At 41.6% G+C, this 502,670-nt stretch overlaps 1 protein-coding gene across 1 annotated transcript; it reads left to right on the top strand.

Moving 5' to 3' along the window:
* The first annotated feature begins 15,718 nt into the window (after positions 1-15,718).
* GRIK3 (glutamate ionotropic receptor kainate type subunit 3) lies at positions 15,719-395,252 on the top strand. The gene is made up of 16 exons (XM_069972662.1): positions 15,719-15,833; positions 202,948-203,124; positions 214,849-215,106; positions 215,898-216,079; positions 223,770-223,823; positions 241,312-241,485; positions 248,396-248,539; positions 285,288-285,395; positions 300,093-300,206; positions 303,288-303,491; positions 348,361-348,584; positions 369,493-369,611; positions 372,663-372,880; positions 387,470-387,692; positions 391,645-391,895; positions 395,058-395,252. The coding sequence occupies exons 1-16, from the start codon at positions 15,719-15,721 to the stop codon at positions 395,250-395,252; spliced, it is 2,760 nt and encodes a 919-aa protein (XP_069828763.1).
* Positions 395,253-502,670: the final 107,418 nt, after the last annotated feature.

The raw sequence follows: 502,670 nt of genomic DNA, 5'->3' as shown, positions 1-502,670 counted from the left end.
ATAGATGGCCCCCTCTCCCCCCACCCTCCCTTATAGATGGCCCCCTCTCCCCCCCTCCCTTATAGATGGCCCCCTCTCCCCCCCTCCCTTATAGATGGCCCCCTCTCCCCCCTCCCTTATAGATGGTCCCCTTCCCCCCTTCCCTTATAGATGGTCCCCTTCAATCCCCCCCCCCTCCCTTATAGATGGTCCCCTTCACCCCCCCTCCCTTATAGATGGTCCCCTTCACCCCCCCCCCCCCCTCCTCCCTTATAGATGGTCCCCTTTCCCCCCACCCTCATAGATGCCCCCCTCTTTCCCCCCACCCTGCAGGCTGATAAAAAACAAAACTTAACTCACCTGACAACGCGCTCCCACGTTGATCCTCACTCCTTCGGTCTGTCGCGTCTTATCCCCGGCAGCACGCGCATCCCAGAGCTCCCTGCGTGCCAGAACCGGAAGTCAGGGCCCAAGGCGCGCAGGGAGCTCTGGGATGCGTGCGCTGCCGGGGGAAGACGGAGTCGGACTCTTGTGACCGCAAGCAAAACAATGCTTGCGGTCACAAGAGTGATTGATCGGGAGGGCCTTGCGGGGATAGATAGATAGATAGATAGATAGATAGATAGATAGATAGATAGATAGATAGATAGATAGGAGATAGATAGATAGATAGATAGATAGATAGATAGGAGATAGATAATAGATAGATAGATAGATAGATAGATAGATAGATAGATAGATAGATAGGAGATAGATAGATAGATAGATAGATAGATAGATAGATAGATAGGAGATAGATAGATAGATAGATAGATAGATAGATAGATAGATAGGAGATAGATAGATAGATAGATAGATAGATAGATAGATAGATAGATAATAGATAGAAGATAGCTAGAGAGATAATGTAGATAGATAGATAGATAGATAGATAGATAGATGTCAATAGATCAATACTAATAGAGGTGAGTTTGTCATTTCCTTTCTGCATAGCCAAATATATTAGCAGATATTGAGACATTACTATATCTTATAGCTACAATTGGCACTCCTCATGACACACACTCAGTATACTTCCCTTTATTGCAAAAAGAAGGGGGGGGATCTGAAATCATTAAAATAAGTAAAACCCAAGCTGATGAAGCTTTTTTTTATCTTTCTTCCGTAGTTTGAACTATAAATTCAGGTTAATGGGAAAAAACCTGGTCCTAATTTTATGAAGATGTTCAGCAGATGAGTAGTATCCTCAGCAGAAGGCCAGAGGCTGACAGCAGCAGGATGGGAAAAATATGGACGCTGTGAGGGACGAGCAAAAATGTTCCTGTAAAATGCTGCAAGGAAAATAAGGGCTTGTAGCTGGGATGTGGCAGGAAACATCTAGTCTGCACTAGAGGAGGCCAGGCAGGTGGGAGATGACGGCACACATTGTATGTCTTTGGTCTTTGTGTGTAAGATAGTTAAAGGGGTTATCCACCTAAGAGCAAAAATAAATAAATGCTAGCTGGTCTTTCTCACCAAGTCCCCCTGAGTATTTTGAGCCGTCTTATGTCTTTCTAGCTGCTGCCATTCCTGAGTTACAAGTTTTTCTAAAGCCGATCTATATTCAAGATGGCACCGGACAGGAAACTGCATTTCCCATCATGCATCTCCCTGATTGGTGCATTTGTGTACTCGCCCCCTTAACTTTCTTTCCTGCCCACTGCTGTCAATACTACTGCACAGTAAACACAGGACTGTTGTTTTCACTGACTTTGCATCACGTCACCCGAACATGTATTCCACGCTAGCTGATGATGTAGCAGAGCTGATGCGCATGGTGTAGCAGAGCTGACGCATACATGGTGTAGCTTTATGCTTTAAAATGGGCACCTGTTTACTGGGGGTGGCGGTGTAGTGTAGGTTTAGATCTCTGCTTGCTGACTGTGAATGCCAGAGTACCCCTTTAATTCACTGCTATTACCTGACAGTAAATCATAGCACTCCCTGGGGTTATCCCTTATTGCCTGCATCACTGCACTATATAGAGACGGCTCTACATAAATATCATCAGAAGCCAACGTGGGAATTACTTTAGGAGGAACATGTGAACACTTGATGATGCTCTTTGTTCTTTTACCTCGTCTCCTACTGGCGTATTCCACTGGATGTTTTATTTAGCTTTAAAGTGGCTTTTTCAATGAATCCCATAAAGGTCTGATCAGTGGGGATCCACCTGCTGGAACCTGGATGATCCTGAGATCTGTATTATGGGGAGAAGCGGCTCCACATGTTTGTCCACTCACCTTTACCATCCATAGTCATTCTGAAAACAGCTTAACGTCCTGACATTTTCCATTGGATATGCCATAAAAATTCATGGGAAAATCCCTTTAATTTACTTCCACTTTCTACGAGTGTATATACATTTTCTATCAACGCACATTCTAAAATCATTGCAAGATTATCACGGAAAAATCACTGCAGTGCGTGGATGGAATTTAGTAATAAATTGGTCATTCTCATGGTCCGTTTACACAAAGCGATAATTTGCCCAATCAGATCGTTTAACGATTTTAAAGCAACAATTTGGTTTTTATAGCGATCAACGTTTAGACAGATAAATCGTTAGAACAATCGTTATTGCGATCGTTTTTAAGATCGTTTAAGCCCATCTCACACATAGGATGAATCTTTAAAAGACTGTTTACAAGAAGCGATCTGCAAATTTGTAGCGAACGACCAACGACGATTTGAGAACATGTTGAAAGATAACGATGAACGATTTCTCGCTCGTCGCTTGATCGTCCGCTGTGTTTACACGAGCCGATGATCACTCAAATGAGACCGTTATCGCGAAAATATGAACGGTAATTGCTCTGTGTAAACGCACCATTAGTGCGGGCCGCAGAGGTGTGGTGCATGACAAAGGGAATGAAGGAAGACCGCCACACACCCTGCACTAGATATAATACCGTCTATAAGACTTGGCTGGACTGTTCCTTTAAAGGGCTACTCTGGCAAAAAAATTATGTTTTCATATCAGCTGGTTCCATAAAATTATGTAGATTTGTAAATTTACTTCTATTTAAAGGATAAATCCGGCGGGTATGAAATCTGGCAGCCGGCAGGGGAGAAACTGATTACAAGCATTTTCCCCTGAGTTTTGATGACGTAAAAACTCTAGGAATAAGGTTTGTCCCGAGTGATGGACTGGCTGCTTGTAACGCCTGGAGTAGTGGATCCACTGGACCGGCACCAGCGATGGCACAAACCTCACCAGGGAGCGGAGTCTAAGGGGCCGCTGGTTTTCACCAGAGCCCGCCGCAAGGCGGGATGGACTTGCTGCGGCGGGCGACCCCCAGGTCGCTACCCCTGGCTTGGTTGCTGGTGACGGCAGGCGAGGCGTGGCAGGAGCAGTAGGCAGGAGATGGCACTGGCAAAGGTCTGCAGGTGAGAGCGCACGTGACAGGCTGAACGCAGGAACAGATGGAGTGGCTGGGAAACAGGAACCAGGAACAGGGACTGGGGACCGGGTAACGGATAGGACTCAGGAACAGGGACTGGGACCAGGTAACAGATAGGACTCAGGAACAACAGGGGCTGGGCCAAACGCTATGGGAAGCATGTAGAGGCTCCAACACTAAGGACAGGGCATGCTGGGATTTATAGGGGAGTGATTGGGTGCAACTACCAATTAGGAGCGCACTGCCCCTTTAAATCTGAGACAGCCGGCGCGCGCGCGCCCTAGGAGGCGGGGACGCGCGCGCCGGCCGGCACAGCGGGAGACAGGAGCGTGGAGAGGTGAGGCGCCCCCCGGGGCCGAGGTGACAGCAGCGCCGGGTCCCCGACTATGGACACCGGCTGCTGCATAGGGCAGGCAGCGGTCGCGGCGGCGGCCCGGAACGCGGGACGCCGCCGCGGCCGTAACAGTACCCCCCCCCTTTGGCCTCCCCCTCTTTCTTGCCTGCAAATGGTACAGGAAGCCACAAAGTCTTTGACATCTTGGGATAGGCTGGGCCACCAGTAGTGGCGAGAGATCCGTTGGCCGGTCTTACGGACTCCCGGGTGCCCGGCCTCCAACGAGGAATGTCCCCAGTTCAAAATACCTCTTCGAAGCGCAGGGTGAACATGAGTCTTTCCGGGGGGTACTCTCTGAAGAGTGGAGGTGACGACTGGTACTAGGCGATCAGGCGGTATAACGTGGCAAGGGACCTTCTGTAAGTTCTTCCGGTGGTGAGAGAACACGACCTTAGTCTTGGGTACGGGGAGAGGGTACACCTCGGCAGAGAAGGCATCCGCCGAGTCTTGGTCTTCTGCCGGTAGGCCGGATAGAGGCTTGGCCGGGACAGGAAATGACATAATACACTTGGTCTGAGGTGACTTGAGACACTGGTGGGAACAGTCCTGACCCCAACTGAGAATCTCCCCGGTTCTCCAGTCCAGCTGAGGGGCATGTTCTTGTAGCCACGGGAGTCCCAGGAGGACCGCGGGGGAAGAATGGGGCAGGACGTAGAAGGATATCTCTTCTTGATGTGAAGGACCCACCTGGAGGACTAAAGATGCGGTCTGGTAGTACACACGGTCGGTAAGAATCTCGCCCGTGACCGAGGAGATAGTCAGGGGCCTGGCTAGTCGGGTCACGGGTAGCCGCCATCTTTGGACCAATGTTGCCGCAATAAAACTGCCTGCTGACCCCGAATCGAGGAAGGCAGTAGTCAGATGATTTTGTCCTGAGGGAGTCCGGATGGAAACTGGCATAGACAGACTTGGAATGGTGGCATTTACACCTAGGGACACCTGTCCCACCGGACCTAGGTGCGAGCATTTTCCGGATGTTTGGGGACGTAGGGGACATCCCAGCCGGAAGTGATCGGAACCACCGCAATAGAGACAGAGATTCTGCTCCAGGCGCCGGATTCTTTCATCAGGCGTCAGGTGAGCCCGTTCCACCTGCATAGGAATCTCAGGAGAGGGTTGGGACATCGAAAGGTCAGGATTCTGGAAAACTGGCGCCAGCTGGGGATGGCGACGGGAACGGGTTAGTAAATGTTCATGCCGAACCTCCTCCTCCCTCTCCGAAAAACGAGTATCAACTCGGGTGGCCAGTAGAATGAGTTCGTTCAGGGAGGTAGGCAGGTCTCGGGCAGCGAGCACGTCTCTCACACGACTAGACAGGCCCTTCTTGAAGGTGGCCAATAGGGCGGCCTCGTTCCAGTCCAATTCAGCTGCCAGGGTGCGGAACTGGATGGCGTAGTCACCAACAGAGGAGCTGCCTTGAGAGAGGTTGAGGAGAGCAGTCTCGGCTGAAGAAGCACGGGCAGGTTCCTCAAAGACGGAGCGAAACTCGAATAGGAAGGCCCGGAGATTGGCAGCAACAGGATCATCACGGTCCCACAGTGGCGTGGCCCAGGCCAGGGCTCTACCCTCTAATAGGCTGATGATGAAAGCCACTTTAGAGCGCTCGGTGGAAAACTGACTACTCAAAAGTTCAATGTGCATGGTGCACTGAGTCAGGAATCCTCTGCACAACTTAGAGTCCCCAGAGTACTTGCTTGGGAGGGCCAGTCGGAGTGAAGAAGCAGCGTCAGGAGATGGTGTGCGCTGGGCAGTAGTCTGCTGCTGTAAGGCGGCAGTGAGTTGCTGGATCTGCTGTGACTGTTTCTGGATTTGTTGAGCCTGTTGCGCGACCACTCTGGCGACGTCACGGAGATCTGGCACCTCGCCGGGATCCATGGTTGGAGCCTACTGTAACGCCTGGAGTAGTGGATCCACTGGACCGGCACCAGCGATGGCACAAACCTCACCAGGGAGCGGAGTCTAAGGGGCCGCTGGTTTTCACCAGAGCCCGCCGCAAGGCGGGATGGACTTGCTGCGGCGGGCGACCCCCAGGTCGCTACCCCTGGCTTGGTTGCTGGTGACGGCAGGCGAGGCGTGGCAGGAGCAGTAGGCAGGAGATGGCACTGGCAAAGGTCTGCAGGTGAGAGCGCACGTGACAGGCTGAACGCAGGAACAGATGGAGTGGCTGGGAAACAGGAACCAGGAACAGGGACTGGGGACCGGGTAACGGATAGGACTCAGGAACAGGGACTGGGACCAGGTAACAGATAGGACTCAGGAACAACAGGGGCTGGGCCAAACGCTATGGGAAGCATGTAGAGGCTCCAACACTAAGGACAGGGCATGCTGGGATTTATAGGGGAGTGATTGGGTGCAACTACCAATTAGGAGCGCACTGCCCCTTTAAATCTGAGACAGCCGGCGCGCGCGCGCCCTAGGAGGCGGGGACGCGCGCGCCGGCCGGCACAGCGGGAGACAGGAGCGTGGAGAGGTGAGGCGCCCCCCGGGGCCGAGGTGACAGCAGCGCCGGGTCCCCGACTATGGACACCGGCTGCTGCATAGGGCAGGCAGCGGTCGCGGCGGCGGCCCGGGACGCGGGGCGCCGCCGCGGCCGTAACACTGCTCACTCCCGCAGACTTGTGGGTGACCAGCCCATCAGCCAAGTAGTGACGAGTCAGCATTGGAGATCCTGGGGGTCCCAAAACCAGTCCTGCCACTCACTATGGGCACGGGGAGAGGTAAGTTGGTACTTGTAATAAATTTCCCCTCCTGCTGGCTGCCGGATTTTATAACCCGTTGTACTTTTCCTTTAAAATCTTCCAGTACTTATCAGCTGTTGTATGTCCTGCAGGAAGTGTTGTATTCTTTCCAGTCTAACATAGTGTTCTCTGCTGCCACCTCTGTCCATGTCAGGAACTGTCCAAAGCAGGAGAGGTTTTCTATGGGGTCACAGAACGGCCGGTCTCTGAAAAGATCATTCCGCCCGGTACTGCAGTACAGGCTGGATGATCTTTAGCGCCTGCTAAGTCCTGATGCGCCCGCATCAGAACTCCCCACTGCACACAATGGTGCGAGCAACCGGAGCCGCACGCCCCATTGTTTGCACTGACAGGGACATGTCAGTTTTTTACAGCGCTGCTAGGGATCCCGGCCAGAGTGTATACTATGTGTAAACACTCCGGCCGGGATTCCCTCAGAAGTCAGCACTATGTAAGCTCTATGGGAATCACGGCCGTTGTAACAACGCCCATGATTGCCATGGAACTTACGTTGTGTGAACATAGCCTAAATAGGATAACCACATTCTTTTTAAAAAAAGGAAAGAAATATTACGTATTTTACCTGTCTGTCACTTACAGAATTTGACGTTACACCTTTAGGCTATGTTCACACACTGTCATTTGATAATGACGTCTGCGAATAATGATCACTATCGTCAATGATTGTTGTGTGAACATAGCCCTAAAATGAAAGCTCAAGTGGGGACTAAGGTATAAATGAAGTCTGAAATGAAATGGTTAAATGACATTTCCATCCTAGCGTTCTTTACTGTCCGCTCGATTATGTATCTGGAGGGTTAGTTGGCTAATAGTAGTAACATTGTTCCAGTTACACAAATGGAACCAGTTTAATATAGCATTGCTACGCTCCATTATCTGCGTATGGAATTGCTATTAGAGTGTGATCTTGTATAATAGTGATCTGCTATAAATAGCTGCCCTGGCGTCCCCCGTGTGCTGTCTCAGCCCATCAGTACCTCTGCCCTCTCCACTCGCAGCGCTGATGTGGAATGTGGTCGGAGGTGGGATATCTCTCTCTCTTCTCCAAACTGACAGTTTAATTGAAAAGTTTCATGCTGCAGTGGCCAAAACGTCATCTCCAGAAGTTGTCAGGTTGCTAGGTATAGGAAATTGCTCTAATTGCTCATTTCTTTTCTCTTAACCCTCTCTCATCCGGCACAACCTAAAAATGCTTACATAATGCCTTTGGCTGCGGACTGCAAGCTGTGCAACAGATGCATCTACTGATAGGAAATGCCTGGGGACGGAGCCATGCAGTCAAGTCTGTACACTGCGCGACCTAAAACATAAAAACATTTCAGTGTTTTGTTTTGTTTTTCCCCCTTAAATTCACTAATTTTACAGCTTTGATATTTATTTCTATCTTATTTGGCAACAAAAAGACAAGATGTATACAACACATCACAATACGCAGATTAAGGCTATGTTCACACTACGTAAGTTTCCGGCCGTAGCGCGTTTCATGAATAAGCGGCCGGAAACTTACGTAGTTTGCGTACAATGGAAAGTATACGATCTACGGGCGCACAGTTCACACTACGTACGAACTTACGCCCGGATCGTATGCGGCGCCGTAAAAATGAACCAAACCATTATTTCCGGACGGAAATGCCGTAACTTACGCCCGTAGCGTAACATGCGGTCCCGTACGTAGTGGTGATTTCTTCATTTTGCCAGCTTTTTGTTCCAATCCAAAAGGTTCTGTGGGGTGTCCGGGGCTAGGCGAAGATTTCCAAGTAAAAGACCGCTGTTAGATCGCTACGAAGAGCACTCGGGAAGCGTAAGTACGCTACGGGCGTAAGTTCGCGGTCCGTACGTATCCGGCCGCAACTTGCGTAAAGTCCCGGCCGGAGTTTCATACGTATATGTCCGGCCGCGAAAAATATGCGGCCGGACATATACGTAGTGTGAACCTAGCCTAAGACACTGTCCTACCTATAGACAGTTGTTATCGAGCCAAGAAAGCTGACCAAATTGATACATAGTCTAAGGGCCACATTACATGGCCCGATAATCTATGTAAGTGATCAGATTTGGTGGTTTCCTTACAGGAGTAACCCCTTGGCTGTGTCCTTCCCGGAGGGATATCTGGCTAGTCCTGTGTTCTGAGACTCTTAATTGAGGCTCCACAGGCTCTTCTTATGCAAATTCATGTTTCCCAGGGGGCAATGCACCTAGGATTTCACTGCATCGAGTGCTTTCACTAGCAGCCGGCAGTGTTATTGTTTGGCTGGTCTCCCTAAGATCAGCGATTTGTTTCTCTTATAGCTCTACTAGGCATTGCTCCCAAGTAGCCAGAATCCTGCTCCACACTGATGAGGGGCAACTCTCTGAAACAGCTGTATGTGGCTGAATATCTGGCCTTGGTTTATCCTTGTTATTACATTGACTTATAGGGCCACTTCATATGGTGGTTTTGGTGTTTTCCTTACAGGAGCCACCCCCCTGGCTGAGTCATTCTCAGAGGGATATCTGGCTAGTCCTGTGTTTCGAGAATCTTCAATGAGGCTCCACGGGCTCTTCTTTTGCATAATCTGTTAGATCGGCACATGCTTACCAAGCCTACTTCGCGACTTGATGATCATGCAGCAAGGGCTATATATATATCATTTGTGATGTCCGTGCAGCCCTTGCTGAATATATAGAAAATAATAAAACAATATGTTACCTTTCCATACTCCCCGGCTTCTCCCCGCAGCTGCCGCTGGCACTTCTTAGTCACCTTTGAAGTGACAAGCCAATCAGCTAATCACTGGCCAAGATGGGGCAGAGCTACGGCCAGTGACTGTCTGACTTACCTGTCATTGCAGAGCCTGCTTCAGAAGCTTCAGCAGTGGCTGCGGTGAGCTGGGAGAAGCAAGAAGGACACAGAGGAACATGGCGAAGTAAAGTACAACTTTTATTATTTTCTTTACATTTTCACTGGCCGCCAACCAATGATTTTCAGGCTGGACGAAAAGAAAAGATCAACCCATAATCATTGTCTTTTTATATACAAAGTGATAATTAGCTGGATTGGACTAATTGGGCAGATTATCGCTCACTGTAATAGGGTCCTTAGGAGTAGTGTAGAGCAGACCTGTTAAACTGACTGTGTATCTACCAACCCACCTCACCAAACAGCGAGTACTATCTGTTTGATGAGAATAAATCCTTACTGGACATGTCTTAAAATGTGCCGATGCCTTGGTTAGAGCTAAAAATTATCTTTTAAACTTGCAGCACTATCATACCAGCGTGCTCTAGAGTGCCTGTGCCCCAGGTCTGCAATGCCTCTCCTTTTTTTCTCCCCACCATCACTAGGAACTCCCCCAGGCAGGATTTCTATTCATCCCCTGTCTAAACAGTGCACATGTGCCATGGCGATACAGGAACACTGTTTAGATGACCAATGAATAGAAATCCTGCCTAGGGGTATTCCTAATGATGAGGAGGGTGGGGAGGAAGGAAGGAGAGGCGTCGCAGACCTGGGGCCCAGACACTATAGACCACACCAGTATGACACAGTGCTGCAAGCTTAAAAGAAAATTTTTTGCTCTAACCAAGGCACCGGGCACAATTTAAGATACGACCAGTAAGAATTTACTCTCATCAAATGGACTGTATTAGTAGTTTGGTGGGGTGGGGTAGGTTGGTGGATACAGAATCGCTTTAGGTTCTAAATGCTGATTGTGCACAGCTGCAGAAGTTGGAAACTACCCTAGTGCTGCCAGAAAAACATGGATACAGCCTATTTTTCAGGACTGCCTAGGGTGGCACCCAACTTCTGCACCCATGGGGAAATGGTTCAGAGAACTTTGGTGGTTTGATAGTTTGACAGATCCGCTCAACACTACTTAGAAGTCTAGAGGTTGGTCTCGCTCATGATTGACTGAAGTAAAGGTCGTAGCACTCACTCAAATATCTGTAGTCTTTTCTCACATATAAACAATGCATTTCGGCTTGAGCCTTTTTTTCAACCATATACATGGTCACCCTTGTCTGTATATCTCTCCCTACACAGAGCTCAGATTTAAAGGGGTAAACCAGCACTACAAAAACATGGCCACTTTTCCCCCTCTCTTGTCTCCAGATTGGGTGGGGTTTCAAACTCAGTTCCATTGAAGTAAATGGAGCTTAATTGCAAACCGCACCTGAACTGGAGACACGAGAGGGGGAAAAGTGGGCATGTTTTTGTAGCGCTGGATAACCCCTTTAATGAACATAAAGTTACTCATCCTCTCTTTGTCTCCATGATTATTTATTACTAGTACTCACTTTTTACCACGTCATTCTTCCTGGAGACTTTCTTTTGTCCTTAGTGTTCTCCACTCTTCCCTACCCTTTATGTCCTAAAGTTACAGTATTCTGTACTTCTCCCTGATGGACTCATACATGTTTACTGCTGTTGATATCCTGCAACCATTGATCCATTGCTGTACTAAACGTCTTTGCTGCAAATGTATATAATTGTGTTTGTCAATCTCACTGGCGTGGTGTTTCTTTTTTCATTCTGAGAAGATGCATACTTTTCTGATTATGGGCACTTAGTGAAGAGAGGACGCCTATCTACACGGAACCTTATTTCCATATGCTATCGCTTTACTGGAGTTTACTTAATTGTAGGGAGGATGCACCTTTATTTTATTTTTATTCCTTCTAAGTAAAGATGAGCGAGCTTGCTCTACTGAATATACTGTTTGTTCGAGTATCGAGCTACTCCAAAGTACTAGATACTGGAGTGAGTACTGTATAATTCAATTCCATAGACTTAGGCTACTGTATGTTCACACAACATATAAACAACAACCATTACTTGTCACTCAAAACGACGCCGTTGTTTTGAATACAAGTTGCATTGAAGTTTATGGACAATGGCTGGAAATAATTGACATGGTTGTTCAATACATTGTGTGAAACAATGTCAGTTGTTTGCATTTTCAATGCAAATCAGTGGATTATGAAAAGAACGGTCGTTGTGTATGTTGTGTGAACTTAGCCGTAAAGTGTACCACTCATGATTGGCCCTTCTGTATCAGTAGTGAGATTCTCTGCAGTAGGGAGAAAATGTATTGTCTGATTGCGTATCTGTATCCATGAAGACTCAACCTTCCGGATTAGCAGAGGCCGATCATCACAAGCACACTTTAAACCATAAGGGGGAAAGTATACTTACTGCTCTGGTCTTCCATCTGTATTCACTATCACCACTAAGTGGCGATAGTGAAGACAGATAGAAGACCGGATTGATAAGTATACTTTTCATACTCCCCCCCCACGAATAAAGCACAGTCTGGCCAGACTGTCACATTCAGATTAACCAGGTACCCTCTGCCCTGCTGAATCTTCCATATTTTTTAATGGGGCTTGTTACTTCAGTCGAGCACTCAAATGTTGGAAAATATGAGCACTTGAGTATTTTGGTGCTCACTCATCTCTAGTTGTAATTTATTTAGATTTGACTCTTTATTGTAGTTAGAGATGAGCGAACTGCTCGGACTTTTGGTCCGAAAGCAGTTCGCTCCCTCATCATGTCTTTGATCCAGGCTGCATAGTTGCGCTCACGGGAATATGCGGCTAGGATATTCCAGGGAATCCCTGTTGAATTCCCTGGAATATCCTGGCCCCATATTCGCGGGATCGCAACTATGCGGCCGGGATCAAAGGCATGATGAGAGAGCGCCGATGCCGTGGGACCAAAAGTCCGACGGTCCGCTCATCCCTAATTGTAGTCAGCTGGCTTGGTTTTGTATAAACATGTTACTATGGTGACACCAGTAGGGGTCTATGTAATGTTTGTAAAGGTTAATGTATTTAATACATGTAAAAAAAAAATTTGAAGGATCCTTAATGCAAGTGCCAGGACCTACGTTTTCTTTTTCAGTTGATGTTACTGCCCATGAACACCCTATCAGGCTATGTTCACACGTAGTATGAGACTGGCAGTTCCATGACCCGGCCGGTCTCAAAAAAAGATCATCATCTCTAGCGCCATTGAGTTCTGATGCGGGCTCATCCGTGCACGCCTGCATCAGAATTCCCCATTGTGCACAATGTAGCGTGCGTCCGGAGCCGCTCACTCTATAGTGTGCATTGACAGGGTTTTCTTTGGTCGCTATTCAATGAATAGCAGCCACAGAAAACTGACATGTCAGTTTTCTACTGTGCTGCTACGGATCCCGGCCAGAGTGCATACCAGGTGTATACAATCCATCCGAAATTCTTTCAGCCTGCGGTACAACGTATATTCCGTACCAACAACGGCCGTGATTAATATGGAACTTATATTGTGTGAACATGGCCTTACATTGTTTGCGCAATCATCATATTCACTCATGATTGACAACTTTCCTTTTAAAAGTATCACCGAGTAGGGCCACCCACTGGACTCCTAAGCCGTCTGAAAAAGCAATCTATGCAAAACTTTAGCATGAGTTTGGGAGAGTTTCTGCAGATACTTTGTCTTTAATATTTAGGTTATACAGTTTGTGAAGTGTTCAGGCTATTCATTGTAAAAAGGGCATACCGAGCATTGCAGAAGACCTTGGCTTGGAGTATCTCCTTTTGATCAAATATATAGCAGAAAAGGAGTCCACAATTTTGTGGTCGAGCTCGGTCAAGCATAGTGTTCAATTGAGCATCAGGTGCCCAATGAAGCTCAATGCTTGATCGAACACGCTAGGGTGCTGGGAGTGTTTTTTAAATATTTGTGCCACTGTAATTACATGTCAGTACCATAGTTTGATTAACAGTTTGGAAGCGGCCATACTCACCTGTCCAGGCTCCTCTGGACACCCACCGGCTCCAGTCCCCGGCTCATTGAGGGCCCACTCAGTCAATTATTAGCTGCAGTGTTACATCGCAGTAATTGGCTGAGTGCGTTGTCAGTGAGTGGGGGAATGAAGTTGGTGCTGGAGACCATTAGAAGGAGAGTGGACAGGTAAGTATGGCTAGTTCTAACTATTGCATTTTTTCCTCAAATTTCTGTATATTTTGTCCCTTAAAGGGAAGTTTGAATTAAATATACAAAAATGTGACCGAAAAAATGTAACAGGTTTCTGCAAGAGGCATTACAACTCCGGTGGGATATTGGCAATTGCAGGCATCCAGACTGATTTTGAATGCGTCTTGCAGAAACCTATTACATTTTTTTATTCTAATTTTTGTATATTTAATTCAAACTTCCCTTTAAGGGACAAAATATACAGAAATTTGAGGAAAAAATGCAATAGTTAGCACTAGTCATACTTACCTGTCCGCTCTCCTCCTAATGGCCTCCAGCACCAGCTTCATTCCCCCACTCACTGACAGCCCACTAAGCCAATTACTGCAATGCAACACTGCAGCTGCACTGCTAATTGACTGAGTGAGCCCTCAATGAGCCGGGGACTGGAGCCGGTGGGCGTGGACAGGTAAGTATGGCTGCTTCCAAAACTGTTAAAATATCCACGCTACAATACTGACATGTCATTACAGTAGTACAAATATAAAAAAAAAAAAAAAAACTCCCAGCACCCTAAGGGACTAAATATACAAAAATTGGATAGAAAAAATTCAGTCAGTTAACCAGGCACCCTCCGATCTGCCAAGTAAGGGGAAACTAGTTAAGTGCTCCAGTCTCCCTTTGATTTCAATGGGGCTCGTTGCTCGAGTTACGCAACTCAAATGTAATAATAATAATAATAATAATTATTATTTTTTTTATTGTTCTAAAACATAGAAAAAGGAAGTCACTATGGTTGATGACACAACTGCAATTGTGTTCACATCTATACACTGCATGTAATACTATAAAAAGGTTCATTCACTTACACATGGCATGGAATTGATCATTGATCCCTATACCCATGGGTATTCATCTACACAGCCACTGCATATATACCATTATTATATTTGATTAGCATGCGCCCCCCCACTTGGGAACAGTTAGAGCAGAATCAGTTGCGGGTAAAAAAATATATATAATTCTGCTTTTTTTTATTATTATTTTTTTTTTTTAGGAAAAATGAATCATTTGTTGCCTATTCCGCATGCGTTTTGTCCTACAGGGCATATTTCAAGTTAGTGTTTTGCAATATTCCATTGTGAGTTTATCTCATTCGAATGTAGAGCATAAAACACGCTGTCCTATTACAATAATCAGGGAGAAATGTCAGGGTATTATTAATGCTGCTATTTACAATCAGACGGAGCACTTTACAGATGCAGAATGAAATCCCCATCCTGATGAATAAGAATCAGTTAGAAACAATAAACCACACCTTCCTTAGCACCTGCAAAACTCAATATTCATTTTTCTCTGCATGTGTCACAAAGCCCAAAAAAAAAAAAAAAAAAAAAAAAAAAGCCCAACAATGTTAATGCCAAGCGAATGCTGGCAGGCACCAAATAAGTAACCTCATTGCCAAAAGGAGAAGAGGAGAAGGTCCCTGTGTAAATTCATCCCTTGCACCCCACGTCCAGGACACTGCTAATAATCGAGTATTACCCTCTTGTTTGTCTCAGTCCTCGCATCCACCCCTTAAGACTCCACACAAGTGCAATGAATTGTATTCTCTCACTGAACAAATCACAGTCATGAGATGGTAGCTGCTTTGCATGTGGAGCAGGCAGGCTGCCTGAGTGTGTCTGCCTTTGTCAGTCCAATTCTCTCACTTGTGCTAAATCTCTGAAGCCAGAGACGGGAATATATATATATATATATTTATATATTTTTTTTCTTCTTCTTCTTCCTTCAACTGCAGGATGGCTTTTGCTGCATCTGTCTTTCCTTCTTCCCAAGCCCCAGGGAGCTCCTGATCTCTATGTCTGGGATTCCACTCCACAGCTTTGCTAAGGACCAGTTGATAGCATCAATGAGGACTGAATCTAAGCATCTAGTCTCCAGCAGGTGAATGGGACTGGGAGAAGCAGAAACCAGTGGAGAACACATACAGGGAAGCTTTTTTTGTGTGTGGTTAGGACAAACATCATCTAACCTTTGATTTCAGCTGCTCAGGCTTGGGGATAGTCTGCTAACATGTGCAGTGCAGAGGCATTCAGCTGTGACTGTCTTGGGCTATCACTGGAATCTTAAAAGCAAGAAGGAAGTCCCAGGGAATCCCATATTAACTAAAACTTCAGGGGGATTTTGGTTTCTAACAATGACCCATTACTGGCTCTCTTTTAGGAGTATGGTTTTAGAATGCTGGGCAGTTTTGCTCTGCTACATCCTCTGGCTTCAGGACTGTCAAGGAATGCCACATGTTATCCGAATAGGTAAGTCCTGCATGCTTCTTTTTTGTCACTTGTCTCTCGACCGTCCTTCGGTAAGGATCAGCGGCGAGGCTGCGACCAGCAAGGGGTTAACTGGCCACTAGTCCCACAATGGAAACTCAAAACCAAAACGGTCACTTACGTATACTGTGTTTTTTCCCAGTCTGCAGATAGTGGATTTTCCTGGCATTTTGCTGTGCCTTTCCCTCACTGCAGACTTTATGTGAGAGGTCCCTGAGGATATGGCTGTGGATGGTATCCATGCCTGTGTATCTGCATGCAGGTGGATATGTATAATAGGCACTTCCATCATTTTTTATAGCAGTTAAAGCAATGCTTTCTAAAAAGTTGTGGAGCTGCACAATAAAGCCCTTACCTCTCCATAAGGCCACCTGGCACATCCTCCCCCCCAATGTACATCATCTAGGTTGGGAGCCTGCAGATGGTTAAGTACAGTGATCCTTTCTGATATCATGTCTAGTCTCTAAACAATGGTAATGGTTTTAGCCCATTATCCTAAGCAATGGGATTCCTGCTCTTGGTAACGTCTTCCGCTTAGTGTTGTGTGGACCCAGGACTGTGTTAGTCCGTGATACTGTAAGTCACGGCAATTGTTAGCTGTTTCTGAATGAATAACACAAAGTTAATCTGCTGGGAAAGCGACAAAGTAGGATTGCAAGAAGCTTCCATGCTCCAAATCCTGTTAAGGTTGTCAACTGGGCTGTCTTCACTTATTGACCTTGGGTATCTATTAATCCCCTGGTTCCCCAAGGACAGGCTCTAGCAAATTAGGTTAACATCTGCATTTTATTAGATACTGAGATAGGACAGTCCTACAGATCTCATCGCAACTTAGGATGAAGGCTTTGTGTGTGTCAGACCCATCAGTTATTTGGATAAAGAGTATGGTGCCCACTTGGCCCAAAGAACGTATGTCCATATTGTAGGTGACCTACTTGTAGTGACCCTTATATGAATATTGATGATAGATAGATAGATAGATAGATAGATAGATAGAGTCGTTACAAAGTAAGAAACGGTTAATGATAAATATTTATAGCTGTTATGTTTATTATAAGGTTATATTGTTTATTATAAGGTTAGTTGTTTAATATAAGGTTATATTGTTTATTATAAGGTTACTTGTTTATTATAAGGTTATATTGTTTATTATAAGGTTACTTGTTTATTATAAGGTTATATTGTTTATTATAAGGATATATTGTTTATTATAAGGTTACTTGTTTATTATAAGGTTATATTGTTTATTATAAGGTTATATTGTTTATTATAAGGTTATATTGTTTATTATAAGGATATATTGTTTATTATAAGGTTACTTGTTTATTATAAGGTTATATTGTTTGTTATAAGGATATATTGTTTATTTTTCTTTATCGCTATAGAATTTTTATTTCACCATACCTTGTTTTTTTTTAAGGCTTTGTCAGAACACTTATTGACTGTAAGGTTCTTATCCAGCGAGAATCTTTCTATAGGAAAGCCATTCTCCAGGTGGTCTTCTGTTTAGGAAATAGATTTCATCTTAAACAAAACATTTTTTATGTCTTTTTCACAATGTTGAAAGGAAAAAGCGGGTTTCAAGGAGCAGGTGCTGAAATAAGTCTCTGCTTTTGTAAGGGATTTATTAAGCAGAAATTCTAAGGGGAAATGCCTTTGATACTTTGTGGAGAGTTTATGACAATGAATAGACTGCAGCATTAAAGGTGTAGAATGCTGGAGTGACCTATAAAGTGGGCGAAATACAGCGAAAACAAAAAAGAAGGTACACATCTTAGTGGACCGAGACTGTGTTTTATCCTCAGCTGAGGATGAGGAGCATTTATAATGTGGACAGTCCATGAAAGGGTCATTGACTATGTACATTTTAGGCTACTTATTACTATGACAGTCTATGAGAAATACAAATAGTCACCTAGTAATTCTTGCTCTTCTGCCACCTGCAAAACCGGATATAGTGAATTTATGTGAAAAGGACAATAGGAAATGTGTATATATATATATATATATATATATATATATATATATATATATATATATTCCAACTACATCCTGTACTGATCCTTTTAATGCAGTAAAATTCTGACTGGCAGTACATAGTTTAATAATGTGTTGATCAAATCAGAGAAGAAACAGTGATTCATTATTTCTCTCTATACAATATGATACACTAGGAAGTCATCCATGTACAGCTAAGGATCTGGCACAATGGTAGCGAGAGATCAGCAGCTGAGGCCAAAAAAAGAAAATGAAATGCTTCAGGCTCCTAGGAAACTTGAATTCACCAAGTAGGTCAGAGATCAAATAGGGGTAACCTTGTAGCCTAGTCTATAAATGGGGCTGGAAAGCTGATCCTTCTCCATTTCCTATTTTTATAGTATATACTACATTTGATTTTATTACTGTATATAACAGTGCTTAAAGTACGTAAAGTATCAAATAGAAACTATCAATCCCCATAGGTTTCACCATTGTTTTAGAATGAATAGTGCCAGACTAAACATCCATGATACTGTACATCTAACGCCTTTACATGTTGCTGTATTCTTGATTTTTTTTGTTGTTAGAATTTTGGGATAACAAGGTAGAAAAAGATGCTTCCACCCCTACAGTATAATAACATGTAAAGTGAATACGGATCAGCATGGGTATGAGCATTGTAGAGTGGCTATTAAAGCAATAAGTAACGTTACACACAATATCTTCATATCTATTCTGCCACCACTGTATCTCCATATCTATACTCTGCCCAAATATATATATATATATATATATATATATATATATATATACTTTATTGATATGAATGGGCTTGTGTTCATGACTGTCTTGTCTTTGGACTTCTCTAAGCTGTGATACATCAAAGCAGAGATCCCTGATGGATGTGGTACATTGTGACATCTCAACCTGTAGAGCCTGGCAATCACACCAAGAACACATTCACTGTGTTCTCTACTGGAACCTCCGAGCATTGCCCTCTATAAACAGATTTTTTTCCTTTTTTGTATATTAAATGGAATCTGCAATAAAAAGCATATCCCATTTTATGGCCGGGGGGGGGGGGGGGGGCGGGGGGGGGGGGGAGAAGCCAGGCTTCTTCCCAATGATATTATTTGCATCTTATTCTTTACATTTATGACTATTAATTCCTTTTGAAATTTCCACTCTTATTTCTCCAATCTGGCTTTTTTTCCTCTATACAGACGCTATCATCTGCTGTTTTGCTTTTGCTTTAATGCCCACAATAAAACATTATCTTTACAACCAAGGATTTGGCTCCATTGGCCATACATACTCTTCTTCTTTTTGTTCTATTATATTATTGTTATAGGGTTGTAGATGTGTAGGAGTGTAGCATTTTGGTCATAACGTTAGAATGATTAGTTTATAAAGGGTTAATAATGTTCAGTAAGAGACCACAAACTGAACTGGTCATAGTAGTGAGAGGATAAAGTGAAAATCTATCTCCTCTCTATCTATCTCTCTATCTATCTCCTATCTATCTATCTATGTATCTATCTATCTATCTATGTATCTATCTATCTATCTATCTATCTATCTATCTATCTATCTATCTTCTATCTATCTATCTATCTATCTATCTACTGTATATATCTATCTATCTATCTATCTCCTATCTATCTATTTATCTATCTATCTATCTATCTATCTAGCTAGCTAGCTATCATCTATCTCCTATCTATCTATCATTTATCTATCTATCTGTCTATCTATCTATCTATTATCTATCTATCTCCTATCTATCTATCTATCTATCTATCTATCTATCTATCTATCTCCTATCTATCTATCTATCTATCTATCTATCTCCTATCTATCTATCTATCTATCTATCTATCTATCTATCTATCTATCTATTAATGATACTCAAAGTTCAGTAAATTGTTAAAGCATTGTTAACTCCTGTCGAATTTTAGAATTGGAAAAATTGCATCGGTCCTTATAGTTATTGGAAGCTAGAAAAAAAAGTGTTTTTTTTTTGTTTTTTTTTACTAAATATTATTTCTATGCATTATTAGACTGTAGAATGAGCACCATTATTTCCATGTAGCCTGGATAGCTCAGGTCTCATCTTCTAGAGATGTTACCTTTAGTTGTTACACATCAACTATATTATGCCTTGAAGATTTTCACCATGGACAGCGCCAGGCGGCCTACACACCCCTTACAGATCAGCCACCAATAGTTTCAGTATACGCAGCAGGTGAGTGTTTGATGTTATCCGTCCTCTCCCAGTGTGATCGTTAGCCCTGGCAACCAATTAAAAGTTGCAAAATAATCAGCGTTCTGTCAAAGACTACAAAGAGGAAAGTAAGGTAAAGACTAGGTAGAATCAGACAACACACTAAAGCCTTGGAACCACTGGGACATGCTATAGGTTACTACTTACGATTCAAAAGAACTTAGTAAAACATTTGAATAGTATTTGAATGGCTTCTGTATATAATGTATAGTTTAGATACAGCTAAAGACTTTGGACAATGTGAAAACAGAATTCTGAGAAAAATATGGATTCCCTGTTCATGTGGCCATCTGGTGGCTCCAAAGCAAAAAAAAAAAAAAAAAAAAAAAAAAAAAAAAATATATATATATATATATATATATATATATATATATATATATATATATGTATATATATATGTGTGTCAAAAATGTATGTCACACTATACAATGCAAGGTTGTGTAGGAAATAAATGGGGGGGGGGTAGGTATTGAAATCTGAAAATATAGGGCGATGTTCAGTTATGGCCCAAGGATCTTATTTGCCATTATTGACGGAACAATGACCGTCTTGCGTAGGTAATGGAGGTCACTATTTACTTCATGGTCAATTTACCTTAAATAATGAAACTTGTATATGTAAAAGTAGGAAACATTCATCTTACAATGTGAGTTATGGATCACAACCTTTCCTGGATTCTTCGATTTTTGGTATATATTTTTTTTTTATTTATTATTGCGAACGCATGGGTATCTCTGGTTAGCGAAGACTGAGGGATTGTCCCAAGACTCTAGAGCGTCCCTATATGTGGTAATCCTGCAATGTGTACAGTATATGACCCAGTCCGAGCCACTCTACTTAAAATAGAGACCAGTTTATACCAAATGCTTTTTTATTTTCCGTGTTGGTTAACGTCTCCTCAATGTCTTCAGCTCTAGTAGTCGTCAATGTACTAATTCTGTGGTTGGAAATTAATGTAGCATGTGGCCAAAGAGCGAACATTTCAATTCATGCTTTTGACATACTTGATTGTGGTGCCAAGTTAGAATGTTAGAGCTTTGAATCTTGGCATAGGTCCAGTTGGCATGTGGCCAACAAATGCATAACACAGCTCGACAAATAAAAAGGCAAGTGGCACGTGATAAATGTAAGAGGTCAGGGAAGAAGAAAACCAGGAATATAGAGATAGAAAACATACGAGTTACCAGTATGGGTGGAAATCAAAGCGTACTTTCAATAGGGCCTTACTATCTTCCCACCATGGTAGTAAGGACTATAGAAGTCATTACCTAAAAAAAAGCATAAAAAAGATAAATTATTATGGACCAAACCAAACATGACTCTCTTTCCTTCTTTTTGTTATTACATATCCTTGAGGATTTAATTTAATAAATGTGACTGATATAGTAAAAGCATTGTATGATCCATCATAACAGACCAACCAAGGGTCAACAGGTCGACAATAAGCAGAGGAACAATCACGATGTAACCACTCAATGCACTCTATGGGACAACATTAATTTCAATGGTCTCTGAGTACTCCCCTCATCCTAGATTATTAATACATATTGGTCTGTAAAGCTAAGTACCAACCACATGCTTACTGCATTAACTTCAACAGTGTGACTCTGTACTCTGTGCAAAATCCATTTCCCAAATGTGATGTATCCCCGACGTTCACTAAACCACTTGTCTAAAGCCATTTGCTTTTAGCTGGGAAAAACCCCAAACATATTGATTTTCATTCAGGATCTGTCTGCCTCTACACCAGCACATGTATACAGGAATCTCCTGGAGACACAGTGACTGCAAGCTACCCGCAGTGGCACAATCAGGAAGGATGTCAGCTTAGAGGGCAGTCGAAGGTTAAAATTAGCGTGTGGAGGACTAGAAGCTTCCCCCCTCTTCGTGGAGAACATACTAATTGCAATAGGATTTGATTTATTTATTGAAAGCTTTAAAGGGTTAAACCTTAAATTTAATTTTATGGAACAATAGAATTAAATATAGAAGTAGATTGATACTTTGTTAACCTGAACAATCTGATTATTATTATTATTATTATTATTATATTTTGCATTAAGCAATCAGATAGAAGAGATTTATCACCTATAGCTATGAGATTACCCCCCCCCCCCAAAAAAAAAAAAAAATTCATACGTATGTCATGCCCATTTTAAAGACAAAAAGTATAATAAAGTAGTTAAGTATATATAAAAAAAATATATACATTAAATATAATCAATTACAATGTCTGTACGCAAAAACCTAACATGTTGGCAGTAATGAAAACTTCTTGTCAATAAGGGTTATCAAAGGTGGTCTCTGTACGGTAGCCATCCCTTTGCTAGGTCCTTCCCTGGAGGGATATCTGGCTAGTCCTGTATTTTAAGACTCGTAACTGAGGCTCAACGGACCTCTTTGCTTATCATAGTAATGGCATACTGCAGAGGGGTCTTACAGGGTCATTGCCTCCCTTAGGTGTAGAAAGAACCTAACACAAGCAGAAGGCAAGCGGGAACATATCTCTGCTGCTGGAATCCTCGTGAAGCATGCATATGTATGTAGGGTTGCAGAATGATGGTGTAGGAGCTTGGTGGCCAGACGTAGACGTAGACGTGGCCAGTAGAACAGCTGAGGATACTGTGATTGTGTGTTTGACCCTTATTCTGTCTAACAGGACCAAATAGATGTATTTTTATGTTGTCAAAGAAGATGAAAAGTCAGGCTGACAGACATTTCATCACCGTGGGACTCCAACCACCGAGGTCTCTCCCGTCCTTCTCACGTAGCAGTTTAATGTCATAGTAGAGTGTCGGAAGTTGTGATTGGTCCGGGTGCTGAGACCTCCCTCCATCGCTAGAATGAAGGGACAGAAGCACTTGTGCACAGGTACACTAACACACCACTAGAAATGTAAATGTTTTATTGTGTCAGAATGGGAGTTTTTTGCACTTTTATTAAAATATATGAATATGGCATGGAGTTTCATTTTTCTGATATAATCTGGTAATTGAGACAACACCTGATCAATAAAGGATCAGACATGTCAAACTCCAACGTGTAGTCTCTTGTTCTCTACTATTTGTAAAAATACTATTTAGACACCATCACCATCAGTAAGCTAGCCAAACCTTCTACCGTGAAGGAGGGGTCTTCAGTCAAGGAAACCACCAACACGTATGATATGATTTGGAAAATACTTGACTGTGGCTTGTTGGAAGGTGGTGTACTTGACAGGAGACACCACCACACACACACCGGCTTGGTTATTTCTTGCTGGTAGTAGGTCTGGCTAGCTTCAATGGCTTTTCAAAACAGAAGATAGTGTCTACGCAGGGTTGTGGTTGATCTCTTGGAGGTCAACGATGATTCTTTTGCTTTCTTTAATAACGGGGCTATATGGCTAAAAAATAAAATCTCTATTTTTTGCACAATATAACTCTTTATGTATTTAATTTTTGTTAAATATAAGAAACATTTTTGCAGACACCTCAGATGCTATCTTAATGGTGTTTTAGGTATAGTAACATAGTAACAGTTCCCCCATATCAGCAGTTATGGCCAATATACAGTATGCCTCCATATTGTATTCAGGCCGCTCTATGTCCCCCATATAGTATAGGAGGTCTTCTCTGTGCATCCAAATAGTAGTTAGGCCATATTTCTCATTCATGTAGATAGCCCCCTATTAAATTGCATTTCCCATGTTTGTAATCCCCTGTAGTGTCCTGTAGGTTCCATTTAATATATTCATCGGGATTGGTCGCTGCACATGCATTAAGTAGATCCACAGACCCCCATTCACCGAATGAATCCAAAGGTGTGTAATTTTGGCCTCCATTTGGGATATGTTGCTTAGAGTTGACTGAAAGGATCTTGCCACTTTCCCATTTTGCTGGATCTCCATTAAAACGTATAAAGTGTGGGAGATATATAAATGATATTTTTTTTTTAACCATGAGACCTATGTATGACAGATGCCATGTAGTGCCATTTGCTATTTGTATAGATTCTATAGAGACTGTTGACCCAATGTACACATAGATGTCATAGTAAGGAGTCGGTGTCGAACTTGGGTATCTAGGGCCCACCAGAAGAAATTATTATTTGGGCCCACCAATGAAGAATCAGTGAGAAACAACATGTCAGTCAGTGTTTTTGAAGGTTCTAAAGCTGAGGGATCCCAGGAGGATTCTCTGCTCCTCTGGTGGGCTAGTCCAACACTGGAAGGAGTCCTCATAAAATCTTTCCCTACTGATCTACATCTTCTCATACCTGAAGGTTTACTACAGTCCCATTGAGTGTAAGGAATCACCTGTGAGTTACTAGCCCGATACTGTGCGTTCCTCTTGCACCGGAACGTTGTTGCAAACTATCAGGACAGGATGGAGATAAATGTTCCTGATGTTTCAGGCTTACAAAGCAGTGTCTACACTGAATACGAATGAAGCAATTTTTTGGCTGTAAAAAGTAGTATTTTTTATTTCACGCATTTTTTTCTTGAGCCAAAGCCAGGAGTGGATTAAAAAGAAATGGGAACTATAAAGGAAGAATTTACATGTATTTATTTATTGATTTTTTTACTTATTTATTTTTGTACACTCACTTCTGTCTTTAGGTTTAGTAATTAAAAAAAAAAATAAATAAAAAAAAATAAATAAATAAATAAATAAATATATATATATATATATATATATATATATATATATATATATATATACACTGTTTTTGGAAGGGAAAAAAAAACACCAGTGTGTCTCGTGAAAAAAAAATGTTCTCGTTTATTCCAGAAGTTGTCAAGAAAGCGGTTGCAGTGATTACCATGTGATTGTAGATTACTGTATAGATCAATAACCTGCATCCATAGCGCTGTGCCTATGACTGGATGAGATGCAGGCTCCATTTATCCAGCACTCTCCATTGTGGATGTAATCACGAGAAGGCGTTAACCTTTACATGTAATAACAGATTGTGCAAGAACTTCCCATATAGATTTTGTTTACCGTCATTGTAAATTGATTTTAAATGTAAAGTAAGTTTCATCGGAAATGGCATTTTATATTTCCGAAGTTTGTAAAGATAGAATATGTGGCTGACACCCAGTAAAATAAAGGTAAAATGCACACATATTTTCAATATAAGGCTATGCTCCCACAATGTCTATTTAGGTAGAAAAAACGTCCTTTTTTAAAATAAAAAAAAAGACATTATGGGAACATAGGAGGAAATTTATTAAGGGCTCTGCGCCTATTGTTAGGTGAATCATTGGATTTTTCACCCATTTTGGTCTAAATTATAAACAAGTTTTCGATGGGTAAATATTTTTAGGCGCAACTTTTTTTTTTTTTTAATCTGCCTGTTTTAAGTGTTCACCCAAAAGTTTGCATAATCCGCGATTAGGCCTAATTTATCATTTGCAACTTTTTAAAAAGTGTCACTAACAGGTGGAGGCCTACCTCTGGTCAGCACCAGGTGAATTTGGTTGTGCAATTTTTGCCACTTTTTCTGCCAATTTTTTCCTTAGATGCAGTCACTATGGCAGTGCTACATTTTATTAAATCAGTCACAAGATATTGGAATAAAATATCCACCAATCCTCACTAGAAGTCACCAGAGTGACACAAATTAGACTCCTTAGTAAATGTCCCCCATAGCCTTAACCCCTTCCCTCTGCAAGGCGTAACGTACCGTGGCTATTAGCGGGTGCCGCCGATCGGCCGTGCCCGCTAATTAGGACAGTTAGATGCAGCTGTCAAACATGACAGCTGCCTCTAACTGCCTTGCGTCCTCCTCTCCCTGGTGTCTAGAGGCTTGATCTCCCCCCCCCCCCCCCCCCCCGCGCGCGCGATGCGATCACGGAGGGGAGATCCGGTGTAATGAGCCGGCCGGGGCTCAGCGTCGGAATGACGCTGATCCCATCTCGGCAATCTATTTAGATAGTCTGCTGCAGACCATTATTATAATAGAGCACCGATCTGATGGATTGGTGCTCTATTATATACACAGCATTGATCTCACTGGGAGATCAGTGCTGTGTATATAGAAGTCCTCCTGAGGGCTTCTAATTACTGTTAGTGAAAAAAAAGTGTTTTTAATAATAAAAAATCCCCTCCCCTAATAAAAGTTTAAATCACCACCATTTTTTATAAATAAAAATAAATAAATAAACAAACATATTTGACATCGCCGCGTCCGTAATCGCCCAAAATATAAAATGATCACATCCCTGTTCTCGCACAGTAAATGGCGTAAGCGCAAAAAAAATCCCAAAGTGCAAAATTGAGCATTTTTGGTCGCATCAAATTGAGAAAAATTGTGATAAAAAGTGATCAAAAAGTTGCATATACGCATGTAAAATACCAATAAAAAGAACACATCATGGCGCAAAAAATGACACCTCACACAGCCCCATAGACCAGACGATAAAAGCGCTATAAGCCTGGGAATAGAGCGATTTTAAAGAACATTTAGTTTTTTTGGAAGGTTTTGATTTTTTACAAGCCATCAAATAATATAAAAGTTATACATGTTACATATCGTTGTAATCGTAACAACCTGAGGAATATATATCTAACAAGTCAGTTTTACCATATGGCGCATGGCGTAAACACAAAACCACCCCAAGTAAAAAATATTGCATTTTATTTTCAATTTCACTGTGCATATAATTTTTTTTTTTGGTTTCGCAATATATTTTATGCAAAAATTCAGTCTGCCATTGCAAAATACAATTAGTTGCACAAAAAATAAGGGCTCATGTGGGTCTGTAGGTGAAAAAAATGCAAGTGCTATGGCCTTTGAAACCCGAGGAGGAAAAAACGAAGACGCAAAAACGAAAACATGCCCAGGAGGGAAGGGGTTAAAATGCGCTCTATTCAAGTCAATGGGAAATTAGCCAGCAAGTAAAGGAGAAGTCCGAGTTATAAAGGAGAAGTCTGGCGAGTTATAAAATACGGAAATTAATTACAAGTACTAACTTACCTCTGCCTGCATTCAAGAAACCCCACCGGGCTCCAGGATCTCCAGAGCTGACACGTCAACGACCCAGCTGATGGACTGGCGGGATGCCCTCCAGTTACTGATTGGCTGAGGGTCTAGTCCATCAGCCAGGACAGGCATTTTCCCATGACTTGTGACGTCATCACAACTCGGGGAAACATATCTCCTGGCGGGGGTCCCGAGGCCGATCCTGCCGATCATCGCATGCACAGGGAGAGCTAAGTTCCTACTTGTGATCAATTTCCCCCCTGCCCGCTGCCGGATTTTATAAATCACCAGACTTCTCCTTTAATGGTCCGGATAATGATCACACTCATTATGTACTACCTGCTTTTGCAAAATACAGCTGTTTTTTTTTTTTTTTTTTAATCTGTTCACACTGATTTATTTTCACTAGAAATGATGGTGGTATACATCTTCTATTTTATGCCGTGAACCTAGCCATCGGAAAAGGAACGAGGTGCACTATGTCTTATTGATGATGACCCCATAGGTCACGAATTGGCTGTATGAATTGGAACATCCACGATATCTTCTGGAAGGTTCACCAGAGGTGGTTAATAAATGAATGGCTTTACTTATCTGTAATTAGCAGCCGCTGTTCCTGCACAGTGATCAGTCTGAGCTTTCAAGGCGTCTCCCGGCCTCATGCCGACCTCTGACCCCGCTATCCAGCTTACATTTACTTAATTTCCCTGTATGTCCATCAAACCTTCTCAGAATCCCGTTCCGTTTGTCATATTGTCAGCTGGTCGTATCCCCCCCCCCCCCCATTTTGTCAGATGGACACATGTAATCATTACTATCTAATTTCTTCAGGATGGATGAATAAAGTATAGGGTTAGGGTAATAATATTTAAAACCTATAGAGATTACAGCATCCCCTTACCTGTAGTACATGCAGGCAGGGAATGAATGGAATGGGGGCCATGTACTGTATACGTGATGTCTCTAGGAGTCCTGATGCAGCCTGGCAAGACTCCTTCTATACTGACACTCTCATAGACTCTTCCTCTATATGCGGTCTATGGGCTATAAGTCAGGAAGATAGGTAAATAATTTAATATAAAGGTACTGTATATTCTTTATGATATTGTCGTATAGTAACGCACTACTAGTACACTGTATTACATTACGAAACAGATACATCAAAGCTGGGTGTCAAAAAGTTATACAGATCTCTATTTAAAAATCTCAAGTCTTCCAGCTGCTGCATGTCCTGCGGGAAGTGGTGGATTGTTTCCAGTCTGACAGTGCTCTCTGCTGCCACCTCTGTCCATGTCAGGAACTGCCCAGTAACAGATAGAGGAGAGGTTTTCTATGGGGATTTGCTGTCAGTTCCTATGACAGACATAGGTGGCAGCTGAGAGCACACTGGAAAGAATATGCCACTCCCTGCAGGACATACAGTAGCTGATAAGTACTTTTTAAATAAAAGTAATTTACAAATCTGTATAACTTTCTGACACCAGTTGATTTGGAAACAATTTTTTGTCCCGCCGGAGTTTCCCCCAAACTGAAAGAGAAGTCGGCACGCAGCAGTCTCATGCAACTTGCATTCAGATCAATGGGGGCAAAGTCATAGACAGGGTGCAACCAAAAGTCCATCAAAGATTCTTTTAGTCTGGACAACATTCACTAACATCACATACAATGTTGCAGGGTGAGGCTATGTTCACACAAGGTAAGTTGTGTATTAATCAGGGCCGTTGTGCAACAACGGCCGTGAATAATACACAACCTATGTGCAGTGCAGTTAAAAGGAGTCTTAAGTGGCGAAAAAATGACATGTCAGTTTACTGCGGCCGTAACTCTTTCAATAGCAGCCGCAGTAGATATGTCAGTGCGCACAATAGAGCATGCGGCTCCGGCCCCACGCTCCATTGTGTGCAGCGGTGAATGCGCCCGCATCTCAATTGATCAGAAATAAAGATGACAGTGGCCATTCCGTGACCTGGCCGGGTGATAGAACAGACGGTGTGAACATGGCCTGATGGCCATGGAACAGACGGTCTCTGAAAAGATCATCCTGGCCGGTACAGCAGTACCAGCCGGAAGATCTTTTTGGCCGCAGTATTCTGATGCGAGCACATCAGTGTGCACCCACATCAGAACTCTCCACTGCACGCTACAGAGCCGCTCGCTCCACAGTGTGCACTGACAGGGTTTTCTACGGCCGCTATTGACTGAATAGCGGCCGCAGAAAACTCACATGTCAGTTGTTTGCAGCGCCACTAGGGATCCTGGCCGGAGCCCATACTATGTGTATATGCTCCGGCCGGGATCCCATAGGCGGAGAGGTAACGTATATTTTCGTAATAATCACAGTCGTTGTACAACAGCCGTGATTTTACGAAAATATGCGTTGTGTGAACATGAGTCTAACTGAGTAGCTATACTGGCACAAATAACACATCCATTGTGATTAAGTGATACATTGCTGCAGGTGACTAACTCATCTTACTATACTACTGCACTGACTAACTCGTACATTGTCGGTGAAACTGTGCACGTCACAAGATGTCAGTATACAAACGCACATTAAGGCTTACAATAATTCCAGGAATACTGTCTAGAACGTCGTATTGGAGGGAAGAAGTCGTGTAAATAGATCTCTCTCACGTTTATAGCTCAGTAAATATGTTTTAGCTCTGCTGGTTTATGTGGTCATAGTGACAGCTAACCGCCAGTAGAGGGCAGTATATCATACAAAGATAGCACGAACAGGAGATTACAGTGCTGTGAATATCCCCATTGTATTACCTTAGAATAAATAAACTAGACTTTCTAAGCCATTCAAGGGATATGGACTGGGTAAAAAGGAAACATGATACATAGTGATGATAAAAAAAGAAAGAAGGCGATAAACAGAGAAAGAGAACATAGCAATGTAAAATAGAATATTGGTGGCGTTGTCATTTTATTCTATACTTTAATATTACACAGGCAAAGAGTTTCCTCGTATAAAGGTAATATATGGAACGTCAGGCACATCCCTCTGCTAAGCTTTACTCTCTACTTTGGGTCTTTCAGGGAATGTTACAATGCTGGAATCTCAGTCGGTAATAACAATTATTTATTTTATTGCTATGAATGGCCGGCGTGTCCTCAGCTGCTCTCTTACTTCATGCCATTAAACGGTGATAAAGACCGGCAAATCCGGACATACTAAAAGAGAGGAGAGTTAAAGCTGCAGGTGAAAAAGACAGAACACATAGCAGGAGACCATATAATACCATTAAGGCCAGTTATTAACTATATGGCGAGGTTGGCACTATATAAATAACGGCTGTCTTTAAAGTGTCACTGTCGTTTAATTTTTTTTTTGCAGAAATCAATAGTACAGGTGATTTTCAGAAACTTTGTAATTGGGTTTATTAGGCGGAAAATGGATTTTTATCATGAAAAAGCAGTTTAAAGCTCTCCCCCTTCTTCATTGTTTTCTATGGAGAGGGGTGGAGGGAGATGAGGCACCAAAACAGGACAACAAAGAGTTAATTTACAGCTACATCACCGGGCTATCTCCTCTGAAGTCAGCACTGACCTCTCTGAACTCTGAATACCAGCTTTCACACAGGTCACTCTGTGTAATCCTTTGTTCTCTGCTCTCTGCTGGCGACTAATCTCCCTCCTCCCCTCTCCATAGGTTACACAGGGCGTGACTGAAGTAAAAGAGTTGAAATTTCCTGATAATGAGCAGTGAATGAGATAGAGGGGGGGGGGGGGGGGGACCTGGAGAAAGTATTTTTGAATGCAGATAATGGCATATTTGCCTAATAAACCCAATTACAACATTTTTTTTTTTTATTGCCCATACTATTGTTTTCTGCAAAAAAAAAACAAAAAAAAAACGACTGTGACACTTTAATAATAACGTCTTTGCTAAAATAACAGAGGTTATTTGCACAATGACGGCCGTTATGAAATACGGCCATCATTTTTACAAAGAGTCATCCTAGCCTATGGGGAGGGTCCGGGATGATCAGTGTATTGTCTTAGGAGTTGTATTCTGAGATAGGCAACCCTTCTTATACAGCTCTGTGAGCACGTTGTAATCAGATTCATTTACAGTAGTTTTATGTGTCGTACAAGTTAATGCGTCGTGTAAAATTGCTGATGTTGTTCCCTTGTTGTTGTGCCAAAGGCCTTCCAATATATGAAGACAAAATTATATTAATGGCCGTTAGATACTGCCTCTTTCCTGCCGTAATACTGGGCATTTGCTGAGCAATCACCATGATAATATTATCTGATTTACGGGGCCTAGGAGCAATAATAAGCTCTAGGAACGCAGAAGAAAAGACCACTGGGCGCATCTAGTCTGCCCTATATATATATATATATATATATATATATATATATACAGCCCAATATATACCCAGCCCAGCATACCATTATATATCCAGCCCAGCATACCAATATATATATATATATATATATATATATATATATATATACAGCCCAGTATACCATATTATATACAGCCCAGCATATCATTATATATGCAGCCCAGCATACCATTATTTATATATACAGCCCAGCATACCATTATATATATATATATATATATATAGTGATATATATATATATATATATATATATATATATATACGCAGACCAGCATACCATTATAAATACAAGATATATATAGCCCAGCTTACCATTATATATGCAGGTCAGGAAACGGTTTGGCTTTCCCTACTGCCTCGTTGTGAGGTATCAAAAATCCCTACCCCTAAATCCTTCTCTTCTGAAGTTTTCGCCACCACAGACTTGCCGATATGATACTCAGATAGAGGATTCCTTCTCTCCAAGATTATTATTTTACTTTTAGAAACATTCAACTGCAGTTTCCATTGTTTTGACCACTCATCTAGTAAGTTAGTAACAATGAGGCTATGTTCACACAATGTCAAAATGAAGAAAAGGTGGCCGATTTTGAGATTTGTCACGATTTAACTGACTGTAATGGCAATACACTGAAGTCAATGGGAAAACAAACGTCCAATGCACACAATGCATTGAATTACGCATGGTTTTTACCGCATGATCATTATTTTCGGACGTCTTTTGCAAACAGCGTTGTCACTGTTCTTTCTCCGTTTTTACCATTAAGTCTAATGGACTTTTCAATTAAGCCGCAGCCAAAGTCCAATTAGTAACCAAACTAGAATAATGTACTAACACCCACCATTGCACTAAGGCTGCTAAATAACGTCCGTTATTTTAGACTCAAAATGACGGACGTCATATTAAACGGAGCTGAAACGTTGTGTGAACATAGCCTAAGTCTGTCTTTTCCCTATAAACTACTTTAAAATTGTCCATTGGCTGTGGGTAATGTAGCATTATTAAAGTGAATAGGGATGAGCTGCACATCAGACATCCTATGGACAATGGTGTGGCTGTGGTTGTAGAAAAAAAAAACAGAGTTTTTTTTTTTTTTTTCTAATCTGATATAACCCTTCAGATTAAAGAACCCTTGTCAATTGTGGAACATGGTATCACACACAAAACTATATCAAAGCCTAGACTATAGAGTCTACATTGTAGTATCGTCTTTTCTACAATAAAGCCATCAAAGGTCTTGTTCAAACACAATTCAAGGAATATTACCATTTATTAGAACTAAAGTAATACACTGGATTGTTAAACTTAATTTTTTTATGTCTCTGTGACATTCAACAAAAAAAAAAATATATATATTAAATGTTCAAGGTCGGAGGAGGTCATGCCAGGTTACTGGCGATAAAATGACTACTAACCCGTGCTGTCATCTCTAACCAATTTAATAGCTTGACTGCTATTTGTTCACTCTAGTCTATAGCTTTTCTGAACATCTCCCTCTCTCTCTTCTTTAAGAAGATGACAGCAGCTTCTGCTAAAAGAGTTTTATAAGGCAGGTAGCTGACAGCAGAGCGTCTCTGAGAAAACTTCTCTCATTTTAACTATAAAGGGTATTTCTTCATCGGTTCTGCTTACAGGTGACAGTTAACATGTTATAATGTCTTTTTTGTTTGTACCCCTTGAAGATGCCGTTCTGCTGCATTTCCTTCTGATGACAGTGATAGGTTTCCGTGGTTCATTTCAGGTCATAGTCGTCTTTTTGTGTCTTTCTTTTTTGTTTTTTTTGTTGCCAGCTGTCTGGATGGTTTTTAGTGATGTGGTTACTTTGTTAATGGAAGTTGTAAATCTGTCAATAAATAGGAGGGTTGGCTGTAACTGAGTAATCAATCATACAAGAGAAAGAAAAAAGTGGATTAATGCTTAGAAGATTCCAACACGATAGAAGCAATGGTGCAGATCAGCAGAATGTTCTCGGGTTCTCCAAAACAATGGCGGAGCTACCATAGAGGCAGGGTAGGCAGCTGCTATGGGGCCTGTGAGGGAGGGGATGCACAGGAAAGATAAGAGTCTCCTTTGTCCTTCTGCTTAACACCTTATGTACTGCAGTGTGTAAGTGACCCAGTGTTCACTTACATGCTGCAACATACAAAAGGGTTAAAAAGCAGAAGACAAGGAGATCTCTGCTTATGGGGGGCCCCGTACAGTTTTTTGCTATGGGGCCCCATGAATCCTAGCTACGCCCCTGCTCCAAAACAACGGATACTTGTTACATCATATCATTAAATGGAGCTGTCATTGATTTGCAGATGACAAATCCAGTATTGATACACCTAAGTCACTCTTGGGTCTAGAGACCGGCAGATTTTATATACAGTGAAACCTTGGGTTACGAGTAACTTGGTCTGAGAGTGTTTAGCAAGAGAAGCTTAAAGTTTTTAAAAATCTTGAATCGGTAAGCGAGTAAGATTTGGTGATAAGAGCCCCCTGTGTCCCCATCCAGATACTGTAGAAAGTAAAGAGTAGAAAACCCTCTCATTTTAACTCACTGCTACATGATAAACTGTTGGTAAACAGACACCTTCCATCTCTTTTTGGTGCCCATCTGCATCAGGGACCCTTTAGAATGTCAATCCTCCTGTGGAAGCGAGCCCCTTGGCCTTATCTCCTCTCCCTGCTGTGGGAGGACTGAGTGTAGGTGAGGTTGTGGCACCCTCCTATTCCAATGTTAAGGCAGTCTATATCCTGTATGCACAGATGTAACAGTGGTGAGTGCTTCAACTCTCCAGAAACTTGTCCAGACACCTCCCGCCCATGCCACGCATGTGTGGCCTTCCTCTTGCCTACATGTGGTGCTGGATGGTGTATGACTGCTGCTTCAATTGACCCATGAATTACCCCCTTCACAGGCAGCTTTTCCAGGAAGCCGATATTAGTACCAGCACCAGCAGGTACTGATTAACCTCTTCCTTACCGACAGTGTTCTTTATTGATACAGAACACCTTACCTACCTTATTTTTTGATTGTTAAAGGCATTGTATGGGTTTCAATTATTTCTTATGGGATTTTTTTTTCCCCTTCCATCTGTGAGTGATGTGGATTACAAGCACATTCACGATACTTGCATACATCATATGTAATAAAAATGATGTTGGCTCTGGGAGAAGATTCAGTTTAGATTCTATAAACTAAAAAGTAATATCTTTAAAACCTTTAAAGCGAATGTACCATCAGGTACATTTCCTTTAAGTTTAAAGGCCTGGTTTCCGCGCACGGTACCGGTCTATTGCCGGGCACCAGCTGGGACTGAAGCACTGGAGTGGGAATGGGAGGAAACCTCCCCAGTTGGGGGAAACCCCTGCCCCTCTATGACGCGGCTCCATGCTTCAGCCCCGGACGGTGCCCAGTAATAGCACGGCATCATGCACAGGAACCGGGCCGCGGTTCAAAAAATATGTTATACTTAAAGTGAAGGTACCTGATGGTACATTCACTTTAATTTGATTGTGTATCATGAAAATAACCCCTTTTTGTGAAAACAGATTACCTCCCACACACCAGGGGAGATGTGATATGCTATATTAGAAACAGATCGCTGATCTCAGGGACACCAGCCAAACGACATTACTGCCGGATGCTATTGAAAGCGCTCAATGCAGTGAAGTCCTAGGTGCATTGCCCCCTGGGAAAGATGAATATGCAAAACAAGAGCCCGTGGAGCTTCATCAAAGAGTCTCGAAACACAGGAATAGCCAGATATCCCTCCAGGAAGGACCCAGCCAAGGGGCAGATCCTGTTAGGAAACCACAAAAACCACCATATTAAGTGTCCCTATAAGTCAATGTAATGACAAGGGAAAAACCAAGGCCAGGTATATGCTATATTGTCCATTTACATAAAAGACTGACTAATTATTTTATTCATGGATGGGCCAGGTCTGCTAGAATGAAAACTGTTCTTAATTCAACCCCTTTTATGATGTCAATCTCCCCATATATATATGAACTGCCTTGAATGTAAAGAATAGATATATATTCATAACAATGACACCACCGGCTATTACAAACAACTATTCCTAGTTATGTAAAGCATGTTAAGATCACAGCATACAATGCCTGATTATATCCATTAAGGCTCTCATTTATCAATTCTCCTAACACACCTGTTAAACTCTTTCTTCTGCTCCCCTAACTGCTGTTTCCAATCAAGATGAGTTTTTTATCTTAACAATCTAACGTAAAAACTGCTTCCTTTATCCCAACACCCTGTGGAACGTCTTTCATAGCTCAAATAAATTGCCATATTAAACATCAGTCGGCTTAGAAAAAAGGATTTAACTTGACTTTTGGAAACAGCAAATCTTGCCTCAATCATAGGGTAACCCCATCCCAATGTGTTGAGTCAAAGTGTGTTGAGGCAAGACAGAAAGTGTGAGCTTGGGACATTATGAGGAAAAAGACACAAATTAAAGGAACGGACCATGTTTTAATGCTTCTAGATATGTGAAACATAAATCTAGAGCAAATATTTGTCTATCCCTTCTATCCATCCTTCTATCTATCTATCTCCTATCTATCTATCTATCTATCTATCTATCTATCTATCTATCTATCTATCTATCTATCTATCTCCTATCTATCTCCTATCTATCTCCTATCTATCTATCTATCTATCTATCTATCTATCTATTATCTATCTATTATCTATCTATCTATCTATCTATCTATCTATCTAATATTTATCTGTATCCATCCATCATGTTTAAAAAAAAATGTTTTATTTAAAATCTGCAATAACATTAAAGTAGACATTTAAAAAAATGAGGAAATCAGGAAGGTGCAGGAAAATAATCAACAAAGTAGACTTACCCATCCATCTGTAGTGCTGCTTCTGCTTAGCCTCATAGCTGCCAAATGTTATTTTTAGTACCCGGCTCTTCCAACTGCAACATCATGCGCCGGGTGAGCAATTGCCTGCTCAGCCAATCAGTGACTCGAGCGGTGTCCCGCCCCAGTCACTGATTGGCTGGGCAGGCAATCACTCAACCGGCTATGTGGCGTTGCAGCTGGAAGAACTGCAGTACACTGGTTAGTAAAACCCAGAAATGGTTCTACTGGACACAAGAAAAGTTAAGTTTGCTTTGTTTACTACTTTTATGAACCCCCTTCCCCCACCTTCCTCTGTGACAAACCTTAGTCTGTGACAAACAGATGATCGATGACAGATGACAGATCCTATTGATTACTATGGGACTGAACTGGTGCTAAAAAATAATGAATGTGCTATCTTATTAGTTTTAATAGGATAGGGGTATGTCAACACGTCTACCATGATCAAGTAAAAGGGATATAACAGAAAAACAAAATTGGCTTAGAAATTTAAAAAGAACCAATACATGTGATATTCACAGAGGCAGCCCACTCATCCAAAAGCTTCTCAGTGCCCACATCAGCAATCCACCTTAGCGACTGCCTGGCTGAGTGGGCTTTTACTATGGGGATAAATAGTTACAGAAACCAAAAAGTGGCAGTTAGCAACAAGGACCAGAAATAGTTAAAAAAGTGGCAGGGGATCAAGGCAGGTGAGTATTACTCCTTTTTTATTTTTATAACAACCCGATTCACTTTAAATTTAAATTTAATTTTTTTTCCTAGGGCTGCAATAACCCTTTAAAAAAAAAAAAAGAAGAAAAATATTGTGAATTGGGAATGCAACCATAGATAGCTTTTCCTAATGCTGCGTTTACACGGAACGATTATCGTGCAAATTTGTACGATAACGATCGAATTCGAATGATAATTGTATATGTGTAAACGCAGCGAATGATCGAACGACGAGCGAGAAATCGTTCATTTTGATCTTACAACATGTTCTAAAATCATCGTTCATCCTTCGCAAAAAATTCTCAGATTGTTCCGTGTAAACAGTCATTCACTGATTTTTCCTATGTGAGAGATAGGCTTAAGCGATCGCAAAATGATGGCAAAACTAATTTTCCTTACGATATATCGTTCCGTCTAAACGCTGATCGTTATAAAAAAAAAACAAAAACGTTACTTCGAAATCATTAATCGGACGATCGGGCGAAAAATCGTTCCGTGTAAACGCAGCATTAGGCTAGACCATTAACATGTGTGGACAACACCCCTGAAATGATCACTAGTCACCAGACTTTCACTAATTATTTATAATAATATATTACTAAGTAATTTGGCATAAAATGAGCATATTTACTTTAAAATGAATACTTTAAATTTAGAAATCTGTAAATATTTGTTATATATTTTGGTTATATGTGCTAGAACGTTGTAATTTTCTATTCATACATGCAAATGTGTAAAAGAAAAATAATCGAATTATGATATTTTTCCTTGTAGTACAAATCCCTGGGAAATTGTGCTGGGATACAAAACTCAAAAACTAATTCGAAATGGATTTTCATCTAAAGTCATGCAAAATTACTTACTTTTTTGTTCAATAAGTGCTAAGTAATGAACAGGAAAGAACTTTATAAATGAAAGAATAGTTGGGGACTGTAAGAAACTTTAGTCTACATTTTATTTGCATGATAGACAAGGCTCTTATTAGAAGTTTATAGCGCAGATAAAGGGTCAATATACCAGGGCAAGTTTGGCTGATAGTTTAGATAAACTTTATTAATTGTTTAGATGTTCACTTTCAAACAGATATGCTTCCAAGGAGAAATACACTTATGTGGTTTTTCAGTAACATACCTAAGAAATAATAAAAAAAAAAAAAATGTAAAAGTACGTAGAAATACATTAGGTTTAGTGTTACGTAAGCAGGCTTGGATGCTCAGGTCATCTTCAATAACTTGTGGCCAAAGAACGCCCTGAGAATTTTTTTTTTTTTGTTCTATTTTTTTGTAGATTTTGTCCCTTCAAGGGATGTTTAAACAAAATAAACAAAAATTAGAACGAAAAAAATAGGTTTGTGCAAGACACATTAGAAGTCTGGTGGGATTCAGCAATTTCAGGCACTCACCTAACATCTAATGCATCTACAAACCTATTTCATGTTTTCGTTCAAATTGTTTCCTTCATGGGACAAATTGTACAAAAATTAGGGGGCGAGTAGTGAGCGCCTGGGAAAATTCAATAAGACTCGCTACTCAAGTCAAGCACTTGATTCGAGTAACAAGCACTCAAGTATTTTAGTGCTTACTCACCTCTAAATAGGTTTTCTTAAATTTTCTGCACAGTTTTAGTTCCTGGGATGGGATGGGCAAATATTTTAGCAGTAGGACCACTAAAATGCTAATTCCTTCTCTTCTAAAGCTTCCTCTCTCCCTGCACTCCATGCAGAATACATCCACTGCTGTGGGAGGAGTTGTATAAGAGCGGGCACCCGATGACTTGGAATATACCACTTTCAACAGTAAAATTACTAAAGGATAACACAAAGGAAGTACAGCTCACAGATGAGAGTTTATATGGAAATAGAAGTTGAAGAATTACCAAATTTCTGGGCATTGGGAAGTAATTTCTGTTCCTATAAGATGAAATTAGCAACTATGAAATCCTTACAAAAATACCTTTTAGTCTATGTTCCCACAAAGTAAAAATAAGGGCATGAGTTGCAAGAGAACGGCCGTTATTCATGATAATTTTTCTGTAACAACCGCCATTATTTGCCCTTATTTTTTACATTGTGAAAACATAGCCGTATTCTCATATTCCTGTGCTGATTTAGGCAAGAAACGACCTATTATTATTGGTGGACAGTGTCGTGGAAGTTGGGCGCATGGCCTATTGCGCCCTTAACTTTACCTCAGCCAGTCGATGAAAATCCTACCCTTTGATGGCGTCATGAAGAGGCATCATGTGATTGTTACTGGTCACCCACATCTACCAGTCCCGACATGCTTTGTTTTTTTATTTTCAGTGATGGGCTGAAGTTCATGATGATTTTAAAAAATGATGTTTTTAGTCAGAATAAAAGATATTTTTGCAAGGATTTGGTTTCATTCTAAACAACACTACTATGTCAGAATCAGCAGAGGACGGGGGAGAGGGAGATATTGAGGGGGGACTAGACAATACTATACCTCTTTTCAATAGGACATGTCCTTGTACAGTCTATGGCCATGTTCACATGCTGTAAGGATCCCGGCCAGAGTGTATACCATGTATTTACACTCCGGCCGTGATCCCATAGAGCACAAGGCAACGTATCTTTTTGTGAAAAGTCTGGCCGTTGTTGCTGATTGCAACAACGACCTTACTTTTACGAAAAGATACGTTGTGTGAACATAGCTTAACATTGTCCAATCAAACTTCTAAGGGGAACCTGTAATAACTATTATGATGCCTAAATTTCACGATAACGGAAGGCAATCCACAACAGAATCCTCCAACCCTACCAGTTTTGATTGAAAGATAGGGAGAGAACTAATAACCAAGACCAGTGGGGAAGGAAGAACCCCCCCATAAACCGCCCCAGTGACTTGTGGATGGGAAATAGTAATACCCGGTTGTCAATGGTAAAAGAATGCCAAAATGCTTTGTTCTAAAAAAAAAAGTCACTTTAGATCAGTATTCTATGGGAAATACATGCAATTATTTAAAGAGACACCCTAGGAGAGCTGACAGATCCTCTATAAAATAGCTGTTTGGGCACAATGTGTTCCTTGGCAAGTACTCCATAAATAAGTTCTCTTTCTACGCGAAAACTTCATTAGAATACCAAAAACGGTGATCCAATGCTCACCATTATATATCCCATTATATTGGACAAAATGAACACTTTGTTGACTTTTAAGCTTCCTAATGGGTGTTATTTGAAGGTTGTATATGGACAGAATGAAGTGAAACCTTTTCTTTTTCTAATTCTCTGCAAATACTCAATTATCCCACAATTTGCTGCGGTAATTGTTTGTATTGTATTTCTCTTAAGCTGGGGCAATGCCGAGGATTAAACATAGCTTGTTTGGTACAATTCACGTCAGCACTAACGCACATGCTTTTTATGCCTAGAGTTATTATTGCTGATGGAGCCGTGATTGGAATAGTGTACACGGAAATCTATGCCATCAGTCACACATATGGAGACTGGCACTCTATGGAGTCCTGATTGTGTTCACTTATTCTTTTCCTGAAGCTTTACTGCAAGAGCCGGCAATTTATTTTTCATCCTAGCTAGCAAAGTGCGTTAAGACTCCTTCGCTGCCAGAGGGATTTGTTTAACATTCTAAATCTATTGTACATTTTAATGGCTTGAAAGCCTATTGCCCATTTTACAATAATCTTTAAATATCTGTTATTTGTTTAGGGCAAAATTAGCAAAAAAATTGTCGGTGGGAAATGTATTGTAGAGAATTGAGCCAGTGGACAATGGATCGAAAACGGGGGTTGTGTTTGTAAGTTCTTAAATGTAAATCTATTGGGCTAGGGCCACCCTGTGTGTTTTGCTGTCCATTTAAAGTATTTAAAGGGGCCAAAAGAAAAAAAAAATGATGCAAAAATGGATGGTAGAAAAATGGGTGCAGTTGTATGCCATCCTGCAGCATCAGTTTTCTATTGACTTAGGCCTCGTTCCCACTTCTGCAAAATGTTTCCCTTGTGGATCAGCAGTTGAGGCCAAATAAAGATCCCATTGTATGTGCCTATTCACACGTCTGCAATTTTTGCAGATCCACAATTAGCCTCTGATCTGTGCTGAAAAAAAAAAAAAAAAAAAAAGGGACAAGTCCTAGTGCGGACCATAGTTGCGGCACAGACACACCAATGGAAGTGTTTTGGATCCACAAAAATACGGATGCACAAAAAATATGGTGTGAACTGCTAATAAAAAACATCCAATGTTTGCAAAAGACGTCCGAAAATAATGATCATGTTCATTATTTTGACGCCAGCGGCAAAAACGTCCGTTATTCAATACACTGTGTGCATTGGACGTCTGTCCTCCCATTGACTTCAATGCATTGCCATTGCAGTCATTTAAACGGACGTTTTTTAAAATATCAAAATCGGCCGCCTTTTCTCAATTTTTTACATTGTGTGAACATAGCCTAAGAATGTAGAGACCAAAGACCAATAACAGTACAGAGTATCGCAGCAAATTTCACTGCAGAACTCGCAACAAATTTCACGCTATGTGTGAAGGTACCCTTACATTTTATATATATATATATATATATATATATATATATTATATATATAGATTTTTTTTTTAATTATTTTTTTTTTATATGTAGATAAACATGATTGATCCTGTTTTTTTGTATGTAAAAATTTGTCTAAAATATAAAAAAAAAATCGAATAAAAAATAAATATAAAATAAGAAATAAATATAAAATAAAAGTAACGTTCTAAAATGGATACAGTGAAACAAATGCAAAAAGCACAGTATGAACCCTAGCCAAAGATTTTTGGCATAAATTCCGTAGAGATGAATATTCCTACATAGAATTGCTATTGCAAATATTCCTTTGTCTATGAGAGTTGCTGTATTTTCCCCTTAATCCACCTTGCCCTATAAATATAATTTAGAAGGCCAATTGGATATTTATTCCAATCATGTCTATGACAAGCAATGAATTTCTCACTCTAAGGGATGTGTTACAATCAGGCCATATCACTAGCAGGGAAAATAAATTAGTCGCTTGATGTTAATATGCAAAGGCTTGTGTTACAGCCCCTTTTGAGGAAATATAAAATGAGCAAACTGGGCAGCTGTCATTTCTCCTCATCTGTCTGACATTATTACAGGGTAGAACCACTGCCGTAGGTATCCCATCCTGCTGCCGTCCATGAGAGACATTTTGTAGCCTACAATTAAGCACTTACCCTACAGAGCAGCAAATGACATGCCTGCAGTGGTGCGCAGGGTGCCAGCTGGGGACTGTCCAGCTGTGTCATCACAACATGTCCCAGAACTGTCACAGTCCAGGCAGCTTGTCTTCTTCTTACCAAAAACACGCAAAAATAATCCTTCCTCTTACATGTCATCTGGGAATAGCATCATAGGTTTGTCAGAAATCAGATGACTCCTTTCGGTCATACGTTGATGTAACCAGCTTGATTATAGAAAGTACAATATTTTATGCGCCGGTACTGAAAAAGAGACCAGAGGCTCCGGGTGTCAAGGAGAAGAGGAATACATTGTGTAAATATGCATAAAGACGGACATCGGAATTGATTGGAGTATAGCGAGACACTTACTTCCTAGGGTCAAGTGTTGGGCACAGTTCCAAATACTAATGGAAAATTGAAATATCATATTGTTTAGTTTCAAGTCTCATAATAGAAAAAAAAAAGGAAAATCTTGAAGAAGCATGGTGTCGGCTTGCTTGGCATTAGTGAAGAGCGAAGCTGGATCCGCAGCAAAGTTTGCGGAATTGTTTTCTTTTTATTCATCTTCGGCGCCACCTCCACCGACTCAGCCAATTACTACTGGAGACGAGACAGCAGCGGCCAGTGATTGGTTGAGTGGGATGTCACTCTCCAGACAAGAGTGACAGCCCACTCATCCAATCATTGGTTGCGGTTCTGTCCTGTCTCAGTCACTGATTGGCTGAGCAGGCTGTAACTCTAGAGATGAGTGTGACAGCCCGCTCAGCCAATCAGTGACTGAGACTAGACATTCATCCAATCACTGGTTGCAGCGTTGTCTTGCTTCAGTTAGTCATTGATTGGCTGAGCAGAGCGTCACTCTCATCTTTGGAATGGCAGCCCATTCAATCACTGGTTGTGGCATTTTCCTGTCTTGGTCAGTCACTGACTGGCTGAGTGGGCTGTCACTTTCATTTCTGAATTGACAGCCCATTCATCCAATCACTGGTTGTGGCGCTGTCCTGTCTTGGTCAGTCACTGATTGGCTGAGCAGGCTGTCACTCTCATCTCTGGAGTGACAGCGCATTCATCCTGTCACTGGTTGCGGCGCTGTCCTGTTTCAGTTACTTACTGATTGGATGAGCAGATTGTCACTCTCATCTCTAAAGTGACAGCCCTCTCAGCCAATCAGTAATCTTGCCTGGAGAGTTACATATTCAGAAATTGTATTTGGTCTGAACGTTACAAAAATTTGAACTGGAATCAAAGTATCTCTACTTCTGTCCCATGCTATATGCACGAGAGGTTCTACTCACTACATTCACCAGACTGGGCTCTCTGCACCTGGCACAACTTCTTAGAGCACTGTACAGGAACAGGGACTCCTGAATTGAATGGCGTCCCTGCTCCTGCTTGTAATATGCATGTGCAATCAGGGCACTAACAACTCCAAATAAAGGTCTGAATCTCAAGATAACCTGAAAGCCATGTGTTGCCAAATCTGACCTGAAATACATCCTGACAGATTTTCCCAACTGTATCAGTCAGTATTTTTTTTTTTATAGCGGCTTTGTTGCCTTTCCATACTGTGATGGTGGATTTCAGTCTGACCCTGCCTACATCTTTACATTTTCTCTTGTGTTTGCTTGAAAACCATTTGTAGTTCACAGGTGATGAGTTGACAAAATTTAAATGAAAGTGGAAATACTTGTTGTCCCATTTCAATCTATACCTAAGGCTGCCCAACTTAATTCTCAATGACTTCTTGGCGGCCAGACATCGAGATTTGTTTAGTTGACAAGCAATCAATCAATTAACTACAATATAATTCAGGAAGAAAAAGTGTTTATTGAAGCAGCTTGTCAACCGAGAAAGGTTGGACAATTTCATATAAAGCTTAAGTTAATTGGACTTGAAAAAACAATCTAATATAATGAAGGGCAGGGTCAACAGAGCTGTATATCTAACCAAGTTATATTCATGTATATAGTATATATTCCTCATAGTGGCCCGATAGTGGTCATTATTTATTTGTTTAATTTTTATAGATTTATTTTTATACATAATATTTATTTTTAAATTATGTATTTTTTTATTTTATTTTATATGTTCTCTATCTAGGTATAAAGCAGCAATAACAACTGTTTGGGCTGGACAGTCCCGGCCGAGCTGACTCTTACCCGGTTCACAAAATGTATAGACAAACGTCAATGGACAGCAGCTCTTCATAAGTAATCTTCCTTTATTTAGCCATATTGCATATAAAAAATTGCGACGTTTTGGCTCTTACATACTGAGCCTTCCTAAAGCATGCTTGAGGAAGGCTCAGTATTAGAGACGAGCAAGTACTAAAATGCTTGGGTGCTCGATACTCGAGACGAATATTTCCCAATGCTTAGGTGCTCGTTTCGAGTAACGAACCCCTTTGAAGTCAATGGGAAACTCGAACATTTTTGCAGGGGACCAAAGCTCTGGGAAGGTTGTGTGAAAACCTGGAAACCTCAGAAAATAATGGAAACACCACCAAAATGGACAGGAAACAGCACCACGTACACAGGACATAGCACAGTGAAGATAGGGATAGCTGAACTAAAGTTCCCAGCCAGCCAGGAGAATGTCAGCAACAGGGCAAATTGACTACTAACAGCTGCAGCCAAAAGTAGCAAAAATAAAAATAAAAATTTAAGCCCTTAGAAGGACTGTTGGGTTCTTGGTGTCGGATTCCTGCCTAACCACACACTAATTCCCTGCCTAACACTCTCCCTGACAGACAGCAGCTCTCTACCTATGCTCATCCAGCCTGCATCTAACGCTAGCATCACAGGGCCTTATTCTTATATGCCCAGGTCATCTGATCTATCAACTGCTATCAACATGTAGGGTTCCCATGTGATGCTACAAGCTCCCAAAGCTTCTCCTGCATTAGGATTGGCTGAAAAAAAGCCGCCAAACATGCAGGAAGAGGAAGGTGCTGCCACGGCCGCAGCGGCGTCCCGCGTTCCGGGCCGCCGCCGCGACCGCCTCCGGCCCAATGCAGCAGCCGGTGTCCCTAGTCAGGGACCCGGCGCTGCTATTACTTCGGCCCCGGGGGGCGCCTCACCTCTCCACGCTCCTGTCTCTCGCTGTGCCGGCCGGCGCGCGCGTCCCCGCCTCCTAGGGCGCGCGCGCGCCGGCTGTCTCAGATTTAAAGGGGCAGTGCGCTCCTAATTGGTAGTTGCACCCAATCACTCCCCTATAAATCCCAGCATGCCCTGTCCCTTGTGTTGGAGCCTCTACATGCTTCCCATAGCGTTGGCCCAGCCCCTGTTGTTCCTGTTTCCTATCTGCCACCTGGTCCCAAGTCCTTGTTTCTGATTCCTTCCCGCTACCTGGTCCCTAGTCCTTGTTTCTGATTCCTTCCCGCTACCTGGTCCCTAGTCCTTGTTCCTGGTTCCTATCCGTTACCTGGTCCCTAGTCTGTGTTCCTGGTTCCTGTTCCCCTGTGTCACCGTGGCTCCTGAGTTCAGCCTGTCACCTGCGGACACGCCTACTGCTCCTGCCACGCCTCGCCTGCCGTCACCAGCAACCAAGCCAGGGGTAGCGACCTGGGGGTCGCCTGCCGCAGCAAGTCCATCCCGCCTTGCGGCGGGCTCTGGTGAAAACCAGCGGCCCCTTAGACTCCGCTCCCTGGTGAGGTTAGTGCCATCGCTGGTGCCGGTCCAGTGGATCCACTACTCCAGGCGTTACAGGTGCCATTGTCTTGAGTATCGCGAGATGCTCGTCTGAGTAATGAGTGCCATCGAGTACCCTAATACTTGAATGAGTACCAAGCTTGGACGAGCATGCTCGCTTATCTCTACTCAGTATGTAAGAGCCGAAACGTCGCATTTTTTTTTTTTATATGCAATAAGGCTAAATAAAGGAAGATTGCTTATGAAGAGCTGCTGTCCCTTGACGTTTGTCAATTCATTTTATATATTATATTTATTGTTATATTATTTATTTATTTTTCAAAAATATCTAAACGCTTTAATTTAACATGATGATTAACTTGGCATGGGAGGCAAAAAGATTACTCTTCTTTAACATGTAGTTGAAGGAATTGGGCATTGGCTGACATCATAATCATGCCAACCTACTGACAAGAGGCACTTACTGATCCTTAGCAATGCAAGACAAGCACATTGCTAGTGTGTTCTTGGTGCATGCCTAACAGTATAGTCCAAGACATAGGTGTGATTGCCAACACATTGACAGCTGTCTCAGGAACACATTGGTTAGTAGGTATCATGCATTTATATTTCCGTTTTATTTTACTATCTTTTCCATACTTTTATCAGGGCCTTTTTGAGTATATTTTGCATCGGGGCACCTCGGTTCCTCCACTTAATTTTTATATGCCAGAGCAATTTACCAATTTACCCTTTTTCAAATATTTAGCAAGAACCAAAAGCTTTACTGTACCAGTTAAACATAAATGACATGATTAAAAAGGAGCCATAGCCTCGACTTCCCTCGGATCCTGATTTATAATATGTGTTCTATGGATTCTTTTAAACTCCACAAGCTGATTTATTGGATAATCAATTCTTGTATCTGTCTAATACTTTCAAGTGATCCATCAGTGACATGCAGTCAATCTTGCCTGAAATGCTGTGCGCAGTTTCTGTGCCACGTCCTGGGAGAGATGGTAAGGGCGTGCATCATTTTTCATTCCATTCTGTTTTTTTTTTTTTTTTTTCTCCTTAATTCATTGGTTTCTATATAATCGCCTAATATCAGTCTGGTGTGCTCTTCTTGGACAAATCCTTTGCATAGAACATATGCCTAAGCAGAAGTCATGAACATTTGTTCATACAATACTCTTCGCTAAGCCCAAGACTAAAAGGGTTTAACATATTTGACTACTGAATACTGTTTGGCACAGAGAGATAGATGCTACTATGTTTACTCCAATAGAAAAATACTCTGCTACTATGACATGAATGGGAATTGCCTAGTTGAGAATTACACCAGGATAGAATCTATTTAGCTCCCTGTCAGCCTGAATACATACTAAGTGAGTGTTCATATTGTTAATTGTTAATAGAAATGAGCGAATAGTGAAATATTCAAAAATTTTAAATTCGATTTGAATAGCCCCGATATTCGTATATTCAATCGAATATTGAATCCCATTATGGCTGGGTGCATCTAACATGCCAAAGTCGCAATATTACGCCACTAACACAGCCTCTCTACAATACACTCCAAATGCAATATAACCACTATGTATAATGGAAAAAATACTTGGAAAACTTCTTTCCTCTACATTACCGTGGACAGAAAGCCAAATATTAAGCAAAAGAAATTTTATCATGCACCCCTTTAAATCACGTTGCCCATGACAACCACAGATGGCATAGACAAGGGGGAAATTAAACAGCACCTACCACTAACTGTCATTGGTGTTTCCCTATTTAGGTCCCAAAGCTCGTAACAGAGTGAGAACCTGAGGGACTACGTATCAGGGTGGTTTGGTGCTCTCCCCACTAGGAGGCGCTCCTTGGCAATGGCCTTTCTTCTCTGGAGAGAGGGATATCTGGCTATTCCCGTGTTTTGAGACTCGTAACTGAGGCTCCACGGACCCCTTTTTTGCATATATATATATATATACAGTATATATATATGTATGTGTGATGTGGTGAGCCCTCTAAAAATTTACTTCAAATTTTTTATAGGACGCACAGTGCGCAAATCAGTAATACCAAGATAATAGTTTTTATGGCACACTTACAGTATACAGCTGTATATCCTATCTCTCCAGTAGACACTACACTACAGCCTACTGCTTACACTGCACTGCCCACCTGTTTGAACACACTGCATGTCTCACTGAATACTTTCTTAATCTCTGCTTTCTATACTTTTAGCCCCAACAAGGGCTTTTGGGGGTCCCTTCCTACCTAACTTCACCTAAAAGCTAACCCCCCCCCCCCAGTATACAGCCTGTCCCTCTCTAGCTCCAACCAGCAAGTGGCATGAATCTGAAATGGTTTAGCCATCCAATCACAGTTAAAGATAAGCCCTGCCTATTCCTAGTGCCTGTCCCTCCCCTTTCATGTTTATTGGTCGAGAAAAGCGCCAGGGGGGATGGAAGACCAATCAAATTTTTACTTTAGCCGTCATTGCCATGGTGGCCACCAAAGTATGTTAAATAGCGGTAGTTGAAAATCATTGTGTGAACATAGCCTTATGGTGTAAAAAAAAAAATAATAATAATAATAATAACTGCGCAGGGCTCAATTTAAAAAAAAATGCTAAAAAATAATATTCGTGGTTTTATAGGAAGCTTGTCACTTTTAAGAAAGAAAGTGGGCAAGGGCTGATTGAAAAGATGACATAGCCTTCCGCAGCCCCACAAACTTATGATAATTTATAGATGAAGGCGATGAAATGTCTGCCAGATTATAACTAGCGTAGATGTCACAGTGTGGGTAGACAGTCACTGATGTGCCAGATTTATTAAATGTCCAGTGCCTTTTAATAAAATTGCCTCATTCTGCCCTAGTTCAATCTCCCAAGAGACCGGCATGTGAAATGCCAGTCTGTTATAAATTTCCGCCAATGGTTTAGTTCGCGAGCATACCATTGCATATGTCCATTAGTAAAAATGCTATTCTTCCTCTTTTTTATTTTGTAAATAGAAAGGTTTATTATTGTTGATTTTCTGTCCTTTAGAACCCAGGCAATGATCACATGCTCATGACAAGTTAAGTCTTCCACAATTTCTTTTTGTTTCCAGATGAAACATGCATACAAAGCGACTATGGGACTTCAAGAAAGTGTCTGTAATAAAAGATGACTGACAAATACTTATTAATCTCATGCACATACTAATGTTATTAGCTTATCTGGTAAATTACTTTAGGCAACTTTTTAGATGTGTAAGATGTCAGGGAAGGGAAATGTGTCCTCATGGCTCTGTTTTCCGAGATGATATCTTTGTTATATCTGTTTTGAAAATAGCTCCTATTTCCAAGGTCGTGCAAATGTTCAGAGCGTCACAACATGGTTTTTTGTAGATAATAAACAAGTGACATTAAAGTTGCTGTTTAATACTATCTTAACCAGTGGCTGCCATATCAACATGAGAGAATACCCACCAACATGACGTGGAGCCAGAGATAATTTATTTGTGAAAATGATACAAGCTGTCAATGTAAATAAGAATTCCGAAGTACTGTAAATAAGGAGGGGGAGAGAGAGAGAGAGAGAGAGAGAGAGAACTGCCTGCAAGGGCATTCTACTAGGTGAAGGGAGGCGAGACAGTAGGTGGTGGAAGCAACTGTACAAAGGCAGCAGAATTATTGTCCATTGTAGTCCATTGTAGACTGGTTTCCAAGTCGATCTTGAAGGTCTCAATGTTGGGAGAGAGCTAGATGTGTCAGGGTAGTGATGTTTTAGAGTATGGGGGAAGCTAGGTAGAAATCTCGGAGACAGTTGCGTTAGAAGCGGACAAGGGGAGAGCACAGACAGTGGTCTTGTGATTATCGGAGATTGTGTGAAGGACGATATCGGGAGATCAAGTCAGAGATGTATGGAGGAGACAGATTGTGGGAAGCCATGTAAGTCATTGTCAACATTTAAAACGAAAGTAAATGAGATTGGCAGAGAATAGAAGCAGGGGAGGGGCAAGGGGAGAGGTGGATTAGTCGGGCAACCGAGCTAAGAAGGGATTGGGTGGGAGAAAGAATCTTAGATGGAAGGCCAGAGAGGATGAAGTTGCAGTAATCCAAATGGGAGATATTGGGGGCAAGTTCCAACAGTTTTGTTATGTCAGAGTTGAGAAAGGACTCGGGAACTATTATGGAGGTGAAGGTGTTAATGGCAGGGCAGATTTAGAGGTTATCCAGAGTCATGTGGGACATTGTAAAGTGTGAAGCCATTGAATGTACTTGAAAATATTGGTCATAATTATTATTTGCGACCATCATTATTAATAGATATGCCTTAGTGGGAACATAGCCTGAGGCTACACATTCTCGGTGTGTAAGATCCAGCTTTTCTCTGCTTAATTAACCTCAGGGGAATGGATGGAGTGCTAGATCCAAGATGGAGGCAGCAACTCCTCCAACATGTAACACAGAGAGAAAAAAAAGCACGTCAAAAGTTTTGAACGGTTGGTGATCTTGGCACCGAGACCCCCACAAAACACTAGATATAGCCAGCTATATAACTAAATAGATACGGGAAAATACATTGTGTGAAACAATGGCCATTGTCTGCATGGAATGTAATGTAAATCATTGCATTATGAAAAGAACAGGTGTTTTTTTTAATTTAAAACAATGGCCATTATTTTCATATAAAGTACATTGTGTGAACAAAGCCTTATCCAGCCGACCTGTTCCACTGATAATCAATCATCAGAAGGGGCGGGGCGGCTGGTGGGTGAATCAGTGTTCTTGAAAGTGATATCCCCACCCCCTTTTCTCCAAGTTGACTTACTAGACATAGAATTAAACTACAAACTGCATGAAAACTGCATTGAGGATGAAAGTAAAAGATTTACCTTCATCCTCAGCACCCTGTGCGTAATAAGGAGCTTTAACATTAATGTACATTTGTAGTGTTCACAGTCAGACTTGGTGTAGTAACACATCTAGTTATCTAGTTATGACTGTAACTGCTAACTCTGCTACATCTGAACTTCAACCAGTAAGACGCGCCAAGATGCTGCATGTGCGCATATACAACCTCAGAATGAGTTGATTGCATGTGTTACTTATGGTTCTTCTACAAGTAATGAATAAATAAAGCCCTAAGCAAAGGCTGACATCTAATTTGTAAGGCAAGCCATACCTAGCGTGGTCAGCATGCCACTAGCATCCACATGAGAGTAGAGACCAACCATGGGAACTAGATATGAGCAAAGCAGGTGAAAATTCGTTTTGCGAGCTTCGCAAATTTTTGGTCAAATTTGTTAAGATTGAATGAATTTGATTAAAACTGCCAACATTATAGTAGCTACAATACTAGGACTATTACAGAAGGACGAATTTGTTAATTTGTGTTGTTGTGAAAGTGTCAGAAATCGGAAAATCAGAATTAAAAAAAGACAATCAGCCAATTTCCGCCATTTATCTCCTCTCTGTCCCTATAACGCTCTGTTAGTCTCTCCTTGCTCTGCTGTAACTGCCTGCTGCCCTCCTGCTCTCTCTTCCACACGCAGCTGACTGGCCGCCTCCATTACCGAACCAAACTTTTATAGAGGGGGAGGGGGAGGTGATGACATCACAGAGGGGGCTGCAGCTGACTGGACGTGCACTAGGGATTATGGTTAATTTCTTTTCTGCCGTCCAGTGAAGCTCCAGACAGCATATGCAGCCCTAATTTTGTGAATTTCCTTAAAGAATCAGCAGGAATTTGCTTCGCTCATCTCTAATGGTAACTATGTATCTTATGATTGTATGCTGCATATATTTCAGGAATAAATTTAAAAAAAGTTTTGTTTTAAACCTAAAGAAATGAAAGTAATTGAAAATTAAAGTAAAATCAGAAACGTAAGCAAAGTGTAAAGTAGGTTCAGGTTAAAGGGGTAGTGCGTCGCTAAGAAATTATTCACAAAATAACACACATTACAAAGTTATACAACTTTGTAATGTATGTTATGTATGTGAATGGCCCCCTTCCCCGTGTTCCCCGACTCCCGGCCATGGACCCTGAAGTGTAGGGCATTATACATACCTGATCCGTGTCGACCCCCGTCCGCCCTCTTCTGACAGTGAAGTAATCTTCGGGAGGCCGGCCGACCTGCTCCTGCCGTCCCTCATGCCGGCCCCCCTCTGCCGCGTCATAACTATACTCAGCTGCGATTGGCTGAGCACAGTTATGCTCAGCCAACCCCGGCTGAGCAGCTTATGACGCTGCACACTTAATCAGCTGCTCAGCCGCGATTGGCTGAGCATAACTGTGCTCAGCCAATCGCGGCTGAGCATAGTTATGACGCGGCAGAGGGGGGCCGGCAGGAGCAGGTCGGCCGGCCTCCCGAAGATTACTTCTCTGTCAGAAGAAGGCGAACGGGGGTCCACACGGATCAGCTATGTATAATGCACTACACTTCAGGGTACAGGGGCGGGGGGCGGGGAACACGGGGAAGGGGGCCATTCACATACATAACATACATTACAAAGTTGTATAACTTTGTAATGTGTGCTATTTTGTGAATAATTTCTTAGCGCCGCACTACCCCTTAAAGGCTGTGTTCCCATTATGAGATTTTAGCGGCAAAAGGTGGCCTTCTAATGATAATGATTATCGTGACCATGATCATTATTTGTGGCCATCATTATCAATAACTGTCCACCTTTTGCCACTTAAATCCCATAGTGGGAACATAGCCTAAAAATGACTCAGACTTGGTGTAAATGTAATCATAAACCATATTACTAGGCTGCCAGATTTCAGTTTCCCATTACACAGAATTTTGTGACCTATGTTTGCACACATATAATGTGATCTGGGGGTGATTTATGATCTCCCATAGACAGGTTCATGTAAGGTCATACGAGTTCTCTTAGTAATTTAACAGATGGAACGTATGTATTGCAATAGCTACCACGGGGTTATTTAGGTTTCCATACATGGTTGAGGTTCTATATAAACTATAGCCTGCATTATTTTATCCCATCATATATAGCTTTTCCTCTCATCTGCAGCGGGAGCACAGACCATCCCAACTGATAACAATGTCCTGTAACTATAACCATGATGTAAAGGCATTAAGAAGCCAACCGAATCATACCATACAAGTGGAAGTCATGGAAAGATGAGTTACTATGCTATGAACTATGAAATCTAATAAAGAATATCATACGTTTAAAGTGTCCCTTTCATTAGAAACATCACAGAGACACGTCAAAGGATTTCATTGGTTGGGTTCTGAAGGTTGATGCTCCCAATTATCATTGGTACGAGTGGAAAGATGTAAATAGTTAACCACTTCATCCCCTTATTGTGATCCAAGTTTTATTTCCAGAAATGAGCTCCATAGACTTGGATAATGTCATTTTTGTTTTTCTAATGACTGGGAGACTTTAAAGAGTCTCCTCCGAAACAATCACTAAACTTAAAGGGAACCTGTCACCCCCGGTGTCGGGGTGACAGGCTCCCGACCCCCTGCTAGAGCACCTTATACGTACCTGATCGCGCTGGGTCCCGCTTCTTGAGACGGTCAGGTGACAGAGATTTCAGCGCCCAAAGCCCGGCACGCGCGCTCCTGAAATGAGTCCAACTCTCATAGAGAGCGTTGGACTCACCAGTCATTGTCTTTGAGAGTTGGACTCATCTCAGGAGCGTGCGCGCCGGGCTTCGGGCGCTGAAATCTCCGTAACCCAACCGTCTCAAGAAGCGGGACCCGGCGCAATCAGGTACGTATAAGGTGCTCTGGCGGGGGGTGACAGGTCCTCTTTAAGGTTCTATTCCACAGAACAATTATCGTCCGATATCGGCCCTTATGGCTGATAACAGTCTTTTGGAACAAAAGACAACGATCAGCCGACATCGTTTGTGTCGGCTGATCGTTGCGTCGTTTGTCTTTCAAACATGTTGAAAGACAAATGACTCATACAGCAACGCTGCTGTATGCTGCTGTATGCTATGGGCTGCCCGGGCGATCTAGCGATCTAGCCCCCCCCCCTCCCGCACTCACCCGCTCATTGCCGCCACGTGGAATAGGGCCTGTAGTTATCAGTGGATTATACAATGCTGATTCTATATTGTTCTCGCTGATACCTTATCTTTCTATGTTCTTGCATTCCTTTGCTATAAGTCACAAATGAAGGAGTCAAAGTAGTCCTCCCCATTATATTCCAGAGATAACTAGTCCTCTCCATTATATACCTCAGCTATGTGATCCTCTCTATGCAGCAACATGCCCAGTCTGTAGACTTACAATGGGGAAATAGAAAGGAGAAGAAAGCTACAAATTACAGGTTTTGAATTTGCATCCTTTATTCAACTTATAGATGACTTAAAGGGATTGTCCAGCGAAAATCTTTTTCTTTCAAATCAACTGGTGTCAGAAAGTTATATAGATTTGTAATTTACTTCTATTTAAAAAATCTCAAGTCTCCCCATACTTATCAGCTGCTTTATGTCATGCAAGAAATGTTGTTTTATTTTCAGTCTGACACAGTGCTCTCTGCTGACATCTGTGGCTGAGACAGGAACTTTCCTGAGCAGGGAAGGTTTTCTATGGGGATTCCCATAGAAAACCGAAAAAGAGTTCCTGTCTCGGCCAGAGATGTCAGCAGAGAGCACTGTGTCAGACTGAAAATAAACTAAAATTTCCTTCATGACATATAGGCGCTAGTTAGTCTGGGAAGACTTGAGATTTTTTTTAATGGAAGTAACTTACAAATCTATATAACTTTCTGATATCAGTTGATATGAAAGAAAGAGATTTTTGAAGGACAACCCCTTTAGTTTAGGGTTTTGGGGATGGTGCATTGGAGCTGACAGATTGGAGGTGACAGAGTCCCTTTAAGCATCACCCACTAAGACCCACTTAGATTAGAGCATATAACAGGTGAGAAAGCACAAGGGACATGCCACCCACTCCCTGGCCACCCGCTAATTATGACAATGTTGCCTCATAGACTTACGTTGTCGGAATTAGCCATTCAGGAGGTACAGCCTGGGAGTGGATTGTCTGGTTGTCTATCTCTATCCCAGCTACTCTACATCTCCGGATGACATGTCAAAAGTTATTTTTAATGAAAGTGACTCTTTAACCCCTTAAGAACCCATGACATACCGATACGTCATGGAAGCCTATCACTTAAGGACTCATGATGTACCACCAGAGGGTCCGGGGACTCTATGAAACTGAGCTTAAAGTGTACCTGTTGTTATAAAAAAATAAATTTACTACCCATTGAGACATGTCACAGGTTTTGATGGTCTGGGTTTTGACATTTCTCTGTGATATGTCAAAAGTCTTTCATAAGGACAGGTACACTTTAAGACCTGAGCTCGCTTCCCAGAGAGTGAGGACCAGTTGCTATCAGCATCCAGGTCCTCACCATTAATGATGGGCCACAGCGACCCTGTCATTAACCCCTTCAATGTTGCCGATCGTGGGATTAAACTGTCAGTGAGATGTGCTCCTGTCACTGTCTGATCCTGTCACTGTCCTGATCGTCTTACCTTCCTTTGTGCAGTCAGATCTGTGATCGTCTAATAGAGTCTACCACAGGCAGACTCAATGTGAAGATCGCCAATAGCACTGATCAATGGGGGACCTAGGGGGACAGAAAATGTGTTAAAAAAAAGTATTTTTTTTTTTTTTTTATGAAATAGCCTCTCCCCAAATAAAAGTTTAAAGTGCCCCCATGCACCTGATTCCTTCATTCCTGTTGCTTCTTGCTAACAATGTGTGATCATATATTGTCTATGGCACTTGGTCTGAATTAGTTTATAACCCTAGAGAACGTGCTCCCACAGGTATCTGGCAATCTTTTATCCCTCACTCCCTATGGCAAGAAAAAGCATGTTCAGCCACGGCTATCTCGTGGAGTGCACGCCCCAGCACTGCCTGCACTATTCAGATTACAGTCTCGAGAACCCACTATTATAACAACAAGCGAAGCCTTAAGGGCATCAGAGCTCCAAACAGTGACCAATTTTGACACATATTACGAAAAACTGAAATCTGCTGTGTCTTGTGTGACAAGTGAAGGAGGAAAAGAAGAAGTGGCGAAAGTCTCAGCTCTCACCATAACTTAGCCCTAAGCATAGAAAGAATACCAGTACTGTACAAAAAAAAAATGCCCAGAGCACATCAAAGTATTGAATGATATTAATAATAATAATAATAATAATAATAATAATAACCCAATAAATTGCATAACAAACATGGAATGCCCCAGCACAAACAGTGATAGTCTCGGGACTACTGACCTTATAACCGCTCTGACCGCTCTATGGCCGCTCTATGGCTAGATTCACACCAAGTAAAAATGACGGCTAATACGGACAAGGAGAGAAAGGAGTGCTGCACCTCACACCTATGGCTGACACTAACGCCTCTCGGCTACATTTAAAAACCAACACCAGGAGGTTGGTATATAATTTGATCAAACCATATTGCCTCATGTACCACGTGCTGGTCCCCTGGCTCACATGAGTCCCCACACTAACTCACCATTGTGTCAGCCAGCTACCGCCAACCCCCCCAAAGCGTGCACAAACAGGGAAGGGAGGCCATAGAACTGCCCTGCAACCCCACTGTCGCAGGACCAATCCCCAACCCCCCCCCCCCCCCCCCAAACCCAGCAGGCACCACAGACGGAGAAAGCTGCCGCCAAACAACACAAGTGTGTACATGGTCCCATCACTCACCATTGCTCCTGCAGGTAGAAAGGGAAAAATAGGAGGTGCTAGTCATGCTGATTGGGGTCACGTGGGTCTTACCAGGAGGAGTAAAGATGGCTGCCTTTTTCTTAAAGGGGTTATCCAGCGCTACAAAAACATGGCCACTTTATTTCAGAGACAACACGACAAAACCCCACCCAAGCTGGAAACAAGAGTTGGGCTGTCTCTGGAAGAAAGCGGCCATGTTTTTGTAGTGCTGGATAGTCCCTTTAATGATGGCTGTCATTCTGCAAAAATGGCTGTTATTTCTAAAATAACATGTTTTTTTCTTTCTTTTTTTTTTTTACGTAATGACGGCCATTGTTATGTAAGATGGCATTTTTACATATTGTGAAGTCTAGTCTATTTCAATTAAAAAAAAAAACACACATGGTCCTGGGACACAGATGCATGCATAGGAGCTACACTGGGTGAGTGCCACATGTGTTTTGTCGGACTAAACCTGGAATGTCGTTGCCCACATGCACCAGAACAATATAACTAGTTGTAAAAGTTGCCCTGCATTTAGTATATATATCACCCTGGGATTACAATATACACATGTACTTGTGTACAAGAATAAATGACTTCTCTATATCTCATTCTGCATTATGTGTTTCGGCCTTTGTAGGGTTTGTTAGTAGAATATTTCAGTGCTATTGTCTTCCTCTTACCTCTGACTCTGGTTGTAAAGGCCACAATGTATCATTCATTTATGAATCAACAAGACAAAGGCAAAAGGAAATACATCCTGTAGTAGATCATATGTGAGTGTACTTCAGCTTCCATTTATACCCACCGTTTTATCGTTCCTGAATATGTGGAGGTGGCGGCATTGTTAGGTGCTATGAGAGTTATTATTAAACCTGAACTCGGAAGTTAGTATCATACTGTGATAATTGATTGCAGCAATGAAGACGTGGCCAGCATCGGGCATTAGCAAATCTTGGCATCGGTCAGGACAGTGGTGCCCACCTGTCTGGTCTGGACGGGGGCCCAGTGCAGCTGTTACTGCTCTGGAACATAGATCTGTTTTTCTGGGCAGATATTCTCTATTTTAACTTAAGCTATAGTGACAGGTCTGTCCTGGGACCTACTAGAACCATAAAATTTATGATATCCAAAACCACTGGTAGTATCTTTGTCTGCACCATAGTTATAATCACCTGTATGGAAACGGTATGATACTAGGAATATATATAATATTTTATTATTATTTATATGTATTTTTGCCAAAACTGCAATTTTAAACATTTATTCTTTGTAGTCAATTTTATTTCAATAGTACATTCGGAAGTAAAAAAAAAATCCTGATGCAGATTTTTGGTTTTAGAAGCAGAATAGTCAATTTAGTCCATATCCAGGTTAGGCCATGCAATTTCCATTTAGATTTTGCATGAAACCAATGTCAAGAAGTGATAGAGTAGTCCCCCCCCCCCTTTCAAATGGATTTATAAATCTTTATGTAAAAAAACAACTACACCATAGACAATTAGTATGTGGCTATCATGTGCCTTCTGCCTAGATTTCGACACAGAATCTGCAATAGTAACCTTGCAGAATTGAATCTGTGTGACAAGTCCTAAAAGTTTTAGTAACTGTTTTTTTTGTTTGTTTTTTATTTGTCGGTCAGTGGTAAAGGACGAGGACTTCCTGGGTTTGGTCTTTTTTTTTTAACAGAGAAAAGACCAAATATAGGCATGGAGGGAGCATGGACCACAGTTTAGTCGTATGAATAACATTACATAGAAACAATAGAATAAACATAGAAACATAAAAACATAGAATAAACATAGAAAACTTTACTTAAAAAAAAGAGAGTTTATACAGTAGCAAAACTGCTTGCCGTCACAACCCCAAAAATGACTTTAATTTATTATTATTATTATTATTATTATTATTTTATTATTTTATTTTCAGTCATTGAACATGTTTATTATGTTGATATCAACGTGTTTGTAAAAAATATCATTGAGAGCAACTCAGCTCTCCTATGGCTATGTTCACAAAACGTCAAAATAGAGAAAAGGCGGCCGATTTTGATATTTAAAAAACTTCAGTTTTTTGCCGCGATTTAACTGACTGCAATGGCAATGCATTGTAGTCAATGGGAAGACGGACATCCAATGCACACAGTGTATTGAATAACTGACGTTTTTACCGCGGACGTCAAAATAATGAACATGATCATTATTTCCGGACCGTTCTTTCTCCGTTTTTATGATTAAATTCAATGGACTTTTCAATTAAGCCGCATCCAAAGAGCAATAAGTAACCAAACTAGAGTAATGTACAAACACCAAGGGAAGGCAGGTCTGCTAAATAACGTCCGCTATTTTAGACTCAAAATGACTGACGTCATTTTAAACGGAGCTGTGAACATAGCCTATGTCTGTCACTTGGACGCCACTAAACAATAGAAACAAAATGACAGATACATTGTAGTCTACCACAATAATCCATCATGCCTATAGTATATAATATAGACATGTTCCTATCACGGTCGCCTTCCTCCTACCTGCATGGTGGATTGCTGAATTGTTTTTTATTTTGTGTTTTTATTTCAAATGTAAATAAACAAATACAGGAAAACAAACAATGGAAATCTTTCAAATACATTTAAGTTAAAGCAATTGTCCTCTTTGACAATCAATAATTTATTGTTAGGAGACTGACCTGACATTAGGGAGATGACTGAGAGGACCGCTAATGATCAGCGCTATTCTTTGGTAAATCCTGATAGCAATTCTCATGAGGGGCCGTGACAGGAAAGACAAAGTGTCACATGGTTCCCTTTAAAATCAATGGCCTGTCTATATGATGCAGAGACATACTGGGACCTCTAGTTACTTTCTCTTCAGGCTAATTGACTTAGAATATCCTTAAAGGGTATTTCAAATTAAGTTTGTGAAAACAAAAAACAAACAAAAAAAACCCACTAAATATTACACACAATAGTAGATTGACAGCGTCGGGTTTAACACTGGATTATACAATTCTTGACTTTCCTCTGCAAATGCAATTTTCCCATGTTTAATACAGAGAGGTCTATGTTAGCGGCTCTCCAGGTGCAGACTTCTAGAGATAAATCGTTTACAACTCTCAGCCGTTTCAAACCAAAATAGTAAATGTCATTGGATAGCAGTGATCCATCTTCCAGCCGTTGCAATTTGCATGTCATTACCCCTTCCATCTCTCTCTACTGGTCTCCCACCTCATTAAAATCACCAGCGATTTCAGGAAAATGACACTTTTCCTGGTAGTAACACTCCAGCCAAATATGTTGTGCTCAATCTCTTTCCGTTCACTGTATCATCTGAGAAGCTCTGATATCTGCGCCCAGCAACCTGCAAGATAGTCACACTGATAGACAGATAGATAGATAGATAGATAGATAGATAGGAGATAGATAGATAGACAGATAGATAGATAGACAGACAGATAGATAGATAGATAGATAGATAGATAGATAGATAATAGATAGATAGATAGGAGATAGGAGATAGATAGACAGATAGATAATAGATAGATAGATAGATAGATAGATAGATAGATAGAAGATAGATAGATAGATAGATAGATAGATAGATAATAGATAGATAGACAGATAGATAATAGATAGATAGATAGATAGATAGATAGATAGGAGATAGATAGATAGATAGATAGATAGGAGATAGATAGATAGATAGATAGATAGATAGATAGATAGGAGATAGATAGATATAGATAGATAGATAGATAGATAGATAGGAGATAGATATATAGATAGACAGACAGGAGATAGATAGATAGATAGATAGATAGATAATAGACAGAAGATAGATAGATAGATAGATAGATAGATAGATAGATAGATAGATAGATAGATAATAGACAGATAGATAGATAGATAGATAGATAGATAGATAGAAGATAGATAGGGGATAGATAGATAGATAGATAGATAGATAGACAGACAGATAGATAGATAGATAGATAGATAGATAGATATATAGGAGATAGATAGGCGATAGATAGATAGATAATAGACAGATAGATAGATAGATAGATAGATAGATAGATAGATAATAGATAGGAGATAGATAGATAGATAGATAGATAGATATCAAAACACAAATACCGCAGCACTCAGTGAAGATTCCTGGCCCGGTGCCGTAGCTCACACCCCGATCCACGGGTGTCTATATAAATATTCAAAAAGTAACCGCAGCACACAGGACTTTGGTGAAAAATAAATCTGTATTGGTGATTAATCCATACAAACACACGGAAAAAGTAAGCGACGTTTCGACGTCTCAATGACGTCTTTCTCAAGCCAGTGGCTTGAGAAAGACGTCATTGAGACGTCGAAACGTCGCTTACTTTTTCCGTGTGTTTGTATGGATTAATCACCAATACAGATTTATTTTTCACCAAAGTCCTGTGTGCTGCGGTTACTTTTTGAATATTTAGATAGATAGATAGATAGATAGATAGATAGATAGATAGATAGATAGATAGGAGATAGATAGATAGATAGATAGATAGATAGATAGATAATAGTTGGATGATAGATTTTTATATGTCTATCTATTATCTATCTAGATAGATAGATAGATAGATAGATAGGAGATAGATAGATAGATAGATAGATAGATAGATAGATAGGAGATAGATAGATAGATAGATAGATAGATAGATAGGAGTAAGATACTGTAGATAGATAGATAGATAGATAGATAATAGTTGGATGATAGATTTTTATATGTCTATCTATTATCTATCTATCTATCTATCTATCTATCTATCTATCTATCTTCTATCTATCTCCTATCTATCTATCTATCTATCTATCTATCTATCTATTATCTATCTATCTATCTATCTATCTATCTATCTATCTCTTATCTATCTATCTATCTATCTATCTATCTATCTATCTCCAATCTAACTCTTTGAAATGCTGGGCTATGTTTATATGATGTTTTATCTTTTCTGTTTATTATTTTTTAAAATGGCATCCATCATTTTGTTTGGCCGCCCCTCATTATAGTGACGGCTGTTGGTACATTATTCTAGGTCAGGTGGACTCATTGGCCTTTGGGTCTTTAATTGAAAAGTCCATTGAATTTAATAGTAAAGACCACCGGTGAAAAAAGTAAAACTGTGTGTGAACAACTCTAAAATAATGCCCGTTGCAAAAGACGTCCGCAAATAATTGCCACACTGCATCGGGAGGCCATCATTCTATTGACTTCAATGCATTGAGGTAAATTAAAATCCGGAAATAACGGACATTAGTGTGAACATAGTCCTAATGTGATGATTTAAGTATAAAAACTTGTATGTACAGTTCCAGTCAGTACTAAGGATCTTTTCATATATAAATCCTTGAGATGAGCGAAGCCCAATGCTCTGCATTAGGGCTGCATCGAACTTCTTCAGCCATTGGTAATCAAATGTCGAGTGTTGGGGTTCGAGACTGGATCTAAGTCCTGAGACCCACTGTTATCTCGCGTATTAGTCCGGTCGGGTTATAGTCCCTGACTTGATGTTCATCCCAACTAATTGCGAGAGTTAAGGCCCTATTAGACTAAACGATTATCGGCTGAATGTATCCGATAACGGCTGTTATGGCCGATAGTCGTCTTGTGTAATAGAAGACTTCGATCAGTTGACAGGAACGATGTTGGATCACCGTTTCTGTCATTTGTCTTTCAACATGTTGAAAGACAGACAACCAGGATAGCAACGATCTGCTGACATTGCTCCGTGGAATATGAGTGGCGGCAGCAGACCGATGTTATCTTCTATGGGCTGCCCGAACCATCTAGCGATCACCTGGTTAGCCCAGCAACTTAATTCCAGGAGACCATTTTCCCTTCCCAATAGTTCTTAAAGGGAACCCTTTACCATGAAAATGCTACCTAAGCTATCCCCATCATGTTATAGAGCAGAAAGAGATGAGCAGATTGTTATTTATCTTTGTGGGAAAAGATTCAGTATAACTTGTAATTTATCTATTAATATTTCTGATGGTTATATGCTAAAGAGTCCAATCCACTGAGTGACCCCGCCCACTAGACTCCTTATCACAGAATGAGCCGGGATTTCTATCAATATGTTACAAGTTATACTGAATTCTTTCTCACAAAGTTACATATCAATCCGCTCAGTTCTTTCTGCTGTGTAACATGATGGTGATAGATTAGATAGCATTGTCTTGATGTTTTTTTCTTTACCATATATATATATATATATATATATATATATATATATATATACATAAAAACTCTGTTGTCTTGCTTTTTGGCCCCCCGTCAGTGCAATGATTATTCTGGGATGGGTGGACTGACTTGGTTGTGTCTGAAGTTGAAAAGTCTATTGAGTTTATTAGTAAAGACGTTGAAAGGACAGTGATAAAAAAAAAAACTGTGTGTGAATAACTAAAAAATATAACATCTGTTGTTTGCAAAAGACATCCGAAAATAATTGTCATGAACATTATTTGATGTCCGCCTCAAAACGTCCGTCATTTGATGTGTGCAAATGACATCCGTTATTCCATAGACTTAAATGCAATTAATTGAAGTAAATTAAAATGATGCAATAACAGTCGGACTCCCCCCACCCCCCTTAGTGTGAACAAAACCTATATGTGTTGACAAGATGAATACTGATTGGCCAGCAGCTGAACACGCCCCCTTTTCACTCCTGTAGCTGAGTAACCTAACTGATCTAATCATTAATGTGAACAAATACTTGCTTTTTTTATATTCTCGCTAGTAGGCTGAGATTTTTATAGCAAGGGACAGTAGGTTGCAGCCAGTTTTTAACCTAATCTACTGTGTTGGAGTGAGAAATTTTTTTATGTGCCAACTATCTTACCCCGAAGATGAAGATCCTGTGAGCTAACTTGCCCCATGTACGCATTGGAATGAATTATTTTCCTTTGCGTTGGATTAAACACAAACCTCATACATAAACACTTACACATTTATTAAGAAAATATCACACTTACCCAGGCGCGTAAATATTCACAGCTCACTTTGATGAAAAATACATGTGAACCGACTGCAAATCAACATGCAAATTTTCTCTCTTGGTTTTATGACTTTGATGAATTGACCGGTTAGTGTCTTTGGTTGTTGGCATTGTCATAGTATTTCATGCAGATAGCACTGTAGAATAAATAAAGTCCAGTATTAAGAACATTATACTATACTTAATCACTATAAGAAGTTCACCAAAGTAAAGGTTTGCAATACAAATATATATATAAAAAAAGAAAGGTAGTGACTAGAGTTGACAGAGCACTTAAAGGGGTATTCTACCAAAGAGTTAAAAAATGAAATGCTGCCACTGTTCCTGAATTAGAAGTTTTTCTGTAAGCTGGTCTATATCCAAGATGGCGCTGGCCGGGAAACTACATATCACAGCATGCAAGTCCCAGCTGCCAATTATCTATCTATCTATCTATCTATCTATCTATCTATCTATCTATCTATCTATCTATCTATCTATCTATCATCTATCTATCCATCCATTGACATAGATATATTAGAAAGAAAGAAAGAGATAGATTAAACAACTGTGTTTCCTTCCCCCCTATACTGCTGAGGAGGCGGTCACTGTTTTATTGTTTCCCCTTTCCTTGGCCAGGTGTCTGCTGATTGGTGTGATGTCAGTGGTGGTCGGGGTTACAGATGAGATGTAACAGCTTGCCTGACAACAGAAAAGACAGATCCTATGACTTTGGTCTAAGAAGGAAGGAGGAGGACAGAGGAGTGGAAACAGAGTGGACCAGAAAGTGAGGATTTTCTGCAGGTTCAGGGTGTGAGTCAGGATGTGCTTCAGACAAACAGCTAAATTCATGTAATAGAAACCTATTACACTCAAGCTTAAATTATGGGTAGGAAATCAAGAGGGTCATTTTCTTAAGTGGAGTACTCCTTTAAATAGTTGAGTACTAAATACTTGAGTATTTTTCAATGCTCAAATGCTCAACTCTTCCCAGTAATGGGCCAGGAAGTGTTCTGTTGGGGGGGGTGGGGGTGGTTTAATTTATATCTACCAATCTGGTCTCCTAGTTAGTATTTTTACTATTGCCTCTCAGCCAATCAGTGGTGTAGCGCCTCAGCAGCTGATTGGCTGATCGGAATCTCCGCTCAGCCAATCAGCATCTGAGGCAGGACACAGCTGCAGACGCTGATTGGCTGAGTGACAATACCAGTTAAAAGACCGAGAAGAAAGTAGAGATTTAACCCCCCATGGGTTTAAGGCTATGGAAGGGCATTATGCAAGCAGGGTACTCAGCAACCTTTTAACTAGTTTTATTAAACCCATGTAACACTGGCCACTCGGTCAACCATCATGCTTGATCAAGCACCCCAATGTTTGACTCATCACCCAATTACCAATCAAACACCATGCCTGACTGACTAGCTCATCTCTAGTGGTGACCAATCTCCCAACTAACATTCCCTGGATGCAAACATTGCCTATATTTTCTTGTTGAATAAAATCTATACTTTAAACTTGGAATAAAACCTTTAAGTAATGCTTGATTTTATAGAAAATCTGAACAATGGAAATGTTGGTGCTGGTATCCTCTGCAGTCAGCACCCCCACAGGGGAAATCAAGTCCTGCACAATCCACTTACTGAAATTATTAGGCTGTTTATTTAATGCACAGGTATCTTGTGCCCTCCAGAAGAAAAAAATATATAGATAAGAGTCCTTGACAGGGAAGACCCCTTTATCAACTAAGAAATTTCTAAAAGAATTTTTGAATTTCCAAATTAGAGTAGACAACCTTGCGCTAAAATATTGAAAAACTGACATACTACAATGAATGTATCTTTGCCTAATTCTGCTTAACGGCAGATAATAGTTGATAAAGTAAGAGTACAATACAAAATGCTATGTCAGTCCTTTGGGAGTATGTGCTTGTACATGGTTTCAGGATAACAATAGCAGCTGGAACATAACAGAGTTCATAATGTCATCTTCATGTGTCCGCTCTAATAGCTTATGCCTACGTATGATGAGTGGCTCCAAGAAGACGAAGACCATAAGCATTGATTAGAGCCTATACACCAGGGCAGTGTTTTCACAACAATTTATGAATAGACTTGGGCTGTACTAGAATAGTCATGATTTACAGGTATAACAAGAACCATATTGATTCTAAACTAAGAAGGAAGGAACAATATAATGAAACACATAATACCCGAGAAACGGTAATGCGGTTTTGTCTATTACCATCTATCAAGAAAAGCGTTTACACTTACAAACCATATACAATTAAAAATAAGTGACTCAAAAGGGGTTGCCGTATCATACGGCTCTCCCCGACTGCTGAATGTCAAGTAGGCCTAGTATTGTAGAGATACATCCCTACTAGAGATGAGCGAACCGGGTTCGGGTTCGAGTCCATCCGAACCCGAACGTTCGGCATTTGATTAGCTGGGGCTGCTGAACTTGGATAAAGCTCTAAGGTTGTCTGGAAAACATGGATACAGCCAATGACTATATCCATGATTTATCCAACTTCAGCAGCCACCGCTAATCAAATGCCGAAAGTTCAGGTACGGATGGACTCCAGCATGCTCCAGGTTCGCTTATCTCTAATCACTACTTAAGGGGAAACTCATATATATGAACCTGCTGGTTGTACCTGTAGTCGTGTAGACCAATCTGTTTGATTTCCCTAACCCGTTAGTTCACTGGTCCATCTGACTTCCACCTCTTCCATGCTGCCTACTCATGTATTATGTATATATAATACAGTTATGGCGCACAAGATCTACGGTCTGGGGAAGGAGACATCGCTACGTTATGCATGCATAAAAATGCAGGAGTGGGCAGTGCGGAAGAGCTTGGTGAGCGGGCGGTGCACTGATTGGCAGGGGAATGCCCCTAGTACACCAAACTACCTATATACACAGGGGTATATCTGGCTACAGGGGGCATATCTGGCTACAGTGGGAATACTTGGCTACATAGGCATTCATATTACCAGCTACAGGGTGCATACCTGGATTCATGGGGCATAGATGTCTACACAGGGCATACCTGAAAATTAAGCCATTAATACTGGCGACATGGGGCATATTTGGCTACAGGGGGCATTATTACTGACTACTGGGGGCATTATTACTGACTACAGGGGCATTATTACTGACTACAGGGGGCATTAAAATTGGTTACAGGGGGCATTATTACTGACTACTGGAGATATTACTACTGATTATAGGGGGCATTATTACTGGCTACAGGAGGCAAAAAAAAAAATTCTTGCTACACGGTGCATACTTGGCTACATGAGCATTATTACTACCCAGATGGGGCATACATGAATACACTGATAATTGAGACATTAATACTGGCCACATGGGGCATACCTGGCTACAGGGGGCATTAATACTGACTACAGGGGCATAATTAATGACTACAGGAGGCAATGTCACTGGCTACAGAGGGCAAAAAAAAAAAATCTGGCTACAGGAGGCATTATTATCGGGGAGGGGAGTATTATTAATGGTTATAAGAGGCAATGTGTAGCACTACTGTATGTCGGGCTACAGGGGGCATATTACTGGGACATACAGATTAGTCACCTTGTTATGGGGGCTCGGGTCCGATCTGGAAAGGAACTGCTGATAGAGACTTTAAAAGGGGTCATCCAGGATTAGAATAAGCAAAGCTGCTTTATTTCAAGAAATAATAATAAAAAAAAAACAGGTGTTCCATTCACTTCAATGGAATTAAGCTGCATTATTAAGGCTGCTGCTCTTTCTGACAGTAGCCATGTTTATCCGCAATATCAGCTTGGTCATATTTAGTCAATGACTATAACTGATCTCTGGGAAACACCGGCGTATCGGACTATGAATTGAATCCCTGCCACTTTAATATGTAACGTATTATGGAAACACAATTGACTATAAACTGACGTTGTTGTTTTTAGGTCTAAGAACTTGGCTGCAACTGGGAAGAACATGGGGATATGGGATTTTAATAATGAAAAACAGAAGCATTCATAAACGGAGACGGTTTTAGGGTATGCGATGTATATCATTGCAGGTTTGGTAATAAAATGGGCAGTTTGTATCTTCTAAATGCAGCTGCGAGGTACAGCGCCTAAGCACTTGTTTTTCCCTATAGCTTCAGCACACGATCTGCTGTGTACTCATTGCTCATTCCTATCCGGACCCCGCTGTGAATTAAACCTCTGGCAGCTTTAGTGCACTGTATAAAAATGTTGATTTTTCTCTCTTTAATGCAGCAGGGAAAACATATTTTTCAATGATTTGGTTGGCTGCAGATTTTCCAACGGAGAGATTTTCTGTGATGACTCTTCTCCGCAAAGTTAATTAAGTGGAGAGTACATTAAAAGCTTAATATATTGGGGTCAGCTGAGTTCTCACTTTGTAATGTTAAAAGCATGTTAAAAAGACTGCTGTGTTCCTTTGGAAGGTACCTCAATAATATGAATCAGTGACATAAAGTAATGATGTGGATAGTAGGTAGCCTAACCGCTAAACATGCCGCCCAGCACCATTTACTAATCAGCTTGTAAAATTAGGCCCCAGCAGAATTAGTTGCTATATGTGTTAATTACTAAATCATATTAAGCTAATTTATTCCTTAAAGTGAACTTGCATTTACTATTTACTTTTACTTTTTTTTTTTTTTTTAATCAGCTGTTTTCCTTTACTAAAAAACAATTCCTTACTATTACGATTACTTGCAGCTCCTTTGGAGTAGGTTGTCCTACTCCAGAACCTGGTTGATAGACTATTACACTAGACTTTTAGAGTGTTACATTAATTTATTTGTTTATAAACATACACATTCATTTTTATTTATTTATTTATTTTTTTAAGTGATAACCTGGCGCAAAAAAGGGGGTTTCAAACGAATTGGTGTCAGAAAAATATATAAATAAATAATTTACTTCTATTTAAAAAAAAATAAAATCTTAAGTCTACCAGTACTTATCAGCTGCTGTATGTCCTGCAGGAAGTGGTATATTCTTTCCAGTCTGACACAGTGCTCTCTGCTGCCACCTCTGTCCATGTCAGGAACAGTACAGAGCAGTAGCAAATCATCATAGAAAACCTCTGCTGCTCTGGACAGTTCCTGTCATGGACAGAGGTGGCAGCAGAGAGCACTGTGTCACACTGGAAAGAATACATCACTCCCTACAGGACATACGGCAAATGAAAAGTAGTGGAAGAGTGGAAATTTGTAAATTCAATTTGCAAATCTGTATAACTTTCTGATAAAAAAAAAACCTACAGGGGATCATAATAGCGCAGATAACAGTCTTATAATTGAAGTTAAGTAAATGCACACAGCAATTTACATTATGCAGGTGGCTTGTATGCTAGAGGATAAAAAAAAATGTGGGAATTGGGACTGTCTGGTAGGTTCCCAATGCTTACTACTTCCTGCTCTCCAGTGAATGGCTGAGAAGATACTTCCTAGGGCAAGGGGGTTAATTCATTTATTTTAATTCTAGAAATGTAATTTATTTATTTTAATTCTAGAAATTTAATTCTAAAAATTCTAGAAATTAACTTGAAAAATTAAAAAATATATAAATAAATACATTCAGGGGACAACCCTCTAAGCCAGTACTAATAATCTGCTTGATATTCTTTCTGGAAAAACAGCAAGACATGATTTTTGTTCCCCAAAAAAATTGTCGAATGTAAAAAAAAAAATTCAAAAAAATCTTTTCTTGGGCATGTCTGATCAGCTCTACTTCACCCAAAACAAAATCTTAAAGGGGTGGTGCGGCGGTAAAAAAATTATTCACAGAATAACACACATTACAAAGTTATACAACTTTGTAATGTGTGTTATGTCTGTGAACGGCCCCCTTCCCCGTGTCCCACCACCCCCACCCGTGTACCCAGAAGTGTAGTGCATTATACATTACCTGATCCGTGTCGCGCCCGTCCGCCAACTTGTGCCAAATGTCATCTTCAGCCGGCTGGCCCGAACACCTCCGATCTTCCCGAGTGCTGTCAACCCTCTGCCGCGTCATCAGCCGCTGAGCCGCGATTGGCCGAGCACAGTTATGCTCAGCCAATCGCGGCTGAGCAGCTGATGACACGGGAGAGGGGGCCGTTCCCAGACATAACATCGATTACAAAGTTGTATAACTTTGTAATGTGTGTTATTCTGTGTATTATTTTTTTACCGCCGCACCACCCTTTTAAAATCAAAAGAAAAGAAATTCAATTTTTATGCTTGCATACTCCAATGTTGTTACAATGCTATGAGTGAGTCATGTGGGGTCTTTTCATTGGCGCCTGATAAAAGGCGAGCGTTTCCAAGAATCACCTTCATTAATCAGCCCTTTCAGACTCAGCTGAAATCTTTCCTCATCGCTGATGTCTTCTTTGGAACTTGTAAAATTGCTGCTCTTTTCACAAAAAGTCTCCCACTGACATCTTCCTACTACTCCCTTTGTGGCACTCTGTTGTTGGTTTTAATAAAAGTGTCTACTCTTAAGGTGCTGTTACTATTCTTGCTCTTATTTAACAGGAATAACTCTAAATAACAGTAAATTTAATTTATAAATGCACATAGGATATCTAATGTGCAGTGTCCAGAAAAAAAAAAAAAACATCTCACCCAAGCATAAACACAGGAGGAGGTCAACATGTAATCTATTATTTTCAAAGCTTTACAGTTACATTTTGCATGGGTTTATTATAACATACTTGAATACGGGCAGTACTATAATATTTAAGCAACATTATCACCATTTAGTTAGATATTTTTTTTCTCCCCATGATGGGACATTTGGCATCTGCCTTGGTTTTGCCTTCCTCTGGATCAACACTCTGGTTATACTGTAGGTTAACTTTTAACTCTTCTCTTTTGTAACCATGTACAGTAAGTGGATAGCAAAACTACATATTGTAATAAGAAGCTAAATAATATTCTTTCAGCTTAAAATGTGGTTGTCGGGAATGTGCAGTAGCCTGGTGTAAACTGGGCTTGTTTTTACTTTTGTGTGCCTGCTTGCTTTTTAGCTTCCTGTCAATGCAGGAGTAAAGTTGATCACTGCAGGACTTGATTTATGCAGCTTAGTAGGTCTTTAGACTGACTGGTTTCTCTACCTATCTGGAATCTGGAAGATCAGAGCGCCAGTCCAATGGGGATCCGGGCCCTTGGTCAGCATAAAAGAAAGCTAAGGCAGTGTCCCAGCGCTGGCTATTAGGTTTCATACCCTGGTCCCAGCTCCCCCTGTCTATTCCTGTGATCCTAACTCCCTCTGCTTGCTCGACTTTGTTACCTGACCTCTTGCTTGACTTTTTGACTATTCAATTGTTACCTGATTTTGTACTACGCTGCCCGTTTGGGTCAGACCTTGCTTGTTTGACTATCCGCTATTGTGTTTGCTTGTCTGTCATGTTCTGTGTGCACGTATCTAGTACAGGGAACGTCTTCGTGGTTGTCCACGGCCGCCTAAGGCCTTTTGAGGCAAGTAGGCAGGGGCAGTTGGTGGGTTAAGGACAGGGCTCACTGTCGTGTCTTGTTCCTACCTCCAGGACCCTGACAGTGGTAGGAAAAGAAAAATCACTTTACTGATCTCTCGCTGATCCTAGGGCCTTCTCAGATCTCAAAACTTCCTGATCCCACTTGATATGGGACTTATGTGGCAACTGCAACCAATCAACGGAGAAGTGGCAGATCAGTAAGGTATGATTTGTTGTTATTGTTGCTGTTTTACCACTTTATGAGACATTAAAAAATAAATACATAAAGTTGACCTGTTTGTTTTTGTACATTTGTCTCAGGTGCCCAGAGGGTGTTTCCTTGCATGACAAGAGCCCAGGGTTATGTCTATCCTTTCTGGGAACTAGCAGAGGGTGGGCTGGATAACCTGGGTTCTTTTGATGCTGGAAAAAACTTTCTGGGCCGGTAAACCTCAATTGCTAGAGATGAGCACAACTGGAACATGCTTGAGTTTGATTGTTCAGCATTTGAATACCGGGGACTGAAAAAGTTTGATGCAGCCCTAGGGAGTCCTGGAAAACATGGATACAGCCATAGTTGCACTTAAGTTGCGGGACGACCTCTGCATTGCCACCAAGAAAAATAATAATATTGCATTTGCCTTTTTGCTATTTTAGCTCAGCTACAAAATTTTTAACCTAACCTTAAAATGCCATTTATGTTTTTCTTAGATGTTACTTTTTGATTTAGTTAAATATTAAGATTTTTTTTCACACTCATCTAATTTTTTACAGCTCTTAGTTTCTAATGAAATGCAAATTCTAGCAATACTTATGGGAAATGACCCTATCGCCATCCTTAAAATATTGTTTGTTATTTAAAAATGACGGCATTATTCATATTATGAACGCGTCACTGGTAAGCTAAAGTCGCTAAAATCAAATCACAGCAGTTATTAGTCCTGATGCCCCATTAAAGTAAATGTGACTTGGTTAGATGTGTATGCTCTTTTCTACGGAGGTTTAGCGGCTGACAGACTCTTCTGGCATTACTCTGCGGACAGAACAAAGCGGGAGAATTATAAAGATAAAAAAAATTGCATCCTATCACAAAAGGAATCCTGCAATGCGAGTATTTGCATGACATTAAAACAAAATAGAAAGCAAAACAGAATCGGAACAGAGGTTCAGTTGTAAACATGTGTAGTCTCCATTGAGCCACCCTGAAAGCCTTTCTGTGTGCAGCAGGAAGAGGGAGAAGAAAAACAAAAGAAGATTTGTCAAGGACGTCTTTGTCTGAAATCTCCTTCTGTGAGGCGGCCAATGCAAGGAATGCCTTTGAAGCATTTGCAAGGAGACGTGAGGAGCCCTTTATTGAGCAGGGGCCGGGTTCTGTACGACTGGCCTAGGTTCAGATCTGCAAGCTCATGCTTCTACTTAGCTTAGAGCTAGACTTATTAATGTCGGATATGCAATACAGTTCTGTGCCTGAGGCGTAAATCTGGCAGTTAGTAACAATTCTTTATGCCTCTGACTTTGCTTCGAAACATTAACAGTAAAGACATAGAATATTGTTAATACATCCAGCTGGAGGAGAAAAAGAAGAGGTTGGAGAGAGAAAAAAAATCAGATTTACATCCAGTTTTATATTGCTAGGACCACTGAATGTTACCATCCTGGGGGTCTCACGACACACACTGAAAATCATATGTAAGAGGATGTTCACGGAATAAGGGTACTATTACACGGAACGATGATCGTCCGAATCGGTCCTGTCCGGCCAATTATCATTCCTGACGATAATGCAAAGATGAATATATTACCTATCCAGGCTGCAGGGCTCCTCTTGTTCTGTACTTCTCCCTAGGTACCGTGCGCTTCAGCTTCAGAGCGGCCTGTCAGGCTGCTCAGCCAATCACTGGCCGGGACCTCCGCACAGCACAGAACAAGAGGAGCCCTGCAGCCTGGACAGGCAATGTATAAAGTTTAAACAAGGGCTGCAAGGACATCGGTAACGATGTCCCTGCAGTCCTTGTTAAACGATTATCGGGCCGTGTAATAGGCCAAGTAAACGAGCGCCGATCTAGCAGAGCGGCGCCCGTTTACATTTATTATCGGGCCTTGTAAAAGTATCCTAGGTGTTGGTTGCACCCATTTTTGGTTTAACCCCTTAAGGACAGAGCCTGAAATGGCCTTAATGACAGAGACAAATTTTATGAATATGACCAGTGTCACTTTAGTCATTAATACCTTCGGGATGCTTTTACCTATCCGGCTGATTCTGAGATTGTTTTCTCGTGACATATTGTACTTTACATTTCTGGTAAATTGGAGTCGATACTCATAACAAATCTTTATGAAAAAAAACCAAATAATGTGAAAAAATGTGAAAAAATGCATTTTTCCAACTTTGAAACTTTTTTGCGTATACAGAAAGTGGTTATACCACATAAATTATATATTAAATAGCATTAGCAACATGTCTACTTTATGTTGGCGGCATTTATTAAACTATCTTTCATTTTTTTTAGACGATAGGAAGCTTAAAACATTAGCAGCAAATTTCCAAATTTTCAGTAAAATTTCAAAATCAGATATTTTTAGGGACCTGTTCAGGTTTAAAGTGTATTTGAGGGGCCTGTATGTTAGAAAGCCCCACAAAGCACCCCATTTCAGAAACTGCACCCCCCAAACTCTGCAAAAGCACATCCAGAAAGTGTTTTAACCCTTTAGGGGAGTCACAGAAATAAAAGCGAAGTGTGTAAGGAATTTGAAAATTTTAATTTTCTGTGCAGAGATTTTATTGTAATCCAATATTTTTCATAATTATAAACCTATTACCAGAGAAATGCACCTCAATAATTATTGCCCCGTTTCTGCAGTTTATAGAAATACCCCATATGTGACCCTATTGCGCTATTTGACGCAACCACAAGCCTCAGATATAAGGGAGCGCCTAGTGAATTTCAACGCCTCCGTTATATTTGGTCATTTTTGACTGTACCACTTCAGGTTGGCAGAGGCTCTGGGGTGTCAAAACCTAAAAAACACCCCTAAAGGGACACCATTTAGAAAACTACACCCCTCAAGGAATGTAACAAGGGGTGCGGTGAGCATCTGAACCCCACAGGTGCTTCACAGATTTTCCGAACAATATGGCGTGAAAAAAGAAAAATTTATTTTTTATACTAAAACGTTGTTCTAGCCTTCAATTTTTCATTTTCTTAAAGGGATAAGAGGCAAAAAAAGACAAAAAATGTGTAGCGCAGTTTCTCCCGAGTACAGAAATACCCCACATGTGGCGATAAAGTGCCAAGGGGGCGCAGGACGAGCCTCCAAAGGGAAGGAGCGCCAATTGGCTTTTGGAAGCTGAATTTCACTGAAAAGGATTTTAAGGGCCATGTCGCATTTACAGAGCCCTCGTGCTGCCAAAACACTGGAAACCCCCCACAAGTGATTCCATTCTGGAAACTACACCCCTCAAGGAATCTAACAAGGGGTGCAGTGAGCATATGGACCCCACTGGTGACGGGCACAAATGTGGAACAATGTGACGTGAAAGGGAAAAATTTCATTTTTTCACTTTCATGGCACAAATGTGCCTGTCATCAAGGGGTTCATATCCTCACTGCACCCCTTGTTAGATTCCTTGAGGGGTGCAGTTTCCAGAATGAGGTCACTTGTGGGGGGTTTCCAGTGTTTTGGCAGCACGAGGGCTCTGTAAATGCGACATGGCGTTCATCATCCATTCTAGCCAAATCCAACCTCCAAAATCCAAATGGCGCTCCTTCCCTTCGGAGGCTTGCCCTGCGCCCACATGACGCTTTATGTCTACATGTGGGGTATTTACAGACTCGGGGGAAATTGCTCTACATATATTGTGTGTTTTTTTCTCTTTTAACCCCTTGTGAAAATGATAAATTCAAGGCTAAACCAACATTATAGTGTAAAAAATGTAATATTTCATTTTCACGCCACATTGTTCCACATTTGTGCCCGTCACCAGTGGGGTACATATGCTCACTACACCCCTTGTTACATTCCTTGAGGGGTGTAGTTTCCATAATGGGGTCACTTGTGGGGGGTTTCAACTGTCTTGGCAACACAGAGGCCTTTTGAATGCAACATGGCCCCTCAAAATCCATTCCATCCAAATCCAGCCTTCAAAAACGAAATGGCGCTCCTTCCCTTCGGAGGCTTGCCCTGCGCCCACATGGCGCTTTATGTCCACATGTGGGGTATTTACGGACTCGGGGGAAATTGCGCTACACATTTTGTTTTTTTTCTCCTCTTTTAACCCCTTGTGAAAATGATATATTCAAGGCTAAACCAACATTATAGTGTAAAAAATGTAATATTTCATTTTCACGCCACATTGTTCCACATTTGTGTCCGTCACCAGTGGGGTCCATATGCTCACTACACCCCTTGTTACATTCCTTGAGGGGTGCAGTTTCCATAATGGGGTCACTTGTGGGGGGTTTCAACTGTCTTGGCAACACAGGAGCCTTTTGAATGCAACATGGCCCCTCGAAATCCATTCCATCCAAATCCAGCCTTCAAAAACCAAATGGCGCTTCTTCCCTTCGGAGGCTTACCCTGCACCCGCATGGCGCTTTATGTACACATGTGGGGTATTTCCGTACTCAGGGGAAATTGCTCTACACATTAAATGTTTTTTTTTATCTTTTAACCCCTTGTGAAAATGAAAAAACATGACAAGATTAATAATTTAGAGTAAAAATTTTACAAAAATTACACTAAATGTTGGTCTAGCCTTGATTTTTTTCCATTTCCACAAGGGGTTAAAAAAGAAAATGAACACAAAACGTGTAGGGTAGTGTCCCCTGAGTACGAAAATACCCCACATGTGGGCATAATGTGCCATATGGGCACAGGGCAAGTCACCAAAGGGACAGAGCGCCATTTAAAGGCTGGAATGGAGGATGGAGGCCATGTCGCAATTACAAAGCTCCTGTGCTGCCAGGACAGTAGAAACCCCCGACAAGTGACCCTATTCTGGAAACTACACCCCATAAGGAATCTAACAAGGGGTGCAGTGAGCATATGGACCCCACTGGTGACGGGCACTTACGTAGAACATGTGCCGAGAAAATAAAAAATACAATTTTTTTCATTTTCACGTCCCAAATGTGGCCGTCACCAGGGGGCCATATCCCCGCTGCCCTCCTTCTTAGATTCCTTATGGGGTGTAGTTTCCAGAATGGGGTCACTTGTGGGGGGTTTCTACTGTCCTGGCCGCACAGAGGCTTTGTAATTGCATCATGGCATCCTCTAATGGGAATGGCGGCCATACCTATTTAGCTGGGGAAAAGGGACAATTCTAATTTATTTGGGGGTATTAGGCCAATTATTAGTTTATAAGGTTGGAAATGACAGGTGTCCATCAAATTCAACCTGTGTTGATCCAGAGGAAGGCAAAAACCCCTCGTGAGGCAGACGACAGTAGCCTCATCACAGGGGAAAAATTCCTTCCTGACTCCATAATGGCAATCAGAATAATCCCTGGATCAACGTGACCCCTGAAATAGGAATAAGGGAAGGAATTTAGATAATGTAGAACCCCAGTGACGTGTGGTGCGCCTTGGAGCGATTCAGTATTCAGAGGCCGGGGGGATCAGGACAGGTGTCACACGGGAAAATGGTGTCCTTCCTGATCCCCCTGTTACACCCCACTCTGCACTTCTTCTGGGGTCTCCTGTTCTCCAGTGTGGGGGACGTCACCTGGAAAATGTTGTCCTGGTGCGATAGGGGGTCCTTCATATCCAGAAGCGCTGGGTCCGCTCCATGGCTGCTAAATATTAGGGCTTTATTACGGCTTCTGATATGTTCGGATCGTGCCGCAAGCTACAGGGCAGCGAGGGACTGGAAGAGGGGGGTGCTGGTATAAAAGTTATCCCCGTACAGGTGGTAACCTTTATCCAGCAGTGGGAAGATCAGTTCCCGGACGATCTCCCCACTAACTCCAAGGATGGGGGGGAAGGGGGCATCTGGCGGCTGGATTCGGGTGTCCCTTCCTACATACACTGTAAGGGTACGTGCACACTGCGGAATCGCGACAGATAACCCTTCATGCATTCCACAGCTGGCACCCACCGGCGGACTGATGCAGGCGCACGTCTCCACACGTGTCATAGACTCCATTCTATACACGGGCGGATTCCGCTCTCCGTCCAACGTGTTCATTCTTTGGATGGACGACGGATTCCGCCCGTGCATAGAATGGAGTCTATGACACGGGTGGAGACATGCGCCCGCATCAGTCCGCCGGTGGGTGCCAGCTGCGGAATGCACAAAGGGTTATCCTTCGCCATTCCGCAGTGTGCATGTACCCTAAATCTGTAAGTGTACCCTGAGGTACTGTCACAGAGTGTGTAGAATTTCACACCATGCCGTCATCTCTTATTGGGACGGTACTGGCGGAAAAGACGTGTCTGGGGGGCAGCGTACGCTACGCTACTCCCAGACACGTCACTGGATGATGAGGATGAATGGAGGAAAGAAGGATCCCCCCATTCATCCTCACTGGCTGTTTTGGTGTCGGAGGCAATAATAACGTATCCCTCTGACGCCGAAAACACCCTGGGGGCCATCTTTATACGGGGACTAGTATATGGGGTATGTAGTGGTGTAGTGTCAAACTTTATTCAATGTAGTGTGGTGTAATGTAGTGTTTTTTACGTGTTTTTTTACAGTAAGTATAAAAAAAAAAACCTACGCCAACAAAGGAGTTGCTGATAAATGCCGCAATGTGCGGCACTTATAAGCAGACCGTGGCAGTAGAATATAGAAAAAAAACACCCTACGCCAAAAAGGAGGAGTTGCTGATTAGCAGCGCACTTTCGTGCGATGCTGATCAACACTCAGCGGCGATAGGGTGCGGAAAATAGAAAAAAAAAAAATTGGGAAAAAATAATAATTTTTTTTTATATTCTGAATATCCCTGTAGCTGCTGATAAGTGTATTACACATATCAGCCGCTAGGGGGCAGCAGAGCGCAAAATCCGGAAAATGACGAGGCTGGAGCCGAAAATAGCCGAAAGAAGACGACGAGGACCGCCGGAAAGACCCGAAGACCGAACGGAATGACGGAAGACGCCGCAAACCCGGAAGACGCCGATCAGGAGCCCGGGACAGGTGAGTAATGTACAAATACCTGCTCTGGACCCCTCAGCTACCTAGCTGAGGGGTCCAGGGCAGGTATTTACTATTTTGTGGGACTCTGATCGCCGTGCCACCGGCCCGATCGCCGTGAACGGCCGGCCGGCCGTTCACGGCGATCGGGCCGGTGGCACGGCGATCAACATTACTTTTTACAGTAATGGCGGTCGGTGCCGGCCTCGGACAGCACCGACCGCCATTTTTTTCCGGGTCATCGGGTCACCGATGACCCGGAAAGGTTCCGATCGCCGCTATTGGCTGATCTGAATTGATCAGCCTATAGCAGCGATCGCAAGCACGGGGGGTGTTAACCACCCCCCGTGCCGAGAAGCTATGATGGCCTGCTATGATTTATAGCAGGCCATCTTCCCCGACCGCTGTGTGTGAACACGCAGCGATCGGGGAAACATCGGGCGTAAAGTACCATGGCGCCAGGGCGTAAGTTTACGCCCGATGTCGTTAAGGGGTTAAGGGTATTATTACACAGTCAGCCCGATCATTTTAGTAAACAAGCGCCAATCTTCTAGACATATTAGAAGACCAGATAATCGTGAAGTAAGGGCTGTATGGACATCATTAGTGATCTCCATGCACCCTTGCCCAAACACCTAATACCTTACCTCTCCCCCCTCCCGGTCTTCTCTCCTGTGCTCTGCAGCTTCCTGTTCCCGGCGGCAGGAACAGCCACACCGCTAACCACAGGCCAGGACCGCCGACGGCCGCACTTCACTATCACACGGTCGGTGCCCGACGATTTTAGGTCCAAGCCTAAACCAACAATCAGCCAATCGTCATTTCATTGGCTGATCGTTTTCTCTATTACTAATTCGGCCGATTATCACTCCGTGTAATAGGGCTCTGAATGGTATTTATGAGCTGGTATTCGGTGTGCAAATAATTATTTGTTGCTTTTTTTATACATATATTCTGTCTGTTTTGTGCATTGGCCTAAATACTCCCATAATCCGGGATTTTTGCCTTTTTTATCATGTACACAAAAATAAAAAAATTTGTACCTACTGGTGCAAGCCTACATCGGGTTCTGACCTGGGGAAGACATTTTGCTATTTTGTTAGACAAAAAATGCTGTGCATAATTTTTATCAATGCTTGCACAATAATTTTTTATAAATTTACCAAGCACAAGGAGAAATACAGATTGCTTAAAAGTTAGAAAAGTCACACCTTTCAGACTCAACAATAAATTTCCCCCTATACCTCTAAATAATAGTCATAATACTTACTGTATAAGGCTCGACAATATGGCCTAAAATTTCAAATCCAAGATAACCATTACATATTGTTAAGAAACTGCTGTGTATGCATTTCTCTTAGATGCATGTTCTTTTATTCTAATTTGTTTCTATTTTGGGACTGTAATGTTTTTAGTCCACTTTTTGCACAATGTTATACGGGCTGTTGTATTGTCCGAGATGTTTTTAACAGCATTTAGTGACATGCTTTACAGCTAGTCTCATGGACATAGACAATAGACAAACTCTCCCCTTGAGATGAATGTGAAACATTACTGAGCACGCTCTGGGACCTGTGAAGATGTGATTCCAAAGGGAGCTGCTATTGTCTCCTCTATCTACTGATGTCACCTGACTCTGCAATGCTGAACAGATCACTTTACAGCAGCCTCCTCTTATCACCACAGACAGAACAGGAAGTCTTAGCTTAGTTTTAGCCCCAGTGGTGAGAATGAAAACTGCAAGATCTCAGAATTATTTTATAATATAGGTAGAAAAATGGTAAATTTGAAAAAAGTCACCAAAAATTATTTGACAAATATTTAATATAAAAACATTATTTAAATAATAGGTCATTTTCTCATGACACATTCCCTTTAAGTAGATGCATTTTCTATTACAGTCACAGTGCTAGAACACACTATAGCTATTATATGTATATATGTTCATTATAAAAGCAATAATTCAAACTACTATACTTAAAAGTAATGTTTAAAGTGTCATTGTTGTTTATTAGGCAAATATGCCATTTTCTGCATTCAAAAAGACTTTTCCCAGCCCGCCCCCTCCTCTCTCTCATTCACTGCTGATTATCAGGAAATCATGTCTTGTTGCATCAGACGTGCCCCAGTCTTTTCTATAGAGAGGGGAGGGGGGATGAGGGAGGCAGGAGATTAGTCGGCAGCAGAGAGCAGGGAACAAAGGATTACACAGTGGGAGCTATGTGAAGGCCGGTATTCAGAGGTCAGAGAGGTCAGTATTGCCTTAAGAGAAGATAGCCCGGTGATGTAGCTGTAAATTAACTCTTTGTTGTCCTGTTTTGGTGCCTAATCTCCCTCCACCTCTCCCCTCTCTATAGAGAACAATGAAGATGGGGGGAGAGGTTCAAACTGCTTTCTCAAAAATAAAAATAAACCCAATTACTAAGTTTCTTAAAATCGCCTGTACTATTGATTTCTAAAAAAAAATTTAAAAAATAAACGACAGGTACATTTTTAAAAAAGAAATTACATTTTATCTTCTCTTTATAATGCTATATGGGGATATTATTTAGACATATTGTAGCGATATTATTTTGACTGCGTATGGAGGTACCTGAATACCATAGCTATTAGCTCAGCATCCCATGCTAGTTAATGGAATTACAATGATAATGTATTACTCTTTTAAGGCATTGTATAATATTAGACCTTTGCTGCATATTTATATGCACTATATAAGAACAATTCATAATATTGTATAGGTGGTAATTATTGCACATTAAAAGGCATTATGATGTGTGTTGCTGTTATGTTGGTATTGTATGGGGCTATTATTTCTACAGCATTAGGTCATTGATCTCTATAGAGGTCATTCTACAGTATGGGGGACACTGAGTTAGATATACAGACCGTGTTTTCTATATACTGGTTCCGCTTGTCACTGTACCCCTGTTTGTACCTTAGGTTTAGGCCTAGTGGCCAGAATACAACTGCAATATTTGTGGATCATTTTATATAATTTTATATTATAGATAGTACAAAGGGATATTAAAATATATATATATATCAATAGCAATTCTTACATTTCCTTTAACCCTTTGAGGACCAAACCGCACTGGACCGCACCAATTTTCATTTTTTGTGTTTTCTTTTTTTTCCTCCTCCCCTCCTAAGAGCTCTAGCACTTTCAGTTTTCTATCTACAGGGCCATGTCAGAGCTTGTTGTTTTTCTCAGGAATAGGTGTACTTTGTAATGGCGTCTTTCATTCTACCATAACATGTATGACGGAATCCCATTTTTTATCATGTGCACAAAAATGGGTATAAAATCTTTAATATCATAAAAACACAACGCGTTTCGAAGTCGAGCTGACACTTGAGAAAGAAGTCAGCCCGACTTCGAAACGCGTTGTGTTTTTATGATATTAAAGATTTTATACCCATTCACGTGGACCTGCGCCTATCGTTTACCCAGAGTGGAGCGGAGGAATTGTTACATGCTATAGGCATGGCATTGTTCAGTGTAATAGACACTCTGCTGATTGAGCCTGCCTGTGGCAGACTCAATCAGCAGAGCGCTGATCAGACCGCACAGAGGAAGGTATGAGACCTCCGGCGGTCTGTGAAAGCGATCGGGATCCCTACAGTCACTCTGCGGGGGTCCCGATCGGTAAGTGACAGAAGCTGCCCTGTCACTTACACTTAAACGCTGTTTAAGGGGTTAATGGGGGGCTGCCACGCGATCGCTGCAGCCTTTCAGTAACAGTGAGGGCCCGGCTACTCAATGCAGCCGCCCCTACCTGCTATGAAGCACGCTCCATCGCCGTTTCGGTGCGGATGTTAATGTAATCGTGTCTCCCGTAAGGCCGTCAGGAGCACTGGGGGCGGGGATATCACCCCTAGAGGATTGATCCTTTCTGCAGTTGGCTGGCCCTCTCCATTGATAATCATTAGACGGGGCGGACTATCCAGAGACGGAGCACCGCTCTGGGGGTGAGCCAGTGATCCTTACCGAAGACTGAATTACATGAACAACTGCACAGTAATGGCAATAAGAATAAGGTGAGAGACTTTCCTTCATCCTTAGTGCCCCATGCAGAATACAGAGCTGTCAGCAGGTTACATTTGTCTAACCTGCTGATAATTCCCATTTTATCCTATGACATTTTATTAGCCAAACGCTATCCTTGCTCTTATTCCCCGTTCGACCATATGTTAGTGAATCGGTGAGGCTCCAGGAGTTCTAGCATGGCGGTTGGCATAAATATATGACGCAATGTAACTAAAATGAGAAATAAATACATTACTCATTAAACTGTCCATGCCGGATCATTGTTGTTGCCCCGCAGGACTTCATCAATTTACAATTAAAACTGTAATTATGAATAGGTCGGGCGCATTGTTACAATATGTTTGCTTAAATTTTGGATAATTTTTCAGTTTCTAAGCAGTAAACTCAACTTCTTGCATCTCCTAGGGAATCCAGCGAAACGTATTGAAATGCATTAGCATAATAATTGGTAAGCTGTTTCTTTTCCTTTCTTTACCTTTTTATTTTTTCAGATGAATAGTTTAAAGACTGATAGATGTTCCAAGCCTGTGAAGGTTACGGTGAGGGTGAAAACATTTCACGGTGTCAATGAACATACTTAATTTCCCTGGAAGTGCTGTTCTAAATTGCACTTGGGGTATGGCATTAGCATAACAAAGAGATAATGCATTCATTTGGGCTTTAATAGGAGACACTGCCCTGCAGTTGTTCATTAAATGGAGCTATGCACGAAAGGGTCAGACGTTACCCCACCCACCTGCCGTCCACTGTAGAAAACATTTCAATTCAGCTGGCATGAAAGTTGCTGTTTAATGGCTCATAATATTTTTATGCTGCCCACAGAACGGAATTAAGCATATTCTTGTGTTTACGGCATCGTCTAAAAATGAAAAGACAAAGGAAAAACACTATTTACAAAGAAAGACTTTTGTATCCTTCCTAATATACATAAAAAAAGGGACAAAAACATCACTTCATGGTGCTCTTCTGTACAAAAGGCTAAAGTAAGACAACCCCAAGAGATGAAGCCTTCCCTCCATGGGGCTGCTCGATTTGCTTGGTTATGTTTTGAGTGCAACACCTTAATCAAGCTGCTACGGTCTTCACCGGAACAGAGGTTTATACAATAAGGCCAAGTTCACACTACAGGACTTTTCGGCTATCGTTGCCGACGGCCATGAAAAAGACGTCTGAAATTTGCTAATGACTGCTGTCTACAAAATCCAATAGTGTGAACAGAGCCAAAGGGGCACATGCATCATTGGGTTTCCTCTATTATTTTGCTTACTACTTAGTTTTTGGGAATAGCATACAGAATGGGGCTTGATTTATAAATGCCTTTGCCTTACCTTTATGCAGCTTGCGCCGACTTTGCCTTTCTTCAATTTTTACACTTTGAGGTAAAGTGTTGTATTATTAGCTACATTGTTCATGAGATTTATCATGTGTGATTTTTCATTTTTTGCGCAGCAGAACTCCACTTCTTCCCTTTTTTTTTTAAAGCCAAGCTGTTTTAGCCAAACAATTGAGCAAAAAAAAAAAAAGAAGGATATTGTCAGGACAGGGGAGGTAGGGACAAGACACGATAGTGAGCCCTGATGCTGAGCCCACCCACTGTCCCTACCTACTTGCCTCAAACGACCCTAGGTAGCCACGGACAGCCACGAAGGCAGCCCCTGCTCTAGTATAGGTGTTACACAGATCGAGACAGATGAACAAACACAAAGGGAAAGTCGACAAGCCAAAGTCCAAACCAAATAGGCAACGCAGTACAGAATCAGCAAACAATCGGATAGTCAGAGGTCAGACGGGAGGTCAGATAACAGTTCGAGCAAACGGAGGGATTAGGAACGGGGATCGCAGGAATAGACAAGGGGAGCTGGGATCAGGGTATGAACCTAAATAGCCAGCACTAAGAGACTGGCTCAGCTTTCTTTTATGAAGATCAAGAGCCCGGTCCGAATCCCCATTGGACCGGCGCTATGATCCTCAAGGTTCCAGACAGGCAGAGGAAAACGTCAATCAAATAGACTTGCTCAGCTGTAGCAATCAAATCTAGCACAGTTAAGTGTAACTCTATTATTGCCAGAAGCTGAGAAGCAATCGGGTGTGTCACACAAAAGCAAAAACCAGGCCCAGTTCACACCAGGCTACTGCACATTCCTGACAAATATTAAGGATAATTTTGGCACAACAGCTGTAAAATTTTGTGCAGCCCATAAAAAGTAGCACCTGCTCCAAAAATTGAGCAGGTGATGCATCTGTCCCTAGGTATTCAAACTCAAGAGACAAAAAAGAAGGATTTTTCAGAAGTCCAGTGAATCCAAAGTATTGGACTGGTGGTACATATAATACTGAATGAATGAGCTTTAGATAGTAGAGCTTGGGTACAGTGTTTTTAGCCTGAGGTAGTCTGAAATACGCCTAGTGTCTCATCATTGGTTCTGCCTGCTATTCTTTCTCTCTTGGCTGCCGCTCTGCCTGTTTCGATTGGTTGCTGTGTATAAAAATGTGCAAAATGCAGAACTCATAAAAATGTGCAAATTAGGGATGGTCCGAACCTGCCGAGGTTTGGGTTCGTATGAACCTGAACTCTGGGCATCAGATTCCCGCTGTCTGCCCGCTCCGTGCAGCCTATGGCTATGGCTGTATCCCTGTTTTTCAGGCGGTCCTCCCGCTTTATCCACCCTCTCCACGGAGCAGGCAGACAGAGGGAATGATTGCCTAGAGTTCGGGTTTGTACGAACCTGAACCGAACCAGGTTCGGACCATCCCTAGTGCAAATATTTAAACAATTTCATAGCAGCCATAGTTACCTGTCCATGCTCCTCCTGATACCCGCTGACTCCTATCCCCCACTCAGTGACAGCCCCTTCATCCAGGCACGGGGGTGACAGGTTCCGTCCAGGCACTGGGGGGGTGACAGGTTCCCTTTAATTGCTCACTCAACACTGTTCATACCTGCAAACATCACAGGGATCTGATTTCCCGAGATGTATAGTGAAGCAAAGCAGAAAATGTCACCTGATCTTCAGTGCAAGCCACCTGATAGATCCACAATGCATTGCTCTCACTGCAGAATTTTAAATTGGGTAGACATTGTATAGCTAAACAGAAATTTAGGTAAAGAGGGGGGGGGGGGGGGGGATTCATTACAGCAGGTAAATCCTTGTCAAAGATTTAGCATTGAGGTCAGTGATAAAATATATAAAATATTACATTTGAGAATCCTATACAATGCAGTAAATTAAAAACCTAAATAAACATCCAGCGCTTACATTAATATGGGTATAAAGTTTGGTCCTGGCACTTCTTTATTGTCAATGATAGGTCTTAGAATGTGCCTTGAATGCTATTTCTGTGTACTATTTCTAGCTTTCTTTTTTGCCTTGATGGATAGCCACTTCCCTTGACCTCCACTTTATCTGTTCCCTTGTGCTGTGACTTTGTACACTGCTGATCGTACTATTGCTGATGCTGGCTGCTGAGTATACGTTGTTTGTTTGCCTTCTTTCTTATCTACTGTATGAGAGAATATCTGAGACTACATACAGTTCTCGGGACCTCGGGTCAACTAAATATTGTTAAACATGCTTGTAACGACAGACAAGGCCTACAGTCCACATTGCTACCAGGCATTTGTTCTTTTTATTTCTGTAGTTTTATAAAAATGTATGGAAAGATGTAAGATTCAGCTGAACAATAAACCTCAATTACTTTTGTTACCAATGCTGACACATGGCTGACTGTCATCTTAAAGTGTACATGTCGTTATAACTTTCAAAATCTAAATCAACAGTAGATGTGATATAAAGCAAGCTTGCAAATATACATTATTATTATTATTATTATTATTATTATTATTATTTTAGTAATCATGCTGTAAAACAAAGCTGAACTTACCAGAAATGCTGGTTCAGTCTCCTGAAGGCAGCTATGCAACAGCTATACTTACTGTATCCAGGTCCAGTCTCCTGAAGGCAGCTATATAACAGCTATACTTACTGTATCCAGGTCCGGTCTCCTGAAGGCAGCTACATAACAGCTATATTTACTGTATCCAGGTTCAGTCTCCTGAAGGCAGCTATATAACAGCTATACTTAACAGAAATTTAGGTCCAGTCTCCTGAAGGCAGCTATATAACAGCTATACTTACTGTATCCAGGTCCAGTCTCTTGAAGGCAGCTATATAACAGCTATACTTACTGTATCCAGGTCCAGTCTCCTAAAGGCTGCTATATAACTGCCATACCTACTGTATCCAGGTCCAGTCTCCTGAAGGCAGCTATATAACAGGTATACTTACTGTATCCAGGTCCAGTCTCTTGAAGGCTGCTATATAACAGCTATACTTACTGTATCCAGGTCCAGTCTCCTGAAGGCAGCTATATAACAGCTACACTTACTGTATCAAGGTCCAGTCTCCTAAAGGCAGCTATATAACAGCTATACTTACTGTATCAAGGTCCAGTCTCCTGAAGGCAGCTATATAACAGCTATACTTACTGTATCAAGGTCCAGTCTCCTGAAGGCAGCTATATAACAGCTATACTTACTGTATCCAGGTCCAGTCTCCTGAAGGCAGCTATATAACAGCTATACTTACTGTATCCAGGTCCGGTCTCCTGAAGGCAGCTACATAACAGCTATATTTACTGTATCCAGGTTCAGTCTCCTGAAGGCAGCTATATAACAGCTATACTTAACAGAAATTTAGGTCCAGTCTCCTGAAGGCAGCTATATAACAGCTATACTTACTGTATCCAGGTCCAGTCTCTTGAAGGCAGCTATATAACAGCTATACTTACTGTATCCAGGTCCAGTCTCCTAAAGGCTGCTATATAACTGCCATACCTACTGTATCCAGGTCCAGTCTCCTGAAGGCAGCTATATAACAGGTATACTTACTGTATCCAGGTCCAGTCTCTTGAAGGCTGCTATATAACAGCTATACTTACTGTATCCAGGTCCAGTCTCCTGAAGGCAGCTATATAACAGCTATACTTACTGTATCAAGGTCCAGTCTCCTAAAGGCAGCTATATAACAGCTATACTTACTGTATCAAGGTCCAGTCTCCTGAAGGCAGCTATATAACAGCTATACTTACTGTATCCAGGTCCAGTCTCCTGAAGGCAGCTATATAACAGCTATACTTACTGTATCCAGGTCCAGTCTCCTGAAGGCAGCTATATAACAGCTACACTTACTGTATCAAGGTCCAGTCTCCTAAAGGCAGCTATATAACAGCTATACTTACTGTATCAAGGTCCAGTCTCCTGAAGGCAGCTATATAACAGCTATACTTACTGTATTCAGGTCCAGTCTCCTGAAGGCTGCTATATAACAGCTATACTTACTGTATCCAGGTCCAGTCTCCTGAAGGCAGCTATATAACAGCTATACTTACTGTATCCAGGTCCAGTCTCCTGAAGGCAGCTATTTAACAGTTATACTTACTGTATCCAGGTCCAGTCTCCTGAAGGCAGCTATATAACAGCTATACTTACTGTATCCAGGTCCAGTCTCCTGAAGGCAGCTATATAACAGCTATACTTACTGTATCCAGGTCCAGTCTCCTGAAGGCAGCTATATAACAGCTATACTTACTGTATCGAGGTGCACTGAAAACCTGCTGATATGCTGCAGAAGCTCAGTAGCTTATGAGTAGATCGCCGCATTCTTGATTCATTTCCTAATTGCCCCTATGCAAATATTTGGCTTATAAAAGGCAACGTGATAAAAGGCAACGATCGGCCAACATGCACAATGTCGGCTGATCATTGTCTTTATTGTCTTTCAACATTTTGAAAGACAAACAATTAGGTTAGCAACAATCTGCTGATGTCACGCCGTGTAATAGTAGTGGCGGAAGAAGACCACCACTATTACATCTCCATCTCCTAACGGGTTCCCGGAAGATGTAAAGATTGTCCGTTCAGCCCCCCCGCACCTCCTCGCGCTCGCCCTCACTTACCCGTTCATTGTTGGAGCGTGTAATAGGGAGTGGGGCACGTGAGTAAGTGAGCACAGACCAGAGGGGTCGGCGCTCACTTGCTCCCGGAGATCCCCCTGTGTAATAAGGGCTTTAGCTGGTATTATATGTTTACAGAGCTCCAAATCTCTCGCTCTTTACCTAGACATGGATTTATAAAGCTTTAGCTACTTAGAGATACCTCTGGGGGGAGTTCACTATATATAGTTTTCACACAGCTCCCATTAAGGAGGATCTCTCACCACTTCTGTCCCTGTCTGTTTTAGCAAATATATGAAATAATTCTAGAAACATCTCAGATTAGCCGTTCCCATTATTCTTACTAGAAATGCATTACTGAATTACCAACTGGGGTGTGTCCCTACACTATCCAATCAGAGCTGACAGTATGTAGAGTCACGCCCCCAATTGGACACACCCAGTTGTATATTGAGTTCTACTTTTTTAGTAAGAATAACACAGGAACAGCACATCACAGAGCTATAAGAATAGATGTTCCAGAATTACTATTTCACAGACATGTATTTGCTACAGACAGGTGACAGACAGGTGACAGGTAAGTGACAGGTACTCTTTAAAAGTTGGAGTTATATAAATCTTTCTGCAGTAAGAACCCCCTAGTAGCATCTACCAGCAGCAAGTGCTATTTTTATTTTCCTCTGGCTATGCAGCTATTTCTCCAAATAATAAGCTGGCAGATAAGCTACCTAGGTGCATATTCAGTTCCCATGAGCAAACCAATACATCTTTGACCAGTGTAAAAGGGGTACTCCGGCAGAAATTTATTTTTCTTTCAAATGAATTGGTGTCTTAAAGTCATATAGATTTGTAATTTACTTCCATTTAAAAATCTCAAGTCTTCCAGTTCTTATCAGCTGCTGTATGTCCTGCAGGAAGTGGGGTATTCTTTCCAGTCTGACGTATTACTCTCTGCTGACACCTCTGTCCATGTCAGGAATTGTCCAGAGCTGCAGCAAATCCCCAAAGAAAACGTCTCCTGCTCTAGACAGTTCCTGACACAGACAGAGGTGGCAGCAGAGAGCGCTGTGTCAGACTGGAAAGAATTCACGACTTCCTGCAGGACATACAGCAGCTTATAAATACTTCCTTGAGATTTTTTTAAAATTAGAATTAATTTACAAATCTATATAACTTTATGAACATTTTGCAGGGGTACCCCTCTAAAATACATGGATTAGACATTAAACTGATCATGCAGATATCCTATCCTACAAGAGATGAAAACGGAGGAGTTAAGGCTAGGTTCACGCTACATTTGTTTATTTTTGTTTGTTTGTTTTTTATCTTTTTTGCAAAAAAAAAAAAAAAAAACGGATGCATTTGTGTGCATCCGTTTTGATCCATTTCTCCATTGACTTCCATTGTAACAGAAAACGGATCAAAACGGATTGTTTTTTTTTTTCCGGAAAGAAAAGTAGGGTCAGCTACGTTTTTGTGTACGTTAAAAAAAAACGGATCAGTTTTTTTTTTTTTTTTTTTTTTTTTTTATATATACTGGAAGTCAATAAGAAAACATATCAAAACGGATGCACAAAAATGCATCCGCTTTTTTTTTTTTTTTACAAAAAACGGATGAAAAACGGATTGCAAAAACAAAGTGAGAACCCAGCCCTACTAGTATAAGGTAGCACCAGAAGGAATCTATCTCCACCTTGGGAATCCATCTGCAGTATCCCCCCCCCCCCTCCCCGCCACACACACATACACACAAATTCCGATATTATCAAATAAAGTATGTTTTGTTTTTAACATAAAATATATTCTTCACAGAAAACAATATTCAGCAACATTTAGTATAAAAAAGATACAGATTTGTCCGGATAAGTTCTAATTACGCAGCTTTGTGATTTGTTTGATCGCGTACACAAGAAACAAAGAGGGCATACTAGGTGAATGTTGGAAGGGAAGGCGACGCGAGCCCATTTGAAGGCTGACATCTTTCTGCTATGAACGCACAGCGTGGAACCTTTGGTCGTTCAGAGCTGAAATAAAATAGTTAATTATGACTTTTGTTTATAGTTGTCAAACACACACTTGCATTGCCAGCTGCTCATACAATATAATTTACACCCAGATAAAAGGAAATCCACATAATTAGCCTGATTTGAATTGTGCTTAAGAACTGGAGCAAAACATTTCTCCTTTGCTAGACAGAACCTGTTATTTATTTATTTCTTTTTTTTTTTTTTTTTTTTTTGAGCTTCACATCTGCTCTCCAAATTGATTCAAATTAAAATGGAATTTGCATACAGAATATGCAGCACTACCAGATTCTATAGCATAAACCTTCTACATCACTTTCTTTCCCAATTAGTTGAGCCGTGAATGTTTGCAAATCTGTTTCAACCGTGGTAATCTCTGTTGTCAAAACTCTGGGCAGTTAGCAGGAAGCTCTGCTGTAAATAAAAGCACTGACTCTAATTACATTGGGATTCACTACTGTATGGGAGAGATGTGCATCATTACCACATGGCGAGAATGGCGCAATAGGCAAAGCTTTACAGGGGGCGAGGGTAGCAGTTCAATCCTTGCCCGGGTACCTGGGGGGTTCAAAGGATGACATCTGTGTTACATAGTTGCATAGTTTATAGAAGGGGTACCTAACAACTTTTAGTGAGGGTCCACTTACCGGGGTCTATTGTCAGGTGAAGGTCCGAGCTGAACATCAGAAGTAAACGTGTTTTGTTACTTTTCATAAACGTTGTTGAACTATTTACATAAAGAATTGATGCTTATTAGTGGGAAAACTGGCATTTTCTCTCTCTCCCTTAGGTTACCAAATTAGGTACAAAGGGGATGACTGCTCCAGTAGTATGTAACCCCTATGTGCGCTCCCCCAGTAGTATATAGCCTCGCTGTTGCTCCCTAAGTAGTATATAGCCTCCCTGTGTGCTCTCCCGCAGTAATATATATCCCCCCTGTGCGCTCCCCCCCCAGTAGTATATAGGCCCCCTTTGCTCTCCCCCAGTAGTATATAGGCCCCCTGTGCTCTCTCCCAGTAGTATATAGGCCCCCCTGTGCGCTCTCCCCCAGTAGTATATAGCCCCTCTGTGCTCTCCCTCAGTAGTATATAGCCCCCCTGTGTGCTTTCCCCAGTAGTATATAGCCCCCCTGTGTACTGCTTCAGTAGTATATAGCCCCCCTAAACGCTCTTCCCCAGTAGTATATAGTCCCCCTGTGCTCTCGCCCGCAGTAGTATATAGCCCCCTGGTGCGCTCTCCCCCTACAATATAGCATAAAAAAAACAAACAAAAAAACACTTATACTCACCTGGGTCCGGGCGTCTCCTCTTCTCTTTGCTCTTGTGGCCGCTCTCCCTTTGTCCTGGCGTCAGCGCTTGAGTGACGTCACTCGAGCGCCGAAAGAAGAGGCAGAGAGCAGCCTCTTGTGACTGCTGCGGCCACTGAGGGGTGACTGACAGGGAAGGAGCCAATGGCTCCCTCTCTGTCAGTGCTGCTAGGGTCTGTATTATTTAGGGGGTCTGGTCTAGGGTCTATATTTGTTACGGAGAGTCTGGTCTGTGGACTGAAAAAGTTTAGAGGGTATAGGCATTGTAGTTTTTTTCGGTGGTCTAAACTGAGGTGTGTTAATATTTGGGGGTTTAGTCTGCAGTCTCTATTTATTTTAGGGTATAGTATGGGGTCTGTGTTTTGGGGGTGAGGTCTATTAGTTTTGTGAAGTAATTAACAAATTATTTGCAATACACTTTAGGTCAGCAGTGTTTGGGGTTTTGACTTAAGTAAATTTGGTGCATGATATTTTAGACTTCTTTTATAATTATATAAAGTTGGGCTCTTGTGTATCATATTTGGCCTAAATTTTACTATAGATTTATTAAAAAAAAAAAAAGAAAACAATGTGTCATTGAAGAAAAAAAAATTCTACTTTAATAACCATTTAGCAATCACAGACATTTAACGGAGTCTCTATATTTTTACAGGCTACCAATGTCAGCAAGATAAGAGTCCATTCATTAATAGGCCATTGTTTAGAATTACACACATTGTTAGGTCCCCAAACTTAGATGGTTTTGTAGATGAAACTGGTTCTATGTGTTAAAGGAGCCCATTATTGGGATGACAGTAAAAATCTACCATAAAGATAGTACCATCTTATCGGTAGCCAAATCAAAGGGGTACTGCAGTGAAAATGCTTTCTTTCAAATCAACTGGTGTCAGAAAGTTATACAAATTGTAATTTACTTCTTATCGAAAGTCTTTTAGTACTTATCAGCTGCTGTATGTCCTGCAGGAAGCGGTGTATTACTTCCAGTCTGACATAGTCCTCTCTGCTGCCACCTCTGTCCATGTCAGGAACTGTCCAGAGCAGGAGAGGTTTTCTATGGGGATTTGTAACTGCTCCGGACAGTTCCTGTCATGGACAGTGGAGGCAGCACACAGTACAATGCCAGACCAGAAAGAATAAACTTCCAACAGGACATACAACAGCTGTTAAGTACAATAAGACTTGAGATTTTTAAATTGAAGTAAACAGTGAAATATAAACAGTGAAGTATAAAAAAACACCAGTTGATTTGAAAGAAAGGACCTGGATACATGTAAGTATAGCTTTATTTTACAACATATACAGCAGGTTTGCTATCTATCTATCTATCTATCTCCTATCTATCTATCTATCTATCTATCTATCTGCTATCTATCTATCTATTTATCTATCTATACATACCTCAAACCTGGTTTATATCACATCTACTGTTGATTTAAATTTTAAAAGTTATAACGACAGGAACACTTTAAATGACAGAATAGTATTGAGGGTCGATATTCACTTTAATGCTCTGTTGGAAATTATGTGAATTTTGGAACATTTTCATTTGTTTGCTGTTTATAGAGAGATGTTAGCAACAAAGAGTTACATTTTGGGCAAAGTATATTTGTACAATTCATTGTCCATTGACTATAAACTGATCAGCGCCCTCTATTATCTGCTCTACCAGCGATGGCTCCATAATTGTATTTTCAAACAGTGAGGAAAAGAATAACAAAACAATAATTATGGATATGAAGGCTTAAAGTGTTCTGAGCAGACGAGATTACTGCATGATTGTACCAAACCATTGAAAAGATTGTGCGCGCACTGCTTGAATCAAAAGAACATAAATAATCACATTTGATCCAAAGTAAGACATCATTTACATCTCTGAGATGCAAAATAATCTCCTCTCATTATTGTGTATGTTGTATAAAAGCGCACTGCTCCTTTTTAAAGCAATATTTTTCTCCAAACATCTACAAAGGTGAAACACAACTGTTTGTGTTGAGTGAATTTGCGGAAAGCGTCCGGGTCTGAACCGGAACGCATGGCATTTAACTCCCGGCTTCTTGGGAAATCGTCGCCCTGGGACTGCCAGGAAAACATGGATACTGCCTCTAGCCTATAGCCGCATCTATGTTTTCTAAAACTCCCTATGGCCGCAAGTTCCGGTTCAGACACGTGGCCAGACCCAGACATTTTTCTTACGTTCGCTCAGCACCAACAACTGTACAACATGTACAGTATGGTAGAGTGTTGGTGAAGTGTTAAAATGAAAAGCAAGTCATATTTACCTACCCCTACATCAATCCTCTGCAGCTCCAGGTTTCAGTGGCTTCCAGTCCCCTGTTTCTCTTTGCTTGCTGCTGTTTCCGAGACGAGTCATCTCGGCAGGACCTGCCCACTCTTGGCTGAGCAGACAGGTTCGGCTCCAATGTCTCAGGGACCAGAAAGTGCTGGATAGCGATGGTCGAACATTGGGAAATCCTAGGTTCGATGGAACTTGAACATACCTTAGATTGCTGATGCCTTCCCGGTCCATGGGGAAGGAGGAGAGTGCCCGGGGACTGCCTGGAATTCCGGGATTCAGCCTATTACCTTGGCTGAATATTGGAATTCCAGGCGGTCCCCGGGCACGCTCCTCCTTCCCCAAGGACCGTTAAGGCATTAGCATTAGCAATCTAATGCGGAAGGTTTGGGTATGTTTGAGTTCGATCAAACCTAGGATTTTCCCATGTTCGATCATCTCTAGTGCTGGAAAAGAGGGGGACCAGAAACTGCTGGAAAAGAGGGGGACCAGAAAGTGCTGGAAGAATCTGGAATATCCCTAAAACATAGATTAACATAACATTATTTGGACTATAAATGTTTGTAGAGATAATTCACTTAGGGTTTCTAAAATTAAAGGGCTTGTTCAGAAAAAACATGTAGTAGGGCCACGGATGTACAGATGTTACAGTAATCCAAGTAAGAGATGATGAGTAAATGCACCAGTGTTGGGACTTTGTGAGGTTGAGTCACAGAAGACGGTGAGGGACTGGCTATATTATCGGGATAATGTGCTGCTGAAACATGGATTTCTGATGCCTGCAACTTGTCCGTGGCAATAATAAGCAATAATTCTGTAATGCAATATATTTTTTTTTCTTAAAAGAATTAATGTTACATAAAATACCACATTATCATGCATTGAGAATGTATGAAGTGAGATTCGTTACGATATCTGCAAAAAATTTGGTTTGGTTTGGTATCAAACACAACTTTTTGCACATAAAAAGACAAAAAAGGGTATTTTCACCTGTCCACCCTCTCGCTGTGTCCTACTCTGAGTATCCAATGTCTCCAGGCGCTTCCAGTCCACTCAGCCAATCATTAACAGAGATGGGACAATGCCGCGGCCAGTGATTGGCTAAGTTGGCTGTCACTTTCTTCTCGGTAGTGATAGCCCGCTCAGCCAATCACTGTCCCATTTCAGTAAGGGATTGGATGAGTGGGCTTTTGGCAAATGCAGGAGACACAAGAGAGAGGAGAAGGAGGAGACTGGGGGAGCGTAGACAGGTAAGTATTGATGAGCAAAAGTTGTATATTGCACTAAAACGGCTAAACGCGAACCTGCTAAATCGACCTTTTGAAAAATTTGCTCATTTCTAATTCCCAATAACTCATACATAGATTCTACTCACATTTAGATACTTATAAACCCTGCCAGGATCCGTATCATCTGCTATAATCTGCACATATCCATTGGCACCATTGCACTATATACAGTACTGAGATACGCATACATTCAAGTGTCTATTCAGCTTGAGAACACTTGCAGCCACACATTCGTTTTGCATTGTAATCTAAGCAGCATTTTGTATGTGCTATAAACCCATGACTGTGTTTGACAGTAATATGACTTATCAGACACAGGCGGTTTTCTGTTATTGCTGCATATGTCAGATATTTTTTTTCTTGCCTGTATTACTAGAATATTATATGCACAATTTAAAACCTGGCATTGTGACATCTCTTTGCAATACTTGATGACTTCCTAGCATATTTACACAGTTTATTAGTATATTAATTAAATATCAGGCTTTGTAAGACATAGACACCAGTACTAAGGATGAAGACCCTGTAAGGATTTTCTGTTAGGCTATCCTGAGACGCGGGTTAATTGTTCTGCCACACTATTGCGGGACATTATCACCTCTGGATTAACACGGCTCCGTACAGTATATTCCTGGGAGTCAGTAATTGTTCAGTACATTGGGTTACAATGCAATTTAATGAAATGATCATCTTCTATTAGTGTAATGTTGTCGTACTGGCATTAAATTAACTCGAGGGGTTACCTTGTGTCCTATTAACACCAAGCACAATTAGGTATTAGCATTAATCAGCTCTAAATGCCTTTGGACTGCTAATAGATTTGATCATTCACCTGTTATTTTAATTATGTCAACCTTGCTTTATTATCTAATTGCATTTAATGAGTTTACCACCAGCAGAGACGGATTATGGTCTCCACTGTACCTGCAGCCAGAGGAAAGTGGTTTCCATTATTGCAGGGAAGAGAAGCTCTTAAAGATTAACCTATAAGTAGAGATGAGCGACCCGGGTTTGGGTTTGAGTCCATCCGAACCCGAACGTTCGGCATTTGATTAGCTGGGGCTGCTGAAGTTGGATAAAGCTCTAAGGTTGTCTGGAAAACATGGCTACAGCCAATGACTATGTCCATGATTTCCAGACAACCTTAGAGCTTTATCCAACTTCAGCAGCCAACGCTAATTGATTGCTGAAAGTTCGGGTTCGGATCGACTCGAGCATGCTCCAGGTTCGCTCATCTCTACCTATAAGAGAATAGAAGGTGCCAATGGTCCGTTTACGCGGAGCGATAATTCGCCCAATCGATCGTTTAACGATTTTGAAGCAACAATTTGTTTTTGTTTTTAAAACGATTAGCGTTAAAATCGTTAAATCATTAGAAAAGTCGTTATTGCAATCGCTTAAGCCCATCTCACACACACATAGGGGGAATCTTTGAAAGACTTTTTACACAAAGCGATCTGCTAATTTTTTAGCGAACGACCAACGACGATTTGGGAACATGTTGAAAGATCACGATGAACGATTTCTCGCTCGTCGCTCGATCGTTCTCTGTGACTACACGAGCCGATTATCGCTCAAATCAGATCGTTATTGCTAAAATTCGAACGATAATTGTTCCGTGTAAACGCACCATTAGTTGATAAATATAGTGCAGACTTATTTCAGGTTAAAAATTTTAAGGAAATGAGAATATGGGAATTTAACACTTGAGATGGAATCTTCAATGTTTTGGGGAGAGGGGGGTCCAGATGTGCGTACGTCTACATTCATCTACAAAGTACTTCCAGGATGGACACATGCCATAGGGACCCCAGTCACACTACACAACAACATGCAATAGCAGCAGCGGCAGCAGACCGCCACTATCTCCTATGGGCTCCTCCCTACGCCCCCCCCTGCACTTACCAACTCACTGTTGGCGCGTGTAATATCACTGAATGAGGAGCAAGCGAGCTCAGACCTGACCAGTCGGCGCTTGCTTGCTCCAGCTGATCGCCCCGTGCAATAGGGGCGTAAGCCACATGCACTTGCTAAGGTTTCTTCCAGAATCGTTAAAGTGATAACTGGGGGGGGGGGGGGGGGGGGGGGGGGGAGAGGTGTCAGAAAGTTACTCATCTGTAAATTACTACTGTTTAAAAATCTCAAGTATTCCAGTACTTATCATCTTCTGTATGTCCTGCAGGAAGTGGTGTATTCACAGACACAATGCTCTCTGCTGCCACCACTGTCCATGTCAAGAACTGTCCAGAGCTGTAAAGGTTTTCTGTGCGAATTTGCTGCTGCTCTGGACAGTTCCTGACATGGACAGAGGTGGCAGCATAGAGCTGGAAAGAAAACTTTTTGCAGAGTATACAGCAGCTGATAAGTACACCAGTGGATTTAAAAAAATCCACAGTGCCCCTTCACAGTACAGGAAAGCCTTTACAGTAACTTCTGCTTTCTAGTTCTTTTGTGACAGAGACCCCCCCCCCTACCAGTGGCGCAGCTACGGTGGTCGCAGTGGTCGCCGCTGCGACCCGGACCCCCTCCTCGCCACCGCACTGCCCTGCAACCTATCCCCGTGCCTGTCCGCTGCCGCGCCATTGATTGATCACTCTTGTGACCGCAAGCAGTGTTCTTCTTGTGGTCACAAGAGTCAGTGTTGGAAGGGCCCCCGGCTGATCCTGGCTCCCTGAGGGTGTCCCCGGGATTCCCGGGCAGCACACGCACCAGGGAGCTGTGCACGCCGGGGCTGTTACTTCCGGGTCAGGGAGCGCTCGCTGAGATGAGAAGAGATGAGAAAGGAGCTGCGACGGGGGAGCGAGGTGTTAGGTGAGTTGTGTGTTGTTGTTTTTTTTCTTTCTTTGTTTTATTGGCTTTGTGGGGGACAAGATAAGGGCAAATATAAAAGAACAACACGGGGGCCATCTACAAGGGGGGGAGCAACATGAGGGGGGCATGTATAAGAGGGCAACACAGGGGGGGCATCTATAAGAGGACAACACAGGGGCAACATATGGCAGACAACACGAGAGGGGGCATCTACAAGGGGGGGCAATATAAGGTGGGACAACACAAATGGGCCACGGGAGTGCATTTATATGGGGCACAACATAAGGGGGCAACACAGCGGGGCTTTCTACAAGGGGACAACACAGAGGGGCTATCTACAAGGGGGCAACATAAGGGGGACAACATAGAGGGGCCATCTATAAGGGGTGGCATCTATATGGGGCACAACATAAGGGGGCAACACAGAGGGGCTATCTACAAGGGGGAAACACAGAGGGGCTATCTGCAAGGGGGCAACATAAGGGGGGCAACACAGAGGGGCCATCTATAAGGGGTGGAATCTATATGGGGCACAACATAAGGGGGGCATGTATAAGTGGGCAACACAGAGGGGCTATCTATAAGGGGGACAACACAGACGGGCCATCCATAAGGGGGGGCATCTATAAGGGGGACTACATAAGGGGGACATGTATAAGGGGGCAACACAGGGGGGCTATCTATAAGGGGGACAACACAGAGGGGCCATCCATAAGGGGGGGCATCTATATAGGGGACTACATAAGGGGGCATGTATAAGGGGACAACACGGGGGGAGGGGGCAACACAGGGGGGGGCATCTATAAGGGGGACAACAAAGGGGGGTCATCTATAAGGGGGACAACATGGGGGGCATCTATAAGGGAGTGGGGGCAACATAAGGTGGCCATCTATAAGGGAAGGCACTATAAGGGGGGCCGTCTATAAGAGGAACAACACAGGGGAGCAGGGGAGTTATACTGGTATTATTGGTAATATCTGTCTTGAGATATACCAATAGCATCGCTTGGTCGAGGAAGGGGGGGCCCAAGCTGACCTCTTGCACCAGGGCCCCTGCCCCCTACCATTCACCTAGTGCTGTATACAGCATCACAAATTGTATATCCTATTCAACTATTCAACTGAATTGCCATTGGTATATCACATGGACATTTTTATAGTATAAAAAGACCTATTTGTGTAACGTACTGTTGTTATTTAGAAGGATGCAAGATAACAAGACCCCGTCGACCAGTCATTTTCCATACTAAAGAGACATATACGTAATTGAATGATAATTTTATTTTTCCTGAAATGTCCACAGGATACAATTGAGATAAATGACTTTTTCAATAACTGCTTTCTGAATATGTCTTGTCCTGGGGAAACTTTGCTGTTAATGAAATTGAGCTGGATAGGAAAGCGGAGATGTCCTTTTTTAAGCAGACAGGTCCCTGCTGTCACAAGTCATGGCCACAGACAAACGCAGAAGCCACGAAGAACAGATCAAAGAGAGTTATTATATTCTGCAGAACGTCACTGTAGCTTCTGAGGTCTACAGAATAAATACAGTACAGATATAGCTACACTTACCTTTCCTTTCATTTATATGAAGATTTAAGGATTGCAATTTCTCATAATACAAATGCAATGTAATTTATGGAAGCGAAATCTTCGGCAGGCTGCAGTCCACTTGGTGGCCACACACAGGCTTATATAACAAGCACAACCCCTGACCGAGCATCACAAAATCATGTTTTTATCTAAGGTCGTAATCTTGTGACACTCATGTTGGGATACATTAAGCCGGGAAGAAAGGTAGGAAGGGCTCATCCATGTATTCCTCCTCCTTTACTATTAGAATTGCCATGATGCAAATAGAAGTACTGCAGAGGACACACTGTGGACCATAATTTTGTGCATGTATTGTTTGCAGTCTTGCACTTGTCTGAACACTTCTCCATTCCTCTCTTTGCATTGTTGATTGGATCCCACCACACCCGTCTCTTTTTTCCTGCTGACCTTTTTCTGGGCTGCAGATGGTTAAACTAGTTGTGATCAACAGAACCCTTCACCACTCTTAAGGCCCTATCACACCAAACGATTATTGTCCAATAATCGTTTGTGGTTAAAGCGCCTGTAAAAAAATGCATGATACCAGCTGATCGTGGTTGAAACGGCCTGATCTGGTTAGCGACCGCCTGCTGCTCATCACCTTATGTAATAAGAGCAACGGGCCATCTAAGGATCATCTGAGCAGCCCCTCCTGCAGCCCCCATGTCTGTGAGTGTAATATCACAGACAGCAAGCGGGGGATGGCGCTCGCTTCCTCTTTAGTATCATTCAGCATCATACAGCCTTTACTTCTTCATTACCAGTCTGTGATCTGTGTGATCTGGATGTCAGAGGACTGGTCCAATCATGCCCTGGACCGGGACTCTGACATCACATAAGAATACTTCTGGCCCTTCATTCAATGCTTGCTATAAGTCTTCTATAGATTTGGATGGGTTTCCCTGTATTACTATTTTAATGCTCTGACCTCTTACTTATTCTTCTCTAACTTACCGTTTTTCTGCTGGCTTGGTTCTGTATTTGTCTCTGTGTGCACTTTTGCATAGGGACCAGTTGTCGCTGTCCGCTTAGGTTCAGGCCGGTAAGTAGGAAGGGACAGTTTTGGGGGGCCCACCGTCGTGTCTTTCCTGCTTGATCTCTCTGGTCCTGACACCTAGGGGCACATTTATGAATGGTCCGCCCGAGGTGTACGCCAGGGAAACGGTGCAGATTTTCTGCTTCTCCCTGGCGAACGTACGCCTGCTGTAAGCCCCGCTCGCCTGATGGGCGGCCTGGGGGAGCTTGGGGGAGGGGACGTGAAAAGCTGAGAAGGAGGCGTGGCCTCCTACCGTGCCTCATTTATCATGATTTAGGCCTGCTCGCAGGTGTAAATCATGATCCAAATCTACTCCTGCTTGAAGCAGGTGTAGATTTAGTATGCCAGGCGGAGGTTTGGACGCCCGGCCGGCCGGATTCACTAAGAGGCATGCGCCTTTTAGTGAATCTTGCCGGGGAAAAGGGGACGGGGCCTTATATAAGTCTGGCGTACTTGTACGCCGGTCTTCATAAATCCCCCCCCCCCCTTAGAGTCTCATGTGGTCATCCAGCCATATAGTGGCAGTATTAAGGTCGCAAACCACGCATAGTAAAGGTAGTATAAGAATAGAACATTAAAAGATAGAAACATAACAGAGATGTAGCCCGAGATTTCATCACATTTAAGTAAAGATAAATACAAATGGTTTATAAGTAAAGTCCAATCAAAGTTGTATAGAATGGTAAAAAAAAATAACCTCAATCTCTGATAGAAAACAATGAGTCTTTCTATGTGGTCGGACAGCCTGAATTCCTGCCTGACTGTCTCTCTGATCATCTCAGGTAGAAAACAACATGGGACATCTCTGGTGACAGATGCAGATGGCAGTCAGGAGGCACGTGTCACTGAGCTATTTTCAGAGAGGGCCTGAAGCTGATCAGCAGTATTATCCTGATGTTAGATATAAGAAGTCTAGAGAAGCAAGAAATGGGCGATCATTGTCAGCTTAATTCCAGCTAAGTCCATAGCGGCGTAAGTTCATTCACAATGTTAACAGATAGTTTTAACTATTAAAGGGGAACTCCAGCAAGAATACATTTCTTTCAAACCAACTGGTGTCAGAAAGTGTGAGAGATTTGTCATTTACTTGTATTCCAGTACTTATCAGCTGCTGTATGTCCTGCTGGAAGTGCTATATACTTTCCAGTCTAGAGAGCATAAGAAGTTTTCTATGGGGATTTTGCTACTGCTCTGGACAGTTCCTGACATGGACAGATGTGGCAGCAGAGAGCACTGTGTCAGACTGGAAAGAATACACCCCTTCCTGCAGGACATACAACAGCTGATAAGTACTGGAAGACTGGAGATTTTTTAATAGAAGTACATTACAATTCTCCAGCACTTTCTGACACCAGTTGATTTAAAAGAAAAAAAAAATGTTGCTGGTGTACCGCTTTAAATCTAAAAAAAAAAAAAAAAAACAGAGAGTCATGGGTTTAGTGCAGGGTATATCATTGATTCTTAGTCACTTATTGAACATTCACTGTGGATAAATGTAAAGCTATGCATCTTGGTACTAATAGTCTGCTTGTATCCTGGTTTGGTAAAATATAAACTCAACACCCTATAGAGAAGGATCTCAGCATCCTTGCATCATAACAGCACGGCACATGTATCGGCTTTATCAAGGGGCAGCAGGACACCAACATATATTAACAATACTTCTCACTATATAGATCTCTATAAAGACTTAGTGCTGCCCAATCATGGCTATGCAGGTAGCACTGGGAACCAGTCCTTGCCTTCCTTTAGATCAGGGTTGGGGAGCATTCAGCTGTCCAGGCATGATGAGAATTGTGGTTTTGCAACAGCTGGAAGGGCAAAGATTCCCATCCCTGCTCTAGATCAATAGGAACCTGGTGATATCAACAAAGAAGGGGAAAAATAAGGATAACAGGTAAAGGATTTTCACCTATGCCCAAGGGTCTAGAGTTATTCCTCTCAAACTCAACTGGTTTCAGAAGCAAATTCCTATAGAAATCCTCTCCTGCTCTGGGCAGTTCCTGACATGGACAGAGGTGGCAGCAGAGAGCGCTGTGTCAGACTGGAAAGAATACATCACTTCCTGCAGGGCATACAGCAGCTGATAACTATAGGAAGACATGAGCTTTTCCAATAGAATTAAATTACAGTAAATCTGTGGAACTTTCTGACAGCAGTTCATTTGAAGTTTTTTTTTTTGTTTGTTTTGTCGGAGTATCCCTTTAAATATTCTCATGCCTGTTTATTGTCTACAAGGGATGTAGACCTAATCTGCCACATACCTTGTGTTCATCAAATTGACACTCTTTGGGCCGGTTCATACTGAGCAAACACAACGCAATTCCGCCGTGCTAAGTGTCTTGCTGTTAAGTGAATGGAGAGGGCGCGCACTCGTCTGCTGCCGCCACTCTCCGCTCAAAGAATGAACATATTCATTCTTTGAGCGGAGAAGAGAGGGAGCGGACAGGCGCGCGCTCTCCCATTAGCTCAAAGCAGCAAACTGAGCACGGCGGGATTCCGGGAATTGCGCCGTGTTTGCTCAGTGTGAACCGGCCCTTATTGATAACTAAATATACTGATAGCCGAAAATGTCTCCCCTGTAGGAGGAAGTCCTACTCCTTATTGGTGTTTAACTTGATATTTTTCATTCAAATATAAAAGTATAAAAAAGACAAGGTATGGAATACAAATTATAAAAATAGAGATTGACATAATGTAATGGAGGATACTAATAGTTAAAGTGTCACTGTGTTTTTTCCCCCCAGAAATCAATAGTACAGGCAATTTTAAGAAACTTTGTAATTTATTAGGCAAATATTATCTGCATTCAAAAGGACTTTCCCCAGGTCCTCCCCCCCCTCTCATTCACTGCTCATTATCAGGAAATCTCGACTCTTTTACATCACTCGGGCCCTGTGTAACCTATGCAGGGGGGAGGGGGGAGGAGGGAGATTAGTCGGCAGCAGAGAACAAAGGATTACACAGAGGGAGCTGTGTGAAAGCCTGTATTCAGAGGTTAGTGCTGACTTCAGAGGAGATAGCCTGGTGATGTAGCATAAATTAACTCTCTGTTGTCCTGTTTTGGTGCCTCATCTCCCTCCACCCCTCCCCTCTCCATAGAAAACCATGAAGACAGTGGGAAGAGCTTCAAACTGTTTTTTCATGATACAAATGCATTTTTTTTTATATCTGCAAAAAAAAAAAATTACCGACAGTGACACTTTAAGCCAAAATAAAAATAAAAATAAAATAAATAAAATAAAATAGCCATAAGTTCACTTTCTTATATGAAATGCACCTGGATCTGTTCACAAATAATTACCCGTTTGAGCGTTTTTATGGCATTTTGTAAATTCACAGCCCGGTGTGACACCCATGAACCTAACCTCTAAATAGTATGATAGTTACAATGATGAAATCTGTCATCCTCCTACCATCCTCGCCTCTTTCATTCTGAAGAGGTCAACACGGCAAGAAGCAGCAGCATGTCCCTGGCTGATATCACGCGTCTCTTATCTCCGGCCAATATTAGCTGTGTGTTTGTCTCTTTCTATTCCAGCGCCCAGAGATAGTGTTTTACAAGATTGACAAACATATGGAGGCTAAAAGTAATATGCTGGCGATGGAAATGGCTGATATTTTCTCCTCTATTTATCAGCAGTCTTCATTGTTCTATTCTCCAATTCTTTTTCGCTTTTATTTTTCCCGACTCTTGAACAAATACCGAGTTGGATTACAGAGAGGCTGCGGCTTCTGCCAAACCTGATTCATATTGTGTTGTGTTCTTGGCTCTTTCCAGTATGTAAAATGGATTCAGATCTTAGGTCCAGAACATCAGCAAGCTGATTCTACCAGTTTGTATAGTTGTTTTCTTTTTTCCCCTCTCTTAGTTTGTGGTTAGTGATGTTACATATTAACCATTTCACGAACATGGGTCATTGATGCATCAATGCCCAGGTCATTTTAGGACATCAGCTTATGGGATCCCATAAGCTGATGTCCCTATGTTTGCCCCCTCTTCTCCTTCCCCTGCCGCTGTTACAATCTTGTGACAGCGGCAGGGGAGAGAGGGGAGGTGGCAGAGCTCAGCCTTCCCTTCCTCCCCCCGCCGGCCTCCGTAGCCAGGAAAGGCATAGCACCGGTGCCTAGAGTTGCGGACGGTCTCCGGCTATCACTGATAGCCAGGACCCAATGCGGATGACACAGGCACAGCTCCTGCGCCTGTGTCATCCTGCAGCGTAAATTAACGTTGCTGCAGCGTCAGGCATAGGCTGCAGCGACGTCAATTTACAGTGCAGAGAGGGGGGGTTAAACAGTAGTAATAAAAGATAGTAGCATAGTGCATCAACTCAACACGAATGAATGGCTTTGTCTTCAAATAATGCACCTTTGTCCCTTAAAGGGGTTATCCAGAAAACATTATCTACAGTGAAACATTGGATTACGAGCATAATTCACTTCGGGAAATGGCCTGTAATCTCGAACACTCGTACGTCAAAGCAAAAGAAATAATTGAACTGCAAGTGATTTGTTCCACAACTGAAAAATAATGTAGTTATAGTGTTCCGTATCAATAAAGAACACTGTATCAGTAAAGAAGGAGTTAATCAATTAACTCTCCCTGCACACTCAGCCCCTCAGATAGCTGCAAACTTGCTGGTGATGGTACCAGTGCCGGCTGCATGGAGTAGCTATCAGCAAAGCGGTTGATTCAGGGGTGAAAGGGAAGCAGCGGTGATACGGACAAGCACTAGAGGAGAGCCGGAAGGCATCTTATCACCGAAAAGTTGATCAGGTAGCGGTAGGTTAGCTGTCACAACTAAAAAGAATTTGTCTCAGAAGGGGGGGGGGGGAATCGTCTCTGGGTACACCCAGGGCCGTATTACCAGCTGCTGCTGCCCCCGCCACTACACCTGCAGACGCCCCATATATACAGTAGCCAGGGCCGTATTACCAGCTGCTGCTGCCCCCGGCACTACACCTGCAGACGCCTCGTCTTCACTCACCAATTAGGTTCATGATATTATGGTATCTGAACATCATATTGATATCAGTCTTAGGCTGCGTTCCCACACTAACTGTACATCACCACATGCAGCAGATGCCAAACCCTCATGCGGTAACCAATAAGCGCATGGCCAATAATCCTGGGAACAGCACATGACTACTGGGGAAGAAGTGGGAGCCTGGTTTCTGCCACATACATTTCTCTACATGTAGAAAACTTTGGGGAAATTTATCAAACATGGTGTAAAGTGAAACTGGCTCAGTTGCCACTAGCAACCAATCAGATTCCACCTTTCATTTTCCATAAAGTCTGTGAGGAATGAAAGGTGGAATCTAAGTTTAACTTTATACCATGTTTGATAAATCTCCCCCCGTGTCTGAATCATGTTTTTTTTTGTTTTTAACGGCTTAAAACATAAACAAATTTCCACATTAAATCAATGATTAGAGCCGTCTGCATATTGTCTGAGGGAATTCTCACCAAAGGATTGGTAGATTGGTAGGTAATAGCTCCAGGTTTCACATTTACCACCGCCACAAAAGACCTGACCAATACCGCCATACTGTGACTGGATAACACCACCATACCAGACCTGAAGAATACCACCATACTGTGACTGGATAACACCGCCATACCAGACCGGACCCATACCGCCAAACTGTGACTGGATAACACCGCCATACCAGACCTGACCAATACCGCCATACTGTGACTGGATAACACCCATACCAGACCTGAAGAATACCACCATACTGTGACTGGATAACACTGCCATACCAGACCTGACCAATACCACCATACTGTGACTGGATAACACCGCCATACAAGACCTGACCAATACTACCATACTGTGACTGGATAACACCGCCATACCAGACCTGACCAATACCAACATACTGTGACTGTATAACACAGCCATACCAGACCTGACCAATACCGCCATACTGTGACTGTATAACACAGCCATACCAGACCTGACCAATAGCGCCATACTGTGACTGAATAACACCGCCATACCAGACCTCACCAATACTGCCCTACTCTGACTGGATAACACCGCCATACCAGACCTCACCAATACTGCCCTACTCTGACTGGATAACACTGCCATACCAGACCTCACCAATACTGCCCTACTCTGACTGGATAACATCACCAGCACTGTGTCAGACTGTAAAGAATACACCACTTCCTGCAGGACATACAGCAACAGATAGGTACTGGAAGGTTTTCTGTTTCTTTTTTAATAATAAAAGTAATTCACAAATCTTTATACCTTTCTGACACCAGTTGATTTAAAATCCATGGCCAAGATCTATTATGGCTTTTTGTTCTTTTTCTATTATTATTATTTTTTCCAATATACTTGATTTGTGCCTTTTTTTTTTATGTAGTTGTATTTATGAAGGATTATTCGGTGATCGGGTATGTTTTATCTGTAGTTTTCTTTTTTATTCACCTAACTGGAAGGTGAAGAAGTTTTTTTTAGACATTTTAGACAATTGTATAAGACTAATTAATGGTTGCTCAATAATGGAAAAAATGTTAACGTAAAATTGCTATTTTTGCAGTTTTATACACATTTTAAGCCAAAGCTATAAGTGAATCAAGCAAGAGGGAGATTTGTAAGCTATTTATATTACCTGCTCCTTTTTATTTAAAAAATAAATAAATAAATAAAAATCTGCAGTTTTTTACAAAAACAAAAAACATTACTCTGGGCCTCAACACAACCCTCTGGTGGTCTCCAAATATCCCTGCAGCACTCACATTATACACTGTACTCATATACAGCCTTAGGCTATGTTCACACTACGTACAGTAAGTTCTGCAAAAATCACGGCCATAGTTACAACGGCCGTGATTTCTGCGGTGCTTACGTAATGCTGCAAGCTGAGGGAATCCCAGCTGGAGTGTATACACATAATATACATTCCGAGTGGGATCCCTAGCGGTGCCATAGAAAACTGACATGTCAGTTTTCTGCGGCCGCTATTCAGTGAAAACCCTGTCAGTTCACACAATGGAGCGAGCGGCTTTGACAAGAAAAAAGTTCAGTTTCGAGTTCAAAATGATGTCAATGATTTGGCGCCCGTTAGTGCAATGGCGGCTGTTGGTACAATTTTCTAGTTTATGTAGACTGATTGGTCTTTGGGTGGGTCTTTAATTGAAAAATCCATTGAATTTCAAGTGATATTGTCACACTCTCTGCATATAAGGAGTTCTCTGCATACTTTTTAAGCTTATTTTGCATATCTTACTGTGTAAAGGATTTCTTTGCGGTTTCATCCTTCAAAAAAGCATGTTATTGTAGGGGCGGGGCTTAAAGTGTCACCATCTTTTTTTCCCCCCAGAAATCAATAGTCCAGGCGATTTTTAAGAAACTTTATAATTGGGTTTATTAGGCAAATATGCTATTATCTGCATTCAGAAAGATTTTCGACAGCCCCCCCCCCCCTCTCTCTCTCATCCACTGCTCATTATCAGGAAATCTCGAGGGGAGGGGGGATGAGGGAGATTAGTCACCAGCAGAGAGCAGAGAACAAAGGGTTACACAGCAGGACCTGTGTGAAGGCTGGTATTCAGAGGTCAGAGAGGTAAGTGCTAAGTTCAGCGGAGATAGCCCGGTGATGTAGCTGTAAATTAACTCTTTGTTGTCCTATTTTGGTGCCTTTTCGCCCTCAACACCCCCCCCCCTTCCCCCCATAAGAGAACAATGAAGACAGGGGGAGAGCTTCAAACTGCTTTTTCATAATAAAAATGCATTTTTTGGCTATTAAACCCAATTACAAAGTTTCATAAAATCGCCTGTCCTATTGATTTCATTAAAACCCCATATATCCACCCCCATTGATGCCGTAGGCCTTGCCCCCTCCATGATGTCATTGACATCTATGCCCCGCCCCCCCTGCAGCTATTGGAGTGGGATGACTTAGAGCCTAGACGCCAGTGATGTAATGGAGGGACATTGGATTACAATGGACGTCATTTTAAATAGGAAAATTGGACTCCTTTTCTGTTTTCTTTTAACATTGTGTGAACATTGCCTTAGGCTTCCCACAGACAAGCACATTACATACACATTTTTGCATCCGTGGTATAGTATAGGTCTTGGCTTGACCGTGAATCTGATGACCTGAACTGACATCTATTTATCTATTGTATTTTTCCTCTAATATTCCCGACAACTCCTGTAAGGGAATAATAAGTAGACAAGTGGAAATTATTTATTTTGCTGGAAAAGCACAGGGGAGTTTAAAAATCCCAGCTCGCCAATAATTGAAATTTCCAACAGTCCCGCTAGCTTATAAACTTGCAAATTGACCAATTATGTTATGGTAATATAAAATTGCTATTTTTTGCAGTAAAGTGTAGACTCACCTTTGCTAATATTGAAATGTATTTCAATCAATGCAAAAGAGTAAACAAGAACAAATAAAAGTATAATTTTAACGGGCTTTCCTACCCATTAGCTGTTTGTAAAAATTGCAAAGACCCTTTTGGTAACAAAGTGCAGATTTTCCTAATGTAATGTACAGTATAACACATACACATTAATCAAGTATGTTGTTTGATTTTGTTTTGGCTACTAAGGGTCCTATTACACGGAGCAACTTTTAACGATGAACGACTAACGGTAAACGATCGAAAATGAGATTGTTTACCGACAACCTAAAATCGTTCACCATATTACACAGAACGATAGTCGTTATATGCGATTGTTACGATGATCGTTTATTCCTTCTGATCCCAGCAAAACAATGGACAATGCGCAATTACACTGAACGATTAGTGAACAAATGCGGACCTTGAGCGAGCGAATGTGGAATTACAGAGAATGATTAGCGAACGATTAACAATAATTTTAGGTTCAGATCACAATCAACGATCAACGACATGCAAACGATTATTTAAACGTTGCCTGCAATTCCACAGAACGATTATCATTTAAATTTGAACAATATAACGATCTTTTGCACAATAATCGTCTCGTGTAATAGGGCCCTTAGAAATACATGTAAAGGTAGTTGCTTGTGGACCCTTAAAGGCCATGTTCACACAACGTATTATTCTTGAAAAGAACGGACACAGTTTTTAATGAAAACAGAACCCATTTTTTTCAGCCAGGGGCGGCACTGCATTGAAAATAAATGGGTACTCCAGCGGGGGGGGGGGGGGGGGGGCACTTTTTCGACTCACCTCCCCGGTTCCAGTGGCGGGTCCCGCATCGCGGCGCTCCGGTGCTCAGCCACTCAGTGAAGAAGGCGGGATCAAGTCAGATCAGATCCCGCCTCCTTCACTGAGTGGCTGAACGGACCTGAGACGCCACGTCTCAGGCCCCCGTCAGACACCCGGAAGCGGCCGGGAACCGAGCACCGGAGCGCCGCGATGCGGGACCCGCCGCTGGAACCGGGGAGGTGAGTGGACGTCTTTTCCCTCGGCCACCTCCTCCCCGGTCTCAGCGAAAAAGTGCCCCCCTGCTGGAGTACCCCTTTAATGCAATGCCACCCGTTCCACATACCCACCCCACCGACAACTGCCGTGCCCAAAAATGAGCATGTCAATTAATATTAATTCATGCACCCACAAACACAATCTGTTCATCCGTGACATGTTTGAAAATAAATTCTTAATGGGCTGTATGGAAATAAATGTTCCTGCGGCTGTCAGAACTTTAAAGTCCGCAGGAACATACAAACACCGGTCCATGTTCGGCCAGTATTGTTAAGCAATGGCTGTTGTTATACAGTGTGTGAACATAGGCTAAAGGGGAACTCCAGTAAAAAAGAAATCTTTCAAATCAACTGGTGCCAGAAAGTTCCAGAGATTTGTAATTCTTCTTTAAAAAAAAAATAAAAAAATTCTCCAGTCTACCAGTACATATCAGCAGCTGTATGTCCTGCAGGAAGTTTCATATTGTCAACTATACTATTGATAGAAAATAGCGGTACTCAGCTGAGCTGCCGCCACTCCTATTCCACGGAGTGATGGCAGCATACCGCAGCTATCCTGGTAATTGCCGTTTCAAAATATTGAAAGACGACAGACATTGATCCTGATCGTTATCTTCTATTACACAAAACAATTATTGGCCATAGCGGTCAGTATCGGCCAAAGACGGCCAATAATCGCTTTGTGTAATAGGGCCTTTAGGGAAAAATGATGGAACCATTTGTTTGAAGATTCTTTGATCTTACATGATAAAGCGTTCTAATAGCTAAACAATTGTGTAAAATAAAAGTTTAAAAATCTAGATGGGCATTATTTAAAAAATAGCACATTATAGTCAAAGATCAAAATAAAGGCTAAATGTGTTCTACAACAAAAAGAAATTGCAATAATCCACTTTAAATCTGTTCCTAATCTGCCTCCTAGAGTAAGAGACACTTGGGGCTTTGATCTGCCATGTCACATTATAGAATAGCCTCGGCAGGCCAAAAATATATGAGACAGCTCCAGTCTTGCAGAAATCTGCTCCCATATATTTGTACAACTTTTTCAACCATGGCATAGAGCTAACAAGGCAGTAAAGCTCAAATTTTATGTCTACGCCTAATATGTCTAAAATGGTAGGCGAAAAGTAGAACTAAAGGCATACTAAAGGTATAGACATAATAAGCGGAACGCCGAAACAAAGTCAACTGGTGTCAGAAAGACATACAGATTTGTTATTTACTTCTATTTAAAAACCTTCAGTCTTCCTTTACTTATCAGCTGCTGTGTGTCCTGCAGGAAGTGGTGTATTCTCTCCAGTCTAGCACAGTGTTCTCTGCTGCCACCTCTGTCCATGCCAGGAACTGTCCAAAGCCGTAGAGGTTTGGTATATTGGATTGGCTGTTACTCTGACATGGACAGAGGTGGCAGCAGAGAGCACCGTGTCAGACTGGAAAGAAAACATCACTTCCTGCAGGACATACAGCAGCTGATAAGTACTAGTTTTAAATAGAAGAAAAATTCTATTATAGAACTTTCTTACACCCCTTAATTTGACATAAATCTAGACTACTCCTTTATTTTGTGCCCAGTTTGTCATTATAGGTTTCTTTACACTGTAGCCTGAGATGTGAAGTGGCATCCACCATCCTTCACTCCATACTTTATTCTATGCACAATTTATTACAGGCATATTCCTAATTTATACTACAGAAAAAAATGCCTATATACTACATAGAAGACTAGAACACAGATTGAACAGACACAAAGTTCCACCACCTGGAGTTCTTCAAAGCTCCATGCTCGGCAGGTACATCCATAGTCTCCATACAAGGAATCTCACTTCTCTCTCTGGTCTTTCTCCAGTTAACCCATGCTGAGCTTTCAGCTTAAGTAGGCAACATCAAAATATAGTCAAGTCTAGTAAGGTAATACTAGAAATACTACTCAAAGTCTCTTCCGTTCTTTGATAATATGACTGTTGTGCAGGAGTCTGCATACAAGATTTAGAAAGAAACTTCTCACTATTTAGAATTCCCTAAAATTAGACGACAAAGACCTTTTTCACATATGAATATAAGGCTATATTCCCACTAGGTATAACACCATCCGTTCCTGCAGCCGAAACTGCTACAACATTATCATTTTACAGTTTAAACGCAGGCACCTTCAATTAACCATTGACCACAATGTAAAGTACGGCCGCCAGCCGTGCTTTACATTGTATGAACAGCTAAAGAACAGACCTTAAAATGATTATGGCGAAACCAAGTGGACGGCATTGAATTCAATGCAATGCCGCCGCTTCCGAATAAAACAGACGCTAATTTTATTGCAATCAGCGTCTGTTCTTTTCCAAAAGATAACATTGTGTGAACCTAGCCTTATACTGTCCACAGTTATGAATTCGCAATTGCGGGCGGTATAGTACCCATTGATTTTGATGAACCCGTTTACATATCCGTAGTTGCTACAGATCTCTGACAGGGCCGTCTCATCTAGTGTATGAAAGGGTCAGCGCAATCGCGGACAGCTGCGGATGCACGGATGTGTGACTGTATCCTTAAACTAATTTAAATCATTATGTTGACTACCCTGCTCTAATATTAGGAGAAAAAGTGTCGGAATTCCTCACCGCGGAATGCTGCCAGCCTCCCTGTCATAATGACAGTCTATGGGAGGCGCCTCCTCTCCCCGCCCATTTACATGGAAAGATAATCGTTACTTATGATCGTTCTTGCGGTCGTCTTGTCGTCGCTATTGTGTTCGTCACTACTGTGAATGGCCGAACGACTTCTTATTCAATGCGAACGATTTGCGAACGAGCAAGGATAAAAATAGGTCCAGGTCTTATTAAGCTATCAACAATTTGGTCGTTAGTCGTTAACTGCTATTCAAACGAACAATTATCGTTTAGATTCGAACGATTTAACGATAATCTGAGCGATAATCGTCCGGTGGAATAGGGCCCTTAGCTACCATAGAGGCAGGCCAGGCAGCTGCTATGGGGTCCAATGCTGAGTGGAGTCGGGGGATGCACAAAGAAGATAAGAGTCTCCTGCGTCCTTCTGCTTAACTACTTATGTACTGCTGTGTATTAGTGACACAAAGGTGATTTACATGCTGCAACACAAAAAAAAGGGTTAATTCAAGGGTTAATTAAGTTTAATTCAATGATGTATGGAAAAAAATAACCCAATCCGTAGTGTATTGCCTCTATACATTCATTATATGTATTCAGCATAAATCTTAATATATATCATGCATTTTATACACTCCTTTCTCCCAGTAGTGTTATATGATGAATTTCTTTCTGCTACATCTCTACTGAAGCACAAACGATCATAGTCATCTAAGACATTATGAATGCAGGTCACATGGGAAGTCAATCCCAACCTTCCAGCCCATCTACGTTTCTTGACAGCGTCCTCCCCTAGAACGCTTGACCACTGTACTTATCCCTAACAGCTGTACTCTATTAGTAATCGCAGTTCCACGTTGTCAAAAACTCAACTCTATAATGTGTCACATATTTGCACAGGTACATAAATGGCATATAATGTGTGACAGGAGGGTCTTCTATGCTGTCAGATTCAATGTTTCTTTGTATAACACAGTTGACTGACCCTGGAGGGGCCTTGGGGCCGAGCAACACATTGTAACGGGGTTGAGTAGAAGATTTCATTACTCCTAAAATTCATTTTCCTTGGGTGAAAAATACTGAACCATTGACAAGCAGCAATAAGAGGAGGATGAGCATGTTCAGCCTGGAGAAATACATGGCTGAAAAACAAGGGACGTGGAATTATAGCCCCGGAGAACAGAAAATGACATTCCCTTTAGAAGAGAAAAATCGTAATTACAGCCGAAGGTGTTCTGTCTAAAATAGCAGCTATGCGCCCCAAGACTTGTCATATGACAAGAGGACAGAAAGAAACGATAGCAATATGGGCAGAGAAGAACAGGGGACAAGAATGTAGGTTAAAAACATCAAAATACTATCAATAAATCCCATTTTACCTGTTGCTTTCAATTATACATTTTGGCAACGCACCTTGTGTCCTCTATGTAGAAGCAATATGATGTGGGGATATTTGGACTGGATCACCGACCGAGGCTGAGATATCAACACTATCTGATCTGGAGATCACAAATGACTGTAATGGTACTCTGTATATACGGAGATAAGAAACTGCAGTGGATGAAGTCAATGTGTACAATGTATTTGCTGTTGAGGTCCTATCGAGAGGAAGGGGCTTTCAAACACAGTGAGTGGTACAATACTGTGCCGTTTCCCCTCCTGACTTGATCGCTGCTGGCAAGTCACAATCATCAGTCTACGGGTATGACACTAAAGGTCAAACCTAATATAATCGGGCACCGGCCGTGCATTGCTGCGTGGAAAAGTGATGCTCGTCGGGCGACCGATGATTTCCCAAGCACCATGCTTTACCTTATCATGTTGCAGGTCTTCTCCTGCGCTCCTTCTGCCTCCCAGGACTGCGCGGAACAACAGCTTCGTTGTGGCCTGTCAGACCGCTTAGCCAATCACTGGCCAGAACTGCCGCAGCCAGTGGTTGGCTGAGCGGTCTGTCGGGTCAGACAGGCCGTACCAAAGCTGCAGCTGCGCGCGGGATCGGGAGGCAGAAGGAGCGCAGGAGAAGACCTGCAACATGTTTAAGTATGGTGTTTAAACAAGGGCTGCAGGACATCGGTATTTATGTCCCTGCAGCCCTAACTAAACGATTATCGGGCCGTGTAATAGGCCCAGTAAACGAGCACCGATCTAGCAGAACGGCGCTCGTTTACATTATTGATCGGGCCCCCATCGGCCTGTAGAATAGGACCCTTACGGTGTGAGTACACAAAGTACACTGGTTGGAATTTTTTTCAGAAAATCATGGCTAAAGGCCGTATTACACGGCACAATACCAAGGAGGAAGTGAGTGCCGACCTATCAGTTCAGCACTCGCTTGCTTGGATGCAGGGAGCTGTGGTAAGGACTGCCCGCAGTGATCCTAAGATCATCTAAGTGGCCCATTAAAGTAATCCTGTTACATACTGCGATAAGCAGCAGACCATTGCTGCACTGATCAGGCCATTTCAACATGTTAAAATACCATGATCGGCCGACATTGGGCATGTTGTCTTTCTTACAAAAAACATATATTGGCTGTCAGTCCATTATTCTAAGTCAGGTGGACTGATTGCCCTTTGGTTGTGTCTTTTATTGTAGAGTCTGTTGAATTTAATAGGAAAGATGGTAAAAATTTTGTGCAAAAAGAAAAACTGTGTGTGAACAACTAAAAAGTAACGTCCGTTGTATTTGTCATTGTCATTGATCTTTGTCAATGTCCGTTATTTAATGAACTGAGGCGGATGTCATTCCATTGATGTCAATTAAAATGCAGTAATAATGGATGTAATAATTTTTAAAAGACAAAGTTGCTGTCTTTTCCTTTTTTTTTTTTTATTTAGTGTGAACATAGCCTAAATGTTTTCATTGGCTTCCATATACTGACTTCTGTTTGGCCAGTATGTGTCAATATAGCACAAAAAAGCGGTGGAATGTTGCAGTAGACTACACTCTTCCATCCAGTGGGATCCTTTAAAAAAAAGTATCTATTAAATGGATACAATATTATCCAGTGGGTAAAGGTCCGACCACGTACCTGGTCTTTCAGTATTTATTAGTGATTATCAGGTGCTCGTTACTGGAGTCAAGCATTTTTCAATGCTCAAGAGCTCGACTCCAGTAAGAAACCCTATTGACATGAATGGGAGAATTTAATTTAACCAGAGGCCATACCGCCAGATTTTAATGTGTCTTGCAGAAACCTATTACATTTTTTCATTCTAATTTTTAAATTCTTCTTTAACACATCCCCTCAAGGGACGGAAATTACAGAAAGTAAAATAAAAAATATGTAATAGGTTTCTGCGGTGGGTGGGAGATTTAACTGACGACTGAGCAGTTATGGAAGGTATATGGCCACCTTTAAGCGAGCACCACAAGGTGCTTGATCACCGATTGCCCTAGGCAAATATCTCCAAATAGTTCCAAATTGGTGGTTCCTGCCTAGTTTAACTCAAGAGAAACAGATTGCTGAACTCAGGGAGAACAGCCAAATGACAACACTGCTGGCTGCTAATGAAAGCGCTCAATGCAGTGAAGTCCTAGGTGCATTGCCCCCTGGGAAACATGAGTAATCAAAAGAGGAGTCCGTGGAGCCTCATTGAAGAGTCTCAAAACACAGGACTAGCCAGATATCCCTCCGGGAAGGACCCAGCCAAGTGGCAGATCCACGGACTCCTCTTTTGCATACTCATGTTTCCAAGGGGGCAATGCACCTAGGACTTCACTGCATTGAGAGCTTTCATTAGCAGCCAGCAGTGTTGTCATTTGGCTGTTCTCCCTGAGTTCATCAATCTGTTTCTCTTATGGCTCTACTAGGCATTGCTCCCACCTAGCCAGAATTCTGCCCCACACTGATGAGGGGCAACACCCTGAAACAGCTGTCTGTGGATGGTTACCTAGCCTTGGTTTATCCCTTGTCATTACACTGACTTATAGGGCCACTTAATATGGTGGATTTAGTGGTTTCCTAACAGGAGCTGCCACTTGGCTGGGTCCTTCCCGGAGGGATATCTGGCTAGTCCTGTGTTTTGAGACTCTTCAATGAGGCTCCACGGACTCCTCTTTTGCATATAGTTTAACTCAAGACAGATCACTCAAAAGCCGAGTATAATAGTTAATATATATTGTTGATACAGGTTATAATTAGAGAGCAGAGAATTGAGCAATAATGTTAACAAAAACAAAATTTGCAAAAAAAAAAAAAAAAAAAGGTCTATTCGCCTGTCCATGCCTTCCCAGTTTCTCCCTCCATGTCTTCAACCTTCTCTAGCCCCCTCAACTGACTAAGAAGGTACATTTATTGGCTGAGCCAGCTGTTACTCTCAAGGTTGACAGCCCCCTCAGCTAATCACTGGCCGGGGTGCTGTCCTTCATTCAATAATTGCCTGATCAGGCTGGAGGTGGCTGAGGAGATGGAAAAGAACTTCGGGGGAGCGCAGGCAGGTAGCTATAGATTAGTGATGAGCGAATAGTGAAATATTCGAATATTCGATATTCGTACGAATATCTCCCTGATATTTGCCTATTCGATCGAATATTCGATCCCATTAAAGTCTATGGGAACAAGTATTCGATTATTGAAAAACATCTATTCGACCACTTGGAGGTTCACCAAGTCCACAATGACACCTCAGGTAAAGGGAAGGGAGATTAGAACGCTTATCGAATATTTATCGAATATTCGGCGTAATATTCGATAATATTCTATACTATCGAATACCTTACTATTCGATTGAATATCTTTTCGATCGAACAGTATTCGCTCATCACTAATATAGATTTGTTATGTTCGATTTGTGACGTTTGTGAATTTTGTGGTAAAAATTTGTGAACATTCTGAACCAAATTTTTTAAAAGATTAGCTCATCCAAACAATATTTTATTTTGTCAAAGTATACAAAAATAATAAAAGAGGCAGACAAAAGGAGTCAAGCCTCTTCACAAGACCATGACAGGGTAAAAAAACACTTAGGCAGGGTTCACACAGCGTATAACACCGGTTGTTCTGTGACCAGGCCAGGTCACAGAACGGTCGGTGTTAGTGAAGATCATCCCGGCCGTTACTGCAGTGATCTTAATTTCTGTTGAATTCAAATACGGGCGCATCCGTGTGCCTTTATCCCAATGCAACATAGCACACAATGGAGAGTGTGGCTGGAGCCGCACGCTCCATTGTGTGAACTGACATGTCCCTGTGGCCGCTATTCAATGAATAGCGGCCGCACAAAATTGATATGTCAGCCTTCCGTGCGGCCGATTCGAATCCCGGCTGGAGAGTATACTATGTGTATACACTCCGTCCGGGATCCCATTCATTCACATGCAACGTATGTTTTGCCTAAATTGCGGCCGCTGTTGCAAATTGCAACAATGGCTGCGATTTAGGCAAAACATACGTTGTGTGAACATGGCCTTAAAATGCATAAATCTTGACGAGATACACGGCCTCTAAACAACACGGATGAAGAGCAATACAAAAAATGAGTACAATGGTGGAAAATAACGTGTATGCCTAAAATAATTTAATAATATCACCCCCCCTCCCCCCAAATAAATAAATAAACAATAAAGATGCAATGTATTCCACCATCAACAGCTTCATTAGGACACTTTAATATATTTTCAAAACTAAACATTTTGTTTTCATAGTAAGGTTATTATCCTCTTTACAGACAAAGGACTGTTTTCTAAATAACTCCAGTAGTCGTAAGATCTTATCGCCGATTCTGTCATTACTCACAGCTCTTAACTCAAGAAGGTTTCCCTGCAGTCCTATGGAATAACCCCCTTTTGATAACACAATGAATTGTATTAAATAACAACACGAGCTCGGCTGCACGGAGACATCGAGCTCTGCTAAATCTTTACTTTTACATATATTGTATGGGATTGTGCCCTGTAATCCTTTGCAGCGCCAGATAGAAGGTAACATCTGAGCAAATTCTAGGGTCTTGCAAACACAGGAACTGATAATCCATCCTTGATGCCTACAACCATGTTGTGTATTGTAATACTAATCTGGATTCGGTCGTGAATCCTACTGGAAGCTCTTCATCCTCTTAGCAGCTTCAACCTTTTTTTTTTTTCTATGCATCCAAAAACTAATTAATTTTGGAGCCAAGGTTTTGGGGGTCACTTTTTTTTTTTTTTTTGGAAAGAATACAGCAAACCGTTTTGAGTACAGCTCCACAATTGTGGTCTTACAGAAAGATTACAAGTGACAGTAAACGGGAAGGAAATATGCTTTATCCATCGGCTACTAAGAGCTGAACCTGCACATCACTGTCAGGCAGAAATTGACAAATACATTTTTAATCATTTTTTTTATTTTAATCACCTTCTTAAAATGCAATGGCGTCTCTTATTGCGACTGCTGTCTGATGCCATTGCTTTTTTAAAGGCTTTGTTATGGTTATTGGATGGGTCTGAATTATTTTACATATATCAAATGTCACAACTGTTTTCCAAACGTATTGGTAGGATGATAAACATTAAAGGGATAGTCAATGTTCAACTCATTTTTAGTTAATAGTTTATCTGCTCGGTACAAACGCAGAGAATTGAAGACGCTCATTTTAAGTTGTGCTGGCAGTGATGGGCTAAGAAGCCGGCTTTAAGGGAAGTAACAGTAATTTGTATTCGATCGAATAGCTATTTGATCGCATACTACGCTATTTGAGCTATTAGTTTTCGTTCGAACATTCGAACAGAAACGCAGTAAAAATTGGATTTGCCCTCCCACCTCTTTGTCTCTTTTTTCCAGCCAATAAACATAAAGGAGGGAGGGACAGGCACTAGGAATAGGCAGGACTGTGCTCTGGAGATATCTCTTACAGATCTGTTTCTTAGCTGCCACTCACTCTGTGTACCCAGCCCCCCATCTCCCCTCCCCCCCTCTGCATACAGTTGCCTTGCTTGTAACTTGATGCCCTGAGCTAGCTATATGAGGGAACTGAGCTAATTTTTCATTAGCTCAGTTTGTATGTTAAAGAGGACCCCCTGACCCCCCGCTAGAGCCCCTCATACTTACTTGATTGCGCCACTGAGATGAGTCCGACGCTCACAGAGAAGCAATGGTGAGTCCGACGCTCCACTGATTCTCTATGAGCGTCGGACCCACCTCAGCGGCGCGCGCGCAGGGCTTCCCACGGGGATATCTCCGTCCCAGGACAGGCCGAAGAAGCGGGACCCGGCGAGATCAAGAAAGTATGAAGAGCTCTAGCGGGGGGTCAGGAGCCTGTCCTCTTTAAGATATATATTTTTTTTAAATCTTAAAGTTGCTTGTTAGTGATGAGCGAGTAGTATTTGACCAAATATGTCAATAGGTAGTGTTCACAGGCGCATAAAGTACGCCGTTTTTGCCGATGGCAACAACGTCTGTATTTATACGTAGTGTGAACATAGCCTAAGTATTAATATAAAATATAGCAAGGGATAAAGAGGATAAAGAATTTGTTTTTATCCCTGTCCCCATTGTGACTAGAAACTATTGTATATCCCTAAAATGGTGAACAGCTCTGAATGACAATTCCAAAAAAGTAGTAGTCACCTTTCCCCCCTAATAGTAGTGAATGATACAAAATGTGCCTATAACTTACCATGGCAAACTAGATGCTTGACTTTGGCAATTGGTATCACGGTATAAATAAAATTCTAAAACAGAACAGCAATGAAATAAATTGCTTTGTCAGTGAAGAGATAACATATGTAATTCGAAGATTATAAAACAACAAATCCATTTTGTAGACGAGATTAGTGATTCATTTATTCTGTATATGATCACTGCTGTCATCAGAGCCAAGAGTCTGACTAATTATATCCTGGAGATTCTCTCATAAACATCCTGTGTTTCCGCTCTTCTGTTATATTGTTATTCAGAAGTTCTTGCTACTCTTTATACATAGTGGCTGTGTGGTTTTTTTTTGGTATGTACTGGATTATCTGTGGAGCTTGTGTTATTTTTGTTTTGGAAACGGACCATACACATAATTTAGTTACTATACTATTCACAACCTGATGCATAAAGGATGATTTTTATGATAAGATAAGTTGTCAAATTCTATCAGAATGAGGAAATATTCTTTTGGGCTATGTTCACACACCATCAAAATGCTGACCAATTTTATTTTACGGCCTTCATTTAACGGCAGATAACGGCTGGTATTTTATAGCTACGGCCGTTATGCGATTAATGGCTGTTAATATAAAATAATAGCTGTTATTTGATGTTAAATCATTTTGACAGTATGTGTTATCGTTTGACTGGTCTCCCTGAGATCAGCGATTTGTTTCTTTTATGGCTCTACTAGGCATTGCTCCCACCTAGCCAGAATCCTGCTCCACACTGATGAGGGGCAACAGCCCGAAACAGCTGTATGTGGATGGATACCTGGCCTTGGTTTTTTCCTTGTCATTACATTGACTTATAAGGCGACTTAATATGGTGGTTTTGGTGGTTTCCTTACAGAAGCCAACCATTTGCTGGGTCCTTCCCGGAGGAATATCTGGCTAGTCCTGTGTTTTTAGACTCTTCAATTAGGCTCCACGGGCTCTTCTTTTGCATAGTATGTGAACATAGCCTGGGGCAGTGAACATAGCCTGGGGCAGTGAACATAGCTTGGGGCAGTGAACATATCCTGGGGCAGTGAACGTAGCCTGGGGCAGTGAACATACAGTAGCTTGGGGCAGTAAACATACAGTAGCTTGGGGCAGTGAACATAGCTAGGGCAGTGAACAAAGCTTGGTGATGTGTTCCAACAACATTTTTAAGGCAAAGTAATAAGCAAAGTGTTTTTTAAAATAACAACCGTTATTTTATAATGACGACCATAAATAATGATTATGCTTAATATCAACGGCCATCATCATAAAAACTATGCTGTGTGAACATAGCCCTAAACTGCATTCATAGTACAGTTCATAAGAATTAAAAAGGCCACAAATCCTTCTAAAATTCAACAGTGTTGATCCAGAGGAAAGCAAAGTTACCATTTGAGTCGGTTATCAATGGCTTATTTTGGGAAAGGGGAAGAGTATTATTTAATTGTATAATTCCATGGATCCATTTCCTAGTATTGATTTGAGGTAATGGTATCATCCTCTTTCTAGGTAGGTGCTTCATGGAAGAATTCCTCAATTTACAAAACAGAAAATAATCCATCACTCTCCAATGTTTATACAGTTAGACAAACAAAGTGGACGTCATGAGTCTAGGCATATTTGTTTAAATATTTCATCCAGACAGGTAGAAATAATTTAGCTTGCCATAGTTGACAATCCGAAATTGGTGATGATTTTTTTATACGTTATATGTACACCATGTATTCCTCAATCCGTTTCAGTTTCCAATTACTTTAAATGCTTGAAAACCATAAGAATGTTCAATTCAACGTGAAAATAAACAACCTATGTGACATCATGTCAGAAAGCTATCTTTTAGCTAACATTATTTTCTCCACTGCCCCCAGGGTATGTGTCAGGAACTGCAGGGCTGTCAAAGCCCTGGACCCAACTTTCCTGCTCTAAAGTAGTGTTAGGACTAGGGGACTGGTAGATACAAGACAGGTGATGCCTAGCACTGACATTCACTGTCCCTGCCTAATTATTTCAACTGTCCTAAATGGCAGCGGATAACTTGTCAACAGTCCCTGGCCTACAAAGATGTAATGCAAAACATGAACAAGACAGACAAATACAATAATACTTAGGTTGGCAACAAACGGTCAGTGAAGTGCAGAATCTTCAGATAGAAGGAAAGTCAAATGCCAATAGAAACTAGGGGAAAACACTAGGTCAAGTAACACTCAGAATTACTTATGGAGCCTGGAGCCTGGATTAGGACTGAGACTCCAGTTCCAGACTAACAGATACAGCTGACTGGCAGTGCCGGCCGCCAGTCAGTAAATAATCATGCTGAACACCTTTGACAATTGTCAGGGGGCGGGAAAGCCCTGGCCGAGGTGGTAACTAGGGACGCTGTCGGGTGCTCTCTGCATTTGGCAAGGCCGGTTTTCAGGGATGCCGTTGACAGGGGCTGGCTGCGTGTTCTGGCAGTGCCAGGAGCCGGGCCCGATGGCTGTCTCCTGACATGCAGTCCTGCCACACACTTGGTGTTATGGATCAAAGTGAAGGAGCCAGGACCAGGGCTCCCGACATATATCGGTGTGTTGTCCCCCCCCCCCCCCCCAAAAAAAAGGACCAGTAGACTGAGGGTATAGTGGCAAAATGTATCCCTAAAAACTAGGGATGGTCCGAACCGAGTTCGTACGAACCCGAACTCTCAGTAATGATTCCCCCCAGACAGCGTGAATCTGTTCGGACCATCCCTACTAAAAACTGTGCTTTGGATTTGGGTTCAGAAATAGCAATTTGAAGATGTTTTCTTACAAATAATTGTGTAGAATTTACAAAAACTCTTCTGTTTTTAAAGCCAAACTTACGTATGTGTCTTTTTAACTAGGAATTGTCAAACAAATGTGCACTATAAAAATGTACGTCCATCTGGCTTGTGGTATCATGCGGCTACTTCCTAGGGTTATATAGGGCTCCTCTTGACATGTGTATATTGCATAACCAGAGGGCAGATAAGTAATAAATTATTGCTGCATGGAGGCAGACAGGAGTTTAAATGAAGCATATCTGAAATGCAGATAGGCTGTGGAGGCTGAAGCCTGGAGGCTAGAGTGATGCCCCGTAATTCAAGAGCCGCCAAAGTGATGGGCGACATAATCTTAGTACAGACACAACTTCATTCTGTATTCCCCAAGCATAAACAAAGTAATCATTATTAATATGGTTGTCATGTTTTTTCCTACAAGACAGCTTAATCCAGGTCAGGTGTAATCTACAAAATAGGGCCATGGCTTGACTTTATTACAAAGAGATTTCATTAATGAATCACTGCTAAGTGAAGCATAAAATTTCTGACAACACAGTTTACAATTTAATTTTTCTGTACACAACTGCATAATTTTGTCACCTGACACCTTGTAGATTTTGTCGTAAACCAGAGAATATTAATATAACCCCGATAGTTTTTTTTTTTTTTTTAATATAATTATCTGTTCCTCAAACTGTCTTTAAACCTTTTAAGACAAGAGGTTATCAAGGGCTTTGCCCCAATGTTTTGGTGATTAATTGAATTTTTTACCCCGTTTTATTTATGAACCAGTATTCGACAGGCAAATATTTTTTAGATGCAACTTTTTTTTTTTTTATCTGACTTTAGAGTATTCAATTTATTATTAGCAAAAACTGGTGCATGCCTACGTCCAAACTTTTTATTTGGATGCCTTTTCTATAAATCACACACAATATATTGGAAGAAAATAAACACCAACCCACATTAGAATAGTTGTACACATTAGACTCCTTAGAAAATGTCCCCCTAAGGCTATGTGCACACAATGTTTTTTCATCTCTGTTTAAAATGAGGTCCGTCATTTTGAGTCTAAAATAACGGACGTTATTTAGCAGCCTGGCGTAGCAAAAACGTCCGTTATTCAATACATTGTGTGCATTGGACGTCTGTCTTCCCATTGACTTCAATGTATTGCCATTGCAGTTAGTTAAATCATGGTAAAAACAGATTTTTTTTTTTTTTATAAAAATCGGCCGCCTTTTCGATATTTTTGACGTTGTGTGAACATAGCCTAAGTCTGTTAGGACCTTAAAAGTGAAATGCATTGAAGTCTATGGAATAAAGGACGTCTTTTTTCACACAGTGTATTGATTGTCTGCCTCAAAAGACGTCCGTTATTCAATACAATGTGCGAAAAAAAGACGTCTGTTATGCCATATACTTCAATGCATTTTATTGGAGGCACTTAAATGCTCCAATAACGGACGACTTTTTCCTTTTTTGGACGTTGGATTGTTAGCACAAGTCCATGGTACATCATGTGGATAGCCGTGTGTGTGTGTATCTCTTGTCTGATGAAGAGATGCCAACAGCAAGCAGTATTGAAAGAACACAAGCAAGTGGCTCCTGACCTTCATGTGGATGTTACTTTGACACAAATCACCTACCTAAAGATTTCATGTCTTCGTGGTCACAGCAATGCCTAAAAGCAGAAGCCTCTTGTAGCAGAATAATGTATCCCGCTGCACTTCAAAAATTGATAAGGAAAGGTTCAATAAACACAACCAACAGTTCAATGTCCAATCTGGGAAGGTCCCACCTAAAAGTTTAAGAAACGCAGAACTTCTGCTCACATCTTGGTCTAGATACCACTGGACTGAATAGATAGGAGATAGACAGACATCTTTATTTGAATCGTATTTAATTTTTTTCTTAGGCTATGTTCACACAACGTTTTTTTTCAGCTCCGTTTAAAATGACGTCCGTTATTTTGAGTCTAAAATAACGGACGTCTTTAGCAGCCTGCCTCCCCTTAATGCAATGACTGATGTTTGCACATTATTTTAGTTTGGGATTACTGATTGCCCTTTGGGTGTGTCTTAATTTAAAAGTCCATTGAATTTAATAGTAAAAACGGAGAAAGAACGGTTACAAAAGAAGAACTGTGTGTGAACAGCTAATAAAAAATGTCCGCTGTTTGTAAAAGACGTACAAAAATAATGTTCATGTTCATTATTTTGACGTCCGCGGCAAAAATGTCTGCTTTTCAATGCATAGTGTGCATTGGACGTCTGTCTTCCCATTGACTCAAGTGCATTGCCATTGCAGTCAATTAAAACAGACGTTATTTTAAATAAGAAAATCGAATGCTGAATGACTGGACTCAAACGAGCTGAAGTTGCACTCAAATACACTTTTTCCATAGATCTTTATAAAAAATGTTACTTACTTTTTGCGGCTTTGTTCTGTGCCCAATGTACGGACAACAACTGTTATTTGGTACTCAAAGACATAAGTCATTGTATTTGAGTGTCAAACAACGTCTGTCGTTGCAGTGAAAATTCCATTGAAATCGATGGACATCGGACATAAATAATTGACACGTCAATTATTTCAACGAACGCAGCAAACAACGGCCATTGATCAATACACTGTGTGAGCAAGAGCTCTTGTTTGCATTGACTTCAATGCAACACATTTCACTATGAAAAGAATGGCCGTTGTTTTAAAAGAAAACGTCAGCCATTCTTTTCATAAAAAAGTATGTCGTGTGAACATAGCCTGAAAGAGGAACAAAGAATCAGACATGTCTGCCATCAGGGCCACAGTCAAACACATATTGTGTATGATCCGCTTTAGACTGTCAGGTAACGGAGGCCATTGGAGACTTGTTTAGTCTCCGCGCAAAGCTTCCGTCTAAATATTGGTATTATTTCTATTCACACCATATTTCATGGCACAATTGAAATCAGTTGGAACATGTTGTACAATGTAAGCGCAAGCAGCATTTCCACATTCAATCATGTCCCTTGTTGTCTGCCTCCACATATGCATGTCAAACTGATTGAGGTTCCCTAGACAAGTCCTGCAGCCGCGGACCATAAACATTACATCTATACCTCGTGGTAGCGTAAACCAGATAAGGCAGCAAATTGTTCTTCAGCTCTGCCAGGTATATTGCCTGTCTTATCAGACTCATCGCAAACAAAGAGTTTTTTCAATTTGATCCACAATATCACAGTAAATAATGATAAAATGGGTTCTAATATACTCTTGGAAATCAATATTTATCAACTATAGTCATCTGATACATTCTTTTTTTATCTTTATTTTTTTTTCAAGCAAGACGTATTTAAAAAAAAATTCAAAAAGATAGAGGTAGGCTATGTTCAGACAACGTCAAAAATAGAGAAAAGATGTCCGCTTTATCTTTTTTTAAAAAGATTCAACGGACTGCAATGCAATGCATTGAAGTCAATGGAATGATGGACGTCCAATGTGCACAGGGTTTAAATCAAAGGACGTTGTCTGCTCGGACATCAAAATAATGAGCATGACATTTACTTTCCGGCGTCTTTTGTAAACAGCGGACGTTATTTTTTGTTGTCCACACACAGCTTATTTTTTTTATCCTCCTATGGATGTTCACACAACATCAAAAATAGAGAAAAGCAGACGATTTTGATATAAAAAAAAAGGTTATTCCCCCGATTTAACTGTCTGCAATGGCAATGCATCGAATTCAATGGAATTCAATGGACTTTTCTATTAAAGACACATCCAAAGGGCAATTAGTAACCAAACTAGATTAATGCACTAGCAGCTGACGGGTGGCCATCCTCAAAATAACGGACGTCATTATGGATTCAAAATGGCGGACGTCATTTCAAAAATTAAAAACGGGCAAGAAAAACGTTATGTAAACATAGCCGTATACATACTTTCATTCACTTTAAGGTGGCAGAGAAGACATTCTTGTAGCTATAGGCTATGTTCCGACAATGTCAAAAATTAAGAAAAGGCGTCAGATTTTGCTATTTAAAAAAAATTATTTTTTTGCCGCGATTTAACTGACTACAATGGCAATGCATTGAAGTCAATGGGAAGACGGACGTCCAATGCGCAAAATGCATTGAATAACAGACGTTTTTACCGCGAACGTCAAAGTAATGAACATGATCATTATTTTCGGACGTCTTTTGCAAACAGCGGACGTTTTTTATTAGTAGTTCACACAGTTTTTCTTTTGTCACCGTTCTTTCTCCATTTTTACTATTAAATTCAATGGACTTTTCAATTAAGACACATCCAAAGGACAATTAAAAACCCACACTTGAATAATGTGCCAATAACCGTCATTGCACTAAGGGGAGGCCAGGCTGCTAAATGACGTCCGTTATTTTAGACTGGAAAAAAAAAAACGGACGTCATTTTAAAAAACGTTGTGTGAACATAGCCAAAAAATGTGTGTACTCTCTATGATGTCCCATCTTACTCTAATAACGCAATATACTTATTGCAAAGGTTCTGCACATCCGAGCAGTAATACTAAATCAAACCAAATGGCATATAATGAAACACTGCTTAATTTTTATGTTGCACGTGAAAAGCTCAAGTGAGTTTACTGTTCATTAACTAGAAGTCATCGCTGGCATCTTTTCATTTGTTTTACTGCAGGTGTTACTCTTTATAACATCTGGCTTCGGAGAGGGTTAACCGTACCGATGCAAATAGCCGATAAAAAAAACAAAGAGGGAACCAATGCAGATGGTAATTTAGAAATGTGATGATTGCTGGGACTGGAAAGAACACAATTTTTGCACATTAGTTGTGTAGGCAGGGGATTATCAATGTGTCAGTTTGGCAGGAAGACTTGGCAGGGAAAGGAATTAATCACAGCAAAAAATGTCAAATGTCAGGAAACGAGGGACAAAGTATAGGACTAGTAAATACAGCCCTACAAATGAGAGCCATTCATAGGAATGCTGTCATTTTCCACTGGAAATATGGAGCCGCATTGAGTTTGAAGTTGCAGGTCAGCTACGCAATTATATTTTTAACTACTCTCCAGAACATGGCCCTCCGCGCATCGGTATCAGTCGATATTATCCAAGCCAAGTATAAGAAGTAAAAAAAAAAAAAAAGAATAAAAATTTAGTGAAAGTTACTGTAAGGCTATGTTCACAAACTGTAAAATAACGGCCGCCGCTTTAATTTTAAATAATGGACATTGTTTACAGTCTTCAATGATTTCCAACAATGGCCGTTGGTTCACACAATGGACAAAATGATGGCGGTTGTTTGCAGCAGCCGTCGAATTAATGTTCATATAATTAATTCGACGGCCATTATTGGGCGGACAGAGGTCGTTATTTTAAGTTGTTCACACATAGTAGTGGATTTTTTAATTAAAGACACACCCAAAGGGGCCGTCTTTTACTTTGAACTAGAATAATGTTGTAATGGCTGTTGTAAGGTGATGTCTCGAAGAATGTAGCCATGTGTGTTTAACCCTTGACAACCACTTGATTTAAAATATCATTTTATGGAACAATGGCCATATTTACATAAGTACCATATTGGATTGGAATAATAATGGAAAACTAAGTGCAAACAGGTATTGTTGCAAAACAACAGCTACCGTATTATTAACCCCTTCACGTCAGCAATACATGCATATATTTGTTCATGACTGTCAGAGGGTTTTGATGTGTGTGGGATCGCTGCAGTGTAAGTGGCCCCAAACACATCAGTATCTCCGGAGCCAAGGATAATAACAAGCAGCTGCGATCTCAAAGCTGTCTGTCATTAACCTCTTAAATGCCGCAATGCATAGCAATTGCGGCAATTAAGGAAGTCAGTGACAGGTTAAGCACCTGTCACTGACCGTTTGGGGTCCCAATCACTTGTACGGACAGGCCAGGATAAGCCACTTACCTTTATCCTGTCGGATGGGGGATCTGTGCATAGATCTGTGCCGATAGTACTGATTTATGCTATGGCAATGATTGCATGTTTAACCCCTAGGCGTACCTGTACATCCTGGGCCGCCTAGGGAACTTCAGAGCGGTGCCGCGCGGCAGCCCCGCTCTGAACTGCGCAGTCCCGGGTGCCGCATGTAGCCCGGGATCGCAGCTATTAGGGGGCTCAGTCTGATCGCCGTGCCCGCTAATTAAGTTTTCAGATACAGCTGTCAAAGTTGACAGCTGCATCTGAAAACTGACTGCAGACGTTCCCTGGTGTCTAGTGGGGTGGATAGCTTCCCCGCGATGAGATCACAGAGGGGTGATCCTTGCTTCTCACCTGGGCCGGGGTCTGCACCGTAATGGCACTGATCCCGGCCTCGACACTTGATTGTTTTCGGTTGCAGCACCTCACACAGCCCCATAGACCAAAGGATGAAAGCGCTTTAAGCCTGGGAATAGAGCGATTTTAAGGAACATACATTTGTTAACAATGGTTTAAATTTTTTACAAGCCATCAAATAAAATAAAAGTTATACATGTTACATATCGTTGTAATCGTAACGGCATGGGGAACATATATAACATATATATGTTTGTTTTTTTGTTTTTTTTTTATTTATTTCACCATACATTGAATTTTTTTCTGGTTTCACAGTGTACTTTATGAAAAAAATACAGCCTTTCATTGCAAAGTACAATTAGTGGTGCAAAAAAAAAAGGGATCATGTGGGTTTCTAGGTGAAAAAATGCAACTGCTATGGCCTTTTAAGCACAAGGACCAAAAAACGCAAAAATTGAAATTGGCCCGGTCCTCTAAGGGTTAACAGTAAAATAAAAAAGTGTAAAAAAGTGTCATTAAAAAGAAAGTCCTTTAAAGTATTAAAAAAAACACTTTTAACCCCCCCCCCCCCAAATAAAAGTTTAAAATACCTCTGTGCCCATTATAAAAATATACAAAATAAATAAATAAACATATTATAAATGGGGAATTGTCCTACCTGCTATCATAGTATCATGGTGCAAAAAAATGACCCCCAACCAGCCCTGTAGGTGAAAAAAATAAAAGCAGGGAGGAACATTGCATTAATTTGACTGGGCATCAATGATGATCATGATGACGAGCGTGTCCTGCGTCCTGAATATGTTCAAGACTAGTAGGGGGGGGGTGGGCACCACAATAATGGATCTGATAAAGTGGAGTGCAGCCTACTACCCTATGTAATATGTTCAAGTGCCGTAGCCAGGAAGAGCGACACGTGCAGTGAAGCTTATTTCCACTCTTCCAGGCTATGCCAATTGAACAAGTTTAGGCTGCAGGACATGCGCATCAACAGCGGTACAGGAACTGGAGGCCGAGATGATTTTTTTTTTTTTTTTTAAAGGAGGCGAAGGAAGAACACTTGGTTACACTAAGAAAATGAATGCTACATGGATTGATAAGCTACAGGCACTATGTTGAAAAGGGTGCTGTGACCCATATAATACTGGCAGCAAGCCGGGTCGTGTCCGAGTGCTAGCAGATTCCCTTTAAAGTTTTTCCCTATTGGTTTCAATCCTGATCCTGAAAAATCAGCCAATAAAAAAACAGCCAGCTTGTTTTCCATAGACTTTAATGTAGCACATATGAGACTCAAAACATAGCCACATTTTTTACCTATTTTACAATCATAAAAATTGCCTTTAGTTTTACTGTGTGTGAACATAGCCTAAAATGTATCTCTTTGTATAAATTCTCATTACATAAACTGCATGCTTCAATTGGACATTGATGAATTACAGTAAATGACCTCTAGTAGAGGTTGAGGATGGATATCTTTCTGTGGAATTGAGGCAGAAGATCTTTTCACTGGCAGGTGTATGAGAGATAGGGATAAGAGAGAATTTATCCTTTAGGCTATGTTCACATAACATCTATTTCGTCGGTTTTGAGCAAGGCAAGTGCTGGCGAAACGTGTCAACCAGTGCTTCTGTCTGTCCCTCTGCATTATCCTGTTTGAAATAAAGAAAGTTGCGATGTTTTTACTCTTTTCAAGGTGGTGGACTTCATTTTCTGTTATTCCGACCATTTCCTCCTACTCTGAAATTCACATATTAAGCTAAATCTCGCCATGTCTCATGTCATTCCATGACTATCAGCTAAGAACAACTTTGTGACCTAAAAGGTTTTTTTAGGCATATCTTTGGCCAGGATACTGTATGAGAAAATTAAAAATTTATGTTTTCTGCACCCTTAGGCTATGTTCCCACTAAAGATCGCAAAAAAAAAAAAAAAAAAAACATTATTTCCGTACGTTGTTTAACAACAATGGCCGTTTTTGGAAATCTTTAGTACGCATTGGGAACATAGCCTTAAATTTAATTGTATGCAAAAAGACATTAATTTAATTTGCCATAAAGTTTGATACAAAACGACAAATATGGGCATGAAGTCTGAATAATCACAATTTCTTTATTTATCATGATTAGTTAACAACATGATATAAAAAAAAAAGTTTTTTCAATAAAATATATAAAAAATTGCTTATTTAAAAACAACCACATCCAAGTAAAATTACATATAAAGAAAGACCTCATAAAAACAATGGTTTGGCAGGTGTAGGTGCTAGGAAATGTCTGATAAATCAATCTGTAAACAAAGCCCCAATATGGTAAACATTGTCAAGGCAGTATTATATTCAGACAGAAACCTCAATAGTGTAAACACTCACCCATATTGCTATGTGGGTCCCGTCTGTCCCTATGTACGTTTTGCCAACGCAGGCTTCTTCAGGGAACTGGCCATAAAGTTCAGTTCATTAGTCGCCAGCAGAGAGCAGAGAACAAAAGAATACATAGTAGGGCCTGTTTGAAAGCTGCTATTCAGAGGTCAGAGAGGTCAGTGCTGACTTCAGAGGAGATAGCCCGGTGATGTAGCTGTAAATTTACTCTTTGTTGTCCTTTTTTGGTGCCTCATCTCCCTCCACCCCTCCCCTCTCCATATAGAACAATGAAGACAGGGGGGGGAGCTTCAAATTGCCTTTTCATGATAAAAATGCATTTTTTGGCTAATAAACCCAATTACAAAGTTTCTTAAAATCGCCTGTACTATTGATTTCTGTAAAAAACCGACAGTGACACTATAACTGCAAACCCCACCTGACTTGGAGACAAGAGTCGTGTTTTCTCTGGAAGAAAGCGGCCATGTTTTTAAACCATTTAATAGTTTGGGTGATTTTGCATGCGGCAATACCAAATATGTTTTTCTTTTTTAACAGGAAAAAAATGGATAATTTAAACTTTTATTATGGGATAATTTATTTATATATTAAAAAAGGCTCCACAACCGTTTCTTTTGGTTAACAATGGTAACAAAAAAAAAGTTTGTAAAACCTGAATGTATTTTTGTATAGTTGTACTAGCAACAAAAACGGGAGAAAAATAATTAGCTTTTAGTAAATATAACTACAGAAAGCCCTAAACACAATGTTCACATAATGATTTCCTTCATTGAAATAGGGTTGCTGTGATTTCCCATAGCGAAAAAGGCACAGAAAAAAAAAAAAAAAAAAGAAAGAAAAAGGTTGAAAATGCTTCGTGACAAATCAGTCTAATAGATGTTTATTGGTGGTCCATACTATATAGAAAATGTCATTATTAGGTCTATGAGAATGCACAATGCCACTTTATAGAGCGTGCACTAATTGTAGAAAGATAGGTTTTCTCCCAATTAAGTCTACAATCTAATTTTGTTCCTTGGAGCAGGAGAGGGAGTTATGTCTTCAAAGTCAAGGAGTCTAAATCACGATTTCCAACCTAATCATAGCAATTGGCACAAAGCAGAAGTAAACAAGAAGGGAAACAAAATAAATCTACCTTTTTAAAAAGTCAAGAGGGCTTAGCAAATTCAGAGCTGAACTGCCAAATTTCAGGGCAAAGCTGTGAATGTTTAGTAATAACATTTTCAAAACATGGCCATTTAATTGTATGAAATGTGGTGGCGTACTGAGACAAATAACGCCCCGGATCTGATACCACCTGGCAGCAGAGACCAGCAGAAATATTACATAGTCCACAGTAATAAATGTCACAACTTGATCTCCAAGTTGTCTGTATTTTTTATCAGCACCACTGCTGTTGTGGACAGCTCCGCACCACTCGCAGTTCATACCATATTTGGTTATACGCTATCCAAGACATATACTGTATGGTAACTGTAGACCTATGGTGGCTGTATATGGAAAAAAAATGGCAGGGGGCATAGCTAGGATTCATGGGGCCCTATAGCAAAAAAACTGTACAGAGATTTAAGCGACTCTGTACCCACAATCTGCCCCCCAAACCTTTTGTACCGTCAGATAGCTGCTTTTAATCCAAGATCTGTCCTGGGGTCCGTTCGGCAGGTGATGCAGTTATTGTCATAAAAAAACAACTTTTAAACTTGCAGCCCGTGCCAAACAGGAGTATCTGTGCCCTAACTTTGCAGCACCCCTCCGTCCCTCCTCCCCACCCTCTCCATTATTAGGAATGCCACTGAAACATATTCCCCATGCTGAACACTGCACAGCTGCTTAATGATCCAGCCCATGTGCTGGGCTGACACAGGTGGGGAATAGGAGGCAATCTGCCTGGAGCATTAATAATGATGAAGAGGGTGGGGAGGAGGGACGGAGGGGTGGTGCAAAGTAAGGGGACAGATACTCCCGTTTGGCATGGCTGCAAGTTTAAAATCACCTGCCAAACGGACCCCAGGATAAATCTTGGATTAAAAGCAGCTATCCGAAGGTACAAGTGGTTTGGGGTGGGCAGATTGTGGGTACAGAGTCGCTTTAATGAATCCGGTAAGGGCTTCCCCTTTGCCCATACTCACCTGGCCAGGCAGAGTTCCATGGTGTTCCTTAATTCTCCCAGCTCCATGACGCTCCAGCTTTATCCCTTGTGCACTAAGGGGGCAGGGAGAATGAAGGAACGCTTCCGCTTCCCCTGCCAGGAAACTCTGGACCCTCTATGATGTGGCTTCTTTGATTCTAATGGTGCCCGGGAACAGGACAGCACTGTACGTGGGAACCAGCCCTTGGTTCAAAAAAAGGACCACAGCACCGTCTTCCCCGCACCTGCGCCATTCTATCCATGTGCAATACTTAAATGAAATATACTGATGGTACATTCATTTTAAATTGATAAGAGACAGATACTGGAACATGTTCTTTTTTTTGTATAAACTGTTTCAATTTTCTGTATTTTATTTTTACTACATTATTATTGAGGCTGCCATCTTGCCTGAGCTGTTTTTAACAGAAATTGGTGACGTGCTTTATGGCAAGCCTTATGGATATAGACACTATGAACATCTCCAGACCCTATTTTTTGTGTTGGATACACTTATAGGCTATATTCCCACAAAGACTTTTTATGGCCGTCCAAAATAACAGTCCAAATAACAGCCGTTATTTAATAATGACAGCCATTATTGCACATGAAATAACGGCCATTATTTGCACTCAAACGGCCCAAAAAAAAAAAGACGTTATGGGAACATGCTGTGTAACTTTTGTGTGGAAGAGTCATTCCACAGCTAAAGGGAGGCAGAGCTGCTGTTGTCTTTGCTCTTTACTGGTATTACCTTTTGCTGTAATGCTGTACAAATCACTTTCTCAACATATATTTCAGGATTATTCTATACTACAAATAGTAAAATGGAAAATAAGAAAAAAAGACATTACCAACATTAAAAAAATATATGTTTAGGGTGCATTCACACGTACCGAGTTGCTGCGAGTTTCGACATCCACTGTGATACTTGGTACTGGCATGGCCTATGGCTCGCCATTCTTACAGGGGTTTTTCACTAAACTGTGAGAATGTAGTCACAGCCTATTCAACTAATTATCTGCGGGGCATTAAACAGATTATGCTTATCTGCCTGCTTCTCCAGCTCCTGGCTCAATAACAGCCCATGCTGCCAATCAGTGCGCTGTCCCATCGCAGCCACTGATTGGCTGAGAAGGCTGCCAGAGACCCAGGAGACTGAAAATCAGGTGGGAGTGCTGGCAGGTAGGCATGATCTGTGTAAGGACCGGCAACTAATTAGTTAAATAGGCAGTGACTAAATTATGACTTAAAGGGGATGTACCCTCAGGGACATCCTCTTTAATCTGACCCACTGATAGATCGGCGCTGTCGTGGGGAAGCCAGCGCCTAGTTCCCGTGTACGGCACAGTTCTATCCTTGAGTCCTGGGCCGGTGCTGAAGCCAGCCCACCCCCAGTGGGAGGGAATTCCCTCCCCTCTATGACTCGGCTACATTGATTCTAAAGCAGCCGGATCATAGGGGAAAATAGGGGAAAATATAATATTTGATAGGAGAGACATTTAAATCTATACATGAAAATGCAGATTCACCTACTGTACATATACATCTAACTTCTCTTTAAAAACAGGAGTCGTCTGATAATTCAGCAGAAAAGATCTGAAAATAAATTAGCTATGGTCCACCAGCAGCCCCTCCACAGACACAGACTGTCTTATGGCAGTGTGTGCCAGCTGTGCCATATGCAGAATGCAGAGTTCATTAAATAATAGGATTCTGCTGACAGGCTTGCAGGGTAGTAGCAGGAGATTTTATTTCCCCACCTCTTAATGCTCTATTATTAAATTCATCATGCATATAAAGAAAATTATCAAAGTACATTGGGGAATTGCTGTAATACTATCTCAGCATAGATTTATTAGGTCAATTCAAAATTGGGAGTTTTTAAGGACAAGAGGTGTCTACAGTTTCTACTGTTCCATGGACTCTCAGATCTGCAGGGGATCGCTTTCCCAGGAATCAACTGTATTTATTTATTTATTTATTTATTCATTATTCAGAGATCACCCCACCCCAATCTGACTATTATGGGGAAAGATCCTATACATGGAAAATGGGGAGTATAAATAAAACACAACATTGGAATTGTGGAACGAGAAGCTACAAAATGCTATTTTGTAAAAACTGACTACATGTCCTCTTTAAAGGCTTTGGACACCAATGCATTTTTTGTTCTTGGTTATGGTAGACAAAAACTGATATTCATAAATGTGCATTCAAATTTTGCTTAGTTTCTCTTCTACATCCCCCTTTCTGTTTAGACTTGTGTACATCCCAAGTGATTCTCCCCCGGTAGACTAGATAGTTTTGTATCTGCTTCCCTCTATAAAAAAAAAACACTTGGCCCATCTTATCTTAAGATATATATATATATATATATATATATATATATATATCATTTTTAAATTAAGTTAGTGTAGATTTACCAACCACATATACTTAAAGTTTGTTCAGAGCATCTACTACTCTTTCAGTAAAGTAATAGTTTCTCATGTTGCTTCTGATCTTTCCCCCAACTAAGCTCAGATTGTGTCCCCTTGAAGTTTAGTTTTTTTTGTTTTTTTTTTCTAAAAACACTTAAACCATATTTAGTCCTTTAGCATATTTAAAGGTTTCAATACTGTCCTACCTTTCCCTTCATCCCTCCAGACCATACAGATTCAAATCCTTAAGTCTTTCCTGATATGGTTTATGCCTGACACCCTCCACCATTTTTGTAGCCGTCTATGGACGCGCTCTATTTTATCAATATCCTTTTGTAGGTGAGGTCTCCAGGACTGGACACTAGAGCTCTATACAGCGGGATCACAAACCCCCTCTTCCTACTGGTTATACCTCCAGATATACAGCCCAGTATACCATTATATATACAGCCCAGTATACCATTATATATACAGCCCAGCATACCATTATATATGAAAAAGGCTACGCCGAAACGTGCGTTGGGGTGGGGGCCGCCGGTGGACACTTTGATTCTCACTATTTATGGTAGGACACTGTATTTATTAATCTATTTATTCATTTCTGCATCCATTGGGACACATGTGTTATTTATTTATATATTGCACCTTTTTTGGTGTATTTACCATATAGCATCAACACATAGGTCTTTGGGCACTGTATTTAGCACTTTAGTGTACCTGTTTTCATCTAAATTATTTATTTATTTACTTGAATTACTTACTTATTTAGTTACCAGTGTCCATCTGCAGCAGCCCCCTCACTGTATGTTTGTCATTTTTAACCATTTTTGTCAGCCATGGTTCATTGTGTATTTATTTACTCATCATTTTTGTCACTTATGTGTAATTTTAATTAATAAAATTTATATGTTGTAATATCTCAGAGGTTCAGTTGTTTCTCTATTGGTTTTTACCATTATATATGGTATGCTGGAAGGGGGACGAGGTCTCTGAGTTTACATATGGTGGGAGAAATCCTAACTGTACGTAGCTGTGCTAATAGGTGAGCCCTCCACAGTGGTCATATTTCACTTTTTACTTAGTAACTTCCGACTTTTGGGTCAATACTTGATATCACCTGGGCGGTTCCTTGAGAAATCTCGAGTACCATTCAGACGGACACGCACAAGGTTGCGTTTTATTGAATGGCATATCACCAAGATTGAGGCAGAGCCCATTGAGCCCATCTCTTCATGTACGATACTCTTTTGAGATGTTTTAAGACACTACTACACAGTTGTTGACACAAAAAGGACTTTGATACAAATTCGGGACATACAATAGTCCCGATATGGACACTAATTTTCACCGAAAATGATACAAATATACGTTTGTCCTATATATATATATTTTGTACCTGCACTGATATAATGTTTTTTGTAAAACTTGATCATGTGATGTGATTAATTAAATTCACCTGCACTTGAGTGAAACTGTGTTTTTATATAACCCCAGCAGGGGAGTGTGCTCACTAGCTTGAAAAAAGTCCTCATTGAAAGGACTGAAACGTCGCTGCTGTTTTTGCTGTTGTTCATGGATTAAGTAAATCACTTTTTCTTTACACTTAAGAAACCGGAGTGCCGCTACTCTTTGTCATATATTCAGCCAAGTATCATAGGATCCTGATACTTTTTGCTGGCACCCACCTGCTCTTAAGCCGAGTGCTGCGATCTGTTTGAGATATATATATATATATATATATATATATATATATATATATATATACATATATATATATATATATATATATATATATATACATATACAGCCCAGAATAACATTATATACACAGCCCCGCATACCATTATATATATACAGCCCCGCATACCATTATATATATACAGCCCAGTATACCAATATATATATATATATATATATATATATATATATACAGCCTAGCATACCATTATATATATACAGCCCAGCATACCATTATATATATACAGCCCAGCTTACCATTATATATACAAAGCCCAGCATACCATTATATACAGCCTAGCATACAGTTTGCTTTCCCTACTGCCTGGCTGCACTGGTCACTCATTTTAAGGCTTTCAGAAACAACTACCCCTAAATCCCTCTCCTCTCATTTTTTGCCAACACAGAACTGCCGATATGATACTCAGAGAGAGGATCCCTTTTCCCCAGGTGCATTATGTTACATTTGGAAACATTAAACTGAAGTTTCCATTGCTCAGACCAGTTATATAGTAATTGTCAGCCTATGTGAGCTACAAGGATTCTCTGCCTCCTATCCATAATCTGAGCTGGTATGTCACATCCACCCCCTCCCTGCTGACATGTCTAACACTGACAAAGCAGAAAAGCCCACCTGATGGATTTTGTATATCTCTTTCAGAAGCTAAATTGTAAGACATTTTATATGGAAAATTTTATGCTTAGAAAATTGCCTAATTTAGCAATTAAAAAAAGGAACAATAAAAAATATTCAGTGCCAATGTCTTCCTAGACTATAATTCTCCACATTCACGCTTATATATAGTAGCTATAGAAGAAATAATCTAGATTCAGTGCAACTGTAGATACCTGAACATACAGCAATACAATCGGTATCTCATTTTTCAAATCCTGAATAAAAGCTGTAAAGCTTGCTGCACATACTGAAGCATATACAAATGGCTATTTATTTAACCTGATTTCCAGTTTATTGGGCATGATGTTTCCTTTATATAGCATCCTGAAAGTTGAATAAATCATGCAGACATGTGGTCCTGCAGCAGAGACACTGAATATTGATCACTTTGCTCTTCTATTCATCCTGGTGCTTGCGTCTTTGTTTACCTAAATTCTAACATTTCCCATGAATCCCATTTGGGAATGAACACAATGTTTATCTCTCATAATTCATAGTTGATGTGCAATAATTATATCTCAGACATAGTAGCACCTGCAAGCGTTCAGGTTCTTACACATAGCATGCATTATTTGAAAAATGATGGCTCTTTAAGAGTAATATAAATATAGAGCCAAGGTAATTTCTCCTGAAAAGTTTTGAGTTTATTCTGTTTGTCACTAGTGTCATCAGGGGCGTAGCTAGGATCTACTGGGCCTCATAGCAAAAAACTGTGCGCCCCCCCCCCCCCTACGCACAACACAAAGTACTGCATATATATATATATATATATATATATATATATATATATACTCAGTGGCGTGGCCGAAAAATAAAATCTCTTGTGGCCTGCAGCTACAAAAGTGACTGGTAGAGCACAGAGCCAATGGCTGCTTGTACTTTCAGTCCACTGTATTTTACTATAAGGGCCCATTAGGAGCCCTTATGGTTAAATACATAGGTGCAGGAGCAGACTACCTTCTGCTTAACCCCTTATGTACTGCAGTGTGTAATTGACCCAAAGTTCACTTACATGCTGCAACACAAAAAAGGGTTAAAAAGCACAATACAAGGAGATGTCTGCTTCACTGCTGGGGCACTATTAACCCACAACCTCTGCAGGAGTTCCAGAGAACAGTCAGAGCAGTCAAGCAGAGATCTCCTTTTCTTGTGCTTTTAAATAATTTTTTGTGTTGCAGCATGGAAGTGAACTTTGGGTTACTTACACAATGCAGTAGACAAGGGGCTCCTATCATTACTGTACCTCCCCAGACCCCCCTCATGCATGGGCCCCATAGCAGCTGACTACACTGCCTCTATGTCACTATATTGTACATAGCTTATACAGTACCCTTATCTACTAAGTCTCATTATATAAACTTTTTATATAGTTTGCCAGGGCCAAAGTCAATGAAATTTACAATTTTAATGGAATCACCTTTTAGAGTGTATGATAAGAAATAGTGAAGGCGCAAGAAAAAAGATTATATGAAAACTTAATGTATACAGTATGTTGCATGCAGGTACTGATAAAGAACTTTGTATTATATTATTGCTCTCTAGTCACAGGCCAAACTCCAGACTGGGGTGGCTGAAAAATCTCAGTGTACAACCTGCAACTAGGTTATCTTATTATAGAGGATTATATAGTAGGTAGAGGATTGGAAGGGCACTCTTGCCATTGCCTTGATAGGCCTAAATAAGGATAACTTAAATAGATTGGGAAAATGGGTAGATTTATTTAGAAAAAAAAAAACAGTAGGAGGAAAATGTAGAGAATCAGCAAGCAAGAGAAATCAAGGTGCTTACTCCAAAGTAAGAAATATGAAAAAATATTAAAACGACTCTGTACCCACAATCTTCACACCCAGCCCCTCCCCCCCCCCCAAAAAAAAAAACAACAAAAAAAAAAAACACTTGAGCCTTCGGATAGCTGCTTTTAATCCAAGATCTGTCCTGGGGTCCGTTCGGCAGGTGATGCAGTTATTGTCCTAAAAGACAACTTTTAAACTTGCAGCCCTGTGCCAAATGGCCGTGGTCTACATTGTTTATGCATTAGGCTGGCACACCGTCTCTGTCCCTCCTCCCCGCCCTCCTCATCATTAGGAATGCTCAAAGCAGATTGTCTCCTAATTCTCACCTGTGTCAGCACAGCACATGGGCACATCGTTATGGCACCTATGCACTGTTCAGACAGGAGAAATGTTCTAGGGGCATTTCTAATGATGAAGAGGGTGGGGAGGAGGGACGGAGGGGTGGTGCAAAGTTAGGACACAGATACTCCAAGCCACGGCTGTTGACTCAGGGCTGCAAGTTTAAAGGTTGTTTTTTAGGACAATAACTGCATCACCTGCCGAACAGACCCCAGTGCAGATCTTGGATGAGAAGCAGCTATCTGAAGGTACAAGTGGTTTGGGGTGGGCAGATTGTGGGTACAGAGTCGCTTTAAGGAAAACTCAGCACTCAGACTAGAGGTGCTGACAGTGTGATAGAGATGACAATGCCCTAGTAGACCTTTTATGTATCTGTCCATGTAGGTGATTCAGCACAATTTTTATTTTATTATAGTAAAAAAGAGTCAAAGAGGAGTGGTGGCTCAGCGTTTGTGCCTCCCTCTGACACGCCTACATCCTCTTCTTTGAATAAACATTCTATCCTCCAACAAAAGACGAAAATACTTTTTCTAAGTGGTGCAAAAAATTATACTTTTTTAGGAGTAGTCACAAGTTCTGTGTCTGGAAAATAAAGAACATTGCCATAGACTAGATCAAACCTCAAGAACAATCACACAACATGTCCTGGGTGCATGCAATTTATAGTAAATGCAGCAAACATCAACTGGAACTGGTATTCAAAATGCAAAGATGCTTCAGCTTCCGAACCTTGGTTTATTTACAAATGCAACATGTTTTGGCTCCATTATACAATAGAGCACTCATCGGTATGCCTAATGAAGGCTCCATTGTATAAAAGAGCCAATACGCATTGCATTGTGTGGAAGAGTGATTGTTCTTGAGGTTTGATCTGGGCTGCTCCTTTGACAGTGTTTGTCTATCAGGGATTGAGAAATCTCATCTGGCGGTCAATGTAGGGGCAACAGAGATAGATTGTACTGGCTATTCTCCCCCCCCCCCCCCCCCCCCCCATTGTCTTGTTGTCTGTTGTTCACTGATCTCCTTCCCTCACAGATATTTTCTTCCAACTCCTTCTTTCTCTAAAATGGATGATGAATTCACATACTTCTCACAGGTTTTTAAAGTGGCTCGGACATTACCCTTCTTCTTTCTGCCTTTTGGCTGATGCCACTTTAGAAGGTTAGGCTAAAATGAGGAATAACATCAAGCTTAACTTTTCCAAAGTTTGGACTAAACCCATTCATTTGGTTCTTTTTGCCCATCTTTGGTCTCGGTGGTTCCACACTGGCTATAATTTTAGCAAAAAAGCAAGGGTCAAATGTGACCTGTGACTCAACTGAATTGTATGAAATACTGTACTTGTTTTTTTTTCCTGTTTTTCTCTTCTCTTTGGCATTTTTGGCTCTGTTGCAGTTTTTCCAAAATACAGCATGCAGGAATAGGATCTAGAAAATTTACAGCTGGAAACTGAAGGGACTTCTTAAAGTTCTGAATGAGACATTCAAGATTTTGCTGTATAACAACAGAAACATTTCATTTGCATAGCGCATGTGCACGACTGTAACAAAAAAAATAATAATAACAAAACAGCTTATCTTTTATTTTTGAAAGCAAATAATGTATGTTAAAGGGATTGTCTAGTGTTAAGCTTTTTAACATATTCCTGTTGGTGCATATAAAACAGTAAACAAATTATCTTTACCTGTCCATGTTCACTCTGTATCCTGCTGGTGGTTTAGCCAATATCCCCCGTTGAATGAAGAGCCTCCACTTCAAAGACAAACTCCTCTTGGAAGTGATAGCCCACACCTGGCAATCACTGGCTGAGATGAGACAGCTCTTTAGCCAGTGATTGGCTAAGCAGTCTTTGACTCTCAAGACAAGTTTGCCTCGAAAGTGGAGGCTCTTCAGTCAATGTGGGTAATGGTGACACCGCCAGCAGGACACCAGGGAAGCGCGGACAGGTAAGGATAATATATTTATTATTTTCTATGCACCTGCAGCGACATGCTAAAAAATGCATAATGCCAGACAACTAGTGATGAGCGAATAGTGAAATCTTCTAATATTTGATATCCGTATGAATATCTCCCGAATATTCGAAAATTCGCTCGAATATTCAATCCCATTAAAGTCAATGGGAACAAGTATTCGATTATTGAAAAACATCTATTCGACCACTTGGAGGTAAAAACCAGAAGCTGGGGGATTCGAACGCTTATTGAATATTTATCGAATATTCGGCGAACTATTCGATAATATTCGATAGATCGAATACCTTACTATTCGATCGAATATCTATTCGATCGAACAGTATTCGCTCATCACTACAGACAACCTCTTTAAAGGTGTCCCCAGGTAGGTAAGTGTCTTTAGGTGTCTTCAAGTAAGAAGCAACCCCATTAGCTTTCAAACAGTCAACGGCCATTCAACGTGAACAATTCATGTTCTGCATGAGAAATGTCCCCCAGCTCTAAGAAGGGACTTGTCTTGTATATTACGCACATTGTCATAATGTTATTTGACTTCTAAATATCCTTAGTTGACAAAAAAAGACACAAAGTTGCCAAGTTATCAAGCTCAGCTATGATATGTAACACTGGGGATACTACATTGTTAATGAAGCTCCACTTGATATGAAATATTATATTAAAATCACACTTCTCAGGCACCTCCAGCTGTTACTGAGAGTCTGCGTCTACTACATACACAACAGCAATAGATGGTCGGGACTTTCTGTAAAAGATGTTTTAGCTTTGATGTAAAACAATGGCATACATCTATATTATAAAGATAAATTCTGTATTCTGTAGGCGCCCAAACGCCTGGACAGTTTGACCTCAAATTTGACATGTAGGTACATTGGGCAAAGGGAAGGTTTATTTAAAAGTCTTGAACTTTCCCGATGTACACAGCACTAACAAACTGGGGTTCTCTGTTATTAGCCATTGGTTTATAACCATCCAAACGCCCAGTTTGTGGGAAGTTTATCCAGCCATTTTATAACTAGATTCTCCTTGTTTCCTACACCAACCAATCCGAACTCAGCAATATGAGAAACAAAAAGTGAAGATTGGTTTTGATCGGCTCTGATTGGTTTCTTTAAGGAGCAAAGGGAATTTTACAATAAGACGGTACAATACATTTTAATTAACTCCTCATTGTTCTTAGCCATTAATATTCCCTGTCACACATTTGGACCCCTAATTTGTTGCCTTGGTACATTGGGTGTCTGGGAAGGCTATAGTAAAGGTCTTGACCTTTCTGGAGGTATGTGGCACTTATTTGCCATTGCTCTCTGTTATGAACAATTACACCTCTCCTGTAGGCATCACAACACCTAAACCATTTGACCCCAGTTTTGGCATGGAAGTACATTGGGTGTCCAGAAAGGTTTTCATAAAAGTCCTCACTGGTGTTGAGTGAATTTCACTAAAGTGTCTAGTGTCCGGGTTCGGCAACTTCTCCAAACCTAAAAGCTCGGCATTTAACTCCTCTGGTCTAGGGGGAAGTGGACTCCCTAGGAAACGTGGATAAATCCTATGGCTGCATTAAAGTTTTCCACGATTTCTTAGCATGGAATCCAGCATCTCCAATCGCAGCTGAGCATTCAGTTTGGGAGACGTTACCAAACCTGGATACATAAAGTTCGTTTAATACTAGTCCTGACCTTGCTGAACATATACAGCACCTGCACACTATAGTTTTCAGCTATTATCACAGGATTGTGTTTAGAATATATATATATATATATATATATATATATATATATATATATACACAATTTTTACTTGTTATTTGAAGGGCATGATGACATTTTGGACTAAACAATGGAAGACCTCTTCTGTTCCACTGGTAATCCAGTTTCACAGGAATGTAATATGGATTGAGGTAGGTTAAATGACCTGAACTATTATAATCATAGCTAGTCGTGATGATCCGATCATATGGAAACAAAAAACGTCCTTTTTCTTTTACACCAGCTTAGATAGGTCAGAAGTCTGCGGACAATCATTGCAGGTGGCTGACAATAATCTGGACTCTTAAGTTCTTCACATGGATGATTGGTGAACCTGTGTTCACACATTGTATATTTCGGGTTGTATCCAATTCCAATTTGCAAAGTTGTGACAAAATTGCAGCAAAAACACATAATAAATTTAATGTGTCAACACAGCTTAAAGCGTAACTGTCATTTCAGGGTCATTTTTCTGAAAACATTAAATATCAACAGTACAAGCGATTTTAAGAAACTCTGTAATAGGTTTTATGTACTAAAAGAGTTTCCTTCTGTACTGAAAAAGCAATCTCCCAGCCTCCCCCCTCACATCAGATGAAGCAGGATTTCTGTCTTCATTATGTGGCTATGGAGAGGGGAGGGGCTGTTAGGAGTGACTGAGCACGGAGCAGTCCTGCACAGTACAACACCCTGCAATCTTCTCTCAGTAAGTTCATAGATAAGCACTGACCTTTCTGACACCTGAATTTAGCGTTTTAGGTGCCCAGAGAGTCTACAAACAGCTGACCTTCATGTCACCTCTTCCTGCTCCCTCATCTCCCTCGGCCCCTCCCCCCTTCATAGGCTTACAATGGAGAGAGCAGAGCCCGTCTTCGCTGGCTTCTCTGTAATGAAGACGTGTTTGCCTGATAATGCACAGATAAGAAGTCAGGGGGGGAGGCTAAGAGATTGCTTCTTGAGTACAGAAGGAGGCTTTTTTGGCTGATGAAAACTATTACAGAGTTTCTTAAAATCGCTTATACTACTGATTTCTGCAATAAAAAAAAAACATGACAGTTACGCTTTAACATTACCATGTAGTCATAGAATTATCAATGAGCCTATGTTCCCACTATGTAAAAATGTTGGCTGTTTTCACTTAACGGCCGTCATTTTAAGGTAAATAACGGACATGATTTTAAAACTACATCCGTTACTCTTATAATAACGCTCGCTGGTTTGAAATAACGGCCATTATTTGCCATGAAATAACAGATGCCCAATAAAAAAAAATTAATATCATTTTTACCAAGTGGGAACACAGCAAGGCTATGTTCCCACACAGAATTTTTTGCTTAGTATTTTGCAACCAAAGCCAGGAGTGGATTGAAAACACAGAAAGACTTTGTTCCCATAGTGTTGAAATTTAGTGGATGGCCGCCATTTATTGGCAAACAACGGCCGTTATTTCAACATCCGTTTTAACATAACGCTCTCCTAAACAGCTGATCAGCGCCGGGAAGGGTGGGGGTTTGGTCATCAATGATTGGACACACTTGGTGTCCGGCTGTAGGCCACGACTACACAGCAACTTTTATTGACCATTTGACAGCCATATTTTAGACTGTCATTATTTTTGCACCAAAATGTGGGGTTTTGTACGAATTATGGTCGTATCTTGCATAAAACTGCCACGTTTTGGCATCCAGGAAGCAGTAAAGCTTATAATATGTTACAAGACTGATGTGATTATTTCATTACAATCATAGTTATTCCTGTGGGTGTCACATTAACCTGCGTAATGCCTAATGAACAGTGACAACATTTTTATTGGAGGAAGAATCAAATAATATAGGGGGGGGAAAATATGTGATGTTATACTAATAGCACCACGTTCAAAAATAAATGTTGAGTAGTATATGGCAGGGCAGTAAATAAATCCTTTAAACATGGTCATCAGCCTGTGAAAACATCTGCTTGACTGCCCCGCGTTTGCCAATACATCCATTCTAATTTCTAGAAACCTACCGATGCAACTATAGCTCTGCAACCACTCGAATTAGGTCGCTACATTAAAACATCAAAGTAATATTAGTGCAATTGCCGTTTTATTCTGTTGCCATGACGACTTCATTTTGCATAGCCAGGAAAGTTTCCCCAGAAGTGATATTTTTTAAAGTTGGCAAGTCATAGGCAAAATCCTTTGCTAAGCAGAATCCCGTTGACGGAGTGCAGTGTCTGATTACAATATGCTGTGTGTGTGTAGAGAGTCTGTTCCTCAGCTCCCAGAAGATAAAGCACCATGAACCTGATTACCAGCTGCATCTGCTGATCTTCGGCAGCCCCTCACATACTCTGCCTATGTCGTTTGAATGAGGGAGAGCAGAAGGGCAAAATGAACTGCTTGGCATGCCCAAGCCAAAAGTTTGGCATAGCGCGCTCGTGCATGCATCGCGTTTGCCGACAGAAGGGCCAATTTATTCTCGCAATAGGTTGTGAAAGAACAAGGATCATAACTCTAGTGTGTTGCATGGTTGAGAGCCTCATTAAGACGGGTACCCTATGCAGTCGGCAATCAATAGAACAGCAGGTCTGCATGTTATCAGCTTTAGCCTACGCAACAAAACACAACCAAGGGAGTTGACATTGCAGTGAACTTCACTGAAATGAACAAAGACGCCTGTTTCCAAAGCATATGTAAACCAGCGTTGCACGTTATTGTGAGATTCTAAAGGTGTAGCAGAGCTGAGATAGTCACTGCATTAATCATCCGGGCGAACAATGATATCACCGTTCAATATAAAAAGTTTTCCGAAGGAGCTGAAGGTATACAGCATATTTTATTAAGTGAAAATCAGATCTCCTGCATTATTGTATATCGAGGTATAGCCCTGGTAGAAGGTGTTCAGCACTTTTATCCTTGTATTGTGTGGTGTTCCCTCACCATAGCGGGCAGACCCCATACCACCAGTAGCCTCTTAAGTGAAAAAAGGTTATGTTCCCTGCACACTGTCAACCAATTCTTTGTCTCAAAGCTGTGTTACACTACAACAAGTGCTAACCGAGAAGGATCGATGCCTACTGAGCATAAAAATGAAGGTCTAGCGTGGGCGACTACTAGAGCTGCCTAAGTTACATAGAAGACTGAAGATGCAGTTGTTAGCAAATGCAGCTTGTAGCAATAGCCAAAAATGATCACCCAGACTATTGCTGTCATTTTAGTTTCTTTATTTTATTTTTTATTTTTAATTGTTTTAAAGAAAAGGTGGAACACCCATTTATTGTAAAGGCAACAGGGTGTTTAAACATACAATACGGGATAACAGAGGGCAATGGTATACAGTAAACCTGGAATTCTTTCTATAACAAATGTGGATACTTTTACATTTTGGGGTAACATAAGGTAATATTTTTTTAGCTTGTCTTTTGTTCACTGAATATTGTCCAGGTCACACATAAAGTATATAATTTTTACTTTGGAGCTAAAAGTACAAGACAAATATGTGTATTTCTCTTTCATTTAATTTTGCTTAGCCAAATGCTTCTCCTTGCTCCTTCTAATAATTTTTGGGGGTCTCAGAACCCTAAGGGTATGTCCACATTATGGAATACACCCAGAAATTTCAAGCGGTGGCTGCGTGATGGACTCTGCTTGAAGTTCTTCCTGACCCATTTACTCAATGACTTTCTCAAACTCAATCCACTATCCACATGCCAATTCTTCGGGCGGACGAAGGATTGAGCTTGAAAAATCCCTAAAATCAATGGGGCAGGCTCAACTTCAAGCAGAGTCCGCCACGCAGGCTATGCTTGAAATTTCTGTGTATACCATAGTGTGCACATACCCTTACCATTAGCGTTGAGCGAGCACTTAAATGTTCAAGTGCTCGACTTGAAATAAAAGGAGGATTCGGGCATTTAACCATTCTATTTTTTTGCATATTTTGTCCCTTGAAGTAATGTTGCAATCTACAAAAGTAAGTGCAATCTTCAAAATTCAGAACGGAAAAAATGTACTAGGTTTCTGCAGGACACATTTGATCTCTGGTGGTATACCGGCAATTGCTGGCTGAAATACTTCCGGAGTTTTGATGTGTCTTGCAGAAACCTATTACATTTTTTTCATTATAATTTTTGTATATTTCATTTAAACATCCCTTCGAGGGATGAAATGTACTAAAAAAATAGAATGAAAAAAAAAATGTAGTAGGTTTCTGCTGCCAGCAGAACTGATGGTCAAACGATGACAACTGAGGCCCCCAATGCTCGATCGAGCACTATGCATGTTCACGCAACACTACTAACCATCAAAACTCCTGACATGTTTCATGTTTTCAGAATCAGTGATTCACCAATGTTGCACTGACCTTCATGATCATTAGATCCCCCTTCCTTCCCCCTTTCGGCCACAGGATCTAAGAAAACTAAAAAAAAATGCATTCTAAATATTTTTATCAAATCGAGGAGGACTGCTTGTGGCAGAGAACCAGAAAATAATTTTGATTTAAATATTGACAATTCTTTTTTTTTTCCATTACTGAACTGAGTGTGCGGTTTACATAATGAGTGCTTTATAGTACACAACATGAAAGCACACGGGAATAATACTATATGAGGGTGTAGAGAAGGCCTAACTACTATATGGAAGGGGCGAATTATATGAGTGTGTTGGAACAAGTAGCCTAAAATGTTTGTTGGGCAGATTAATAAATGGAAGAAGTCTTCATGATGGCTTTAGCCAGATGGAGAAGAAAAAGAAAAGTGAATGACTCCCATCAAAGAAGACATTCCCTGGGAGTCACTGAATATAACTGCACTGTAATCACTTATATGGAAGGGAATATTGGGGTGTGGATTGGGTTATGGGGGGTCCAAGTCCATTATTTGCACAGAGGCTCCTGTCCACATTTCCCTGGCCATCATTCAGCCACTCAGATCTTTACATTTGCCATTCTTAGCAACTGTCTTCTTTCAACACATCAACATCAAGAATCCTCTCCCATGGCACCAAATAAACTTAAAGGAAAGAAATCCTACCGCATGCAAAAATGTAAAATTTTTAAGATTTTTTTGGGGTCATCAAGAACATACATGCAGCATTGTGACCAGTGTTCAGGCCCTAGGCAATGAAAACTTTTGACATGGCAAATTTTTTTCTAAACTTTATTGCTATGACTGATAAGTGTGTGATCCATGTGTTTTATGTATTGTCCCGCATAGTACTGCTGCATTTTTACTGTTTGTTTGGTCATTGCAGCCATAGCACACAGTATATATATAAAGAGCCAACTAAGTATATGTTAAAGTCTATATATATATATATATTTTTTTTTTTTTTTTTTTTGTACAGACTCTTTTTACTGAGTTGGCTCTTTTGCTTTTAATTGAAATTGCTCTCTCTTTTCCAGCAGCTTGAAAGAACTAGTTAAAAGGGTTACGTCGTCTCCTGCATTAGGTTTGTCCTTGTGATCTGTTTTTTCTTGCTTCAGAAAGTAGCTCTGGGCATTAGATATTATGACTTCTGGTGATTATTAGAGCCAAAATCTATTAATGAAGGCACTGGCCATGTTTCAGTAACAGGCTGTGGGGAATGGGATGACTTACATGAGATTGTAATTTAGATTCTAGTCTTGTGTGACCTAGAAATAGGAGAAGCCTCACCCCTATAAGACCTTCCCATTAATCTACAGTCCCACTGCACGTGGTCACAGAGGAAGGAGGACAGAAGTGACTTTGAGGTAGAAAGGACACCTTGCACCAAGACACACTTTCCCTATGATTTATCTGGCTTTTAGAGGAATACTAGATTTTATTAAATCACTTTCTTTGGGCAAAAGTCATATTTTAGTACAAACAGTTCAATATTTTTGAACGACTTTTGTAAAAACTCAATGGGGTTGATAATTATGAGTCATGGGTGTGTTGTCTTCTGAGGGTTAAGAACAAACTACTTTTTATCACACTTGAAGGATCTGATGCTCTATGGACTTCGTAAAAAAAAAATACATCTAAAGGAAAGAAAGTTTCACCACCAGCAAAGATGCAGATTCTTTGCTGTAAAAGCAGTGGGACTATGGAGCTCTTTATATTCTTTACTGTAACAGCAGTGAGACTATGGAACTCTATATTCTTTACTGTAAGAGTAGTGAGACTATGAAACTCTCTATATTCTTTAATGTAAGAGCTGGTAGACTATGGAACTCTATATTCTTCACTGTAAGAACAGTGAGACTATGGAACTCTCCATATTATTTACTGTAAGAGCAGTGAGACTATGGAACTCTCTATATTCTTTAATGTAAGAGCAGGTAGACTATGGAACTCTATATTCTTTACTGTGAGAGCAGTAAGACTATGGAACTCTCTATATTATTTACTGTAAGAGCAGTGAGACTATGGAACTCTCCATATTCTTTACTGTAAGATCAGTGAGACTATGGAATTTTCTGCCACATGATGATGTCGTGGCTGATTCATTATATAAGTACAAGGGAGGCCTGAATTCTTTTCTTGAAAAATATAATATTACAAGTTATGGGCATGAGATTGCATATGATAGGACGGTGATCCAGGGATTTTTCTGATCGCCATTGGAGTCGGGAAGAAATTTTTATGGTTGAACTTGATGGACTCTTGTCTTTTTTCAACCTTATTAACTATGTTACTATGTATGTTACTAAGGAAGGTATGTACGGTGATATGTAAATAAAAACATTAAAAACTCAAAGCGTACCTGTCACTTTTTTTTTTTTTTTTTAAGAAATCAAAACAGGTTGTGATCGTAAGCAGTTTTGCAATAAGCTTGCTTTAAATTGTGCAATACACAGGAAGTCCCCATCCTTTGTGCGCTGATGCAAGGAAAGACACCTGTTCATCATGCATCTTGTATATCAACTGAGGAAAAATAACTTAATTAATTCTATTATCAGCTCTGCAGCTTACCAGGAGACAATGCTCTTTCTTATGCAACAATTCAGTCAGTATAATGTCACTGTGTGGTTATAGAGGTTTTGGTGCAGGGTGACAGGAGAGCTGACCATACAATGCGAGCACCCCCAGCATTCTCTGCTACTGAATGTGGATGCACAGCAGCTGTAAACATTAATTGTTAAGAGACACCTAGTGGCTAGTTGTATAAAGTTGATTAAAACATAGAAAAAAGAGAAGATTTTGTTGATTTCTTAAAAAAAAAAAATTGCAACACTGCTTCTTTATTTATAATACACATTGAGAGAGAGAGAGAGAGAGAGAGAGAGAGAGAGAGAGAGAGAGAGATTTATATACCAGCATGTGGCACGTTACCTGTAAATTAATCTGCTATAGGCAAAGTCATAAGTAGAAAAGTGTAGGGCAGTTTTCTTTCATCAAATTACATTAGACACAACTATGTATGGGTAAATGCATTGAATTATCTGCCCGGGAAAGTGGGTAATTAAAGTTTTCTACACACAATTAACATATACACAGAACTCTAGATATTATATGTTGTGTGCCTTAAAATACAACTTTTAAACCTGCAGCCCCGTGCCCAATGGGCGTGGCTTAGAATATCTATGCAGTATCTTTGCACCACCCCTCCGTCCCTCCTCCCCACCCTCTTCATCATTAGGAATGCTACTGGAACATTTTCTCCTGTCTGAACATTGCACAGGTGCCTTAACAATCCAGCCCATGTGCTGGGCTGACACAGGTGATGAATAGTAGACAATCTGCCTGGAGCATTCCTAAAGATGAAGAGGGTGGGGAGGAGGGACAGAGAGGTTGTGCCAGCCTAATGCATAAACAATCTAGGCCATGCCCGTTGGGCACAGGGCTGCAAGTTTAAAAGTTTTTTAGGACATGAACTGCATCACCTGCCGAATAGCCAGGACAGAACTTGGATTAAAAGCAGCTATCCGAAGGTACAAGTGTTTTGGGAGGGGGGGTCGTTCAGAGTCACTTTAAGGGTACTATTACACCAAGCCATTTTTTTAAGACTAACGATTAACGATAAACGATCTCAAACTACCGCTATGGCAAGCGACCCAAAATTGTTCGCCCAATTACACTGAACGATGATCATTACTTATGATCGTTCTTGTGGTCATTTTGTCGTCGATACTGTATATGTTTCAGTTATGACTTCTTATTACACCGAAAAACATGCGAACGATTTGCGAACGATTAAACAATAAAAATAGATCCGAATTCCATCAAATGACCAACGATTTGTCGTTGGTCATTTAATCGTTGTCTGCTATTACAAGAAACGATTATTGTTTAAGTCCGAACGATCTGACGATTTTTTGAACGATAATCGTCCCATGTAATACAGCCCTTAGGGGTAATAGGAGTAACTTAAGTAGACAGTCATCTATAGACACTAAACAGAAGGTAGTAAATGTTATTTTAACGTTAAGAACATGTTTATAGAATAGTAAACACATTCTGATCTGATCATGGTAACGGGATGTTCTTCAAATCCCATGCAGGGAGATAAAGAGTTAATTCTTACCTAAGGTGTAATATAACATTTCATTTGGACTTAATGGGGTATGATTTTTGTTGTTCTTTTCATGGTGCTTTTGTAATGAATAGAGCCTTGTCCTTTGATTCTGCTCGGTTGCCTTTGTATAAATCATGATTTGGCACAGATCGGAAAGGTCATCTAACCACCCCATACGCTGTGCACTATCCAGCTCTATTATGTGGTGGGAGGTTACCCTCTGTATCACTTCATGATGTGGATGGGAATATGAAAGGCTATTAACCGCTCTTTGCCAGTAAGAGTTTGCATGGTGTAAATAAACAACTGTCAAGGCCCAATGATCCAAAGGAGGTTCTGTGCCAGTCTATTGAAGTGGATACATTCCCATTTAAGTAGATGGGATTTGTATTCCTGGATAAAGAATGAAAGCACTTGAATATATAAAAAGCATTAAAGATCGTTTTGCTTGGTGCTCCCAGTATTTGAATAAATCGGCACGCGCTTTAATGTACTACACAATATAAAAATGCAATTTTACCAGTTTGTTACTATATACACTTAACCTATTAATACACTGGGATAGTTGTATGATATTTTTATTCTATCATGGATAACGTTAGTAAATATACTTGCAAAACGATATAAGGCCATGTGCAGACTACGTAAGAAACTGGCCGTTCAGTGACCCAGCCGTGTCACGGAACGGCCAGTCTCTGAAAAGGTGATCGTTGCAGCCGCAGAGTTCTGATGCGGGCGCATCCATGGGCGCTTGCATCTGAACTCCCCACTGCACACTATGGAGCGAGCAGCCGGAGCCGCTGAGTAGCAGCCGCGTAAAACTGACATGTCCGTTTTCTACGGGGTAGCAGCCGGAGCCGCTGAGTAGCAGCCGCGTAAAACTGACATGTCCATTTTCTACGGGGCTTCGAGAGATCCTGGCCGGAGTGTATACCCTGTGTATACACTCTGGCGCCGGGATCCCTTCAGCCTGCAGCACTGTAATTTCCCTGGAAATCGCGGCCATTGAAACAACGGCCGTGATTCCCACGGGACTTAGGTAGTCTGAACATAGCCTAAGGGTGCATAACTTGCATATACTGTCTATCTAGGGATCTTACTAGAATTCCATGGACCCTGTAACAAAAACAGACAACCCCCTACCTCTGCTGTTCACAGATCCATAGGATATAACTAACCAGGACCAGGTAAAAATAGTGACAATTAGAGATGAGTGAAGCACTTTGTTTGATCTGAGCTCCGCTCTTCAAGCTGCCAGGCTGTCATTGAGGCTCCGCTCCCTGACGCTCCACCCCTAGGGCTGGGGAAAAGCTGGATCCAATCCTGGGAAGTTTCCCAGGATTGGATCCAGCTTTTCCCGGCATACTGGGTGGAGTGACAGGGAGCAGAGCAGCAATGACAGGCCGGCGGCTTAAGGTCAAGTCAGATGAAGTGCTTCGCTTCATTTAGATCAGCGATTCTCTCATCTCTATATGGCTATGTTCACACAATCTTTTTTAAGCTCAGTTTAAAATGACGTCCGGCATTTTGAGTTTAAAATAATGGATGTCATTTAGTAGCCTGGCTCGTCCTTAGTGTAATGACTGGTGTTGGCACATTACTCTAGCTTGGGTTACTAATTGGCCTTTGGATGCAGCTTAATTGAAAAGTCCATTGAATTTAATAGTAAAAATGGAGAAAGAACGGTGACAAAAGGAAAACTGCGTGTGAACAACTAATAAAAAATGTCCGCTGTTTGCAAAAGATGTCCGGAAATAACGATAATGTTCATTATTTTGTAAAAACGTTGGTTATTCAATACATTGTGTGCATTGGACGTCCGTCTTTCCATTGACTTCAATGCATTGCCATTGCAGTCAGTTAAATCGAGGCAAAAACGGACGTTTTTAAAATATCAAAATCGGCTGCCTTTTCTCTATTTTTGACGTTGTTTGAATATAATATAACTAACTAACCTGGACGCGGTACGTAAAGTGAAAATCATCCTCCTTCGTATGGTTCAGACGACCTGGAACTCACCGACCATGCAGCATTGTATTGGTAATGTGCAACACTCACCAGATAGGGCACTCACCACTTGACGTCTTCTTACAAAAGCTTTATTTTGTCCTCGTTTGAAGAACAGACAGACAACACAGGTGAGAGGACACTATCAGCACTAACAGCTGATAGCGCTGATAACTGTCCGAAACCAGAAAATAATTTTCAATGGAGAAACCCTTTAAGGTATCTGACTAGGAATGTCTATAAAGAGAATACAAGGGAGGACCATTGCCCTACTATGGAGTTAAATTCTATCCATTCCTCTTTGGCCTGGCAAGCCCTTACATAGATAAGTCAGTGAAAAATTCTCACTTTAGCCCTTGTAACAATAGATGTTCTGTTCCCAATGGGACTCTCTAATTATAGATCATCATTCATTTTTTTCTTTTGTCCTAACAAACGAAGATTCAATTTGAATAGAAGTGAAGCCTATTAATCACCATAGACTGAGTGGAATGAGTCTTCTGTTCTCCCTCCTGTGTTACTAACGATTTTTATCACCTATCAAAACGTTTGCATAATGGCAGAATGATGGAGGTGTGTGGTTTAATGTGAGCAGTGAAGCCGAGAGGCCAGAACACTGCGATTATGCCGAATAAAAGTAGTTATAAGCGCTGCCTGGAGGGGACGTCACACTGAAAGGCCGGTTAAAGAGAAAGTTATCGTTTTACGTGACATTTCAGATACAGTTGTGCCTGATCAGTGCGATAATGTCTTTTCATATTAAACAGTTATTTCACCCTCACCATGTGATACGCTAAGAATCAGGAATCATAATTTGAAGGATAGAGCTTTGACTATTAGTTTTTTCCATTCCGTAGGAATTTTCATATATTTAACCCTTTCACGACCTGGGGTCATTGATGCATCAATGCCCAGGTCGATTTTGGACATCAGCTTATGGGATCATAATGATCCCATAAGCTTATGTCCCTATGTCTGCCCCTCTGCTCTGTCCCCTGCTGCTGTCAGCTTGTGACAGCGGCCGGGGAGGGAAGGAAAGGGGGCAGAGCGCACGGCGTGCGCCCTTCCTTCCCTCCCTCCACCCCCCAGCCTCCGTAGCCAGGAAACCCGAAACCTGAGGCTTCTGGTTTCCATGGATGCCATTGGGGCTCTGCGATCACTTCGCAGAGCCATGATGGACACCGGACAGAGAATTCTCCATTTGTAGAGGGAGAATTCTCTGTCTGGGGCCCTATAGATGTTGCGGTCGTGCTGAGCGCAGTATCTAGAGGATTAACTCTCAGCGATGCTGAGAGTTGCAGCGGGTCCCCGGTGATAGCCTTGACCTGTCGTGGATGATACAGACGGAGCTTCTGCGCCTGTGTTATCCTCGATTGTAAATTAACATTGCTGCAGCATCAGGCATAGGCTGCAGCAATGTTAATTTACTGTGCAGCGGCGGGAGAGGGTTAATCTAAATTTTTTGTATATTTAACTGTAACAAACTCGGATATGTGAAAATGTCACAAGGTTAACTGTATGGAATAGCTTCTCAATAGCATAGGTGCCAGTTTTGGTTGTTTAGATCCTGTTTGGGTTTATGTGTTAGGGCCCTATTTCACAGGACAATTATGGCACGGAAAGTCATTATATTGTTTGAATTTAAAAGATAATTGTCCAGTGTATTTGCAGATAATGATCAAAAAATTGTTTGTGTCACGTTGATCGTTGATTTACATCTGAGCTTAAAATCATTGTTAATTGTTCGCTAATCGTTCACTGTAATTTCACATTCGTTCACTGATCGTTCAGTGTAATTCCAAGTCGTTCCTTCTTTTTCTGGGATGATCGTTGTAACGATCATTGTAATGATAACAGTTTTGAAACAGTTTTGTTTGCGATGTTTCTCATTAATCGGTTATCGTTAAAAATCGCTTTGTCTAATAAGAGCCTTAGTTTACTGATCTTCCGCTTCCGCTTGATCAGACCTGTTGTTGCATGCTTGCCTTTGGATTTCTTAACGGTAACGCATACTCATTTAGTTTGACCTAAGTTATTTGACTACTGGTTTGTTTTACTACTTTGCACACCCTGTTTCCCCGAAAATAAGACATTTATTTTCGGGGAAACAAGGTAGTTCTTTATTCTATAGTACCACAGCCTAATTCATCCTGATGGTCCCTATCTGAACCCTGCCATTGATACCGTATGTTTCGGCATTGGTTTTCCATTTTCATTGCGCCAGGCAATTGACCAGTACTTCACACTATCTCTGGAGTCACCTGCTGTAAGAAGAGGGGCAGCAGAGGAGGTGAAAAACAATCTCAGCCACTGACCGCAGAACAAATCCTAGGCTGGTAGCCAGGGCTGGTGTCAGCACCCGGGGATCAGTGGGTGCTGCACCTAGCCCTTTAACTGTAGGTGCTCTGATTAACAAAGTGAAGAAGTGAAGACCATTGGCTCCCTGCCCCCCCCCCCAACCACTGTGCTTCTTGTGGCCACAAGCAGATTTATGCCTGCACTCACAAGAGGGCGCTCTCTTTCCCTGCATCTCTGCATATAAGTGATATCACAGAGCGGTGGGCACAGGGAAAGAGAAAACACCAGTAGAATGCACAAGGTCAGGGGAGTATGGGGATTTTTTTTTTTTAAATACTACGAAAGGGGAATGTATGCATGAGGGATACAACCTACTGGGGAATTATTAACAGAGGGATACTACCTACTGGGCAGCTAACTACTGCCCCTAAATGGACCTACATGGGGGCTACTACGTACTTGGGGTGACTTCTTACATGAGGATACTATCTACTAATGGATATAACTACCTGGGGGACTACCTACAGGGGATTGCCTACATGGGTGACCCTACCTTCTGAGAAGCCTACCTGCACAGAGGAGGCCTAGTTATTATATGGGGGACATAGCTTTGAAATACTAAACAGGGGATGCACAGGGGTACCTATTTAGTGAGGGCAAAGAGGGCTTATACTTTATACAGTCACAGAGGGGCCTAACTACTATATGAGGACACAGGAGGTCTTTACTATTTTTTGTCCCAGCTAAATATATGAGGGCACAGATGGTACCTTACTATATGGGCTTGAGCAAGGAACCGAAAAAAGAAAAAATTCTGGTCGATTTTGAAGAGAAAAGTTGTGCCTCATGCCGGATGGAAAAAAAAAAAAAGTAGGCATCACCTGTGAGTCACTGGATTTAAGTCATTGTATGGTCTGCATGGAAAGTGTAGCACTGGTATCTACCAATATATGGTCAAAGTATAGAGGAATATTTCCTCGGGCAGGGGAGAGGCTAGATTCACCCGTGTTAACTGCATATTATGGCTAAAATATAGGCAAATATTATGACTCTCCTCACTCTTAGGCTATGTTCATACAACATCAAAATCAGAGAAAAGATGGCCGATTTTGATATTTTAAAAAACGTCAGTTTTTGCCGCAATTTAAACTGACTGCAATGGCAATGCATTGAATAGTCAATGGGAAGACGGCAATCAATGCACGCAATGCATTGAATAACGGACATTTTTACCGCGGACGTCAAAATAATGAACATGATCATTATTTTCTGACGTCTTTTGCAAACAGCGGACGTTTGTTGTTCACACGCAGTTTTTCTTTTTCCACCGTTTTTACTATTAAATTCAATGGACTTTTCAATTAAGCCGCATTCAAAGGGAAATTAGAAACCAAACTAGAATAATGTACAAACACAAAGGGGAGGCCAGACAGCTAAATGACGTTCGTTATTTTTGCCTCAAAATGACGGACATCATTTTAAACGGAGCTGAAAAAATGTTGTGTGAACATAGCCTTACTCTATTGTTGCTGTTCATACATCCATCTCCTGTGCCGGTCTCTGGTCTTGCTTCTCGCTGCATTATCGCACATGTTGCAGAGCTGGTTCACAGCACTCTCTGTCTCTTTATCTTATGATCCAGTTGCTCCTAAAAATGCTGTTAATGCCGAATTGTTTTTGCTGCGTTTACTATACCTATATACTGTAGGCAAATCTACGATTCTACGATCGTTGTCTCACAAAATGATTAACTGAATAAACGAAGGTCACGTCCCGGCTACAGTCCGGATCCATTTATGATCTTGGGGATCAGGAACAGCTGATTTCTTAGTTCTTCCATTAGAAAATACAAGAATGCATTGATTACCTTCAAGAGACAAAACTGAAATCAATTTATGACATCTTTGCATTTCCTGGCAAACTACAAGGCAATTATAAGTGTAAATTTGTTTTTCAGAATCATGATATCTGAAAATAGAGAAATGGTTTTCAAAATGTGCATGTGTTAATGAGGTTGGAAACCTTTGCCCCAGCGACATCGCGTCTAGCTGAGTGATAGTGTCTGGTCAGGAATCCTTTCTATAGTTTTGTGGCTAATGCTTTTTTTTTTTGTTCAAGGACTGATTTTAGCCGGTTAGGCTGGGTTCACACTATGTTTTTGCAACCTGTCCCCCCCCCCATCTGTTTAAGAAAAAAAATAAGGATGGAAAAACGAATGCAAATGAATGCATCCGTTTTGCCATTGACTTCATTGACTCCATTCTAAAAAAAAAAAAAAACGATCAAAGCGCATCCGTTTTTTTTTTTTATCTTACCTTACTTTTGTGTTTATTACAAAAAAGATGCATTTTGATCCATATTTTTAATAATGGAAGTCAATGAAAAAATAGATGCATCCATTTTTCCATCCGTTTTTTCCAATCCGTATTTTGCAAAGATGGATGAAAAAAAGAAAAAGAAACTAATTGCAAAAATGAAGTTTGAACCTAGTCTTAAACAAATCTGTCCAATGATTAGGATTGGTTATACAAGAATCACTTAACTACCCCCCAGATAAATGCTATATTGCCCTATTTCTAATGCATACTGAAGGATATAGCGTAATGCAAATATATATATATATATTTGTTTTATACGTTTTATTTTACGAGATTAATCGACCTTTCATATTTACACTGGTAGTCTTTCCTTTCTCTTCTAATATACTTTATTTTCTAAGGATCTCTACTGTTAATGAGTTAATTCCCTTGGGTGGTTACTTAACTGACTGGTCTATTTAACACAAGAGGGAGAGTCTAACAATAGACCTTTGATTAAACACCGAAGTCTATATTTATTAGGTCATGACTTATGAAAATTACATTAAAAATTGTGACTTTCCTTGACACTCACCAAATTTCAAAAACTCCAAGAAAAGTGGATGTGGTCCCTAAACGGGAGTTGTGGTCTCTAAGTAAAAGAATTATTAACAGTAAAGCCATAAAATGGCACACATCTATTGGCTTTAGCCAATCAGTTTGAGGCTATGTTAACACAACGTTAGAGGCCGGGTCATGGAACGGCTGGTCTCTGAAAAGATCATACTACAGTACTGTCCGGATGATCTTTGGCGCTGCAGTGTTCTGATGCGGGCGCATCCGTGCGCCCGCATCAGAACTCCCCACAGCACACTATGGAGTGTGCGGCTGGAGCCGCTTGCTCCATAGTGTGCACTGACATGGTTTTCTGCGGCCGCTATTCAATGAATAGCGGCTGCAGAAAACTGACGTCAGTTGTTTGTGGCACCGCTAGGGATCTATGTGTATTATGTGTATGTGTATCCAACCGGGATCCCATAGACGGCAAGGAAACTTATATTTCCGTAATAATCACGGCCGCAGTTTTACGAAAATGTACGTTGTGTGAACATAGCCTAAAGAAGCATTGCATTTTTGTGCCCATATAATGCACATTTGCCATCACTTTCATCTCAGCTCTACTGTATCTGGGTCATGTGACCTCCAATTTTCCTCCATCTCGAACTTCAGTTTGCATCCTCACATTGGGGAGATTATCGAAGGATTCACCATTTTCCTGGCATATTTTACACACTGTTTAAACTACATTATAAAATAAATGGGGGGGGGGGGGGATTTATTAGGACCAGCACACTCATACACCTCTTTGTAAAGCCAGTGGGACCTGCGCCTCTGGAGCAGGTTTAGATGTCTGCATGGTTTACGCCTGTTTCGGCTGCTGGCAGAAAAGGGACATTAGGTGTTGCACACAGACCCCAATGAAGTGCTCAGTGTACTATTTTATTGGGCCCTCTACCATATGTTCTGATTTCTGTATTTCTTACACAAGGCATATCTAAGTTCACTACTGCTTCCACAGTGTAAAGGGGGTGTCACAGAGTGTATATACTGTAGGTGCAGCCACCAACAGATTTTATCTCACAGCCCCCCCAAAAAAAACTATTGGGACCACTAGTATATTTTCAGATTTCTGTTTTTCTTACTCAAGCCATATTTAAGTTCACTACTGCTTGTAGAGTGTAAAGGGGCTGTCAGGCTAAATTTTGGGGTGGTTCATATGCTCCCTTTGTTTTTAATGGTTCTCTGTGTCCTCACCGCCATGCTTTGTCAGCAAAGTTTTTGGGTGGTTCATCATATGCTACCTCTGTTTTAATGGTCCCCTGTGTTCTCATTGCCATGCTGTGTCAGGCTGAGTTTTTGGGTGGTTCATATACCTACCTCTGTTTTAACCAGGCTGTTGCCCAGAATTAGGCATAATGGTGCGATTAGGAAGCTTCAGAGACATGCATACATGCTGCCCCTGCTGTTTCCTGTGCATTTCCGTTGTGTTTCCATCACTTTCTGAGGTTGACAGGTTTTCACACGACCTTCCCTCTACCGAACTTGCGTCCCTAGCAAAAATGCCCGAGTTTTCCATTGACTTCAATGGGGTTTGTTACTCGAAATGAGCACTCGAGTATTGGAAGATATTCGTCTCGAGTAACGAGCACCCGAGCATTTTAGTACTCGCTCATCACTAATAGATATTAATAGGCTTGCACATCTTAATGAATTTGGGGGATCCTAAACCAGTGCTTTTATAATAAAGACCAATATAAGAAATTCCGGTCTTGTAATAAATTCCTCCTTTGAGTTTTTGTAATTATGTCGCCTGAGATCGCTATAAGCAAGTTGGAAATTGTATTGATTGCATAGTACATTGTAAATAATGTGAATTCATTTACAAATTGGCTGAATCACTGAACTCATCTGTAATGAATTATAGCCATAATGAGGGTGTAGATGTGATTTAAACAATACAATGGCTGTAAACAAAAAATGTAATTGAATTAATTGTAATTGAATTAAGCGTATGCTTATTGCACAATAAGGCAAAAGAATTAAAAATTATGATTCAACGAGAAAATGTCACATAGAAAGCGAAGAAAATTGTGTTTTGCAAAGGCGTAAATCAGATGGGAACCCTGAGACTTATATCCTAGTCCTTTTAAAGGGGTTGTTCACCATTTTTGTTCTTTTATATCAACTGGTGCCAGAAAAGTGCCAGAGCTGATGTCCCTATGTCTGCCCTCTCTCCCCTGTCACAATCTTGAAACTCTATGATAGGTGGTATTGGGCAGAAGAGTTTCCTTCTATACTGACAAGGCTGTTTTCCAAAAAAAACCTGGACCAATATTTTGACGCATTATTGTGTAAATTGTGTAAATCTTAGGCCCAAATTTATCAATCTGTGTAAAACAAAAAACAAATGTAATTTAACAACAGCGACAGCTGAGCTTTAATTCCTTAGAGGGAACCTGTCACCCCTGGACGGCCCCCAAACCCACCGTACCCCTGGATACGGCCCCCATATTTACCCCATCCTGCTGGCCCCACTCCTCCTGCCAGTCCCGCCACAGAGATACTGCCGACCCCTTATCTGCACGCTTAGTATGCAAATGAGTGGAGAGGAGTGCGATGTCCATAGAAAATCACCGCTGTCCACGGTGGGACCGTCATCAGGAACGGGACTGGCAGAATGGATTAAGTTTAGGGGGCCATATCCAGGGGTTGGGTGTGTTTAGAAAGGGGGCCTAACAGGGGTGAAATATTTAAACAATTTTTGTTTAAATAATAAATAATTATACCATGTTTTGTTGAACACAGATTGATAAATCTAGGCAATAGATTAGATATTTTTTTACATGTGCCCGATGTATCTGTCAGCCTGATACACAATGATAAATCTGACGCATTTGAAGACTATCTAAAAATTAGACAGCTTTAGTAAGCCTGTGCTGTTGCCATGTTATATTGTATTATAGTAAATACGCTCAATCACGATCCACTGACAGTCTCAGCTCTGTTGAATCTTATTTAGCTATATTACCGATGTATATATTACCATTACTGATGTCCTTGCAGCCCTTGCAGCATACATTACCTAGCAGGGCTTCTCCTCTGCTCTGTCTTCATCCCTGTCCCGCTCGCAGCATCAACTCCAGAGCGGCCTAACTGAGCTGTCAGACTGCTCAGCCAATCACTGGCCGTGGCGGTCCCGGCCTGTGATTGGCTGAGCGGTCTAACAGCTCAGTCAGGCCACACCAAAGTTGATGCTGTGCGCGGGAATGGGATGAAGATTGAGTGGAGGAGAAGCCCTGCTAGGTAATGTATGCTGCAGTGATGCGGGGTGGGAGACCGATGATTTTAGGTTTGGTCTTAAATAAACGATCAACCGATGACTTGATCATTGGCTAATCATTTTCTCTATTCCACCGAGCGATAATCGCTCCGTGGAATAGGCCCCTAACACAGAGATACAGGCACAGAGCAGGGAAAGACTAACAGAGAAATATAGGGACAGAGAGGAGAGCAGGGAGAGACTAACAGAATGATATAAGGACAGAGAGGAGAGGAATGGAGAAAATTGGAGGAGTGACTGGCTGATTGACTTATTTTTTTTAATTTTCCAATTTTTGACACTTTTAAAACAACATAATTTAACAAATTCCTCCTTCTGTAATAGTCCCAGTAATGTAGCTACTATAGTTTTGGCTGTTTTAATGAAATTCATTAAGATTCGATTTGCGAATTCACGAATTCATTAAGATTTGACCGCAAATTTGCGAAATATTGCTAAACGAATTTCCGTCTGCTTCTCTCATCTCTAAAATTAATGCCATTAAGTCTAATTCCCAGAACCCCACTGCATCCATAGTGACCGAGATCTATTTTTTTGGGCAGACGTAAACTTGCCTTGGCTAAACCACAGCAAATCCGAGAGAAAATTATAATGTACTGTAGGAGACAGAGAAAAAAAAAATAGGGAAAATGTCCTAAAAAGATTCTGCTTATAATTAAACGCCATGGGGGCCAACTGGCAAAGTGCAGGAGAGGAAATAAATATGGAAAAGGCAGGCTGTGAAATGCTATTGACATTTCTACAGCTCAACATGGAAATGCAATGTGCTAATAGCATAGGACAGAGCCTGCTGGACTGTACAGTCGGAAAGAAGGAAATGGTTACTTGCTGTAGCCTGCCTTTCAATAGAAGGACAGGCCGAGAACTAATAAGATGTTTGGGGAAAATAAGACCTTTTCCTCAAGTTTACTGCTTTTTCTGTGCTTTTAGAGATACTGTGCATGTCTCCAGCAGGGGACTGCTATATAATCTTGGGAGAAACAAGAAAGCATGTTTACCAAGGTGGTTTTCTTTACTTTAAACATGGAGATAATCACATTATAGACTGTATACTGCCTACACATGGGCCGTGTACTGCACAGAAATCAACGTTGTAGTCCGAGGGATAAATATATGAAAATGTAACATCAATTTCATTTTGCTTTTATTCTTTAGGACAGTAAGATGGCGGGGTTCACACTGTGTTTTTGCTGTCCGTCTAATAAAAAAAAAAAAAAAAAAAAAGGAATTGGTGTGCATCCATTTTGATCCACTTTCCTTTGATTTTCATTGTAAAAAAACAGATGGGGGGGGGCTTACAGAGACGGATCAAAATGCCTCAATTCTCTTTCATATAGAAGACAACAGACGACAATGGTTTTTTTTTATTGTATGTATTCTAAAAAAATATGTGTTTTGATCCCCTTTTGGTCGTTTTTTATTTATTTATTTATTTATTTTTAAATAATGGAAGTCAATGGAACAGATCTGTTAAACAAAAGCAAAAGCACAGTGCCTTACAGCAATACCAAAATCAATGTTTTTATTTATTTATTATCAGTTTGGCACAATTAAAACTTTTTTTTCTCTTATTAAAAAATAAACATTGTCAGAATTGAAGACTTGTGCCTTTTTCTTTGTTGTTGTTCTTGATGGAGTTGGGTTTGGCCAAAGTTTTTTTTGTTTTGTTTTTGTTTTATAGGTTGTTATTTAGCCCCATAAGGGGATTTGTGATCCTTTGATCACTCATATAACACACTGCAGTACCATTGTTGTGTTGTGTATTGTCCCTTTTAGCATTATGCTATTAACCAAAATGATAAAAAAATAAATAAATAATGATAAATAATAAAAAATGATGCTCACTTTTAACCTTAGGATACCCTCGTTATTTCCATTCATTGTGGTTGCTATAAGTGCTATCGGCAGAGAATCCCAGAAAGTTGTTATTAAAATTAATAGCTTGTACATGAGTGCCTTAAAGTTATCTGATTATTAGTCATTTCCTCACTACAAGTTAGCAGATATTTTAAAGTTTCACTGGCATTATAACTTTCAAAGTCTAAATTAACAGTAGATGTAATATAAAGCAAGTTTACAATATACTTTTTTTTTATCATGCTGTAAAATAAAGTTATACTTTTTGAAGGCTGCTATATTAACAGTTATACAGTACTTACTGTGTCCAGGTCCAGTCTCCTGAAGCCAGCTATATAAGAGCTATATTTACTGTATCCAGGTCTAGTCTCCTGAAGGCTGCTAGATAACAGCTATACTTTCTGTATCCAGGTCCAGTCTCCTGAAGGCAGCTATATAACAGCTATACTTACTGTATCCAGTTCCAGTCTCCTGAAGGCAGCTATATAACAGCTATACTTACTGTATCCAGGTCCAGTCTCCTGAAGGCAGCTATATAACAGCTATACTTACTGTATCCAGGTCCAGTCTCCTGAAGGCAGTTATATAACAGCTATACTTACTGTATCCAGGTTCAGTCTCCTGAAGGCAGTTATATAACAGCTATACTTACTGTATCCAGGTCCAGTCTCCTGAAGGCAGTTATATAACAGCTATACTTACTGTCCCCAGATTCAGGCTTCTGAAGGCAGCTATATAACAACTATACTTACTGTATCCAGGTTCAGTCTCCTGAAGGCAGTTATATAACAGCTATACTTACTGTCCCCAGGTTCAGGCTCCTGAAGGCAGCTATATAACAACTATAACCAAGTCAGTAGAGAGCAGAGCCTGCACTAGAGGTGTATGAGGCTATACAGATGGATAGGTACGTAGACAAGCAACATCCAGTGGACCTGGAGCTAGGGTGCAGCAGAAGAAAAGGAGGCTGTATATGACAAAAGCAGGTAGAAACACAAATCCAAAGCACTCACCAGCAGATGCGGTCTTCAGAGGTTTATTGGACACAAATCACCATCGGGAGGGGAAGAATGGAACAGGTGCGGGAGCGTAAGCAACTTAACAGTTTCCCGCCGCAGCGCTTTGTCTAGTTTGGGTACGTCACTGCCGGAATGGGCAGACCTTATATGCTAATAAGTAAGCACGTGAGCAACATAACATTAAAGTGTATACAAGTGAATAAATTCAGAAACAAATAATAAAAATGTAACGAATAATCTTACAGGAAAACGCTCCAATCATTTCTTTCATTAAGTCCATTAGGGCCGGTGGCATCAAGTTCAGCGATCCATATCACCTACCTTCTGAGGAGATGTTTGTCTCCTCCCTTTTCATTAAGATCTACCCTGTCAAGCCCCAAAAATAACAGGCATGTTGTGTCACCCGCATGTACATTGATCACATGATCAATAGGGCGGGGAATGCCTTTCCCTGTTTTTATGGAATAGGCGTGTTCTCTATAGCAGGTCCACATAGGTCTTTCAGTTTTGCCAACGTAAAATTTGTTACATGGGCAAATGATAGTGTATACAATAAATGAAGATCTACAGGTGATTAAACTGTTAATCCGACAGTCTACGCCATTAAGTGTTATGAAATCGGTGGGCACTAGTTGGGGGCAGTATTTACATGTACGGCATCATTTGTTGCTTTTCATCTGAGCTCCTGTGAGCCAATTACTCCCTGTCTTTATTTGTATATGAATACAAAACAACAAATAAAGACAGGGAGTAACTGTGTATGAAAAAAAAAAAAAGAAGAAAAAAAAGTTTCTTTTATTAATAAAAAAAAATCCTCTCCACTAATAAAAGTTTTAATCACCTCTTTTTCCTATTGAATAAAAATAAATTATTAATAAAAAAAAAGGAACATATTTGGTATTGCTGTGTGCGTAATCGCCCGAACTATTAAATTATGCCATCCCTGGTCATGCATGGAAAACGACGTAAGCACTAAAAAAATCCAAAGTGCAAAAGCCCCATATAGCCCCGTAGACCAAAGTATAAAAGCGTTATAAGGATGGTAATAGAGCAATTTTAAGAAACACCTACCTTTTTTAAAAAGATTAAAACGTTTTAAAAGCCACCAAATAAAATTAAAGTCATGCAAGTTGCCCATCATTGCAATCGGACAAACTTGAGGAACATATATAACTTGTCAGTGAACGGTGTAACACCCCCCCCCCCCCCCCAAAAAAAAAAAATAAAATAAAATAAAATAAAAAAAATAATGTTTTATTTTAAACAGCACCACCCATAAAAAAAATTTCTGGTTTGGCAGCATATTTTAGGCAAAAATGAAGTCCGTCATTGCAAAGTATGATTAGTGACGCAAAAAATAAGGGCCCATAAGGGTCTGTAGTTGAAGAAATACAAGCTCTGTGGCCTTACAAACACGAGGAGGAAAAAACAAAAGTGCAAAAATGAAAAATGGCTCTGACCTTGAGGGGTTAAAGAAATGCATGGTGGCAAACACGGGGGCCAGTCTGTAAGCCGGCAGCTGTGGCAGAGCAGAATTGGTTAATATACACGTTTGTTATGTTCCTGCCCTAACAACATATTTATTATGACCTATGACCGGGCACTCCCCCCCTTTTTTTTTTTTTTTTTTGTAATTGCATATGACTCACCTCCTCTGACTCCACCATGTGTGCAACCAGTTCTACATTTATTCTCTATAGGGCTGACAAAAATTGTCGACCACCAAACTCTGCAATGGTGGCTCCATAAAAAAGGTCCGTAGCCATTTGATACCCCACAGGTCTTGTCGGTATAATATAGAAATCTTATCTTACACGTTGGATGTCAGTGCCGATGTAGACTTGAACGTTCTCTTTTTTTTTCCTGAATAAAATAGCTTATGACATCAATATGCTCTGTACCCAGGTATCTGGACGTAGAAGTGTGATGAGTTCCTGGCTTCTATGGCCCTGTGCCAATGGTCGTTTTCCACCCTAAATGCAATTCATTAATTGAGTTGGCTGCCCATGACTTTAAGACAAGGGCCATTAGAATTTTATTTATAACAGTAATTGAGGATTTCTGCTCTTGGTCAGTCTCAGGTCATCTCAGATTAGTTTTAGACATTACATCTATTTCCTTAATGAGGGATTGGAGACTCCACTAACCCTTTAAATCACAACATTTTTATAGCGAAGGGAATTGTCTATGAATGGAGTAATATTGATTTTAACCACTGGATTGACTAATGTATTCTCAGTTGGAAAGGCTTTATTTACTATGCCGGAATGAAGCTCAGTACTAAGCAATAGAATGAAAACATGAAACTTGCTTTTTTCTTAATTGGAAATTATGTTTTGTAGCATTTTTTTTTCTAAATGCTTCGATTTTCCATCGTCATTCAGTTTATTGAAATGGAGATACATAAATGGAAAGCAAGCAATGCAGGGAAGTCTCTTTTATTTACGCAGCCTTTATTTAAATGAGGCAGAAAGTTGGTCGGTATTGGTCAGGGTGCTTGATCAAGCACTATGCTCGACCGAGTACCTTGTAGCGCTTGGGTTACTGCAAGACACATTACAACTCCAAGTGACTGCTTCGGTGTCTTAACTACATAAAAAGGTAACATCTTTCCCTTGTGGTTGATAAATACAAAAGCATCCTTTGTATAAATTCAAGTTCTAATTTTTGTACATTTTGTGTAAATGAAATATACAAAAATTTGTATGAAAAAATGCAATAGGTAACAGTAAGACAAATTGAAGGTAAATCGGGCACCCTCCATTCTGCCGAGCAGGGGGCATCCAGGTAAGATACGTGGAAGTTCCAACATATAGGAATTATGATCAGGGCCGGCGTCAGCACAGGGCTTACCTGGGCAAGTGCCATGGCCCACAGCGCCTCTAAGGGCCCAGAGACGAAGAGGGGCCCGGTGTTCTAATGTTCAGCCTGCTCACTGTAGGGAAGAACTGAGTAGGCTGAACATCAGAAGACACAGGAGACAGAGCAGGACCTGCAGAGAGAGAGAAAAGGGTGAAGGACCTGATCACATGACCTGAAGGTCCTCAACCTTACAGTGTGGAGACCAGTCCGAGAGGAAGAGGGAGAAGACTGAGCTGTAAGTGCTGGGTGTTAATGTCAGTCGGTCAGTGCTTCAGTGTATCAGTGTCTATTAGTCAATCAGTGTCTGTCAGTCAGTGTCAGTGTGTTTGTGAATGTTAGTGGCATTTTAAGTAATTGTGCATAGTGTGTGGATGATGGTGCATAGTGGATGCATGAGGGGCCTGCTGAGGCTCTGTCATCCAAGGGCCCTAAAAACCTGGAGCCGGCCCTGATTACAATATTGCAGCACCTATTATTTTTATTCCATTTTAGACCAGCTCTCTTAAAGCGGCACTATCAGCAGGCTCTTCCCAGAGAACCTGCTGATATGCCGCAGTAGCTGTGTATCTTAGCTAGTGTAGCTAGTATATAGCCATTACTTTAAGCCCTGTCCTCCTCTGCATTATTTGTAAAATCACTAAATACTCTTATGCAAATTACTAGCCACAGAGCATTTAGGACATTGCTCAGGGCCAGAGAGCATCGCTGTGCCCTGCCCAGCCCCCCCTCCCGTTCCACCCACTATGCATATTCATAACTGCATAGCGGGCTCTATACATTGTGGCTCCGCAGGGAAACAGTCCCGCCGAAGGTCCTGAGGGACCTTCAGGAGGATCGGCGGCAGCCCGGGGGTTCACGCATGCGCGGGAAGCAGCCCATCTTCGGCGGGACTGCTTCCCCGCGTAGCCGCAATGTATAGAGCCCGCTATGCAGTTATGAATATGCATAGTGGGCGGAATGGGAGGGCTGGGCGGGGGGGCACGTCGATGCTCTCTGGCCCTGAGCAACGCCCTAAATGCACTTTTGCTAGTAATTTGCATAAGAGTATTCAGTGATTTTACAAACAATGTGGGGGTGGACAGGGCTTAAAGTAATGGCTTTACACAGCTACTGCGGCATATCAGCAGGTTCTCTGGGAAGAACCTGCTGATAGTGTAGCTTTAATGTTTGCCCCTATTATAGGTACATAATCAACTTAAATCATGATCCAGAATCTGTTGACAGTTTTCCATTATTCCAGCTCTTCTCACGGTAACATCATATGGGTGTAGCTGTACATCTAAATGTTAGGGGGAAAAAATTCTAACGGGTTATCTAAAGCAATTCCTAAAGTCTCTTTAGCCTATTATGTATTAATAAATCCTGTAAGCATCTGGAGTGCATATAGTAATGCATTAAAATGAAACATGGGGAAAGAAACACCTATTAATAATGGTTTTATCCGTAAATATTCATAGCTTTCATCTTCTGGGAAGGCGTTTGGGGCTGTTTAGGTGAAAGAAATCCATTGTGATATGTTGAAAGTAGCACTATGAATTTGGTAGAAAGCAACCCGTCTATTCATCACCTTCACAGCGGCGCTGCCTGGCTCTGCATTTTCCGAGGGTGCCCATCCATGCGTTAGAATTTGAAGCATCATCTTTTTTGAGGAGAAAGACACTTTTTTTCACAAACAGCACGAAGCAAAATCATTCTTTCCAGCATTCTGCTTATTCAAACAGAAATGAGATTCTTTGTGTGGCAGCTGCAAACATTTGGCCAATGTAACTCCAGCGAGATATTTAGAGAGGTTCAGCGGGGTATAGCACGTCCATAATGTAACGTTTCTTAGTAATGTTTATGTTATATGGCAACATGTTATATCTAATAGATTATTTAGTGGATGAAAGAAAATGGAAAATGATAGCTTACTGCTTCACCACATCAGTGTGAACATAGCCTCACTATGCTTTGGTCTTGCCATAGGGACATTCCAATAGGCACCCTTTTCAATGTTAATTGCAATACTAGTAAAGATAAAGTAAATATATAAAAGATGAGCTGTACTTTGGTTTCAGGCAGTTTAATAAATCTGGGCCATTGTCTGACTATGTTTACACTATGTTTAACAGCTTCCATTGCAACGGATGCTGTTAAACTGCCGGCAACTGCGGGCAGCTGCAGTTCAGTATTGGCTGCAGGAACGTTCTTTTTTTTACACCATTGGCTGTGCCCGCATATCAATTAACCATTAACTTCAATTTAAAGTGCGGCATCCAGGCGACTTTACATTGTGTGAACAGCTATTATTTCTGGTAGCTGTTCAGTCAGAAATATCAGGCATGAACATTATTCTAACACCTGTTCTAAAGAACGGGCGTTAAAGTAACGATGTGTGCATGCAATGCCGCCCCTGCAGTAAAGAACGGGCGCTGATTCCATTCCAATTAACATCTATTCTTTACATAAAAAGAACATAGTGTGAACACAGACAAAACTGTACAGAGCAAAAAGTTTTGAGTTCAAGGCTGTTTTAAGGCTCTTATTTATATTCTATTAAATTCAGGGAGTCATTCTGGTGAATAAATTGGGAATTAACAGAGATTAGCGCAACTGAAGCATGCTCGAGTCCGATTGTTCAGCAGTGGCTGAACAGGTTGCATACAGCCCTAGGGAGTCAGGAAAAACATTGATACAGCCATTGGTTTCCATGTTTTCCCGGACTCACTAGAGCTGCATGCAGTTTCTTCAGCCACCAGTATAAAAATGGCGAACGATCGGACTTAAGCATGCTCCAGTTGCGCTCATATCTAGAAATCAAATCCTAGTACAGACACACTTTATTGTGTGTTATAGCTGTAATTGTCAGATAAAATGTAGTTTTATAGTCATCATTTGGACCCTTTACTTGTCAAAATACAGCTATTTTTCAATATATTGTGGCATGTATTCAAGTATATATTTGAAAATCTAATCCGCCCCCTCTAAAAAAAAAAAAGAAGCTAGGAAAAGTTGGGAAAAATGGTCAGAAAATGTCCTAAATAACCCCGCCCCCCATTACACACACACACACGCATGCACACACACACGCACACACATGCACACCACCACCACCACAAACAAAACAAAAAAAAGAATCAAATTACCTAACATTGTCAAGTACCTTTTTTTAGACTTTAGACTCTCCTAGAAACTGTAAGAACTTAGCCAAATGCTATAGTTGTACATTCTTTTGTTTTAAAATCACCTTTCAAACTAATTGCATTTATACTGAATTACATTAGTTATGGACATTTTGAAATATGGTACAGACAATTCAGTCATTCATATAGGTAAAGCTGAAATATGGTATAGTCAGTAATAAAATACGGTGTGGACAGTGATTCATACAAGTAAGACAATAATTGGCTCTATATATATAGTTCATGATTTTATACCGTATTTAGCAAGCACTATGTTAGAACAAGTGTCATTGATTGACATTAAAGGTAGCTCTTGATTGACAAGAGTATGAATGCAGAAATATTTTCTTATTACTGGTTTAAATATGTGGATAACTTACATGAAAGCACTGACGATTGCCTTTTGTATATGCTGCTCTGTTTACATATTATCCCAGTGATAAACTGTGTTTTGTAATATAAAGGGATTGTTTATGTTTAACATCACTGTTCTACAGTAATTTCCAATTATTATAATCAGATAATCAGATCCCAAACAAAACATTCAAAAATCCTATATAAATAAAAAACAGTTGTTTCACTTTAAACAAATGTAAAGATATAAAGAGGAAGTCAAATGTTAAAGTTGGTGTGTTACATTTTTTTATGCTATTAGAATAATGCACAAAAAATTGGGACATCTTCTTTACTTGTCAATAGATTCCCATCAATTGAGATCCCACTTTTTAAAATTATTTTATTTTTTTTATGGGGAAAAAGTCCCCCCCCCCTATTTTCCATAATTAGCCAGGTGCAAACCATGCAGTAGCAGCCTGGCATTACCAGGGTTGGAAGAGCCATTTATTTTGACTCTCCTCCACCTGATAATACCAGCCTGCTACTGCCTCAGACACAGAACACCATTTATGGTAATAAATATTGAAATTAAAAGTTTTTGATGAAACATGCCCCATAAACTTTTTCTGACTGAAATTCTTGTGGCATTAAGCAATTGGCAGCAAGCCAACATGTATACAGTAGTGTAGGCTTGCTATAGTTTACAGGGATTGCGCATAGTACACCCTGTATACACAGCTTTTTGCAAAGTGTGTAGAGCTGTGCACTGTGGCTGTATTAGGCATATTATGCTGGTGCATTACAATAACAATATGTTGCACCAGCACAACATGTTTAACATGGACTATATCTTTACTAATAGGGAGGGAACAGAAACTAGTCCCAGAAACTATTTTTTTTGGCATAACATGCCTCCTACCATTCTCCATATAACAGAGGTAGTAGAATGTGTTTGCAAGAGTAAAAGAGTAAAAGCAAATCAGAGTGATTCTCTTTTAGGAAAATAAATGAAGTAGAGTAGCTGCAGGTGGTGCATAACTATAAAAACACAATCTATTAAAAGGGTTTTTTTTTTTTTTTTGGGGGGGGGATCCTACTTAGCCATGCTGCCAGGGCTGAGGGGAATATGTCAGTAATGTATACTTACCTGTCCCACTCCACTAACACTGAGGATTACCAGGCTGTCTACTCTGCGCTTCTGTCAGCATTTTGAAAACATCCGGTGCCACTCCCACCGAAAATGGCCAGAGGCTATGCTTGTTGGCCATTTCCTATAGAAAACATAGAAAGATGCACAGAGTGGGTGGCCCAGGAACCAGTAATGGTGGGGGAGAAGGACAGGTGAGTATACATTACTCACATGTCCTCCACAGCCTCGGCAGCGTATGACTTTTTCCCAGACAACCGCTTTAAAGTCGATTAAGGCTTGATGGAGATACATTTTTGTTTTTTAAAAGAGAACTTTCACATTTTATACATCAGCAATAAAGAGCACAACAAGCAGCAGCTTCCCAGTTTACCAATGCACTTCAGTCAAATGTTCATTCCTATTAAAGCAAATGTTCACTGGAAAAACAGCATGAGCTTTATATACAGATCTCATCTACCTAAAAATGTACAGACCCGAAAAATAAGCTGTTGAAGAATAAGAATAAGTTTGGCAAACTATGTAAAGTGCTGCAGAATCAGTGGGCGCCATACAAATAAAAAAGGATTAACGTATACCCAGTGATCTCTATCAGTCAGAGTTATCAGTTTAGGCTTTGTATTTACTGTGGGTTAAGGACTAGAGATCAGTGAACCTGGAGCATGCTGGAGTCCATCCGAACCCAATCGTACGGCATTTGATGAGCGGTGGCTGCTGAACTTGGATAAAGCCCTAAGGCTATGTGGAAATCATGGATATAGTCATTGGCTGTATCCATGTTTTCCAGACATCTTAGAGCTTTATTCAACTTCAGCAGCCCCAGCTAATCAAATACTGAACGTTCGGGTTTAGATGGGCTCGAGGTTCGCTCATCTCTATTAAGGACCTGTCATGATGACTATGATCTCCTAAGTACATTACCAAGGGGGCAGTGTAACTGAGTAACTTCCGGCAGAGGTGACATATAATTCTGCAGTGTGGTACAGTATTTATTTCTGCAGAGTATTGTTGGATTACTATAGGTGGAGGAACATGTATTGTTGTTGTGTGGTACTGTGTTAAATGTATTTCTGCAGTGTGCTGTTGACCTATACAGGTAGAGCAGTATCTATTTCTCCAGTGTTGTGTTCGTTTACTTTAGGTGTAGTAGTATGCATTTCTGCAGTGTTGTGTTGAGTTACTACAGGAGGAGCAATATGTATTGCTACATTGTGGTGTTGGTTACTACTGGTGGAGCAGTACGTATTTCTGCAGTGTGGCGTTGGTTTAGCACAGTTAAAGCAGAATATATTTCTGCACTGTGCACTGTGTTAGTTTACTATAGGTAGAGCAGTATGTATTTGTGCAGTGGGAAGTTGGGTTTTACAGGAGCATGAGTATGTGTTGCTTCACTTTGGTGTTTAGTTGTACAGGTGAAGCAGTATGTTTTGTTTTTGCATTGTGGTGTTGGTTTACTACAGGTAGAGTAGTATGTTTTTCTGCACTGTGGTGTTAATTTGCTAAAGTTGGGCAATATATGTTGCTACAGGTGAAGCAGAATTTACTCACGCACTATGGTGCACTATGGTAAGTACAGGTGAGGCAGTATGTATTTCCAAAATTTATATTTATTGATGCATTGTGGTTTTGGCATTCATTGCTGGACTATGCTGCTGGTTTGGCACTGCTCTGAGATATAATATATGTACCACATGACGGTATTTTGTAATGCACAGTAGTATGTGTTTGTTGGTGAGGCCCCAGCATCAACATGGATTGCCTGGTGAGGCCTGACAACAAACAGTTGATAAATAGAGATGAGCGAACCTCAAGCTTGCTCGAGTCCATCCGAACCCGAACTTTTGGCATTTGATTAGCGGTGGCTGCTGAACTTGGATAAAGCCCTAAGGCTATGTGGAAAACATGGATATAGTCATTGGCTGTATCCATGTTTTCCAGACAACCTTTATCCAAGTTCAGCTGGCGCCACTAATTAAATGCCGGTTGTTCGGGTTCGGATCGACTCGAACCTGAACCTGGTTTGCTCATCTCTATTGATAAACTATAGTATTGCCTTCATATACTTGTAATGAAAAGTATTTAAGTATGTTTTGTTTAGACACAATGTTGTTTGGATGTACAATGTTATAAATCAGACAATGAGAAGGAACCATAGCAAAGTGTGATAGCAATTATATGGACATTGATCGACAGTAGTGCTAGTAAATCATGGAAACAAAATAGCCACTTGTTTTTTACAATACCTTTTCTTGAAGTTCAATAATTACGGCCTTTAAATATACTACGTTTATGACCTTTGTTCGGGCATTGCTAGTTGCAATAATAGGTTTTCCAGGACTGTAATATCAATAAGATATCCTTAGACTCATATTGATCCAATATTTATGGCATATTCTGATTTCCCTTTATTGTCCTATAGGTCTGCAACATACAGTATATCTGGTGGGGGAAGGAGTTTGTGCTGCAGCTCAGTCCCTATCTAGTGAGGTGCCACTCCTCCTACATTCTGCTGATTTGAAAGGGTATTGAGTGTCATACCGCCATAGATTGCAAATTGATTGTTTATCCTGAGGATCGGTCGTCAATGTTAAAGAAGAAGTCCCATGAAACAAACAAAAAAAAAAAAAACAGGAAGGCAGAGCGGTGCGGGAACATAGATAGAAAATAGATAGATAGATAGATAGATAGATACATGCATGCAGGGGCGTAGCTAAGGTTCACGGGGCCCCATAGAAAAAAAACTGTATAAGCCCCCCCCCCCCCCCCGCTCTACACACACCACAAATAAATATATATAGGCTCAGTGATGTAGCCAAAAACTAAAATCTCTTGTGACCAGAGGCAGAAGTAGCAACAAAAGTGATTGGCTGAACAGAGAGCCAATGGCCGCTTGCTCTGTCAGTCCACTGTATTTAACTATAAGGGCCCATTAGGACCGTTGTGGTAAAATAAATAGGTGCAGGATCGGACTACCTACTGCTTAAGCCCTTATGTACTGCAGTGTGTAAGTGACCCAATTTTCCCTTATATGCTGCAACACAAAAGAGTTAAAAAGGAAGACAAAGAGATCTCTGCTTCACTGCTTGCGCACTGATAACCCCTAACCTCTGGCACCTATCAGAGGAGTGACCAAAGATCTCCTTGTCCTCTGCATATTAACCCTTTGCATATTAACCCTCTTCCCTGGGCTCCCCTCCTGCCTACCCCTGATAGATAGATAGATAGATAATCATAGAAAGATGATAGATAGATAGATAGATAGATAGATAGATAGATAGATAGATAGATAGATAATCATTGATAGATAGATAGACAGATAGATAGATATTCCAGAAGTATTATTTATGCTAAAAACATTTCATTTTTTTCCATTTTTTCCCTGACAACATTCATTTTACAAATACATCTGATTTTGGCCTTTGGTCTATATAGTCCGGCCCAGGAGGCAGCACTCTCGCTCAGGGTCAGGCTCTTTCCAGAAACCAGTAACTGAAAAATGGAAATTCAGTGAGAGAGACATGAGGGAGCAGTGACATGTTGGCAGCCTATTAGTGACCTTAGTGGTGGATTTATGGGTTTTGCAGCTTATACATATAATACAATGTAACATTGGTTTAATAGCATGCTAGGAAACTGAATTTCAGATAAGAGTATGTATACTTCTGCTAGAACAGCGGATAAAGATGAGAAGAACATGCAGCGGAGTGTGAAGTCAACCGGCAATTGTTTACCTATGTAACGCTACTGTGAGTTTTCAAACACGCGGAGGGGAAGCATTAATAGATAAAGTTGAAAATTGCCTTTGATGAGCATAATTAAAATATTACAGTAAGCTGTTATATGTGTAAAATTAATTTATTCCCAAAGGAGACGTTTCAGGAATCCACTGGTTCTGTGTTAACATGTTCATTGAGCTGTGAAAACACAGGCATCAGATTTTAATTATACTCACCACATAGCGAATAAATCCATAGCTGAGCTCCTGATTCAGGAGGAATGGTAGGCTGACGCGGCGTGCCGCATGGTGTGTTCCACAACCAAAATAGAAATGTCATTTTTAAGGAGCAGAATGTAGTGATTAACGGTTTCAATTAGAAAAATGGCTTCAATTCACTTGTTTGCCATATTTAGCTGGTTAAAACGAAAGGGGACGAATACGCTAATATGGGATGACTTTTAAAGGAACATTAAACCTAAAAAAATAAATGAAAAAATAAAATAAAAATAATAATAATAAAAAATTATCTATCTCAGTGACTTCTGCCGGATCCTGACATAAACACACGTGTAATCATTCGGTAGAGGAACCAGGATCTTTAACGCCTTAGTTTTCTACATGTACCAACTGGAGTTTTGACAGGAGCAGATATTCACCAGGGGGCTGTGACCTCAGTTTTTATCTTTATAGGGAATCTATCAGCTTGGAACAAGGTACAGAGCTGTAGATCCTGGCAGATAGCTACTAGGGGAATACAATTTACCATACCATGAGTTTTGCTGATCTGTAATGTTGTAAGGATGTCTTTCTTGTTAGCGCTTCGGGTGCCCTAGAGGTATCGATCACAATTTTCCGCAGTCCGCTTTAAGAAAATAATTATATGTTATATGTAGAGATGAGCTTTGTCAATTTTTAAAAATTCATTAAAAAAGCCAAAACTATAGTAGCTACAGTACTGGGACTATTACAGAAGGGCAGATTTGTTAAAGCATGTTGTTGTACAAGTGTCAAAAATCGGAAAATCACAATTTAAAAAAAATGTCAATCAGCCAATTTCCACCATTCCTCTCCTCCCTGTCCCTATATCGCTGTGTTCATTTCTCCCTGCTCTCCTCTTCTCTCTGTCCCTATATCGCTTTGTTAGTTTCTCCCTGCTCTTTTCTTCTCTCTGTTCCTATATCGCTCTGTTAGTTTCTCCCTGCTCTCCTCTTCTCTCTGTCCCTATATCACTCTGTTAGTCTCTCCCTGCTCTGCTCTAACTGCCTGTTGCCATCCTGCTGTCTCCTCCACACAAACAGTCGACTGGCCACCTCCTTTAATAAATTTTCTCATAGTGTTTTGAACATTTTCTTGAGCCTTAAAATACCTGTTTTATTGCAAAAATAAAAAAAATTAAAAAATGACCCATATAATAACTGAAAAAACCTTGACAACACCAAAAATGGCTGATAAAAAGGCTAAAATGCATACCTTGGATGACTCATAAAAGGCAAGTAAATGAGAGCAGAAACACAGAATAAGTGGAATATTTTTGTTTCTGTGTTATGATTCCGAAGGTGTCACTTAACAGGTTCACATAGAACAAGGTTGTAATCCATCCTTTATGTACTTGATAAAGTAATGCTGACTTTCACGCTTTAAACTACCCGTTGTGTCCTGATAGTGCCTTCGGGATCAGCATGGCTTTGTGTGCGCATACAGCAATACGCCTTAATTAATTTAGCGAGAAGACCTCTACTCTGAAGAGCCACTTCACTTAATCCCTCTCATAACATTAAATGTTAAATTGTAGATTTCCCCCACACTTGGCAGACTCTGCTAGAGCCAGTGTAGTTTGAAGGGTATTTGTCCAGTAGAAGTAATAGAATCTTTTTTCATCCTTCCTTGCATCTGCTTTCAAGGAAGACATTACTTACAAATGGGTTTTTGGTAATGTTGGTTTTAGAACAGAATTGTCTCTCAACAGTGCAATGATTTTACTTTGCATTATCTTTAATCTGGAAAAGTGCTCTCGGGCCTTAAATGAACCAATAACATTGATGTTAATTGAATCCGGACTCAGGTAAGAGCCTCTATATTCAACCCACAAATGTCCGTCTCTGTTCTGCAGTGAAACCGATCTAATAAATTACAATGTCCTTAATTATATACACTGCATATTTTTATGTCAGTCCAAAGCACCTCCTAAAATGCCTCATGCACTTACCTCCTTTAAAGGGGTAATCCAGCCAAATATAATTATTCAACATGCATGACACAATATATAACCTTCAAAAACCTCAAAAAATTCATAACCAACCACAGATTTGCTTGAAAAATGTCATAATCTTACAACAATCAATTTCCCATTAAAAAAAAAACAAAACATATACACAAAGATACACTATATCAGACACTTTAAAAACACTATAACACTATGTTTTAAGCTATCCAGCGCTTCTCCAGACCTTGGGTCTGGAGAAGAGCTGGATAGCGCGAAACAGCTGTCACCTGACATCATCATAGCCGATTGCCGTCTTACCTGCTGAGCTGTATATAACTATGGACAAACTGAAATAAAATAAGCATGATGTTCTGCACAATTTGATGGTGAGTGCCGCCCCTTTTTTATATTGGTATTACTTTGGACATTGATGTTTTCTGGCTGAGCACCCCATCTAGCAGATGTATCCCTCCGCACCACTGTACCCAGCAGTCCCCTTGCAATAGCGGGAATAGACTCCTAGACTCCCAGCTGTGCCGTCCTGTGTCTTTTCTGTGGTAACCATGATTATAGCAGCAAATATGTAAACAATGCAGCAACTACAGTACCTATGGCACTAGTCTAATGGTCATTGCACTAGATTCCTTTAGCCCAAAAGCAGCATATCAGTCATTCAGCATATATTATGTATGTACAACCATAGGAACTTACACAGTCTTTGCCTCAGTGGACATAGATCCCGAAGCCTCTTCTCCACATTCCAACGTGTTTCGCTACATGTTTGTATCCGGATCGATGGCGTAAAGTATTGGGGGACCCCATTTGTGCATCTGCTGCCTGAAGTACTGTTGCCCCAATTGAAACCAATTGAAACACTTTTGTCAGGTCTCAATACCTGTGCACGAGGCGCCATCTCTGGAGGTGACCTCACTGTGTTGAGCCATTGGCCGGGAAAGTTGCTTTTATCTTTGGACTGCTTTCCCTGCTCTTGTGATCTCTGATCTTGTGATCTCCCATAGCTTGACGTCATAAAATATCACGTGATGCGACGGACAGCGCTCTGGGAGCTGATACTTTTAGCTCTTGCTGCACATAACATACAAAATGTCGGGTGCTTTTATGTTTATTTATCATTTCAGATGATTCCACTTGTCCAAACAAGAATAAAATGAGCAAAGCAAAATGCAAAGCGACAGTGGCTGAATTCGGATTCTGGCGCATCCGTGCGCGCTCGCATATGAATTGCCCGCTGCACACAATGACAGGGTTTTCTGACATGTCAGCTTCTTGCGGCGCAGCTAGGGATCTCGGACTCAGTGTATACTTTGTGTATACACTCCAGCCGGGATTCCTTAGAAGGTACCACTACGTGAGTACTGTAGTAATCATGGACTTTGTTACAACCGCCGTGATTACTACGGAACTTACGTAGTGGGAATAGGGCTTCAGTCAGGGAGGGACACAATTTTTTTAAATCGTGAGTGTGAAATAGTAATTTTTTCTTTAATCTTAGCTAGAGGTGATCGAACATCGGAAAATCTTAGGTTCGATTGAACTTGAACCTTTTTGAACCTTCCACATTTGATTCCCGATGCCTTCCCGTTCCGTGGGATAGGAGGAGACCGCCCAATACCGCCTGGAAATCCGATAAACAGTCTAAGATACACCCTAAGATTTTCCAATGTTTGATCATCTCTAATTTTTGCTTGAAGTTAAAGGGAACCTGTCACCCCCCGTACCGGGGCAGAGCCTGGCCAACCCCCCCTAGAGACCCTTATACTTACCCTGGAGAACGAAGTCCCGCCAGGCTTCCGATGGTGATATCTCGGCAGCAGGAGTGGCTCCAGGAGCAGGACTTCGTTCTCTTGGGTAAGTATAAGGGTCTCTAGTGGGGGGTCAGCCAGGCTCTGCCCCGACACGGGGGTGACCTCTAATATTAAATTTCATTGAAATTATTTTGGGAGTTTCCTCCCACCCTTAAAAAAAACATACTGAATACTAAATTTAGATTGTGAAGACTGATGTAGAGAGAAATGATTGTGTTAAGAGTCATCCCATCCTCTATACAGCGCTAAGGAATATGTTTGTGATAAGAGGGGATTAAAATAGATAAGAATTAAATAAAATAAAAAGAATTATAAATAACGTGGGATTTTTCTGATAAGTTTTGCTAAAAAAGAGAAAAAAAACAACACCCTACACAGGTATATACTCTACAATGTAACAATGTAACATACATTTAATGAATATATTTAGGGTAATTAACCCAAAGACATTTTAATTTAGCGTGAGTAATGATTTTCAAAGGCAAACAACAGCTACTGTTCAGGGAAACCTCTCCGAGAGACTTGCTAATCCATCAATGTACTAGGTGCAGTAGTATGTATGTGTAGGAGCTCTCTTCTCTATAAAGCAGAGGACAACAAAAGTAAATCGATTCTATTTTATAGTCTGAGCATATAAACCTAGTTCTACTAGTTCAAGTGGATATTACTAGGTCACAAATAAATGTCCAATGAAACTCTTGAAACCCTCAAAACTGTCCACAGGCAAAGAAGGGACAGAACCAATAAGGAAATGGGGCCAACATCCGTAAATATCTCTAAACCCAAGGTCTTATGCCTACAACAAATAAATAACCGATGAAATAATCAATAAATAATTTAAAAAATAAATAAAATTAAGGATAAAACTAGGGATTTAGTGAGAAATCACAAAATGTAGACAATATAGGTAATCTATATATGATCAGTACTCCATAGTTTATGTTCAGTTTTATAAGGTGTGATTATGTTGGATTATGGATTATACCTGTCGCTGAAAGGGTTTATTCAGTACCACAAAAACATGGCCACTTTCTTCCAGAGACAGCCCCACTCTTGTCTCCAGTTTGGGTGCAGGTTTTGCAACTTATTTCCATTGAAGTGAATGGAGCTTTATTTGCAAACCGCACCTGACCCGGAGACCAGAGTTGTGTGGTTTCTTGAAGAAGTGGCCATGTTTTGTAGGGCTGGATAATCCCTTTAAGGACCCATGAGGTACCAGTACACCAAAAGATCCAGAGTATCTATGAAGCAGGCTGAGGAGCTGAGCACAACAGCCAGGTCCTCATTGTTAATTGCGGTCAATTAACCCCTTCAGTGCCACGATCGCTGCTTGGTAACTGCGTTCCTGTGACTGACCGACCGGTATCCCTGCAGTTAGACTGTGGGGTCTTGATCATTTCCCCTGACTGCCAAAGGTCTCTGACTTACCAACATGCAGTAAGTTTTGGGATCTTCTAATGGAGTCTGCCACAGGCAATGGCAAAGCATTGACCAGTGGTAGCAAGTACCAAGTGACTGCATGTAAGAACAAGGTACGGGTTGTCAAAAAACTACATATCCGGCAACAGCTTGAAGTTAGTCTCTCCTTACTTTAGCTGTGTTTGTTCCTTTGAGGTTATTCAAGAATGGAGTGCTGCCCAATGCTTATTTTATTTATCTGTGTCCGTGTGTACTCCAATACTTCTTGGAGCCAAACAGACATATTGGAGTCGAGTTTTCAGTAACTTAATTTAAACCAGTATAATAAAGTATGATGTTAAAATGAATAGCTGGCTGAGCAGGCAGGATGGCTTAAAGTGACTCTGTATCCACCAATCCACCCAACAAACTGCTAGTACCATCCGTTTGATGAGAGTAAATCCTTACCGGTCATGTCTTTTAAAATGCGCCCGGTGCCTTGGTCAGAGCAAAAAATTATCTTTTAGGCTATGTTCACATTATGTAAGAGACCGGCCAGTACTCTGAAAAGATCATCCGGACGATCTCTGAAAAGATCATCCCGTCCGGTACTGCAGTAGCGGCTGGATGATCTTTCGGGCCGCAGAGTTCTGATGCCGGCGCATCAGTGTGCGCCCACATCAGAATTCCCCACAGCGAGCGGCTGGAGCCGCACATTCTATTGTGTGAACTGACAGGGTTTTCTGTTTTCTGAACAGCGGGCGCAGAAAACTGACCCGGCCGGTCAGTTTATATACTCCGGCCGGGATTCCCTCAGGCTGCAGCAGTACGTAAGTGCCACAGGAATCAATCACAACCATTGTAACAACGGCCGTGATTTCTTCTGCACTTAAGTAGTGTGAACATAGGCTAAATCTGCAGCGCTGTGTCATACATGTGTGGCCTAGAATGTCTGTGCCCCAGGTCTGCGATGCTTCTTTCTTCCTCCCCATCATGAGGATCGTCCCTGGGCAGGATTACTATTCATCACCTGTCTAAACAGTGAACATGTGCCATAGCGACACAGGTGCACTGTTTAGATAAGCGATGAATAGAAATCCTTTGTGGGGGGTTCCTAATGATGAGGAGGGTGGGGAGGAAGAAAGAAGAGGCGTCGCAGACCTGGGACACAGACGCTGTAGACGAAGCCAGTATGACACAGTAAGACACGACCACTAAGGATTTGCTCTCATCAAATGGATGGTACTAGCGGTTTGGTGGAATGGGTTGGTAGATATAGAGTTGCTTTAAGCCAGTCCCATGATCTGCCTTATTATGTTCTGGGGCGTCTTGTGTTTGTAGTATTGTGACAATGGCCATTTTTAGTATACAGTACATTGCTCCATACACATTTCCTTGTGAATTTGAATTACATTCAGTTCTCCATTAACGTATAGCATTTGCTTTGGGGAAGCGAACATATTAAATGTCATTCATATCAACAGGAGGTATACCAGGAAACACATGTAAATTATCAGAGTAAATATAAGTGAAGAATTTGTTATTTAGCATGCTTTGTACGCTGTTAGAATCTTTTCATCTAAGCTTTAGTCTTTGATGTATTCCCTTGATCTGGTTTCCCGGCTCAATGCTGAGACAAGATTCTCTTTTACACCTAGAAAAACCTGACAACCAGCAGTATCAGCACTGTAAATCTTCTTGTGTTTGGAGATAACAGAAGGAGAATGAGACAAGGAGATTATTTGAATAAGAATAAGGACATTTAAGTGGTTTGCTCATTGATTAATAATTGAGAAATTCAGGAACACTAGTAACCAGGATGAGGTTTAATTTCCTGAAAAACCAAGTGGTTGACACAATAAAAAAGAAACAAACATACAGATTCCCTGTAAATTTTCTCATTTTCACAAGAGAAACAAAAAAGAGCACTTTTACGGCACCCTACACATTTGACGTGCCCACCTTGTTACAGTACAACGGAAACCCCACCAGAAGTGACCCTATTTTGACATTAAATGGAATAAAAAGTAATGAAAAAAGTTACAGGTAGACATGAATCAACCTCTGGAAATTTGTGTTTATGAAATTTTGGGGGAATTGGGTATAAATTCAAGCAATTTTTAAATTTAATCATTATTGAATATTTCCTGGACCTGGAGAAGAACACACAGATAGAGAATAGGAAGTTTAAGCAATGTTGGTTACAGCCCAGCACATCTGGGTCCACCTTCTGTGTCCAGCATAGTAAATTTGGCCTGAGAGTTGGAACAGTTGGTCAGTGAGTATAGGAGCAAATACTCGTAGCTCCTGTCCTTTCTATGGAATGCATTTTTTATGTCTGACCTGAAAATAAAGCAACCTTGATCACTATTTGGTTAGTTACTGCTACTGTATTTCTACTTACTATTAGAAGCTGGGCACTACCTGTGATTTAATACCACCGGGGGGAGGGGGGGGGGGCTTGCAGTTACGGACGACATTGAGGCAGTGTGGAGTGCCCACTATGTGACTTTTGTGAAATGATTTTTTTTATTTTTAGATTTATAGAATTCAAAACAATTTTGACCCTTTCTGAATTGATAAAGCAAATTAAGTTATTGTACAAGCAGTAAACCATAAGAGAAGTAGACAATTTTTCAGTTAATATTGTATAGTAAATTCCACTATTAAAAAAGGACCCCCCCCCCAAAAAAAAAAAAAAAATAATAATTGCAAATTTAAAAAAAAGTCATGCCCCTTATGAAAAAAAACAAACAAACAGATAAGGTCCAACCTTGTCTGCTATGCGGTCGCTTCACTTCCTCCATCTGCCCGTCTGTGCCAATAACTTCCGCAGACGAGAGGGGGGCAGGAGCATGTTGCGGGCAACCACTCCTACACACAATGTCCAATAGCTGCCTGATGTCGACTTAGGCCATGTTCACATGGCGTTAGAGACCAGTTGTTCTGTGACCTGGCTGTATCACTGAACGGCCGGTCTCTGCAGTACCGGCGGGATGATCCTTATGGCCGTAGAGTTCTGATGTGGGCGCATCTGCCTGCCCCCGCATCAGAACTTCCCATAGCACCTCCCATAGCTCCACAGTGTGCACTGACTTGGTTTTCTATGGCCACTATTCAATGAATAGTGGCCGCAGAAAACTGACATTACTACGCTCCAGCTGAGATCCCATAGAAGAACATGCAGCGTATCTTTACGTACAAGGTACGACCGTTGTTGCCAATTGCAACAACGGCCGTACTTTTACACTGTGTGAACATAGCCTAACATTGGAAACATTGGGCAACTATTGATCATTGCCCACAAATTGCTCCTGCCCTTCTCTTCTCTGCAAAAGTATCAGCATGGACGGGCAGGAAGGGGAGTGTCGGAGAGCAGGAAAGGTCCTACTGGATATCCCTTTAAGGGACATGACTATAATTTTGACTCACACTATAAGCATTGCTGCTTTAGTCATGCAAGTCTCAGCACCTATAGGGAAGTACAGTGTGATCTTCTGGTAGAGTATCCTGTGCTTTAAATAATTTGCTTCTTGTGAATTAGGCAAGCAACTTTCCGACACATGCTGCTGATTCACAAATCCCCCTTAAATCTTGACTCAACAGGTTCTGAGCTTTCTAGCACAGTGTATGCAGGTGCAGAATTTCCTATTACACAGTTTGCAGTCTGTGCCGCGCAAACGACTGTGAAGTTCGTTATAATTAGAGTATTTTCTTTTCATAGAAGATTGACTTTCTCTGGAGATCAATTAGCCTGCCTCTCAGTTAAAAAGCGAGCGGAGAGAGAGTTTAACCTGCATATTGATTGATGTTTAAACACTATTGAGGCTGGCATAATAGAGTGTAATGTAGGCTGCGTCCCACTGTTAATATTTCATGATATAGATTTTCTCGTATGTCATATGATGTGACAGTTTAAATGAGTTGAATGCAGAACCCAAAACATTTGTCTGGGAGTTACAGCGGGAATTTCCTCATTGTGATTTACATGAATATGTACCAAGTGAGCGTCAGTTACTTCTTCGCCTACAGCTCAGGAACATTTGGTTTGGTTGGCGTCACGTTGGGAGCTTTCAGTCTGCAGCACTTTTGTATTGACATCCAAAACTGGATACAAGGAGGATGTAAAATTAACAATTGACTGGCACGGGTGACAGCGTCTCAGTAAAACCTACAACTTACTGTCAGCATTTTCATATATATATATATATATATATATATATATATATATATATATATATACTGTATATATGTATACACCAGCCCCGGGTTCCCATCCACACCACAAATGGTACCTGGGTAGCCAGTCCAGATCCACACAGCACCACGTAATAAGGTCACAGCTGGAATCTAGATCTGTTTTGTTTGTTCAGATCCACGTAACAAATGCTATATTTTAGCAGTAGCGCCTTTGGGCTATGTTCATGCAGTGTCTTTTCCACTTAGTCAGTTAGTTTGGCCGCCCATCAGTGCAATTGTCAAGTACGGATTTTCGTTTTATCCGCCTTGTTCTCCAACTGACAATCCCTATCCAAATTAAGTAAGCTGAGCTCTAGCTATGAGGACATGACACCAGGCAAAAAGACGGTATAACCTCCTCTCTGAGCTGAGTTAGGAGTGCACACTCACGCTTCATTTGGTTTCACATGAAATATATAAACTTTCAATACAGGCGGGGTGTCAAGTCACAAGACATACATAACACATTCTGATAGGTCAATCCATAGATGGTCAGGAGTTTCCTGTCCTGCACAGTCAAGCTGGTACAACGTGTTGTTTATCACATATTGTTTATATAACGATGTCTCTTTCTTGCATCTGTATTGTGGCTGTGATGTAAGTTCAAGGTGCTGTGGTCATAGGCCTGCTGCCAGAACTCCTCTTCTTCATTCAGATGCAGTTACAAGGCTGAAGCCATTTTAAGAATTGCAATGTTTTTATCTAAAGTAACATCACCTTCATGGACACCTTCACACAATGACGGCTGTTGGTCCATTATTCTAGGTCAGGTGGACTGATTGGCCTTTGGGTGTGTCTTTCAGTGAAGAGTCCATTAAATTTAATAGTAATGACAAGGAAAGGACATTAAAAAAAAAGGAAAACTCAATATTTTGACATCCGCGCAAAGTCCGTTATTTTATACACTGTGTGCGTTGGACGTCCGTCATTCCATTAACTTCAACTACAGCACGGCAATTATGGACGTCCTTTAAAATATAAAAAATGTTCGCCTTTTCTCTTTTTTTTTGACGTTGTGTGAACAGAGTCTTAAGCTATGTTCACACTACGTAAAAGTACGGCCGTTGTTGCCGATGGCAACAACGGCCGTACTTTTACTGCGGTGGAACAATGCTTGTTGTTCTATGGGATCCCGGCCGGAGCGTACACACATCGTGTGCGCTCCGGCCGGGATCCCATACGCCGCCGCAAAAAACTGACATGTCAGTTTTCTGCAGCTGGAATTCACTGAAAGACCTGTCAGTTTACACAGTGAAGTGAGTGGCTCTGGCCGCTAGCTTCACTGTGCGCTATGGTAAGCTCTGATGCGGGCGCACGCTGATGCGCCCGAATCAGAGCTCCGCGGCCAAAAGATCATCCGGCCGGTACTTAAGTACTGGCCGAGATGACCCGGCCAGAGACCGGCCGTTCCGTGACCCAGCTGGGGTCACGGAACGGCCGGTCTCTTACGTAGTGTGAACATAGCCTTATACTGTATATAGAATGTTTAAAAATAGAAGTGTAAGTAGTTGTTATCAATAATGCGAATATTGTTATGCACACCCTTTCCCTTTGAAGCAGAATCAATTCTTCTAGGTACATATACACACACACAGTCAATAATATCCAGATTAACAGCTGTATGGAGCATGGACAGCAGCTAGATAGGCCGGCAGGGACTCAGTAAGGTCTTGGTGGGGAAGAATCTCTAACGCAAACATCTTTATCAAGGTTGGGGGACGGGCTGCCTAAACGATCCTTAGATTGGTTGGCCCATTGGAGTTGTGCCGCAACGTGCAGCAGACCACTGCTGCACAAATCGTGCTCTTACAGCATGTTGAAAGACCATGATCATTGCGCATGTCGGCTGATCGTTGCCTTTAGCATGCACTATTACACTAAACGATTATCGGTCTGGGTGGTTAGTTATTGGTCAAGTAAGGCTGATAATCAATTAGTGTAAAAGACCCTTGAGTCATGCTCTTCCAACCAATGTGAAAAATGATTCGTTGCATGACATGTCGCATGGTCTTGATTGAAAATACCATCCTCCCCGGGGAAGACAATCATAATCTCTGAATACCCAAATCTGTCAAGTGTACCTTCCACATACATAAATGGTCCCCGGGAATTATGGTCCAACTCCAGCTTGTGTTCTTCCAGCAATGGAAGCAGGGGTGGGGGTGGGGTTGTCTACATTGAAGGGGCGAATGCTGAACCTAACACAATTTGTGCACAAATTGTAGCTCTACATGCACCTCTGCATAAATCAAATGTGCATGTGCAATGGCGGGGATTATTTACGACTAGTATATGAGACACTAGTCTCCTTCTCCTTCCTCACACATGCATACCTGTGCTTACATTTCACGAAATCCTAGTGGGTTTTAGACAGGAGTAAGTGTTTTCACCAGGTTCCTGCTATGGATTTTGCCAGTCATCGCTCCTGCAATGTCTGTTTGAGTAAATAACTGTATTTCCCATAAAATTACAATTCTCAAGCATTTTTCTTTGCATTGCACCATTTCTGTCTTAATCGTCCTAGAAATGTCCTGTACGAATAACATGACAACTGGTGCAATCCTTTGGCGTTGTTTCCCTACACAGTCTGACATTGCCTTCTCAGTGTCGAGAGGTCAGACTCTATAGGAACACACCCATTTGGCAATATATTTTCACTGTCATTTCAAAAACTTCCCTTAATTTCAAAGCCTATGTGATTCCTAAATCATATCATTCACCAAAAATTACTTCTTGCTACCTAAGAAAGGCAGTTCTAATTACTTAGTCACAAGGGGGGAGATTTATCAAAGGGTGTAAAATTTAGACTGGTGCAAACTGCCCACAGTAACCAATCACAGCTCAGCTTTAAGCAGTGCTGAAAGGAAAGCTGAGCTGTGATTGGTTGCTGTGGGCAGTTTACACCAGTCTAAATTTTACACCCTTTGATAAATCTCCCCCTAGGTGTCTCCTTTTTTTACAACCTGCTGTCCACTGCCTGTTGTCAAGGGATTTCTGTCTCTAGAAATGGAGAGATCTAGGTCAAAGAGATGTACAAGAGATGGTAAGAGCCTGGACTGTGATGATGTGTGAGCATGTATACCTGCTGAAAAGGAATACTGTCACTAAAAGATAAAATATCTTACACTAGATATACTGGTTATGCCCTTTTTTTTGGGGGGGGGGGGGGGCGGCACTTGGGATTGGCAGTGCTGACTCTGATCCTCTGTTCCGTTTATCAGTGAAGTTGCAGCACCTGCTTTTGTCACTCCTTGTCTGCTCAGATGTAGGCTGAAGGGGCGGGTCAGAGATGGTGAATAACTCAAAGGGGTGGGAGGCAAGATCCGGCCACGCCTCCTGTGACATCAGAGGATGATGCGTTGTTACGGGAGATAGGGAGGAGCTGGGGTCAATACAAATTTTGTAGTCTTTCTATTTTCCATTTCCTGTCAGTGTTGAGACACGGAAAAGCCACTGAAGCAAGAATTATAATAACAATATATTAAAAAGTTATATATCTTGGGGTTTTTCTGATACTGGAGTACTGGAGTAAGGTTATGTTCATACAGAAAAATTTAAATCTGCCATCATTTTGCGTAAAAAAAATGAGATAAAATTATTATTATTATTATTATTATTATTATTATTATTATTATTATTATTATTATTGTTATTATTATTATTATTATTAATAATAATAATAATAATGTAGGTAGGATATAAAGAGCATATTCACTGTTTGGATGGTCACTATTAATTATTATTAACGTTATTCTATACGGTGGAGCACATTGTAACATTAAAAGTACAGCCGTATTTGTATCTAAAAATGAAGGCTGTATTTTACCTTCATTCTACAGTGTGTGAACATAGCCAAAAGGACATATGTCTGGGAAAGCATTAAAATAGCAGCAGCCACTGTGTAGAAATGGGGACAAATACATTTTTTTAGTAATAGGCTGCATTCACAACAGTTTTAATAAACAGCATCCCGAGTCGCACGCATTGCGCTGCTTAAAGTGTAATGTAGAAGGAAAAAAGTATCCTTTAAGAGAATGACTTTAATGGCCTCAGACCTGCATCACTGTGTCAAACATTCAATTCTGCAGTACAGAGAAAAAGCCATTCCCCGGGGGACTCGATATGAAAACACAGGCAGAGATTCCTGCTGAAAATAATCCAGCCGATCGATACAATCTGGATCGTTGCCATTTTTCTTGTGTTAATTTGTGTTCACCCAGCTCCCCAATGATAAGAGTTCTTGCATGCCGTATGCAGCTAAGCAGTCTCTGGAGAGAAAGTGCTGTCAGGCTGATCTCATCGCCTCGGGATTGGCACGGCTACAGAATGAATTCATGAATAAGCACAAATCACATACACAGGAGACGGCAGAACAAAATCGATTCACCGTCATGAGAAAGTGACCACACATCTCAGGACCAATTATTTTTTTGTGCAGGTCGTTAGTGTTTTTTTTTTTTTTTTTCCTTCTCTCTTTTTTTATTTTTATATTTTTTTCTGTAATTACATGGAGATAAACGTATGAACTGTGGACTATTTAACTAACTACTTCAATGCTGGACAGGAATATAAGCGTTTCGTGTTCTGGTGGTCCATACAAATGGGGTTAATACTCAGGTTCCATTTTCACTTTCACACATTACTCTGGTTTAAGAACATTTGCAGCGTTTGGCTATGTTCACACAACGTCAAAAATAGAGAAAAGGCGTTCAGTTTTGTAATTTAAAATAACGTCCGCAATTTAACTGACTGCAATAGCGATGCATTAAAGTCAACGGGAAGACGGACGTCCAATGCACACAATGTATTGAATAACAGACGTTTTTACCGTGGACGTGAAAATAATGGACATGATCATTAGTTTCGGACGTCTTTTGCAAACAGCGGACTTTTTTTATTAGTTGTTTTCACAGTTTTTTTTTGTCACCGTTCTTTCTCCATTTTTACTATTAAATTCAATGGACTTTTCAATTAGGCCGCATCCAAAGGCCAATTAGTAACCAAACTAGAATAATGTACAGTACAAACACAAGCACTATGACAGCGAAATGATGTCTGTTATTTTAGACTCAAAATGGCAGACGTCATTTTAAACAGAGCTCAAAAAACGCTGTGTGAACATAGCCTTTCAGCACCAGAATCCTAGGTAGTAGACCACCATATAGTGCAACAAAACCCAGCAATCACTGAGCTCAGGGAGATCAGCAACACAAAATCCAATGGCGTACTCACTCAAGAGTCTCCACTGATACACTGCCCCCTATAAATTTAAATATGCAAAAAAGAGTCTGTGGAGCCTCAGTTATGAGTCTCAAAACCCGGGAATAGCCATATATGCCTCCAGGCACGGAAAGCCTATTGACAAGGGGTGCCTCCCAGTGGGTAGATCACCAAACCACCCTGATACATAGGCCCTTAGGCACTGTCCCCTCTTAGCCAGTGATTGGCTGAGCAGACTGTCACTCCCAGGAGGAGCTTGTCCCATAAGTATCAGAGCTGCAGTCAGTGGTGGACACTGGAGAGGCTGCATCAGGACCCCGGGAGAGCGCAGAGAGGTAAGTATAACAGGTTTATTATGTTTATCAAGTGTGCAGCAATATATAAAAACCTTTTAAACACTGGATAACCCCTTTAAATATGGAATATAAGGCTTTTTATTTCTTGATATACCTAATCAATAAGGTTTTATACTTATTCATCTAAAAAGCTGGAAATTATTTATGGACCAATAATACCCTACATATACCTCTGATGATAGAACTATATACACAATGATATACAGTATAATGAATTTATCGATTACAAACTTGTTTCTATTGGACCTCATTAGGTAATACAGTACAGTATATGAAAACATTGGCATTCTGTGTGCTGCGTAGGGTCCGGGCCATAGGCAGTATGTTTTGATACTTAGATCCTGCCAGTTCTTACAAAATCTTCATTAAATAGTGGCCGCAGAGAACCTGTCAGTGCACACAATGTGTTCAATGGCGAATTGGGATGCAGGTGCGCACCAATTCAACAGAAGTGAAGATCATCCGGCTGGTACTGCTGTACCAGCTGGGATGATCTTCTCTGACACTGGCCATTCTGTGACCCGGCTGGGTCACAGAACGGCCAGTGTCTCAAGCAGTGGAAACATGGCCTAAAACTGTTTAGTGTCCGTCTATCTTGGCTATTTCACAAAGAGAAACACAATAGTGTCATAAACACATTTTCATAGGCTTCAGGGGAGCTGCAGTCATTTATTTCGGACACAGCTGCCTTCTTACCTGAGATTTGCTTATTTCCGTAGCAGGAATGACTCGATTGATTGTGCGCTGGACAGGGGGGGGGGGGGGAACTGTGTGCTGGATGGGTGGCGTACTGAGCGCCGGACAGGGGGGGGCGCACTGTGTGCTGTGGACTGTGCTGGGATGAGAACGGGGGCGGGATGGCCGGCCGCACTGTGGACTGTGCTGGGGTCAGAAAAGGGGCGGGATGGCCGGCTGCCCCATGGACCGTGCTGGAGTGCTGGGGAGCGCCGCCAGTGAGGAGAGGGGGAGGATCCCTCCACACTGAGCCACGGGTTAGCAGAGGGATGGGCGGGCCACAATGTGCACTGGACGGGGGAGGTAGCGCCGCGGGTGAGCAGTGGGGAATCCAACCGCACAGTGGACTTCACGGGGGTGGACGTTAGTGTTGGGGGCCACACAGTGTCGGAGGGAGACAGTGATCAGCAGCTTTCACTGTCTCAGTGTCCGGATTAGAAGCCAGCCCATTGAAGAGACTGAGGACACGTGATGCCGACTCCGAGGGTGGGGGCCAGGAGAAGGCAGCGTGTCGGGTTGGACTGAGATTTGATGAAGCTATGCATTCTGTGGGGGTGAATGCATCTAGATAACAACAAAACTGTGCAGAATCCATAATACATTGATATTGGAAAGATGAACAGCTATGGGTGGGCAACATATTAATGCAAAAAATTTGAGGGAAGGAATACCCCTTTAATGCCATGAAGATGTTGTTTTAACAATATAGTGTATCAGTTTTAAAATGTTCATATAAAGCTTAAGGCCACGTTCACACTACGTATATTTTCAATAAATAACTGCCATTGTTGCAGATTACAACAGTTCTTGTTTATTGACAATGTGGCTTAATGTTAGATTTTATAGAACAACGTTAATAGTGTATGTACACTGTATACACAACAGCCGGTGTTCTATGCTGCCACACAAAAAACTGACATGTCTATGTTGTGCGGCCACTATTCAGTGAACAGCGGCCGCACAGAATAGGCTGTGCACACAATGTAAAGTACAGCTCCCGGCCATACTTTACATTGTGTTTTATAGCTAATTGTAGTGAAGGCACACCCTAATATGCCCGCAATCCAATTGAGATGAAGTTATGTTCACCTGGCTGCTACTGCAGTATCAGCTAGGTAAACATCATAGACAGCAACCGTTGTTTGACACTGCCATATCAAAACAATAGCTGCCGGTTTGCCATGTGTGGACATGGCCAAAAGATGTTTCATCCAGAAGTGCTGGAGTGTCTGTCTACCTTTGGCCTCTTTATGTTTGTGAATCACTTCTGTATTGATACTAGAGATGAGTGAAGTAAATCTGGCGGATCAGGATTCGCTGCGAATCTCGGTCAATTCATTATGTTCTGCAAAGCAAATTCCCAATGATTTGTTAAGGAAATTAACAAAAAAACTAAATAGACACCGCGCATGCTGTCTGGGGTGTCATGGGGTGGGAGAAAGGGATTAACCATAATCTGTAGCGCCCGTCCAATCAGCTGCAGGCCCCTCTGTGATGTCAGCTCCTCCCCCCTTTATAAGGAGGTTTGGTAACAGAGGTGGCCAGTTGGCTGTGTGTGGAGGAGAGAGCAGGATGGCAGAAGGCAGTTACAGCAGAGCAGGGAGAGACTAACAAACTGGTATAGGGATGGAGAGGAGAGCAGGGAGAGACTAACAGAGATAAAGGGACAGAGAGGAGAGCAAGGAGAGACTAACAGAGGGATATAGGCACAGAGAGCAGAGGAGAGCAGGGAAAGACTAAAGGAGGGATATAGGGACAGAGAGGAGACGAATGGCAGCAATTGGTAGATTGACTGGCTGACATTTTTTTTTTTTTAATTGTGATTTTTGACACTTGTACAACAACATGCTTTAACAAATTTGCCTTCTGTAATAGTCCCAGTATTGAATCTACTTTAGTTTTTATAGTTTTGTTTTAATAAAATCATTTAAGATTTGATTTGCGGGTTTGACAGAAAATTTGCGAAGCTCACTAAACGAATTTTCGTCTCGATCACCCACCTCTAATTGATAATTTCATTGTGTCTCTTTACCTCTACTACTTTACGTTCAGAATATTTGTATTCATTGGCATATTTGTTAACAAAATACAATCAAGTAGAACAGTGGAAACATGTCACGTCGGCCAACTTTAAGAAAAGGATTGTCTCGGTAAATCTCCATTTGTGAAGATTGTCTCTATATAATCTTAGAGGTTTGTTGGCAGTCTCTTGGTCTCAGTATTTGCTGGCAGACATTTTATGTAGGGAAACAATGACAAGAAACAGTCGTTTTGTTCTGTGGGAGGCGCAGCATTGGAATTAATTGTTAGACTCCCAGTGTATGGTAATATAATATAACACAGCATTGGTAATATCACTAATTGAAATGCAGTCTGGCATCCTGAATATCATTATCTCATACCACATTGCACTCTGACTCAATGAGTGTCATTCTCACTCATTGGAAACAGAGGAGATCAATGTATTAATTACTGTATAGAGCTCACGAAATAATTGGAAGTGAGTCTTATTTCCTGGCATTGCCAAATGAAGACAGATGTACTTGATCTTACTCAAGAGTAACATGTGTACTTATATACTAAATCTGGACCACATGTCTGCATGGCCCGTATTACTCACTGTAAAAGCCAGGAGTCTGAATGCCTGGGTTTATTCCTTTTCTTGCTTTATCATTACTGTCATTAATTGTCGGATTCAGAAGCAGAGTGCAGAATAAAATTAATCCAATAGAAATGTCTTGTACTGTGTTACCCGGTATTCTTTAGTAGTGTTGAGCGAGCTTGTTCAGTTGAGCGTAGTGCTCGATCGAACTTGACGCGCTTTGGGGGGCTCTTGGGTGCTTTTAAAATATTTGAGCTGCAATAGGGCAAATATTTAAACAATTTCAGAGCACCTGGCACCTCATTCATTATAACAAAACTGGGTACCTTCAAAGTCAAAAAACGGTAAAGCAGCCATACTTACCTGTCCACGCTCCAGTGCCGCTGCTCATTAATAACTCATTCAGCCAATCACTGGCTGCAGTAGGACAATGCAGTGATTGGCTGAGTAAGCTGTCACTGAGCGGGGAACCGGAGCCGACACAGGAGGGCATCGGGAGGAGTACAAACAGGAAAGCATGGCTGCATTATTTATTTTTACTATATTAGCTGCACAGCACCTTAGTTTTTACAAGGTGCTGTGCAGGACACACTTTTCAAGATGTTTGTGCAAGATAGATTAGATCCCTAGAAGAATGCTGGCCATTTCCGGCATACCGCCGGAGTTCTAATGTGTCTTGCAGAAACATATTACATATTTTTGTTCAAATTTTTCTATATTCCCTTTAAAAATCCCTTTAGGCAATAAAATATACAAAAAATGTAACAAAAAATGTAATAGATTAACCAGGCACCCTCCGATCTGCCAAGCTCTAGTCAATAGCTTGAGTCTCCCATTGATTTGAATAGGCTTCAATACAGAAATTTAGCACTTGAGCGTTGAAAAATGCTTGACTCAAGGAACGAGCACTCAAGATTTTAGCGCCCACTTTACACTTGAATGTAGGTTAGTGGGCCAGATTTACTATTGTAAATAGTGCAGAATTCTGGCCCAATCTGTAGCAAAGAAATACACTTTGTAGTAAAATATATACTTACTTAAAGGAGCGTGACCTAAATGTGCCAAAATTGTGACAACGTTTGTGCGTATAATTCTGTTTTGAAGTAAACCAATTGATCTAAACTTAGACCAGACAGTCTTTTGATACTCCCCGTTTATCCATTGGCTTGGTACACTTTGATTCAGTGTATATTCCTATTGTCTTACAGTAGGAATGTTCTTTGTTGATTTGTTGGTTGTGCTGATTAAGATTCCAGCGGCACAGATGTTGTAACCAGGTCTTCTACCATAACTGGGGTTCCATCCTCTGTATCTTTATATCCCAGCAAAACAGCATTTAATTGCGAAAAAAAGCACCATGAACTCCGGGCCATACCTAGTCACAGCTCTCTTTCTGTTAACACACCCTGCAGGGTTGATTGACAGGCAAAGAGGTCCATTAGAACCTCTTTACCTGTCAATTATCCCCACAGAAAGCCATGACTAGGTAGGGCTAGGACTCTGCCCCAATGCTTAGTTCACAGTGCTCTGTCTGCGCCCCTTAAAGGGGTTATCCAGCGAAAGTCTTTTTCTTTTAAATCAACTGGTTTCATAAAGTTATATAGATTTGTAATTTACTTCTATTTAAAAACCTCAAGTTTTCCAGTACTTATTAGCTGCTGTATGTCCTGCAAAAAAATGATGTTTCCTTGTCAGTCTGACACAGTAACTTGGATAACTTCTATTTTATTTGACGGCTTTTCAAAAATTAATAAAACCTGCTCTATTCCCATCCTTATAACACTTTTATTGTTTGGTTATGTGAGGTGTTATTTTTTTGCACCAGTATCTGTTCTTTCTTTTGGTACCTTGTTTGCAGATATGCAACTTTTTGATCATTTTTTATTACAATTTTTTTTTTTTTAATTTGATGAAAACAAAAATGTGCAAATTTTGCACGTGGGTGTTTTTTTTTTTTTTTCCCCCGCAAACTACCAGTAGTAAATAATAAAAAGTAGTAAAAAAATAGAAGTAAATTCCAAATCTATATAACTTGCTGAAACCAACTGATTTGAAAGAAAAATGTTTTTCTCTAGATGACCCCTTTAAGGGAATAAGATAGCAATATCCATGCACACTTTTTGCGGGATTCTTTTTTTTTTTTCTCTCGATCTCGTAGCTGGAAAGCCTATAGTCTATGTTTTGGAGAAAATTGGCTTTTTATTTGATCTGTTTCTTTGGCTCCAAGGCTTTAACACTTAGCGGTTTGCGTCTTCTCTTTCCCTGCAATCCTTATCTCCTTCTTCCAGTGGACCTGTTCTTGTAATGTCTTTGCGGAGACTGTAAATGGCTATCAGCTCGTAATCTCTCTACATCGGATCAGTGATGATTATGTTTGATCTGCTAGGACATCCCTCCCCCATTCTCTCCCTTCCTGCATATTTATATGCTTGCCTCAATATGTTTTCTGCTCATCTCAGAAATGCGGCGTGTCAGACGCTCACAGTAAAACACTCATCACTTATCATCGTTACCCAACGTGGTGTCACATAGGTCTTATTTTCTATTGATTTCATCTTGGATTGACATTAACTGCGTTGTTAACCTTTATAAAGATGAGGGGCCAAGCGTGTATCATCTTAACTGGATGGTTTTATGGCTTCCTAACTGTTGACCTAGCTCCAGGGAGCAGTAGAGGGCGCCTGGCGCAGAGTGACTTTTGCTGTGAATTTAAGAATATTGGTAAAATATTAATGCACATTTACATAGGTGGCATACATCTGAATGAATGTCCTACTGAGAACTGAATGTTAAGCCCAAAACATGATGAAATATACATGGTGATAGAAAGGGTTCCATATTGAGGACTGTGTCTTACCCAAGTACTTCTAGCGTAATATACAGCAGTAAAAGTTAGTGTATATTTGGCCAAACCAAGCCACTATATAGTAAATTGTGTATTTTTCAGATACTCTTTAACCCCTTCAGGACCAGAGACCATTTTTTTTTTTTTTAAATCCAACCTGTCTCACTTTATGCGGTTGTAGCTACTGTATGTGATGCTATTCTTTCTGATTATTTTTTTTTTTCAAACATTTAATATTGTATTGGGGGCTAAGGGGATTATAAGTGATTTTTTATTTATTATTAATATATTTGTTTGTGTGTGTGTGTTTTTTTTTTTACACTTTATTTTATTGTCCCCCCCCCCATGGGGACTTCACTGTGCAATGGTCTGATTACAGGCATATTGCATTGCAGTGCTGATCATCACTGCAATGCAATATGCCTGTGATAGGCAAGGCTGATCAGACTCGCCTTAGGCTGAGCCTGATCAGCTTTCATAGCTGTGACACCAGTAGGCTTTGTGGAAGCCCCCTGATGCCACATCACGATCGGGACTGTGCGATCTCATCACACAGCCCCAATGGGATGGCGAAAGAAGGACTCTCCCTTCTTGCAGCACTATAGGTGCTGTGATCGCACTGATCACAGCACCTATAGGGTTAACTGCTGAGTTCCTGGCTGGGCATTTGCGGCGGGTGCCCGGCTATCACTGACAGCTGGGCCCCCAGTGGATGATGTCACAGGGATTACACAAGCACACGAGCTGCGCCTGTGTCATCCCTGTGATGTACCAGCACATCCATTTGCCGAAACAGTAAACAGTGGCCGCTACGTCCATCTACGGGAAGGGGTTAAAAAATGTTCCAAGTGCTTAAGGTGATACTCTACAGTTCTACAGTACAAAATGTAAATAAGTTCTAAGGGTTCTTGAAAAGAGCAAATTGAATTGTAGCAGGGTCAAAACCACACAGACCGATGCAGCAACAGAGCTAAACGGAATCATTGTTGCAAGGTTAATCCAGGTCAGGAAAGGAGTAACCGTGTGACAAATGAGCTCACAAAACTTTTACATAGTAGGAAAATTGGCAATAGTGAATAAATGTAAAATTATAAAGTACAGAGGTGAACAGTCAAAATGTGAAGTAACATACAAGTAATAGCCTGGCCCAAGCTTAAGAAGGCTAAATAAAATGATGATGGATTCTTAACCCCTTAAAGGAGAAGTCCGGCGACCATTTTTATTAAAGTATTGTATTGCCCCCCAAAAGTTATATCCCCAATCCCCTGCTTGGACAATCTAAGATCACCCGGGCAGCCCCCCCCCCCAGCTCTCCTCGATCAGGGGTGCTGGTGCCAGCAATAGGGCTTCACTTGTCCTGTGTCCCAGGGTCCCAGCCTGACATTAGCAGACATAAATGTTCATGTCTACAATAACCTCGACCCCCAACCAAAAATGATCACTGTTTTATAGAACAGGTGTGATCCATGTCCTTACATTTTTTTGGCATCAAAATGTCTTGGGAAAAGTTTTCAAGTTCTTCAATGGCATGCTGTCTGTGGAGAACTCTATGATTTTTATTATTATTAATGATGCCGCTGAACGGCACAGTGAACAGAGGAGCCAACATATGGCCGTGGCTTGCTTCATTAAAAGACTTCGTGTTATTTTGATCTCACTGTTTATTTTGCTCATTGGGGACATATTTCTTTAATTGTTGTTTTAATTTTCTTATGTCTAATTGACAAAGGATCCAGATGGACTAAATCTTCATGGGTTTTCGTATGTATTAGCAAGAGTTATGGTCCATTTATTAGTCTATTAACACTATAAACGGTTGAGGAGCTTCGTCTGTAGGTGGAAGCTCAATGTTTAACATCTCAGCTGCTAGTCAGTCACACGCTTGATTCTAGCATATTAGTCGATTAAGTTTCTCTCTTTCTTAACATTTAATTTAATTTAATTATTATTTTACAAATTTTGAACATTTTTAGTCGTGGTATAAAAATTATGTTTAAAGGGGTTATCCAGTATTGGAAAATTATAGCTGCATTTGTGTGAGGTATTACAACTTACTCTATTCACTTCAATGGTACTGTGCTGCAATACCACCCAGTTTCTGAAAGAATGAAGCTATGTCTTTTTACTCCTAGAAAAATAGTAAATTAAATAGTAATAGAGTATTTGTTAAAGAGAATAAAAGCCATAGTTGTTTACAATTGTTTATATTTGTTCATATGTTATATTTTCTCCAAAAATTACAGTCACATTTAGTTTTTATATTATTGTGTGTGAACCTAGCCTTAAAGGGGTATTCCACTTAAACACAACTTTTGATATGTTGCTGCCCATGGTGAGACTGACAATGCCTTCCATACTTGTTATTTTCTATTCAGTCTCCTTCCCCCAGTTCTGAGCTGCTGCTTTCTGCTAAAGACACAAAAATCTGTAAGTGAGCTTTTCTCTCTGTCTCCCCCTCCATTATGAGACAGCTGGGGGAAGGAAACTGAATAGATAATAAAAAGTATGGAATTGTCTCACCATGGACAGCATGATGTATGCCCTGCAGGAAGTTAATTTTTTTTTCCAGTCTGACACAGTGTTCTCTGCTGCCACCTCTGTCCATATCAGAAACTGTCCAGAGCAGTAGCAAATCCCTGTAGAAAATCTATCCTGCTCTGGACAGTTTCTGATATGGACAGAGGTGGCAGCAGAGAACACTGTGTCAGACTGGAAAAAAAAATTAACTTCCTGCAGGGCATACATCATGCTGTCCATGGTGAGACAATTCCATACTTTTTATTATCTATTCAGTTTCCTTCCCCCAGCTGTCTCATAATGGAGGGGGAGACAGAGAGAAAAGCTCACTTACAGATTTTTGTGTCTTTAGCAGAAAGCAGCAGCTCAGAACTGGGGGAAGGAGAAACTGAATAGATAATAAAAAGTATGGAATTGTCTCACCATGGACAGCATGATGTATGCCCTGCAGGAAGTTAATTTTTTTTTCCAGTCTGACACAGTGTTCTCTGCTGCCACCTCTGTCCATATCAGAAACTGTCCAGAGCAGGATAGATTTTCTACAGGGATTTGCTACTGCTCTGGACAGTTCCTGACATGGACAGAGGTGGCAGCAGAGAACACTGTGTCAGACTGAAAAAAAATCCACAACTTACTGAAGGACATACAGTAGCTGATAAGTCCTGAAAGACTGGAGATTTTTAAATGAAAGTAAATTACAAATCAGTAACTTTATGACACAGGTTTATTTAAAAACATTTTTTTTTCTAGAATACCTCTTTCAAAAAATGTACCCAATAAACGACATTTTCGTTCTTGACATTCCATTGTTTCGATTTTTTTTACACAAAACCAAATTGCCTTAGATTCCTATTCTTTATCTGTATTTCTTGCTGAGCTATAAATATATTAGATCTATAAACTGTTAGGCTATGTTCAGACGATCTATGAGAAGTGCTATTCCGGCCTGGTCATGGAACAGGCGGTCTCAGAAAAGATCATCCCGGCCGGTACCACAGTACCGGCCGGATGATCTTTAGCGCCGTAGAGTTCTGATGCGTGCGCGCCCACATCAGAACTCTCCACTGCACACAATAGACCATGCGGCCGGAGCCGCTCGCTCCATAGTGTGCACTGGCAGGGTTTTCTGCAGCCACTATTCAATGAATAGCGGCTGCAGAAAACTGACATGTCAGTTTCTCGCGGCGGCGCTAGGGTTCCCGGCCAGAGTGTATACTATGTGTATACACTCCGGCCGGGATTCCATAGACGGCAATGTAACATATTTTCTCGTTTAATCACGGCCGTTGTTGCCGATTTTACTTTTCGAAAATATATGTTGTGTGAACATGGCCTTATAATGTACATATAACCTTCTCCCATGTCCATAGACATATGCACGGTGGTTGTATCAAGATTCACTACTCATCCTCTGCATTCTTGTTTTTACAGGAGGCATCTTTGAGTTTCTGGAAGGACCCACTGGGCAGATTGTCAGTGCCGAGGAACAAGCCTTTAGATTTGCAGCAAATATCATCAACAGAAATCGAACATTATTACCAAACACAACACTGACCTACGATATCCAGAGGATCAATCTCTATGACAGTTTTGAAGCCAACAGGAAAGGTTAGAGAAACGTTTCAATACTCTAAGTAATCTATTAAAACAGATGCCGTGGATTTAGAGTCTCTGTGATCAATTAAACTGGCTGCCAATTCCATCCATGGGCCCCATGGGGGTTTTCTGTAATTCCGCCATGTTTTTTACACAGTTTCCAATATCTTTATCATCATATTTATTGTTTATGGTAGAAGGAGAATTATCTCTTTCATAACCTATCATTAGAGAGGAGCAAATAAAAGTTTTGATAATTGCTGAAGGTATTAAATATTCATATCAGAAGAGACATGAGAAAAGTCAGTGGAAGTGGGTCAAAGGGTCAACAGTTCCTATCACATACAGAAGTATTACATTAGCTAACATACTGCCAGATTCTTATGATAGATTCAGTCGATTAGATACCTTAGATAGAAATAGGTAGAGATGAGTGAATTTACAGTAGCAATAAAGCAAAGTACTTTGTTACGATCGGTAATCGACATGTCAGCCTTCTGCCTTTAAAATATTAAAGGGGTACTCTGAAAACCTTTAAAACTTTTAATTAGTATTGAACAATTATACTTGCTTGATGCTTGAGCAAGTACTCTGTAATGTTTAGGTGCTTGTTAGTAAAAAAAACTAACTGAACTAACTAAATGTTGAACGGCCCCTTTTCAACAAGCTTTAGTGCATAATGCACTGGGGAGAGATGTTATACTTACCTCTCCGGTCTTCTTTCTTCAGCAGAGCGCTTGATGTGCCAGCACTACTCCAACAGTGTGTATGCCCAGATAATCAGTGGTTTCCCGCCTCAGTTGCTAATCCGATGAGTGCACACACTGTTGGAGTAGACCCGGCACATCAAGCACTCTTTGGCAGGTCTGCTGAAGATAGAAGAACTGAGTGGTAAGTACAGTTTCTCTCTACCAGAACCTGGTGCCCAGTCTGGCCCCCCCGGGGGTTAAAATGGGGTTGCATTGCATATTTACTTGAATAGTAAAGTGAATATTCTGCCACCCAAGGGGTTTAGTAGGTATGCTACTGGTTATAGGTGAAATGTTGGGAGATGGTTAACTTACCCTCCTGGGATCCCGGCATGCGGTGTCTTCTCTCTTCTGTTCCATTTTCTTTAATGAGCTAATCAGCGGCTGCCGCAGCCACTGATTGGCTGAGAGGAAACTGCAGGAGTCTCTGTTCAGCCAATCAGCGGTATCCCATCTCAGATGGTCATGGATCATTAAAGGGAATGGAACAGAGGAGAATAGATGCTGCCAGGAACCACAGATGGTAAGTATATCCCCCCCCCCTGATTTCTGAACAGACTGAAGCCTGTAATGTGCAGTCGGTGCACTGGGGGTCAGCTGGGATTTGTAGTTCCCCAAGTCAGCAATACTTGTGTCACAGCAGCTGGAGTGAGAACTCTGGCTCTAAGATGCTATCCTGGCACACACAGCAATGATAAAGGATGACTGCAATGATGTTATAAGTCTATGTCCCCCTGCAGCATATCCTGTATGATGTGTCTGGTCAAAGGTAAATGGGATGCCCGTGGTGTTCGTCATGCAAAGATGCAACAAGAAACATCAAAGCAGCAAAACAGCTATTTACTTGAAATAAGCAAAGAAATACTGCACAAACTTTAGACTTTAAAAAGTCTCTAAATTACAGTAAAGCGGGGGGCGGAGCCTGGCATGGAGGAGACTGGACGTGTGCACTAGGAGCTCCTGCTAGGGCTGACAGTCTTTTGGGGTCACAGCCAGCTTATATGGGGATTAGAAAGAAAAAACCTGCCAGGAAGGTACCTGAGAAGTCGGGGCCGCCTCTCACCCCGATTTCCAACTTCTTCTCCCCGCTAGCTAGCCTGCCTGAAGAGCCGGAGTGTGAGGTGGAGGAGCGGGCGCCATCTTGGACTGGGGCCGCGCTGAGGACACAGCGCCGACTCAGGAGCCACGCGGACGGAGCCCGGGAGTATCCGGAGGCGGCTACGGCAACCTCATCGGCGAGCAGGTATCGGGGAGCCGAGCTCAGCCAGGTCGGGAGCACGGCGGCAGCTCAGTCGGCGCCGGAAGTGCGCGGCGACCAGACGCCATTACTCACTGCTTGTGAGGGAGCTGGGCGGACAAGGAGCGGGACGGCTGGAGGTAATCGGGCACACGAGGGGGAGCCTGCTATAGGCACTGGGGAGCCCCTGCTGCAGTCCCCAAAAGGTGCCCAGACGGAGGAGGCGGTTGGACCCCTGGGGGAAGCGGCCTGTTGCGCCAGAGCGCAGAGGTCACCTGTGCCGGGTATACCGGCAGCCCGTACACCACCAGGGCCACAAGAAACTGCAGCATCTGCAATAGACCTGCTGTCCCCTGGAGTAATTGCACCTGCAAGCCACAGCAAGAACCCCCCTGCTCCCCCTTCACGGACTGTTTCACCCGCACGGGGTCCGAGTAAAATGCAACACAGTGGCCCTTTGCCTGCACAGAGCTCTGTCTCTGGACCACAGTCCACTGATCAGACTTTGCTTGACTGTCAAATCCCTGGCCCCTCACTGTCTCCTACTGTGCAGCCACATGCTGATAGGCCTAACATTCAACACCTGGAGGCTGCTGCCACCCTGAGGGCGCATCCGGAATTGCAGGCTCTGCTAACTCTGCTCCCATCTAAAAGAGACTTAGAGTCAATGGCTTCTGATTTGAAATGTGCTTGGAGGCAAGATCTGGGTGTAGTGAAAGCAGACATATCTACGCTGCAAGTGAAAGTGCAGGAATTGGAATCCTTTAAAGCTTCTGTACATCACTCTCTCTCCGATTTGCAAGCAAAAATTTCTTCTCAGGCCTCCCAACAGCAATATCTGAGCTCTCAAATGGATGATCTGGAGAACCGTAGTAGAAGAAATAACATAAGAATCAAGGGACTGCCAGAAGCTACCCACTCAGCCGACCTTTTCTCAACATTGACAGGCATATTCAATATGTTACTGGGTAAGCCTCCTACTGCTCCACTGGAAATCGATCGAGCACACAGGGCGCTCCGTCCACAAAGCTCCGACCCTAACAACCCTTGAGACGTGATATGCCGAGTCCATTTTTATGCTGTCAAGGAGGAGATAATGAGAAAGGCGCGACAACTGCCAGAGGTGGACTTTGATGGCGCTAAGCTACACTTCTACCCTGATTTATCCAGACGCACCCTGAGGCTACGGGGGGCCCTGAAGCCTCTTCTTGCCCATCTCCAGTCCAGAGACATTCCCTATAGATGGGGATTTCCGTTCGCTCTAACTGCACGCCAGGGAGCAACCACGGCGACTCTGCGCTCCCCAGATGACTTGGGAGCTTTCCTGACTGCGTTTGATCTACCTGAGGTGTCTCTGCCCAACTGGGAACGGGTCCTACAAGATTCTACTGTTACGGCCTGGCAGGCCGGTGCCTCCAATTCCAGAAGAAGATTACGACAATTCTCCCCCCAACCACAGCGGTCACGGCGCAGACGAAGCAGTGTATCCAGATCGGACTCTGAGGCTTAGGCCGGGTTCCTGTGTGCCTGTTTCTTTGCTACTTCCCGATTTACAGAAATGTTTATACTATCAATATTCTCTTTAGTGCAGGATGTATATCCCCCTATCGCTTTATATTTGATTACCCCTAGAGTTGCTGAGTTACATTTAGATTATTTTCATAATGTCAGCCCGATAAGGCTTTGGCTCCATTGAGATGTCTTTTCCACCCAGTTACCATGTACCTACCCCCAATAGGTATTGAGGCGGGTTTTTGCCGCCTGTTAAAAGCAGACTTGTTACTGCTCTTGTTAGTCTTATTGCAACCTCTCTTTAGGTGCTTCTTTGTTTGTCTGATGTTGTTCCCTCTTTCTAACTTTTTTCTTTTCCCTCACCAGTACAGTCCCACCCTCCCACCTGGGTTTCCCGAGTTTCGCCACCATTCATGGCCATGGCGCTGATGAATATTGTGTCCCTGAATGTTCAGGGCTTCAATGTTCCGGAGAAGAGAGCAAAGGTCCTATATACCATGCATAAACAGAGAGTACAGATCCTATGTCTTCAAGAGACGCACTTCCACCAAGCCAGTGTGCCTACTGTCTCATCTCGCTACTTCCCTGTCTGGCACCATAGCAGCAACCCGGTTAGTAAGACTAAAGGGGTGGCGGTCTTCTTTCACAAATCCCTGTCCTGCCAAGTTATCGATACTAAAATAGATCCTGATGCCCGCTTTATATTCATAAACTGCCTTATAGCCAATCAGCCTTACAAGGTAGCTAATGTATATGCCCCCAACTTAAATCAGCATAGCTTTTTAATTGAGGTATTGGACGAACTGACCGTGTATGCCCGGGGCAGTATCATCTTCTGCGGTGATCTAAATGTAGCCATTGACCCAGGAGTAGATACCTCTTCGGGTCAGTCTTCCCTATCCCGTGCTAAATTGAATAAAATTCGGAAGGCCCTCTATAGTTTACAACTTTGTGACGTATGGAGATTGCAGCACCCTAGTGACAGAGATTACTCCTTTTACTCTAGCCCACATGATAGATATAGTAGGATTGACTATGTTTTTGTGCATCACTACCTCCTGCCTAGGGTTTCCTCCACCTCCATTGGTAGTATCCTACACTCAGATCATGCTCCGGTGCAGTGCAGTCTTGTCCTGCCAGACCAGCCGCGAGGAGCGTATAACTGGAGGTTGAATGAATCACTATTGCGGGACCCTGCATGCCTGACTGACCTACGCACCTCGGTTACTAACTTTCAGACAGACCACTTGAACGACCCCACCCCCCCCCAGACGAAATGGGATGCACTCAAGTGTGTCCTACGAGGGGTGCTTATTAGACATGGGGCACGCCTCAAGAGGGAGGCGGCTGCTAAATTAAAGCGCTTGCTGACTGAACTGCACGATCTGGAGGTTGCACACAAGGCCACTTTACGGGAGGAGACGTATAGAGATCTATTGCGGGTCCGCCACGAAATTACATCCCTGCTGAATAAAAAGCAACAGCGGTTCCGTCAGGTCTGCGCCAGCAGGTTTTACGCTGAGGGCAACAAGGCGGGACGAATGTTGGCTAGGGCATTGAGAGACAAAAGAGCGGCTACGTACATCCAGTCCATTAAAAACAGTGAGGGGGTGATGCAACGCCTGACATCCGATATACTAGCTTCATTCAGGACCTATTATGAGGCTCTGTACAACTTAGACCCCCATCCCGAGGCCACGCCATCCAAGATCCAGGAGTATATCCTTCGTACTAAGTTACCTGGCTTAGACCCTGACTCTCTAGTTGCCCTGGAAGATCCCTTCACCGCGGAGGAATTGGCAGGCGCGATAAAGGCGATGCCATCGAGCAAAAGTCCAGGCCCTGATGGCTATACGACCAAGTTTTTTAAGGTTCTGCAAGAAGCACTTTCTCCACACCTACTAGAGGCATTTAACAACATATCTGCCACGTCACCCCTGCCCCCATCTTTCATGCGTGCACACATAGTGGTTATTCCAAAAGAGGGGAAAGATCCCAATCTTTGCTCTAGTTACAGGCCCATTTCCCTGATTAATACAGACGCAAAACTATATGCGAAGCTGCTGGCCAACAGACTGGCGCCCCTCCTGGGGCGTGCAATTCACCCGGATCAGGTTGGCTTCATTCCTCTGCGAGAAGCTCGTGCAAACACCTTGAAGACCTTCTCCATACTTCAACATGTTCGCCTTACCAAGCTCCAGTGTATGATGCTTTCATTGGATGCGGAGAAGGCTTTCGACCGGGTGGGTTGGCCGTTCCTGAGAGGGGTGTTGCGCGGACTGGGGCTGGGGCCATTAGCGGTCCATAGGATCTTAGCACTGTATAGTAACCCCTCAGCACAGCTTAGAGTGAACGGATCCCTGTCTGACCCATTTCACATACGAAATGGCACCAGGCAGGGATGTCCGCTGTCCCCCATGTTGTATGTCCTGGTCATGGAGCACCTTTTGCAGGCCATCCGCCAGGACTCCAGCATTACAGGTGTACGGATGGGTGATCTTCACTTTAAGTGCTCTGCCTTTGCGGACGACCTTCTATTGTATATCACCCAACCTAGCACCTCCCTGCCGGCCCTCATGTCTGCCTTGCAAGACTTTAGCATTGTAAGTAACCATAAAATCAACCTTGCCAAGAGTGTGGCCTTGGGTGCGAACCTCCCGCGAGCTGCGATCCCTGCACTGCGCCGCCGCTTCCCTTTTGACTGGCCTGACACATCTTTTAAATACTTGGGGATTCAGGTTCCAGCTGACTTATCCCGAACCTATGACTTAAATTTCGCCCCACTTTTGACAAGCTTTAAGGGTGATCTCACTAAGTGGGATCGCAAGGACTTTTCTTGGTTAGGACGCATAAATATAATTAAGATGAACCTGCTCCCGAGACTCCTGTACCTGTTTCAGACAATACCGATAGTCCTTCCCAGAGCCTTCTTCCTAGCTATCTCCAAATTATTTTCACGCTTTGTCTGGATGAGAGCCCGCCCTAGAATTGCGAGAAGTACTCTCACCCTGGCAAAAGTAAATGGGGGGCTGGCGCTTCCTGACCCGTATAAATACTACCTAGCGGCAGTTGCGACTCGTGTGTTAGATGCTTTCCACCACCCATCGAGTACCCTGTGGGTCCAGCTAGAGCGAACCCTTTCGAGATATGCCCTTCCAGATGCCTTATGGGTGCGTCCGGCAGCTTGGTCTGCTACGTTACTTAGGGACATGCCCCTCGTTGCGCGTACTTCCCTGACTATCCTTAGAAGGAAGCAAGCACAGGCATTGCTCTTCACACCTGATGGCCCCTTGACACCGATTCTTAATAATCCTGACTTCCCTCCTGGCACGCTTGGTACGGATTTCCTATCTCATTCAGTGGACAGTAGATTTCTATTCCGCCAGGTCACTACAGCCTCGGCTCTGCTGCCCTTGGAGGCAGTGGTCCCCGAACTGGATCGCTTACAGCGATATGACTGGCAGTACTTGCAGCTGCAACATTACTATAATGCCTCGGTTCGCTCGCTGCGAATTCATAGACAGCTACTGCCCTTTGAAGACCTCTGCGTACTCACAGAAGCGCCTACTCATGTAGTGTCGCTTGTTTACGCCATTCTGGCGCGACCTCTGCCTGATGTCAAACTCCCGTACCAGGTGGGCTGGGAACAGGAACTGAATCAGTCTTTCCAGAGTACTGCCTGGGAAAAAGCCTTCTTCCTCTGCCATAAGTCTTCGGTGGCGAGTAAGGCCCAGGAAACTAATTTTAAGGTGATGGCGAGATGGTACAGGGTACCGACTTTGCTACACTCTTACTATCCAGCTGTCTCGGAGATGTGCTGGCGATGTGGGCAAAGCCCAGGCACCATGAGCCATATATGGTGGGACTGTACTAAATTGACAAGCTTCTGGTCAGCGGTAGGGAAGCTCATTTATGAGATAGCAGGAGTAAATCTCACTAATCAACCCTCTACGTATCTACTATCCATGATCCCGGGCACACTCTCACAATGTAAGAAAGGTATCACTCGCTTCCTCCTCGTGGCGGCTAGGACAGTGATCCCTAGGAAGTGGAAGTCTGAGACCCCCCCATCTGTATCAGAATGGTTTGCAGAAATACAACACCTCCATCGTATGGAGTAGTTGAGAGCAGACCATCTTGGCTTACCCCCTGCTACCACAGCTATGTGGACGCACTGGGTGGCGTTTATGGACACTCCTCTATACCGCTCTTACGTAGCGCCCCAGGTGGACATACAGGACGGCTGAGTTGTTATACGTGTTCACCCTCCGCGGATGGTTTTAGCATGGCCCTTGCTCTCTCTTCTCCTTCTCTCCCCCCCCCATGGGACTGTGCTGGTTTCTCCCTCCCCCTTCTTTCTACACTCTACTCTTTTAGTTACTTTTTGTTTTGTTTCAGTTCTTTAAATCCTGATGATGGGCTAGCAGAAATGAGATACCAAGTGTGGTTGGAACTTACTGCTGTTTGACTTGCCGGGGCCCGATACAGCATACCCCTTGATTTGGGGTTTACCTTCTTTTAGGCAGTTGTGCTGGTCCTCGGTAACAATCTATCTACTGTCAAAATATGTCATTCTATATGTAAGGTCCATGTGACCTATCATCTTGGATCTATGTTGATGACTACTGCTTTTTTCAATAAAATGTTTGAATAATAAAAAAAAAAAAATTACAGTAAAGCACTGGTACATGTACATGTACTGGTACAAGGAGGTATCCCTTTCTAGCCATAGTACAGGCAGACGTGTGGGAAGAATATTAAAGGGAATCTGTCTCTAGGTTCATGGTGCCTTAAACAAACCAGTGATAGAAATGCTGAACAGATCGGTGTATTACTTACATCATTCTGCTGTTCTTCTTATATGCAGAAAAGTTGGATTCCTGTCACACCCCTCCCCCCCCCCCCTCCCTCCAGATGCTGATAGATAGTTGACTGCCTATACACAGCATGGATAGCTTGGATAACTACAAATCAGCGGCTGGTGGGTGGAGTTTTCTGGCCCTCATGAATATCAAGGACTACTGGGCTCATGAACATAATGGAGAGGACTAGTGTCCATGCTATTCAAGAGGAGATATCTGGATCAGCTGCACAAAACAATGTAAGTGATACACCATTCTCTTCAGCTTCTCTGTCACTAGTTTATGCCACCCTGAGATAGGTCACCATAACCCTACTGACTCAGTAGTACTTACAAAGGTTAAGCAATCTCCTAAAGAAGGATGCAGCCATATGTGAAGATTGGTGATGTGGAAACCATGAGCAGAATGCCATTGCAGGTAATGAGAGAAAGCTAAGAGGCCCTTGTGATGCTTCTTCTATCCCTATGTACCAGTCTGCCATTGATCTTATTCATGTCATGTGTTTTTATTTTGTAATTATTCTGTTTGTCACCTCTATTGCTTGTATAATAAATAAATAAAAATAATAATAATACCAGGGCTTGTGTTTCATGGATGCTCCTTTTGGACATTAAAGGAGAAGTCCGGCATTTTTTTTTTTTTTTTTAGTATTGTATTGCCCCCCCAAAAGTTATACAGATCACCAATATACACTTATTATAGGAAGTGCTTCTCCCCCTGCATGTACTTACTTAGTGATGTCACTTCCTGGATAAAATGGTGATGTCACAACCCGACTCCCAGAGCTGTGCGGGCTGTGGCTGCTGGAGAGGATGATGGCAAGGGGGCACTGAGGGACACAGGATACTGAGGGACAATGACCATCACTCTGCCATCATCCTCTCCAGCAGCCACAGCCCGGACAGTTTTGGGAGTCGGGTCGTGACATCACCATGTTGTCCAGGAAGTGACATCACCATGTTATCCAGGAAGTGACATCACCATGTTATCCAGGAAGTGACATCACCATGTTATCCAGGAAGTGACATCACCATGTTATCCAGGAAGTGACATCACCATGTTATCCAGGTAGTGACATCACCATATTATCCAGATAGTGAAGCCTTGATGCAGTAGTAAGTGCAGGGAAAAACCACTTTTTAAGCATTCTCGTAATAACTGTATATTGGGGATTTGTATAACTTGTGGGGGGTAATACAATACTTTAGTAAAAATTGTTGCCGGATTTCTCCTTTAAATGGTAACAAAGGATAAAGTTACAGTATTTACATATGCAGACTCATATAGCAATATACATTAGAATAATACCAGGTCACATTGCTATAAGACCACAACCATTAACTCTTTGGCAGCAGGGACTGTACTGGGTCACTGCACTTGAATGGAACTGATATTTCTAAAAAGAAACCTGCAGTATACAGCACATTATCACATGCCATGTTACCCATATATCTATGTACATCTCATCTATCGTGCATGGAGTGAAATTATTACATATTCAAAGGAGGTTTCCACAATACCCACAAAGTGCAGCCGGTGATTAATCTCAACCATAAAATCCTACCAGGCTATAACAGCTGCACTTTGTTTCTGATTTGTGTTGTGGGTCATAATTTGGTCATGCAGACATCGTCGTTGATTTATTTTGAGGATTATGTGTAACCAGGTTGTGCTCAATGGTCAAGTTATTACCTTTTTGTCCGGCCATTTATTGGACAATTTATAAGCCTGTTGACTATTGTGGCCAAAGCTAAACCAATAAAAATTGATCTTTCTCTTACACTGGCTAAAATTGTCCTTTACGGACTTAAAGTAAATGATATATGTAGTCTAGATAGGCGTTGGTATATCCTTGGTATATTACAGGAGCTATAATTGTAAATTGTAGAATACACTCAATATACTGTAGTATCTACTCAATCTATATTTACTTTATGTGACTTTTGGGCACCAACAAATCTGAAGCAGAAGTTATTCAAGAAGTAGATATTTAACCACTGAAAACATGTTAGAGTGCAACTATTTTTTTTTTTTTTTACAAGACCAATAAATTGAGATGGAAAAACTCTAGTAAACTAATGGTATAAGCATTATATAGGTCAATACAGACAGAGACGTAGGTGTATATATAGAAGGGAGGGGATATATAAAAAAAAATGTACAAACATAAAAGAAGATTATTTGAACAGCTGCAGAAAATATCAAATCAGTCAGTGAGCAAGCTTGTAGATGGATTGCTGGTCAAGTTCTTATGGTACGTTTACACAGAGATTTATCTGACAGATTTTCGTAGCCAAAGCCAGGAATGGATTTAAAAAGAGTTTTTCCTTTATGACCTGTTTATAAGCTGTTCCTGGATTTGGCTTCAAAAATTCTGTCAGAACTCTCTGTGTAAACTCACCATTAGGAACTGATCAGTGTGCAATCCATTTGCCGTCGTACGTTGGGGAACCATGGAGACAACATCTCCCGTACTGTATAGGACCCACATTCTGAGTGTATTACTGACTGTGGTCACCTCCATCGATATCCAAACTTATGACGGCAAATGGATTGCACGCCGACCAGTTGCAGTGTACTTTGTGACAGGTACAGTACCATTTAAGAACTATTTAGGATATGGTCACACGTAGTATGAGACCGGTCTCAGAAAAGATCATCCCAGCCGGTACTGCAGTACTGGCCGGATGATGTTTAGAGCCGCTGAGTTCTGACGCGGGGCCCATTAGTGTGCGCCCGCATCAGAACTGTCCACAGCACACAATGGAGCATGCGGCCGGAGCCGCTCGCTCGATAGTGAGCACTGACAGGGTTTACACTGAATAGCGGCCGCGGAAAACTGACATGTCAGTTTTCTACGGTGCCGCTGTGGATCCCGGCCAGAGTGTATACTATGTGTATAAACTCTGCCTGGGATTCCCTCACCCTCCAGCACTACATAAGTTCTGCAGAAATCACGGCCGTTGTAACAACGCTCGTGATTTCTGCAAAACTTACGTAGAGTAAACATAGCCTTAAATTTCATCCCTTGACAGGTGACAAATACTTTGCCCATAAAAGTCTATGCTTTTGATGTGAAAGAGTTATTTATAGTGTAAAGTGTGGCTATAGAATAATTTCTAATTCAATTATTGGAACAATCTGAAGACATATGGCATGTTAATAAATCTAAACTGTGTTACTGTAGCCTGTTTCTTATAAAAAGGGGGAGAAGGGAAACTACCACGAGAAAACCATTTGAGCACTTTGTTATAAGGAAGCAGTATGTACAGTGCATCCATGGGTCATAGAGGGTTAGCCACGGCCAGGCAGACATTTCTTATGATACACAAATTATATCAATTACATTAAAGGTAACATTGCTTCTTTGTTGCAGCTTGTGACCAGTTGGCCCTTGGAGTTGTCGCCATTTTTGGTCCATCACACAGTTCTTCATCCAACGCAGTTCAGTCTATTTGCAACGCACTGGAAGTGCCTCACATTCAAGTCCGATGGAAGCATCACCCTCTAGATAACCGAGATAGCTTCTATGTAAACTTGTACCCAGATTACGCCTCTCTGAGCCATGCAATTCTGGATCTCGTACAATTTTTAAAGTGGAAATCAGCCACCGTGGTTTACGATGACAGCACAGGTATGGGGATGACAATATGAAAACAGGTTGTGTTTGTACAAGAATTATGTTGTTGTTGTTATACTTTATTGTTGCACACTCAGGACTGATAATTACTGCAAACATAATGTTGTGAATTGCAATTCCTGCGATCCCCACTCAGAAACCCACACTGCCTACAGACTATGCCTGGTGCTGCAGTGACGTTAATTTACAATCCAGGATGACACAGGCGCAGGAGCTGCGCCTGTGTCATCCGCGGCGGGTTCCGACTATCAGTGTTAGCCGGGGACCTGCCGCAACTTTCAGCAGTGGAGCTGTGCTCCGGTGCTGAGAGTTAAACCTATAGATTCTGCGGTCACCACGACCGCAGCATCTATAGGGCTCCAGAGAACTCTCCCTCTACAGGTGTCCATCGGGGCTCTGCAAAGGGATCGCAGAGCCCTGATGATAGCCATGGAAACCGGAAGCCTGAGGCTTCCGGTTTTGTGGCTACAGAGGCCGGCAGGGGGAGGGAGGGAATGCTTGGGCTCGCCGAGCGTGCGGCCTTGAGCTCTGCCCCCTCCCCTCTCTCCCCTGCCGCTGTCACAAGATTGTAACAGCGGCAGGGAACAGAGGAGAGGTGGCAGACATAGGGACATCAGCTTATGGGATCATTATGATCCCATAAGCTGGTATCCTAAAACGACTTTGGCATTGAGGCATCAATGACCCTAGGTCATGAAAGGGTTCAGCTGCATAAAATTATAACCAATTAATGTTTAAATCATGCCATTTTACCAGTTTATAGTTATTCTTCATTGCTCTTATAGGTCTCATCCGTCTGCAAGAGCTTATTATGGCCCCTGCCAGATATAACATCCGCTTAAAAATTCGACAGCTCCCTCCAGAATCTGAGGATGCTCGACCACTTCTGAAAGAGATGAAGAGAGGAAGAGAATTCCGCATTATCTTCGACTGCAGTCATGTCATGGCAGCACAAATTCTCAGGCAGGTGAGTACAAAAATAAAAGTGACTCATTGGCTCTGTATTCTGCCCGGCAATCCAGCCATGATTAGAGTCTCGTGGCCCTAGTGTTTTTGATTTACTCTTGAACACTACTGCTGCTTATTAATTTTCACACCGATGGCCCAGTGGGATTCATCACATCGCTCCATATGTTCAGTGTCATTCATTAGCAAGTGTTAATCTTTGTCCTTCCTGTTACCTGCTGCATGTTCAATCAATATTCCAGGCTGAGACTTGGGTAATTGTTTTTCCTTAATGCCATGTTTTCTTCATGAACCTTTCCATTATTTTACAGCTTTCCCCCTTCATTAGCCGAGTTATCTAGGTTTTCAATGCACAATGTTAAACTCATCATGTTCAATGTGGAGTATACTTCAAGAAAGTATCATTAACAAGAAAGGAAACATATTAATAGCCTAATATATTAATGGGACATTAGTAGTTACATTGAATATTGCAGTTTTTGGAATATTAACTTACTTAATATGCACTCTAGAAATGCAGTTTGAACCTCTACTCACATACAAAAACATACGCTATTAGGCCATGTTCAAACGTTGTATGAGACCAGACGTTCCATGACGCAGCCAGGTCACGGAATGGCCGGTCTCATTAAAAATCATCCCGGATGATCTCTAGCGCAAGCGCGCCCACATCAGAACTCCCCACTGCACGCTATGGAGCGTGCGGCCTGAGCCACTTGCTCCATAGTGTGCATTAACAGGGTTTTCAGTCTACTTAATGAATAGCGGCCGCAGAAAACTGACATGCCAGTTTTCTACGGTGCCGCTAGAGATCCCGGCCGGAGCGTATACTATGTGTATACGCTCCGGCCGGGATTCCGTAGAAGGCAAGATAACGTATATTTTCGTATTAAGAACATCCGTTGTTCCAATCGGCAACAACGGCCATACTTTAACAAAAAATACATGGTGTGTGAACATAGCCTTAAAGATGAGTGCAGCTAGAGCATTCTCAAGTTGGATTGTTTGTCATTTGAATACCGCTGGCTGAAGAAGTTTGATACAGCCCTAGGGAGTCCTGGAAAACATGGATACAGCCATTGGCGATAGGCTGCATCAACATTTTACTGGACTCCTTTGGGGTGTACCCATCTTGTGCAGTCAAATGCTGAACGATCGGAATCTTTATTAAGCGACTCTGTGCCCATATTGTGCCAATAATCTAACACCCCTCCACCCAAACCGCTTGTACCTTCAGATAGCTGCTTTTGATCCAAGATCTGTTATGGGGTCCGTTCGGCAGGTGATGCAGTTATTGTCCTAAAAAACAACTTTGAAACTTGAAGCCCTGTGTGACATTGGCGTGGCCTAGAGTGTCTGTGCCCAGGCCTGCACCGCCACTCCGTCCCTCCTCCCCACCCTCTTTACCATTAGGAACGCCCCAGGCAGGATTCCTCCTATTTATCACTTTTCTGAACACTTCACATGTGCCTTAACAATTCAGCATATGTACAGTGTTCAGACAGGTGATGAATAGGAGAAATCCTGCTTGGGGTATTCCTAATGGTGAAGGGGGGGCATGGAGGGACGGATAGGTAGTGAAGGCGTAGGGCATGGGTGCAGTAGGCCACACCAATTTTACACAGGACAGTAAGTTTAAAAGTTGTTTTTTAGGACAGAAAGAAATGTATAGTATGGTACTACTCCTAAAATACTTTGATTACAAGTATTTACCACAATATGTTTTTTTAGGACAATAACTGTCTCACCTGGAGGGGATTGTAGGTATAGAGTCGCTTTGAAGCTAACCTTACAATGTTGAATCATTACCTACTATCATTATTTTTTTTTACAAAAGTGCCTGCTGACCAAAAGAGCAGAGGCTATTGTTTTGGAAGCAAACATGATTCCCCCCAGATGTTTTTTTTTTTTTTAGCCAATTCAGGATTTCCGTCAATGGTAAAAGCACAGTCGTCTACAAATCTGGCCATTTTGTGTTTCGGTGAACATGTCAATGCTGTCCCACTTTGACTCTAATACTTCATTAGTCTGTTAAGTGAGTCTAATTGTAAGGTGGACAAACACCCATGAAGCGTAGCCAGAATGAGGTCAATGTCCATGGCACTTAATTAATGAGTTGACCATTAATATCACTGTTTGGGCATAAGGAAGCTGAACCAAGTACATCTCTTATTAAAAGCATACCCCTAAAGTCAAATGTCTATTTTGTGGCACTCTAGCAGCTCAGCCCCACCACTTTGACTCTAGCCCAGAAACTTGATTTTATGAATTATGAAAAGGCAGACAGGTTTAAAAAAAAAAAAACAACAACATACATTTGTTTTATTGCCCCATTATCTGTCAGCCAATGTTTGCAGCTCATGTAAACGGGCTGACAGATTGCTTTTAAAGAGAAAGTACCATTAGGCCTGAGTTAAAGCACTGGAGGCGGGCCAACCCACCCGCAGTGGGAGGAATCCCACGCTCCTCTATGATTCGGCTCCATTAGAATCAATGGAGCCTTATCATAGAAGGGCGGGGGTTACCTCCCACTGGGGGTGGGGCTGCCCACCTCCAGTGCTTAAGCCCGGGCCTAATGGTACCTTTACTCTAAAATAGAAAAATATGACATTACATGGGGGCTGACAAAAGAGACTGGACACATTGAATAACAAGCAAACCACTAAGATCAGAATTACTTTATAAATAATGAGGCAATGTATATGTGAGTATATCACCAATAATTGCTGGTTATAAAATAATGTACTTAAATATACTGAAATATAACTTGATAGTTATTTATTATTTTTCCCTTTTTTGGGAGGTGACAGGACCTCTATAAGTCCACTGCTTTGGATTATTTTTATTCCGCGAACTTCGCAAATTTATGTCAAATTCGTTAATATTTGTGAATCATAATGAATTTCAATAAAACAGCCAAACTATAGTAGCTACAGTACTGGGACTATGACAGAAGGAGAAATTTGTTAAAGCATGTTCTTGTAAAAGTTTAAAAAATTGTTAACTCACAATTAAAAAAAAAATGTCAGCCAGTCACTCATCCAATCTAATGAAACCCAACTTGTAAATCAGCTCTCCTATCCTCTCCTCTTCTCTTTGTCCCTATATCGCTCTGTTAGTCTCTCCCTGCTCTCCTCTCTGTCCTTATATGACTCTGTTAGTCTCTCCCTGCTCTGCTGAAACTGCCTGCTGCCATTCTGCTCTCCCCTCCACACACAGCCTGCTGCCTCCGTTACCGAACCTCCTTATATAGAGGGGGAGGTGCTGACATCACAGAGAGGCCTGCAGCTGTTTAGACAGCGCTGGGGATTATGGTAATTCCTTTCTCCCACTCAGTGACGCTCCAGACAGCATGTTCCGCCGCCATTATGTTTTTTTGGGGGAATTGCCTTAACAAATTGCTGTGAATTCTCTTAGCAGAACAATATTATCTATTATCTAATATTAAGCCAAAAAAGTTCAATTTGTAACAACTTATTATAAATTAATTAAAAATAAATAAATTAATTAAATGAAATATTATATATTTAACAGCGAAGAAAAGTGATGCACATGGTTCTCAGCTTGATCACTCATTACCAAGATTTTGAAAACATATACTATTTTACTACCTGGCAGAACATGTCATCAAATGTTATAAATGAAGAATTGAATGTATAAATTCTTTCTTACTATTATAAATAAAAACTAGTGATGAGCGAATAGTGAGATATTCGAATATTCGATATTCGTACGAATATCCCGCGAATATTCAATCGAATATTCGATCCCATTAAAGTCTATGGCAACAAGTATTCGATTAGTGACAAAAATCTATTTAACCATTTGCAGGATGAAACCGGAAGCTGGGGGATTTTAACTCTTATCGAATATTCGCGGGATATTCGTACGAATATCGAATGTTCGAATATTCGAATATCTCACTATTCGATCGAATAGCTATTCGATCCAACTGAATTTGCTCATCACTAATAAAGACATCTGGAAAAAAAAATTGCAGATAGTGTTTTTTTTTTTTTTTTTTTTACTTTTTTATATACAATTTGTTTCTCTAAAAAAAAAAAGGGGGCGGCTTGTTTTCAGGGGTAGATCTTATTTTTAGAGAAACACAGTATGCCCCTACGCTGAAGTACCACCATTCTTTATGGTAGTTAGCCGTCATACTGTATGTCCCTCTGTTGTTAGGCTCCTATACTGTAAGTCCCCTGTGAGGCCCCCATACGGTAAAGCTCCCTTCATCCTCTGTAGTATTTCCCCATAATGGATTATGGATACATCCCCCCTCTGCAGTAAGGCCCCCATACTGTATAGCTCCCATCCCTCTATGTAGTTCCCCACCCATACTGTATACACCCCCCTCTGTAGTTCCCCCCCCCTCATATTGTATACAACTGCAGTAAAACCCCCATACTGTATACCTTCCTCCCCGCTCTCTAGTTGGCACACATACCATCTGTTCTGCCATATCCAGTGCCACCTACTGCGCATCTTCCTACCACTCCTGCCTCACCTGCATCTTATATTGAGCAGGTGGGGGCAGGGCATAACAAGTCTGTCCCTGATTGGCTAATGGTGCTCAGCCACCCAGGGATCAGGTCAGGGATCTGGTTAGCTGACTGTAACTAGGGCTTACTATTGGCGTAAGGGCTTATATTTCAAGCTTATTTCAAAAAGGCCTGAAAAATGAAGCTAGGTCTTTGTTTCAAAGAAACTAAGAGTTATAGTAATAGTTTAACAATAATTTTACATTACTCCAACTATACAGTTATGTAATAAATAGGAATGAGCAAATTTACTTACTAGGGAAGAGTTACATCAAGGCTTTCTGCCTTAAAACTCTGTGCCAAAGTTTCTCAGGACTGTATCCAGCTTTTCCAGGCAAATTGGAGCCGCACAGAGTTCGATGGCAGCCGGCAGTCGAATATAGCGAAGTGCTTTGTTTCTCTAGCGCTGTAAATTCTCTCATCCCTAGTAATAATAATATTAATGTATTAGTCACCCATGGCAGGTCAGGGGGCCTCATTTGCAGCAATCTTGTCCCTAGGAAGCAGACTGTTTGGACAATGCACACAGGCTCCTTACAGGCAGTGGACATTGGTAGTTACAATGCTCACCCTACTGTATTAACATGGCTGGCTGCAATAATTCCCCTAAATACCCCCATAAAAAGGCCTATTTCCAGTTACTAAGCAGGTAATAGTAATATGGGCTGTATGACTTTATCATGTTTCTTTGCTGTTTTTACTATTTTATAGGCCTCCCCGCTGTGTATTGTTTCATGTCAAGATGAAATAGGAGCTGTATACATTATTACTGGCTTTCTCTAATTTTTTATTTTTTTTTGTATTCTTTCTCTGTATGCTGTCCTTCTCACATACTGTGTCACTACCTTTGAGAAGGGTTTATCAATATTCTACAGCCATTTTATTGTTCTTAATAAGAATTGAGCAAACTTTCAGTGAGCTCGGGTCCGTCTGAACCCGAACGTGTGGCATTTGATATTTGATTTTTTTTGTGCCATTATTACATATTAAGAATAAAGTCGAGTAAACTTTGAGCGAACCGGACGAACCCAAGGGAGGGGCATTTGACTAGCGATGGCTGCTGAAGTTGAATGCAGACCTATGGCTATAGCTGTATCCATGTTTTCCCCGACTCCCTAGTAAATATCTATAGTACAAGGAGTTAAAAAAAAACTCTGTAATAGGTTTTATTAAGCAAGAGTTTCCTTATGTAATCAAAAAGCTGTTTTTCTAGCTCCCCCCTCACTTCAGAAAAAGCTGAATTTCTGTGTCCATTATGCTCTATGGAGAGGGGAGGGGCTGAGAGGAGTGAGTGAGCACGGAGCAGTCCTGCACAGCCCAACACCCTGCAATCTTCTCTCAGCAAGTTCCTAGATAAGCACTAGCGTTTTAGGTCCCCAGACAGTCTGCAAACAGCTGACCTTTTTGTCTCTTCTTCCTGCTCACTCATCTCCCTTGGCCCCTCCCCCCTCCATAGGACATAATGGACACAGCAGAACCCATCTTCACTTGCTTTTCCATAATAATAATGGATTTGCCTGATAATGAACAGATGAGGAGGGGAGAATGGGGGTGGGGGGCAGGGAAACTGCTTTTTGAGCACAGAAAGAGACTTTTTTGCAATCTATTACAGAGTGTCCTAAATTTATTTGTACTATTGATTGTACTAATTGAGAGTTACACTTCATGTGACAAATAAAAATGAGCAGTTATATTAGTTAAAATAATTTATTATTTAAAAATAATAAAGAAGTTATACTTTTTTTCTTGTGTCGCAACACAAGAAACAACACGGTCACAAACTCCTGTAGTTCCTGGTCATGTGACATCATGCCCTGGCACAGAAGTGCCTTCTTAGCCAATCAGTGAGTGAGGCGGGACACCTCTGCAGTCACTGACTGGCTTTGATGGTAGTTCCTGCCTGGATGTGATGACACAGGAACTGGAGGGAAAAGGTTGAGCGTGAGTTGGGGTTGCTGCAGCTGCGGTGGAACTGGGACAGGTAAGTATAACTTCTTTATTATTTTTAAATAAGAAATTATTTTAATTAATGTAACTAATAATTTTTATTTGTAATTTAAATACCAGTGACAACAATACCTGTATGCCTTTTTACTGACTACTCAGTACAGTGGTACCTTGGTTTAAGAGCGTTTTGGTTTAAGAGATCACAGTTTTTCAAAATTGTGACTTGGTTTAAGAGCATTGCTTTGGTGTAAGAGCTCCTTGTACTGGGTGGAAGGAGGTGTGGGGGAGGAGCATGGTCTGCATAGCGGGGTCTACAGCACTATACTCTGACCCAGGAAGTCTCCCTCACCTTCCAAATCATAGCAGATCCACTTCAGGCTGGGGCTTACATCAGGGGACAGGACTGTGGAGTGCTGTATGTATATGCCCACATCTGTCCTGCTCATTCCTTCATGCTCCCTGCAGTCTCTGTCCGCCCTTGTGTTTCCCATCCTCTCCATTACTGTACAGTAACTTATAATATCACATATTCTGCTGTTTCTGAATGTTTGTTTCATCTGTTCTACATATTGTTCAGAACAATAAATCATTATTTTTGAGGTGAGGAACCAATTGTCTGCATTTCTATGATTTTTTATGGGAAAATTTGTTTTGGTTTAAGAGTAGATTTGGACTACAAGCATGGTCCCGGAACGGATTATGCTCTTAATCCAAGGCACCATTGTACTTAGTTTCTAGTTATACCTAGTATAGTGTATAAAGTGTCACACAAACTATGTAGCATAGCAGGGACGTCTGTCAACGATCCAGCTCCCCTACAGTAATCAGTATTAGGAGATAGATGCCGATTTTATGTGTGTGACCATTTTTGACTGCGGACGTTTTTTTGGGACAGCCATCATTTTGGCACCTAAACACTGCCGTTTTATACAACTGATGGAACAGCTGCATTTTGTTGCCAAAAAATTATGACCATCCAAAAAAAACGGCCACAGAACGGCGAAAAAAAGACAATGTGGGAACATTGCCTGAATCTTTCTAGTTCCTCTTCTACGTGTTGTTTACTATGGCCTATATATAGCATTCCTGGGGCATTCCTGTGGTCTCTCCATGTCACCAATAACTCTAACCAATGACTTCTAATTGAAAGCAATGTCTATTATTGATTTCTCACGTTGTACTTTTATGCTTGTTTTGCAGGCTATGGCGATGGGAATGATGACGGAATATTATCATTATATCTTTACCACACTGGTAAGGCTGCAAATTTGTATTTCCTTATAATGTCCATTCATCCACTGTTTCCTCTATTATTATCTGTGTGCGCAGAAATTATGTATTTAAAGGGGTACTCCGGGCTGGGGGGCTTTTTTGCGTATGGCCGGGGAGGAGGTGGATAAGAGCAATGATGTCCCCTTTCCTCCCCAGTTACAGCGCCGTGTCCCGAGTTGTGCGCTCCGGACCGCGCTGCCCGGCCGCTTCCTTGTAACTGATGCGGGCTTGAGACGTGATGTTTCAAGTCCGCTCAGCCAGTCAGTGGCAGAGGCGGGATCCCGGAGCGGCCAGGCAGCGCGGACCGGAGTGGAGCGATCCGGGACACGGCACTGGAACCGTGGAGGTAAGGGGACTTCATTGCCCTCATCCACCTCCTCCCCGGCCATAGACAAAAAAACTGCCCAGCCCGGAGTACCCCTTTAACCCTTTAAGGACAGAGCAAATTTCGATTTTTGCGTTTTCGGTTTTTCCTCCTTGTGCATAAAAGGCCATAGCACTTGCATTTTTCCACCTAGAGACCCACATGAGCCCTTATTTTTTGCGGCACTAATTGTACTTTGCAATGACAGGCTGAATTTTTGCATAAAGTACACTGCGAAACCAGAAAAAAATTCAAAGTGTGGTGAAATTGAAAAAAAAAAACGCATTTTGTTTATTTGGGGGAAATGTGTTTTTACACCATTCGCCCTGGGGTAAAACTGACTTGTTATATATGTTCCTCAAGTCGTTACGATTAAAACGATATGTAACATGTATAACTTATATTGTATCGGATGGCCTGTAAAAAATTTAAACCATTGTCAACAAATATACAACACTTAAAACCGCTCCATTCCCAGGCTTATAGCGCTTTTATCCTTTGGTCTATGGGGCTGTGTGAGGTGTCATTTTTTGCACCATGATGTGTTCTTTCTATCGGTACCTTGATTGCGCATATGCGACTTTTTGATCGCTTTTTATTACAATTTTTCTGGATTTGATGCAACCAAAAATGCGCAACTTTGCACTTTGGGATTTTTTTGCGCTGACGCCATTTACTGTGCGAGATCAGGAATGTGATTAATTAATAGTTAGGGCGATTACGCACGCGGCGATAGCAAACATGTTTATTTATTTATTTATTTATTTATTTACTTTTATTAATAACCTGGGAAAAGGGGGGTGATTCAGACTTTTATTAGGGGAGGGGGCTTTTTACTATTAACAACACTTTTTTTTTTACTTTTACACTTATACTAGAAGCCCCCCTGGGGTTAGGGTTTTTCCCCCCCTGGGGTTAGGGTTATTCCCCCCTGGGGTTAGGGTTATTCCCCCCTGGGGGACTTCTAGTATAAGTGCTTTGATCTCTCATTGAGATCTCTGCAGCATAGATATGCTGCAGAGATCAATGAGATAGGCACTCGTTTACTTCCGGCTGCTGCAGCCGGAAGTAGACGAGTGCCGAGTCGGGGACGGCGCCATCTTGGAGCGGTCCCCGGCCGGCTTCATTTACGGAGATCGCTCCTCCGGGACAACATCTCGGAGGAGCGATCTCCCCACTAGACACCAGGGATGACGCTGCGTCCGGTAATCGGATGCAGCTGTCAACTTTGACAGCTGCATCCGATTACTGTATTAGCGGGCACGGCGATCGGACCGTGCCCGCTAATACCTACGGTCCCGGGCTACACGCGGCACCCGGGACCGGCGCGGTTCAGAGCGGGGCCGCCGCGGGGCCCCGCTCTGAACTCCCTTACCGGCATCAGGGCGTAAATTTACGCCCGATGTCGTTAAGGGGTTAATAAACACGACTGAGGGGTCGCAGCCACTTGTGACAATAACATGACACCATGCACGTGTATCAGCGATGGAGTCACGTGCAAGGCCGTATTAACAGCTACTGCTGACCTAGGCACTAAATCTGAAGATGCCCCATCTTGGGGAACGTGGTTTCGGCCACATGCATGTAGAAACATTGTCTGAATCACTTTTTCATGGTTTTTAACTGCATCCCCCCCCCCTCAAAAAGACACCAGATTTACTGGCAAGTCACAGCGGAAGGTGGGAGACTAAAAAAATTATAAGAAAAAAATAAAAAGTTGATTCCCTCCCCCCTGCTCCCTGGTGCTGCCCCCCTGCAACGTGTTACCTTAGGCACTGTACCACGGGTGCCTAATGGTAGACACAGCCCTGGTTAGGTGGCAAGCAGTGCAGTGCACTAGTTCCTGTCATCCTGGATAGAGCCCCCTCCTGTTGGTCCCGTTCCTGATGCTAGTCCCGTCGACAAGAGATCGCCACCGCTCCTCTCCATGCTCATCATACAAATGAGCAGAGATAAGTCCGATGCCCATAGAAAATCACTGCTCCAGCTAGCCCTGGTTTCAACTGCAGACACAACTTACCATGTACCTAAATAGCAAATTAATAAAATATTAATTTTTATTCATGTGAGAAGTAGATTAGAACTCAGGGTCCCCTGTCCCCTAAGAACCTGGTTACATTCTCCTAACCTGCTGTAAGTTTCCCGCTGAAGTGTTTGCTTCCATTTGTTGCTTCCATTTAGTGCAATAAGTTGAAAGTAAAAGGTTACTTATATTTCATTCGTATGTTCTGTCAGTGGGTTTACCCAGCGCATCTTATAAATTGATGTTTATGCGTTCACAGTGAGCCTAGTGCACCGCCGTTTCCTCTGTCCACCTACAGCTGATTGATAGCTATAGACAGAAAACTGTCAGTCAGTGACTGATGGGCAGCGGCGGCACACAAGGATCCGGTGCAACTAAGCATACACATCAATAGTAGTACACTTACCTAAAAAAAAAAAAAATGACTTGTTTATGCTGACATCAGATAGGGCTGCATACATCTGGTGATAGATTTTACCTTTTAAAATAATCTATGCCTTAATGTATGTATGTATACATAGATATGTCTGTATTTGTTTGCTTATTGTTTAACCCTTTGAGGACCAGGCCCAAAATGACCCAGTGGACCGCGCAAATTTTGATCTTAGTGCTTTCGTTTTTCCCTCCTCCCCTTCTAAGAGCTCCAGCACTTTCAGTTTTCTATCTACAGGCCATGTAAGGGCTTATTTGTTACAGGAATAGTTGTACTTTGTAATGGCGTCATTCATTTTACCATAACATGTATGACGGAATCCCAAATATATTATTTATGAAGATATAAATTGGTGAAATCGTAAAAAAGAATGCAATATGGTAACGTTTGGGGGGTTCCTGTGTCTACGTAATGCACTATATGGTAAAAGCGACATGATACTATTATTCTATAGGTCAGCACGAACACAACCATATGCAGGTTACACAGATTCTCTAATGTTATATTTGTATTTTTAATTAAATCCTTTTTTTTTGGCAATTAAAAATTAATAAAATGGGCCTATTGTGACGCTTATAACAGTTTTATTTTTTCACCTATGAGGCTGTATGAGATGTCATTTTTCCGCCATGATCTCTAGTTTTTATTAATACCATATTTGTGAAGATCAGACGCTTTGATCACTTTTTATTATTTTTTTTTATATATAGTGTAAAATAAAATCGGTAATCCGCACACTTTTTTCACTCTTTTCGTCTACGCCGTTCGCAATGACGCTTGTAATATTTTAATAGATCGGACAAGTACGCACGCTACGGTATATTATATGTTTATTTATTTATTTTTATATGTTTTATTTGTATAACGGGAAAGGGGGGGATTTAGACTTGGGGAAGGGGCTTTGGGGTATTGTGTTATTGATTTTTAACTTTTTTTTTTACACATTTTAAGTCCCTTTGGGGGACTTGGGGGATTTTTACACTGATAACTTCTATGCCATAGGCATAGCATTGATCAGTGTTATTGGCGCTCTGCTCATTGAGCCTGCATTGGACCACACGGAGGCCGGTGAGAGACCTCCGGCGGTCTGCTTTAACAATCGAGACCCCCGCGTCCTGATTGGTAAGTGACGGGGGCTCCCCCTGTCACTTACACTTAAACGTGATTGAGGCGTTTAAGGAGTTAATGTCATGCTGCAGCGCAATCGCTGCAGTGTGTCATTAACGGTGAGGTGCCGGCTGCTGATTGCAGCCGGTCCCCACCTGCTATGAAGCGCGCTCCGCTCCGGAGTGCGCTTCATAGCTCAGGACGTACCGGAACCTCTAGGGTCGTCGAGGGACAGACTTCCAGGATGTACCAGTACGTCCTAGGTCGTCTAGGGGTTAATAGAGCTAATATACCAGTAAGAGTTATAGAAGGACTCTCATTATTTTTTTAAGTTATCTTTTTTTTTTTGGGGGGGGGGGGGAGGAGACACTAAACACAGGAAGTCCCAGTTATCTGTGCTTACAGAGAAGGCAGTCATTTTATTGATGAACAGATGAAACTGTGACTCTCTGTACTGGTCGAGACTTCATGTGTTTAGTCTCTTTTTTTTTTAACCAGCACAAGACTAAAAAGCTTCTGGAGACTAGATTGGATACAGTAAGTAGAGCTGTTATATAGCTCCCTTCATGAGAATGGACCTGGATACAGTAAGTATAGCTGTTATATAGCTGCCTTCAGGAGACTGGACCTGGATACAGTAAGTATAGCTGTTATAAAGGTGCCTTCAGGAGACCAGACCTTGATACAAGTAAGTATAGCTGTTACATAGCTGTCTTCAGGAGTCTGGACCTGGATACAGTAAGTATAGCTATTATATAGCTGCCTTCAGGAAACTGGACCCTGATACAAGTAAGTATAGCTGTTATATAGCAGCCTTCAGGAGACTGGATTCTGATACAGGTATAGCTGTTATATAGCTGCCTTCAGGAAACTGGATTCTGATACAGGTATAGCTGTTATATAGCTGCCTTCAGGAGACTGGACCTGGATAGAGTAAGTATAGCTGTTATATAACTGCCTTCAGGAGGCTGGCCCTGGATACAATAAGTATAGCTGTTATATAGCTGCCTTCAGGAGACTGGACCTGGATAGAGTAAGTATAGCTGTAAAGTGTTACTGTTACTACACAAACATTTGCAGCAGTATGCTGGCTGTGACCTTTCCCTCCAAGGGTCCAGCTTGCCAGTAGTATTGTATAAAAAGTTTTATTTCACATGTAGATGTGTTTTCAGATGCTTGCCATAGTGACTGTTAAAGCCATCAAAGAGTTTGAACAAGAAAACCTCGGTCTACCCAGACTTTTTCTATTCTATCTCTTGCTGGTAAAGCTGAAATATTATAGTAGATTGCGGATATCTCTTTGATAAGACCCCTAGTGGCCATTGTCTCAAGCTTGAATTTCAGAGAGAAATAAACTGATTTTAGAAAGTATCTCAAGCCGGTAACTCTCTAAATATTCTGCACTAAATTGGTTACTAGTAGTAATGAGCAAGCCCATGAATATTCGGGTTTGCTCAGTTTCGATATAAAAAAAGTTTGCTCACTGACCTAGACTTCTACATGAACTCTCGCATGGACCCAAACCCCATCGAAGTCAATAGAGACTCTAACTTTGGGCTACAAAAAAATGGCTGTACAATGGCGGTAAAGGGCGGCAAATGCAACCAAAATCAGGTTTTGCCACCAGAAAGGGGCATAGGTCTGTAAAATAAGGTAAAAAGAGGATTACAACAGGCATATGCATAGGTAACAACTGGGGTAAGGATAAGTAACAAATGGGGTAGGAAAAATATTTGAAATTAATATACAAATAAGACAGGGTCCTTTCCCTAGGTTATCTAAAACCATGTGTTTAAAATGTGTGATCATCCCAAAACAATTCCTCTCCATTAATTTAAGTTCCAAGTCCAGTCACACAATAAAATCCATGGGATTTTATCAGATAAAGTAAAGGGTTGACTGGTACTAGAGCCAAATCAATGATGACAAGGTCCTTGACCACTCATATACTGAAGGCCATGACAGTACGGAGGACGAAGTGATGGACAAGCCAGCTCTTCTAGCTACTCAGCTCCCCCTGCCTGCAACACCAACCCAAAGTGTCCGTATTTTTTATTTATTTATTTATTTATTTGCAGAAATCAATAGTACAGATGATTTTAAGAAACTTTATAATTGGGTTTATTAGGAAAATCTGCCATTATCTGCATTCAAAAAGACTTTCCCTAGCCCCCCCCCCCCCCTCCTCTCTCTCATCCACTGCTCAATATCAGAAAATCTCGACTCTTTTACATCAGTCAAGCCCTGTCTAATCTATGGAGAGGAGAGGGGGGAGGGGGAAAAAGTCGCCAGCAGAGAGCAGAGAACAAAGGATTTCACAGCTGTGTGAAAGCTGGTATTCAGAGGTCAGAGAGGTCAGTGCTGACTTCAGAGGAGATAGCCCGATGATGCAGCTGTAAATTAACTCTTTGTTGTCCTGTTTTGGTACTTCTCCCCCTCCCCTCTCGGTAAGAGAACCACGAAGACAGGGGGAGAGCTTCAAACTGCTTTTTAATTATAAAAATGCATTTTTCGGCTAATAAACCCAATTACAAAGTTTCTTAAAATCACCCTATTGATTTCTGCAAAAAAAAAAAAAAGTAAACAACAGTGACACTTTGAAGCATACTGTGTGTCGGGAGCTTCTCCTGGTGTATACTGTACATCTGATGGATGCTTTCAAACTCATTTATTGTACCATGTTGAGAACCATAGAGCGTGAGAACAAGTAATGTCTTAATCCATTTTAATAAGAAGTCTATTTAGATATAGGACTCCTAGAAGGGGGGTTAATACTTTCTCACCACTGTATAATGTTTATAGCTCTTTTCTATATTAGATGATAGATAGATTGAAATATGTTCACAAAAAAACCCTAAACCAGACTACTGAGTGTTTGATAAATGCACCTAATGACTTACGACAGAGCGCCATATGGACTCAATGTTCTATCATATCCGTGCTCAAACGCAGCACAGAAATCCATCTCCTGTGGAGACATCAATGACTTGATGCTGACTGTCAGTATTATAGATAATGTGCACACGCTTGATTGTTACCCAAGCTCTAGCTGCTTGAGCATTTCTGATTATAGGTTGGTTATATCTGCGTTAAACATCTTTCCTAACCAAATGCATTGTTAAATACTTTATATTATGCCGTGTTACGTTGTCATTTTTATACATGCTCATACCGGGCCCCCTCCCACATTGTGTTAATTAGTGGCTCTTTAATTGTACGTGTTCCTGATGAGCGTTTGCAGTTAAATGTGTGGCTGGGATTGGCAGAGTGAGGAGCCATTCACTGCCCCACTACCTGCATAGGGAGGCCTAACTACTATATGAATAGTCCTGACTAATATATAGAGGTGCAGAGTGGCTTAACCGCTATATGGGGTCTGGGGGACTTAACTATTATGTGGAAGCACAAAGGTTATCTATATTATTTGGAGGCAAAGAGGGCCTTAATTGCTATTTGGGGCACAGGGAAAACCTAAGTACAATATGGGGGCACAGAAAGTGCCTCCAATATATTGAGGCACAGAAGGAGGGATCTACCTATTATACAACAGCACAGAGACCTAACTACTATATGGGGGCACAGATGGTCTAACTACTGTATGGAGAAAGAGGGGACTAACTGTTATCTGGGGCACAGAGAGGTCTAAATATTATATAGGGAGACAGTTGGACCTAACTACCATGTGGGGGCATAGAGAGGGTTTTCCCTGTGATGTCTTCTGGCTCCCCACTCATCAGTCTTATTGCTACTTCTGAGACAGATATCAGTGACAGCCTGCCTCACTAAGTGATTAAAAGAAAAACAAAGGACATCGCTCCATGGCGCGGATCAGCTGGACTAAAAGGGGTGAAGGGATAGAATATGGTAACCCTCACCTGATAGAGTTGTGCTGAACAGAAGGCACAACTCTCGGAATAGCATGAAAAGTATAAACCTGCGAACTGCAGCCACTCCCAAACTCCACCAAGGGAATAATGAGGAAATTATTCATCTGATCACCATTAGTCGGACCTGCGCCTAGATCCCCGTTGTTGGAGTTTGGTGTTTTTTTCCTCACTAAGTGATTGGCTGAGAATGCCACCACTGCCGAGATGTGTCAGTCTCAGAAGGAGGAAGAGGAGCGGCAAGTAGTATGCAGTGAACACATTCATAAATGGTCATATGCTCGTACGAACATGACGCTAATTGTTTGTGTTCGCCGATTACGAGCAATCTGTTGGATGATCGGAATGGTTCTAACAATCATTTTCAAACATATTCTAACATGTGTACGTTTATCTCCCGAAGTACGCAACTGCGCACCTGAGAATCTGTACGTATGTGCGTAGACCAAAACTTACACTGTATGTTTGTTACTTGTTCGTGAATGTTCGTCGAACACGAACCGATCAAGATATATATATTTTTTTTATGTTTGTGTTCGGGATCCGAACGGAACATTGGGATGTTCGCTCATCACTACTAGTAAGAAGACCCCTCAGGTCTATCTCCAGGAGACCTAGATATGTATGTGTTTGTTTGTTTTTACTAATATATATATATATATATATATATATATATATATAAATGGTGTAGAATTTTTCAGTGCATAGATTGCTACAATCATACAGTACATGCAATATATTGGCTACCTTTTATGTAAAGGTTCCTAGTCTGATCTCCGTCCGTTCTGGCACACGCTCTTATGTACTGTATATGCCCATAGAAGCATATGGTGCCAGACAGAAGCATTTGTGCTCTGATTGTTTTGTACTTCATCCTTTAGTAGCTGATTTTTCATTTCCTTTTTAATTTCTGGCTCCACACGATAGGAATAAAAATGTTGAGAGCATTTCACCGCACAATAGCCTTTTGATATCTATTTTTATGAAGTTCAGTTCTTAGGGGGAAAAAAAAAAAGAACAAAAAAAATCTCTAGGTATTTTAGAAGTCGACAGCCAACAAATTTGTGTTGATTATTATCTATTCCACTAAGCTCGAGGAAAACCTTCTATTAATTATGGCTTATGCATTTAACGTGTAGGTATGCCCAAAGGGAGAGTAAGAAGAGATCTGTAATAAATGAGTAGATAAGAAATCTCTATTAACGCTACTGGTGAGTAGTGACAGATATATTGCAGAGGTGATGTTATAATGCAGAGTTCCTCCAGGCTGTGTTCTTAGCTTGTTCTGCGTGTGCCTAAGATTCAGTGGTACGAGGCCCTGGGGATCCTAATGAATTGGCCTATTACCTCATACTGTAAGCATCTAAATGCTCCCGAGTCAAAGCTTAGCCCCCAAGATTAACACTTGCCTCTGAAAAATGCAAAATGTTGCTAAATCCTAAGGGCATACGCAATATTTTTAAAGGCACTTACAAAAACAAATGTTACACTGTCATTTTTGTTGCTACAAAAACAGCGCGATTTTATGGTATACCGTACATCATAGAGCAGTTAGGCTGTAAAATCCGGATTTGTATCACATACTTAGCCGCATGTAGTACAATATATAATGGAGCTGAAGCGGCGGTTTTACTCTTTTTGTCAACAATGTTTTGCATTGCGATTACGCTTTACATCAAGATAATACAATGTGTGTAACAGCGATCCTATACACAGCTATCAATGCACAGCATGGGGTTTGCATTAGCAGCTTTCTATCGTCACATGCATAAACTTGGCTGCTTTGCTTTGTGGCTACACTGATAACTACTGTATATGTATATATATATATATATATATATATATATATATATATATATATATATATATACTGTATATATATAATTAATCTGTCACTACTCTCACAAGTAGTTTAGAGTGGATTGCTAGTTGATGTCTCTGGTACCCCCAGAGCCACTCTATCTATGAGACAGGGTGAAGTCAAGCAAAGAAGGGGGCAGCAATTCAGCCTCCTGCCATTATTCTTTCACAGAGGGAGAGTGTTGAAGAACCTCAGTCACATGACCTGCAGGTCCTGAAATTTACTGTGTCCATCGATAGAACTGGAAGTGTGTGTGTCAGTGTGTTTGTATGGACTGTATCTATGTGTGTATGTTAGTGTGTGTATCAGTGTGTGTGTGTGTGTGTGTACTGTACGGTACTTATGTCTGTGTCAGTAGTGTATGATAATAGTGATTGACAGGTTTCCTTCCAAGATGTTCTGCAGCAGCTGCTATTTATACTGAGCTTTGATCCTTAGTTGTTAGTTGTCCCTACTTCATTACACATAGAATATGTTCCCGTATATATTGCCCCGTCCCCATTGGGCACTTCAGTTAGTACTTATTATTGCGTTTCAGCAGCCATTTAGTTTTTTTGTTTCTTGCTTTGGCAGCAGAAATGCTATCATCAGCTCTGGGTACCCCACACTTCTTTGTAGTTATTTGATATACCATGTAGGTGCATGACTTTTCACTCAAGAGACTTCTTCTGCGGAATATAGAAGAAATACGGTCTCTTAGGCACAAGGGTTTAACACATCTTTTAGAATTTAAAATAGATTTTTTTCTTTGGTCACTGTCTCTTTAATCACTGCCGCAATAGCAGGTATACTGGATTATTATTTAGTATTATGTAACAATGTTTTTGATCTCAACAGGCAGACTTGCTCAGTTTGCAGTTACACAGCCCAGATCCTCTCACTACCTCAGGCTCAGCCTGTGGATAGCACCCCCACTTCCTGTATTTTCACCTGCTCTGTCTGTTACTAGAGACAGATTCCCCCTGACAACAGGCAGTGGACAACAGATTGGTGTTTTGAGAGTCCCTCTTTAATGTATTGTTCCTTGTTTTCTAAACCTGATAGCATATTATACACTGTATGCATTTTAAATAAATGCAATGTGCAATGTGCTATCCGTAGGTTTTGTAGAATGCTGTCCAATAATACAGTATTCACATAATAATAAAATGTGAGAAATGTGTAATAACCGGGGTCAATATAGTTTTCATAGCACCGTATATTCCAGTGGTGTTTAAAATCAGTGCCGTTTTAAAACCTGTATATATTTTAATATTCCATTTCTTTTTTTTTTTTTTTTTCTTTCAGTGAATTAATAGATTGATAAATAATCTCTGTTAAAGCTTATAGTAAACAGTGACAGATATATTGCATGTGTGACGTATTAATGCAGAGTTCCTTGAGGCTGTGTTCTTAGCTTGTTCGGCGTGCTCCTAGGATTCAATGGTACAAGGCCCTGGGGATCCTAAATGAATTGGCCTATTATGTTATACTGAAAGCATCTAAATGCTCCCAAGTCAACACTCAGTACTTTGTGTCAACATTTGGCTCCGTAAAATGCAAGTTTTTGCCAAAAACCAAGGTTGCATACAGTTCAGTGAATCAAACACTGGCAGATGGTGTTCAACAAATGGCTGTTCAATGACTTTTGAAATACGGGCTTATCCCCACCAACACCAAGGCAAATTGTAAGCAAATAAATTAAGTTATGAATATGCTATATTAGCTTTTACTGATAATCTAAGATAACCTAAGATCAGTGAGTGTAAGAAGAATACAAAGATTTCTATATAACTCATATGTAAAAGGCTTAAGAACTATTATTAATAGTGGCAGCAAAGTTAACCCCCTTATATTTGTGTCACTATTACCTCCTATACATTTCCTGCACTTGAAGCCTGGTGGTGAAGGGGTTATTCTTCAATCAACACTCCAGAGGTCAGATGGGGTCTAGACCAGTACCCTCACCAATCATGAGAACTTTGCCCCCCCCCCCACACACACGCAAACACACACACTTGCACGCTCCCCTTGTCCTGCAGTGTCTTCGGGTCCCCCAGCCGAAAGCATCTGTCTTTAGCCAATCACTGACTGTGACGCTGCCCCCCGCTACACACACACTTGCAGGCTCCCCTTGTGTCCTACGGTGTCTTCGGGTCCCCCCCCCCAAATGCTCCCGTCTTCATTGACAGCCGGCTCAGCCAATCACTGACTGCTACACTGTCCCACCTAAATCATTGCCCGGCAGAGGGGGCTGTCACTGCTAAAAATAATGACAGAGTGAAGAAATGGTGGTGGAGTGTTCAGCGGGGGGGGGGGGGGGGACATGAAGACACAGCAGTAGGACCCCAGGGAGCGTGATGAGGAAAGAACAGTATGTTTATTATGTTCTACAGGAGGGCAGCAATAAATAAAACACTTAACATGGCCAGATTACCCCTTTAAAGCATGTAAACTGTATAAATTAAATAATAGAAATGTACTGTACAGTATACAGTCACCAATGTTGGATAAACACTATGGGGAACATTTATTATGGGGTGCAAGGGCAAATTTCTGGCGCAGAGGGCCCACGTGCACATAAATCTAATTATAATTTAATTTTGAATGAGAATAATTTATTCTCAAGTGGGCACTCTGTGCTGCTTGTGCCAGAGGGGCGGGCAGGGGGTGAGACATCATGCAGAGGGGGGAGGGGCCTCTGCATGCGCCGAATTTAACATTTTTCCTGTGGAAATTGTGAAGGTAACCTATGCCAGCTGTCGTAGGTTTCACTTTTTGCACACGGACAGGCATCCAGTGCGCACAGGATTTATAGACATAGTTACATAGTCATAGTTACATAGTCAATACGGTTGAAAAAAGACACATGTCCATCAAGTTCAACCAAGGTGGGGATGGATACAGAGAAGGGGGAGGGGTGATAGGTTCTATACATATGCATTTAAGTTATTTTGGTCTAGGAACTTGTCTAGGCTGGTTTTGAAGCCTTCTACTGTTTTTGCTGTGACTAGATCCTGTGGTAGACTGTTCCACAGATTCACAGTTCTCATTGTAAAGACGGCTTGTCGCCTCCGGAGATTGAACCTTTTTTTCTCCAGGCAGAGGCAGTGCCTTCTTGTCTCTCCAGGTGGAGGCAGCGCCCCCTTGTCTCTCTGGGCGGAGGCAGTGCCCCCTTGTCTCTCCGGGCGGAGGCAGCTCCCCCTTGTCTCTTCAGGCGGAGGCAATGCCCCCTTGTCCTTTGAGGGGGTTTTACCTGGAACATCTTTTCCCCATATTTCTTGTAGGGGCCATTTATATATATAAATAAATTAATCATATCTCCCCTTAAACGTCTCTTCTTCAGACTAAACAAATTTAGAGGCATTGCATCTCTACATAAACCCTCAGAGCCTCAGCACTGCGAGGACATTTTTAAACCCGGCGCAAAAAACCACTGGACTTATTGAATGTCCCTCTATGTACATAAAACCTACTTGTTCCCTATCCAGAGAATAAGGGACAAGTAAGAGATTGCAGGGGGCCTAACCTTCGTGCCCGTTAGCAATCTCTATATCGACCCCTGACCCATTTTTGAATAGAGCCATTGGTCAGCACGTGACCCGCAGCTCTATTCAATCTCTATGGAGCCACCGGAAAGAGCTGAGTACTGCACTGGGTGCTTTCTTGAGTCCATCTCGCAGGGATTATCCAGGAATAAAAAAGAAAAGCTAATTTCTTCCATATACAGCACCCTATGCTTCCTCTGCTTGTGTGTGGTATTACATCTTGGCTCCCTTGATTTCAATGGATTTCAGCTATAATACCGCACACAACCTGAAAGCAAAAGGTTGTGTTTGCTTGTTTTTGAAGAAGAAGAAATTGTTTCTGATTTTCGAATCCTGGATAGCCACTTTAAAGAAGAAGTAAAGATGTTATAATCTCTGGGCCAGTATACCCTGAAGAGGTTAACGGTTTCCTGTCCCTTTCCTAGTCATCAGGTTTCCTGAAACAGCAGATCTTTGTGTGATTAAACACAATAGCCAGACATCCATCTCAGCCAAAGAATGCATTAAGATGCATTTTTTGCCGTACCCTTCCACTTTATGTCTGGCAACCCTACACAGCTGGGTTCTTGCCAATATGCTTTGTTAGATTAGTCTTGGGTTTTAAACACTATAACGATAGAATACCATCTTGGAGCTAAAAGTAAAAATGCAAGTGCATGCATGTATTCCAGCTTGTAGTACAATAATAATTGAATTTTATAAAGGAATGCCACCATTTTTTGTCTTTGTTTTTAACTCTAAAATTGAATAACCACCTTTTGTTTTTAGATCCAAAAATATTTGTTGATTAGATGTTGTCTCCTGTCAGGACATAATAAACTGATTGCTGGGGATCTGACTGTTGGAAGGAAAATTGTTCTCCAAATAAATGAAGCAAAGTGTGTGTGCATGGCCATTGGTCCATTTATTCTCTATGCGACTTATGAACATTGCTGAGCTGCACAAAGGATGACCTTTTCAGTTGTGAACACCCCTTTAATATATATTTTAAGGTGGCATGTCACACATGGTTAAGTCTATTTTTGTACAGGGCTTCTCAGTGATTCCATGCATACCTTGTTTTTACAGATTCAGCCCTTCAGAGCCAAGAAACCTGTCTTTTTATTATTATGGAAATGAGCTCCAAAAGTCCAAGGGGTGTTCCGCCTGAATGTAAAAGCCCAGCTATGTAAATCCAAGCACTTGCCAACGCCCCTATGCTCACTTATATGCACATCCAGCTGCTTCATTGCCATCAACTAGGCTTTACTTTCAACTTAACCTACTGACATTAAATCCTGTGTAAATAATAATAATAATATTTATTTGTATAGCGCCAAGTACTGTATAAGTACTCTGCAAACCATGCTCAGCACATGCATCTGTTTTGGAAACTTTTCCCAGCAACCTTTAGGGCTTGTCTAAATTTTTATAAGCCCAAGCACAGGGCGATCTTTGAGTCTGCTGAGAGAAGATCAGCTCTCAGTAGGTGAATGTAGCAGTGACATGTACAGTACATAGCTGGACTTTGTATCCAGAGAAACCATCTAAAGCCCAGTGACAGGTTTAATATAGCAGCCAGTGCTGTCACTTTACTCTTGGGAGGAATAGCCTGCTCACTGGTCACAGCGCTGTCCCTGTGAGATTGGCTGAGCAATTTGGAGGCCACTGTAATCAGTGGGGCACACTGGAGACCCATAGGAGGACAAAGGGGTGCATGGACAGGTATGCATACCCATTTTTGTGTTTTCTATGTGTAAAAAATGGTGCGGCCACTATCTTGGACTGTTGTCGGTTTTTTTTTGTTTTTTTTGTACACACTTTTTGCAAATTTCGCAACAAAACTCCTGAGAAAAGAGCTCAGCTGTATTCTACAGTCCCATAGAGAGTGAACAGAGGGGATGCATGTATGCTTGGCTGCCAGTCCATTCCCATGTGGGTAACAATAGGTAGGATAGAAACATGTTGATTTTATTTGACAACAAGGTTGGCCAGCATCGACATGTACTTACCTGTGGCCAAACCCTGCTGGTGCTCTACCAACTGCCCTACCATAGCTATTTAGTGCTTCATGTCCTTTGTTATGACACAGAGGAAATGCCCTCTAAACAAGTTGCTAATCGAAGTGGTGACCTACCTCAGCCAGTATGTGCCTATGTGTGCATTTCCTTCCTGCTGGAAGAAAGAACAGAAAGCTTCAAGTAGTGGGGGGATGGCACTGGTGGGGATCAGATGTAGGTGAGTACTTGTTTTTTTTTATTGCTTTGTCCACAAAACTAGGAGCAGTTTTATATATAAAATTGGTATTCCAACAAATCTTTTAAATAAAAACGTGCCACCAGTTTCGACATATTAAGTCATGCAAAGTATGGTATAATTGGGAAACAAATATCACCAAAAGGCTACGTTCCGACTACGTTCTTTTTTGGAAAAGAACAGACACTGATTGAAATGAAATCAGGATCAATTCTGCAGAAGTGGCATTGCATTGAATTCAAAGCAATGCCGCCCGCTGTCTTCCGACATTGTTATTTTAATGCCCGTTCTTTAAAACAGACGTTAAAATAATAAGCATTCCTATTATTTCTGGACACCGTCCGGAAACAATAGCTGTTCAAACAATGTAAAATGCAGCCGTACTTTACATTGTAGTTAATGGTTAATTGATTTGCTGGCACAACGGTGTCCGCAATTCAATTGTAAAAAAAAGAAAGTGATTTTTCCTGCAGCCGATACAGCAGTCGTAACTAAACACTGCACTGTACATTGTGTAGGAGGTTAATGTGCCACCGGATAACATTTTTGGTGATCATTGCCTATGATTTATGCGTAGAACTTACAATGTACACTTCTAAGCAGCTGTAGAACTTTACAATTTAACTCAATCACTATGTGAAGATAAGCGGAGACTTTGCCGTATCAGAAAAATGCAGTTCAGAACGCTATTAAGATATATTGAGAAATTAATCAGCACAGAATGTTGAATCTAAAAATGGCATGATGATAAAATGTGGAAATTTGGTTTTTCAATTGACATTGAGTCTGGAAGACTATCGCAAGGCAATTATGCAGTTTTAGGTTATGTTCACACAACGTAAAAGCACGGCCATTGTTGCCATCGGCAACAACGGCCGTACTTTATGCGCCTGTGAACATTGCCTGTTTCTTTATGGGATCCCGGCTGGAGCGTATACACATCGTATATGCTTCGGCCGGGATCCCACGAGGGGGCGCAAATAACTGACATGTCGTAGAAACCCCTGTCAGTTCACACAGCGAAGCGAGCGGCTCCGGCCGCTTGCTTCACTGTGTTCTATGGGAGGCTCTGATGCGGGCGCGTGCTAATGCGCCCGCATCAGAGCTCTGCGGCCAGAAAGATCATCCAGCTGGTACTTAAGTACCGGCCGGGATGATACGGCCAGAGACTGGTCGTTCTGTCACCCGGCCGGGTCACGGAACGGCCAATCTCATATGAAGTGTGAACATAGCCTAAGGCTTCACACTTTGTAAAACACTGTCCGTTCTGTGACCCAGATCACAGAACGGCCGGTGTTGCTGAAGATCATCCCTGCCAGATAATCTTCAATTCTGCTAAATCCAAATTCACCGCTGCATGCAATGGAGCATGCGGCCGGAGCAGCATGCTCCATTGTGTAAACTGACAGGTTCTCTGCAGCCGCTATTTAATGAATAACGGCCGCAGAAAGCTGACATGTCAGTTTCTTGTGCAGCTGGATGGAATTTTATTCATTCACAGACAACGTATGGTTTGAATAAATCATGTCCGTTGTTGCAAATTACAACAATGGCCGTGATTTATACGAACCTTACGTTGTGTGAACATGGCCTTAGGCTCAATTTTACGCTGTACATACAACTAAGCATTTAACTACAGTTATAGGGATCCCAATATATACATGCCCCATCCCCTGCCTTTTTTTTTTTTTTTTTTTTTTTTTTTTTCAAATCTTGCTTCTGCAATGTTTTTACAAATAAACGTTATATTTATTTATTTTACGTCAGTAAAATTAGGAGCACAGTTGTCTTTTCAGCCATTTGGAGAGAAAAAAAAACAAGTCTTTTTTGGCTGTATTTTGGCCCATAATTTTAACCATTAAAATACCTATCACAACAGCCAGCATCTGGATCAGCATCAGGATCCACTGTTAATCCGGAAGTTTGGGTCTCTGTGCATAAGGAGATTCAGAAAACGTGTTAAGAGATGATGAATTTCTGTATTCAAACACTGTTCAGTGATATGGTTTTAACAAAGTCTTTATGTTCCTGGACAGGACCTGTACGCATTGGATCTTGAACCTTATCGTTACTCTGGAGTGAATCTAACTGGCTTCCGGATTCTGAATGTGGAAAACCCTTATGTGAGCACCATAGTGGATAAGTGGTCGATGGAACGTCTTCAAGCCCCACCCAAGCCAGAGACTGGTCTCCTTGATGGAATAATGACGGTACGCATTACTAGCCTTTAAGATCACATTTTATACACCTAAATCCATAATTTCTATCAACATTTTGTATTGTTGTATTGGTAGACTATGGCCTGGTTCAACATTAGATGGATATATTCTGCCCTGTATGGGTATACTCTGGCCTAGGCTATGTTACAAACTGGGGTATAGTTTGGTCTAGGCTATTTTATAACCCGGGGTATACTCTGGTCTAGGCTATTTTATACCCCGCGGTACACTCTGGCCTAGGCCAAACTATACCCGGGTATAATCTGGACGGGGGTTAATCTGGCCTGCTACACCGACACGTAGTTTACACAGTTCGAGAGACATCAATCCTTTCAGTAACTCCTGGTGCTGGTGAAGGTCAAAAGGTCAAAGGTCAAACAGCTGTAGGGCTCTATGTAAATTTAAATATTTAGTCTACAGCTTTACACATACAACCAACAAAACACAGTGATCACTGAACTCAAGGAGAACAGCGAAAAAAATTCCAATGAAGTACTCAATCAAGAGTCTCCACTGATGCCCCCAAAAATTTAAATATGCAAAACAAGAGTCCGTGGAGCCTCAGTTACGAGTCTCAAAACACGGGATAGCCAGATATCTCTAGCCTGTTGCCAACGGGGTGCCTCCATGATGGGGAGAGCACCACACCACCCTGATAAATAACCCCTTAAGTCCCACTCGGTTGCGAGTATTGGAACATAGACAGGGAAACAACAGGGTGGCCCCTTTTGTCAATGTCTAACTCAAGGTGCGAGTATTGCGATCATGACAAGGGCTTGCAAAGGCAGGCTTCCACCCACAGACAGCCGTTTCGGGGTTTTTGCCCCTCGTCAGTGTGGGGTAGGATTCTGGCTAGTTGGGGCAATGAAAAATCAACCAACAAAACACAGTGATCACTGAACTCAAGGAGAACAGTGAAAAAAATTTCAATGAAGTACTCAATCAAGAGTCTCCACTGATGCCCCCAAAAATTTAAATATGCAAAACAAGAGTCCGTGGAGCCTCAGTTACGAGTCTCAAAACACGGGATAGCCAGATATCTCTAGCCTGTTGCCAACGGGGTGCCTCCATGATGGGGAGAGCACCACACCACCCTGATAAATAACCCCTTAAGTCCCACTCGGTTGCAAGTATTGGAACATAGACAGGGAAACAACAGGGTGGCCCCTTTTGTCAATGTCTAACTCAAGGTGCGAGTATTGCGATCATGACAAGGGCTTGCAAAGGCAGGCTTCCACCCACAGACAGCCGTTTCGGGGTTTTTGCCCCTCGTCAGTGTGGGGTAGGATTCTGGCTAGTTGGGGCAATGAAAAATCAACCAACAAAACACAGTGATCACTGAACTCAAGGAGAACAGCGAAAAAAAAAAGTATAAGGCTATGTTCACACTGCGTATGATTCCGGACGCATTTCGTACGCCGCCGTACATGTGCGGCTGAAACTACGGGCGTGGGAAAAATAGACATTAGGCTGGATGCGTACGAACCGCGAACATACGCCCGTAGTACAGTTATGCTTCCCTAGCTTGTTTCAAAGCGATCTGAGGCAGGTCATTTACTTTGAAATCTTCGCCCAGCCCCGTAAACCACACAGAACCTTTTGGATCGAAAAAACAAGTTCAATTTGGCTGAAATAAGTACTCCGTACGCGACCGCATGGAAATCCACGGCCGTGAGTTTCAACATTTCTGTCCTTAAATAATGGTCTTGTTAATTTTTCACGGCGCCGCATACGATCCGGCTGTAAGCTCATACGTAGTGTGCACTGTGCGGGCGTATATCGTATACTTTCAAGCGAACGCATCAACTCAAAACTACGTGCGTATATTCGGGTTTCGCACTACGGACGGAATCATACGCAGTGTGAACATAGCCTAAGAGTTTGGGACTCTTGAATACATAGCAGCAGCACCACAGCATATCTGCTAGTACAGCGCCGTGGCACATAGGTGAAACCTCTAAAGGCGATTTTTAAAAAAATTGTAAAAAAAAGCTCTAGAGCAACTCATTGCATGTCCATAGACATCAACTGTCCTGTAACAAATGCAATTACAAATAATATAGGCAACATGTACAATAGACTTGTTATAAGGAAACCTGCCTTTGCACTACTCCAAGATTAGAAAAAACATGGCCACTATCTTCCAGAAAACGCATGGCACTTGTGTCCAGGTTGTGTCTGGTTTTACAATTCACTTCAAAGGAACTGAGTTGCAAAACCCCACCCAAACTAGAGACAAGAGTTGTGTTTTTGGAAGAAAGTGGCCATGATTTTCCAAGGCTGGATAACCCCCACAATCCTCTATGGCCATACAGAACTGAATTTGGCTTCATAGATATCTTCTTAACAGGCTCTAATCTATTTATAATTTATCCCTCTTGAAATTCATATAGTTTCAAATACTCATATATAAGATACAGGAAAACCAACAAATAAAACATTGCTGCATTTTCTTGCATTTCCCAAAAACTTTAAAAGATCTTTTTCCTAAACTTTTTTTTTTTTTAACTTAAAAGTTTTAAGGGTGTTCCGTGATATTCTGCTAATTTTTTTTTTTTTTTTCACATTGTTCCTTTTGTAAGCCATTATCATCACCCCATAATTTATCTCCAGCTATTTTTTCACTTTGTGACATCCTTCGGCAACCCTATGTATTTTATAACTTTCTTTTTTGCTCGGAGAACTCCAAACATACAATTTTCTATGTAGCCTGTGGTTGTATCTGTGGAGTGAGCTCCACCTCTAATAACAACCTCTTCGGAGTCCAGATGCCACTAGCCTCCAGTGCTGTTCATCATCTGCTCCTGCAATAAGGAGGTCACATACACACTGTGGATGATACATTGGCAGCTTTGGAGGTTCCAGGTCATTGGGCCAATGTACTGCGGCAGTTCTGGAGAAGGTTCAGAAATGGCACTAACTCTGATCCTAACTTTGCTTCTTTGGAATAGTATTTATCTTTCAATAATTAAATTTGTTTACTCAAGGAATTAACATTTTGACACTGAAATCAGCTTTATGTCAATATTACATAAAGCTCAAATAGCATGCGCAGGAAAATGCTCAATCCCCCTATCAATCCATACTAGAGATGAGCGAGTACTAAAATGCTTGGGTGCTCGATACTCGAGACGTATATTTCCAGATACTCGGGTGCTCGTTTCAAGTAATAAACCCCATTGAAGTCAATTGGAAACTCGAGCATTTTTGCAGGGGACCAAAGCTTTGCACAGGGAAGGTTGCCTGAAAACCTGGAAACCTCATTAAATTATGTAAATACCACGGAAATGGACAGGAAACAGCAGCAACAGCATGCATGGACGCCTCTGGGGCTGGCTAATCGCCATTATTACACCACATGCACAGGACACAGCACAGTGAGGATAGGTATAGCTGAACTACAGATCCCAGCCAGCCAAGAGAATGTCAGCATCAGGACAAATTGACTACTGACAGTTGCACTACAAGTGCAATCCAGCAGCCAAGAGTAGCAAAAACATTTTTTAAAAAAATTCTAAGCCTTTAGAAGGACTGTTGGGTTCTTGGGTTAGAAGGACTGTTTGTGTCCAATTCCTGCCTAACCGCACACTAATTCCCTGCCTAACACTCTCCTCGACAGACAGCAGCTCTCTCCCTATGCTCATCCAGCCTGCATCTGAAGCGAGCATCGCGGGACCTGATTCTTATATGCCCAGGTCATCTGATCTGGCCAGCCAATCGCTGATATCGATATGTAGGGTTCCCACGTGATGCTACCAGCTCCCAAAGCCTCTCCTGCACGATGATTGGCTGAAAAAAAGCCGCCGAACATGCAGGAAGAGGAAGATGCCATCGTCTTGAGTTTGCAAATTGCTCATCCGAGTAATGAGCACCCTAATACACCTAATACACCCTAATACTCGAACGAGTACCAAGCACGCTCATCTCTAATCCATACAACTTCTATCAACACAAAACGTCACATAAAATTACCAAGTAAATTCATATACAAAATAATGTAAGAAATAAAAAGATATAGAAAAGAGGATAAAGAAAGCAAATAAGAGCATGTGTAGCTGAAGATAGTGCATACTTACAAATTGGGAGAGCCAATGGAAATAATCCCGGGGTCTACCCAGAGGCTCCATAAAAAGTATTTTTCTGTACAGGTAAAAACCAACAGCAATTTTTTTTTAACACCCTCTAAACTATTTTCCTAATGCAGTTACTGTACTGTGCTTTTTCTTTTAAAAGCTTATAATGGTCACATTGAAATGTCCTTATTTTTGAAGGAAAAGCACTGTACTTTTCAATGAAGATAACTTTAAACTAGTCCTAACTTTAAACAAATCCACTCTATACATTGCTAATGTGGTAAATGACTATTCTAGCTGCAAATGTCTGGTTTTTGGTGCAATATCTACATAGGTGTATAGAGGCCCATTTCCAGCAACTATCACTCCAGTGTTCTAATGGTACAATGTGTTTGCTCATTGGCTCAGAAGGCTAATTGATGATTAGAAAACCCTTGTGCAATCATGTTAACACATCTGAAAACATTCTAGCTCGTTACAGAAGCTACAAAACTGACCTTCCTTTGAGCAGATTGTGTTTCTGGAGCATCACATTTGTGGGGTCCATTAAACGCTCAAAATGGCCAGAAAAAGAGAACTTTCATCTGAAACTCAACAGTCTATTCTTGTTCTTAGAAATGAAGGCTATTCCATGTGAGAAATTGCTAAGAAATTGAAGATTTCCTACAACGGTGTGTACTACTCTCTTCAGAGGACAGCACAAACAGGCTCTAACCAGAGTAGGAAAAGAATTGGGAGGCCGCGTTGCACAACTAAGCAAGAAGATAAGCACATTAGAGTCTCTAGTTTGAGAAACAGACGCCTCACAGGTCCCCAACTGGCATCTTCATTAAATAGTACCCGCAAAACACCAGTGTCACCATCTACAGTGAAGAGGCGGCTGCGGGATTTTGGGCTTCAGGGCAGAGTGGCAAAGAAAAAGCCATATCTGAGACTGGCCAATAAAAGAAAAAGATTAAGATGGGCAAAAGAACACAGAGATTGGACAGAGGAAGACTGGAAAAAAGTGTTGTGGACGGATGAATCCAAGTTTGAGGTGTTTGGATGACAAAGAAGAACGTGTGTGAGACGCACAACAAATGAGAAGATGCTGGAAGAATGCCTGATGCCTTCTGTTAAGCATGGTGGAGGTAATGTGATGGTCTGGGGTTGGTGCTGGTAAGGTGGGAGATTTGTACAGGGTAAAAGGGATTGTGAATAAGGAAGGCTATCACTCTGCACCGCCATGCCATACCCAGTGGGCAGCGCTTGGTTGGAGCCAATTTCATCCTACAACAGGACAATGACCCTAAACACACCTCCAAATTGTACAAGAACTATTTACAGCAGAAGCAGCAGCTGGTATTCTATCATAGGTAATGGAGTGGCCAGCGCAGTCACCAGATCTGAACCCCATTGAGCTGTTGTGGGAGCAGCTGGACCGTATGGTACGCCAGAAGTGCCCATCCAACCAATCCAACTTGTGGGAGCTGCTTCTAAAAGCGTGGGGGGCAATTTCTCCAGCTTACCCCAACAGATTAACAGCTAGAATGCCAAAGGTGTGCAATGCTGGAATTGCTGCAAAAGGAGGATTCTTTGACGAAAGCAAAGTGTGATGTAAGAACAATGTTATTTCAAATACAAATCATTATTTCTAACCTTGTCAATGTCTTGACTCTATTTTCTATTCTTTTCACAACGTATGGTGGTGAAGAAGTGTGACTTTTCATGGAAAACACAAAATTGTTTGGGTGACCCCAAACTTTTGAATGGTAGTGTACCTACCCCGTTCCAGCGGCTGGTCCCGGATTTCGCTGCCCGGTACACCCGTCCCTCGGCCGCTTCCTGGTGTGAGCTGCTGCATGAGACAAGACGTCTCAAGGCAGCTCAGCCCATTCAGTGACCGAGGCGGGACTTTGCTACGGCCGCAGAATGGCTGAGCTGCCTTGAGACCTCACATCTCATACGGCAGCTCACACCAGAAAGCGGCCGCGGGACGGATGTACCGGATGGCGCGATCCAGGACCCAGCACTGGAACCGGGGAGGTAAGTGACCTCCGCCGTCCATAACCACCCCATCCCCAGCCACACCTGAAAAATACCCCCAGGACGGAGTACCACTTTAAGTTAAAAAGTACTTCTTTGACTTGGTTCACCCTGTGTTTAGTACTATAGTACTATGGTACTGAGGTCGCTTCATCACTATCAGCCACCAGTACTCACAGTCAATGACCGAAACCAGCGATCACGCTGATCTCCACCATTAACCCCCCTTAAATTCATCAATGTGTAGCAGTGCCTGAGGCAGACTCTTCTAGCAGAACACCTATCTTACTGTCCAATGCTATGCAATAGTACAGCATTGACCAGCATAAGCAATCTAATGATTGTTTATAAAAGTCTCTAGGAAGTACTTTAAAAATATTTAAACGTTATAAGGGTCCCTATAGGTCATTTTAAGCATATATTTTATTGTAAAAAAAAAAAGATAATACTGTTAAAGTATTAGACAAGATAAAGAAATATAGGTATTTTTTTATTTTATTTCACCTCACAAATATAATTTTTTGGGTTTCATCCAATATTGTATGGTAGATTGAAAGGAGTCATTAAAACAGTTTCTATAAAAAGAATCCTTTAGATGGCGCTCTAGATGGAAAAACCAAAGAATTATGGGTCCTGTGAGGGGTTCAAATATTAAGCAAATGACTGGATCATTGCCAACTGGGATGGGCGACCATGTTTGTTGTTGAATTTTGTCTTTTGGACAAACTCTATGAATGCTATACCTATATGGTTGATAGTTGCGAGATTCTTGTCAATCCCAATGCCATTCCCCTTTATTTTAGACAGATGCTGCTCTGACATACGACGCGGTCCATATTGTATCGGTTTGCTATCAGAGGGCGCCCCAAATGACGGTCAACTCATTGCAGTGCCATCGACATAAAGCTTGGAGGTTTGGAAACCGCTTTATGAACTTCATCAAAGAGGTAATATAATAGTTCATCAATTAAATCTTTATGTGAATCCTTCATTTTAGACAAGATGCCTTATAATTCAATATATAGGAAGTTTTTTTGTTATATTTAGTTACATTTACTTCTGGTTTCTCAACTGCGCACTGCGCCACAAATCATCTCCTCTGCTTTGAATTCCCTGCAAATAATAAGTGATAGGTGTGAGATAACAATCATTAAAAATCGATTTTTTTAATGATTTTTTTTGTGTGATTCATTTCAAGGAAATCAGAAAAGAGGAAAGGAGCAGGGATGTCAAAGGCAGTAGTCCCCGATGCTGTAACATAAGCAGGATTGCTCCATGCATTGCCTCCATCTCTGGCCAAATAGGAATAAGTGGATATGCTGTGCATCCCAATTTACCCTCCTTGCGCTCGCTGGGCCACGGTTATGGTGCGTTTACACAGGCAGATTTATCTGACAGATTTTTGAAGCCAAAGCCAGGAACAGACCATAAACAGGGAACGGGTCATAAAGGAAAGACTGAGATTTCCCCTTTTTTCAAATCCATTCCTGGTTTTGGCTTCCAAAACTTTCAGATAAATCTGCCTGTGTAAATGCACCATTAGGGTTGACTGTTAATTGGCCAATGTATATGATTCTAATTATTGGCTGATTCACAGCAAATCCTACTTGCTCATTTCCAATAAGTTAATATGGAAAATAAAAAATATTAACATATTATGCAGAATAGTAGGATATGTGTCTATGACTAAACAATTGGACTTTGGAAGTTAACATATATATGGTGGATGTATTGCTGTATTATATGGCTGCATGTAAACTGAATGTACTCTATATTTCTGACATGTCCCTGTTTCAGTGAATACTTGTATTTCCCATGAAATAATAATCCTGATGTTTCTTTATTTATGCGGTGTCTTTCCTCTTGGAATTTTATAGATCAAAAATACTACTGGATGTTTTTCATTCTCCTTGTAAAAAAAAAAAAAAATCCTACTCAGTCTGACAGCACCAGCACTTAAAGTGTCAATGTCATTTGGTAAAACTATTGACTATTGACGTGTCATAGAGACATTATAGAGACATGTTAAAAGTTTTGATTGTTCCGGGTTTGAGCGCTCACACCATTACTGATCGGGAGAACGAGGAAGACATGCACTGTAGTACGGTCCACTCTCGCTCTGTGTTAGGAAAAAAATAATATTTGGGCTCATAATGGAAGTCTATGGAGCCTTACTCTAAACATTTTAATGCACATTGTAAAACCATATAAATACATTTCTAGGAGAAAAAAAGATAGACAGACAGGGAGACAGATAGATAGATAGATAGATAGATAGATAGATAGATAGATAGATAGATAGGAGATAGATAGATAGATAGATAGATAGTCCACAGCACTGTCTTTTATTCCATCAAATCTTCAACAATTCAGTAGAGATGAGCAAACCGATTTGGCCGGTATGGGATCCAGTTCGGATTTTTCCAAAAGTCCAAGTCCGGTCGGATTCAAAATTTTGGGAGTCCGCTCCGAATTTATTTATTTATTTTCTCTTGCTTTCTAAAATGGCAGCCGCTATTTTAAAAAGCAGGAAGTGTTCTGGGCGTTAAAAGCGCTTTCCCATGATGCCCGCAACACATCCAATCAGCAGGGATTTTGCAATAACCCAACCCTCTGTGTGACGTCGGTATTGCTTTAAGAGGAGCGGTCACATGACCGCACAATGCAGTCTGCACAGAGAGAGGAAGGAGACTGTTAGCAGTGCACAGAGCTTGTCAGTGACAAAACGCTGCTGCTGCTGCACTGAGAAGATATTGTGCAAAGACAAAAAGATTACTAGGAAAGCGGAGAGGAGAAACATATAGTGATTGAGAAAAAAAATAGCGAGGGCGAAAGATAGGTAGATAGATTAGGCATAGGAGAGCAAAGGGTGCACAGAACAAAAACGTGCTATACAGATATCCAAGTACTATACTGTCACCCTTGCGACAGTGTATATGACATAGTGTGTTTTCCTGAGGCACAAATATATACCTTGTGCATGTGTGTAGAATAAAACCCAAAAATAAGTGCTATACAGATATACAAGTACTATAGTTGGACCCTTGCGAGAGTGTATATGACATAGGTGTTTTCCTGAGGCAGAAATATATACCTCGTGCATGTGTGTAGAATAAAACCTTTTTCCTGCATAGACCTTGTAATGGGGAATTTCCTGCATAGACCCTGTAATGGGGAATATTGAAGTCTAAAAAAAAAATTTACTTTGAGATATTCAAAAGATAATGATGTTACTGACATGTAGAGCCGTAAATTTAACCAAATACACTACCCCCATATCATATAGATGCTTTAAACTATGAAATCCGAAGAAATCTGAACTTTTCAAAAAAATCCGGAAATTTGTTGAAAAGTTTGCTCATCTTTACAATTCAGTGCAGCACACAAAATACCAAGGAGCAACGTTTCAGCGAACAAACTTCGCCATCTTCAAGCACCACGTTATACCTGAGTGCTGTGGAGTATCTACTTCATATTTACTACGTCCTTGGTCAGGATTTGATTCGCTGGCACCACCTGCTAACCCTAGAGTGCTGCTGAATTATCTTTCACAGATAGATAGATAATAGATAGATAGATAGATAGGAGATAGATAGATAGATAGATAGATAGATAGATATATAGAGAGAGAGATAGGAGATAGATAGATAGATAGATAGATAGGAGATAGATAGATAGATAGATAGATAGATAGATAAATGTAACTATCACATTCCTCATGTAATTTTTCTTATTGGTATATTGGAAAGATAATGGTCCAGTAATAGCTATCAAGGCTTCAGGGAATTTCCACATTTCTGCATTGTTCCTTAAGGCTCTGCCAGATTACAAGTATTAGAAATATAGGGCAATACAGATCTCTTAGAAGAGTATTATTGCCTGCGGCTGCAGTGCGTTGGCAGGATATAGACTTCCAAAATGGCAGCCTATATTCACAGCAGGGTCTATAATGTGTGGAGAATGTGAAATTCACTTACTAATCCGGCCGTAACTTTATTTTTACTCAATTTCTACTCGACTAACTAGCAGCCTAATGTCTGATTAGAATTCCACTCCACTTACATTGAAGTGAATCTGTCAACTGGACATTCATTTCTAAAGCCAACATTGTTATAATGTCAAGAAAAGAATGCAAGTGTTACCTCCATGTATGTAGCTGTCCGTGGCTTGTCCAGGGTCGGGAATGCTCTTAGATTGCATCACTTCCCTGTTCTAATTCTCCCCCCTCTCCCTGTGTAATAGACAGATGGGGCTCAGCTTCCAGTGACAAGCCTTTATGAAACCCTGCATATGTGCAGTGGTATCAGAATGCAGTGTAAGCATGGCGAGGGGGTAACGCCTGTGCCACATTTGTCAAACCCCTCACGGGTGTCAAAAGAATAACTGTTGGCAGTACCTTCCTGTCTGCTCCTATACTGTTCTTCATGCTCGTGCTGTGGATGCTCATGTCTCCAGGCCTCCTCCTGCTGTAACGACACATTTGGCCAATAGGGTATACAGGCAGCCAACTGCTCTGGATTTAGAGGGCCAGCCTGTATCCACCTGCTACTCTAGTACCATCTGCCAATCCATAGCCACCTGCACCTATTTAAATAAGCGCCACCTCCCCATTCCCTTGCCTGAGCATTGTTGGATTTTTGCATTCAAAGTGTACGTATCTATCTGCTATTCTGCTGCCTCTCTGTGGATTATGAATAGGGATGGTCCGAACCTGTTTCGGTTCGGGTTCGTATTAACCCGAACTCTCTGCAATAATTCCCGCTGCCTGGCGGCTCCGTGGAGAGGGCGGATACAGCGGGAGGACCGCCTGGAAAACTGGGATACAGCCATAGCCATAGGCTGTATCCCAGTTTTCCAGGAGGTCCTCCCGCTGTATCCACCTGCTGCGGGACAGCGGGAATCATACGAACCCAAACCTCGGAAGATTCGGACCATCCCTAATTTTGACCTATGTCTGTTGCTTATATTATGATTATTGCCTGATCCCTGTCTTTACCGAGTGTTGCAAACTTGGATTGTTCGACCTGCCTAATTCCTGCTGACAACCCTACCATGTATATTCAGCCTTTTCCTGATGCCTTGCACCAATTCTGTCTGGTTCTTGGGAACTAACTTCCGCTCCCACCACACTATCGAGCAACCTACTATCCTTTAGCACCAGAAGTCTAGCTTCTGAATCCTGAATAAATGGCACTTAGATTCTGCTCCCTGGTGTGGCTCAAAGCCAAACCGGTTGAGTACCACAGCATGTCCACACTAATGTCTGTTACAGTATTGGGATCAGCCAATCAGCACTGATTGGCTGATGGGGAGCGAGGGGAGCTGGGAGCCTCAGACACAGCTGCAGCGCCAAACAGGTAATGTATGCTTGGGGCTGCGGGCGTCCGGCAGCGGGGGGGTGGTAAAGGGGCCGGGTCCCATACAGGCAGCGTGTATGGCACCCATTAAGCTTCACAGTACAAGATCTTCAGCTGTTTTTGCTGCAAACTTGCATCGTCAAATCCATTGCGGATCCAGTATGTGTGAAGCTACCCTTACAGTGGTACATAATGTGGCCACTCCACACCAGAACCCTCTCCGGATGCCATAAACTGCCAAAAATTTCCAGAAAGTGGGTCATCATTTCATATTAACGCATATAGCGGTACTATTAATGTCTGTTATGTTAAGTCCTTTCAGTTACTTGCATTCCATATATTAGGATAACATTAAGGCAAAGTCATTGATGCCTAAAACAGCCAATCACAGTGCAACGTGAAGGAAAAATTCAGTACATCCCAATGCCGAGTCTGTTATGTGATGGATATAAATAGTGGATGACATGTGTTATGATGGAGTTTATAGCAGTTCTGTTAGGGGTAATGTTATTGTGACAGCAAGAATAGCAATGAATGCCGCACTATTCTTGCTGTTAACTGTGACAGAGCTGCTGATGGCGACACTTAACAGCTATACAACACTTCCAGATGAGATTTTATGTATGATCTATCCTAGTGTTCACTGTATTTGTAATTATATTTGCCAATACTTACAAACACACACAATATATATATATATATATATATATATATATATATATATATATATATATATATATATGTATATATCACAGCAAGCTGATAGAATAATAAGCATTTGCATCCCAAAACATTTTATATTGAGCAAACTCATAAAGCAATAGTGTCCTCTAGGGGCTGGTATTACACTTTATCAGCACGAGCTTAGAGCTGCGTTTTTATACTCAGAGCTTGAGTTCTGCATCTTAACAGATTTTAAGAAAATGATGCAATTAGGAAATAAGTCTAGAAATCCCATCATCCCCTTCAGTGTGCTCCAAGAGTCTTGTTGCAGTATAATTTCATACAGAATTTTGTCATCGAACATTGAAACTGAAATGACCATAGGTAAAAATAAGGAACTAAACTTTGAAATATTCCTCAGTTAAGGACTAACAGCGAGAATATAAAAAAAAATGAAAAAAAAAAAAAAAAAATATATATATATATATATATACACAGTATATATACAGTGTATATATATATATATATATATATATATATATATATATACTATACTATATATACTATACTATATATACTATATATATATATATATAAATATATATATATATATATATATATATATATATATATACACTGTATATGTATGTGTATATATATATATATATATATATATATATATATATATATATATATGTATGGATTTAGGGCAAGGAGTAAAGTTACATTTGTAGTTGTAATAATGTAATAGTAAAAGAAAATAGCAATAAAGTTATAGTGGTTGAATTTCGAGCATAACTCGTTCCGGGACTGTGCTTGTAATTCAAATCCCTCTTAAACCAAAGCAATTTTTCCCATAAGAAATCATTGAATTGCAGACAATTGAATCAACACCCCCAAAAAATATATATTTTTTTCATTCTAAATAACATGCAAAACAAATAAAACAAGCATTTAGAAACCGCTGAATATGTAAAATTATCGGCTACTGTACAGTATAGCAATCAGCATGTGGTGTATAATGTATAGTATGTGGATAAACCTCAAAAAACTGCAGCAGTTTGTAGTTACAGGATGGAGCCTCAGATTCCCATAATGCATTAGTGCAATATAACAGGCTAGAATAGAGAAGCAGGCCTGCTGTCAGAAGTCTGGGTGGTCATGTGACCGAAATGGGGAAGAAAGTGAGAATCACAGAGCTATGCAGGAGGACAGTGACAGAAACTTCTCAATACAGCAGTGTGAATGGCTGAGTGTGAGTGCAGGTACAATATAGCAGCAGTGTGATAGCTGAGTGCAAGTGCAGGCATATTATAGCAGGAAGGGAAAGGATGGGGAACACAAGGGCTGACAAAGACTGTAGGGAGCATGAAGGAATTAGTCGGGAAGATGAGGGCACAGTACAGCAGCATTTTCTGTCCAAAGAAGGGTTACAGCTAGTGAGAGATTATCTCCACAGTCCTGTCCCCTGATGCAAGCCCCAGCCTGAAGTGGATCTGCTATGATTTGGAAGGTGAGGAAGACTTCCTCCATCAGAATACAGGGCTGTAGACCCTGCTATGCAGACCCCACCCCTAGACCCCCTCCCACCCATTACAGGAAGCTTTTAAACCAAAGAAATGCTCTTAAACCAAGTTACAATTTTGAAAACCTGTAAGCTCTTCTCTTAAAATGCTCTCAATCCAGGTTACTCTTAACCGCTATATATTAAAAATGTTGTACCACTATTAGTGATGAGCGAGCATGCTGGTCTGAGCTTGGTACTCGATCAAGTATTAGGGTACTCGATGGTACTTGTTACTCGGACGAGCATCTCACGATACTTGAGACAATGGCATCTTCCTTTTCCTGCATGTTGGGGGCTTTTTCTAAGCCAATCATCATGCGGGAGAGTCTTTGGGAGCTTGTAGCATCGATTGGCTGGCCAGATCAGATGACCCTGGCAAATAAGAATCTGGGCCGTCGCTGCTCGCATCAGACGCAGGCTGGAAGAGAATAGGAAGAGAGCTGCTGTCTGTCAGGGAAAGCGTTAGGGAGGGAATTAGCATTCCTGTAGGCAGGGATCCTAGAGAAAGAACCCAACAGCCCTTATAAGAGCTTAAAATCTTTTTTTTTTTTTTTTTTTTTTTTATTACTCCAGACTGCTGGCTATGACTTGCAGTGCAGCTAACACGATTTTAGCTGCACACTGTGGTGATCGGCTGCTGGCAGAAAGGGGACAGCAGGTGTTGCATACAGACCTCAAAGAAGTCCTCAGTACTATTACATTTTTTGGTGGCTGGTGCTGCTGCTGTTGTACATTGTATTGCTGTGATTTGTAGCACAGCTGCATAGAATCTCACTGCTCATTGCCCTGTGTAACAGGTGCCATACACCATATACCACCACCAGTATCTTTTCTCATCTGCAGCCATTCAGCAGGGTTGCTTTATTTCTTAGTGCAGCCATATCCAACCTCACTGCTGATTGTCCTGTGTAAGAAGGTGGCATACACCATATATAGTCTGGGTTCACACAGTATATTTCAGTCAGTATTGTGGTCCTCATAGCAACCAAAACCAGGAGTGGATTAAAAACACAGAAAGGATCTGTTCACACAATGGTGAAATTGAGTGGATAGCCACCATATAACAGTAAATATCGGCCATTATTTCAATACCACAGCCATTGTTTTAAGATAACAGCAAATATTTGCCATTAAATGGCGGCCATCCACTTAATTACAACATTGTGTGAACAGAGCCTTTCTGTGCTTTCAATCCACTCCTGGTTTTGGTTGCTATGAGGACCTGACATGAGGACCAAATACTGCCTGAAATATACTGTGTGTGAACCCAGCTCCGACAGGACTAGCCAGATATCCCTTTGGGAAGGACCCAGCCAAGGGGGGGGGTCCTGTATGGAAACCAGCAAAACCACCATATTAATTCAATGTAGATATCTGGCTAGTCTTGTGTTTCGAGACTCTTCAATGAGGCTCCACTGGCTCTTCTTTTGCATATTCATGTTTCCCAGGGGGCAATGCACCTAGGATTTCACTGCATTGATTGCTTTTACTAGCAGCCGGCAGGGTTATCGCTTGGCTGGTCTCCCTGAGATTAGTGACATGTTTCTCTTATGGCTCTACTAGGCATTGCTCCCACCTAGCCAGAATCCTGCTCCACATCAGCCTGCGCCCGCATCAGAGCTTCCCATAGCGCACAGTGAAGCGAGCGGCCGGTGTTTTAAGACTCTTCAATAAGGCTCCATGGGCTCTCCTTTTGCATATTCATGTTTTACAGGGGGCAATGCATTAAGCGCTTTCACTAGCAGCCGGCAGTGTTATCGTTTGGCCTGTCTCCCTTAGATCAGTGAACTGTTTCTCTTATATTTACAGCTTGTATAGGTTCCCAACCACCTCTCTGTATTTGGAGCAGTGACTGTGCTGGTGACCTCACTCCTTCACTGCACTGAAGGGAGGAATGGTCGGGATCTCAGAGCGCATATCAGTAATGAGATGTGCGCTGGCTCCCCTTCCCAGCCATCTTGTCTGCAGGAATCTCTCTTCCCACTGACAACTCCCAGCCCTGTAGAGCTGTCAAATCTCAGGACCTGACATAACAGAGCCCAACACAGCACAGCAGAGTGCAGAGCAGAGGAGCACAGCTCTGCTGGCCAGAATAGCCAATGACTGTGGGGGTGCCCTCCCTCAATCCAAAGCAGTGCAGAATGATGTGCAGCCGCAGCCATATGCTGTATCTATGTTTCATCAGACTTCCTGGACTGCATCCAACTTTTTCAGCCACTGGTATTCAAATTCCAAAGAATCAGACCACCCCTGAGGAAGTCAAGTTTGGTGGATGGAACTCATGGGGCTTTTGTTGTGGCACCCCATCCTCTCCCTGATCCTGATTTATTTGGGTGATAGAGATACTTTGTGTACATTTTTTGTGCACATTGTTTTTTCGATCATTTGCACCTTATATATGTGTATGGTATACACAGGATTTGTATATACTTGTTATTTGTTGTTTACTTACTCTTTGGCTGTATATCCATTTGTATGCATTTTATTAGAACAGGGTGTGTGTTGTACAGGGATGCCATTTTTTTGATGCCACCCTTTCTGGTGGCTCCAAGGAATTTATTAATTTTTAAATGTTTTTAAATTTTTGGGACCATTTTGTTATTCAATTTCTACCTTGTACCTTTTATTTAGATCTATTTTTTGGTTTGCTAATTGGCCTTTAAGGCATATTTTTTTTGTTGTTCAATTGTGCTACAGTTTTTTTTTTTTATATGCTGGCCATTGATCACTCTATTATACATTGGTACTGTGCATGTCCTGTATGTATATAAAGAATCCAGCATGATCCAGTTGTGCTCATCTGTTTACCCAGTTCAGTGTCATCTGCAAAAGTAGACTTTGTACTCTGTAGCCCCTCTACCGGGTCATTAATAAACATATTAAAAAGAGGTGGATCTAACACTGAGCCCTGCGGTACCCCACTAGTGACTATGACCCAATCAAAGTAGGCTCCTTTAAAAATCACATTATGGGGGAAATTTATCAAAGGAAAAAGTTGTATTTTTTTTTTGGCGTAAAATGGTCAGATATGAATACATTTATTCGCAAATGGCCATTTTTGCGAATAAACATTCACATGTGGTCATTTTATACCGGCTTCCCCAGGGGGGCGGGAGGGGGTGTGGTGGGGGCGCAACGGGGGGTTCAGACTCTGGGTCCGCTTCATTTATCGTTTTTCCTGCCAAAAAATAACAAGGAAACCCTCGCCAGCCCTGGGCTGGCGTAGGTTTTCTGGCGCACACACTGGTGTGTGCGGAATTTATGTAGAGTCAGTGCGCCTCTACATAAATCTCCGTACTGTCAGCGCTGTGGGCACATATTTACGCCCAGCACAGAAAATGCCCCCTATGTCCCCCTATGTTTCCTATCGCTCAGACAGTTACTTACTTATTTACATATATATTTATCTTTTTTTCCCACCATCCTCATTTCATAGACCAACATTTCATGTGGCACAGTATCAAAATTGCCTTCTATGGGTGGGTGCACACTACGGATTTCCCATGTATAACCCGCGGTGTATTCCGTCGCTCGTACCCGCACGTGGCGGCGCTCATCTCCGCCCGTGCCATAGACACTATTCTATGCACGGGCTGAATCCGCATTCTCCCGAAAGAATTGACATATCACTTCTTTCGGCGGAATGCATAATCCGCCCATGCAGGTACGAGCTACGGAATACACCCTGGGTTATACACAGAAATTCCGTAGTGTGCAAGCGCCCTATGTTAGTGATAGTAATAGTCAAGTCAGAGCGAAGCTTTATAGAGCCTCTTTGCTTACCTGGCAAACGCCTCTGACCAGATCTGTTAAATACTGTCCGTTTTGCGGATCGGTCATTGGAGTTCGCGGCATCAGCATTCAATATGATGCCGGGAGTTCCAAAATTGTTTAAATATTTGTGCTATTGTACTAAAACAATGAAGGTCTTTTTATAGGTTATGCGGCTGAGGTCTTAGAAGCTATGCAAAATGGAGGAAATTATAAAAACAGTATTATCCCATTGCCTAAGGAAACTAGGTACAATCTGGTGGTCTGCTGCACAAAGTGTAATGTGTTTAGCAGGGAACCAGTGAATACTGATTAGGCCTAGAAACTGCTGTGCACCATTGTGCTGGGTTAAGACCTATTCTAACAAGGCATTAAAATCCGGCTTTGAAATTAATTTTTCTACTCCTAGCTGATTTGCATAACCCGGGCACAGACAGTCACAAAAGGGCCATTTCTAGCTGCAAAGAGTTTTCGTTTCAAAGCGACCACAAGTGCTACCTGCGGAGGGAAAAGCTATTTATTTCTAAAAATAGCTCCTTGGTACACATCTATAGTAGGTTTTTATGCAAACTTCTACCATTATAGACCAGAAAATGATAGGCTTTCTGTAATACGCTGTTTAAGTCCAAGTAGTAAAATACTTTTTAATTTAAAAATGTATTATTTCTTGCAAAATTTTGATATAACTGCTAAACAGTATTATGTTATTAAATATTATAGCTAATGCAAGAATGTTCCAGAATCAGTCCAATAGGAAATAGCAACTACAAGAAAAAAAAAAACTTAAGGTGATGCCTTAAAATTTGTAAAAAATTTTGTGAGCCTGAGCTAGTAAAAAATATTTAGATCACTATAAGACATCTATATTTTTGACAATTTTTTTTAACCCCTAGACGACCTTAGAAGTAATGCTACATCCTGGAATTTTGTGCCCAGACGACCAAGGACGTACCGATACAGTACATCCTGAGCTATGAAGAGCACTTTGGAGCGGAGCGCGCTTCATAGGAGGTGGGGGACGACTGCAGTGAGCAGCCGGCAGCTCACCGTTAATGACGGCTGTAGCGATCGCGCTGCAGCGTGCCATTAACTCCTTAAAGGGCCGCAGCGTTTAAGTGTTAGTGATAGGGGGAGTCCCCTGTCACTTACTGATCGGGACCCCCGCAGTGTGACTGCGGGGGTCCCGATCGTTAAAACGGACCGCCGGAGATCTCTCACCTGCGTCCGTGTGGTCCGATCGGCGCTCTGTTCTCTGAGCCTGCAAAGGCAGGCTCAATGGGCAGAGCGCCGATAAAACTAATCAATGCTACGCCTATGGCATAGCAATGATCAGTGTATAAAATCAAAGTATTGTATGTACAAGTTGCGGAAAGGGACTTAAAATGTGTAAAAAAAAGTTAAAATCACTAATACACTACCCCCCCCCCCAATAAAAGTTGAAATCACCCCCCTTTCACAATATATAAATAAAACATATAAAAATAAATAAATAAAAACATATAATATACCGTAGCGTGCGTAATTGCCCGATCTATTAAAATATAACAAGCGTCATTGTGAATGGTGAACAGCTGAGGCGAAAAGAGGGAAAAAAGTGCGCGGATTTTATGTTTCATTATATATAAAAAAATTATAATAAAAAGTGATCAAAACGCCCGATCTTCACAACTATGGTATTATTCAAAACTAGAGATCATGGCGGAAAAAATGACACCCCATACAGCCCCGTAGGTGAAAAAATAAAACCGTTATAAGCGTCACAATAGGCCCATTTTATTAATTATTAATTGCCAAAAAAAAGGATTTCATAAAAAAAATATATATAACATTAGAGAATCTGTGTAACCTGCATATGGTTGTGTTCGGACTGACCTATAGAGTAATAGTATCATGTCGCTGTTACCATATAGTGCATTACATAGACACAGGAACCCCCCAAACGTTACCATATTGCATTCTTTTTTACGATTTCACCAATTTATATCTTCATAAATAATATATTTGGGATTCCGTCATAAATGTTATGGTAGAATGAAAGACGCCATTACAAAGTACAACTATTCCTGTAACAAACAAGCATTTACATGGCTTGTAGATAGAAAACTGAAAGTGCTGGAGCTCTTAGAAGGGGAGGAGGGAAAAACTAAAGCGCAAAGATCAAAATTTGCTCAGTCCACTGGGTCATTTTGGGCAGAGACAGCACCACTCTTGTCTCTAGTTTGGGTGCAGGTTTTGTAACTTAGTCCAATTGAAGTGAATGGAGCTTAATTGCAAACTGCACCTGACCTGGAGAGAAGAGTGGGGCTGTCTCTGAAAGAAAGTGGCCATGTTTATGTAGCGCTGTATAACCTCTTAGGGACATATGACGTACCCGTACGTCATATGTCCGCAAGAGGTGTTCAGAGCGGGACCGCGCAGCGACCCCGATCTGAACAGCTGTGGTCCTGGGTGCCGCGTGTAGCCCAGGGCTGTGGCTATTAGCGGGTACGGTCCGATCGCCATGCCCGCTAATAAAGTAATCAGATGCAGCTGTGGTCTAGTGGGGTGGATCGCTCCTCCGGGACATTGTCCCGGAGGAGCGTTCCACACATCTTTACCGGCCGGGTGTCAGCTCCAAAATGGCGCTGATCCCAGCTCGGCACTCGGATGCTTTCGGCTGCAGCAGCCGAAAGCATCCGAGTGCGGATCTCATTGATCTTTGCTGTATAAGTATACATCAAAGAACTCAATGAGAGATCAGTATACTTATACTAGAAGTCCCCTAGAGGGAATATCCCTAACCCCAGGGGGGTTTCTTGTGTAAGTGTAAAAAAAAAAAAAAAAAAGTGTTGTTATTAGTAAAAAACCCCCTCCCCTAATAAAAGTTTGAATCACCCCCCCTTTTCCCATGTTTTAAATAAAAGTAAATAAACAAACATGTTTGCTATCACCGCATGCGTAATCACCCTAACTATTAATTAATCACTTTCCTGATCTCGCACGGTAAACGGCGTAAGCGCCAAAAAATCCCAAAGTGCAAAATTGCGCATTTTTTGTCGCATCAAATCCAGAATTTTTTTTAATAAAAAGCGATCAAAAAGTCGTATATATGCGCAATCAGGGTACCAATAGAAAGAACACATCATGGCGCAAAAAATGACACCTGACACAGCCCCATAGACCAAAGGATAAAAGCGCTATAAGCCTGGGAATGGAGCGATTTTAAGGAACATATATTTGTTAACAATGGTTTGAATTTTTTACAGGCCATCAGATAAAAGAAAAGTTATACATGTTATATATCGTTCTAATAGTTACGACTTGAGGAACATGCATAACAAGTCAGTTGTACCCCAGGGCAAATGGCGTAAAAACAAAAACCCCTAAATAAAAATATTTTTTTTTTGTTCAATTTCACCACACATTTAATTTTTTTCTGTTTTCGCAGTGTACTTTATGCTAAAATTCAGCCTGTCATTGCAAAGTACAATAAGTGGCGCAAAAAATAAGGGCTCATGTGGGTTTCTAGGTGGAAAAATGCAAGTGCTATGGCCTTTTATGCACAAGGAGGAAAAAACGAAAACGAAAATTGTCTCCGTCCTTAAGGGGATAATCTCTTTAAGGGTACATTCACACGTAATAGATCCGCAGCTGATCCCTGCCCTGTACACCCTATGGCAGACAAACTCACAGCAGAATGCACATTCCGCTGCAAGTTTGTCAGCAGCCTGCACCGTTAACCGTCCTCCGCCGGAGCGTTTACATCACCTGGTCCCCGCTCCGGTATAGGACAAGGATCCACAGCGGGTCTCTCTGTGAATTTGCAGCGAGAAATCCGCTGCGGATACGCCATGTGTGTTTGTACCCTAAGGATTAGAAAAGCACAGATACTTTCTCGCAGAAACAGCATCACCCTTGGTTGTTTGTGGTATTATCACTTTATTAGAACCGAGCTACAAAACCCACACCCAAAGTGGAGACAAGAGTGGTGCTGTCTCTGGAAGTAAGTAGCCATGTTGTGTAAACCTGGATAACCCCCTTTAGAGCAATTATTTTATTGAGGATTTTTTTTTTTATATATAGTTTGTTTGTTACTTTGCACAACTTTCTTTTTTTTCCATAGTATTTCTGTCAGTCTTTTTTAAAGACTAAAATATATATATATATATATATATATATATATATATATATATATATATATATATAATCCAAAAATGTAGCGGCACGTCCAATAGTGAATAAAGTGAAATTTATTTGCTCATAAAAATACAGCAACGTTTCAGTCCATACTATATGGACCTTTCTCAAGCCATAGTGAAAGGTCCATATAGTATGGACTGAAACGTTGCTGTATTTTTATGAGCAAATAAATTTCACTTTATTCACTATTGGACGTGCCGCTACATTTTTGGATTCTATATTGTTCCGCCTTGAATCGGGCGGTGAAGAGCGGGCACCCACCCTCATCTCTAGTGCCGTGGAGTATTTTTGATTTATATATATATATATATATATATATATATATATATATATATATATTAATTTATTTTTTTTTTTTCCTTAAGAAAATGTTAAATAAGACTTAATCCAATATGATTAATGGATTAAATCCAACAAAGAAACATCTAAGTAAATATGTTATTTTTTTATGTTTTTATTGGATTTAACCCATGATAAGCAATAATAACAATTTTTCAATATTTTATTATCACTGTAGTGTGTTTTATCTATTCTTCGCTATGGATACTATTTCTTGCGGGTACTATACGCAATTATAGTTTACTTTTCTGGCTACGTGCCAGGAAAATGTCAGAGAAGAAGAAAGGAAGAGTGTAAATAATTTGTAAGACTCTATTCTTTTTGCAAATGCCTGGGAGCATCCTAGCTGCTCCGTGCTTGCTGTTTGAGACCGCTAGCTGCATGACAGCTTATCAGAGCTCCTTCTGCCCTTAAAAAAAAAAAAAAGAGGAAAGGAACTTCTTTATTAAAGTGAACACACAATCCTAAAGCATCCACAAATTATCAGCAACATACAAATACATTTTGCTATTTACCACCTAATCATGTAGACTTGTCTTCTTTAATGAGATTCCTTTTTGGAGAAATATGAATAATGCATAAAGTGCCAGTGGCAATGCAATGGTGCATCTTCACTCAAATAATAGAATTTATAATGCTGAAAGGGAATGTCCCTGAATTTTACATATTTTCATACCTTCATATAGACATTTTGTGGTAATTGGTTTTTAGAGATCTTCCTTTTCACAAGTTTCTGTAATACTGTCTGTAGCTGGTGTGCACGACATGAAGCCAACAGACTGTCCTGATGTATCAAAAGGACAAGGCTGTTAGGCTATGTTCTGATGATACTAAAGATTGCAAAGAACGGCTGTTGTAGTGAAACAACAGACGGAAATTATGACTGTAAGCGTTATTTCCGGCCGTTGTTTAACAACAATGGCCGTTCTGTGCTATCTTTAGTGCGTTGTGGAAACATAGCCTCAAAACATAGTTGCATCGTTATGATACAGGGATTAAAGGGTAGTAGTTAGACTCAAGGGGGACATTTATGAAATGTCCGCCCAAGGCGTATGTCAGTGAGAAGGTGCAAATTCGCCCCTTCTCCCTGGCGTACGTCTGCCATATGCCCCGCTCGCCCGATGGGTGGGCTGGGGGAGCTTGTTGGGCGTGACAAGGTGGGAAGGAGGCGTAAATCATGATCCAAATCAACACCTGCAGGAAGCAGGTGTAAATTTAGTACACTGGGCTCAGGTTCGGGCACCAGGCTGGCCGGATTCACTAAGAGCTGTGCGCCTCTTAGTGAATCCTGCTGGGAAAAAGGCAGCGGGGCCTAATATAAGACCGGGATAATTGTAAGCAGTCTTCATTAATCCCCCACATGATGTCAACCTCCTTCACAGGGTGATATGTCATCGCGCCTAACCTCCATCAGGTCTAGTATTTCACAATACAGCAACTATAATCTTATGTAAGGTGATGAAAAAGCTCATTTACGCTATGTTCATATAAAAGAAAAACAGCCGTTATTTTACACAATGCAAAGAATGACAGCCGTTGTATGCAGAGGCCGTCAAATTAATGTTAAAGAGATTGTTCGGGAAAAAATAACTTTTCACCTATACACAGGATTTTGCGGCGTAAGACGACTGGGCATATAAGTCGTTTCCCAGTTAATATAAAGAGTTTGGGATATACTTTCCATATAAGACAACCCCTCTTCGAACGCGAGATCTGAGAGGCAGAGAAGGAGCTACAGTAATACTGCTAGGATACAAGGGGGGGGGGGCAAGACAGGGGAAAGAGGTGTGTATTTATATTGGGTATAGCGCCACTCTATTCTATCTCTTTTATCCATACCCTGGACACCTGCTCTGCCAGCTTGCTCTGCTCTTCATACAGTTGCCGCATACGACAAGGATGCAGCCGTTTTTGAGTTCCCTCACCATGTGCGATATTCAGTTCGGTTCGGTTCCAAAGCTTTTCATCTCCTGCCCGGTGTATAAGGCGACAACCTGGCGTATAAGACGACCCCTGACTTCTGAGAAGATTTTCCTGGGTTAAAATGTAGTCTCACACGCAGGAAAATAAGTAAATCAGCAGTAGATGTGATATACAATATGTTTGCAATTTATGTTCCTTATTTTTTATTTATTTATTTAGTTAGTTAGTTCGGTATTTAGTTATGATGCTTTATTATAAAGCTATACAGGTCCAGTCTCCTGAAGGCAGCTATATAACAGCTATACTTACTGTATCCAGGCCCAGTCTCCTGAAGGCTGCTATATAACAGCTATACTTACTGTATCCAGGTCCAGTCTCCTGGAGGCAGCTATATAACAGCTATACTTACTGTACCCAGGTCCAGTCTCCTGAAGGCAGCTATATAACAGCTATACTTACTGTATCCAGGCCAGTCTCCTGAAGGCAGCTATATAACAGCTAAACTTACTGTATCCAGGTCCAGTCTCCTGAAGGCAGCTATACTTACTGTATCCAGGTCCAGTCTCCTGAAGGCAGCTATATAACAGCTATACTTACTGTATCCAGGTCCAGTCTCCTGAAGGCTGCTATATAACAGCTATACTTATTGTATCCAGGTCCAGTCTCCTGAAGGCAGCTTTTTAGTCTTGTGCTGGTCAAAAAAAGGGACTAAACACAGGAAGTCATGGTCATCTGCACTCACAGAGAAGACAGTCATGTGATCGATTGACACATTGAGCTTTAACTCTCTGTACTGGCTGGAACTTCATGTGTTTAATCTCTTTTTCAACTAGCACAAGACTAAAAAACTCCAGGAGACTGGACTTGGGTACAGTAAGTATAGCTGTTATATAGCAGCCTTCAGGAGACTGGACCTGGATACAGTAAGTATAGTTGTTGTACAGCAGCCTTCAGGAGACTGGACCTGGATACAGTAAGTATAGCTGTTATATAGCTGCCTTCAGGATACTGGACCTGGATACAGTAAGTATAGCTGTTGCATAGCTGCCTTCAGGAGACTGGACCTGGATACAGTACGTATAGCTGTTATATAGCTGCCTTCAGGAGATTGGACTTGGACACAGTAAGTATAGTTGTTATACAGCAGCCTTCAGGAGAATGGACCTGGATACAGTAAGTATAGCTGTTATATAGCTGCCTTCAGGAGACTGGACCTGGATACAGTAAGTATAGCTGTTATATAGCTGCCTTCAGGATACTGGACCTGGATACAGTAAGTATAGCTGTTATATAGCTGACTTCAGGAGACTGGACCTGGATACAGTAAATATAGCTGTTATATAGTAATACCTGGGCCTCACCAGACTGTCCATGAGGATGCTGGGGATGCTCACCATCTGCAGTGAAAGTTCATGTAAAAATACAAACTATTCCTCAGTCTACCCTTTATTTGTCTCCTAAACTCTGTATAACATTAACATAGGAACAAAATGAGTCAAAAATGTTCCTAAGCCAGAAATTGTTGCAATCAGGGAAAGGACTGTGCAGCTTATAGTCACTTTTAAAGTCCAAGCTGTTCTTCACCAACAACTAGGGGGCGCCTCACAATTTGAAAAGCTGTGCTTTAAAGCGACTCTGTACCCACAATCTGACCCCCCTAAACCACTTGTACCTTCAGATAGCTGCTTTTAATCCAAGATCTGTCCTGGGGTCAGTTCAGCAGGTAATGCAGTTATTGTCCTAAAAACAACTTTTAAACTTGCAGCCCCGTGCCCTACGGCCGTGGCCTAGATAGTGTGTGCATTAGGCTGCCACAACCCCTCTGTCCCTCCTCCCCACCCTCTTCATCCTAAGAAATGCTACAGGCAGGTTCTCTCCTATTCCCCACCTGTGTCAGCCCAGCACATGGGCTGGATCGTTAAGGCACCTGTGCAATGTTCATACAGGAGAAAATGTTCCAGTGGCATTCCTAATGATGAAGAGGATGGGGAGGAGGGACGGAGGGGTCGTGCAAAGTTAGGGCACAGATACTCTAACCAATGCCAGTTAGGCATGGGGCTGCATGTTTAAAAGTTGTTTTTAAGGACAATAACTGCATCACCTGCTGAACGGACAGATCTTGGATTAAAAGCAGCTATCCGAAGGTACAAGTGGTTTGGAGGGGGGACCGATTGTGGGTACAGAGTCACTTTCAAGAATCATAAGAAAGTGAGAGCTGGTTTATAGTGACAAATAAGTGATATAGCTGACTCTAGTTTAACTATTCATTGCACTGCACAATTGAGTGTGTGTAATGATATGGGTGACACACCAAGCAGAGTAGTTAGAAGTGGCAAAGAGCTCTATGTTCTCTGGTCCATTTTCTCATCCACAGGCATGTTTTATTTGTTATATTATTATTGACTTCTAAGGGAGTGTATCCTGTAAAGGTCACACAGTATGGGGCACATTTACTAATTGTGTTTAGTTTGTGTCAAGCTGTGGCACATTGTGTTTGACTTGTTAACCGGCCATCGGCCTGATTATTAATGTGACTTTATTTTCTCTCTTTCATGCAGCTATCTGTCCCTCAGCACCACTTTCCGACTAGGTTTTTGCCTCATATGAATTGATTTTGTTTGCAGCAAAATTCTGCTGCAGAAAATGACATAAAATATAAGAAATGCAGGTGCAAACTTGACCTAGACAAAAACATACCTGTTTTAGAAAACAAGAACAAACAAAGCAGCCAAGGGGGAAGCAATTAGTGTTTGCTTTTGGCTATGTTCACACTTACTATGTTCAGCCCTTTAAGGACGGAGCTAGTTTTTATTTTTGTGCTTTCGTTTTTTCCTCCTCGTGTTTAAAAGGCCACTGCGCTTGCATATTTTCCCCTACAGACCCACATGAGCCCTTATTTTTTGCGACACCAATTATACTTTACAAATACAGACTTGTTCTATAAAATGTGCTGCAAAACCAGAAAAAAATTATACGTGCAGTGAAATTGAAAAAAAAGGTGCAATTCATTTTATTTTGAGGGGTTTTGTGTTTACGCCGTTCACCCTATGGTAAAACTGAAATGTTAGTTATGTTCCTCAAGTCAGTACGATTACAACTATATGTAATTTGCATCACTTTGTTATTTTATTTGATGGCTTTAAAAAAATTTAAACCTTTAAAAAAATGTGTTTAAAATTTCTCTACTCCCATTCTTATAACGCTTTTATTGTTTGGTCTGTTCTTTCTTTCGGTACCTGGCTTGCATATATGCGACTTTTTGATCACTTTTTGTTGCATTTTTTCTGGATTTCATGTAAACAAAAATGCACAATTTTGCATTTTGGCAGGTTTTTGCGCTTACGCCGTTTACCATGCAAGATCAGGAATATGATAATTTAATAGTTAAGGCGATTACACACGCGGCGATAACAAATTTGTTTATTTATTTTTATTTATAAAATGGGAAAAGGGGGGTGATTTAAACTTTTATTAGGGAAGGGGATTTTTTATTAATAAAAAAATATATATATTTTTTACATACAGCAATTAGAGGTCCCCTGGGGGACTTCTATATACACAACACTGATCTCCCATTGAGATCAATGCTGTGTATATAATAGAGCACTGATCCATCAGATCAGTGCTCTATTATTCTGGTCTGCAGCAGACCAGATACACTGATTGCCAAGCTAAGATCAGCATCACTCCGACGCTGAGCCCCGGCCTGCTCGATATAAGGGATCTCCCCTCCGCGATTGCATCGTGGTGTGGAGATTCCCACACTAGAAACCAGAAACAGAGGCCAAGGACTATTTAAATGCAGCTGTTAGCTTTTCCAGCTCCATTTAAACAGTTAATTAGCCTGGAGCTGAAATATTACGTTGTGTGAACATACCCTTTTGGCGCACAGTTAAAATAATAAGGTTTAAACACAGTGCACCAAAAAAAGAAAACAAAATAAATAAATGAAGCACCACCTGGAACGTTAAATAAAGGAAGAATAGACTCTCATTTTCCTGGAGTCCTGACTCATCAGACAACCTGTAGCTGGATAGGTGGGGATTCCGGTGCTGGTCTTATTATTTTGGTCCTCTGCACTGTTTTTCAGTAATTTAATTAAAAAATATATGCCCAGGAACCCATTTGGTGCACTGGGGGTGCCGCTGGCTCATACATTCTCCTATAAAAATGCATAAGTACTGATGTCTTTCTGTTCTCTCTAGATCTTGTGCATGCGCACCAACAGCCTCACATACAGTGCGGGCTGCTGCATTAGATCTGAAGAGAACAAAGAGACTCCACTACTTATGCATAGATAAAACTGTATAAGTACGTGGACATACAAGCCATCAGACAGGCATGACTGTGCACAGAGGGGCTGATGAACACCACCAAGTGCACCAAACGGGTTCATTTGCATATTTACTTTTTATTAAATTTGTAGAAAAAGGCGCTGAGGACAAAAGTAAGAAGACCAGCACTGGATTCCCCACCTATCTCAGTAAGGTTTACTGCATTGAGTTTGCTGGATTATAGCCTTTTGGAAGAGTGGGATGATATTTTCATTTTGAAACTTTATTATTGGCAACTTTAGTCCACACAGAAAATTTACAACTTTCCTACCTAAAAAAAAAAAAAAAAAAGAATGCCCACATTTGATATAAACAAAAGGGTTAATAGATTGTACCATAGGAAATGGTTTCAGTGTTTAAAAAAAAAAAAAAAAAACATTTAACCTAGGTTCAAAATCCATTCATTTTCTTCTAAAACATCTATTTTATCCACGCGGCTCACATTCCTCAAGTGAGTCTGGCTTACTTTAGACAAATCCTCTTAATCTTATAACAAATCCTCAAAAGATTTTCTGGTCTTTTCTGGTGTGTAAATTTAAATTTTGGACAAGCCGTGTCAGGAATCACTTAAAGGGGACCTGAAAGTAGGCCCCTGTTTTATTCGCTTGGTACGCACAACATTATGCCATGAGCAGTATTCTCCTAAGAGAGTGCAATATGTGCCGAGCATATTGATCACTCCTGGGCAGACAGCCGCTTCCCCGTGTAGATGTGCTACATGTTGACTGTTATTCATTGGCCAGAAGCATTAGAAATTTTAACATATTCTAGGCTTGATTATATGGATCCTGACTACTATGTATAGAGTTGGTATAGAAAAAAAAAATGAATTGACTTGAGAATGCTCTTGACACTGTCAAGGGTGACTTAGACAAAAAATACATGCACTGCCTAAGAAATTTTGCCTTCAGAAAGAAATGTTGCTGCAAAACTCGCCATGCGGTTAAAGGGGTTATCCAGTGCTACACAAACATGGCCACTTTCTTTCAGAAACAACTCGACTCTTGTCTCCAGTTCAGGTGCGGTTTACAATTAAGCTCCATTCACTTTAATGGAACTGATCACCAAAACCCCGCCCAAGCTGGAGGCAAGAGTCTCTGGAAGAAAGTGGCCATGTTTTTGTAGTGCTGGATAACCCCTTTCAGTTTCAGGCAGATATGTGGATAACATGTGTGGTCTGATTAGACTGTTAGCAAGAAGCCATAAAATTGTTGTTCCTCCTCACCTATAAAAAGTCTCTAAGAGGCTACTTCTAGACAGTCTTGTGGTCAACCCTACTTTAACCATTTTAGTATCACTTAGTAGTCTAAAGCAGTCTTCTTTACTGCTAACTAGTGTTGAGTGGACTTGACGAACTGTTCATGTTTGGCAACATTTTCCAAACCCAAACATTCGACATTTGACTCCTGGCAGCTGGAGAATTTAATGTCTTCCTAGGAAGTTCTTGAAGACATGGATACTGTCTATGGCTAAAGCCTTGTTTCCTGGCAGCCCTTGGGTTGCATCCAACTTCTCTGGATACCGAGAGTCATAGAAACATAGAAGCATAGAAGGTTGTCGGCAGGAAAAGACCACTAGGTCCATCTAGTCTGCCGTTTAGTCTTCCGTTTAGTATAGTCTTCCCTTTTATAGTTAAATGCTGAGCGTCCTGGTTCGGAGAATGCTGCCAAAGTCAAACAGTGGGGCAAGTCCACTTAGCAGTACTGCAAACATTTTTTTCCATTTCTTCCTGCTTTATACGTAATTTGAAAGCATTTAGTATGGGCAAAAAAAATAAATAAAATACTGTAAAATGTTCAAATTCAGCAATTACCTTTTTTCAATACATATACAGAGGAAGAAAACAGTAACCTCTAACTCTCCTAGAGTAGTTTTTGGCCTGTTTCAGCAAATCTGATTGTCAGATTAGTTTCAGATTCATTTTGAATTCAAAAGTTTCTTGATTTTCCTTAGATTGCCCATGTAAAGTACATACAGTATGAGGTGATGCAGCAACTGTATTTTGTTTGGGTGCTAGCTGTACCTATCTAATAGTGGTTTGACTTATTCCGCTTTTCTGTGACAGACATCAGGTGCTATGATGTGGGCTCTTGCTTTAGGGAGCCAGGATGGTCATTGTTGTTGTTTCAGTGGTTGCAGTGCTCTGTTTTTTAATGTCTTGGACAGGGCCCCTGACAGATTTTTCCTTTGCTCCATGCCAAAATACCGTACAAAGGATGGCGTTCCCAACCACCATTTTGCATTTATTGAGGTGTCTCTCTATAATTTTGAATATAGTCAAAGAAATCAATTCAGATTAGTCTGACATAATCTGCCCTTAGTATTCTTGAATTTTTACTGCTAAAGATGTCAGACTAACTGGCCTGTAGTTACTAGGTTCTTCTCTACTACAGTTTTTGCGGATTGGGTGTTCTACTATTATGAGGAATATCTCTTGTTAGGAGGAATTGGTTATACAGATCTGTCGGGGCAACAATCACAGATACTTTAGAAATTTGTGCATTTACAAAAGCTGAGAGAACCAGTATATTGAGTGCCTATTTTTTGCCAGGAGTTACATACAGAAGCATTAAGGAGAATTCAATTTTCTAAAAACTCTCCTCAGATCGTGTCAGCAAGCTACAACTGGTATATAAACCAAACTACTGCCTTCTGACAGATTGGTAGGGAAGCCTTGCTTTATGTTCAGAATGAGCTGTTTTATTAATATCAATACATTAGGGAATTGCTGTTTATGCAGTTCCTTAATATATTACAACTAAACGCGTGAAACATTTTGTATTTCACCATTTATAGGACTAAGCTATTAATTCTGACTGTAAGCTGCAAATTATGCAGATCCGTGAATTTTTTTTGTTTAGAAGAATAAATGCAGTTTTTATCAGAAGAAGTTATCTGTTATCATGACATAGAAGTTTAGCACAATATGATAAAGCAATGCAAAATACCTTGCTCTAAAAGCAAATGTGTGACTAAGTAGTAGTAGTAGTCAGAGTAGTAGTAGTAGTAGTAGTAGTAGTCAGAGTAGTTTGAGTTAAAATTTCTCTACTCCTGCCCCCAACAGGGGTGTAGTAGAGACATAACACCTATCCCAAAAATAAGGCCTAGTTACAGTCAGCTGACCAGATTCCTGATACTGGGTGGCTGAGCATCAACCAATCAGAGCCAGACTTGTTATGCCCCACCTGCTCAATAGAAGCTGCAGGGGAGGCAGGAGTGGTAAGAAGATGCACAGTCAGGTACACTGACTATGGGGGGGACAGAGGGAACGGAGGGTACATGCAGGGCCGTTTTAATACATTGGTGGGCCCAGTGCACAGCCCTCAAGAGTGGGCCCCCCCCTTACCTTTCTGCACATTGTATAATGTACTGAATTTGCCCCCACACTGTATCAAGAGCCCCAATACATACAGTAGTTACCTTATAACACTATTTCCACCATTCAGTGATTACATATTACATAAAAACTGCACTAAACAAAACAGAAAGATATCACCATTGATACCATTACATAATACCGCCACATCATGACCCCTATCAGTACAAGCCTATAACAGAGTGAAGTTACATCCAGTGACTCACCGGAGGCGTCTTCTCCGATCAGAGTCTGTCACCTTTTCTTTTTCTCTCCATCCAGCGTGGGCCACCTTGAAGTGTTCTCCTGGCTGTGAATCTTCTCTCCAGAATCTGCCAGACAAATATTTTAGGCTCCAACACATACAGTAGTTAGGTCCCTTGTACTCCTATACAGTAGTTACACCCCTCTGTACTCCTACATAGTTACACCCCTCTGTGCCTGGGGTCCCTGTAGTATATAGACCCTCATGTGCTCCTCCAGTTATATACAGCCCTCCTGTGCGCTCCCCCATTAGTATATAGCCCCCCTGTGCACTCTCCCCAGTAGTATATAGCCCCCTGTGCTCACCCACAATAGTATATAGCCCCCCTGTGCTCTCCCCCAATAGTATATAGCCCCCCTATGCTCTCCCACAATAGTATATAGCCCCCCTGTGCTCTCCCACAATAGTATATAGCCCCCCTGTGCTCTCCCACAATAGTATATAGCCCCCTGTGCTCTCCCACAATAGTATATAGCCCCCCTGTGCTCTCCCACAATAGTATATAGCCCCCCTGTGCTCTCCCCCAATAGTATATAGCCCCCCTGTGCTCCCCCTCAATAGTATATAGCCCCCCTGTGCTCTCCATAATATATAGCCCCCTGTGCTCTCCCCCATAGTATATAGACCCCTGTGCTCCCCAATAGTATATAGCTCCCCTGTGCTCCCCAATAGTATATAGCCCCTGTGCTCCCCAATAGTATATAGCTAACCTGTGCTCCCCAATAGTATATAACCCCCTGTGCTCCCCCATAGTATATAGCCCCCTGTGCTCCCCCATAGTATATAGCCCCCTGTGCTCCCCAGTAGTATATAGCCCCCTGTGCTCCCCATAGTATATAGCTCCCCTGTGCTCCCCCATAGTATATAGCTCCCCTGTGCTCCCCCATAGTATATAGCCCCCTGTGCTCCCCCAAAGTATATAGCTCCCCTGTGCTCCCCCATAGTATATAGCTCCCCTGTGCTCCCCAATAGTATATAGCCCCCTGTGCTTCCCAATAGTATATAGCTCCCCTGTGCTCCCCAATAGTATATAGCTCCCCTGTGCTCCCCCATAGTGTATAGCCCCCTGTGCTCCCCCATAGTATATAGCTCCCCTGTGCTCCCCCATAGTATATAGCTCCCCTGTGCTCCCCCATAGTATATAGCCCCCTGTGCTCCCCCATAGTATATAGCCCCCTGTGCTCCCCAATAGTATATAGCCCCCGTTCTCCCCCATAGTGTATAGCCCCCTGTGCTCCCCCATAGTATATAGCTCCCCTGTGCTCCCCCATAGTATATAGCCCCCTGTGCTCCCCCATAGTATATAGCCCCCTGTGCTCCCCCATAGTATATAGCCCCCTGTGCTCCCCCAAAGTATATAGCTCCCCTGTGCTCCCCCATAGTATATAACTCCCCTGTGCTCCCCAATAGTATATAGCCCCCTGTGCTTCCCAATAGTATATAGCTCCCCTGTGCTCCCCAATAGTATATAGCTCCCCTGTGCTCCCACATAGTGTATAGCCCCCTGTGCTCCCCCATAGTATATAGCTCCCCTGTGCTCCCCCATAGTATATAGCCCCCTGTGCTCCCCAATAGTATATAGCCCCCGTTCTCCCCCATAGTATATAGCCCCCTGTGCTCCCCAATAGTATATAGCCCCCGTTCTCCCCCATAGTATATAGCCCCCCTGTGCTCCCCAATAGTATATAGCCCCCGTTCTCCCCCATAGTATATAGCCCCCTGTGCTCCCCCATAGTATATAGCCCCCTGTGCTCCCCCATAGTATATAGCCCCCTGTGCTCCCCCAAAGTATATAGCTCCCCTGTGCTCCCCCATAGTATATAACTCCCCTGTGCTCCCCAATAGTATATAGCCCCCTGTGCTTCCCAATAGTATATAGCTCCCCTGTGCTCCCCAATAGTATATAGCTCCCCTGTGCTCCCACATAGTGTATAGCCCCCTGTGCTCCCCCATAGTATATAGCTCCCCTGTGCTCCCCCATAGTATATAGCCCCCTGTGCTCCCCAATAGTATATAGCCCCCGTTCTCCCCCATAGTATATAGCCCCCTGTGCTCCCCAATAGTATATAGCCCCCGTTCTCCCCCATAGTATATAGCCCCCCTGTGCTCCCCAATAGTATATAGCCCCCGTTCTCCCCCATAGTATATAGCCCCCTGTTCTCCCCCATAGTATATAGCCCCCTGTGCTCCCCAATAGTATATAGCTCCCCCTCCCATATAACATTGAAAAAAACAAACACTGTTACTCACCTGGGTCCACGCGTTCCTCTTCTCTTCCCTCCTGTGGCCGCACTTCCTGCAGTCACAAGAGGCTGCACTCCCCTTACCCTCGCGCCGACGCTCCAGTGACGTCGGGCGCTAGAGGGAGAGTGCGGCCTCTTGTGACCGCAGGAAGTGCGGCCACAAGAGTGAGTGACTGACAGGGAGGGAGCCAATGGCTCTCTCTGTCAGTGTCGCTGCTGCTGCAGCGCTGAAGCGCCGCAGCAGCAGCGGACGGGGGCAGCGGCGGACGGGGGGGCCCTGCAGGGGGCGCCATGGAGGGGTAAGTAGATTACCCATCCATGGCGCTCCCCCCTGACAGGCTGGTGGCCGGAGCCCTGTGCGACCGCACTGGTCGCACATAGCAACGGCCGGCCTGCTCGGGGGGGCCCCTTTAACCAGTGGGCCCGGTGCACGTGCACCATGTGCCCTCTGGTTAAAGCGGCCCTGGGTACATGGACCAACTAGGGGGGGTATATACTGCAGAGGGGGATGTATACAGTATTAGGTAACAACTACAACTGGGGTAGGAAAGGGAGGGGGGAAGTTATACATTATGGGCGAGCAACTACAGAGGGGGGGGGGAGGTATACAATATAGGTGGTCCTTTCTGCATAGGTGGATGTATACAGTATGGGGAAACAACCAAAGAGGGGAGAGGGAGGTATAAAGTATGGGGAGTACAAGCTGAGGGGGCATGTATACAGTTTGGGGGAAGATCTACAGATGAGGGCGAGAAGTATAAAGTTTGGTGAGTAGCTGCAGAGGGGGAGGGAAGCATGCAGTATGGAGGCCTAACTACATTTGAACTTACAGTATAGGAGCCTAACAACAGGAAGACATACAGTACATTGGCTAACTACTATATAGAATAGGGCTACCCCATAAGAGAAAAAAATAGTATAAGACCCTCTCTTTTATACAGAGAAATATAGTGGTAATCATCCCTGTACCCTGGTGCCTAATGGGGTCCTTTCTGCAACATAAATAGTATATGTGTTAACCCCTTCATCAACAAGGTCATTGGTGCCTGGGTCAAATAAATGCAATGTTCCTCCCCGCCTTCTAAGAGCCATAGCGCTTTTATTTTTCCACCTAGAGGGCTGGTTGCGGTGTAATTTTTTTGTGCCATGATCTCTAGTTTTTATTAATATCATATTGATGTAAAAGAAAAAATTTGATCGCTTTTTATTAATTTTTTTCTGATATATAATTATTAAAAAAAAAAAAAGCAATTCTGGTGTTTTTTTTTTCTTTGTCTTTCATTTACGGCGTTCACCATGTGGGACAATATTGTTACATTCTAAAAACATCGGACAATTCTGCATGTCACAATATGTAATATGTTTATTTATTTTACATATTTTTATTTTTATAATGGGCAAGGAGGTATTTTAAACTTGTATGGGGGGGGTTATAAGGTTTTTTTTTTTAAAATACTTTTAAAAACTTTTTTTTATTACACTTTTATTTCACTGTAAAACATGCAATCATTAGATTGCATGTACTGATCTATGCTATGCCATAGCATTGCATAGATCAGTGTTATCGTCAATTTGTGCAGAGAGCCTGCCTGAGAACAGACTCTATACAAAGATCACCCATCCTACAGGACGGAGGTAGGTGGCTTACCCCCTGCCAGTACAAGTGATCGAGACCCCCCCACAGCCATGATCACTCCCGATCAGTCAGTGACAGGTACTTAACCTGTCACTGACTTCCTTAAACGCTGTGATTGCTATAGATCACAGCGTTTAAGGGGTTAGTGACAGGCAGCGGTCGGATCACAGCTACCTGTCATTACCCTTGGCTCCGGGGACACTGATGTGTGCAGTACTGCTCTCACTGCAGCTTCCCTGCACACATCTAAAGCCCCTGAAGTCAGGAACATTTATATACGTTCCTGCTGCACAGGGCATCAACAGCAGGAACGTATATAAACGTATTGCTGACGTGAAGGGGTTAAAGATTTTGGATTGCCTCTGCCTCCAAATCATCTTAATCTGCCTACTAAATTAGCCATTAGATTATATTAGCACTGTGATATTTCTATCAATAAATATAGCCCTATAGGAGTATATGTGGGAAACTATTAGAGCTGGGATGTGATGAGGAGCTCAGTTCTAATGCATTGACAAGCTTACCCCTGCATCATTTCTTACCTATTTTGTTGTTGTTTCTAATGCATTTTTTTTTTTTATCACTTTAATCGTTTCTTTGATTTCTTTCTACACGCTTGTCCCATTAAAATTGTGGCACCATATATTATACCTACTGAATTCTCTAAAGACTTCAGCAATGCCCACAGTATTTATGAGGTGTAGGACCCAGCAGTTCTAAATATATCGGAATATGCTGAGGAGTGAAGGTGAACGCTATGATTTTACATAAATCTGCATTATTCACCTTTAGCAAGCATTAACTTGAACATCAGAATGTCGGCACATGGACAGTTTTCACCAGGCTAATGTCTGCCTTCTTGACATTTTACACCATATGCTAATAGAAATATTTTTTATTGATTTCAAAATGTTCACTAAGGAATAAGGTAGAGGCATGCTATTATAAAACGGACCTCTGCCGCCATGTCAGTACAAGATATCCTTCTGTACGTTCCAACGGGAAGTTAGACGTCAGGGTCCAAACATTTTGTTCCAGATTTTGTAGGAGAAACAGCCCTAGAATACAGTTAGATGGCTGCATTTGGCTCAAGGTGTATTACCGAATTATAATTGAAATCAGTGGAATGCATTGAAGTCAATGGAATGACGGCCGTTGAATACACATGGGGAGGATTCATCATTGTGCCAGAGGTGTATGTCAGGCGTAAATCATGATAGAAATTTACACCTGGTGGAAGCAGGTACAGATTTTTTGCGCCAGGCGCAGGGTTGGGCGCATGTCCAGCCAGATTCCGTAAGAGACATGCATCTCTTAATAAATTCAGCCAGGGAAAAGGGGACGGGGCTTAATTTAGGACCAACGCGTAAGTATGCCAGTCTTAATAAATGTCCCCCATAGTGTATTAAGTAACAAACATTGTTTGCGCTGACCTCAAATTAAAGTTCATGACAATTTTCCAAACAATGAACGTTATTTATAGTTTCTCACACACTTTTTTTTTTCACTATTTACTACTAAATTCAATGGACCTTCAAAAAAGAACCACACCCAAGAGGGCTTGAACTAGAATAATGTACCAACAGCCGTCATTGTAATGACGGGACGCACAAAACGGAAAATGATGGACGCAATTTTGAGAAACCATAACGGGATAGAAAAATAAAAACATGGTGTCAACAAAGCGTTTGGATGTCATTGTTAGCAGGTGATAGTATTGAATCTATACCTGTGAGCGTCCAGTGGAACTGTAATTTAGAGAAGAGCTAGTGACGCATATTAAACACTAGAGATGATTGAACATCGGGAATTGTTAGTTTCGATCAAACTCGGCTCTATCCCTGTTTTCCAGGCGGTACTCGGGCTTGCTCCACCTTCCCCACGGAACGGGAAGGCATCGGGAATCAAATGACGAAGGTTCGGGTTCAATGGAACCTAACAATTACCGACGTTCGATCATCTCTAATTAGCACAATTAACCACAAGCTGTTATTTTTATTTAGTTTCAAAAAGAGATATGGCCAGGTCAGCACTTGATATTAAAGGGGAACTACAGGTAGAGGTTAAAAAAAATGAAACTTCTGCAGAAGCATATAGAATTACTTACATATCTATCCCAGTTTTGAAACTACCAAAAATCCATTTGTTTGGGGGGGTTGCTCTGTTTTGTGTTTCTGTTCTTCCCTGTTTGCCATTTCCCAGAATGCAATGCTTTCCCTCATGTGATTATCTTAGCCCCCACCAAATTACAATCAGAAAAATTGGTGCAGCAGCTGCTTCTGGCCGATTAGAGATGGGGAATCAGTCAGGGGATTGGATTATCCATCCCCGCCTCCTGTGACATCACGCCCTGCCCCCTGTCTGCATCATCAGCAAACACACACACAATGTGAGACAGAGGCATGGAAGATTTGTCTCCTAGGGGCGATAGCAGAAGGAGCAGGAGACAATGTGAATGGGCACAGGGGCCATTTTATTTTTTCACTACCTGGATTTCTATCAGCTACCAGTATGGCAGAACCGTACAGACACAGTAATACATTGTATAGACACATCTATATAACTTTTAATGTACTTTTAATAGAAAACAAGTTTTTCTTATCCGGAGATCCCCTTTAATAATTTGGTAGGTATTTTTATTTATTGTACATTTTTTGTGTGGTTGCTTTGCTAATGCTGAAATGAGTAACTGGTGAAGGAGATACTGCCTACATGCACTCAATACAAAGATTAACGTGTTTCAGAATGGTGCTAGATTAATTACCGCCAGAATCGGTAGCATTACACCAGCAATTAAGTGAGCACTAGCATGGTGTGCTGTTAGGGGGAAGTACAGTAAATGAAAAGAATTCAGTAATTACCAGTTATTATTTACCTTTCAGCAGAATGAGTTTCTAGATGTAGACTTCTCACTAACAGCTTTCATTACGAGGCGCCCTTGTAATCTATTGCTTTCTCAAATGCCCAATCTTACGGCTTTCATCTTGCTACTTTATTTCATTATGTTCTTCTGGATTCATTTTAATTCTTACACTTCTAGACTTTTTTTTTTTCTTATTGTCTTGCACTTATTAACACTTCATGCTAAATAATCAAACAATGTAAAATATTTGTATAACTAGGCAATGTTCACACACTTTCTTTTTTTAGCAAAATAACGGCCATTCTTTTCAGTCTTCATTGATTTCCGTTGTCTGAGTTTAGGGAAACCACGGCTGTTAGTTCACACAGTTCATAGAAAAACAGCAGTTTGGACATCAAATTAACGTTCAGGACATTTTTTGGCGGCCATTATAAAGCCAATGATTGTTATTTTAAGTTGTACTTTAAAAATAGCCACACCCAAAAGGGTGTTGAATGTTGCCATCATTCAACCTAAAACATTTTTACTTTTCCCCTATCCACAGGATAGGAGAAAAGTAAGAGATCGAAGACCTCCACTCCCCCGCCGATCTCCCAGCTCCCTTGTTATGAATTGAGCGGCGGGTATGGCATGTGACCCGCGGCTCTATTCATTCCTATGGACCTGCCAGAAAGAGCCGAGTATGCACTCTTCTGGCTTACTCGGCTCTTTCCAGCACCTTCATAGGAATGAATAGAGCCGCGGTTCACGTGCCGTACCGATGTCTCTATTCATAACAAAGAAGCCTAGGACCTGATACAAAGATTGGCGGGGGTAACAAAGAGCAATGACAACCGCCAAAGTATGTTAAATAAAGGTCATTATTTGGTACTCGAAATGAACACGTATGCAATAGAAGGAATAAAGGTTGCACTCACCCAAGGTATCCAGTATCTTCACGTACTTTTATTTCTGCACATCAAGAACTAAAAAAATGGACATAGTGCACCCTGTGGACAACGGCAGACGCAGTTACTCGTGTTTTACTTTGGTATTCGAAATGATGGACGCTATTTTAAGTATCAAGTTGAAAATAGTTGCGTGGACATAGTCTTAAATGTATGTAACATTTGGATGTAACATTTTAGCGAACCAGGACAAAGATGTACAGTGTCATTCTCCTGCACACCCACTCCTGATGACATGCTCATGCTACAACTGCTGGGATAGGAGTAAACTCAGATCCTGGCAGTTCAGGTTACCATAAGGGCCGCAAGCAATAACGACTGTGACATCTAGGTGGTTAGATAGTGGAAGGGAGGAACAACATTGTGGGATGTTATTGGGTGCTTTGGCAGTCAGAGGAAATTATGATGGCCCTATTGTCTTTTGCAAAATGAGTAAAAATATTAGAGTCCTTTTGGATGGCCTGATTAGATCAGCAAGATTCATGCTCGCTTGCAGTGCCTCCACAAGGCACGAATAATTGGGTGGCCATGTAAGAACTGCTGACGTGCACAAAATTGGACCTTTATTGGTCACCCCTACAGAGCATGCTAGACTCTAAATTGCACCAGCACTTACCAGTCCAAGCCAAAGCCATACTATTTCATAATTCTGATGAGGACAGACCGATGTCGCACCTCATGCATATATTTATTTTGGTGACCAAAAGATGCCTCCTGGCCAACTGGCTTCAGCCGACCGTACCCCCTATTTCTGCGATACTTACCCAAGTAAAACATTACCTGAGGATGGACCAGCTGGATGCTGAACAGTGTAAAAAAAAAAAAAAACGATTCATTTCTAAATGGAAACCATTTATGTGCGCATTTCTCAGCGACCAGGAAATCACCCAAACCATCTCACCATTCAGGCAGACGGACTGGTATTTGAGGGCGGACTTGGTAGACTCCTTGGGTAGGCTCAAAGTTTCTTAACCTCTTACTTCTGACTTCTAATTTCATCTCACGTGTGGAGTTTAGTGCACACACACACACTGCTAGCCCACAGGTAAAGCTGCATGACCGAAGGACTTGGAAGGGCTGGTCCGCGAGAAGGGGGGAGGCGAGTTCAGCCAAGAGATAAGAATGCGTCTTACTGTCTTTAAAGGCAAGATGATACTCCTTGTTTTTTTGTTTTGTTTTTTCCCCTTGGCTTTGTGTGTTGTAAAAATCTATATAACTTCTAATTTATTTTGTAATAAAAAATTATTTCCCCCCCTATCTGGAGTTCCCCTTTAAGAGGCTGAAGCGCCTATCAGCTAATAATAAGGAGAGGTACAAAGAAGGGTAGGACTCTTGTCACCTCTCATGATTATTAGCTGGTAGGAGCCACTGCCTTTCCATTGTTTACTTTGGTCTGTACTGCACAATGTTATCCTTTTAGTAGTGGCTGCGTATGATATTACAACTTTGTCCTATTCAAACTGCTGATTGGTAAAGGTGCCATGGGGCAGATCCCACAAAGCTAGTACTGATCCTAAGGATAGACCATAAACTTTTACAACCTAAACAATCTTTTAAAGGTTAAAGAAAAGTGAAAAGCATTACTGAAACTTTATAAGCTGGAGGCTTCAGCCTCTCTCATCTCTTATCAATGACAACAGGTATTGGAAACAAAACAAGTAGACTCGTACATAGGTGGGAAAGGGGTGCTCTGTGTGATTAGACAATGAGAGAATGTTTGTCCAAATACTACATTTTGTTTTGTTGTTTCAAGAGACTTGAGTTAGATCTAGAAAGTTCAGAAATCAGAAAATAAAAAAATAAAAAACGGAAAGCCCTATAATTGGCAACGAAGGCACTGGTGGTAGTTAGCCATGACATCAGGGTACAAAGATACAGTATTGCATTTACAGATACTTTTGTCCCTTGCCGGAATCGGTAGCCATGTGATGTAATTCAACTAATAATTTATCTGAACCAAAACCCTCTAAAATCAAGTCAGTCATCTATACTACGGGTCAGAATAGTAGGGGATTAATTTAATTTGTTTTACCTTATGCACAATATTCATGTATATAGAATCATGGTATGAAAAAGATCTATCGTGAAGACGAATCCCATGGCTGTTATAGATGTGGAGCTCAATTTGCCAAACCTTTTTTTCTTTTCTTTTTAACTTTTCTTTTTATGGATTCTAAAAATGTATCACTTTTCCTTGTCTGTTTCCAGTGTGGATAGACTCTTCCTGATATGCTGTTTGCCTTGACTATGGATAAGTTTCTCCCTGGCCACAAATCCCATATTACTATGCAGAGCGCTCAGTAGCAATCGAATGTGTCTTGACTTTTGCTTCAGATCCCTTTCCCAGCATAGCAGATAGAAGGACTGCCACTGCAAACCCCTCACCCTTATTTATCTACCGTTCACCATATTGGGGTTTATTGTTGTGTTTTTGAACGTTTATATTTGAGTAAACAAATAGGATTAAATATTAATCACTGAATCTCAAACTTCAAAGTCGTAGGGATATAGCGATATCCAATAATATTTAACTAGTTGTATTTGTGAATTGATTAGCAAAATTAGCAATATTCATATCAATTTATAATTATTTGTGCATACTATATCTAGTCCTAACATCCCTTAAAAATGGCATAGAAAAAGAAGCTACAGATTTAACAGAGTCCACTTTATGTAACTGATGTTGCATACTGTATGTAACTTTTGTCTGCTGATGTTGTTTCTTTTTCTGGGACTTCAGCGTATGTAGCTGTGGATCACTTGTTATCTCCTCCGGGACAGCCACCATTCTATTTTAGTCTTTGTTGTTGTTGTTTTTCTTCTCTTTTTACTAATGTTTGTATATTGCATATCATTAAAAAGGGTACTCCGGGCTAGGGTTATTTTTCAGTGTATGGCCGGGGAGGTGGTGGATATAGAAGCCACTGTCCACTTACCTCCCTGGTTCCAGCGTTGGGTCCTGAATTGTGCCACCCCATTGTCCCATCCAGCGGCCACTTCCTGGTCTGAGATTCGGCTTGAGACGTGACATCTCAAAGCAGCTCAGCCTTTCAGCGGTCGTAGCGGAGTCCTGGCTCGGCCGCTGAATGGCTGATCTGCCTGGAGACGTCACGTATCAAGCTGCAGTTTGGACCAGAAAGCGGAAGCCGGACAGAAGAATGGGGCGGCGCGATCCAGGACCCGACGCTGGAACTGGGGAGGTAAGTGACCGGCGGCTTCTATATACACCCCCTCGCGGGCCATACACTGAAAAATAACCCCAGCCCGGAGTACTTAAAGATTCTTTTTTGCTACAAAAATTCTGCCTTTTTCTTTGGTTGGGTAAAATTATATCATAAAAGTTGAGAAGAAACAAAGGACATGTACGTATGTTTATTTAAGAGTAACACATACTAAAAATCTGTGAAAGTTTACTTGTTCTTATTGTATGGAGGTGATGTTGGAGGTCCACAAACATTAATTTTGAGATCTCAATGTGGAGATAAGTCAATAAGTCAATATTATAGTGTGCACGGCAGTGGTGAAGCGTGGGTTGGCACCGAGAGCAATTCAAAGTATCCCCCCTATCCGATGCCCCTAATATTGTAATTATCCCTAATGATGCCCCACCCCCAATGCTAGGGTTAAGATAAACCCCTAATGTTGCTCCTGATATTGTAGTTAATCCCCAATGTTATTTCTATGTCATTATTTCTATGATGACCCCCTGACCGGACACAGGAGGGCGCTGTGTGCATCTTACAACTCTGCTGGCCACATCAGAAGATCTTGGGGGCCGGATGCAACCCAACCCTGCTCTAAACTAATTCCATCTCAATGAGCTTTTATACCCGGTATAACAAACCCTGGTAGAACATGAGCTGGGGTATTCAATTGTAACTGAAAAGTACAATATGTATGCAATGGAAGCCTCTATGTCCTAAATATCAGCCATCAAAGTTGTGACATAATTATTTTCCAGCCACATAGAACAAATATATCTCACTATTACACCCTAAATTATATAGACGGTTCTGGTTGACAATGAAGGTAGCAAGGACTATATGGCAGTTTATTGAAATTTATAGCTTGTTTCACGGCTAAGGCAATGATGAGGTGATTATTAATTAACCAGGGCCGTTAGAAACCTGCTTGGAAAAGGGAGGAAAAGAATACCATGTAAAGAGTAATTACAATGTGGCATTGTGCTAGAACACCGAGTGATGATTTATGAGTCCTTTTAATTGTCATAAATGTCCTACTTTTATCTACAGGCCCAGTGGGAAGGACTGACCGGACGAATCGTGTTCAACAAAACCAGCGGCCTTCGAACAGATTTTGATCTTGATATCATAAGTCTGAAAGAAGATGGCCTAGAAAAGGTACGGACACCGATCATTGACTTAATGTATATGTGTTATCCAGGCAGCACTATCATAGAGTCACCAAGTCTAAATAAACTAAATAGTAGCAAAGAATCACTTACTGGGAAGAGGCTCCAAGTGTATCTGTCAACCCTGACCACCTACTGAGCTTTTGGTACTGCTGGTGGCTAGATATCAATAAAATGCTAGCCATGCATAGTGTCAAGTAGGTGGGACCTATCATTCCTTGGGTATGCCCACTACTTTGCATACTCAGCAATGTGCATTTTGGATACAGCACAGTGAGGTGTAGCAGGGATGGGGCCCAGGAAATTATAGGCCCTGCCTCCTTGACACTAGAGAACCTGATGCAGATGGTGTTATAAGACCCTAGAAACACATTGTCCATATAATCTGCTTTAATAAATGAGTTCTGGGAAACTCACTGTATCCATACTCCCTCCATGATGATATTTGGTCTTTCCTTTGTTCAAAAAAAGAGACCAAACACAGGAAGTTCCCGTCCTTTGCCGCTCACACAAGGAAATACACCTGTCCATCATGCAGGTTGTAGATCAACTGAGGAAAATCAGGATAGTTATATTATTAACTTTTACTAAATATATTATCAGCTCTGCAGCTTACCAGGAGACAATGCTCTTTTTAATGCAACAGTATAGTCAGTATAATGTCACTGTGTGGCTCCAGATGTTTTGGTGCTGTGTGACAGGAGAGCTGACCATACAATGCGACACACATCAGCTGTATATTTGCACAGTGATGAGAGAGACACAGTGGCCATATGTTTAATGTTGAGTTAAACATAGAAAACTTAATATGAAAACTTAAAATAAATAAAGAGTATAAAAAGGGACAGTGCCTCTTTAAAGTTCACCTGGATACATACTAATAATACATACTGCATAATTCATTGTATAGCTGTTTACCGCCACATATGTTGTTTAGATGTCATTTTGCCTTCTAATAATATAGGTGGTTTATATTATAAAGACAAAAAAAATCTCTAATTGATATATCTTTAAAGGAGCATGCAGGTGACATTTTTGGGTGATACATCTTTTTATAGAGAGGTAATATGAGCGTTGGACCCCTTGGGAAAAAGTTAGCAATGTTTATTGAATTAATTTACATGTTGATTGGATGGAAGTGACTATTCTTTGCTGCAATTGAGGGCCAGGAATAGTCTCTCTGATTGAAATTGCATGCTATTCTTGTATGTTAGAGTTCCCACTGGTATACAGCATCTTGCAGAGTGGTATCATATAGCGGAGGAAAATCAAATCTGCTTCTTTATGAAGACTTAGGCTAATAGTTGAACACTGGTGTAAATAAGAGTTGATCTACAGAGTTAAAGGGCAATTACCCGAAGTGTTTTTTAGTAAACAGATAGAGCGATCATTGCGAGACGGTGTAGTTGATGTAATCTGCAGGTAATCTAAGACATCCAATTTCTTCACAGCTGTGCTCCTTACTTTAAAATCCTTTACCTGATGTCTGTGAAGATCGTTTTAGGCACAAGCCACAGCTAAAACACATATACAATACTAAATAAGGGTGGGTTCACACTATGGAACTCGCGCTGATAAGTTCCAGTGGTTTTGATCCCTCGTACCCGCTCACAGCTGTGCTCATCGTCGTCCCATAGACACCATTCTATGGCTGGGCAAATTCTGCCTTCCACCAAAAGAACTGACATGTCAATTCTTTCAGCAGACAGCAAAATTCGCCCATCCATAGAATAGTGTCTATGGGACGGGCGGAGATGCGCGCTGCCGTGAGTGGGTACAAGCCACCAAATCCACCAGAACTTATCCGTGCGGATTCCTTAGTGTGAACCCACCCTAAGGGTATGTGCACACTGAGGAATAGGTGAGGTATAGGTGAGGAATTAAAGCAGAATCCGCTCTTAATTTCAGCTTGAAATTCCTCCCGTAAAATATGAACAGAGCAATGTCCCATTGTGTTTAATAGAATTTCCGCTCTGTTGATTACACTTTCCAAGCAGAATCTCTGCCACAGATCCACTTTTCGCCCAAAGAATTGACATGTAAATTCTTTGGGTGGATTCTGCTAGAGGAATCTTTTAGGAGTCAATGGGGGCTTAAGTTTTGCTTGAATTCCGCTTGCATTCTGCTCGACTTCCGCTCAAATTCTGCTACTATTTTGCCAGAGCTGAATAGGCGAGGAATTTCAAGCAGAAAATTTCCTCGCTGAATACTCACCCTTTCCTCAGTGTGAACATACCCTTAGGGAGCGTTATAACCATAACTTCCTATTTCTCTATCTGCCCTGTGTAAAATGTAAGCTTTGAGGTTTCTCCTCTAGGACTCTTCTGTTATCTCCAAAGTGAAATAACCACTAAGCATTTATTTTCCCTACACCACTATAAATTCCCTGCCAGATCATGTAATAACTGAGAGAGTCTGTATGTAATAGCTTGCCTGTAGGGCCATTGACCTAACAAAGGAGATTAAAAGGGCACTAGGAGTATACCTTTCATGAAGGCAGGCCAAGAGACTTCTACAGTGGACTGATAGCCAGCACTGAGCTGCTTCCCAACATAGCTAAAGGGTTTACCTACAACTGCTACTAGGGGAGACTAAAGCACAGACTTTTTCTTTACAGCTCCTGATGAACACTATGGTAGTGTTAAGCAAACTTCCAATCTCTGTCCGGGTTTGACAACTTTTCAGAACACAAACACTCAGGGTTTAATTCCCCTCTTCATAAAAAAGGTTAGATGCCGCCCTTGGGAGTCCTGGAAAACATACATATAGATTTAGGCTGTATCCATGTTTTCTTGGCAGCCCTAGGACAGCAACCAACTTCTCTGGATGCCAGGAGGTAAATGTCAATTGTTGGGTTTGGATTTTTCTTAGTGCAACAGTGCCGCCACAACAATGGCCGCCAAAATGTAGACTAACACCACAAAAAAAACAAGGAGAAGCCGATGGGGAAAAAAAACCTCATACCTTGAACTCTCAGCCAGTGAGACCAAGTAAGTTTCTCCTTGTTTTTTGTGGTGTCAGTCTCCATTGTGGCGGCCATTGCTGTGGTGGCACTGTGTCTGGGGGTAGTTTGGCTCAGAGCCCAGGGGGGCTCTGTCTGACAGCACTGGAGCTTCTAGTCAACTGGTCTGTTTCCTCCCGTGGTGCAGTTGTTGTCATGGTTGGTGGTCGCTGCGTGGGGCTGCACCATTTTTATCAGGAACCTTGACGTGGTGTGGCTTAGGTCTCAAAATTTAACTAACTTCTGAAATGTTGCTGAGAAACAGATGGTCAGTCATAAGATTGGGTTGTGCGGCCATGTCTATTTATTCTCTCAGTTGAGTAGTATTTACTTATGCTGCCAGGGCTGTGGGGAACATGTCAGTGATGTATACTTACCTGTACCACTCTGCCACAGCTACCAAGTCCCGGGCTTCCCCCCTCTTCGCTGCTGCCATCGATTCCACAACTTCTGGTCATGTGCCACTCCCTCCGTAAATAGAAGCTCAATGTAGACAGTACAGAGTCAATGCTGAGCTTCCATTTTCAGTGGGGGCGGGACGTCACGGAATATTTTGGAATCACTGACAGCAGAGGAGAGTGGGTGGCCCAAACCTGGTAGCTCCAGCGGAGCGGTACAGGTAAGTATGTATCACTGACATGTTCACCGCAGCCCTGGCGACGTAGAAACATCATCCAACCCATTTTAGTAAAATTGTCAAGTCTTTGCATACTTTTATTTTGTTTGTATGGCTAGATTTATTCCTAGAATACCAAATCATGTGTAAGAAATGGTATTCACTTAAATGAAACCTATTTACAGGAAGAAATTCATTGAAAGGAACCATGTTAAAACTACTTGAATCTGTACTTACTGGTGAAAGCAAAGTCGAGTTGCTAGAACTTTTTTCTTTTTATAAAGTGCTTATCTCACAAGCCACAAAGTCACTTCCTAGTATTTACTCCAAGTCTTTCATGTGAAACTGCAGATTAAAGTTGTGGCTTCACAGCATGTGAGCAATGGACCTGAGCTCTCTGAAAGGCAGGTAGGCATCTTAGAGTTTGGAGGACTGATTTATCGAGAGCTTGTGACAGAGCAGTCTTTTTACACTGAAGAGTTTTGATCTCCCATGATGCTTCATGTCTACAGACTTCTGTGCAAGAAGTCATTTGCGATTGATTTTTCTTGATGCTGAGAAGTTTTAATGAAATGTGCAGTATCTGTAGGGACAAAAAGGCGAGAGAATCGTCTTTCTCCAGGTTTTGCATGCATGGCTAACCTTTCTGCAGAAGACGTCCCTACGGTCCCCATCTTATTAGGGTTGCTGTCACTGATTCTACTCTTGAATATAGCATCATAAATCATGGTTTGTGCCTCAACCAGCCCTGACCTAGTCGTCTAGCCATTCTTTGGTACGATGACGGTCTTCTCTCTAAAATAGACATACTGTTAGGAGCTGTAATACTTTTATTCAAATAATTTTAACGGAGCAAATTTTACCAAAGATATTATAATTTTTGACATTTTACAAAGTTATTCCAAGACTCCTTTTGTCTTTTATTAATACATTTACATTAATAATGTTTCTTATCAACCACTCCATATTTTCTATAAAGGATGATTAAGTACATGTAATTTAAATACAGTGGTACCTTGGTTTAAGAGTAACTTGGATTGAGAACGTTTCGCAAGAAGAGCTCACAGTTTATGAGCGTCGCTTTGGTTTAAGAGCTCCCTTTACTGGATAGGAGGGGAGTGGGGGAGGGGCATGGCCTGTATAGCATGGTCGTCCACAGCACTGTCATCTGACCCAGAAAGTCTCCCTCACCTTCCAAATCATAGCAGATCCACTTCAGGCTGGGGCTTGCATCTGAGGACAGACCTGTGGATGATAATCTCTTCATAGCTGTAACTCCTCTCTCTCCAGACAGAGTGCTGCATTAATGTGCCCACATATACCTTACTCATTCCTGCATGCTCCCTGCAGTCTCTGTCAGCCCTTGTGTTTTTCATCCTCTCCATTTCTGTTATAATGCGCCTTCACCTACACTCAGCCATTCACACCTTTGTAATAATGTGCCTGCACTCACCCTCAGCTATACACACTGCTGCTATAATGTGCCTGCACTCACACTCAGCCATTCTCAGCCATACTTCTGACACTTTTGGGTAGTTGTTAGGTCAAAGAGACAAATGGCCACTTAAGTATATCCATCTGTGCCTCCGAAACATAAAAAATGCTTTTAAAGTGCACCTTATAACTTTTAAAATTTAAATCAGCAGGTGATGTGAAATAAAGGAAGTTTGGAATTTACATTTATATATATATATATATATATATATATATATATATATATATATTTATTTATTTATTTTTTTTAAGTTATGCTTTATAACAAAGCTATTCTTACCTGTATCCGGGTTCAGTCTCCTGAAGGCTGCTATATAACAGCTATACTTACTGTATCCAGGTCCAGTCTCCTGAAGGCTGCTATATAACAGCTATACTTACTGTATCCAGGTCCAGGCCCCTGAAGACATCTATATAACAGCTATACTTACTTGTATCCAGGTCCAGTCTCCTGAAGGCAGCTTTTTATTCTTGTGCTGGTTGAAAAAAAGAGAATAATTACAGGAAGTCTTAATCAGTACAGAGTGTCACGGCTCAGTGCATCTGTCAATCCAATGATTGATGCCTTCTCCGTGCACAGATGACCTGGAATTCCTTTGTTAAGTTTCACTTAACAAAAATGACAGCAGCCCTGCAGCCATCGGGATTTCAGGGGGGAGGGGGCAGTCGTGGGGTTCTAGGCTTGCTGCGGGGGGGGGGATGTGTTCAGGTGCTAGTGAGGAGGCGCCCGCCTGAGGTTTGCCTCAGGCAGCAGAGACCCCAGAATCGGCTCAGGTGCTAAGAGTCAAAGAAGTATTCCCAAGCTCTTGAAGTGCGGCAAGTTGGAATGTGTCTCTACTCCTCTTCCAGCCTTGACCTTGCTGGATGGACGTTCATTGACATTTCGCAAGCTACATAAGCTTGAGAAAGCCTCTTTGATACTTTACTCAGAAGAATAAAAGCATTATTCTATATTTCCGAAGCACAGCTGGATATATAAAAGGTACCATATGTCTCCTTGATCTAACATCTATCTAACAATGTCAGCCACTTGGAGCTTGAACTGCAGCTGACAGATTCCCTTTAAACCACTGGCAGATGAAGTGAGCAAAATTGATTTTCTTGTTACAATGTCACCTGTCAAGACGTGGGATTTATCAAGCAGCAAGCGGACAGTCAATCCTTAGAAAGCACAGTCTCAAAATATAATGGGTCAAATGACGTATTTTAAATGTGAGGCATGTATAATCAATAACAGGACAAGAACAATTAACATTTTGTAATGTATCGGAATATTGTCAGTAACAATAACTGATTGAAGAGCCGCTCAGATCAGAAGTAAGTGAATGGAAGTAGGAGGCAAAGTGCGTATATGTGATCCCAGGGGAGGCAATAGAAGGGGGGTGTACAGTTGTTGGCAAAGCAATTGCTGTGTAAACTTGACTGAAGCAGAACAATTAAATTGTATAGTTTGGGGGTCTGCAAGGGTAATAGGTGTGCAGTGTCTAGGGGTAACATTTTTTGGAATATCTTAAAGGTTCAGAATTTCAGTTTACTTAGGCTGGGTTCACACTATGTATATTTGAGGCTGTATTTGTGAGGCTGTATAGCAACCAAAACCAGGAGTGGATTGAAAACACAGAAAGGCTCTGTTCACATAATGTTGTAATTGAGTGGATGGCCGTCATTTAATGGCAAATATTTGCTGTTATTTTAAAACAACGGCTGTGGTATTGAAATAATGGCCGTTATTTACTGTTATATGGCGGCCATCCACTCAATTTCAACATTGTGTGAACAGATCCTTTCTGTGTTTTCAATCCACTCCTGGTTTTGGTTGCTATGAGGACCTGACATGAGGACCAAATACAGCCTCAAATATACATAGTGTGAACCCAGCCTTTGGGTCATTTATACAGGGGAGGCCTTGGGGTAGATAACACCCTTTGCGGAATTTTCTTTCACATAGTCCCTATATAGTAATCGCCCCTGTGTGGGGTGCGAAATAGACATTAGGGAATAAATGAAATTGCGGATGAATAATCAGGATATAACACACTGCTAGTGTAAGATGAAACATTTATATGTAAAGTATACGGCCATACTTTTTCAGATTTGACTCCATTGTGTGTCTACTACGATGGAACCCAGATCTCTTTCCCAGCAGGTTATGTAAGCCAAAGAGCCTCTAAAGATAACATCAATGAGAAGTTACAGCATTAGGTCATGTTCACACAATGTAAATTTTATATTCATAACGGCCATTGTTGCCGATGTGCAACAACGGCTGTGATTAATACACAAGCTATGTGCAGTGCAGTTAGGGGGAATCCCGGACAGGGTGTATATACATAGTATACGCTCTGGCCAGGATTGCTAGTGCCGTGCAAAAAATTGACATGTCAGTTTTCTGTGGCCGCTATTCATTGAATAGCGGCCGCAAAGAACCTGTCAGTTCACCAGCCACACGCTCCATTTTGTGCAGTGGGGAATTGGGATGCGGGCGCACATGGATGCGCCCGCATCCCAATTAATCAGAAATGAAGATCATCTGGCCGATACTGCTGTATTGGGCGGGATGATCTTCTCGGACACCGGCCGTTCTGTGACCCGGCAAGGTCACAGAATTGCTGGTGTCTTACGCCATGTAAACATGTCCTTATACAATATGTTGGTCTATGGATACTGTAGACTATGCCCATGGACAGGGATAGGCAAGCATCAATAGAACAGCACAGTACTTTTCGGTGGGGTATCTGAAATGGATAACTGTAAAAAAGTGGGGTTGGGTTATTCAGAATTGCATATATTACAAACATAGATTTTTTTCTACCAAAAACAGCACCACACCTGTCCTGATGTGCTTAGTAGTACTCAACGTTTCACTTCTGGACAAAAGCATAATCTGTAAGGATGGATTCATATCCAAATCCATTAAGTGTCTCCCACATGGGTGAGTGAGTGCAAAGAGTGCATCAAAAACATTCCTTAGACCACCACAGTGCCACCACCTGCTTGTGTTCTTCCAGCAATGGTTGCAGGGTGGTTGATCCTACATTCGTAAGTTTGAATGTGTTTTTGAAAATGTTCATTGTAACCATTTTCATCATCAAATTGTTCGTGATCGGCAAACACAAACAATTAGCGCCATGCTCGTATAAACATACAAATATTTACGAATATGTTCGCTCATCACTAGATCTCAGTTCAGGGAAAAATAAAAAAATTTTGTAGAGGGGTAAACTGGCAAAAAATACAAAATACAAGTCATAGTGACTACAGTTGAGCAGACCAGTCAAACTGTTCAGGTTTGGTAATTTTCTCATTTTCGGCATTTGAATCCCCACATGTGGGTAGTTGGATGCTTCCCTATGGCTGTATCTATGTTTTTGAGGACTCCCTAGGGTGGCGGCCATGGGGAATCAAATTGCGATCTTTCAGGTTCGGAGCACGTTGCTGAACCCAAACCGTTTGACAGGTGTGCTCAACACTAATAATGGCCAGAAATACTATTGCTCAAGATGACTTATTTTGAACAGTCACCAGAAAAGGCAGGTACAGTATCCTTAAAGGGGTTGGCCACTTAAAATTGCTCAGTGTACAGCATTAGTAAGTATTCTCACTGTATATACTGACTGCAGCTCCCTGTGTACCTCATAGAGCTAAAATCAGACTCCCCTCCTCCAGGCTGTGATGTCCTGCTCTGTGGCGAGTCTGTCCATAAGATGGATGACAAAAAGGAGCATGTGACCATACCCCACCCCACTGTCCTCCATAGGCATATACAGGTTCAGTGGTGGACACTGGGGGGCAGGGCATGGTCACATGCTGCTCCATGTCAGACATCTTATGGACAGACTCGCTACAGAGCAGGGCAGCACAGCCTGGATTAGGGGAGTCTGATTTTAGCTCTATGAGATAGACAGGGAGCTGCTGTCAGTTTATACAGTGAGTACACTTACTAATACTGTACACTGAACTATTTTACTACACAATGGCCAACCCCTTTAAAAGATAAAACACTCCAGAAACAAACATTGGAAAATAGTTTCTAGCCTTCTTCTATGCCATGTGTTTACTAGAGGTGAGCGAACCTGCCGGAATTTCTGGTTCGTGCGAACCAGAAATCTCGGCATCTGACTCCCGCTGTCTGCCGGCTCCGTGCAGCGGATACAGCGTAAGGAACGCCTAGAAAACTGGGATACGGCCTATGGCATAGGCTGAATCCCAGTTTTCCAGGCGTTCCTTAGGCTGTATCCGCTGCATGGAGCCGGCAGACAGCGGGAGTCAGCCGCCGAGATTTCTGGTTCGTACGAACCAGAAATCCGGCAGGTTCGCTCATCTCTAGTGTTTACCCGTTTCTTTTTTCAATCATTCTTTATTGAACAGCAGAACACAATTTATGGTAATTGATATAGTACATTGGTTGCTGTTTTTCCAAGACATGCTGTTCTCGTAATCTGTTTGTTGAGTCAACACGAGTATCCATAACAGGGATATGCAGGTGCATCTCTCAGTCAATAGGTAATCCTACAATAAACTGGATGAGCTTCTATGGAGACTTGTCTTTAACCCATACCTGAACATATTACCAAAGCTCGGAAGGGCTCACTAATAAATGTCAAATAATGCAAACAAAATAGCATTATAAACCCTGTAGCTGATGCTTACACAGATCTACAGATCTGATTCATGCATTCTCATCTGGAGTATTTATTCTTTAAGCCGCTGTGATTCATTTTTTCTCATTGTACGTTATATGAGGTGATGACACTCGTGGGTGGTATTTCTGTAGTTTCTTTTATTCAGTAGCAGTAAGTGTTGTATTCTTTCTACAAATACAAGGTGAACTATACATGGACGTCTGTGTTTCCTAGTCAGAATGATATTTAATGAGTACTCATAAGTGTTTACTCATAAGTGTTCAAGCATGTTTGACAGAGACTCTCTGTGAGCGAGGTTCTGCTCCAGACTAGAGATGAGTGAATAGTGAAATACTCGATTATTCGAAATTCAATTCAAATAGCTCCCGATAATCGTATATTCAAACAAATATCGAATCCCATCATTGTCTATGGGAGAAAAATACTTGGGACCTGGAAATCAATATTCGACCACTAGGAGGTCACCAAGTGCACAATGAAACCTCAGGAAATGATGCTAACACCTCTGGAATGCTGTTGTAACAAAACAAAAATTTTACGTAAAATTAATGCTAACTATACATCAGTAGTAGCAAGATAACACGTATTATCCCACACTCACAGTATACAGCCGTATACCGGATATATAATTGTTTTTTAAAATAATAAAATTAAAGGGCTGGTCAACGCCTTTACAGGATGCAAACTGTGCAAATCAGTAGTAGCAAGATAACAGGTATTATCCCTGTAGATGTCTGAACACACTGCCTGTCTCACAACAGCTTCTAAATATATGGATTTTATACTTTCAGCCCTAACAAGGGCTTTTGGGGGTCCCTCCCTACCTAGCTTCACCTAAAAGCTCTCTCTCCCTGGAATACAGCCTGTCCCTCTCTAGCTCCAACCAGCAATTGACACAAATCTTAAAGCGTAACTGTCATGTTTTTTTTTATTGCAGAAATCAGTAGTCTAAGCGATTTTAAGAAACTCTGTAATAGGTTTTATCAGCCAAAAAAGCCTCCTTCTGTACTCAAGAAGCAATCTCCCAGCCTCCCCCCCTGACTTCTTATCTGTGCATTATCAGGCAAACATGTCTTCATTACGGACTAGCCAGTGAAGACGGGCTCTGCTCTCTCCATTGTAAGCCTATGAAGGGGGGAGGGGCTGAGGGGGATGAGGGAGCAGGAAGAGGTGACATGCAGGTCAGCTGTTTGTAGACTCTCTGGGCACCTAAAACGCTAAATTCAGGTGTCAGAAAGGTCAGTGCTTATCTATGAACTTACTGAGAGAAGATTGCAGGGTGTTGTGCTGTGCAGGACTGCTCCGTGCTCACTCACTCCTAACAGCCCTTCTCCTCTCCATAGCCACATAATGGAGACAGAAATCCTGCTTCATCTGATATGAGGGGGGAGGCTGGGAGATTGCTTTTTCAGTACAGAAGGAAACTCTTTTAGTACATAAAACCTATTACAGAGTTTCTTAAAATCGCTTGTACTATTGATATTTAATGTTTTCAGAAAAATGACCCTGATATGACAGTTACGCTTTAAATCCACTATTCTTATATTCAGGAGGTGACGTAGTTTAGCCTGCCAATCACAGTTAGAGGGTTTTTCTTTTTAAGTCCTGCCTATTCCTAGTGTCTGTCCTCCCCCCCCCCCCCATGCATGTTTATTGGCTGGAAAAAAACACCAGAAGGGGTGGGAGGGCGAATCAAATTTTTACTGCGATATCGTTCGAGTATTCGAACGCAATTGAATAGCACAAATTTGATCGAATACTATTGGCTCATCACTACTCCAGACTTGTTCAGAAACAGGCGAACCAACTTGCAGTTAATTCTGTTCTCTTAAACATCATCTTTTTCTTTTTAAAATTTTAAGCATTATGCAATATAGTTTGAGCTGTGGGCACATTTTTTAAAGCTGCTTGCGCTCTGCTTCTCTGCTTTCCTATAGCTGTAAATAGCTTTCCTGAATGTCATACCTGATGCCACAGATGGAGCATCAGGTATAGCATCTAGGAATCCTACCTATGGTTATAGACCAGGAGAAGAAGCTGTATACACGGCACTGACATGGCGTTGCTTTTCTCTGCTCCTGCACTGCTTTCACCTTTAATGTAAAGTTCTAAATCGCATTAAAACAGCTAAACACCTGCTGCTCCTTATATTTACATGTCCACGCTCCCTCTGAGTCCTTCTTCTCCGGTGCCGGCCTACTGTGAAGGCCCGCTCAGCCAATCATAGGCTGATTAGGACGGGAGAGAAGATGTCAGAACGGGACCAGAGAGCCACCAGGAGATACCGGAGCAAAAAGTTTGGAATGAATCTGGGTTTGGGTGGCGCCGTTCGCTCATCTCTATTTTTTACATGACAAACAAGCCCCTCCAAATTGTAGCCATCAGATGATCAGCTGATCCAACATCCTGGTGGATCCTGTAAGCCCAGTTTGTAGAACTAGAAAGAGGCCAAGAGAGGCCATTGCTAGTATAAGGACCATCTTTCTGAGGTTCTAATGGTTTCCTAATATCACTTGCCCATCCTTTTTGTTGCCAAGACGTGTCTACACAATGTCAGCTCCACAGATTTCCTTATGTGTCAGCATTTTCTCCCTTAACTTGGACTTGGCTGTTAAAGCTCAAGGTTTTTTTTTTTTTCTTCCACACACATCAGTCATAAATGGAACTGTGTACTTGACAGTACACATCACACTACAAATGTTACATCCACGCTTCAATTCCAGCCTCTGTCCATAAAGTATGGCAGAGGCTGCACTGTTGACTGTTATTCTGTACATATTTTATATTTTATCTTGAGCTAGTCTGAACACTGCTCTATATTACTTTTTGCTGTGTTAATTGGATTCCACCTCACCCCTCTATTCTTCCAGCTGACTTTGTTCTGGGCTACAGATGGTTAATCTAGTTGTGTAGTTAAGCAGTTCCTTCACCACTCATATTCCTTCCTTACAAGTTTGTGTGGTCTGGATGTCAGAGGACTGGTCCAATGACACCCTGACCAGGACTCTGACATCAAATAAGAATACCTCTGGCCTCTGCTCAATGCTTGCTATGAGTCGTTTTTGGATTTGGCTGACATTTACCTGGATTGCTATTTTGGATCTTCTGACTTCTATCTTACTCTTCTCTGACTTCCCATTTCTCTGCTGACTCTACTGTATTGGCCCCTTGGTTCTCTGACCCATTTCTGTACGTCCATTCTTTAGTGTTTGTTTGTTTGTCTTAGCGTGCAATATGGCGTAGGAATACGTTGTCTCGTCTTAGAGTGCAATATGGCGTAGGAATATGTTATCTCTTCTTAGCGTGCAACACGTTATCTCGTCTTAGTGTGCAATATGGCGTGGGAATATGTTGTCTCATCTTAACGTGCAATACGCTGTCTCGTCTTAGCGTACAATATGGCGTGGGAAGGGCAAGTAGGTAAGGACAGTTGGAGGGCATAGAGCTAGGGCTCACTGTCATGTCTTTCCTGCCTATATACTCTGGTCGTATGTTGCTTACAACAAATCTAAAGAAAAAAAGTTTAAGATAAGGCTTTAAGAAAGCAGGCTGTGTAGATATTTTAGAGAAAATTGCAGATTTGTAAATATCTTGATGACCAAATAGCCCTAATAACGCATCATTTGAGATTTAGGTCTTGCTACCTTGAAATAGCTTATAGGGTATACTTATCTGGCTTTCTTGGATCATTACACTTGTTTTATTGTGCACATCATTGTGATCACTGTTATTAAAATACTTTACATTTGCTTGATTTAGCAACCACTACAGTGCATGCTCATATTGTTCATATTAGCCTTCCATTGCCACATTCTTGAACCCCCAACCTATTCCAACCTTCTGGTTGCTGCTGGCGGACTAAAATAATGTGCTGTATTATACCTATTTAATGTTGCCTCGGGAAATCCTCTACAATTTTCTTTTCATTTGTATGTGTCATAAAATTTTACACTTTTATATTTATGTATTAAAAACTTGTCCCCCAGCGGACTGATCCGTGTTTGCTTTTTCATTATATTCTCAACAAAAATTGAACAAACTTAAATGAAAGTGTTGAAAATCAAACATCAACAGTTCTGGTGATGCTTGATTTTTAAATTATGAAGCATCTACTCAAGTCCTTAAAGGGGTTGTCCGGTGAGCAGAAGATGGCTAAAGTCTTCTACTCACTGGCACCAAAACGTTCGCTTCCTCCCTTAAGAGATATTGGGGGCAGGACTAAGTTGCGATTATTTTATGCGGGTGAAACATGCCTACACCCACTGTCCAATAACTGTACAGTGTCACTGCAATATTGATGATCGTGACTGGGAATCGCCACCGCCCCCCCCACCCAAATCTCAAAAGGCTTACTTCCGAGGCATGGAACCTCAGCATGTGAGTGCCGGAAAGAAGAAAGCTTCAGCCATGTTTTGCTTGCCAGACAATCTAGGTGAATCTTATAATAAACTTGCACATATGGAGCCTAAAGAATATGCAAGAGTCCGAATCAGTGTCGTTGCTCCCAGTCACATGCATATTCATCAGGCGGCATCAGAAGTGTGCAGGAAAATGGTTTCTGTAGGGGTGCTGGGCACACCTCCAGCGCATTAGACAAGGTCATTAGCATATCTCTTGAATTTTTTTATTTGCCCATATGTAAAAATTTGATATGTGCAAGGTTAGTGCTAGAGTCACTTTAATTGGATTTTCCCACTACACTTTTCACTTATCGATGGGATAGGTAGTAAATGTTTGAACACTGAAATCCTTACCTTTCACATTTTAGGACCTCTGTTCCTTCTACCCGTATAACTGCTTTGAGGAAGATATTAAATAGAATGACAAATAAAAAGTCCCCGAGAGTCATTGAAAGGAATGTTCCATGTAAAAGTCAGATATTTAACAAGATTTCAAAAACTTATAATATGTATACCTGTTACACCTTTCTAGGTGGGAACATGGAACCCCAATGAAGGATTAAACATCACTGAAGTTGCTAAAGGACGAGGACCGAACATCAGTGAATCGTTGACAAACCGAACGCTCATCGTCACCACAGTGCTGGTAAGATTGATAGTTTTTAACCCTATTGTTATTTTTATTTTATTTTTGAACTAATAGCAGTGATAGAATTGGTTTGCCTAGAAAACAACAAAGAATCGAGGGAAAAAAACACACCTAAAAACAGATATACAGATACAGAGCTAAACATATATTTAGACTACCACTTGTCATGGTCTGTTCTCCAGATCATCTCCTTTTGTAAGGTTCTTTGTACCTTCATTCTTCATTATATTTTTTATTTTTTACGGAATCTTTGTCACATTATATTCAAATTCTTTCTCCGTCAGCCAATTTATTCTTATGTTATCTTTATATTTATATCAAGTTAAAGATGCCTTATTCCGTTACGTAGAAAATTTCTAATACCCTGCAAGAAGGATCCCCTGATTGTGATGGAGTTTAATCACATGGAAAAGCCAGTGGATGAATTTCTAGATGAGCGACTTCCTATTTTATTTTGCCTTCTCTAGATGCTAATATTAATATGACTTATTCAAGGAGAGATATATGACCCAAGCAGCAATAACCCCTCTCCCACAGCAATTTCACAGCTCAGAATATTCCATATCGAGGGCACCTCTAGCCACAGAATCGATTTAGAAACGAAGTTGATGCCTTCAAATACAATGCCTGTCCATTTTTAGAAATAAATAGGGAAAGAAGCCGCAAGAAAGAGCTTCATGCAGTTAAGAGTTATCCCAACACGAAGATGTAAAATGAAAAGTACATTACACGATTTTAACATCTACAGCTATTAAAATATGCATAGTGCTATTCCGTGACAGCGGAAAATTAATAGCAGCCTATGATTTATAAAAGCTGTTGGCTCTCTAATAATTGCATATTTGCATTTTATAAATACATTACTATAAATACATTTTTATTTCTTCTCCACGAGGGCAGGGCGTACACAGATGTGTACACTATATTTTATGCAGACGCAGTATGTCCCCGTTCTATGGAGCTTGCCATTTGATTCTGTTGTTTGGAAAGTATTGACCTTCACAAAATCGTTCCTGTAGGTGAGGAGGGCAGCACAAATGAACCGGGCCGGAAAAAGACGCAGAGAAACATTTTATATTCCGAAAACAAGGGAGTATAGCATAGAGGCAAAGAGCATGGTCTAGCTGGGGAAGGGGGTCTATGGTTTAAATTGAGACACTGGGGCAAGAGTAAGGGCCTTATTATAAAGGACCATATTATGGATAATTGAGTTCCAATCTGCTGGATCGGCTCTCACTTACTCAGCCTATTAAGTGGCTCAATAATCGGCGCAATGTCCTTGCATCCCTTCCTTGCCATAAAGGGAACGAATCACAAAGTGTTTAATTTTTTTTTTTTTTTTTTTACACTTTACTTAGATTACTATTTAGATTTATTTTTTCTAAATATACTTAATTATTTTTGTGCTCGCATTTAGTTTATATTACCACTTTTTTATTGGTTTGTGACAACTCTTTTGAAAAGTCGTTGCAAGCTCGGAACTTCCCAACATGCAGAGCTGCGGGATGGGATGCCACTATCCTTTGCCCACCGCTCTGTCAATACACAGTGATCTTGACTGACTGCCCCGTCCCAGCAGCTGTGAGTTGGTGAATCCCCAGTCCCAGACGGTCAGTGCAGGATTCACCTGTCCGGGGAGTGCAGCAGTGCAGGGGTAATGGCTGGAGTGTGGCGGGAGTGTGGCGGTCCCTCTCTCCCCTCTTCGGCAGTATGTAGGAATTGGACAATGGTTATGTCGGGGCGCCACCATTTTGGTGACGTCACTGTGTACCCGCACTGGAACGCACCGCTGGAACACAGTGACGTCACCAAGATGGCGGCGCTCTGACATTACAGCATCAGGACAGAGATTAGGTAAAGTATTAGATACAGACTACAAAGGCAAAGACACTACAAATACACTGACCAAGTGACCAATACACTTTCTAATAAGGGTCACTTAATATTATATGATAGGTTCTGTCTACGCTCCCTGGTGTTCTGGATCTTCTGAGCCAGTCTCTAAAGTGATAGGCTGCTCAGCCAATTACTGGCCATGGCACTGTCCCATCTCAGTCAGTGACTGGCTGAACGGCTGTCACTTCAGAGGCCGTGTCAGAACTTCTCAGAAGGTTGTGGGCAGAGGACAGAAGGGTAAAGAACACCAGAGAGAGTGTGGACAGGTATGTATAAGTTTTATTATTTTTTTTACACTTTCATCAGCCGTCGACCGCACTTTTCTATGACACATAGCGATGCGGGGCTGGCAACCAATGATTTTTAGGCAGGATTAAAGAGCACAATCAGCCGATGATTGTTTTAATCTGCTGATCATTGTCTTTATTATATGGAGCCATAATCTGCTGAATATGCCTGTTTGGGCAGATTATTGCTCCGTGTGATAGGGCCCTAAGAAATGATGTAGAGGTCATTTGGTAATAGTAGATGTTGAGACCTCTCATAGCCAGGAGTTATAATCCGGTGGTAAGAAAAAAGTGATATTTTCTTTCCAGTCTGATATGGTGCCTTCTGCTGCCACCTCTGTCCATGGCAGGAGAGGCGTTCTGTTAGGATTTGCTATTGTTCCGAAACAGTTCCTGTCACGGACAGAGGTGGCAACAGAGAGTACCATCACACAGCCAATCCCTGCACTGTCTCGCCACAGCCAGTGATTGGCTGAGTAGGTCATCACTGGGCAAGGGACCTGGAGAAGCAAGCAGGAGGGTACCGGGGCAGCGTGGAAAGGTAAGTATGGTCCTGTTATTATTTTTAGCATCGCAGCAGCTAAATATCCTTTTACAAGGCTATGGCTCTATATTCTTGCAGTGGAATTAAAATCCATTGCAAGAATAAAGTGCCATATACTTTAATAGTAATAATCAGTATAATAATGTATTTCATTGCGAAACTTAAAACAGTATGCGTAAATTTACCCTCAGATAAAACTATAGTGCTGGTCTATGCTGTTTTTTTTTTCCCTCTCACTCATAGGGCTAGAATTCTATTTTGCTTTGCTTTGTAAATCTTCCCCCAATGTATTAAAAAAAGGTTCACAAACATAAATTGTAATAATATATATAAATATTATTTTTTACACAGGAAGAGCCTTACGTTATGTTTAAAAAGTCAGATACGCCACTTTTTGGAAAGGACCGGTTTGAAGGCTTTTGCATCGACCTCTTAAAGAAAATTTCTGAAATCCTTGGATTTGAATATGATATACGTTTAGTTGAAGATGGCAGATACGGATCTCAAGACGAAAAAGGACAATGGAATGGCCTAGTCAAGGAGCTCATTGACCATGTAAGTGATTATTTTAAAGTTACTGTAGTTTTTATTATTTTGACAAACGAACAACAGGTTCCAGCAGCACCAGAAAAAAAAAAAAAAAAAAATGAGTGGGTGCTTGTCTCACCGAACCGGACCCAGGTACGTATAATCCTCCAGAGGAAACCATGTGGAGACAGCACGTCCAAAAAACTTTGCTTTTATTCACACCAGTGCAACGTTTCGGCTCTTATTGTAGCCTTTCATTATTTTGAAAGACTAAACCAATCAATTACCTTTAGTGTTAAGGCTGTGGTCAAGTGATTTTTTTTTCTTTTCTTGTATGCAACAATTTTGCAGCAAATTGTGCAAAATTGCAATCACCGCAAAATGGTGGGAATTTTGCTGCAAAAACATCATGTGTGACCACAGCCTTTGGGGTTGCCCACTGTGTTGCAAACAGCTCAAGGTATTCCCTTTAATAGTAGCTAAAGCTCGATAGTTAATATGGGAACATTTCGCTGTAAAAAGACTTAGCTTTAGATTATTGTGAAAAGACACCTTCAAGGAGTAAAGATGAGCGAACCTCAAGCACAATCGAGTTTGTCTAAACCCAGACGCGCTGCATTTGATTACCACTGGCTTAAGAAGTTGGATGCAACCTTAGGGAGTCTGGAAAAAACATTGATACAGTCTATGATCTGACTGTATCCATGTTTTCCAGGTAGCCTTAGGGCTGCATCCAACCTCTTTAGCCACCAGTAATCAAAGCTCCAAGACCCGAGCATGCTTTTTTAGGTAATTTATAATCAATAAATTGTATATTATTACCACTGGCTTAAGAAGTTGGATGCAACCTTAGGGAGTCTGGAAAAAACATTGATACAGTCTATGATCTGACTGTATCCATGTTTTCCAGGTAGCCTTAGGGCTGCATCCAACTTCTTTAGCCACCAGTAATCAAATCTCCAAGACCCGAGCATGCTTTTTTAGGTAATTTATAATCAATAAATTGTATATTATTTTTACATTGGAAATATGTTTTGATTTGTAGATGTATAAACATCCACCATCAACCATAAATAAAAAACGCCGACAGGTGAGGAGAATAACACTGTTATACACGGATGTCCACGCAACGTAAGTTCAGTACTAATCACGGCTGTTGTTGCAACGGCTGTGATTAGTGCGGAACTTACGTTGTGCTGAAGGCTGAGGGAATCTCGACTGGAGTGTATACACATAGTATAAACTCTGGCTGGGATCCCTAGCGGCGCCGTAGAAAACTGACATGTCTGTTTTCTGCGACCGCTATTCATTGAATAGCGGCCACAGAAAACCCTGTCAGTGCACACAATGGAGCGTGCGCCCGCATCAGAATTCAGCAGCGCTAAAGATCATCCGGGTGGTACTGCAGCCGGGACGATCTTATCTGACACCGGCCGTTCTGTGACCCGGACGTGTCACGGAACAGCCGGTGTCTTACAAAATGTGAACATAGCCATGTACTGTATAAAATTACATTGGCAGCTGTCAGAGGGTTGGGATAAGTTAGGGTGCAAATGAACAGTCAGTCCATGAAGTTAATGTGTTTGAGGCAGGAAAACTAAACATAAATAGGACAGGAGTGACTTTGAAAATGACCAAACTGGGATGACTAAAAATGTGTGGATCAGAGCACCTCCAAAGGTATTGGGGAATGTTCACCATATGAACTGGTCCGTAGCTACCAAAAATAGACCAAGAAAGGATAGCTAGAAAAACAGTGGCACGGTGATATCATGGAAAACAAAAGACTAACCAATTTACCCTTGCAGGCATTTAGCTATTTTACAGTGGTTAGGAAAGGCCACTCATTTTAATTACCTTTCCTTACTCCCCCGATGTCCATCTTCTCCAGTGACAGCGCGCTTGGCCAAGTGCTGTCTAGATATGAGTGAACCTGGAGCATGCTGGAGTCCATCCGAACCCGAACTTTCGGCATTTGATTAGCGGTGGCTGCTGAAGTTGGATAAAGCCCTAAGGCTATGTGGAAATCATAGATATAGTCATTGGCTGTATCTATGTTTTCCAGACAACCTTAAAGCTTTATCCAAGTTCAGCAGCCCTCGCTAATCAAATGCCGAAAGTTCGGGTTCGGATCCACTCGAACCCGAACCCGGTTCGCTAATCTCTAGTGCTGTCCCATCCCAGTCACACTGTGATTGGCTGAGTGGGCTGTCACTCTACAGGTGGCTGTAGACACTGGAGAGCCAAAGAGGACAACGGGGGAGCGCAGACAGATGAAAATATACTTTTTTGTTGTTTTTTTTAGATGTGTGGCCACCCACTATCTTCTCGAACCTGTCCAAACTTTGCAAAAAATATTAGCAAAGTTTGGAACAAATCTGGGTTCGGGAGACTTGACTCGCTCATCACTAGCCCTGTCAAAGTACTTATGCTGACCCTTCTCCACTGCCAAAAGCACTGACAATAGGCACATGACCATTGGAACTGGACTAGGGAACAATGGAAGAAAGTAGCCTGGTCTGGGGGAAGAAAAAAAAAAAATCACTTTTTTGACCAATATAGGTAGCCTGGTGCATGTGCATCGCTGACATGTAAAAAAAATAGCACCAGGATGCACTATAGGAAATAGACAACCTGGTAGTGTAATGCCCTGGGGAATAATCTGCAGATAAACCCTACAATTCATGCGGATCTTACTTTGACGTGTATCACCTTGTAGACCAAGTAAAACTATTTATAGTAATAATTAGCAAATTTTGTTCAGGAACAGTTTGAGAAACATGACAAAGAGTTCATTAAAGAGCTAGAAAAGAAGTTCCAGACCGCTCTACCAAAATTATGCAGACATATCACATGAGGTCTATATACCTTCTAATTTAGGTTTCCAATGGAGAAGTTCATGCAATCTGCCCTGATCTGGACATGCAGGGCAAAGGTACAAAACAGAAAAGCAAGATTCCAGCAAAAATCTTTAATCCAAGTTCTTTGTAAAACTCATACAGGGTAGCATTATCAACGCGTTTTGAGTTGAAAATTTTGTCTTTTATTACAGCATAGTGGCGGAACGGTCGGTGTCAGAAAAGATCATCTCGCCCGGTACTGCAGTTCCGGCCGGATGATCTTTACTGCCGCTGAATTCGGAGGCGGGTGCATCCGTGTGCGGCCGCATCCAAATTCCCTGCTGCTTACAATGGAGCGTGCCGCCGGAGCCGCACGCTCCATTGTATGAACTGACAGGGTTTTCTGCGGGCGCTATTCATTGAAGATTGAAGATACCAAAACTTGCAAACAAATTTTTATTTGATCCTTGCCATGTTTAAACCAGAAGATTATCTCTTAAATTTTACGTTTTTTTTTTTGCATAATAATCGCCCTGTAAAAGACCCAACCTCACAGCTTATAAAGAATGTGCTGTTAGCAGATACCAGAGGAACCTTCAAAGGTCTTACGAAGTCAAGTGCCAATAGGTTACAGCTGGTTTGGTAGCAAAAACACATTCTACCCGTCAGGTTTTTAACGTTACGGTAAATCAGTGTACGTGATTAAGAAAAATACACACGGTTAATAAACCATGGCAGAGTTCAATGTATGGTGGTGACAGCTCCCAAAATGATAATTCAAATACAAAGAGTTCTCTTGAAATTAAAAAACTTCTTATCAATTAAAGATTGTCATATATATATATATATATATATATATATATATATATATACAGTATATATATATATATATATATATATATATATATATATGAGCTTTTCCTTTTTAAGCCAAACTTTGCGACCAAGTAAAGAAAGGGTTAAATCCTCTTCATTTAGCCGCTCTTGGAAATTCTCCTCTGTCTGACATGAAATAACCATTCTGAAATTACCCCTACTGTTTCACATGCAATCACTGATTCGGTTTTCAAGGGAGAAAAGGTTACTGAGAAATTTCAGATAATTTCATTGGTTAAACTAGTGCGAGTCATTTTAATGGATGCAATGTCCTCTGCTTTACCAAGAGCCATCATTATTAGCATTATGAAAACAGGTCTCCATGGCAACAGGCTCGGCTGCTAATCAGCCTTTGATTGGTCAGCTCCCGAGCTTCAATTTTCAGAGTTATTTAATGTCGATTTAATTGCGTAAAATGAGATAACATTAGAGTTTGGGGGGGCTTGAAGACCCCCACCCCCTGTCCACCTATAGCACGCTAATGGTACTTCTTTCAAACTATTCCTGTTTTTTTTTTTTAATTTTTCATAGAACTTTTTTTTTTCATTTTTTTACGGCAATTCTAAAACAGATGTAGAATGGGAGTTGTTGGTCTATTGCTATGCGGACATCTTGTATACATGATTACAAGTCATAAACTTATAATATGGATACATTCAAGCAGCCGTTATTCTCTTGATCTGCCTTTCGATTCCCTTGCCGACAGTGTTTTCCACAATTTCCGAGTATCTCTGTGGCCCTTGTTACCTTACAGCATTAAGAGGTGTGAGACTCTGACCACATGGCTGTCTCTCACCTCGGAATTAGAAGCACTCGTTGGCGTACAGACACAAACAAAGGATGGCACCCGTACCCTGCCTTGTATGAACCATATAATAGTCAACCATCTATATGACGAGTCCTATCCGCTTCCACTGTCGATGTAACTCATGACAATGGCAGGCATATGAGCACTACTCTGCTATTTAAATCCTATCTATAAATTGCCGAGGACTGGAGTACCGTCAGCCTTACATCGCTTCAAAAGCACAAACAGGTTGGAAGCAGTGTGCAAGGCCATGGATCGACACGCTTTATTCAGTGTATATTTCCTCTGTCTAAAGAAGCATTTAGAAAGTAATGATCACTAGACAAACACAAAGACCTAGTTATGTTAACATTTCTGGCTTCACAATAGGGCCATTACATTGATTTTACTGGGAAAAAAGGTTTAAAATAAATGTGCTGTCTCGAGAACAACTCACTTAAACATATAGCATGCATAAATAGCACAGTTGGAGTATGTCCTATAGCACTCATATAACATCATCTTTTACCATTGATTTTAGAGAGACCAGCAAATCTTAAAGGAAAAAGGGAAGACAAAGTTGCTTATAGCTCCCGGTAGCCCGCTAGCTCCTCTTTCCAGCGTCAGTCTTGAGATCCTTCTAAGGGTACTATTACACCAAGCAATTTTCCGACGACTAACGATTAACGATAAACGATCTAAAACGACCGCTAAGGCAAACGACCCGAAATCGTTCGCCCAAGTACACGAAACGATGATCGTTATTTATGATCGTTCTTGCGGTTGTTTAGTCCTCGCTATTGCATACGTTTCAGCTGTGAATTTTTATTCCACCTAACGATATGCGAACGATGAGCGAACGATCAAACGATAAAAATAGGTCCGGATCCTATTAAACGATCAACTATTTCTCGTTGGTCGTTTAATCGTTGCCTGCTATTACACGAAATGATTATCGTTCAAATCCGAACGATTTAATGATTTTTTGAACGATAATCGTTCCGTGCAATACCACCCTAAGGGCCCTATTCCACCGGACGATTATCGTTCAGATTATCGTTAAATCAGTCGAATCTAAATGATAATTGTTCGGTTGAAATGCAGTTAACGATTAACGACCGAACAAGAAATCGTTGATCGCTTTATAAGGGTGGTATTACACAGAACGATTATTGTTCGAAAAATCGTTAAATCGTTCGGATTTGAACGATAATCATTTCGTGTAATAGCAGGCAACGATTAAACGACCAACGAGAAATCGTTGATCGTTTAATAGGATCCGGACCTATTTTTATCGTTTGATCGTTCACTCATCGTTCGCACATCGTTCGGTGGAATAAGAATTCACAGCTGGAACGTACACAATAGCGACGACTAAACGACCGCAAGAACGATCATAAATAACGATCATCGTTTTGTGTACTTGGGTGAACGATTTCGGGTCGTTTGCCTTAGCGGTCGTTTAAGATCGTTTATCGTTAATCGTTAGTCGTCGGAAAATTGCTTGGTGTAATAGTACCCTAAGACCTGGACCTATTTTTAGCGTTGCTCGTTCGCAAAACGTTCGCAAATCATTCGCATTGAATAAAACATCGTTCGGTCGTTCGCAATAAATACGAACCCAATAGCGAATAAATAGCGAAGAAAAACTATCGCAATTACGATCATAAGTAACGATTATCGTTCCATGGAAATGAGTGAACGTTTTCAGGTCTTTCGCAATAGCGGTCGTTTGGGATTGTTAATGATTATGCAAACGATAATCTTCCGGTGGAATAGGGCCTTAAGTCTTGCAGTTTTTGAGAACTTTGATCCAGTAAAAATGTGTAAATTTGGAGCACTGGGGGCGTTGTTTGCCCCTAACCCCCCCCCCCCCCCAGCGCACCGCACGGCTCGTGTACTGTGTCCTGTGGTTACGTCTACTCATGCATATTCCAGTATGCCGGAGGATCAGCCTGCTCATGCATTCTTGAATGTTCATAGGAAGGTTTAAGTATATTATGTTTTTAGCCATCTTGAGAAAAGGTGAGATTTTTAATCAGAAGGAACCAATCAGGACTTACAAGGACGGGAGAGGGGCGGCAACTAGTCGTCTGGGCAGGGAGCTGTCTGTGACTAGCCACGGCTCTCTGCCTGTCAGCGCGCAGTGCAGGGATGACTGACAGTGTGGGGATGATTGACACTGCGAGATGATTGACAGACAGAGAGGTCACTAATTGTTCTCTATGCCTGTCAATCACCCCCACACTGCCCGTTGACAGGCAGAAAGGCGTAACTAGTCATGGGCAGCTCCCTCTTTTGGCCTTGTGCTGCATAATAAAAAATCTTTTTCCCCATGTAGAGCTACTGCTGCAGCCATGGCCGGTATGCTAGGGAAGCTAAACAGTAGATCTGTTCTGTGCTGCTGGGAACCATATCAGAAAAATTGTGCTAATTGGTTCCCTTTAAAATAAATAATAAATTATTAGTTATTATTATTATTATTATTATTATTATTATTATTATTATTAGTAGTAGTAGTAGTAGTAGTAGTAGTATAATAATAATAATAATAATAATAATAATAATAATAATAATAATACTACTACTACTACTAATAATAATAATAATAATAAATCACTGATTCACTGCCATTGTCCTTATTCCAGTGCTCTTGCATATCCTTCCATTTAGGTGGTGTTACGCTGGCCAATGGGGGCCCAATAATACCTATAAACGAGTGCCGATCTGCTAGATTAATGCTTGTTTACTGGGCCTATTTCACGGCCCGATAATCGTTTAACAAGGGCTTCAAGGACATCGTTACCAATGTCCTTGCAGCACTTGCTTAAACTGTATACTTTACCTATCCGCGCTCCAGGGCTGTTACTGTGGTCCGCTTCTCCCACGGGACCCCGCACTCTGCCCCGACCTTTGATTGGCTGAGTGGCCTGTCAGCTGACTGGCCACTCTGAAGCTAAAGCGTGCGGGACATGGGGAGAAGCGGAGCGTGGATAAGTACCCCTATTAGACGTAGCGATGCGCGGACGACGCCCGACAAATATAGGAGAAACAGATTGCTGAACTCAGGGAGACTAGCCAAACGACAACACTGCCGGCTGCTAGTTAAAGCGCTCAATACAGTGAAGTCCTAGGTGCATTGCCCCCTGGGAAACATGAACATGCAAAAGAGGAGCCCGTGGAGCCTCATTGAAGAGTCTCAAAACACAGGACTAGCCAGATATCCCTCCAGGAAGGACCCAGCCAAGGGGCAGCTCCTGTTAGGAAACCACCAAAACCACCATATTAAGTGGCCCTTTAAGTCAATGTAATGACAAGGGATAAACCAAGGCTAGGTAACCATCCACATACAGCTGTTTCGGGGTGTTGCCCCTCATCAGTGTGAAGCAGGATTCTGGCTAGGTGGCAGCAATGCCTAGTAGAGCCATAAGAGAAACAGATCGCTGATCTCAGGGAGAACAGCCAAACGACAACACTGCCGGCTGCTAGTGCCCGACAAATATAGGTTCTAACCTATATCAAAGATCAGCTGATGATCGTTGTCATCGGCTGATCGTTGTATTTATTACACGGAGCGATAATCGGCCAAATTGCCCCAATTTGGCCGATTATTGTTCCGTGTAATAGTACCCTTTCTTGTCTGTTGAGACAGGACCAGGAAGTGAAGATCAGCGAGGAGCTGGACTGTTCTGTAACACATCTGCAGAGAAAATGTTCAGCTGTGTCTACCTCTTATGTTGTTTTCTTTTAATAAGAACATGCTGGCGGATGTATAGAGGCTATATTATAATATGATCTACTTGCTTTTCTGATACACGTATGCATACAGTGTGAAACAGATGAAAACTGATTTAGGTTTAGACGCACAAGCCGCTGATTTAGTCTCATTTATCTAACTTTTCTTTAAACTGTACAGGCCTTTATTAATCAGGCTGCAGACAGGTCCTCCCTATCCCTGGCTGGGCAGCTTAGTACATCACTGAAAGGCCTTTATTCTATGAAGATGGATGACTACACAACGTAGTTGTTAACATACATTACAGATTGTTCTGCGGGAGTCGTGATCAACTGAGACTTTCGAATTACCAGCTTCGTTGCTGAGAGACAGGAACCGCAGATTGGGGCTGACAGCAAAAATGGAGGAGGAGGAGCGGGCGGCAGGGGGAGAGAGGCAGAGGCGAAAATTGAAAGTTTTATAGGTATAATAAGAGATCAAGGGACACTGATTGAGCTACAGAGTAGTTACCAGCTCCACGCCACTGTCAGTGCTATAAGCCGACTTTTTATTAATAAAACATTGCCTAGGGAACTGTCACATTCCCTGGAGAACACTGTAAATATTGTGTGAATATATGCATAGAATCCCTGGGTCTACAACTCCAAATAACTTTGTACAATATCTTGTAGAACAAACAAAAATCCAAGACGCCCTGTTATAATAAAATGCAAACATGTTGTTTTATAAGGCTGGGTTCACACTACGTTTTTGCAATTCGTTTTTTTTTTGCATAAAACGGATGAAAAACTGATGAAAAAAAAACAGATGCAATTGTGTACATCTGTTTTGATCCGTTTTTCCTTTGACTTCCATTATATAACGGCCACAACATTGAGGTCGACCACGTTTTTGTGTATGCTAAAGAAACGGATTCGTTTTGTTCCTTTTTTTTTTTATAATGGAATTCATTGGAAAAACGGATCAAAACAGATACATACAGTTGCGTAGTTTTTTTTCCATACGTTATTTGCAAAAAAAAGTATGAAAAAAAAATGGATTGCAAAAAGGCTATGTTCACACAACATTTTTTCAGCTCCGTTTAAAATGACGGCCGTTATTTTGAGTCTAAAATAACAGACGTCATTTAGCAGCCTGGCCTCCCCTTTATTCTAGTTTGGTTACTAATTGGCCTTTGGATGCGTCTTTATTGAAAAGTCCATTGAATTTAGTAATAAAAATGGAGAAAGAACGGTGACAAAAGTAAAATTGTGTGTGAACTACTGATAAAAAACGTCCGCTGCTTGCAAAAGACGTCCGAAAATAATGATCATGTTCATTATTTTGATGCCCGCAGCAAAAACGTCCGTTGTTCAATACACTGTGCATTGGTCGTCTGTCTTCGCATTGACTTCAATGCATTGCCATTGCAGTCAGTTAAATCTCGGCAAAAACTGACGTTTTTTTAATATGAAAATCATGCGCCTTTTCAATATTTTTGACGTTCTGTGAACATAGCTAAACACAGAATTACAGCCATAGTTTGGAATTATTTTCCTGTGGTAGAAATACGACAGTATTTTCAATATAATAATGTGTTCCATTGAAGAGGGTGGGAAATTGGCCTGCAGTGCACACCGTACAGAATAACGGCCGCAATTGATTACATGCTGTTTTCCCTGGAAAAAATGACTAATGGCCTGTTCTCAGTTGAGCAATAGCCGAGTCGCAGTAATCAGCTACGGCCACTGTGTAGTGAACAAAGACAACTGCTTCTGACCCAGATGACCACACAGATCCAGCCACACCAGCCCTGCTGAACAGCTGATTGGTGGCTTATACCGAGGACAGGCCATCTATTATTTTGGCCCTTAAAACCCCATAAACTGATCATAGACAAGGGCAACATCTGCAAAGAGTTTGTATGTTCTCTCCGTGTTTGCGTGGGTTTCCTCCGGGTACTCCGGTTTCCTCCCACACCCAAAACATACGTATAGGTGGATTTAGATTGTAAGCCCTATTGGGGACAGGGAGCAATAATTGGCGAAACTATGTGAAGTGCTGCGGAATCTGTGTGCGCTATACAAATAACAGCATTATTATTACTATTATTATTATTATTATTATTATTATTATTATTATTATTATTACTGTATTTAGCCCTTACTGCTTGGGCTTTGCTTTGTGATTAGGATTACCAGGCTTAATCAGATCATTTATTACAAGAAAAACACCTGTGATGAAGCCTGGAAATGCTTATCACATTGCAACCTTATTATATGAATAAGTAACAGATTGTGTTGCCACGTTTCAGAGACCATCTGTTTTCTTTTCTCGTTATGGAGGTTGACTTATTATGAGGGACTTCATTAGGCCTTTAGCTGTCATGGAAAACCATTGGCACCCTTGTCTAGGGTGTGGCAGTCCCTCAGAAATCCAGTCATCTTGATAGTGATATCTTTTTGCTCTTATTTTACTATTCCCTGGGACGATTATCTACCATATTAGGCAGAATGGGGTAAATATCGCCCCGTGTAATAAATACAACAATCAGCCAAGGAGCTGTTCACCACCTCATAGTTGTCTTTCAGTTAACAATCTGTGTAATAGGAAGTGCATGGTAGGCAGCTGGTTTATTTGATTGTTTTTACATTTAGGGTATGTTCACACAACGTAAGTTCAGTGGGAATCACGGCCGTTGTTACAACAAATGTGATTCCCACGGAACTTACATAATGCTGCCTTATGAGGGAATCCAGGCCGGAGTCTATACATATAGTATACACTCCGGCTGGGATACCTAGCGGTGCCGTAAAAAACTGACATGTCAGTTTTCTGTGGCTGCTATTCATTGAAAACCCTGTCAGTGCACACAGTGGAGTCAGTGGCCCTGGCCGCTCGCTCCATTGTGTGCTGTGGGGAGTTCATATGCAGGTGAGCAAGGAATGTGCCTGCATCAGAACTTAGCGGCGCTAAAGTACTGCAGTACCGGCCAGGATGATCTTTTCAGAGACCAGCTGTTCCATGACCTGGACTTACACTAGAAGATCAAACGATATATTGTACGATAATTAGCCCATGTAAAAGGCACAGTCCAGGCACAGATTTTTTTTCAAAACTGCAAGGGAGAAGGTGAGTGAACATAATAACATGCACTTACCTCCCCTGGCTCCAGCTCAGGGGTCCAATGTCCTCCACTCCAGCCCCAAGTCTCTTCTAGGTCTGAGTGGGGACTTGGGACGTGACGTGTCATGCCTCCTCAGCCAGTCAGCTTCTGTAGCAGGGTCACACCTTTCCACTTACTTGCTGAGCAGGCCTGACACATCATGTCCCAGGTCCCCATTCACACCTAGAAGAGGCAGGGAACAGGAGCAGAGGACAGCGGATCCCTGTGCTGAAGTCAGGGAGGTAAGTGCAACCCCTGCAGTTTTTTTTTTTTTTTTTTTTTTGGGGGGGGGGGGGGATCGAAACAAATCTGTTCCCGGACTTTTCCTTTAAGACACACATCCTATTTTCTGGAAACAAGACATGGCTGCTCTATAAGAGAATATATTCTTACACATAAAGGTTACGAATGTTACTGGATTCTTCTTCTGTCATCATGCATGAGAAGACTATAAATAGAATACATGCTTTGGGCTGTATACTCTTCGTTCCAGTAACAATGTTATAATCAGGACAAATCAAAACTAAAAAGTAGAGGATGCATTGAGCGTATATTACGGTAATGAACACTTAGCCCCTTTATTTGACTGTTTCCTAAACACAGTAGACGGCGTGGCAGCCAGACAGCTGCTGATGCCATCAAAGCTATGAGCAGGTGTACCAGATTATGTACACTTTCAGCGCCCTGCCGAGCCTTCACAAAAATGGGACTTTCTCTTTGACTTTTTTCCAGCTCAGTGGTCTTACGTGCTAGAAGCTGGGGTAGGCTTTCAAATTAACTGGTGCCAGAAAGTGCCAGTGACTTGTATTAACTTTTAATAAAAAAATCTTCAGTTGTCCAGTACTTATCAGCTGCTTTTTGTCCCGCAGGAAGTGGTGTATTCTCTCCAGTCTGACACAATGCTCTCTGCCGCCACCTCTGTCCATGTCAGGAACTGTCCAAAGCAGTAGCAAATCCCCATAGAAAACCTCTCCTGCTTTTCAGACTGGTAAGAATACACCACTTCCTGCAGGACATACAGCAGCTGATAAGTACCGGTGAATAGAAGTAAATTAAAAATCTCTGACACTCAATGGAACCAGTTGATTTGAAAGATTATTTATTTTTGTATTTATTTATTTTTTGCTGCACTACCCGTTTAAGTAAAACAAGGCCGAATTTTCAGTTAAGGTTAGGATTACATGGAAACATGGGCTGCCTGTGATTCACGGTAATATAGTGCCACAATTACATCTCACCTTCACTGATTGCATCCGAGAAACAAGAGCCATATTATGAACATTGCAAAAAGGTAAGACCTAGTCTAATCTATGCATCAACTGTATTTTATAAATTGAAAAACAGCCATTTAAAGGGGTTATGAGGTCTTACGAAATTGATGGCCTTGAAAGGGACACAGCTGCTGTACCTTGGACTACTGCTACTTAAAGTGCATCTCTCTTTTATATCGGAAGCGCAGGATCCTAGCGCAAAATCTCTGCAACTCTATTATCCATCAATAAAGCAAGTGGTTTACAGAATAGCCAATACTGCTTTATTTCATAGATATGAACCTGGTGCCAAAGAGAGGTACCCTTTAAGGCTTCGTACACAAATAGCATTTATCTAGCACGAGCGCTGTTTTGCTGCAAATTGTGCAATTTTTCGTAAAATAATGCCAATTAAACACTAAGTAAACACTATAGGGGACATTTATTAAGGATTGCAGGAGCCTATGTCTGGTGCAGAGGGGCCAAATGCAAATGTGTGAAAACTGTTATAGAAACCTAGGCCAGCCCTGAGCAGTGCGCCTCTACATAAATGAGGGAGCATCAGCACTGCTGGGAAATTTTTTAAGCCTGGCTCAATAAATGTCCTCCTATGTGTGAACCCTAAAGGGTGACTAAAGTTACATTCAAAATTTTACAATTTTAAAAATTAATTGATAAAGTATTGGACCATTCTGTGCAATTGTACTATTTGATGTATTTTCTCTATTTTCTCCCTGCTGCTCAGTTCTATGTATTTCTCTCTGGAGTTAGAGGTATTTTCCTTTATCTGGAGATTAAAAGTACTATAGAGCAACTATCCTTTCATATGCATATCTGTGACTGAGAGCAGTGGCAGAACAGCAGCAATCCTATGGTGGTAGCAGAGGCAATGTTTCTTTGTCTGGTAGTAAAAGCAACAATCCTCTGACTGGTAGCAGAGGCAACAATCCTATGGCTGGTAGCAGAAGTAACAATCCTATGGCTGGTAGCAGAAGTAACAATCCTATGGCTAGTAGCAGAGGCAACAATCCTATGACTGGTAGCAGAGGCAACAAACCTATAGCTGGTAGCTGAGGCAACAATCCTATGGCTGGTAGCAGAAGTAACAATCCTATGGCTGGTAGCAGAGACAACAATCCTATGGCTGGTAGCAGAGACAACAATCCTATGGCTGGTAGCAGAAGTAACAATCCTATGGCTAGTAGCAGAGGCAACAATCCTATGGCTGGTAGCAGAAGTAACAATCCTATGGCTGGTAGCAGAGACAATACTCCTATGGCTGGTAGCAGAGACAACAATCCCACAGCTAGTAGCAGAGACAACAATCCTATTGCTGGTATTAGAGGCGGCAATCCTATGACTGGTAGCAGAGGCAATGTTTCTTTGTCTGGTAGTAGAAGCAACAATCCTATGGCTGGTAGCAGAGGCAACAATCCTATGACTGGTAGCAGAGGCAACAATCCTATGGCTGGTAGCAGAGGCAACAATACTATGGCTGGTAGCAGAGATAACAATTCTATGGCTGGTAGCAGAGATAACAATTCTATGGCTGGTAGCAATGGCAACAATCCTATGGCTGGTAGCAGAGGCAACAATCCTATAGCTGGTAGCAGAGACAACAATCCTATGGCTGGTAGCAGAAGCAACAATCCTATGGCTGGTAGCAGAGACAACAATCCTATGGCTAGTAGCAGAGACAACAATACTATGGCTGGTAGCAGAGGCAATAATCCTATGGCTGGTAGCAATGGTAACAATCCTAGGGCTGGTAGCAGAGGCAACAATCCTATGGCTGGAAGCAGAGGCAACAATCCTATAGCTGGTAGCAGAGACAACAATCCTATGGCTGGTAGCAGAGACAACAATCCTATGGCTAGTAGCAGAGACAACAATCCCACAGCTAGTAGCAGAAACGACAATCCTATGACTGGTAGCAGAGACAACAATCCTATGGCTGGTATTAGAGGCGGCAATCCTATGGCTGGTAGCAGAGGCAATGTTTCTTTGTCTGGTAGTAGAAGCAACAATCCTCTGGCTGGTAGCAGAACAACAATCCTATAGCATCCTATGGCCTACAGCATCAAAGCAGCATTTATATAAAATGTACAGACGGCTGTCGTGTAACCCTTTCCATTGGCATCTTTTGTATTGTTCTTTGTGTCTATATTCTAATTGACCAAGTCTGGAAAATGAAAATGTTTTGATATGTTAAAAATTATATTTCAGGAGAAAACAAACAAAAAAGGAAAATATCAAACAGTGGGTGTAGCTTAAAATACTAGAACTAAAAATCTATACCTGCATAGAAGAGACCATATGTGGAGTTTTTTCTCTGAGTTTAAACTCAAACTATGCTTTATAATAGGAAATGAAGCAGTCTGGAAAGAAAGAGGACAGCTATGAGCTATTATTATTTATAACTACTATTATTTTCTTCAAAGAGCACGGAAAAAGCTTATTCTCTGTGAAATGCAAAGTACAAAAACTGCATTTATATCCTAGGTACATTTTTCTTCATTTGCACTTCTATACAAAGGGTTTTGGAGCAAAGTGTTTGTGGTTTTGTGGTCATCATTTATTGGTACTTAATATACTTCATGTAAAAGAATATAATACAGATCATCAACAACTGAGTTACTAATTTTAATGCCCACAAATGTCTGCCAGAGTGGCAGTGTGCCCTTAAAGGGAACCAATCCCCTCCTTGAGAGAGAGTAAGGGTCCTATTCCACAGGCCGAGCAGGGCCCGATCAACGATGTAAACGAGCGCCGATCTGCAATCGTTAGCAAGGGCTGTAGGGACATTGTTACAGATGAACTTGCAGCCCTTGTTTCATACATTACCTGTCCAGGCGCAGGTCTTCCCCTTCTCCTGGTCCCCATCCGTAATCAAAGCTTGTGTCTTATAGGTTTTCATTAAATGAATCAGTTAATATGTCTGCAGCACATCCTGACTCGCACCCTGAAGCTGCTAAAAATCCTCACTGCCTGATCCACTCTGTCTGCACTCTTCTGTCCTCCTCCTCCCTTCTGAGACAGAGGACATATGATCTCTGTCTCATCTGTTGTCAGGCAAGCTGTAACACTTTATCTATAAACCTACCCACCATTGGTATTACACAGTGATCACCTGACCAAGGGTGGGGAAACAAAAGCCTCTCCTGAGTAGTATTGGGGAAAGGAGACACTGTTGTTTCTTTCTTTCTTTCTTTCTTTCTTTCTTTCTTTCTTTCTTTCTTTCTTTCTTTCTTTCTTTCTTTCTTTCTTTCTCTCTCTCTTTAATCTATGTAGAATAGAAAGATAGACAGGAAGATAAATACTGTGTTTACTGTGCAAATCAGATCCTGGTCGTCAGATACTAAAAGACAGGGCAGTTGGTTCTGAAGTGCAATGCATGCTGGGAGATGTACATGATGTAAAACTGGGATCATTTATAAAAGTGTGACTCTAGGGCTTAGAGCAGCATAGACAAATGGGAAAGTTGTCAAACAAATAGTGGAGGATCGGTGAGTGCACCTATATGCTTTTTGTGCATTTTTTTTTTTTTGTGGAATCGCTGCAGTTCCCCTTTAATAACAGCCATGATTAAAAGCAATATGAACTGAGTTTAAATAGCCACGTTTTACCAGACACCAGTTGTCTTCATTCTTTGCCTACATCTCCTTTAGACAATTTGCAGTCAAATTTTGTCACATTAGAGGCTTATAAAACACTGTTCTATTTTCCTATGATTATATTCGTCTGTTTCCACATTTCAGCTTCACCATTCTCTTTAGGTAAGAATGCGCCTTTCAAGACATGTTTCTTATAGAAACATATCCAACCATGGAACCATAGCTAGCAATTGCATAGAGACACTTTTAAATGCTGACCTCACTTCCAGACAAATGTAGCTAAGGAGGAACCTGTGTTTTCAACTGAAAGGTGCCTATTATACTTTCACAGTAACAATACTGATGGATCATTTAAAGTGCAGGAATTGACTATAGCCTGCCAAAACTGCACTGAATGTCAGGAGCTCACAGCTGACAAACACGCTCAGTAGGTGTCGGAGCCATCAAAATGTATTTCACAAACAACACTGTAATTTATCTTCTCAGAAACGGCAAGTTTGTCAAAGTCTTCTGAAGATCCCAATATATCAGAACATATAATGATGAAATAAAAGCATGGATGATTAATACTCTTATAGAAGGTTCCATGCTTAATAACAATGCGCTTCACTTGTTCCAATCTACTGTTCTTCAAGCCATCACTCGCGTACCATTATGATCATTAATGATTGACATTGAATGCAAGACCAAATTATGGATTTTGTTACATTTTACAAATCATTACAGGCACTGTTCCAATACAGAGAAATAAGTGAGCCGGAATGTCAACCAGATATGTTACAAGCCAGTGGTTACTTGGATAAGTAGTATTTTGCAGTACCTTGACATATACTTTACAAAATGCCTAATGACAGTGTGCGGTATTATGTTAAATTAGTTTTTTTTTTAAATTGTGCAAATTTTGAAAGAGAGAAAAGCAAGTATGAAAATATACAGTATATTTAGTTGCTTTCATATTTCCACATACTCAGGCATGCAAACAAGCATGGTGTACTTCTCTCTCTGCAATTCAACCTTCAGGTCATTCCTTCTGTACCCTGTCTATCAATGTCATGGTTAACCTCAACAGCTTCTTGAGTACTTCCTGGCTAACTCGCTTGCTATCCTCTATACTCATTATGGGTAATTTCAACCTCCCCTTTAACAGCCCAATCTCCCCATCTGGCTTTTGGTTTCTTACATGGCCCTTCAGAAATCACTCATTCCCCTACACACGAGCATGGGAACTCATTTGACCTGCTCTTCTTCCACCTCTGCTCTGTCTCTAACTTTTCCAATGATCCTTACCACCTCTCTGATCACAATTTTTTTAATTGTCTATCAAAAATTCTCATCCTTCTCTGGACACTCCACATTGACACACATACAGAAACCTGAAAGCCAAGAACACCCAGCAACTTGAAAAACATGAACGTCCAACAACTTCAAGATCCTCTTCAGGCTTTACTGTTCCAAATTTCTTCTCCTGTCCAAATCTGTCCATTAAACATTTCCATGACACCCTCAAAACCAACCTTTACTGAGCAGCACCCCATGACACCACCCTCAAAGTCTCCTTGTATTATAAATCTCATCTCCCCAACATTTTCTCTTCATCCCTCTCATCTTTTTTCTCTCTCTCTCCTCTGGGATCTCTCCCTTCTCCTTCAATCTTTCCATCATAACCCCTTTAATGGAAAAGTTCTGACCTGTCTCTAATGTCCCCTTCATCTTTGAACTCCTGGAATGTCTGGTCCACTCTTGTCTAATCTGCTTTCTATATGTCTTCTTGACACCTTACAGTCTGGTTTCTGCAGTCTACTTTCTATAGAGACCACACTAAGGTGTCAAAAAAACTCCTGACAGCTAAATCCCAAGACAGCTATTCTGTGCTGATCTTCTTCGCTCTTTCTGTAGTATTTGACTCTCCTCCTCAATTTGCTCAGCTCTATTGGGCTCAAGGATATTGCACTCCTAGCTTTCTCCTAGTACCTGGCTCTGCTACTCCTTTTTCCTTTATTGTTGAGCTTCCTCAGGGATCAGTCCTTGATCGTCTTTTTTTTTTCTCTCTATACAGCCCCTTGTAGACAATCAGCATATTTGGCTTTCAGTTGCACCTCCATGCTGTTCTCTGGCATTCAATACCCCAAACACGTCCTAACTTATACTATCATACTATAGTAACTGGGTCAGTAAGAGAGAATTTTGTTTCTTCAACGAACAAATGGAGTAACTGGGTTTGGGGAATCTTGGCTTTAAAATAAGCTTACGAAATAGATGCTTGAAGTGAAAATGGCATGACTTACAGATTCTTAGGTGATGGGGCTCAGAAAAGTCATTCATTAACAGCAGGTTCCCCAAATAATCACTGTCAAGAAATGACTACAGTATTGACCTGATGAGATATTGGTCAAGTCTCAAAATGTGTTGTTGCCTATACATTACATCTCATGCATGCAAAGCAGAAATAAAGAAGCACCTTGAGTAAAAAATGTTTACTTCATGGGTAAATAATATCCAAGGTACTGGTGGCAACTAAGAAACCCCCTTTTTCCTTTCTTTAACCTCCTCCCACTGCTCCAATTAAATTACTATGCCTGATGCTGCAGCGGCGTTAATTTACGTTGCAGGATGACACAGGTGTAGAAGCTGCGTCTGTGTCATCCGCGGCCGGTCCCGGCTATGAGTGATAGCCGGGGACCCGCCGCAACTCTCAGCACCGGAGCCGCGCTCAGGTGCTGCGAGTTAACCATAAAGATACTGCGGTTAGCATGACCACAGCATCTTTAGGGCTCCTGACAGAGAGTTCTCCCTCTACAGAGGGAGAATTCTCTGTCCGGTGTCCATCGGGGGTCTGCGAAGTTTCCTTGTAGTATAAATCTTTGAACTCCTTGAATCTCTGGTCTACTCTTCTCTAATCTGCTTTCTATATGTCTTCTTGAGCCCTGTCCATCGGGGCTCTGCAAAGTCTCCTTGTAATATAAATTTCCAAACTCCCTGAATGTCTGATCTACTTTCGTCTAATCTGCTTTCTATATGTCTTCTTGAGAATTCTCCCTTCAGAGGGAGAATTCTCTGTATGGTGTCCATTGGGTGTCCATCCTGGCTACACAGGCCGGTGGGGGGAGGGAAGGAAGACAGGGAGCGTGCCTTTGAGCTCTGCCCCTTCCCTCTCTCCCCTGCAGCTGTCACAAGATTGTAACAGCGGCAAGGGACAGAGGAGAGGGGGAAGACATAGGGACATCAGCTTATGGGATCATTATGACCTGGGCATTGATGCATCAATGACCTCAGAACTTGAAAGAGTTAAACATGTAATGCTGCAACCCCTTCAGTCAGCTGTTTGGTGGGGTTGCCAGAGTTTCGACCCACACCGATCTGATTCTGATATATGAAGAGATACATTTTCCTATTAAGCCCACCTACTCCTAATAGGAGTACTAAAATGACAAGCATGAAGGTCTGCATTAGAGTCCTATTAGATAGAGCAATTTTTCATTTTCTCTGATTTATACAAACAAATTTGCTAAATTTTGTAAATGATTTAAAATCATTCACCATAATACATGGAACGATGGTTGTTATTTATGATCATAATTACACTTGTTTGTATATGATTGATCGTAATGGCGAACAAACAATATACACATACACTTAAAGATTTGTGAGCGATTAACAATGATTGTATGCTTAGCTCAAAACATGAGATTGATGACATAAACAAATTTTCGCTAGTAATTCATTGTTGGAAAGATTATCTCTCTTAAATTCGAACGATATAATGATTTTTTTGTACAATAATCTTTCCATGTAATAGGGCTCTTGCTGCCTTACAACCCTACAGTACAGCATGATAACATACACATCGGGCACATCGGAATATACCGGGAGCCTAGTCTTTTCTCTAACTGTTGCAGTAACTATTGCAGTGTCAATGTCAGATAAAGATGTTGGGAAAGAGTTAAATTTCACATATAATATAGAAAAGTGTTTTCCATATACTTGAATACCTTGCATGGCTAAGCTCCAGGTTACAGCTACATAATACTGAGTAATGCAATGTTCTCGCAATACAACTATAGGAATATAATGTGGCTTTTAATAGAATATTTACTGTGCAAAGTAAAATAGTTTATCCTTCCTGGTTTTACAATTTGCAAGTGGGTATCCATTAATAGTTTCCACTAATATCATTGTGTTTTACAAGTAACACTATGGCTTTGAGAGTAAAAAGCTATTTTCTTGGAAAAAATTGACTTTGCTATTGTAAGGCATCAATGTGTGGGCTGAATGCAGCCTCTCCATATACTAAGCCCTGAGAACAATGCTGAACTGGCATCATCCCAAGCCGGCTTCTCTCTTAACATTTACTGATAGGAATTTCAATGCAGTAAGTACTATTTTCTCTTATTGTTTTAGAACGCCACTTTAGTGTGCTGCAGGTTCATGGCCTTGAGAATTTAAACCATTCATTTAAGTGATCACTTGTTAGTTAAGAGCATGTTGTTTAATGGCATCAGATTGTTCTGGAAACCAATTGTAAGTGCTGTATTAAACGATTTCATTGTTTACCAGTCCTTCTTGTGCATTCACACTTTCCGTGATTATGGTCCGTGTATGGATGATGTACTACAGACCGGAATGCGGAACTCCCGGAATTATGATTCATTATGATTAGAGATGAGCGAACCTCGAGCATGCTCGATTCCATCCGAACCTGAGCATTCGGCATAGCGGGGGCTGCTCAAGTTTGATAAAGCTCTTAAGCTCTCTGGAAAACATTAATACATGGATATGTTTTCCACATAGCCTTAGGGCTTTATCCAAGTTCAGCATCCCCCGCTATGACGACTGCTCGGGTTCGGATAGACTCGAGCATGCTCGAGGTTCGCTCATCTCTAATTATGATGCCAGGAGTAGAGATGATCGAACAGCGAAAAATCTTAGGTTCTATAGAACTCGAACCTTGTTGAACCTTCCGCATTTGATTCCCGATTAGAGATGAGCGAACCTCGAGCATGCTTGAGTCCATCCGAACCCGAGCATTCGGCATAGCCAGGGCTGCTGAAGTTGGATAAAGCTCTAAGGTTGTCTGGAAAACATTAATACATGGATATGTTCTCCTCATAGCCTTAGGGCTTTATCCAACTTCAGCAGCCACCGCTATGCTGAATGCTCGCTGATGGACTCGAGCATGCTCGAGGTTCGCTCATCTCTATTCCCGATGCCTTCCCGGTCTGTTCGGAAGGAGGAGACAGCCCGGGTACCGCCTGGAATTCCAGGATACAGCCTATTACCTAGGCTGAATCTCTGAATTCCAGGCGGTACCCGGGCTGTCTCCTCCTTCCCCACAGAACAGGAAGGCATCGGGAATCAAATGCGGAAAGTTTGACAAGGTTCGAGTTCTATAGAACCAAAGATTTTACGCTGTTCGATCATCTCTAGCCAGGAGCTCCAAAGTTTAAGGGTCGGTTCACACATAACAAAAATTACAGCGGATTTCACACTGCGAGTTCACAGTGAAATCCGCTGCGATTCCCCTCTTGTCAGTTTCCAATAGGATTAGATACTTGCAGCGGAATTGTCATCCTGCTGCGAGTATGTGAGTGGCAGTCCCCTTAACCCCACGTGGCCCAGTGCATACATTACCGGGTCCGCGCTCTGGCTTGTTCTGTGGCTCCAGGCGTCTGGACATCCCACTCAATAAATCAGTGTGCTGTCCCGCCGCAGGGCTCTGATCGACTGAGTGAGACATCCAGACGCCGGGAGCCACAGAACAAGCCGGAACACTGATAATGTATGCTGCTGCTTACATACTCGCAGTGGGAGGACAATTCTGCTGCAAGTGTGTAATCCTATTGGAAATGGTCAAGAGGGGAATCCCAGTGGATTTCGCTGTGGACTTCCAGTGTGAAATCCGCTGCGATTCCGTTATGTGTGAACCTTAACGCCACTGTACTGACACAGTGTGTTTTTTGCTCAATGTATTAAAGTACCAATATTTACCGTATTTTTTGCTTTATAAGATCCACTTTTTTCCCCTCCAGCACTGTCCACTGCTGAACATCATTCACTTCGGGAATGGAGCAGCACACAGAGATTGGAGAATATATGTGTTAACTAAAGCAGAAGCCGCTAACAGATCACCTGTTCCCGCCAACATCCACTTACCCGTTCCTGTAGCTGCTACAGAGATCTAACTTGTCTCCTCCAGTATCTGTGCGCTGCTCCACTCTCTGTCCTCTCTCTGACTAGAAGTGCCTGGTGTTCAGCAGTGGACATTGCTGGAGGCCAGCCGGCAGCGTTTTCTTTTCCCCTAGGAGTTTGCGCTGTGGTAGGTGCTGCGGTGTTTGCAGCAGTTACAGAAACGGGTGAGTGGATTTTGTCAGGATCCAGTGATCGGATGGCGGTTAGCACTTGTCCTCTAATATATCTGTAGGCTGCTGCTCTGCTCTATCATCATGCAGCTTCTAATTTTTTCTTTTACTGAAAATGTGTGCCCATGGTGGCACAGCACAAAGCAATCCCTCCTCCCCTCCCACCCTTACCTTCCAGCAAGCTGCCCAGCACAAGTGCCCTCTGTATCAGGTTGCTCGGATTATTCTGGAAGCAGTAGTGCCAGGGAGTTAACCTTCAATGACCTATAGCTTATTCAGGGTTAAGTTACTGGCACCACTGATCCTAGAACAACCTGAGCAACCTGACACATTTTGCCCATAGCACTACACAGCTGTAACTGCAGCTCAACTCCTATCCACTTGAATGGGAGTTGAGCTGCAGTTGCACATCACCAGTACTACACAATAAAGAAATTCAATTTACTATGTAGTGCAGGACCAAACTGTTTTTACCCATTCTCCCCCTTTAGAATCTGAGTGAGTTTTATTACTGGGAGCATCTTATAAAGCAAAAAATACAGCAATTATATAAATCCAATACAATGACAGAAAATACTATCAAAACCCACAACAGGCCTCATGTTACATGGTAACCAATGGGTGGTCCTAAATGTTTTTGGTTTGTTTTGTTGTTTGAGCTAGTTGTCGCATGATACATATTTGTATTTACTGTATCTAGGGCTGTTCAGTAATGCAGAATATTTGACTACAAAAAAGAACATTGGTTCTTGAGAATAACTTAAAGTGTTCCTGTCATTATAACTTTTTAAATCTAAATCAACAGTAGATGTGAAATAAAGCAAGTTTGCAATATACAGTCATTATTTTTTGTTGTTGTTAGCATGCTGTAAAACAAAGCTATACTTACCAGAAATCCAGGTCCAGTCTCCTGAAGGCAGCTATATAACAGCTATACTTACCAGAAATCCAGGTCCAATCTCCTGAAGGCAGCAATATACCAGCTATACTTCCTGTATCCAGGCCCAGTCTCCTGAAGGCAGCTATATAACAGCTATACATACTGTATCCAGGCCCAGCCTCCTGAAGACAGTTATAGTACAGCTATACTTACTGTATCCAGGTCCAGTCTCCTGAAGGCAGCTATATAACATCTATACATACTGTATCCAGGTCCAGTCTCCTGAAGGTAGATTTTCTGACTTGTGCTGGTTAAAAAAAAAGAGACTAAACACATGAATTTCGGCCACTAGAGTCGCAGCTCAAAGTGTCCATCAATCACATGACTGCCTTCTCTCTGAGAGCGTTCAGATGGCCTGGGATACACAGAACTTCCTGTTTTATGACTGTTTCCTGTTTTTTGTTTTTTTTTTAAACAGGAAGTGCCATGTTTTCCATGATAACTAAAAAATAAATAATGAATGTATAATGCAAACTTGCTTTACATCGCATCTTCTGTTGATTTAGGATTTCAAAGTTATTTGTTTTTTATTATTCAATTATATTTGTAATGAAATGACAATAATGCTTTGGTATACAAGCATTAGAGCATGTAAAAGTATTAATTAGAGGTTGATGTTCTGGGTTATTTATTAGGGATGAGTGAATTTACCGTATTAACGAAGCAAAGTCGGCTTATCAGCCTTCTGCCTTTGAACCCCATACCATTCCAGGTGCCTAGAAAAGCTGGATCCAGTCCTGGGAAACGTCTCCCAGTTTCCCAGGACTAAATCCAGCTTCTCCAAGCACCAGGGGAGGAGCAGCATGATGCTGCACATAGTTCATATTGCATGAGTTTAAAATGCTAAATAGAAATAATGGGAGAATATTTTTCTTTCTTTTTGTACATTAAGGGTGCGTTACACGTACAGGATCGGCAGCAGATTTGATGGCGCAGATTTGAAGTTGTAACTCTAGGCCATCAAATCTGCTGCATATCCTGTACGTGTGAACGCATCCTAATTGAAATTTTTATGAACCCCAAAATGGTTATGCTACAAGTCTTGGTACAGCTCTCTGAATGCGGCCATGCAAATATTAAACATTTTTACAGTCTTTAACTTTAAGCTTGGCTCAGTCATGAAAGGGTTAAGGATGTAGAGGAGCAGATTATGATATATATAATTCAAACTATCCATCTTAGAAACAATTGAAAGACATTAATTTGCATGAAATATCTGGGTTGACGTGTACTTTGACGTTTGATGTATTATTTCAGTGACATTTGACGGAGAACCTCCTCTCTAACAAGTGACACAGCCGCGCTTTCTGAACTTGGACGGCGAGGTTTTGTCCGAGGCTTTTTAGCTACGCATATTGCTCACCACATTATTAAATTCCGAGATGATAAGGCTTAACAAAATGACACAGTCCAGTAATTGACTGGCTAGTTTTCTAATGTCATAACAAGACTAATGGAAGCTTCAGTATGGTTGGTTAGTGCAATGGAAATCTGCTGTCAGCAGAACCTCTAATTGGAGATCACCTTTACCAACTTTACCAATTTCATAAATATTCAGCTGAACAATTCAGGCATAAAGTGTGTGAGTTGACTAATTTGCTCCTTGCTTGACATTCATTGTCAAGGACATAGCGATGACATTCTCCCAGTACTTAGCTCCAGTAACTGTATACAAGGAGCACAATGCATTACTAAAGTGAAATTGGAACTGCCACCAACCTGTCCACCATCCAGCAACCTAGAAGGACAAATAGTCTAAAAGGGACAGATCGCAAAGGGTAGAACTGTTTTTTTTAGGGCTCATTGTATTAATCTTTCCATTGTGCTACTGATTTCTATTTTCCTCATAGATTGCATCAGAGTATTATTAAATGCAGATAAATAATAAGAGGACAGCAGCAGAGAACTGCCTTTGCTTGGCTCTAGAACCTGTCAGCTAACTATAGACTGGTTTATTGTACGTTATACTCTGTAGCTGGCAGTGTGTAGGATATTCTGTTGATGGGTTGGCAGCTGCCCTGCTTTATGTCCAGATTTTATCTGCCATAGTAAAGCCTTCTGCAGACACTCGTTTTGTGGCCATTTATGAACTGAAAAATGTAAATAAATAAAAAAAAATTGCAACTTTTTGTGCTTTCAGTATTTTATGCAGTTTTATTTTAGTCCCCCCCCCCCCAAAAAAAAAAAAATGGACTGTGCAAAAGTAAAGCTCTCTTTGCCGCCTTCAATCTTACATCCTGTTCTTTAAACAAAAATAAAAGCTAAGCTGTAATTAGTTCTTGTTTGAGATAGTTTGTTAATTCTTAAATTAGTCAGCACCCCATTTTTCCTGGTCTAATTCACTAAGAGGTTTACGCCTCTTAGTAAATCTGGCCGACCAGGTGCCCAACCCGGCGCTCGGCTTCCAGCAGGTGTAGATTTGGATCATTATTTACGTCTGTGAGCAGTCGTTAATCACGATAAATGAAGTGCGAGAGGAGGCCATGCCACTGCCGCTGATGGCTGCCAAATTTTTTAAATCGCAGGACTTCTCCTTTACGGCCATTTTAGGCTCTGTTCTTAAGGGGTTAAAGATCTGCGCCGTAGGTCTGTTTCTGTATATTAAAAAAAAAAAAAACATCAACCCCTTCCACATTACTGTTGTCCATTGCAGGTGTGTCATGCATGGGAAATCAATAGCAATAATACTACGTGTGATTGTACCCTTATAGATTCCGGCCACTTTTCAGCCTTTCGGCATATAACACTGAATCTGCATGCTCTTTTGTTACATGGAGATGAGCAGCTTGAGGTGTATATGCATATGTCCTTCCAGCGCTTTCAAGCTTAGCTGCCAAGGAGAGGTAGAGAACTGCTGGGGCTTCACACTGGATCATGGACTGACAGTGCGATCCATGTTCTATATTTAATGAAGCTCTTTTGCATACAGCCCTGAGAAGGGACCGGACAGGTTTTGTTTTTCCTCTCCCTGTTTAACATTGAGGATGCTACTACATTTCCCAGTATAAGAATACAGGTGGTAATGGTTCTCCGATTATCTCAAATCTGACTTACTGCAGTCGCTGCGATAGCTGAAGAAATGATCTGTCTATGCATTACATATCTTCCAAAACCCATTTTCGTCAAAATGTATTCAAATAAACTGAAAGGGAGTTCCTGAGCTTCTTTCGGCATGTCAGGTATAGTCTAAATATGTCATTTATATGCCCTTTCTGGTTACGGAGCGCCTACTGAATAAGCCAACTGTTTCTGTTTGATACAGGGGCGTAGCTTTATCTGTGCAATGGTGCAGAAAATCAATATGAATGAGACAGGGCAGGAAAGGCGCAGAACAGACGGATAGATGAGGCGACTACTGGGTTATATTTAAAGGGACAGCTTTATCTCAGATCCCAAGTATAACACATTGCTTGTTTTTACCCTGTATTCTAATAGGCTCTAATAGTAATAGGTAATTCATGTACATAGTGCACACAAAGGACATTCAGTCAATTTATAAAACATAAAGGCTTCCTGGTCCCTGCAGTGTATATAGAATAGGTATATTGGAATATTGGATTATTTGGACTTAGTATATTGTAGCCTAAAGGCTCGTAGAGAGACAAGTAGCTTTCTCGCAGCTTACCAGTACCCTCCGCCATGTTTTACAGATGATTCCCATAGGAAACGTTTCCTTGTACATAATACTAAGAATATTGATTTCCTTACATTGTAGAAGAGCCACTCATTGGCCATGACATTAAAACCTTAACATTGTGTTTTGCCATCAAAACACAAGGCAAGAACTCTGAATGCGTCCTGTGATGTCTGACACAAAACTAAAGAAATTATTCCAGAGCAATTTTTTACATGTGGAAAGGTGCATTATTCTGATTTAAAAAAAAGACCAATGACATACAAAGGGTTTATGTTCAAAACGTAAGATAGGTGGGCACTGTTGTTATAACTTTTAAAACCTAGATCAACAGTAGATGTGATATAAAGTATGTGCAATTTACATTCATTATTATTTTTTAGTTATAATGCTTTATAACAAAGCTATACTTACTGGTATCCAGGTCCAGTCTCCTGAAGGCAGCTATACAATAGCTTTATTTGTATGCAGGTTCAGTCTCCTGAAGGCAGCTATATAACAGATATACTTACTTGTATCCAGGTCCAGTCTCCTGAAGACTGCTATATAACAGCTATTCTTACTTGTATCCAGGTTCAGTCTCATGAAGGCAGCTATATAACTGCTATACTTACTTGTATACAGGTCCATTCTCCTGAGGCAGCTATATAACAGCTATACTTACTGTATCCAGGTCCAGTCTCCTGAAGGCAGCTATATAACAGCTATATACTTACTGTATCCAGGTCCAGTCTCCTGAAGCTTTTTAGCTTTGTGTTGGTTGAAAAGCAGAGACTAAACACATGAAACATTGTCCAGTACAGAGAGTCACAGTTCCATGTGTCCATCAATCACATGACTCCCTTCTCTGTGAGCGTGGATGACTGGGACTTCTTGTTTAGTCTCTTTTTTTTTTTTCAACCAGCGCAAAACTAAAAAGCTTTCTTCCGGAGACTGGACCTGGATAAAATTAAGTATTGCTTTGTTATAAAGCATGATAACAAAAAAAAAGATATTGCAAAACTATAATTTCCATCATGCATGAACATCCAAAACCAAAGCTGTCCAGGCACAATAGGAAATGTGTTTCATCAAACTAGGCCATCTTCTTTCCTTGCTCCATTGACCTTTTACATGCACTATTGTCAGGAAATATTTAGTGTTATTCCCTTCATCATCTCATCATTTCAATACTTAATACTTAACCCCTAGATGACCTAGGGTATACAGGTACACCCTGGCCACCTGTCACCAGACGACTCAGGTTGTACCTGTATGCCCTGGGTGTCTAATGCGCTATGTAGCATGCTCAGGAGCAGAGCATGCTTTATAGCAGGTGGGGATGGGCTGCTGCCGCTCACCGTTAATGAAAGTCTGAACCAATCACGGTGTTTAAGTCTAAGTGACACAGGTATCTATAGCAACCAAGGAAAGAGACTAGACTAATCACAAATGTATGCAGACTCAAAAATACGCAAAAATATATAATAGTTTATTGTGAAAAAACCAAGATCAACAAGAGATATAAAAACACTTAAAAAAAGGGCCTGAAAGGCCACATAGAAATACACAAGTGCCCCTACAATAAACAGAACAACAAGTGCCAGGTGGAAAAGGTCTTTCCTAAATATACCAAATCTCGCTACTGATACAATATAGCATGGAGCCAACACATGAAAATCAATCAAAAATAAATCGAAACATCCAGAGCAATACCAAATACATACAAAATCAATGAATTGCTCCAAGTTGTCAACCTATGGCTGTAACAGCAAGAACACCCCGGCACATAGCACCTACACCCCATGCGCTCCGTTATGACACCATTACTTCATCAGGCGTTATAATGAGGGGTAGTTGATGATGGTATATATATATATATATATATATATATATATATATATATATATATATATATCATTCCGTGGAACGCACGGAACCGGAAATGAGGTCAGATGCTCATTCGGTCACGAGGGCGTATTATTTCTAATACCCGAATACCGTGCATAAACAAAAAACTGCTGGCACAAAGTAATACTGCGACGGACATAGCTTATATGCATTTATTTAAACAAAAATAAGATCTTATACAAGAAATAGATTAAGGATGAACTGCGGTCACATGATTAATACGTAATTCAAAATGGTCACGTGGCCGGAATTCCTCCGATCATATAATAGAGTGAACATAACAAAGAATAGAAAACAACTCACTATGAAGAGAAGTACTCGCAAAGTAAAAACGCAAAACTATTATAATGAATAACTGTAGTAAAACGGATATATATACGCCTACATTTGTCAGTCACATGTTTGAGTCTGGGTCACATGATTAAGTCCGAGTCACATGATTACAAAGTTACACAAACGTGTGTTACGCTGGACATCAAGCGCTTGCGCACAGGTACATAAAGGAACATGCTAGATAACCATAATGCAAAAAAAAAGTAAAAGATGAAAAAATACAAATTTTTATCAAATAAAAAATATATAAAATGTGAAATATACATGGATAAAAAAATATAAAAGATATATTTCAAAGAGAATAAGGTGTGCCCATAAAAATTAGTCAATCAATTAGTCAATCTTTATCCCCCCTTACTCTTTGTTTTATATATACAAAAAGTATATATTAAAAAGCATAAGAAACCAAATTAAACCATAATTATTTAAATTATGTGAAGTGCATCCCTACATAAACACATGCTATATGAAACACTAGTGAAAAATATTCTAAATACCAATATTGTAATAACCAAAGGTCACAATAAATAACTATAAATACCCAAGTAATAATCATATCATTTCCTACATACCCTATGAAAAATTTGTATATCATCGTAAAATGATGGGCACAAATGATAAAAGTGTAAACCATGTATTCAGAATTGCATAAGGTACATCCAGCATGTTTCAGTAGCACAGACAAAAGAAAAAAAAAATATATATATATATATATGGTAATACCGTAAACACCGTGAACAGAAATAGTGCGCCAAAAAATACGGATGCCGGAATCCACGGCAGGTCAATATAAAGGGCGGACACAGGTAGACTCTATGTGCAGAACACTGATAACACTGATCAATGCTATTTGAAGCATTAACCCTTTAAGGACATGGCCCATTTTCGTTTTTACGTTTTCGGTTTTTCCTCCTTGTGTTTAAAAGGTCATAGCACTTGCATTTTTCCACCTAGAAACCCACATGACCCCTTATTTTTTGCGTCACTAATTGTACTTTGCAATTACAGGCTGAATTTTTGCATAAAGTACACTGCGAAACCAGAAAAAAATTCGAAGTGTGGTGAAATTGAAAAAAAAAACGCATTTCTTTTATTTGGGGGAAATGTGTTTTTACGCCATTCACCCTGGGGTAAAACTGACTTGTTATGCATGTTCCTCAAGTCGTTACGATTAAAACGATATATAACATGTATAACTTATATTGTATCTGATGGCCTGTAAAAAATTCAAACCGTTGTTAACCAATATACGTTCCTTAAAATCGCTCCATTCCCAGGCTTATAGCGCTTTTATCCTTTGGTCTATGGGGCTGTGCGAGGTGTCATTTTTTGCGCCATGATTTGATCTTTCTATCGGTACCTTGATTGCCCATATACGTCTTTTTGATCGCTTTTTATTACATTTTTTCTGGATTTGATGCGACCAAAAATGCGCAATTTTGCACTTTGGGATTTTTTTGCGCTGACGCCGTTTACCGTATGAGATCAGGAATGTGATTAATTAATAGTTCGGGCGATTACGCACGCGGCGATAGCAAACATGTTTATTTATTTATTTATTTGTTTACTTTTATTTAAAACCTGGGAAAAGGGGGGTGATTCAGACTTTTATTAGGGGAGGGGGCTTTTTACTATTAACAACACTTTTTTTTTTTTTTTTTTACACATATACTAGAAGCCCCCCTGGGGGACTTCTAGTATATACACTTGGATCTCTCATTGAGATCTCTGCAGCATAGATATGCTGCAGAGATCCATGAGATCGGCACTCGTTTACTTTCGGCTGCTGCAGCCGGAAGTAAACGAGTGCCGAGCCGAGGACGGCGCCATCTTGGACGCGTCCCCGGCCGGCATCAGTAACGGAGATCGCTCCTCCGGGACAAGGTCCCGGAGGAGCGATCTCCCCCACTAGACACCAGGGAAACGTTGCCTCCGGTAATCGGAGGCAGCTGTCAACTTTGACAGCTGCCTCCGATTAGCTAATTAGCGGGCACGGCGATCAGACCGTGCCCGCTAATAGCGGCGGTCCCGGGCTACACGCGGCACCCGGGATCGCGGCACTTCAAAGCGGGGCCGCCGCGCGGCCCCGCTTTAAAGTGCAAGTGAGGACATAGGACGTACCGGTACGTCCTATGTCCTTAAGAGGTTAAAGAGTTAGGGCCCTTTTACACAGAAAGATTATCTGACAGATTATCTGCCAAAGATTTGAAGCCAAAATCAGGAACAGACTATAAACAGAGATCAGGTCATAAAGGAAAGCCTGAGATTTCTCCTCTTTTTAAATCCAGTCCTGGCTTTGGCTTTAAATCTTTGGCAGATAATCTGTCAGATAATCTTTCTGTGTAAAAGGGCCCTTAATGAAATCTATTGATTGCACGTAAGAGGCCTCCAGTGGGACTTAAAAAGTGTTTTAAAAAAAAGTTGTTTTTTTTAAATAGCCCAAAGCCCCTCCCCCAATTAAATTTAAAATAATCACCCTATCCCATTATACAAATAAAACATGTAAAAAAAAAAAAAACATTTTATACGCTGCGTGGCTGCGTAACTGTCCGCTCAATCAAAATATAACAATAGCAATCCTGCACGGCGAATAGCGTAAGAAAATATGATGGGAAAAAAGCACCAGAATTGCTGACTTTTTTGTTACATTATATATATATATATATATATATAGTGATCAAAATGTCCGATCTACATAAATATGGTATTTATAAAAACTAGAGATCATGGCGCAAAAAAATGACGCCCCATACAACAACACTGGTGAAAAACACGATGTGGTAGAATGAAAGGCACCGTTAGGCTATGTTCACACTACGGATGAGACTGTGTGAACTGCCAGGTCCTTCTGCGGACAGAATTCATTGAATTCCGTCTGCAAATAATGGACCTGTCAGTTGTTTGCGGCGCCGCATGGGAACCGTCCGGAGCGTATACGATGTGTGTATGCTCCGGCCGGGATCCCATAGCAAACAATGCTATGTTCCACCCCGCAAATCTACGGCTGTAGTTCTGTGACGAGAACTACGGCCATAGATTTACGTAGTGTGAACATAGCCTTAGAAGGTACACTTGCTCCTGAAAAAAACCCTTACATGGCCCTGTAGATAGAAAAAATAAAGTGCCAGAGCTCTTAGAAGGGAGAAGGAGAAAACGAAAATGAAAAAATGAAAATTGGCATGGTCATATGGGTCATTTTGGGCCGGGTCATGAAAGGGTTCATTTTAATCACAATAACAATACATTTTTATTATTATTATTATTATTATTATTATTATTATTATTATTATTATTAATATATGTAACATTTTGACTTAGCGTTGACCTATCATCTCCTAACCAACCAGTGACTGCTGGGGATTTGTAAGTGAGCTGCCCCAGCACCTATGAAGCATTATAGAGACTGTCCAGTTAGTCACTTTGAATATTATGTCAGATGTGATGTTAGATCTCCAAGAACCATGCTTGAGGCAAAAGGAAGTAAGCATGATCATGTTGGTAGTCATGGTGACAGATGATACCATTTCAGTATACCGCTCCCCTCCAGCGGCAATAAGAAAGAAGTGGTAGTGTGAGACTCGGCTGACACCTATAATTAAATGTCAGCATAGTCTGAGGTAATGGAGCAGACAGGCACAGCTGGTGACATCACTCTTCAATGTCTGCACGCCTACTCCATTCATGCGGAGCTGAAAAATGGTCCATTTCCTAACATGTTACTTTATTTAAAGGGATACACAGATCTTTGTCTCTTTAGTTTTTAGGAAAATAAATGTTTGCGTTGATTTTGAAACAGATTTTTATGCTTGGAATACTGAAGCAAAAATAGTCATATATCCTGGGACTATAGAAATTCTGAGGCCAGTGTGAACTTATCTTATTGTAAGTGTAATAAACACTTAAAGGGGTATTCCAGCTTATACTTTTTTTTTTTTTTTTTTACACACACACACATATATATATATTTTATTTATTTTTTTTATCATTGAGTGGCATCAGTAACATGAAACATCAGCCCCTTTGCACCCACCAATACCTGTTCTAAGCAACAGCCAGGTTGCTCAGACCCTGGTCCCAGCAATGCACTTCCCTGCAGGAAGTGGTGTATTTTCTCCAGTCTGGAGTTCCTGACATGGACAGAGGAGGCAGCAGAGAGAACTGTGTCAGACTAGAAAGAATACACAACTCCCTGCAGGACATACAGCAGCTGATAAGCTTGTTGGAATTTACAATAATGTCAACGTTAAAGGGGTATTCCAGGAAAAATTAACATTTTCTCTTATCCACAGGATGAGGGAAAAGTAGGAGATTGTGGGGGGTCCAACCTCTGTACCCCTGAAAGCTCTTTATTAGGCCCTGCTGGCTTTTTTTTATAAATAGAGCCTGGGATCGGCACATGATCCATGGCTTTATTAATTCCTATGGAGTGATGGAAAGAGCTGAGAATGCCGGAAGAGCACTGTACTCTTTTTGTTGACTTCATAGGAATGAATAGAGTTGTGGGTCACATGCCGTACCAGAAGCCAGGGCCCAGTATGTGGATAGGGGAAAAGTTAATTTTTTCTTGAAAACCCCTTTAAAGGAGAAATCCGGCGAAAATGATTAAAGTATTGTATTGCCCCCAAATGTTATAGAAATCGCTAATATACAATTATTACAGGAAATGCATAAAAAGTGCTTTTTTCCTGCCCTTACTACTGCTTCACTTCCTGGATAACATGGTGATGTCACTTCCAGGATAACATGGTGATGTCACTTCCTGAATAACATGGTGATGTCACTTCCTGGATAAAATGTCGATGTCACGACCCGACTCCCAGAGCTGTGCGAGCTGTGGCTGCTGGAGAGGATGATGGCAGGGGGACACTGAGGGACACAGGGCACTGGAGGGACACTGAGAATCCCTCTGCCATCATCCTCTCCAGCAGCCACAGCTCGCACAGCTCTGGGAGTCGGGTCGTGACATCGACATTTTGTCCAGGAAGTGACATCACCAGGAAGTGACATCACCAGGTTATCCAGGAGGTGACATCACCAGGTTATCCAGGAAGTGACATCACCAGGTTATCCAGGAAGTGACATCACCATGTTATCCAGGAAGGGACATCACCATGTTATCCAGGAAGTGACATCACCATGTTATCCAGGAAGTGACATCACCATGTTATCCAGGAAGTGAAGCCTTGATGCAGTAGTAAGTGCAGGGAAAAAAAGCACTTTATAAGCATTTCCCATAATAAGTGTATATTGGTGATTTGTATAACTTTTTTTGGGGGGGGGCAATACAATACTTTAATAAAAAATTTACACCGGACTTCTCCTTTAAGCAGAAAGAGAAAGTGCTGAATGCCTCTCAGCCTATTTGTATCCCGTATAAACCTCTCCATCAAAACGGGCAGCATTTCTTTCCCATACTCCTATATCTATTGCATAGATTTCTGAATTCTGTTCAAGCAGCAGGTCTACTCGATTAAATTAACTCAATCCAGCCCTCCTCTGTGCGCGTTAACTTAATTGTCCTAAGGCAGCGCACTAATGCCAAGTAAATCTGCAATGAAAAAAAAAAGAAAAAGGGGGGAAAGACAAAATAGCTTTTAACTGAGAAGACATAAAATCTTAAAACAAGCAGTAAAACAAATGTTCCCGTTAAGGATTTTAAATGTAATGAAAGCCGAGCGCCCCGGATTTAGGTCACATAACAATTAATGTGTTTGCATGCATCTCATTGTGGCGGCATGCTATATTTCATTGTGATATTGCATCCAGAATAATAGAGCAGTTGCCAGGGTAATTACTTATTTTGTTTGGCGAATACAGCAAAGTCAAAATGCCAGATAAACATCACTCCATTCTAATTTAAAACCCATCAGTACATTTAATTAATAGCTGAACTTCCTCCATGTTCAGTACTAAACTGCTTTAATGTCCCCGTCCTTCCTCCCACATCTGTCCCCTCCATATAATAATAACAGGCTCTTATATATAGCTCGGCTGTGCCGCCATAAAGCATTCTGCCGACATTCTACTTGGAGGATTTTGTTCCAGCTACTTATTACTGTAAAGTTCTTTGCTTTTATTCCTTTTAAAGCTTGTTGCTTTCATGCGGGGTTGTGTTATTATTTGTTATGTCCCCTGTAGAGGATATAGAAATCAAATATGAACCAATAAATAATAATAATAATAATTTTAAAAAATCATTAAGGCTATGTTCACACAGCGTTTTTTCCGTTTAAAAGGCCGTCCGTCATTTTGAGTCTAAAATAACGGACGTTATTTAGCTGTCTGGCCTCCCCTGGTTTTGGTACATTACTCTAGTCTTTGGATGCGGCTTAATTGAAAAGTCCATTGAATTTAATAGTAAAAATGGAAAAAAAAACTGCGTGTGAGCAACTAATAAAAAACATCCGCTGTTTGCAAAAGACGTCCGAAAATAATGATCATGTTATTCAATACACTGTGCGCATTGGACGTCCATCTTCCCATTGACTTCAATGCATTGCTATTGCAGCCAGTTTAACCTCTTAAGGATCGGGACAATTTTGTTTTTAGCGTTTTCGTTTTTCCCTCCTTGTGCTTAAAAGGCCATAGCACTTGCAATTTTTCCACCTAGAGACCCACATGAGGCCTTATTTTTTGCGCCACTAATTGTACTTCGCAATGACAGGCTGAATTTTTTCATAAAGTACACTGCGAAACCAGAAAAAAAAAATGTGTGATGAGATTGAAAAAAAAAAGCATTTAGTTTATTTGGGGGATATTTGTTTTTATGCCGTTCGCCCTGAGGTAAAACTGACTTGTTATATTTGTCCGTCAAGTATCTGATTATTGTATCTGATGGCCTGTAAAAAATTCAAACCATTGTTAACAAAAATATGTTCCTTAAAACCGCTCCATTCCCAGGCTTATAGCGCTTTTATCCTTTGGTCTATGGGGCTGTGTGAGTTGTCATTTTTTGTGCAATTATATGTTCTTTCTATCGGTACCTTGATTGCGCATATGTGACTTTGCTTTTTATTACAATTTTTCTGCATTTGATGCGACCAAAAATGCGCAATTTTGCACTTTGGGATTTTTTTGGCGCTTATGCTGTTTACCGTCCGAAATCAGGAATGTGATAAATTAATAGTTCTGGCGATTACGCATGCGGTGACACCAAACATGTTTAATTATTTATTTTTAATTATAACATGGGAAAAGGGGGGTGATTCACACTTTTATTAGGGGAGGGGGCTTTTTATTATTAATGACACTTTTTTTTTCTTTTACACTTATACTAGTAGCCCCCCTGGGGTTAGGGTTATTCCCCCTGACGTTAGGGTTATTCCCCCTGGATTAGGGTCATTCCCCCTGGGGTTAGGGTTATTAACCCTGGGGTTAGGGTTATTCCCCCTGGGGTTAGGGTAATTCCCCCTGGGGTTAGGGTTATTAACCCTGGGGTTAGGGTTATTAACCCTGGGGTTAGGGTTATTCCCTCCTGGGGTTAGGGTTATTCCCCCTGGGGTAAGGGTTATTCCCCCTGGGGTTAGGGTTTTTTCCCCTGGGGAACTTCTAGTGTAAGCACACTGATCTCTCATTGAGATCTATGCTGTAAAGTTTTACAGCATAGATCAATGAGAAAGGCACTAGATTGCTTACGGCTGCTGCAGCCGGAAGCAATTGAGTGCTGATCCGGGATCAGCGCCATTACGGCGCAGACACCCGGCCGGTAAAGACGTGTGGATCGCTCATCCGGGACAACGTCCACTAGACACCAGTGATCGGCTGCAACTAGTAATCAGATGCAGCTGTCAACTTTGACAGCTGCATCTGATTACCTGATTAGCGGGCACGGCGATCAAACCGTGCCTGCTAATAGCCGCGGTCCCGGGCTACATGTGTCACCCTTTACCGCAGGGCGTAAATATACGGCCGCAGTCCTTAAGGGGTTAATTGCGGCAAAAACAGATGTTTAAAAAAAAAAAAAAAAACTAATCGGTTGCCTTTTCTCTATTTTTGATGTTGTGTGAGCATAGCCTAACAGATACCAAACCATCATTCCTATATAAAAATAAAAAATATCCGCTGTTTGCAAAAGACGTCCGAAAATAATGATCATGTTTATTATTTTGACGTCCGCTGTAAACGTCCGCTGTGTGCATTGGACGTCCATCTTTCCGTTGACTTCAATGCATTGCCATTGCAATCAGTTAAATTGCGGCAATAACGGACGTTTTTTTTTAAATATCCAAATTGGTCACCTTTTCTCTGTTTTTGATGTTGTGTGAACATAGCCAAACAAGAAATAATCTTCATCAAGTTTCAAAAACAACGTTTAACCCCCAAATGACTAGGACAATTTTTGTTTTTCTTCCTCCCCTTCTAAGAACTGTAGCGCCTTTATTTTTTCTATCTGCAGGGCTTGTTTATTACAGGAACAAGTGTACTTTGTAAAGGTGTCTTTCGATCTACCTGAAAGCTGAGCTGTGATTGGTTGCTATGGACTGGTTGCTATGGACATTTCACACCATTTGATAAATCTTGGCCTAACTTTATATACAGGCGTTAAATCGCCCTTAAATCATTCTCCATTTAACTTTTAATTTCTTACTGTGTTTCTACATAATGGCAAACCCTATGCTCATAGACACTGGCATTAGGCTACAGTATCCAATACATAAGAAATAAAGACAAGGGCCCAGATTAAAAATAGAAACTGGTGTAACCATTTTACCATAGATATATGCTGAGCTGTGATTGGTCACTATGGGCATTTTTTATTTTACCCATATTAGTAGCTCTGAGCCAAGAAATTCTCACCTCCTAAGGACGAGAAAATACATGAATGTTGCGTCAACGGTATCGCAAGACCACCTTCATGTTCACTTATGACTATAGGAAACACCCCCATACCTCCCCTTTACACATTTTTCTAAGTGGTTTTACTCTGCGAGGAACAATATATATCAATATATACAATTAGTGATGAGCGAATACTGTTCGATCGAATAGATATTCGATCGAATAGTGAGATATTCGAATATTCGACATTCGATATTCGATAAATATTCGATAAGCGTTCAAATCACCCAGCTTCCGGTTTTACCCTCTAAATGGTCAAATAGATGTTTTTCACTAATCGAAAACTTGTTCCTATAGACTTTAATGGGATCGAATATTCAAATATTCGCGGGATATTCGTACGAATATCGAATATCTGAATATCTCACTATTCGCTCATCACTATATACAATATGTCGTGTAGCAACAGATACATGGGTCAAATTTCAGTATACACATTAGAGGGAACCTTCTTTCTAACAGCAAAAATGCATACCTATTACTGTGATCTATACAGATCTGACTAAAGGTTGGATTATTTATTCGGCTCATTACAACATTCCCCTAATAGCTACAAAGTGGACAGCTAGCTGGGTCTGACCATGTACCTGTAATATGAAAACTAATATGTCATTTCTCCCATGAAAAATTCATATACGGAGCTACAATGAGGCCATCCTGAATAATGCAGGCAATGTATACAGACACTCTTACCACTTCCTATAGATACAGGGTCCTCTCCATGTGATAGCCTATGTGATTTTTAACAAATTTGTAAACCAATTCATTCAACAAAAATGATTCTTTACCCCAGGAAAAAAGACCTACCATCTTGGCCACTAGGTGTCCAACCTCCCGGCAAACCTCTATCTACTGCCTATTGTAGGGGAATTCTGTCTTTAGCACCATATAGACCAGGAACTCAGGAGGTCGAGGTGGCACTTAGCTAGTGCTGTACCTAAATTGTACTACAAGCTAAGCCTCACCTGTCTGAAATGATAAATCAAGGCTTTCCCTCTAAGGGCCGTGTTACAAAGGAAGATTATCAGTCGAAAAATCGTTAGATTGTTTGAATTTAAAGGATAATTGTTTCGTGCAATAGCAGGCAACGAGTAAACGACCAACGAAAAATCATTGATTGTTTGATAGAATCTGGACCCATTTTCATCCTTGATCGTTCACAAATCGTTTGAATACCGTTCAATATAATAACACGTCGTTCGGTCATTCCCTGATCTATCAACAAGGAAAGGATGAGCGCAAGAAAGACCATAACTAACGATCATCGTCCTGTGTAATAAAGTGAACTATTTAAGATCGTTTGTGATAGCAGTCGTTTGAAATCGTTTATCGTTAATCGCCGAAAAATCGTATCATGTACTACCACCCTTATCTTACTACCCAGTGTTGCCTGCTGAATGTAGTTCCCTTGCTTCCCTTTCTTAAGTATTACAATCAGTAGTTTACTGCTTACACCAGGGCTGCTTTTATGATTTCCTTTGTGCTCACATAGCAACATGCCATTTATAGTAGTGTACTGTAAATGAGTTCAGTCCATTGCACTTTCTCCGCTACTGTGTCATGGCATAGCAGAGACGGGTAAGTGCTCTCCTGTGATTGACCAGACAGGTAAGGGAATGGAAGTCCAGGTGCGAGTACTGCTGGCAAACAGCCCAGCTCTGGTCTCACCCTCTGGAATTAAGAAAATAACTGGACACACACAAACATCTCTAAATATCTCATCCAATTTTTTTTTTAATTTTAAATTTTTTATGTTAAAAAAAGAAAAAAGAAAAATAAGGAAATTGATGATACCTCATTTAGCAGCACAACAATGCTCTGCCACAAAAAAACTGAAATTATTTAGCATAACGGCCACCAAATCCTACTTTTACAACCATTGAGACATTGCAGAGCAGTTTAGATCTTGTTAAAGCTCCTTGTACAATGAATTAACCAATAGTCCGGAAAGCACACTATAAATGATGGAAACATATTCAAGAATTTCTGTAAAATTTAGACCTGCTGATTATTTCCACAATCCAAGAGACCATTCTCTTTAAAGTGAATTTACTGACAGGTAAATCTTTTTTTATATTAGCAGACTGGTGCCAGCATGGAAATGCCGTTGGCACGCTTCTTTTTTTAAAAAAAAATTCCAGTCTTTAGCCATGCACCAGCCCGATTCTATGCACTTGGGACTGGCTTGCCGCCCCCCCCCCCCCCCCCCCGGCCCCCCAATGTGACCATTCCCCTCCGCACTGTGATAAGGCTCCACTGATTCTAATGAAGCTGCGGTCACAGAGGGATATAGTCACATGGGGGGGGGGTAGCATGGCAAAAGAATGGCACAAGGCATGTTTAAAAAAGAAAAAAAAACTCTCCACGCCAGCGCTGATCTGCTACTGTAACCATGGAATTAACGGTTGTATGCACTGGCCCATAGACTGTTATGTGTCCTAAACAGTTCGTACTCTTACAGTTTCACAATTGTGAACTGCAAAGTACAGTTGTTACTGATTTACCTTATCATCTGCAGCAGCATATGACGGCTTGTTTTTTGTTGGACCAATTGTACCCTGTAATGACACTAAATGCTATTTGCAAAATTTAAGGGGTTAATTTTACACAGCACACTTTTATGTAATATTTACTCTGTAGGTTAGTCCGATTTTCATAGCTTTCATAGCATAATATTTATTTGCATTGGTACAAAATAATACTGCTTTAAAGGGGTTGTCCAGCATAAAGTACTAATTTACACTGCTGGTGGGTTTGCGGGGGACACAACAGAGCAGTATACCTGTCCTGCTTCACTGCTGCTAGTGGTTCCTGGGCCGTACGCTGTCATTATTTTGACCACTTCCACTGATGTGCTGTTCTTACAGGAAGTGGACGGTCAGCATAGACAGCTCTATACAGTGCTATACACTATACTGTTCTTTGTTGAGCGGCCAACAAAAACCTTGCTACAGCTTGCTGTCCTTACAGCAGCTTCAGGGGGCCCCCTTGGAGATGGGACCCTGGGCAGTTGTCCTGTTTGTGCCACCCACCCATAACTTTTTTTTTTTTGCATCTACAAGGCTGTTCTCATTGGTGCTATTTAGGTAAAAGTAGGATTATTTTTTTTTATAGCTCTTTATTATTTTTTTCTAATAAATGTCACAACAAATGTGCATTTTATTCTTATACCAACTTTTTATCTTTACAACATTTACTATACAGGATCAGTAATGTTATAGTTTAGTAGTTTGGAGAGTTGCTACATGCTACAATATCAAATATAGTTATTTTTATTTTTTATTTTTTCCTAAATTTTTTATTAAAAAAAAAATAGAAAGGGGGTTTATTTGTTTTTTTAGACTGCTAAATTTTAATTAATGTACATAATTAATAACAAAATGACCTCTGAAAATGAAGGTACCGTCATTCTCAACATCCCCCACCATTGTAGATCTGCTGTTATTTTCCCTTTTGCTATTTTCCCTTATTTTGCTATTTTTATATAATGCTAAAAAGCTCATCCTTATACATCTGATTGACCTGAAGAGTGCTGACACCTCACTGTCCCTGTTTGGATTTTTTCATGTTACATACGCATAAAGATGATTTTTATTACCTCTCCGACCCCCATGGGAACCGACAACCTAGTTTATATAGTACAGATGTGAATAAGTGACTTTCCGACAGGAAATGACATATTTCTATGAACTTGTACCATTTGCCTCAGTTCTAGTGACACTGCCTGTAGATCACAATGAGTGCCTTCCATAACCTTGATATGCCCTTGGGATTTACGTTCATATATTTTTTATTCTTCTTTTTGTGACATATGGTAATATGAGTATTGGATTATTATTAAAAAAGCTAAAAAAAAGTAAAACATTTGTGCAGGTGTTTTTTTTTCTCCCTTTTTTTTTTTACTAAGGCTATGTTCACACATTGTATTTTTTTGAATTAATCACGGTAGTTGTTGCACTTTGAAAATAAATGGAATCCCGGCCAGAGTTTATACACATATGGGGGGATTTACGAAGAGTACACCAGATTCGCCCCTTCTCCCTGGAGTATGCCTTCCCTAGGCCCGGCTCGCCCGATGGGTGGGCTGGCGGAACTTGGGGGGGGGGAAAGGCGGGAAGGAGGCGTGGCCTCCTCTCGCGCCTCATTTATCAGGATTTATGCCTGCTCGCGTATCATGACGCAAATTTGGTACGCCGGGCGCAGATACGTACGCCTCTTAGTGAATCCTGCCAGAGAAAAGGCGTTGGGGCCTAATTTAAGACCAGCGTACTTGTACGCTGGTCTTCGTGAATCCCCCCCCCCCCCCAAAGTATATGCTCCGGCGAAAATTGCAAGTGGCCACATGGAAAACTGAAATGTCATTTTTGTGTGCTGCACAGAGCTCTGGCCGCACTTTCCATTGTGTGCTATTGTAAATCCCAATTCAACGTAAATGATGTTGATCCGGCCAGTACATGGAATGGCCGGTGTTATACAGCAAGTGAACCCGGCCTAAGGCATCGTGGATGATATGCTGGTTTAGGATCCATAGTTAGTAGCTGGCCACAAAGGCACAAAAAAGCTTTTTCACATTTCCGTTAACTATCTTAAAATAAGGATAAAAGTATAAAAGTGATGAAAGTCTTCACTTTATTCTACATTGTGTGATTATAGGGGCCTATGGGAGCTAAAATCAATCGTATCAATATCTCGACTTGATAAAGGCCACAGAGTTGTCTGCATGTTCAAATAAATTGACATTATACTTCAATACTAAAACGCAATGCTTCAGTATATATGTGGACGGCTACTTGATGTTCTCGTTCTCATTGAAGTCAGTCATAGGTCTACAATCATAACTGTTTTACTCTTAAAGCAAAGGAATCAATACTGATTACAGTGTTCTTAATGGGATGTAACTCTTTAATTCTAGTCAGCATGAACCCATGGTTTAGGTCACTACTAGAGATGAGCGAACCTTGAGCATGCTCGAGTCCATCCGAACCCGAACTTTCGGCATTTGATTAGCGGTGGCTGCTGAACTTGGATAAAGCCCTAAGGCTATGTGGAAATCATGGATAAAGTTATTGGTTGTATCCATGTTTTCCAGACAACCTTAGAGCTTTATCCAAGTTCAGCAGCCACCTCTAATCAAATGCCGATCGTTTGGGTTCGGATGGACTCGAACCCGAACCCGGTTCGCTCATCTCTAGTCACTAGGAATTACCTTTTTTCTAGGACCTTCATATGTTGTGGTAGTAATAGATTCATATGTGTATTCTTATGCATATACTTAAAGGGTTTCCCAAGATTAAACAATGGTATCAGCAAATGTAATCAAATATAAAGTACTCACTCCTTACTTCCCCTCCTGCACCAATGCCTCAGTGGTCCTGGGATTGATGCTATGTTGTACTATGTACTCCACTGAAATAAATCATAAGACCTAAAAATTATGCTATAAGGAGTAGAGATAATGGAACAGCGCTGATGTTCAGGTTCGTACAAACTCGAACCATTGGTATTTGACTCCCGCAGTCTTGCCGTTCCATGGGGAAGGTGGGGACAGCCCAAATCCAGCCTGGAAAACAGGAATACAGCCTGGGTCATAGACTGCGGGAGTTAAATACAGATGGTTCGAGTTCGTACGAACCTAAACATCAGTGCTGTTCGATCATCTCTGTTAAGCAGCATGTGACAAGTAAGACTAGTGGTATTGTAACCGTGTGGCAGAACATCAGCTCAGTACAATAGGGGATAGGCGGCACTGGAACAGGAAGAAATTTAATAGGTGAGTACTGTGTTTTTTTTTTTTTTTTTTTTTTTAATTACATTTCCTACAACTACATAGTTTTTTGTTTTACTCATAAGCAACCACTTTAAAATAGTGCACAGGTAAATACAAACTTGCCAGTACTCAGTACGTGATTTGTATGTATAAAATTAAAGATCAGAGGTAATAATCTCAAAATGACTTTTTGTTTTTTTCTCTTTATTGATTAACCGAATGATTCCCAATTGTAAAGTGATCATTTTTTTTAACAGCATTTTTTTTAATTAGGAAATTCAATGTAACTATATAAGAAAGAAGATTAATCAAAAGCAAATCTAGGCTTTAATCTAAAGATTCATGTTTTTAAGTCATGTCATGTGTATGTTTATGGTCGTTTTAATATTTTTGCATTTATATATTTGACTTCTCTGTCATAATAATAAAAAAAAACTATTGACCTGTCAGAAAGATGTCAAAATTTTTGATCGGCCTGAGTTTTCAGACCCGTATCGTGAGAATAAGCGGGGAGAGGACGTGTTGCAACACGGTCTGTGTCAGGAAAATCCGTCGGGCTCCATAGACTCACATCAGTCAGAGTTCAGAATTGGTCTTCTCCCAGCTCATTCTCCTGATGTTTTTTTTTTAGAATGACAGTGCCACTTTAAATGAATTTTTTGAATTATCGTATTTGTAGTAATATAACGTCATAAAAAACTCAAGGAGATTGGTAAATTGCCATTTGCAAGCAGCTACCCACTCAGATGTTATTATGTTGCAGGAAATTGTAGAGTCCATTGGCAGTGAAGTGTGTACATTACATGTCCTGTCTGATTGCTACTTATTAAAAATTATAAATTCTACAGTCGCTCCATTTCATAACCTTTAGTTTGTTTATGCTCTTTCAGAAAGCTGACCTGGCGGTGGCTCCACTTACCATCACCCACATCCGAGAGAAAGTAATAGATTTTTCCAAACCATTTATGACTCTGGGGATCAGCATACTGTACCGGAAAGCCAATGGGACCAGTCCGAGTGTTTTCTCTTTTTTGAATCCTCTATCTCCTGACATCTGGATGTATATCCTTCTTGCTTACCTTGGTGTGAGCTGTGTCCTGTTTGTCATAGCAAGGTAAGTGTCAGTAAGACATTGATACAGACAGTAATGCAATTAAGGTTAAGAGAGTATAAGCCTATGTTCACACAACCTCAAAAAAAGAGAAAAGGCGGTAGCTTTTTCTGTTTAAAAAACGTTCGTTATTGCTACGATATAATTGACTTCGATGCAATGCATTGAAGTCAATGGAATGACAGACGTCTAGTGCACACAATGTATACAATGATGGACGCCTGCACGGACGTCAGAATAATGATCATAACAATTATTTTCAGACGTCTTTTGCAAACAGCAGACATTATTTTTTAGTTTAAAAAAATCCAAAAAGACATACCTTCTCACCTGCCTGGAATCAGCTCAGTCTCCACTGGGGGTCACTGGTCTAGCCACTTCACAGAGGAAGTATATCCTTCCACTAGATGGTGCTCAGCAAAATGAACAGTCTCAAGATATCAACACAGTGAGTGTAAAGATGATGCGACACTCATCCAGTACTGCAAATAGGTGTTTATTCTCACATGCTCGTGGATACAAACAAGTCACAGTAGGCTACGATGGTTTTGCGCTCTCACCGTGCTCCCTCTTGGCCCATACCGAGGTATGGGCCCAAGAGGAAGCGCGCTGAGAGTGGTAAACCAGCGGTAAACACACCGTTTTTACTATTAAATTCAATAGACTTTTCCATTAAAGACACAACCAGAAGGGCGATCAGTGCACCTGAACTAGAATAAGGACCAACAGCCGTCATTGCACTGATGGGCGGCCACACAACAAAAGGACGGACGTCCTTTTTCCTTTTCAAAAACAGAGAGGAAAAAACATTGTGTGAACATAGCCTATTACTTATATCTACAGTGCAAACTGTATTTCAGACTCTCCATAGATTTGGGCTAAAGTAAATGATCCGTGATAATTCAGTGCTTATGAACTTCTGTACACGTTATTCCCTGATGGTGGTATAAATCTAACCATACATGATGACTATTCAATGTGTATAAAACAAAATGCAAGTATAAAAAACATGTACAGACATGACCGGCACAGTGACTTGGTATGGTATTGGATAGCATTATTGCCTTTGGTTAGGGTTAACGTCCCCTAAAAGTTTATACATTTTATCTTCCTTGTGTTTGTGTGGTTTTCTTCTATGCTCCAAACACATTTTGAAAGTGATCCAAATATACTTGGAATAGTAAAAGTCTATTGCAGTCCGCCCTGTAGGACATTGGCTGATGTGAGTGATTACAGCCCTCATAGAGCATTGTGAATCAAACAGAAACAGGCACTGCATGAGATTAGATAGCAGTGCTTCCTTCTTTTAATGATGCATGGTGGTCCTTGTGTGGTATGGTGGCTCTGCTCTTGGATGAGACTAAGCTTAAAGGGGTTGTTGGGCAGTCGGAGTGTTTTTTTTTTTACATATTGCTGCTGTTGCATAAAAATCAATAAACTTCTTATATTTATCTGTACGTGCTCTATCGTTGTCCTCCTCTGGTGTCCCTTGTGTTCCTCCCTTACTGGGGCAGCATGGTGGCTCAGTGGTTAGCTCTGTAGCCTTGCAGCGCTGGGGTCAAATCCCACCAAGGGCAACATCTGCAAAGAGTTTGTATGTTCTCTCCGTGGTTTCCTCGGGGTACTCCAGTTTCCTCCCACACCCAAAAAACATACAGTAGGTGGATTTAGATTGTGAGCCCTATTGGGGACAGGGAGCAATAATTGGCGAAACTATGTAAAGTGCTGCGGAATCTGTGTGCGCTATACAAATAATTAAAAGCATTATTATTATTACTGCAACCTCCACTTGTAAGACAAATTTGTCTCAGCTATATATTCTTCAGGAAGTGGTGTATTCTTCCCAGTGTGACACAGCGCTCTCAGCTGCCACTTCTGTCCACGTCAGGAACTGCCCAGAGCAGGAGAGGTTTTCTATGGGGTTTTGTTCCTGCCATGGACAGAGGTGGCAGCAGAAAGCACTGTGTCAGACTGGAAAGAATATACCACTTCCTGCATAATATAAAGCAAATGACAAGTACTGGAAGACTCCATTTTTTTTTTATTTTATCAGTTTTTTAACAAAAGTGGGGTGGGTCCAAACACAAAAAGATGCTGCTTTTGTCCTTTATATTTTCCTCTGTGCCAGTCTGACTCCTGGTTTTGGCCAAAAATACTTTCTATACCACTTATATCCAGCCCTAAGATCTTATTGAGCAAAAATTCATAAATAGCAAGTTATACTGAGGCTACTTCTCTCGATAACATCGTGCTATAGAGTGTTCCTTAAATTGTTATCCGAAAGCTAATGCTCCCGGTGCTCTGAGGTCGAGCAAATAATAGAGATGTATCTGAGTAGCTGGACTACTACGGGTACCTTCAAAATAAAGAAAGATAGGAAACTTTTTATACTGGAAGGCTAATTTTCTTTTTTAAACAATAAAGGTATCTGAAGTGCTACTTAGACTGTGGCATAAGCCAGACTTTGGTTGTCTTTGTCACGCAGGCATTGCTAGCATTGGGAACACATATGGGAATTCACTTAAAAAGCAAACCACTCATCCCGGTTATCCTTAATAGAAAAGATGTTTTCTGAAGCAAAAACATCATTTTCTTTCAGACCAAGTTAAATGTACCAGCAATGTACTTGTAAGCCCTCTAGTAAATAATAGAATCCTTCACTTTAAGAGCAGGTGCTCAACGTTAAGTCATAGCGCCCTGCATTAATTTATTACTGTGCATCTCGTACTTGAATATTATGAACAAGACGACGTCCCCTACATTCGAGCCAAACCTCTCTAAACCCTAATCTCCATTTTTCACAATGGCCGCACAGTCCTGCTCATTCTGATCTTGTCTATAATGGATTTGTAGGTAGCCTGATCTCTAATCCTTATTTATGAAATAAGCATAAATCTCGGATATGCGGCACACCGGATGGCCGCGGGGCAATACTGGTGTTTTAGAATGGATAGCACTGTGTTATTAAGGGATGGAGAATGGCCTTTTCAATCACCGCCTTTCCACTCTCAGAGCCGCCTTTTTAAAAAGTGGAATGTTTGGCCTGATTTATTAACAATACCAGGCACTTCCATTGGCATGTGTTGCATTCATAACTACATTGTGGTCAATATGAATGGAGATGCATTAGTCCGGATACTTTCACATCAAATCATTTTTATTGAAATGTAATTTTTGAAATGCAAAATATTACTGGTCTTTACAGAGGATTTAGATATTCTATGCCGTGTTGTAAAAGATTATGGGTAGAACAATATATCCCCATTTTTTTGTGTTGCTCTCCCCATTTGTAAAAAAATAAAAAAAGGTGTTTATTTTCCCACTCTGTAGAATGCTGTAGCATGTGTCATAGATTCCTTTATGATCGGTTTGGGAAACAAATGTGATTCTAAGTATGAAGAAAAACTGGATGTATTTTACTCACAAAGCATTTATTGGTAGATGAGCGAACCTCGAGCATGCTCGAGTTCATCCGAACCCGAGCGTTCGGCTTTTGATTAGCGGTGGCTGCTGAAGTTGGATAAAGCTAAGGTTGTCTGGAAAACATGGATACAGCCAATGACTACAGTATATCCATGTTTTCCACATAGCCACTTAGGGCTTTATCCAACTTTAGCAGCCCCTGCTAATCAAATGCCGGAAGAATGTTCGGGTTCGGATGATCTTGAGCATGCTTGAGGTTCGCTCATCTCTAGTACTTTTTCATGTATTAGCGGCATTTAGACTTTTGGAAATCATACAAAAGTGGTTGTTTTATTTTCAGGGAATTATTTGTATTTATTTTTTTTCTTCATTTCATTTCTTCATTAGATCATATAAAATAACACATGACAATAATATGGAAACAATATTTAGAATATTTAATAGAATAAAAGAAATAACAAAGTAAAACATAATAGCCATGGTGCAACATATTCAATTGATCCTGAATCATGGCTTCTCAAACTTCTGATGTTCCCAGGTTTAAACGGGTACTCGCCGGCCATCGTGTATGGCCAGGGAGGGGGTGGAAATAGATGCCGCCGATCACTTACATCCCTGGTTCTAGCGTCGGGTCACAGATCGTGCTGCCACTTCCTGGTCTGAGTTGCAGCTTGAGATGTGACATCTTAAGGCAGCTCAGCCATTCAGTGTTCGTAGCGGGGTCCCGCCCTGGCCGCTGAATAGCTAAACTACCTTGAGACGTCACGTCTGAAGCCACAGCTCAGACCAGGAAGTGGCAGCGGGACGAGAGAACGGGGCGGCGCGATCCGGCGCTGGAACAGGGGAGGTAAGTGGACGGCATCTTCTATATCCACACCCTCCCCGCCCATACAAGAAAAATACCCCCAGCCCGGAGTACCCCTTTAAATCTCTCTCTCTATATTTTTTAATAGATGTGGATATGCCATTATATGATTAAAAGGGTTAATCAGGATTAGAAAAAACATGGCTGCTTTCTTTCAGAGACAGTAAAACTCTCCAGTTTGGATCGAGTTTTAAAATTAAGCTCCATTCACTTCAATGGCTTTATTTTTCTAAGGCTGCATAACCCCACCCACTAAAGGATCATAGCAGGGATAGGCATCCATCTCATAACACTGAAAGCCGGAAATAATTATAATCATTCAATCTTACAAAACTGCTGCCTTTCCCTGATATGATCCCATAGTGGGGACAAAGTGAGCCCGGGGCGGCCTCATCTGGAGTCGCTATTCAGTTTTGGAAGTCGATTCATAGAAAGGACGTCCTAGACCTGGAAAAGGTACAAAGACGGCAACTAAACTAATAAGGGGAATGGAGCATCATATTAAGGAAGAAAGATTAATAGAATTACATCTTTTTAGTCTGGAGAAGAGACGTTTAGGGGGAGATATAATGAATTAATTTATTTAAATATATAAATGGCCCCTACAAGAAATATGGGGAAAAGATGTTCCAGATAAAACCCCCTCAAAGGACAAGGGGGCACTGCCTCCGCCTGAAGAGACAAGGGGCACTGCTTCCGCCTGGAGAGACAATGGGGCCCTGCCTCCCCCTGGAGAGACAAGGGGGCACTGCCTCCGCCTGGAGAGACAAGGGGGCACTGCCTCCAACTGGAGAGACAAGGTTCAATCTGCAGAGCTGACAAGCCTTCTATACCATGAGAACTGTGAATCTATGGAACAGTCACCCCAGGATCTGGTCACAGCAATAACACTGGAGGCTTCACTACAGGAGAGACAAGAGCTTAGACCAAAATAACATAAATGCATATGTATCCAACCTACTCCCTCTTCCCTCCATCCATCACCTCCTTGTATATGTATAGAATCCATCATCATCCATCCCCTCCTTTGTTGAACTTGATGGACATGTCTTTTTTTCAACCATATTTAGGCTATGTTCACACAAAGTTTTTTCTGATTGGTTTAAAATGTCATTCTGCATTTCAAGTCTAAAATAACGGACGCCATTTAGCTGTCTGGCCTCCCCTTATTGCAATGACGGCTGTTGGTACACTTATTCTAGTTTGGTTACTAATTGGCCTTTGGGTGCAGTGAAAACGCAAAAACTGAAATTGGCCCGGTCCTCTAAGGGTTGATTCTTTTACTAATAGTACGTAACAGGTTTTGGCAATTTTAACACTTTAATTAGAGGAATGTTTCTACTGTCTAGTAACTATATTTCCAGATATGACAGGTTATACAGTAGTGACAAAATCCCGTAAAGCATTGGCAAATTATGGGATTTAGGAAAGGCTAAGCAATTAAAGGTGTTATTCAGAATGATACTTCTTTGCTAAATCAGCACCACACCTGTTCTCAGGCTCTGTATGGTATTACAATTCTGCTCCATTCACTTCAATGAACCAGAGGAGACAGATTCGACAGCATTTCTTACAGCTGCATTTATTTTAGCCTGATTAAAAAGCTATGGGACAAGTTAAAACAGGGCAGATACTTGTGAGAAGAGTCACATTTGTGCTAAGAAGTCCCAAAGCTGTGTTTTTGTAAACGGTCTATGGCAGATTAGGCTATTGTCATCCAGAAACACCGGTCTGAAGTATGCACCAGGGGTGCAGTAGTTGTTATTATTGTAGGTCATTGCCACTTGAAGACAACTCAGGGGCTATTAAATTGCTTGCAAGAGGATAGATTTCATACTTGCTTATAAATGAGACTCTCAGGCTCATGGCTGTGCCGCTGTATCGAAGCCATTTAATCCCTTAAGAGCACAACACATTAGACCCAAATGACTGCTCGCTATTTGCATTCACAGCTTGTAGGACACAGTCCCTGAAGGAATAACTCCTTATTTCAACTTGTTAGCAACTGAACATTTAGTGGTCTTTCCACGGAGGATTCGGTCCCAAATGACAGCTCTAAATGCACAATTTTCATTCTAAAAGTGGCAGATATGCAGAGTATTTTCACAGCAAAGAAAACTACAAATTAATATGTCAACATTTACACGGAGTATTTCTCAGTCGGTTTGAACAGAAAAAAAAAATGTGAGTCTGAATAAAAGTGATGCATACTGTATCCTTTAGCCTTTTTTACCTTTGTTAGGAAGTAAAATATTTGAAAGCCTGCAATGTAACCACACATATATTAAAGAGTATATTTCTTATTTACCCCCCTTCCCGAATGCAGGCTGGCCCACATACTACCATTGATGATTGGTGTTCCATGACAAGGCCTCATTCCGGTCCTACGGTGCTTTTCGGATCCCACTGGACGTGACGTCACAATTTTGCTGACCCCTTTCTTTCTCCAGGGCTTTTGAAGGCCAGAAGTCAGGGTCTTGTATGCATCTCTTTGTGAGCACTCTCATAGAGAAGTTTTGGAGATACTGACTTTCAGGCCTCTTTAACTGCGAGCCAGATGGCGAAGAGGTCACGTGGGAGCCAGCGGGATTTAAATGGCGCCAGAGGAACGGAATGAAGCAGAGTCATGGGACACTGATCATCAATGGTAAATATATGTGCCAAGAACGTTAGCCCAAATTCATCCTTACATGGTAGGTCAGACCCTCACATGGTCTTATCCCAGTGGAGGGAGCAAATGGTCGAGGTTATATAAGTTGTCTCAAAAAGCCGCTTACCCAAAAGCCATATTAAATGTAGGTTCAAATACAGCTTTTTGGAACTATATAGAGTACTTCCACCACCTTCTGCAAGAAAAAAGCACCATTGCAGGATATGAATTCAAATTAATGGCTGACTATGTTTAAGACACTGTGTGGCTTGGTATATCAGATGTCTCCAAAGTCTTGTCCACTTGTGCTGAAATTCAACAAAAAGTTTTTTTTTCTGTCAGGAATGTGCAGTAGCCTGGTGTGAACTGAGCCCATTTTTGCTTTTGTGTGACACACCTGCTTGCATCTCAGCATCCGGCAATGCAGGAGTTACTTAGAGCTCTGCTAGACTTGATTGCTGCAGCTAAACAAAGTCCTTTGATTGACTTTTTCCTCTGCCTGTCTGGAACCTGGAGGATCAGAGCACTGGTCCAATGGGGATCCGGACCGGGCTCTTGATCCTCCTAAAAGAAAGCTGAGCCAGTCTCTCAGCGCTGGCTATTAAGGTTCATACCCTGATCCCAGCTCCACCTGTCTATTCCTGCGATCCCCGTACCTAATTCCTCTGCTCAATTTACCTGTTATCTGACCTCTCACCTGACCTTTGACTATCCGATTGTTTACTGATTTTGTTGCCCGTTTGCTTTGAACTTTGGCTTGTCGACTCTCCCTTTGTGTTTGTTTGTCTGTCTCGTTCTGTGTTACACCTATACCAGAGCAGGGACTGCCTGTGTGGTTGAAAGTGGCTGCCTAGGGCCGTTTGAGGTAAGTAGGTAGGGACAGTGGGTGGGCTCAGCTGTAGGGCTCACTGTCGTTTCTTGTCCCTACCTCCCCAGTCCTGACGGTTTCACACTGAATTGGTGCTGTATGAACAGAACTTTATATTATATGACTTTTAAAGGGGTACCTCAGCCATGAAAAACTTTTAATATATTTCTGCAGTTATATAGAAAATAATAAAAAGTCTATTTTTACCTCATTATGCACCCCCATTGCCCTCTTGTGGTGTTTTCGAGTCTCTTTCTGAATCATCCCAATACCACTTCCAAGACCAAGACGAATTTGTCTTAGCAGTGACAGCCAGCTCATTCAATCACTGACCAAGACGGGACAGCGCAGAAGCCAGTGACTCACTGAGTGGGATTAATCTGGCCAGGTCTTGGAAGTGGTGATAGGATTGTTCAGTGGGGGGCCTGAAGGGATATGGTGAAGTAATTTTCTATTAAACTGCAGCAATTAGAAAGAGTTTTCTATAGCCAGAGTACCCCTTTAATACATTCCCTAGACCAGGCCAGACCCTGGAAATCTTTCCTCTACACTAAAGAACTGCCAAATCATTGGAAAGGAGTAATAAATAGGTTTTTGTTTTATTTTTTTGACTTTTTTTTATTTTTATTTATTTATGGCTTAGTAGTGCGATCCATCTCATAAACGGAAGCATAGCATTAGCACATTAAACAGCTAAGGCTAACCTTCCAGATGAGACCATAAAAAATGATGGCCAGTGCCTGAGGTGGTAGCAGGCTGGTATTATTAAGCTCACAACAGCCAAATTAAATGGAGTAATGCCTGGTAATGCCAGGCTGCTACTGCATGGTTTTTATATCTGGTTGTATATGGGAAATCCAAATGTGGAGCAGGTGTAGATTTCTGCCCTACAGATTTCTGTGCTGCCTGCGCATGTCCTGCCAGATTTACTAAGAGGCGCATGTGGGATGAATAGGGGTGGGGCTTGATTTTAGACCAGCGTACAAGTATGCCAGTCTCAAAGTATAGTGTTTTCTGTGCATATCAGTACTGAGCTTGTGCTATAACTTGACTTCATGAATACTTATGATTTAGTACCATAGGATGGAACCCAATTTCGCTGCCAGTCTAATACTCTTCCAAATGAGAACAGGATTTTACTAAATAGAAAAAGGTGTCTGTGTGAGGCTCATTGTATTTGATATACAGTACCAGTTAAATAAGATGTGCTTGGGCTAGCTATAAATATAGTTTCCTGTACTGTTTAAGCAGCTGATTATTTGGTGTTGTCAGACAGTTATTTGCAGATATTGTACAACACTTTTATTATTTCGCCTGTCTAGACATACAGCACATTTAAATGAAAGCAGTTCTCTCAATTAGCGGAGAGATAGATAGTACATCAATTGGATTAATAATTTGCACAATCCAACAAGCAAAAGATTCAGACCTCTCCCCAGAGATGTCATTTGTTCATGAATAACCATTATTCATTCATACTTTCTCATTCCCAGTTCTCTGTACATTATTTCCTGGTGTCAGGGCAAGAAAGACAGAGGGGAAAAAGTAATGTGTTAAATAAGAAATCCTATTTCTACTTAAACCTACCATGAGATGGAAGGAGCCTGAGGGTGATTGTCAAACAGCCATGACTTCTAATATACAACTTGCATGAGTAGATGGATTGAACATGGAGTAAATGTCACTTCATTATGTCTCCAGTCTGGTTTTAATGGGTTTTACAAGCTTTCTTTCACTGTGCTTAAGTTGCCGCATTTCAGCTTTTAGAATATTCTCCTTGATTTGATTTTTGACGGTTGGGGCTCACATTTCTAAGACCAGTTGTATGGATCCTGACTTTCCTTTGATCTATTTGTGCTCAGCCACATTTTGTCTCTTTAGTCGAGGAAAAGCTCGGAAACTGAAATAGCTCTGCAGACTTCTCTGGCTAATTGATTGCAATTTGGACATCAGCAGTTCTTTAAGAATACATTTTGTACTTGACACTAAGGGTAGGTTCACGCACAGTAAAATAAAAGCAAAAAATACAGCTGGCAAATAAGAATTTTTCTTATCCTGTGTTACTTTAAAGCCTATGGAAAAATGTCTGTGCACACATGGTAAAAACAAACTTTTTCTGTTTTTTTTTTTTACAATGTGTGAACAGGTTGCTGTTTTCTCCATAGGTTATGTTCACACACAGTAGAATAAAATCAAAATATGACAGTAACATAGGTATAAAATACTGTAGTAAGGCTAAATTCACACAGCGTTTTTCCTGTCCGTTTAACATATATGTTTTATGGGGGGGGGGGGGGAACAGATTTTAAAAAATGGATGTAATTGTGTGGCATCTGTTTGGATCCCTTTTCCCATTGACTTCCATTATAAAGAGAAAAAAAAAAAAAGACCGAAAGCGATGCTTTTTTTTTTTATACAAACAAAAAAAAAGTGTTGACTACGTTTTTCTGTCCATTAAAAGTAACCAATGGAAAACGGATATGTTGATAGGAAAAACGCAGTGTGAACCAAGCCTAATTTAAAACACGACATGGAGAGAAAGGAACATCCCATCTATGGCTGATACTAATGCCGCTAGGCCTATTTTAAAATTCAACACCAGGGTGTCTGTATATAATTTGATCAAACCATAATAGCCCTGTGTACCACGTGCAGGTCCCCTGGTTTAAATGGGTCCCTACGCTAACTCCACACCGTGTCGGTCAGTGACTACCAACCCCGCAAAGCGTGCACATGCAGGGAAGGGAGGCGATGGAACGATGGAATAAGATGTTGTTTGGTCATGGCCTAAGAGTTTTTAGGTAAACTTGACCAAAGCTTATTAAACTTTTGTACGATATTATTGTGTAATTTTTTTTTACTTAAGTACAAGATAGAGAGGTTACGTAGTGTAATTGTTTAGTTGTAGTTGTTTATAGTAAGTGGTTTAAGTTTTTAGCTATTCTGGGTCTATCCAAAAGTATTGCAGAGTATATCCTCTGATGATTAGCTAGTGAGAAAGGATGTTTCCAAGTACAGTGAGCAGTGAGATACCGGCGAAGAGCTTTTTTTTTTTTTTTTGCAAATCTTTCGCCATAATCTATAGGTTTGAGTCATGTGATTACTCTCTTGACCTTTTTTATTGTTCATTTGCCTTTTATTAACTGAGAGTGTGCGCTCTTGCAAACAGGGTCCTCGCTCTTGTTTAGATAGTCTGTAAGGCTATGTTCAAATAACGTAAAACTACGGCCGCTTTTGCAATCGGCACAAGACACCCTTCATATTCTTCTATGGGATCCCGGCCGGAGCGTATACACATAGCTGACGTCAGTTTTCTCCGCAATTCATTGAATATTGGCCGTCGAAAAGCATGTCAGTGCACACTATGAAACGAGCGGCTCCGGCCGCTTGCTTCATAGTGTGCTATGGGGACTTCTGATGCGGGCGTGTACTGATGCGCCCGCATTAGAACTCTGCGGACAGAGTGATCATCCGGCTGGAACTGTAGTACCTGTCGGGATGATCTTTGCAGAGACCGGCCGTTCTGTGACCCAGACGGGTCACGGGACGGCCGGTCTGTTCCTGCGTGTGAACATGGCCTAATTCTGTATTGTCGGATTTTGGCTTTGTATAGCTAAGTTCAAAATAAACATTGAAATGAAGGACGATATTTAACGGCAAAAAAGTCTGTTATGTGCACAATGGCTGTTATTATAAAATAATGGCCTTTACCTGTTAAATGACATAATTTTTTTTTTCTAAAAAGGTCATCATTTTGATGGCTTATGAACATAGCCTATATAGGTAATGTATGTTTGGATTGTCTAAAACACCTTATAAAATGTCAGCAAGGGATGTGATGGATAAGGATGCTTGTGGCTTGAGATGATGATACCGCTGATTGAATGTGATGATGAATGGAGATGCCTCTAACCTCAGGAAGAGGTCATGGTTTAGGTGTTCTTCTCAATGGCTTGCAGTTGTTGGGGTGAGTGAGCGCACAGACCCAGCTGATAATGAAATCGCCCTTCGTGGGATACAGTATCATGCTACTCAAGTCATCATTTTGGGTTTTTGACAATAAATGCTGTTGGGCATACAGTATAAGCCAATGATTATCTCCGTGAGAAGACCACCACTCTGGATTTTATAGTCATGTAATTTGTTCTCTCTTGTAATTTTATAGTATTATACTATATAGTCTTGGGATGTTTCTTTGGATGTCTTTTTTGTCCAAACTATGGTTGCACATTAAGCTTATGTTCCCACTACGTCTTTTAAGGTAAAATAACAGCTGTTTTTTTTTCTATAGACGGTCATAAATAATGATCATGATCATTATAAACAGCTGTCATTATCAAATAAATGTCCGTTTTTGCCTAAAAAAGACATTTTGGGAACATAGCCCCAGGCTATGTTTACACAGAGTAGAGTAAAAGCAAAAAAGGCTGTGAATAGGTATAAAACACAGCTGGTTTTATAATCAAATACATTCCAACATCTTTTGTTACATCATATGTCACAAGATCCGCTTTGCAAACGTTTTTTTGGACGGCCGTCATTTTGGAGGCAAAATACAACCGAGTTTTGCAAATTACATTCCAAATTTGCAAATACCGTTCATTTTTTCGCTCCAAAAGATGCCGTGGGAACATAGCCATAATGTTACTAATGATGAGCAAATATTATTAGTATACGCTATTCTAGCTGTTAGTTTTAGTTCCAATATTCCAACGAAAATGCAGTAAAAATTCGATTCGCCATCCCATTCCCCTGGCACTTTTTTCCAGCCAATAAACATGCAGGGAGAGGGGGAGGACAGACAGGCACTAGAAATAGGCAGGAGATTACAAACCTCTAACTGTAATTGGCTGGCTAAACTATGTGACCTCCTGAGTATAAGAATAGTGGATTTCAGATTCGTGTCACTTGCTGGTTGGAGCTAGAGAGGGACAGGCTGTATACCAGGGAGAGATAGCTTTTAGGGGAAGTTAAGTAGGAAGAGACCCCCAAAAGCCCTTGTTAGGGCTAAAAGTGTGTTCAGGGTCCTATTAGATGAAGCGATTTTTAACATTTACCGACAAACGATAAACGATTGCAAAGATGTGTAAATATCTGTAGTGTGAACGGGCCCTAATGCTTTTTACAATTATGGATGAATACAAGATTTGCTATATTAAGCCTTCCCTTTGACTTTTTATAAAATGTTAATGACATCCCCTTTTCAGCATAACTGAGTTCATGTAATAAACATTTTATACCACTCGCTGCATTAATCAGGGACGTATTTATGACCAGTTAAGCTATTATAATTATTTACTTTGACTAATAATTGCTTGGAAAGAATTGCAGTTTGTGTATTATAGCTTGTATGTTCTTAGTATCCATTCACAATATGATGTTTACACTACAGTATAATATGTGGCTGTATTTTCAATATCATTATGTGCTACATTAAAGTCTTTGGAAAAGTAGCCATCTGTGCACACATTCTAGAAAAATATATCGGTATGCCGACCGATTTTTCCTTAGACTTTCATTTTTATTTTTATTTTACTTTTTATTATTTATCCTATTACTTATTTTACTATTTAATTAATTTTAATTTTTTGTTTTTAATTTATTCTCCATGCTCTCTGAAATCCAAAGCTAGGCTAAGTTCACACAACATCACACGTCATCACAGTTCACACGTCATTTCCGTCAACTGTCAAAGAAACGTCGGTTATTTGCCAATGACGGCCTACTATAATGATCATGATCTTTATAGACGGCTGTCAATTGCAAATAATGGAAGTCTGGAAATCTTGCTGGCGGTCATCTGCATCCATTCTCATGAACTTAGGAACGTTAAGCGACTCTGTACCCACAATCTGTCCCCCCCAAACTGCTTGTACCATCAGATAGCTGCTTTTAATCCAAGATCTGTCCTGGGGTCCGTTCGGCAGATGATGCAGTTATTGTCCTAAAAATATACTTTTAAACTTGCAGCCCTGTGCCAAATTGGCGTGGCCCAGAGTGTCTATGCACCACCTCTCCGTCCCTCCTCCCCACCCTCTTCACCATTAGAAACACCCTTGAGCAGCATTTTTCCTGTTCATTATCTGTCTGAACACTGCACAAGTGTCTTAACAATCCAACACATGTGCAGTGTTCACACAGGTGAGGAATAGGATAAATCCTGCCTGAGGCGTTCCTTATGGTGAAGACGGTGGGAGGAGGGATGGAGAAGTGGTGTAAGCCTAGGGCATAGACACTCTGGGCCACGCCAATTTGGCTGGTACAACTATTTAAAGGAAGCCAGTCACCAGGGTGGACAATATAAAACCAATAGCCAATATAAAGTAATTGACACGTAAATTACTTCTCAGAATCTATAACAGTCATAGATTCATCCTAGAAAAGGAAGCAAACATTTAGATAGATATCATGATTCCATGACTTTATTTTATAAGGCATAACATCTGCATATACTACAAAAAAAATAAATAAAAAATAATATATATATATATATATATATATATATATATATATATAATTTTTTTCTACATGTATATACTATAGCAATTGCCTCAAACACGTGGCCCTCCAGCTGTTGCAAAAGTAGAACTTCCATTGCATAGCATGCTGGGAGTTGTCGCTTTCTATCAACTGGAGAGACGCAGGTTGTCTCTTGGTCTATAGAATCATCTTTGTTTCAGGATCTTACAGTCATACAGTTTACTTACCCTTTGTATATTGTCTCTATGCATTTGCATCGGTTCATTTCTTTTATTCCTTGCTCGTGTGTTTTTATAGATCAGTACAATGATCTTGGATTACGAGCAAAATTCCTTCCGGCAATGTGCTTATAATCCAAAACACTTGTATATCAAAGCAAATTTCCCCAAGAAAAATTTAAATGCAGATGATTTGTTCCACAACCCAAAAATAAGGTAAGTTAGGTGTTCTGTACAATAAAGATGACTGTATTAGCCAAGAAGGGGTTAATTAGTCAACTCTCCCTCCAAACAAAACTCTCCAGGTAGCTGCAAACCTGCTGGTGCTGGTACTAGTGCCAGCTATCTGGAGTAGCTATTGGTGAAGGGGTTAACTTAAAGGTAAGAGGGAAGCAGCGATCACATACCATCCAGCACCATGTGTAGGAAAGATGGCAGCAACATGTGCAGCAGTGTCAGGAGATGTCTGGATGAGGTTCTGGGGAGTTGAAGCACTCACCGCTTGGGTTCCATCTGTGTGTGTAACAACAGATTAGGAGGGCGCCACAACCTCACTCATACTCAGTCCTCCGGCAGCAGGGAGAAGAGATAAGACTGAGATGCTCGCTTCCACAGGAGGATTGCTACAATTCCCTGATTTGGAAGAGCATGGGGCGAGAGCCGGCAGAGTTAATCAGGTAGCAAAGGGTTAAAATGAGAGGGTTTTCTACTCTCTACTTACTACAGGATGAGGATGGGGACACATCAGGTCCGTATTACCAAATCTTGCTCGCTTACTGAGGTCTTTTTTTTTTTTTTTTTTTTTTTAACTATTAGCTTGTCTTGTAAAATGCTCTCAGACAAAGTTACTTTTAATGAAAGGTTTCACTGTATTTAGTTAGTATAGTAAACAATAACTCTTGAGGAATATCTATGTGTGTTTACAGTATTTGGCTATGTTTATACACTGTATAAGACTGGCCGTTCCGTGACCCATCTGGGTCACGGAACGGCCAGTCTCAGAAAAGATAATCCCGGCCGGTACTGCAGTGATCTTTAGCGCCGCTGAGATCTAATGCGTGCGCATCCGTGTGCGCCCGCATCAGAACTCCCCACAGCCAGAGCCGCTAGCTCCATAGAGTGCACTGACAGGGTTTTCTGTGGCCGCTATTTACTGAAAAGCGGCCGCAGAAAACTGACATGCCAGTTTCCTGCAGCGCCGCTAGGGATCCCGGCCAGAGTGTATAACATGGGGGCGGAGAGGGGGGTGCGGCAGCACGCAGAGGGGGCCGCATTTATCATTTTTCCGGCAGAAAAATTACACTTAAGCCTACGCCAGTTTTGAGCTGGCGTAGGTCTCAAAATTTTCGCACGGAGACCGTCCATGCGATAGGTATTTATGTAGAGGCAATGCGCCTCTACATAAATCCCCTGAGCTCCGGAGCTGCGGGGACATTTGTAACCCCGGCGTAAAAAAACGCTGGACTTCATGAATGTCCCCCTAAGTGTATACACTCCCACTCCGGCTGGGATTTCCTCAGTCTGCAGCACTACGTAAGTACTGCAGGAATCACGGCCGTTATAACAATGGCCGTGATTTCTGCAGAACTTACGCAGTGTGAACATAGCCTTTGAGCATATGGGTGTTTTTTATTTTCAATCCATACTACTTTCATCTTGAAACATAAAATATTGAGGTATTTAAAGAAAGGATCCAAAGTATTTTTCTATGCAGCTTGTTAATATGACGGCAGTAGCTTAACGGGGACGCTACACACAAAGCATTCTGCACAATATCATAAATTAGACTGCAAGATCTTTATTCCGTTCTGTATTTGAAATGCTCTTTGGCACGCGGATTTAATGAAAATTAACCTCATTTGTTGTGTCTTTAGAGCGCTCTCACAGTGTGTAACCTCTTTGACTCAACTCATGCATTTCTTCCTTAAAAGCAATCTAACAGCAAATTCCCACTTGGCAAAACCTTTCTGAGCATCTACATTCTTACTCCTAATTATGAGCCGCAAAGCTGAATTCTGATTAGCGGAATTGGATGCATTTCACGTAGCAGTTTATCAATACTTTATACTCGCTTCTCAAGGCTTCAGAAGTCTTTCTTCAGAGTGCACTTCACAGCATAAAAGTTTTATACCTTTTATCTTTGATGCAGTGTGAGAGTTAGCCTGCAGTTCTGTTTGCTGAGTGACTTATTCTATCTATACTGGAAGGGGTGACATTGTATTAATGACACTTTCTTTGATCCACAAGAGCTTAGTGCTTGTGACTGGCAGAGGTCACTTCATCAGTGCAATCAACACAAGGTCACCTCTAGAGATTATAGCAAAAAATAAAATAAAAATCTGCAGCTCTAAATAAAACAGGAGGTCTGTTCCTACTATAGATTATTGAATGTGCACTCGCATTCAATTTTCTATTTTTTTCCCCCACAAAATAAAACCAGCGGCTCAGTACTAAAGCACACTTAAAGGGGAACTCCGGTGAAGAAAAAATGTAAAGGGGTACTCCGGGCTGGGGTTATTTTTAGGGTTTGGCCGGGAAGGGGATGGAAATGGAAGCTGCCGGTCACTTACCTCCCCAGTTACAGCGCCGGGTCCCGAATCGGGCTCCCCGTTCTCTCGTCCCGCTTCCTGGTCTGAGCTGCAGCTTGAGACGCGTCGTCTCAAGGAAGCTCAGGCATTCAGCGGTTGTAGCGGAGTCCTGCCTCAGCAGCTGAATGGCTGGGCTGCCTTAAGCCGCAGCTCAAGCAAGGAAGCGGTAGCGGGACAGCAGAACAGGGCAGACCCGGTGCTGGAACCAGGGAGGTAAGTGACCGGCGGCCTCTATTTCCATCCCTTTCCCGGCCTAAAAATAACCCCAGCTTGGAGTACCCCTTAAACCCTGTTCTCCATCCATATTTGTAAGCTTGTGTGTAATACATGAATTGGTCGGTTTGTCTGCAGCACATCCTGACCCTGGACCTGCTGAAAATTCTCACTGCCTGGTCCACTCTGTCTCCACCCTCTGTCCTCCCCCACCCTTTTTTAGACAGAGGTCACATCATCTCTGTCTCTTCTGTTGCCAGGCAAGCTGTAACACCTCACTGTGTGTAAGCCCACTCTTGACATCACACAGTGGCCACCTGGCCAAGGGCAGAGAAACAACAGCCTCTCCTGAGTAGTGTTGGGGAAAGGAGACACTGTTTTTTTCATCTCTTTCTCTAATCTATCTATGTAGATGGATAGATATGATAGAAGTGTTCAGACCCCATTTGGTATGGATAATCAGCTGCAAGAAGTCCACTTTTAGCACATTCTCCCCTGGCATGTGACCGAGATAGCTGCATAATGTAAGTCTATGAGGCCATCTTGCTCACATAGCATTCCTGAGCCTATGGCTGTATCCATGTTTTCAAGGATTCCCTAGGGCTGCATCCAACTTCTTCAGCCAATACAAAATGATCAGACTTAGACGAACAACAGACAATCAGATTAAAAGTAATGAGCATGCTCGTAATGTGCTCAACTTTATTTAGATATTCCTTTGATATTCTATTTCTTTTTGCATGCAGGCATAACTTTTTCTTATGATTATGTTTTCTTAGAACAGTGGTGAAGTGGCATAAATCTACAATTCCCATGATGGGCATCCAAAGCTTTGGCTGTAGTTCTGCAAAAATGGAAGGTGGCAGGTTTCCCACCACTGGCTTAGAAATATATATATATATATATATATATATATATATATATATATATATATATATATATATATATATAGTATATATTATAAACCATAATGCCAGTTTCACAAAAAGAGTGCTGTGCATATGTGTCATGAAGATATTCATATGGCCTGTATTGTGGAACTGATGTTTATTGGCAGAACTTTAAATGTGATGGTATAAAATATATGCGTTTTCTACTTGTTTCTACTTTTTTTTGTTTTTACTTACATATTGCCTATTAAATTCAAAGGAGAATATTTAAAATGCAGAAACATAAATCATGTTTACTTTCTGCATGTCATCAATCTGTAGGAAATGGAAACTGTCAGCTAGAAAAGATGCACCTAAAAATGGGGCATTGCCTGGGCACTTTAATGCCCCTCAGTGCCCTGACCACACCTCTATGACACTTCAGATGAAAAATAAAAATAATTTATTGTGATTGCAGCCTCATACAACTACAATAAAGGTATGGATAGCCTCATTGCTTACACATTTGTATACATGTAATCAGTTTGGGGCATCTTTTCTAGCTGACAGTTTCCCTTTAATTAATAATATCCTTTACATTACTAATAGTCATTCTGCCACTGCAAGATGAAGGAAACATTGGATTTCCGAGTGGAGGACTGTTTGTAGGCTTCCTATAGGCTTGTAGTACTCACACTTATACATTGACCGTAACAGGTATATGTCCCTTTTAGCCACTGCCGACTGGGACATATGCTCCGCAGGTCGGTCTGTATGGGAAACAGTGAGTAAATACTGCCGCAAGCAGTCCTCTGCATACAATTAAACCATCTCGATGTGAGAACAAATACATTGATTGTGGTGTTTTGCATCGATTGCTGTACTTTGTTTTGTTACCTCATTTGCCCCTGATGACGCCACACTACATTAGTGACAGAAACACGTAGGGTGAAGTGTACGGCGCGACTGGTATTCCTTGTGTGATTGGTCTACTGACGCGTTTTGGGCGACATTGCCTATAGTTAGTGACTCTTTTGTGACACAAGTGTTTACCGGACTGACGGTTCGAATGAGCCTTTCAACGGTTGTTTCGCATCAGCCAATCATGGCTATTGTGCCTGATCCTTGAGGTGACTCATAGGATAGTAGCACTTTGATGTATGTGGGATAGTTGCCACTCTAGGAGACATCTTGATTGTTTGTTTGTCATATTGGTTCATGTTTGGATAGGATTATTTTTTTTCTGTGGATCTTATTTTACCTTTGATCATAATAAAAGTTAATTTTTAAGCTTCTCCTTCGAATTCATCATTTTCTGCTAATTGGCGAAGGTTCTGACTAATATCTATTGGTGGGTGTAGCTGATGTACACTAATTATCGTTCATTACTAATTTTACAAGAATATGTCTTGGTTGACTCAATAAACAAGTTCAATTTAGGCCGGGATGCTTTTCTTAAAAAAATATAATATGACAAGTTATAGGCATTAGATTTCATGTCATTGGACGCTGATCCAGGGAGAATTCTGATTGTCATAGTAGAGTCTGGAAGGATTATTTCTCCCCGTTATGAAGCACTAAAATACTTGAATGCTCATTACTCGAGTCGAGTACTTGAGTGCTCAATTCGATTAACGAGCCCCATTGAAATCCATGGGGGATTTGAGTAACCAGGTGCCCTCTTTTCAGAAGAGTGGATAGTAACTGGTTAATCTGAAAGTGATAATCTTTCCCCCAGGGCAAGACTGTGTACTGTTGGTGAGGGCGGGAAAATTTTACCTACCACTCTGGTCTTCCATCTCTCTTCACTATTACTGCTCAGCCAATCAGCGGCTTCAGTCCCACTTCAACCACTGACTGGCTGAGCTACAGTATTGAAGGCAGAAGGAAGATGGTAAGTATATTTTCCCCGTTCCCCCCATATGGTTTAAAGTGTACCGGTCACAAATGGATCTTCCAGATCAGTTGAGATATCCTTTGCTAATCCAGAAGGTCAGGTCTCCATGAGCACGGAGACTCAGTCAGACGCTAATGCATTATTGTGTGATTGCGTCTCCATATTCATGGAGACCTGATCTTCTGGATTATCAAAGGATCTCTCTGCTGATCTGGAACCACATTGGGGAGGAACAGGGAAAATATACTTACCGTCTCCCTGCTGCCTTCAATATCGTAGCTAAGCCAATTAGCGGTTGTCAAGGGACTGAAGCCACTTATTGGCTGAGCGGCAATAGTGAAGACAGATGGAAGACCGAAGTGGTAAGTATAATTTCCCCCCACCACCACCAACAGAGCACAGTCTGGCCCTGGGGGCAAGGCTACCACTTTCAGATTATTCAAACATCCTCCAATCTGCCAGACAACGTCCGCTCTGCCGATCTTTATTAAGGCTGTAGATATGCATTATGCTCAGCAGCCTTTTAACAAGCTTTTTGTACACGAGCAGTACTCGCTTTAGTATTGAGTACTTTCGAGTAGCCCGATATGCAAGCCAATACTATACTCGATAGAGCGTGCTTGCTCATCTGTAATCCCTAATTAAATGTATTGTGGATCTGTATTCTACATACAAAAACATATACGCATGTGAAATTGGTCTATTGATTTTTATTGTCCTCTAAATGTTTTACCTCTGGTAACTTACAAGCAAAGACATAAATTACTCCAATAGTAATAGCCTGACCTGCTCTTAACACACAATTAACATGTCTTTTCTATTTTTTTTTTTCTGCTGCAGGTTTAGTCCTTATGAATGGTACGATGCTCATCCATGTAACCCAGGAACTGATGTTGTGGAGAACAACTTTACCCTATTAAACAGCTTCTGGTTTGCCGTCGGTGCATTAATGCAGCAAGGTAAAGCATTATGTCTTATGTGATCGCTTAATTTTTATGTTTTTTCAGTTCTCCAAAAACATGAAGTTTGTCACATTTTGACAGTTGTGAGATAAAAATGTAGACGCTCTTGTCAAGAAGAAATATGTGTAAGAAATCATGTTGTCATCTCCTTGTCACAAAACACAAAGAGCAACTCTTTCATGGTTTGCTGTCATTGAACAATAATATACTGTACCTTCTATATGCTCGTGTGTGTGTGTGTGTGTGTGTGTGTGTGTGTGTGTGTGTGTAGTCTCCAATAACTAACAATTCTGTGTATAGGAATAAGACAGGTAACAAAGCCCTGACTGTACAAAAAATGCCACAGAATCTCAGAAAATAGAAACAGATTATAAAAAAAGAACATAACACATAACAACACGAAACAACACATCTAGGTTATATATTGCCTTTAAAGGGAATGTGACATCAGACAATGACTTTATTATTTATTTATTTATTTTATTATGTTAAAATTATCCTGAAATCTGGCAGTTTTCATTTTCACCACTGGGGCTAAAACTAAGCTGAGACTTCCTGTTGTGTCTGCGGTGATAAGAGGAGGCTGCTGTAAAGTGATCTGTACAGCATTGCAGCAACATGTGACATCAGTAGATAGAGGAGACAATAGCAGCTCGTTGTTGAATGACCTTTAAAGGGAGCCTGTCACTGGAGACGCGGGCACAGTGCCCTCCCAACCCCCCCCCCCCCCCCCTGCTATAGCCCCCGGATACTTACCCTTTCCGACGAGTCCCGTTTCTGGAGCTGGTCCCGGGACGAAGATTACAGTGCCCGAAGCCGTGCGCGTGCCGCTGAGAGGAGTCCAATGCCCATAGAGTATGTGAATGGAGCCGTCATTCTCTATGGGCATCGGACTCATCTCAGCGGCGCGCGATGATTAAACCTGTGCGGTGACTGCAAAAAATGCAGTAATTTTTTTCATGAAAAAAATAACATTTTTCACAAAAAGTATTGGGCCAAAATTTACCACTAACCTAAAGTAAAATATGTGACAAAAAGCAATCTTAGAATCAGAAAGAAAAGTTATAGTATCACGTAGCTATAACCGCATAAAGTAAGACAGGTTAGATTTTTTTTAAATGGGCTGTGGTCCTGAAGGCCAAAATCAGTCCAGTCCTAAAGGCGTTAAAATCAATCTTTTTGTGCTACCAAAAGTTGCTGTGTACCACTGGCTTTATACCAGGGGTCTCAAACTCAATTTACCAGGGGGCCGCTGGAGGTAGAGTCTGGGTGAGGCTGGGCCGCATCAGGGTTTCCACAAGAAAAACAAGATAGCAACCCTCCATAGCCACTCCCCTACAGTCACCACATGCTGCTGACTGAATAGTACCCCATATAGTATCCAATCCCAATTATAGTGCCCTATATAGTATCTAATCCCCCATATAGTGCCCCACATAGTATCCAATCCCCCCATATAGTGCCCCACATAGTATCCAATCCCCCATATAGTGCCCCACATAGTAGCCAATGCCCCCATATAGTGCCCCACATAGTAGCAATGCCCCAATATAGTGCCCCACATAGTAGCCAATGTTCCCATATAGTGCCCCACATAGTAGCCAATGCCCCATATAGTGCCCCACATAATAGCCAATCCCCATACAGTGCACTATATAGTATCCAATGCCCCCATATAGTGCCCACATAGTATCCAATGCCCCCATATAGTGCCCACATAATATCCAATGCCCCCATATAGTGCCCACATAGTAGCCAATGCACCCATATATGCCCCACATAGTATCCAATGCCCCCATATAGTGCCCACATAGTTTCCAATGCCCCCATATAGTGCCCACATAGTAGCCAATGCCCTCATATAGTGCCCACATAGTATCCAATGCCCCCATATAGTGCCCACATAGTATCCAATGCCCCCATATAGTGCCCCCATAGTAGCCAGTGCCCCCATATAGTGCCCACATAGTAGCCAATGCCCTCATATAGTGCCCACACTATCCCACCTGACCCCCCCACACTCTACCCCACGTGACCCCCCTACACACACTATCTCACCTTACTCCCCCCTACACACACTACCCCACCTGGCCACGATCCCCACACACACACATGCACACACTGCCAACCCCCCAGTCTTCCCACCCTCTGGCCGCCATCCCCTGGGTTACAATAGAATGCTCACCAGCTTGGATCTGCTATCGCCGGTCGTGGGGTACAACTGCCGGGTGACGTCATTCCAGCCCGTGTAGACTAGAGGCAGGAGAGAGGCGCCGCAGGAGCGTGGAGCCGTCCATCCATTGAATGAGGGGCCGGATGACATCACTGAGCAGCGCGTTCCCAGCGTGCTGTACGTCTGTGTGATCCGGCCTCAGGGGAGAGAGGGAAGTGCTGAGGCAGAGCTGACACATCGAGTGTCGGGGCGGGGGGGATGTTCTGGGGGCGATCGCTGTCGGGCGCTGGCACTGCCTCCTGTAGTTTGACGTTTGTAGGCAAAAGATTCAGGGCAGTGACTTTCTTGTCTGGGGCACTGGTCCCGAATCTTAATGCGTAGCGACGTCACTGGGTTGGGCCACATATAATGCGGGACACTGGGTGAGGTGGGGGCCTGCAAACTAGTGTCGCGAGGGCCGCAGTTGGCCCGCTGGCCGCGAGTTTGAGACCCCTGCTTTATACCAACATGGGATAAAACTGTTGGGGACTTTCTCTTTAGGTTTGGGGAGGTAAAGTCCCCAATAGATTACAATATTAGGCAAGTGAAGATTTTAAAGTGAAGATAAATATAACCTCTGTATTGTGTAAGAAAAAAAAAAGCTCTGCGGAATCTGTTGGTGCTATACAAATAAATATTATTATTATTTTACAGACCTTATCCATGTGTTGATTTTCCAATGTACTATGCTCATTCTGTGGCAGATTTGAGTTGGATTTTTCCCTTTGCAGAATATTTCTTCCATGTGTGCTCTTCTTTATTAAAAATAAATGCTGCATGTGCCACTGGCCTACAAGATAGAACTTACACTTGTTTTTTTTACTTATGTTGTGTAGGATCTGAACTAATGCCGAAAGCTTTGTCAACAAGGATTATTGGTGGCATTTGGTGGTTTTTCACTCTTATCATTATATCATCATACACTGCCAACCTTGCTGCCTTCCTCACCGTGGAAAGGATGGAATCTGCCATCGACTCCGCGGATGACCTAGCAAGGCAGACAAAGATAGAATATGGAGCTGTCCTCGATGGAGCGACAATGAATTTTTTCAAGGTACGGAAATTCTCGATCTTCATCTCCTTTGTGCTGTAAGGTATTTTACGTATTTTCTGTTTCTGATAAACTCTTCCTGCCCTTTCAGGTGACTTTTTCAGGATAAGCCACTGTACGTTTATACATAAAGGATTACACTATATCTGGCCATCATATCTCTTATATATATAGTGGTTTTCTGCAGATTTCTGTTCTGCAAACTAAATCCTACAGCTACAGTGAGCAGTCTAAATGGTGCATTAAAGGAGCACTCCATCTTGGACCTCTTTTCTTCCCCCCCCCCCCATTGAAAGACTTGAAGCAACAATCGTCAGATTACTAGTACAGTAAGCAGCATGACATACATTCCTATACCACTGTATACTATACCTGTCAGTTACATACTGACAGGCAGTGCGACCTCACGGGCATCCATAAAGGGGAGACTCTGAGACCTTGATTGGTCCTCTAGCAAGCCCCTTCCCCCGTCATACCTAGAGATGAAGCGGTCAGCACAGACCCTGACATCTACACAGTTATTCTGCCTAGACCAGTGGCAGCAACAGTCTCTGGAGCCATGGTTGGATCATGGCTGTGATTGATAGCCAACTCACTCCAGTAGTTCTGGGAGCTCAACCACATCACTACACACCATTGGTCTCCAAACTGCGGCCCTCCAGCTGTTGCAAAACCACAATTCCCATCATGCCCGGACAGCTAAAGCTTTGGATTTGGCTGTAGAGGTATGATGGGAAATGTAGTATTGCAATAGCTGGAGGGCCGCAGTTTGGAGACCCATGATCTACACCATGATGAACAGTTCCATCATGGTGCATTAAGGGGTTAAAGTCCTGTTTTCAAGGTAATTTTTTTTTCATATTAGGAAAACATCCTTGTGCTAAGGTCACCTTTTTTCATCCACCAAGAGAGATCTGACTCTTTGACTTTCTCAGTCTATAATAGGATTGTTAAATTAGGTAAATATAGGAAAACCAGTCTCGTCTTGAGGGAAACATTTTATATGGTTCGGTAGGAAGATTAAAATAAATCTGACTAAAAAGAGTGGAAAGAAAATACATGTGATAACAATACTTCAATTTAGATTAAGATAGCAAGTTCCATACCCGTTCACAGGAGCACATACATGTCCGCCTTCTTGGATTTAAAGGGCCGGTGTGTCTGTTACTATTTTTCTGCCACTCATCCTTTCTCACCCTTGAGCAAAAGTTTTTCGTGTATCTGCTCTACCCTGTATCCTAACCTATACCCATTTCTCAGACTACACTTGCCTGCCTGACCTGGACTGTCTGACCTGCTTCTGTCTTTCTGATTTTAAAGGGGTTATCCTGTGCTGCAAAAGTATGGCCACCTTCTTTCAGAGACAACACGACTCTTGTCTCCAGTTCAGGGGTGGTTTGGAATTAAGCTCCATTCACTTCAATGGAACTGAGCAGCAAAACCCCGCCCAAGATGGAGAAAAGAGTGGTGCTGTCTCTGGAAGAAAGTGTCCATGTTTTTGTAGTGGTGGAGAACCCCTTTAATGTCCAGGCCTGCTCATTACTTCCATGCGGTCTATTTTTCCTATGCTTTGTATCTGCACTGTCTGGTTCTCAGGACCAGTTGTTACCCACACCATGTCCATGCTTGGGGAGCGACCACAGTGGGTGTACATCCACAGCCTATTTCCTAAAGCTTCATAGATGTGCAAATATATAGCTATTTGTGTATGTATGTCTAAAACGATTCTAAAGGGGTGGGGGTGGGGGCAAAAAACATGGGGGTGGAGGAGTTACTAATCATTTTACATAATTTTTTTGCTAATTTGCAAAGATATAAAATTTACCAACAAGTTATTTTTGAGCAAAGGTGTTTTTGCTGAGTGGGTGTGGTCCAGCAGGAAGGAGCATGGCGGCTGTATACTTGCAGATTTACTATAGATTATTCCAGAAATTGGTATAAATTATAGCACAATTCGATGCCTTCTGGTTGTTCTGGAAGACAGAAAACCAAAATATGCAAGAAATTCATTGTAAAAATTCAATCTCAGCACTCACCATAAATGCTTTATAATTTTATTGCATAAAATTTTCATATTCATTACAATTACAACAGGACTTTTCGGGGTTAGCCTTTTTCAGCTGAAAAAGGCTAACACCGAAAGGTCCTGTTATATTTGTTATGCATATGAAATTTTCTGCAATAAAATTATGGAGCATTTATGGTGAGTGCCTAGATTGAATTTTTACAGTATTGCTGGAATTTTTTACTACTACGTCCACCACCCATAGACACAGAAGTGCTGTCTAAAGACTTTTTCTAGAAATTCATTAACAGGCATGTCATTGAATACATTTTTAGATAAGCCTATTGTGGTTTATAGTAGAAGTCGGGGAAGACCTCTTTTTTTGACAAGTGTTGGGAGGATAAAAAAAAATAACATGCTCTCACCTCCAGCGCTGGTTACCACATACCGCTGATCGGGTCCCTGGCAGCTTTGCTGGTCTCTGGTCTAAGAAGGGACCCAGGTCGTGACATGTCAAGTCTGCTCAACCAATCACTTATGGTAGGGTCTCATGGTGCAGGTCATGCATTTTGAAAAAACATTGCCCACATGATTTTGCTGCCAATATATACAATCATAAACAATGTCGGACTGGGGTATCTGGGGCCCACCAGAGGAAATGATGCTGGGGGCCCACCAATGAAGAACCAGTGAGAAACTAAATGTCAGTCAGTGTTTGTGCAGGTTCTAAAGCTGGGGGCCCACCAGAGGATCCTCCGTTCCTCTAGTGGCCCGGTCTGACACTGTTCAAAAATGTTTTGATCTAGATAAACAATTTTAATAGTATAAGCAGTCCACTACTGACTTGTTTAAGCCTCAGCGATATTATTTTATAATTTTTTATTCTCTAGGAGTTCTGAGTAATATTTTTAGATAGAAGGACCTCACTTGATAAGATTGTCAGGTTTTCAGCAACCCTTCCCATAAATTAGTCTGATATTGTGGGTTTCAAGGAAAATGCCTATGACACACCCACTTTTTGAGTTTTTAGACAAAAACAGGGAGCATGTCAGGTTTCTGACATTTTTGCATCACACACCATTAGCAACGAAGGCGGAACAGTAAACCATTAGGGAGAATGGACAAAAAAAAATAAAAATAATAATAATAATAATAATAATAATAATAATAATTCTGACGGAACAACATTAGTAAATCAGTCCCAATGTCTATCATACACATTAGTGGCAATGGATCATAGTGGATATTCAATGTCAAGAAACACTATCATCAATCCACTATAGTTTGTAAGAAGACCAAAGATAAAAATAATCAAGTTCAGATTTCCTGGTGAAAAACTGGTTTTATGGCTTCATATCATTGGTTAGTAGCTAATGTAGTCTATTTAAAGACAATAATATGTTGACAAAAATTTGCTGTTAATAATCAGGGTGGGATATAACATAGCGTACCCTTGTTACCACAAATATCTGAAAGGACTAGACTTTCAGACCTAGCAGTGACACTTTGTCATACTGTTATATATCTGTCCTGAGTAATGGAATGGGATAAGTTAGCAGTAATACACAACATGGCTATACGATAATACCGTGGTACTGATGCATATGACACAATACCCTCATTGGATAGCTGAACGACATGACCTCGAATCTTAAATACTTGGCTCCCGCCTCTCGACCGCAGATGCGCTTTCAACCTAGCCAGGGAGAGATCTTGCAGCAGGGAGAGATAGGTTTTAGTAGCGTTTTGGTTAGGCGGGCTTACTACAGAACCCAAAAGTCCTTTTCAGGGCTAAGATCAAGTGAAAAAGTCATCTCTGAATCAAAAGCTCTTCTCAGTGCTAAGAATAGATGATATAACAGCATCAGCAGGTGTATTCATTCCAGTACCCTGTGTGTACAAGTGACTTATAGTGTCCCTGGTTAAAACCACTAAGGGCACGTTATACATATTGTTCCAGTAGCCCACTAAGGACACTTGATATATACTGTTTCAGTAGCCCAGTAAAAGGCACGTGATACATATTGTTCCAGTAGCCCAGAAAAAGGCACGTCATACATACTGTTCCAGTAACGTTCGTACAGCATTACGCGTGATACGCGCGAATAACATGACGCTCTATGGACGCACATTGGAATACGAACAAAATGTGTGAACATTGCCATAAATGTTCATAAAGCGTTTGCAAATATTTTTCCTTTGCAATTGCAGAGAGTGGCATTATACTGCATTTTGGGGTGTTGGGTGCACCCAGGCATGCTCCCCCTAATGTCCCAGTGTCATTCCGGAGGTGTTTGCATTGTTTAGGGAGGTTTCATGGGGGACTTGGTGACCATATAAGTGGTCAAATTTTGATTTTCAAGTGTCGAGAATTTTTTCCCCATAGTCTATAATAGGATTGAATACTCGTTTGAACAGTCGAATATCAGTGCCTATTCGATTCGAATTCTCGGAAGTTGAATATTTCACTACTCGCTCATCTCTAATTAGCATGTATGCCTCTTTTGATCTTATTATCCTTGGCAGCTGCTGACTGGCACCGATCACTAGAGTTGAGTTTGTTGTCCACCAATATCCCCAAGTCCTTCTCAAAAGCAGTTTTACTCAGTGTTTTATTATTTAGCACACAATTATACGTTTTATTTCTGCTTTCCAAGTGCTTAACCTTACACTTATTCACTTATTGACTTAATTTGTCTTTCCTTGCCCAAGCATCCAGCTTCTCCAAAACCTTCTGTAATATTATATTATCCTCCTCTGTGGTGATTACTTTGTTTAGTTTCATCTATAAATATGAAGATTCTACTCTGTAGCCCCCTAATGTCATTAATAAATACATATGAGGAAGTGGACACAACACTGACTCTGTGGTACCCCACTTGTAACTGTGACCCAATCAGAGTATGTTCATTTCATTAACCTCTTAAGGACCCATGACGTACCGGCACGTCATGGATCACTGTCACTTAAGGACCCATGACGTACCGGTACGTCAGCCCTTTAAACGGGCGCCGCGGCCGGCCGGGTCCCGATCGGGGGAGATAGCCTGCTATAATACATAGCAGGCCATCTCTCCCTGTCGGCATGGAGGGTTGTTAACCCCCCCCCATGCCGACGATCGCCGCTATTGGCTGATAAGCCCATAGCGGCGATCGGAACCTTTCCGGGCCATCGGTGGCCCGATGACCCGGAAAAAAATGGCGGTCGGTGCTGTCCGAGGACGGCACCGACCGCCATTACTGTAAAAAGTAATGGTGGTCACGGTACCACCGTCCCGATCGCCGTGAACGGCCGGCCAGCCGGCCGGCCGTTCACGGCGATCAAAGTCCCCACAAGTAATAAATACCTGCTCCGGACCCCTCAGCTAGGTAGCTGAGGGGTCCAGAGCAGGTATTTGTACATTACTCACCTGTCCCGGGGTCCTGATCGGCGTCTTCCGGGTTCCCGGCGTCCTCTTCATCTTGTCGGGACTTCGGCTTCTTCCGTGAGTCCCGATCGTCTGTTTCCGGCTCCAGCGTCGTCTTTTTTCGTATTTTTCCGGCTCCAGCGTCGTCTATTTTCGGATCTTGCGCTCTGCTGCCCCCTAGCGGCTGATAAGTGTAATACACGTATCAGCCACTACAGGGATGTTCAGAATGTAGTAAAAAAAAAAAATTTTTTCCCAATTTTTTTTTTCCTATTTTCCGCACCCTATCTCCGCTGAGTGTTGATCAGCATCGCACGAAAGTGCGCTGCTAATCAGCAACTCCTCCTTTTTGGCGTAGGGTGGTTTTTTTTTTATATCCTACTGCCACGGTCTGCTGATAAGTGCCGAACATAAGTGCGGCATTCATCAGCAACACCATTTTTGGCGTAGGTTTTTTTTGTATACTTACTGTAAAAAACACGTAAAAAAACACTACATTACACCACACTACATTGAATAAAGTTTTACACTACACCACTACATACCCCATATACCAATCCCCATATAAAGATGGCCCCCAGGGTGTTTTCGGTATCGGACGCATGCGTTATTATTGCCTCCGACACCGAAACAGCCAGTGAGGATGAATGGGGGGTCCTTCGTTCCTCCATTCATCCTCATCCTCCTCATCATCCAGTGACGTGTCTGGGGGTAGCGTAGCGTACGCTGCCTCCCAGACACGTCTTTTCCGCCAGTACCGTCCCAATAAGAGATGACGGTATGGCGTGAAATTCTACAAACTCTGTGAGAGTACCTCAGGGTACACTTACAGATTTAGGGTACGTGCACACTGCGGAATGGCGAAGGATAACCCTTCGTGCACTCCGCAGCTGGCACCCGCCGGCGGACTGATGCAGGGGCGCGTCTCCGCCCGTGTCATAGACTCTATCCTATGCATGGGCGGATTCCATCATCCGTCATTCCATCAACACGTTGGACGCAGAGCGGAATCCGCCCGTGCATAGAATGGAGTCTACGACACGGACGGAGACGTGCGCCTGCATCAGTCCGCCGGCGGGTGCCAACTGCGGAATGCACAAAGGGTTATCCTTCGCGATTCCGCAGTGTGCACGTACCCTTAGAGTGTATGAAGGAAGGGACATCCGAATCCAGCCCCAGATGCCCACTCCCCCCCCCCATCCTCGGAGTTAGTGGGGACATCGTCCGGGAACTGATCTTCCCACTGCTGGATAAAGGTCACCACCTGTACGGGGATAACTTTTATACCAGCACCCCCTCTTCCGGTCCCTCGCTGCCTGAGCTACTGTAGCTTGCGGCACGATCCGAACATATCAGAAGCAGTAATAAAGCCCTAATATTTAGCAGCCATGGAGCGGACCCAGCGCTTCTGGATATGAAGGACCCCGTATCGCACCAGGACAACATTTTCCAGGTGACGTCCCCCACACTGGAGAAAGGGAGACCCCAGAAGAAGTGCAGAGTGTGGTGTAACAGGGGGATCAGGAAGGACGCCATTTACCAGTGTGCCACCTGTCCTGATCACCCCGGCCTCTGCATACTGGATCGCTCCAAGGCGCACCACACGTCATCGGAGTTCTACATTATCTAAATTCTGTCCCTTATTCCTATTTCAGGGGTCACGTTGATCCAGGGATTATTCTGATCGCCATTATGGAGTCGGGAAGGAATTTTTCCCAGTGATGAGGCTACTGTCGTCTGCCTCACGAGAGGTTTTTGCCTTCCTCTGGATCAACACAGGTTGAATTTGATGGACACCTGTCATTTTCAGCCTTATAAACTAATAATTGGCCTAATACCCCCAAATAAATTAGAATTGTCCCTTTTCCCCAGCTAAATAGGTATGGCCGCCATTCCCATTAGAGGATGCCATGATGCAATTACAAAGCCTCTGTGCGGCCAGGACAGTAGAAACCCCCCACAAGTGACCCCATTCTGGAAACTACACCCCATAAGGAATCTAACAAGGGGGGCAGCGGGTATATGGCCCCCTGGTGACGGCCACATTTGGGACGTGAAAATGAAAAAAATGGTATTTTTTATTTTCACGGCACATGTTCTACACATGTGCCCATCACTAGTGGGGTCCATATGCTCACTGCACCCCTTGTTAGATTCCTTATGGGGTGTAGTTTCCAGAATTGGGTCACTTGTCTGGGGTTTCTACTGTTCTGGCAGCACAGGAGCTTTGTAATTGCGACATGGCCTCCATCCCCCATTCCAGCCTCTAAATGGCGCTCTGTCCTTTTGGTGACTTGCCCTGTGCCCATATGGCAAATTATGTCCACATGTGGGGTATTTTCGTACTCAGGGGAAACTACCCTACACGTTTTGTGTTCATTTTCTTTTTTAACCCCTTGTGGAAATGGAAAAAAATCAAGGCTAGACCAACATTTAGTGTAATTTTTTTTTAATTTTTACTCTAAATCATTGATCTTGTCTTGATTTTTTCATTTTCACAAGGGGTTAAAAGATAAAAAAAAACACAATGTGTAGAGCAATTTCCCCTGAGTACGGAAATACCCCACATGTGGACATAAAGCGCCATGCGGGTGCAGGGTAAGCCTCCAAAGGGAAGGTGCGCCATTTGGTTTTTGAAGGCTGGATTTGGATGGAATGGATTTCGAGGGGCCATGTTGCATTCAAAAGGCCCCTGTGTTGCCAAGACAGTTAAACCCCCCACAAGTGACCCTATTATGGAAACTACACCCCTCAAGGAATGTAACAAGGGGTGTAGTCAGCATATGGACCCCACTGGTGACGGGCACAAATGTGGAACAATGTGGCGTGAAAATGAAATATTAAATTTTTTACACTATAATGTTGGTCTAGCCTTGAATTTATCATTTTCACAAGGGGTTAAAAGAGAAAAAAAAACACAAAATGTGTAGAGCAATTTCCCCCGAGTCCGTAAATACCCCACATCTGGACATAAAGCGCCATGTGGGTGCAGGGCAAGCCTCCGAAGGGAAGGAGCGCCATTTGGATTTTAGAGGTTGGATTTGGCTAGAATGGATGATGAACGCCATGTCGCATTTACAGAGCCCTTGTGCTGCCAAAACACTGTAAACCCCCCACAAGTGACCCCATTCTGGAAACTACACCCCTCAAGGAATCTAACAAGGGGTGCAGTGAGGATATGGACCCCTGGATGACGGGCACATTTGTGCCATGAAAGTGAAAAAATGAAAATTTTCACTTTCACGTCACATTTTTCCACATTTGTGCCCGTCATCAGTGGGGTCCATATGCTCACTGCACCCCTTGTTAGATTCCTTGAGGGGTGTAGTTTCCAGAATGGGGTCACTTGTGGGGGGTTTCCAGTGTCTTGGCAGCACGAGGGCTCTGTAAATGCGACATGGCCCTTGAAATCCATTCCAGTGAAATCCAGCTTCCAAAAGCCAATTGGCGCTCCTTCCCTTTGGAGGCTCGTCCTGCGCCCGCTTGGCACTTTATGTCCACATGTGGGGTATTTCCGTACTCGGGAGAAACTGCGCTACATGTTTTGTGTTTTTTTTTTCCTTTTATCCCTTTGTGAAAATGAAAAATTGAAGGCTAGAACAACATTTTAGTGTAAAAAATACTTTAGTCTTTTTTCAAGCCATATTGTTTGGAAAATCTGTGAAGCACCTGTGGGGTCCAGATGCTCACCGCACCCCTTGTTACATTCCTTGAGGGGTGTAGTTTTCTAAATGGTGTCCCTTTAGGGGTGTTTTTTAGGTTTTGGCACCCCAGAGCCTCTGCCAACCTGAAGTGGTACAGTCAAAAATGACCAAAAATAACGGAGCCATTGAAATTCACTAGGCGCTCCCTTATATCTGAGGCTTGTGGTTGCGTCAAATAGCGCAATAGGGCCACATATGGGGTATTTCTATAAACTGCAGAAACGGGGCAATCAATATTGGGGTGCATTTCTCTGGTAATAGGTTTATAATTATGAAAAATATTGGATTACAATAAAATCTCTGCACAGAAAATTAAAATTTTCAAATTCCTTACACACTTAGCTTTTATTTCTGTGACTCCCCTAAAGGGTTAAAAAACTTTCTGGATGTGCTTTTGCAGAGTTTAGGGGGTGCAGTTTCTGAAATGGGGTGCTTCGTGAGGCTTTCTAACACACAGTCCCCTCAAATACACTTTAAACCTGAACAGTTCCCTAAAAATATCTGATTTTGAAATTTTACTGAAAATTTGGAAATTTGCTGCTAATGTTTTAAGCTTCCTATTGTCTAAAAATAATGAAATATAGTTTAATAAATGCCGCCAACATAAAGTAGACATGTTGCTAATGCTATTTAATATATAATTTATGTGGTATAACCATTTTCTGTATAAGCAGAAAAGTTTTAAAGTTGGAAAAATGCATTTTTTCACAATTTTTCACGCTATTTTTGGTTTTTTCATAAAGATTCGTTATAAGTATCGACTCCAATTTACAGGAAATGTGAAGTACAATATGTCACGAGAAAACAATCTCAGAATCAGCCGGATAGGTAAAAGCATCCCGAAGTTATTAATGAATAAAGTGACACTGGTCAAATTCATAAAATTTGCTCCGGTCCTTAAGCCCATTTCAGGCCCGGTCCTTAAGGGGTTAATGACCACACTTTGTTTGCTATCACACAGCCAGTTAACACATATTTTTTCCTAGTCCCTGCATCCTCGTTTCATGGACCAACCTTTCATGTGGAACAGTATTAAATGCCACACAACACAACAACCAAAGCCTCCCCCAGGACTAGTCTATAACTGACCTCCTCATAGAAGCTGATCAGATTAGTCTGACAGGACTGATTCCTCATAAACCCATGCTGGTGCTGTGTTATTTCATTAAAACACTCCAGTATAGCATCTCTTACAAACCCTCAAATACTTTACCCACAATTGATGTTAGACTTACAGGCCTGTAGTTTCCAGGATCACTTTTTCTCTCTTCCTTAACATTGGCACCATATTTGCTATGCACCAGCCCTGTGGAACAATCACTGTTGTAATAAATATTAGGAACAACAGTCTGTTTAGCACATTTCCTTATTCCTGCAAAACTTTGGGTATATTATACTTTATTTCCTCCACATGTCCTAAGTTGCTTCTGGTGAACATTAATGTGCGTAAATCATGTACTGTATTAATGCATCATATTTCAGGTTACCCTGGAACTATCAGAACTTTCATAAATGCCCCCCTAAATACTAAGCCACCATGTTGAGAATATATATTTTAAATGTATGTATTTTCTGTAAGCAGAACGAATAAAATGATATTTGTTATATCCTAAAACCACGACTTGATGATGGTTTGAGGTTTGGTTGAGGATGGCCTTTGGGTTCCTCGATGTAATGCGTTTCACATACTCCGATGATGACTATCAGACTGTTATTATGAGAAATGTAGTGTGAGATCAAATGAAGTCTATAAACCTATTGACCCAGTGCCCCCAGAGACTTTTTTCCAGAAAAAGGAAATTAAAATGCACAGCAATGAATAGCTAGTAAAGCCATGCATCACATGAAGCAAAGAAGCTGGCATGAGCATTGCTATCCCTGCATTAAAATATCTTTTAGGTTTAATTAAATAGGACAGGCTGAAAAAGAATTAACCCCTCATAGCAGACAGGCTCCAGATTCCTGCTGTTTCTCTACACAATAAAAGAAGGGCAACATATTATCATGAGAGGCGTACTGTATTACTGTATTGACTATATCTGTAAAGTATGAGCAGCTACTGATAAATGACTCCACATCAACAAGAAAGGCACAAGGTGCGCTCTCATCTCAGAATAAGGTAACGTCTTTCAGAACTGATAGGTGGCGCTGTAGTTATGTAGCAAATCACGCTACAAACATGTTAGTCTTGGTTTCAAAAAAGCTCGCCATTTGCACTGCTGAAAGCAATGGTTTTTATCATATTGCTTCTACCTGCCGACGAATGCTGTCCTTCAGATCTGACACTAATGTAGGGCTCCCACATTAAAGGCCATGTTAAGACCTCGTAAGAGACCGGCCGTTCCGTGACCCGGCTGGGTCAAGAAACGGACGGTCTCAGAAAAGATCATCCCGACAGGTACTGTAGTACGGGCCGGATGATCTTTAGCGCCGTTGAGTTCTGACAAGGGTGCATCCGTGCGCACCCGCATCAGAACTCTCCACTGCACACTATGGAGTGTATGGCCACAGCCGCTCGCTCCATATTGTGCACTGACAGGGTTTGTATCAGTTTCTCGCAGCGTTGCTGGCCATGTGTGTCCACTCCGGCCGGGATTTCCTCAGCCTGCACCACAATGTCAGTACCGCAAAAATCACGGCCGCTCTAACAACGACCTTGATTATCGAGGAACTTACGTTGTGTGAACATAGCCTAAGACTGCACAAAGACCCCAAGCAAACAGCAACCATAATTAATAAGCATAGCTTCCAGGAATAAAGACACCGATATAACTTTTATGCTGGGTTGTGATCTGAAACAGCTTACCGTTACCTTACTAACCCCACACGCCTGCCTAGCAGGTAGTTTTCGCCAGCTGTGACTTAAGTGGTATTATAACAGAAGAAAGCACACAAAGAAACAAAACAAGACCAAAAGGGAGGGTTGGAGGGCAAAGCGATTGCAGGGCCGATTGCCCACAGAGCTCATGGGAAACACCCAGGAGCTGTGACTATAAGACGAGAGGGGTGTGGGGAGGAGTCACAACCTCACAGTAACTTTTAACCCTTTTCTTGCAGCTGCTAACAATCAGGTTTCAGGAGGAAATAGAGAAAGGGTGCATGTGCAGTCAGTGTGCCCCCTCCATATCCAGTCAGGTACCTTCCAGAAACGTCATAACCAGAAGTCGTACAGGGTGAGATTAGTTTAGCGAAAACGCAAAAAAATAAAATAAAAATAAAAACATAACGGTTGATCATCCAGGCATCTGTGAAAACTTCAATTTATGAAAATGAAATATGGTAACTGCTTAAGTGCCACGCGTTGGTGTCTTTTTTTAAAACAACCTTTTTTATTTAAATCATCTGCTAGATCGCCGCTCGTTTACTGGGCCTATTCCACGGCCCGATGATTGTTTAGCGAGGGCTGCAGGGACATCGTTACTGATGTCCTTGCAGCCTATGCAGCATTCATTACCTAGCAGGTCTTCTCCTCCTCTCCGTCTTCCTCCCCAGGTCCCGCGACGCAGCATCAACTCCGGAGCGGCCTGACTGAGCTGTCAGACCGCTCAGCCAATCACTGGCCAATCATTGTGAGATCCCAGATACTGTACAACATTAAATTTGCTATGCCAAAAACAAAGCCCACATATGGCTATGTTGCCTGAAGAATAATAATATAAAAAGTTATGTCTCTTGAAGGAAAGGAATGAACAAAAATGAAACATCAGCACTAAAATTGGGGAGGGGTAAAGGGAATATTTAGCTTTCAGGTATCAGTGCTCCTAATTCCTGGTATTTTCAGTTTCTGGGAAAACTATATACAGAGCAATTTTACTGATCTGCATTTATTTATTTTATTATTATTATTATTATTTTTTTTTTACAGCTACTGTTTTTCTAGAAATTGCACCTAATTTAAAGTGTAACTATAGTTTCCGCTGACTTTTTAGGATAAGCTGTCCTGTGTATGTATATGCAATATGCAAACTTTATATGCAAACTACATCTCTGTGTCTGCTTTCTCTATGCTCAGCTGCTGTGTGGATGCAGACTAGCCTCTGTGTGTCCTCCTCTACACTATATACAGTACACACTAAAAACAAGAGCATGCAATCGTACCTCACTGTAGCAAACCTTCAGAAGTTCCAAGACCTGCACTGAGCAGTTCAGCATATGAATCCAGCATTTTCCCTGGCCACAAAGTCTGCACATTGCACAGGCTTTCCCCTCTTCCAGATCACTTTTCCCCCTTAGCTCCTCCCCTCTCTATAAGCTATAATCAGCATTGCAAACCTGTCTTCACGCTGCTTCCCTGTTCTGTAGATGGTTTATCCTTGATAATGAACAGACAAGAAATGAGAGGAAGGTGGGAAACAGCCTTGTGAGTACAGAAGGAAGCTCTTTTGCCCAATAAAATCTATTACGGACTTTCTTTTATTTGCTTTTTATTATCGGTTTCTAAAAAGTTGTTTGAAATTACAGCTACACTTTAAGTCTATTAGTGTACTGATATATTTAAAGGGGTTGTCCAGCGTTAGAAAACATGTCCACTTTCTTCGAGAATATGCAAAAGAAGAGCTCATAGAGCCTCATTGAAGAGTCTCGAAACATAAGACTAGCCAGATATACCTCCGGGAAGGACCCAGCCAAGGGGTGGCTCCTGTAAGGAAACCACCAAAACCACCATATTAAGTAGCCCTATAAGTCAATGTAATGACAAGGAAAAAAACAGGGCCCGATATCCATCCACATACAGCTGTTTCAGGCTGTTGTCCCTCATCACTGTGGAGCAGGATTCTGGCTAGGCGGGAGCAATGCCTAGTAGAGCCATAAGAGAAACAGATCACTGATCTCAGTGAGACCAGCCAAACGATAACACTGCTGGCTGCTAGTGAAAGCGCTCAATGCAGTTAAATCCTAGGTGCATTGACCCCTGGGACACATGAATATACAAAAGAAGAGCTCATGGAGCCTCATTGAAGAGTCTCGAAACACAGGACTAGCCAGATATCCCTCCGGGACTTTCTTCCAGTGACAGCACCGCTCTTGTCTCCAGTTTGGGTGAAGGTTTTGCAACTCAGATCTATTGAAGTGAATGGAGCTAAATTGCAAACCACACCTGACCCAGAGACAAGATTCCTGTTGCCTCTTAAAGAAAGGGGCCATGTTTTAATGACACTGGACAACCCCTTTAAGATGTGTTGATTCTCAATAATACTGAACTTCTAAATTGAACCAGCAAACAACCATGTTGCATATAAGGATTTACAACTGCTATCATGGGCACTTAGGTCTAGTTGTGCTATTGTTTTCCGTCAATGTTCTTTGCCCTGGAGGATTTACAGTTGAAGGGGGGGGGGGAGAAGAGAATTTTATAATATTGTGTTTTAATTTACTCTACTTTGCCATTTGACAGCGAGAAACAAAAAAAAAAAAAAGTGCTCAACTGATAAACAGCATGAAGCTTAACACCCCTCTCTTGTTTGTTTACTCGGCAGAAATCTCACATTTCGACCTTCGAGAAGATGTGGGCGTTCATGAGCAGCAAGCCATCGTCGCTCGTTAAGAGTAATGAGGAAGGCATCCAGCGAGTCCTCTCCTCCGACTACGCTCTGCTAATGGAATCAACAGCTATTGAATACATAACTCAGAGGAACTGCAATCTCACACAGATTGGAGGACTCATAGACTCAAAGGGTTATGGAATTGGGACACCCATGGGTAAGAAAAGCGCAATCATTTGACAAACACATGTTTCCACCACGAGTCTTTTTCGGAGGTATATGATTCATGTTTAATTTATAGATAGCAGAGAAGGTTACTTCCTCCAAGCAGCTCTCTATGAAGAAATCTCTTTCTCAGTCGAGAAATTCTTAGACATGATAAGGATCCACATCAGTTTGAAGCAGTTAGTGGGGAAATAGAACTGGAGACGACTGGCACGTCAACATGCTATAAGAGCTTATGGATGATGGGAATGAAATATGACTTCTGTTCCATTTACTACATTATTTACAAGTTGCCTGCTCTTCTAAGAACAGGAGGTCTGGTTAGATCTTAGTGATTATTTTTTTTTTTGCACAGGCAGATATTTATATTTTATTAGCTGTCATAAATTGATTTCTTGGGGGATATCTGACGTTTGCCGGGGAATACTGTAAAAGGGAAGTATCATAGTATCAGTCAATGAATCAATAGTGTAAATAATATAGCTGCCAATAAAAACAAAGTCATAACAAAGTTGATGTTTTGTACAGAATTGCATATTGTGTATTTTGCTCCTGGTAAGCAACTGAGTTATAATTTATCATTAACCCCTTCACATCAACAAAACATGTACAAATATGTAGTAGGAATAATTATATATATATATATATATATATATATTTTTTTTTTTTTTTTTTTTTTGTGGAGAGGTTTATTATATGTGGGGCTGCTTCAATGTTAGCAGCCCAGCACACATTACTGTCCCAGGACGGACATAGTGACAAGCATCTGTGGTAATTACCCCTTAAGTGCTGTGATCTATAGCATTCACAGCATTTAAGGGAGTCTATGACAGGATAAGTACCTGTCACTGTGGGGGGACCGATCACTTTCCCTGATATTTGGAGGGGAAGTACTTACCTCCATCCTGTCAGAATGGTGATCTTCTCATAGACAGGCAGACTGTCTGCAGTTTATGGATAATACTGATCAATGCTATGCATTGGCATAGTATTGATCAGTATATGAAATCTAGTGATTGCATATATAAGTCCCCTAGCGGACTTATAAAGTGGAAAAATAAAAAAAAAATGTTTAAATCGCCCCCTTTCTTATTATAAAGAAAAAAAAAACATATTTGATATTGTAGCGAGCAGAGTTGTATGATCTATTAAAATATAACAATATTATTTCATACAAAATGGAAAAGAGGATTGCTTTATTTTTTTTTTAACTTCTATCGCTATGTTCACACTGTAAAAAAGAAAGAAAAAAATAAAATAATATATATATATATATATATATATATATATATATATATATATTCAGTTATTACCAAGGCTCACAGGTGTAAATCATGAGCAGGAAGCAGGGACGGCCAGGTGTGCTAAGAAGCGTGCACCTCTCAGTGAATCTGGGAGGGGAATAGGGGGTGGGGCTTCATTTAAGAGTATGCCGGTCTTAATAAATGTCCCCCATAGTGTATTGGATGATAGACGTTGTTTGCGCGGATGTCGAAATAATATTCCCGACAATTATTCACTGATGTTATTTTGCAAACAACGGGCGTTATTTTTAGTTGTCTATACACTTTTTTTGAAAAGGAAAAAAAAAGGACAGAAAAAGCTTGTGAGCATAGCCGTCATCAGAAAAAAATTTACAAAAAGCAATTCTAATTTTCTTTCACTCCAATATGGTACCAATAAAAACTATAGATCGTGGTGCAAAAAATGAGCCCCCAACCAGGTAGAACAATAAAAGTTTTATGGCTTTTAGAAGGCGAGGAGGAACATTGCCTCATTGACCTGGACATCTGTGCATCGATGACCTTTGGTCATAAAGGAGTTAAGGAAATATTTTATCAATGATTTGACTGATCTTTATAATATAAGAGATCAATGATGAGTAATGCACATGACCATATTATCGATCTGTGGTGTGAAATAAAATGGTCACAGACTGCTATAGGCTCATACTATAAATACTATTGCCTCAGGGACCCTGAACACATAGGTTGGAGGGGTCCCTCACCCTTAACTGGTTGCTTATCATATTTAACCTTACAGATGCAACCTGTATCATTTGAAATCTATAGACATTCTAATCCCCCACATATCTTCTTTGTTTTTGTTATTACCTGCCTTTGGGTCACTCACGCCCAGTTCAGTTGATGTCTTCTGTTCTGTCCCATTAGTACTGGCAGTTGGTTTTCAATTCACATGCAGACAGGGATTGGGGGGGGGGGTTGGTGTTGCAAAAATGTATGCAATATTACATGGCAACAGCAGGGTCACAGTTCAGAAAGGAAATCAGGACGTGGATAGATCCATGGGAGAGAAAAACAGTACAGTCATGTGCGTTACTTGAAAAAAAAAAGTTCTCCTTTACACACACACATGCTTTTATTCCATGCAAGGGGAATATGGGTACAGAAGGTTATTACAGTGTTCTAGTAGGCGGGACAGCTGTTTTACAGATAGAGGAAGCAGGTTTTTCTGTGAAACAGCTGTCCCGCTTACAAACTCGCTGTAACACGCTTCTGTACCTGTATACCCCTTGCATGGAATAAAAGCAAAAGAATTGTTTGAACTGCATCTGGTGATTTGTCGCTTCAGTGTTTTCTGCACACGTACATTTACAAGGACAAGGACTAAGCTGAGCTCCACCACAATCAGCTTTATTCCCATATTCTAATCTGGACAACTGTGCATATACATAGGGGGAAGGATTAGTGGTGCTGACTCAAATTTTTTGTGCCGTTAAATACAGACTTTGGCCATGTTCACACAATGTTTTTTCCTCTCTGTTTAAAACGACGAACGTCATTTCGCTATTTGGCCATCATAAGTGCAGGGACGGCTGTTGGTATATTATTTTAGTTTGGATTTACTAATTAGCCTTTGGTTGTTTCTTTAGTTTAAAAGTCCATTGAACTTAACGGTAAAACGGTGAAAAAGAATAACTGTGTAAACAACAAAAAAATAATGCCCGCTGTTTGCAAAAAAAATCTAAAAAACTTTTGTCATGATCATTATCTTGACGCTAGTGATGTCCGTTATGTCCCTCGTTTTATACACTGTGTGCTTTGGTTGTCTGTCATTCCATTGACTTCAATGCTTTGCATTAAAGTCAATTGAATTTGAGCAAAAAAAAAAACAGACATCTTTTTAAATAGAAAACGCGTAATGACTATGTTATTTTATGTAAAGAACGGACGCTGATTGCAATGGCATCAGTGTCCGTTCTTTACTGCAGGGACTGCATTGCATTGAAGTTCACACAGCGTTATGTTAATGCCCGTTGTTTAGAACGGGCGTTACAATAATGTACCTGCCTATTATTTTCGGACGTTGTTGAGTGAACAGTGTCCGGAAATAATAGCTCTTCATACAATGTAATGTCGGCCGGCGGCCACACTTTACATTGAAGTGAATGGCTAATTAATTTGCGAGCACACCCGACACTACCCACCAATCAATAGTAAAAAGAGAATGTTCCTGCAGCCAATACAGAGGTGTCAGCTGCAGGAATGTCCTGAATGCAACCCAGCGGTCGGCAATTTGACAGCGTCTGTTGCTATGGACACTGTTAAACGTTGTGTGAACATAGCCTTTCTCTCTCTCTCTTTTTTTTTTTACGTTGTGTAAACATAGCCTTTCCCTTTTTTTTTTTTTTTTTTTAACGTTGTGTGAACATCATCTTCCTCTTTTCTTTGATGTTGTGTGGACATAGCCTTTCTCTTTTTTTTTTGACATTGTGTGAACATAGCCTTTCTCTTATTTTTTTTTACGTTGTGTGGACATAACCTTTCCTTTCTCTTTTTTTGAAGTTGTGTGAACATAGCCTTTGTTGGCCACCATATAAGCAACAGTGGCCCTTATATTTCATTGATTTAGATACAGATCATAATTTATAGAAAATTTACAATTTCTTTATAATAAAAATATGTACCTTTCTCTTTTTTAAGGCTCTCCATATCGTGACAGGATAAGCATTGCTATCCTACAACTGCAAGAAGCTGATGAAATCCATAAAATGAAAGAGAGGTGGTGGAGAGCTGGAGGCTGCCCCGAGGAAAAAAATAAGGAGGCCAGTGCATTGGGTATCCAGAACATGGGAGGCATCTTTATTGTACTGGCCGCAGGTCTGATCCTTTCTGTAGTAGTAGCAGTGGCGGAGTTCATATATAAACTAAGAAAGACAGCAGAGCGAGAGCAGGTAAGTTTTCTGCAACCACTATGATGCTTCATTAAGGTAAACTGTGCATTTCAGATATCAATTGATAGCAGATAGACTTTGCATTGGATTGGATTGCTCCATAAGAATATTTGACTTTATTTCTGTATTTATAAAATTGATACTGCACAAAACCAGCTGTAATACACCTCTGTAGCTGGAAAAGTAAAAGTGACATGGTTCCTAGAACGTAAGGAAGAAAAAACAATGTAAAAATTAAAACTGGCCTGGTCATTAAAAAAAATAAATAATAATAATAATATAAAAGATAATTATCCTTAAAGTAATACTGTCGCCTTTTTCTGGATGAGTACTTCTGCAGTTTTCATACCTAACTTTATAATTTCTTGACGCTTGGTCCATGAAAAAAGTTTTTTTTTATCGTCTGTGCATTGTGCCACCAGGGCGGGGCTTCAGTGATGTAGGCCCCACCCCTCCACTATGTCATCGCTGTCTAGGCACCCCCCTCTTGGCTACCACTGAAATCGGCGGGCCTAAAGGTCTAGTCGCCACCCCCTCTTGGTTGGTCTATTCTGATGGCTGCTGAGGGAGCGGGGCCTAGACACTGTTGAAGCCACAGAAGAGCAGGACCTATGGCACCGATGTGGGTGGGGCAAACTGGTTCGGCAGTCATGAAACCAACCCAGGTGGCACAATCCACAAACGATAAAAAGATTTTTTCACTGGACCAAGCACAAAGAAATCTATTATAAAGTAAGGTATGAAAACTGCAGAATTTAAGCTTTACAGCTGTGTGACAGTGACAGGGGGTGACAGGATCACTTTTTATTGTTTCTATGTTTATTATTCTATTTACAGTGCTTTAGTTTTTATTGGTAACATATGGGAAAAATCTGATATATGACATGATAATGATACCAGATTCCTTTTCCACTTGCACTGCTCTTTGTGCAGGATTAAAAACTTTATAATTTGGACATTTTTACATGCAGTGATACCACATTTGTTATTATTTTGTTCTTGTGCTAATATTTTTACTTATTTTGATATATTTTTATTTTTTTTTTTTTGATGAGAGCAAGGTGGTGATTTAACTTTTTACGGGTGAATATTCACCTAGTTCCTAGAAAACTTTTACACTTTTAGGCTATGTTCACATTACGTGAACATCCGGCCGTTCCGTGACCCCGGATCATCCTGGCCGGTACTTAAGTAGGTTATCATTATATTGCTTATGCGGTGCTATTTCATTGGATAAATCATATGAATTGGTGCCTGAAAGGCAGGGCCGTTTCTAGGTAATTTTGACTACAGGGCGAATCCTGCCAAAAGCGCACCCCCCCCCCCCCCCCCCCAAAAAAAAAAAAAAAAACCGTTCAGTGACTCACAGGTGACGTCTTCTTTGATCTGAGGCATCACTTTCCCTTTTCCTCTCCATCTGGCCCAGACCACCATGATGATTTCTTGCAGCAACAATTCATCTCTTGTGAACCTGCCAGACAAACATCTTAGGTTCCGCACTTTTACAACTTCCACTTTTTTTGTGTCTTGTGCAGTAAAGTCATTAGCTATGTGAGTTTCCCCCTGTATGAAGGATCCCCTGCTGTGCCCCCATATAGTAATAAGCCCCCCTTGTGCTCCCCCACCCACAGTAATAACCCCCCCTGTGCTCCCCACCCACAGTAATAAGCCCCCCCTGTGCTCCCCTACCCACAGTAATAAGCCCCCCCTGTGCTCCCCCACCCATAGTAATAAGCCCCACTGTGCTCCCCTACCCACAGTAATAAGCCCCCCCGTGCTCCCCCACCCACAGTAATAAGCCCCCCCTGTGCTCTCCCACCCACAGAAATAAGCCCCCTGTGCTCCCCCACCCATAGTAATAAGCCCCCTTTTGCTCCCCCACCCATAGTAATAAGCGCCCCTGTGCTCCCCCACCCATAGTAATAAGCCCCCCTGTGCTCCCCCACCCATAGTAGTAAGCACCCCTGTGCTCCCCCACCCATAGTAGTAAGCCCCCCTGTGCTCCCCCACCCATAGTAGTAAGCCCCCCTTTTCTCCCTTACCCATAGTAGTAAGCCCCCATGCTTTGTCCAGCTCAGTGGATCCACCAGCGCCCTCTAGCTGTCGGCGTCCCGTGCGGTCGCCAGGCCCGCCCGCCTCTAGAAACGACCCTGCTGAAAGGTCTACCATAACAAGCACCAAAGCCTTCAGAAGACCTTTAGCTGCCATAGAAAGTGAGGACTGGTGCCTGCTTCAAACTCTTTAAATGCCTTAATTTCTATTTACATGGATTTTGAGGGGTTCATTGACCGGTGTGATCGTCAGTCATTGACACTGAGTCAATGACTGCTCTTAAGAGCTAGTACCTGCCATCTGGGATGCAAGCTCATTTCTTAAGGTTATTTCATAGTTATTCAGCATGGGTCCTCTGTATATTTACAGCAGATACTGCAGAGGGGTTAAATTTTAATTTATTTTATCGATCACACAAAACAATTTACATTTTAATTGCAACAATTTTCAGAAATTACAAATTTGTTATGATGCCCACAGGTGTTCTTTTGATTCCCTTTCAAAACATCTAATTAGAAAACTGCTTCCACCCCATACACTGTGTAGTGCAGGTGGTAGATTGGCGCGTTTAAAGGGTCTCCACACCCCACCAAGCTGTGACTGATGAGCCATCTTGTGGATACATAGAGACAGCAGTGTATTGGTCAGCAGCCAGTAGGAGGTCACGGGGGTCCAAACTCTGTACCCCCCACCAATCTCCATATCTGGCCCCGCAGTCTCTGTTATGAATAGAGTCGCGGGTACAATATGTGACCTGCAGCTTTATTCATTCCTATAGAGCCAACACAAAGAGGCAAGTATAGTGTTCTATAGGAATGAATAGAGCTGCCGGTCACGTGCCGGATTCGTTGCTCTATTCATAACAGAGTAGGCAGTGGCCAATTTAGAGATACAGAGGTCCTAGAAACCTCCTACTTTTCCCTTATCCTGTGGACAACCTCTTACGCTTACTTAAACTATATGATATTTCCAGCTGATTAATGTATTTTCTTGTGAGTTCCTTCAGTGTTGTGTTGATCGTGGTATAAAAATCTCCAAAAAGTTATATGACTGTGAATGATGATAGAATCTGATGATGTGAAATTCATTCTTTTGCCTTTCCTCCTTCAGCGTTCTTTTTGCAGCACAATGGCCGATGAGATCCGATTATCTCTCACCTGCCAGCGGCGTGTCAAACATAAACCCCAGCCGCCCGTCATGGTCAAGAGTGACGCTGTTATTAACATGCACACTTTTAATGACAGAAGACTGCCTGGAAAGGACAACATGACCTGCAATACTGGATTAACCCCAGTATTTCCCTAGAACAATTCTATGTGTGCACAATACTATTGATATCAATCCTTGATCAAAAACTTTCATGCCCGTCACCAGTATCGACTTCTAAACAAGCCAAGGGCATCCGACATCCTTATACTCTACAGCCAGAAGTCTCTTGTTTACAAACAAAACTTACAGAGGCATTTTATCGCCAAGTTAATTCCGCCCTCAGTGGACATTGAGAAGCCACAAAGACTTGGTGGCATTATTGAGCATGGCAATAAAAAAATTCAAATGACTTAATCTTTGCTGGAAGCTTTGACTCAGAAGAAGGAAGATCAATTCTGTCTTGTTGTACACAGCACACTCGCTACATATGTATGGTCTGCCAAACTGCTCAGTGGGAACTCATACCTCAATTATGTGCCTATGAGGAGTTTGCAAAAGGCGCAGACTTTAAGTTATGTCTGAATCAGACAGCTAATGGGTCCTTTAATGCGGCTGAAACATGAAGATTACTACTTCAGAACTAAAGCTGATCTAGAAGAACAAACCTAAGCTGAGGAAAGGGGACTATACGACACCACCTTATTACTTTCCTTTGCACAGTCCAACAAGACTCTTAGCATGAACCTTCAACTTGCAAGGGAAAAAAAAACATATCACACAGTAATGCCATTCTGTATACATTTTTTTTAACCATATGTCTTTATTGCAGTGATTCCTTATCAAGCTACCACAAGTCTCAAAATATCCTACAGAACCATATTGCCGACCCGGAAAACCAAGTAACCAAAGAAAGGGTTTTATCTGTTATCACTGGTCAGATCACAGTATGATTTGCTAAAGCAAAAAAAAAAATCCATCGCCTAAAAAAAGAAAAAAAGAGAAGGTGTTTATTGGCCTATACACAAAAGACGAATGGTTATGGAAGGCATCTATGGTGCTCTGTCTAGGATGACACTTTGGGATTTGTGTATAGAGAAACTACATTGTAGTGCTGTCATATAACTGTGTGTGTATTGCCATCCTCATGCTTCTCAATGGTAAAGACATACTGTTAAATACACAGTTTTTACAAAACATATACATATCTCGGTGCAATTTTTTGTTTCCATCCTTTTTTTTTGTTAGTTTTTTAGCTGATAATATTGCACCAACCCATGTTCAATGTACAAGGTAATGTAATGAAACAAAAAATACACTTTTTTTTTCTTCTTTTTTTTTAATTAACATCATTGTATTCTGTCTTTCTCGACAACTATTGTATATAAGACCTTCATGGTTATATGGACAAAATAATGTCCTACGGTATAATCCTACACAATGGAGTAACATCCAGGTTCGGAACAAAGTGGCTTATTTTTTTTTTTAAACTCAAGTTACTTTCTCCCACAATATCAATAGATTTAAAGGATATGTGCACTTCCACATTTTTTTTTTATTGTTCTCAAACAACTTTGCAAAAAAATAATTTAAAAAAATTCCATCAATTTGCCTAAACATCTCATTTGCAGACCTACAGTGTGTGTTCCACCTGTTCTTGTGTTCCATATGTTATGCTGCTTTTCGATCTTCACTTGGAAAGCATTGAGGGTATCTTTATATTCTGTAACTGTATTCTGTACACACATTGTGGGGTTTTTGTAATCCAGATTATTTGCAAAGTGGGTTAGTTTTCTAATTGAGCCGTTTTGGAACAATTAAAATGGTGCACATACCCTTTAACGTTGCTTTTATTTTCAGCACTTGCCAAGATGGAAAGGAAGACACCAACCGTATATATATGGACTAACCGTCAAGTATCAGAGTTTATATCAAGGCCATGTAATCTTCACATGTGAGAAGACCTCTTACTTGACTAAAGAAAACTGTTTTTTTGGGGTTTTTTTAAGTGAATGTACCACTAGGTACGTCTCTTTGTGTTTTTTTTACATTTACAGACAAGTACTGATGTGATGATGCCGGTCTATTCCCAAGCACCGGCCTGGCATGAAGCACTGGAGGCAGGCCCGCTGGCCCCCAGTGCGATGATTTCTCCTCCCCTCCCCTCTGTGACGCGGCTTCATTGACTCTAATAGAGCCGCATCACAGAGGGGAGATCGTCACACTGGAGCCAGCAGGCTCCATGCCGGGTCGGTGCTCGGGAACAGACCGGCGTTGTGCACGATAACCAGGTGGCGGATCAAGAAAAGGACCACGGCACCAGTTACCCCCCCCCCGGTGAAAAAAACATAAAGTGATGTACCTAGTGGTACAATCACTTTAAGCTTCTTTTAGTGTCATCTAGAGTTCTAGAAGGATACATAAAAAACAATGCTTTGAAATATCTCCATGGACAGGCCTAGACTTAGTTTGCCCACTCTGCATTTTAATCTGCAGAATTTTATTGAATATATATCCAAATTTTGGCCATGTTTTTCTAACTCTGGATAACCCCTGTAATATAAACAATAGGACAGAAAGCGGAAACTTCTGATTCAGCCAATTATCTTACATGCAGACCCAAGATTCTCAAGGGGGGGAGCAAGAAGGCAAAAAGAGTCACATAGGAAATTTGTTATATATTGTTCAGTATTCACTTTAAATTTGAGATACATTTGGATGGAAAAAAAATGGAGATGAAGGAAAGCATTATTGTTTTTTTTTCCCTTTAATGGATAATAATAATAATAATAATAATAATAATAATAATAATAATAATAATAATAATACACACACATGCCTAGCCATTTTACAAATAACGTACACATAAATAAAGTACAAATACATAAATCAACACACTCCATTAAAAAAATATCACTCCCAACCCAACATTAATAAATAAATATGATGTTATGGCAGCTGCTGGGAGCAGTGTTCCATTGTTATTCCAGATAAGCCAAGTATGTAAGCTGGTTGGGCTTACACTTGGTTTTAATAAAAAATAAAGGTGTAAAATAAAAGCTAAGGAATCTTTTACTTTGTTGAAAAAAAACTAAACTGGGAGAGAAATAAAAAAAAAAAAGAATACATGTGAAATGTGAAGAAATTGCTTATAGTTGCCTATTAGAATGTGACTCTTACATCTATCAAGCCCTTTTGAAAATTGAGGCTGCAACCAGACCGACAAATATATATTGTATATTGTACAGAAATCCACTAAGCAAAAACATAAAATGTCATTGCTATAGGGAAATTAGTATTGGGGGCCAAATAGCCACTATAATGGGTTCTAGCGATGAAACTAAATATCAAAACAAAAGAAGCTGAAGCTCTTAAATTAATCGAAAATTAGAAGTAAAAAAATTGATTAAGAACATAATAAGAAACAACTAAACAAACATATAATGATCCGCAACTGATAAAGCATAAAACAGCAAGAACAAGGAGGGCTGAAAGGAGTAAGCTACTATTATATAGCAAAAATTTCATCCACATAAAGTGCAAATGCATAGCAGTGAGAAAGTAGACAAGAAGATGTATGTGGTTGCAGGAAACACTCAATAACATCACATGAGAAAGGTATCACAAGCAATCTTGGAGTTATACCTGTAGACCAGTAGCATGCAACCCCCACCCCAATGTATGTTTCGGTAGAACCTTTATCTAGAGATGTTATGTTTGTTCCTTACTGGTGTATGAAGTTGCATTCCAGCACTACACCACTTCCCCCCATTTCTAAATCAAAAAGATGGGAAGTCATCAGTGACCAATCCATTCCGCTTTTGGAGCCATCACAGAGCTTCCAGATGCCTGGTCCAACAGGTATGTTTATAAAGTTTTAATATTAGCCGTCAAGAACTACTTATTGTTTAGTTGCGTAACGCTGGCACTATTGCAGTAGTTGTCCTGGTGTGCTAAGATTCTGACACATTTCTAAGAATCAGACACAAAATGCCACATAATAGCCACATGTATGGATGAGGTTATAAAAGTGTTATTTCACCCAGTGCATGAAGATCGGATGATCCATGCGTGCAATGACACCAGTTGAGTTTTTAATGGAAAAGAGGTCTGCATGTGGGTCCAAAGTACTTATCAGCAAATTGCTATAGCTTAAACTGGTATTCCTATCTTGGAAAGATAGCTTCCTGGCCCCTTCCAGCTTATTTTTGGCTGCCAAAGGTGGTTGGGAAGAAGTGCAGAAGCTACGCAATTTGTGCAGCTCCCTCTGAATTGGCAGTTGCCCACACAAGGTTATGGCTATGATAATAATGGATTTATAACTTGTTCTACATCCTGAGGCCATGTGCCCACTCTGTAAGACACCGGTCGTTTTGGGACCCAGCCAGGTCACGAAACGGCCAGTGTCAGAGAAGATTATGCTGGCCGATACTGCAGTACCGGCCGGATGATCTTCACTGCCCCTAAATTCAGATGCAGGTGCATCAGTGTGCGTCCACATCCGAATTCCCCGCTGCTCACAATGGAGCGTGCGGACAGGTTTCTGCGGCCACTATTCAATGAATAGCAGCCGCAGAAAACTGACACGACATGCGACGCCGCTAGGGATCCCAGCCGGAGTGTATAAACTCCCGCCGGGATTCCATTGAAGGAAGCACTAAATAATCTATGTAGTAATCACAGCCTTTGTTGCAAATTGGCAACAACAGCCGTGATTATTACTTAACGTACGTGGTGTGAACATAGCCTAAATGTTATGGTTTGCAAAAAGTTTTTTTTTTTTTATTTCTTCAAAATTAACAAGCATATGTATGTCTATTGTAGCTTTTTATTAATTGTTCAACAATTATTTAAAAATATATAAATTAGCTTAAAGCGTATTTGTCACACTGCAGCAATTGAAAGCACTGCAAACGCAGCTGCTGTCGGAAGTTAAACTTGCTGGGTAGAAGTCCCAGGAGTCAATGCATAATGTGCACGACCCTTATTCTAATTTATTTGGGCTTATGCACAGAACTGGCCGACCCCTGGGCATTTCTATGGCAGCCTAAACTGCCATTGGCAACTAAGTATGCTCACTGAAGTGTCAAAGGCTGCAATGTGGCAGTTACACTCTAATTCTGACTATGGTGGAAAGGTGTCCAGACACACAATGCATCTTAACTTGCCACATACAGTATGGGACTGCGTACCTGAAAATGCAGAGAAATGGAAAAAGGTGACCTGGCCTGATAAAACAAATTTTCTATATACCACGTAAATCTCCAGGTATGTGTGCATGACTAAAGCCCCTATTACGGGGGGCGATCTCCAGGAGCAATCAAACCCATAGGAGATAGTGTCAGTCTGCTGCTGCCGCTCCTATTACACGGCTCAACAGCAGCAGATCATTACTATCAAGGTCGTTTATCTTCCAACTTATTGTAAGACGATGATGGCTGATCGTTGCCTTTTATTACACAAAAAGATTATCAGCCATAATGCAGCTGATAATTGCTTCGTTTAATAGGGCCTTTACCTGAGAGGGGGAGATGACTAGAGATGATGGAACATCGGAAAATCTTAGGTTCTATAGAGCTCGAACCTTGTTGAACCTTCCGCATTTGATTCCTGATGCCTCCCCGGTCCGTGGGGAAGGAGGAGACAGCCCAAGTACCGCCTGGAATTCTGGGATACAGCCTATTACCTAGGCTGAATCCCAGAATTCAAGGCGATACACGGATTGTCTCTCCTTCCCCACGGACCGGGAAGGCACCGGGAATCAAATGCGAAAAGTTCAACATGGTTCGAGTTCTATAGAACCTAAGATTTTCCGATGTTCCATCATCTCTAGAGATGACACCTAGAGGCACTATAGACAAAAGAGAAACCAGTATTGGCAGTGAGATGCTCTGGGCATTGTGAACCTGGCATTCATGTGAGTATAACTTTGATATATAGTATATCTCTTATCTAAACATTGTTTCAGCTTTCCTTCATGGTAGTAGTGTTCACTCACGGCAGGGAACTCATTCTGCATGATAATGCATCCTACCACAATGCCAAAATTCTTTGTGAATAGATCGAGAAACAATTTAAAGAGTTTAAAGTCCTCAATGAGACCTCCGAGTTCCCCAAATCTGTTTTATAGTGCCGATCCATAAAGACTGCACCTTACATCCTATAGGCTCTGTGACTAATGGTGCCAGAAATCACGCGGCATCCTTCGAGATCTTGTGAAGTCCATTCCCTGATGGTTCAGAGCTTTTCTAGCAGCAGACAGAGAGATCTTCACCGTGTACGGCAGGTGGTTTTAGTGTTAAGTCTGATCGGTATAAAATAGCCGTATAGTGATGCTTCGCTCTCTAGCTGTGACACACCGTCGGCTTAAACATGAACTTGGCAGGTGTTTTATTGACATTTAACTTGTGCTCATTACTTTTCATTGATTTACTTTTGAGGCTAGAGTGTCCATTACTATTAATTGTGATGTAGCGTACTGAGTGATAATGCCTTGACCACATGGATGCGCCTTCTGTTGATTTGTACAGATGTATAGCTATGATCCGTGATACAAAGAACTGTGGGACAAATTGACTCTCCGATGATGTTTGTAGTGTGTAAGGTTAACGCACAGCAGGTTTTACTACAATTGAACCATGTGGGCACAGTCTAGGTCTATGAGGTCTTAAGAACTTACGGAATGAATAGAAAAAAGTGTTCAAGCTACAATAGGATAAAGCTGAACTTTGAAGATTATATAGTTCAGAATGTCTGCTAATTTTTTATTCTAACATAGCTCTTTTTATAGAAAATAACAGTATATTATTAACTAAGCACTTGGTATCAGGCATACATTGGTGAATGGTATCATCGTCTTCATATGCCCTCATACGTCTTCATTGTGCCAACATATATTATGAACAGCAATGCTTCTTCTGGAAATTTCTAACTACTGTCTGGCCCTATTTCTAATGGGTTGTAGCCGTAGTCTGAAGTTACGATGATTTCCACTGATATAGCAGCTCTAATTTTATAGATTAACACCGAGATAAAAAAATTTCTTGGTTCCAAATACCAGCTTTGTAGGTGTTGGGGGTTCACCAGTCGCTGCTACACCCACGCAGAAATTCTACATAAGCAAAAGGAAAAAAAACTGTCTTGTCAATGGCATATAACAGACTGGCGGTCCCAATAAAGATTATATAAAATGACTGGAAGATCGCTGTAACCAACTGGGGAAAAAAAATGTTTTCTTCTGTAGCTGTTGAATTGCATAGAATTTAACAGGAAATACAATTAAAACATAGATTAATTTTACGTCTGTGATGATTACTAATGAAAATTTAATTGCAAGGGATATCTTTTGGGTCATTTTGGCTAACAAAAAAACCCTTTTGTAATTTTTTTGGATTTCCTTGAACACATTTTTGGGATAAAAAAAGCCTGTTATGAATACAGTTTTCCTTTATAATATACAGTATAATATTTATAATATAATAATAAGATACAAGGGACAAAATAATCAATGCAAGGGTCATTAACTCCTGATTAGAATCACATAAAAGAAACCTGGTACACAACAGACTAACTTAACAGACGGGATCTCCACACCTTCCTAAGGCTATGTTCACACAACGTTTTTTCAGCTCCGTTTAAAATTACGTCCGCCATTTTGAGTCTAAAATAACGGATGTTATTTAGCTGCCTGACCTCCCCTTACTGCACTAACGGGTGTTTGCTTATTATTCTAATTTGGTTACTAATCGATCGTTGGATGAAGCTTAATTGAAAAGTCCATTGAATTTAATAGCAAAAAACGGAGATAGAACAGTGAAAAAAGGAAAACTGTGTGTGAACTACAAATAAAAAACGTCCGCTGTTTGCAAAAGACGTCCGAAAATAATGTTCATGTTCATTATGTCAGTTTTTCAATGCATTGTGTGCATTGGACATCCGTCTTCCCATTGACTCCAATGCAATGGCATTGCAGTCAGTTAAATCTCGGCAAAAAACGGACGTTATTTTAACTATGAAAATCGGCCGCCTTTTAAATATTTTTGACGTTGTGTGAACATAGCCTAAGAGGTTTTATATATATATATATATATATATATATATATATATATATACAGTATATATATATATATATATATATATATATATATATATATATATATATATATGTATAAACGTCCTGTAAAATTTGAATAAGAAATAGCTTAAAAATAAGTTCCAAATGCAAAAAAAAAAACATTCCAAATGGTTTAAAAAATGTTATTATCTAGTAGGCTTTGATTACACTACATTTAAAATACAGAAAAAGCATACGTTATTTCTATTTAAAAAAGGTGTCTGTTTTTGCCAAAATTTAATTGACTTTAATGTGAGCACACAGGGAATTTTTTTTTTTTTTACAGAATATTCTTCTGTAGACTAAAGTAGCGTATTATTAGATTAAAGAGGACCTGTCACCCCCCAGGTCAGGAGCCTGTCACCCCAGCACGGGGGGGGGGGGGGGGGGGGGACAGGTGTCCTTTAAAAAAAAGACAGATCTTGTCTTATTTTACAGATGCATTTTGCTTATGTTTTATTGTGTTGGATGTGCACATGGCCTAACGCTCCATAGATCTGTCTCTGATTAAGCTTATTTACAGAAATCAACGTGAAAAATTAGAAAAAGGGCTTGTGAAGTTTTTTCCTCAGTTTGACTTTATAAGCTTCATATATACAAACTATTTTGTTCTGCACTATTCTACATTAGAATTTTTTTTTCCATATAGTACTTGCAGTTATAAATATTCCCACTGGCACATTTGTGAAAGTATAATATATTGAGTAATGTAGAACACTTAGGCAGCAAACATATTGAGAAGTATTTATAACAAGTAGTACTGAAGAAAAGTAGAATTATTACTGATGGCAATAAAATCAGATTGTATTTCTCAAATCTCAGACGTCCCTCGCTATGTGTAAACTGTAAGCTTGTAAGCTTGTATAGAAGCTATGGGCCAACCATTACGAAACACTATATTGTATATACAGTCCATTGTATTTATTTGTCAATACCTATGTTTGGGTATCACTTGGGGGTTGGGGGGAGATAGTTGGGGAAGAATGCTACCGAAGGAGGAGGAGGAGGATTCCTTTTCTGTATGTTGTAAAGCCTTCTGTACATAATTTATGCCCTTCGGAAGACATGGAGTGAATTGAAATTTCAAAAATTACCAGTTAAATAATTTATATATAAGAAGTTGTGCAAAATAATAAATATCCCTATTTTTAGTCAACTTGAACTCCTTCCTGATGCTGTATATCTGAAGTTAGCCGTAACACCTCTACAGACAGAAGTAGCTGTGGACAAAACTCAAAGCATGATGTGACAGACAGAAAAACACTTGAATTGTGATACCCCCCCCCCCCCACAAAAAAAAAAAAAAAAATTACGCCGCCCCCCCCCCCCCCCCCCTCAAGATAAAAATTACGCCCCCCCTTTTGGCTTTTCAGCCGGCTGTCTTTGAACTCTGTACTTCTGCACTCTGTGCTGCTCCAGGTGCCTGAAAAAGCTGGATCCAGTCCTGGGAAACTTCTCCTAGTTTCCAAGGACTGGATCAAGCTTTTCCAGGGCCCCGAAGAAGAGCGGCATGGAGATCAAAGGCAGCCAGCTGGCAAGCCAAACGCTGAGCCTAGATCAGCGTCCAGTACATTGATCATCCCTAATCTCAACTAAGTTTATGAACATATGTGTCATATAAGAAGTGATATAAACAATATTTGTCTGAGAATAAAAGGGGGCATTAATAGGAAGAGATCAACTGTCAGTGTAAAAATAGGGTTGTTCTATTTTTTCTGAGCCCTCTTAAATATTAAAAGCGAATGTACCACTAGGTACATCGCTTTGGGTTTTCTACATGAACAGACTAGTGCTAGAGCACAGTCCTTTTTTTGAACCCCTGTATGGTTCCTGCACACGGCGCTGGTCTATTCCCGTCTCTTCCCGGAGCACTGGGAGTCGGTCCCCAGTTTGACAATCTCCTTTTTTCTCTGTGATGCGGCTCCAGTAATTCTTATGAAGCCACATCACAGTGGGGAGGGAGTTTTGTCAGTGCTCTGGGACCAGCAAGTGCTCAGGAACATACTGGCGGCGTGCGCCAGAACTGGTCAACGGTTCAAAAAAGGACCACGCTACTGCCATCCCCACATCAGTGCCTGTCTATTCATGAAAGAAAAAACAAAGCGATGTACCTAGTGGTACATTTGCTTTTAGGCTATGCTCCCACTTTAGAAACACATCAGGCAAAGGCAGCCATTTTCGTTATATATAGATGCCGCTGATCATTACTAGCGGCTGTCTATATTATGAGATGGCCGCCTTCCCCCGCTATGATCCCTCAGTGGGAACATAGCCTAAAAGAGATTATTTCATACTGGTGACGTTCGCAACCATTAAGACAATGCATTAGAATAGTAGAGAATAGCTGTGGGTTGCTGGTTTATTGTACGTGAACAATCTTCAGGAAAGCTCATATCCATATTCTGGGTACCGTGACATTCTGCAATCCCCCTCACCGAATGATGATAATTATGCATTCCGACTCGGGAAAATAAACACTTGATCATTTTTCGATTTTTTTTTTTTTTTTTTGCGTTTCCACATTGAAATAAATACAACGTTATTTTGTCGAGAGCAACAAATTCCATTGTGTATAAAAAGAAGCGACATGTTTGTAAACCCTCCGCTGAATCCCCTCGAACATAATCTATCTCTATAGGAATACTTGCTGAGATATTTGCATTAATTGGAATATATTTGGGTCTAACGAATGCACGATGCATTTACCGTTTCCTGCGGACAGTTATATTGATTCTTCTTTGTCTGCGGCGGCGAGAGAATTAATTGTAGTCCAGGCATATCATTTCATAACATTATAGTCACAATGGAGTTATAAGCATCTGTCGGTAAGGCAGGGTGCAATCCATTCATTTCTTAGTCCTAAGTGCTAACATTTTCTAACGCTATGCTGACCTTTAGATGTGTAGGCACGCTTATAGTAAAGAATTACTTTCATGAAAACATTTATTAGGACCCCAGTCCCCTTATAATAAGGAAAATACAATTCTGAATCCATAGATGAACATGAATCTGTTTATAGGGAGTGCTGTGTTCACTGTAATGATCTATAGAGATGGTAGCCTGCAGCTTGATTTTCAGATTTCTGCTTCAATTACCAGACTAAGCCGGCTTATATTCTAATCCGTGTTCTATTTACACATTCTCACCTTTGTGCATTTTCATGTGTGCTTCAAAAGACTTTACCGAATGCAGCTGAGAACGCTATAGGTAAAATACACAGACGTCTTCAAATACTGTGCCGACGTTATTCATTATCATGTGCATATTTACAAACGTACATTTTGCTTGATCTCATTGTAAACATTGCAGGGTAGGAGTTAAAGGGGTTGTGCAGGATTAAAAAGTCATTGCTGTTTTCTTACAACAACAGCAGCACCGCTCCTGCGGATTGGTTGTACCTCGTAGTGTGGTTTGGACTTTGGGCTCAAATTTAGTGGGCATCAATTGTAATACCAGGCACAACCCATAGACGGGAGTGATGTAATCCCTTAAAGGGGTAGTCCACCCAAAAAAAATTTTTTTCAAATCAACTGCTGCCATGAAAAGACAGAGATTTGTAATTTACTTCTATTAAAAAATCTCAAGCCTTCCAGTACTTATCAGCTGCTGTATGCCCAACAGGAAGTTGTATTATTTCCAGTCTGGAGAGCAGGAGGGGTTTTCTATGGGGATTTGCTCCTGCTTTGGACAGTTCCTGACATGGACAGAGGAGGCAACAGAGAGCACTGGGTCAGACAGGAAAGAAAACACTACTTCCTGCTGGACATACAGCAGCTAATAAGTACTGGAAGACTTAAGATTTTTTAATAGAAGTGAATTACAAATCTCTGGCACTTTATGGCACCAGTTGATTTGAAAGAAAAAAATTTTGGGTGGACTACCCCTTTAAAGTGTCACTGTCATTTCATTTTTTTTTTTTTTTTTTGCAGAAATCAATAGTACAGGCGATTTTAAGAAACTTTGTAATCAGGTTTATGAGCCGAAAAAGGCATTTTTATCATGAAAAAGCAGTTTGAAGCTCTCCCCCCTGTCTGCATGGTTCTCTTATGGAGAGGGGAGGGGTGGAGGGAGATGAGGCACCAAAACAGGACAACAAAGAGTTAATTTAGGCTACATCACCGGCTATTTCCTCTGAGGTCAGCACTGACCTCTCTGACCTCTAAATACGGCTTTCACACAGGTCCCACTGTGTAATCCTTTGTTCTCTGCTCTCTGCTGCCGACTAATCTCCCTCCTCCCCCCTCTCCATAGGTTACGCAGGGCCCAACTGATGGGGAAAGTCTTTTTGAATGCAGATAATGGCATATTTGCCTAATAAACCCAATTACAAAGTTTCTTAAAATTGCCTGTTCTGCTGATTTCTGAAAAAAAATAAATAAATAAAAAATAAAAAATCCGACAGTGACACTTTAAAACCAGTTTAGGGCAAAGCTAAACATGTAGGGGTATTAAAAGGGTATTACCATCTCAACTATTAAAGTCAAACTTGTAAAGGTAAATATTTTTGCAATTACATTCATTTTGTAAAATTGATTCCTTTTAAATATTGACAGATCGTTGGTTACCAACCACCACTCTGCTCTAAAAGCTCTAGAAGAAATTAAATTAAATACTTAGGCTATGTATCCCAATAAATATATAAATATGCTTCTGTGTATATGAGATGGTGATGTAGGCTGGAGGGGCTGGTGAGAGGTGTTGATATCACCCAGGGGAGTGGGGTTAAGGTTTAAAGACAAAATCAAGATAAACCTTCTGAGACATCAGAGGATGATGCTTTGTCTCTGAGAAAGGGGAGGCTGGAGACAATACACATGTTCTATTTTCAACTTCCTGTCAGGCGTGAAATATGCAAAATCATGCTGAAGTCAGTATTATTAGATAACACTATATTAGTAAGTTATATGTCTTGGGGTGATAGTTTTATTTAGATACAATTTTCTTATACTGGAATACCCCTTTAAAAGAATATACAGCCTGTAAAAGTTGATAGCCTATACTATAGCCCATCGATATTAGATCAGCAGGTGTTTGACTTCTGGAATCCCCGCTGATCAGCTGTTTGATGGCACCCATTGGGTTATTGCCGCCTCTATAATGTTTATTTGCACTTGTCCAGAGTATAGGACATCAATTTTTACAGGCTAGATAACCCCCTTAGGCATTAGTGTCCCACTAAGAGTACTATACACATTGCCATAATACAGATCTTTGTTCCACAGATCAGTACCACGTAATTTTTACACTGCTATAATCCAATACCTTACCTATCTTTACAGCTGTAAACAGCTGTACAACATTTAAAAAAGTGATATTGTGAAAAAAAAACCTTTAAGATTGTATTACTCTCATGGTGCATGTATGTTATCACATAGTCATTCCTATTACAAGGTAGAAGCAAATTTCCTTTGACACTAATCTTAGTGAGCAAAGAATTTACTGATTGTGACTATAAGGGAAACATGCACAACTGGGCATTACTAGAAAACTGGGGGAGCAGAGAAGAGTCAGTTTACACATGTATACAGGTAATAACTAGAGAGGAGAGAATTTGCTGAAAGTTCGAATTTGGCAAACTAGAGAAGTTGGATGCTGCCCTAGGGTGTCTTGGAAAACATTGTCTGCATCCAACAGACCAGGGTTGTAATTAGAAATGGCTGGGCCCCATAGCAAACTTTTAATGTTAACCCCCGACTGACCACAAACCTGTCAAGAGTAGTCATAACCTTTAACTACAAGTGCTCATCAGGAGCTCTTGCAGTTAAAGGAATATTTGTAGCACCCTTAACGCCTGATCAGCCACCAGGTGTTGCAAATGATGAAGGCCCTAAGGCCTAGAGTATTGCAGGAGTGGGCCACCGGGCCCCCTGATGTAGTAGCTTCAGACACCAGTCAAATGCCAAATGTCAGACACTTGGGGTTGGACAAACATTACCAAACCCAAATTTTCGGCAAGTTCTCTCATCATTAGCGATAACCAAATGACTAAACAGCTACCCTAGCCTGACTATGGTGCTAACTTGATGTTCATTTTACAGTAAGACTAAGGGCCGTATTATACGGGACAATTATCGTTCAAAAAATTGTTAGATCGTTTAGATTTAAGCAATAATCGCTTCATGTAAAAGCAGACAACGATTAAATGACGAACGAGAAATCATTGGTTGTTTGTTAGAATTCGGACCTACTTTTATCATTAGAGCATTCACAAATCGTTTGCACATCGTTCGGTGTAATAAGAAATCATAGCAAAAAACGACCGCAAGAACGATCATGAGTAACTATCATCGTTCCGTGTAATTGGGCAAATGATTTCGGGTCGTTAGCCATAGCGGTCGTTTGAGAATGTTTATCATTAATCGTTAGTCGTCAAAAAATCGCATGGTGTTATAGTACCCTAAGAGTAATGAGCATAAATTGCTTCTCTAACAGATAACACACAATACAAAGTCTAAAACATACTTTAAAGATGCCTATGCATTCCAAATTGCATATTCTTTTTTTTCCTTTGCATTTTCGCTTATAATGTAATACAATGAATTCTAATTTTAAAAATAGAGACACCAAAATGATTAGGTTTAGTCTTCCGAGAAAAAAATAAATACAGAAGTCATCTAGGTCTTCTTGACCAGTGTTTCCTTAACATTTACTCAAGAAACCCCAACAGGCTATGTCTTAAGGATTTCCCATTTAAAAAAAAAAAAAAAAAAGTTGATAATTTATCTAGTGAAAATAATGCAATGACCACGACTCTATAAAGGAACCCCTTAAGATGTGACTTGTTGGGGTTCTTCGAGGACACCTTTGGCTTTAGAGCATATTTTCTGAATCCTGGTCCTTATGGCGTGCTAACAAGTCATGTTTTAAAGGTTTCTTTCATATTGTACAGGAAATATAATTTGTTTTGCTATATACAGTATGCTTCTGGAAGGACTGTAATTGATTTACACTTCACTAGGCTAGAGCATAATATAGTACAGTAATAAATATATATTATATAGAAAGTGGGTGTAAAAAGCATATGAACATAAATGACATTGTCTACTGAATGTATTCTACCGAGTTCAATGATGGTACTGATTGTTATTTACTTGTACATCACTGTCACCCTGAGTTAAGCTCATACAGAAGCTTGAAAGTGCCCTTTGGAACTAAACAGTCATGATCACTCAAAGATTTAGTCGAATGACGAATATTTTTTCATTCCATGCTTTAGTATCTTCCAAGCCTATCGATGAAGCCTCTGTTGGTAAATCCAAACATGAAGTTTGAGGTTAACGTTAATTCTTATTTCAGTCTTCTTCTTATGTACACGCCAAACCGAGTATGAGAAAAACACAAAAGTTTTAGAATGCTAATTATGGATACATTGTAATCTCGTAATACTTTAATTCCAGGTCAACTCTGTCTCAATAACAACAAGGATCCTATTTAATAGAAATGAAGGTTGTATTTTAACTCTGCCATACATACAGTAATTCAACAATATCGTATGCCCTATAGTAAATATGAATGAAAATAAATTTGTACTGCAACTAAGTATAATAAACATCTAAAAGGTCCATCCCATTCTAGTAGTCTGCAAAGCATGGGCGTTACCAGAGTTCTACTTTTAAAGGACTTAAATTCTAGAAAAGGTACCACTTGTTGGGTGATCCTGGTAGTATAACTTCTAGTACTACCAGACAGTTACACATTTTTCCAAAATACCAATAATATTTACTACATATTGGATTTGGTGTTCCACAAAGCAAGGGTTTGGTATGGACAGTTTGATTCATGTTGTAGCAAAGAATACTGGTATGAATTTAAATATTTATCAATATTGATCTGTCCAGATACAATATTATACTGGTCCAAACAGCTATTGTTACTGTATGAACATTTCTTACCTTAGGAGTGAGGAGGCTAATATTATATCCATGGAAGGGAAAACTCCTTCCCAGGAATATTCCCATCCTTAGACATCAAAATTTCTATAAATATCTAGTTTTTTGTACACATTTTGTAATTATTATGTTTCCATGGTAACTGTGTTACTTGCCAATCATTCTAGAAAACAAATGTATATAAAATATAAATATATATAAATATATATATAATTATATATATAAAAGAAAAATAAATTTGATATTATTTTCTTTTTAACACTGTGATATATTCAAGTGCACAGTTTGCTGTATGGGGTAATATTGATTTTAAAGTTTTAAATAAAAAAAAGTTTATAGAAATTCAGTGTGGTCTTTTGTTATCCTTTCTGTGATACATGTGTGAAATATTATTATTATTATTATTATTATTATTTATTTTTTAACACTTTTTAACCCTCTTAGTGGTTCTGATTAGAGATGATCGAACAGCTGTATCCCTGTTTCCAGGCGGTACTCAGGCTATCTCCAACTTCCCCACGGAACGGGAAGGCAGCAGGAATCAAAACCCGATGGTTCGAGTTTGATTGAATATGAAAATTCCCGCTGTTCGATCATCTCTAGTTCTGTGTGTAAGGTCAGATGTAATAAATGTGATACCAGATACAAAGTACAAGGTTATAGCTCTGTTCCCACAATGTCTTTTTCTGGCAGTTTTGTGGCCGCCTTTATGGACAGCCATTATTTTGCGCTTACACGCAGACATTTGGCATAAAACCCGTTTTTTGTGCCAAAAATGACGTCAATCAAATGGCCAAAAAGGACAATGTGTGAACATAGCCTAAAACTGCTGTTACAGGATATTAGAACATCAGTGAGTAGATATACAGTACACATGGAGACAGCCCTGAAAGAAAGCATTGCAGAGACACATTTGTTTCTTATAAACAATATATGTTGGGTTTACATTTGTGTTTACATTCTCTGCCTCACCTCTAAGGCCCCATTCCACCAACAGATCTGACGACAGATTATCTGCCAAAGATTTAAAGCCAAACCCAGGAGGGGATTTGAAAAGAGGAGAAATCCAGTCTTTCCATTATGACCTGTTCGCTGTTTATAGTCTCTTCCTGGGTTTGACTTCAAATCTTTGGCAGATAATCGTAGTCAGATCTGTTGGTGGAATAGGGCCTAAACATGTTCAGGCTTGAGGAATTGCAAATAAATTGGTCCCATTGATATTAGTGGGTCAGTTTTAGGCTATGTTCCCTCAATCTAAAAATAAGGGCAAATAAGGGCTGTTGTTGCAAAACAATGGCCATTATTAATTATCACAATCATTAATGTGCACAGGAGACGCAGAGGATGAATCTATATCTGTTAAGTTCATCCTTGTTGCCATTTCTGTGAACTTAATTGTTTATTCCTCCTCCTCTCCGGTAAGACAGTTAGGAGCACTACCCCGCCCCCATACTGCCAATCCGTCCAGCCCGCTCCATTGATTATCATAAGAATGGGTGGTCTGGCTGGGGGCGGATTAGCAGTATGGGCGCAGGACAGTGCAATTAACGATGCTGCAGATCTTTTAACGGTCTTACCAGATCATGTAGTAATGCCTGAGGATGAAGGCAAAAGACATACCTTCATCCTCTACATCTCCTGCGCCATAGGGGGCTATCAGATTACAATCATCTAATCTGCTGATAGTTCCCTTTTAAGGCTATGTTCACACTACGTATATTTCCGCTCGCAGTGCGAGCCGGGAATATACGCATGCAGTTTTGAGGTTGAAGCATTCGCTTGAAAGTATAAGATATACGGCCGCACAGTTCACACTACGTTTGAACTTACGATCGTATTGTATACGCCGCCGGGAAAAATTAACAAGACCATTGTTTGAGGACGGAAATGTTCGAACTCACGGCCGTGGATTTCCATGCGGTCCCGTACAAAGTACTTATTTCAGCCAAATTGGACTTAATTTTTCGATCCAAACGGTTCTGGGTGTTTTATTGGGCTAGGCGAAGATTTCCAAGTAAATGACCTGCTTCAGATCGCTTTGAAAAAAGCTAGGGAAGCAGAACTGTACTACGGGCGTATGTTCGCAGTGCGTACGCATCCGGCCGCATGTAGATTTTTCGCACGCCTGTAGTTTCAGCCGCACAAGTACGGCGGCATAAGAACTGCGTACGGATTTGTACGCAGTGTGAACATAGCCTAAAGTTAACTCAGTGATGTTTAACTTAGAATATGTGGACCAAACACACACTCTGGTCTTTAAAGGACAAGTGCCATGAAAAACTTTTTCCCAGTAATTGAAGCACATTACAAAGTTATATAACTCTGTAATGTGCTTCAATCACCTATCTGCCTCCCTTCCCTGTCTTTTCCCCCCTCCACCCCCCACCAGGAAGTATCCTAACTCACACAGACCTAATGGCTGTCGTCACCGTCACCAAGCTCTTCTCTCAGCTCCTTCTCCTGTTACACTAGCCTCCCCCCTCCCCTGCCTTGTCAGGTGACTCAGCTTGCTCAGCTCCATTTGGCTGAACAACTGCAAGCCATCACTTGTCACATGTCACTTGCTTATCTTCCCTCCGACTGACTCCGGCACATAGGCAACCCCCCCCCCCCCCACACACACACACCTTATACCCTCTCTCCTGCTGCCGTGGACTCAGTGAGTGAATGAGTCAAGTCACTAAGATAAGCAAGTGAAAATTGGAGCTGAGCAAGCTGAGTCACCTGACAAGGAGGGGGATGCTAGTGTAACAGGATCTACACCAGCCCTCCTGCTGATGACTCATCCTTACAAGAAGGAGCTGCCTAGTGATGGTGACGACAGTAATTAGGTCTGTGTGAGTTAGGACACTTCCTGGTGGGGGGTGGAGGGGGAAAAAGACAGTGAAGGGAGGCAGATAGGTGATTGAAGCATATTACAGAGTTATATAACTTTGTAATGTGCTTCAATTGCTGGGGGAAAGTTTTTCATGGCACTTGTCCTTTAACTCCGCTAAGTAACCCAAGTTTACCTCCCCTTATGGGCCATTAGGATTTTTTGTACACCTACAGCTGTCTGTTCTCCCCCTACTCGGAGACATCAACAATGACAGATGCATTTAATCTATGTTCCCACAATGTAAAAACCAGGGCGAATAACGATTGTTGTTGCAAAACAATGTCCGTTATTAATTATCACAATCATTATTTACCCTTAATTTTTACATTGTGGGAACATAGCCTCCATCATCAGGTTAGGCTTCCCTCTCATACTGTATAACATGCAAAGAAAGAATAAAGTTCTAATTTTATTATTAGGGCAGTTTTACCATTTTATGACACATCGAATGTGCATATTCTGGCTATGTTCCCACAATGTTTTGTTGGACGTTTTGTAGACTTTTTTTTTTTGGACGGACATCATTTTGGCGGGAAAAAAAATGGCCATTTTATACAAATTATGACCATAATTGCATAAAACAGCCGCATTCTGGCACCAAAGTAACCACCATCCAAAGAACGGCTATTTGAAGTATTACAGGGAAATTATAGAATTAAGGATTTGATCAAATAAGGGATTTGATCAAATCCTAAGAAATGTTGAAATGACCGCGCCGTTCCATCATTTCCCTTGGGATTTAATCAAATCACTGACCCCTTTCAGGGAAATGATGGAATTAACGCTATCACTTCCCCCTGCAACATAGAATTCACTTACCATATCGCCTCTCTGCTCCCCCCAGCCTGTCCGCTCTGCACCCCGTCTGGGTCCGCCGCTTCTCTGCTCCCCGTTTTGCTTGTTTTCCCTGCTACACGCCTCCCGGTCCCCCGGCCTGTCCGTTCCTCTCCCTGTCCCCCTCCCTACCGCCGTATGCCTGCAGGGAGGTGTGCCGCTCCCTGTCCAACTCCAGTCCCATCTCCCCTGCCCTGTGACATGCCTCCTGCCCCCCCCCCCCCCGACCTGTCTGCTCTGCTTCACTGTCCACCCCAGTGCAGTATGCCTGCCAGGAGCTGTGCCGCTCTGCTCCCCGTATGCCATGGAACCATGGAACAGCTGTATGCCTGCCGGGAGTTCTCATCCGCCCCCTGCCGCCATATGCCTGCCAGGGAAGCATGCCGCTCTGCTCCACCATCCGCCTCTGCCTCCAAACATAGAGCCGGGCAACTACTCAATCATTCATTCCGTCATTTCCCTGACAGGGGTCAGGCATTTTATCAAATCCCTAGATAAATGATGGAACAGTGTGGTAATTTCATCATTTGATCAAATCCCTGGATTCTATCATTTAACTGCAACATATACACATATATATATACACACACACAGTGGTACTTTGATTTAAGAGTAACTTGGTTTAAGAGCGTTTTGGTTTAACCCCTTTGTGCTGCAGCTAGTTTGGGCCTTAATGACCAGGCTAATTTTTCAAAATCTGACCTGTCTCACTTTATGCTCTCATAGCTCAGTGATGCTTTAACGTATGCTAGCGATTCTGAGATTGTTTTTTCGTCACATATGGCACTTTATGTTAGTGGCAAAATTTGGTCACTACTTTGTGTGTTTTTTGTGAAAAACATCAAAATATCATGAAAAATTTAAAAAATTTGCATTTTATGAACTTTGAAATTCTCTGCTTCTAAAAAAAGAAAGTCGTAGCACATAAATTAGTTACTAAGTCACATTACCAATATGTCTTCTTTATTCTGGCATAATTTGGTAAACATATTTTACTTTTTTAGGGTGTTATGGGGCTTAGAAATTTATCAGCAAATTATCACATTTTCGTGAAACTGATTTTTTTAGGGACCAGTTCTTTTTTTAAATGGATTTAGAAGTCTGGTATCCTGAAAACCCCCATAAGTGACCCCATTTTGGAAACTACACACCTTAAAGAATTAATCTAGGGGTATAATGAGCATTTTAACCCTACAGGGGCTGGAGGAAAGTATTCACAATTAGGCAGTAAAAAAATTGAAAATTTTAATTTTCCAATAATATATACGTTTAGATTAAAGTTTCTCATTTTCAAAAGGAATATGAGACAAAAAGCACCCCAAAATTTGTAATGCAGGTTCTCTTGAGTACAACGGTACCCCATATGTGGGCGTAAACCACTGTATGGGCACACAGCAGGGCTCAGAAGGAAGGGAGCGCCAATTAGCTTTTCCAATGCAGATTTTGCTGAAGAAGTTTCTGAGCGCCAGGTGCGTTTGCAGAGCCCCTGTAGTGTCAGCAGAGAGAAAACCCCCCATAAGTCACCCCATTTTGGAAAGTACACCCCTCAAAGAATTCATCTTGGTGTGTGGTGACCATTTTGACCCCACAGGTATTACAGGAAAGTATTCAAAAGAAGACAGTAAAAATGAAAAACTTGAATTCTTCCAATAATATGTTCGTTTAGTTTGAAATTTCTCAATTTCACGAGGAACAAGAGGAAAAAAGTACCCCAAAATTTGTAACGCAGGTTCTCCTGAGTACAATGGTACCCCATATGTGGGCATAAACCACTGCATGGGCACACAGGAGGGCTCAGAAGGGAAGGAGCGCCAATTAGCTTTTTCAATGCAGATTTTGCTGCAGAAGTTTCCGAGCGCCAGGTGCGTTTGCAGAGCCCCTGTAATGTCTGCAGAATAGAACCCCCCCAAAAGTCACTCCATTTTGGAAAGTGCACCCCTCAAAGTATTCATCTTGGTGTGTGGTGACCATTTTGACCCCACAGGTATTAGAGGAAAGTATTCAAAAGTAGACAGTAAAAATGAAAAACTCAAATTTTTCCAATATTATGTTCTTTTAGTTTGAAATTTCTCAATTTCACGAGGAACAAGAGGAAAAAAGTACCACAAAATTTGTAACGCAGGTTCTCCTGAGTACAATGGTACCCCATATGTGGGCGTAAACCACTGCATGGGCACACAGGAGGGCTCAAAATGGAAGGAGCGCCAATTAGCTTTTTCAATGCAGATTTTGCTGAAGAAGTTTCTGAGCGCCAGGTGCGTTTGCAGCGCCCCTGTAGTGCTAGCGGAGTAAAATCTCGCCATAAGTCACTCCATTTTGGAAAGTGCACCCCTCATAGAATTTATTTTGGGGTGTGGTGAGCATTTTGACCCCACAGGTATTTGAGGAAAGTATTCAAAAGTAGACAGTAAAAATGAAAAACTCGAATTTTTCCAATAATATGTTCCTTTAGTTTAAAATTTCTCAATTTCACGAGGAACAGGAGAGAAATGTCACCCCAATATATGTAACACAGGTTCTCCTGAGTAGAACGGTACCCCATATGTGGGCATAAACCACTGCATGGGCACACAGCCGGGCTCAGAAGGGAAGGAGCGCCAATTAGCATTTTCAGTGCAGATTTTTCTGAAGAAGTTTCTGAGCGCCAGGTGCGTTTGCAGAGCCCCTGTAGTGTCAGCAGAATAGATTCCCCCCAAAAGTCACCACATCTTGGAAAGAGCACCCCTCAAAGAATTCATCTTGGGGTGTGGTGACCATTTTTACCCCACAGGTATTAGAGGAAAGTATTCAAAATTGGCCAGTAAAAATGAAAAACTCGAATTTTTCCAATAATATGTTGGTTTAGTTTGAAATTTCTCAATTTGACGAGGAACAGGAGAGAAAACGTACCCCAAAATCTGTAACGCAGGTTCTCCTGAGTACAACGGTACCCCATATGTGGGCATAAACCACTGTATGGGCACACACCAGGGCTCAGAAGGGAAGGAGCGCCGATTTACAGGAGCAAAAACCGCAGCTAGTAATGGTTATTAGAATAGCGCAGTTACTAAAATAAGATAAAAAAAATTAGATTACAGGTAATGTGGGGTGGTTACGGGCAACCAGGGGTGGTTATGGGCAACCTGAGGTGGTTACAGGTAATCTGGGGTGGTTACGGACAACATGGGGTGGTCACGGGCAACCTGCTGTGATTACGGCAACCTGGGGTGGTTACAGGCAACGTGGGGTGGTTACAGGCAACGCGGGGTGGTTACGGGCAATGTGTGGTGGTTATGGGCAACGTGTGGTGGTCACGGGCAACCTGCTGTGGTTACGGCAACGTGGGGTGGTTACAGGCAACGTGGGGTGGTTACAGGCAACGTGGGCTGGTTACAGGCAACGTGGGCTGGTTACAGGCAACGTGGGCTGGTAACGGGCAACGTGGGCTGGTTACGGGCAACCTGCTGTGCTTACAGACAATCTGGGATGGTTACGGGAAACGTGGGGTGGTTACGGGCAACCTGCAGTGCTTACAGACAATCTGGGGTGGATACGGGCAACGTGGGGTGGTTACGGGCAACCTGCAATGCTTACAGACAATCTGGGGTGGTTACAGGCAACGTTGGCTGGTTACGGGCAACCTGCAGTGCTTACAGACAATCTGAGGTGGATACGGGCAACGTGGGGTGGTTACGCGCAACCTGCAGTGCTTACTGACAATCTGGGGTGGTTACGGGCAACGTGGGGTGGTTACGGGCAATGTGGGGTGGTTACGGATAAACTGAAGTTCTTATAGGCAATCTGGGGTGGGTACCTGTAATCTGACATGGGCACCGCAATCTGGAGGGGGTCATTGGCAATTTGGGGTGGTCAGAGGCAAGGTGCGGTGGTCAGAGGCGACGTGCGGTGGTCAGAGGCGACGTGCGGTGGTCAGAGGCATTGTGGCGTGGTCAGAGGCATTGTGGCGTGGTCAGAGGCATCGTGGCGTGGTCAGAGGCATTGTGGCGTGGTCAGAGGCAACGCGCAGTGGTTACGTGCAATCTGGGGGGGTTACATGTAATCTGGCATGATTACGGGGAACCTGGGGGGGTTATGTGCAACCTGGAAGGGTTACAGACAATCTGGGATTGTTACTGATAAACTGAAGTGCTTATAGGTAATCTGGGGTGGGCACATGTAATTTGGGGTGGTTACGGGCAATCTGGAGGGGGTCACTGGCAATTTGGGGTGGTTACGGGCAACGTGCGGTGGTTACGGGCAACGTGCGGTGGTTACGGACAACGTGCGGTGGTTACGGGCAACGTGCGGTGGTTACGGACAACGTGCGGTGGTTACGGGCAACGTGCGGTGGTTACGGACAACGTGCGGTGGTTACGGGCAACGTGCGGTGGTTACGGGTAATCTGGGGAGGGGTTAGGGGTAATTTGGGAGTAAACTGCAATTATTACTATAATAAAAAGTGTGTGTTTTATTTTTTTGTATGTTTGTCACTTTTTGTACTTTACATATTCATTTTCACTGTATTACTATGATTACTGTGATATTTTCTATCTCAGTAATCATAGTTCAGTGACAGAGACCAAATTGGTCTCTGTCACTTTAAATTTTCAGAGTTGGCTGGTTGTGAAGCGCATGCGCACTTCATAACCAGCCAGGACGTCGAGGAGGAAGGAGCTCCGTCGATCCGGTGAGTATATGGGGAAGGGGGGGGTGACTGGGGGACGGGGGTGACAGGGGGGGTGGGGGGCGACTTGGGGGGTGGGGGGACATCACTTTTTATCCCCTGTCACCAATCATTCATGGTGACAGGGGATAAAAAGTGCCGGGAGCACATGGCACAAGCGATCAGCGGTATATAGTATATACCGCTGATCGCTTGTACCGGGACCCCACAGGGGGGTCCCCGATGACTGCCCCATGCTCTCCGCTACCTCCGGTGGCGGAGAGCATGGGGCTTTCATTCATTTTAACCTTTTAATCGCTGTGAACCGACGTTAGTCGGTTCACAGCGATAGCGGCGGCCATCTTGGAAATGATGGCCGCCGGGGGAGGGGGGTTAGTTATCGGGGCACTAGGGGGGGCTGATCTGAGGTCTGGGGGATACTTATTTCATCTCCCCCCGCCGTAGATTCACGGCGGGGGGAGATGAAAGGCGGCGGCGGCACCGGTACTCTCATTTACCGACGGTCGCCGCTATAACGTTAATAGCGGCGATCGTCGGTAAGGGGGGGGGCCGGGACGGACCTCACACACTGCCCCAACCCCTCAGCTACCTCCGGTAGCCGGGGGGATGGGGTGGGGGCCGTCCCGGCCCCGCAGCCTTATTCTCTGCCATCGCCGTAAAAAGCTGATGGCAGCAGAATAAGGCCCATTAGTGACCGCCGTAGAAAGCCGTATCGGCGGTCACTAAGGGGTTAAGAGCTCACAGTTTTTCAAAATTGTGACTTGGTTTAAGAGCATTGCTTTGGTTTAAGAGCTCCCTGTACTGGGTGGGACCGCGAGTGGAGGAGGGGCATGGTCTGCATAGCGGGGTTTACAACCCTGTACTCTGACCCAGGAAGTCTCCCTTACCTTCCAAATCATAGTAGATCAACTTCAGGCTGGGGCTTACATCAGGGGACAGGATTGTAGAAATAATCTCTTCATAGCTGTAACCCCTCTCTCCCCGGACAGAGAGTGCTGCTATACTGTTCCCATATCTGTCCTGCTCATTCCTTCATGCTCCCTGCAGTTTCTGTCAGTTCTTGTGTTTCCCATACTCTCCATTACTGTACAGTAACTTATAATATCACATATTCTGCTGTTTCTGAATGTTTGTTTCATCTGTTTTACATGTTATTCAGAATAATAAATCATTATTTTTGGGGTGTGAAACCAATTGTCTGCATTTATATGATTTCTTATGGGAAAATTTGCTTTGGTTTAAGAGTAGATTTGGATTACAAGCATGGCCCTGGAACGAATTATGCTCGTAATCCAAGGCACCACTGTATATACATATATAATTAATTTATCAATTAGACTTTTTTTTTTTTCTCACTGATGATGTACAGTATATTCTACCCAGAAATTCAACCAAACCTGTCTCCATTTTTAACTCATATAAATTAATGTTGATATGTCTTCCAATATTTAAAGTTCTGTATTTCTTACATCAGGTTTGTACTTGTAAATGTTGCTTGAATTTACTGTAAAATTAAAATGAGCTGTCCCCCAGAAGGAAGAAAGCGGACTCTCTCATTCCACAATTTCTGGCTAATAAAACAGCCTTGAAACATGACTGGAGATTATCAGCTAAACTACAATCTTCTCCAAAAGGAAGAGGATGTCATATAAAAATACAGTAAGTATACACATAACTATAAAAACTGGTAAACAAAAATAACTACTGTATGTAAATATGAAATAAAAGCCTTTACCCTAAGCTTCTTTTGAAGTCTACCTGCACTTTCAAGAAATTTAGGGATCAAGATAAGATACTGTGTTTGTGTGTCTCCTTATGTGTGTATGTGCATGCACACATGAAAAGTGGCACTATTTCTATCCATTATATAACTGCTGTATAGCATATTCACCAGATTTCTGCTCTACAGGTTTTATCTCTAATTTTCAGTTGTCCCTTAGCAGGTTGAGACTAGCTGCTATGATGTCTTCTATACACTGCACACTCACCGCAGAGAATATAGTAGAAAAATCAGTGAGGACAGTAGAAAAATCAGTGAGGACATTACAGAGCAGTGCTGAGCAGTCTAAACTGGGAATTGGAACTGACTGCCAGCACTTGAAATATAACACTTATTTAGAGTATCTGTGTCTATATATTTTTTTCTTTCTTTACCCACCTACCCTCTCTATAGTCTTTAGAGATAACACAAAAACACAGAAAAAAACATAAAAAAATAATGAGGCTTTTGGTTACCATTTGCAAACAGTGTAAACCACCCCACCACAATAAGGTGGCCTCATATCGGGGCAGACCCTACACTGTACTATGGCCTCTCCATGGCGTACAATACGCCTATGCTCTGGGCATGCAAGATTCATCTTATACCTGCAAAAATAATTGCACCACCTGGGTGTGGTGGGTGGAGTGCATGACCAAGTAGAGGCAGCCACTCCCTCCATTTGTAACACAGAAAAAAAGGCAAATTTGGTCAGCTATCCTAGAACACCATTCACACTTGACAGGAGCACGTTGCTATGGCTGAAATTGTAAACACAAAAACACCGTAAAATGCAACAGCTCACCACAATGGCAAGATGTAGACCCACTACAGACATGAAAATAGTTAAAAGCAGCCCCTCCAACTACTAAAAAAATTCCCACAAAAATAATGAGGCTTTTGGTTACCACTTGCAAACAGTGTAAACCACCCCACCACTATAAGGTAGCCTCATATCAGGGCAGACCCTACATTGTACTATGGCCTCTCCAAGGCGTACAATACGCCTATGCTCTGGGCATGCAAGATTCATCTTATGGCAAGGTTCAGACTATGTAACTGTGCGGCTGTATTTGCGGCTGTAATTGTGCGGCGGTATTTTTGTTGGTTCATGCGTACGCTGGAAAGTATAGGATATACGGCTGCACAGTGCACACTATGTATGAATCTACGGCCCGATCGTAAACGGACCCGTAAAAAATGAACAAGATCATTGTTTGCGGCTGGACATGCGGCCGAGGATTGACAGGCGATCCGTAAGGAGTACTTCAAAAATAGCCGGCAATGATGCCGAATGCCGATGCCTCTAATAGTTAATATATTAAATTAATAAAACACATTCTCTTTGTAATAAAGTCCCTTTCGTTGGTCAATAATTTAATTCTAACGAATCAATCATTTTGCAATTAAATATACTATTAAAATAAATAGATATATAAATAAATGTATATTTATATATATATTTATTTTTTGACAGTATATTTAATTGCACAATGATGGATTCGTTAGAATTAAATTATTGACCAACGAAACTGAATTTATTTCAACGAAAATGTGTTTTATTAATTAAATATTAATTGGTACAGGAAGCTCCATAAGCCGTTAATTCATATGCCGGCAATAGAGCTTTCTGTACTAATCATCACTTTACTTTAATGAAAACATCAAATGTTTCTTCTAATTATGTTATCACAATAGCATTATTAGAAGAAACATTTAGAATTATATGTGCGCTCAGCTGATTGGCTGATCGGCTCAGCGCACATATAATGAGCCGGTCCGCAGCACAGTGACTTCATTGTGCTGCGGACCAGCGAAGAGGACACATCAGGGTGAGTATAGAGCTCTCCCCACCCCCTCCCCAGCACTGCACCCCTCCCAGCAAGGAAGGGGGGGGTCAGTTAACCCCTTCCTTGCTGGGATGGGTGCAGTCTGACATCAGTCTAGCCCCCAAGGGGTTAAGGGGGATGCAATACATCCTCCCTTAACCCCTTGGGGGCCAGACTGTAAGCAGCGATCTGTAAAGATGCTGCATACTGTAAGGAGCACAACACCGCTCACAATGATGGGTGTTGTGCTCCTGTTTGTGTGTTTTTTGTGTGTTTCTCCCTTTTTGTTTTTCAGATATCGGTATCCTGTGGATTACGTCGGATTCCGTGGACTACGTCGATGACCAGCGTTTTTTTAATGTTTTTTTTTTTTATAAAATGGTCAATGAGGGGTGTGGGGGTGTTTTTATTTGAATAAAAACATTTTTTAACTTGTGTCTTGTCTTTATTTCTTTACTTTATAGACTTAGTAGTGGAAGCCGTCTAATAGACGGAATCCATTACTAAGTTGGGGCCTAGTGTTAGCCGGTATAAAATGGCTAACACTAACCCCCTATTATTACCCCAGTACCCAATGCCACCAGGGGTACTGGGAAGAGCCGGGTGCCAGTGGTCCCGGAGCGTCTAAATTGGCGCTCCTGGACCGGGCGGTAGCAGGCTGGTAAGATTTAGGCTGGGGAGGGCCTAAACCAATGGCTCTTCCCACCCTGGTGTTACCAGGCTGCTGTCGTTTGGTTTTTAACCCGGCTGGATATAAAAATAGGGGGGACCCTATGCGTTTTTTTTAAATTATTTATTTATTTAAAAAAAAAACCGCATAGGGTCCCCCCTATTTTTATAACCAGCTGGGTTAAAAACCAAACGACAGCAGCCTGGTAACACCAGGGTGGGAAGAGCCATTGGTTTAGGCCCTCCCCAGCCTAAATCTTACCAGCCTGCTGCCGCCCGGTCCAGGAGCGCCAATTTTGACGCTCCGGGACCACTGGCACCCGGCTCTTCCCAGTACCCCTGGTGGCATTGGGTACTGGGGTAATAATAGGGGGTTAGTGTTAGCCATTTTATACCGGCTAACACTAGGCCCCAACTTAGTAATGGATTCCGTCTATTAGACGGCTTCCACTACTAAGTCTATAAAGTAAAGAAATAAAGACAAGACACAAGTTAAATTTTTTTTTATTCAAATAAAAACACCCCCACACCGCTCATTGACCATTTTATTAAAAAAAAAAACATTAAAAAAACGCTGGTCATCGACGTAGTCCACGAAATCCGACGTAATCCACAGGATACCGATATCTGAAAAACAAAAAGGGAGAAACACACAAAAAACACACAAACAGGAGCACAACACCCATCATTGTGAGCGGTGTTGTGCTCCTTACAGTATGCAGCATCTTTACAGATCGCTGCTTACAGTCTGGCCCCCAAGGGGTTAAGGGAGGATGTATTGCATCCCCCTTAACCCCTTGGGGGCCAGACTGATGTCAGACTGCACCCATCCCAGCAAGGAAGGGGTTAACTGACCCCCCCTTCCTTGCTGGGAGGGGTGCAGTGCTGGGGAGGGGGTGGGGAGAGCTCTATACTCACCCCGATGTGTCCTCTTCGCTGGTCCGCAGCACAATGAAGTCACTGTGCTGCGGACCGGCTCATTATATGTGCGCTGAGCCGATCAGCCAATCAGCTGAGCGCACATATAATTCTAAATGTTTCTTCTAATAATGCTATTGTGATAACATAATTAGAAGAAACATTTGATGTTTTCATTAAAGTAAAGTGATGATTAGTACAGAAAGCTCTATTGCCGGCATATGAATTAACGGCTTATGGAGCTTCCTGTACCAATTAATATTTAATTAATAAAACACATTTTCGTTGAAATAAATTCAGTTTCGTTGGTCAATAATTTAATTGTAACGAATCCATCATTGTGCAATTAAATATACTGTCAAAAAATAAATAGATATATAAATATACATTTATTTATATATCTATTTATTTTAACAGTATATTTAATTGCAAAATGATGGATTAGTTTAAATTTAATTATTGAACAACGAAAGGCACTTTATTACAACGAAAATGTGTTTTATTATTTTAATAGATTAACCATGAGAGACATCGGCATTAGTGCAGAGGATCGCAAACCCCGGTAATAGCAATTCATGTAAACTGTGTCCCCTGCTTTCCCAGATGCATCCAGAGGTGTTTGCATCACTTTCTTAAGATTTTGTTTGTTATTTTTAGTTAAACCAGATTTCAAAGTAAATGACCGTATGTTTTGAGCCGCATGTCTATTTTTTCCCACGGCCGGAGTTTCATCCGCACATTTACAGCCGCATAAAAAATACAGCCGCACAGTTACATAGTGTGAACCTAGCCTATACCTGCAAAAATAATTGCACCACCTGGGTGGGATAGGTGGAGTGCACGACCAAGTAGAGGTAGCCACTTCCCCCATCTGGAACACAGAAAAAAAAGGCAAATTTGGTCAGCTCTCCTAAAACACCATTCACACTAGGCAGGAGCACGTTTCTATGGCTGAAATTGTAAACACAAAAAAAAAGTAAAATGCAACAGCTCTACACAATGGCAAGATGTAGACCCACTACAGACATGAAAATAGTTAAAAGCAGCCCCTCCCAACTACTAAAAAAAAATTCCCACAAAAATAATGAGGCTTTTGGTTACCATTTGCAAACAGTGCAAACCATCCCACCACGATAAGGTAGAGTCATATCGGGGCAGATCCTACACTGTACTATGGCCTCTCCATTGCGTACAATACGCCTATGCTCTGGGCATGCAAGATCTGTCTTATACCTGCAAAAATAATTGCACCACCTAGGTGGGATGGGTGGAGTTCCCGACCAAATAGAGGCAGCCACTTCCCCCATCTGGAACACAGAAAAAAAGAGATTTAGAGATAAGCACAACTTGAGCATGCTTGAGTCCAATAATTTGCTATTTGAACACAAGTGGCTAAAAAAGTTGGATGCCGCTCTATGAAGTCCAGGAAAACATGAATATGGCTTTTGAATACTGGTGACTGAAGAAGTTGAGTGCAGCCCTAGGGAGTTTAGGAAAACATGGACACATCCATAGACTATAGGCTGTATGTTTTCCAGGACTTCCTTGGACTGCATCGAACTTCTTCAGTCACCGGTATTCAAGTGCTGCATGCTCGAGTTGCACTCATCTTTAATAGTCTTCTATGGGCAACTATAATCTGATACTTCAGTGAGAGAAATCACCCTCAGATATGGCAGCACAATCCACAATTCCCTTTAAAGAAGGAGGCTTGGGGGATCATAGACAAACTGAATCAATACCTCTTAGCAGTTACTCACAGTTTGCACTCATTTGGAAAGATGATTTCTGAGCTGTTTCTCTACAAGAAGCTACCAAAGCTGGTATATAGCTACAGGAAGGTAGTGGTAATTAGAGATGATCAAACATCGGGAAATCTTAGGTTCGATCGAACTCGAACCTTCTCGAACCTGCAGCATTTGATTCCCGATGCCTTCCCGTTCCGTGGGGAAGGTAAAGACTGCCGGAGTACCGCCTGGAAAACAGGGATACAGCCTAGGTAATAGGTAGTTGGGCAGTCTCCACCTTGCCCACGGAACGGGAAAGCATCGGGAATCAAATGCTGCAGGTTCGAGGAGGTTCGAATTCGATCGAACCTAAGATTTCCCGATGTGGGTTATTGCTTTAGACAACCCTTTTTTGAGCAACCCCCATGTACTCTAACCGGCTTTGGTAGCCCCACCATGTTACAGTATCTTCAACCAGGTGGAGACACTTTACCTTGGATCGCCTTTAACCCATACGCACAAAACCTAAGGACAAGAAGGTGAGCACTAAATCTGTTTACCTGCTTTACTGCCTGTACCTTTACGGTATCATATGAGACACCACCTCTTTCCTTCTTTTTCTTTTATTTCCTATTAAACTAGTTTATGAGAATTTATGTAAATCTGAGTTCAAATCTCTGCCATCTCCCTGCATGGTAAACCTCAGATGTTTATTATTACTGACAGGTGTGTGCCACTTATTCCTCCGCAGCTAGCACAAATACAGTTTTACATAAGAGTGGTATATGAAATGAGGGTCTTTGTAAATCTCCCCCTATGAGTTAACCCAACCTAATACTTTTGGTATAATGCAGAATGAGACATTAAAAGTCTTGTCTATCGGGAGAAAACTTTTGCTATATACAGTAGCTGCAGTTATATAGAAAATTAAAAAGAGCCTATGCTTACCTCTCCATATCCCCTAGTGTCCTACTGCTGTGTCTCAGATGTCCCCCGCTGACTGCAGACCTGCCACACCTGAGGTGGACTTGTCTCTGAAGTGACAGCCCGTTCAGGCAATTACTGACTTAGATGGGACAGCGTCACGGCCAGTGATTTAGAAGGCCGTTACTCCCATGAAGAGTCCATCTCGGAGGTGGCAGAAATACAGTCAGCATGGGACACTGAAGACACTGCGGCAGAACACCGGGGGACCTCGGAGAGGTAATTATAGGCTCTTTTTTTTTACAGCTACAGCAAAATTTTTCTCATGATGGACAACCCCTTTAATAAAAATTAATAAAAAAAAAAAAACAAGTTTTGGCACCTTTAATTTTGAACAAAAATATATAACCTATTGACCTATTAAACCATATCATCTGGTTCATGCACATGTTTAGAGGTGTAACTCCAGGAGGTGCTGAGATAACAGTGGTACCTCAGAGGACCCAAAGGCCCTTCTGCAGCAGAGTTTCCATTGGAGCACAGAAGTAGAGATAAACGTATCACTTTTAAAATTTGTTTTCAGAAGTTTGTGCGAATTCACAAATATTTGCACAAATTCACAAATATTTGTGCATATAATTTTTTTTTAATTGAAACAATATTAATATTGTTATTAATATTAATATTAAAACTATAGTATCTACAATAGTTGGACTATTACAGAGTAGAGACAGTGTGAAGACAGCTGGTGCCGTGACATTTTTTAAATGTCAATAGCTTGTCAATCATTCCATCTCCGCAATGGACAGTAGTGGACGTTGGTAAATGAGCACCCAGTGGGGTTTTAAGATGGACACTGTGACTTGGTATAATGAACAACAGTCACCAAGTTACTTTGCATACTGGACATTGGCCTCACTTCTCCCACAGAAAACCACCCACAATCATCCCTCTGTAACGCCTGGAGTAGTGGATCCACTGGACCGTCACTAGCGATAGCACTAACCTCACCAGGGAGCGGAGTCTAAGGGGCCACTGGTTTTCACCAGAGCCCGCCGCAAGGCGGGATGGACTTGCTGCGGCAGGGGACCCCCAGGTCGCTACCCCTGGCTTGGTTGCTAGTGACAACAGGCGAGGCGTGGCAGGATATAGTGCAGACAGAGGACTGTAGACGAGATCGCAGGTGGCGGGCAGGACTCTGGAACAATGGGAAGGCAGCGGGCAAGGAATAGGGACAAGGACTGAAGACAGGAAACAGGGACAAGGACTAAGGTCAGGAACAACAGGGAGCTGGGCCAAACACTATGGGAAGCATGTAGAGGCTCCAACACCTGTAGTGGGGCAGGGCTGGAATTTATAGGGAGTGATTGTGTGCATACACCAATTAGGGGCAGACTGGCCCTTTAAATCTGAGACAGCCGGCCCTAGGAGGCGGGGTCGCGCGCGCCGGCCGGCACAGACAGAGACAGGAGCGGGGCAAGGTAAGGCGCCCCCCGGGGCTGAACAGGTAGCAGCGCCGGGTCCCTGCACAAGGACCCCGGCAGCTGCATGGGGCAGAGGGAGGTCGCGGCGGCGGCCCGGAGCACGGGACGCCGCCACGGCCGTGACACCCTCGTCTCCTCTCTGTCCCTATCTCTCTGTATTTCTCTCCCTCCTCTCTGTCCCTATCTCTCTGTATTTCTATCTCTCTCTTCTCTCCTCTGTGTCCCTATCTCTCTGTATTTCTCTCCCTCCTCTCTGTCCCTATCTCTCTGTATTTCTCTCCTCTCCTCTATGTCCCTATCTCTCTGTATTTCTCTCCCTCTTCTCTGTCCCTATCTCTCTGTATTTCTCTCCCTACTCTCTGTCCCTATCTCTCTGTATTTCTCTCCTCTCCTTTCTGTTCCTATCTCTCTGTATTTCTCTCCTCTCCTCTATGTCCCTATCTCTCTGTATTCCTCTCCTCTCTTTCCCTATCTCTTTGTATTCCTCTCCTCTCCTCTCTTTCCCTATCTCTCTATATTCCTCTCATCTCTGTCCTTATCTCTCTGTATTCCTCTCCTCTCTGTCCCTATCTCTCTGTATTTCTCTCTCTCCTCTCCTCTCTGTCCCTTTCTCTGTATTTCTCTCCCTCCTCTCCTCTCTGTCCCTATCTCTCTGTATTTCTCTCCCCCCTCGCCTCTCTGTCCCTATCTCTCTGTATTTCTCTTCTCTCCTCTCTGTATTTCTCTCCCTCCTCACCTCTCTGTCCCTATCTCTCTGTATTTCTCTTCTCTCCTCTCTGTCCCTAGCTCTCTGTCTTTCTCTCCTATCCTCTCTGTATTTCTCTCCTCTCTGTCCCTATCTCTGTATTTCTCTCCTTCCCTCTCTGTCCCTAGCTCTCTGTATTTCTCTCCCCTGCTCTCTGTCCCTAGCTCTCTGTATTTCTCTCCCTCCTCTCCTCTCTGTCCCTATGTCTCTGTATTTCTCTCCCTCCTCTCCACTATGTCCCTATCTCTCAGTATTTCTCTCCCTCCTCTCCTCTGTGTCCCTATTTCTCTGTATTTTTCTCTCTCCTCTCCCCTCTGTCCCTATCTCTCTTTATTTCTATCCTCTCTGTCCCTATCTCTCTTTAGTTCTCTCTTCTCCTCTCTGTCCCTATGTCTCTGCATTCCTCTCCTCTCTGTCCCTATCTCTCTATATTCCTCCCCTCTCTGTCCCTATCTCTTTGTCTTCCTCTCCTCTCTGTCCCTATCTCTCTGTATTTCTCTCCCTCCTCTCCTCTCTGTCCCTAGCTCTCTGTATTTCTCTCCTCTCCTCTCTGTATTTCTCTCCTTTCTGTCCCTATCTCTCTGTATTTCTCTCCCTCATTTTCTCTGTCTCCCTATTTCTCTGTATTTCTCTCTCTCCTCTCCCCTCTGTCCCTATCTCTCTTTACTTCTCTCCTCGCTGTCCCTATCTCTCTTTAGTTCTCTTCTCTCCTCTCTATCCCTATTTCTCTGTATTCCTCTCCTCTTTGTCCCTATCTCTCTGTATTTATCTCCCTCCTCTCCGCTCTGTCCCTATCCCTCTGTATTTCTCTACCCCCTCTCCTCTCTGTCCCTATCTCTCTGTATTTCTCTACCCCCTCTCCTCTCTGTCCCTATCTCTCTGTATTTCTCTCCTCTCCTTTCTGTCCCTATCTCTCTGTATTTCTCTCCTCCCCTCTCTGTCCCTATCGCTCTGTATTTCTTTCCTCTCCTTTCTGTCCCTATCTCTCTGTATTTCTCTCCTCTCCTCTCTGTCCCTATCTCTCTGTATTTCTCTTCTCTCCTCTGTCCCTATCTCTCTGTATTTCTCTCCTCTCCTCTCTGTCCCTATCTTTCTGTATTTCCCTCCTCTCCTTGCTGTTCCTATCTCTTTGTATTTCTCTCTTCTCCTTTCTGTCCCTATCTCTCTGTATTTCCCTCCTCTCCTCTCTGTCCCTGTCTCTCTGTATCTCTCTCCTCTCCTCTTTGTCCCTATCTCTCTGTATTTCTCTCCTCTCCTCTCTGTCCCTATCTCTCTGTATTTCTCTCCTCTCCTCTCTGTCCCTATCTCTCTGTATTTCTTTTCTCTCCTCTGTCCGTATCTCTCTGTATTTCCCTCCTCTCCTCTCTGTCCCTATCTCTCTGTATTTCCCTCCTCTCCTTTCTGTCCCTATCTCTTTGTATTTCTCTCTTCTCATTTCTGTCCCTATCTCTCTGTATTTCCCTCCTCTCCTCTCTGTCCCTGTCTCTCTGTATCTCTCTCCTCTCCTCTTTGTCCCTATCTCTCTGTATTTCCCTCCTCTCCTCTTTGTCCCTATCTCTCTGTATTTCTCTCCTCTCCTCTCTGTCCCTATCTCTCTGTATTTCTCTCCTCTCCTCTCTGTCCCTATCTCTCTGTATTTCTCTTCTCTCCTCTCTGTCCCTATCTCTCTGTATTTCCCTCCTCTCCTCTCTGTCCCTGTCTCTCTGTATCTCTCTCCTCTCCTCTTTGTCCCTATCTCTCTGTATTTCCCTCCTCTCCTCTCTGTCCCTATCTCTCTGTATTTCTCTCCTCTCCTCTCTGTCCCTATCTCTCTGTATTTCTCTCCTCTCCTCTCTGTCCCTATCTCTCTGTATTTCCCTCCTCTCTGTCCCTATCTCTCTGTATTTCCCTCCTCTCCTCTCCTCTCTGTCCCTATCTCTCTGTATTTCTCTCCTCTCCTCTCTGTCCCTATCTCTCTGTATCTCCCTCCTCTCCTCTCTGTCCCTATCTCTCTGTATTTCCCTCCTCTCCTCGCTGTCCCTATCTCTTTGTATTTCTCTCTTCTCCCTTCTGTCCCTATCTCTCTGTATTTCTCTCCCAGCTCCAACTGCCTGCTGCAACCTACTATCCACTATACTATTATACACAGATGACTGTCCGCCTCCAGGAAGCCAATCACCTAATATAAAGGGGGAGGGGGATGCTGACATCACAGAGGGGTTTGCAGCTGATTTGGCGGGCACAAGAGATTTTGTATAATGCTCCCACCAAAAGACAGTTCTGTAAGCTAACATGTGCGGCCACCATGTTCAGCAAATTTGCAAAGTGAATCTGGCGAATTCGCAAATCGCTATAAAGCGGATTTAATGCCCCATTTGCTGCTAATCGGAATTCGTCAGATTCGCTTTGCTCGTCTCTACTTCAAAGCCTTCTGGTTTTCCGCTTGATTGAGTTAGACCATCAAAAAATAGTAAAACTCCCCAAGTCACGTGACTTAAAAAAGCTTCTAGGGGAGAATACGCATCAGGTTAGCATTTGTTGTGGCAGGAACAGTGAAATGACTGTGGTCTTAAAAATAACTTTCCTCTTATGTGCAGATGTTGTATGACTCGGCAGAAGTTAAAATAGACTTCAATGAGATTGTCTGGCCATGATAATGTGTTTCTCTTCCACCTAATGAAACCATAACAGCGCAATTAGGGGAGACAGCATCGAAACTGATGAGCTTTTTACATTGTGCCAAAGTCAGCGCTTTTTTATTTTTATTTTACATATCACAGTGAAAATGTAAGCCATTAGCGGGGTGTTTTATAGCTGGCAGAGTCTTCATCTTCACAGGATGTCAGGATTGGGTATCCAAATGATAAATGGAGCCGTTAACCCTACAATGCCCAAAGTAAGGACGGAAGTCATTGAATACTAGCTTGGCTTATTGCTCCCCTGCATTAACATTCTACAAGCCTTTTATTTCACTGTCCTATTATTTCCTTAATTACAATTCACAGACTTAAATGTTGCTTTTTAAACCAGAAAGGGCAGGAAGAGAATTAGATGTGCCATATATATCTAGTGGCCTTAACAGTTTGAGCAATTCTTTTCCCAGCATGCCTCTAAATGCACCTACCAGGAATAGATGGTGCTAAAGGATTAATGGAGGTTTGGGTAAATCCTTGCAGTTAATCTTTCAATGCAACAGATCAGTCTCTAATTGGATTACTGTAAAAGAAATCAATGCTATCTGTTCCTATTATAAATGTAGAGTCTATTCATCTGCCCGTGCTCACTGTCAGCACCTGCAACTCTGTCATAGATCCAGGCTAATACATATTAAAAGCTCTCCATCCAAGTTAATATATACATTGCTTATGTGATACCGATCTCCAGTTACAATCGAAAGAAAAGAAAGAAAAGTCTATAATATAATGCTTCTTTATGTTATTCTTTATGTTATTCTTTTGCCTTTCTTCAAGGAATTCACTTGTTCTAGGGGTTAAAGGGGTTGCCCAAATTATTATTATTATTATTATTAATATTATTTTTTTATGATTAGTTCCTCTTGACTATTCATAATAAAGGATTTTATTATACATGGTTCTGCCGGGGTCATCCTGTCACCTGCAAGGTCATCAACTTTTCCTTCCTGCAACATTCCAAGTTAATGGGTCAAGAAGTTGCAACTCCTTGTCCTGTATGGATATATCAATATGAGATAGATTTGTAGAATTTGAAAGAAGCAGGCTAGGGACTCCTGTATAGAAATACTTTTAAATCCAATGTACCACTAGGTACATCGCTTGTTGCCTAGTTGCCTAGTTCCTGCGCACGGCACTGGTCTTTTCCTGAGCACCGACCAGGCATGAAGCACTGGAGATGGGCCCGCCAGCCCCCAGTGTGACGATCTCCCCTCCCCTCTGTGATGCGGCTCCATTGATTCTAATGGAGTCGTGTCACAGAGGGAAGGGGGTTTCGTCATACTGGGGGCCGGCGGCCCCCATCAATGCTTCATACCTGGCCGGTGATTGGTAATAGACCAGTGTCGTGCACGGGAACCAGGCGGCTATTCAAAAAAAGCACTGCGGCACCAGCACTCCCATGTCAGCACCAGTCTGTTCATGTAAAAAATACCAAGCGATGTAACTAGTGGTACATTTGCTTTACATAGTCACTGCCATTTTAAACAACTTTCCTCCATTTGATTATGGGATTTTTTTTACATATTTAAAATCACTTAATTTACCACAGAAAAAAAGCTCTAATCTCTTGGCCAAGTATCTCGCTTCCATGAAATCTGATGTCCCCTATGAGTTGTTAGTCTCGGTCCTTATCTAGAAACCAACACACCAAATCAGAACACAAAATGTGGGGACATTGCTACAGTATGTGTGGGAGAAGGGAAAAGAGCCTAAGCTTGCCTTTTCCTGAGGATTAATGTTGGTAAAGGGGTATTCCCATCTGAGCTCCACAGGATAGGGGATAAAAAGCTGATCACCGACCACTGACCCCAGTGGAGCACACATGCATAGCCACAGCGGTCTGCCCCCCTTTGTGACCAGCAAACGAACCACCAATTTGAAGGCCTATTTGTAGACTAATTGAGCTGTTGAGACCCACTAAGAAATTATTTGCTGTCTGCCACACATGTCGGCTAGATTAGCTCCTGCTAGTGAGGTCATTTAGCCACTTAAAGCGACTCTGTACCCACAATCTGTTCCCTCCAAACCACTTGTACCTTCGGATAGCTGCTCCGTTCGGCAGGTGATGCAGCTATTGTTCTAAAAAACAACTTTTGAACTTGCAGCCCCGTGCCCAACGCCCTTGGCTTAGAGTATCTGTGCCCTAACCTTGCACCCCCCGTCCCCCGTCCCTCCTCCCCACCCTCTTCAACATTAGGAATGCCACTGACAGGATATTTCCTGTTACTCTTCAGTGAACATTGCACAGGTGTCTTAACGATCCAGCCCATGTGCCGTGCTGACACAGGTGAAGAATAGGAGACAATCTGCCTGGAGCATTCCTAATGATGAGGAAGGTGGTGAGGAGGGACAGAGAGGTTGTGCTGGCCTAATGCACAGATACTCTAGGCCACAGCCATTTGGCACAGGACTGCAAGTTTAAAAGTTGTTTTTTAGGACAATAACTGCATCACCTGCTGAAAGGACCCCAGGACAGATCTTGGATTAAAAGCAGCTATCCGAAGGTTTGGAATGGGCAGATTGTGGGTACAGAGTCACTTTAAGTCTTTTCAGTAACCGGTGTAACAGCATATACAGGAAGAAATAGGGAGATATTCTATGTTAAGTTCTAGCTCCCAAGGTGGTCTCTGAGCTTGTCCTGCTTGTCCGATTCCAAGGAAAAGCTCTTTCCTCCTGCTACAAGCAAGTCACTACTAGTATACACTGTGAGAATAAACTGTAAGCCCTACAAATTGAAATTTCTGCAAATTGCCCCCCCCCCAGTACCAGTTTAGTATACTAGTATACTAGTATACTAAGACCAATAATACAAATAGTACCAGTTTACAAGGGACAAATTTTACCACTACATTCTGATTAATGTCACCACCATTGATAGCGACCAGTATCTCCTCATACAGTGACCATATAGCAGAAGATACCAGCTCTGTACACCAAGTGATTACTGTGCTGATTACTGTGCAGTTACAGCTAATGGCATAGTGCAGACGTCTTCTTTGAGTGGATTTCAGGGGACTTCTTCTCCGATCATCTATCTGGCTTTGGCAAACATGAGGAATTCTCTAAGTCACAAGATGTCCCCGTAGGATCTGCCAGACAAATATTTTAGGCTCATCTGAGTGAGAACCATCATCATCCTTCACATCTTCAAAAAGTGCTTCAAAACAGGCCTAGGCACGTTCTTAGACCAAAATAACTTAAATGCATACGTATAGAAACCATCATCATCCCTCCCCCTTCCCTGTATCCATCCCCTCCTTGGTTGAACTTGATGGACATGTGTCTTTTTTTCAACTGTATTAACTATGTAACTATCTATATTGCCCCATGTGTGCCCTCATATAGTGGTTAGTCCCCTCTGTAGCCATATAGCAGTTGGAATCTTCTGTGCCCACCATTAGGCCCTTCTGTGCTTTTATAGTAGTCAGGCCCTTCTCTGTGCATCTGTATACTATTTCAGAATAAAAGTAAATCATTATTTTTGGGATGTGGAACCAATTGTCTGCATACCAGTGATTTGCTTTGGTTTAAGAGTGGATTTGATTTACAAGCAGTGCCGGATATATATATATATATATATATATATATATATATATATATATATATGTTTAGCAAATGCACCAGTAGCTTTCAGCTCTCAAACAGGAATGGATCCAACTGAGTACCAGTTGTTGGCTGTCACGTCTATGGAAACTTTTGTCTAATTAAATTCCTGAATTCAACATTAAAATCATAAATATTAGACATAGAGACTGCAGCATGAAGTGTTAACGAAGACAAATGTTCTTCTAAAAGAACAGTAAACAAATAAAAATACAAAAAATACATCCAAGCATACAGTGTATAAGCCAATGATTCCTGGTAATCGGTAGTTACCTGCTCTAGATGTGTAATGGTAGAAGAAATTAATGTTTCCTAACAGGGAGAAGCTATAAAAAATGGAAAATTCTTAGCTTCCCGGAGATAGAAAACCTTCAGTCTTGAAATGTTTGACTAGTCACATTTGCCGAGAGGTTTATCCGACCAATGGTTCAACGTTAGCAATTGCATTTTCCTTCCCACAATCCCTTTGCCTGTAATTTAACCTTCTGTACTTTAGCAGTATGGTACATGAGGCATACAGAATTATCTTATCTTGACAGAAACCGGGATTAGAAAAGATACCGCAGGCAGGAATATTATTACACTTCCTGGGCCAAGAACTCCTTGCTGTGAATATCTAAATATTTTTAGATTATCAACAGGATTCGGTGGTAATGCATGTATCATCGTACCACTTAATAAAAAGAATGTGAGGATTGCATCCCATATTAGCAGGTGGGGTAAGTGATCTCTATGTACTTGTAATACCACAAGGCACTGAGCAGGGTCCCCGCTGGGTAATAACAAGATGGTTTTTCGCTAATACTGGAAAAGTGGAAATACTTAAACACCTATTATCTATCAACAATCGAGGTGGATATAGTTATTTGCTGTAAATTTCATTCTGCATTGATATATATATATATATATATATATATATATATATATATATATATAATCATGTATCTGTATCATAATATTCGATGTATAATGGCAGACTGCTAGGTCGGATTATATCAATGCTTCACTTATCCCCTGACTCCGTCCCTCAATTCACAGGGTATAAAATATTCATGATCTTTATCCTGACCTCTTTCAGCGGACTACATAAATATTTAAGTAGAAACCTGCAAAAAAACAACATTTTGAAAGAGAGAGAGAGCGAGAGAGAGAGAGAGCTTCAGCTAGGGAAAAAGGCTTTGAGCTATTTTGGTCCTGCCAAAATCTATCAAAGAGCATGGTTGGGTAAGAGCCAAGACCCAGATGGTGCTGATAGACAGAGGTTTGCTAATAGTGACACAGGACCCTATTGTGACGGGTTGGCAGGGCCACCGGAAAATGACACATATCTTTGGGATAGTTTCGAACAGTTAATGTTTTAAGTAAGTGTGATCTCGTACTTAATAAGTTTTTGTAAACATTTCCTATAGTAGTGATAATAGTATGTGGAGGTGCATTCTCAGTGATACCTAGAATGTATTGCATCACAGGTTGTACCTCAGTTTAAGCCCTTAACTCTGCGGTCACTTTTGGTATTAAAGAGGATGTACCATCAGGTACATCCTTTTTAATATGACCTATGGATAGATCGGTGCCGTCACGGGGAAGCCTGTGCCACGGTCCATTTTTTGAACCACGCGGCTGAAGTACTGGAGGCGGGCCGGCCCGCCCCCAGTGGGAGGGAATTCCCTCCACTCTATGACGTGGCTCCTTTAGAATCAATGGATAGAAATGCACCGTACACGGGAACTGGCCCGTGGTTCAAAAAATGAATCGCGGCACCGGCTTCCCCGAGACGGTGCCGATCCCCTCTATGACGTGGCTCCTTTAGAATCAATGAATAGAAAGGCGCCGTACACGGGAACGGGGCCGTGGTTCAAAAAACGGACCACGGCATCGGCTTCCCTGTTACGGCGCCGATCTGTCCGTGGGTCATATTAAAGAGGATGTTACATGCTCTTTAAGAAACAAGCCTAATTTTTTTTTTTATTTAACCCATCCCGTTTTATCAGCTAATAACGTGAAACTTAAAGTGACTCTGTCGGCAGGTTTATGGTGTCCTATCTCAGGGTAACATGAACATAAAGTTGAACAGAATGATGGATCATTTACATTGTTAAACCCAAAAAGAAACAGTGGGCAACACCAATACTATGCTAAACCAATGCATATAGACGATTGTAACACTACAAAAGAAGAAAAAAAAAGCATATGCACACAAAGGTAAAAAAAAAAAAGTACAGAAGCAATATAACTAGGGAGATAAGCCCCAGATACCACTCTACATTAAAAACAGTAAAATGTCAAACATTGGCCCCGCCAGCATCCCAGCTGGGACCTACTGTATGAACCAACCTGACCCTAGACAACAACACTTGGACAAAAGCAGCATTTGTGCCCTATAGTTAATCCATAACCTATAAATAATGCAGTGTATAAGTAAAAAAAAAAGTAAGGAAAATGTTTTAAAAATATACAAAAAAAAGTTCACCATGTGTGGTCCAATATAAAGGAGAGTTCAGGTTGGAACAGAGAGCATCCCACGGTTTCAGCCGTCCCTGAGGAAGCCGTTGAATGGCGGAACACATTGAAAATTTAAAATTTTTTTAATTTTTTCTTGGCTCACAGGAGGTATTCACAGAAAATGTGATTCAGTATTTAATGCCTTGAATCTGAAATTTATTAGAAATAATAATACCAGCCTGCCACCATCCACTCCAGGGGCGCCATTTTTTTACACTCCAAGATTACTGGTACCGGTCTCTTTCTAGTACCTCTGTTACGGTGGGTACTGGGGTAATAATGGTGTCATTATGGGCCCGGCTAAGTAATAGATGCTGTCTATCAGGCGGCTTCCACAAGTCTGTAACATAAAGAAAAAAAAAAAAAAAAAAGACAATACACAAATAAAAAATACCTTCTATTTAAATAAAACCCCTTAACCCCTTCCTTTCTGGCACAGTTGTGCTGCCATTGAGGTTAAAAGCTTGTTGAAAGACTTTTTAGCAGCCTTTTGACAAGCTTTTTTCCCCCGAGCACCCGAGTAGTACTCACTCGAGTATCAAGTACTTTCGAGTAACCAGATACACTTGACTCAAAGCAGTGCTTGAAATGAGATATGCTATAAACAGATTTATTCCATGGACACTAGGAATGCTCCATTACACAGATTGTCATGTTTAAGAAGTTAATTTCACTTAAGTGGTATTTACTAGTGATGAATAGCTATTTGATCGAATAGTACGCTATTCATGCTTTTCGATTGTGTTTGAATATTTGAATGCTAACGCAGTAAAAATTCGTTAGGTAGAAAGGGACCCCCAAAAGCCCTTGTTAGGGCTAAAAGTATAAAAACTATATATTTAGAAGCTGTTGTGAGACAGGCAGCGTGTTCAGACATAAATATGAGGTATCAACTACTTTTTTTTTTTTTTTTTTAAACATTGAGGTCTTTTATGTCTAATAGAAGAGTACTTAGCACTAATTGGTGCTATTTACAAAATTCACAAGGTATCCTAGGTAACCTCTGTACGGATGCTATGGAAGGAATCTTCTATAGTACATTGTTTCTATGGTTCTGTATCGCAAACACTTAGTACAATGTCAACCCGGTTTAGGTTGTCAATAAAAAAGGTATATTACAAAGTTTCTTCTTTCACATTGTATTATTGATTGCAAAGTTCATCAAAATAATAGTGCCACTTTAAAGAGGACCTGTCACCCCCCGTGCCGGAGTGACAGGCTCCCGACCCCCAGCTAGATCCCTTTATACTCACCTCATCTGGCCGAGTCCCGCTCCCAAAGCCATTCCCGGGACGGAGATATCCAGGTCAGAAGCCGGCGCGCCCGCTGTGGAGATAGGTCCGGCATCCATAGAGAAAGAATGGAGCCATGCGCACGCTGCAGAGATGAGTCCATTCATTTTCATTCATTATCTATGGACGCCGGACCTCCACAGCGCGCGTCGGCTTCTGACCGGGATATCTCCGTCCCGGGAGCAGGACTCGGCCAGATGAGGTCTGTATAAGGGGATCTAGCTGGGGGTTGGGAGCCTGTTACCCCGGCATGAGGGGTGACATGTCTCCTTTAAGGGAATTCCTGCTAAAATTCACAGCAGGGTTAAGTTTATATTAAACTTATTGTAATGTAGACCTTATGTAGAAAGGGTTGGTGACAGTACCAGGTTAAGCAGAGGTTAAAGCACTTGTGATGTGTTATAACCAATTGTACTTTGCAATGACAGGCATTATTTTTCCATAACATATGCTGCAAAACCGGAAAAAAATCATTTGCGCTGTCAAATAAAAAAAAAAAAGAATTTGTTTTGATTTCGGGGAGTTTTGCATTTATGCCGTTCTCCCTATGGTAAAACTTACTGGTTATGCATGTTCCCTCAAGTCGTTACGATTACAACGATATGTAACATGTATAACTTTTATATTATCTGTAAAAAATTCAAACCATTGTTAACAGATATATGTTCCTTAAAATCACTCCATTCCCATGCTTACAGCGCTTTTATCCTTTGGTCTATGGGTCTGTGTGAGGTGTCATTTTTTGTGCCATGATGCGTTCTTTCTATTGGTACCTTGATTGTGCATATACGACTTTTTGATCACTTTTTATTAAATTTTTTCTGGATTTGATACGACCAAAAATGCGCAATTTTGCACTTTGGAATTTTTTTTTGCTTACGACGTTTACCGTGCGAGATCAGTAATGTGATTAATTATTACTTCGGGCGATTACGTGCGCGGCGATACCAAACATGTTTGTTTATTTGTTTATTTATTTATATTTATAAAATGGGAAAAGTGGGGTGATTTGGACTTTTAATAGTGGAGGGGATTTTTTTATTAATAAAAAAAACATTTTAACTTTTATTTTTACTTTAACTAGAAGTCCCCCTGGGGGATTTGTATATAAACAGCACTGATCTCTCATAGAGATCAATGCTGTGTATATACACAGCAAAGATCGATCAGATCGGTCATAGATTACTATGGCCTGCTGAACGGAGATCCGCCCCACTAGACACCAGGGACGTGAAGTCTGAAGCCTCTAAGTGCAGCTGTCAGGTTTGACAGCTGCACTTAGAGGCTTAATTAGCCGGCGCGGCAACGGGACCCGCGCCGGCTAATAGAGGCACTGCCCGGCTGCACATGTCAGCCGGGACCAGACCCCGCTCTGAACACCCCCCCAGATACGTCATGGGTCGCTAAGGGGTTAATAGACATAAGGCTCCTGAGTTTTCGTGAAACTATATTTACTTGAGACATAAATGTAAAATCTACAATTAAAAAAGTGAATTTGAATACTGTTATTCCAATTTGTTGAACTATAAATTTGGGGGTGAGATAGGTGGTCTTTTAATTAACTTAGCTAAGGGTCATAGACCGCCTCCCTTCCTCTCATTAAAAAATGAATTGGGGAAATAAATAAAAAATGGACCCCACTGGGATGGCCAAAGTGCTCCAAAATAATGATGAGCGAATAGTATTTGATCGAATAGCTACTCAATTGAATACTACACTATTCAGAGTATTCGTTTTTTTATTGAACTTTCAAATGAAAACGCTGTAAAAATTTGATTGGTCCTTCCACCCACCCTGCGGTGCTTTTTTTTTAGCCAATAAACATGCAAGGGGGAGGAACAGGCACTAGGAATAGGCAGGACTTTATAAAAAAAACAACCTCTAACTGTGATTGGCTGGCTAAACCATGTCCCTTATAAGAATAGGTGATTTCAGATTTGTGTCACTTGCTGGTTAGAGCTAGAGAGGGGCAGGCTGTATACCAGGGAGAGATAGCTTTTAGGTGAAGTTAGGTAGGAAGGGACCCCAAAAGCCCTTGTTAGGGCTAAAAGTATAGAAAGCAGAGATTTAGAAGGTGTTTTGAGACAGTATGTTCACACAGGCAGGCAGTGTGAACCATAGGCTGCAGTGGGTCTATTGTAGAGATCTGGTATACAGCTGTATACTGTGAGTGTGCCATAAAAATTATTATCTTGGTACTACTGATTTGCGCACTGTGCGTCCTATAAAGAATTTGAAGTAACTTTTGGAGGGCTCACCACATCACACACACATACAAACATAATGACAGTTAAGGGTGGGTGCTGTTTAATTTTCCCCTTGCCTATGCCATCTGTGGTTGTCATGGGCAACGTGATTTAATTGAGTGCATGATAAAAAAAAATGTTGCTTGATATTTTGCTTTCTGTCCCTGCTAATGTAGAGGAAAGAAGTTTTCCAAGTATTTTTTCCATTATACATAGCGGTTATATTGTGTTTGGAGTGTATTGTAGACAGGCTGTGTGTTAGGACTCGGACCATGCCTCTGGCCCGGCGTCCATAGCAGCTAGACTGCTTCTCAGGTTTTGCTCTGCTCTGCTATTCCATGTGGTAGCAGAGACCAGTGTTTCACTCTCTGGCTGATCAGCATAGGTGTTTTGAGTGTTCACTGATTATTGACTGACAGCTGACTTACCAGTTAGCTGTCTGTATCTGGGCAGGACCTGGAGCCTCAGCCCCAATCATGTCAGGGGCTGGGACTACAGGGTGCATAAGTATCCTCACTTGTCTCATGTTCCTTGCCTGAGATAGAGCCTATTTCATAGTGTTCCTTGATCTAGCTGTTTTCCCTGCATTGTATTTTTGGTTACCAGACCTTTGGCTTTTGGACTTGACTATTCTCCTGGATTACATTTTGTACTGCGCAGCCCTCCTGTTGCTGACTTGGACCTCTGACCTTTCTGTATTGTGTTGCGTTTGTCCTGTCTGTTGTTTTGTGTTCACACTATATAGGGTAGGGACCGCCGACAAGTTGTCCACTGTCGCTAGGACTGCTGTGGCAAGTAGGCAGATGCAGCGGGGCGGGTGCCAGTGTTAGGGCTGCACCTGTCCTTTGTCTTGCTGGTCCTATATATCCTGACACTGTGATAGTGACGTAATACTGTGACTTGGGCGTGTTAGAAGCACCCAGGCTTGCTTCCTCTCCTGTCCCATAAGCATCCAGAGGTGTTGGCATCACTTCCTGAGGTGTCATTGTGGACTTGATGACCTCCTAGTGGTCGAATATTGATTTCCAAGTCCCAAGTATTTCTCTCCCATAGACTATAATGGGATTCGATATTCAATTGAATAGTCAAATATCGGGGGCTATTCAAATCGAATTTAGAATTTTTTAATATTTCACTATTCGCTTTTCACTATCTCTACTCCAAAAGATATTAATACTACTGTTTGACAGTTTTTTGGCATGTTATATGCTCATTCACCCCTGCTTATGGAAGGAGGAGAAACATTCCTTTCCCAAATAGAAGAACCCTACATGAGACAGATTTATTGTAAGTGTGCCTTTATCGACCACAGAAATCTCTGACGAATTAACCACATTCTATAGGATTGGATTAACCTCCCCTCCGGAGATATGGTCCATATCAAAGTACTGTACAAATCTGGGAAAGAACCTGCAGACCCAGGGTCCTAAAGACCATTAGCCTTCATCAATTAGGTGATTAGTTGCTTTTAATTGGACCGCATCATAAAAAACTTTTCAGCTGTAATGAATATATGGACAGTGTTAGTGGTACAGGATACAAGGAGGGGACATGGATATAGACGGGAAACTCTCGGCTTTGCTGGAAATAGACACCGAAAAGGCTTCTGATAACATTAGCTGGTCCTAGGCAGTTTTGGTATGCAGGGCACCTTCCACGACTACATGCATGCCATATACTCCACACCAGAACACTGAAGCCTTTAGCACAACGCCTCATTTATTTATCAGTTTATGAGGGCAACAAAAAGATTGCCAATGATATGTTGAGATTTCTAAATTTCCCAGCTAAAAATTTGACAGCAATGCTGTCAGCTCTACAGAACTTTAATGGGTTACAAAGTAAATGTCACCAAATGTCAGCTGCTCCTTCTCAGTAACTCTCACCTCCTGGGACTAGCTAGAGAGTCAGTACAACAAGCCAATTCCAATGTTACATACACAGAAGGGAAAATTGGTCAATGTCCATTCTCGCCATAAGCCCTAAATTATAAATCTTAGTAAGAATCATATGGGAACTAGAACAATGGCACGATCTCCCGCTATCAAACGCATGACTTTTACATCTTTTACTATTATGATACAAACATCTTTTACATTATATCTGTGGCATGGGAAACATCCTTCAAATCCTTCAAAGAATTTATAACTTAGTGGCATTATTCAGACACATAAGAGACCAGGTATTACACGTACATATGATTTTCCAATTTGGCTTTAGAACAAATATTGACCAGGTCACACAGAGTAGAACTAGCGGAACCCTTCTCCGCGGAATCCCGCTAGCCTCCGTGTCATACTGGCATTCTATGGGAGGCTTGTGCGCCTCCTCTCTGCGTGCGGAAGAGTTGACATATCAATTCTTCCGAGCGGAGAGGCACGGAGAGAGGAGGCGCACAAGCCTCCCATAGACTGCCAGTATGACATGGAGGCTGGCGGGATTCTGCCAGTTTTACTCTGTGTGAACTCAGCCTAAGAAAAAGCTTGATGATTTTTCATCTATCCTTTAGTCCCTTTAAACATAGGCCTTTCTGGTCCAACCTACATTTCTCCTTGGGTAAGCAAAATAAGCTTTTCGAGAATTGGAAAACTCATCAAATCACAACAGTTGATCTTTTTGATGCACGGCAGGGAATACTTCACTTGAGAATATATGCAGTATGAGCACTTTTCCATTTACCTTATTTACAACAGATATTGCAATTTCCCAACTGCAGAGTTGTCCTTCATCCTCATTACCTAAGTTACTCCTTAATCTGCAATTTATATTCTTTACAAGGCAGTTTATGCTTTCAACCTACCCTCCTCTCCCCCATTGAAGTAGAAATTTTGATCTCACACCATTGGGATGTCTTTTCCATTACACCCAGCACACTTCACCTGGCTTTTACTCTCAAAGGGTATTCCTGTGATGCTTTAGTAACCATAAAATGTATATGAAGCCATTGGTTGAAGGATACAATTCCCTCATCTTGGGTATAAAGGACAAGCTTGTCTACTTTCCACTTAAAATCTTTGCTCTTAAAATTAGAGAGACCTTCAAGTCATTCTTTACAAAATGGAGACCTTTTATTGAGACAGTCTTAAAGGGAATGTATCACTTAAATTTTCTTTTACTGATTAGAATCAGATACTAAAACTTGTTCTTTTATTCCAATGTTTCAATTTTTTGACTGCAATTTTTTTTATTATTTCGCTTGTACAGTACGTTGTTATGGGAGCTACCATCTTACCTCAGCTGTTTTTAATGACATACTTTAAAGCAAGCCTCATGGACATGGACAACCCTAGACAGAGTCTGCCCCTTTAAATGAATGTGAAACATTACTGATAGAGATGAGCAAACCGGGTTCGGGTTCGAGTCGATCCGAACCCGAACGTTCAGTATTTGATTAGCGGTGGCTGCAGAACTTGGATAAAGCTCAAAGGTTGCCTGGAAAACATGGATACAGCCAATGACTATATCCATGATTTCCACATAGCCTTAGGGCTTTATCCAACTTCAGCAGCCACCGCTAATCAAATGCTGAAAATTCGGGTTCGGATGGACTCGAGCATGCTCCAGCTTCGCTCATCTCTAATTACTGAGCCTACTCTGGGACCTTTGAAGATATCATTCCACAGGCAGCTTCCTCTTATTACCACAGGCAGAACAGGAAGTCTCAGCTTAGATTTAGCCCCAGTGGTGAGAAATAAAACTACAAGATCTCAGGATTATTTTATAAAACAAAAAAATGGAAAATTAGAAAAAATGTCACCATAAATTCTTTAAAAATATGTTTAACATAAATACATTATTTAAAGGGATTATCCATCTAAGAGCTAAAAAGTGAAATGTTCCCAAACGTAGCTGTCCCTTTGAGTATTTTGAGCCATCGCTTGTGTTTCTAGTTGCTGCCATTCCTGAGTTACAAGTTTTTCTAAAAGCCGATCCATATCCAAGATGGCGCTGGCTAGGAAACTACACTTTCCATTATGCATCTTTCTAATTGGTCCATTTGGGTACTCGGCCCTTTAGCTTTATTTACTGCCCACTGCTGTCAGTACTATTGCACAGTAAACACAGGACTGATTTTTTCACTTTTGCTCCACATCACCCAAGTATGTATTCCATACTAGCTGATGATGTAGCAGAGCTGATGCGCGGATGGTGTAGCTATGTGCTGCATAAGGGGCATCTGTTTACCAGGGAGTATAGTGTAGATCTCTTCCTGCTGCATGTGAATGAAAACATTCTAGTTCCATACAGACTCTAAGAACATCCATAACACTTACAATATACAGAGCTGTGACACAAAGACAGGTACATGTGCCTGCATTCACTGACAACAAACAGAGATAGAACTATAACTTTTCATATTACAGAAACCTAGGCTCAGGGACACATGTAAGTCTATGGAAGCAGCACAGGTGCATGGAGATGATGCAGATCCTGGGGGCTGGGTTACCAGCTAACAGCACCCAGAGATTAGATCACGTCCTGTGTCTACAAAGGGAGGGGGAAGAGGGAGCTTAGCATTGTCAGAGAGGACACTGAGATTATTTTAGATGTCCAGAGTGGTTAAGTATGAGAAGAAAACAGGGAAATGGTGCAAGATAGGTTATACATGTATATTAGACATAGGGTGGTTTTGGGAGGGGGGCTTGTTTAGAACATTGATTTTGTTACCCGGAAAACCCCTTTAAGCAATAAGTAATTTCTGATGACTCATTACTGGCTAAATGAGTTGTCTACCCAAATTGTTATTTTTAAATGTTGTCTTTCTCATTCTTGTATATGCTACATTTATAATTATAACAGTTGGCATCACTTGATAAATAAACACCCTTTCATGTGACATTTTGCACAATTACTTTTTTTTCCCCTTCTTCCCTATGTTATACAATACTTTTTTATTTTAGCTGTCAATAAAAAAGAATAGAAGTATAAAGAATAGGATTGTGTATTTTAATATATGAGATTCTGTAAAAATACCAGTTAAACAGAAACAATATTAGTCTATGGCTGACAGATTCCCCCCTGTATGGATGGCGACTATCACAGGCATCGGTTTAACATACGGATCATCAAATTTTCATGAGGTTTCCATTAAATGGGTGCCATAATAGTCTATGAGTGATGGATGACACTGGATGGAGCCTTCCCTGTCACATATGGATAACAGATAAAAGTAATGTGTGAATACCACCTTACCAGTCATTGACTCGCCATTTATAAAAAGCTGTTTTAAACCATATTATTCTATACCCTTACAAATGGGGAAGGCTGACAGATCCACTTTAAAATATTATTCCCTAGTATTATACAGTAAGTCCTATATATTACGACTATATTTGCACAAATGACTAAAACAGAAGACATGCATCATTCTTATTGCAGACAGGGAGCTCGCTCCTCCGCAGAATATGACTTGATTTGTATGACTTGCATAAATTTGCTTTGCTTTCTATTAAAATTTTTTGCAATCTTTTTTTTTTAGTAAGAAGTGACTTCCTCCTTCCGTTTTCCGTGCATTTCTCCCATGTAGAGAGAGGTGTTTATGCTCTCATTAGCAGAACAGCCCAGGTCAAACAGGACAGCGCACGAAGATCACAAGCTCACACTTTCCAAGTGCCGTATGAAACGTTGTCGACATAAATCATGATTGCGCTAGAGCAGAGAAAGAGCTGGAAGCTGATTAACCTTGTCATTTATACTAGGGCCACCGGTCTCCTATTCGAGAACATTGCCTAGATTTCTGTCAATCAAAAGGTTCATGAATAATAAACCCGTTACAATAGATTTTGGAGGCTAAGAAGTGGGATTTCATTAGCAGTAAGCCCAAAGGAAAAGAAGGATGTGGAGCAGGGACAGGGATTAGCATTAGCAATGAGTTCAGTGTTTTCCCAGCTAATCCTTCTCCAGGTATAGAGCAAAATATCAGTTTGCTTGTAAAGAAGAGCTGAGTCCAAAACTTGTTAAACCTATACCATGTTACAGGTGTCCAATGTATCTATTAGTATATATTGAATGTAAAACTATGCTGGAGGTGTAAAGATGAGCTACATGTCATAAAAGGTCCTACAGTATTTCATGGTAACATAGTTAATAAGGATGAAAAAAGACTAGATCTTCAGACACCCTAAAGTGTTGATCCAGAAGAAGGCAAAAACATATGAGGCAGAGGCCAATCGCCCCATCACAGGGAGAAAAATTCCTTCCCGACTTTGGATCACTGTTCTTTGACATGAAATCTAGAGCCCATAACTTAATATTATGAATTTTGTAATACTAATAATTGTATTATTATTATTATTATTAGAGATGAGGCAATAGTGAAATATTGGATGATTCGAAATTTGAATAGCTCCCGATATTTGTATATTCGAACGAATATCGAATCCCATTATAGTCTATGGGAGAAAAATACTTGGAGCCTGGAAAACAATATTCGACCACTAGGAGGTCACCAAGTGCACAATGACACCTCAGGAAATGATGTCAACACCCAACATATATATTATAATATAGATTAAAATGAAAGAGCTGTTCAACTCCTTTACAGGATGAAGACTGTGCAAATCAGTAGTAGCAAGATAACAGGTATTATCCCACAATCACAGTATACAGCCATATACAGTATCAGTAGGTGTATGTACACACTGCCTGTCTCACAACAGCTTCTAAATATATGTTTTTATACTTTTAGCCCTAACAAGGGCCTTAGGGGGTCCCTCTTTACCTAACTTCACCTAAAAGCTTTCTCTCCCTGGTATACAGTCTGTCCCTCTCTAGCTCCAACCAGCAAGTGACACGAATATGAAATCACTATTCGTATATTTGGGAGGTGATGTAGTTTAGCCAGCCAATCACAGTTACTGCGTTATCGTTTGAATATTCGAACGAAATCAAATAGCACGAATAGCGTACTATTCGATCAAATAGTTATTCAATCTAATACTATTCGCTCATCACTAGTACAGTACATTAGAGGACAGTAATACAGTGCATTAGAGAATAGTGGTACAGAACGTTAGAGAGGACAGTGGTACAGTACATTCGAGGGGAAAGTGGTGCAGTACATTAGATGACAGTGGTACAGTACATTAGAGTACAGTGGTGCAGTACATTAGAGTACAGTGGTGCAGTACATTAGAGGGGACAGTGGTAGAGTACATTAGAGAGGACAGTGGTACAGTACATTAGAGGGGACAGTGGTACAGTACATTAGAGGGGACAGTGGTACAGAACATTAGAGGGGACAGTGGCACAGTACATTAGAGGGGAAAGTGGTGCAGTACATTAGAGGGGACAGTGGTACAGTACATTAGAGAGCACAGTGGTACAGTATATTAGAGGGGAAAGTGGTGCAGTACATTAGAGGGGACAGTGGTACAGTATATTAGAGGGGACAGTGGTACAATACATTAGAGAGCACAGTGGTACAGTACTTTAGAGGGGACAGTGGTACAGAACATTAGAGGGGACAGTGGTACAGTACATTAGAGGGGAAAGTGGTGCAGTACATTAGAGGGGACAGTGGTGCAGTACATTAGAAGGGACAGTGGTACAGTACATTAGAGGGGGCAGTGGTACAGAACATTAGAGGGGACAATGGTACAGTACATTAGAGGGGAAAGTGGTGCAGTACATTAGAGGGGACAGTGGTACAGTACATTAGACGGGACAGTGGTAGAGTGCATTAGAGAGGACAGTGGTACAGTACATTAGAGGGGAAAGTGGTTCAGTACATAAGAGGGGGCAGTGGTACAGTACATTAGATGGGACAGTGGTACAGTACATTAAATGGGACAATGGTACAGTACATTAGAGGGAACAGTGGCACAGTACATTAGAGGACAGTGATACAGTACATTAGAGGGAACAGTGGTACAGTACATTAGAGGACAGGGGTACAGAACATTAGAGGACAGTGGTACAGTACATAAGAGGGGGCAGTGGTATAGTACATTAGAGGACAGTGGTAGAGTACATTAGAGGGGACAGTGGTACAGTGCATTAGAGGACAGTGGTACAGTACATTAGAGGACAGTAATGCAGTACATTAGAGGACAGTGGTACAGTACAGTAGAGGGCACAGTTGCACAGTACATTAGAATATACAATGGTAGTTTATTCGGACAGAGTGGCTCATCATTGAGAATAGTGGTATGGATCATTTGGACAAGGGGACACATCTATAGGGCATAGTGGCATAGGTCATTGGTGACAAGATCTATTTATCTAAGAGTGAAAATACCATGAAGGTTAAACATCTTCCAAAATTACAGTTATTTGAACATAACTTAAAATACTCTGATTCCAAATCTGTAGTTTCTATGTTTCTAGTCACCTCCATTCCCTCTCTGTAAGCCAACTAACAGTCCTGAGTTGTTCTTTCCATTTTATGTTGCTGAACTTAGTAGTGTTTTCTATCCATTAGTATTCCTTGTCTGAAGGCTTGCAGCAGGATAATGTAAGTGAGTATACAGATAAGAATTTTGCGAACAGTTTAGGCATCTTTTAGCTTATTGTAGAAGAATAATCAGCTTATGAATTCTATGTGTCAGGAATAAAAAAAAAAACACATATTTATTTGGTGTCTAAATAAGTTTGTGATGGTTTCTTTTTGGTACTTTTACTTTACTTTATGAGTATTTTGAATGCTCATTGCAGCCTGCTAGGGCTGTAAAATATTAAGCTCATCTATTCCAGTCCAGCACTGGCAATCTGGCCTGCCCTGTGTTTACTTAACCAGTAGGTTTGGAACTGCAGTGGGTTCAGGACGTTCCACCGGGGTGGAACGATGCATTGGGAGAGGACTTTGGCTGTTACTGATGTTCCCATTCATCCTTATGCAGATGAATACATGGTTGTGGAATAAGGGTTGTTGGCACCCAACTTTTGAATTTTTAATTTACTAGTCATAGAAGTAAAAATATTGGATTGACATTTTAATCGAAAAAAAGTATTGTTGGCGATCAGGGCTAAGGTAACAGTTTGTGTATCAGTGGCACTGCAACAACTGCAAAAGCCTGCAAACCAAAGTAAGCTTATTTTATGGACCTTATCTACAGTATATTCTGCTTATAATAGGCAAATAGAAAGGTTAGCCCTGCCTAGCTGTTAACATAGGATTCTGCTCTCTTACTTATCCGACTCCTTATCCAGTTCAGTGCATTATCAATGTCCGGGTGCTGACTTCCACTGATAAAGATACATATAAGAACATCATAAGCGGCATGATCAATGTAGATCTTGGTGTCCTAAAATTTGTACAATATTCTAATTCAAAGGGCTTGTGAATACAATACAACAAATGAAGATTCCCGTTTGAAGTGCAAAATGTGAGACATGTAAAAATGATATCAGTACTGTAGTCTGGATTTGACTTTCAGTTCAATAGTTTCTTGTCTTTGTCCTTGAACAAACATTAAAAGTCATTTATAGTGATTGTAAGAGTTTAGAACCTGATTGCTGGGCGATTATTACTAGAGATGGTGGGGGGCCCATTATGAGCCACCAATGTTAAATGTATGCATTATATACCTTTATATATAGGCAACCCACTTTATTGAACAATCTATAGTTGTCAGAAGGGTACCTTAACAATAAGCATATTACAGTATAGAATGCTCTCTACTAAGGAATAGCGATGAGTGAGCACGCTTTTGCATATAGTATTCGCTCGAGTATCGGGCTGCTTATACTTGATCGAGTATTGCCTGCTGCTTGGTGCATGGTAAAAAAAAAAAAGATTGCCAAAAGGCTGCTGAGAATTTAACCAGGTGTCCCCTACTTGGCACAGCGGAGGGAACCTGGTTAACCTAAAAGTAACATTCTTGCCCGCAGGGAGATAAGTTAACCCCCTGGGAGCCAGAATGTGCTCTGTTGTAGGAGGGGGGAAAGGAGAATTATACTTGCGATCCTAAGGATCAGGGATCAAATCCATTGCATTATAGCCGTAAAGGCCATATTCCACGGAAAGATTATCGCCCGTGTTCGGTGGATATCGTCCGTTACGGCCTATAATCGCCCCGTGGAATAAAGGACAACGATCAGCCAACATTGTTCATGTCGGCTGATCGTTGCGTCGCTTGTTTTTCAAGCATGTTAAAAAACAAGCGACTTAAATAGCAGCGATCTGCTGCCATTGTTCCGTGGAATAGGAGCGGCAGCAGACCGCCGCTGTCCTCTATGGGCTGCCTGGATGATCTAGCGATCACCCGGGCAGCCCCCCCTCCCCGCACCGCCCTGCACCCCCCTTCCCCGGACTTACTCACTTGCTGCTGCCGCGTGGAATAGTGGCGGCAGCGAGTGGGGAACAAGGAGCAAACAAGCGCTGATAGCACTCATTTGCTCCTCTCCGTCGGCCCGTGAAATAGGGCCTTAAGCTTCTTGACAGTAGATTATCGTAAAACAGCATATCTTTGTTTAAGTTTTGCTTCTATAAACCAAAAACAGCAAAATTAGATAGAAAGCATGCTATGTTACCTTAAAATATAATAAGAAGCTGGTGGCTAAAATGCAATAGACAGGAAGGAGATTGTGTCTATTGCAGTATAGCAGCCAGCTTTTTTACTGTATATATTAACTTAATAAAGTATATTCTTGTTCTATTTTTGTTATTTTTCATTTATAAAAGCAAAACTGAAATGAAAATATACTGTTTTAAGTTAATAAAAGTTAACATACTGTTAAGAAGCTGATTGCTATAATGCAATAGACGCAATCCCCAATCCTTAAGATTTTAAGTATAAGAACATCCCCATCCTGCCCCACCAGTGCACAATCTGGCCCAGAGGGTTAAAGGTTAAGTTAACCCCCTGGGGGCCAGACTGTCACTCTAAGACCAACCAGGTTGCCTCTGCTCTGCCAGTTAAATACTTGGGTTTCCCATTCATTTAATTGGGGTGCATCACTTGAATCGAGCACTCCAGTATTGAAACAAGCATTCAAGCATTTTGGTTCTTGCTTATCTCTAGTAGGGAAATGCAGCAGTAAGTGATCAATCTCATAGTAAATGGCATCACTTTTAATGTAGATAAAGTAACAGTGATGAATTGCTATCACAATTTAGCTGGTTCTAAAGGACCTACTGTGAAGGTGACCATAAAGGTGATGTTACTTTGGATAAAAAACATTGTAATCCTTAAAATGGCTTCAGCCTTGTAACTGCTTCTGGAAGAAGGAAAGGAATGCTGGCAGCAGGCCTATGACCACAGCATCTTGAACCTAAAGCGAAGCCACAATACAGACGCAAGAAAGAGACATTGTTATATAAAAAATATGTGATAAACAACACGTTGTACCAGCCTGAATGCGAAGAACAGGAAACTGCAGACCATCTATGGATTGACCTATCAGAATAGGATATGTCTGTGTCTTGTGACTTGAAACCCCACCTGTACTGAAAGTTAAGATATTTCATGAGAAACCAAATAAAGCGTGAGTGTGCACTCCAAACTCAGCTGAGAGAGGAGGTTATACCGTCCTTTTGCCTGGTGTCATGTCCTCGTCAGTAGCGCTCAGCTTACTTAATTTGGACAAGGATAGTCACTTGGGGAACAAGGCGGATAAAAAGTAGATCCATACTTGACAATAATACACGGAACGATTATCGGCCGTATTCGTTAGAAGGCAACGATCAGCCGACATGAATGATGTCGGCTGATCATTGCAGTCATTTGTCTTTCTAAATGTTAAAAAACAAACAACTCATATGGCAACGATCTGCGGCAGTAGACCGCTGCTATATGCTATGGGCTGCCCTGACTATAAAGCGATCACCCGGCCAACCCCCCTTGTGGCCACCCCCGGACTCACCCGCTTGCTGCCACCGCGTGTAATGGTGGCGGCAGCAAGCGGGGAACTAGGAGCAAACGAGCACTGACAGCACTCGTTTGTTCCTCCAGTCGCCCTGTGGAATACAGCCTTAACTACACAGGATTTGTTTGTTGCTTGTTACCTTGGAGAAGCATATGTCTGCGTAGGAGCTGTAGTCACAAAGTACATTACTAAAAGACCTATTGTACCTATCTTTTTCTCTCTTTTTTTGATACATCTTATCTACATTTAGTTTTAGTTTTTTCCTGCACATAGCTTTTTTTCAGGCCAGGACCTGTAGTTTACAGATCCTGGAATTATAAACTGAGCAGGAATGCAAAAGAACACTGCAGAGACACCATCACATGTCTGGATGTTGATGAACTAGCCAGACCTTCCTCCGGGAAGGAAAAACCAAGCCAAGGAATGTGTCCAATCAAGGAAACCACCCAAGCAAGGTATCCATCCACAGACAGCAGTTTTGAGTATTTGCCCCTCATCAGTGTGGAGTAGGATTCTGGCTAGTGGGAGCAATGCCTAGTGAGTTTTTAATCCATAGCAGGGGCTGTTCTTCACAACATTATCATCGTTATAATTGTGACCAGTTGTGACCATCACTATAATTGTGGATAAGAGGCAGTTGTGAACTTCATTTAAGAGTCCATTTAAACAGAAAGATTATCTGCCAAAGATTTGAAACCAAAGCCAAAAATGGATTTGAAAAGATGAAAAAATCCCAGGCTATCCTTAATGACCTGATCTTTGTCTATAGTCTGTTCCTGGCTTTGGCTTCAAATCTTTGGCAGATAATCTGTCAGATAATCTTTCTGTGTAAATGGACCCTAAATTGTGAGGAAACACAAATGGGTTTTCTAAAAGCCCTGATATCAACACGAGTGAATTTGTTCGATATAAATTGGCACCAGTGGTATAGTCCCATCCCCTGGCCTCTAGGTTCAGAAGCAGTAGATTTGGAGATAGAAGCAGAAGTAAACCTAAGAATCTAGTGCATTCATTTTTCAGGATTATTAGTACTTATTATTAGGACTACAAATTTTCATACAGATTTCATTTGTTTGAACAACTGATGTGTAATTATTGTACATTTTTGGCATTTTTACAGGAAAATGGCTTATGTGTAATTATAGGTTGTTTAAATTAGAACTGGGCCCAGATTTTACATTTTCTTCTATCTAGAGAGTTTCTATCCTACCTCCAGAGTCCTCCATCTGCTTATAATGCCTCGCCAATCCTCCTTCAAATGTCTTTCTATATTTCAAGAATCTTTCTAAATTAATGTGCAAGCTGTGCTCATTTTGCCTCTCCTCTTCCCTCTCTGACTGTAAAACGACAGTTTCTCTCCCCTCGCTGCCTCTCCTCCTTCCTGACAAACCAGTCTCTTTGGCAATCTGGGTCAGATGACTGAGACACTGGTGAAACTAATATGTGCGGAAGCTAGTATGTGTCCCCTGTCCAGTCCTAGAGGTATTTGATGGTCATTTTGATTCTATCTATCTATCTATCTATCTATCTATCTATCTATCTATCTATCTATCTATTATCTATCTATCTAGTATCTATCATCTATCTATCTAATCATCTCTTATCTATCTATCTATCTATCTATCTATCTATCTCCTATCAACTATCTATCAAAAATCTATCTATCTATCTATCTATCTATCTATCTATCTATCTATCTATCTCCTATCTATCTATCTATCTATCTATCTATCTATCTATCTATCTTATGTCTTCCCATTAAATAGCATGGTGTGATATCTCCTTAACCTACAGTGGAGAGGGAGGTAGTTAACGCTCAATGCCACAGATGGAGTCCTTTATGATTGGTGGGTTTCCAGCAGTCGGACCCCCACCAATGACTTATCTCCTTTTATGCAGATGGGTGGTAATTTGTAGTTCTGGAATAAACCCTATAAGTGAAAATATAGATAACTATTTTAATATTTGGTATCACCATAATTGCATCAAATGACATAAAAAGGTCACTCTTTCTTTTGACTTTCTGTTTATTTGGGTTTTCACATTAAGACAATAAACAATACCCTTAGGAATAAGAATTACGATGACTTACATACTGCATTGATCCATGAAATCTGGATTCGATGACAATGGCTTGTTGGAGGCAGGCTAAATCAATTTCCGAGTCAGGCAGCCCCAGTAGGCCCTGAAGAGCACTGTACTGGCTGTACTTAAAAGGGGTACGCTACCTGTGATCTCGCTGCGGGAGCCGATTTGTGCCACTAAACTTCCAGTGAGGTATGTAAAGGTTATTTAAATGCGGCTAACATTTTTGGCAGCTCCATCTAACTGGTTAAATAGCTGGCAAGGGCTGATAGTAGCCAGGAGTTTAGATATATTGCCCACTCCCCCCCCCCCTAAAAGGGGTTATCCACGTAAGAGATAACAAATTAAATGCTAGCTGGTCTTACTGACCAATTCCCCCTGAGTATTTTGAGCTGTCTCCTGTCTTTCTAGCTGCTGTCATTCCTGAGTTACAAGTTTTTCTAAAAGCCAATCCATATCCATGGGGCGGGCTAGGAAACTACATTTCCCATCATACATCTCCCTGATGGGGGAGGTTAGGTAAGGAGTCAAGCTAGCAGGGAAATTAGGAACGGCTATCACAGGAGTAGACAGGGGTAGCTGGAATCAGGGTATGAACCTTAATAGCCAGCAATGAGAGACTGGCCACTGCTTTCATTTATGAGGATCAAGAGCCTAGTCTGGATCCCATTTGGGCCATCGCTCTGATCCTCAAGGTTCCGGACAGGCAGAGGCATATGTCAATCAATAAACACTGCTCAGCTGCAGCAATCAAGGCTAGCAGTCAGCAGTGTAACTCCGGCATTTCCAGGAGGCTGGAAGGCAAGTGGGTGTGTCAGACAAAAATTAAAAACAGACTCAGTTCACACCAGGCTTACTGCACATTTCTGACACATAGTATGTATTCTCCACTAGTAGATGATGTAGCAGAGCTGACGCGCACATGGTGTAGCAGAGCTGACATACGCATGGTGTAACTACGGGCTGCGTAATGTGCACATATTTTTACATTAGCCAAGACTGATAGGGGAGAGTGCACTATTTATAAGAACAAAAGGGGTTGCATACAGTGAAGGTATGCATGAGGGGAGGAGAACACTTTAACCCCTCAGTGTCTAGAACATGGCACCAAAGTCAGTGGCACTCTCATTAGTCATTCCAGTGCCATGCATCAGCTGTGTTTTACTTAGATCTTCCTTACCACAATAGCATGCTTCTAATGACTGAAGCAATGTGTTACAATGATAGCTTGATTTATTTGCAGAATTAGTAGCCCAGTTTCACATATTAAACAATACAAAGCCAAATGAGCCTGTGTATTGGAAACAAACAATTGTCAGCTGCATATTTCACGTTGTTGTTTGCAATTAATGAACCTCCATCCTCTCTAAAATCAGTTCTAGGACCTTCCTCGGGGAGCCATTAGGCTTTTAACACATCAATCTAACCCATCCTTTCCCCGGATTTCGAATTAATCAAGCTGATTATAGTTTTATTTACACGCCCAAGAATGCGTAAGTCTGCCTTTTGTTAAAGTAAAAAAATGTTATTCTCTTTAATTGAACAGGCTTTTGTAAACTGCGAGCAATCTTGTTAATTACTTTCTTGATGAGCCTGGAGTCTCTAATTACTAATACCTCTTCTAAAAATTTGTCATCTGAGAAGCATGCTTAACCCTTTTCTTGACTAAATCTCATCGCAGAGGTAAAGACATAACTAGAAAGAAACTGTTGCATTATGTAGATTACTGCATTCGGAATTAGAGAACTCTAAAAAACAGGGGACTTAACTAACACTGTAGCAGCCATAGCAGCTGCTATGGGGCCCACCACATCAGAGGGCCCCATGGCCTGCTTCTAAAATACACTGGGCCCACTCTGCTGTCATTATTTGCAGCACCAGCTGGCCAAGTGGGCCTCCTGGGTCCTGCAAATTACCCTGTAACTGAGAGAACTCCAGAACAACGCTTGCAGCCATGCAGTTATGACTACACATGACGGCTTAGTGGTCAGTCGGGAAGGGGGGGCCCAATCAAATGTTTGCCATGGGGCCCAGCCATTTTTAGTTACACCCCTGGCTCCCAAATATATATATATATGGAATATTAGTGACTGGAAGACTGGTACAAGCATAGGGACTGCACGGATTGAGGCTCTCATATAGGTATTTTAGGCCTTAACCCCTTAAGAACAGAGCATGAAATGGCCATAAGGACCAGGCCAATTGTCACTTTTGCGGTTTTTTTTCCCACCTCGCCTTCTAAGACCCATAAGGTTTTAATTTTTCCACCAACAGGGCCATGTGAGGGCAGTTTTTTTTTTAAGAACAGGTGTACTTTGTAATGGCATCTTTCAATCTGCCGAAAAATGAATGCCGGAACCCCTAAAATATCATTTATGGGGTGAATTTGGGTCAAAAAATGTGATTCCGCAAATTAGGGGGGGGGGGTCCGTGTTTACGTAATGCACTTTACGGTAAAACTGACATTTTTTTTTTATTTTATAGGTCAGTCTGAACACAGCGATATGCAGGTTTACTAGGTTTTCTAACGTTTTACTATTTTTATCAACAGTAAACCTTTTTTCTTGCAAATAGGCATATTTAAAATGGCCCTATTGTGACTCTTATAGCGCTTTTATTTTTTAACCTACGAGGTCATATGGGGTGTCATTTTTCTAGATCAAATGAATTGATCGCTTTTTATTAAAAAAATTTATACATAAAATGTAATTTAATTTTTTTACTGATTTTTGTTCACGCCGTTCACCATGCAGGAACAATATTGTTTTATTTTAATAGATTGGACAATCACTCTTGTTACAGTATTTTATATGTTAATTAACTTTATTATTTGTTTGTGATTTATGAATAAAATGGGAAGGGAGGTGATATTCACTTTTGTTGGGGAGGGGCTTAGGGACATTTTTTAAACTTTTGTTGATTTTTTTTAAGCTGTTTAAATCTTTTACAATACTGCATTATATTTAATACACTGATCACTGCTATGCCATAGTATAGCAGGGATCAGTGTTATCTGTGATCTTCTGATAGAACCTGCCTGTGGCCTGGGGCAGACTGAATCAGAAGATTGAAGACCTGACTGCACAGAGGGAGGTAAGAGACCTCCGGCAGTCAGGCCATGCGATCTGGACCCCCGAAGACACACTGCGGGGTTCCCGATCTGTAAAAGACAGGAGATGCTCCTGTCACTTACACTAAACGCAGCGGCGTTTAAGGGGTTAATGATGGGCGACCACGCGATCGCGGAAGCCCGCCATTGAGGGTGAGGGCCTGGCTGCCTTACCGGCTGTGGAGCGAGCTCAGCACCTGAGCCCACTCCACAGCCCGGGACCCCAGCAGGGCGTACATTTATGCCCCCCTGCATTAAGGCCCAGGCAGCGGGGGCGTAAATGTACGCCCCATGTCTCTAAGGGGTTAAATTAAGCTGCTATAACTATATGGGTGCCAATATCTATGGCATGGGTAATGTAGAATAAGTGACTGGAATGTGCTATACTGTCATTGAGTCCATCATGAGGATTCTACACATATGGCCAAGTATCTCTTAGCCTTAGAGACAGAATTTCCCTGACAACAGGAAGTTGACCGAGCAATCTGCTGGGAAGAGTGTCACCTAGCAGCCAGGATAAGGAGGATAACTATTGGGGTAAAGGGGGGGGGGGGGGTTGTACCTATAGGAGGATTACGTACATCAGAGATATAATTTACTGGTGGGGGGGGGCTATCTAAAGGGGGGTGTTCACATGCAGATACTACCTACTGGGGAGGTAGCTACATAGGGGGAACTACTATGGGGGCCCTATCTATTGTATGGATACGCAAAGGGGGCCACCTAACTACTATGGCGGAGCATGGAAGGGAAACATACTATATGGGGAGACACAGGCACCTAACTGCTGTATGGAACAGAGAGGGGGTCCTAAGTACAATAAAGATGCACAGAGAGGACCTGACTATGAAATGGGGGCACAGAAGAGACCTAATTACTATACAGAGGCACATAGGGGGTCTTACTACTGTAGAGGGACACACGGGATGTAACTAATTATGGGGACACAAAGGGCACCTATTGATTATAATAGGACACATGGAGGGACCCAACTATTATATGGGGGCACAGGAAGCCTAACTGTATACTATATGGCTCCAAAGAGGACCAAACTACTATATAGAGGCAGACAGTTGGCGTAATGCTATATGTGCTACAGCAACGAAACTGTGTTTACCTGGTAGATTATGCAGAGAAGAGTCATAACATGGGCTATATGGGAAAGAAAAAGAATAGTGAACTACTCCATTCAGAGAGGATGTCACCTGCGAGTCACTGGATATAGGAGCTGTCAACAGAGCCTATGTAGAGCTGGTATCTACCACTATTGGTTTTAGTTTATTATAGGTATATATTTAGTACATTGGTTTTAGTATAGTATAGGATTTTATTCAATAACAGTATGGTGGTAAAGACAGTTGTCATGTTGGGTGGTATTATTTGTCCCTTCTATAGTCTTATTATTGGTAACACTGGCCTTGGTAAATGACTTACTATAAAACCATTTGCAGTGTCCTGTAAAAGACAAAGAAGACCCATAGGCTATGTTCCAACTAGGTTTTCCTGGTCCATTTATCGTCTTTTAAAATGGCATCTGTTATTTTGAGGATTGGCCGTCAGTGCAACAATGGCTCTTGTTAAGTTCTTCTACTTCAGGTGGACTGATTGGCCTTTGAATGTGTCTTTAATTGAATATTCCGTTGAATTTATTAGTAAAAATGGAGAAAGGAGAGTGAAAAAAGAAGAAGTGTGTGAACAATTAAAAAATAACATCCGTTGTTTGCAAAGACGTCCATGAATAATTGTCATGATCATTATTTGATGTCCGCCTCAAATGACATCTGTTATTCCGTAGACTTTAATGCAGTTTATTGAAGTTAATTAAAATGATGCAATAATGCAAAAAGTGGATGCCTTTTGTTTTTTTAACTTAGTGGGAACACAGCCATAGGGTGCTGCTCCTTTTGAAGAGTTGCATGCCATTATGTATAGTGCATAAAAAAAAGATTGATAAATTAGAAATGAATTGTCTTCAGTGGTAGCAAAGTTCCTGTTTCAGAATGAAGCACACTTAATTAACCCCTTCTTGACAAGGTCATTAGTGCCCGGGTGTCCGGGTCAAATTAATGCAATGTTCCTCCCCGCCTTCTAAGAGCCATAGCGCTTTTATTTTTCCACCTACAGGGCTGGTTGGGGCCAATTTTTTTCACGCCATGATTTCCAGTTTTTATTGGTATTATATTGGTGTAAGAAATAAATTTAAATCGTTTTCTTTTTTTTACTTTTTTTCTAATATATAATTTTTAAAAGTGACCAATCCTGGTGTTTGTTTTTTTCCCCCGCTTTTCATTTACGCTGTTCACCTTGCGGGAACACTATTGTTATAGTTTAATAGATCGGATAATTCTGCATGCTACGGTTTGTAAATATGTTTATTATTTCTGGTTTTTTTTCCAATATTTTTATTTGTGTAATGGGAACGAGGGTAGTATAAATGTTTATTGGAGCATTTTTATTAGTTTTTTCTTTTTTAAATTTACTTTAAAACTTTTTTATTTCATTTTTTACACATTTTATATTGCATATAAAAGTCCCTTAGTCCCTTAAAGCATGCAATGCTATTATTGCATATACTGATGAATGCTGTGCCATAGCATAGCATTGATCAGTATTATCAGCAATCTGTACATAGAGTCTACCTGAGAGCAGACTCTATCTACAGATTGCCGATCCCACAGGACAGAGGTAAGTGGCTTGTTGGCACAAGTGATCGGGACCTCACCCCAAACAGTCAGTGACAGGTCCTTGTCCTGTCACTGACTACCTTTATGGGAGGATTAATGACAGGCAGCTGTGGGACCTCGGCTGCCTGTCATTATGCACGGGTTTGGGGACAGTAAGTGTACAGAGCCGATCGCATTGAAACGGCCCTGCACACAATAAAACCCCTTCACAGTCAGGAACGTTTATATACGGGGTGTGTGTTGCGCAAATGTATATAGCCATTTGGTTGACGTGAAGGGGTTAAAATATGTACTGCCATGATATCCATTGTAAAAATCTGGCCATGTGTCGTAAACTAAATAGCATAGATACTCAACTTTCTCCTGTCTGCGACAAATGATTTATCCCTTTGGTTTTATGCTGGCTTCATTGTAATAACTTTTGCTGGGCAGTGTTGTGTTTATTTTTAGGGGGGGGAAAAAACAGTAAAATTTATTGTTTCTCTAATTGTAGTCTAATTGCAATAGCTCAGCAGGCTACAGTGTAAAATTTAGATTGGTAATGGCTCTTCTTAAAGCTTTATGTGCAAGGCAGCAAGAGCAAATTAGTTGAAATGTAGAAAACTATTAAGTTTTAATTGGACTAACTTGCTTCTTTATGTCCTAGACTTGCTTGGATGTCTATCATCACCGATACTCTGTTTACTCCCAGGTTCTTCTCATAGCTATATTATTGCTGATTAGTTTATAGGGTGGAACCAAAGTCCCAAACCCACATGCCGGAAAAGGTTAAATACATTATATAAAAAAAAAAAAAAAAAGACGCCAGTCTGATTTATTTCATTTATACGATTCCTGTGCGTGGCCATAAACTTTTTTTTTCTTTTTAATCTCATAAAAAATGTATTTGTAAATACTCTTGGGTTTCAATATCATGAATATTTGTGGAAACCTGTTTCATTGTAATAAATCAAACATAATTAGTGGCGCAACATCGGGGATGAGAATTAACCGTATCAGAGGCGTAAATGCCAACTCTTCAATCACGACTGCAAAACTGATGACATTTTAAGATGTTGAGGTGACTGTATGACATCAATACCTGCTGTACGGAAGGAGATAAAAAAAAAAAAAAAGTATGATTCTTGTGTGTTATGATTACCTAGCTGAACGGCTTCTAGGAAGGAATATCTGTGCAATATGGTATCTGATGGAGCAATGTACAACCCCCCCCCCCCAAGTGTTACAATATCACCTCCTCCCCTCTTACCCTCTGTGACATGGCTCCATTAGAATCAAAGAAGCTTCACAGAGGGGAGGGGATATGGTCACATTGGGGGGCAGCAGGCCTCTCCCCAGTGCTCTGAGTTGGGTTGGTGCTTAGGAAAAGACCAGAGCCGAGCACAGGAACCAGACAGAATTTCAAATCGTCTACTGTAAAAAAAAAAAAAAAAAGTCCTTTATGGTACATTCACTTTAAGGCTGGGTTCACACTACGTATATTTGAGGCTGTATATTTGAGGCTGTATAGCAACCAAAACCAGGAGTGGATTGAAAACACAGAAAGGATCTGATCACACAATGTTGTAATTGAGTGGATGGCCGCCGATTAATGGCAAATATTTGCTGTTATTTTAAAACAACGGCTGTTATATTGAAATAATGGCCGTTATTTACCGTTATATGACGGCCATCCACTCAATTTCAACATTGTGTGAACAGTTCCTTTCTGTGTTTTCAATCCACTCCTGGTTTTGGTTGCTATGAGGACCTGACAAGAGGACCAAATACTGCCTGAAATATACGTAGTGTGAACCTAGCCTAAAGGTAAATCAAGGTTTCCCTCCTAGCTCTTACCACTCAAGTTCTGGGTAGCTGCCCCATGTGTATATAGCAGTATATTTACTGCTGTATGCCTACAGTGCTGGAGTGTAATTTCCCCTTCACTGTCTCTTCCGCTTTTGTCTTACTTTTGTACATGATTATTTGCCATTGTCATTACGTTGGACAAAATCTTTTCGGCAGCTTTTTGTGCCAAAATAACAGAGCTGAAACTCTAAGCATCCCATGATGCACCTGATACATCATGGTGCTGCTAATAGGGTAGAAAGAGGGCTTAGTACTGTGCCACTTACATCCGGGGACCGCGGCTATTAGAAATGTTCTGCTACACTGAATTTACTTGGGCATGCTATATATCAAGATCTGCTGCAAGCAGATGGAAGACAGTTCTGGAGAGAATGCAGGCCATAGTAGCAGGCTGTTCACAATAGGTCAAGCATTCCTTAGGGTCCATTTACACAGTAAGATTATCTGACAGATTATCTGCCAAAGATTTGAAGCCAAAGCCAGAAACAGACTATAAACAGGGATCAGGTCGTAAAGGAAAGCCTGAGATTTTCCCTCTTTTCAAATCCATTCCTGGCTTTGGCTTCAAATCTTTGGCAGATAATCTGTCAGATAATCTTTCTGTGCAAATGGACCCTTAGACAACCAACAATAATTGTATTGAAAGACCCCCAATGTAATAAGAGTTGATGACTCATAAGCCCCACCTTGGGTCTGCTGGGTATGCTCAACTGTCACTCCATTCCAACTCTTCCTCACTATTGAAGATTTAGTACAGAAGAATACAGAGCTTGGATCCCCCTACTTTAGTGATTAATGGGACTCAGCTTTGGGTTCCCTTTGATCAGACCTTTATCTTTATCCACAGGATAGCTGACGGATATCTAATGTGGAGAATCCCATGTAATATACACAGATAGGTTAAAGGGGTACTCCGGGCAAAACTTTTTTTTTAAATATGTCATTATATAAGGAAAGTTGTACAAATCTCTAATATACACTTATTATGGGAAATGCACATATAGTGCTATTTCCCTCAATATAGTAGATCAGGCAGGCTCACTTCCTCTAAAAAATCATGACGTCACGTCTCAAGCCGTATGTTCCGGCAGGGTCCAGCAGGGGGCGCGCTATATGTAGAAGAACAGAAGTCCCAAACTGCTAGTGACCACAGTTCTACAGGTTTACAGCAGTGCTTTGTTCTAATGATGCTGTTACAGTAGCTGTATTAGGCTGTTCATTTTGGTGCAGGGGTGCGTACCTCTGCTCTGATGTTACCGCAGATCCGACGCGTCTGGTGGATGTACTTGAGGCCCCGGTCTCAGAGGAGAATTAGGTCGCAGGCGGGATTGGTGGTCGGGACCCCCGAATTTTATCTCCTGTGCAGGAGCGCTCACCCCCCTGCATCCCCGGTAACATCAAAGCAGAAGTAGGAGGAGAGAGAGAGAGGGGCCCGGAAGAACACCCAGCAGCAGCAGCACCCTGCGGCGCTCTGTGTCATTATCCGTCAGGTAAGAGACAGCAGCCGTGCCCGGGCCTGGCTCTCCTCCTGTAGACCTATAGAAACTGTAGCCATAAGCGGCAAGGAAGATCACCCAGCAGCGGCGTCCCTGCACGTCCCTCTCTGCTTCCCCTGTGCTGCTTCACCACCGTGGCTGCTGCTGGGTGTTCTTCCGGGCCCCTCTCTCTCTCTCTCTCCTCCTTAGCGCTGGTGTCGGGTGCGTACTTCTGCTTTGATGTTACCGGGGATGCAGAGGGGTGAGCGCTCCTGCACAGGAGATAAAATCTGGGGTCCCGACCACCAATCCCGCCTGCTGCCTAATTCTCCTCTGAGACCGGGGCCTCAAGTACATCCACCAGACGCGTCGGATCTGCGGTAACATCAGAGCAGAGGTACGCACCCCTGCACCAAAATGAACAGCCTAATACAGCTACTCTAACAGCATCATTAGAACAAAGCACTGCTGTAAACCTGTAGAACTGTGGTCACTAGCAGTTTGGGACTTCTGTTCTTCTACATATAGCGCACCCCCTGCTGGACCCTGCCGGAACATACGGCTTGAGACGTGACGTCATGATTTTTTAGAGGAAGTGAGCCTGCCTGATCTACTATATTGAGGGAAATAGCACTATATGTGCATTTCCCATAATAAGTGTATATTAGAGATTTGTACAACTTTCTTTATGTAATGACATATGTAAAAATACCCCTTTAAGATATGTATCTAATGTGTAGTTTTTATTTTACATGAATGTATTGATTGGTGGATTGTGATGCTGAGCAGCAAACCATTGAACGTGACTGCTCAGCATGTCAATATACAGTACATAGCAGTGTGTTGTTACCCTAAACAATCGCACCTGCTCAGCATGATAATATACAGCACAGATAACGGAGGTCATTATGCAGTAGCTACTTAGGCAGCTATCAGCTACTTATTGTAGCACTAAAAGTGTCTGAAATGATAGAGGGCCGTGGGTCAGGGGATCTAGGAGGGGTGATGGGCTCAGAGTTCCTCTTACTCTAGCCTTGGCTCTCCTCCTTCTATAACCGGTGTGTCATTGGTTGGGTGGTGCTGACATAGAGGATCTGAATCCCCTGTCAATCTTACGGCCCATCCTCCATCCCTCCCATTGGTAATGGGAACTGTGGGCCCCCTGGTTCCCAGGCCCAGTTGTAATTTCTACTGGATGTATATTGCAAACTTGCTTTATTTCACATCTACTGTTGATTTAGATTTTGAAAGTTATAACAACAGGGACACTTTAACCTCTTCCCGTGAGCAATCTGTATGTATACGTTCATACTGCACATACCCTGTGCAGTAGGAATATATATATATACGTTCCTGACTTCATGGGGTTACAGATGTGTGCGGGACCGCTGCAGTAAGGGTGGTCCCGCATACATCAGTGTGTCTGGGGCCAGAGGTAATGAGAGGCAGCTGTGATCCCACAGCTGCATCTCATTAACCCCTTAAATGCCGCGATCTATAGCAATCGTGGCGTTTAAGGTACTCAAGCATCCAGGCATCTGTCACTGAATGTTCAGGACCCCCGCAGCCATGCCAATTGCTTGTGCCTACAGGCTGGGGTTAGATTTTTACCTCCGTCCTGTCGGTTCGGCGATCTGTGCATAGAGTTTGCTCTCAGGCAGGCTCCATACATAGATCGCCGAGAACACTGATCTATACTATGCTATGGCATAGAATAGATCAGTACATGCAATCTACTGATTGCATCTTTTACAAAGAAACCAAGTGTAAAGAAAAAGTTTTTTTTAAAGTATTAAAAACCCCTTATAAACCCCCCTCCCAATAAAAATTTAAAATACCCCCCTTGCCCATTATAAAAATAAAAATATTAAATAAATTAATCAATGTATTACATATCATAGCGTGCGGAATTGTCCAATCTATTAAAATGTAACATTATTGTTCCTGCACGGTGAACTGCGTAAACGGGAAAAAAAACCCACCAAGATTAATGATTTTATTAAATTACATATCAGAAAAAAATTATAAAAAGCGATCAAAGTTCTGCTACACCAATATAATATTAATAAAAACTAAAGATCATGGTGCAAAAAAATGACACCTCAATCAGCCCTGTAGGTGGAAAAATAAAAGCATTATGGCTCTTAGAAGGCGCGGAGGGACATTGCATTAAGGGCTCTGTCTTGAAGGGGTTAAGGACTCCAATTTCTAGCAAAACATGTTGAACACAATATCACAACATGCTATTAAAACAATTACATAACAGTTAGTAGGTATAAAGGGGTGTTCCCATCTTCAATAAACTTGTAGGTAAAGTAAAATATTTTTGCAAATACATCCCTTGAGAAAATTTGGTTCCTTCTCCTGATATGCTGCTTTTTTCTTCCTAGTTAACAGCTAGTTGTCTAGGTTACAGACCACCACTCCGCTCTAAAAGCAGTGGTCTGGCTTAAACACATAATGGTCACTAAGGTAACAACTGACAACTAAGTTTGGGGAACCGCCTATGGCCTATGGTCAACCTATTCTGACACTGCCCCAATTTACCTGACAGGTCTAAAGTGTGCCATTTGTAGCATGTGTGAGTCAAGGCTTGCTGGATGGAAAAGCTGGATCCTGTAAAAAAGAAAAAAGAAAGAAAAAAAAAAGAAACTCTACCATCATGCTTTTCTTTTTCTCTTTCTCTTTTTTTTTTTGTTTGATGGATGATACTAATCTATATGTCTTAGGTATATGTCAGACGTTTACATTGGGGAGTTCCCCTGGCATATATGTCTGCAATGTGAAGGGTGCCAGAATCTTGCCATATTCATGTTAGGAAGAAGAAATTAGGGTGTTCTGAGGACAGAGCAATATACAGTAACAAGGTAAATGGGTTAGGTTTTGTTTCTAACACATATCATTAGCAAATCCCATAAGTGGCCTCTGCAGTACAGGGAAACAGATATGACCAGAATTCGGGTGAACAAATCTATTCATCTGTTTGCGTTTCATCAAGTTACTGGTCCATAAAATACAATGAGAAAATCGATTTACCGACTTTTCTCATAAATTTGGCAAAAGTGAATCGATAAACCTGGCAACTTAATTCACCAATGGATCCCAATGGACAGGGAATCAGTGAAACTTAAATCAGTCAAACATTTTCCTCATCTTCCGCCAAAAAACTTTACTTCGGAATATTTATCAGCCGTGTACTTTGCCTTTCTATTATGCAACCCACACCATACTGAATGCTGTGACATGTAGCTCTGTTGCTTCTAGCCTCTTCATGAGATGATCGAATAGTGGAAAATCTTAGGTTCTATCAAACTCGAACCTTGCCGAACCTTCCGCATTTAATTCCCGATGCCTTCCCGGTCCGTGGGGAAGGAGGAGATAGCCTGGGTACCCCCACGGACCGGGAAGGCATCAGTAATCAAATGCAGAATGTTCGGCAAGGTTCGAGTTCTATAGAACCTAAGATTTTCCGTTGTTCAATTATCTCTACTCTTCATCCAACAGGAATTCTTCTGAGAGACCCATTTTCATGGGCCGATTAACGTTAAATGGGAACTATCAGCAGGTTGGACGAATCTAGCATGCTGATAGCTCCCTATTGTGCACTGGGCGTTGAGGAGGAAAGTATATGTGTTACCTTCCTCCTTGGTGCTGGTCTTGCCCTGTTAGTCAGAGTAATCTTCGTTCCGGTGCATTGTTAGGAGCACGGCAGTATCATCTGACCCGTCCTTTCCAATGATCATCAATGAGGGGGGCAGACCAGACGACGCTGCAGTGCTCCTAACAGTGCTTCAGAGCAAAGATTACTCCCACTAACAGTGCAGGACCAACACCAAGGAGGAAGGTAACACACATACTTCCTCCTCAGTGTCCCGGACGCTGTAAGGGGTTATGAGCATGCTACATTCGTCTAACCTGCTAATCGTTCCCCTTTAACAAATTTTCCTAGGATAATTGGTGTAAAAGTGCAGGTTTAAACAGGAGAAGTACGGCTTATAGCACTGTAATTAATAATGAATAAAGGATAAAAGGAGGCACTCACCAGCAGTGTATTCAGACTGGTGAGTGCCTGGTGAGTGCCTCCTTTTATCCTTTATTCATTGTTCATACAGCATGTTTATTTCGGATTGAGCACCACCACATACCGGACCCAGCCTGAGATAGTGCCATCTAGTGGAGAGCCAGGCAGTGCCATCACTTTTTTCTTTCTTGTTGCACTGTAATTAATGCTGCACAAAAGATCAGATGCAGGATTTATTGTGACCTTGTAAGTCACTGCAAGGGGGTGCCTGATCTCTTTCATCTATGTACATTTACATCTGTAAATCAGGCCATGTAAAAGGACCCTTACACTGCCATGGAGGAATAGGTAGGGAAGACATGAAAGTAAGCCTTAGTTCTAGACCCCCCCCCCCAACTTTCCGTGACTACTTGCCCATCTCACCCTAAGTGGTCGGTAACAGTTGGCCGACAGACTCTTCCTATGCCAAAGTGCACACAAAGATAAGACAAACAAACAGGCACATTCAGTACCAAATCATCAGAGGAACAGGAGGTCAGAAAAGAAGAAGCAAGAGGTCAAAAAAATCCAAAAACAGCAATCCAGATAAATATCAGTCAAATCCAAAATAGACTTAGAGAACTAGAGGTATTCTTATGTGATGTCAGAGTCCCAGACCAGGGTGTGATTGGACTAATCCTCTGTTTGCAACCCAGCAAAGTGTACAATAGAGCAGTGTTCAGACCTGTGCAAGACAAAATACAGACAATAGTGCAACAGAGCAAGAAAATATATGCACAAAATAACGATCAACAGTGAATCTTCTCCCGTACTTTACAGAGAGAGACTAGCCCTGAAGCATGTGAAGACACAGATGTTACAATTAGCATTAAGATAGCAAAACAGATCTCCCCAGTATTAAGGCTATGTTCATACATAGCAGTATTATTGTGATACTGCATCACTTAATTGCAGTACTGCACAATTTCTTTGCAGTATTGCATCATTTTTGTGAAGATAATGCATCATTGCAATGATACTAAAAATCGCTCAATGGATCGTTTAACAATTTTAAAGCAACAATTTTGTTTTTATGCCGATCAGCGTTTAGACAAAGAGATAAATGGTTTGGAAAAAAAAAAAGTTTTTTACGATCACTTTAAGATCGGTTAGGCCATGTCACACACTAGGGAGAATCTTTGAAAGAGTGTTCAGATGAAGTGATCTGCGAATTATCAGCAAGCGACCAACGATGATTTGAGTACATGTTGAAAGACCATGATGAACGATTTCTTGCTCGTCGCTTGATCGTTAGCTGTGTTACATCGCTCAAATGTGATTGTTATCAAGAAGATTTGAACGATAATGCTCCATGTCAATGGACCATTCTTCTCAAATCACTCCACCCACTCACAGTGGATAGTGGACAGTTCCAAGTAGAGATGAGTGAACCTGGAGCATGCTCGAGCCCATCCGAACCCGAACTTTCGGCATTTGATTAGCGGTGGCTGCTGAACTTGGATAAAGCCCTAAGGCTATGTGGAAAACATGGATATAGTCATTGGCTGTATCCATGTTTTCCAGACAACCTTAGAGATTTATCCAAGTTCAGCAGCCCCCGCTAATCAAATGCCGAACGTTTGGGTTCGGATGGACTCAAACCCGAACCCGGTTCGCTCATCTCTAGTTCCAAGGCATAAAGTCTTTGAGCTATAAAAATAGTGAGACCTTACTGCTACCAACTCCATCTGACTCCAGTTTACCACCTTTCAAAAAATTTCACTGTCGATAAGTAATGCTTTCATTTTTCTGGAACTAAAAATTCATGATCGTTATTAGCGGCCGCCTATATTACAAGACGGCCACCTTTCTCCGTATTTCTCCCCCCAAAGTGGGAACATAGCCCCATACTGATGTAGATTTGTTTTAGTGTTCCTGCTTGTGCATAGCCCATGTATCATCAACAAGGAAGCCATTCTACATAGAGGCTATGTTCCTTTTTTTTTTTTTTTTTTCTAATCACATCAGTCATTTTACGTTTTGGGCGCCCGTCATTAAAGTGACGGCTGATGGGACATTATTCTAGTTCAGTGACTATCGGGTGTGGTCCATTTTTGAAGGTCCTTTGGATTTAATAATAAAAACAGTGAAAAAAAAAGTGTGTGTAAACAACAAAAAATGCCGTCCATTGTTTGCAAAATAATTGTCATAATCATTAATTTGAAGTACACCCAAATAACATTCGCTATTAAAGAACAACTCCGGCGATTTTCTTTTATAACTTCTATTATAACTTTGTAATGTGTGTCAATAAGTTCCCCCCTTTCCGACCCTCGACTCCACCCCCCTCCCGGAAGTTAAATAAAGCATACATACCCAATAACTGTCAACCCTGTCCTCTTCACCTGGGTGCCATTTTGTGACGATGGAGCGGGCCAGGGTCTTCTTCCTTCTCTGCGTCTTCTGGTAAAGCTAATGGGACATGAAAAGGCTGCTGTGCACTTGCGCACCAGCAGCCTCTTCATTGGCTGGAGCGCATCACATGGCTTCCAGCTTGCTCAGCCCTTATTGGCTGAGCTTGCTGGAAGCCATGTGATTTGCTCCAGCTTATAAAAAGGCTGCCGGTGCGCATGCACATCGACAGCCTTTTCTCTCCCATTCACTTCACTTGAACCCACAAGTGAGGGAGTACCGAAGACGACGGCCAGAGGTGACGGAGAACGGCGGTAGATTCGAGAGGTGATCGTCACCGGAGGGATGGTGAGTGTGAAGTGTGTGTATGTCTGTGCTTTTTTTCTTTTTTTTCAGGTCCTGCCAGAGTTGTCCTTTAAATACACATTGTTGCATAGACTTCAATTTAAATTAGGTAAAAACGGACGTTATTTAAAAAACAAAAAGCGGACGACTTTTCTCTCTCTCTCTCTTTTCTTTTTTTTTTTTTTTCACTTAGGCCTAAACATTAAGTATTTTTCAATTTAATTGCCGGTATAAGTAACAGATGTCTATCCCCACAGTCGCTATGATAGGGTTTGGAGAAATACAATGCGCATCACAGAGAAATAATAGTATGGAGAAAAACTTGGCCGTGATATTAGACTTTTTTTCTCATAATGGTAATGTCTTATTGTGGATCTCACCATCTTCATGTCACATCTGAGATACATTGTCATCTGTCGTTCTGCAGAAGCTCCTTACAAAGAGTTATAGGACGTGCATCAGACAGATAACACCATCTTCTCATTCTCTAATAGAGATAACCGCTTCCTTTCCATTACACCGGCGCCCTGACGGACACTAATGGATTCCATACTTTCCTCGGCTTGATCTACAGCGTGTATTAGTGTGAGGGTAATTTAGTGACAACAGTTTATCAATGTGTTGATGTGAGATAATAGTAATCATAGCAGAAGAGCCGAATCTATTTGTGTACACTGTATATTTTCCCTCTTACTATGCTTGTCGGCTGGCACACTAAGTAGATTCTCCTTGCTCAGACTTTGTGAGGAGAGATGACAGATAGGCCATGCGGAAGGGGAACAGTCATTTTTAGACTTATTCATTAGATATATGCACATATTTTCCCCAAACAATTTGGTTTGTGAATTCAGGCAAAAATCAATATTGGTGCAAATCAGACAATGGGTGAATGGGAATGATTTTTTTTTCCCCCTATTTATTTTTCGCACATAACTGCTGATTATGCAGTTTATATTTAATCACACCAGTCTTTTTTTTTAGTAGATTCTATTGAAAGATCTCCGGGTGATGAAAGCTGCGCTCACTGCGTTCAAAGAAGAAGAAAAAAAAAAAAAAACTCATTGATTACATTGTACTGAAGGATGGGGTTGGAAATTCCATTAAGTAAGGTAGCCATGCATCCAGCTTTCACCACCTAAAGTAGAAGGAGTAAGAAATTGTTAATTAATTGCTGTGTACAGTCGATCATAATTGATGAGACAAGTCCCATTCGGAGATGTCTAACACTGAAACATTTGATTCTTGTATCCTCTGCTGTTCACCTCATTAGACTTTAATACAAGCATCGACATGATATATTAAAAGATGGTTATTGAACCGGGCTAAGACAAATATAACATATATAATACTGTATGTATTAGATGAAGAGGAGGAGGACTTTCAGGATAAGCTGTTATGTGGGTATATAAGGTGTAGAGATGATCGAACATCGTGATTTTGCTGGTTCGATCGAACTCGAACCTTCCGCACCTGACCCCCCCCCCCCCGGTGGTTGCGTGTAGTAGCACCGACAGTGAGTAGGGAACAAGGAGCAAGCGAGCACTGACCTGACAGGCCATTGCTCGCTTGCTCCTAAATATCAGGACGTGTAATACAGCTCCAAGAGTGATGGGTCCCTCAGCAGCCGCCAACCCTCCTGCCCAATGGGAAAGACGGCCCTGCCCCTTCCCTGTTTTAGATGATTTGACTAATTTTAATATGAGCAGCAATAATGCAAGTAACACAAAATGCATCTAAAGATAAAGATTTATTAATAACCAATAGTTATTCGGGAACTCCGGTTAAGTAAGGTTTAACCGCAGCATGACATCCAGAGCGAATGAAGTACATGGGTATGTACCCGGTCTGTCGGTCTTCATTCGTGGGCCGATGCTGTGTGCTTGCCAGCCGATGTATATTCAGCAGTATAAGCAGTGCCTGCCAGAGGCGGAGAGGAGGGTGCCTGGTATGGTAAGATGGTAATGCCAGATGGTATAGGTGGTAATGCCAGATGGTAGATGGTAATGCCAGATGTTATAGATGGTAATGCCAGATGGTAGATGGTAATGCCAGATGGTAGATGGTAATGCCAGATGGTTGCAAGGTGGTGATGCCAGATGTTATAATTGTGCCAGATGGTGATGCCAGATCTTAATACTGTGCCAGATGTTGATGCCAGGTCGTAATTTCAGATGTTGAAGATGTTACTGCTTTCTATAAATCTGTATGGAGTAGAGAGACACCAAACAATCATGTTAAACAAAGAGGTAAAGGATACTTTATACTTCTATTACAGTTCACATGATGAAGAAATTACTAATTTCTTTCAGAATATTCTAGAACTAGAACTGAATAAGCAGTGAAAAACTTTTCACAAGTTCTAACAACACAGTAATGTGGGGGGCAACCAGCCATAACTAAAGAGCGTTCATTTCTGAGCACTCCATACGGTCTAAACCCCACTACTAATTCCGGCCTCTATATGGTCTATGGTGTATAGCAGCTTCTAATGGCACCAATGAACCTGCAGACATACACTAAGTGCAATAGATTACATACAGCTATTGTGAGCAGCACATTACAACCCAGTATTAAAGTACAAACACTATAAGGCCTTGTTCACACACAGTATATTTTCATTAAACAAAGGCCGTTGTTTGCATTGAACTCTATGGCATCACGGCTGGAGTGCATATCCTCTGTATACATTCCAGCCGGGATTCCATGCAGCCGCACAGAAAACTGACATGTCAATTTTGTGCGGCCGATATTCATTTAATAGCGGACTTAGAAAATTGACTGTGCAGACAATGTAAAGTATGGCTCCAGTCGCACTTTACTTTGTCGACTATGGTGAATTGGAACGCCGGCACACCCCAATCTGCCCGCATTCCAATTTAAAAGAAGTGATGTTCATCCGGCCGGTACTGTAGTACCGGTCTGGGTGCACTTCATAGACAGTGTCCGTTCTGTGAAACGGCCGTGTCACAGAATGGCCACTGTAATACAAAGTGTGAACGTGGCCTAACTCTGTAAGTGTAGGACACTGTGCTGGGCTTAAACCCCTTTTACACGGGCCGATTATTGGCAAACAGTGTTGCTAAAAATGTTTGGCCGATAATCGACACGCGTAAAGGTTTCAGTGATCAGCTGAGGAGCGGGAAAACGCCCACTCAGCGGCTGATCGCATCTTTTGTGTGGGTGGCAAAATCTATCACTATGTTAGACCTTTCTGAGGAGTAGGTAAGGGCATCATTGTGTAGAATAACTACAGAAAGATCTTGTATACTCACGGTTTAGTCCACGATGGTCGGACGGCAGCAGCAACAAAAGAATGATCTTATCCTAAGGAATAACAAGAAGAAAGTGTGTATAGACAGGTTTTATATCAGTGTCTCCCTATAATGTGTCTGTATGTTAGTGTATTGCATCTCTCTACTTACATAGCCAGCCTCCTCTCCCTCTTTACAGCTCGTCTCTTCTTCCTCTCCTCTCTCCGCTCCTTCTTAAGCTCTTCTGCGAAATCCTTTGCGGTCTCCTCCCTATTGTACATGAAACATATATCATGTTATGTGTAACTATATAAATCTCCAATGTAAGAGGATCACATGATGACTGATAACAAAGTATGGGGTCTTACCTGATGGTCTCCAGTGTGGGCTTCCAGGTCTTCTTCTTAAAGCCGTCACTGGTAGAGAACAGAACTGGTTAGAATAACATAACATAAATGGAATCTACAGAAAATATTCAGATGTTTGAATAATTTTCCCTTCTACAAAGAAGACTCCACCATACCTGAAAGCAGGAGGGGCCGAACGGATCAAGGAGAGCCATCTGCAAGAGAAGCCAGAAGAAGAAACACATTGACAAGTCTTCCACAACTACTGACACATAGAACTACCCACAATACCCAGGATATAAGTGGCCATGGGGTGTAAGGTGATAAGTGGCCATGGGGGTAGGCGAAAGGTGTGTGGGGGGGTGATACTCACTTCTCGTCAGGTCCGTCGTCCTCTTCAATATTGGACACATCAATCCTGTTATAGAGAAAAGAAGAGAAGGATGATTAGTAATATCTTTTAGCAGCTATATAGGGTTATCTATAGAAAATATTCAGTTTGGAATCTTACAAGGAAGACTCCACCATACCTGACAGCCTGAGGGTATGGCGGTACAACCAACAGCCATCTGCAGGAGAAACCAGAATAAAAAACATATTGACAAGTCTTCTAGAAGTGATACACAGAACTTCCCATATTTATTTTTAGGAAGTGGCCATGGGGTATGAGGCGATAAGTGGCCATGGGGTATAAGGAGATAAGTGGCCAAAGGGAAGGGGTATTAGGAAATACGTGGCCATGGGAGTATAAGCATATAGTAACCATGGGGCCTAAAGAGATAAGTGGCCATTGGTATAAGGAGATAAGTGGCCAAAGGGAAGGGGTATTAGGAAATACGTGGCCATGGGAGTATAAGCATATAGTAACCATGGGGCCTAAAGAGATAAGTGGCCATAGGGGATACAGAATTAGGCGGCCATGCACAGCATCATTATTTACCTCCATGGCCATAGAGTAACCAGTAAGGCACAGTGCATGTCTGTTTACTTTAGTGGAGCCTGAACACCTATCACAATGAGGCAGGGCATTTTGTTGTCACCATAGATGATGATGATGATGATGATGATGATGATGATGATGATGATGGTGGTGGTGGTGGGGGTGGTGTGTGTGTGGGGGGGAGGGGATTATACTCACAACTCATCAGGGTCCTCAACCCATTCATCAATCCTGTATAGAAGAAAGAAGACAATGAGAATTGGTAATCTGTTATAGCAGCCCAGGCAACAATGGCGCAACCAGACCGCACAATAAGAATAAAGAATTACTTACCAAGGTTCTGGTTCTGGATCCTCAACTATAAAACAAAACAGAGATGAGATTTACTGAGATGTTCAATATAAGTTAAAACACCCAATCCCTCCCCTATGTTGGTGTTGTAGAATCCTATTGTTTACATGGCGGACAAATGGGGAGTGTGGAGGATGGTGGATGGCAGGGGGTAAGAGGGTGGCAGGATGGCGGGTGACGGAGGATGGTGGGGTAGTGTAGGATGGCGGGTGACGGAGGATGGTGGGGGTGGGGTAGGATGGCGGGTGACGGAGGATGGTGGGGGTGGGGTAGTGTAGGATGGCGGGTGACAGAGGATGGTGGGGGTGGGGTAGTGTAGGATGCCGGGTGATGAAGGATGGCGGGGGTGGGGTGGTGTAGCATGGCGGAGGGTGATGGTGATACTTACAGCGCAAGTCGCACTTTGTAGACCATTTCTGTAACGATAAAACAGGGTGATGCAAGTTAGTATCATTGGAAGATTTCAGCTGTTACTCCTGAGATATATATATATATATATATATATATATATATATATATATATATTTTTTTTTTTTTTTTTTTTTTTTTTTTTATCTATTTATTTTTTTAAACAACTTGCAGCACAGCAGTAACATAGGGAGACCAGCAGGGGGCAGCACCAGAAACACACAGCAGGATTTATGGCTCTATCTTACAGTAAGATTCTCCTTGTTGCCCACAGCAGCCAATCACAGCTCAGCTTTCATTTCTCACATTGCTCTAGTAAAATGAAAGCTGAGCTGTGATTGGTTGCTATGTGCGCTCAGGTTGCTAGGGGCAGTGAGAAGCATCTTCCTATAGGACAGCAGGATAAATCTCCCCAATCTCTAATCCATCAATTCTCTTCATGGTCAGAAATGGGAAGAATTGTGGAGATTGGAGGCAGTAACTGTGGCTGTGATGGGTGCAGCGCCCCCTACAGGCTGACACATGTGTCCTGGTGACTGCAGTGGAGATACATAGAGACTGGGACAGTGTGAACAGGCCCTTACCTTCATAGCAAACATCGTGATGCTCTGTTATAAAACACGAGAACCTGAGAAAGAGACAAGAAATATTGTTTTTAGTGCGACTTCTTAGTGTTTCTATGGATCTAGTGGATCACTCACCTATGTAAGGTTTCTATTGTGTGAGATTTGGGGGACACCACGCTTGGGGGGCGCATAGGGCAGGGGAGGGGGAGATACTTACACTACAACTCCTACTCCAACTCTGAAGAATTCCGAGATCAGCGGCGCCTTATCATTCATGTATGTCATCGTGTGTGGCTGATGTCACTCTGTGATGTCATAAAGAAAGCAGACAGCCAATCAGATACCAGATCATTGCTAGGTGTAATTTGCAGATAGATAGATAGATAGATAGATAGATAGATAGATAGATAGATAGATAGATAGATAGATAGGAGATAGACAGATGATAGATAGAGAGATAGATAGATAGATAGATAGATAGATAGATAGATAGATAGATAATAGATAGATAGATAGATAGGAGATAGATAGATAGGAGATAGACAGATGATAGATAGAGAGATAGATAGATAGATAGATAGATAGATAGATAGATAGATAGATAGATAGAAGATAGATAGATAGATAGATAGATAGATAGATAGATAATAGATAGATAGATAGATAGGAGATAGATAGATAGATAGATAGATAGATAGATAGATAGGAGATAGATAGATAGATAGATAGATAGATAGATAGGAGAGAGATAGATAGGAGAGAGATAGATAGGAGATAGATAGATAGATAGATAGATAGATAGATAGATAGATAGATAGATAGATAGATAGGAGATAGATAGATAGATAGATAGGAGAGAGAGAGATAGATAGATAGATAGATAGATAGATAGATAGATAGATAGATAGATAGATAGGAGATAGATAGATAGATAGATAGATAGGAGATAGATAGGAGATAGATAGATAGATAGATAGATAGATAGATAGATAGATAGGAGATAGATAGATAGATAGATAGATAGATAGATAGATAGATAGGTAGGAGATAGATAGATAGATAGATAGATAGGAGAGAGATAGATAGATAGATAGATAGATAGATAGATAGAAGATAGATAGATAGATAGATAGATAGATAGATAGATAGATAGATAGGAGATAGATAATAGATAGGAGATAGATAGATAGATAGATAGATAGATAGATAGATAGATAGATAGATAGATAGGAGAAAGATAGATAGATAGATAGATAGATAGATAGATAGATAGGAGATAGATAATAGATAGATAGATAGATAGATAGATAGATAGATAGATAGATAGATAGGAGATAGATAGATAGATAGATAGATAGATAGATAGATAGAAGATAGATAGATAGATAGATAGATAGATAGATAGATAGATAGATAGATAGGAGATAGATAGATAGATAGATAGATAGATAGGAGATAGATAGATAGATAGATAGATAGATAGGAGATAGATAGATAGATAGATAGATAGATAGATAGATAGGAGATAGATAAATAGATAGATAGATAGATAGATAGGAGATAGATAGATAGATAAATAGATAGATAGATAGATAGATAGATAGATAGGAGATAGATAGATAGATAGATAGATAGATAGATAGGAGAAAGATAGATAGATAGATATATAAATAGATAGATAGATAGGAGATAGATAGATAGGAGATAGAGTGGTTACTGTGCAAAGCAGGAGTAGATGCAATAATTGTAGGCAAATACTACAAGACAGGAGCAGGTACCCAGCAGTTTGTTTTGAGGTGCAATGCATGCTGGGAGATGTAGTTTCCTGTCCTAGTGCCATGATATAAAATCCCTTTAGGAAATTCCAGGCCACTCTTCTTTTACTGTTTTACTGTAATTTAACTAGAACTGCCTTATTAAAGGGGTACTCCAGAGTTAAAAAAAAAAAAGTTTTTAAATCAACTGATATCAGGAGGTTATATAGATTTGTAATTTACTTCTGTATATCACGCAGGAAGTGGTGTATTCTATCCAGTCTTCCAGTACTTATCAGCTGCTGTATGTGCTGCAGGAAGTGGTGTATTCTTTCCAGTCTGACACAGTGCTCTCTGCTGCCACCTCTGTGCATGTCGGGAACTGTCCAGAGCAGGAGAGGTTTTCTATGGGGATTTGCTGCTGCTCTGGACACTTCCTGACATGGACAGAGGTGGCAACAGAGAGCACTGTGTCAGACTGGAAAGAATACACCACTTCCTGCAGGACATACAGCAACTGATAAGTACTGGAAGACTGGAGAGTTTTAAATGGAAGTAATTTATAAATCTGTATAACTTTCTGACACCTGACACATTTCTCCGGAGTACCCTTTTAAAGGGGCTATTTATAACTACTTTCTTCCAGAAAGAGAAGCACACCTGTCCTTAGTAACTGATGCAGTAACTTAACCCTTTGAGGACCAGGCCCAAAATGACCCAGTGGACCACGCAAATTTTGATCTTTGCGCTTTCGTTTTTCCCTCCTCCCCTTCTAAGAGCTCCAGCACTCTCAGTTTTCTATCTACAATGCCAAGTAAAGGCTTATTTGTTACAGGAATAGTTGTACTTTGTAATGGCGTCATTCATTTTACCATAACATGTATGACGGAATCCCAAATATATTATTTATGAAGATATATATACGTGAAATCGTAAATAAGAATGCAATATGGTAACGTTTGGGGGGTTCCTGTGTCTACGTAATGCACTATATGGTAACAGCGACATGACACTATTACTCTATAGGTCAGTCCGAACACAACCATATGCAGGTTACACAGATTCTCTAATGTTATATATATATTTTTTTTTATGAAATCCTTTTTTTTTGGCAATTAAATATTAATAAAATGGGCCTATTGTGACACTTATAACAGTTTTTATTTTTTCACCTACAGGGTTGTATGAGATGTAATTTTTTCCGCCATGATCTCTAGTTTTTATTAATACCATATATGTGAAGATCGGACGTTTTGATCACTTTTTAATATTTTTTTTTATATATAATGTAACATAAAATTGGTAATCCACACACTTTTTTCGCTCTTTTCGTCTACGCCGTTCACCGTTCGCAATGACGCTTGTTATATTTTAATAGATCGGACAATTACGCACGCTACGGTATATTATATCTTTATTTATTTATTTATTTTTATATGTCTTATTTATATAATGGGAAATGGGGGTGATTTAGACTTTTATTGGGGGAGGGGCTTTGGGGTAGTGTGTTGGTGTTTTTAACTTTTTTTTTTATACATTTTAAGTCCCTTTGGGGGACTTGTACATACATTACTTTTATTTTACACACTCATCACTGCTATGCCATAGGCATAGCATTGATCAGTGTTATCGGCGCTCTGCCCATTGAGCCTGCCTTTGCCCATTGAGCCGATCGGACCACACAGAGGCAGGTGAGAGACCTCCGGCAGTCTGTTTTACCGATCCGGACCCCCGCAGTCACACTCCCCCTTTCACTTACACTTAAACGCTGCGGCGTTTAAGGAGTTAATGTCATTAACGGTGAGGTGCTAGCTGCTGACTGCAGCCGGCCCCCACCTGCTATGAAGCGTGCTCCGATATAAAAATCAGAGCTGCTCTTTTGCATACACAGCGCCACCCCTATCCATCAGGGTATTTGTGGTATTACATTTTGGCTCAGTTCACTTCAATGGAACTGAGCTGCAAACTGCACCCAAACCAAGTACAGGTGCTGTGCTGTTTCTGGAAGAAAGCCACTCTGTTTTTCTTGGGTAAACCCTTTAAGCCTCAGAATCTGCTTCATGTGAATATCCCCCAAGGGCACATCTACAAGCATCATGTTTGCTTAAGATTTGATGCTGTGTAAATCAATGTTACTAAATGATTGAATACGGCATACACTCTACATGTGAACGGACCCTTAGAAAGTCAATCAGACTTGTTCAATTCTAGGCACCTCCGGCAGATCATTACTACCCAGTCCGGAAGGTGCTGCAGTGTGTTTCTTCTGGATTGGGAAGTATCTGGCACTGAGTATACAGCTGAGTGAGTGCACTGCCCAAGGATGTGTGTGTGTGTATGTGCTGCACCCTGGATCCACCCTGCATCTTCTTATAGAGACCAGAATAGTCACTACATCCATTGTTGGCCGCATTAATCTAAGGCTTCCCTTGGACCAGAAAATGAAAGGTATGTGGAGGCAGGAGGGACCCAAATCTGCAGTGATCAGCACTATGATCCTCAGTGGCGTAGCTACCATGAAGGCAGGGAAGGCAACTGCTATGGGGCCCCTGCAGGAAGGGGGGCTGAGGAAGCCTGCTCTGCCTTCAAGGTAGGCACTGTATGCCATTGACAGCCAACCACTGTACCCCGCTCTCCCAGGGGTCCAGAGAGGAAGAGGGACCCGCCACTGCACTGTTCAGCCCGCTCACTGTAGTGCCGTGTGAGCAGGCTGAACATCAAAAGGAGAGGAACAGAGGAGCAGGACCTGCCAGGTCCTGCACGGAGAGGGATGAAGGACCTTATGATCACATGACCCAAAGGTCCTCAATACTTCTATGTGAAGATCAGCCCGGACTACAGGAGGAGGAGGGGGGAAGCCTGGGAGCTGTTAGTGCTGTGCATGTTTGTCAGTGAGTGTATATATGTATCTGTGGGTATATGTATAATATATATATATATATATATATATATATATATATATATATATATATATTAGTCTGTAACACTGGTGTATATGTGTGTTTGTGTATGTCAGCATTGCTCAAGTGATTGACAAGTTTGCTCCCAAAGATGTTCTGCAGCAGCTTCTATTAATGCTGGGCTGTAATAAAAGAACCCACCACTAATATCTGCTGCATTTTCTTTTATTTCTGGTTGAGTATTTTGTATTACACTGAGATGATTTCCCTGTATACAGTCTATTCATGGTGTATACATCAGCACTAGTGTAATCACATTACAGCGTATATATGTGTGTATGTCAGTGGCGTATCTGTATATATGTTAATGGTGCCTCTGTGTGTGTATATATGTGCATCATTGTAAGTGTTTGGCAGTGGGGTGGGGGAGCGTAGAGGATTCATGGGGCCCCGTACAGTTTTTTGCTATGGGGCCCCATGAATCCTAGCTACGCCCCTGATGATCCTCAATGAAAAACTTTCATATTTCACTGTGTTAACCTCGCCTTGAGCTTCCTTCAGGTACAAACAAATTTACCTTGTCAATTCTTTGGACAGAAAGTGGATCCTCTGCATAACATTCCACATGGATTCAGCTTGAAATTCCTCACCTATGCACGCACATTACGGAATCCGCGCATATGACCCGACGCAAATTACATCCCTCTTTCCAGTGTGTATCTTCGCCCGTGCCGTAGACTCCATACTATGCACAGGCGGATTCTGCTGTTCGCCGAAGATTTGACAAGTTAAACGGTGGAATTCGCCTGCCCATAGAATAAAGTCTATGGCAGGGGCTGAGTGGGCACGAGCGACGGAATCGATGGCGGGTCAAATGCGTGGATTCCGTAGTGTGCATGCACCCTAAGGCTATGTTTACACTACGTAAAACTACGGCCGTAGTTCTCGCCGCAGAACTACGGTCGTAGTTTTGAGAGGTGAAACATAGCCTTATTTTCAATGGGATCCCGGCCGGAGCGTACACAAATTGTATACGCTCCGGCTGGGATCCCATGCGGCGCCGGAAAAAAACTGACATGTCAGTTTTCTGCGGCTGGAATTCAGTGAATTCCGGCCACAGAAAGACCTGTCATTTCACACAATGAAGCTAGCGGCTCCGGACGCTTGCTTCACTGTGGGCTATGGGAAGCTCTGATGCGGGCGTGCGCTGATGCGCCCGCATCAGAGCTCCGCGGGTGGAAAGAGATGAAAGAGATGATCCGGACAGAGACCGGCGGTTCCGTGACCGGAACGGCCGGATGTTCACAGCATGTGAACATAGCCCAACAGTGGAATTGCACAATGCAGGGTTCAAAGTACTACTAGAGTCTATGTTTACTCCATAAATTTCCAAGGAGCTATATTATACTTTCGTGGCGGTCGTTGCAGTGACAGCTCTTGGTTTATTATTCAGGTTTAGGTTGAATGATGGTTGCTTTTAATTTGGGTGGGGCTATTTTTGAAAGTCCATTGAATTTTGTTGGAAAGAAGATCAAAGGACAAAAACATGGTCATGGTTATGCTCCTGCTTTGGGAACATATCAAGTAAAAGTGGCCATCTTGTTAAAGTGAATATTCCATCACAGGCACGGGGATTCCAGTGATGTGGTCCTTATTTCAAAACGGAGCGGGGTACTGTTTTCAGTTTGAGCACCAGCCCGGCTTGGAGCACTGTGGGCTATGGTCACACCAAGAGGTGCAGGGCCTGCCCTCAGTTCTCCAAGCCAGGCCTGTGCTGAAGCAGAAAACAGTGCCAAGCATTGGAACCGGGCCGTGTTTTGAAGCGCTGGGATCCCTGCACCAAAAAAATTTCAGTACCTGTGATGGTACATTCACTTTAAATAGACAGCCTGTAATTGTGATTATGAGACAGCCGTCATATGTTGTCGAAGTGGGAGCATAGCCACGAACATTAATTTGATGGCCACTGCGAACAGTGGCCATTATTCTATACATTGTGTGACAGCCATTGTTTTTATTGACTTCAATGGGAATCATTGAAGAATGAAAACAACAGCAAAATTGGTGGCCGTTATTTAATGAAAAAAGACATAGCCTTGTGTGAACATAGCCTGAGGGGGATATCAGAGTGTTACAAAAACAATGTGAAGGGTTCTGATATGATGGATGACACGTCTACAATACTTAGTCTTTTGAATGCAGCATTTTTATCATATTTTTTGTGACCCCCGTCTGGAATCTTTGTGTCTCTATGAATTGTGCTTGTATTGTGTTCTCCTGCCTAAAGTATAGTGTAACCCTGGCATCTAATGTGGAATCTTACAGCAGAATTTTTTGTGATTGCTTCGCAACTAGTATAGGAACTACAGTATAGTGCGTGGGATCAGAACAGCCCCCGAGCATTCTCTGGAATAGGAACCTAATGCTAAATTTAGGCCGGAATCACACACCACAGTTTTTTTTTTTTTGTTTTTTTTTACTGGCTTCAGTGAAATGGATTCAAATGAGATGGAAAATATAAAGGGATGACTTCTACTTCTCTTTTCTGTTGGATCCTCTTCTGGTTTTGACACAAAAAAATACAAGGTCAACCCCCGAAGATGGGGGGAACTAAAGACCTGAATGTGGTGAACTGAACACTTTCACTATACTAGTTTTTTAATCTGTATGTTGCATCTGTATTTATAAACGGCACCTGCGAAGGATATGTTCTCAGTGGTCAGATCACTAATCTGCAGTGAATGTAAATTTAATATCACGATTTAGCTGCCAAAGAAAAAGAAAAATAAATGCTCCCAAATCCCGGGACAACACTCTGCACTCTCCATATTAACCCCTAGATATGCAGCATAGATCGATGAGATAGGCACATTGATTGCTTCCGGTTGCTGCAGCCGGAAGCAATCGAGTGCCGAGCCGGGATCAGCACGTCGCTGACCCAGGACGGGGTAAGACGGGACAATGTCCTGGAGGAGCGATCCTCCATACTAGACACCAGGGATCGTCTGCATCAAGTAATCGAAAACAGCTGTCAACTTTGGTCCGATCGCCGTGCCCGCTAATAGTCGCGGTCCCGGGCTACGAGTAGCACCCGGGACCGCGGCGGTTCAGAGCGCGGCCCCGCTCGGAACACATGGAAGCGGCCCTGGTTGTACGGGTGTGTCCAGGGTCGCCTAGGGGTTAAAGCGGTATTAACTTTTCATAAGTTGCTGCCTATGGTGAGACTAACAATTCCTTCCATACTTGTTATTATCTATTCAGTCTCCTTCCCCTAGTTCTGAGCTGCTGCTTTCTGCTGAAGACACAAAAAGCTGTGTGTAAGCTTTTCTCTCTGTCTCCCCCCTCTTTTCCCCTACCTTCTGAGACAGCTGATGTAAACAAGTCTCTGGTAGGCTGTATTTGCAACATTGTAGCTTCTTTGAAATGCCTGGTGGTTCAGTAGTTTCTAACTTTTCTTCGCTGCACTGACCCCTCAGTTCAGCATAAATTTTGTGTCAATGCGTCATCATAATGCAAAGCTGGGAGCTGGCACAGCGTCTGTCCCCTGGTTAGGCCTGGTCCGACACTGTAGCTGACATAGCTTGCCCGGCCCGATTGGCCAAGAAAGCTAGAAACCACATGGATCCTGTTATCCAATGATAGGGTAGGACGAAAGAAAGGAGGGTCTTTGAACTGTTGTGGGTGCGTAGAGGGGGAGGCCAGTGACACGCCCTTAACCAAGGGATTTGTAGTAATTCGGCAGCATGCGCCACACTCCCCAGACCTAGCGGTGAGACCTGCAGGGTCAGGCCTCAGGTCATGCAACGGATTCCTTTAAGAGACAACTTTTTCCGACAATTAATCACATTACAAAGTTATATAACTTTGTAATATGTTTTAATGAGCCTTCTATACCCCTTCCCTATCTCCCCTCCTCCGGAAGTATCAAAACACATACTTCCTTGATCCCTGTGAACCATGGCGTCTTACAGAGGAAGGCTGGCCCCCTGTGCTACGTTGTCAGATGACTCACAGGTTGCTCAGCTCCGATTGGCTGAGCAAGCTGTCAGTCATCAGATGCTCCCAGATGAAGATGTGGAAGAAGAAGCCGCTGACAGGAGCTCCGGGGAAATTCGAACGAAGTGAGGTTGAGTATAGAAACAGTTCACAGTCTAAACAGCCGTGCCTAGGGCCGCCATCAGGGCAGTATTGGCATGGAGTTGGGATTTCCATTGTTATGACCAGAATCCTTCTGTTCCTGGACACCTAGTTGACAGTTATCTCCCCTGATTTTGTTCAGATACCAAGCAATGTTGGAGTACCGGACAAAACTTCAGGGGGAAATTTAGTTTAAATACCAAATTGTTTGAACACTGAGGTATTACTGCAGTTTTATTCAGTATGGGTATATAGCAGCATTATTCTGTCACAGTGTGGTGTTCATATCTGGGTATGATGGGACAGAATTACTTTTCAACAAGACACAGTAATCACTGAACTCAAGGACTCAATCAAGAGTCTCCACTGATGCCCCCAAAAATTTTATATGCAAAACAAGAGTCCGTGGAGCCTCGGTTGCAAGTCTCAAAACACAGGAATAGCCAGATATCTCTAGACTGTTGCCACGGGGTGCCTCCATGATGGGGAGAGCACCACACCACCCTGATAGATAGTCACTTAAGTCCCACTCGTTTGCGAGTATTGGAACATAAATGTTCTCCATAAATGGAGAAACAACAGGGTGGCCCCTTTTGTGTCAAAGTCTAACCCAAGGTGCGAGTATTGCACCTTTTGCATATTTTTGGGGGCATCAGTGGAGACTCTTGATTGAGTACTTTATTGGAATTTTTTCACTGATCTCCTTGAGTTCATTGATTACTGTGTTTTGTTGGTTGATTTGTCATTGCCCCAACTAGCCAGAATCCTGCGCCACATTGACAAGGGGCAAATACCCTGAAACGGCTGTCTGCGGATGGATATCTGCCTTGGCAAGCCCTTGTCATGATCGCAATACTCGCACCTTTAGTTAGGGCCCTATTACACCAACAGATTATCTAACAGATTTTTTTTGAGCCAAAGCCAGGAATGGACTATAAACAGAGAACAGGTAATAAAGGAAATACTGAGATTTCTCCTCCTTTTCATTTCATTCCTGGCTTTGGCTTAAAAAAAATCTGTCATATAATCTGTTGGTGTAATAGGGCCCTCAGACTTTGACACAAAAGGGGCCACCCTCTTTTTTGCCCTATTTATGTTACAATACTCAGAAGAAAGGATATGCAAAGTAGCTCTCACACCTCTTAAGCAAAGAGATGTCCCTTCAGGTCAAGTCTCGCTCAGTCAAGGAGCCTTAGAACATTGACTGGGGATTTCATGCCAAGCCAAACTATCTCTCCAAAAGGAAAGATTTCCTGCAGATAGCTATTTTGGGGTTTTGCCCCTCGTCAGTGCAGAGCAGGGTGTTGGCTGGCTAGTGAGAGGTCTATCGACGTGGGTCAAAGGGGTAGTGACTCTCCTTAAGGAGAGCTTGTCATAAAGACGTGTGGAGACTTACAGACCATTGCTGCTCCACTGAGAATTCTGGGAAGAAAGGATATGCAAAGTAGCTGTTACCTGTCAAATAACAACAGTATACAAGAAGTAATTATTCTCACCATACATGTTACTGCCATACTCACTAGAGGCGGCTTCACTACATGAATTGCAGGTAATGTTTTCCTTAACTTTTCACTTTTCCTTAATTCTTCATCTGTTCCACCCATCCTGAAGATTTCTCTTACCATGACTCCCCTCCACAGAATCTGGTAGAGAAAGGTTTTAGGCTCCTTGACCAGCATCATCCTCATCTCCATACAAACTCCCCTGTAGTGAAGCCCCCTTTATGCAACCTCTTTATTGTATATGCCCCACGTAGTATACCCGCCTCTGTGCAGTATAGGTCCCTCTGTAGTATATCCCCCTCCGTGCAGTAGTCGTATAAGATGCTTGTACCGAGGGTCCAGGAGGGTGAACACCCAGTAATTGGTGTTGTCAAAAAACATTTTAACCCGAGGGTCACAGGAAAGCCTACACAATGTAAAGTGCGCCAGGGTCCCAAGAATTCCCTCTCCTCAATAGGCTGAATCTCAATCTCCTTCTCCTCCACCAATTCCTATTCTTCAGGCCATACACGCTCAACAGCTAAGGATTGAGCATGGGTACCCTCTTCAGTCACGACAGCAGTCTGCTCCTCTTCCTCCTCCTCTACTTCGTGCTGAGAAACAGACGTGAGGGTGGTCAGGCTATCTAGCGACGGATGTTCTTCTCCTTTCTTCTGAGACGAAGGCAAAGTAGGGAGGTTTGAAGCAGACACAGCAGCAGGATAGTGAGGCTGATAATGGCGGCATCGCCGCTGACCATCTGTGTTGACTCCTCAAAGGGGCCCAGTACCTGACAGATAGCAGACATCCACGTCCACTCCTCAATGTAGATTTAAGGAAGCTGACTGACCTGACTACCACTTCTTACCGAGGTTGACATCTGGCATTCCACAATGGCTCTGCGTTGCTGGTAAACCCTGGCTACCATCTGGAAGGTGGAATTCCACCTTGGGCACGACGTGGGCACGTCGCTTGTGCATGTGAGTGAGTGACAGTGTAATTGCGCTTCCGTTCAAAGGTCTGTTGTAGGGACAGTTGAACGCTGTGCTTGGACACCTTGCTGGGAGGACTGACAGATCCAGCACATGGCACAGGGGTGTGACTTGCAGTAACTCAATGGCCTTGGTTCCACTGAGTGGGGTGTTTAGCACTCATATGCCTGCGCATGCTGGTAGTGGTTAGGCTGGTAGAGGTGGCCCCCCTGCTGATCCTGGCGTGGCACAGTTTGCACACTACAGTCTGTCAGTCATCCACAGCTTATTTAACCCCTTAAGGGCCAATTTCATTCTTTGTGTTTTCGTTTTTTTCCTCCTTGTGCTTAAAAGGCCATAGCACTTGCAATTTTTCACCTAGAAACCCACATGAGCCCTTATTTTTTGAGCCACTAATTTTACTTTGCAATGACAGGCTGAAATTTTTTATAAAGTACACTACAAAACCAGAAAAAAAATAAATGTGTGGTGAAATTGAAAAAAAACAAACATTTTGTTTATTTGGGGGGTATTTCTTTTTAAGCCATTCGCCCTGGCCATTCAAAACATTGTTAACAAAAATATGTTCCTTAATATCGCTCCATTCCCATGCTTATAGCGCTTTTTTCCTTTGGTCTATGGAGCTGTGTGAGGTGTAATTTTTTGCGCCATGATGTGTTCTTTCTATCGGTACCTTGATTGCGCATATGCAACTTTTTTATCGCTTTTTATTAAAATTTTTCTGGATTTGATGTGCCCGAAAACCGAAATTTTGCACTTTGGGATTTTTTTGCACTTACGTCCTTTACCGTGCGAGATCAATAATGTGATAAATTAATAGTTCGGGCGATTATGCACGTGGCGATACCAAACATGTTTGCTTGTTTGTTTGTTTGTTTATTTATTTTTATTTATAATGTGGGAAAAGGGGGGTGATTAACCCTTTGAGGACCAGGCCCAAAATGACCCAGTGGACCGCGCAAATTTTGATCTTAGTGTTTCCGTTTTTCCCTCCTCCCCTTCTAAGAGCTCCAGCACTCTCAGTTTTCTATCTACAGGCCATGTAAGGGCTTATTTGTTACAGGAATAGTTGTACTGTGTAATGGCGTCATTCATTTTACCATAACATGTATGAGAGAATTCCAAATATATTATTTATGAAGATATAAATTGGTGAAATCGCAAAAAAGAATGCAATATGGTAACGTTTGGGGGGTTCCTGTGTCTACGTAATGCACTATATGGTAAAAGCGACATGATACCATTACTCTATAGGTCAGTCCGAACACAACCATATGCAGGTTTACGCAAATTCTCTAATGTTATATATTTTTTTTAAATGAAATCCTTTTTTTTGGCAATTAATTATAAATAAAATGGGACTATTGTGACGCTTATAACGGTTTTATTTTTTCACCTATGGGGCTGTATGGGGTGTCATTTTTTCCGCCATGATCTCTAGTTTTTATTAATTTCATATTTGTGAAGATCAGACGTTTTGATCACTTTTTATAAATTTTTTTATATATATAATGTAACATAAAATCGGTAATCCGCGCACTTTTTTCCCTCTTTTCGTGTACGCCGTTTACCGTTCGCAATGACGCTTGTTATATTTTAATAGATCGGACAATTACGCACGCTACGGTATATTATATGTTTATCTATTTATTTATTTTTATATGTTTTATTTATATAATGGGAAAGGGGGGTGATTTCAACTTTTATTGGGGGAGGGGTTTTGGGGTAGTGTGTTAGTGTTTTTAACTTTTTTTTTTTTACACATTTGAAGTCCCTTTGGGGGACTTTTACATAGTTTAGTTTGATTTCTACACTGATGAATGCTATGCCATAGGCATAGCATTGATCAGTGTTATCGGCGATCTGCTCATTGAGCCTGCCTGTGCAGGCTCAGTGTAGCAGATCGCCGATCGAACCGCACGGAGGCAGGTAAAAGACCTCCGGCAGTCCCTTTTACCGATCGGTAAGTGACAGGGGACTCCCCCTGTCACTTACACTTAAACGCCGCGGTCGCGCCGCGTTTAAGGAGTTAATGACACGCGGCAGCGCGATCGCTGCAGCGTGTCATTACCGGTGAGGTCCCGGCTGCTGATTGCAGCCGGCCCCCACCTGCTATGAAGCGCGCTCCGCTCCGGGAGAAACACCCAGGGCGTACAGTTACGCCCTAGGTCGTCTGGGGACAGACTTCCATGGCGAAACTATACGCCCTGGGTCGTCTAGGGGTTAAAACTTTTATTAGGGGAGGGGGCTTTTTATTAATAACAACACTTTTTTTTTTGACACTTATACTAGAAGCCCCCCGGGGTACTTCTAGTATAAGTACACTGATCTCTCATTGAGATCTATGCTGTATAGATATACAGCATAGATCCATGCAGCCATTCCGGCGATGGCCCTGGTACTATAATACTATGACTAGATAATACCGTATATATGTGTCCCACAGCACCAAGCAGGGAGGGAGGGAGGAGGTAGTTAGATGCATAGGCACCTCGCTCCCTCCCTGATCGGTGCCCTTCAAATGTATTGATTGAATACATTTATGGAATACTGTACATTACATTACATTTTTACATACACATCAATTGAATCCATAGAGTGTCCAGCAAGGGGCTGGGACAGAATTCTAACACTCCATGAACTTCTAAATTAAGGGAAATAGCAATATATATGCATTTCCCATAACTAATGTACATTAGAAATGTGTCTAACTTTCCATAATTAATAACATATTAAAAAATACTTTGGGCCGAACTTCTCCTTTAAATACAGTGGACTGACAGAACAAGCAGCCATTGGCTCTCTGCTCTGCCAGACACAAGAGATTTTAGTTTTTGGCCACATCACCGAATAAATATATATATATATATATATATATATATATATATATATATATATATATATATATATATATATATATACACACAGTACTTTGTGTTGTGCGTAGGCGAGGGGGCACCCTCTACAGTTTTTTTGTTATGGGGCCCCATGAATCCTAGCTATGCTCCTGTGGATGGGTATCATCATTTTATAGGTCGGACCAGGAAGAAGAGGATTGATACCCCTCTCCTTCCCCCTCTCCCCTTGTGTTGTGTTGTCTTTCAATAAAGCTTCGGGCCTGTGATTCCCCCTCCCTACCTCCCTCTTTCCCACCCCCCTTACCCCATCACTTGTCTGTATTGCTTTATTGTTTGTTGTTTTAGGATTGTTAAGGTATGCGGGAATGTTAGTGTAGCGGGTGGTATGATGTATAGCGTAGAGAGCCTGTGCTGTATGTTGTACCATGGTGCTGAGTATGTATTGTCTTATTTATTGAGCTGTGCTGCGTCACAGTTTATGTATGCCTGACGACGACTGATTGTAATAAAGATATTTTCAATCAAAAAAAAATCATCATTTTATAGGTTAAAGGACAACTCCCGCGCTAAGGAAAAAAAACAAAAAACAATCAGAAACATAGCTTTTATACTTATCATCCCTCCTGAACTGTCACTGTTTGAATTTCCCACCCTCTGTGTACCTTCTAATTTCTAGTCTTGTTCTTCATTTATTCCTTGTTTCCTGGTTTCAGCTTCCCATGATGCACTTTAGCTGTTGTGACACTGCAAGTGTCTGCCCCTCCATTCACTACAACTCCCATCATACACTAAACATGACCCCCTCTCTCGCTCTCTTCAGTCAGGCTGCTATATACACACACTGAAGCTGCACACACATACTTTCACTTCACTGTAGTGTACATTCTGCAAGATGGCCGTCCCTAATTAGGTCAGGGCAGTAGGGGATAGATAAGACGGTCTTGGCGGTCTTGGCATTTCTGGGGCCCCAAGCGAAGTTATGTCTGGGGCCCCCCCTTGACACGCGTTCCAAAACAATAGACCGCTGTGTGTTGCCCCCAGTAGTATATACCCCTTGTGCGCTACCGCCAGTAATATATACTCCTTGTGTGCTGCCCCCAATAGTATATACCCCTTGTGTCCTGCCCCCAGTAGTATATACCCCTTGTGCGCTACCGCCAGTAATATATACTCCTTGTGTGCTGCCCCCAATAGTATATACCCCTTGTTTGCCTCCCCCAGTAGTATATAGACCCCTGTGTGTTCCCCCAGTTATATATAGCCCCCCCCATGTGCTCCCCCAGAAGTATATAGACCTCCGGTGTGCTGCCCCAGTTGTATATACCCCCTGTGTGTTCCCCCACTAGTATATAGGCCCCCTGTGTGCTCTCTCAGGGGTATTTAGCCCCCCTGTGTGCTCCCTCACTTGGATATAGACCTCCTGTGTGCTCCCCCACTTGAATATAGACCCCTGTGTGCTCCTCCAGTAGTATATAAACCCCCTGTGTGGTTCCCCCAGTAGTATATAAACCCCCTGTGTGCCCCACCAGTATGATATAGACCCCTTGTGTGCTGCCCCAGTAGTATACATACCCCTGTGTGCTCCCCCAGTAGTATATAGACCCCCTGTGTGCCCCACCAGTAGTATATAGACCCCTGTGTGCTCACCCAGTAGTATATAGCCCCCCTGTGTGCTCCCCCACTTGGATATAGACCTCCTGTGTGCTCTCCAAGTTCTATATAGACCCCATTCTGCTGCCCCAAATAGTATATAAACCCCCTGTGTGCTGCCCCCAGTAGTATATAGACCCCTCTGTGAAGCCCCAGTAGTCTATAGCCCCCCTGTGTGCTCCTCCTGTTATATAGCCCCCATGTGTGCTCCCCCCATTTATATAGACCCCCGATGTGGGCTCCCCCAGTTAAACAGACCCCTGTGTGCTCTGCCTCCCATATAGTATATAACACAATAAAACAAACACTTATACTCACCTGGGTCCGGGCGTCTCCTCTCCTCTTCACTCTTGTGGCCACAGGAAGGGTTTTACCTGCGATCACAAGAGGCCGCACTCCCCTTGTCCTGGCGCCGATGCTACAGTGATGTCACTGGAGCGCCGGCACCACAAGGACAAAGCTGCCACTTGTGACCACAGGGAAAACCCTTCCTGCGGCCACAAGAGTGACTGACAGGAAGGGAGCCAATGTCTCCCGCCCTGTCAGTGCTGCTGCATGTAACTATGAGCGCTCATTACGAGTGCTCATAGTTACAGTTCAGATGGCAGCAGTGAGCGGGGCAGCGGCCCTGTCCAGCGGTCTTGAGCAAAAGAGCGGGGCTTGGGGGCCCCCCTGGATGTTGGGGGCCCCAAGCGATCGCTTGGGGTGCTTGGTGCCAAAGACCGCCACTGAACGGGGTCTGTGTAGCTGACATGCCGGGAGTGAGGAGAAAGATAAGCAAGTGACATGACTCACTCACTCACTCGAGTCCACTCGGCAGCAGGAGGGAGTATGGGGGAGGGGGTCCTGTAGCTGGTTATGTGCCGGGAGTCAGTCACGAGTCATTATTGAGTTGCAGAATGTCAGATGGCTTACAGTTGCTCAGCCAATGGGAGCTGAGCAAGCTGAGTCACATGACCAGGCAGGGGAGGGGTAGGCTGGTGTAACAGGAGCTAGACCAGCCCTTCTGCTGATGACACATCGTCACTAGAAGGAGCTGATAGAGGAGCCTGGTGACGTAATTGGGTATGAAGGAGTTTCTTACACTTCCTGGTGGGGGGTTGAGGGGGGGGGAAGATAGGGAAGGAGGACAGACAGGTGATTGAAGTATATTACAGTGTTATATAACTTTGTAATGTGCTTCAATTACTGGAAAAAAGTTTTTCATGGGAGTTGTCCTTTAAGGGCTCATTCACACCATAATTTGCGCCTCCATGGATTTTCTTAGGAAATTGTCAAAATGATATGCCAACTTATAACTGGTTGGACAGGCACAGGCCCCATTCATTTTCATTAGAGATGAGCGAAGCAGCGAAAATTATTTCCGCAAGCTTTGCGAATTTTGAGTCAATTTTGTAAATAATCGAATATCAAAGCTTAACAAATTTTAATAATACTAAAGTAGCTACACTACTGTGACTATTACAGGAGGATGAATTTGTTAATGCATGTTGTTGTAAAAGTGTCAAATTGGAGAGTCAATCATCCAATCTAATGAAACCCAACATGTATAACACAGTGGAGTGTGAGCATTGATTATATAAGGCGCACGCTCCATTCACTGATCCCAGTAACTTGGCATAACTCAATAGGAGTGTACTGTGCCCAGTGCCCAGTGAGTGAATAATATGGATTGTATCTTCACTGGTCCCTGTGAATTCCTATAGGAACCCAGTTACTTAGTAAACTGGACACTTCATTGGCAGCTACAACAATCCCCCACAATCAGCCCTCCTCTCCTCTCTGTCCCTATATCTCTCTGTTAGTCTCTCCCTCCTCTCCTCTCCTATCTGTCTCTGTATCACTCTGTTAGTCTCTCCCTGCTCTGCTTTAACTGCCTGCTGCCATCCGGCTCTCTCCTCCACACACAGCCGACTGGCCGCCTCCATTACCTAACCGCCTTATATAAAGGGGGAGGTACTGACATCACAGAGGGGCCTGCAGCTGATGGGATGGGGCTAGGGATTATGGGTTATTCTTTCTCCCACCCTGTTGAGGCTCCAGACAGCATGTACAGCCGCCATTTTGTTTTTCCTCAACAAATTGGCATGAATCTCTAATTTTAATGACCTCAGGGAGATCAACCAAAACACCAGGGAGACATTATGTGTTTCACAACGTCAGTGAATCTTGGAACATTGGCCACTGGGAAGACAAATATGCAAAAATACTGCTCTATAACATGATGGTGATAAATTAGATAACTTGGTGACAGGTTCCTTTAAAATATTAATACAGCAGTCCTCTTATATCAAGCTAGTCAGTCCAGTAAGGAGTCTTTGTGCATACACGTGTAAGTACTGTATGTACATGTCTGTCTGTGTGTACGCCTGCATCTATGCATATCCCCAAGTATGGATGCCTACTGTACTTATGTGTAGGTTTGTATACATATTGGAAGTCTGTGTCAACATGTCTACTTATATCTCTGTGACACCAAGTAAAAAGAAATGGCAGACCTTCAAATCATGAAAAAGTAAATTAGCTTCGAGAAAGGCCAAATGTGATGGACTGACATGCTATACGTGAACATATGGGTGAACAAAACTAGCTCACTTTTTCATCGTTTTCAAGTGCTGCCAATTTTTACTGCTTTGCATCTTGGATACCAAAGCCAAATTCCCATGATCATATTATGCACTCGTATTAATGCTGAGTGTCTCAGTCTAACTACGAGTTTAATGACCCACAATAACATCATAGGGTTTTTCGATGCTGTGAGTTCGGGTCATTAAACCCGTGGTTGGGCCAGGACACTTAACTGTTTATGCCGGCACAAAAATGAGCCCGTAAAATTGTCCACGTCTTATCCAAAGACCATGCACACATTTTTGAGAATGCTGTTCTTTATTTTACTTAGATTTTAAAATGTAAGATGCTTGTGTTAACATGAAAGTACTAAAAATATGGATTTGAAAGGACATGTGGCGTATGCGAAGGATGAAATGCCATAAATGTAATTTGCCAAAGTATATATTTGTACCTGTTTAGAATCAAACCTGTTCGGAGGAGAATACTGACAAAGAACACAGATTCACTTTAAAGTCTTTCCGCCTACTACCTCTGATTCATAGACTAATTAGAGAAAATTGCAGCCGCAGTTAAATGCCTATTGTTAAAGTTATCAAGCTATTTAGGTAACAGACTAAGGATGCATACATTCAGATACCAAGACATAGAAACATTTTCGAATTCTATATAAAACCTGTTACCAAACACAATAGTGAGAACGGTATGTTCAGGACATGAAAATCATGATGTGGCATATGCTGATTTTCTTGTTATAATAGCTGCAGTCTTAGAATACATACATTTCAGATGCCTAGTTTAACCTAAAAATTCCCAGTGTGTTAGGGTGGGTTCACACTATGGGGGACATTTATCATCCTAAAAAGTTTGGCGGAAAATGGCCAGATGCGAATAAATTTATTCCGAATGGCCGTTTTCTGAATAAATTTTCACATCGGGACATTTTTGTCCCGCTGCGCCGGGGGGGCGGGGAGGGGTTGTGGAGGGGGTGGAACGGGGGCGCAGACTCTGGGTCTGCTTAATTTATCATTTTTCACTCCAAAAAATTATAAGGAAACCTACGCCACACTAGTGCGCACAGGATTTATGAGGAGGCAGTGCACCCCTACATAAATCAGCAAAGTGTTGGCGATGCAGGGACATTTTTAAGCCCGGCGCAGAAAACGCCAGACTTAATAAATGTCTCCCTATGTGTTTGCAATCTGTCTTTGCAACAACAAAAAAACGGACATAATTGCATGCAATCCGTTTTGATCCGTTTTTCCACAGACTTTCATTATAAAGAAAAAAAAAAAGGATCAAAATGCATGCCACGGATTGACCACGTTTTTTAGTACGCTAAAAAAAATTCATGTGTTTTTGATCCATTCTTTTTTATAATTAAAGCCAATGAAAAATGGATCAAACCAGATTGCACACTATTGCATCAGTTTCTCTATCTGTATTTTGCAAAAACGGATGTGGGGGGGGGGCAAAGACTGCAAAATTGTAGTCTGCCAGTCTCATAGAACCTAGGACTGTTGAGGCAAAGATTACTGGTCAGCTGGTGGAACCAGATTAGGGCCCACTGTCTGTCTCCTTCCCCACCCCTTGTCAGCCTATACCCTTACTATGGTCATGACGGAATAGCTGGCCATTTTTTTTCCAGCTAGGTTAATTTCATCATGGACATGGACCTTGTTACCCAAATGAAGGGTTTGGCAGGTCTGGTAGTTGAGCTGTTTGTGTACTTACTGAAAACCATGCTAAGGCTGCTGTTACTGTCTCAGTTTCTGTCCGACACCCGGCTGTTGCTGGTACCCCAAAACCCACAATGTTGCTCTTAGGGACAGGCTGACACCTTCTAGGAATCCTGTCACCTGTATTTCAGAGTAAACCATTTAGCCTAGAAGGAGATGGTAGAAATTGTTGTGTCACTTTTGTAGGGGGATCCCCAAGCTTGGGCCTTGAAACTCCCCCGGGGCTGGATCATGTTGACCTTGTGGAAGCCCATCTCCTCACCACATGGCAGGGCAAGTGTCCAGTTGAGGACTATTATATAGAATTTTGTAAACACTATGTGATTACAGGTTGATGTGAATGCTCTGAAGGCTTTTTGGGAGTGTAAAGGATGCCTAGACAGGTCATCCAGATTCTGCAACTCTGAAGCAGGCCAGACCCTTGGCTAACCGAATAGATTATAGACTCAAGGAGAGACATAAGGAGAGAATTGGGCCTAATTTCTATTAACTTTTCTCCCTTCCCCCTCTCTCTGTCAAAGAGTATACCATTTTTCCCATTGCTTCTGAAAAAAAACCCCATTCAGATGGGAATTATGGACACAAGGACGAGACGAGAGCACTGCAGACATATTAGACTTTGCTTCTATTGTAGTGATATAGTGGTCACTTCGTCAACTACTGTCTCAAACGTCCTCAGCGGACAGATAATCAGTGACATTCCCAGTGACACCGAAACCTGCGATCCACTCACTCATGGTTTATCTAGTGAGGGTCTGGTGGCCCCTTATAAAAGGGGGGTACTGTTATGTCCATGCCTGTTTGGAACTCGGCGCTGCCCTCGGCTCGTGGTATAAGGCCAAGACTGCACCTGTTTGTGTTTGTGTTCAAATTATATGTTTTTTTATTTGTTTGAGCTCTGTCTGAACACTGTCCTATCCTTCTGTTGAGTTCCTTCTGGCCATATCACAGTCAACCTCTGTTTTTCCTAGGTGCTTGACAGGGCTGGCCTTAGGAGTGCAGCCGGACAGGGCGTTGTGCCCTCCCAGCAGGAAGGGGGCAGATCCTGTCATTGTCTCAATAAGTGCAGTAACTATTTTCAATGAGCTTGTGGCTCCTGTTCACACACAGAGGAAGCAAGCTGCAGGAGGAAGCTCCGCCCACAGGCTGTCCCGGCAAGAGTCTATGCAGAAAAGGAGGATAGAGGGATTACTTTCTCTCTCTGTAGGGTATATATGTGCCTGTCTGTATGTGTATATGTGACAGTATTTACAGTGTGTGCCTGTGTCTTTAAGTAAGGATAAAATAAGAACCAATGACTTATTCAATAAAACATGAAAAATATCAAAAGTATTTAGGAATTCGCCCTGTTGTGATATCATCCACTTAGTGAGGAATAATGCTGGTGCCTCTAACTTTTTGTTCACAATAAACAATAATTTATTGAAAACTGTTTCACGTGAATGTCTTGTCTAAAACAAACGAAAACAGAAGAGAACCCTCAGACACTATCAATTCTTTTTAATTTTGTATATACTGACAAACAGAACATTTCTTTATATTTTTATAGCGGTGTATTTCAATTCACAGCAACAAAGTAATAGAGTTTGTGTAGCATGGATTTATGGGTGATGGAAGATATTCAGTTGTTAGCTTGAGAAGAAGAATATAATATATGGCAAACTACCTGCAATGTTTTTTAGAAGTTGGTCAAAAATTAAACGTCAAGTTTGGAGAGTCTGAGTTAAGAACACTTTAACAGAATATAAGTAATGTACAAAATACTAGCAGATTCGCATGGTTCTGTTTCATATAAGGGCCCTATTACACGGAAAATCGTTATATCGTTCAAATTTAAATGATAATTGTCCTGTGTAATGCTGTGTTTACACGGAACGATAATTGGCCCAATCGTACGATTAACGATGTCGGAGTAACGATTTTTTTCATAACGATCAGCGTTTAGACGGTACCATATATCGTACGGAAAAATCGTTTTGCGATCGCACGCCCGCAGCCTGGCCCCCCGCTCGCAGCCCGGCCCCCCGCTCATCCGCAGCCCAGCCCCACGGTCAACCGCAGCCCCCTGCGCTGCCCCGATCGCCGCCACCCCCGCTGCTGCTCCAATCGCCACCCCCGGCGGCGGGGGTGGCGATCGAGCCAGCACAGGGGCTGCGGATGAGCGGGGGGCCGGGCTGCGGGGGGCCGGGCTTTCGCGCGACGACTGGTTACACAGAACGATCGGTGAATTTTTTGCGAACGACTATTTGATAACATGTTAAAAGATCAAAATGAACGATTTCTCGTTCATTGTTTAATCGTTCACTGCGTTTACACGTACGATTATCATTCAAATTCGATCGTTATCGCGCAAATTTGCACGATAATCGTTAAGTGTAAACGCACCTTAATTGCAGGCAATGATCGAAAAATCCTTTGCGTATTGTTGATCATTGATTTAGATCTGACTCTAAAACCATTGTTAATCGCTAATAATTCTCTAATCGTTTGGTGTAATTCCACATTAGTTCGCTGTAGGGCCATGGTCCCACTACGTAAGTTCCGTAGTAATCACGGCCGTTTTTACAATGGCCGTGATTCCTACAGAACTTACGTAGTGCTGCCTACTAAGGAATCCCGTCCGGAGTGTATACACATGGTATACACTCCGGCCAGGATCTCTAGCGGCGCTGCAAGAAACTGACATGTCTGTTTTCTGTGTTATCAGTGAATAGCGGCTGCAGAAAACCCTGTCAGACAATGGAGAGTGCGGCTCCGGCTATACGCTCCATTGTAAGCAGTGGGGAATTCGGATGCACCCGCACCCAAATTCAGGGCAGTGAAGATCATCCGGCTGGTACTGCAGTCAGGGAACGGCCGGTGTCATGCAAAGTGTGAACATAGCCTAGTTCTGCATTCGATCACTAATTGTTCAGTGCACATCATTCTTTTGCCAGGATCAGATAAAGTAATTGATCGTAGTAACCATCGTAACTAAAGACTATCTTTCTGTGTAATATGGTGGCCAATTTCAGGTTAATGATAAACAATCTTGTTTGTGATCGTTTATTGTTAGTCGTTAAGCGTTAAAAATCGCTTTGTCTAATGGGAACCTAAATATATTGTGATCAGGCATATAGATCCCTTCATATAATTGCCTGATTGAAAGCATCACTGTAGGGTAATGTAGGAGTCATTGTTCACATAGAAACAGGATAAGGAGCCAGAGAATTTGTGAGAGGAACATTTTTTTTTTTTTTTTTACTGGCTCCAGAGTGTTAGGTTTTAGAGAGAAAAAAACTTTTAGTAGGAAAGCGCTCCTTTCTCTCCTTGTCTGTATTTTGTGTTTTTCTCTTTTCTAAGTGTTTGCACTCCTCCTAGTAAGACCCACGTGACCGCAATCAGCAGGAGGCACCTGTGCACACATGACTGGTACCTCCTATTTTTCCCATTCTACCTGCAGGAGCAATGGTGAGTGTTTTAGACCTTGTTCACACTTGTGTTGCTTGGTGGTAGCTTTCTCCACAGGCTGTGCCTGCTGGGTTTTGGTGGGGCTCTTGGGGATTGGTTCTGTGACCATGGGGTTTCAGGGCCTTTCTATGCCGTCCTTTCCCTGTTTGTGCTTGCTTTGCAGGGTTGGCGGTGGCTGACTGACAAGGTGATGAGTTAGTGTAGGGACTCATGTGAACCAGGGGACCTGCACGTGGTACATGGGGCAATATACTTCGATCAAATTATATGCCAACATCCTGGCATTGGTTTTTAAAAGTAGCCGAGAGGCGTTAGTGTCAGCCATAGGTGTCCTTTCTCTCCTTGTCCGGAACTTTATTAAGACCAGCACAAGAGTAAGCCAGTCTAATAAAAATCCTCGCCCCTATGCGCTGCACAGGCTCTTACTTAGCACAAAAGATTTTCACCATTACCAGGCGTGAATCATGATAGAATTGGGGCAGGAGGAAGCCACATCTCCTCCTGACAACCCTTTGGGTGAGCGGGTTTACGCCAGGTGAATACATGAAACCATTTGCAGATCTGAGTACAAAAATTAGTGATTATTGCCAGGAACTCTCCTGTCGGAGCCTTGATAAATCTTGGTGTTAAAGTCCACAAATGCCAAATTTAGCTGTGTGCCAATTTTGGTGCGGATTGGTTCAGTCATTCCTGTGCATAAGTAACAGACAGCAGAATTTTTTTTTATATGCATAATTAGGGATGGTCCGAACCTGGTTCGGACGGGGTTCGTACGAACCCGAACCCTCTGCAATGATTACCGCTGTCTGCCTGCTCCGTGCAGCGGGCGGATCCAGCGGGAGGAACGCCTGGAAAACTGGGATACAGCCATAGCCATAAGCACGGAGCTGGCAGACAGTGGGAATCCAATGCCGAGCATTCGGGTTCAGCCGAACCCGAACCTCGGCTTGTTCGGACCATCCCTATTCATAATATTTATCGTGATAGGGTTAAAAATTACATAAATATTTTTACTTATGGTCTCTCTCTCTTTATATATATATATATATATATATTTATTTATTTATTTTATTTATTTTTTTGCTACTAATGCACTAAAGTCACATTGGCCCAGATTTATCAATATGTGGGAAACAGTAACTGGGTAATTTACCAATAGCAATCAATTACAGAGCAGCTTTTATACCTTAACAAGTTCTGGTAAAGTGAAACCTGGACTGTGATTGGTTGTTCTGGAAGAATAACAGCAGTGTTTGTTTCTTTCATACAGATTGATAAATCTGCCCTATAGTTTCTAATAGTGAAAAGGACATTGCTCCCTCCAGCTAAATCTATTACCTTGTAGAGAGCTGAAGAGGAAGGCAAGGGGAAAAAAAAAACTACTATGATGTTGCAACCAATTGACCTTAGCAGAAATACAATTCTTCTCAACTCTAAATATGGCGAACAGAATAAATTGGTCCAGCCAGATTACCATTTCAAGCTGACGAAACATATATAAAAGAAGGGTCAGAGTTGAAGTAGGACATGTAGGAGGTTTAAAAAAAAAATTCTTATAGATCTTTAAAGACTATTTACCATTTTTCCTTGAGCCACACTTCAGTCCTATTTTTGGTCTAAAAAGCTATGTAGGAGAACAGATCTCCTGTACATGACACACATGGGGCATGCT

The sequence above is a fragment of the Dendropsophus ebraccatus genome, chromosome 5 (assembly GCF_027789765.1).
Source record: "Dendropsophus ebraccatus isolate aDenEbr1 chromosome 5, aDenEbr1.pat, whole genome shotgun sequence".
NCBI lineage: Eukaryota > Metazoa > Chordata > Amphibia > Anura > Hylidae > Dendropsophus > Dendropsophus ebraccatus.
Note: the sequence above shows the minus strand (reverse complement) of the source record. Positions and strands in the feature narration are given on the sequence as shown.

Bases quoted from the DNA above. Each gene is read 5' to 3' on its own strand.
- GRIK3 (XM_069972662.1), top strand. From the start codon at position 15,719: ATGACCCATTACTGGCTCTCTTTTAGGAGTATGGTTTTAGAATGCTGG. The intron at 348,585-369,492 runs GTAAGTGTCAGT...TTTCTGCTGCAG, and splicing joins GTCCTGTTTGTCATAGCAAG to GTTTAGTCCTTATGAATGGT. The intron at 387,693-391,644 runs GTAAGAAAAGCG...CTCTTTTTTAAG, and splicing joins TGGAATTGGGACACCCATGG to GCTCTCCATATCGTGACAGG.